Below are 500,200 nucleotides of genomic sequence, written 5' to 3' on the forward strand. Positions count from 1 at the left end.
CTAATATATGTTATCTACGTTCATTAAAGTCTGAATGTTGACTTGAAATAAGACTTTTCACGGAAAGTTAATCAAGATAGTCTTTTATGTTTAAAATTTGATCTTTTTAGGAACTTAAATGGCTAAGAAATAGATAATATATCATATTGAGAATTGAAGACTCAAATAAAAAAAATAAAAATTTAAATCAAACTAAACACCATATCTGGGACTTGAATATAACTAATGAATATATGAACTTCACCCCTTTTTCTGCGAAATATTAAGTTAATGTTCAAAATTTTTCCTTAAAATCGAAAGTATCATTTGGTTTCGCTGATATTTAAAAAATGAATTATTTAAATAAAATTAAATAAAAAATACTGGCCCGAAAACCTTCGCTACATTAGAAATGAAGTAATTAAGTAATATGTAAAGTCCGTTACGTCACTTCACACTTTACCTATTTGTCTGCTAAACAAATTTCATGCATGACTTCAATGTACCATTGTTATTAAGTTAACAACTTTATTAAAAGAAAATAGGACTTAGAAATAACCATAAATTCAGGCCTTTACAAAACTACTAAATAACTATATTAGTTCTATATCAAATTAAAAAAAAATCAAATCAAACAAATTGTTTATATTTAAATTGGAATTATTTCACCTTACAATTGTTATATTGTTTAAAAATGCATCGTTTGAACGAAATATAATACGGGCCTGAAAACCCAAACTGAAAATAACGCTAAGATATATCGTTTTTTTTTGCGAATGTAATTTTTTTTTAATTATTTTTTGTACCAATTTACAGAAAAAGGTTTGCTGGATGCCTAAAACTACTATTACATCTGAAATTGCCTTAAAGTATGCCAATATTTAATTGAAAAATTCATATATTTCTTAATTTTTACTACACTTCTCATATAGTTTTAGGCATGTATTAATCCTTTATCTAAAAAATTAAGCCGAAAAGTGCATTTGCAACCACTTGAAACTGATTTTTTCCAGAGAATTTATGTCGTTTTTTACGTTTTCCAGGAAGTTGAAGTCACTTTAAAATTGTTTCCCTGACACTTGAAGTTTTAAAACGGTACGAATTTTTATTTTTTTCCAGGGACTTTAAGTCGCAGTTCATTCCTTTAGGCAATTTAAGTGAGTTTTTGATTTTTTTCCAGGCACTTGAAACTGGTTTTTTCTACAGAATTTAAGTCGTTTTTTACGTTTTCCAGGCAGTTGAAGTCACTTTAAATTTGCTTCCCTGGCACTAAAGTTTTAAAACGGTATGAATTTTTATTTTTTTCCAGGGAATTTAAGTCGCAGTTCACTCTTTTAGGCAGTTTAAGTGAGTTTTTAATTATTTTCCAGCCATTTAAAACTTATTTTTTCCAGAGAATTTAAGTCGTTTTTAACGTTTTCCAGGTAGTTCAAGTCACTTTAAATTTGCTTCTCTGACACTTGAAGTTTTAAAACGGTACGAGTTTTTATTTTTTTCCAGGGAATTCAAGTAGCAGTTCACTCCTTTAGGCAATTTAAGTGAGTTTTTTATTTTTTTCCAGGCACTTGAAACTGGTTTTTTCCAGAGAATTTAAGTCGTTTTTTACGTTTTCCAGGCAGTTGAAGTCACTTTAAATTTATTTCTCTGGCACTTGAAATTTTAAAACGGTACAAATTTTTCCAGGGAATTCAAGTCGCAGTTCACTCCTTTAGGCAATTTAAGTGAGTTTTTATTTTTTTTCTAGGCACTTGAAACTGACTTTTTAGGTCAATTGTTTTCCTTGACACTTGAAGTTTTAAAACTCTATGGATTTTTATTTTTTCCGGGATATTTTAGTCGTTTTTCAATTTTTACAGCAAGTTTAAGTCATTTCTTAATTTTTCATATTTTCAATTCTCTTGAAGTAGTGTTTAATTTTTTTTAAAGAATTTAATTCGTAGTTCGCTCATTTAGGCAGATTAAGTGCATTTTTGGCTTTTTTACAAGCATTTAAAATTAATTTTTTTCCAGTGCATTAATAAATAAAGATAATGGCACTAAAAATAAAGAAACGGAAACTTTTTTCGCCAGTTTTTTCGTCTTCGTTTTTTTTTTTATTAACCGACTCGATCAACCTGAGTCGATATTATATTTATTATTGTAATGCAAGGCAACAACAATTCAATTAACTGTGCTTTTAATAAGTGGGGCAAGGAAATAATGTTTAGGTTAAGTCTAGTTTTAATTTATGGTCTACTCCTAACAGGATATTTCAGGAAACGGGTTTTTGCTTCTGGATACTGAGACCATCCATGGACTAACCGAAGTTTCCTAATAGATTTATGGCCAACTTTTACTTTGTTTTTCATTTATGTTTTTATTGAATGTAGGTAGCTTTTTTTTGCTAAATAAAGATATATTATTATTATTGTAAAGAGAATTATTGTTGGAATTATTGGATTTTTCTAAATTTTTTTCAAAATTTTACCTTTGATTATTTTTCTATATAATTTTTTTATTAATATCTTCACAATTTTTCTTCATAACTTTACTTAAAAACTTAATAGCATTATATTTTATTTTATTGGAATTCTCTAATTTTATTTTGTTTTAACAATTTTATCCAAAAAACCCAGTTTAATTGCATTTTAAATTTTTTTTGACATTTATTGACTTAATTGTTAATTTTTGCATATTTTTTTTCCTATTCTTATTTGTTATTATCGTAAACTCAGTTGAAAATTATAGCTATAACTAATGTTAGTCACTTGTACCCAGTTATTATCCATATTTTTTTATCTTAGATCCAGATATTCGTATTGGGATCTCCAAAGTAGTGAAAACCATCAATTGAACAAAATTATTCATAAAAATCTAAAGTGCTGCTTTATGCTAATTTTTACCACATTTATTTAGGCGTTTGTTTCCTCAAAATTGTTACGCTTTTTAACTGTATTGTTTCTTATTGCTTTCCTCTTCATTTAATTGTTTATTTTTGCATTTTTTTTATCTGTTGGTATTGTAAGCTGCTATTATAAATTCGGGTAAGAAGTTATGACATTTTACGCAAGTTTCTGATGAAGTAAAATATTAAGACCACTTATGGAAGCTGCTATATGCTTTTTGACAGTAATGAGGCCCTTTATCTAAACAAATAAATAGTCTAGGTGTATTTTTAATGATCTCACTTAAAAAGCCAATAATGAACCGCCTTGTAAACAAATTTTTCTATTAACTTCCCAGTTGTCTGAAAGCGGTTATTTAATAAATAACCTAAAAAAAAAACAACATAATAAGGCACTCAAACGAGCAGTAAAAGCCCTGTTTATAGCACAACCTTGTTAGCAGCAGATTTTTCTAATGACACGTCGAAAAATCCTTGGGAACCCTGAATTGATTTAACGGCCGGTGACTCAGCTGAATGCGATAAATGAATCCAATTCCCCTTTTTTTTCTCCTGTTAATTTTACTTCTTCATGCCAACCTAATAATAATTGTTAATGGGTTACGACGAAGTACATCCATTCCATAAGACACGGAACAAAAAAAAATCTATTTGCAGAGCATTAGTTTATGTGGAAAGGTTTTTCACAAACAACTTGCGATATTGAGGGACTTAATGTGTTGCCAAGAAGCATATAATAGTTAATAGGAGGACTCTTAAGAATTGATTTTAAGAAGAAAAGTTTAAATAAACCTATGTCTACTAATAATATCACCTAATAATGGAAAAACGCCAAAAATGAAGTCAAGCAATTCAAAATCATATTACATACTAATAATAGACAATGATAAAGTGAGCAAAAAAGATGCCTCTCTAATATCAGAAATATCCAATAACTCAGCAAGACACCGAACCACCTACAATAGTATCTAATATCTCTGGTTAAGGAAGTAACTCCTCGCAAAAAGTACATCAAGAAAATTGTTAAATCGATCGGTTAATTACTTCCTGAAATGGATCCTTTTGTGTTGCTACAACCCATTTATTAATTTAGATAATTGCAACATGACGCTTCGTATGATATGATTTATGTTTATTAAGGAAAACTTCCAATCCAAATTGCGTATATGTATGTACCATCAATAATTGGTTCGTTATTTGTCGTGAGCGTCATTAAATCCATCAATGAATGACAAATTGCATCAATAATTGGTTCAATTCTAAGAAAATCCCCGGTTAATAAATTGTTTTTTTTTTGTTATTTCTAAGATAAAACATACATCGATCCGCTTTGGAGCAAAAACGGTTTAATCTGAAAACTATTTGTGGACTCATTATTGTTGATGGCGGGAGTCTTTTTATTGGGAAAACCGATATCGGTGTCATAGAATTGCAAATAATGAGGTTTTTTATTGTTCTTGGACATTTTGGCATGTGACCTCCAAGATATTTAAGGTATTTTTATAATTCCTTTAGAGCATTATAGTGGATACTCTATAGATGAACTCTATGCCGACGAGTTAATTATGAGTGAAAAATTGGCTTAAGTAGAATACTTGGTTTCAGGGTGAATTTGCCTGTAAATTTTCTGGTTTTTCAAGGGTCATTTGGAAACTTTTTGAGGTATCTAAACGGAGTTTTCACTTAAGAAAATAAACAATTTCATATATGAACAATTTTTGTGAGTCTTGTCAATTTTGGCCTCCAAGCTCATGAAATTTTAGATTATTGGGACAAACTGCGAGTTCTTATTTTTTTTATTGTTCTTGGACATTTTGGCATGTAACTTCTAATATATATCAGACATTTATATGATTCCTTTACATCATTATAGTAAACGCCCTGTAGATAAACTCTATGTAAAAAAATTATTTTGTTTAAAAAATTTATTTAACTAGAACTCTGGTTAATTTTTCCTATAAATTTTTTAGTTTTCCAAGGATCACTTGGAAACTTTTTGAGATACCTAAATGGATTTTTCACTCAAAAAAAACGCGTTTTCCATAAAATATATGAACCATCACCGATCAATAATAATTCTAAAATACTTCCACTTTAGAAATAAAAGCTTTCTCATACAGGTGTTAGAGCTTGATATATTCATTAAACTGAGATACAAAAAGGACAAACTCTTAGACTGATTTAAGCTTAACCTGATTAAATGGAAATCGATTAAATATATCATTCAGATCAAATTCTGCTAATCGTTTATAACGATGTGATCAGCACAGCCAATTACATTTCCTTCTTAGTTTTTCTTAAGAAGGCAATTTATGATATCAGAAACAAAAAGAGTTTCAAGAGTTCCTATGGAACTAAACGCTTAAACACTCTTAAAATTTCCCAACATAACATATCAGACTCTGATTTTTAAAATAGTTCTCCATTAAATTATAAACGGTATCAAATGCCTTTGCTAGGTCAATAAAGATACATAGAGAAGAAATCATGTAAGCCCGAGCTGCTTGTGTGAAAGAATCGCCTGTTTTTATAAAAAAGTATGTTTTAGAAAACTTGATATTAGTTAGACTCTTTGAACCAAATGCAGATGAGAGGCATAATTTGATTACGATCGTCCAGAATTTCTAGGTTTAAGACAGACATTATTTATGCTTATATAAGGGTCATAAAAGTAAATTTGTTTACTTTCTACCGCATTTCACTGTCCAGTGACATTCGGGATCATCTGGAAATGATACTTTTCTAACGAATTTACACCAAATACAGGCAAGAGACATAATTTTATTGCGATCGTTCAAGATTTCTCAGTATAAGATGGACAACAATCATTCTCATCAGTTTTTAAAATTCAAACCCCCATTCCATTAAAACGAAAACATGTTTAATTTCTCACGCGTTTCTCTTTAACAATGTGAACATCTTCAGGAAAATAACCGCGATAATATTGAAACCTTAACTATGAAACCGATTTTTATTACAAGATTCTTTGATTGTCGTGTATTTACTGTGATTCTGAGTAAAAAAACGGCTTAACTAGAATACTTGGTTTCAAGGTAAATTTTCTTATAAATATTCAAAGATCACTAGAAAATCTTTTTAGGTACCTAAATAGGTTTTTACAAGGAAAGGTGTTTTCCAAGGAACAATTTCATATACAAGCCATTTTTGTGGGTCCAATAGTTTCTTAGTTAGAACCAGTTTTGCCCTCCAAGGTCCAATGCTCATGAGATTTGAGGTCTTTGGAAAAAATTGAAAGTTTTGAATGTCATTTCCAAGTTATTGAAGATATTTATATATTTTCTTTACTGGCTTATGTTGTGGATCCTAAGAAATTAATTTTTAGTGAAAAATTGGGTTAACTAAAATACGAGTACTTGCCTTCAAAGTAATTTTCCCCTTCAAATTTTAAAGGTGTTCAAGGATCACTTGAAAACTTTTTGAGCTACCTATGGAGTTTTTAGTGCATTTTCCAGGGAACAATTTCATATATGAACCATTTTTGTGGGTCTAATAGTTTCTGAGTTAAAGAGAGTTTTGCCTTTCAAGGTCCAACGGTCACTAAATTTGAGTTTGATTGGACAAATTGCAAGTTTTTAATTTCTTTAAATTTTTCTTGGACCTTTTGGCATATAACTTTCAAGCTATTTAACATACTGACTTAATGACGTATTTATTTATATTTTTCCAGGCAGTTGGTATATCATTTTTCCATGCAAGCATTTTTTTTAATTCCAAAAAAATATAATTTTTCTATTTAAGATGGGGGGTTTGGAATATTTTCTAAAATTTATTCCAGGTAGTTGCAAGTACTTCCAGGACGGCGACAGATAGTGATGGGTCATTTGTTTTTTCCAGAAAATATGAAGTTCAAATGCCTTGAAGAAATATTCGTTTTTTAATTCCAGGTAGTCGAAATATTTTAATAATATTCCATCTTTGATTAAAGCAGATTTTTTTAGAAAATACAAATTTCCAATTTCAAATGGGTGTTAAAATATTTATTTCAGAAAGTTGACAAAATTATTTATATTTTTCCATGCAGCATGGGATGTTTTTTGAATGATGTCGGACAGATAGAAAAATAATTACTCTCCATCAAAATTAGCTGTAACTTTGTTATTATTTTAGTTAGAAACAAAATTTAAATGGTACTGAATTGAGAAAGATTAGAGAGTTATTTGATGTCCTTATAAATTTTTTGAGAAATTATTGGTTTCTGAGACATCTTCCAAAATGATGTCGGATAGCTGGAAAAAAATTGTTCTTTAACAAAATTACCTGTAACTTTTTTATTATTATAGTTAGGGAGGTTATTTAAATATTGCTCGATTGATAAAGGTTAAGAGTTTATTTGATATGCCTATACATTTTTTGAACAGTTATTAATTTTTGAGAAATCTTCCAATATGTTGTCGGACAGTTAGGAAAAAAATTGTCCTATAACAAAATTGGCTGTAACTTTGCTAATATTTAGGTTAAAGGGGTAATTTAAATTGTGCTCGATTGACAAACTTTAAAGGTTCATTTGATATTGATGTAAATTTTTTGAGAAATAATTTGTTTCTGAGCAATCTGCCAAAATGGTGTCAGACAGTTGGAAAAAAAATTGTCCTTAAACAAAATTGGCTGTAACTTTTTTATTACTTTAGTTAAGAAGCAAATTTAAACGGTACTAAATTGGGAAAGATTAAGGGTTCATTTGATATTTCTATAAATTTTTTGAGAAATAATTAGTTTTTGAGAAATCTGCCAAAATTTTGTCAGGCAGTTGGAAAAAAAAATGTGCTCTAATAAAATTGCCCGAAACTTTTCTAATATTTAAGCTAAAGAAATAATTTAAATTGTTTTGGATTGACAAACTTTAAAGATTCATTTGATGTCTCTATCAATTTTTTGAGAATTTTTTAATTTTTGAGAAATCAGCCAAAATGGTGTTAGACAATTGGAAAAAAAATTGTCCTTAAACAAAATTGCCTGTAACTGTTTTTCTTATTTCAGTTAGAGAAGTGATTTAACCAGTGATAAATTGAGAAAGGTTAAAGGTTCACTTAGTATTGCTATAATTTTTTTTTAAATAATAAATTTTTGAGAAATATGACAAAATGGTATCGGATAGTTGGAAAAAAAATTGTTCTCTAACAAAATTCCCTGTAACATTTCTAATATTTCAGTTAAGAAGGTAATTTAAATTCTGCTGCATTGACAAATTTTAAAGGTTAATTTTATGTCTCTATACATTTTTTAAGAAATTGTTAATTTTTGAGATATCTTCCAAAATGGAGTCGGACAGTTGGAAAAAAAATTATCCTCTAACAAAATTGACTGTAACTTGGTTATTAGTTTAGTTAGAAAGTTAATATAAATGGTGCTGTATTGAGAAATTTTAAAGGATCATTTTATGTTACTATTATTTTTTTGAGGTATATTTATTTTTTTTTAGAAATCTTAATCTTCTATACTTAAATTTTTGCAAATAAAAGTAACATGTCTTTCGAATTTTTCATATTCTCAGTTTTTTCAGTTTTGCCGTCCAAGGTTCAATGCTCATAAGATTTGAGGTTTTTGGAACAAATTGCAAGTTTGAATTTTTCTATTGTTCTTAAACATTTTGCCATGTAACTTCCAAGCTAATTAAGATATTTTTATAAATTCTATAAAGCGTTATAGAAGGCACTTTACTAAAATAAAATAAAATAAAATAACTTTAATTAAATAAAATCCATGCAAAAAAAAAACGTATTTCTAGGTTAAAATTTGGCTTAACTAGAATACATTTTCCGTTTCGATAATATTTATAAAATTGTTTTCAAATTCATAATCCTCATCGATTTGTATGTAAACTACTAACAACTTGGCTGTTCATTTTGATCTTCTTGGATTAAAAAAAAGAACATTTAATAAGAAAATATTTATTAGACACAAACACAATATAAAACAAATAAAATCTTTTATTTCCTATAGATAATACAACCACAACCATAATTTTCTGGTCGCTACACATTTGCAACGTATGCAACCAAAACGAAGTAGGACCAAGTCAGGTTAAAATTAAAACTGGCTTGCGCGTACTTCAAAAATTCCCCCTTAATATCGCTTAAATTTAAAATTTAACATTTTCAGTCTTTTTTTTTTTACAAAATTCTCCCATAATGCATCCGATTGGACATCGTCGAGGCGGACTGTCCCAGGACCGGACTCTCTTCTAAAAGCAATTTACTACCGAACGCAGAACCGCTACTGCTACTCGAGAAAAGACTCCTGCAAAACAAGGAACGAAAGTTGGTCATTTCTGTAAAGACGATAGAAGGTAAAAAGGATTTTGAAAAATTTCGGTTTTTTTCGGATAACTCCAGAAGTATCCGGAATTTTACAATTTTTTAAACGTCATTTTATTAAGCTTCAAATTGCGCAACCTTATTTAACCTTGCCTTTATTTAACCGACCCTGTAATTTTTACTGTTTCCGAGATTCCAATGGTCACCCTCGAATTTGCGACACCCTGTACTGAGAGCTATTAAGAAACCTTTCTGTTACCTTGTATAGTACTGCATTCCATCGTGTGACCGTCTGGATTTGAGCAAGGAGCAGGTGGCCACCATGATAGCGATCAGGAAAATCAGTCCCAAAATGCAAAAAGCGATCGCCATTTTGTCTACGGATACACAGAACGTCCTGTCACCCGGTATTTTAGGGAACGGGTAGCTGTCGAAATCTGAAACACGTAAAAACAGGAAGTGGCCTCATAAATTGATTTCTTCAATAAGAAATAAAGAAACAGAAGATTACCGCACGATTGAGATCGGTTAAAGATAACGAATGCGCCGATTTAAGTATGCGCTTCGTTAAAAGAATACCCGCCGATTTATGGGCGCACCCCACAATTACGTAATGCGCGGATCCGTCGTAAAAAACGCGAAAATTGATGAGCTTCCGCGCAAGTTGTAATTAAACCGGCATAAATTTCGCGCGTTCCGATGTATTTGATTGGGACCTTTGTCTTATGAATAATAACTCTATATCAAATCAAATCAAGAATCATTTATTACAAAGAAATAAAAATACATAAATTATGTAAAATGTAAGTGAACATTATAATATACAGGGCATTCCTTAAAGACGTGCTAATATTTAAGGGGGTGATGATTCCTGAACCCATTTTAAGAAAAAAAGTTCCTATGTACATAATGTCCCAAACGTCTTAGCTTTTGAGATACAGGGTGTTAAAATTTAAAAAAGAAAACAGTTTTTCAATAATAACTAAATCATAAAACCCATTGGTTTTTCTATTTTTCAACTGCCTGGAATTAGACAATAAATATATATATTTCTTCTAAGTACTTAAGAGAAAGAGAGACAGAAATAACTGTTCCTAAAATCATAGAACCCATTGGTTTTTCTATTTTTCAACTGCCTGGAATTAGACAATAATTATATATATTTCTTCCAAGTACTTGAGAGAAAGAGAGACAGAAAGAACTGTTCCTAAAACCATAGAACCCACTGGTTTTTCTATTTATCAACTGCCTGGAATTAGACAATAATTATATTCCAGTTACTTGAAAGAAAGAGAGACAGAAAGAACTGTTCCTAAAATCATAGAACTCATTGGTTTTCCTATTTATCAACTGCCTGGAATTAGCCAATAATTATATATATTGCTTCTAAGTACTTGAGAGAAAGAAAGACAGAAAGAACTGTTCTTAAAATCATAGAAGCCATTGGTTTTTCTATTTATCAACTGCCTGGAATTAGACAATAATTATATTCCAGTTACTTAAGAGAAAGAGAGACAGAAAGAACTGTTCCTAAATCATAGAACTCATTGGTTTTTCTATTTTTCAACTGCCTAGAATTAGACAATAATTATATATTTCTTTCAGTTACTTGAGAGAAAGAGAGACAGAAAGAACTGTTCCTTTAATCACAGAACTCATTGGTTTTTCTATTTTTCAACTGTCTAGATTTAGACAATAAATATATATATTTCTTCCAAGTACTTGAGAGAAAGAGAGACAGAAAGAACTGTTTCTAAAATCATAAAACCCATTGGTATTTCTATTTTTCAACTGCCTGGAATTAGACAATAATTATATTCCAGTTACTTGAGAGAAAGAGAGACAGAAAGAACTGTTCCTAAAATCATAGAACCCATTGGTATTTCTATTTTTCAACTGCCTGGAATTAGACAATAATTATATATATTTCTTCTAAGTCCTTGAGAGAAAGAGAGACAGAAAGAACTATTTCTGAAGGCATAGAACCCATTGGTTTTTCTACTTTTCAACTGCCTGGAATTAGACAATAATTATATTCCAGTTACTTGAGAGAAAGAGAGACAGAAAGAACTGTTCCTAAAATCATAGAACCCATTGGTTTTTCTATTTTTCAACTGCCTGGAATTAGACAATAACTAAACAGACGAGAGAAAGAAAGAGAGAGAAAGGAAGCACTGTGCCTAACAGCATAAGACACGTTTGTTTTTATATCTTCCTCTAGAAATTTTAGAAAGGATTAAAAGATACCTCAATCAACTGCCTGGAAAAATTGAATAATTAAGTATATTTCTTCGAGGCACCTGAGAGAGACGCCACTGGTAGAGAAAATATTTCTTTTTGCACATCAAGAAATGCGTCTTGATGCATAGAATACATGTACCAAATTTCATAAAAATGTCTACAATATTGTTTAAGTTATTATTAAAAAACTGATTTTTTTTGAAAACTTTAACACCCTGTATCTCAAAAGTTAAGACGTTAAGGACATATGTTCATGGGAACTTTTTTCCTTAAAATGGGCCCAGGAATCACCCCCTTCCTTTAAGGAACACCATGTATATACATTTTTCTCTTCGTATATCATACTTTGTGGCAAAGATATTATCCTGCAATGATAAAAGCCGATTGCGTCTATGTGAATATTTACGTGGAATAACTCTAACAAAAACTAATAACCCTATCAAAAACTAAATAGATATTCCAATTCTAAATATTCAATAATAAGTATTATTATGAAAAAAAAAAGAAAAAAGTCTTATTATTTAAATGTCAATTTATAAAGTCAACATAAACACATTGCAAATCTATTATAATAAAGAAAAGTTAGAAAGGATACTGTAACTAATTTAAATATATCAATTCAAAATATCAAAAATTCAGTACAATAAAGATACTGTAAATCCTGATTAGGTTAAAGATCGTTTATAATATATATAAGTTTTAAATTTGTAATAGCTTAAGTTTTTGGCAAAATTTAGTAAATTATTCCACATTTGTACGCCTAAAATCGATGCATAATTTGATCGTATTTTTTGTAATATTAATGCGTATTTAAATCATACTGACTTGTATTGGGACTAGATTCACGAATCAACAAATGAAGTGTATTCCCCAACCACCAGACCACCCAAAATCCAACCATGCCATAATAAAATAAATAAATGCGATTTAAGCATTCTAAAAGTAAAAATAAATAGAGGAAATTCTCTATACAAATTCAAAAACATCAGTGATTTTACCCTATCTAGTCTAGTAAATTTTTTCTCCATAAAAAGTAATAAAGAAGATTAACAATTATTTAATGCTAGAGTAAATAGAGTCCAATCAATAATAGTAATCAGTGAAATGACGTCAACAAAAAATACTTATATGAATATAAATATTCCATTGGTACAATACATAAATAATATTATATCAACATTCAAGATAATCCTTGATACAATAAGGTTCCAGATTAACAAGCAGTTTAGATACTTAGATTTTGTTTACGTGGGTCATAAGTAATTAGAACATTAAACATTCCAATAAATAAAGGCCGTATACTGTAATTATTCGTTTTTCTTTAAAAACTCTTCGACATGTTTACTGATATTAGACCCATTTTATACATTATTCTAATAAATCTTTTTTGAATAACAAAAATGCTTTCAGAGTTCCCTGAACCCCAAAACATTAGGCCGTATCTCGTAATAAACTCAACATTTGCATGATATAGAAATCTTATTTTATTTATATTTAGATATTGTGCTGTTATTCTAAATCCATAACAAATTTCTATGTGTTTATCCTATACCTCAAAAACTGGTCAATATGTATATCCAAGAATTTGGTATATTCAGCCACTTCAAAGTACCGTCCAATTAAGTGTATAGAGGGAGGTAAGTCCTTTTTTGACCTATTTGTTCTAAATACTACAATGTTAGTTTTCTGTTCATTAAAAATCAGCCTATTTTGGTCAAACTGTTTCTTTGCCTTATTAAAATACTCATCAGTTCTTGGAAAGAGATCATTTACAAGTTTTCCTCCTACAATCATATTTATATCATCTGCAAATTTAGTTATTGCGAGCTTAAAATCATCAATTATTTTATACTCACAAGTCATTTATAAATATTATAAACAATAAACGACTAAGGAGTATACTACCCTTTGGAATACCAATTTTAATTAAAAGCTTTCTATCTAAGCAGCCTTAGGGCTTACATACCTAATATTTTGAAATATTGATGCTTGGGTTGATGTCCCCTTCAAAAAGCCATGTTGTGTATTACTAAAATTATTACATGAGGTAAAGAAGTGGCATTTTTAAAAAGTTTTAGAGAACTAATACTTAATACCTATGAAATGAGAATGTTAGTACCTCTTAAGAGTAGTTGGCAGATTCGGAAAAAAACAAACAAAAGAGTTAAAATGAGAATACGTAAAAATGTATTCAAATTTCGCACAAATTAAGGCGAAATGTTTCCTTTTTGTCCCTAAATCGGTAAAATTCGTCTTTGGTGGTGCCATATAAGTTCGAAAAGCGATTATCTATCTCTCCACCGGACTGTGAAAATAACGATTTCCAACCATCATAAATATGCCCCAGAAGAGTTATGGGGGTAATAATAAGAAGACGAGCGGGGTAATGAAAATTAATAGATTTTATCGGTGGTCGTGCGGAAAGTGATTCATTAGGCGAGGGTAAAGGTAACGCCATTGTTTTTATCAGAGTTTAAATAAAGACAAAAAGGCCAGTGCTCGCATAATTACATATAATTAGTGTGGAAAGCGATTTATTTCTCACTTCCATCTACATTGGAGCTGTCATATTTTTACGTCAAAGAATTGCCCAAATGATGACACTTTTCTGTGCCTCTGCGAAATAAGGAACAGGGATAATTGTATTTTATTATAAGTATAAGCTTTCCTGTAGTAATTTGAAATTCCCGCCGAATTGTGGGAGTAAAAATTCACATTTTTCGGTTTCTAGGCAATTCGAGGTATTTTTAGGCTTTTTCCAGGCCCATTAATTATTTTTCTTAAGCCTTTGGAACCTTTATTGATGTTTTCTAGATGTTTGAAGTCATTTACAACACTGGATTAATTTTTTGTACCTCATAAGCCTAAGTAATTTTGAATTTTTTCCAGGCAGTTTTTTCCTAGGTATTTTGTACTGTTTATTATAGTTTTCAGACAATTGAAGAAGTCATTCCCGGAATTTTAAATTATTTACTATTTCTTCCAGGCATTTAAAGCTAGTAAGTATTTTTTTCTTGATTTCTTGACTTTTTCATTAATTCCAGGCACTGGGACTCATATTTGTTGTTCCTTTAGGAATTTATATTATTTTATTCACTCGAGGATGTTTCAACCATATTTTCCATTAAGAATTCAAATTTCCCGTCAACGCAAATAAACATTTTAAAATGGCGACTAGAATCGCCATTTTAGAATAAAACCATATTATTTGTACAATAATAAATCAAAGTTCGCGCCAATGCATATGACATTTATCATCTACTAGTTATTTTATGGCGAATAGATTCACTAGAAACTCAATTTCCTGACAAATTGCGTCAAAAAATAATTAAATTTCAAGCCAATTAAAGTGTCTTTACACGACTGTACGGAATATAATAATGACAATTTAAACGTTCAAAATGGCGAATAAAGTCGCCATCTTTTGACGTCGTCAACTGTCATTTTTAAGTATAATTGGAATCACCCCCTGGTACATGTACATGGATATTTCCTTATTACCTTTATGCGGTACTTTTGTACACATGTGTGAAAGAAAAGGACAGGGTTAATTGTCTTTTATAATAAGAATAAAAATGGTTAAAGTAATATGAAATGTCCTCCAAATTTGGGGAGTAAAAATTCAAATTTCCCGCCTACTAGGGATCTTAAACTAAATGGTGATAAAGGGGTTGGCTTACATTAGGAAATCAAATTTGCCGCCAATACAAATAGACACTTCTCGTCGAATATAAGATCGAATTTCCTGACAAATAGCGTTAAAAAATAATCAAATTTTGCGCCAATTAATGTGACTTTCGAGGTTTGTATACGACGGTACAATATAAAACAATGACAAATTTAAACGCCCTTTTAGAACTATAAAGATAATTTTCCGCCAAATCTTATTAGAAAAATAATCAAATTTCGCGCCAATTAAGATGGCTTTCCATGCCTTCCTTACGATGATACAAAGGCATCAAAATATAAAAATGACAATTTAAATGTTCAAAATGGCGGACAGAGTCACCATTTTAAAGTAAAAGGTCCGTCATTTTGTTTTCTTCAAATCTGACAATATTTTACAGTCATACATTAAAGAGTAAATTGAATTCTTCCTATAATTTTATCCAATTTTCCGCCAAAATGGCGGCATTTTCGAACTTTCGAGTTTTTGCATCTGATTAGAATCGCGTCCTGGTACATGTACATGGATATTTCCTTATTACCTTTGTGCAATATTTTTCTACACATGTGTGAAAGAAAGGGACAGGGATTGTCTTTTACAGTAAATAAGTTTTGAGTAAAAATTCAAATTTCCCGCCTATTAGGGATTTTAACTAAATGTTAGGATTTGAAATTTGCCGACAATACAAATAGACATAATAGACCTAATATAAATCAAATTTCCTGACAAATCGCTTTAAAAAATAATCAAATTTTGCACCAATTAAGGTAGCTTTCAATGCCTCTAAACGACAATACAAAATATAATAATGACAGTTTAAACATAGATCCGCCATTTTAAAATATAGAGCCGCCATGTTGTTTTGATCAAATCTTATAATATTTTAGACTCGTATATTGATCTGATGCTCTTTTTCCGATTTTTTCCAAAATGGCGACATTTCCAATTCTTTTTCAAATTTTTGAGTTGTATTTTTTACGTCAAAGTATGATTAAAGCCGCTGGAACATATACACGGATATTTCTTTATCGCCCTAGTGCAGAAATGAATATTTTTCTATGTATGTGCGGAAAACGAGATTTTCTGGACAAAAATTTAAAATTTACGGTTTTTTTTAAAGAAATGCGGTTTTTAAATATACAAAAAGTCTTTCCCCCACTCCTTAACCATTAATAATTTATTTTCCATTTTGAGTTTTAACTTTGTAAATGATTGCCGTCTTGGAAATCAAAACGCTGATGTATACGACGCTCTCCCTCCGAATTTTTGGTGCCCATCCGCCATTTTGTCAAAATATAGTCAAAGCCACGCCTATATTTAAAAACCAACCGGTATTTATATTATGCTTTCTATGCAATTTTATTAAGTTGAAATGATTTCCGCCAAGTTTCAAATTTCCCACACTTTTAAATGAATTTTGAGCTTATATCTCATATAATTGCAATATTTACTGGTCGTTAATGGATACTCCGTGAGATCAGTACCGAAAATTGAAATTTCCCGCCCATTAAGTTGGATTCCCATGCATTCGTAAATGTACGCCGACACTATAACCTATGGTGAGGAAAGAAAAACAAAGTACGTGCAAAAGAGTATATTTTATATACAGAAAATAATAATGATAAAATGTACAAAAGAGTGCCAGGATAGAAGAAAAAGAAGAAATCTGTACAGGTTTTCTCGTCGCCACGAGAGACTTACCGGCCGAGTTCATTTTCTTCCGGAACTCGTTGGCATCGTCGATTTCCGGTGCGATCACTTCGACACTGTTGTATACTTCCAGGCGGTCCAAAATGGCGTCGCTTAGGTTAAAATTTGACCGTCCAACCCTGGCATCTGTGCTGTTTTCACCCTCACATTCAACCTAAAAAAACACTATATGTGTCACAACTCTACCAGAAGCGCAGAAGAGAATATTCGGCAGTTTCAGGATTGTCGACTTACCTTGTTGCACACCCCTCTGCAAATCTGCAACTTGCACTTCAAATGCAACCGATTCCGGTCTGGAAACTTAAAAGCGGCAAACTTTGCCGTCGCCTCCTGATGTCTCATGGACGCAATGGGCTTAATGGGTCCGAACTTTGGTGTTGGTAGTAAGGCTTCGTCTACGGGACATCCCAATTCATCCAACAGTTTTTGTGAGGAGTCGCCTAGACCGTCGTGGGCCGAACAGTCTACCATACGCCATCCAATTCCGGCTGGAAAAATTGTTCATGTTTTAATGCTTCTTGTAGGTCCAGAGGGTCTTACCTGGGAGGGTCGCCTTGACAGTTAATAAAAGAGTTTCGCCGACTTCAACTGTTCCTAGGGGTCGTTCCAGGTTGTTTTCTGGCACGATTTCCATCCAGGCTCTGGCTGCCGACATCGCCTCACGTAGTTCTTCTTCCAGTTCGTCTTGGCTGAGGTCCTTCGACCATCCTTCGTTCATTAATCTTCCAACTCTGGTAACACAAACACACATTGTACATTATATAATGTAATCATTATTTAAACAATTTCAGTCATGTATATATTGATTTATTGGTTATTTATTGAATTTATGGGTGCCCAAGTAACATTTTTAGTTTGAAAATTCGAATATGACGTCAAGTGCCTGAAAGGAATGAGAAATTATTTCAAGAATTTGATACCTTGGAATAATTGTCTCAATTTTCTGGAAAAATTTTAAATATGACCCTAAGTGCCTGGAAAAATTAAGAAATTATTCCTGGACCTTGAAACCCAAAAGAAATAATTTCAACTGCGTGAAAAAAGTTGAAAAATGACTCCAAGTGCCTGGAATAAATGAGAAACTATTCTTGAAACTTGAAATTACTTCAACTGCCTGGAAAAACTGAATAAATAAATTCAAATACCTAAGAGAAATAAGAAATTATTACAGGAGCTTGATACCCATAAGAAATCATTTCAACTGCCTGGAAAATGTTGAAAAATTACTCCAAGTGCCTCAAAGGAATGAAAAACTATTCTTGAAACTTCAACTGCCTGGAAAAACTTAATAAATAACTTCAAATATCTAAGAGAAATAAGAAATTATTTCAAGAATCTGACACCTTTGAATAATAGCTTTAATTACCTGGAAAATCTTAAAATATGACCCTAAGTGCCTGGAAGAAATAAAAAATTATTCAAGGAACTTGAAACCCATAAAAAATCTTTTCAACTGCCTGGAAAATGTTAAAAAATGACTCCAAGTCATTTTTTTCCAAATCTTTTCAACTACCTGGAAAAATTTGAAATATGACCCTAAGTGCTTGAAAGAAATGACAAATTATTCTTGGAACTTAAAACCACTTCAAGTGCCTAGAAAAACCTGAGAAATGACTTTAAATATTTAAGAGAAATTTAAGAGAAATAAGAAATTATGCCAAGAAGTTGATACCTTTCAATAATTGCTTTAATTGCCTGAAAATTTTGAAATATAACCCTAAGTGTCTGGAAAAAATGAGAAATTATTCTTGAGACTTAAAACCACTTTAAATGTCTGGAAAAAGTTGATAATGGATTTTAAATACCTAAGATAGATAAGAAATTACTTTAAGAATTTTATAACTATAAGTAATTGCTTCAATTATCTGGGAAAAAATTTGAAATATGACCATAAAGGCCTGGAAGAAATGAGAAATTATTCCAGGGAACTTAAAACGCATAAAAAATTGTTTCAACTGCGTAGAATAAGTTGAAAAATGACTCCAAGTGCCTGGAAAAAATGAGAAATTATCTTGAAACTTGAAACCACTTCAACTGTCTGAAAAAATGTAATAAATTACTTTAAATGGATAAAAAAGATATGAAATTATTCCAAGAACTGAATACGTTTAAATAATTGAGAAATGACTTCAAATATCTAAGAGAAATGCCTGGAAAAACTTAAATAGAGAAATGAGAAATTATTCCAGGACCTTGAAATGAATAAAAACATATTTCAACTGCCTTGAATAAGTTGAAAAATGACTCCAAGTGCTTGAAAGAAATTAGAAAATATTTTTCAAACTTGAAACCACTTCAACTGTCTGGAAAAACTTAATAAATGACTTCAAATAGGTGAAAGAAATAAGAAATTATTCTAAGAACTTGATACATTTGAATAAATGCTTTAATTGCTTGGAAAAATTAGACATATGACCCTAAGTGCCTGGAAGAAATGAGAAATTATTCTTAAAAATTAAAACCACTTTAACTGCCTAGAAAAACTTGATAAATGACTTCTAGAGTCTAAGAGAAATGGGAAATTAAACCAAGAATTTGATACCTTTGAATAATTGCTTCAATTGCCTGAAAAATTTAAAATATGACCCAAGTGCCTGGAAAAAATGAGAAATTATACTTGAAACCTCAAATGCCTGGAAAAACTTAATAAAGGATTTCAAATACCTTAATGATTATGAGAAGATTAATGAGAAGTTATTTTAAGAATTTCATACCTTTAAATAATTGTTTTAATTACCTGGAAAATTTTGAAATGTGACCCTAAGTGCCTGGAAGAAGTGAGAAATTATTTCAGGAACTTGAAACCCATAATAAATCATTTCAACTGTGAGGAAAAAGTTGAAAAATGACTCCAAGTGCCTGGAAGTAATGAGAGACTATTCTTGAAATTTGATCACTTCAACTGCCTGCCAAAACTTAATAAATGACTTCAAATACCTAAGAGAAACAATAAATTATTTCAAGAACCTGATACCTTTGAATAATTGCTTTAATTTGCCTGGAAAATCTTGAAATATGAACCTTAGTGTCTGAAAGAAATGACAAATTATTCTAGGAATAATAAAACCCATAAAAATTATTACAACTGCCTGAAAAAAATTGAAATGTGACCATGAAAGTGCCCGAAAGAAATGATAAATTATTCTTGGAACTTAAAACCACTTCAAGTGCCTAGAAAAATCTGAGAAATGACTTTAAATATCTAAAAGAAATGCCTGGAAAACTTAAAAGACAAATAAGAAATTATGCCAAGAACTTGATAACTTTGAATAATTGCTTCAATTGCCTGAAATTTTGAAGTATGACCCTAAGTGCCTAGAAAAAATGAGCAATTATTCTTGAAACTTAAAACCACTTTAAATGCCTGGAAAAAGTTGATAATGGATTTCAAATACCTAAGATAGATAAGAAATTATTTCAAGAATTTTATAACTCTAAGTAATTGCTTCAATTGCCTTGAAAAAAATTTGAAATATAAACATAAGTGTCTGGAATAAATGACAAATTATTCCAGGAACTTAAAAACGCATAAAAAATTGTTTCAACTGCCTAGAATAAGTTGAAAAATTACTCCAAATGCCTGGAAAAAATAAGAAATTATCTTGAAACTTGAAACCACTTCAACTGTCTGAAAAAATTTAATAAATAACTTTAAATAGATAAAAAAGATATGAAATTATTCCAAGAACTTGATACGTTTAAATAATTCCTTCAATTGCCTGTAAAAATTTGAACTGTGACCATAAAAGTGCATGGAAGAAATGAGAAATAATTCTTGGGACTTAAAACCACTTTAACTGTCTAGAAAAACCTGAGAAATGACTTCAAATATCCAAGAGAAATGCCTGGAAAAGCTTAAATACAGAAATTACTTGGAAAAATTAGACATATGACCCTAAGTGCCTGGAATAAATGAGAAATTATTCTTAAAACTTGACATCACTTTAACTGCCTAGAAGAACTTGATAAATGACTTCTAGAGTCTAAGAGAAATGTGAAATTAAATCAAGAATTTGATACCTTTGAATAATTGCTTCAAATTCTTGGAAAAAATGAGAAACTATTCTTAAAACTTGACATCACTTCAACTGCCTGTAAAAATTTCAAATATAACCCTAAGTGCCTGAAAGAAATAAGAAATTATTTCAAGAACTTGATACCATTAAATAATTACTTCAATTGCCTGTAAAAATTTAAAATATGATCATAAGTGCCTGGAAGAAATGGAAAATCATTCTTGGAACTCAAAACCATTTCAACTGCCTAGAAAAAGTTAGTAAATGCCTTAAAATATATAAGCGGAATGAGAAATTATTTCATGAACTTTATATCTTTGAATAATTGCTTCAATTGCCTGGAAAAATTTAAAATATGATCCTAAATGCCTGGAACAAATGGGAACTTATTCCAAGAATTTGAAACCCATTAAAAAAATCATTTCAGCTGCCTGGAAAAAATGGGAAAAATGAGTCTAAATGTCTGGAACATACAACAGAAATTATTCCAAGAACTTAAAACTTTTGAACCATCAGGTGTAGAAACTTACCAGGCCAATTACTCAGGAAAATGTATTTATGTCAATTACCCAAGCTTTTTATTAATTAAAAAACATCTCTACAGCCAGGTTATTAACTCCCTCATTCTCACCTGTGATTTGTCTTTTGATCCTTAATATCCTCTTTGAGGGCCTTGAACAGTGATTGACTCCTCACCAAAAAGGCCTCGTCAGGAACCTCACACCGCACAAACCGTTCTTGATCCGATATTTGCCTTAAATAACGATCTTGTTGCAACACCAACACCACCGAGTAAGTCATGCGGGCCCTACCGTTTTCTTCTGGTGAGGAGGTGAGTCTCACTCCACATCCAGAGGTCGGCAAGCTAAGGGAGGCACTATGGCTTAAAGTACCTAAGAAGAGTGAGTTAAGTGAGTCCGTAAACGTCGTAACGGCTTAAGTATCACTCACCAAACACTTTACATTCTTGAGCAAAATCTCTCGCGAACACCGCACCTTTGAATGGCTGTTTTGTTGATACGGTGACGTTGATGTTCTGGGAATCACAGCGGGTGGTGATCTCCGCTATTCTATTGGTTGGCACTTTGGCGGGGATGGTTTTCCTCAAGAAAGACGACTTTGTTGGACACACTATGACGACAAAGATGCAAAACAAAGACGATCGGGCTATTTTCATTTTGATCTCATTGAATGGAAACTAAAAAAGTTGAATTTGACGTATGCATTAGTTCTAGTTGTAGCTATGCAAGTAGTTATTTAATTCTAGTTTCTTAACTGGTTTGCTAATGAAATATAAAATTGTTATACAGGGTGTCCCAGATTTAAAGTCTTGCCAAGGAATTTGTTGTTTATCGTAACCATGTCATTTCATAGCGGTTTCCTCGACGTTATCGTGATAAAAGTACCGGCACGGTACAATAAAATCGCACAATAACAAAACGGGCGAGTACCAGTGACCCAGTAAGAACCGAAGATAATCGCGGCATCACATAAGTTGGCCTTGGAATGGTAATGACCCCTTCGCCACAGAAATTATTGTGTTAGAAAGAGACGTCATGATCGATGCCTCACGGCTTGGTGGTACCGCTATATATACACGAATTACGTGAACCAACGCGGCTATAATTTGCTTTTCCTCCTTTCTATGGCCCCTATATAAATGAGTCTTTTGTTTTGTTTGCTGTATTTAATTTATTGTGGTACCATTATCACGAAAACCCTATAAGACCGAAAATATATAGCTGCCATATTGAAGTTGCTTATAAGGTCCTTTATGACGTCAAAAATTACGGCGCCATCTTGAAAATAAAAATGTCATTTTGTTTAAATCAGGTTGGCGACCGTCAGTTATTTTGAATGAGTACGATCGTTGAAGAGAATTGTTTTTTTTTTAAATCAAGTTGGCGTTCACCCGCCATTTTGAAATTTAGTCATTTAAGGTCAAAAATGACATTCAACTTTTAAAACAACCGATGAGCGCCATCTTGGAAGAAAAACTTAAATTTTTTCCATTCAAGTTGAAGTCGGATCGGCCATTTTGAGATTTGAAACTGTCCTCTAGCGTCAAAAGTGACAGCTCTAACGTTCAAAATGACTAATGGGTACTATCGTGGAAGAAAATTGTCTCTTTTTTTTAAATCAAGTTAGCAGCCATCCGCCATTTTGAAATGTCAGTAACATTTGAAAATCACGATTTTGATGAACGCCTTCTTTGAAATAAAATTTTAATTTTTTTCTAATCAAATTGGCCCCGGTCGGCCATCTTGATATTTTTTAAAACTGTTTTACACGGTCAACTTGACAGCTTCAACATTCAAAATGGCCGATTAACGCCATCTTGAAAATAAAATTGTCTTTTTTTTTCTAATCAAGTTGACGTGGGCCGGCCATTTTGATATTTATTAGAAATGTTTTTTAATGTCAAAAATGTCATTTCTAATATCTAAAAGGGCTAATGGATACGATCGTGGAAGAAAATTGTCTTTTTTTTTTAAATTAAGTTGGGTTCCACAAGCCATTTTGAAATCTAGAACTGTCATAAGAGAACAAGTGACAGTTAACTTTTCAAATAGCCGATGAGCGCCATATTGGAAATAAACTTCTAGTTTTTACCTAATCAAGTTGGCTTGTTTTCCCTAATCAGATTGGCCATTTTAATGTTTAAAACTCTCTTTTGATGTCAAAAAAGCAGCGTCAACTTTCAAAATGGCCGATAAGCGCCATCTTGGAAATAAACTTGTCATTTTTCTCTCTGTCTCTTAACGTCAAAAGTGACAGCTATAAAGTTGGTAAAAGCTCGATGAGCGACATTTTCGAATTAAAAATGTAGTTTTTTTCTAATCAAGTTGGAACCGAATCGGCCATTTTGACATTTGGAACTCTCTCTAACCTTCAAAATGGCCGATGAGCGCCATCTTAAAAATAAAATTTAATTTTTATTTTAACCAACTTCTGGTAGCTCTGACCTTTAACATGACTTATGAGTAACATTGAGAATTTTTATTTATTTTTTTAAATCAAGTTGGCGTTCACCTCCCATTTTAAAATCTAGAAAAGTGACATTCAACTTTCAAAATGGCCAATGATTTTAAAATATAGAACTTACATTGGCAGCTGAAATTGACAGCCATTCATTGAGAACATTTGCAAAGGCTCGATGAACGCCATCTTGGAAATAAAACTGTTTTTTTTTTTAAACAAGTTGGCTAAGGTCGGCCATTTTTAAATCTAGAACTGTCATTTGAAGGTAAGTGACATTTAGTTTTCCAAGTAGCCGATGGAAGCGCCATCTTGGAAATAACATTGTAATTTCTTTATAATCAAGATGGCGTCCAACGGCTATTTTTAAATTTAGAACTGTCATTTAAGGTCGGAAATTACAATATGTTTAACTTTTAAAATAGCCGATGATCCATTTTTTAGATCTAATCAAATAATACAATTGTTTGAATTGAAGTTATGTGGCATATGATTACTGCCTTGTTCACGTAGAATAACATTTTTTACAAGTGACTAGCACTAAAAAAATCCTTATTATCGAGAATAAGAACGTCAAAATGACAAATTCATTTTCTAATCAAGTGGGCGCGTGTCTGCCATTTTGAAATTTTAAACTCTCTTACAAAGTCAAAATGACAGTTGTAGCTGTCAAAATGTCTGATTAGCGCCATCTTTGAATAAAATATCAACTTTTCGATCAAAATAAGTTAGTGCCGATCAATGCAGGCCTGGAAGTCATTAAATAATGATTATAAATATAATTCTGATGAATGACATTAGGTATTAATTAATGAATTCAATAGAGTAATTGTCATAAAAAAATTAAAATATCGAATCAACTCTTCAATTAATTGCTGTGATTATTCAATTCTTAGGTTAAATAACAATTATTAAGTGATTGGACAAACACATACCAAAATGGCATAATACCTCATTTATCCAACTATACGTAATAGGGACTTGTCGAACAACATTTACTTGTTACAAAACTGGTATAATCCAATTTAGGAACTTAATTATCACACAAGGAAAAATTATAAACGTGCGAACGACCACTATTTTAATACAATAGCGCACATACAATACAATCTAAATAGAAATGTAATAAGAAAGTTTTAATTTAGGATATATAATTGCCTTATGTATAGTGATTATTATAACATTCATCATAATAATATAAGTGAATGCTCAAAATCCATCCTTTTGGAACAGTTGAGGACTTAATTTAGGTTTTTTAAGTCGAATTATAACTGCTTATGTAACGTTTATATATCTTGGAATCTTTAAAATGATTTATGGTTATCAAGTGTTAAATTAGTGCGTTAGGTAATGATTTATATCTTTTAACAGGTGCATTAATTACGGTAGTAATTATATGGAGAAAAATGTAATAATTCCCGAAGACATACCGGGTCTTGTAAAGTCTTGCCTGACTGTCCTCAGTTATAAGCTATATTTTCTAATTTATTACAAATAGGATATTTGCAACATTTTTGGCTTAAGTGGAACTTTCCTAAGATTTTCCAGTGTCATTAAAAATATCTCGTCTTTCAACTTAAAAAGCATTAGTCAAAGGTTAATAGAACATTGATTTGGGAATATACAGGAAAATCTGCATTCCTTTAACATAAAAACCTTATCCAAATATCCTGGAAATATTCCGAAAACCCTCCTGGGACATTGTTGGTATATTTTTTAACGGTTAGATCGCCTAGTAAGAGCATGACTTACTAAAAAGTAGGTCATTTATTTACTACTTAACTTAGACTTACCTAAATACAAAACAAAACTGAACTGAAACACCATTAATCAGTTATTAATTAGCGATTAGCGTAGCGACGCATCTTTGCTGTTAATAATACCGATGCGGAAAGAAACTGAAGAAGAAAACCGTCGACGCAGTGTAGTGCCGAGCAAAAATACGGTTTCTTAGTTATTACGGGACTTTTAGCCAGTGCCGTATTTATGATAATCGGGTTGTTGTTATTCTTACATGTGGACCATGGCGTAATCATTGCGATGACATCGTTTACAGACGATAAATTAATAGTTGAAACATTTGAAATGGTGCCTTGTGACTCATACAAAGGGTTCATCTGTATCTTGAAAATAATGGGCAACCTTCCCTTCCCTTAATTTCCATCATATAAGAAATTGTGTTTGACAATTCAAGAGATAGCTAGGACAGGAATACAGGACAGATCTACATTAAAGAACAGAACATCTACTATATTTCAGTAAAAAAATGCCCAATTATATTAAATTTATATGGAAAGTAGATTAAATAGCTTTGAAGACAGATAAAAAAAGGGAGATTTCATGGGCAATACGACACTTTTTTTACAAAAATATGAAGCACGGAATTATTCGAGAAGCATCTACAGGGAAATCATGTGTCACTCAAAGGGAAATCTCCAATCAATGTGACATGATGCAAAATGCTCCACAAAAAACATGGTTTTTTAGCATAGAATAAAGACTTTTAAAACTTTCTTCTTACTAAACTTTCTACTTAATTTTCAATGAATTTTACAGGCTTTTCTTAGTATCTGTTTCTTTCCAAGGGGGCGTAGATATGGGTGTAATTACTCTTTTTTTTACAACTAAAAATAAAATTGAATCACGTTTGCAATATATCTACAACAGTCCTTTTAAAAAAAAAAAGTGACATAGATACATTTACAAGTCCGGCAAATTAAGTTCTATCGGCAAATTAAGCTAATGAGTTTCTTTACCACAAAGGTTTCCTTGTAGATATAACCGTTTCAGAGTTATTGGATTGAAAAAATCTTTACACTATCAAAGACTTTAAAAAAATCTAAATATGTTGATAAGTCATATAGCAATTATATTGATTTTAGTTTCATATGAAGGCTGATGAGTTTCTTCATTAAAAATGCCCTTGCAAGTTTTCTTGAATAGAGGAGATAAGTCATCACGGCGTACGCCAAAGATAGCGCCTAAACTATTCATCGTGAATAGTAAAATTTAATAAATATTTATATAATAGATCGATTAATTAGAATAAAGTAAAATAAAATGAAGTAAAATGCATTCCACGCTTTTTACTTTGATTTGAATTATTCTGTGAATAACCCTAATTTTATTTTGATTTATTTATTTCAGTTAATTAATTATGATTGATTGTCCGACCTTCTACTGCTGTAATAAAAACTCTTTGTAATTAAAAATTATTTTCTACTTTTTAGTTCGATTAGCAATAAAAGCGTGTTCTTTTAGTTTTTTTAAACTATTTTTTTATTAATCCTGGCAGTCCTAATAAGAATAATGGGAAACTGTTATCAAGTTAAAGAAACGTTCAGTGATACATTAAAAATGAGAATTGGTGTAGCACAAGGTACAGTGTTAGGTCCAATATTGTTTTTAACATATATTAATTTCCTAACTAACTTAAAACTCAAAGATGGCTGAATAATATCTTACGCAGATGACACGGCTTTAATATTTTCTACAAAATCTTAATCTGCTTCAATCTGGCATTCTCTATAACATTGGCAAACCGTCCGGATTTTAACAGCATAAAAGTGAAACACTGAAACCAATGAATTAAAGAGGTTTTAAAAATAAAATACTTGGGCATCATTATAGATAGACATCTGAAATGGGAAAATCAGGTAGAAAAACTAACATATCATATATTAGAAAAATAATTTATAAATTTTATCTCTTAAAAAACATTTTAAATAAAAACCTTTTGTTATCTGTATATAAATCTCTTGTAGAATCCTTATTAAGATATGGTATTATTGTATGGGGTGGTATGTATAATGTGAGTACATTGAGTTCGTTGAATGTTGTATAAAATTATTTACTTAAAGTAATTTATAGAAAAATAGGCTTTACCCTACGAGGTTGTTATACTCTAAGACTATTTTTGATGTACGGTCTTTATACATCTTGGAGATAAGTATTTCTACATACTATTTTTTCTTGTTTTATGTATAAGTATATTAGATAATAAATGGGGTAAATACAGGGTTATTGTACCTACCAAAATTATAAAAAATTATAAATTATTGCATTGTTATCGAACCTTAATACGCGTGCAAAGTTTCAAGTTGATCAGACTTTTAGAAATCAGTAAAAATTAAGCTCAAAAATTCCGTTACATACATACATATAACCCGAGCTAATATAAGCGTGTTAAAAAGCCAATTTAATAACATAAAAATATACAATGTGTTTAATTTTAAAATGTTGAGATATTGCGTTTTTAGTTTTGGTAAATTCGAAAATCTTTAATAAACACTATGTAATATAAAAATGACAAATCACTGCCAGTTTTTAACAGGTGTCTTAGGCTAGCCGTGCAGTTGTACAAATTTCACCCTTAATATCTTTCTTGCAGTTATGAAAAATCGGAAAAATACGTCAATTTTAGTTGTAAGGGGGGCTCATTAAATAAAGTAATAGATGTCACCCTGTGATTCTGAAATAATAATAATAATAAATCGTTTATTTGCCAAATATACAATAAAATATTATATTTTAACTATAGAAAATCTATCTTATCTATATAGGAAAAATAATAAATATCATATGCTTTAAAATATTTATAAAAAAAATCCTCAGCCATAATATAGGCATGGGTGTCAGTCAAATGGCACATCCTTTTAAAGAGTGTTCCATTTTATTTTCAGTGGTATTCGTCGCTTATTATCTAGAAGTTTCCGAGTTGCAGAAACAATTAAACTTGCCTGCATTGAGATTTTTGTTTTCAAAAACTATTGCACTAGGTCTCCTTGTAGTAGAAATGATAAGACGAGCAGGTTACATCATTAAAATTGATTTTCTATTTATTGATTTACTACGACAAAAATAACTTTTTATTTGCAGAAGAGACATTATTGTTGTCTTTATTAATACAAATTAAGAAATTTGAATTATTGAAATTTCTATTGTTGCTCTGGTTCCCTGATTACAAGTGAATATCACTTCCGGTTTTACTGGTACTAGACTTAAGTCGCGATAAATTCCCTTCTTATTAATTTGTTTTTAAAATACCAGTACAGGCGCCATTTTTTTCATTTTTTTCAAAATATATATAGCGGCGCTGTGACTTCATCAGTTGAATCACTGTAGTATTATAAAAGACTGTAAGAAATTTAATCTGTCGCCAATAACGAGTAATTACAATAAAAATGTTAAGAGTTGTCCAGGAACTGACACAGTTTTTCCCTTTAAACACTAAAAGTTGGCTTGGACATGGCTCCCTTTAATGTAAAATATCTTAGAAAATAATTATAGCGGAGGCACAAATTTGATATCAAAATATCGACAAAAAACTATTTTTTAACTCCTATTAATAACTGCAAGAGCTACATTAAAAGTTATCAAGGAACAGACACAGATGTTCTCTTTAAAGGCTGTCTTCAACTAAAGTGTTGTCCATTTTCCCGTCAACAATAATAAAGTCTATTTTCGAACTACTCCCTAAATTTCCGCTGCAATTTGCCTTTCCTTAAGTTCAGCAATATCAGCAGATTGTGTTTTATAAACTATCGATTTAAGATGACCCCAAAGAAATAAGTCTATGTGTGTTAAATCGTCAGTGTGTTAAATCTCAGAGGCCATTCAATTAGGCCCTTTCTGCGAATCTCTTGTTCAACCACGCAGGGACACCCGATACATAAAAATCTGTTTTAATGATTAGTTTGTGGTCGTATCTCAAGCCATACTTCAACTTAAATAGCTAAAAATTATGGAGATATTTAAGTTGTATTTATTAGTATTTTTGTATCGCCTATTTAAAACGCGCACACCTGTGTCTTTGTGTGAAAAGATGATTTACAGAACTGAAGTTCATAGTCGTAATATAAGGTATAATATACTTTTAATGCCACGTCACACTACATCAATGTTTGAACGTTCTTTCACCTATCAAGCTGTGACTCTAAAGGGTTTTTTTGAGAGGTATACAAATTTGAAGTGAAATAAAACTATTAAAAAAAAATTATTGACATGTTATTGTTCTGTCATATTAAAAAATTGTGAGAATTCTGGTATACCTTTACAACAATCTACGACTGCTAAGTTTAAGACGTGATTAAAGCAGTGTACGTACACTGCACTGGGAACTTCTTTTTTAAATAACGCTTGAACACCATTCAGATGGCCACTCATTACACTAGCGCCATCGTATGCTTGTCCTACGCAGTTTTCCAACAAAATACCGTTTTTTAATAGGGTATTTTTAATTGTTGCAAATAATGAGGTCGCATCTAACTTTTCACAGTGAATAAATCCTAAAAATCTCTTGCAGATTGCAGAACTTCATTAGAAAGTATTTGCAGTAACTCATTTTGTATACTAGAATGAAGGTATTTTGCATTACCTGCAGCACTTGAGACTTTTTTTTTAAACACAGGATCGTGATTAGCGACAAACTCCGTTAATTCCAAAAAGTTTCCTTTATTTGCACTCTCAGTGGATTCATTGTGTGCAATTTCTAACTTACAAGTTAATAGAAGAATTACGGCTAGTGTTTTAATGTAATACCGATTTTCTTCAATAAGTTCTTTGTTTTTATTTTTAATTAAATTTTCTACGCCACCGACGGAAGATCTTTTAAATTCATTATATTTTAGCAAACATTCTTTATGTGCCAATGAGTTGCTGTGTGCAGTAAATCCGCTATTAGTTTCCATAGCCTTTTTCCACCTATTAAACCCAGTAATAAATGATTTTTCCTTCACATCTGATTTGCAGAAGAATCTGAAGTAGAAACAAAAAGCTTTGTTTTCCATAACAGAATATTACAGCCAAGGAAATGTTTTAAACCAATTTTTGTTGAAAGCTCTTAAACGATCTCCTATTTTTGTTCCTGGGTATTCTCGTAAAATTGGTTGTGAGGGCTTTTCATAAGGACTTTTTGACAAATCTAGGGGGAAAGAAAATTGACTCCAATTATTTTCTTCTCGTTACACATTGCAACTTGACGTTGGGGCCTCATTGACATCTTTATTCGATTCTGCGCTGCTATCCGCGCTTTCTGGACCATTTTCATCTAGTTCAAGTTTCTCTCTTTCAATCTGCTCATTATTTTCGGTTTTTCTTTTTTTGCCTAACTCAGCTACTTCTTTTTCTACCATTTTCATTTTTTCTTTTATTAGGGTCTGGTGATGGTGATTTGCTTCTTATTGAAAAGTAATCTTTTATTGAACCCTTACTGGCCATTTTGGTTTCTAAAAATAATACAGTTTTGTATGCATTTTTAGTTATTAAATTTAAAAAAAACTCACCTGTAGTTTAAAAATAAAACTGAATCAGGTGTTAATTCTCAGAAAAATTATGGAAAACGAAATGCTAAAAAAAGCACACAAAAATTGTTTACTTATCGTGGTATTAACGTACGCAACCAGTTAGTAATAGCTGATGACTAAAACCTAAAACACACAAAAAACGTTTCTGTAAAGCGGCCGAAGCGCAAAGTGCACGTGTCCGTCAAGCCCGTTTCGAGTGATCGCCAAGACGCCAATCGCCATTGTTGTTCCAGTCCGCTTAGTAGACAATCTTATTTTCGCAAGAATTGACCATGTGATCGGCAGTCGAATTTTCGTATAATTTGTGATGTAGGCGTTTTTTTATGGCTTTCATTATCTTTAATTTTTTTATATTTTTGAAAAAGATCTAACTGGAAATCTAGCTTTCTATTCAGGGGAGGCCGGCTGAAATTCAGAGGGGGCCCTCCCTGGCGTCGCCACTGCCGCTGTACGAAAGTAAAAAAGAAATTATACAAAACTTTTGGGATTTTGCTTAAAATTTTTGAATCCAATGACAATTTTATTTGTCTCTTTTAGAAATGTCAAATTTTGACAGATGTTAATACCCTGTATATGACTTCATACTTAAATAAGGTTTAACTACTTTTGATTAAACCGTTTTGGAAATATCGGGCTCCAAACTTTAAAAAAATTAAATATTGAAGATCTTGGTAGGCGGTGCGTTGTTATTGTTTGACATTTAATAGGAAACAAGTAATTCTATTACAAATGATATTAAACAAAATCGTAAACAATTTACAATTAATGCAATACAAAAAATTAAACAAAGATTATAAAATTTGTATTATTAATGGTGGTCGTTATAAAGCAGTTATCTTTTAATTTAAAGTAAAGCAATTATTAAAATATTGCATTTTTGTCAAAAAAGAACTAAATGGCGCTTAATAAATATTAAATCTTAAGGTTTTATTATTTCTACCTAATTCATTTATCTTACAAAACGGCAAAATGATAATGTCTGCTGAATCAATTGTTTTATAATAAACGTCAAACACTAACAATGGAAAGCCTACCAAGATCTTCAATATGTTATTTTTGTAAAGTTTGGAGCCTCTTTTTAAATATAACGTTATATATAAGGTATTCCATTACAAAAAACTTACCATCTGTTAAAATTTGACATTGGATTCAAAAATTTAAAGTCAAACCAAAAAGTTTTGTATAATTTTTTTTATTACTTTTCCACCTAACCCCCTTAGAGGGATCAATATATGGGGAAAGACCCTATACAAAAAATATCACAGCCAGTTTCTAGGAAATAAATAAAACCAACATAAAAATATAAATGTGATTTTAATTAAGATTAACGAAACTCGATTTAATGCACTGAAAGGCTTTTAACAAAATTAATTTAGCAACGAAATAAATAAACACTAAATTCACATAATATAAACATTGCATTAAGAGAAGTAACGTAACGCAAGGGTAAAACATAAAACGGGAAATGGAGTCCTTTACGTCAACTAAAACTAACTGGAAATTCTAACTAGTTAAGGTGTGAAATTTAATATGCGAAGTTACTTAACACCAATTCATACTGGTTAACTATAAAATATTCAATAAATAATGGAATTACTAAATTGCGGACTAAAATTTACACTAATTTTGATTTTTTATTTACATCATGACCAATAAGCATTCAATGAGTATATCCTAATAAATTGGTTAATATAAACAAACACTACTACTTTGTCCGCCGCTTTTTGCTCGGCCTACTGATCTTATCCAAACTCTCGTCTTCTAGCTCTGGCGGTACTGTTAACCCCAACTCTTTCGCTCTTTTTGATAAATATTCCATTAGACTCACCCCACATCTGAAATTGATCATTTAAAATCAGAATTTATATGAACAAATATCCACTTACTTGTACACCTCATCCGTGCTGGAATTATAGGTGTTACAATTATCGAAAATGAGTGCCATATCCTTCATTATTTGGGAATCGGCGCTGTATTTGCCCATGTTAAGGTTGTATTTTATTGTGCCAAAGTCCATGGGTTCTTTGATGATTTCGTAGTAATCAGGTACCTGAGGAATCATAAATTCTTATATTAGAAGCCAGAAAGGGACAGAACAGCATTTTTACAATATTACGTTGGAATGGAATTCAATGAATTTGTGCAATGATTAAAGGGTTTAACCTTCATGAATAGCTGGAATGTTATTATAGGCAGTCAAAATGGTAAGGGACAACATTTTTAGAAATATAGAATTTCTGGAATTGGATTTTTTTAGGGAAGGAGAGAAGAGAGCTGGAATTTTAGAGAAACATAAAATTTTTCCATTTTTTTTTTAGTATTAAAAGCATATTTTGAGTGATTTCAGTGGGTTTTTTTAAAATAATACAATTAAAAACTTCCTTTTTGCTGAAAAATGACACAGACGTGTGAAGTGGGTCACATATTTTGGGAAAAAGGAAATTCAAATGGTTCCTTGTACGGCTGAGTTAGCTGTCGTCTTTACATGTTGTAATATTGTAAAAGATAAACAAAATATTTGTGAAATATCGATTGAGTATTGAATGCCAAAATTAATTTACAAAAGTGACTGTATAGACGTAGATAAATAGTGAGAAAATAAAATGCGAGAAGCGATTTATATAACGTGTAAATATTTCACTAGCATTAGCAACATTATTGTATGAGAGATAGCGAACTCAAACACCTCGCCTATGGTTTGCAGCTGGGCTTATTCTAGGCATTCAATGTTCTAAGATTACATAACATAATATTTAATTATTATAATTTAATACCAATTTACAAGAAATGATATATTCTGCTATGTACTTTAGTGGAATGGGAAAAGCACATTTTTTTGGAAATTTCGAATTGCTGAAGTTGGAATTTCTGTAGGATAAAGTTGCAATTTCAGGATCTTCCAAGAAAAGTTTTTTTTTTTGATAAATAGGAAATTTTTTGACTTTCCGATGCTTTTCCTATAATTTACAAGGAAAGAATTTATTCTGCCATATACAGGCCAGTCAAAAAGTACAACATTTTTGGAAACTTGGAATTTCTGGAATTGGAATTTTTGAAGGACACAGTTAGAGTTTGAGTTTTCCAAAAAAAATCCTGTTTTGAGAAAATAGGATAATAATAGAAGGAATAATAAACTCTGCGATTACGGGTCAATCAAACTGTAGAAAAAGATAAGGTTTTTGAAAAAATCTTCAAGTATCTTGCTTCTAGGGATAATATACGATTTTTTGGGTATTTTGTGTTTCTTTGAGTGAAAATCGCCTTTTTGCAAAAGAGCACCGACATTTGCACAGGATTTTCCTGTAATTCTTAAACTATGCATGGTACACAATTTAAAATTTTTTTTTTTGTAGATTCGGAGCTACAAGGATTACAGAGAGAAAACCAAAAAGAAAATAAAAATCTTCTGTTTTCAGAAATTACAATCCCAAAAACATTATAACGATAAATTTAGCATCCCCTCAAAAAAAAATACAGGTGGTTTTCACAACACCTTATAAACAAATAAATCAATAAAAATTTTTTTGTTATTAGAAATGAATTTTGTACCTCTTTTTGCTGTACGGGCCGTAAAAACGGCCACGCATTATCATTCTTCATAACGTCGGTAAGTAACTGTTGCAGGGCCGAGTTGTGTAAGGGTAGATCGTCGCGTTTTTCGTCTCTCCGCATCACACGTTTTTTTACAACCTCTTCCTCATCACTGCCTCCTAAAAATCGGTAAAGATTTGTTGTAAATTTAACTTAAAAATAGAGTCGGTATCTCAGTTATTAGTGCGTGATGAGTTTTTGCATGATATCGTAAATGTGTGTGAAAATTAGCAGGAATTTGTCTTTTTACCCTATAAATTGGGAGGGATGAATTAATAGAAAATGTTTTTGAAAAACTAAAAGTGGGGAAGAAAATTAAAAACAAAAAGAATGTTAAAAGTGATATTTGGAATTAAATGGCGAAAGTGATAGGCAAAATGAGACCATAGAACTATTGGACCACCGCACAGTATTGCAACTTATAGGGAAATCAAGACAAAAATCATTATCACTAGATAAAAGTTAAACTAACCACTTTTAAATTTTTATTAATACATGGACACTTTAACCAATAACATTAAATCATATTTTAAACAAAAAAGTGCATTGGTGTCTCTATACAGGGTGAAACAAATCAGGACAAAAATCATTATTCAACTATAAGTTAAAGTAACCATTTTTTTGGTTTTATTTGTACATGGACACTTTTACCAACAACCTATCAAATTATAGTTTGAATAGGAATTGATGTCTTTATACAGGGTGAAACAAATAAAGACAAAAACCATTATCTAATTAAAAGTTAAAGTAACCAATTTTTTGGTTTTATTTATATATGAATACTTTTACCAACAACCTATCAAATTATACATAGTTTGAATAGAAATTGGTGTCTTTATACGGGGTGAAAAAAAAAGAAGTTATTTACAACACTAAACATCTTCGGGTATATTATCATTTTCTAAAAGTAACGAATCTGCTTCTATATGGTCATTTAAATATTCTACAATATCCATATCCCACGTTATGGGTTTGTCTTGTTTTTTTGACAGATTTCTAAGATAAGCCAAGTTAGGGTCGGAAGTTATCAAAAGGGTTCTAATGAGTTCTGTATTGCTTTGAATTCTCGATACTTTTCGTGTGTGATGTAAACGAATTTTTCTAAATTCTTTGTGTCTGGCTTCGAGAGCATCTTCTGCCAGCTGCCCTACAGGGAGTTCAAAAAAGCTAATAATTTCGCAACCGTGCGTTAAAATTTTATGAACAGTACTAGGCATGTAGTACCATTCATAAATATTTAAATAAATGCTCCTAGTATCAATAAGTAAGGACTGAAATTTAGGTACGTTAATCTTAGAACCTGAAGAAAGTACTATAAAAAAAACATAAATCTACAATAGATTTACTATTAAAAAAAAATGACATACTTCATGCTCTAATTTCAAGCGAAAACATGGAGTACAAATGGTACCAGAGGACAAAATGATAAATGCGTGTTAACAGCAAACCATAGAAAAAAAAACATAGAAATGCCATTATTACTATAAATATTATTCTATTACACCACCCACCGGAAAAGTCGAAAAACTTATCGTTCGAAATGTGAAGGGCCTTAGTAAAGGCGTGGATCTTACGATTGGCCTTCACGGCGCAAAGTCTTTGGCTATACGTGACTCCCGGTAGGTAGCCACCTATCACAAAAAAATATTAGAAATTATCTTACACGCATAGTAAATAAAAAAAACAAATTAACTAAATTAGACCATATTTCTTACCTGTCCCATAACCGTTTTCTTCTCCGCGTTTTCTCTTCTCTCTAGTTCCGTTACTTTGTGGTCTCGATTTGCTGATCGTACACGAGGGACAAGTCCACGATGATCGCGGTAATCTACGCAACGGAGGCTCCACACAATCCTTATGGAAATTGCATTCGCATTTATCACAATGTACCGTTTCGCCGTCCCCACCGCACGTTTTACATAGTTCCAACTTTTCCTCACTAAAAAAAAATATAGTTTTATTAACTATAAATTAATGAACTTAGTTTTTAGAATATTTATTCAATTTACTACTAAGTATTAAATTTCATATTAAAGTTTAAAACATATTTTCCACAGCTTTACCTAGATCACTCACATCTAATATGGAAAGTTACTTCCAAAAAATTAGTTTTTTAGGTGGCATGTGTGATTAATTAGCTCTTTAATATGTTTTTCTTTCTTATCTCCATTTAACCTCTCGCTGTCAAAACTGATGCAGTATAGTAATGTAATATTCAAAAAAGTAGTCCATTTTTCTCAAAGAGTGAACTTATTTATTACCAATTTGAACATAATTTCTACCCTTGATTTGTATCATATACTGTTGTCCTCTGCTTCTTTATTGTTCTTTTTTATAAGTGAATACCCGATAAGTGGATCTGATGATGCCTAATATGGGCGAAACACGTGTAATCCTCTGACTTTAATTTAATAAATTTAAGACCTGTGACTTGGGAGTTTGTTTTCATTACTATTTAATGTAAGCCGGTCTCTTTGAGAAAAGATAGACTATTTCTTGGTACTTTTTTAATAGTTAAAGGGTGTGATTCTTCAGGGTGTCCCGGAATTATATTTCGACTTAGTTCAAATTAAATTCGCTAAGAAATCCAAAAATCAAAAAATTATTATCGAAATGAAGGATTAATGTATTAACAAGGTGAAAGTTGGCAAGTTTTGAAAGATAGGTATTTGTTTATTGTACCACAGCAATGTTTGCAAGAATAGAAGAAAAAATAAAAAGATGCAAAAAATATTTTCGTTTACATTCTTTTTCAGGTTGTCTTTGTAAGAACCACACATTTAAAAACACGTCAAACTTTTTCAGATTAAACAACTTAAAATGGAACTTCTTTGTTGTTTGAACAACTGTCGCGTTGCTGAAAAAATGAACATATCATGGTTCTTTTTAATTAAAATAAAACAGTGATTTCTTAACTAGTTTTTTCTCAAAAACGGTTCATTTTATCGATAATGAACAGGAGTGCCTTTTCTTTAGTTTAAGGTTCAAGCTATCCATACTAACTATTATTTCAGATTTGTTTCTGTTTATCATACAGGGTTGTAAACATTTAAGCATTATAATGTACAAACTGGTGTGCCCCTGGTAAAATAAATAAGGTAATGTTTGGGCTCCGTTTTAAAAAGGACCTTAGTAGTGCTGATCACGTAAAATTTTTATTAAATTACACCAAGCACTTCAAAGTGTCTTTTTTTTATTTTTCAGATACGCCAAGAAAAACCTTATTATATAGCGGACTTCGAAGTAGACTTTTATAGTAAGTATATACACTTAGAAAGAATTTTTTTTTCTCTCTATTTAATTAATTGTAAGGCAAGTATGTATTTTTTTCTATGGGTCAGTTAATTAGGTTTAATTGTTGTTTTAATGGCTCGCGTTAAAACTAATTGACTGTAAAGCGAAAAATGGATTTATGGACAATATTTGGGTCTCTAAAGACCTATGGTAGTCTAAGTTCTTTGTTTTGTATGCCTAAACAATTTTATTGCATGTTTTATTGATATTTTGAAATCTTTAGGTAAACATTAAATTTGACTCTCAATGGTCTGGAATAAATAAATCAATATTTTTCTTCCAGGCAATTGAATATAAATTTGACTCTTAAATTGGTAAATTAATTCAATGATTCAAAATATTAAAGCAAGATCACTTTAAGAGCTAGAAAGAGATACTCTATTAATATTCGTTTCTTGAAAACTCTCTGATAGTCTAAGTTCTTTGTTTTGTATATCAAAATAACTTAATTGCATGTTTTATTGATATTTTTAAATCCTTAGATAAACATTAATTCGACTCCCAGTGGCCTGGAAAAAATAAATCAATATTTTTCTTTCAGGCAATTGAATATATATTTGACTCTCAAAGTAATTTAATGATTCAAAATATTAGAGCAAGATCACTTTAAGAGCTACAAAGAAATACTCTATCAATAATCCTTTCCTTAAGAAATCTGTGATAGTCTAAGTTCTTTATTTTGTTTGCCTAAACAATGTTATTGCATGTTTTATTGACATTTTGGAATCCTTAGGTAAACATTAAATTTGACTCCCACTGGCCTGGAATAAATAAATAAATATTTTTCTTCCAGGCAATTGAATACAAATTTGACTCTTAAATTGGTCAATTAATTCAATAATTCAATATATTAAAGGAAGATGACTTTAAGAGATACTCTATTAATATTCCATTCTTAAAAATGAAAACTCGAACGCACGATAATGCACGCATTATATTCTTAATGCATCGTCGACCGGTTTAATATTCCGAAAGCAAAATTAAATAACCTCACTTCTACTAGGACGGTAATCAAAAACGCGTGAAGCGTAACTATAAATTGGGCATGGGGAGTGTTGCGTTACTCATCACCCTCGATATACAACGATAATAATACCATTATCGACTAAATTTAATTAGAAAATTAAATAAAACCCCTTTCCCGTTCGCCCATTTAAAATAATTTGATCTTTGGAGAATATGTCGACGATATATCACACCCGGTATTAAATATAGAAGACTTTTTCGAAACTCACCCTGTTGACGAATTGATTATGGGGTCTTAAAAGGGGCTTTTACTTATCTTTGCCAAGGTATTTTATGAAATTTATTGTCTACCTGCTTAGTTATCTTAAAATCTCGAAAGAAAAGTGTTATTGGGACTTAAAATTAACCGTTAACAAGTTTTTGGATTTTTGGTTTAATGACCTTTTACAGTTATATAAGATTAAAAACCTAATTTTTTATGTTTGTTTTTAAGAGGCTCTACGTTATTTAATTATCGCAGAGAGTGGAGGTAGTTCCTCAGAAGATCAAGGTCAAAAGGTGTGATTTATGAGTCAAGGCAGTTGAGGTATTTAAAGAAAATGTGGTCAATAATACTTGTTTTTTCTGGCAAGTTCATGGGATTTGTTCTTATTTATTCCAGGCAGTTGAGAGCCAAAATTTGCTTAATTTTATAATTAAAGAAACAACACAAATGGACCATCAAAAAAATTATATCAGCTACTTAAAATATGATATTTTTTTTTTACATAATTTTATTAATTCCACGCAGTTAAGGATCAACAAAAGTTTAACTACTTGAAAGCCATTAAGTAATTGTACTAGATTTTTTTTATTAACTGCTTGAAAAAAAATTATTTCTTGCAGTTAGGGATTAACATATGGATGATATCCCAGTAATATGGCTGTCTAAAAGAAAATACTTGAAATATTATATTAAGTCTAAAATGCCTGATACTTATTTGATTAAAGTTGCCTGAAATGACCTAAAATAAACTGCCTTAAAAATGTTTTTTTATTCTATGAATCGTCTGGAAAAAATTAGTTTCATTTATTGCAGGCACTTGAGGCCTAACTAAACTACTTGAAAAATAATATATAAAGGTTGAAAGAATATCTCTTTGTCTAAAATTAAAAAAATATTCAGAAACTGCCTAAAAAAATATATTCCAGGTCGTTAAAGCCTATCAAAAATTGAACTGTTTTAAAGAAAATAATGCCTGAAATACTAAATAGATATTTCAGGCAATTTAGGTTTAAAAATTGCCAAATATTTAAGAATAAAAGGAACTAAATAAAATGCTTTTTTTTATTTATTTTAGGCACCTGAGGACTATCAAAAGCTAAATTATTTTAAAGCAAATAAAAGACAAATAATTAGACTAATTATTGGAAAACATCATTTATTGCAGTTGAGGATCAAAATATATCTGATTTTTAAATAATGTGCCTGCCTTAAAGCCTTAAAAGCAACTGCTTGAAAAACTAAAATTTCAGGCAACTAAGGGTTACAAATTGCCTGGAATTTAAACATTAATATTTAACTAAATAAAATGTTTTTTTTTCAAAATTTTCAACTGCCTGGAAGAAAGACATAAATCTATTTATTCCAGGCAGTTGAAGACTAGCAAAAGTTTAACTACTTAGTATTGTTCTGCCTGAGAAGGACTTAAAGTCCCTAAAATAAGACCTAGTTTAATTTCTTTAACTGCTTGAAAAATCATATTTTAGGCAGGTTATTCAGAAAAACATATTTCCAGCGGCGTCTTTAAGGGGAAGGTCTACAGGAAAGTGTCATATTATTTTTTTAATTTCTTCGTGAATCCTAGAGATTTCCCACATTTTCCGGAACACCCTGTATATCCATATCTTTGGTTAGTGTTACTTAGAGTAAGTTGAATGTGAATCAACTTACTCTGAATGAGTTGTGAATCGTCGGTTAGAAGTGGTATTTTTACGGTTCCTGAAAATATCGGTTTGAAATGGAACTGCTCTGGTTTCTTGTTAGTCTTATTTTCGTTTGTTGATATTAGGTTATAAATTCAATTTTTGTGTTTTTTAATTATTTATAATAACCATAATGAATAAAAATGCTGTTGATATATTCGAGCCTATGCTCCTAAGCAGTGATGAAAGCTCTAGTAGTAGCGATGATGAAGAAATGCGTCTTGTGCATAAGTGTTTTTTTTTTAAGTGGGGGCTTGTACTATCGTGCCGAAAAAAAAAACTGGGACAGCAAAATCTTCTAAATCCCTTGGTCTATTCTGCCGTTCTTAGTTAAAACATCCTAACTCGCAAATCGATGAAGCCGAGAAAATTGAGATTTTATGAAAACTAATATGCAGTCCTCATATTTTGAAGTAAATACCTGATTCTTTTTATATGCTTAGAAATTTGTTTTTTACATTTTGTGGGTAAAGTTTAATAAAGGACTAGATTCAAAATTTGGTGAAATTTTAGAAAAAAAAAGTTAGATAGGACTTTTTAACTTAGTAAAGTAATTATAATAAAAATATACACTATCGGACAAAAGTAGAGAAACTTTTTAAATTTGCGTTTTATTTGAATACTTCAAAACTAATGCAGTTCTACACATAATGAAAATCAACAATAATTGTTAAGACTTAATTTGTATAAAGTAAAATAAATTGTAGAAGAAAATCCTAAGATTTAATTTAATTAAACAAAATATTTATGAGACAAAAGTAGAGAAACTAAATTTTATTCCAAAAGTACAAGTTATTTCTTATTTCTATCTTAGAAAAATTAATAGTAAGTAGAGTATCCCTTATTGGCAATCACCTCGCGGCATCGATTTGGCATGGATTCCAACAGTTTCATAATGGTTTCCTCTCCAATAGAATTCCAGGAATCTTGTAAAACTTTTATAAGATCATTTTTATTACTGATCTGATGTTGCCTTACACGCCGGTCTAGTTCCTCCCAGAGGTTTTCAATCGGGTTAAGATCGGGACTTTGCGCAGGAAAGTCCATAACCCTAATATTTTCCGATAAAAACCAATCTTTGACAACCTTTGATTTATGTTTGGGGTCGTTATCTTGTAGGAATATTCAAGTCAAAGGTAAATTATCCTCAGCAAAGGGTAGCATTACATTTTGTAGGATGTCTAAATACACAAATCGATCCATGATACCCTCAATGATGTGTAATGGTCCTGTACCGAACCCAGAGAAATACCATGCAGGGCCACCACCATGCTTTACCGTAGGCTGTGTATATCTTGGATCGAATCTTTTGCCTTGTGGTCGATGTACCCATGAGATTCCATCGGACCCAAACAAATTGAACTTACTTTCATCAGTAAAAAGAACTTTTTTCCAGTCGTTGGTTGTCCAATGCAAATATTTTTGTGCAAAGTTGAGTCGGGCCTTCTGATTCTTCTTGCTAATAAACGGCTTTTTAGCGGCTCTTCTACTAAATAATCCTCCTTCCCTCAGTCGTCTTTGTATGGTCTTAGAACTAACATTAACACCAGGTAATTCACTTAAAATTTTATTTGCTGATTTGTGAGGATCAGACTGGGCAATTCTTTTTATCATCATTTCCATGTGTTTGGTTGTTTTTCTTGGGCGGCCACTTTTTTTAATGCTTTTTGTTGAATTTCGTGTTTTAAAATTAGAAATTGTCTTGCTAACAACGGACTTATGCAAATTAAGCGTTTTACTAATGTCCACTTGTCGTATACCACTCTTGTGTGCATCAACTATTTTTCTATGAAGGTCTTCAGACAAATATCTTCCGCGAGGCATGTTGATTAAAAAAACTATGCAAAACTATCAACAGAACTCACGTAAAGCGAACTAAATACTAAATTTGGACGATTGATATTTAGGTTTCTCTACTTATGTCCATCCGAAAATATTTGAATTCTTTTATTGTAAATAAACAACTGATAAGAGGCATGTAAAATGCGGTAAAAAAACGCAGTTGTTGAGAACTACAATATTTGTAGTAAATATTTAATTTAAATACATGGTTTCCGTAAATCAAAGAATTTTTAGAAGTTTCTCTACTTTTGTCCGATAGTGTATATATTTTTGGACTGATTTTTATTAAAGACACAGGAGTTACATTTCAAATTAACATTATAACTAAACTACTAACTAATAAAACATTAGAAGATTAAAAACAGTATGAAAGTAAATCATGAAATTATGAATGGAAACCAGTTACTTAAAAAGTGCTTTACTCTTACTGGGAATCTACATTTTCTTTATTGTCAGTATCATTATTTTGGGAAACGGTTAATTCCTCCCTCGAATTGGCAATTTCGGCAAGAACGTTTTGGTAACCCATCCTTAAGATGAGTTTTCCTTTTTTACAGCCGATTTAAAATCATTAAAATCGAATACCTTACCGTGTCTTTTCAATGATTATTCTAGCTGATGTTACATTAAAAGTATTTTATTTCCAAACTCTTCAGTTCAGTCTCGGTAGAGCTTACAACGTAAACAAAAAAACAAAATAAGGCCCAATTTTTGTTTTGAGCTTTACAGTTGTCAAGTCAGATCGTAATATTACGCATGCCCCTGTTTAATAAAAAAAAGTTGAAATTAAATCTTCCTTATTTCGACTCGCAACCCCTTCGTGCCATATTATTGCCACTGGCTTAGCACTTTTTGAATATGTCTCTACTGGCACAAATGAATATTCTATAAACGGAATGCTACTTTTTTTAGGACATTTTAACTTAGAAAAAGATAGATAGGACATTTTAATTTGGGATAATCGTCTTTTCTGCACATAGGACAATATATTTAAATGAATTTAAGGCATAAAAAATGTACTTAGGACTTTCTAATTTAGCCAAGGAGGTAGATAACATTTGATAGGTTAATAAAATGTAATAAGCGAAAAAAAGATAATTTTGTAGTTAGGACGACTTAACTAAGGAGGGCAGTATTAGAATAATATATTTTGATGTTGTCAAAGTTAATTTAATTTTGTGACAGCCGCGTCAACAAAATGGTTTTTTCAAAATGCCTTCATTATCTCCTCAACAAAAAGCGCTAACATACACTCGTCTGATGGATGGAGTTCCTATAAGAAGAATCGCAGAAGAATTGGGCATTAGTTAAAATACCGTTTGCTAAGGCAAAATTGCGGAAAATGGGGCTATTGTAAGAAATCAAGGTTCTGGTCGACCAAAAATTTTAAACGACATTCAAGATAGAGAGTTAGTTGGCTTTCTAAGAAACAAACCGTTTGAAACAGCAATAAAAGCGAAAGAAGACACGCATTTTCCTGGTTCTGCTAATACAGCTCGTAGTAGGATAAAAAATTCGGAAATTAAAAGTTGCTGTGCAACAAATAAAATATTTTTGACTGATGCAAACAAACAGAGAAGATTAGAATTTGCCCATCAATATGCACACCAAAACAACATATGGGAAACGGTAATATTTTCGGATGAAAAAACCTTTTAATCGTGCAATAATGGCAAAATCTGCGTTTACAGGCCTTTTAATACCGGATGTGATGAAAGATATACACATAAGACTAATCAAAGTGGACGTTTTAGTATAAACGTTTGAGCCTGGATTAGTTTTAGAGGACCAGGCGTTTGTCAAATAGTGCAGGGAAGGCTTAATGCCTTAGGATATTGCAATATCCTGAACAATGTTATGATGCCATCGGTTGGTGTAGTCTATGGGCAAGATTTTACCTTCCAACATGATAATGCTCCTATACATAGAGCCCGTATAGTTCAAAACTATCTAGACGAAAGACGAATTCAAGTTTTACCGTGGCTCTCGAAAAGCCCTGATATCAACCCAATTGGAAACGTTTGGGGTAAAATGGCAAAATATATGTATAAAGATAACTCTAAGCGTAGAAATCAGAATGAATTACGCCTAAAGATAGATAACGCATGGGACCAAATAACCGAAGAATATACCACAATATAAACTTAATTTTAAGTATGCCACGAGGTTTGCAAGCTGTAATTGATAATGTAGCGGGGGTACTTACGTACTTGCCGTATGTCCACCCTCTAACCTTTGACGTCGCAGGGTATCCGTCAACCCCCCTCACTATTTCTTTGTACAGTTATAGGAGAAAAACTTGACAAAATGCCTCGGGCGCCACTCTAAGTAATTAAAGGAGCTTAGAGTCCCCTCTAGCCTCTCGAGTAAGCCTTTCGACAGTGGAGAAACCAGGTAGAGATTGAAACTAGACTGTCCGGTTATAAAGAGATCTTATTGCTCTTAATCTTTATTATTACAAATACTAATAAGTAACAGGTTTGGTTGCTTAAAACTAAATGAACAAAAGTGTTCTTAAAATCTAACAATCCCCATTACCAATTTCTATGATTAAGCACAGGCAGTTATTTGGGAAAATGTACCGGAAAATTCGGAACTCTATTAATGACGCAAAATAGTATGATTTAAGGGACGGGGTTATGATGTTTTGTACAAGCGGTTACGGATGACATTCGTTAAGCAAAGCCGGAAACTCAACACCAATCAAGCGAAGCAATCTCATTCAATCGGTCAACATTTACCTCTGCTCTGTTGCTATAATTATGACATCACGGACTCCTCGGAACCAATCGTGGGATAAAAATGCAATTGGGAAAACTTAATCAAAATAGAGTTTTTCCTCATGAAAACGGTACAGATTTATAGGCCATGACCTTATCTGATAAACAAACTTAGTTTCAGCTCTCAAAACTGGGTATTTCTAGGTGAAAACAGCGGGACAAAAGCTGGCCACATGTGTACAAGAAAACCGGCTTTTCAGGAAAACCGCGGGAAACTGAATCATGATTTATATTATATTTTGCCACACCGGGCATGCTACTTCATTTAACAGGGCTTCCCAAGGTAGGTAAACCTTGAACCTTGCAAAATAGAACATGTAAACAATGCAACAGCATGAAAGGAAAATTTCATGAAAATAACCGGAAAACTGGGAGCATAGTGATGAAAACCCTCTCAGTTTTAGGCATTTGTGGTTCTTTATTATCCTAAGAAAAACTAGGGCTGAAAACAATAAGGCCAGAGACTACAACATAGTCAACGGAGAACTAGGCATAACCTATAAGAAATCAAACCTTTCCAGGATACTATCAGACTAGAAACCTCTTTAAGTTGGTTTCTTGATGAATGTTTACAATTATAAACCCCTCATGACTCACAGGTAAAGCTTAAAATGTATCTTTTTGTTATGTAAATTATAAATTTAGAGGTTAAAATGTTAACGGAGCAAAATTATCTAAGTTGTCTTATAAAAGACTGCCTGGGCTTACCCTTATTACTATAAAATAAAGACAAAATCTTGTAACTTCGTTACAATAACGACGGTGCGTATTAATAATTAATAAATAAGTAAGTATTAATAATTTTTTATTCCATATTATCAAAAAAGATATTAGTTTTGGTTTATTTATAAAACGTCTTCCAAATAAAAATAAATATCAAAAAATAAAAATGTTTTGTATCAATATTATTATTTAAATATTTAATTATTAAGACTTTAAAAATTCATAATGCGTAAATATGCATACCATACCTAAGGAATGCGATTTACTATAATAGACTAGGAGACAATTCCCTACCTAAATTTTAATGTCATAAAAAAATATATAAATACATGCCTCCATTATAATTATCAAGATCAATTCCTGAATTTGAATTGCAGTCAAGTGTATTTACTGCAATAAATTAAATGAAACAATCAAATTTCATAAACAGGAAAAAAGCACGAAGAATAAAAATCGTTTAATCCACGGCATCCGTAGGAATAACCGAAGGTACCGAAAAAAATGATCGTTCGTTTCTGTTGATATTTGTGACCAAATTTTCAGGAACCGCGTTTCATAATCGAACCAAATTTCAGAAATTGTATAGTTAGAAAACGGTAACGGGCACAACCGGAGAAGCTACGGAACTTACCATTAATAAAGGCCAAATTTATTTATTTAATTTAAAAAAAAATTACACCAGATTACTTACTCAACATCCTCATCATTATCACTGCACTCTTCCACACAGATGTCCTCGTCCTCATTGATATCCTCGTTACCAGAGTCACCCTCGTCCTCCTCTTCTTCCTCTTCCACGAATATCCTCCGTCTCTTTTTTACAGGTTCAGGGCTCAACAACTTTTCTTGCTCCTCTTTTTCTTTTTTGCACCGGTCACAGAACCAATCGCCTTTAGGTACGGCCTTGTATAAAACCAGATTTGTAATTAAAATTATTTATAATGAGTTTTTTTTTCACTTAAATCAAATTATATTAATTTACATCGTAATTCTGTTTAATTTTTAATCGAATAATTACTAATTTACTAATGTAATATACACACTAAAAAACTGGTCTCGAAATTTAGCTTTTGTTTACAGTTTTCGTGACAGAACACTAAACTAGTTTCATCATAATTAAAAGCGTGTTGCGTCTTATGTTTACGGATTTACGTAACGCATGTGACACTTAAATAACATTATACTTGAATAACTCGATGAGAAACTTACGGTCAATTTCGGTTTGAGACAATACAAATGATGGCCCAAATTGCAGGAGTCGCACAACAGCATGTTCTCCGAATCGTTTTGACGCCTGCAGATCCGACATCGGGCCAGCAACGCGGATTTCGACCATACGATGCACGAGTCTAACGTGCCATAGTGGAGGAACACCTGACTGAAACTGGTCGATGCCGAAAGGGATTGTTGCCAGCTCTCTAACACGTCGTATTTCTCTTTTTGTTTTACGTTCGCTTTTAGGTCGCAAGAGCCTGGAAACCGTTTAAAGTTTTACATTATTATTGATTTTAGGTTTGTTCTAGCATCAATTTCAAACGGTTGGAAACGTATCAGAGTTGGAAAATAAAAAAGAGTTTTGGTTAGTGGTAAAACTGTCTCGTAATTTGGGTTCTAGCGAATGTAAATTTTGATTTGGAAACTGGCTGGAAACCGTCAAAAGTTTTTTTTTGTTTAAGGTTATCATAAATTTGGGCTGTGAGTGAGCTATAAAAGGAAAATGCTTAAAAAAGGAGAAAATCAGTGAATATACAATATAGGTACGTTATGTTCGTTCAAGTGCAATTAATAAAAGGTCGAATAAAGAATTTTTTATCATTAATGGTTAATAGAGTAATATTTGATTTAAAATCAAATTTTTGTTTTTTAGTTATCTAATATATGATGTCAGACTCATCAAGTTCTGATTCAGTTATGGACAACATTCTTTTCGATTCCGACTTGATAGATGATGATGATTATGAGTTTTTCTTCCATTATGCAAAAAGGTCCAAAAATGAAGGTTATGTTGATGTTACTGTCCCCCTTTACAATGATACAGAATTTATTGAGCATTTTAGACTTACTCGAGAATTAAGTCATGTTATTGCTCAAAAATTTTAACAGAATACTTTTCTAACCTCAAAATTATAAAAACAACAAGGCAGAAAAACTTATTTGACAATTAATATGATGAAAACCCTCAATTTGTATCCCTGATGATGGACATGTTATATGTCCGAAATATGTAGGATTAATAATTTTTAAATAAATTTAGTGGAGGATGGCCCAAGCATTTTAGTACATTTAGTGACATATTAACTCCACTGCAAGTATGTAGTACTTCTTCAACATATTATGATTAGTTAATACGTCCCTTCGCTTACCTAAAGGCCTTTTCAGAAATTTATATTCAACCGCATCGGCAATGTGCCCCAAAGCGGTCGCCAAACTTTTAATCGCCAATTGAACGCTCTCGGTTTGCGAGGGCACCTCCTCCTTGATCGTTCCCAAGAACTTTCCGGGATCCTGGTATTCTTTTTTCTCCGGGATCTCCGGGGTACTGGAGCGACTCCGATCTAAAACCCTTAGTGAGTACTTCACGGTTATTAAGGACGTAATAAATCATTCTTACCCGAATCTCTGCGCTTTTTTATTTTTAAATGTTTATTCTCCATCTCTCCCGTATTAATTTTCTGGATATTGCCGAACTCCAGGTAGTTTTTATTTTGTAAACAATTGCGCCAGTGTTCCCTATCTTTGACCGGTAATGTTCCTAGGGCGCCCGCCGACAGTTTTTCTTCCATTTCTAAGATGGTGTCTATTAAAGCGTTTTCTAGCACTTCGTTTAAGCTCATTTCATTCGGGTAACCTAAATTTGCATCTTCATATCTACAATTATTAAAAAAAACTATCTCACTAAAAAAACGACATCAATTATGTTAAAGAAAACATCTAGAAAACAGTTTAACATTTCCGGTTATAGCAGAAGTAAATGTCGGTATATATCCAAAACTATCAACTAAATGCACCTTATAAAGAAATTAAATCACCTGTCTTTCTTTTTAGATCCATTGTGCCTCGTCTCTTTAATTCCCTCCGGTTCCAACTTGATGGCCGCCTCGGGATTTAATACTGCAACGGGCGTTTTCTCCATCAATTCGAGCAAAGTGTCCTCCTCCTCTTTTAACATTTCTTTCAGCTCTTTCTCTCGTAGGCCCCGTTTGTTCAGCGCCTCAATTAGTGCTTCCAGGTGCTCTTTCCGATAAAAGAACGCCCACCGGGGGTTGATCGGGTTATCGGTGTGGACTGGGCACCTGCTGATGTCACTGGTACAGAGGAGTAAGTTCGAGTAAGTTTCGTAGTCTACTGGGTCCGGTTCTGTAAGGGAATTTACCGTACCTACGACAAAATCGTGAAAAATTAATATAAAAAATTAATTTATGTCGTAATTTAGGAGTTTAAGGAAGTTTCCCTAGATCTGACGTTACTTTTCGGGTTTTGGGGATTAGGGACCGTTCTAAATGCATTTATCGCAACCTATCGATTTATTATTAAGTTAATAATGACAAACGATGCAGTTGGGGAAAATTGAAGAATATTTTTATAAATATGAACAGGACGAAAAATTAACGTTTTTAGAAGAACTGTTAAAGTGATTAAAATTTGCCTAAAAAATACCAAGAACTTATTTCTGATGGCTGAAGTAGTTAAATCGCTTCAATATGTAAAAAGCTAAGGCCTGAAAAGCGTGAAAACTGTACCGTGGAAGGACAAAAATTAAGTCAAATGCCCGAAAGTCATCAAAAATTACTCTGCAAGCATGAAAGCATTAAAAAAATATTATCTATTCCTGGAAAACCTGAAAAATTACTCGGGATCTCTAAAGACATTTTTATCTATAGGCACTAAAAGAAGTATAAAAAATTACCCCCAAGGGCCTGGAAGAAACAAATTAATTTTCTATAAAAGGATGGAACAAAAATGACTTTTCCTGAAACCATTAAATGCCTGGAAGAAAATTGTTGAAAGGCTTAAAAATACCTGGACACCTTAAAAATCCTATACGCTCAAAAAAATTTGGCTAATCTCTGAAAGAAGAAAAATTACATCAAGTGTCCAGAAGTCCAAAATTAATAAAGTTTAGCGTCCTTAAATTAAACTGATTTTATTTTAGAAGAATTGCCGGCCTTTATTTAGACCATCTTCGGGGCTATTTCTGTTTAAAAAATCAGTTTATGTCCAGCGATAACTAAGCTCAATCATTAATAATCATGTTTCTCTGTTTAGCTTTTTTTGGTATATCACTGGACATGATTTTTTAAACAGTAATAGCCCTGAAGGTAGTCTAAGTAAAGGCCGAAACGTCGGCAATTTTTCTAAAATAGAATCAGTTTTATTTGAAGTCCTCAACTTGCGACACTTTCTTTCCATAAGAAATTAAGTCAAATGCCTGGAATAAAACGAAAAACTACTTAAAATGCCTAAAAGATATCAAAAATTGTTTCTCATTTAACGCATGGAATAAAACTGATAAATATAAAAATCTGGATCATAAATTACTCTAATAACCGTAAAAATTATTTCAAGCGAAAGCCATCCCAAAAAACGTGAAAATTACGTCAAAAATATAAAAAGTTACTGGGATAACCTGAAAGAAACGAGAAAAATGTCTCTAAGAGTCAAAATTATTACTAGGCATAGAAATTCCTCGCCTTAAAATTCTATACTACAGAAACTTGAAAGAAATGAATAATTATTTACAATTCCTAGAAAACATAAAAGAAATAAAGTCAAATGCGTGGAATAAAACAATAAAATTACTCTAATGCCGTAAAGATGTGAAAAATATTTTTTTTTATTTAAAATCATGGACCATAAATTACTTGGGATAAAATTTGACCATAAAAATGATGTCAAATGGAAGGAAGATCTAAAAAATTAAAGAAATAGTCCATACTTTGCAGTGAAGTTGGGGTAAAAGTTAAGGTAAAATGAAAAGAAATAAGTCTGTCACTCGTTTATTCTATATATTGATTAATCCATTGTCTAGTATCCAACAACCAATTTTGGTGATATTAAGAACGTAAATTGTCTATACAGGGCTCCCTTTTATGTATGACTAGCTTAATGCCCGCGGCGTTGCTCGCGTGAAAATAAAAGAAAAGTCAAAGAAGGCCTCCAATAATAGTAAAAGCAACTCACAATACACAAAAATAAAATCCGAAGCCTCGCCTCATTGATAGTACATGCAACCCACAATTGCCACGCCGTTTTTCTTGAGGTCAAGGGGCGCGATTAATATAATATAATTATTATAAAACCAAGACACAAATAATCTTAAAAATTATTCGTTAGATGCAGAGCGAGCGTCAAGACTGAGTCAGTCACCTCTCGGGTATCAGTCTCGCATGGACCCGCCTTGTTATGTCTACCAAAATATAAATAATACAGAGGCACTTTTTCAATCGTATTTATTAATCAGTTTTATGCCGCTATGCGACATTTATCGCTAACACCCCTTATCGGTGGAATTTCGAAAAATCCGTTCTTATCCGGTGCCTACATTATAAAAGGAACCCGTTGGCAAAATTTCACGTTTCTAGCTATTGTACTTTGGGCTCTGCGATGATGAGTCAGTCAGTCAGGACAAACTCTTTTATATATATAGATTATATTCCGCTATTTTAACCCGATTTAAATGACCATTATTTTGTCCCAAGACTGATGGATTGGTGCGCTCGTTAATGAATGTGTCGGATTTTTCTTTTTGTCACTCCAACATACCAATGTAATTTTTTATAACTTAAGCACTGTGTCGCCCTGATGATGGACATTGCTGTGTCCAAAACGTGTTGGGAGTTCTCGAGTTTTTCTAAAAAAATTGCTCTCAAAATGTTTCGGAAAATGAAAAACTCAAAAGAGAAAAAAAATTTCCCCTATTAAATGCCTGAAAATATAAAATACCAAATGTTAAATATTGAAATAATTTTTAAAATATTGGAATAAAAATGAAAAATAGTTGAAAAATCTGGGAACATACAAGAAATAGATCTAAAAAAATGACTTTAAAATGTCTTAAAGATTTAGTGAATACCGAGAAAAATGTTTCAGTTTTAGACAATTTGGAGACATTTTGCTCATTAAAAAAAAATTAGCTTTAAAAAAAAAATATGTTTTCTCAACTCCCTGCATATGTTTCAAAAAACGTTGAAATAGGCGTCTAATGGTTTTAAATAAGCAATTTGTGTAGCAATTTTCAAAAGTGTAACTCTCTTGGTTTTTGAGTTATAGGGATGTTGAGATTTATTGAGAAAAAAATATTTCTAAACTGTTTTCTCAACTCAACATTAAAATAGATGTCTAATGTTTTTAATTAAGCAATCTGAGCAATCAATTTTCAAAAGTATAAGTCCGTTAGTTTTTAAGTTGATAAAACTATTTGGTATTAAGTAAATTATTCTTTACCCTCTGTATATTTTCCAAATTAAAAACAACCATGAACTCCTCCTATATACTGGGTGTTTCAGAACTATGGGATCAAACTTGTAGGGGTTGTTCAGTGCAACAGTAGAAAACATTTGAGTATAGAGACCCATATCCGGAAAGGTGTCACTATGGAACTACGGCCCTAAGACGCGTTAAGATTTAGAAAGACGATGAATTAATAAATAGAATTTAATCCATTTAATTACTGCCTTTTGTACATGATATCATCGGAACAATTGTTCAAAATGTCAACATCAATGTCAATGTTTAAAAAATTTACCGTGTTGTTATCTTTAAAAACGATAACAGTAGAGCTATTTTTTGGCCTCCTAGATCACCCGATTTAACGTCGCTAGATTTTTTTCCTGTGGGGAAATGTAAAGCCATTTGGTCTACGAAACTCCACTAGAAATAGAATAATTACTTAATTAGACGAATTATAGCAGCACAGAATCACTTAAAACAAATACCAAATTTTTAGTTAAGTCCGTCGAAATCATGTGCGACGTCTAAATCGGTGTATTCAGGTTGGAGAAAGATATTTTGATTAATTATTACGATAATACCTTTCCAAAAGGCAAAAATTAAATGCTATTTAGGCAATTTAACGTCCTTTTAAATTTTATACTGTCTTAGGGCTGTAGAGACCATTTCCCGGACCTATGTCCCTATACTCAAATGTTTTCTACTGTTGCACTGAATAACCCCTTCAAGTTTGATCCCATAGTTCTGCAACACCCTGTATTCAAAGAACAAAACCCACTCTACCAATCAAACGTAAATTCTTAAATACCATCCTAGGCTTCTACTAAACAATATACTCTATATGTTATGTGAATTACCGTTCATTTTTTTGGGAGATCCCTCCGTCTTAACCGAAACATTCGAATGATTCTCGTTGGGCAATGGTTTCTCGTAAAGATTCTTGATGTGCTTCAAAAGGTCCGGTCTGCTAGCTCCACTGACACCCGGGTATTGGATCGTCGCTTTTTCCAAACATGTACCGGCCATTGCGCCGTCCCACATCACGAATAAGCCCGGTACCGAGTCGATTTTTAGGTAGGTTCTGAATGCTCGGTCTCTCCTACAACAGATTTTTTTCAAGATTGATTTTATTGATATCGTAAAGAGGGTTAAATGTAGGAAAGGCCTTAAGTATACAGAGGAGTTAAGCAATGCGTATCTGATTAATTCAAATATAATTAGAATGCAAAAAAACAAGCCATGGATCACTAACGCTTTAATAACCTCAATGAAACATGATAAAATGAAAAAAAATCTTGGTAAAGACCCATCTATTGAGAAGAACCATGAATATGAAAACTACAGAGACTATACAAAAAAAAACTAATTAAAATAGTAAAAAATAACTGTTATAGAATAGAAAAAAAATTAATATGAATTCTGTTATCAAATGCAACAAGAATAAGTCTCAAAAGCCCTAATGCAGATTTTTTAAATCAAATCAAATATATTACAATAAGTATTCAACATATCTTGTTTAACCCTAAGCACCTAGGTAACCTAATACCTGTGTGTGCTTTTATATTTAAAGATACATTTCATTGAAATACTTAGGTAAGATACAGCAAAAAAATATGTATAAATATTCCATTTTATACACTCACAAGTGATTAAAAAAAACATCTTTATATCTACAAAAGAAAACAACTACTCGATCTTAAATCTAGACAACACCCATATTATAAAAAAAATAATAATAAGTAAATAAATAGATATTGTTTATAGTGATATAGATATAGAAAGGTAAAGACACATTTATATGTTCTAGATTTTGGCAACAAAACCGTGAGTATCTTGCCGAAACCCTCACTATCTATATTTTAAATCAAATATAACACAGAGTCGTCTTAAAAATACACATTTAATTACTTTCCAACATTTATTAAATAAATTCATATTGACAATAGATTCTTTTTACTATAAACTTCACTAGCTTGTTCTAAGCTATATACAAGAAGGTCTGGTATAAAATCCAGTCTCCAAGCAACTTTTTTTATTAGTTAGTTTACAATATGAAAATATTTACCATAAAACCATTTTCCTAAATCAATTTAATATGCATGATTGGAACTTTTTTATATTTATAAAGATATATTCTTTGGCCATTTCATTAATTTTTTTTTTAATATTTTAATTTCCCTTGGCAACAAATTGTAGAATTTGGGTCCCAAGCAGTCTATAAACTTTAAATTTATGCTTCTCATGTTTGATGGAAGGGACAAGCAATTAAGAGCATTATTTCTGGTGAATTGTGAATGACTAGTAATTTTTTTAGATATATCAGAAGTATGAACAAATAAACACACATGCTGAATATACAGACGTTCTACATTGCTTATATTTTCATTATATAAAAGTTCAGTGTGATGCATTTAATTTTTTTTTATAAATGACCTTTAAGACATAATTTTGTACTACATTCAAAGGCTGCAATGTACTTTTGTAGGTATTGCCCCATGCTATGATGCAGTAGGTTATTAGAGATTCTACTAAGGACTTATAAATGAGAATACAAAGGTTATTATTTCTCTTAGTATGTAAAATTTTTGGATCAAATGTCTAATTCTTCCAGTAAGATGATTTATGTGTTCTACCCATTTGAGGTGTTGATTAATTATGACTCCTAAATATTTAGTTTTCTTTTTTTCAAAGATCTCTTCATTATTAATGTCATCCAATGAAAATAATTTATTAATTGGTCAAAGAAAAGGCTAAATACTAAATCAAATAATATAAGAACAGATAATGTTGCAGTTCCAGTTTACTGCAATCCATACTTTTCCAGTGAAAGAAATGTATATTGTCGTTCCTCAATGTTTTTGGTTATTGGTAATATTAATAATTAGGAAATATTAAAATATATAAGTTTGAAAAATAATTGTGTCCCAGGTTTAGACAGAATTACATCAAGGGTGCTAAAGGTGTTAAATAACCACTAATGAAACCCTCTCAACCCTATAATAAATAACAATTTTGAAACAGGACATGTTAAAGTTTCTCTAATAGCCCCTTTATATTTAAATTAAGTCAGTACTCTAGCAGTCAGTAACTATCATCTTCTGAGTGTTATTAATAATTTAACAAAAATACTTGAAAAATGGCTAAAATACAGACAACTTAATGTGTTTAAAGCGAATTAAATATTGTATAAAAATCAATTTGGATTTACTGAAAACTGCAGCACACCTGAAATTACTACAAATAAGTTAGTAAGTTAGATAAAGGTAAAGTCATAGAGTTTATTTTGGAATTGGCAAAGGCATTTGATAGAGTGTCCCATTGCAAACTTTTACAGGTTCTTCACAATTATGAGGTGACAAGCACTATGCTTAAGGTCGTCCAGTGAAAGAACCTATTATGTTAAAATTATATTTATAATAAGTGCGTCAAGAGTAGCAGAAACTGTTATCCCTCAAGGCACTGTATTAAGGACAATTTTGGTTTAAAAATTCTTACTCTTCCAACAATTTTTATTCTTTAAACTGTTTGTTTAATGCATAAGAAGTTCTCATTGTTAATTCATAGAGTTAATATAAATAATACTCGCTCAGCTCTTTTATATATAGTACCAATACCCTCATTAGCCTTAGCACAAAATACTATTATTTATAATGGTAAAAAAATTTTTAGACTGCATCTTATAAATTATTTAGAATTATTTAGATAATTTTGCAAACTAGAAGATTTATATTTATTATCGCACAAGCATTATCGAACAAACCTACAAATCTGTATGACATACTGAAAGGGGATAAAGAAAGCATCTTTCTTTTAAACCAAAAAGCAAAAGCAATGAAGAAATTATGGCAACCCACTATCCCCTAAATTTAATGATAATGACCATACAATATTGGCAGAGTAACTTTCCAGAGTTAAGAAGATTAACTCAGTAGCCTTTACATATTGTTAGACTGTACCAAGTTGTTAACGAGAAAGGTCTCCATAATAACTCACCATTTTTTAGTTTAAAATAAATTTAGACTTACGAGTCAATAGGTTCAAAATGAGGTCTGTCGAGGATCGTCTAATGTATTTTTTTTTTTAAATTTTCACTACTCGCATTGATTCCATTTCAAGAATATTTCAATTAATAGCTATTTCAATTATTCGCTTCATACCCCACGACAGCCCAATAATCCTTTTTAACATCAACACTTAAATTATAGAGTGTCGGATTATTTTTCACACTCAAGTTTAACAAATTTGGTGCCCCGACTCTTTAACTTGGTTTATTGTTATTCTTTTATTTCATCTACTATGATCATATTTTTAGCACATTAGTAAGTTTTACTTTGTTTTATTGTATATGTTTTATTTTGGCTTTTTATCTTTTGTTTGGCTATAATCTATAGAACCATATTAAAACTTTATGAGTGTATATTTTAAGCTTGTAATTATTAATATGACTTGTCCATAAGATGTAATTATCCTAATTATTTTGAATTTGAAAAAATATACCTTACCCGAGCACAACTTGTCCCTCGTTAACCGACTTGGACAACTTCTGAATCTTCGCCCGTATCACCGCCTGTTTCTTCTCAAAAGCCACCTTATACTTCTCCAACGCGACCTTCAAACCCTCCCGATTTCCGCTCATTTCCTTCTTCAGCGCCTGATTCTTCGCCAAAAAATCCGCTTCCGCCTTTTTCTCGCTTATGCGGGCGATACGCAATTGCTGCTTCAACGTACGCACCTCCTCGAAGTTTTCTTCCACGATATCCCGCACGTCCGCGTACCCCAGGATCTGATTCATCAGACAGGACAGTATCTCGATCTTGTCCGCCAGGGGGAGTTGGACCACGTTGTAAACCTCGAGGGATTTTATGATGTGACTGTGTTTCACTCGCATGTACAATCCGGGATCGTCCTCGCAGGTGAAACCGCCGCGTTGGGCGTAACGCCATCGCCACCCTGAGTCTCTGATCCGGGCTCCGGATGCGAGTAAATGGAGTCGCAGGACCTCGGATACTGTTAGGGCGAACAATGGGAGACGAGTAAGGGGTAAACCTTGGAATTTTAGTGGAAAGTGGGCGGCTATGGTTGCTAGTACGGTGGCTTGTTCGAGGTTGGGTGGGCCGCCGTCTAGTTTTTGGACGATGTCCTCTGCAGAATCTGTAAAAATTTAAATTTTCTTGAAGGGAAAATATTTAAAAAAATTCCATAAACACGTTGGTACATAGTTGGAAATAAAAAACTTATTTTTGCTTTTAAAACACCATGTATGTAGTTTTAACCTTCGGAGTGCATTATTGGGGTCAGATTGATCCCACAATTTGTTTTATTTTAATTAGATCTATAATAATGATTATTTATTAGAATGCTCCCGTGTATTCTTTTATCTAGATAGATGTAATAAGTGGCCCAAATTACAGTCTTCTAAACTTTTGCAAAAAAAAAATTATCAGATAAAATACTAGAACGAGGTCATTATGTCCCCATTATGCAGTATTTGTTCGAATGATGTGGCAACAATCAGCAGCAGGTTCATTCAAGTGCTGAGAATCGAACGGCGATGCGATCAAACGATCAGTTAGTAATTCCGTCTAGTGCGTGAGTATGCCTGATAGTTTATACAGTATTTCAACTTATTTTCATAAATCCTGAGCCAATAGGTATGATTTTGCATGCAATTTTTTTTAGATGAGTCTTATAAAATAATTATGTTTTTAGATCGAAATAATGAACAAAGGGTTGACAGATTCTGAGCTACTACGGATTTTAAAAGATGATAGTTTTTATGAAGATTCACCGGAGTCGACACAATAATACCTGTCAAGCGAAGATGAAAGTGACGAAAAGCAAATAACCCAAGATGATCATTCTTCTGAGTCAGAATTAGAAGAGCCCGATACTCAATCTGAGTCAGACGATGAGAATAATTCAGGCTCTGTCAGTGGAAACAAAGTGGTCTAAACAAGTTCCAAAAAGCTCAAGAACCAAAAGTAAAAATATTGTTGTTCACCTACCAGGTCCAAAAGCCATGTTAAAAAACCAGCTGATACTTTTTCCCTTTTCTTTGATAATGGCATAATACAGTTGCTTATAAAATACACAAATATGAAGATTGAAAGTAAAATTTACGGGAAACAAAAATAATGCAAACATATGAACATGTTACTGATAAAGAAGAGATTTTTGCGTTGTTTGGAGTTTTGTACGTGCGAGTATTCAGATCAGCTCGCCTATACTTCATGACTTGTGGAATCCTACTTATGGACCACCTATTTTTCATGCAACTATGTCTCAAAGACGATTTGTTTTTCTCCTAGCAAATCTGAAATTCGATAATAAGAGCATACGGGCACAGAAAAATACCAAGTTAGCTGCTATTTCAGAAATATGGGATCCATTCGTGAAAAATTGTGAGAATGCCTATACTATCAGTGATTAAACCACCATCGATGAAATTCTGTGTCCTTTTAGAGGCCGATGTAGTTTCATCCAATATATACCAAATAAACCGGCCAAGTATGGCATTAAAGTATTTGGAATAATTGCTCCAGAACGTTTTATTTTCTAGGAGGAAAAGTATATTGGGAAAAAGACGGGAATGACCGAGCAAAAAATGTAGCTCATAATGTGGTTATGAATCTCACAAAACCAATTTACAACACCATTGGGAGAAAGTCTACTTCAGAAAAAAATTACACTTGTGGGAACGCTCAAGAAGAATAAAATAGAAATAGCACATGAATTCTTACCAAACAAGGGACGTGCTCCTCTAACAACTTTGGAAGGATTCAGAAAAAACTACCAACATGTTTCATACGTTCCCAAAAAGGGAAAAGCTGTTGTATTATTGAGCACATTTCATGATTTTACAACAAATCTGGATCCAGAAAACAAGAATAAACCTAAAGGGATATTATTTCATAATATGACGAAAGGAGGTATTGACACATTGGATAAGCTTTGCGCTACATACACCGTTTAAAGAGGGACGCGAAGATGGCCCATGCTACCTTTTTACCTTATGATGAACATCACAACTGTAAATGGTATGGTCATCTCCAATCAACTAAATCAAAACTATCTAAGAAATCAAAAGCATGGTCGAATATTATTTATTGGTGAAATGGGCGAAAATCTGGTCAAAGCTCACATGTCAAGACGTGCCCTGAAGCCTCAAATTACATCCCCCGTAAGACTGAGCATAACCCGCTGTGAAGTTGACCCCTAAACCTCAAAAAGACCTCGTCTTCATCATTCCAAAACTGCAAGAAAACGATGCAATATTTGTCCACGTTCGAAGGATACCAAGACATCTAATCAATGTGTTCAGAACTCTTGTAAAAAGCATGTTTGTAAAGATCACTCTGTTATTATGTGTAACAATTGTTATGGATCTTTAACGTCTATTTTTTAAATAAATAGTATATTATTACGTAAAATTATTGCATTTGTATTATTCAAAATGTTTTCTTCGCCATTTTATAAACTTTTTCATTTTGGGTCATGTTGACCCCACAATGCAGAGTTTGCCCTGAAAAATCAAAATGCATTCCAAAGTTTAAGTAGATAAAAAACATTATTAAGAGGCAGAGAAACTGACAAATCTTTATATAAATGAAGCAAATGCATTATTATAGTAATAACTATAGTATACTTATAGTAAGTAAATAAAACACATTTTAATTAACTTTCTATAGTAGTATTTACTTTCATTACCGCTTACAACATTTTCAGAATCCAAAGATATATTAACAGGGTGGTCCAGTTTCGAAAGCGGAAACTTAAATGGCAGATTGAAAACCTCAAAATAATATCAGTTTGTAATGTAAACGATATTCGAAAAATGCTTCGTTACAAATATACAGATTGTCAAAGTTTTAATTAAAATATTTAAATTTGATTATCTTTTCAAACGTAATTTAGATATTTAAATGAACTTGGGCACTTTTGGTTAGATAATAAAGAAACATCTTCGCACAATTTTATTGAAAAAACAGTGTACGTAAGTAACGTACATTGATTGTATGTATTTTAAATACAAATTATTTCTGGAGTCCTCACTTAGTTTACAACAAAAAATTTATTAGGCAATTGAAACTAATTTTTTTTTTCATTTTGGGGTAGACTATAAAACACAAAAGATTAATATTGTCAGTATTTGTGCATTTTATTATTGACAGTTTTTTGAATGTTATAATAAAAGACGAATATTTTTATAACATTTCTTATAACATTATATAATATTGTTTTAATACGTGATTAAAGTTGCTTGTATTTAGGTAATAATCTAAACAAAGTTGTTTTTCAACGAATACGCGTTTTGCAATAAAAATGCGGAAGCAGCAGTTTGTGAATATCGTAGACGCTACCCTAATAGAAGAATTCCAGATGCTCGTGTTTAGATTAGAACTCATCAGCCTGTGTGGTAATAATGAACAAAATAGAAACCGCCGAAATAATAAAAAAACAACGTCGGTATTCATCAACAGGACGTAATGCGCTACCATGATAGAAACCATACACGAATATCATGTCAGGATACTCCCTATGGGTGAACGTGTGAGGCATTACGTAATGGAAACTTTGCTCTTTTCAAATTGAAACGCTCAGAATCAATCAAACTGACAACCATGCTTGTCAAAACTACCAGTCAATTAAAATAGGTATTAACAAACAATGATGCAATGAAATACCTGCAGCGTGAGTTAGAAATACAGAGAACGTAATTATTCCAAAAATTACAAAAAAAACTTTAGAGCTGATTATTTCAGAAACGGCTAAGAATCGGATTGAAACATATGGTAGTAAAGACAATTTTTGCCGGTTTACCTAAAAGGAAAAGTGATGCGATGCATATTTGAAAAGACCACATAAGATTTTGGCTAAACTTTAAAACGGCATCAGCATCTTCCTACATAGTAATACTACAATAATAGTAAAAGTGGCTTCGTCTGAACATAATATCCAGTCTAAAAGTATTTGAACATGGTTTTGCAGAATTATAATTTGCGATACAGCTCTTTTTCCTGCCGACTTTAGAATTGTTAAAACTGTCTTAGCCATAACTCCAGAATATCCAGATTTATATTCCCCCTTACCAATATTTGTTTTTATCTAGGGACATTTGTCACATGTCCATGAGTTCTGAGTTGCTTCTCAATTTTACCCACAGTACTTTGACTCAGGGGGGACAAATCAGGATGAGTTTCTCGAAGTAGCGCCACAACTTCATTTTGAGTTCGCATGCGTTTCTCAAGCCCAAGAATCAGAAAGATTTCGATTTTTAAACTTTCTGCTAAGTACGGCATTTTGGCGTAAATAAATACTTACGAATAAATACTGGGTACTTCATTTACCTACGAACACTTTTCTAATAATAATAATAATAATAATAATAAATCGTCTTTTATTAATCATGCATATACATTACACAGATTTAAATGTTTTATAGGTATATACATATAAGATTAAGGTTAAAGAATACAAATGGCGAAGTTTAGCCTTAGGCTACTCTTACACTTAACCATCCCTATTCTAAATCAAAAAAGAAGTGAAAAGTAAACATAATTCATAATGACACTAAGTATTTTGTAAATTTAACAAATAAGTTTTAAACTAAGACCTAAAGCCGTTTAAACTAATATCTCTTAAATAGGGATCTAAGGAGTTATATAAAGATACTGCATTATAGGCAAAACCTCTTTGAAAGAGTGCTGAATGATGTGGCATAGTAAAGTGATTTCCATAACGAAGTTCACGGTTATGAATAAATGTTCGAAATACTAACTTTTCCCTCAAATATACAGGAATATTTGATATTAACAACCTCATTAGAAAAGTAGCAAAATGATGCTTTACCATACCCGACATATTTAACCAATTTAATTGTTTAAATTCTGCGGAGACATGATCATATCTCCTCAGACCAAATATGAAGCGACAACAGTTATTTTGCACAACTTGCAATCTATTTTTTGTCACTAAATCTAAACAGGGGTAGTACACTATATTACAATAATAAAAAATTGGCAAAACCAGAGATTCACAGAGTTTTTTCCTAATATTAAAGTCTAAGATAAATCTGTTGGCATAGAGAACTTTCATTTTTACATAACTTTCCTGAAGTAACTTATTCACTTGATCTCTGAACCTTAAATCAGTATCAATGATAAGCCCTAAGCTCTTCGCATTTTTAGAAAATCCCAAAGTTGTGTCGCCCAGTTTCAGGTGCAACCTACCTTCTAGCAGTTTTCTTCGCTAATAATACTCATTCTTTAATTTCACAAAAACCTGCTTAAACTTCGTACAAAATAAAAAGCGTTGCACGTCACAGGGGGTGGGATTAACCCGGCCTGATAATACCAACCCACGAGTCAACTGTAACGGGTCGATAACATTGAATTTTAAATTCCCGCGTGGCTATTCGCTGTTCGTAAGTTGGCAATAGATGCGACGTTGCGCAATCGATATGGATATTGATTTTGATACCGGCTGATTGACTTTTGGTATTTTAGTTTTATGTTATTGTTATCGACAAAATGCCAAAGCAGTTAAATAGTCAGGTGTCAAGAGTTAGTTGCGTCGTTGTTGCAGTATTATGAGAAAGAACGAGATAATAAGGGCCCATTGCTTTCACTGAACGCTGTTAGGGAAGTGAGTTATTATTTATAAATATTTAGACAAAAATTTTATTTATTTCTTGCAGCGTATTGCAGGAGCCTTACGTTTAAATATTGCAACAGTTAGTAGAATCTCCTGTAAAATAAAAAACAATATAATAACACCCTTTAAGTTCACCTAGAAAACGAAAGTCAAGCAAAAGGGTTACAGACTGTACAATTTTAAATACTGCTGCTATCCGTAAATCCCAAAAAAAAACCGTAGAAAAAAACTTAAAATTTAGCCAAAATTATTAAGCGTTTATTGTTTAAACTAAGGTGGGTGTTAATTTTTATTATGCTTTAATAATTTAAAACTTAACAATATTTAATAAATAAAGTTTTACCTGATTACCAGGTAGTAGGTGAAATCAGGTGAATTTAGGCTAATTAAACAGATAATCAGAAATTCAAATCAAACAAAATTATAACTTACAATATTAATTGTTATAACATATAAATTTAAAAAAAAAAACAAAAAAAAAGTTATAAAACTTATAATTTCCTATTATCATAACATTTAGATACCTAAATTTATTATAATCCGGCAACCGCGCTCTCAAGTAAGCAGCGAGACGGACGATGACGTGCAACGCTTTTTGTTTTGTATGAAGTATATCTGGGCCGTTTCTTATTAAATAAAAATTGGAATTATTGTATTCACTTAAAGGTATGCACATAATTTTGAGGCAGTACGATCATTTTATAAGCCATTAGTCATCATCTCAAGATAAACAAAATAGGCATTTAGTGTCGGGACGTTTTGTTTTTAATTTTCATACATCTAAGCAGTTTTTCAAGTTAAAGTCAAGGGTTAATTTGTTTCAAAAAGAAAAGTACAGCGTCAACCTCCTTTTTAAAAGAGCTTTCCAATAAGGTGCATCACCAATTAAAAAAATTTAAGTAGGGTTAGGTTTCACTCTTTTGGAGGAGTTGACACAAAATTGTTAAACCATTTTCAAAGGCGGCAAAAAATAACTTAACTTGTTTTTTGCGTTTTTCTGAAATATAGTTTTTTTAAGCGCGCTAGCGAATTTATTCGAGTTAAAGCTATAGCTAGCTGCTAGCTGGTAGACCCTATTATAGTTTAAATGAATTTTATTGGGATAGTTTTTAATGTTCTTACTATTCTTTATTTTAAGTTTTTGAACATTTTAGTAAATTCTATTTGCAATTGTCGGATAATATGTTATGCACACTGTTTATATACTTATATTATATTTTACCCCATTAAATTTTAATTTCATGTTTTGTTTTTTCTCTAGTTATTTTATATCTTTTATTTATATCTTATGTATGTATGTGTGTTAAGTCTACTTTTATAGTTTGTAAGTAGTGCTATTTCTGTAAAATTCAGCTTTTGAACTCCTACCTATCCGAGTCTCCCTGTATCGTCTTAAATTAAAACAATGCCTTGCTTGGACTCCAAGGCGAGAAGCGAGTGACCCTGTCTAAAATTTTTAAAAGTCAATGTCCTATTATTTCCTTTTAGGTAGTAGATATATAAAAATAAATAAAGTAGATGAGTAATATAGGCACAGATAGTAAAATAATTGATTTAAGCAGATATCTATATTATAGAGAGTTAGATATAAGTTTTTAGATAATTAAGTGAACCAATGAGTTCTTCTTATTTGTTTGAGACACAGGTGGCTGTGAGATAAGAGCCATCATATAACATAAATACCGTTGTTCCACTTGAAACTTGTGCTTAAATGTGCTCGACACAAGGCCATTAAAAAAATAACTTTTGAACTACAATAATTTATATTAGCTTTGTCAAGAAGATCCATAGTTTATAATAATAAAGCTTTTTTTGACTTTGAAAGTCCATACCCTGTAAATACCAACAACGAATTTGAATCGTTCAATAATTGAACTGAATCAAAACTTACCGGTATATCTATCCACCGTCGTTTTAAGAGTCTCGATCCCGATATTACAGTGCTTCGATTCCTCATCCAGACAATCAAAAATGGCGCTCAAAAACATCTGAACGAGATCGATAAACGGTCCAGCCACCTCCGTTTGCATCAGCGCCCTCTCCAAAATCTCCAAATTAATACCGTCGGGAAAGAAGTTCTTGGTGCACAAGATCTTTTGGAAATTCTGCACAAACTCCAAGATCATGAGCATCTCGCCGAAATACTGGTCGGGGACTTTGGTTTTTATCGGGATCGGTTCCGGAAGTTTCTGTAATAAATCAGTGATAGCCAAATGAAATTGAAACGGTAAGTAAGACTTACTGCATGATCTTCCAGCTCAAGATCCTCCTTAACTTTAGACCAGTCCTTAAGGTACTTGGTCAGTTGCAAGTGTTCCTCCTTCTTTTTCAATTTTTCTTGCGCCTTTCTCTCTTCGTTCAGCTGCTTCTGTATCTTAAACTCTTCCTCTCTCTTCTTCATTTGCTCCAGGAATTCGATACTTTTCGCTTTGTTCTCCGGTTTCTTCATGGCCAGTCCGTTCTTCTCCAAATATTTCGCCATCGTGACCTGCTTGTGCTTCTTCTTACCGTTTAAGGCTTTATCGAACTTCTTGGAGGATTGAAAATCGGGCAGCGGCCCGTCGAAGATCGTTTCCCACATGACGCTCGTGACGTTGTGTTTCTCGATTACGTCCTTTTTTATCACGAAAATCCCCCTGGAGTCTTGTTCGACGTTCTGTTTTAAAAAGAGTTTGCATTTTTCCCTTGAAAAACTTTGCTTTTTCCTCCTTATTTGGCTGCTGTCCACGATCATCATTTCGCTTACGTCCGCATCGTTTGCGTCTGTATGTTCGATTTCATACTTGTACAAGCTAGCCGAAGGTATAAATGAACGCTCCGAGGGGCTTTTATTGCTAAAAAAGTTGCCAACATGAAATGAAGCTAAAGGGAACTACACAAAGTCTCAGTCTCAAAAGTATTTATTAATTCTAACAGTAGGTTACAAGTGTTTCGCTCATATTAAGAGCATAAAAATTAAAAACAAAGAAACTAAATACAATAACAACAACCTGCTTTTTTGGCATTCATGCACGATTGACGCATTATCAGGAACAGTAAAATTGTGGCCCGAGGACTACTAGCAAAGGCCAACTTGGTTTCAGTAGTATCAGTGTCTCTAAACTTAGTCACCAGACTCACATGTTCCTGTATTCTAGTGGAAATTCTCTTGTCTGACTGGCCTACATAAATCGCGGGACAATCGGCGCATTGTAAGCTATAAACCCCAGATTTAGATAGAGGGTCTTGTTCATCTACTGGTCTTACCAAATTTTTTTTAACGAATTTAAAGTTTTAAAAGTAACAGATATGTCGAGGGGCTTAAAGAACTTAGCCAGATGATATGAGATACCTCCAAAGTACATTAAACATCTAAAGTTTTTTATTATATTCCTACTTTTCTTGGAAAATATGATAAGAGAGTTTGTACTTATTATAATATTTGACATACATTTTATTTAAGCTTGAAATTGGGATTTGTCGATTTTTAAGGTGCCAATTTTATATAACTTTAAGGTTGTTATTGTATTTAGTTTCTTTGTTTTTAATTTTTACGTCTGATGTTGCTCTTAATATGAGCGAAACACGTATAACCTACTGTTAGAATTAATAAATACTTTTGATACCGAGACTTTGTATAGTTCCCTTTAGATTATTGAATCTAGGTCTCCTTGAGAAAATAGATGACTTCTTTCAATATGAGATAAAGCCCTAAAACTAAAACTCACCAATTCTCTTTAATTTCGTGCTTATAAACAGTCTCATCGGGAGCAATTACAGATATAACATGGCAATCCTTCCACTTGTTATTGGCAAAACAACCCTCGACGTTTTCTCCGACGAAATAGCGGTCTTTCACGTACATGAAAATGTCCTCGGCCATTTCGCCGAACGATGTGCGTTTGGTGAGGGTCGAAAGGTAGAGAATCGGTAAATTCAGGTCAGAAGTGAACTCTTTTAGGCTTCGTAGGGCGTCTTGTTCGCTTTGAACCGCTTCCTCGTAGGTCAGGTTTGATTTTCCTGTGAGGGCGCAGGTCCACACCATGGAGTTGCACAGGAACATACGTTCGGAAAAGTCACTGGAAATAGTGTCAATTAGTGGGTCAGATGTATTGCAAAAAGTTCATCAATCACTTGATTGTGTAAAAGTTATTTATTTATTCAGTTAATCAAGTCTTACAAGAAATATTACACAGTTTCTCTACAACTATAACCAGAACTAAAAAAAAATTATATATACATACATTTTTAATTAGTAACATAAATAAATTCTCCAAATCCACTTTATAAATTTATAGACTAAATTAGTTAAGTGCACAATTGTACTTTACTTTTTACAATAGTACTCTACAAGTACTGTGGGTGCACCAGTATGCATTAATATTTATGACAGTACTCTTCAGTTCAGTTTATATATTTGCATAAAAAACTTACAATAGATTTAATACCACACATAGAAAGAAATAAGGTTGTAGAGCACAATATTAAAATAATTCGCTTATACATAAATAGAAAATATACACTTTAAAAATCCAGATCTGTAACCTGATCGCTCATGAATTCCTCAATTGAATAAAAGCATTTTTCTATAAGAAATTGTTTAATTTTTAACAAATTGTAGTATTAGATGGGGTTGTTTTGAAGTGGTTTAGTACCTATGTATTTAAAAGATAGAAATTAATGATGTTTTATCAGAACCTATAATAAATAGGGCGTTCCACAGGGTAATGTATTAGGACTATTGTTATTTGTAATATATATTAATGATCTTAAACTAACTTATCTTTTTGCAGATGATGCTTAATTTTATTTTACTACATTAAACACACATGGGCTTCAAGTCAAATTAAATAATATTTTAAAATCGATCTATGAGTGGTGTAATTTAAATGATTTAAAGGTTAACATCTCTAAAACAAAATATATGATAATAGCAAAGGAATGTTTTTACAGACACTTACCAGCACAGGTAAATATAAAAATAGGGCAACATTTGATAGAATGTGTAACAAACATTAAATACTTAGGCATATGGATAGATCAGGGCTTAAGTTTTAAAGGTCTAAGGTCAAATTATAAAGTTTCTTAAAAGGGCTTGTAAAAATCATTAAATTTCATATAATAAACCATTTGTGGTAATTGTACAGTGTTTGTTAGTTATTTAATTCTTTTTAAAAAATGTAATATGGTAAATATTAAGTAACCCTGTTGTATAACTCATATCAGTTTTTGACTAAATAAATGATATATTAAAAATTTTATACTTCAAAGAATCTAGAGGAATATTTCTAATATTATATGGTAACTTGTAAAAAATGTAGGAGCTTAATGCATATTAAGGCATTGACGAGTATTGTGATCATGGGTCTCTTGAACTAAGGTACCTATAGCCAGAGAGATTCTTTTAAAAATACAGGAGAACTTCAGGGATGTATTGTGCTGAAAGTGTCAAGATCTTTAGACTTTTGAAGAAAGGTTTAGCTTCATCGCGGTATTTAATTCCAGGTATTATCCTAATTGCTCTTCTCTGCAGGCCAAAGATATGGAGGGAGTGCGTCGAAAGTCCCCACGCCAGTAGCCCATACATGCATACAGAATGGAAAAGTCCATATTATGCAATTTTTAATGTTTCCATGTCAATGATTTTTGAAACATTATGAAGAATGTACATATGTTGCTGACCATAGTTTTTTTGATATGATGTAAACATGGCTCTCAAAGAGCACCCATTTCATCCAGAGTTACTCCCAAGAACTTGATTTTTTCAGGGTTTTCTGGAATGTTAGTTTTTTCTAAGGAGAACATCATCGTTTCGGTCTTATTCAAATTAACATTTAAAATATTTGAATGAAACCATAATATTTAATATTCATACTCTCCAAACCTGTCATAAACATCATGACCGATCAGTCTTCTACTATGACATTCTCTATTGCTGTCCAGATATACTCGGTAAAATTTCCACATGTTCCTTATAGGCAGACCTGTCAGACACCCTCATTCCATATTCCATCCCACCGAACCTATTATGGAAATAATTCCTTTGTCACCAGGGCAGGCAAACTTGCTAACCAGTACTCGGATCAGTTGGATTGTTTTATTAATAAAATAGAATTTTTAAGACTGTTGGAAGCCAATGTTCTGTGAATTATTTCTGTGAAAATATAAGTCAAAATTGTACCCTATCTATTTTTAAGGTTTTTATCAGGTGTCATTATGATTGTTTTGCAATGTGTAGTGTAGGTTAGGTTTTTCTTTTCTTGTAAAATGTTTTATATTGTTGTGAATTGGAAGAGAAATAAATAAATGAAACCAATCAGTAGCAGTCTCAGTATGCCAGGCGATTTCAATTCTTCCTTCTTTTATACATTTAAATTTTATAGAAAATTGTCATTTTATTATAGTTATAGTCAGCAAATTGTACAATCTTGTATGATGACAGGGCACTCGTAAAATCATTGACATAGATTAGGAACAGCAAAGGTCCCTAAATTGATACCTGGACGACACTGTGCCGTGTAACCCTTTCCTCAGACCCTTCGCCATTTATTTTTATGATCTCTCTGCGCTCCAAATGGTACCCAAACAAGAGCCTTAAACTAACGTCATCCAGTATTTTAGTTTTTCATAGAGAATATTATGTGACACAGTCGAAAAGCTTGGGGAGATCTCTGAAAGTCGAAGCCACAATCTGTCCCTCCTCAAAGCCCTCAACTATGAAGTCACAAAGGCTAACTATTGCTCCGGTGGTAGATTTGTCTTTCCTAAAACCAAAGTGCTCCTTTATCAGCAGATCATTCTGTTCAAAGTATGTATGTCAGTCACAGTTGATCCTTGAAGAGGGCCTGAAATTTTTTTTAAAATACAGGGATTTATGTAGTAGGTCGGTAATTTGATGGAGATGTTTGGTCGCCACATTTAAAGATGATGGGAACTGTTGTAAAAGTGTTTATTTAATGCCCATTCATTTAGCTGTTACATGTAGAAGATTTTGTTGTTCAGGAGGCTATTGTAAATTTTTATTGAAGTAGCCCTTCAGTTGGATTTAGACCATTTGTCTAAGCGGTCTTCAGATTATGGTCTGCATTTGAATGTATCAAAGTTCTCAGTAACATTTTTTACTCATAGTAGGAATTTTCTTAATTTTGTCTATATAGTGTCAGTGGGAATAATATTAATAGAGTAGCAAAAGTTAGGTGTAATTTTTGGAGTCTCAGCTATATTTTCTTACGTTAGACCATGTTTAGAAAATGCTAGCATCATGGGGTCACCTGGTTACCACATTACCGGTGCCAGCATCTATAGGTTTACCTTTTGAATTTTCAATTACACTTTTCTTTATGATATAGTTTTTAAGCCCTCTTACAAGATTAATGACTTGTTAATGTATTTTTATGTATAACTGAAGTTCTTCATTGATAAATAAACAAATTCTCACTTGAGCACCCTATCTGATACTCCCGTTTTTTGTTCTGGGGGACTTTCTCCTTACAGTTGATAATGAATGATTTCAATGTATGTTTAGTTTTAAAGCTAGTATTGATATCAGTATATTTTTATTTGCATAAATTGTTTATACAACTGAGCAAATAACATCAGATTTTTTAATAGCACTACCTAAAATACAAAATTTAAATAAGTAAAAAGGAACATGGTGTAACTAAAATTTGCTGCTAAAACAAATCTGATTACAACACAAAGAAACAACATTAATTTTAATTATTGAACCACATTACATGTATTGATATTGTATGAATTAAATATGGTTTTGATTTGGTATGAAATTGTACCCCAGAAATTGAGCTTTTTGCTCATTTAATAAATAAATAAATAAAATAAAAATCATCTTAGGAAGTAGAGCCATTAACAGAAACATCATTTGTCCTTGTCTATTAAATTTAATAGACAAATGATGTTTCTGTTTTTCTCTATTAAATTTTTTCTCTATTAAACTCTTTTTCTCTATTAAATTTAATGTTTGAAAGGAAAAGGTACATCTTACCCATCACCATTTTCTCTAATGCCTGTGCATTAATGGTTTAATCATCATCCACAATTAGGGCAATAGGTAGACTAGCAAGATTCAAAAAAGCAGTTATGATTTTTTTTAATTGTCAATATTCATTGAAAAAATAGAACCTTTGATAGAAACTTTAGTTGTCTTTTCCACCAGTCAAATGTAAGTCAAGAGTAGGAAAATTAGGGCAGAAATTAAGCTATTAAGATAATAGTAATTGTATGTGAGTATGATGCTATAAATTTTGTTAAGTCCTCGGACCCTAAAAAGTGTCATTCTAGAAGAGGGACCCTAGAGGAGGAATAGTGGAGAGACTTAAGACTTAAATTTAAAATTATAACCCATTGAGTTTCATTAAGTTAAAATGATCCGAAGCCAAAATGAGTAGTAAAGCAACACACATTTGTGATCATTCAGTTTTAGGAAGTACAACCATTAACAGAAACAGCAGTTGTTTTTATCACTTGTAAGTGTAATGAATAATGCATCGAAAGAGACAAAAAATATAAATTTTTTTTAGTCCTTGGATGTTAAGTGTGTGACTTCAGAACAGGGAAACCAACAGAGTATTTATAGAGCAATTTTGGCATGTGGTAGCTTAAATTCAAATTATAAGCCACTAAGTTATATTAAGGTGATTTGGAGCAAGAAAAAGTTATGGGGTAAAAAGTTATGGGGTATATGATTATAAATACTGCACTAAAAATATCAAGTAACACAATAATAATTACAAAATGCTACAAATTAACTACAGATACACTATAAAGGTCCATGTTTAAACGAAATAAAAGTTTAAAAATTCATCTACTGAATAAAATGAGTTTTCAATTAGTATATTTCTCAATTGGGATTTAAATTGCAAAAAGGGTAGTTCTATAAGTCTGCCAGGTAGCTTAACAGCCAAAAACCCCACACCACTCCGACACCTAGTCAAGCGTTGATATATGGGGACTAGTCTGTTAACATTCCACATTTATTAGCCATGAACTTCTTCATGCACTCTATATTGTGATTTATTTTTGTGTACCCACAACAGATTTTCAAATCTATAAACAGGTGGTAGGGTAAGTACGCCTAGATTGGTACAGTCATTGTAGAGACGGTCCAAATGGACTCTTTGTTTTTTCTGCGTTTAAGTGTAGGCAGTTCCTGTTAAACCACTCCTGCACTTGACCCTGTATAGCATCCATACGCAGCTCCGCACCCTCCAGTGAGTCAGCTACACATGCTACAGTTGTGTCACCAGCAAAAAGTGTGAACTTACCGATCTGTTCTATTAAAGGCAAGTCATCTATATAGATTAAAAAAAAGGATGCGGCCCAAAACTGAGCCTTGGGGAACCCCTATGGTAATATTACTTTGAGCTGATGACACCCCATTCACACTCACAACCTGCCCCCTATCTGTCAAATACAAAGCCAGAAACCTAATACTATCAGGACCAAAACTATACTTAGCAAGTTTTTGCAACAGAATACTATGGGGCACACAATCAAATGCCTTGCTCAAGTCACAGAACAAGACACTGCTAAAATTTAAGTTGTTGAAAGAATCAATGACAAAAGCAACAAGGTCCAGGATTGCCATAACTGTATTCGTGTTTTTTCAGAAACCAAACTGGCAGGTTGTGAATAAATCATGAATAAATCATTTTCCTCAAAAAACCTTACTAACTGAGTAGCAATGCACTTCTCAAAAATCTTTGAAAAAATTAGTAGTAATGAGATCAGCCGATAGTTTTCCGGTTTGTTATGGTCCCCCTTTTTAAAAATAGGAATTACTTTGGCTGACTTTAGTATTTCTGGAAAAGTGTTATTTTGGAGACATCGGTTTATTAGTTTGGTTAATATTATTTCAAGTTGAACATCACTTTTCCTTGTTAATTGAGCATAATGACTAGAAAAATACATGACTTACAACATTTTTTACTCCTTGTAACTCTAGATTATGGCCCCAGAGTAGAAAAACTAGTGGAGGATAAGTATAAAAACTTTGGGTAAAGCTTGTATGGAGAGTCACCAAGTTACATGTTCTAAAAGGACTCTTGTAAGTGTCTATTACAGTTAAGACTACAAGTAGTAATAAACAACATAAAATACCAACAAAATCATAACCTCTAACTCACATAGCTACTTCTAAAAGGTAAAAATTGAGTTTGAAGGGTTAATAAATGAAAGCGTGGTATAGTAAAACGTAATGGCAATGAACCGTCGTCCGTTATAGATCTGCTATAGTTTCCCAAGGTAAGTGTAATTCTAGACAAAATTTAACCAAAGCAACTGGGGTTACTTACTGGTATTCCCTGAAGATCTCGTTGGTGATTTCACAGTAGAAAACTTCCTCCTCGTCCCTAAGGAACACGGGGGCCTCCTGTTTCTCGAAAAGCTGCTTTCTTAACAGAGGCATCTTTTTTAACGGGTTTGCGAGGGAAACTGCTAAAGGGCAACAGGGGGAGATGCGGTTCGCATTACCGCCTAAAGGAAACTTTATGTGCGCGACAAAACTAAATAAAAAAACAATTAGGGGAGTCGGTATTTAGGATAAAACAAACCGAATTTATAAACGTTTTGGCAATTTTAAAAAATGTTAAAAAAAAGTGTGTGTGTCCGTCCGTTCACTCTCGCTTGTCGCTCCGTCTCGCTTCGACAAACACAATCGAAACGTCAAAAACTGTCAAAGTCGAAGGGATCGATGGTTAAAGTCGGTTCACGCGACCGCGTAATTTAAATTATACGTAAAATTAAAACTGATAAGAATAATGAATGAATTAATTGCATAAATATTAAATGTATTTATTTGATTGTATATACATATAATATATTTGATTGTAAGTAAATTGTGGACCTAATAAGTTATTTTGGATGCAAAATGGCGTTTTTTTTTAACGTAACTCTGCACTAGAAGTGCCCCTGAGGCTAATCAAATTGAAACTTGTTTCACGCAAACCAGAAACTTTATTTAAACCTTTAATTTCTTCTTGCAATATGTATATGGATTAAAACTTACCTTATATATTATTTACTGTAAATATTCATATTTATTAAACTATAGAAGCCAAAATAAATCAGGACAGAAGGTCTGGAATCTATAGTCAAATTGCAACTGGTTTCACAATAAAAAACTTAATAATAAATAAAACTTTTCCTTTAAGTTAGTATTTATAGTGTACGCTTTATTAAGGATGTAAACCGGGCCTAAGACCTTTAAACTGACGCGTGCGCCATCGGTCAAAGGCCAGATGATCGAAAAAGGCGCGCAAGTCGTCAAGGCGACGGCCATTTAAATTCAGCGGCTCTCAAACGATCTCTCGACGGTTAAAGGTAGCCGTGCACTTCAAGATTTTTGGGGTGAATGTGTCGACAAGCCGAACACCTTTAAACAAAACGCGTTAATATTGAAATAAGATAAAATCTAAAGTATCTGACTTTTTAAAAAAATTATTCAATAAATTTGGCTATCTTTGCTTCGTTCCGCGGACTGGCATCGTTGTCAGTTCAGTTCTTCAGTAGTTCCGGGTTGGCATTTACCAAGTTTATACGGGCAATTAAACCACTTAGAGATAATTTAGTTTGGCTAGTGTTTACATGAGATTAAACAACTGTTTACCATTGCCAACCTAGGAATTTTTTTAAAAAAATGGTTAAGCTGCCTAGTTAGTTTATTACTTAAAAAGTTGACCAGTTAAACAAGTGATAAAAAAAATTATTTGGAAAAAAATGAACATCTTAAGGTTAGATTAAATATCTGTTTTGAATATTTTTTTAAAACATTTGCACATTTGTGTTGATGGCACTGAAGAGTTGAGTAGTGACAGGTGTTTACAAAGTAGCTTAAAGCGGTTTAAAACCGGATCATCCAATTATTTAAATCGATTTAGGCTAAACCGGTTTACGATCTCTAAAGCGGTTTAAGGCAGTGGCGGCTCGTGGGGTTAAATTTTGGGTAGGCCATAGCAGAACTCACGATGAAGCCCGAAGAATCATATAATAGGCCGGTGTTGTCAAGTAATTATACATTTAAAACATTAACTCTAAGAATTTTTTCCAAACAAAAAACATGTTTTTTTCTATCAAATTTTAAAAATTTGGGAGAACTGGAGAACTAAAAAGGGGGACACTATGAAAAGAAACGACAGTAATTAAGCTTAATATGTACATTTATTGTTATAACCTACGTACATAAAAGTAACAAGTAACAAAGAGTCATTTAAAAGTATTTTGAATGCAAACAAATTATCAGTTTTGAGTTTTATTACCTATAAAGCAAGTTAATTCTTCTATCTTTGTTTCGTGCAAATTTGTCAATTACCCTATCGTAAAATGTGTCCCCAGTTTCCACTAATTGAGCGAGAATGTCCTTTTGGATTGATAAAATAGATAAGGATGAAAAAAGCTATTTTGAAATGAAGAAGATTTTGAGTCATTGTGTTCCGCAAAGATGTTTTTATTCGCTTTAACGTAGAAAAAGTCCTTTCAACTGAAGCACTGGTTGCAGGTATTGTAGCCAGTAAACAGAACAACTTGTAACTTTCAGGAAGAATTTCATTTGTGTCGTTATCATGCATACTTTTAATTAGACCCAACAAACTTTTATCGTAAAATTGTTCACGGTGTATTGGTGAGAAAATGGTTTCTAGTTCTGTTTTCAATAATGATTTATTAAAAAGTGCTCCATAAGTATTTATTAACGAGTCCAATGGTTTTTGCGGAAATATTCCTCCATATTCTGAAAATTTTTTAGTATCACCCAACTGCAGAAATTGAAACTTGCTATAGTCCGAAAAACGTTGCTCTAATTGAGTTATATTATAGTAAGGAAGTCTTGCTCACTTCTTATTTGCTTGAAATTGATTCCGGGCATTTTTTGGAACTAAAATATTGCCGTAATTAATCCAGACATATTTGTAAGATCTGGCTCGATCTTGTTCGCAAGTTTTTTTAAAAAGGAATTTATTATGAAGGGATAGATGTTCGTTTATAAATATGTATGTCATTTGATATAACTTCAAGAGAGTCTTTATTATTACGTCTTCGTAATTTTAAGGCCTGGAGAACATTGTCCCTTACTTTAAATGATGCATATTTTATTGCCACATCTTTGCGCAAGTATTGAACTTTTTGCACAAGCTCTATAGCATCTTCTTCCAGTTCCATCCTTGTGGAGGTGTGATTTTCTTTAACTCTGCTAATAAGATCCTCATTTATTAATTCTAGGAGTCTCTGTATTTTTATATTGGTGCTTCTAGACATTCGTTGACATTTTGGATTTTTCTTAAGTACAGTTCTCCATGAAAATTACTTATACAAGTCCTAAACTAGTGTTAATGGTCCGTTCTGTCCGACTACTGGTTTTGTCTTGTCCGATTAACCAACGTAAGTAAAAAATAAATTCAAAAACAAATTACTATAAGTCTTTAATTTTTTTTTTAAATAATATATAGAGGTCTGCAGACATCAATTTCTTTTAAAATCGAATTTGTGACTAGAAAAAATATTTTTTTTAATTGAATTTTATACTTAATATTTGACAAAACCGTCCGACTACTTTATAATAAAACAACTTATTAATTTTTTTATTATATTTTATTAATGAAACAAAACATAACAAATAGTGATAGAATAGGGTGCATCTCGCTTAACTACAAAGAATAATTTTCGATAATTTCCTAACAACTTTTGATTTTAAAATTTATATATTAGCACCATATTAAGTATATAAACTTGTAGCTAAACACGAAAAACCCCCTTTTACAAAAACAAAGTTATGCATCCGAAACAAAAACAATAATTGTTGTGGCTCCCATTCACTAATAATAAACTAAAGTAATATTCTTTCAAAAAGGTAGAAAGTAACTTTTTTGTTTTACAAAATTGGCAGTGTTAATATATACATATACTGGGTGTGCCAACGCAAACGTACCACCTTGTTGACAAACCTTGTCGGACCACCCTGTACATTATATGCATCTTATATTTAAATTACAATAAAATATAACGTAAATAATTTTGACTTGGCAGGTCTCATTTCAGTTCGAGTTAACAATAGAGAAGTAATATTAACACGTACATAGGAGGTGCCTCGAGTTGTAGTTGAACAAAAAGTGTAAAAACTTGAGGCACTCTCTATCGTCTAAAAAAAAAACAAATAATTTGTATAAAAACAGTACAATAATGCATTGGCAAAGAATGATGTGTCCTAAATCGGGACATGACAATAGTTTAACTTGATATTCAAAAAACAAGAGATAAAATTAATATACAGGATGTCTGAAATTAGGTCTGCCCTACCTTGCAATCTGGCCTTGGATGAAGTATTTTTAGGGCAGTTTTAAAGCCAAATCATTGGCTAGTTAAGGTTAAGGGTTAAGAATGCTGATAAAGTAAATACAATTTAGCACTATGCAAATGAAAAGTAAAATGTGAAAACATTAAAAAATATGTAACTGTATGTGGTCAAAGGTTAAACACCTTTTTGGACATTTTGGCCATTCCTTGCACTACCTTTTTTGCTTAGAAAAACATTTGCTAACTGTAATAATTTTGCTAATCGTTTATATAACTTAAAAGTGCGTGGCAACTTTACTTATCTTGGCCATCCTCGTGCAGATTTAATTTCAGGCACCCTGTATATAGATATACAATATATATTTATATCATATTCACAACAAATCTAAGTTATGTTAACCGGAGTTATACAGGGTGACTTTCGAAATGAAATATGGTTAAAAAAAATGAACTAGAACTGACAAAAAATCACCCTATATAATTTACAAACGAAATTAGTGAAAGTATATTAAAATATTCAACTATATTACCTTAAAATATTCTTAATATTTGGCAGTGGGCTCAACAATATAATTTCGCATATTACCTATAATAGTCTCTATCTCCTCGTCGATTTCTTCGATTTTCAGTTTTAAGTACATGTTTTTGATAATCTCTCCCTCCAGTTGTTTGCGAACTTTGATTTTGTACAGCGGATCGGACATCTCCTCGACCATTTGCAGATACTGGATTTTAAAACTGTCCATCAGGCATTTCAGATTCTTTTGAAGACCCTCGAGCTTATCGTCCGCGCCGTTTTTCCTGGTCGGATTTCCTTTACTAACCCAAGTGGTCGACTCGAATTCAGGAGACGGGAATTTCCTTTTTCGGCCTCGTTTCTTTGGCGGGACGTTTCGGTAGTTGTCTTCACTCGAGGATCTTTTGACGGCCAGTTTGCTCGGTCTAATAATATTGTTGGTTGGGGCAGTATTTGGCATACCATTGGTCGTAAAAGCGAGTTGTGCTAGTGGTTTATTGTCGTCACTCTCTGACACGTCTTTAAAAAATGGAATGGTTACTGGACTGGCCGATATTCGCGGTTTGGCCGTTCTTCTGCCTCTTTTTTTCGGAGGTGGAGTGATTACCATGTTAAACTCGCTGCTGTCAGTTGTTTCAAAGGAGTCACACGACTTCTCTGGATCCTCGCTAATAAATGAGTGCAATGTGCCATTTTTCTTGGCTACAAAGTACCTTTCCAGTTTGGTGCGATCGATTTGATGCAGGTAGTACGTGACCGGTTTATCCGTCCAGGAGACTGAACTCGTTTTAGGGGTTATTTCACTAATGTTCATTATGGTGCCTATATCACTTAAGTTTCTGTCCGTGATGCGGAAGTTTAACGGGCAAAAGCTTTTCGAAGACACGATTCTAGTCCCGTGCTTTAGCTCGGCGAATCGCTGTTTTAACATGTGGTCCACCGAGGGACCGAACGCGAAATTATTCACAAATATAACGGTCGCCTCGGAGAATATTTCGCGATGTCTGTCGTCGAAAAAGTCGTCTTTGAACAGTTGGAATTTGCCGTAACGTTTTCCGTACCATTGCATCCAAAATTTGAACTTTTCCTCCATGGCTGTCGCGTAACGGGCGGGTACGTCGGCACGTTCGATCCCAATCGAAGATTTGCACATGCAGGTGGCTGCTATTTGTAGAACAACTTGACCCACTCCCGACCCGAGATCCACAAACACATCATCTTTGGTTAAATTGATTTGATCGATCATCTGACTGATCAGTTCGAAAGACGTTTCTCCGTAAACGTCCGGCGAAAAGGCTTGATACTTATTTAGTTCTTCGGCGTTTGTTACTGCCGCACTATAAGTTTGTTGGATTATGTGATGTAATAGTTCCTTGCTAGCGGACTGGTTTAATCGATCACAAAACTTTTGAGTGCCCTTCTCCAAAGACAGGACGTTATTTATGGCTTTATTATAGCGCTTCGTAAGGGCCTTCATCGATTCAAAATCGCTCACATCAACATTTTTAAGGATATTTCGCTTTAGCGGCACCTCTAGGTCGGGTATATCTTTGCAGCCCCATATAATCGTATCGATAATCTCCTTGGACTCGTCATAACCCTTTTTTTTGCTTAAGGGCCAACGGTAGTGGGCAGGCGAGCCGCCCACCGGTGAATTCAGTCTAAGTTCCATCGGTGTATGGTCGCCTTTAGTGTATCGAGCCGTTCATAGTTCGAGGACTTGTTGGGGATCGCCGTGCACGCACCGAAATGGCAACGGTGTCGTGAATGAACAAAATTAGTTGACTGCTGGTGGAAACTATTTTTCATGGCTGTCGAGCGGACTGTGAACGAAATTCTATTGATAACAAAGTTTAATTTAATAAGATGGATGATTTACCTGGTGGCAGTGGATACTGGATAAAACGGAATATCCATTAAAACCGTTAATATTACGGGGCACTAAACACACGCGTTTACGTACGTTAAAAGTTTCGGGTTTGCCTGGTGTGCGTTGGGCTTTCTAATCGTAAAATCGACTGACTGACCGAGAAGGTAGTTGAACCTAACCTAAATAGACGGAAAGCGCGGGACTCGCCAGTATAATCTCTCTAATATTAAACGATGGGCAGTGTGATGGTTCTTTTTAAATTAAAACACTAAGGGTTTCTCCTATTAATAAAAAAAAAGAAAGCTGACTGGGGACTTTCGGTGCATTGATAGGCGTGCGACAGTAGTGATTTCCCATGTGATATTATTTCTATGAATTTCAATCCGTTGCAACTTGTTAGCCATTGGCGTAGTTGCGTTAGGAATTTCCCTTTTTTTTTTTGTTTATAAATTGTTTTTATTCATCCTTAAGCCTCTTATTAGGAATTTTCGTGTTGAAGTAGAAATTTTCTTCTTATTAATTCCCCTTGAATGTATTATTTTTGCACCAAAAAGGCGTTATGCATATAAATAGTAATACTATGGGTTTCAGTAAAACTTGCCTTTTCCGTGCCAAAAACTGCTTTATTATTGTTTTCCATACATATTTTACTTAAAAAAACATGTTTATTATTTATAAATTCCGCTTTCATTACTGTCAATGACACTGTTGACACATGACGTCTTGCATTTGTCAGCGTCAGGTGGCGCCTCTTCTGGGATCAATATAAATTATACATTCTGATTTTCACTGGAAATTTCTTGCAATTAAATTTCCAATATAAAATTATTGAAATAATTTTTTAAAATTAAAAATGGTAGGGACCCCTCATTTGATATGTAAAATTTAAAAGTCTATAAGGGTTGATGGTTGATAAGTATGTGTTCAACCCAAACTACATAACATTATTATTCATTAACTCTCCTTTCATTAGTCATTGACACTTGACGTTTTGCATTTGACAGCGCCAGGTGGCGCCTCTCCTGGAATCCTGTGAAACTTACTACTTATATACATTTTTTTTAATTAAATATGGTAAAGAATCCTCATTTGCCATATAAAATTTAAGAGTGTAAGAGCTGGTATGTTCTCAGACGTTAACGTGCGTAATTATAGAAGGCGATTTGATAAGCAACTTTAAAAAAGTGTTATTTTTTCATCGTTATATTTTATTTATTTAATTTAGTGATTAGGTAAAAATATTTTAGATTAATATAAAAGTGATTACCCAGAGTACATTATTATTTGTATCCATAAGAAATAAAGAGCATAAGAAAAACTTGCCTCCTTCCGTCCCAATAACTGCTTTATTTAAAAAAATATTTTTATTATTAATTAATTCGCCTTTCATTACTGTCATTGAGCCCCTTGGCACATGACGTATTTGCATTTGACAGCGTCAGGTGGCGCCTCTTCTGGAATCCTGTGAAACTAAGTGTAGCGTTGCAACAAGGATATTCGGCAGTGTTGCCATACTTGATAAAAGTTCTTAAAGCTTAGATGAAACTCGGAAGCTATTAACAAAGTCAATCATAAATAATTATGGTGTTCACTTGGAATTTCTCGTAAGTGAATTTCCTATTGTTCAATGTTCGCATTATATTACTAATATAAAAATATTGAAATAATTACTCTATTTTAATACGTATTTACTATTTATGTATATTTTTTTTTTAATTAAAAATGGTAATGATTTGATATGTAAAATTTAAGTGTAAAGGCTGGTATGTGTTCAAACCACCTCACACCCAACGAACCACTACCCTATTCATGACAATTTAATTTCAATTTATTTATCAACAAAATATGAGATGGTTCTAAGGAGTGAAACCTAAGGAAGTAGCTTCACAATCCGACAACGCTGCAGTTTGATTCTCCTGAAAGGGTTATGTTAAACAATTTGACAGTTCCTAAACTACAGATGGCAGTTTGGTAAACAACTTTAAAAAAGTGTTGTTCTTTCATCGTTATATTTGATTTATTTAATATAGGTATAAGTAAAAATATCAGATCAATATAAAAGTGATTAGCCCGTGATAATACCATTATTTATTATTAATATTTGTGTCCATAAGAAAATAGAGTCATAGGAAAATCGTCGGTCATGTACAACATTCATTTTTTTAAAATTTTTTAATGTCATTGATTTAAGGTAAGCTCCCTGGGTAAGTTAAATCATTCCAATAACTGCTTTACTTAAAAAACATTATTATTAATTAGTTAATTCCCCTTTAGGGTTATTGACACATGAGGTTATGTATTTGACAGCGTCAGGTGGAGCCTCTTCTGCGATCCTATATAAACAATATGCAGCGTTGCCGTAGGTGTTTGAATTCACGACTTTTTACGTTTGGCAAAAACAAAATTAAATTTTAAAAGCATTTTGTGTCTACGTATGTGAATTTATTAAATTCGGGGACTGTCTGATAAATTATAAACTTGGCAACCTTGCGTGTACCAAGAAATATGGTGTTTATTTGAATATTTTGTTAATTAGAATTTGGTAAATTAAAAAAAAATATTTTCAGCATATTTTGCATAACATCACCCGCAGTTGCATTAAGTTACAATTAATTATTTATCAGTTATATTGCTATTTCATATTGTCTGATATGTATAACTTGACATTGGCACGTTCTTAGATATTAGCTATATTGATGCAACGTTGCCAATTTTTCAAATATTCTTAGAGGTACGGCAGTATTTTAAATTAAATTAATAAAGAATTTTTTTTTGGCAATGTGACCAGGTTATAACAAAAAAAACATAAAATCAGTCCTGTTAATAAATCCATGGGCAAATCTTGTTCTTTATAGCCTATGATAGATAAGTATTTTCAAAAAAATATTTGAATTTAAAGATATTAAGATTCTTTTAGTTCACACACTTCACATTCGAGTGTTTATTTAGGTTTGTTTCACTTTAATGAATATATCGAAAAGAGATAAAAACAGATACATATGGGAACAAAATTGTTGTACCAAAGAGTCGGATAAAAAGAGTCTATTATTTCCATTTCACAATTTTCTCTTGTAATAAAATTTCAAATGTGTGAAAAGAAGATGCCTATGCAAACTAATTAGGGGATTGTACCTATTTATATGGGCACAGTTCGATAATAATTCATATTCATTGACAATAATCATAACTACTTTAAAATCTAAATATTAAATGACCAAAGAGTAGTGATGTAAATGAAGGAACGTTCCCTTCGTGCTATGGCGAATATTCGCCCACGTTCGCGCCCGATAAATCGTTCGTGCGCACAAGATAGATCGTTCTCTCGTGTAGAATAGAAATAGGACAATCAAAACTTTTAGATCTTGTTACAGACAATGCAGCTGCAGAAGTCAAGGCAAGGAAAATTGTTGCTGAAAAGACTGGCATCATCCAGTATGGTTGTGTTGCCCACACTGAAAAAAATATTTTGTGAATTTACAATAAATCGACTGCTTTTAGTGTGACCATTATATTTGTTGTAAAATCGCAAAATATTTGTAATCAATAATTATTCACAAAATATTTGTAATTTAGATTTCCCTTTTAATTGTGAATTTACTTAATCTTTGTGACTAAGAAATACATATTTTTGTGAAATTACAATTTAATATTTCAAATTTTTAGTAATTTTTATTTGTGAAATAAATTTTTTTTGTAATACCACGTTGTAAATGTAAAAAATGCTCTGGTAAAATTACATTGGAATAATTGTATTTTTTTACTAGCTACAGTTTTTTGTTTAGTATTTTAGATAAATTAAATAAAAGACTAAAGTGGCAATTTAAAAAAATACAAAGGATTTATTTTTTCAAAACTCAATGGAAATTCAATAAACTCAGTAGGAACATAACAAAACTACATGGTAAGTTTTCAAAAAAAAAAGGAAAATAACAAGTATATTTGAAACTTAAACTCTTCAATATACAAACAAAAACATAAACTCTTGAAGTAGCCAAGAACTTTGACGTAGTCTATATACATTTTGGGGCCCCATATAATATCAAATATGTTAATACAGGTACCTACTTACAAGCTAAATCTCACAAAAAAAAACCCTTTAAGGTTGGAACAAATTCATTTAATATTTATGGACTCAAAAAAAGAAATAATATATATAATTTATAAACAATTATTTAATAAAATAATAACTTATTATTCTATCTTGGCTAACTTCGTTAAATATGAAATAATTTTTCTTTTCGAAAGATTTTGTTTTTTCGATTTGGTTCCTGCTTCGGGGTGTATTTTTGAAATATATCTTTGAAGGAACTCCAAAATGCAGGATGCTTCTTTGGGATATTCCAAATTAAAGACAAAATAAAGAGCAATTAAGTAACGCAATGCTCCTCCAAATGAGTCACATTTTTCCGTAACAGGTTCTTGTTCTAGGTATATTTTTATAGTATTGTTAGAGCCTACAAATAAAAAAAAATACTTATAATCTTTTTTCAAAAAAAAAATGTTTACTTACCACCACATAATACAATGCATGGTTCCATACCAAGCTCAAGAGAAGATTCATCGGTAATGTCCTGGAATAAAATAAGTACATATAATATTTAACCTTATGACAAAAGTTTATTTATATTATTTAGTTTATTTTTTGTTATTAAAATTATAGTTATTTTGCTCCAAATGGCATTAAAAATAGCTTTTTAATGCCGTTTAAGAAGCATATATATAAAATGAATATTGGTAAATATAAATATAAATCATTAACATTATTAGTTTACAAGTTTTATAAGTTTATATAACCTTTACTTGCTGAAAATCTATACTAAATGCATACCAATAGTTAATAAGACATTTTCATAAAGGACCACGCACAGATTATATAGTAAATTGGCAACCTGACCAGTCAGGCAATTTGATAAGTATTCATTGTTAACAGGTATTAATGTAAATATTTAACTTACCTGATACTTATAGGCACGAAGAACAGTAAAGGTAAACAGAAGGACTAGCACAAAATTCTTTATTACCTGTCGTAAGTCGAAAATAATAACTGAGTCGTCATTTACGTTGAAAATTTCGGAATCGCTTGGGGACGCGTAAACACGCACTCTCATTGGCCGCGGTTTACATAGCCAAGGTAAAATTAAGAATTAAGGTATAAATTTACAAAAAACTTATAATTTTACATTATAATAGTAAAAATAATTACAAATATTATGTGATTTTATAATATGAATGTGATTTTGCAACTTTCTTCGGTAATTTTACAAATCTAATGTAATATTGCTTATAAGTTTCAAAAAGTGATTTAAATTTACACATGTTTTTTAGGAATTTTAGTAAATACTTGGTTTATTACAAAATATTTTAATTTTACTGAATAATTGTTGTAACACTACTGAAATTTCTGTAAACTTAAAAAGTAAATTTACAATCATTTTTTTCAGTGCATTCTTTAAATTTGTTGATTGGAGATATTATGAAATCTGAATCTCTGAAAAATTTTGAAAATCAATGCAAACAAATTGTTAAAGAAGTAACAAATTCACATGTTATGTTTAATAAAATAAATTACAAGTAGAGAAAACTTGTAAGGCAGTAGCTTTAAAATTACCTGTGGTAACTCGGCGGGTATAATTTATCTATCTTAAAGTGTATGGAAAGCCTATGGAGCACCAGACAAATATTAAAAATGCTAGCCATTTCAGAAGACATCAGTGACAAATTAAGCACAGCAGTGAAAAAAAATTGTCTCGATGATGACATATATTGGATCAAGGTTGAGAAGGTAATGAGAGTTTTGTCACCTATTGTTAAATGGATAACAAGGCTGGAAGGAGATAACCTGCAAATGTCTGATGTCACAGAAGCCTTTTATGAACTCCATGATGTGTTTCTAAAAGAGGTACCTGGGCTACCAGTCACCAAAAAACAGGAAGAAACGCTAATCAAAAACCTAAGTGATCGAAAGAGCAAAGTCGTTTGCGGAGTGCATTTAGCTGCTAATATTTTAAACCCGAAATTTCAAGGAATACATTTGTCACCTGAGGAACACTCCGATGGTAAGACATTTGCAACTACTAAGACGGTATCTAATGTATTTTTATTTTAGGGATACAATTTATTAATACACTGGCTGTCACTAATGAAAATTTTCGTCTTCAAGAAAGTGAACGAAGAAACATTTGCGAAGTCCTATTTATGGGGCATTGTTGGCAAAATAGATCTTGTAACGTGGTGGCAGGGTTATTAACAGCTATCAAGGATTTAGCAGTAAGCATTTTGACGCTTCCGCCTTCGTCAGCCGCGACTGAGCGAACATTTAGTAGGTATTCGTTAGTCCATACTAAACGTCAAAATCGTTTGACGGTGAATAGAGCGGGAATGCTAACCCATATTGCCTGTAACCTTAATCTGATGGCCAAAGAGTCCCAAAGACAAGGTGAATCAACGTCAATGGAGGTAAACCGACCTCAATCCTTGGATCCATCCACGTCTACACAGACACAGCTCCTCCTCTGGGTGATCAGGTCCATGATTTATTATTAACATTAGAATCTGAGACTTCAGAGACTGATAAGTCCGATGACGAAGAGAGCGGCACCTACAGTGTTCACGATTTCGATTCCAATAGTAGCATTGGGCCAGGAAGTTTCGAGGCTTGACTACTGTTGATCTTGATATTGATCCACAATTGTGGAGCAGACTTTTCATATGCATTTTGTCCTTTTTTTCAAATTTTCAACCAAAGATGGCGTTGCAAACTATATACACTTTGCTACAGTATTATGCCACAAAAGACGTTCCAAATGCACTTTGTCCCATGCAAATTAAATAATGAAAATACCTTGGACATTCTATATGGTATATGTCTGTTACTAGTAGACAAACTAACAGAAGTTTGTCCTTGCACCGTAGACTTATTGCCATTTGTTTGTCGTTACACTTGTTGCGGTTAGGAGTGTTTATTTTGAGTACTTTCAAGTTCTTTGTTTTTTACGGAATAAATTTAAAATAATGGATTTCCCTGTGACAGGGATCATATAGTTGGTGATACGGATCGTGGTAGTAGAAAAAGGAAAAAAAATCTTACGTCTAAAGAGCGTAAAAGTAATGTCAGGTAAGTCTTACCTTTCCGGTACGCGGCCATTCGTATTTGCCAGCGGATCGTGTTTTCGGGCAAATAGAAAAAGTTACACGATCCTACAGTACAATAAAAACACCTACAAAATATCATGAGATATACTCCAAGAAGGGAGACGTTAGACAACTTGGTAAGGACTGGGTTGTTTACGATATAAAAACTGCGTTAACCTCTTTAAAGAAAATTGAAGTGCGGCCAAACGAATTATTATTAAGAGATCACAAAACAACAGCAATATTTTGCTTAAGACCGAGTTATTCTACAGAAATGACGATCCATCCAAGCAATTTCAAACGTTATTAAAACGCGAAAAAAAGCTTTCGACTTTACAGCTACCTGTTGTAATGCTTCAAAATGATCTTAAAACAAAAAAACTCCAGAGCCTCTCAAAACTTTTGGTGGAACTATCACGGGCAAATTGGATTAATGATCCTGAGTTAACATGGTTGCAACCTATTCTCTCTAATAACCATGAACAAAATGAGAATCAAGTGAACCAAGATGAAACCGAGGGTGATAATGCTAGCGAAGAAGGTGACATGCTATGTGATTGCAAAAATGATGACGACGGGGACCTCTATGACATTTAAAAATATTTTGTATATCAAAAATAAAATACTGATCTTATAAACCTACTTACGTTTTTTTCATATCCTTGCTATACTTATTCATGCCGCTTTGTATAGACAAACAAAATGCAATTTGTCCAAGGTTGAGAAACTAAATGCAGTATGTCCTACAGTTTTTCAAAGTTTTTTAGGATATAATCAATACCAGATTGTCTGCATATAAGTACATCATTTGCATAATTTTTGATTAATTTTTCGGGTATATCATATTTTCGATAAATTTCTTGCCAGACATGTAGCAGTTTTTGCTTATTTGCCAAAATTACAAAAAATGGACAAAATGCATCTAGAAAGTCTGCTCCTCAATTAGAGTACCTGAGTTAGGTTAAAACTGTATTTTTGGTTTATTGCAGATTGCAGTTTATTTTTTTATATAAAGCTTTTTTTCGAGTTACTTTTTACTTCTTACATCATAAAACGTTTTTCATGTTATTTTCATGTTACTTTACCTACTTTGTATTTGTATTCACATAGCATAGCACACAAACTATGCTCAGTTTTTAGGCATATAATATCAAACCTGATTGATAAATTCTTGTATATTCTTTAATAACCCCTTTAGATATAAGTATAATATTTGGTTATTTATGATGAATATTCTTATTCTATCCGGATTTATGGATATTATGATGTTAAGGTTTTTATAAAGTTAGAACAATAATTCAGTGTCGGTATTTTACAAAGCATTAGGAGAATATTGAGCATTTTTCTAGGCATTTTGAGAATTTTTGAAAAATCATGAAAAATAAGTTTTTTAATACTTTACCACATCCCAAACATAAATTCTCAGGTTTTTTTCGTGTATGCTTGTTTATTCTCGTTCATGCTCGTTCGTGCTCAGGGAACATTCTTTTTAATTACGTACTCGAGAATTTTACATCACTACCAAAGAGGGACATATAAGGTACTTTTTTAAATATCAGTCCAATGGCCTCTCAAGAAAATCTATCCACTAGACTCAAGTAAACTAATTTTACTTTTCAAAGCATCTTCTGGAATGTCAATTATATTCCATTGGACAAAAATATTTTAAAGTTCATTGGATTGTCCATGGGATGTACATTATTAATCCATGGATACCTCTATTTAGTGTGGACCAATAATGGACATCCATTGGAGGATGTACCTACGTATGCTTCCTGGTGTACTCAGAATGAAATTTACAGGAATTACTTAAGTAGGCTTTGAAACCATATTTCCATGCCTCTTTGATTTATCCAGAAGGATTTTAACGAAGTCATTGCATTCGATTGACATGGAATTTTTGACAGATTTGACATATGAGGTGTCATTGTGTTCAGAATAAAAAAAGATGACCAAAAACCTTCGAAAGTTTAGCACTTTTTTGGTCACAACTTGTGTTTGGTGTATCCTGCTCAAACTCAAAAATAATAAACAGTAACTCCTTAAATTAGGTCAATATTAATGAACTGGTGGATTTCAAGTGCATTTATGCTATTAATCGAGAAATTGAGGTTATAGTAAACGAAAACCGTACAACTCAGTAATTTCTTTATTATTGCTCCTTTATGCTGACACGCGATTGTAGTTTCTCTTCTGGCATGTTTATTGACTGTCTGCCCTCTTCCGTTGCAGATTTGATGGAACGTTTGCTTGCTGTAGCTAAAGCTAAAAATAAATAAATTAAAAAAATATAAAACATTTTAAATTGAGGAACAACTTTCAGCGGCTAAATTCTCAGACACCCGAGACTTTCTGGGTTCAGTTGCCTCTACCCCATCCGCACCATTCTCCAGTTCATGCACTTTTATTTCTTGTTCCACTTCGGTTACTAAAATAAAAAAAAGTAACTAAAATAAATCAGCTTTTATAAGATGATTGATTTGCACCTTTTGCTTTGCCCTTTTTGCCTTTTTTGCCTCCCTTTTTCTTCTTAGGTTTTGGGGGTGGTAGCTGGGTGTCCGGATAGTAAGACATATAGTTCCTTACAAGTTCCACACAGTCTATCTCTTTCTTTCTTGTGGTGAACAAGGTTTTTACCGATTGTACGAGGTCCTTGTCTAGCTTTTTTATTTTAGCTTTTTTTAGTTCTTTTTCGAACTCTTCTGGGGTTATTGGGTGGTCAGGTAAGGATAGTATGAAATGCCTAGGAAATTAATTAGAAATATAAGTTTTTCTTGCAATAGTATATTTACCCAAAGTCTTTCCTGGCTTTGGCTTTCTTCGGTTTCATCAAGAGGTACCGGCATCTTTCGTAAATAAGCTTCTTGGTGTCCGGACCGTGTATTTCGTAATTGCTCAAAATTCCCCCTATTTTCACTATTTTTCCTACATTGTTGATTTTGTTTAGGACCTAAGGGCTCGAATGGGTTCAACAAATCATATTCAGGAATTCATATTTTAACCTCTCACCCCCTTGGATTCCTTTTTAACATACATATTGTCCATATTGACGTAGTATAATGGATCTTTGGTTTTTCCGGCCAGCATGGTCAAAAGAAAATGGGCTTCTTCCGGGGCATAAATGTTGTTGCCGATGTGTAATATTTGTAGGGAGTGGTTCTTGTTTACGGCCGTTCTTATTGACCTTAAGGATTTACCTATCAACCTGAAATTATTGCGAAAAAAATCGATTATTGTGTTCAAAATTAGTGGGAAAGTCATTAAGGTTGAGTTGACTCTATAACGAGAAGAGTTTTACAGCATTTATTGAGAGGAAATATATCAACAAGTTTATTTTGAGGGTTTTTCGGATTTTTTAGGTTCAGCAATAGTCGTTGATTTGATTCATTTTGCTTCCCAGGGATGGCTTTTTCTTATAGTAGAGAAGTAAAAGTTTTCAAACTTTCATGGTTCATTTATTCTCTTTTACAATTGTGTTTGAAAAAAATGCTGAAATAGGGGTCCAATCATTTTATTAGAAGAAACTGTGTTGCAAATTTCACATCTCTAATTGTCGGATTTTCTGAGGTATGAGCACTTTGTCTCTGGAAATGTAAATTTTTTTTCGACTTTTATGACTAATCTTTTTTTTTTTTGGAAAAAAATTCTAAAATAGTTATTAATGACAATAGGCAATAGACAATCGAATTTTATTGCTTCTAAAGTAATACAATATATACTTATAGCAATAGAGTACAGGCATTACAAGGAAAAAAAATATCTTTAAACAAAAACAAAATAAAGAAATCTGCTGAATTATAAAGCACCGTTTAGAAAAATTACAGTTAAAAAATAGGTAGCAAGGCAGAATTATTTAATATAAAAAACTAAAAACAGTAACGTAAAAAATTGGCTATAGTTATAACCTATATAAACTAATCACTAACATAATTACATAAACCAAAACCATATAATATGTCTCATAAGAAAAATAAAATACTAGACCTATACGAATCATGTGCTTTAAAGAAAAAAGCAAAAAGTGAAGGTTTAGTTGCAAAATGATTGATTGTGAGTGAAATGAACTCACGTTGCCAGGTAAGTAAGTATGTTTTTAATAAAAATATTTATTTTCTACAACCGTGCATAAATTCCTCACTTTACACACTTCCCAAGGCTTATAAAGTTTGACTTTGTACGCACTAGTACGTAAAAAACGTCAAAAAGGAATTACACATTAGTGGAAAGTGTGTAAAATGAATGTAAAGTATTCACGCTAGCGGAAAAAATATTTTTTACAGTCATTTTTTTTCCAAATAAAATCTTAAAAGTGTAGGAAAATTTAAAAACTTTTTTTTCTAAAAAGATATAAAAAAAAATAATTAATAAAAAATACTTTTTTTGTTTTTAACCAATGCATGCATTACCATTTAATAAAGGATCTCGTTATATGTGATTTGTTTTTTTTTAGATTTAAGATGATTTATTTTGTATTTGTATGAAAATAATTAAATATATTAATACTCTCTGCCTGGATTCCATCTATCCAACAGTTTCAGCCGTACTGAAGCAGGAGGAGGTGGAGTCCTTATCTACACCAGAGAACCGTTTCTTGTAAAGAAGATTCCAACTATAGACAACATGTCAATAGAGACACACTTTGAAGTCGTTGCGACTGAGATTGAAGCCTTGCAGGTTGTAGTCTTGAGTGCTTACAGATCTCCATCAGGTAAATTGGACGTGTTCTTTCAGAGTCTTGATACAGTTCTAAATTTCTTATTCCCTAGACGCAAACGTGCCTTTATTTATGGTGATTTTAATATAGATCTACTAGCGGATAACCTTATTTCAGCCGAGTTCACCCAACTTGTCAGCACATATGACTTTAAATTCCTGGTAAATAGCGCAACTAGAATCTTAAAAACCACAAAAAGTAGTTGCCTTGATAACTGCATAACAAATTGTGCAATTAATTGTAAATGTACCCTATGGGACATTTATATGTCAGATCATATGGCTATTACTAATACATATGAATCAATAAATGAAAGTACTGAAAACACCCACACAACGGTCTTAGAGTTCAGACCGTATTGTGGAGAGAGATTTTCTCGCTGTGTTACTTCATTACTAAACGTTGACTGGTTGTTGGTACTTGATAATTGTAACGTTGACAATTCTTTTGAAATATTTCTCAATGTTCTAATGTCTATTATAGACTTTCATATTCCCAAAAAAACTATAACAATTCTCACCACAAATAAAGAAAAAAATGGTTTAATAATGAACTGAAGAGATTGAGAAATAACTTAAACTTCTTTTCTACTTTAAATAACCATAACAGTACTCTAGATCTCTCAGAATGGCTAAAAATTCGTGTATAAAGGAATATAAAACTAAAATAAAACAAGCGAGACACTCGTATTATACAAACAAAATAGGAAATAGTCATAACAAATCCAAACCCATCTGGAACATCATTAAAAAAACAAAAAATAATGATCCTAGTAATTTGAAATGTAATGTAACTCCCGATGAGTTTAACAAATTCTTTCTGAATATAGCTGACTCAATTACAAATATACACTGCAAAAATCTAATGACCCTGTACAATTTACAGCAAAATATGTACATAACAATTCAACAGTATTTCTCTCACCTGTTACCGAAATAGAGGTCATTGATCTTTTGAAAAGTTTAAGTGATAATTCTGCTCAAGACATCTTTGGTTTGAGCAATAAAATATTGAAACAACTTGCAAATGGTTTGGCCCTACCACTATCTCTAATAATAAACAAATGTTTTTCATCTGGTACATTTCCACAAAAGCTTAAAATAAGTAAAGTTGTTCCTATATTTAAAAAGGGTAATATGGATGATCCAGGAAATCATCGACCCATATGAATAATACCGATATTATCCAATCCCATTGAGCTCTGTCTAAACCAACGTCTCATATCTTTTTTTGATAAACATAATTTACTTTCACCAGCGCAATTTGGCTTTCGAAAAGGAAGATCCACTGCTGATGCACTCAGGGTAATGGTAGACTACCTCGTTGATGCATTTGAGGGGGGCAAGACAGTGAGTGCAATTTTCTGCGATCTCTCAAAAGCGTTCGACTGTGTCTCGCATAATATTTTGTTGAGCAAGTTGGATTTTTATGGTATTCGGTATTTGCCTGGAACTTATCCAGTCCTACCTTTGTGAGCGTCAGCAGATGGTGACTTGTGGAGGAAGAACATCCTCAGTACTTCCAATAACAACAAGGGCGCCTCAGGGATAAATCTTGGGTCCTCTTCTGTTTTTACTTTATGTAAATGAATTACCCGCCCACTTCTCAGAGGTGATGTCTGTGCAATATGCGGATGACACAACTCTTCTCAGTCGGCATTCAGATCTGATTTCCCTACTGAATGGAACTAGTGCAACACTTCACAAGTTAAAAGCATGGTTTGCTGACAATAATCTATGCTTGAATCTAAATAAAACAGAGGTGGTTAATTTCTCTTAAAGACATCAGAGAATAGACGCGATCAAATTTCTGGGTAATAAATTATCATGGAAGAGCCATATAATAGATCTGGCAATAAAACTCTCGTCGGTTCTTTTTCTGTTGCGCAGAATTGTTCAATTGACGCCTCCAGTAGTATGTAGAACGGCGTATATGGGACTTTTTTAATCAAAGTTGTCATATGGACTGTTTATTTGGGGTAACTCGGCTGACTGGCAGAGAGCATTTAAGTTGCAAAAATCGGCACTCAGAATTCTAGAAAAAAAACCAATACCTAGATAGTTGTAGACCTTTATTCAAAAATTTAAAAATCATGAAAATGCCTGGCCTATACATTCACCAATGTCTGATGTTTGCTAGAACACACTCTTTTAGATTTAGCACAGTAAATAGTAGGCACTTATATGACACCAGACATGGGCGAAATCTCTTACTTCCACAACACCGGCTTAGTCTAACCCATAAGGGCTATATGACTAATGCCATAAAACTTTTTAATGCAATACCCGAAACCACAAAACAACTACATTTAAATAGATTTAAGCAAGTATAACGAAAATAACGAAAAACATAACGAAAAACCTGATTTTGGAGATCTGTCCATACTCATTGAACGAATTCTACAATAGTCTTTAACCTAGTTTATCAAAATTTATCGCATATTATACTTTCATACCTGTATAACAAATGTTTCATACATACTTAGTGAGCATTTCTGATGCGAACCAAAATTGTATTTTGTTTTATACTGTGAACAAAATGTAAGTTTTTTTTGTTTGCTATGTTATGTAGGTAAAACTCTGATAGATTAATGTCTGTCTCCCTTTATGCACTGTATTATTGGCGTTTGACAGTCTATACTTTTTGACGATGCTAAGCTGTTGGATGTATATAAGTAAATAAAGAAGTATTATTATTATTATTATTATTATTATTAATAAAACATACAATAATCGGTGATATTAATTTAGACTTCTGAAGTCTGCACAGTATATTATATATTAACAATTTATGTAACAAGTGTGTAAAATAAGCCTTTTTTGATCAATGGGAAACTTGTCGACAATTCCCATGAATAAAAAAGGGGATTTTTCACACGTGTAACATACAAAATTTTTTCTACTACCCAAGAAAACATCAAATTACTTTACGCACTTAAACGACTTTACGGTAAAAAAACGTCAAAACATTTGTTGACAAATTATAAATTAAACGTCAAATTACTTTTTTACGCACTAGTGCCTAAAAGTGAAACTTAACACACCCTGGGCAGTGTGTAAAGTGAACAATTAGCAGTAAGTTGATCATCTATTAAACTAATTCACGATAAGTCCGCGACATTCCAAGAGCCAGGGCTTTGTTAAGAGAGAAAATTAGGATGTCATGTTGTCTTCTGGCTGTAATCAAGGATTAAACGCAACTGTTTAAAGGGATATAAGGAAATAAGTGTGTAAAATTAAATTCACCTAATAAATACAGATATCGTATTTACAGAATATCTTCCAAATAATGCATTTCATCCATTTGAGCAATACATAGAATCTAATGTTAATATGTTGTGACTAGTCCATTTATCATATCATTTTAGCATTTTAAATTGTAATTTATAAATGTAGCGTGTCGTATTTTATGGTCATGATTTTAAAACGGTAATTCACCACTTTGAATTGCAATCATTTTAAATTTTTCTGTTTCATTTATTCTGAATCATTATTCTACTTTACTGACTTGTGTAAACTTATTTATATTTGTGTTGACATGAATAAATTATTACTAGTATTACTGTAGGCCTAGCTCAAATAAACTCTCTATACCCTCAATACTTACCGATTATTACTCAGATCTAGTTCTTCCAAACGTTGAGACTTGGTGATGTACCTGGACAAGGGTTTAACGGCCAAAATTACCCCGATACCGTTCCAAGCCAAGTTCAACTTCTTAATGCGATCGCTATTTAAAAACCCCGAAAACAACCTTTTGTTGCCTAAAAAAAAATCTCTTTTTTTCTTAAATTATTAAAAATTATAATAGGGCACACCTGGGGCAGTAAAGAACCCGTTCCAAGACAGATCGAGCTCCTCTAAACACTTGTTCTCCAACAGGATTTTCTCCATGGTTTCCGCGGAATTTTCACTGATATTATTATGGCTGAGATTAAGGGTTTTTAGGGAGGTGTTCTCGCATAATCCGTCTCGGAGGGCCAAAAGTCCGTTGTCACCCAACTCGTTGAAGCTTAAGTCTAATTGTTTTAAGGTTTGTAGGCCTGAGAGCACGTAACCCAGTTTTTTCGCACCTAAAGTTAAGGTTTTCTTATAGAGAGGTATTTTTGAAGTTAAAAAAGTCCATGTCGGTAAAATATTTGAGTAGTTATGGCGGCGGTTTTGGTTGGGGCCAATTTTCACTATTTTTGGGAATATTTCCAGAAATAGTTGAAGTATTCTTGTAAGGGTTTTAGTAGAAAAAAGAGCCTTCTTTATGGAACAATTTCATTACATACGCTTTCTATACTTCAAAAATCAGGTCGTCCAAGGGCCACCAAATTTGAGGTTTTCGAAACTCATATTGCAACATCAAGATTTGTATTCATTGGCAGACATTTCTAGGCAAAAATTCGAATATTTTCATATTTTTTTATCATGAATAATGTGGAGTTCTTGAGGTTGGATTTGAGAGTCAAAACATCAATATGGGTGGACTATTTAAGTAGTTATGGCAGTTTTGGTTGCGGCAGTTTTGGTTCTCAGCAACTTTTCTAGTAGTTTTAAAAATTAGAGTATTTTTAAAAGGATTTTACTAGAAGAATGTGCCTTCCTTACCGAACAAATTTACATAAGAACGCTTTTTGTATCTATAAAACTTTTTGAGTTAGAGGCAATTTTGTCAGCCAAGGTCCAAGAACCACCAAATTTTATTAATTAACAATATTTATGGGCATATCATAGAAAAATCTTGGAGTATTTTTATACATTTTTCACATGTATATTGCGGAGTTCTTGAGGTTGGATTTGGAGGTAAATTCATGAATGCAGATTAAGTATTTGGAGAGTTACCCCAGTTTTTGTTAGGGCATATTTTTTGCCAGTTTTCTTAACAAATTTTCACTTTTCATGCAATTATTTAAACAAATAATTAGAATATTCTTAACAAGGTTTAAGTAAAAGAAAGCGCGTTTCTTACCCAACAATTTCGTATACAAACACTTTCTGTACCTCAAAAACTTCTTGAGTTACGCATATTGAGACATCAGGATTTTTATGCATTAGTGAACGTTTTTGAACTGCCTGGAGTCAAAAGATAATGGAACTTAACGACAATTTTGAATTAACTGCCTGGAATAAAAGAATTATGATGTTTATGTGCCTGAAATTCTTTGGCTCAACTGCCTGGAACAATAAAATCAGTTTGGTGTCTTAAGTTTACATAAATATGTCCCTGGCTTCTAAGATCATTAATGCAAGAACGACTTGACTGTCTGACAACAAGTTTCCATAGTTGCTTGGAATTCTATGACTCAACTGCCTGGAATAAATAAACCATTCAACTGCCTAAAATTTAAATTTAAAAAAAAACGAGAGTTTCTAGCTCAATTGCATGGAATCAAGAATTAATTAAATTTTAAAAAAATCGTAATTTAACATGAATAGTTCAGATTAAATTTTCAGTTTTTCATTAAAATTTTTGAAAACTACTTAAATTTAGACGAAAATTATGACTTGACTGACTGAATTGAAGAGATGACGAAACTTAATGAAAATTATGGATTAGCTGCCTAGAATTGATCAAATCTATGGTTTAAGTGCCTGGAATTCTTTATCTCATGCAACGGCGTTCATTTCTTACCCGGGCACAAATTTGAGGTTTTTGAAACACATATTTGATACATTAAGATTTTTATTCATTAGCGATCATTTTTGGGCAATTTAGGAGGTACAATTTAAATGTTACAATTGATTCTCAATTGCCTGGAAGGAATAAATGAATATTTTTTGTGCCTGTAGAGAATATATTATTGCCTAAAAAATTTGTCTTGAACTAGAGATTTTAAGATAATTTATGGTCAATAAATGCCTGTAAGGCAATTTCTGTATGAATGAAAGTGAAAGACGCAAATTCTGTGAATGAATAAAATGATGAACTAAAGAAAAATATAATGCTTGAACAAGATAGAAATATTTAGAAGGGAAAAACAATTTGAGCCTGGAGTCAATGAAAGAAAATATTTTGTATTTGGCCACTTACTGCCTGGAAGAAATAATTCATTACTCCAGTGCTTGGAAGGAAGAATTAAAAAAAAAACAAAATAACGTTTTATGTAGAGAATTGCAATAAAATGTTCAGGTCCAACGTCTTCTTCCAGATACTGGAAATCATTTATTTATTCAGACCCTAAGACAGAAAACAAATATCTTTATTTATTTTTCATTTAAGGCACTTTTTCAGGCGATAATTTCTTTATTCCTTTTAGGCAGAAACTTCACTTTGTATACAAATAGGTCCTTTTAGACACCAATCCTTCATTTCTCAAGTATTTTTATTCCCTTAATATTCATTAATTTAATACATATAAAAAACTCCCCAGTTCGAGGTTCACAATTAGGATCTCCGAAACTGTAAAACTTACAAGGTCGGTTAAATTGCAGAAATTTAATACTAATAAATTTACTTCCAGGCATTACAATTTTTCTGCTCAAAATTGGGAATGCTATTTTTTTCAACAAATATTCACTTTTCTTGGGAATATTTCTGCAAATAATTGGAATATTCTTGAAGGAATTTTAGCAGAAGAAAGTGCGTTTCTTACCCAAAAATTTCATAAATGAAATTTTTTTTACATGAATATTGTAAAGTTCCTGAGGATGGGTTTGAGGATAAAATCAGCAATATGGGTAAATAATTTAGATAGTTATGGCAGTTTTGGTTGAGGCCTGTTTTTGTGCTTATTTTCTCAACAAATGTTCACTATTCTTGGGAATATTTCCACAAATAGTTGAATGTAGCGGATATTTTTGAGCATAGATTAGGAACAATTCAGAATATTTCCATAATTTTTATACATGAATATTGTGGAGTTTTTGGGGTTAGATTTAAAGGTAAAAATATCACTATGGGTGAAACATATGGGCAGCTAAAGCGGTTTTGGTTGAGGCATTGTTTTTTTGGTAATTTTCTCATGCAAATATTTACACAAATAATTGGAATATTCTTGAAAAGGTTTTAGTAGAAGAAAGTGCATTTCTTATCCAACAATTTCATGTACAAACACTTTCTGTACCTCAAAAATTTGTTGGTTCAGAGGCAGTTTTGTCAGCCATGGTCAAAGAGCATGTCATATTGAGATCAAGATTTTTATTAATTGGTGAACATTTTTGGGACTGCCTGAAGTCAAAATATGATGAATTCTATGGCTTGACTATCTGGAATAACTAAAACATGCAATCTCCTTAAATTAAAAAAAAAACAACAGCTCATGGCTTAAAATCGTAATTTAACTAGAGTCTTTATGAATGAGAACTTTAGTTCAGCTGTTCTTTTGAACTGAAAAAATTTTCAGTTTTTCATTAAAATTTTGAAAATTCCATAATAAACTCACTAGAATTTAATAAGTTCGTGGTTTAAGTGCCTGGAATTCTACGACTCGACTGTTTGGAATAAATAAAACATTTAATCGCCTAAAATTTAGAAAAAAACGACACTTCATAGCTCAAAATCGTAATTCAACTTTAATAGTTTAACTGAAATTGAAAAAAAATTGTCTGTTTTTTTTAGGTAATTTTTTAATTCCTGGAAGCAGTTTTTCATTTTGACTGTTATTGAAGAGTTGACGAAAATTATGAATTAAAAGCAAAGAATTTAATAACTCTATGGCTTAAATGCCTAAAATTCTTTGACCCAATTGCCTGGAACAATCAAACTATTTGGTGCCTAAAATTCAGAAAAATATATGAATGTCTCCTAGAATCATTGATGAAAGAATGGCTTGACTGTCTGGAAACAAAAATCCATAGTTTATGTGCCTGGAATTCTATGACTCAACTGCCTGGAATTAATAAAACATTCAACTGCGTGCATTTATTACCCGACAGTTTTATATAGGAACGCTTTCTTTACCTGAAAAAGCTTTTTTAGTTAAAGGCAATTTTGTTAGGCATATTGAGATATTAGGACTTTTTTATTAATTAGCAGACATTTTTGGGCATAACTTAGGAATATTTTCTTCATTTTTCTCACATGAATATTGTGCAGTTCTTGATGATGAGTTCGAAAGTAAAAAAGTCGATTTGACCTCACATTTAAACGTATATACTTACCTTCTTCTCCAATTCTGCATTCGTACAGCGACAAATACTGCAAAGCCATATTTTCAATCAGCATGTCACTTAACGTCTCGGTCATTTCCACCGACAGCCAGTTATCGGTCAAAATCAATTCTTGCACGTGCATATTTACCTTCATCGCCTCGCTAAGTGCCCTTATCTGTTTATCGGTTAAACCGTAGTACTAAAAAAGTAAAAATCCAGTAGAATAATTTTTGGTATAAAATTTTGGTACCTTTAAGTCCAAAGTGTTCGTGTCTAATGAGTCTATGATCCGAGAAATGGGCACAATGTCCAGTTCGTGGCAGATTTTTTTGTATTTTTCGATGCCGATTTCGTCGCTAACTGGCGGAGGTTCTGGAAAATAATATTAACTGTTTTATTGATTGTAGTGTTAATCAATCAAGTCTTTATGCAAAATGTTCCTAAATTATGTGTTTGTCTGTTTAAATGAATAAAATTAATCAACCGTTTTGCTTGATTTTCAAAGATTCATCAGAATTTGTCATTTTAAAGTCAATTCGCGATCAAAGAAACTTATATTAATCAAGAATTTTGCTTCATTTTCAAAGGATTTCATAAGAAGCCGTGATTGTCTTATTCAATTAAAATTATTTGAAATTAATCAATAATTTTACTTTTTATTTTCAGAGCAAGTTTTCTCTTTCTTTTCAAAATCTCTTCCAGATTTATAATGTTGTTTGTTACAGATTGTCACAAATAAATAAAACTAATGACACGAATCAATAATTTTACTTAATTTTCAAAGGTTTCTTTGCTTTTTTTATTTTACAAATTAATTGAAATAAATCAATAATTTTGCTTAATTGTCATAGATCTCTTAAAATATTAAGCAAAATTTCCGATAAAAAATTTGCCTTAATAAGAATCAATTAAAATAATTAAAATTAATCAATGATTTTAATAAATCAATTTTCATTTAATGCGAGTCAAAAAAATTTATTGGAATCTATCAGCTTACATATTTTCTTATTCTTTTTTAATGATGCTTTGAATCAAAATCAATAGCACTAATTAAAATCAATCAATAATTTTGGTAGGTATCAAATTTTATTTTATTTCCAAATTAATAAAATTAATTTAAATTAATCAATATTGATTTTGCTTAGTTTTCAGAAATTTCTTAAAATAAATTGTCATTTAATACGAATCAAAAACTTATTGAAACTGATCAAGAAATCTGTCTAATTTTCAGAGATTCCTTAATAATTAATTAAAATTTATATAAAGCTTAGAAATAATTAATAATTTTCAGAGATTTATTTTTTTTAATTAAAAATTCTCACTGAATAAGAATCAATAAAATTAATTGAACCTAATCAATAGTTAATCTTATAAAATTATTTTTCATTTTTAAATTGCTTAGCTTAATTTTAAATTTAATAGATAAAATCAATAATTCATTCTTGATTTTAAGCCTCCATTTCCTTTTAATGAAACCATTTAAAACTTATTAAGAATCAATAAAATTCAATGAAACTAATCAAGAATTCTACCTGACTTTGAGATTCCTTTAACATTAATAAAATTCAATAAACCGGAATTGATCAATACATTTTCTTACTTTTTACTTTAAGATCCCTTTAAAATTAATCATTATGTATCACTAAAACTAAAACACAAAAAATAATAATTTTTCTTAGTTTCCAATATTTTTAATACTTCAGGCAATTTTTTTTTCATTTAAAAATTCTCAATAAGAATCTTAATTTTAAATTAATTACACAAAATCAATTCAAAATGTATTCTTGATTTTCATATATCCGTTATGATTTAATGCAAAATTATAAATTTTTATTTAATGAAACCACTTCAAACTTTGTAAGAATGAATAAAATTCGTTGAATATAATTTAAAATTCTGCCTGATTTTTAGAGATTCCTTTATTATCAATAAAATCAATGAAACCAAATGAATCAATAGTTTGTCTTAGCTTTGGGTCATTTATCATTAAAACTAGTGCAAAAACTTATCAATATTTGATTTTTTTAAGATTTCAGGAAGTTTTTTTTATTTATAAATTTCCTCAATAAAAATTAATAAAACTAATTGAGGTTAAATAATAGTTTAGCTTTGTTTTAAATTTACTAAAGTAAATTAATCATTTCCTTCTTGATTTTATACTTTCATTAAAAATAAAGCACTGAAACTAATCAATAATTTTGCCTGATTTTCAAATATTTATTTAATGTGAGTAAAAATCAATAAAATCAAATTAATCAATAATTTTACTCGCGTTTGATAGATTACCTTAAAATTAATGAAAATCACTAAAACTAATAGAAAACAATGAATAATTTATCAAGATTTTTAGGATTTCAGACAGCTTCTTGTATTATGTATTTATAGAATATTAAAACTGAATAAAATATAAAATAAAAAAATAAAATAATTTTAAATTTATTAGTCGAAATTCATAATTTCCTTTCGTTAGACTTTTAATAGGATTTAATTGAAAGTTCAATTTTTTTTTATTTATGGACATTTGCAGTCAATGAAAGCGCTTGAAACTTTATAAGAATCAATAAAATTCATTGAAACTAATCAACAATTCTACCTTAAAAATCAATAAAACCAAGTTAATCGATAACTGTGCTTACGTTTGATAGATTCTTTAAAAATTATTCAAAATCACTAAAACTAACACAAAAAATCAATAATTTTCTTCATTTTGCCAGATTTTTAATATTTCAAGTAATTTTTTTGAATAAATTTTCACTCAATAAAACTAATGGAATTTAATCAACAGCTCAGCTTAATTTTAAATTTACTAAACGAAAATCAATAATTTTCTTTGAATTTCTCCTTCTGAATTGTTTATTTCGAATCAATAAAATTAATTAAAATTCATCAACGATGTTGCTTAATTTTTAGAGATTTCTTATGCAGAAGCTCTGAATTTTTTTTCTTTTTGCAAAAATGTCACTTAAGTATTAATAACACTCATTGAAAGTAATCAACATTTCTGCCATAAAAACCAATAAAACTAGTCAATTTATCAATAATTTTGCTTAAGTTTCAAAGATTCTTTAAAAATTAATTAAAATCACTAAAACTAACATAAAAAATCAATAATTTTCTTCAGTTTGCCAGATTTTTGATATTATAAGTAATTTTTTTTATAAATTGTCACTTAATAAAACTAATGGAATTTGATCAACAGCTTAGCTTAATTTTAAATTTACAAAACGAAAATCACTAATTTTCTTTTGATTTTTAGACCTTCATTAACATTTAATGCAAAATTTCATTTTTTAAAATTTAGACACAAACCGAATTAATGAATTATTTTTTGCTTACGTTTGAGAGACTCTTTATTTCGAATCAATAAAATTCATCAACAATGTTGCTTAATTTTTAGAGATTTCTTATGCAGAAGCCCTAATTTTATTTTTTTTTTCAAAATTGTTAATTAGTATCAATAACACTCTACTTTCAATGAGTCAACATTTTTGCCATAAAAATCAATAAAACTAGTTTATCAGAAATTTTGCTTACATTTCAAACATTCTTTTGAAATGAATTAAAGGCACTAAAACTAAAAGAAAAAAATCTATATTTTTTTCTTGATTCTTAGGGAAATCTTAAGATTTAATGCAAAACTTCAGTTTTTTTATTCATAAAAGCACTTTCAGTACAACTAATAAAATTGATTAATAATTTTGCTTAATCCAGAGATGCCTCGCCTAATGCCTTATGAACCTAAGAACCAATAAATCCAATTCAAACTCATTGAAATTAATCATTAATCCAATTAACAATCACTTTTATTAACTCTTAGAAAAATGGAGCAATTGAAGAAACACTATTGACTCATACAGATTTTATTGACTCAAATACCTTCAAAATTGAATGCCAAATCAATTCCGGGATCCTCTAGCGGCGGGAACAAAAACAACCGGTTCTTAGTCAAAGAACTGCTGGACAAAAGCAACTGGGCCAAACATTGAAAAGATTTCGTGTTTCTTTCTAACAAGTGTTGGCTATCGCACAAATCCTCGATGAAAGGAATCTCTTCGGAGACGGTGCTCAAAGCTCTGAGCAGAAGGTCACCTTGACTCACGTACCGTTTAAATTTGTCCTCCAGTTTCGCGGTCATGGTGCTTTTCTTCATCGGAACCGGTGCCTCCTTTGCGGTTGTTTCCTGAAGGTTCGGGAGGAGCCATAGGGCACTTTGAGCCACTAAAACACAAAGTTTTCTATGCGGTCCAGTGTTTCTCTTGATTTATTACCTCTCATATCGGATGCGGCCGTCATTCCGAGTGAACCTTCTTCGGAAGGCACGTCCGGTGTATAGGAGGGACGCAAACTCGAATCGTAATCCATTGTGGGGTAACAAAAATTGCAACAACAAAAAAAAATGGGTTAAAACTCAAGTCGTCATTTGACGCAAGGGAGTGAAACTCAAGGTTGTTCAGAAAATTTACCAACTTTCAAAACCACAAATAAGAATGTCAATTTCTATCTGACACATATTTACCTAATTAAAAATACCGACAAAGAAACCGCAAAAATAATCATTTAAGATTATAGAACGTATTTATATATACATAACTAATCATACATAACAAACCTTAAATGGGAAGAATATTTTTAGATAGAAAATAAAAAAAAATATTTACATGCAAAAGAACTTAAATTTTAATTTTTTGAAGGTCCTAAATAGGACCTTCAAAGTAACAGTTATTTTTTTGTTTTACAGATTATTTTCATTGTATTTACAATGAAAATAATCTCTAAAAACATGGAACCGAAGTAACTGAAATGTAATAAATTAAAAAAAAAACACAAATAGATTACAAAACCTCGAAAAAAAAATCAATTGATTTTTATATGAACAACAATCTGAATGGAGAGGAGGATTTTTTGAGGATAGTTTCCAATCAAGATCTTGTTACCTGGTGCACTTAATACTATAATAATAGGTTGTAAGTTAAAGATTATTTCCAAGCACTTTGTAGGTACTCCCTTTGTAGGTAATTTAAAAACTTCTTTCACGTGTTTAATACGGCACTTATTTCAGGATCTTGAAAAGCAATTTTACTAGCATTCATTTTGCCAGGAAATAATGATCATTGACCAAAACATTATTACAACCACTTAAGACATAAAGACATCGTCTTAAAATCTAAGTTTCCCCTTGTAATTGATGTGTTTTACGTCCAATTTTAACACGATTATTGACTAATGTTAGCTTTGCGATCTTCTGAAGTTCGTAGAAGAGCCTTTACGTTGATAAATTATACTAGGAACTTCAGTCACTTAGAAATTCTTTCAGGTGCTTGGATTAACTTTTTTAGGGTTTTTTTTTTTTAATAGAAATTTATTCCAGACTCTTGAGGTACTTAATATAAGTTGCTCACTTATCTGGGGTTTTCAGAAATTTATTCCAGACTTTTAGGTTATTCAGATGTTACTTCCAGGCACTCGAATGCTTAAAAAAAGCGCTTTAAACAACTGAAAGCAGCCCCTAAGTTACTCACAAAAGGAGTTTGTTGAAATTACTTAAAAATAGCCTTCAACTAAGTTACATTGTCTTAAATGTCTGGAAGAAACTTTCAAAGGACTTAAATGCCTGGCAAAAAATCTTCTTTAAGAGCAGGTTAATGTTGGTCTTTTTCGAAGAATGTTGTAACAACTTATTTAATCACTTATTCCAGGTGCTTGGATTACTTAATTTAAAGATTTTGAAATAGTTAGTCACTTATTACAGGTTTTTGAAAAACTTATTTCAAGCATTTAGATGCTCACAAATTGCTCTTCAAGACCCTGGACTAAGTGCCTACACTGTTTTAATGAGACATCTTTCTTACATTCATTTGAAATCATCTGCCCATCCTAGTCAGAGATATGCACTTTGTAACTACTACAAAATGTACCCTTATTTTGATTAAAATTGCTGAAGATGTTATCAAACTATTTGGATCATGGTCTCGTTATCCATTTTATATGTAAATGTAAACCATGCCCATGGTTTACATATCTGATAAACCATAATAATGATGTATTCATGCGACTAATCGAACATTGACAATTTTAAACGTTTCTCGATGGATTCCTCTTTTAAATATTCTGGCATGCTCTTTGTAATATTGATGTATCCGTCTCATCTTTGAATTGTAAGGGAGCTATTAGGAGTAGATTTTTTAACATCAACAATATTAAGCATTTTTGACACACATGCACCATTAAGAATAAAAAATGGTAAGCACACTAAGAATCCTGTCCATTGGAATTACTACACAAATCTAAGAAATCTTACAAGAGCTGAAAAAAAAGCATATCTTAATCACAAGTATAAAAATTGTAGTTTGAAGGAGAAATGGGCTGAGCTTAAAAAATAAAAATAAAACAATTCCAGATCACCTAAAAAATGTTGACCAATTAAACAAATATTTTACTGAAATAGGACAAAATAATAAAAATTCTAAACCTGATTTGCTGAATTTTTATAATAATAACTTATTACATAACATGACTTTTCAATATATATATTTCTGTTGATGAAGAATTAATTTATAAAATTATTCTTAATATAAAATCTCTTTGCTGTGCGTTTATAATAACATTTATAACACACATCATAAATAGTAGCTGGATTGAGAACTCATACTTTCCAAAAAACTGGAAAATAGCCAACGTTTTGCCTTTGGCTAAAGTTAATAACCCCACCAAGATCAATATCAATTTTGCCAACTTTCTCAAAAATTTTGGAAAAAGCTATGGAAACTCAGATAATCAACTATGTTGATAGACTTAATATTATTCCTTCCAAACAGTCGGGATTTAGACCCCGATATAATTTTATTGTTCGACCGCACTGTGTGATAAAGTGAACGATATTGTCACTTCTCAAGATTTTGGAAATGCAACGGTCTTGATCCTATTAGATTATTCCAAAGCATTTAATATGATGGATCATAATATCTTGATTGCGATTTTAAAATATATAGGCTTTAAGGAGGCTTCGTCTCTTTTAATTAATTCATTTTTTCAGACAGAAAACAGCTAGTTTGCCTTGAGGGAAAAAAATTAGAATTTTTAAGTGTCAAATCAGTACCTTAGGGTAGTATGCTTGGCCCACTTCTATATAGCATATATACCTTTGACATTGCAAATTCCTTAAAATATTGTAAATATCATCTCTATGCAGACGATACTCACATTTATTCGTCATTTATATCTAGTTTAGCTGCAATATCAACAGAACAAATAAATAATGACTTAGGGGAATTATTGAAATCTTCGGAAGATCATTTACTGAAAATAAATTCTGGCAAATCGACAGCCATTCTACTCTGCAATGAAACTTATAAAAACCAGTTACAGAATAGTACAAAACTTAAACTAGGCAACAATATAATAGAATATAAGGACTCACTTAAAAATCTAGGCTTAATATTGGATTATAAATTAAAATTTAAAGAACATATTACTTTTTGTTTAAAAAAAGCATATTCGATGTTGAAACTAATTTATTCAAATAGATATTATTTATCGCAAAAAACTAAGGATATGCTCTGTGAAACACTCGTTTTATCATTTTTCAACTTTGCTGATCACGTATATGGGCCTTTTTTGGACAGCCTGGACATAGAAAGAGTTCAAAAAGTGCAAAATTGCTGTCTGAGACTCATATTTGGCATAAGGCGTAGACAAAGAATATCTCACAAATTGTCCGAAATGGATGAGTGGACGGCGCAATTTACATTCGGCAATATTTTTTTATAAAATTATTAAATTTCAATGTCCTCCACATCTCCACCGCAAAATTAAATATCGCATCGATGTTCATAACATCAATATCCGAAAATTAAACCTTTTAACTATACCACCTCATAAAACTAAAACATTCAAGAAGTCTTTTATCTATCAAATTCCCTCTGTAATTAATAAATACAAAATAATGGACTTTTCTTTATCGATACCAGTCTTCAAAACAAAGTTTAAAGCCAAATTGGTTCAAGAGCATCATCTCACTCAGCAGCTGCATCTTTTTGGAGGTAAGCTGATTTAGCTTTTTTTAAAAAAATAGTTCATAGTTTTATTATGTATTATTTCATTTATAAGCACGTATATTTGGGAATAAATAAACTATTATTATACAAATCATTTTAGTTTATTTGGTTCCGATGGTAGTTCCTTAAAAAGTCTCTGTTAACAAGATCAAAGGACTTAGTCAAGTCATAATAAACCCTAGCAACAAAATGCCTTACACAAATCTGTTCAAATATGTAGTTCAATCTTTCTAAAAAAGGGATTTCTGTGGTGTTTTCCCTTCAAAAAATTATGCTGAAATGTTTAAAATAAATAATATTGTTTTGTCATCACACGTTTGTAGTAATTATAATTATTAACTTTAATTTTTTCTTAGTCAATACTTTAAATTTAAATTAAGTCTTTACTCGTATTTAATAATTATGCATTCAAAAATACGCGTTTTGTTAATAACTTATTTAACTTTACATAATATGCCTTACATCTTTTCCTTTTCCTACCTTTTGTATATTCCTGAACTATACATATCTTTCCTTATATTAAATACGAATGCGCAAAGAGTGGGAGAAAAAGGTGAATAGCTGTGAATTGAGTAGCAGCAATCCTAGCTTTGAGCGAAAACCGGATCGATCAATAAGTGTCGACACTGTTTTACGCGCGTATTTTTCGGTACGTGACCTACTGCACCCATCCCCAAAATATCCAGGGTAAAGTTACTTTATTTATTAAGTTACTCTCTCTTTACGTTTACGAATCAGCAGGTGAGAAGTTTAGATTAACGGTTAAATTCGAATATTGAGTCAGTGAAACCTATGACTTAAGGGTTTTATTTAATTCCCTCGGGATACACATATTTCGAAGGAGTTAGCCCAAATATTTTAAAAGTTATTTTGGTAAATGAGAAAAGAAGTTTTTCGAATACTTTTGAAAAGACCAACATATTTGAAAGAGAGCGATAATTATTTGGATCTTTTTTGTGAATTGGAAAACTTCAGCACATTTTGAGAAATAAGTAAATTAACCTCGATTAAAGGAGTTATTTATAATATTTTCCAATAAAACAGAAATTAAATCTGCAACATGCCTTAAAATAAAAGAAGAAATCTCATCTGGACCACACGAGGTAGAAGAACACCATAAACCTTATCTTCAGTTACAAGACTTAAGAATAAGTTATCAATAGAATTCAACATACAAAGACACCGTAAGTTACATTATAAGTTATCTCCCATTGCATTCACCTCATTTAAAAGTTGGTACTTAAAAATGTTGCAAATGACTTGAGGATCCTATGACTGTCATCACATAAGAGATGTAAATTGTTAGTAATTTCTAAACAGTTCTGGTAATTTATTTTAAATTAGTCATTATACTTATGTAAGGATCTTTACTACCTTAATAATTCAACTTTTCATGCTTTTTCTTTGCTCAATGAAAAGCGTTCTGGTTAATGTCAAAAAATGCATAAAATTTTTCATCGACATCAGTGGCATAGTACACATTATTAAAAGTTTGGGAAAACATCACAAATAATCGACTGATTAATCTTCCTTTAGAACTTTTATAAATTCTACCTAGGTTACGTTTTTATGACAGCACTAGGTGACCAGAAAACCCAGTGGTTACCAACTTCCTGTCCCAACTCCCTTTTATTTTCATAAATCATATACCCAAGGAAAACGTGACACAAATAAAACACAAATCTTATATTAATTACAATTTTTATTATACAGGCATTCAAACAATAATATGCAGTAGCGTAACACATCAGTCTTACAATAAAATATAATTTTTTTTCCAAGCAATATTAACATACTTTAGCATAATCGAATAGGTACCTAAACTTTTAACAGAAACGTAGTAGCTTCGTTTATCTAAATATAGGGTCCGTCCGATATAAGAAAATATAATTTGCCCAGAGCGATACCCTTAAATTACAATAATATAAGTTACACATAGTAAATATGAGCAGTACAGAATACAGAAAGCGTAAATCTCAACACTGAATCATCAAACGAACGATCTTATTGTTGCTTTTTCTTTGTTATGGAATGTTCATGTTTTAAATGAGTTCAGTGCGGTCATTCTAATAAGCTAACTCATCCTCACTAAACTAACTATAGTATAAAATTCGTTTTTATAATAAAAAAATTACTTCTTTTTTTTGTGATATGGCTTATGTAAAATGGCAATATTAGCAAAAATACTCAAGTACAAACTTTACCAAGTCGGTTTGCTTTAGGTGGAAATATATTCGTATCAAACTCTAACTACTGATTTTTTGTTTGTTTGTTTGGTCTATAATTTCGATTGTTGATGCGGATATGTTGGGCATATTTAAACGAAATATTTGAGGGAAAATACTAATTTTTTAAGGAAAAATTGGTGTTTATCCCAGGTTGTCCTGGATTTGGGTTTAAGGGTAGACACTTTGGGAGGAAATAAAGACCCTGAAAGTTAAAAAGTTTAAGAATGTGGACACATATTTTTGGTTAGGAAGTGATAACACGATTGGGAAGGTGGAATATTAATTGGAGGGAAAAAATAGTAATCTGAAATATGACACTTTCATTATTGCAGCAGACATAACAAATATAATTAACAAATTAGAGAAAGTAATGTTCATCGATCGATCCAATATCAAAAACATAGCGTGATATGGTGTGGTGGACAAGTTAAGCTGTTCAGAGGAAATAAAGAGAAGACTGACAATGAACAATATCGAGAGATCAAGCAATTACAAAAACAGTGAAAGTAATGCTGGCCAATTCCTTGATCTTCGCAATTGCTGTTTATTCTGCTGAAACATGGGCACTAAAGAACACAGAATTGAAGAATTATGGGTATATGGATGAATCCTAAGAGTATCATGGGTGGGACACAATACAAACTTTTTTTTTTACAAGATTTTACAAGAATTAAAGACAAAAAATCAATAAAGTATATCTCAGTTACTCTCATCACATAGCTAAAAAATTAGGTGAGATGGAAAACCTCGTGTATAGGGAAATAGACCTAGAGGACAAAGAATTATCTCAGATACTCAGGGTTTTATGGGAAAGATCGAAACTTGATAAAATACAAATTTGGGCCAAAAGCTCATCACTTCCTATTAGTTGATTTTTTTTTTCTGCTTGACTTTGCATTTTGGGTGCCATGGAAAAATGTATTCAACTGTCTTATTATTTCTAAACCAACTGATTAAAATTGGCTGTTTTACTATATCAAGACTTCGATGAAAGACCTCGTATGTCAAATATTGGAATACGAGGTCTTTCAAGGTATTCAAAATGCCATTTTTCTTCATGATGAAATGATGAGTTTCAGGGCATTTAAAAAGTACCAAAAGCGTTACTTTACGAGTCTTATATCCAGTTTTTTTAAGGCCTTTCGTTATACAGTTTTTAGTTTTATCGATTTTCTTGTTTAATTTTGTTATTATTTTTTCACTTTATTTGTTTGATTTGAGGGATTAATTAAGTGGGCTTGAATGGATTAGATGAAGTACCAATTTGTAGGCAATTAAATAACTCCATAAGCTCTTCAAGGCAATTAAAAAACAGGAAACAAAATATATTATTCAGATGAACATTCAGACTGGATTATTTATTGTTAAATCCTCCCTATTTAGATAAAAATTGTAAAATATGGCGTAAAAAAATAAAAAAAAAGTTGGTATGTAGACAATTTAAACTCTGATTACCCATTTCTGACTGAAGAAATTATACAATTTTTTTTGAGGTAGTTAATAATTTCTTTTAGCTATTCCAGGCATTTCAGTATAAGAGAATCTTTTTTAGGTAAAATTGAGGATGATGTGAGAGAAGAGTTTCTTCTCCTTTCCTTGATATTCGATGGCACCAAAAAAATTAAGAGGTATTTAATTTTGACCTCCGGTTTCTTCGGAAGTTGGACCGGAAGTTGATTGTTTTCTCTATGAATTTATTAAAGAGAAACAAAAAAATAGTGGTCCAAAATATTTTTCTCCTAGACTACCATTTTAATCTAGGAAGTCACGGTTCTGTTAAAATATGTTTTTATCAAGGGAAGCTTGGAAAAATAGACTTGACTGTCTTTTTTTTTAACTTAGTTCTAAGCTTAGTCATGGCACACTAAATTCAAATTTAAACAATTCAAGACAGAAATGTCAAATATTGACATACAAGTTCTTTGTATCCAAATGTCATTTTTTTAATCGTAATATTTAATAGATAAGTAAGTATTCATTAAAAGACGTAATCGATTATTCTTATTGTTTCGAGTTTTCCCAAAAAATACAATAATGGCAATAACGTTGGTATTTAAATATGTATTATATATTTGGTAAATTTTTAAATATTTCGATAAAAAGTAAACTTTTGGACATTAAGCGTGCCATGACTATAGTAAAACATATTTTAATCTCCCCCTGATTAAAATTTAATCGAAAAATAGGTGGGTCCGCCTTTTCGTTTTGTTTATTCCCAAGCCTCGCTCGACTAAAAATTGCCTTAATAAAAACGACGAATTGAACCAACTGTTTTGAACTTATTATCTTACCTTTTCTGTATTTTATAGACAAAAGCCTTACAAACTGGGTAAAATTCAAATTTGGACCAAAAATCCAGTTCTAAAAAATGCGCCCATGACTGAACTGAAGACAACACCTTTTTTATATTAAAAAAATAAGTTGATTTGAACCACTTATGAACATTTCATCATAGATTTTCAAGCCCTTAAAAACTAAACACAAATCCCCGTTTTGCCCACTAAAACCTGATTTAAATCACCTCCTTTCCTTATAATTCAAATGAAACAAAACCCGATTGCAAAAGCCTGCAATGACCTGTCCCCAATACATGTTCCAAGCCCCATTTAATAACCGATTGCTCACGAAACAAATACAAAATATATATATATAAAACACAAACGTCTAAGCTTAAACGAACTACAGTAGAGTTATCTTAGAAAAATAATAAATGCAAATATAAAAATATAAATCATATGTGTCGAATATTCTACCGTTTCTTTTGGTCACACTTTTACATAAAATAACACAGTAAGTAGTAGTATGGTCAGTTTTAAAAGGATAAAATAAAATTTTTTGAGATCCCTGCAGAGATTTTCTGTGTAAGTGTATATGTGGTATTCAAGCGTGGATATTATTACGGTATAGTTTGAGCGCTTATATTTTACGATATCCACGTTTAAAGCCGCATTGGAAGCTGAAGCGTTAAAAGGTTACGGATACAGAGAAAGAGAGAGATTTTTGTTTTCAAAGTTAAGTGTGTTTTTACCGAGCAGAAACACGACGTCACGTTTTACACAAAGACAAATATGAGTGTGTGAGTAAAACATTTCCATTTATAACGATGCTTTAAATCTTTGCGCATTTAACATGTACTCGATTAGCTCTAAATATTATCATTGTCAACAGGTAAATAGTTAATACGCACCCTCCTCACTTAAAATTACTTTTTTTCGGCCTCCTCGCTGGCCGGTTCTCCGGTCCCGTTGGTCACCGACTCCTCTTTCTTTTCATCTTTTTCCTTTTTCTCCTCCTCCTTTTCTTTCTTCTCCTCTTTTTTCTCTTCTTTCTTTTCTTCTTTGTCCTCTTTCTTTTCTTCGGAGGATTGCTTCTTTTTACCTTTGGCGGGGGTCGCCGGTTTTGGTTTCGGTTCCATACTGGGATCGAGGATCAGTTTACCGACGTTCTTACGGTCGTGCATCTTTTGCATCGCCTCTACCACCTAAAATGAGTTTATTAAAGATCCCATGTGACGGCAAGTAAGTTTCGTCAGGTTAATGAGACAAGAAATAATTTTTAAATTTTTCTGGTTGTCTTATCCTGAAGAAATCAATTAGCAGAAACACGTGTTAGTACGTACTATTCTTAGCTTTTCTGATTCGTTACGGCAAGACAAACGGAAGAAGTTATCGTGATTTGACTCTTGATAATACACTTAAGGTGACAACAATAATTTAGGACCAGGAATAATTGATAGTGAAAGAACGTTTAAAGATCATGTTTCGTCTAAATTAAAAGTTGGCTATTTTCTCCTATGAAATTTTATGATGTAGTTATGCCTTATGTTTGGATTCACAAATATTCAAAAAATACAAAGGTTACAAAACTCGTTGCTAACGTTTTATCTTTGATATTTGACGGTTAAATATGTATAATAGGCGAATAATGCATGCTTTATACTTTTGTTTATAAATTTGACTAATGGCATATTTTATAGAACAGATATTTATAATATCATTATCAAACGAAAACGTATTGTAACTATTTCGGTCCGTAGTAAGGCAATTTACAAGCATTCTTTTTCTTTTGGAATCTTCGTGATTTTTTCGGTTTTCTGATTACTTTGCCTCGAAGAAGCTAAAAAGTAGAAACACGTGCCAGTAAGCACTAACCTTCTTTAGTATAACCAGAAATAATTATGATTTTCTAGCTGCTTAAAATTAAAGAAGCCGATGAGGAGAAACACGCGTCAGCAAGTATAATCACTTGACATTTTTAGGGAAACCAGACATTATTTAAATAGATTGTTTCACCTTGAAGAAGTCAATAATCAAAAACCAGAATCGATGAAAAAATTATTGTGACTTTTCCAGGTTTTTATGTGAATTGCCTTGAAGAAGCCAAAAAGAAGAAACATGTGCCAGTAATTAGCAACCTCACTTTCGGCTTTTTTAGGGCAACCAGAGATCATTTTTGTTGATTTTCTGCTCGTTTTACCCTGAAGAACCCAATAAACAGAAACCCGAACACCAGAAATGGTACAAACATTTTTGTAGGGTTTCCAAATTTCTAGTTGATCACCTTGAAGTAGCCAAAATGAAGAAACGCTTGTCAACAACTTACATTTTCACCTTATCAGCTATTTTAGGGGGCAAATTTCAGAAATATTGGGACAAAAAAAATTTACAATTTATTGTACTTTAAAGCCGATGATGCCTAGTCTACAAATTGTCAACGTTTCGGTCTATAAGAAGACCATCTTCTAAGCTGTTATGATGCAAAACTTCGTGTAAGTCTTTTTATAATTTTTTTCTAGATTTTTGGTTGTTTTGCCTTAAAGAGGCCAAAAAAGGAGAAACATGTGCCAGTACGTACCAACCTGCTTTTTTACGGCAACTAGGGACTGATTATAGGCTAAGGATGAAAGTCTGCATTTCATTCTAACAACGGATTTTGTTTAATTAATGGCACACCTGGACTATTGATGTAGCGATAAATTATTAATCGTTGAATCCATGGAAATTATTATTTTTTTGGACTATAATTTTCTAATTAGTGGAAATTGGATTTAAAGAAAGAAGCGTTTTTTTAGGACTATAATGAGTGTGTAAATTTACTTTTGTTCCATTAATGATTTTCTCAATTAATAGCAAACCTGGACTATTATCATAAATAATTATCAAAGAGATTCAACTATTGCAGTTATAGAAAATATTGAATTTTTTAGTACAGGTACACTTTTGACTATACCATTGTAGTCCGAGTATGTAATTCTAATTTTATCCTATTAATAAATTTTTGACGCTGATACGCCTAGACTATAATTATTGATCATAAATTATTAAGATTTTAGTAATACAAGTACACCTGAACTATAAGTCTGAGGAGGCAAGTCTTCAGTTTGTTCTAATATTGTTTTTTTTTTTAATTAATGGCACATTTGGACTATCAAAAGTATATAAAAATATAAATATTAAATTTGCCTACAAATTTTTAAAGGCAATCAAAAGAAGTAATAAGAAATAAGAAGTTCTCTCTTAAAAAATTAAATACATAAAAAAATTATATGGTACTTTAACCTTGAGAGTACCCGACGTAAAATAATCAACGTTTCAGCTTATTATAAGCCCATTTTCATGACAGTTATAACAGATATTTTCTAAATATGGCATTTATCTACACGTGTTTTTGCTTAACGGCTTCCTCAGAACCAGACGACCATAAGGATACAGATTTTTATTTTGCTTTTTTTGATCGCCTTGCCCTGAAGATGCCAATAAGTAAAAACACATGCCAAAATCAAGAAACGATCTTGATTTCCTGGTTCTGAACTCAAAAAGAATTAAGGTACTTTGAGTATGAACTTATCGACTTTATTATATAATATAATACCATCTTCAAAGAAGTGAAAATATTTGTTTTATTAACATCGTAATAAATGGTAATACCAGAAATTAAGATATTTTTACATGGTTTTGCGGTTGCTTTGCCCTGAAGAATGCAATAAGCAGAAACACCTATCAGCGTAGAAATTTCTTTATGACAAGGAAACCAGAAATGATGCAGAAATTATTGTTATCTGCTTCATTTACCCTGAGGAAGCCAATAAGTAAAAACCCATGCCAGAATCCAGAAACGATAATGATTTCCTAGTTCTAAACCCAAAAAGAATTAAGGTATTTCAAGTGAGAATTTATCGATGTTTCTGTACAATAATACAAGACCAATATCGTCTTGTGAAAATCTGTGAAAACAATTTTATTAACATGGAATTTGTCGACACGTGTTTCTGCTTATTGGATTACCCAAGGCAAGGTAACGAGAAACGGATGTATTTTTAAGGTTTTTTGGTTGTTTTGCCCTGGAGAAGCCTACAAGCAGAAACACCCTCAGTAGCAAAAAAAGACATAATTCACATATACATATACACTCTTCTTCTTTGCCTCTTTTAAAGAAGCAAGATGGACCTTGTAACAGTCAAAACATGTATCGAGTCTATGCACCATCAAAAAGAAAGTTCTTCCGACAACAACCCAAAATAGTCTCTTGCCCCTGATGATGGTCTTCACCTAGACGAAACACGCGTTATAAATATTTACTTACGTCTTCGAGTGCCCAGGTGGAATCCAACAAAGGTTTGATCTTGCCATCCTGGAATAACTGGAACACTTTATTCACGGTTTGTCTAACGAATCCCGCTCCGTTTTGCTGGTACATCAAATGACGTAGGTTGAATCCGGCGAGACTCTTGTTTTCGTCGAACAATTTTAACGGAGACACCTTGTCGACTTGCCACCACTAAAAACCCGAGTTTATAGCCTCTACAAAAGGTCCAATTACTGCAAATTTGCACTTACACATCTAGCAGCGCTGAAGAACCCTTTGGTTTCACCCGTGACGACGTTGGAGGTTCCGTAGAGGACGTATCTGCCCATCGGCTTGAGTAAATTGTAGCCTTTGTTGCATTCTTCGCCGCACAGGCAATCGAGCACTATGTCCACACCATCTGCGGAAATCTGAACGATTTGGGTTATTCACGTGTCCTTTTTTTCAAATATAAATATCTTAAAAAATGGCGTTTTTCGAGAGATACGAACCTTTCTGACTTCGCTGACGTAGTCGGATCCCTTTTCAAGCAAATGGTCCACCGGGGAGCCGGCTTCTTTTAAAGCCTCATGTTTTCCCTTGGAGCACACACCGAAAATCGTCACTTCTGGCACGGATTTGGCTAGCTGGACCACAGCTTGTCCCTGGAAAAAAAAGCATAAGTTTATCACAATCCAGTAAGTCCCTCCTGGTGTACATTGAATACATTAAACCGTTATTAAAGCGTGAAAGCATCATCAATAAGCAAAGTACACATCAAATTTCACGTATACAACATGAAGCTGTCACCGACCGTAACTCTCCGTTGATTTAATAAACAAATATTCCAGCTGCGCCAGTCATTTTGTAAATTACAATTCGGAATTATTAACCGTGAGCCTCTATTGTAATGACGACGGTATATAGTGGAGGCGTCCGAAGTGATGTTTGCTTGCATTCAGAAAATACGGTTAATGCATATTGTATGCGATGCGGGATCGATTTAATGGCAAGTTTTCGCATATAACGTTCGTATGTGCGTATAATGGGCTTTCTGTACGTGCCGGGTCGGGTGAAATTGTTACAGAGCGAAAATTAAAATTGTTTTTCCAGGGTTTTCGGGCATGTTTTATGGCTTGTTTTTATGATCAGATTTGATAATGGGGAAATTTCAAAGTTTATTACTCCTATTTTTGAGTTGGACCATATTATAGATATAGGCAATTATATAAGTTATACCACATGCCTAGCTGTATAAAATAAAAGAGGAAAAATGACTTTAAGACAAAAAAATCTCCTGGAAGGTGTACAGGACAACAAAAAATATTTATTCACCTTCCATAACCACCTACCAGGATTTAAAAAAAAATCCTGAACATCCAGAACGTGATTTTTTGAATAATTCCAGGCAATTGGTATTCGATATCATCACACCTTCTAGGAATTTCAGGACTTTTTTTTTAATTAGGTGATTTTTTATTTATTACAGACAGTTGTAGTTCAGCATTATCATCATATGTGCTAAGAATTACAAGATTTTTATTAAAAACTTTAATGGGAATATTCCAGATAGTTGGAAGGCAACCTCATTACTAACTATCACATTTTCAGGAGTTCCAGGCATTTTTAAATTATTACCTTGAAAATCCTTAATGTGATTTATTCATTTATTCCAGGCGGTTGAGATAAAAAATGTATAAATAAATTATTAAAATAAAATAGTTTATTAATAAATTATTTTAGGTATCTAGCAACTTAAATTAATAGTTTCCTCATGCTAGATAATGCAACTTGAAACATCTGGTGAAATAGGGTTTAGCATGTTAATTTTTCTGCTAAAGTCTTGCATAAACACTACATAAACTTTAGGATGATGGATTGTATATACAGCCTATGATATATGTATTCTTTTGCAGTGTTACTATTTAGTACTTTACATTCCTTTCCATGAGATATCCAGGAATGCTTAAACCGACAGACCTGATGTCACTACTCACACATTTATCACTTTCCTGTAGAATTTCTTTAAAATGACAAAACTTTGCAAATAGCGAACGAATATTTAAGTTAGGCATCAAATAATGAAGACATATTTAAACGAATTTATGAATAAGAGAGAAGTATAGCTATGATAAAACAATTAAAAAGAAAATGTTTTTGGGTCAAGTTTTACCAAGTTCTATTCTAATCTTTATGTATAGAATCAAAACATTTAAAAATTAATTTAAGGCTTTAAGTTTTTTTTGCATATGTTGGGGATCACGATTTTTCATAGAAATACGGACGTTAATTGACATTTTTCGTGATAATTTCACATAAATTAATTAGTTTAATAGCGTATCATATTTGAAAAATTATCACATCTTCCATCATTTTCTTTAATACTTTCCATTAAAATATGAAATTGTTTCGCGTCAAGTATCAAATGTTTTATCCCGGAAAAGTAAGAAATTTGAAAAAAGTGATGAAAGTCACATACGATAAAAAAATAATTAATCTTGGTTGTTGGGCGCCAAAAATGAATATTTTACATTACGGGAATATTAGAATTTTAGTGAGATAAACCCACAATGTTGGGCATGTAAGTATCTTTTAGAAGGAAAATTTTGATAAGAAAAGCCAGCACCACTGAATATCAAAAATATAAAGAAAAATTTGTAATTTTAGGGTAAAATTAAAGAAAAACCAAAATTGTTAGGCGTCTAGGATAAAATATTCTATCCCTGAAAAATAGGATATTTACAAAAAAAAACAAATTATAGCTTGACGAAAATTCCGGGAGTGTTTATAGCCCGCTTATTAAATCGTCATTAGCCTTTGAAAATTTTAGGACTATTTTATAGACAAAAATGTATGTTTTTCATGAAACCCACACGTTTTAAGTCTTTAACGGAATTTTTTCCTTTATCCCTTGGCCTCTACAACTTCCAAGAATGAATCATGCCCATACATCTTTCAGGACATTTTCCATTAATATCGAGTAAACTGGTATAAATCATTAATTTTTCCCTGCTTTTCGAGGCAATTTCTTCGATACCCTTGATATCGCATTCATTCATATTCCTCGTGGCCATAACCGAAATTTAAAGCACTTTCAGCCCCTTTTCTGGGGGAAGAATTTCAAAAGAAGGCCACTAGGCCCTTGCCTTAAGTGTTAGTCATGTAATTATTCAAAAAAAAGGGAACTACTTCACCAGAAGAAGCATATTTACGCTCAAAAGAATAATAGCAAAGATAACGATTGTTTTGCACATCTGCCTTCGATATCGCCACAACATAATAACAATAATTATTATTAAAATAAATTAACGGAAAGGTCGTAAACAAACTGTCGTACTTTACAAAGAGATTAACGCAGTTTTTATTTAAACGTAAATGGCGCCGTAAATATTTATGTTCCAAGAACGTTTGTCCCGCTTTAACAAGATCCATATCAAACGGCAATTTATTATATGAAGTTATAACAATGCGAAATTAATTAAACTTTCTATAGGTAGGCAACGATCGTTTTTACACCAAATAAATCAATGGGTGAGCGGCGAGCCATAATCAACAGACCGGAAATCACAAAAGCCATCGGATCGGAATGAATAATTTCGTATTTATTTTGTGTTGTGCAAATTGGGTTTTCGGGGTTATAAATCGACGGAAATGGCTCTAGAGAGGTGCTGAATATATACATAATTAGATCCTATATAGGTTTGAAAATTCAATGTTTGTCAAATGGAGTAACCCTTTTTTCGCATGAAAACCCATCTTGTATTCGGGAATTTTTGACGATCGCTGTGACATGGTACCTCTCGGCTGTAGAGACTTGATATGCATATCAACAGTATCAATTTAAGTGTGTGTCTAGAGTGAAATGAGATATTAGTAGAAACTGAAAAAATTTGCGTTTGACAAGAGGATCCATTTCAAGAGAATCCTTGACGATCACTATGAAATAGTGCTTCTTGACTGTAAGGAGTTTATTTACATATGAACTGTAGCATTTTGAGATAATCCAAGGCGTGAGTGATGAAAGAAGTAAGGTAGAAACTGAAAAAATGCATTTTCTATCCATTTTTATTGCATAAAAATCCATCTCTTTAGAAGAGAAACCCGACAATATTTCTCTTCTAAAAAAATGGCACGCTCTTTTTTAATAATAATAAAATTGAATTATACTCTACTGATTTCTATCGTAAAGTAACAAGACTATGACTGTTCTAGATCTAAAATTATTTAGTATTGATTTTTTCATTAATTACAGGCAGTTGACGGCTTCCATGATGACATGAAAAACCCTAGATTCATCTTCCATGAAATCTAGGGTCTTTTCCTTAGGCTCCTTAATACATTTTTTGATTTATTCCAGAGAATGAGGGGTCTCAAGACGTCCAGGATTTTTGTTTCCTTATTGTGATTTTCTAAAATATATTCCAGGCAGTTGAGGTTTCAACACCATCATATCTAACAGAAATGTTTTAAAAAAAAATCTTTTAAGATGATCTTTTTATTTGTTGAAGGTTTTGTTCATCTTCTATTAAATCTAGGGCTTTTTTCTTTAGGCAGGGAATTGAGGTCTCCAGAATTTGAGGATTTTGCTCCTCGGGTTTTTTTGATGTACTTCAGGCAGTTGAGCTTTAACATCATCATATCTTCCGGAAATTCCAGAAAATTTTAAAAAATCTTAAATTTTTATTTTTAATTTTTTTTTCATTTCGTCCAGACAATCAAAGACTTTGTTCATCTTCCAGGATTTTTTAGGTTCCTTAATCAAGTCTTTGATTTATTCCAGGCAATTGAGGTCTCCAGAATTTCCGGATTTTTGTATCATATAACTCATGCAGTTGAGGTTTAACATCAACATTATATCGTCCAGGAATTTCAATGTGTATTAAAAAAAAGGACCCCTAAAATCCTTAATGTAATTTTTTAAATTCGTCTGGGTACGTCTACATTTCTACATATATAAAAATGAAGCAATGCTATAAGAAAAGGTCTAAATATTAGAACTTTGGGAAAAAACTGACGTTTTTCTGCGATAATTTGACAAATTAAAAAATAATAAAACGATTTCCAGGGGATCCAAACACTATTAAGAAAATAAAGCGATGATATGAAAAAAGATGAAAAAATCGAATTTTCATTTATATATCCCTATCTCACTCTGAGAATTAGAAGACTATGGGAATAAAGTGATGTTTTTCGTGTATAATATGACAAATTAAAAGAGAAAACACTATTTCCAGGCGATCTAAACACTATTAAGAAAATGAAGCAATGATATAAGAAAAAAATCGTCGAATCGATTTGTACGTCTTCCAGGAAGTTCAGGAATTTTTGATAAATTTCTCACTGCATGTGGTAGGAATTCTAAATTTCATCTATTTCAGAAAAACTAAGATTTTATGAATTTCAGGATTTTTGTTTCCTCAATGTGATTTTTTAATTTATCCAGGCAGTTGAACTTCAACATCATCATTACCTCTTTCAGGAAAGCTTGAAAAAAAATATTCCTTAAAATCCTTCATGATATTTTTTCATTTCTTTCAGGCAGTTGAAGGCTTTGTTCATCTTCAAGGAAATCCAGTTTTTTTCAATAAGAATGAGATTTCCGATTTATTCCAGGCAGTTGTTCCTGGGGTCATTGTGCGTGTTGTAGAAATTTCAAATTTCAGCTATTTCAGGCAGTTGAGATGTAAAAATCACTGAATTTTAAGACAAAAAATCTGGAAGACATACAAAATGAATAGTAAACCTAAAGAAAACATCCTGGATTTCTGGAAGGTGTACAAATCGTTCGACTGCCTGGACGAAATTAAACAAATCATTTTCAACGATTTTAAGGATTTTTCTTTTTGAAATTCCTGGAAAAGGTTGTAATAAATTGAAAAAAAAAACTTATATACAGAAATGCTTTTAATAGTGTCACTTTCAACATCATATTAGTTTAAATGGAACGCGTGGTAAGATACTGGAGTGACCAAAAGGTTTCTTGGATTCGAAAAGCCAAACCCCTTAAGAATCCCTATTTATTAAAAACTTGGTAACGTACCTCAGGCCGTAACAACTATGTTTGCCGACAATATGTTTTCCGAATTCTTAAAATATAGGGGTCTATTTTTAGTTATCAATCTCGTAAATAACAAACAGTCTTGTTTCAATACATGAATGGTGTCAGCGCATTTAATTGACGCTAAACACTGTACCCAGAATTAATTCTCTATACTTTAATGTTAACTGTGATAGTCACTTTCATTTTTATCACGTAATACAGGGTGTCCCCTTTCAAATGGTCAAAAATGCTAGAGTATATCAGGAGCCATAAAGAAGTAGTTTGAGATAGGACACCGATGCGATGGTCGGAAGAGGGCCGTTTCCAAAATACAGGGTGTAGAATTTTTTTTTTAAAATCGATTTTTTTCCTCTGTATTAAAACGCTTATAGCGATTTGAATGAAACTTTTTGGTTTTAAACGATAGGTGGTGGGGCAATTTTTTGAGGATTTGCAGGTCATTTGACTTGTCCAGGGACAGAGTTGCGGCACCTGTATTTTAAAACACACTGATTTTTGAAAAAAAAAATTTAGAAATATTTTGTTTATTTTCAATAAAACTTGCGCTCCGACGCACCGTTTTCGTGCAAAAAAATAAAATCCATACAAGGATCCTTCAGAAGTTTTTTGTCACAACGAACATTTTAATATCATTACAATACAAAATAAATAATTTAACTAAACAATAAACAATTCAAACCAAATGTTCAAATGCATGGAGGACAACCATGCATTTTCACAAATTTTCTGCACTTGAATCGTTTCTCAGAAAGTCCGCAGCAACCGCAACTCGGTCTTCTCTGTTGGTGCGTAGATAAGTTGTTCCATGGCGCCCACAGACAAAAAAGTCTAGAGGTGTCAGATCAGGTGACCTTGCTGGCCAAGGGACTGGACCACCTCTACCAATTCACCTGTTGTTGCAAACTACTTTTTTATGGTTCTTGTATATACTGTAGCGTTTTTGACTATTTGCAAGGGAACGCTTTGTATATTAGCAGAGCGCTTTTAGATTAAGGATTTTAAGTAATTTATTTTTTTTTATTCCTGGAGGACAGTGACCTTATCGGCCTAGAACAATTAAAAAATGAATAATTTATCCTAGTTTACTCGATATAGATAATAAAAAAAGGGCTTGAATGGACCTTGTTCTTGATTATATGCAGTCCTTTAATTTCTGTATATAAAGGAAACTTATCTATCAAAAACAAGTGGTGTTAGCAACAACTCCTTAGAACTCGAGCATAAGTTCATGGTGGGAAATTTTACAAAAAAGACCTTGGTATAGTACACTGAAAGATCAATTAGACCATTAACCCCCATTGTGCTAGGTCTAAGGTTTTAAAGAGATAATAAAGGGAACAGGGTTGGCTTAAAAATGATTCTAAATGAAGTAAAGATGTCATGAGTTTCGTCAAGAAAAATTATTGGCGGATCTTCATATCTATATTGTTTTATAGCCGTTAAGTATTTATCACGCGATTCCGGTAATCGTTGAGACTCCATTACTGTTTGGCGTTTATTAATCGTCTTATACTTTAAACCCATTTTAAGCAAAATGTATCTCAAGCTAGGTATTCTACAAGAAATATTTGCTTCATCTTTAATTAGTCTTTTTCCTAGGGTAACCACAGTAGGTATTGATTGTTCTTCATACATCTGATAAATTTTTCTTCTTAGTAGATCCAAATCACTCTTATCCACTCATTTTAAGGAGCCGGAGTCGCTTCGCTTTCTCCTGGAAATTGTGTATTTCTCTATTATATCTTTAACTGTAGATAAAGATGTTTGTGTCAAACCACACGTCTCGGCTGCAGCATCATCAAAGTTAATATCTCTTGATAGTAAAGATTTAAGAACTTAAACGCCTTCTTCTAAAGGTGTTACTACAGGATGGCAGGTGTTACTATCAGAAGCCACCACTTGCTTACAACAATAGCCTTTTAAGTTAACTCGTAAAGAGCTTAATTAAAACTAAAATTGTCACACTCAATTTCTTCTTATTTATACTAGGCCCTAGGGAGGTAATTACGGGCGTAAAGGTAATAATTATACTTATAGACCTAACATCACAAGTTTTAATTTCGGACCTACCTACTTAATATTTTGCAATGCGGGTAAATATTAAATTTCTAATCCGGCTCTGACCACAAATATGATAATTTTGGGTCTTTGTATGACCCTACAGATAATTAGGGCTTTATGGTGGTCAAAAGATCAATGGTATATCTTTGAGTGCACTATTATGGTTAACAAAATATGGTCAAGTATTACGTCTTCTGCATTGGGGGAAAACCTGCCAAGGCCTTTAATAGTAAGGGTCAAGCCTAGCATCAACACTTTTGTCTGTAAAGGGGATTTACTTCTTGGACTAAAAATTGTAGATACAATCGGTCTATTGACGAACATGGTTCAGTCTCCTACAGTTGACGATGTAAAAATAAATTTCGACCCATTTAAAATGTTCGCCATTTCCAAACTGAAAAGATAAAATTTGACCCAAAAAAAAAGCAACTGAACTAATAAAGTTAATATTTAATCTGTGCGGTTGCATGATAGGTTTCCATAAAAGGGCGCCGAAGTGCCTTCGACCCCCTTTCCATACGTGACTAAGTGGGTTTTCCCGAGGCGGCGACCGAACGGTTTGAATTATTAAACTCCAGGGTGAAGGGAGAGGTGCTAGTAAACCGATTCGGGTTTTAGTCACTTTTTATGAGATCAGTATAAAATTTCCTATTCCTAAACATGTTCATACCAATCATTAACTATCGTACCCATTTGCAATCTAAGGAAAGCCATGGGAAGGAAGATATTCGTATACGTAACCAGATTTTGCAGAAATACGGCAACCCTGATATTGGCCTGTAGTTTGATACCTCAGACCTATCTCCACTGTTAAATATTGGAGTTACAGTAGTTTTTTCCATATAGTAGCTTTGCATAAGTAAATCTTGTGCTAAATCTTAAACTCAGTGGCAAGCTCAATGTTGGACTGCAGTTTCAAATCTCTTCGCAAATATAGGCGCTATTCAGTCGCAGTTTGGGCTTTCATGAACGTCCATAAGAGTCAGTTTTTTGAACACTCTATCTCCTGTAACATCCGTAACCATTCACTGTCAGATTACATATCTTGATTCGGGTATTTGAGTTGGGGTATTTGGAACCACATAATTATACTGACCGAAAAAAAACGGCAAACTGGTCAGCAATTTCCTTAGGATCTGACGATGTATTATTATTAAACTGCACCTGGTTTGGATATCCCTGTATCCCTAAAGCACCTTTTAGATTTTAAATATTTCCAGAATGATTTAGGATTATTAACTATATCCGTTTAAGACTGGTTTGATGATCCGTCAGGCACTAGCTCTTTAGAAAAATAAACAAGGAAAATTGATTTTTTTCTGTAAAACCTGGGGTACAAATTTGGCCCGTTAATAGGTTTTCTTCCAAACGGAAAGAGTGCTCCATCCTGCTGTAATTGTACTAAGCGTTCTTCCAAAGATAATTCCCGGGTATGTCCTCAGATTTTCTAATTCCCGCACTATTAGTGGTTCGATAGACCTTTGTAGCATTTCAACATACATGTCGTCATTTCCTCGTATAAATATTGAGCTAATAATACTATCTCTCAACATACCAGCACAAATATTAATTATTAGTGGGTATACCCTTCTCTAAATACGTGTGGGTTCTCGTCATTTCAGTAGCGACAGTTTTGGTTACTAACATATAATAATTTAAACAAAAGTGAAGAAATAGTCCATACTTGCACTGGAGTCGTAGGTTAAGGTAAAATGAAAATCCTGCAGTCTCCCTCCACTTATTTATTAAACATTTAGTTATTTAAAATTCCTTACATGTTTCGGACACTTTTAAATAAAAGGCACACTAGTCGAGATTTTGTTCTAATTTTATCTGTGATTATTTCGCAAAACTGGCTTCTTCTGTCTAGGTTGTCGTGGACAAGTTCTTGTAGTATTTGCAGTCTATAGGAATAAAAATTTTGAAATTTAAGTACCTTCTTATTGATTCACGAGAAAATCGTTCTCTTTTTGCTGTGATATGGTTTTTTATTTTATTAGTTTATTCTCAGTATCGAATATCCTTCCTCCAGTTTCTTTTTATCCTCTAAATCTAAATTTTCACAAGTTCCTGAACACTAAATTCGGTGCTTGTCGATAATTTTAAAGTTATTTTTTTTCAGTTTGAACAACTTGCGTGAAACACACGCGCACAGACTATACGTATAAAATTAGAAATAATGTTAGTGGCAGAGCATTTAAAATTAGAAACAAGATTAAACTAAAAATTATTAGCCATATTTAACGTAGAGTAAAGGCATACGCTTAAAAAACAAAATAGTCATAAATTTAAAACACTAAAAATGACGTACTCTTACAATAATTCAAAACCGAATTAAAAAATAAATCATTAGAATACATAATAATGAAAGCTTCAACAAATGTCATAAAATACCTTAACTATCATTATTCTGAAATGCAACAGTCGTTCACAAAATATTGTCCGCATCATGCCATGTTTAGACTCATCTTAAGTTGTGTTTGAATCTCCCCTTTTTCTATTGACAAATAGTTAAAGTATTTATCTGCTTAAATGACAATCGGGCAGGTCCAAATATCAGTGCTATTGACTCTCAAGAATGTTTTAAACCAGAACTCCTGTGCCTTGTTTTATTGTAATGTTTTTAGTAATTGTTGATTTTCCCAGCAATTATGTCTTATATTGCTGGGATTTTCACATCCACTGGGTATATCTCCAAATTTTATTGATAGAAATACTGTAAAAAAAAGTCCAAAATACGGGAGCGCGTAAAATGCGCGTCGTCTCATATAGTTTCGATCTTTTGACTTGTCGAAAACCACTCTGATTTTACCATTGAATAGATTCATCCCTTTTTTCTGTTTTAAACAAGAATAATAATATAAATTCCATTCACATCAATTCCAAAATCCCCTTAATTCCAAACAATCCCAATTGTTTGAGACCACGCGTCCACGAGACGCCCACGCGAGTTTTCCCATGATCATCGTCGGATCGATAGGCGTCGCCACCGCCGACGGGCGTCTGGGGAGACCCGCGGGGCGGCGCCGCAACGTCGCCGTTTCACCTGTTGCCCGCCGCCGCCACCACCCCTTAGCCGAAAAAGGGGTGAAAGACCGCGAAGACTTCTTTCCAATGGGGGCGGGGAAGGGCCGTTTATAGCCGTTGTCGTCAAGGGCTCGTCCAGACTAGATTTCCAGACTATCCATAAGGAAACTCGCGAATGCCATATCTGGACGAATGTTATTGACTCGACGAACAATGGGTTCGATAAGAATTGAGGGAATCGGTTTTTTTTTCTATTTTAATATAAAGGACTTCGTTAAGGTCTCGAGGTCCTTGTTTGTTGTTTTTTGAGACTTATTCATGGCCCTATAAGTTAAAATTCAATTAATGCAAGGTCTATACAGAAATAGCCAATAAAAATTGCTGCTGTAGGGTTTTCTTCAGTACAAGTGTATACATTTGTTTATATTGTACATAAATGACATTGTAAAGGTGGTTTATAAGTGTAAAATTCAACTTTTTGCAGATGACACAATTATTTATTATATTGGGGACAGTGCAGCAGAAATAATAGAAACTTTAAAAAATGAACTTAAAAACATATATCAGTGATTAAACAAACGAAAGGATTTGTTTTTTTAGAAAGAAGTCTGTTATTTACTGTGCCCAAACTATAGGAATGCCCTATCACAACATATCTAAAAACAACTGGTTAATAGATTTTTAGGAGGATATTTTGAAATACTTACTCTAGTTCTATTATTATTATTATTTCTATAGGAGTTGTATTAAATAAAAACATGGTACTATAGAGAGGAATGTCATGTTGAAATGAATATTAACTTACCCAAATTAGAATAGTAATCATTCAACTTATTTACCCCTAAAATCGCCATTATTTTGCAACTTAGGGCCTCAGAATAAAGTTGAACTCAAATTCGCTTTCAAGGCTCTAATTTTCCTATATTGTCTATATAACCTTAAGGGCATATGGCGTTTTCACGGGGATTATTTATCAATATATTTTGGCTCTAAAACCGTCACTCATTCCCTAAAAGTGATTTTATCCATCGCTGCTTGTCGAACTTCTCTAAAAGTCCATATCAGGGTTTTTAAAAGTACTTTTATTTTAAAATCACGGTTATAAGATCGTTCTTGTGCCTTGGCCTTAATTACCTTAAATTATAACCCATGACACTGGAATTCCCTCTTGGCTCATGACTTTAAGACTTTGAACTTATTGCCGTACATCTTTTGATAAAACTTGTGATTTATCAGAGATCAAAATTCAATTTCAATTTAAGGCTCATCCACTCAACATATAAGCATATGAGTAATTTTGACCCTAACCGGATAGTAATCAAAAGCCTATAATTAAATTTCTTTTGTTCTATATAGAATTCTATTATAAGAACTCCAACAGAAAACTGTAGGGCCATAATTTGACCTTAATTTAATATAAATGGATGGTCACAAAGACCTATTTAGTTCAGTCTCTTTTTCTCAATTAGGTTTGCTCATAGTCGAACCCTATCAATAGGAAATATTTTAAGTGAGATCATAACCTTAAATTCAAGTCTCTGGAAAGTACTTTTGAGATTTAAACTTTGGACCCTAAAATCCGTCAAACTATAACTTGATCCCTAAATATGCTCCTGAACCTATAAAAATACTTCTATTAAAACCAACGAAAAAAAAATCCAATTCACTCTAAATTACATAGAACGGTTTTTATGTTTAACATGACTCCGACTTGAAGCATCCGTCAAGTTGATTGATCGTCCAAATTAATTACTCAAAGTTGAAAAAATGTGTGCAGGCCGAATAGTCGACATGACTAACCGTAAATTCTATGCACTAAATATATACTTGTGTTGGTATTTTATCGCGCTACACTAATTAATATTATTATTAAGCGGTCGTTTAACCATATACATATTTCCCTCTTTAACCGACGTCTTTTTAAATTAAAACGGTGAGTCAACAGGCATATAGCAGAAGCGAACGCGATATTTTCATTAAACTTTAGGGAAACTTTAGAGTTTTGTAATTTTCTTAAATTCCATGAAATGAATTTCCCTCCCTAATGTCTTTACAATAATCTCCATTGTTCACCTAAGTCGATAAGCCCCTCACCCGGATGTTATTAAGAAACTTGAAATGTGTGTCTTAAGGATTATTTTTTTTTTAATTTTAAAGGTTTATTGTGTTTTTCAGCCTACAACAACGTCATTATGATGATAGGGATGAAACGGAAGTGCGGGTGACCGATCGGATTTTTGTCGGTCAGGTCCGAGTTATCAGGAAGTCTATTTCCGGTCGTCGGACATTCAATTTTAACTATTTTCAGGAAAGATAAGATATTATGGTTTTAGGGCCCTATTCGAGTTCCCGTTGTTATGGTAAATCTGGCCGATAATTGTCAAAAGTTAGATTTGGAACTTTAAAGTTTAAATTTAACAAAAAATAGTGATCCAAGACCACGCTCTTCCCGCTCAAAAATGTCATAATGGCGATTAAGTGCCATTTTTGAAAAAAAAAATCATACCAGAGATCATAGATCATGACATATTTAACATGTCACATATTGTGACATATTTAAAAACTTTCAATAACAAAAGAAATATTTAAAACTCCCGGCATTTTTAAGAATTAAAATGCATTGACCTTAAAGATGACGTTACACATTAAAAAATGGCGGTCGGGTGCCATCTTGCAAAAAATGCAAGTAGACAACAGTGATGCGTAAATTTTAGAACATTGGATAAAAAGTCGCAATTTTATTTAAATAGGTATCCAGAAAACTTGAAAAATAAATTATCAATACCGCGCCATTAATTTTTTAAAGATGGTGGCACTTTTGGAAAAGGCCAAGCCCAAATTTTCTGAAAAAATCACGAATTGCATAAAATTTCAGAGTCATTTTTATAAATTTTAAATAATAGGCGTCGCTTGTACTGACAGATGTAATTCGCAAATGTCTATTGAGCGCCATCTTTAAAAAATCATTTAAAAGAAAGGTATTTAAAATTCCCGCAATTTGTACGAATTAAAATTCTCGGACGTGCCTTAGAGTGACAGGTGACGTTTTAGATTTCAAAATGGCAGTCGGGCGCCATCTTGGAAAAACAATGAAATATGGGAATTATGAAGAAAATTTTTTATGCATGTTTAAAAGGCAGCTGTTTTATTTATCCAGGTAACTGACAGGTAAAAAATGGTAATAATGTAAAAAATGTAATAGGAAAAGAAAAACCCACCCAATTTTTGTTTTATAAATTTGAAATAATAGGCGTGGCTTGACACTTTTTACTGGTAGATGAATTTTGCAAATGTCAAAATGGCTATTGAGCGCCATCTTTCAAAAAAATAGGCATGTTTTTAAATCGCTTAAAACAAGATAAATTTGAAATTCTCGACGTTTTAAGGAATTCAAGTACGTGGCCCTTAAAGTGACAGATGACGTCTTACATTTCAAAATGGCGCTCGTGCGCCATCTTAGAATAAAAATTAAATAGAGCTAAGTGGGTAAATTTTATGACATTTATTAAAAGCCGCCATTTTATATTTATATAAGTATCCAGACCGCGCCATTGTTCATTGATTTTTTTAAAGATGGCGGCGTTTTAGAAAAGACCACGCCCAAATTTTATGAAAAAATCACGAATTTCAGGAGATTTTACTGTGATTTTATAAATTTTAAATAATAGGTGTGATTTGTACTGACAGATGAAATTCGTAAATGTCAAAATGGCTTTTGAGCGCCATGTTTAAAAAAACAGGAAGGAGATCTAGAAGAAAAATAAAGAAGATTTTAAGGAAAGCTATTTAAAATACCCGCCATTTATAAATGGCGAATTAAAATACGCGAGCCTTAAAGTGACAGATGACGATGCAAATTTCAAAATGGCGGCCGGGCGTCATCTTGGAATAAAAATTAAATAAATGAGTTATATCTAAATTTTATAACATTTACAAAAAGCCGCCATTTTGTTCATGTAGGTATCCAGAAAATTTGAAAAAAATTATCAAGTCCGCGGCATTTCCATTAATTTATTTTTTTATTTTAAATTGAGCGCCATCTTTAAAAAAAACAGAGAGGACCTTAGATTAATTAAAAGAAAAATATTAAAAATTCAAAATTCCCGCAATTTTTACGATTTAAAATTCGTGGGCGTGTCTTAAAATTACCGGTGACGTTTTACATTCCAAAACGGCGGTCGGGCACCATCTTAGAATAAAAATCAAATAGAGAAGTGTTGGAAATCTTATGGCATTTATTACCCTACCATTTTGTTCACAGAAAATGTAGGTTCTACTGACAGATGAAATTCGCAAATCTCAAAATTGCTCTTGAGCGCCATCTTGGAATAAAGATCAAATAGTGATGGGTGAATTTTCATGCTTAAAAAGTCGCCATTTTTAATTATTTTCCGAAATCATACCTGTCCGCCATTTTGCACTGGAGAACTGTCAATTTTACACCAATAAAATAGTCTATTGGGGAAGGGTTGTCTTATATTTGCAAGTAAACGTAAAATGTCACGCCCATTTGCCATTTTGTAAAAGATCAAGAAAATAGGGAAAAAATATCATATCCAGGTAAACTTTTTTGACATTAGTTTAAGAAGCCGCCATTTTCATTTTTGATTTTTCCTAAATGAAGTCTATCCGCCATTTTGAAATGTCAATTTTATGTTAATAAAATAGTCTATTGGGGTAGAGGGAGAGGCTCCCTATATTGGCAAATAAATGTAAAACGCCATTTTGAAAAAATTCAAGAAATCCAGAACATAAAGAAAAAATGTTATATGCAGACCACATTACACCACCTAAATTTTTTTTTTAATATAACGACTATTCGCCATTTTGAATGAAGCCACGCCTAAATTTTTTTCAAAAATCTCAACATTTAGCAATTTTTTAATGCATGCGAATTTGGTCATAATTTGTATAAATGTCAATTTCTGGGCCTACCTTGCAGTGACAGTTGACATCTAAAAATGGCGGCTCAACGGCATCTTGGAATAAATCACTTCAAAAAGTTAACATACTCCCATAAGCCACACCCATTTTTGTCCAAATATTCAATAAACATTGCACAAGATTTTTTTTTTAAATTTGAAATATATTTCCCGCCATTTACACGACCTAAACTAAGTTAAAGCGACAGACGACGTTCCAAATTTCAAAATGGCAGTCTAACGCCATTATGGAACAAACATATTAGAGAACGGGGAATTTTAAGACCAGCCTAATGGTACTATCGAATGATTTTTCTAAAAGGCCGCCATTTTGTTTGGAACCTGAATAAGAAAAACGTATCTTAAGGTTGATCGCCATCTTGAAATCCTGAACAGTCAATTTTATGTCAACAAAAATTCCACTCTTACAATTTATAAGCAAATGCTAATGAAAAAGTCTGTTTAGTTTAAAATGGCGTCAATTTGGATATTGCCACGCCCATTTATCCGCACACGGACGCCATCTTGTAAAACGGGAACTTGACGATGAACTGTTATAAAAGCCTTTGCGAATGTAATTTTGGCGGTTTATTTAAAATTAGATGTTCATTTCAGGTAGATTTTTTTTTACCAAGGCATATGTGACACTGTTGACAATTTTTAGAAAATAATAAAATTCCAACGTCAACGTAGCTTTAAAGATTTATATACTGCTCGCTGTGACCTCAAGTGTACAAAACTGCTTCTCCTAAAAATCGAAAGTTACTTACCACTCCACCACCGACAGAGTGCACCAGCACCGATTTTCCCTGAGAAAGGGCGCCAATTTCAAAAAGTAAGATGTAAGCCACCGTGTAGTTCATGGTAATGGTAACGGCGTCCAGGTAAGACAGTCCTTTGGGCAATTTGTAGACATATTTGGCAGGCACTGCAACCAGTTCCGCCCACGCTCTGTATTCTGGTAGAGCTACCACTTGATCTCCAACCTAAAATAAGGAAAAAAGGATTTATAGATTTAAAGAGAAAGAATTCCAGATTTTTTCAATATTGAAAGCGATAAAATCCCCCTTTATTTGAAAACAAATATTGAATCATCCGCCCACGGGGCCAGTGTATTCCGTATTGATTTGGGTGGGGAAAACAGGCAATTTCCCGGGCAAATATTGACGTTACGGCTTCATTCTTTTCTCATTATCGATAAACAACAAACAATAAAATAAAAAGTATGCGTCAAAACATTAAGAATTATTATCGCATTATGTGATTCACTTGATGTTCCGGTAAAAGCGATTCGTCACTAATCAGGGTTAACATTCAGATTTTTTTTTAATCTAGCTCGGTTTAAGATGACTCGTTCTAATAAAATGATAATTAAAAGTATGTTAATAATAGAATGAGTAATTTTATTTATTATTTAAATGACAGGAAGTGAAATCGAGGCAACACAACTGCGCTTCTCGTAATTTACAGCGGTTTTTTGAGGTGCGTTTCAAGTCTAAATATGACAAAATTTTTGGAATAGATTGTTATAAACATGTCTGATAAATAGAAAATTAAATTCTAAACAGAAGTTGTTTTGATAATTTTTCTTTAAAAATAATTGAGATATTGATTTTGAAGACGCTTAACTTTAGTAACTTTAAGTAACATAGCATTGAACAACTTTAAAAAAAAGTTTAACAGAAAAGCTTCTTGCACAGATAATATAACACAATTCCCATGAATTTCTCCTTATTCACATAAATTTGCTGCTTTCAATAGTTACTTCTATAGACTTTTCAAAATCCCTCTTTCGAAAACTGCATGTCAGAACTAGACACAATAAAACATATTGCGGATATTAATGGTTTCCCAATTAACTCAATAAATACATAATTTTTTAAATTTTACAATAAATATAAATTGCCTTACAACATAGTACATAATAAACCAGATATAAACAAATTAAAATTTCATTGTCTAAGTTATTGTGGTATTGACTCCCTACAACCAGCCAAATTATTTAAAAACTTCAAATCATCACCAAGGTATTGGAACACTTAAGCCTATACAACAAACATAGGAACTCTAACTTCACAGAAACGAAATCAACTTTTGCTAATCATCTATTATTTGTGGGTCATTCTGCTACTATACATGAGAGTATTGCATGAGTGCCCTAAGGGTAGAAAGTTGGACCCTCTTGAGAGATTAGAAAAAAACAAAAGCCAAAAAATCCTTAGTCTGATAGAAGTCAGCAGATTCCTCTCTTACCTCATGTTCGGAAATCCGGAAAGCTTGTACATGCCCCGGAAATGGAAGCGGCAGCAAGGGTAATTTTCCAGAAGGCAGACTTTATTGAAAAATTTAAGAATTTATTGGAAGCGATTAAGGGAAAGGGCGGCGGAGCAAACTAAACGAGTCAGCACCCGCGCGATTATATCCGGGCGAAACGTGATTTATTTGGAATTGTTGGTCGGTTAATTTTTTTGCCATTAAATTAAATTCCAGACGGTGAAATTGAGGTTTTTAGTAACTTCAGCTGGAAATTTCTACGTTGCAACAGTAGAACTGGAATTTTAGCATCAAGGGTTCGAATTGTGAATAGACCACATAAAATCACAACGTTTTACCACGCTATACCATGTGGCATTAATAAATAATAGTTGTTTATGATTCCTTTACGGCTCATAAACGTTTGCAAATACAAAAAAAATGATGCCATGAAAGTAAAAATTCCACTATAAACGTACCCAAACAAGGTACTTTCATCTGTTATGTGTATTATCGTAAAATTGTCTTTTTAATGGGAAACAAATGAGGCGTTAACGTTTTTTTTTTTAAACATATATAAGAATGTAACCTAGATAACTATTATAGCGTGGTAATATACTAGGAAGGTTTGTAAAAGTACAGATTTTATGAGATCATTTTAGTCTTAGCACAATTTGCAGATAATCATTATTCGAACGAAGAAATTACAATTCTTGCCTGAGACCTTACAACAGTTTTAACTTCTAAAAAAAACATCCTCGTTATAACATCCCTTATTTGAGTAGCGTAGACAACTTAATTACAAACAACTTTCAACCCTCCTACTGTGTACCAAACGTTACACGAACGTTTCCTTCGCAGAACATCAACCCTTATATCCCTTATATTCCTAGAAAAGTCAATTATTTCCGTCTCCCTCGTGTGCACCCACCGAAACGAGGACATACGATAACGTTACGGCTGCTGCCTCGTTTACATGAGAAAACCAGCCCTTTTAAAGTTATTTTAGTGTCGGTTGAAATGTGAAAAACAGGGTATCCTTAGGCCCTCCTAAAAACATAACTGTTTACAACAAGAGGGTCATTATTAAACCAAATCCAATTTAATACTAGGGTTTAAATTTACTCATAATTCGACCTCAGTTATTGGATTAATTTGACGAAATTCCTGGGGTTTCTAAGTAAAATATTAAGCAGGCTTATCGGATTTAAGTATTAAAGGGGGCCCGAAATGTGACTGGGGTGTGGCGCTTTTTTACGCCATATAAATCAAGATTAAGTTTTAGTGATGTTGCTCGAATTGGGTTGTTTCTATTCTAGTAACTTCTGTCAGGCTTTCTGGTCATTCTATAGGATCTGTTTGGTCTCAAAGCTTTAACAATAAAATTATATGTTAATGTGTCAAGCTTGGCTCAGGTTTGAATGTCACACAAAACAGCAGAACTATATTTAAATTCAGACCACACCCTATAATTAGGGTAACAATTAACAAATGACATTTTTGACACGTAAAGATTTTTTGTTTCGTTAATAATTGGGGAGACCGACATTGTATGATATATACCTGAAATCTTGTTACAAATTTTCAGGTGCTTGCTTTGGCTACTTTATGGGTTATGAACATTTAGGAATTTTTAGAAAAAATCAAGTCTTCTTCAAGGCAAGGCAACAAGAAAACCTGATAAAAAAAAGAACCTCCTGTGCGTCATCTCTCTTCTTTCTTTGAATGTCTGGTTGTGTACTGGCTTGAAGAAGTCAAACAGCAGATACGAGCGTCGGCAGCTAGGTACCACCTTTGTTTCTTTTACTAACTACTAGCTATCATATGGAGTAAATACCATTTCATATATGAAGCATTTTTGTATGTCAAAGTTGGAAGCAGTTTTTTCGACTCCATTACATTTGAAGTTTTTGGAATATAGTTTATTTTTTTAATTATTCTTGGACGTTTTTCGTCATAATTTTCAAACTGTTTAAGATATGTCTTACTGAATAATATCATGCTGCTTCCTTTTTTCCCTTGTCCGATGAATCCCTTTCTTTGTTCATTCTAATGTTAATTTACATCTCCTTTAATTTTGATATATACATGATGTTACTATAGTAATTTAAGTTTTCCTTATTTTTCTTTCTTTTTGTTACTTAATTTATAGTAATTTAATACTTGTTTACACTTTCAAAACATTAATTGTAGATTTTCCTGTAACTGGCTTTGCCTGTTGGAAATAAACTGCTAAATAAATAAATATGTATGTACTTCCTTTAAAGGGTTATAAAAAAAACTCTATAGATTAACTGTATGTAAAAATGTCTTTTTCAGAGCAAACATGGGCTTGGCTAGATCATTTTTGGTGTCAAGGTAATTGTAGTTTTTATAGGATCAAGACTTTTTGAGGGACTGAAATGGGAATCTTACTCAAAAAATTGTACATTCTAAGGAACAATTTCATATTTGATGTTTTTTTCTGCATCTAATACTTCCTGAATTAGAACCATTTTTCCTGCATCTACATCTTTAAAAGATATTCAAATTTTTCTTGGCACATTTTTCTAAGTTACTTAAGATTCTTTTGCAACGTTTATGTTTTATATTACATATAAACATATTTTGAAGAACCCTGGAATAGATGTCCATTGAAATTAGTCCAAGACTCTTGGTACAAATTTTCAGACACTTGCTTCTGCTATATGTTAAGTTATGAACATTTTGGGAATTTTTCAAATAAATCAAAAATTATTCTATTTACACTACATATAAGAAATTTTGAAAAATCCTGAAATAGGTATCCAATGAAATTAGTCCAAGTCTCTTGGTATAAATTTTCAGACACTTGCTTCTGCTATATTTTGAGTTATGAACATTTTGGGAATTTTTCAAATAAATCAAAAATTATTCTATTTACACTGCATATAAGAAATTTTGAAAAATCCTGAAATAGGTATCCAATGAAATTAGTCCAAGTATCCTGGTACAAATTTTCAGACCCTTGCTTCTGGTATATTTTGAGTTATGAACATTTTGGGAATTTTTCAAATAAATCAAAAATTGTTCTTTTTACACTGTACATAAGAAATTTTTAAGAACCCTGAAATAGGTGTCCAATGAAATTAGTCCAAGAATCTTGGTTCAAATGCCTGCTTCGGATACTTTTTGAGTTAATTTTATAAACATTTTGGAACCTTTTCACAAAAATCGAAAATTTTGAAAAAGTCTGGAATAACTGTTCAATTCAATAGTCCAAGTGGACATTGTTTTTTAAAAGATCGTATCGTTGCTGTATTTACCTGAAAATCTTCGACTCCTTCTCCGACTTGCTCGATATCGCCGGCACACTCGAATCCCAAAATGAACGGGGTTTTCGGGGGCGAATCGATCGCACCCTGACGTACCATCAAGTCTTGGAAGTTCAGTCCGCTGAAACATCAAATTCCGGTTTTTATTTTCCAAAACGGTTTCACTATTTTACTGGGATTTTATGTGACATTTTACGACTCGAACTGTAAGGCCTTGGGGTTATATTTACCAGGACAACTATAAAGATGTCTTTGTTACTCTTATGGTGGCCTCTCAGTTTCGAAATACATTTTAAGTGTTTTTTCAAGAGCACTTATCGAGACGAGGGGTTATTAATGAGTCATAAAATGACATCTTAAGATAAAGGGGGATTTTTTTGACTGGACAGTTAACATATGGGCTTTGCTCAATTTTTTCAAAAGCGCAAATATTGCAATAATAAGCGTAAAATACTCGGCGGTAACTTTAAACTAAGGTAACGCAAAATGGCGTCCATCCTCCATTTTGAAAAAAACAGAAGAAAAGATGTTTAAACAAAGATGGCGCTACATAGCTTCGCTTTTATCGCCTTAAGTCCTAAAAATAAGAAGTCGCATTTTGTCTGAAAACTGTTTCAGGTTATGCTGCATTCAAGAAATTAAATTATTTATCAAAAGGGAAGTTTGGCTTAGGCAGCAGCTGAGTACAGCATAATAGTTAAATTCGAGCCACACCCTTATGAAGTTGACAAATGACAGTTTCGATGTTTGACAGGAAACATATAGGGATGTGCTATCTGTCAACAGGTTATGAACCGTAAAACTAAAATGGCAGAATATGACCTATGGTTAAATAATCACAGGCTAAATAAGAGTCTAATTTAAAATGTAAAACCGGTTAATTGCTAAATAGGCTTTTTATGTAAATCGCAAGTAATTCCCTTACTTTAATTATGGTTAAATGGTGGTTCAATGGGGCGTCCGGAGTGCCCGTATCCCGTATCAAAGCGTATTTTACTCAATTCCGCTCCGAATTAACCATTAAGAAAAAAAAATCTGAAGCTCTATAAATATCTTAATTCGTGCGGGGTAATTTAATAAATTACGACGGCCATTATCCAATCGCCTCGGATCCGTCAGTCGGGATGTTTCATCTTTTCAAGAAGTCTATTATTAGTATGAGAATTCTATTTGGATTTATTGCCGCATTTAAATGTTGGGACGATCCGGGCGGCAGTACATATAAAAATGAAAAAAAAAAATACGTAAATGTTAAAGACTCCGCCCCCTCAGACAAAATCCATTTAACATCCGCGGGTCTTGGGATCCTCTAAACTATTTAGAAATTCATCACGCCCGAGCTCGGAAAATCCTTTTAGCAAAATTGAGTTGCAAGACGGCACTTTTATGGGGATAGAAAATCTAATTTTCGCGTTTTGTTTTATAAGAAAATGTTGCTCGTATGTTTTTTCTTGCTAAATCAAGTTATAAAGGTTAAGGATGACGGCCCTGTACAAGCCTTTTTGCGCTTCACACGTTAACATAACCCCTTATTACATGCCCAGCCCTACTTGACATTGACAGATATGACATTTGACAAATTTGACAGTAGACTTGTCATTTTCGAAATAAAATTGTAAAAAAAAAATGCATTAAATTTTGCATTTTAAATTTGTGCAATTATAAAAATTGAAGTTGTACATGCGGACTGCAAAAACCATATTTTCCTTTGAAAAACCCATCCCCTATAAACTTACGTGTGTTAAACAAAGACCAACTTATGATTTAAACAGTATGTTTGACAGAAACAGGTATATAATAGTCATAATTAACCTAAAAACTTGTTTATAAATGATTCATAGAAACAGGTGAGGTAAGGAAGGTAGGAAGAAGGTAACAAGGAACAGGTAAGAACCTCTTAACACTCCCCTTTTCGTTGCTAAATTAAGATGTAAGGGTTATGGATGACTCCCTGTACTGAACCTTCACAACCCTTAGTGCTACCTGTCAACGAAGATATTGGACGCCCAGCCCTACTTGACATTGACAGATATGACATTTGTCAAATTTGAGAGTTAGACTGTCAAGTTTAATTGTCAAAAAACTTCCATACACTATGATTTCAAATAAATCATTACACCTCAAAATGTCCAAATCCAAGATATAAAAGTGTTAGGATATAAAATATTGAATGCATAGTGTTCCTGAAGAATGTAAGATCATCCAAGGAAACCAAGAAATACTCAATCTGACAAATAACCAAGCAAGGCAACGTAGATGCATGAAACCGGATAAGGGGATCTACAGGGATGGACCAATGAGTAAAAACTTAATAGATGCATTTTGCAACACGGTTAATAAATAATGGACATAAAACCAAAAGCAAACAGCTGCCCAGATGAGACTTTTGTTACCAATGATACAGGACAATGCTGACACACATGGCAAACAATAAAACAAATTTCCAGCACACAAAGAAAGTGCCCAGACTACAACAGAAACATGGCTACAATCTTTCCAGGACAAATAAAGAAAAATGAAAAAGATTCTACAAGAAAATAGAACTAACAGAACACAAAAAATCAAGAACATATTACAAGAAAATAACTCAAGTAATACTATATAGGGAAAAAGATCAAAGACACAGCTCCAAGCCAAGACCAGATCCAGTCTAGAGCATGCTTAGAATTCTGTAGGAAAATGGACTTTCATACTTAACAGATACATTACACAGAATAGTATATGGAGACAAAACCAAAGGACTAACAACAATCCAAAGGACTGGAAAAAACAAATAGTCATGCCACTTCTTAAAGAGAGAAAGGTTCCAAAGGAATTCAACTGCTAAAGACCAATAACACTAAGCTCCTGTGTCTCAAGAGTAATAGAAGCTGTAATGCAAACCATGCTGAATTATACACTTGAAAAAAACAACACATTTGGGGCATTACAAAATAGTTTCAGTAAGGAAGAGGACAATTGTTTATACCTAGCAATCGAGATATACCAGGCTTTCAATAATAATGAAAAAGTAATTGCAGTTTTTATAGATGTATCTCATTTGACAATGTTTCCATAAATATTTTACTTAGCTCTCTGGATCAACAACTAACTAATAGAAAGTCTTCTACTAAACAGGCAAATGGTACTAACGTCACCAACAACAGGAGAAACCACTGCTCCAAGATATACTTCTAAAGGGCTAAAGCAGAGCCTCAGCATTAAGTCCACTGTACATGGATGTACTAAACAATTTTAACACAAATAAGGCAAAAATCTTAGAACTTGCAGAACAAAAAACTCTGAATGATATTCTCCAAAAGACCTCCAAGAAATGCAATAAACAACCTAACAATCAATAACAAAATGAAGGCCAACTGGAACAGATTAAATAGGGCACAATACAATGGCATTAGAGTGGCTTTTGACTTCATGCAATCAACACAAAGAATATTCCTAGAAGCAGGAAAAACTACACTAAAGCTTAGAAGAATATGGTTATCCCCAAAACTTATCCTGAAGCATAGTAACATTTATTAAAACCCAATGCTTAGGAATCTACTTTGCATTCATGCAAGGAGATCACCACATATTGGAACAAAATATCAAACACCAGCTACCATTGAAAGTCTAAATGTGATGCTACAATTTATCCCAAAAACACAAATGTCAAGATTAGTCCCATGCAATGAATTCCCATATTTCCAGCAAACCCAAACTTCAATAAATACAACTTATATAAGAAAAGAGGAACACAACAACAAAATTTCTTCAACTTATATTGCAATGCCTAAAATTACAATAGCATTTACAGATGCATCTGTAGAAACCATAAGCAAAACATGTGGAATAGGAATATACTGCAAAAACCCTCATATGGAAATGAAAAGAGGACTAAGTGGTTATACTCCAATAAGCATAGCGGAAATCTTAGCAATCAGGGGAGCTGTAACAATGAGAAATTGACATCAGACTTCTGTGGATTCCAAGCCACATTGGAATTAGAGGAAATCACAAAGCAGATGAATTGGCATAAAGAGGAAGGCAGATTATGCTGACTAATGGTAAAATGGCTGGATTATGAAAGTCTTGAACCAAAACCCCTGAAAAAACCATGATTCCATGGCAGCATATACAAAAATAGGAAACACATAACACTCCTCACTAGAATGAGATCGATTAGTGACAGCCTCAATTTCATTTGTGAACAACTAGGAACATTTAATCACATTTTGTTGATTGTGCCAATGGACCAAAATTCCAATATAAGATACTAACTTGCAGCAATGAAAGTGAGAGAATGAAAACATTTCTATTAATTGTTCTTCTTCAACTTTTGAGGAGATAAATATGACAAGCTTTTCAAAGATCAGATTATGATCCAAAAAGATACCTAGGAACCTCAACACATTTGAATCCTCAATATTACTACCCTCCAGATTGCACAATGAAAAAAAAAGATTTCTTCTGTTTTGTTGATGCTTAGGCTAAGTTTATTTGCTGCAAACAGCAAACAGCACTGACCTGACCTGTCGATATTGGACAAAGAGTTTCAGCCAAACCAGTTTTTTGCATTCTCCCAATAAGGAAGGTATTTGAGAAGTGACAGGGTTCAAGCCATAGTGTTTGAGCTTGCTAAGAATGATCTGATGGGAAAACCAGTCAAAGGACATATTATACATTTCCTATCTCAAAGCCTTCAATTACCTACCTACTTCATAAACTCCAAAGTTGCCTTTGTAGTAGATTGTTTTTCTCTAAACCTTAATTGAGAGCTATTAAGGATTCTGTTTTGTTTAAAGTAGGTATAAAGTTGTTTTAGAAGCAGCTCGAACACTTTTGACATGGTGGGAGATAATTAATATTGGACGCTAGTTATTTAAATCATTTCTACTTTCTTTCAACATTGGTACGGCCTTTTGAAACTTGGTTAAAGGATATTAAATGCTTAACATACGAGGAGACATTCAAATTTTAACGGTGTAAGTAACCTTTCAGCGCACCCCGTGCATTTGAAGGGTAGTCACGTTTCGCACTGTCGGCGCTTAAGACTGCATTAGGCTTCGGACGTGACAAGAAAATGCGAAATAATGGAAAATTATTACCGAAAGCGGCCCCATTATTTACTAGGGACGTGCCTAGTGGAATTTTGGGTATTAACTCGGAAAATTATATGTATAATGCAATTTGGTAAAAACAAAATCATTATTGAGTTGGGTTAGTACATGATTTCCTTGGATTAGAATTAAAAATGCAATATCCCTCTGTACTTATATTACAGTTTTTAGTTATTACACAGATTCTGATCACTCATCAAGAACATAAAACCAACCAATAAACCCCTTTATACATTTATTGGATTGAGCATTCTATAAATTAAGTGAACAGACGGTTTTCGTGGGTTGGTGCCTTAATTAATGATTCTCGGCCTGTCAACATAACTTTCATTATATTACCCAGCATGGAAAGAAAGAAAAGAATAAACGATAAGTATTATTAGATCGACCCTGGTACGGGTTAGGCCGCTTGGCAACACAATTAATCTATTTTCGCCTTTCCTGTTGGACACGGACAATGTCTGCACGATTCTGCACACGAGGGGTAAATGCACTTCCGGACCATGTGGCGCCACATCGCGCGTATACTTTGGCTTTGTTTTACCGATGATTTAATGTTCGATGGATGAATATTCGTTTCAGAAAAAAAAAGGTTGGATTTTCCTAATCAGCCTAAGGGTAAAAGTTCTTTAAAACTTAATTTTCATAAAAGTCATTTTGTATTTCTCAATATCCAAGTTGTACATATTTAATGGTAATATCTGCCCAACAAAAGGAATTGGTTAATATTTAAGGTTGAAAGGGCCTTCTATCACCATTTGACCATTTCAAAATACTTTAAAAGTTTTGGGTGTATCCATTCAGGATTATTAGTGTCTTAAAAATTAGAGATTGTGTGATTTAAGAATCCATTTATGTTAAAGAGGAATTGTTGAGTCTTCTTTATAATGAAAGTCATATAAGATTGGGTGGGGTTAGTTCGAGAACCAATTTATATTGAAACATTGAGCTAAAAGTCTTAATGCATTCAATCTGATAACATTTTTGAGAAACTTGCATGAATTATTTACTCTTAAAAATTTCACATTTAACCTAAAATTGACTTGATAATTTCAAATTGAACACCTTGTATCTCTCTTATAAAATTAAATTTCCATAACTTTATACTGCTGACCCTAAAAGGAAAAATTATATTTTCTGAATCCGTTCAGTCAATCATGTTTTTGGATGTAAATTTAAGATGTATGCAATTTAAATATAATATGTTGGGCCTAAACAATTTGTTTCTGAAAGCTCTTATAGATAGGCCCTTTATACTGAAAAATTTTTATGATCTGAGTTAGATGCAGTTAGTTTAAGAAGCAAATTTCCTTCATTTTTGTTAAATTCTTTATGTTAAAAATTGCTTTCAGATTATGCCTGCATATCTTTTACATATTTTCATTATGTTTATAATTTATTTACATATTGGGTCTAAATTACCTGTTCTTGGGATGGTTGGTTTCTAGGAACACCCTGTGTTCCTTTGTATTGAAATGAAAGTTAATGAAGGTTGGGTGTGGTCAGTTTGAGAACCAAGAACTCTGCTTTAATGTCGAAAATATTGAGCTCTGATTTTAGACCCATAAAAATATGATAAATTTCTTTATTAGTTGTTCCCAAGAGTGTTTCTATGAAGGTTTAAACTCTGGGCTCCCTAATATTTTAATCTTAAGGCAATAAAAATCAAAATACATAGTAAACTTCTTGTATACAAAAATTATAAATTTTGGGTCTATTAGTTGTTCCCCAGAATGTTCCCCTAATATATACATTAAAAATTAGAGCTGATTGCAGGTATCTTTAAAGAGATGTAGCTCCCTAAGGAAGCATTTTCAGAATTTCTTTTTTTTTATGTTTTCTATCTACCCTAGAAGTTTGTAACATGATCAATGGAACATATATAAGTTTTTAACAATGTCAAAATAACACAACGAAAATTTATTTAAAGTGTAATAAGCCTTAATAGGATAGGTATATAGGGTTAATAGGATTTTTCTCAATTCAAGTATAAAAGTTAATGGGGCATTAATTTCTCTTCAAGTTGTTGAGAAATAATTGTAGATTTTTCTAGCACCATATTATATATATTGTTGACAGCCTTTTTCTTGTAAGATGTGTATTGAGTTGTTTCTTTGGGCTTTTTGGATCTTAGGTTAAATGCAGTTTTAGTTTGAGAACCAAATTTTTCCAATGTTTGTTAAGATATTCAGCTCAATCGATTTCAGACTAAACCCTATGCCAGGTGACACAGGAAAAAGGGAACACTTAATAACTATTTTACTTTTCAAGATAAAAAAATGAAATTTGGTATATTGTTGAAATTGCTATAGGAGCATCTTTTAACATAGCCAGTTGTTTTCCGTCAATTCCTGTTTAACCAGAAATTTCTTATTTTTATTTTGGAAGAACACATAATCTGAAGGGACCTACACAAAATCTCGGTCTCAAAAGTCTCTTTACCGTAATATATTGAATTGAATTAAATGTCTCTGATTTTGGACCCATTACAGTCATAATATTTTTATCAAAATACATATTGGACTTGCTTTATATAAAAATTATATAGATTTTGGATCTATTAGTCGTTTCTGAGAGTGTTCATGTAAAAATTTGAACACAGGACTCCTTAAAATATGTTGAAACTTGAAAATGATAGTTAATTCAAGGTTGGGTGGGGTTAGCGGTTAGGGTTATTCTTTGTTTGATAGCCCTTAAATTGTTAAAATATTGGTCAACAAATAGAACCAAATTTGCTCAATATTGAAAAATGCATGTATTTACAAGGGCAGGACACCTGCAACCATCAATCAACTCCTGAAAGAATGACAAACATGGTGCTCCATTAGACCCTTTTAAATGTTAAAAAAAACGAATACTAACAAAAAGTTATGGGGAAAACCTTTATTTATGTATTGTATGTATGTATCTATTTGTGTATTGATATTAATTACAATAAAATGTATAGATCGCTGAACACTCAAAAGTTGGAGACTCAACATAAAAACTGTTATATTGTCACAACATACAAGATTCTTAACAATGTACCTAATACAGTCTTCTGAGTTGTTGTGTCAGCTTAATTTAAATATTCCTCCTACTACAGTGCTCAGACAGACTAGATTATTCCACCTTGAACAACATTGTACACTGTATGGTGAAAACTGGGCAATAAATAGAATGATAATATGAATTCAAATAGTGTCAGTATAGATTTGTTTCATTGTTCTGTAAGTTTACTTCAAGGAATTTTAAAATCTGCTTAAGTGCAGTATAATTTTATATCTTGACTTTGCTTAAAGTGTGTCTTCTTTTCTATTGTAGTTACTCTGTTTTAAACCATTGTTGTCCTTATATTTTATTTGATTTTATTGATGTTACCTGTTATCTGTTTTTTATTCTAGATATTTTTTTTTTTTTTAAATTCATTTAACAATTTTTCATTAAACGGGAAACCCCCATTACAAAAAAAAATAAATTATAAAATACAGTTATGTCAATAAATAATAATCCTTACTTAAACTATTAAGAGTTAAAGTACTTAACTAAAAAAAAGACTCTAAAGTAAATAAACAAAAAAAAATATCTTTGTATTAAATAATACATTAGGAACATAAATTCTCACTTGGTTTACCCATCAAACAACATATTAATTAAAAATATTAATTGAACAATACTAAGTATTCAAAATTTTCATTAAACTACCCTTAAAAGACCCATATGAATTGCCAAAAACATCTAGCCTCTCCTCCCGATCCAAAAAATCTAGAGATCTCACCAAAAAAGAGTTTTTACCATAATTGGTTCTATGGAACCCAATATGAAATAAATTATTTTGTCTAAGTGTTCTCTGAGGAATAGAAAATTTAACTTGGGAAAGTAAATCTGGACAGGATATAATACCATTCAACAACTTATAGATAAAACAGATGTCAAACATTGTTCTTCTTTTATCCAAAGACAAAACTTTAACATAATTCAATATTTAGGAATAATCATGATTAGCAATAAGATCCAAATTAAACATGTAGTTATAATATCTTAAAAATTTGTTTTACACACTCTCCAGTAATGACTTATAGACATTATACTGGGGAGTCCAGATAATTGAGCCATACTCAAGCTGTGATTGTATCAATCCCACATATACAGATTTAACAGCTTACAATGATAACCCCTCACAATTTCTAAGCGTAAAACCCAACATTCTATTAGCTTTTACTACTATTTGGTCTATATGATTGCAGAAGTTTAATTTTGTGTTAAACAGTATTCCTAAATCCTTAGCAACATCCTTTAATTGAAGTTTCTGGCCGTTAATTGTGTAAAATAATGGTATCCTACTTTTTTTCCTATGAAATGAAATTTGGAAGCATTTATTAATATTCAAATCCAACAAATTATTTTGGCACCACAGAGAAAGGCCATCAAGATCTTTCTGTAAGAGGCTGATATCAAGTTCATTCATAATAACCAAGAAAAGTTTGAGGTCATCAGCAAACATTAAAAATTCACAATACTCCAAGACATCCCTAAGGTCATTAACAAACAAACTAAATAGCAAAGGAGAGCAGAGTCCACCTTGTGGCACTCCAGAACAAACTTCAATCACCCTAGATATAAAATTACCAAGTTTAATCACTTGCTTTCTATCACTAAGAAAGCTAAGCAACTATCAGAAAAACCTATGTTTCTCAATTTTTCAATTAATAACAAATGATTTACCTTGTCAAATGCCTTGGAGAAGTCTGTATATACAGCATCAATTTGATAACCCCTCTCCAAGGCATCCGACAACTTGTTGTGGTATATGAGTAAATTTGTAAGAGTGGACTGACCACCTCTAAAACCATGCTGTTCCTCAACAATAATTTCTCTACATTGCCAATTTAAATGGGCAAACATAAGGCTGTCAAAAATTTTGGGGATGGATGACACTATGGACACACTACGATAATTTCTGACATCATCCCTCGACCCTGATTTAAAAATAGGAGAAATAAAACCTTCCTTCCATATGTCTGGAAATGTTCCAGAAATAAGAGACAAGTTAAAAAGTTTACATAGTGGCTGTGATAGTGCATATCGACAGTTTTTTAAAAGAATATTGGGGATTCCATCTGGACCAATCATTAACTTATTAGGCAAAGCCCCCAGCTTATCAAACACCTCAGCCAGACCTATGACAGACAGTCAATATTAATTTGGCTAAAAGACTTTTCAGGTGGGGTTGTATTTGCATTTGAATAGACTGCAGAAAAGTGAGTAGCGAATAAATCAACAATCTGCTGACCATCAGTTGCAACACTATTATATAAAATATTATTTAATGATAGTACTAATACTTCAAGTGCTGTACTGCAATATAAAATTTTATTTTATTGAATATTTTTTATGCTTATATTTATTTTGTAAATTGGTTAATTACCATGATATATTGAATTGAATTAAAAGTCTCTGATTTTGAAGTCATAATATTTTTATCAAAATGCAATGAAAATCTAAATACCTACTGGACTTGCTTTATATAAAAATTATATAGATTTTGGATCTATTAGTTGTTTCTGAGAGTGGTCATTTAAAAATTCGAACACAGGACTCCTTAAAATAATATGTTAACCCATTTTGCCCCAGTGATGCATTTACGCAACACCTAATTTATTTTTTTTTGTCGCAGCTAATTATTTTCTGTTTGAATTATCTAGTTTATTTTAAGAGACCTACAATGCAACTTTAGGAAAAACCTGGAAATGTTTGTTCTTTTACCAAATCAATGTCAAATACGGCAAGACGAATTGTAGTAAAAAATTTTCTTCTTTTCTTGCTGTATATTAAATTCTAAAAAAGTAGTTTCCGGTTCCTTTTTTTTAAGCAAACACTGTTTTCTTCAAATATGAACATAAATCCTTACAGTACATATGTTATTTTGAATCAGTTATCTTTATTGGCGATAAAAAAAATGCAACAAAATTTGCTGTTGCGAAAATGCATCACTGGTATAAACCATGTGACCAAAACAATATGTGACTTTTTCATGTTTGAGCCTGTCAAGAAAGGAATAATAGTCGGGAACTAAAGTGCTTAGATTTGCAGTCTAGCGAAAGAATTTGTGTTTTACTGTTCGTGTCCTGGTGAAACAAGTTTAAAATGGCTTATAGGCAGTTTCTTACTCAAAAAGAATTAGTAGAAGCTATGGAGGAGATTGATTTTTTTCACCAATGAATTTTTTTTAAATGCAAATAGAATAATAGTTTTGATTAATTGTCCCAGTGATGCGTTTTCACAAAATTTTTTTTCAAAAATATTGAAAAAAATATTTTTTTTGTTTCGAAATATTGTTTTTAGGGGTAAATAAATAAGAAATTTCTATATAAATGTTAAATTTTCTTATTATTTTTACCCTTGGGCATAAATGGGTTAAAAATGATAGTTAATTCAAGGTTGGGTGCGGTTAGTCCTGAAACCAAGCTTTCTCTATTGATGTTGAGATACTGAAGCCTTAATTTCTGATACATTCAACTTTATTAAAATTTGGTTTTTTTATAACTTGTACTAGTAGGTTTTTCTAACATTCCAACAATTATTGTGCAGGAATTCAAGCAAAACAAGTCTCTTAAATCGTTAAATTCTTTGTTTGATAGCCCACAAATTCTTAAAATATTTGACATGTATGGTCAACAATATAACCAAATTTGCTCAACCAGATTGAAAAATGCATAAAATTACAAGGGCAGGACGCCTGCAACCGTCAATAAACTCCTGAAAGAAGGACAAACATGGCGCCCCTTTTAAATGTTAAAAAAAAATGGAATACTGACAGAAAAGTTATGGGGCAAAACTTACCAGGCCTTCACCCTAATGAGGACTTCGCCCTCACCGACCGTCGGTTCGGGTTTTTTGAGGATTTTGACCGATTTAAGGCCCCCGAAGCCGGTAAGGACGACCGCTCTCATCTCCTTTTTGGGCGGCTCGTTTTCGTTTTCGGCAACAGGTTCACCGGCGGCGTTATTCGGCGATTCGGTGCCATTTTCCGTAACTTCGACCTTTTCTGGTTTATGTTCGCCGTTTTGCTCGCCGTTCATTACCGCGGGAGTTGCGTTTTCTTGTTGCTCGGACATCTTTTTAGAATACAATTTAAATATTAAACCGGCCGGCGACTTCCCGCTGCGTGAAGCTGAGAACAATGAAATTTGAAAAAACGAGAGGTTTTGTTTTTTGTTGTTATTGTTGGACAGGTAGACAACACACCGAACAGTTGGGGGGGAAATATAACGACAAAAACCGGTGCTGTATGTTGTAGCAGAGCAAAAATGTGTTTTTTTTCTGTTAAAACTTGAACTAAACCGACACCTGGGGCTTTCGAGTTCTGAATGAGAAACGAAACGCAAACGGAACGAAATTGGAATGTACGAAATGCGTTGTTCGTCGATCGCTTCTTTTGCGGGACTCGGGAGTTGATGGGAACGAACATGCGCAATGTGACACAGAAGGAACAAAAGTCACGCCCTGTCTGCTAAAGGCGGCCATACACTACCGCATCTCAACATATTTTTTTAATAAAGAATTTCATTATTTACCACTAATTATAAATCAACTTATATAACTTTATTGTTTTTTATATATATTTTGATGTAATTCACTTAGCCGTTTCATATAGTTCAGTCTAAATAGCCCCTCGTGAGTTAGAGATTGTTGTTTACTTCTCACACCCACAACTCGTTGATATTGTATGCATTTGCGACGTTGTCACATCAAGTCAACTATATATTTTTGTATTGTACGTTCCTCCTTCCATCGACTCCGTGCAATTAGAACGCTTTCTCGAAGCCTTTTCCATGGTTAATGTAATCTATTCTGAACATGTGATTATCCTGGGAGACTTTAATGTCCCCACTTATATTGAACACTCGGTATCTCCCAATAGTAAACGTCAACTTCTAAGTAATTTTTTTGATTTCCTAAACTATAAGCAATTCAATAACGTGGTAAATAACAATCTTCGCTGTTTGGATTTAATCTTTGCAAGCTTTAATATCTCTGTACTTAACAGCGGTGCATCTCTTGTCCCGGAGGATACCTACCATCCTTCTTTGTCATTTGAATTCCATGCAGGCCTTATCTCTCTCAATAACCTACCCCTTAATAAATCTGAAATAAAGGAATTTAATTTTAGAAAGGCTAACTTTCCGCTTTTGTATCAGCTGCTACTAGATACTGATTGGTCGCCTATCATGGTGCAGCAGGACGTCAACTCCGCATGTGATGTTTTTTATGATATACTGAACAACACTTTCGCTAGAGCGGTACCCTTCAAGGTAAAACGTAAAAGACGTTTCCCTCCCTGGTTTTCGGCGGACATAATTCGTAATATATATAAAAAGGAAAGAGCATTTCGTGATTTTAAGATTTTCAAGTCTAAACATCATCTAGAGATATTTAGATCTCTGCGCAAGACAATTAAAGCTCTAACTGCACAAGCCTACAAAATGTACATCCATAGTATTGAGAACAAAATAACCTCCGATCCGAGTGAATTTTGGTCTTTTATTCGAAGCAAACGTAATCAGTCTCAAATCCCCGGCTCAATGAAGCTTTCTAACCAATCATACAATACGCCTGACAGCATTGTGTCCGCTTTTGGAGATTATTTCAGGAGTGTATACACGAACTCACTTCCTAGCGATCCTCCTGTCGTCTCTGAACCTCCCTTAACTTGCATAGACGTCGTCGCGCTCGCGGCGACCGACATTATAATGGCGAGCAAGTGTCCCAAAAGCAAAATGACCTCTGGCCCAGATCTAATTCCTAGTTTTTTAGCTAAGGACTGCTCTGTTGCACTTACAGACCCTCTGCTCCACATTTTTAATCTGATCCTTAACACAGGTATTTTTCCCAATATCTGGAAGCAAGCTAAAGTTTGCCCTATCTTTAAAAAGGGCGATGCTGGAACAATAGAGAATTACCGCCCTATATCCATTCTGTGCAATTTCTCAAAGTTATTTGAGTTGGCTCTCTATAAATTAATTTTTCCCAAGGTTAAGTCCATGCTGGCCAACGATCAACATGGCTTTGTTTCTGGCCGCTCATGTACTACAAACCTAGCATTCTTCTCTCAGTTTGTGTGCGAAGCACTTAATGATAGAAGTCAAATCGATGTTATCTACACAGACTTTCAAAAGGCTTTTGACCAGATTGACCACTTCATCCTATTAAATAAGCTTGAACGCCAGTTTGGATTCTCCGATCGCTTGATAAAGCTCCTTAACTCCTATTTAGTTGACCGCTCTCAGTTTGTAGTGGTCGAAGGCTTTAGATCTGCTTGTTTTTCACCCACCTCTGGAGTTCCTCAGGGCTCTAACTTGGGCCTCCTTCTCTTTAACGTTTTCGCTAATAACTTGATCTCCACCCTCAATTGCTCTCGGTGAGCATATGCTGATGACCTAAAGCTTTTCCATAGGATTGACTCTATAGCAGATTGTGGTCTACTGCAAGAGAACATGAATGCTGTACACCATTGGTGCACTTTGAATCGGCTTAACCTTAATGTTTCCAAGTGTAATGTGGCCAGCTACTTTCGTATCAAAAGTCCAATTGCCTTTAATTACTCAATTAATGGAGAGTCTCTGGCAAGGTCTACCTGTTTCAAGGATCTTGGAGTCACCTTTGACCAAAAATTTTCTTTTATCCCTCACATCGAAGATACTGTTTCTAGAGCTACTCGCATGCTAGGCTTTATTATTAGAAATTGCAAACTTTTTTTGAACACTGCCACTGCCAAAACGCTCTACTATGCATTTGTTAGATCCAGGCTGGACTACTGCTCCCTCGTTTGGTCTCCCATTTACAACCAGCACATTCACCTATTAGAATCAGTCCAACGGCGATTCCTTAAATGTTTGGCATTTAAGGATGATGGAGTCTATCCTCCAAGGGGTTTTGACCATAACCTGCTGCTCTCTAGATATACTGAACGGTCACTTGCGAAGAGGAGAGAAATGCATTCGGTGAAATTCTTGTTTAATTTACTTAACCATAAAATTGACTGCCCATCCCTTTTGCAAAGGATTTGCTTTCATATACCACGCCTAGGATCCAGACAGTGTCCAGCTTTTAACTTGGACACAGCCAGGTCTAACATTCTGTACCAGAGTCCTATTCACTTTATGTGTCAAAACTTTAACACTATTGCTGATTCTTGTGACATTCACCATGATGATTTGGCACTTATCTTGAATCACCTGCGTATGGTCGGTGGGGGAGGCTAGGTTATTTAGTTTTTGGTTATGTAGTTTTTAGCTTGAATACATTTATTTACTAATTTTTTTTTTTTTTTTTGGTCTTTTGATTTAAATTAATTCTTGATTCTTATCCTAATTTAGTGTTGATTTTTTATTATTTATTTTCTCAAGTTCACTACTTTTTTTTTTTTATTATATAGCAATTATTTTATAGTTCTTTTATAGTTTAGTTGCATGAATCTAATACAATTCATGCATTCGTACATTTATATATTTAATTGATTTTCCTGTAACTGGGTATATGTAACCTGTTGGAAATAAAGCTTATTATTATTATTATTATCAAGCATTTAAAAGAAAGAGGAATTAAGATCAGATCGTTTGTTCCACGGGACCCAAATATAGAGAAATGCGTGTTGCCTAGTGATCAGACAGAAATTCCGTTGACAGTTCTATTGACGTTGTTGACAAGGACGGGAGCGATCATGTGGCGTGGCGTCCGCCGGGAAATTTAAACCTCATCTATTGCGCGATAATTAAATTTGAAGTAATTTGCAGAATTACTAATAACCACTTTTAACTTAAATAAACAGTTTCATGCGGCGTCCAAAAGAATAAACATTAGTAAATATCAGTTACAGATGCGAGGACTTTTACTTAAAATGAAGCATAAGCGTTTTTATTTGTGTGTGATCCTTGTTTTTAGTCTGTAAGTTTATAACGTAGAGTACACACTATAATATTAATTTCTTCATAATCTTTTAATACGGTTCGGTTAATAAATCACTTTATTCAGTTTATACTATATTCTATTTGTGGCCTTTTATTATTTCCTATTGCGAACAGTATTTAAATAAAATTTAATTTTAATATGAAATTAACAATACGGTTATCACTTTAAAAATCTTCACATTTTATAAAAAATGTTAATTTTGAATTTGAAACAAAAATAAATGTTAATATTCGATATCTCAGACATCCCTTATCATTTTCTTTGAGAGTCAGATTCAAAACAAATCAACTAAAATATTATTTGATTTTAATTTAGTTCTCGACAAATTGCTTATCTAGGATATTTAAGTCTGAACTTTCAAGATATTTAGATATAGATACTTACTAATAATTATAAATTAGCACCAAAGTACGGGAGCATTTTTTAATAAAAAATAACACTAATTTGTCTATTAAATATTTTATTTTAAGTTAAATTGAAACAAATATAATAAAAGACTTTAAAACGCATAAAAATAGTTACAATACATTGTAAATTAAGCTGTAAGCATGGTATTAATAAGACCTTATCTATGAATATGGAATTGTTGCAGGTATTAAGCATATTTTTTCAGGCAAAATTATCTGTTTTTTTGTCATTTCCATAAGTATTATAAACATTAAAAGAAACATGTAACAAACACATCGAAATAAAAAATATGATTCTAAAAAGAATTTGATTTGGATTTTACCATTACATAATAACAAAAAAATTAACACATGTGGAAAGCAAAATATAAACTCGTACAACAAAAACCGAAATTACCTATTTCTTATAATAAATCTGTCTTCTCATTGGGAATAAATTGAATGGAATGAATAATGAAAAATATAACACCAATTGTGCAGACTTTCATACCAATGGATTGTAAATCTTTTATACAAGATAATATAGGTTTTTTAAGCCTCATTTTATTAGTATTCTTAGTAAAAAATTAAGAAACAGGAATCTTTTAAGGTTTACTTAGGTCCCTTACCATAAAAACCTTAGCTTAGATTTTTCATAAAAAAGCCCAGATATTAAAGAAATTTCATGAAACATGAGAGCACAACTAACAGTGGTTTAGGTCACTAATAGACTCTGCCTTTAACTTAAGATGTTCAAGAATAGGCTTAATGGGTTTATATATTCAAAGGGAATATTGGCAAGTTAGGATTTGAAAAGTGTGAGGTGAAGGTAATTGGAAATAATGCCTTAAATACTTATATAATACAATATCTGTCTGTATAATATAAGTATATATATAGTATAATATCTTAAGAGAAAGGAACCTTTATACTTACTAGGCCATCGACAACCAAAAGAACGACTCATTAAGGTGTTTTACGTGAACTGAAACTTACCATTATACAGCAATTTTAGGCATGTTTGGTCAATTAGAACTTGTAAATAGGACTAATTTTGCATCAGGGGTCTTTGAGTAATTATGCTCTATTATAGGAGCAAATTCGATAATTGGTGATATTTTTACTAGGACTTAGATGACAGATCTCCCTCCAAGATTTTTACTTAAAGATGGATTTGACGGAAATTTAAAAAAATCTATGATTTCTGTGATTGTCTGGGCAATTACCAATATACAAACTAGTACATAAAGGATATTTGCATGAATATCTTAACCCAGATAAAGACAGGAAAATTTAAATCTATCATTTTGATGGGTCTTAGAATTAGAATTAAATTAAAAATTATTTAAAAGTTGAGAACTGTGACATAGATATGTCCAAATAATTATAAAATAATAACTATACCTTGGAAAATGATAATACTTGCAAAATGTAGCATACTTATTTTTTCAGAAAACTCCCTTAGGTACTACGTCATAATTGATAAAGTTACCAGTCCTCTGCTCTGTGTAGCTTCACAATGCGCCAGTTGTTTGCTAGCTTCTAAAATAATTTATCAACCCCTGATACCGGAAAATCCCAAAAAAAAAAACTGAAACAGGGAATAAAGGGAACTTAAAAAAGACAGTCGAGTCGTGAAATACGACAGTTAAAATATCATTAACGTCATTATTCATCCTTTATACCCACGGTTCGTTTACTCAATTTTTAATTGCAATAGATTTAAAAATACTTAATTTTAAGGTTTTATAACGATAATTAAAGCTTGGAAGCTTAATCTCCATTTTAGTACGATCCTGATTCTAACGTCACATGTCAGAATACCAACTGACGATTAAGTTATTGTTTATCTGTAAATGTCAGATTGTTAGGAGGGGCGCTGACGTAAGAATAAGACTTTTTTTCGACGTTTATTGACTCCGAATTATTGCCCAATCTGGCAACGTCGCGGGATTGTTAAGGCCGGAAGAATGTAACAACGAGTTCAGACAACGAGACCTAATATTTTGTTATATTTTAAATTTTCAATTATTACCACCGATAACGGAAATTAATATTTATATTTATGGACTGCAATTTATATTATATTATTTTTCGTTTTGAGGCTTGGGAGATAAGGTAAGTAATTAACGAGCTTGCGTTTATAAGAACAAAATAGATCGCATCACACACACACACACACACCCTGTTTTACTAAAGGAGATCATACACTAAAGTTTTGTCCAATATTTACATTTTAATATACTCGCCGGCACAAAATTCCGCCACCCTGAAATATTGGCCAAGTTTGATGTTTTATAAATTTTTTATTTTTTATCAGATTCTCACGATTTTGCCATCAGTTTTTAGATACATTTGTTGTGATTTTTTAAAATCATTTTGTAAAGTAGCATTTTTCGATTAGGCTATATTATATAGGAGTAAAACAAACTGTTGTTTTTTCTCGTAATTTCAAAAGACCCTGTAGGAAAATTAAGGTGGACAATTCTGTTTACATACTGTTCCTTGTAATCTTTGATGTATTCTAAACATTTCGTTTTTTGATTCATTTCATTATCTCACTTCTGCTGGGAGCTGCAAATTTTTTATTAAAACGCTGATTTGAAGCTTATTTTTAGGTAATTAATGTCAAGTTTTCGGTTAAAAATTATCGACGTTGGCTAAGGACGCAATTAATGTGACATAAAGTTTGACAGTGTCACTACTATAATTTGTTGTGTGTCAATATGGTATTAACCCCAGCAGACGTGGGTAGAATTGTTGCGTTAATAGAGGATGGCCGTAGCAAAAGTTATGTCGCCCGTACTCTGAGATTTCCGCAATCTACAGTTCAAGATGCCTGGAATAGGTATTTACGGGCGGGAATTTTTACTAGACGACAATGCTCTGGCAGAAGGAGAATGACCACTGCAGCTGATGATCACTATGTCACCATTAGTTCTTTAAGAGATCGAAGATCTACTGCTGTGTTTCTAAAAAATGACTTGCAAATACTTCATGGAGTAAGTGTAAGTGAAATAACGATACGTAGAAGATTAGCAGAAGCTGGACTTTATTCACGAAGGCCAGCAAGATGTCCACAATTACTTCCTCGGCATCGACAACACCGACTAAGGTTTGCAAGATCGCATTTTGAGTGGACTCTAGAACAGTGCGCAAACTTACTATTCACAGATGAATCCAGGGTTTGTTTAAGGACGCCGGATGGTCGTAAGCGGGTATACAGACGTAGAAATGAAAGATATGCTGACTGCACCATTTCAGAACAATTCTCATATCGTGGCGGTTCAGTCATGATTTGGGCGGGTATTTCTACCGAAGCACCCACCAATCTTGTATTTATTGAAAATGGAGCTCTAACCGCCCACCGTTACATTGAGAAAATCCTTCAAGAAGTTGTTGTCCCATTTGCTCCATTCATTGGGAACCAATTTACATTAATGCATGATAATGCTAGACCTCACGTTGCACATGTAGTGAGCGAATATCTGGATGAAGTTGGACTCCCAAGATTGGAATGGCCCGCATGTAGACCGGATCTCAACCCAACAGAACATCTTTGGGATCAACTTAAAAGGGCCGTTCGTCGTCATCCTGTACAACCACAAACCTTGCAAGACTTACGACTAGCGCTGATCGAAGAATATGAGGCTATTCCTCAAGAAAGAATAAGGAACCTTATTCATTCGATGCCGCGAAGACTGCAAGCTGTTATTTTAATTGCAAAGTTTAACTGCAAGTTGTTATTAAAATTGTTTTTTTTTTTAATTAACTTATGATATACCTAGTGTTTGTTTCTTCTAATAAAAATACGCTTCAAATCAGCGTTTTAATAAAAAATTTGCAGCTCGCAGCAGAAATGAGATAATGGAATGAATCAAAAATCGAAATGTTTAGAATACATCAAAGATTACAGGGAACAGTATGTAAACAGAATTATCCACCTTAATTTTCCTACAGGGTCATTTGAAATTACGAGAAAAAACAACAGTTTGTTTTACTCCTGTATAATATAGCCTTATCGAAAAATGCTACTTTATAAAATGATTTTAAAAAATCACAACAAATGCATCTAAAAACTGATGGCAAATTCGTGAGAATCTGATAAAAAGTAAAAAATTTATAAAACATCAAACTTGGCCAATATTTCAGGGTGGCGGAATTTTGTGCCGGCGAGTGTATAATAGTCCCTATACATTAGCATAATTTTCTTTGGTTTTAAGGACTGAAAAAGCCAATATCTACGATTTAAAAGAATGTTAATTCCAAACATTTACTTAATTTTATTGTAGCAGTATTAGGCGGGGTCCTACTTACTAGCTATAAGTTATCTTTTGAGGCGTCAAAATGGCGGGCGTTTTCTTGACTTTTAAATTTTGGGCGTGGCGCATAAAAATAACAGTTTTAAATGTGAAAACGTTATGCCTACACTTAATCTGTGGTTCAAGATGGCGTCCGTCTTGACATTTAAAACTGTCATTACAACCTTTTGTCCCTCTCCCATCTATATAAACTTGGATGTGCCCTTTGGCAGCGATCTTATAGCGTAAAAATCGCAATTGTAAATGTCAGAATTGCTGAGGGGCGCCATCTTGAAAAATAAATTCACGGAGTCGGTCAAAATTGCGGAGGAGCGTAATCTTGGAAAATAAAGTAGGGATGATACAAAATATTAGGAACACTTCTTTTGGAACAGTTCCAAACGAGTAACGGCTGTAACAGGTATTAATTTAAAATTTAAGAAAATACCAGTTCCAAGATATCAACTGTTCCGGAGTAATAGAATATAATAGATTACAGACGGAACAGTGGGAATAGCAACAGAGAGAGAATATTTTGGTATTTTTTTATTATGATTAAAATTTTTAGTAGGTCTTTCTTTTTCATTAATATTATAAACGATTTAATAAACGATAATAAGTAAAATCTCGCAAAAAACCAGCGTAGTCTGGAGTTTTTTTGATATTTTTGGCGTCGAAAAACAAGTAGCCAAGTGCAATTTATGCAATCAAAAACTGTCCTTTAAGTCAACCATCTCAAATTTAAAAAAACATATAGACAGAAAGCATCCGACTGTTGAATTACCGAAAACAGATAAAAATAATTCTCGCAAGCCATGTTGCGTTTCACAAAATTTAGATTCGGATGATCCTGTTTTGATGGTAAGTATTAGGACTTTATGAAAAATGCATGTTAAATTTTAAAAAATTTCTTCACTGCCGTTAAACCACTTGTTTGCTTGACAACGGACTGTTGGTCGTCAATTAATAATGAAAGTTTTATGGCTATTACCGCCCATTTTATCAATTCTAAGTTTGAATTAGAATCCGTGCTTCTCAATTGTTCTGTTTTTTACGAGAATCATACTAGCGAATTATTGGCAAAAGAACTTGTAGCGGTAGTAAAAGAATGGAACCTAGAAAATCGGATAATATTAGCGATCTCAGATAATGCAGCAAATATAAAGGGAGCGATTAATATAACTGGCTGGAAATTTCTGGGCTGCTATGCACACACACTTACACACTTTAATTGTAAGGGATGCCCTGAACGTTCCTGGCATTAAATTGACTTTAGATAAGGTTAAGGCGATTGTAGGCCATTTTAAACGTAGCTCAAAAGCTAGTTTAAAGCTTACCGAAATTCAAAAAAATCTTGGTGTGAACCCAACAAAAAAAAATACAGGATGTTTCTACAAGGTGGAATTCCACATTTTATATGGTGGAAAGATTTGTTAAACTGTAACCCTCAATTCGCTTTATTCTGGCGCTTTTGGATGCTGATTTGCCCGTATTTAGTCCTCGAAGAATGGGAATTGCTGAAACAACTTTGTAAAGTTTTGAGGCCCTTTGAAAAGGCAACTAAATCTATAAGCAGCGAAAAATATATGTCGGGATCATTATTCATAGTAATAACAAATGGACTGCTTGATGTATGTAATAAATTACTAAGTATGGAACTATTAGACATATCTAAATGTGTGGTAAGAAAATTGCAAAACGGTCTACAAGACCGAGTGGGGAATGTTGAGTACAGAAATACCCTGGCAATAAGTACATATCTGGACCCACGATTTAAGGGTTTTGCCTTTAATAATGCCGATGCTGCGGAAAGGGTCCGCAAAAATGTTCTTAGTGGATTATCTGCTATTATTGATCGTAAAACACCAAGTGTAGAAAATATCAGTGCTGATGGCGCACAGGCATTAGAGGAACCATCTACAAAGAGGTTAAAAAAGGGAGCTGATTCAGATGATAATGACCTGTCCGTTTGGTCCTGTTTGGATAAAATGGTAAGTGGACGTAAAAACAATTCAAAAAGCAAAAGCTCCACAGGCTTTATTAGAACTTCAAAGGTACGTCGAAGAAGATATAATAAAAAGAGATTATAATCCCTTGCTTTGGTGGCAAGAAAATGCGTATGCCTACCCCAATCTTAGCATACTGGTCAAAAAAAATGTTGTGCTTTGGCGACATCAGTACCCTGCGAAAGACTATTTTCCAAAGCAGGCAATATTTTAAATAAGCGCCGTACGCGACTGTCATCAAAAAAAGTGCAATACTTATTATTCTTAAATGCAAATAATAAATTTATTAATAATAGTACAGATATCGCGGTGCCTTAAACCTAAAACAAAATGTATTATAATTTATTTCATTTTTAGGTTCTGTTAAAGGTATAATTCTTATATTTATGTTTAATATACCTCTATATATTATGTATTTAGCAATTTCGAATTTAGTTTTTTTGTTGTATTTTTTTACTTGATTATCTCAATTATTAGAATTGATACTTATTTTTTACGTCCTTTTTGACAACATGTTTTTTTTGTGTAAGTTTTGTATTTGTGGTTTCTAATAAAAAATATTAATATTTAGTTTAATGGTTTCTTTTTTGTATTTAATCCACTTAAAATTTTTTTGCAATGAAGTATCTATTAGGATTAGGCATAAAGAAATAATTTATTTTACTTAAATATTTTTTTTAATAATACCCACGTTTATATTATAATAAAATAATAAAAAGGTTCTAATAATAAATGCGTTATTTTACACCGCAAAATACAAAACGTTATTAATTTTTCATAACCGTTCCGTTTCCCCTTAAAGTAGGTATTAAATTAAATTTTATATCGTGTCAAAGTTATTTTAACGATCTCGGTTGGAACTTTTAATTAGTAACAGGTATTTGGAACTGTTCCAGAATAGGAACAGGAACGTAACGGAACAGTTCCAAAAAAATACTAGTCTGTACCATCCCTAAAATAAAGTCAACTTTTAATATAATTGCATAAAATCATTTGAAATATTAAAAAAGCCTCTTGTTTTCTTTTAAATTCTGGGCGTGACGCTTAGTTATTGGTATATTTTGGCGCGTAATATTGACGGTTTTAAATATCGAGATGGGCGCCATCTTAAAAAGTCAAGAAAACGTAAGCCTTGTCCTTTCCCCCTCTAAACGAATTTGAGTGTAATCCTTAGCAACGACTAAGCTGACTGTTATTTGGCGATTAAAAATGACAGTTTTAAACGTTAAAATGGCCGACCAGTGCCATCTTAAAATATACCGTTAAGATGGCGCCACCTGGAAAAATAAATTCAAAAGGGAGTGTATTTAAAAAAAATAAAACACCAATATCAGGATAAAATAAAAAATATATTAATAGAGTTATATGAGATCAACTACAAGAAAATTGAAGAACTTTAAAGAAACAATCGTTATCGACACAATAAAAAAAAAAACCAATACAGCTACTTGGTCAATTTGGAGGAGACAATATCCTTAACAATAATTGAATTATCAACTAAAAAAGTTTCTCGAATTTTGACAAACGACTAAGCTTAGCGGCTAAAATAAAATAAAGAGCAACTCAGACCGCGAATAAGCGAAAAATCAAGGGAAATTTCCACAAAAAAAAGAAGTTAAAACATATTAAAATAGAGACCGCCGGGTCCTGCAAAGTTAAAAACCTAATGATTACTATCAATTACTCCACATTTTTACTAAAATTAATCAAATACCATAATAATTGTAACTATACTCAGATGTGCACTATTTTACTTAAATATATTAATTTTTTATTAATGAAAACAAGGATAGCATAATGATAATAATTATAATATATGAAGAAATATTTATTCTAGATTATTCTGGCGTTGCCTCTCTTCCACCAGCGATTGAATTTTTCTGTGCGAGAGTCGTTTGGTCGTTGGCATTGTTCCCTCTACATCTATCAGAAGTCTTTTGCCTTGGATCGGATTGCCGTTTATTGCTCTATTGATGTTCATCAAATCCTATAGAAAATAATAATATTTAATTATGACGCTTTATTTTATTTTACTACATTAACACACATGAGCTTCAAGTTAAATTAAATAATATTTTAAAATCGCTCTATGAGTGGTGTAATTTAAATGATTTAAATGTTAACATCCCTAAAATAGCAAAGGAATGTTTTTACAGACACTTAAAAAATTAATGGCAAAGTTATAATCTTTGGTTCACCTTACCGACCACCATCTATTAATCTTGGTTCTTGTTTGGACGATTTGAAAAATTCTATAGTTAGTTTTTTAACTCATTCTGATAATGTAGTTTTTGGAGGAGATTTGAATGTAGATATGTTGGATACTAGCAGCCCTGGGTATATTTGTGTTAACAGTCTTTTAAGTATTATTTAACTATAATTTAACCCATGTGGTTCAGTCTCCAACTCGAATTTCAAGCATTGGAGCCAAGTTAATTGATGTTCTTGTTACTTCGGCTCCTGGCTTAATTACGGATGTGCAGGTTATTAATATGGATGACGTATCCGATCATTGTTTAGTATTAAGTAAATTAAAACTTGAAAAAACCCGTACACCAAAGTCTTTACGTACTTACAGGGACTATTCAAATTTTGTTTTCGTAGATTTTCTTAATGACATTTTGAAAATTAACTGGCAAAATATATTTAACTTTACTGACATTGATGAAATGATAACTTTTTTCCAAAAAAACGTAATTGATGTATTTGATATTCATGCGCCCTTTAAAACCTCCAAGTTCACTTAAAGTAAAACTCCATGGATTACTGACAATATACGATTTATGATGAAACTTAGACAAAAAGCCCTCACGAATTATAAAAAACTAAAAACTGATGCTGCGCTTAATGAATACAAACAAATTAGGAATTTTGTAACGGGTGCAGTACGTAGCGAAAAGAAAGCCTACTTGAATGAACAATCTAAATCAAACCCTACTTGTTTTTGGAAAACATTGAATTCTCTTAACATAACATCTAAAGTTTCTCCTTCCACAATTATTAGCGATTCTCGAAACGCACCTGATGGACTTAATTCTTTTTTTATTAATAGCATTCCCAAGATAAAAACGATATGCACTAATAATGGCCTTAAAACTAAGTATACCAATAAAGTACACCCTAATGTTAAGAAACTATTTCAATTTAAAGAAATTTCTGAAAAGCAAGTTGAAAAAATAATTTGTAGTATAAAATCTACTGCAACTGGTTCTGATGGCATGGGCATTAAAATGATTTCACTTTTAGTTCCTTATTTAATGTAACTTTTATAATTAATAAAGCACTTGTATTATCAACATTTCCATCTGAATGGAAGAATGCTGATTTACTGCCCATGCCAAAAAATAATACCCCTACGGAATTTTCTCATTATCGACCTATAAGTATATTGCCAACCCTTTCTAAAATATTGGAAAAGGCCATGTATATGCAATTAAATGATTTTTTTAGATTTAATTCCATAATTCCTATTACTCAGTCAGGGTTTCGATCGCAGCATGGTACCACGACAGCACTATTACATGTATGTGATGATATTTTTAGTGCTTTGCATAATAGAGAGGTTACTGCATTAGTGCTGCTGGACTATAGCAAAGCGTTTGATACTCTGGATCACTCTCTCCTTCTTACCAAACTAAAATATTTTGGATTACACGAGTCGGCGCTGAGTCTACTTTGTGATTACTTAAGTAATAGAAAGCAAAGAGTGCGCTTAAATTCCACCTTTTCAGAATATTTAAATATTAATCAGGGAGTTCCTCAAGGCAGCATTTTGGGGCCACTACTATTTTCGATTTATACTTGTGATTTTTCTGAATTCCTGCATAACTGCAAGTCTCACCAATATGCAGATGACGTCCAACTCTACTCAGCTTTTCCGATAAATGAACTGAATACTGGCTTAGCACGCATTAATACCGATTTAAATCAAATTGTACAGGTGCCTAATTTTCATGGGTTGGCTCTCAACGGTACTAAATCTAAACTATTACTTTTTGGAACGCCTAAATCTTATCATTTGAATTTAAATGGTATTATCAATGGAAATATTATACAACCATCTGACTGCGAAAGAAACCTAGGCATTCTTCTTAACAATCAGCTTAATTTTGTAAAACATATTTCCAGTATTTTACAAGACTAATTGGTAGGTAATTTTCAAATAAAGATTTATATAATATCACCTTTCTTCTACAAAGGCTTTACCAGAGCTAACTTTAATATGGTGGGATATACTATATTTAAAACAAGTAGTTTAGTTACAATGCAGAAATTTCATCACTAGTCGCAGGTAGTTTCATCATTAAAAGCAGGTAAATGCTGGTAAGTCATTTTGCCAAATATACTCAAAGGCACCTTCTCAGCTTAGATCAGGGAAGAATAAAGTGTACTTTAAAGTGACTCAGTACCTTGGAAGCCATAAAGCTTATATACCTATAAAGATTAGACAGCAGTATTCCGTGACTGACACAATTGAACGCTTTTGATAAATCACAGAACACTGCTGCCGAAGACTTATACTGGTTCAAGGAATTAAGAAGAGTCCGCATAAAGTGGAATACAGCATCTGCAGTGCTTTTTTAGTGTTAAAAGGCAAACTGATTTTTGTTTAAGATGCTAAAGTCAGTAAAAAACTTTGTGATGTGTATGTTAACTAAGCGTTCTACTACTTTGGACAGAGTGGAAAGTAATGAAATTGGTCTATAGTTCGACGGATCAGAAGAGTTACCTGTATTACGTTGGCAAACTTAAGGCAAGAGGGAAAACTTCCTCTAGCAAAAGATGAATCTGAATTGTTTCAATCTAACTTCTCCAAAACAAATATTTTTTATCGTTCACGTGTCAGGTCGGGCTCCCCACTCTTCATAATATTTCTGTGGCATCTCGGCCTGAGACTAAATACTTGGGAGTTATGGTTGATACTGAATTGAGTTTGAAATCATAGAGTCTCACTCTATCAACATAGAAATTCCGCAATACCACAGCAAAATGATACTGCTCGGATACTAAAACATACAAAACTAACAAAATTTTTCCAACGGGATTACGAAATTCCAATTTTCCTCTTACGTCGCTCTGCTTGATTTATGCCTCTCCGTCATCCGCCAAATGGAAACCAAACCCCCACGACAACAAGTGTGTCAATAATCATTACTGTCAATCGGCTAGTAGGGTTAGAAACCAGATGTCAAGGAACGTTTATTTACTAAAACTTAACTTGAAGAATTGAAGGGAAATATAGCAAGCAAAACTGGGGAGGCCAATTTCAAATCAATTAGGATACCTTGCCCAACATGATTTCGCTATAGAAGAAAGTATTTGTAAGTTTTCCTACACTAACGGATCACCATCTAAAAGGTCTTATTTACTCCACTCATAGCGCAATCTGTGGCACAACAGCACCCTCTAGAAGTCCCTCCATACCCCAGATATATACCGGCCTCATAGAAACTCTTGACAAATAAGTCAAAGGTCAGAAAGTTCCCAACACCAGGTACATGAATAGGGACTAAGGAAACATAATACAACTAACTCCACAGAGGTGTGCTGACAGGATAGGGTAGCTTAATTCATTCCTAAAAATAATCAAACCCCAAAAGCCTTAAAAAATAAATTGCATTACTATCAAACCCCAAATTCCATTTATAAAACTGTAAATCACACAACCCTTCCAAGCCGATACCAAAACCCATAAACTTTTGCCCGAATTTATATGAAATCCCATGTTACATGCTTAGGGCAAAATCTGCATGTAACACCTTTAGGCATTTTAACTCTATATGGATTAATTGTTCTCAAAACCGCGACAATGATCCATAAATATCGACACAGGTTTCAGCCTAACAATGTCACTCATATGACAACAAATGCCTCAAAACTACAGTTACCCATACCTCGTTCAACATTAGTAGAAAAGTCAATTGTTTACGAGAGCATTAAGATCTACAATCTTCTATTAAATAACTTGTTCGCCGTTCCTTCCCTCAAAATGTTAAGAAATAAAGTTAGAAGATTGCTAGCTGGTAGACCCTATTATGGTTTAAATAAATTTTATTGTGATAGTTTTTAATGTTCTTACTATTTTTTATTTTAAGTTTTTAAACATTTTAGTAAGTTCTATTTGAAATTGTCGGTATCTAATGTATGTATGTGTATTAAGTCTACTTTTATAGTTTGTAAGTAGTGCTATTTCTGTAAAATTAAGCTTTTGAACTAGGATAATTTATATTAGCTTTGTCAAGAAGATCCATATCTTATGATAATAAAACTTTTTTTGACTTTGACTTTAAGAAGTTAACGAACGTTAAAAAAAACTCCACGAATTTCAATTGAGTCATTGGGTTGAAAGGAGAATGCAAATTGTATATTTACATTTACTTTGATAGTCGAGAGGATCCTTTTTAGCGTGAATAGTCTTATTTGGGTTGTCAGCGAATGAAACAACAAAAGTTGATGAGATCATTTGGATCCAATAAAATATCCTGCGGGTTTTTGCTTGTTCTACATGGTAATTCAATGACAATAGGCAGGATGTACGGCACTTGACTTTTTTTTAATTTAGAAGAATAGAATTGTTGTTTAAAGTAGAAAGTAGGTTTTTAAGAAAATACTATTACTAAAATGTTTATCAATAAAGAAAATCCAATAATACGCACCTTACTGGGACTCCTGTTAAAATAATAATTATAAGTGGGTCCACTTTGGGACACAGGCGATTCCAGCGGTTTAACAAACACATTGCCGATAACCTGCGTGTTAGGCGACACCAGACTCTTCCTATTGGCCGGCAAAGGGCTGAGCCACACATTCGCAGTCGATTTCGGCTGAAATCTGACCGCGTAACTCTGCATCGCCTTCACGTAAACCGAATTGTAGAACTGAATCAAGTCGTTTCTAACGTCCTCTACAGTTTCACCATCTAAAAACCCCAAATTAAGACTGATTCAGTTAATTTTTTTTTTGTTGGTATACAAACCTTTCGTTTTTCTTTCAATTAACACGTCCCTATAAACGGAACTGCAGGCCTGCGGCTGTAGCCGATAATATTTCATAATTATCGCGAACAGATTGGGGATGTTTGTGATGTTGCCGGCTTTACAGATAACGTATATTGCACACATCAGGAGCTGGTCCAGGTGTCTGTCTTTGATAAGGTCGGTGTGTCGGATGGAGTCTTCGAATATCGTCCAGATTTTTCTTTTTAGGGCGACATCTTCGAAGCCCAAGTAGGAGCATAGGTGTTGCATTCTGACCCCGGCCAAGTTATAGAACTGAAGAAGGATCGATAGTATTGGGGGTTAAAAATGGTATAAAGTTCTACCTTTCTGAAGATGATGGAGAGACTGCCTCCGGGTTTCTTGGAGGCTGAATGGCCGTTGGTTTTTAATATGGATCGGGTTTCGTTCTTGTCGTCTTCTTCTGTTTCACCCTCTGATTGAAATAAATTGGATTTTAATTATTGGAATAAAATTTAAGAGGGTTGATGTAAGAGAAATATATTAAAAGTAGTCGAGGCTTAAGGTTATCGGAATTTGTTTCATGTATTTTATTATTTGTTTTAAAATTTGATGAAATTGATCTCGTTTGGTAGTTCAATTAAGTTTGTTTCAACTGCTGTAGTATCTCAAAGAAGCAATCTAGGGACTTTCTTATTTTTTATTTATAAATTCTAAAATTTATGTCTAAATTCATTCAAGTTGCGCATATTTGTACGTGAAGTTTGTATAAACAGGGTTGCTGAAAAATAAACTACGACTATCAACTTAATTTTTTCAAATGAAAGCACCTTTTTTTATTTCATTTTTGAATTTCGCATGGAATTCTACGTATGTTTCATGCATCATATCCTATACCTAAAGTCAACAGTTATCGAAAAAAAGACGACCAATCATTATTGAAGTTCACCTTACGAGTCACCTTATCTCTGAGATTTTTTATACAGAGCAAAATTCCATTTATTCGTGTTTTTTTGTTGTTGGCTGGGTCCCTTTTTCTTTGAACAGACTTTAACGGAACAAGTGTATCTCGATTTTCTCCAATTTGAATTAGTTCCAGCATTACTAGCTTTATTTCCAAATCCATTGGACCCAGACTATCCTGACGAAGAACTAATTTTCTAGCAAGATGGCGCTCCTCCGCACTATGCGTACATTTTTGGATGAAACATTTCCCAATCGGTGGATAGGAAGGAGAGGACCCATCGAATGGCCTGCTAGGTCACCTGACCTAACACCAATGGACTTTTTTTGTGGGGATACCTCAAGTCGAAGGTATTTGTTAATAGGCCAAATAATCTAGACGACTTGAAAGAGAGACTTCGCAGAGAGGTGCGCGCCATAACTCCGGAAATGATTGAAAATGTGCAACGAGGCTTTATTGATCGCCTTGGATATTGTCAATTGATGACTGGAAAAAAGTTCTCTGGAGTGACGAGTCGAAATTCGAGGTTTTTGGAACGAAGAGGCGAGTTTTTGTGCGCCGTTATGCCAATGAAAGGGTCGCTGAGAACTGTTCGGTGGCCTCAGTTAAACACGGTGGTGGTTCGGTGATGGTGTGGGGTTGTTTCGGAGGATCTGCGGTGGGCGATCTAATTAGAATAGAGGGAATTCTTCGAAAAGAGGGTTACAAAACAATTTTAACTGACAATGTACTTCCCTCTAGTACACGAATAATTGGGGAAAACTTCATCTTTCAACATGACAATGACCCCAAGCACACGTCGAAATTGTGCAAGCAATATTTAGGTCAATTACAAAGGCAAATTCTTCTGAAAGTTATGGTATGGCCCCCACAATCACCGGACCTCAATCCTATCGAATTACTGTGGGATGAACTGGATAGACAAGTACAAAAATCATGCCCCACATCAAAAGAAGACTTGTGGACGATCATCCAAGAAGGGTGGCACAAGATACCTCGGGAAACTTTGGACAAATTAATTAGAAGACTACCGAAACTCTGTGAAGCTGTTATTAAAAATCGAGGCGGACATGTAGATGAATCCAAAATTTAATTTTCTTAAATTTAATTAATTGAAAAATGTATTGTTTACATTCATTTTGTTATAAATAAACCGTTTCATAAGAATAATTGATGGGTTTATTATGTTTAGTTATAACTTTAAAACAGTCATATGTGGGCAAATACTTTTGAGCGGTAGTGTAGGTCCATGAATTTTGCACCTGTACATAATGCATTTAAATTGCTTCGCTTAGAACATCGACGAATCATTAAGGATATAATATTTTTATACAATATAATTAATTCAAATATCGATTGTATGCATCTATTTTTAATAATCACAGAGTGGTTTTTTAATTGCTGCACATCGTACTAATAGCTCTGCAAATTCCCCAATAAACAGGATGTTGAGATCTGCTAATACGTACTATGAGGAAATAGATTTTTATTATGTATGAAAAATTTTTATAAAAAAAAACACTTAAAAGATAAATTATTAGATTTAGAATTCGAATAGAATTAGTATCAGAATTTTGGATAAAAGATCTTTGTGCAATGTATTTGAGTTTCAGTTTTTTTAACGTAATTCAACAAATTTTAATTTCTACTAATGCAATATGTAGACACATTTTTTGAGTGATTGTCTGTTTGTGTTTAATTTAAATACCCACGCATCGAGTTTTTTCACTAAAAATAACTTCTGAAAAGACTAAAGGATGTTCCTCTAAGTCCAACGTCTTCCAAAACTTGCATAAGAATATTATGTTCAACGATTTCAAATGCCTTGGCCAAATCCAAGAACACACATGTATGTAATATTCAAAATATTATTAATTATAATATTACGTCCAAATAACATTCAGGTAAATGGATTTGAGAATAAAATAAAGGAGTACAATTTACGAAATATTTAGGAGTAATCATCGATCAGAAGCTCAAAATGTGAACAACTTTTGATATGTGTTTACAAAGTTCTTGTGGAGTCTTTACTGATGTGTGCTATAATAGTATAAGAAATTTCTTACGAAAATTCATTAACACTTTTAAAAACAATCCAAAATTACATTCTTAAAAAGAATAAAGTGTTTCTTACACGCCTACTTTACGGTAAAGGAGTACCGGCAATTCGATCTTTATATATTTTCTGTGTTGGTTTTTTTTATATGTGAAAACCCTGGAATAGATGTACATGTATGTAAATCTCTACCATTTTTAATGTTCAAGGAAACTTACATATTCTCAATACAAAACGTACTACCAACCTAAATCTTTGCACTAGCTTAGTGTAAAAATATATAACATTTTGCCGCTAACAGTAAGGATGACAGCGAACAGAATAGCTTTTAATAAGAAATGTATCGCTTTTCTAGCTCATAATTTTAAAAAGTGTTCAACATTATTCTGACCAGTTTTCCTTGATTGAAAGTAATGTTTTTTTTTTTTTTAATTTCAATTATCAAGCTAATTTTCAAGTTTTGTTGTGATCTTGAGCAAATGGTGCAAGTCTAATGCTTATCCAGCTAAATATTTATCCAGTTAGTTTTTATTGTTAAAGTCTTACTATTATGGTTATTTTGGAATTACGGTTAATTTAGAATAACGGTTAAACTAGGTTTACCCGGATAAACTGCACAATACCCAGAAAACATGGGTAAAGTCCGAAATAATATTGAAATTACACATATTTCGGATTTTACCGCGTTCTATCCGCTTTTGCGGTGGGTAATGGTTTTTTCGGAGATGAACAGCCGTTGTTAAGTGGATCTAATTGACATGCAATCCCATCCGGATAGAGAATACAAATTTATTATGGTGTATCAGGACCACTTAACTAAGTTTGTTCAAATACGTCCATTAACGTCGAAAAGGGCTGAGGAAGTAGCTAAGAGCCTGGTAGACATATTTTGTATTTTCGACGCCCCATCTATACTACAATCGGACAACGGCCGGGAGTTCGCCAACCATGTCATTGAAGAGTTATGTACGATGTGGAGTGGCCTTAAAATAGTCCATGGGAAACCACGTCACAGTCAGTCACAAGGCAGCGTGAAAAGAGCAACTCAAGATATACAGAACATGCTTATGACGTGGATGAACGATGAAAACTGCACGCGATGGTCAGAAGGACTAAGATTTGTTCAGTTAATGAAAAATAGGGCATACCATGATGGGATAAAACAAGCTCCTTATGCCGCCATGTTTGGGCATGATATTAAAGTCGGCCTATCCACATCAGCTTTTCCAAAAGAAGCTATTGAAACTCTACGAACCGAAGAAGAGCTCGAGAAAGTGGTAAGGGAATTTGGTTCAGGTGAACAGCCTCAACAAGAAATAAATATAAACCAGTCTATGGATAGTGACCCAGAACCAGACAATTTGCAAGAAGATATTACTGAAGGTGGCAATATGGAAAATGGCAACAATAATTATCGAGAAAACGCTAGTAATACAGAAACTTCAGAAAATCAGAGCAAGTGTGTAGAGTGTGACAATTTAAATACATCAGGGAATATAAGGTGTGAACTTTGCTTGTACCAAAGGAATATACAGTCAGACTAGACGCAAAAAGAAATTTAGAAAATCAAGCAAAGAAGATGAAAGCTTTATCTAATTCAAAGTTTCCCCCATGTTCTGTTGGAGATACAGTGAGAGTAAAAATTCCAGTCATTGATCGAGGAAGGGGTGATTTTAGAAAAATTCTCATGACAGTTATCGAGAAAACTGCCGACGATTTGTATAAGCTAGCGAACAAGAGAGGAACTATCGAAGAAATGTTTTCCAGGAACCAATTTTCTGTGTGCAGTGAGAAGCTTATTGAGATGGAAAGTGTATCACCGGAAAAGAAAAATTTAAGACAACTTGCAAACGAACAGTCACTTTTAGGAGGTCAAGGCTATAAACGATGCAACTGTAAAACTAAATGCATGACCAATAAATGTAAATGTAAAGGTATTGGAAATCTTTGTAACTCGAAATGTCACAGCAGGTTGTCTTGTTTGAACAAATAGATTATATTATCTTTTACTTTGTTAGGATACAGTTTTAGTGTAACCTTTGATTTGTAAAATCTGTTTTTTTAATTAAATAAATTTCTCCAAATATTTATGGCGTTATTTTTTAACATTAACCACGTCAAGGCGGATAGAACGCGGTTTACCCGGGTAAAGCCCGAAACGTGTACAATTTTATTAATATTTTGGACTTTAACCATGTTTTCTGGGTATTGTGCAGTTTATCCGGGTAAACCTAAGTTTAACCGTTATTCTAACTTTACCCGTAACACATACACAAAATAACTTTTCTAACTACCTAATATATTTACTATAGTAAACATAACATTTTTGTAAAATATAAACATGTCTGTGATAATTCAAATTTGGTAAGGGTATGTATGTGAAGCATGAGTATTGTGCACTTTAATTTACTTTTAGTTTTACTATTTTACCATGTTATTTGATCTAGGTATAAGGTTTTATCGGCTTAGACTACGGCAAAACGTATTTTATATCGTTTAGATTATTGATTTTGTGTCTTTCTTCAAAGAAAATTGAGATTAAGAACAAAGATTTTTTCTATAACAAGCAGAATTCAAATATTTTTTTATGGCTCTTCTATTACCTGAAAGGCGGGCTAAATTAAACAGAGAGATTTTAATTTGTAAGAGTTTTTCACGTTAAGGAGGAACTTAAGAGAAGCTTTCTTACATGCCAGGCGATTGTAATATTCCTAGCTTAACTGCCTAAAATATAAATAGGATTTTCGCTCTCTTTGTTCAATGCTATGATTCCAAATGCTTGGAAGAAAATCAAAATTCTCTAATGACCTTCTATGTCATTTTCCGATAAATTTCTTCACTGTCTAGGGAATTTTCTTCCATTTAATTTCAAAGCTCTAAAAGCAATCATAAGAGTGCAAGAAATCCTATTTGTTTAGAAGATACACTTCATTTTTCCATGATATTTCTTTTAAAAAAAAAGTGGTAATCATTTAGATTCCAGGCAGTTGATATCTACCTGTTTATTAATTTTAATAATTATACATTTCTTCTTCTAACCTTCAAGAGAAGATTAAAACTGTTTTCACCAGTTTTAATCTTCTCCCGAAGAAATATGTGTTGAGAGTAAAAATAAAGAGTTTTGGTTCGTGGTAAAACTGTCTCGTAATTAGGGTGTCACACCAAAGGTTCCAACCATAGGACTAAACATTCTTAAGGTATGATAGAGGTAGATGGTAGAAAAGGAGCTTATATAAAAAATGAGATCAAATTTTCAGTAATTTTTTTTTTTTAATGTCCAATAGAAGATATGGTTTACATTCTCAATAGGTGATAATAATATTGCTATTGGAGTCGTATACAGACCGCCCACATTCTCAATCAATTTGAAAATTTGTAGATAAATTTAATTCCAATAGGTATATGAAGTTATTTAATGCGTGGGAAATTTTAACATATATTTATTTAACTTTTAGAATCGGGATATACTTAACATTAATGCCTTATTAATTGCTTTTTGCTTAAGTCAAATTAAAAATGAACAGATTCTTATTGCTCCCTCTTCTGTTGTCTTGATTGCTCTTAAAACAACAACAATGTGAAGAAAATATTCAAAGATGTTCCAAAAATATTGAAATTTAACCGTAAATATGCTCAAAATATTAATCTCTGGATATTCACTGAATAATCTGGCAGAGGATTTTGGTTTTATATTGAAATTCTGGGATTTTTAATAAAAAAAAGCTTCTCCCGTTTCCAGTTAAATAAAAACGAGTCAACTGGTCATTGAGTTGAAGTTATTTGTTTGCAAACGAATAAAAGTTCAACTGCCTGGAAGATATTTTTGAATTTCCTCGAGAAACAATTTTTTTATTCAGTCCAGGCAGTTGAAGTGTCTCATTCATTTTAGGAAATTCTAATTGCGCGGAAGAAATGTCGAGAGTCTCGAGAGTTTTGAAATTCTCCTGTCAATATGCCCAAAATATTGATATCTGGATATTCAGTAGATAATTAATTAGTCACAAATATCCCCTAATTATCTGGCAAAGAATTTTGGTCTTAAAATTCAAATTCTGTGACTTTTTAATTTAAAAAAAAACTCAAGAAAGTGGATTTTCCAAATTTAAGAGGTTCTACAGAACAAAAAGACTTCCAAAAAACTGGTTATTACCTTACCTGTTTTAGGAAACTGCAAAGTCATACTGCCTGGGAATATATTCCGGCACATTTGCGAAAACGGCGACTGAAAGCAATCGGAAGCGGACAAAGGTCCGGGAGACTGTATCACTAAAATAAAAAAAAATCATTATGAAACAAAAAATACTCTTAAAAAAAATGGCAAAAACGGGTCGACTTACTATGTTCATTTTGTGATTCATAAGATAAATGTCCCGGCAGGGCGATATCTTCAAACTTCGGTATTTGTCCCACGGTTTTTATCGCTTCCCATATCGGGCTGTCGCTCCTCCATGCCAGAGATTCTATGACAGTTTCCTCGATCTGTTAATAAATATAGTAGTAAATTTTATGAAATTTTGTTAATACAGTATAACTTCAGTAGTCCAGACAGATATCGTTCCGTTACATGCCCGGATTAGCGAGTCGTCCGGATTACTGGAGTAAGGAAAACATTAAAGTTGAAAAAAATAACGCTTTAACCGCATTTATGTTTAACTTTCTGTGTAATAACATCCTCATGTGATTCAGACGATTCGTTTTGATTTTCGATATTGTTTCCTATGGCATCTTGTACCAGCTCTTCTTCAGTCGAATCTGTTACAATCTCTTGTTCCCCCACAGCCTATTTAAATTATTTTTTGGAACAATGACTCTTAAAGAATTTGTTATTTTTTCCAAATCCTCCAGACTTATTGGAGCAAGTTTTTTTTTAACTTTTTGTCGCGGACTTCCCGTTGTCTGGTTCTTACTTGTTCGGACAAGAAAATTCCATTGTTTTACACGTTAATATTTTTGCGCCCGGAATGTAGAGGCAAAATTGAGAAACTGCCCGAATAATAGAAGTGTCCGGATTACTGTACATATTTATTTAGGTTAGATTATAATAAATCTAGGCTTTCGACTATTTAGATATAACATAAATATAAATTTTTAGATAATTGTATTAACAAAAGCTTTAATAATTTGTTATTTTTTTTGTTTAGCTGTTCCCTGTCAAGAAAACCTTTAGGTTACAATAAACAACCATTTCATTCGTTTTTTCAAACACAGTTTTTGGTATAAAATTAAATGCTTTCATACACTGGTAAAATGGAGAGTCCTGGTCTTTTTTTTGTATGTGCATAGGGAGCTCTAAGTCTTTCGCTTATTCTTATATTTTTACCATGACAGTCTTGGTCAAGCTAGCTCTCATTATGGTAATGGAATGCTTGGAAGAATTACAAATTTTCTTCCGGGCAATTTGTAAAGGTTCGGTCTGCTCAACCTAACAGGTAGTAAAATGAAGTTGAATTTTGTACAACCTCTTCCAGGTATTTGATCTGGATTACACTCGCTATGAAATATTGAAATGTACTCAACTGCTTGGAAGAATTTAAAAATTGCTTCATACATGGGCGGAAAGTTGAACTTTCGTTCTTCTCGCTAAATAACTTATTTATATTTTTACATTGTTTGTTATTTGTGAGATTATTACTTAAATCCTGAACCTCTCATTAAGCTGATAGGAATGCCTGGAAGAAATAAAAAACTTCTTCCAGGCCATTGAATTAAATTAAGACTCCAAAAGTCTTTATTTTGTCAAGAGTAGAATTTGTTTTGACAAGATTTTTTTGCATTTTATGCACTTGTTTAGATTGTCGAAAGTATTTAAGTTGTTTAGTTTTTAAAAACGAAAATTCTAAGCACTGGCTTTCCATAGGTGTAAATTACTTTTTAGTGCTTTATTTTCTAACCTTCGTAATTTATTTAAATGTTTTTCATAAGATCAGGAGCTTAAATGTGTTTCAATAAAGCTGTACGAACTTGTTTTTTAACCATATAAACTGCGTTTCCAATATTTAAGTTTAGTTTATTATAACACAGCCAATCATAATATTTTTGTAGCTCCCTATTCACTGTTTCTTCAATTTCTGTTTTAGTCATTCTCGAAAAGACTAGCACCGCATCATCACAAAATTTCAAAAGTATTTGACTTTTAATCCTAATTTAGTTTCCCATTCACATTTGTTTGCTGTCTTTTTCCTGTAGAATCTCTTCGTAAGAGTTAATGACATACAATCAATTTTCTTAAGTTTTTTCAATAAGAAGTTAACGTCCCACTATACCAAATGCTTTTTGCCCATTTTTATCTATGTATATCACTGGTAAGTCCAGTAAATTTATGCTACTTTTCTTTTGAAATCTATACTGATGTTTGTCAAATTTGAAACAGTTACAGTCTACTAACGAACTCTATCATTCTAACTTTTTCTAGCTTTTCCAGGATTTTCCTAAAGATGCTTAACAAAGAAATTGGTTGATAGTTGTTTACATTGTCTTGTTTACCTTTTGTATTTATTTCTTTTTTTTTGTATTTCTTGCTAAATTATGTCCAATTCTTAAACATTTTTGATTCCTTTCCTCTGCAATATTCTGGTCTTTGTTATAAAGTTTACTATCCACTCCAGTCATTTTGTGTATTTTTTTGTTTTGTATTTATGAAAAACTGTTTTTGTAGGTTTGTTCTTAGTTTTGTATCCTTTAGTGTGTTCGTTTTGTATCCTTTTCCATCTCACATATAGTTTGGCCCATTGCATTTTTTATTTATCCAAAAGTTAATATGTTTTATTTGTATTGTAGATGTTTTGTATTTTGTACAATTCTAATCAATTTCTCAAGTATGTCGATATTGTTTATCCTTATTTGTTCTTCTGCTTTAGTCTCCCACTTTTTATTATCTGTGTATGTCTATTAAATCGTCCACGATCGATGTAGTATTCTAGTATTATTAGTTGTATGACTGCGCCATTTTGTCGACTTACTCTGTTTTGAAATTAGAATCCATTCATTTGAATGTTTCGTTATTTATAGTTTGAGGATTTTTTAAAAGATCCATATTAAAACCTCTAAGAAGCATAAAGGGTTTTTTGTAGTTCCAATAATTTATCAATTATTTAATTTATGAAAACATCACACTGGTCTGTAGAAATATAAATATAATATTATATTTCTCCAATTTTGTATTGCATTTGTTATTTTCGCTTCCTCTAGTGCTTCGACAATTATGCACTGCTGTGTATAAGGGTAGACTAACCAAGGGTTCTTCATTAGGGTAAACCCAGGTTTCTGTTACAATATAATATATTTGTGACCAGTTAATACTATATCATTCAAACCATTTAATTTGTTTTTTTGTAAAGTTTTCAGTTATCATTTTAATACTTAAAGTTTTTTTTAGGATATTTATTTCATTTTATTTTAAAAATATCATTATCATTTTAAGATAAATCTTGGCATTTAATACATATACTTTCTTATAGGGTAAGGTAAGGTAGTAAGTCGGTGATATTTTTATGTAAACGTGAGCAATTTGTATTTCTAAAGATATAAATAATATAATTTGCTAGACCTTTCTATCCAAAAGTTCAATGTTTTACACAATTGTTCATTTACAAAAAATGCTAAAATAATGTCAATTTTGACAAAAGAACATATACTCAAAAAAATACCAATCGGTTAGGTAATTTGGTTATAGGTAGGTTTATTTGGTGATAGTGGAGAGGTATTTTGGTGATATGGGATTAGGACCAGTAAAAAATAAAATTATTGAAATCGTGTAAGTATAATTTATAAGAAAACCTTGAGTTATTAGTATATGTATATAACAAACATTATTCTGAGTCAGTTGAACGATGCTCATCACAACCGTCGCACATAAAGATGTCTTCATCGTCAGATCTCGATTGACAGTTTGTGTGACCACAATACCAGTCATCATCGTCGTCTTTTTTCTTGCTTTTTGGTTTGGAGTTTTTTTTCGATGCACGCTTTTTCGTGTTAGAACCTCAGGAGCTTAGTACTCCTGAAGGTCCTGGTTGTGGCTGTGTTGGTATGTGAGGATCAGTTAACCATTTTGCACTGGAGTCTCTGGTTTGAACCCGCGCTTTTACTTTGCTCGCTGCACTTGCAGAAGGTAGTAAAAATAAATTGTCAGTGCTGGATTTTTCCAAAGGAGGCCCAGAAGGAAGTATATCATCAAGTCTAGCGACTGATCGATTTTCTCGAAGAGTCTCAGTTAGTTTTGATGGGGCTATAGCTTCGGGTGAGATAGCATCTTTATTCAAAGGACAGATTCCACTTTTTCGAAAGGCGTGTTCAATATTAGTGGGGGTAAAACTTTTAATCATTTTAATCAAGTTATAACGGCTAGGCTTTTCACCGTTTTCTTTTTTTCACGTAATCGTTTAAGCAGTTAGTCCAAGCGGATTTTAAGGGACGATAAACGCCCACATCAAGTGGCTGGAGCAAGATGGCTTATGTGTATGCTGCAATGGCGGCTCCTTCTTAGGGTCAATTGGTCAATGACCCCCCTAAAATAATCTCATAAAAATACCAATTTTATTAAAAATATCTTTTATCTAAAACTTCACTGTGAATTATAAAATTCTCTAAGCAGTCTGCATTGGCAAAACAAATAATAAATATATTACTAAGGTCGCGCCTCGCGCTCATCACACAAGCCCGTGGCTAGGCCGTATTTTAAATTGCCCCTATACAGTTCTTATGGCTTATGGAGAAATGCATGTAAAATAGAACAAAGAGGACAGATTCGCATTTCGTGAGCGGGAGTGAGAGTCACCTTTCAGTCCTATATCGCTAACGTAGTCGACGGCCCGACTGGATGAATGTTTTGTTTTAGTTAATTACTGTATTTTAAACAAAGTAATCGTCTGTGTAAAATTTTGCGGAGTTTTCGAAATTGCATTGCGCGGTCATGACGAAAGTAACAGCTCCAATAATCCTGGAATTTTTCTGAGCCTTATCGATTTTGTTTCTGAACTGGATTTAATGTTTAAGGAATATATTGAAAAAAGTACAGTATTTAAAGCAACATCAAAAACAATTCAGAACAATATTTTAGAATCAATGTTAGCCATTGTACATACTCATATAATTAAGGAGATTGGCCAGACAAATTTTGTGGCAATTCAAGTAGATGAGACCACAGACAGCTCCAATAAAACGCAGATGATTGTCATATTACGATATGTATTAACTGGTATTGTACATGAAAGATTTTGGAAATTTGTTAACCCACCAGGTACCACAGCATAACATTTAACTAATGTAATATTGGAAGAACTTCAATTATTAAAAATTAATGAAGCACCTGAAAAATTGATTGCCCAAAGTTACGATGGTGCATCAGTCATGAGCGGTAAACTGGGAGGAGTACAAACAAAAATTAAAGAAATATACCCAAATGCACACTTTATTCACTGCTATGCCCATCAACTTAATCTTATCCTGCAAAAAGCGGCGAGTCAACATAAGCGTATAAAAATATTTTTTGCAAATTTACACGCATTTTCGTCCTTTTCCGACCGATCTCCAAAACGTACGATGGTCCTGGATAGAGTGGTTAAAGTAATGCTGCGCCATGTTGATATATTGTTTAAACAATTACAAATGCGAGATATTGATGTCATATCATATTATCATATAGTCATATTGGAATCAAAAGAACCAAGCACATGAACAGCAAAAAAAAAGAAAAAGTACTACAGCTACAGAGGATCCAAAGTGACGAACTACACTGCAAATTTGTGATATTATTATATCTGAAATAAATCACAGGTTTGATTTCAATGATCATCTCATGATTTTACAGTTATTCTACACAGAGAAATTTGAAGCATACACTACCAACTTTCCGCAAAATATTTTAAATATAGTGAAGGATCATTATCCCACAGTAAATATTTCCAAGCTAAAGTCATATATTCTCGTGAGGATTTTTGCAATAGTGCCGGTGCAGTAGCCATACTTCAGCTTTTTATTAACATGAATTTGTCTGAAACATTTTCTGAAGCAGTGAAATTATTAAATATTTTGTGCACACTCCCTATGACAACCGTGGAAAGTGAGAGATGTTTTTCTACTTTAAAAAGAGTAAAAACATTCCTGCGTAATACGATAAGACAATCTAGACTTAGTGCCTTGTCTATGTTGAGCATCGAGAAAACGCTTGTCAAAAGCATTCCAAAAATCTCGGTAAATATTATTGAGTTTTATCCAAGTCTGTATTTTTTATCTAAAATATAAATGCTAAAAGATCTTTCAAATACTTTAAAAAATCAATAGCTTGATTTGTTTTTTTTTTATTAGAGTAAACTATAAGTTTTCAAACCAAAATGACCCCCCTGAAGATTGACCCACGAGCCGCCACTGGTATGCTGGAAAGGTGAAGAGATGAATATTATTTTGCTTTGCTAATTCTAAAACAGCCAATGACAAATGTGAAGCATGAGAGTCCATCAAGAGAATTATGGGTCTTTCTTTTGGCATGGAATTAATAAAAAACTGGAACCATTCCAAAAAAATATCAGAGTTTATCCAGCCTTTCGGTGACAGAACTCCTTTTGTAAACATAACGCTTGCCTAGAGCCGTCACAACTTTGTTGTGTTTTACTACAAAGGACAACCCCGTTTCGTCACAATTCCAAATTCTCCCTGGCGTATTTTTAATGTCCAATAAGAGTTTCTAATTTTGTATAGAAATCAGCAAGCATAGTGGGATTTGCCATGGAAGCTCGATATGCAGCTAAGTTTTCTGGCACACGTAATGCTAGCCCATATCTTTTTTTAAAGTTTGTCCACCACCGATTTTCCAACCGAAAACGCTAGTTTTCTAATATTGTGGACAGTAAGACCAAATCCTAACTCTTGCATGGCGATAATATAATTAAATATTCGGACTTCCAAGTCTGCCGATAGAGCAAAGGGCTTTCCCAACTTTAATAAATCGTGGATAACCGAATGGCCTTCTGCATTTTTAGTTTTTGTTAAATATCTCTTTAAAGATGTCCAAGCAATCTTCATGTCTTTCGGTGCTTTGTATATAGACACACCTTCTTCACGGACCATTTGTGCTGCTCGAACCATATCTTGCTTCTCATAATTTCTGTACTTTCCTTTGGACATTTTATCTGCCATCTTATGGTAGGTAATTTGGTGATAGATAGATAGGTATGTTGGTGATACCCTAAAACAAACAACTAGTTACATTTCGCAAAAATGCACTAATTTTACTAACGTATAAAACCCTAAAATCCTTTAAAAGTCCGCTAAGAAGTCGAATAACAATTTTATTGCAACCTCACAGTTTTGCATGCAAAATGGCTAACTTACTTAAGCCGTAACAGGAGCAAATGATATTTTAAAGTCAATATGATTACAGTACATTAAAGAGTAGCATATTTTTTATAGGATAACACATAAATTAACACTTACCCTTTAAAATTACAGCTAACACAAAAAAAATCAATTTATATTACAAAAATTATCAAATTTAACGAGTTTATTTACCGGCAAGAACGGAGTTTTGCTATACTAGACGTAAACGAATGGAACGAAGCGCGGTACAGATCGTGCGGTATGGAAGGGATATTTCACAGAGCTGTTCGACACGATTCGAGACCTCCCCGTGAATAGGTAAGTTAGTGAACAATTGTTAGAAAACTATCACCAATTTACCTATACCACCAACATACCTTATCCTTTTTGTTTTCCCTTTTTAATTAACAACTGGTTTTGTCTCATTGGGTCATCATTAAAATATATTTTTTCTCCAAATAAACCACATTCACTCAATTTTACCTTCTTGCTTACCTGACTATTAACATTAATGTATTTTTATAGCAACGTTATTATTTAGTTTTAATACTTAAGGACTTACTCTATTTAAATGCTTAACCAGCTCCCTAAACAGATTATCTTTGGCTCTGACGATTAGTTCGATTACTTTAAAGAAGTGCATCGGTTCGACGTTGAGCGTGTCCAGGATCCAAGGGAATTTCTTGGGAAAGTTGTAGCAGTACAAGACGATTTCAAGGCAACAGGCGAACATGCACTGATAAAACACTTCTTTTTCTACTAGAACCTAAAGAGTTTAAATAAATTATCATTTTGCCTGTAATTAATTGAAATTCAAAATAAATTTATTTATCATTAAAATATGAAACAATAAATAACCCATTATGATAAATAGGACCATTGTGGCATGGCGAAACTGTTAGCATAGGTGCTGTGTGGCAAGGCCCTTTTAAAAACGAATAATATTAACAAATAATGAACATTAATAACTATTAACTTATTATACTTTTTGTCATATGAATTTATAGACGTAGATTCGATTAAATGCATTTATTTCAAATTAAATTAAGCCTTCCATTTCTGCTTTTTAAGGAAATAATTTGGATATAATTTTTAATTAAATGCTCCTATTACATTTAAAAATTTTTGAGAAATCGGCCTTTGAAAATCATCATTTTTTTTCCTCCTATTTCAGGTAAATTTTGAAACTTGGCAACTCTGTCAAAAAAAACTTTAAAAATATTGATGAAGTTCTGTGAAAACCGCACATTGTTGTAATTTTTCGTTCTCGACTTATAAGCAGTTAAAATGTGTCAGTTTATAAATGGACACTCTGTATTATAAATAAAAGTGTAGATATGGCATTTTCTACGATTTTTCATATTCAAAATAAAATTGTTATTTAAGTAGGCAGTAATATGATTGTTAAATGGTGTTTTAAATGCAAAATACATACAGCAATTTTCGAATAGAGTAAGCAGTTGCTTCGATAAGGGAATCAGAATACAAAACATCACAGTAAATAATTTTTTAGTCCACATAATTTTCTTAGACGTTTATATGCAATTTTAAATTCATTTTTAATATGACATTAAAATGTAATAGCACTGTCAAAATACATGCGGAGATTTTTGACTTCACTAACTACTATTTAACATATAGAATCTGTAAATGAAAATTAGAAGAACCCTTAAAAGCATGTTTGCTTTTGAGGATTTAAAAAGTATTGATAACTTTTACCGGAATATTTAGAAGCATTTACGTTGTAGTCCTGTAAAAGTTACCAATAACCGAAATCCAGCTATAGGAAAATTTTGCCATAAAAACAAACCATATAGTTAGCAATCAAGAATATATCGTTAAGTAATTTATACAAGATATCATATCGGCAACATATAAAGAAATGAGCAATGCACCCAAAATGGAACTTTGTGGGACACCTGTGGATACAGTGATTTTTCAGTGCATAATTCCTTATTAAGAACTACGCAATGAACCCTGCCAGCATTAAAAATTACCGTATCAAAACTTTTGCTAATAACCTTTCGTGACTTATAGTATCGAAGGCCTTACTAAAATCTGACAACCCAAGACAGGTTAGTTCTTTTTTGGCTTCGTTTTTATAATTTTAATAAGAAGGTTAATTAAACCGGGTACTAAAGTTCTTTGAAAAACCTGCCTGGCATTCAGGACTTAAAGAATGTGATTTAATAAATGCCGAAATTTGCTAATGAATTTAGAGAGAGTTTTTTTAAATTGTAAACGAGAAATTGCACATTGATCCGTTGCTCCGCACACACGTTATACATGATTTCGTCTCACATGAGTATCGCCACCAGAAAAAAACGCGTTCTTTTCTAAACTCTATAAAAAAAATACGTAGAATATTAGACTTTTTTAATCTAGGACGCCTTCTGCACACGCAGTATCATTATTTAATAGCAAGACCGCGTTTATACAAACTTATAATTAATACAGACTATTCAACCATTTTGTTAATAACAATTTTAATTCAAATGGTTATGGCAAAATAAGTCGTTTTGGAATAGCTATATTATAGGTTATTATTCGAAATATTGTGGTACATGCGTAAATTAAGGCTTTATCTTTGTAATTTTAGCCTCAGGCCGACGAACCGTTGGGTTCCAGCTCCATATTTTGTAACTGGGTCAAAGGCGCCGCCGGTACTAGGAATACTCAACCTAATGCCAATATTTATGCCGCTCTAGAATCTGCTGATATGGACAGAAGGCCTACCTCAATGAATAAGTAATTTGATTATAGTTTTTTTTCACTAATTTATTCTACCCGTTCCTCTTAAGAAGTGGTGTCCTAATTGACAAACATTTAAAAAGTGGAAACATGAAATCAAAACTGCATACCTAGTTTCCAAAATGTGTGTACACTTTTTGCATAAATGCATAAATTACACCATCAATTATGTTTAACATGGCTGTAGCACAACCAAATCCAGGCCGAAAGCCAGATTAACCATCAGGCTATGCTTATAGGTATTTTTCCAAGATTTTTTAAATACCTTAATTAGTTTAAGTTGCTTTGGTTCACTGATTTTTGCTAAGAGTTTTATAATTGCTTTTTTCCGGATTGAAGGATAAAAATTTTGTAAAACAAAGCTGTATAATAACATAACAGTAATGGCATTAAACAAAAAGGCATACAAAGATGTAAAATTTTTAAGGAAAAAGCGTCTTCACCAATTGCGTTAGAGTGAACGGTTTTTACAATTTTAAATAAAGTTTACTGATCCATTACAGTAAATTGAAATTTAAGTTGGATCTTATCATGTTTATGTGGTTTATGGAGTCATATTCTGGGGTGACAGCTCGGAGGCAGGTATTAGGATCTTTGTTCTTCAGAAACGCTGTATCAGAAACATAATATATAGTCTAAAGGTGATGGAGACTTGCAGGGAAGAATTTAAAAAAACTACAATATTAACACTCCCATGTACAGTGAAAGCTTTCCTTGCGGACAGCTCCTATAAGCGGACATCTCTTTTAACCGGACAAAGTTCCTGGAACCGAATTTCAGCATATCATTTTCATTTTCAATTATACTAGGTGATTCTCCATTTACGCATTTCGTTGGCTAGCCAGTATGTAATCTTGTGGTTTATCTTCAGTTCAGGCAAATTCGTAGTTGATTGAGATATTTTATTAACTGTAAAATGGCACCAAAAAAAAGGATGCTCTCGTTAAAGGAAAAAATGGAAGTTGTTAACGTATTAGACAGAGAAAGTGTTTCAGTTCGTCATTTGGCAAAGAGGTTTAATATTGGGAAAACGCAAGCAGCTGAAATTGCTAAAAATAAGGAAGATATTAGGAGTAAATGGCAATCAGGAACTAATATAAATCAAAAGAAGGATTTTTTAAAAAAGGAAGGTTTTGCTATAGACAAAACATGTTTTGAGTGGTTTGTGAAAGCTAGAAGTCAGAACATTCCAATCTCAGGGCCGTTAGTGAAAATGAGAGCTAAAGAAATCGCCATTACTTTGGGCTATAATAATTTCAGTGCGTCCGACGGGTGGCTGCAAAAGTGGCGCAAGAGACATAGTGTGAGTGTCAAATGCATATCTAGCGAAGCTGCTGCAGTAAATCAAGTTGATGTGTCACAATTTTTGGAGAAACTTCTGTCTATTTGGCTTGTACGTGACAACGCAGATGAAATTGAATTTTTTTTTCGCGCATTGCTCGACAAAACTCTGCCCCTTAAAGGAGAAACATGTGTGGGTGGAAAGTTGTCTAAAGATAGACCAACCATTTTTTCTGTGCAAATATGGCCGGTCAAAAATGCGATTTGATTGTGATCGAGAATGCGGCTTGTCCCCGTGCTTTAAAAAACGTTGCTATTAAGAATCTACCAGCGACTTGGAAATCCAATAAAAAGGCATAGATGACCCGAGAAATCATGTCTGAGTGGTTACTGGAATTCGACCGGAAAATGGGAATCCAAAAAAGGCAAGTTCTTTTATTTTTAGACAATGCATGCTCTCATCCTCATGATCTGAAAATGAAAAATGTGAAAATTATATTTTTACCGCCAAACACAACTTCAGTTTGTCAGCCCTTGGATCAAGCTATTATACAGAACTTTACATTTTATTTTAAAAATTTGATTTTAAAACATATTTTAACAAAAATTGACGATGTCCAAAGCTTATCTGAGCTTACAAAGTCTATTAATGTGTTAGAAGCTTTGTATTTTATAAAAACAGCATGGGATAGAGTAAATTCCTCCACAATTAAGAACTGTTTTGGCAAAGCTGGATTCAGAAAAAGTGGATGTAGCTCAGAATTTGCTGAGCAAAATTATTTCGATGCTGAAGACGATCTGCCCTAAGCGACACTGGCTCAGTTACTGCGACATGCCAAACATTTAGGAGTAGCAGATCCGCAGAAAGTAGATGATTTCCTGGCCTTAGACAATAACATAACAACAGAAGAAAATGCCATTGACAACTTTTCGAATTTGGATGTAGAAAGCCCAGGCCAACTTGAATATGGTAGTCTAAACGACTCAAAAGAAGTGGAACTGGTGGACGCACTAAGAGGTTCAAAGACTATAAATTCATATGGGGAAGCTCTAAATCATATTTCTATACTGAAAAAATTTGCTAAAGATGATTTCACTGCATTTCAACATTTAAAAAATTTAGAAAGTTATTACCAAAATTGTCTCCTTCAGCAAAAGATGGTGAAATTTCGTCAGACAAACATTTTAAACTTTTTTCAAAAAGCTAAAGAATAATGTTTTTTTTTTTAAATTCTCGTACCATGTATTGAAGTTATTTATACTGTTATTTATTGAATTTACTGTTATTTATTGAAGTTATTTATACTGTTATCTATACCGTTATTTATACTCTATACTCACATACTCTCTTTTAAACGGACACCTCCGATAAGCGGACAAAAGTTACGAAACCGTGAGTGTCCGCTTATGGGAGCTTTCACTGTACTTACATTTTGGAAGCAGCGTTGTTTGTTAAAGATAATTCAGACCTCTTCTTAGAAACAAATAGGGAACATCCCCATAAAACAAGGCGTAAATACAATTTAAAAAATGTAAAATATAACTTTAGTTTTATTTAGAAAAACGTTCAATATAATCTTATACAAATTTTCAATAAAATACCTATTGAGGTAAGAGCACTTGAAAGCAAAAGATTTAAAGCATTTTTAAAATTAACTCTAATTGCAAAATGCTATTATTCAGTTGATGAATTCCTAAATGATACAACTTTCCTGAATCTGAGCTGATAGATAACATAACACTAATTTTTATGTAAATTTTACTTGAATGCATAAATACCCACATTGATATTATACTTAGTTCCTCAATAGCCATTGTGTCGTGTGTGTGCTTTTTTAATTGTATTGTATTTAAAATTAGTGTAAGTTTTATTTTAGAAAATTTTATTACTAAAATACTGTGGCAATCTTTCTTTATCAAAAGTTTTATGCTAATTTTAATTTAGTTTATTTTCTTTTGATACATCCTACACCTATTATTGGTTATTGTTCTTTTGGATTAATAAAGATATTCTATACCAGTGTATTTTCCCATTAGATGTATTAGCTGTATTTAAGTTATTTTCGTCACTCTAGAAATATTCACAGTGTTTTTGAGATATTAAGTTAAAATAAGTAATTTTTTCTCTCGCAATGCCATGTTTTGTATAATTTCTTATTTCATGATGAATTTGATATTATTGGTAATCCACAGGCAAACAGATTATTCCTTGTATCTATACTTAAAAGAGGCACATACTTGATTATTAAAGACACTATATTTTTGTTGCAAATTCCATTTTTTTTTATACACATCAAATGTGTAATAAATTAGATCTCAATATAATTGACTTGCTTCCAAATGAAACTGACTTAAATCTATATTTTCGTAATTTCTATATTGAATTTATTTAATGCTACTATTATTCATTGGAAAATCTAATACTGAATACCACATTATGATCAGTTAATTTCCTGATACATTTATAGAACCTAGTTAGAAGATCAGTTATTATTAGATCAATAAGACTTGAATTATTATTTACGTACCGAAATATCTTTCGTAATGCTTTGCTCCTTCTTCAAAATCAACTCGACATACTTGTAAAACAACGTAACGGCCAAATCGGTCTTTTTCTGCGCGTCCTCCTCGGAAAACCCATTGGACGTGTACCCGTCGATAAATTGAACTTTCATTTTTGAAAGGAGGTTCTCGATTTTCGTTACGGGATCTCGTTGACACGATCTACATAAGAAAACATTACTCACCTATAAATTAAATTCCACATTACTGACCTGAAGATATTTTTTAGAGCTTCGCTAGGTTCGGGCTGTCTGTCCCCGATAATTCCGTATAACTTCGACTTGTTTTCCGACACAGATCTGGTTGCCCCGTCGTTTTCACGTGGACCCAGGAATTTTCTACCGGTCAATGGGGTGTCGAGACCTTTTGGGATGTTCTGGTAAACAGAATTTAAAGTTTTAGAAGCGATTTTTTGCAATTAATAAACATGTTTTGAGAGACTTTAAGGTGTCAGTATTCACTGACTGTTTTCATGTTTTTAAGGTACTTACTGTTCCTGTAACTTTTGGTGACTCTAAGATTGACCCATCAGCTGCAACAAAATTAATCTTACTAATTTATTTGCACATGATTGGAATTATAATTAATTAGACAACTCTGTAGTGAGCGGATTCATTAAACAAAGACTTTTTTGAGTGTTACACAAAAATAATTGTAATTTTTTTGCTAAAAAAGGCATTCCTAAGGATGAATATCATACAAAATAGTTTTTTGAGGGGAAAAATTGAATAAGCCATGGCATTTTTAGCTAAGCTATGTTTAATAGCATTTTTTGTCCAAAAATCTACTTCAAGCATTTACACTAGTTTTACTTAAGTAACTCCTAAGTTTTTACAAAATATCCATACCTGCTGGCAAAGATTTCATAAGCGTCCAACTCTGTTCAGCTTGTTCCTTCTCAATTAATTTCCGTTTAAAATCCGCTAAAAACCATTAAAAACTCCACTAAAACTTCACTATTTCCCTTAAATGGGCACTTACCAATAAAAAATCTCTCGTCGATGCAGTTTTGTGTCGCCAACTGATCCTCATAAGCCACCATGACATTCTTATAATTCCTCTCGAAATTTTTAGCTTCAAGTAGACCAATAAATTCAGTCCTATCAGCAGTGAGCACCTCCTCTCTATCGATTAATCGGTTCAGCATTGGCTTGAATGTGTACACTTTCATATGTAAACCGTCTCTGGTTAGCGTTTCATCCTTACAAAACCTCTTGACCAAACATGGTAAGTCTTTTACAGAATTACAGTTGGACACTTCTTCAGCCACATTGCTATTTAATAAGTCAATCCTTTTAGCTGACACCACATTTATCAAAGCCAAATCAAGGCAGCAATATAAGAGCAAATGTGACTTAATTAGTTCACTACTGCAAGCTTTATCATCTGATTTTAGTACCAGGAAAAGGTTCCATACAAATTCGAAAAGTTTGGTAGATGTACATGATATAGATCTAAAAGTAATATTAAAATTAAATAAAGATTTATTAACAACTTAGCTTTGTAAGTATACCTCGAGTTATCCCACTCTTGCAAATGGTTTACAGGAGATACAAATATTTCACTATATAAGGGATGGAACTTTTTGAATGTGTTGTAAGTGATGCTGTAGTTGTTCCTTAACTGATTGATAATTGAACGAAAATCATCTGATAGTTGGGCCATGTCAGCCCATCTTAGGATGTTTGAGAAGAATTTTACTAAACTAAAAGATAAATTTTTAGAATTTTAACCATTAATAGCAATTATTGCTGTCTTACCTTAGGCTAGTATGTTTCAGAAGGTTAGTCAAACTAAGACCAGAGCCATTAGACAAATTGTTCCCAGAGGAGTTGGATTCAAATCTTTGAGAAGCCGCATATACTGCACATCCCAACCAGTGGATTTTGTCACCCTATAAGTTTATTTATTTACGGACTTGCCATTTTACAATAAATAGAAATTATTACTAAATATGGTATAGATATACATTGCTATACAAAAAAAAAATTAAAGTATATATCACAATATATGCCTTAAAGATCCTCTAAATCTTGCCTCTGAAGTTCCAAAAAAATCTACAGATTGTTGCATAGAGTTTGCATTATTTAACATTCTTGTAATAGGGTTATTTTTGCCATAATTTGTAGAATGGTAAGGAACATAAAAAACGTTAGTATGCCGATTCCTTCTTATAGGTACATTCAGACATACTAGATTTAAAAGATCTGGACAATCAATTACACCATTAATAATCTTGTGAAGTAAACGAATTTTAAGATTTAGTCTCCTCCCTTCCAAAGTATCAATATTAAGTAGCGATCTTAATTCACTATAAGAATAATCATCTCTGATATAACCACACCTGTAACCAATATAACAAAGAAACTTATTCTGCACTCGCTCAATTGCAGTTACATGTGTTACATAACAAGGGTTCCAGATAGGTGAGCAATACTCCAGAACATTTCTAACTAGCGAGTAATATAGTTTCTTTATCGTAAAAATTAAAAAGTCCTTACTAGACCGTATGATGAAACCTAACATTCTATGAGCCCGAGAGATAATACCCGATATATGAATATCAAATGATAATTTGCTGTCCAATACAACACCAAGATCCTTCATTTCATCGGTAACCTTTAAGTTAGTAAGGTTGACGGAATAATGTAAGAAATAGGATAGAAGTTATACAGGTCACAATATAAAAGATATTATAGCCATTTATTAGTCTCTTATGATATGTCAAACACCAAATAAAGATCTCTATAATAACATTTGGTAAAGGTCTAGTGTAGCAACTTTTTTGAAAACCACACCTAAAAGTTATTTATTTATTTATTCAATTTAACAAAAATACCAATACAAAGATAATTACACTATAAGACCATACTTAAAGAGTAAATAACATAGAACAAAAAAAAAACAAAAAAATTTCTCTACATATTCCTATTAATCTACCTCTCCCACAGATAATTGTAGACTGATAATTTTAAGTAGATGCACATATTAAAATATTAGTTTAAAAGATGTAGGTTTATATGGCAAATTAAAAGGTATTATTAAATTACTAAGTTAACTTACTGATGCATTAAAAAAATTAATATTATTACACTTACATAGACTATTACAATGTTTTAACATTTGATTTAAACAACTGTCAAATGAGACCCTGATACTGAACAGCCTGTCATGCCGATATATAAGACTGTCCCGAGAAACATGAGAATTTATTGAGTAAATGAGTACATCTTTGGTATGTATTTTATGTTGTTTAATAAATAATAAAAAATCAAAATCGCAGAATGTTGTTTCCTTCTATCACAGAGTTTTTAAAATCTATAGTTTTCTAACATGCTTTGATAAGAAACAGGGTAAGGTTATGCATTATTATCTATTAGGTAAAGAAATCTCAGAATGACAATGAGCTTTAGGTGACCGTATTATTGCCACTTATTCTAGCTGAAGCTTTTTTTATATGCCTTCTTGACAACAAATTCATGACTTGTAAATTTTAAATTCCTCTGCATGTATAGGTACACTTAGATCTTTTACTTCCTTTTTTTCTCTAAAACTGAGTTGCTGATGGAGTAGTTAAAGTTTATAGGGTTGAGTTTTCTGGTGAGACCAGAGTATATATTGTTTTGCGAAAATGAATTGGGCACAGAATCCAGATCTTCTTGTCGAAGAAAAAGACAATTTCTTTAAGAAGCTTAAAATCATCTGCAAGTACTAAACAAGAAGAATGTTATTTTACTATTGTATTAATAAAGACGATAAAGAATTATGATAATGATTTACCAATTTTAACTTGATGTATATGATCTGAAAAATATGATACAAGAAACATACAATTTTTTTTGCGTCATGTCAACATTATAGAAACATTTCTTCCCATCTTAGTGTCAAAACTTGAACTTATTTTCCTATAATATTAAGTGCAGTTTTCAGATAAATTAAGTTGTGATAGGATCGGATGGGTATATGTCAAAAATCATTTTTTCCTTGGAAAAATCCACCTAAAAATTTGCTACTCCATCATCGGAATATTGTTTCCAGTAAAATAACACACATTTTAAATCTTTTCCCATAATTTTAAGTGCGATTTTCAAAAAAGTTGCAAAACTAGACCTTTATCTAAAATTCTAAGCCAACACTGACCTACCTCTAAGACATATTTCTTGCTGATGCTTTCGAAGGTTTCCCAAGCCGTTGTAGCTGTTGAAGATTGCACATCCAGTCTCCTGCATAATTCAAAATGTAATTTCTTTAATTCGCTCTCTTTTAAATCACTGCTATGAGAGAGAACCATTTTGATGCGAATCTACTATCAAACCAGGGTATAAAGGATACAGACAAGGGGGTATTGAATGGCAATGTTTGGTTCTGTTTGGAGTCTGAGCTGTAGACCCAGCTAGGCGTGTATTTCAGATTGGGCGTACATTATATATTGGTAGAAACGTTTTATGACTGTTTTTTTGATGCGATACTCGAGTACGGAAAGCTACAATTGGTTATTTTGTGGTACACTATGGAACTCCTCTGGGTGTTTTTGCCACAATAAACAAAACAGCTGTCAAAACATAACCTCAACTTTTTGGCGTCAAAACGGGCTTTTATTTTGGCCTTTTTGTTGGATTTGTTTTAATTTATTAACTGCCAGGATTTTTAATTATTAGAGATAAGAATTTGTGACTACTGTAACTAGTGTATCACATATTTGCTAATCGATTTTATTTTCCCGCCAAATTATGTTAGTTACGCATGCGCCGTATATGGGGAAGCCTTATGACAGATTGGCACCCCCTGGAGAGGCAAAATGGGGTAGCGTGATAGGGAACTATTAGGAAACTGCTTTCCTAGTGTACTACTAGGAAATTAGCAACTTTTATAATTAAATAGAATATTCTTTTAGATAATTTTTTTGTTACTACGTGGTATAGGACGTAGCAAGCGCATTTCCATGCTAAAAATCAGCTGATTTGGACAGTTTAATTGTCAATAGTTATAAACGTCATCTGTCACTTATCGGCAATCCGACATCCGACCAAAACAAAAAAATAAACTAAAAAGAAATTTGAGGACAAGGAAAGAGGTTGAAGAAAAGAAGGTTCCCAGTCGCATAGTGAACAAAAAACCCTATAAATAGACCCATATTTGTAAAATCTTAAAAATTCAGCATTATTTAGTTATACAGAGCACCAACTCTTTATTTTCTACTAGTGATTTTGCCAAGGCAAGTCTTAACGTTTCACCCAAATCAATATTTGCCAAAAATGTTCTCTTTTTTACAGACAAAAGGCAACTTAACAAAAGCAATTTAACAGTTCTAGTATGTTCCAATGGTGTCATGTCTTATACTGAACTGGAACATGGATATCAGGGTCTCCGACAAGCTACATACAGGCCCGCACAGTTTTATGTAGGCGCCGTAAGTTGCACAGTTACTATTTGAAAGTCATCATCTATCTACTCTCTGAAGCACTGTTTTCATTTTCTTTGCTGATGTATGCCGCTGTTTCAAACACCATAGGAATTCAGGCAATTCCTTCTGTTATCATACAAGATGTAGACAGTCCATCGGTAGCACCTTCTTATTGGCATATGGTATTTTATTTTATTGAATGCCCGCTTTGGTTTTTTGTGCCTCATTGCATGCGTTTTACCTAGAAATCAATAATCTTTTGTGGTGTAAAATTTTTATACTTTATGCTTATTTAATCTATTAACAGTCGCAAAGTTCTACTGCAAAAGTACTCTTAAAATACTAATTATAATATAGTAAATAATGTTCTTAATTACCATTGACTTCTTTGGGTTGGTCTTAAGACACATTCATTCTATTCCATTTATTGTCTAAGTGATATTTTAAATAAGAAATCAAGGAGAACGCGATTGTAGACTGCAAGTGACTACATTGTCTTAAAGTAACCGGAACAGTGAGTCAATATTGACTTTAAAAAAAAATTATCTAAACATCTAATAATTCAGAAAACACTTTGACATTTATATCATCCAATAATTAATTATTTTGAGACCACAGTAGTAAATTACTGTTAAATATTTAATATTTGCTCACATGTTTATCTCCCTATTATCATGCATTACATGTGTTTTAAGTGACTGCTTAACCTTGATTGTATGTGGGCTACTAAAGCAAAGTATAACGATCATAATAGTGTTTGTTTTATTGCTTTTATTGTGTATCAGATTTTAAAATTAGTGCGGTATTTAGTGGCAATAGCTCATATGACAAAGTTTTATTTTCATGGGGAATTGTTAGCTCTCCGAATCATTTTTAAACATACCCATTCAATTTAAACATATATATTTTCCCGCCAGTTTTGACTTGTCACAGTTGTCATAATAAATTATAAAGTGCCTCTATCCAAGGATAAAAAGCAATGGATTGGTCCCACTTTAAAGATTGGTGGAGATTAAAGAAATGGAGAAAATACCGGAGAGCCAGTGATGTGGATGCCACCTCCTCGGACTCTTTATGCTATTGTGATGATTGCTTTGACGAATTTAATGTAAATACTACCATAAATTGTTTTTTATAGGCTTGTTCGGTTTTATTTACATTTTACATGCCTTGGATTTAAGATTTATAGAGGATTAAACAATTTGGCAAATAAGTAAGAGTATTTGCTTCAGGCAAATGTTGCTTTACAGCTAGCTAATTAAAGGCTTAATAGCCTGTAGTAGTAATAAGCCACTTATGTGTAATAGAAAAATGTATTCATCTTTTTTGGATGTCAATCTTGCCGAGTTTGGGTATTATAGCAATGTTGTGGTAAAGTTTAAATAGTTCTTGCTTTTCATAGTTCTTATATGCAAAAAAAAAGCATTCAACTTCCACGAATTTATCAAAAAGTGTCTTAATCTGGTCCACATTATTAAAGGGCTTTTTTAGCCTTATATTGAGTATTCACCAAAGTATCAAGAATATGGCTAATCCTTATATCATTTCACTAAGAAGTTTGAGTTTACTTAACCCATACCTGAGCCTCTGTAAAACTTGTGCCCCTATGGGGTCTACACTTGACCTTCCAATACTACCAAATAATTTTCTATTCAAATTAAACTTTCTAGGGTGATTTGGAGCTATGCGACCCCAACAACGCGAACTTGGACCCCGAAGACATGGAAGATGGGGGCAAAGTGGTCATTGTGGGCGTATGTGCTATGGAGAAAAAGACCCAAAGCAAACCGATGAAAGAAATACTGACCAGGCTGCAAGAGTTCGAGTACATTAAAGTGATCGTCTTTCCCGAGGAGGTCATTTTACACGTAAGGCATTTATAAGCAACAGAGATTTTTTATTTTATTTAAATTTACACATATAGAAACCGGTTGAAGAATGGCCCGTGTGTGACTGTCTAATAGCGTTTCAATCGAAAGGATTTGCTCTGGAAAAAGCCATTCAATATGCACAGCTGCACAACCCGTATGTTATCAATAACTTACACAAGCAGTTCGATATTATGGATCGTAGGAAAGTTTATGCTACCCTGGAGGCGGAAGGGATTGAGATTCCGCGGTATGCGGTCCTGGACAGGGACAGTCCCAACCCTAAAGGTTCATTATTTGTCCATGTCGTAATGATTTGTTTTAAAAGTGTCCTTTTATAGATCATGAGTTGGTCGAGTCCGAAGATCACGTAGAAGTGAACGGGGTGGTGTTTAATAAGCCTTTCGTGGAGAAACCGGTTTCAGCAGAAGATCATAATATTTATATTTATTATCCTACTTCTGCCGGAGGTGGTAGTCAAAGGCTTTTCAGGAAGGTATGTACATTTAAAAAGGATTTTTTATTGGAGTTCTTTGTTGTAGACTTAAAATGGAGCCACTGAAGCACCTTGAATAATTACAGCATAAATTATAGTAAAAAAACATAAACAGGGTTGTAATATTGGATTATAAAAGTCAAGGCTCTTTTGAATATTTTACCATTTTATACAGAACTAAATATAGTAAAATATTCTTAGGGGTTTTGTTTACAATGTTGTACTAATTAATACATTTTGTTTGTATAATATGTATTAATAGAAGAGTTTGAATATCCATAGACCAAAAGTTACCATACTAGAGATTCCATTAAGGTACATGAATTTAATCTTGAATTAAAATATAACAAAAAATAAATGCATGTCATTTGGTACATGCAAAATATCACAAATCACATAAAAAGCTTTATACAAATCTTAATTCTGCATAGATTCTTTGTCCATATTTTAAAATGGTATGACTAAATTACTAAGACGTATTCTCGGTGGGTTCTTACAAGGGAATAATTAAAATAACAGCATTAGTGTTTTAAGAGAACCTTCACAAAATCTGAATATAAAACCAAGCATTTGCAGGGCTTTGGAAGTTATAGCTTAGTATCAGTTCGTGAATAAATGTTCACTAACAAGATTGTCCACTGTTTTCATTAACTGTAAATGTTAATCAAAAATCTACAGTCTTTAATGAATGAAAGTTTCAGGTAACTTCAGTTATGACTCCACTTCTAGTGCTCGCATCGACCTGATTTTCGTTTTAAAAGTTTCTTTGGGGTGTTCTTCAACTTCCATTAATAAAATCACGGAAATCCATGCATTACAAGTTTTTTTTACACAAGCTTTAAAAAAAATCATGTTTAAGATGAAAGACAGTTTCAGGTAACTTGGGTCGTAACTCCAATTATTGTTGCCATATTGGATTCATTTTTCTTTTAAAAGGTTCTTTCGAACTTTCTTCAACTTTCATTGAAAAAATTACAAATATTCATCCATTAGAAGATTTTGATCCAAGGTTCTAAAAATCATGTGCAAGAAGAAAAACAGTTCCAGGTATCTTGAGTCATAACTTGTAGTTCTGAGGTCACTAGGGTCATAACTCCAATTATTGTTCCCATATTGGATTAATTTTTCTTTTAAAAGTTTCTTTCGAACTTTCTTCAACTTTCATTAAAAAAATCACAAATATTCATCCATTAGTAGTTTTTTGATCCAAGGTTCTAAAAATCATCTCCAAGAAGAAAAACAGTTCCAGGTATCTTGAGTCATAACTTTACTTGTAGTTCTCAGGTCACTTGGGTCAGAACTCCAATTATTGTTCCCATATTGGATTAATTTTTCTTTTTAAAGTTTCTTTCGAATTTTCTTTCAACTATACTACCTTGTGGTACACCAGAAATATCGTCAAGTGCCTCCAATATTTTTCCATTTAGCAGAACTCTTTGTTTGCGGTTTGAAAATATGACATAAGTGTTAAGGCCGACTGAGAAAATCCTAGATAATGTAATAGAGATATGAGTATCTCATGATTCACCATGTCAAATGCTTTGGTAAAATCTAAGAGAATTAAAACAGTTGCCTGATCTTGATCCAAAGCCCGAAATATATCGTCTGTAACTTGAGAAAACGCAGTGACACAGCTATAGCCCTTACGAAACCCAGACTGATATTCTGGGATGAGATTATTGCTATTTAAATAATCAAGAATTTGGCGCTCCATAATTTTTTCCAAAATTTTCGAAAGAACAGAAAGTATAGAAATAGAACGAAGATTGTTGAACTCCGTGGGATTTTTAATTTTAGGTAAGGGAATTATATTGGCCTCCTTCCACTTTTCCGGAAAATAGCTTTTCTCTAGACAATAATTTATAATGTGGGTAAGAGGGTTAATAATCACAGGACAGCAAAGCATAACAATAGTAATATTTAAATTATCGGATCCAAATGCCTTGCTTTTTATAGTTTGAAGAATTTTTTCTACTAAATCCTGGTCTACTAAATTAAACATAAAATCGTATATCTTAGGAAAAATTCTGTGTTCCTTAAAAAAAAAATTATAAAATCGGTATTAGGCTTATTGTTGTTATTATTTATATTAGTAAAAAACCATTAAGTTTTTCAACATCTTGTAATGATATAGGAAGCTGTAAATTAGATTTTTTAGAAATATTGATTTTTTCAACTCACTCCAAATTTCTCTATTACTACAAATGCCAAGTTTATAGGTTAAATATGCTTTTTTCTCTGCACGAATCGCAGACGTTGTAATATTTCTATACTGTTTATACGTATTCCAGTCCTCCCGATCTTTACTAGCTCTAAACTTATTTAGAGACCTATTACGAAGCTTTTGCATAAACCTGATGTTGGGGATTATCCAGGGGTTATATGGTTTTCTTTTATTATTAACCCTCTTAATTGGCGCATGTATGACTAGGATATTAAGTATCGACTGTGTGAAAAAATCAACCTTATAGTCAATTTCAGGCATGATATACATACTATGCCATGGCAATAACTCCAGATCAGACTGAAAACGTAAATGTTCAATATTATAAAGGTTTCTATATGTAAAACTAAAGCGTTGTGGTACAGAAATATTAAAATTAATTTCACAAAAAACCAACAAGTGATCCGACACCTCAACATCCCTAACACCACAAGCCTCCATGAGGTCAATATTAGAAAAAATCAAATCAATCAGGGACATAGAAGTATCAGACACTCTTGTCGGCTCTGATATGAATTGTTTTAAACCATAAACTTCACTGCAGTGTTGCCAACTCAGCGGAATTTCCGCTAGATTTGGCGTAATTACATTTGCATTGGCGGAAAAAAATTGCTTATTGCGGCTAGCGGATTTTTTAGCGGAAAACTGAGATTTACCTGGGGCAAAAAACATAATTTAGCGTATTAACTGCAACTGTCCTTTTAAACAATAAATTAGAATAATTTTATTGTTTTTACAAATCGATTTATTAGTAATAGGCAAAATTGCCTTTGCTTGCTTTGTCGACTGATATATTCGAACTCCTATTGGCTGTATAATTCAGATCTCAGGGATTCCCTTGTTCTCGGGGATTGTCTTTAGTTCGTAACTTGCCTTATTGGGAAAGAAGAAACATAATTTATCAGGTCAGAGTTACGTTATTAGGTTATGCTGTTTAGTTCTTTGCAATTTTGTTGTTATTGTTTTACATTGTTTGTTTTCTGCTTAAAAACAGAATAACTGGTAAGTTTCATTGTTATTGTTATTGTTTCAAGTGTTAGGTACGTTATGGGTGAAATGCGAAATCTGGAAACACTGCGTTTTAGCCGGATAATTCTAGTAAATATTGTCTTGGTTTGGGTTATGATGACATAAGACTGGCATTGTCGTTTTTTTTTTTAAATATAATTTTTATTATATTCTTATTTCTTATCTAATTAAGCAATTAAAGTACTATAAAGATATTGCGTTTTATTCAAATAGTGCATTTTATCCGTAACATACATATTTAAATTTTTATTATTTAATTCTCTATTAAAAAATTATTTCTATGGTTACCATCAATCAGGTTACAACATATCGATTTACTTTTTAGAAATGGCCGAAAAACCTAAGACAAAATATTTCCAACATTTTCGCGAGGAAAGTTTTCCTCAATTTCGAAATTGGTTAGTGCAAGGTGCAAATATTGTAAATCTGATTTTTCTGCAAAGCTATCCGATATAAAAAAAACATTTGGCATCCCTTAAACATGTCAAGGCAGCTGAACCATTTGCACCGAATAGATCTGGGGTCCAATCAAAAATAAATTTTGCCGGTATAAAAAAAAGTGTATATAAAAGAAATGAATAAGGATAACCCTTCAGCGACTGCAGAGGCAAAATTATCGTTATTTGTTTGTGTGCATTCGTCTATATTACCCATAGACCATCTTGGCGAGTTATGTAAAAGTACATTCCAGGATGTGTCCGCCAAAAATTTAAAAATACACAGAACAAAATGCAGCGGGATCATAAGAAATGTATTTTACCCCCATTTTCAAAAAGATTTGTTAAAATCTGTAATTACTGGTTTTTGTAGATATAGTTTGTTATTGGATGAATCCAACGACACAAGTGTTACAAAACTAACTTTCTCTAAATAATCTTGTGGGAATTGGTACCGATTTCATTGAAAAAATCACAAATATTCATCCATTAGTAGTTTTTTAATCCAAGGTTCTAAAAATCATCTCCAAGAAGAAAAACAGTTCCAGGTATCTTGGGTTATAACTCTACTTGTTGTTCTCAGATCGGATTCATTTTTGTTCTAAAAGTTTTTTTGGGGTGTTCTTTAACTTTTAGTGAAAAAATTACAAAAATCCATGCACTAAAACCTTTTTTATACAAGTTTTTAGGAACCACTTCCGGGTAGGAAAACAGTTTCAAATAAATCAGAACTCTGACTGTCCAATATATAACAGTTTATGTTGTTCAAGGTATTGTCTCAACTGGTGGCATACAGGCATACAATAGTCTCCAAAATTTTATCAATGACAGGCTATTAATTTATTGGTCGAAAATCTGCAGGAATCTTTGGAGTGGTTACCTTTGGTATTGGAATTATATATAAAGAGTTCATATTATAATAGCTATCATCCTTCAATGATTAATTAAAACTTACCCATATGTAGAAAAGAAACAATATTAGACGATATCTGATAGTTTTTTATTCACTGGAATTAAAGCCTTAGAGAAAGATGTATAGACAGTATGATTATTAATGCCAGATAGACTCTTTATAGTTACGAGTTTAAAATATTAAAATAGCGTCCTACGGGATTGAAGTACTTGGAATTATTCCAGTTGATAGGCACGAATTAATTAAATGCAATAAAGGGTATCCAATGAATAAATAAATAAATCTTTTACTAATTTCACACTTAGCACATTATCACTAATTTTTTGAATTTTTTAATTCAAAAACTGTCTCTTTCAGTTGTGACAGACTGACATTTTTAAAATGTGAAATTTGTATATTCGCAGAATTAGATTCTATTGTTTCAATACTTAATATCTTGTAAGCTATCTGAATAAAATTGATTAAAGTTTTCCTCTATACTGCCTGTGTATGTCACGAAATCAACATCCATATAATCAACAGATTGTTTGTTATTTCCCAGTAAACCTTTTAGAATCCTCCACATCTTGCGACTATCACCTTTAGATTGATTGAACTTTATTGCCATAGTTTTTTAGTACGCATTACTTAGGTTACTTTGTTTCTTCGAGTTTTTGGATAGCTTTTCCAGTCAGAATCGATTTTTGTAAAGCAAAATCTTCTATAAGCCAAGTTTCGTTCCCGTTGAACCTCTTGAACCGTCGCATTAATCCATGGATATTTTTTTATAGAATACCTGTTTTCAGGCGCAAACTTATCTAAAGCTGTTTGTATTATGCTTATAAAATCATTTTATACAATATTCACATCTGTCGAGGTGTAATTCCAATTCGGGCCCACCAGTTCCCCCTTTTGAAAGTCTACAGTTCATTATACCTGAAAGAATCAATGCAAATTTGTACTCCAATAACTTCCTGGTCAGTCATTACAGGAAAATTTCTCTGTATTTCTATGGCTTTAAACTCATTATTCATATAGATATGATCAATGGGCGTAGATGATTTATTGTCCCCAGACAGACTTGATTTTTGTTTTTAAAGTTTCTCTAGAACGTTCTTCATCTTTCACTGAAAGAATCACAATAATCCAAGCATTAGAACCTTTTTTATAAATCATGTCCCAGTAGGAAAACAGTTTCAGATAACTTGGGTCATAAATCCACTTTTAGCCCTCAGCTTGGACTAATGTTTGTTTTAAAAGTTTTGTTGGAGTGTTCTTTAACTTCTATTGAAAAAATTATAAAAATCCATGCTTTATAACTTTTCTTATAGAAGTTTTTAGAAATCAGGTCTAAGACGAAGGACAGTTTTAGTTAACTAAGGTGATAACTTTATTTATTGTCCCCAGACAGACTTGATTTTTGTTTTTAAAGTTTCTTTGAAGTTTCACATAACTTTCCTTACTTCAGCATATTTCACCTTAATGGCATCATCAGACCGAATCAAGATTCAATAAATAAAAACGTTTGAAAATAATTGTTTCTTTGATAATCTTCCTTATTTATGCTTAAATCATCATAATTTTATAACAGAATTATCACCGCCATTAAAATGCCACATTAACAAAACTTCTTATCTAATACAAATTTATTATTCCATAATTGTTTCTTGGTGCGGTTATTAAACCGTTTATTTATAGATCGGCAGTCGTAGCAGCGTTTATTCCCCGGAATCCCGCGTAAGAAAAACTGGAAGTTTCATTTACGAGGATTTTATGCCTACCGATGGTACTGATGTAAAGGTAAGCCCGAAGCATTGTAGATTTTCTTTTTGTTGGCATATTAATCGCTCTTTTTAGGTTTATACAGTGGGACCAGATTACGCACACGCAGAGGCCAGAAAATCGCCCGCCCTCGATGGTAAAGTGGAACGGGACAGGGAGGGAAAAGAAATCCGCTATCCGGTTATATTAAGTAATGCTGAAAAGCTAATTTCTAGGAAGGTCTGTTTGGCTTTTAAACAGGCCGTTTGTGGGTTTGATTTGCTTAGGGCCAACGGTAAGTTAAACAGTCTTTATATATTGTACAAGGCGGGGAGTAGCTTTAAATTAATTCGTAGTAAATATTTATTTACAAACATGGCTCTCTAATAGACCGACATAGCTGCCTAATTACCAGAAGGCACAATATATTACAAAAGAAGAAAACTGGTAGCCCCTATCAGCTGCTTTATACAAACATCTAGAACGTGTAATAAAATAGAGGTTTGACTATATTTTACATATCATTTCCACTGATTAGGGTATTAGCCATTCAGAATGCATTCATTAAAAGGATGTGTAAGGAAAGGTATTATAACTGGGCAACAGGGTTTAGTCATTTGGATCGTTATGCTATCAGACCCACGGGCATTTGATTTAATAGTAGATTTTGCGTTTAGAACATCAATGTACAAATAAAGTGGAAACTGATTGTCGAATGTACTTGTTTACATTTATTTCTACAATCGTGAGTAATATCTTTTACTAAAGCATCAACAGGTTCTATTAAAAAAAATTGTTGATATCATGGTATCTGTTACCAAAAATAAATACCATTATTTGTAGAGCAGAAGAAGTAAGAGCCAAGCCAAATATAAATGCAAAAGTAGCTCAATTCGCAATCCGTCGTAAGTGCCCTTTAAAACAATTAAAACAAAAACTTATTGTATGCACCTGTTCACCCAGTTATTGGAGAATTCGATAAATTCTTAGAATATCTGGTTGCATTAGAAGAAGGTCTATTTCCAACAATATAGGAACTGTACTATTAAAAAATACTCCATCCAATACATATGTGGATTCAGTTAAATTATGTACAACTTTGTAAACAAATATTAAATCAAAATTTCTCTTACAACGCTCAAGAGACTGCATTATATAATTTTAGGTTAGCATAATAAGTTATAAAGTGTTGTATAATGTAAACAGTCAAGAAATACTAATTAATTTATTAAATACGAATGAAATAAATGCCACATGTTCTATTCATATTTGGTGTGGTATAAAAAATTATAAAATTTTGGGTCCTAACTCGTCTCCAGTAAAATTATTTTCTTTCAAAAATCAAATTGCAAATCTTTCACAAGAATTGCCCTTAAATAATAAAAAGCCCGGACCTTTCCCTTTTGTATATCTACCTTTGGGCCATTGTGGAACGTATTTTGAATGTGGCATATCAAACTAAAAATAGAAAATGTTATGAAAAGTGAAAAATAAAAATTAGGAAATTAAGAAACTGAAAGTATAACCTCAAGTTATACTTTCAGTTTCTCAATTCTATTAGTTATCGAAAATAGTGAAGAACATTTAAATTATAAGTGATAAAACCTAATACGTCCAGATTGGGTATGTTAGTCTAAATATTTTTATTAATTAAGCCAAAATGGGACTTTTTCATCGTCAATAATTCAAAAATAGTTTAAATTCCATAGTGCTTTTATTAAAAAATGCTTAAAATAGATCGTAGAATTTAAAAATGTAAAAATAAATAGGATCCTTTTTTTTTTATGTTTTTGCTTTGCCGAAGCATTTTGCCACTTCTGGTCTTAGTAAGTTTTCAAAAAAGCTTGACAACAACGACTCTTTTCTATTTAATGCGTCTGAAATCCAAGGTATTCCTAGTATGAACAATTTTTTAAAAGCGCCATTTGTACACAAACCCACTGATTACAAATATTAATTATCTAGACATTTAAGACGGGGACCCTCTTTTCACGCTTCTGGGAACATGTTCAATTTAAAAAATACATTTATGACACAAGTCTTTTGTATTTTATGAAATTTTTCTAGTATGTTTTTCAAATCCATTTAACAATATTAATACATTCATCTAAATATAATATAACCACACAATAATACGTTTCAGAAATATATATCAAGTCTATTTACTAAATAGGTCTTAAAAAATTGTATACATGCCGAATAAATCCCATGAGCTTTCCAAAATCTCATCCAAAGTGTTATTTTTTAACATGTCCAAGAACTATTTATAACTATTTCTGTCAATTTCTTTTCCTATGCAGTACGTAGAAATTCAGTAATGTCATTGTGACTATATGTAAAGCCGGTATGTCACGAAGTATATGTTTCTTGCATCGAAAAAAGCTACTGACAAATAAATTTCTATAGATTTTATCTACTGAGTGAAATATTAATGCAGGATACTCGTATGTATTATAAATACATTTTGTAGTATTTATAATACAAATTAAAAAAAAATATTTCGGATTACGAATTGAATGTTAAAGCTTAACAGCATCAGTCCTTTGACCTATCTCCAATATTGACCCACGTTTTACTGTTTTACAGCAATTTAGGCTTTTTACTGATTTTATCATTCCAGGCAGTTGAGCTACAAATAATTGTTTTACACGATTGTGAGTCATATTTATATTTTATTTTGTCCAGGCAGTCCAAGCCATATTAAATTAGTAATTTTATTTTCACAGGCAGTTGGTCCATACTGAATATTTTTATTAGGCATTTATGCCTTAAATTGACAGTTTCAACTACCTTTTTTAATTCATTTTGTCCCCAAAAGAATTGGATGATAATGTTTAAGCCTAAATTTTTTGCCATTTTGGGCTTCTGCCGCATTTAAGTTGTCTATTATTACCCGAACGTGTTATTTTCTTTATGTAGCTCTTTGATCTGAGAAGGATGAAAAATGGACCAGAAGTGGACCATTCTTCCTCCATGCCTCCAATATTGGATCGCTTAGAAATTGCGTTTCTGGACTTTTTATGGCAAGTTTCCTATAACACTAGAGAGCCTAAAATGATAAAGAAAGCTCTTTGCCAACTAAAGAAATGATCCCTGAAAAAAAAAGGTGAAATTAAAAACAATCTACACCGCATCAAATATAGAAAAATCATGCCTGTACTGTCTGGAAATAATTTTCATTTAAATGTCATTATTGGTTCAATTGATTATTCCAGTCAGTCGAGCCTCAGTTTTTTTTTAAGATAATAAAACTACACTGAACTGCTTGGACTTTAAAATATATTAGCCTTAACTGAACTGCCTTGACTTGTTAAACAATTCTAATTGAAATATCATTATTGACTCAGTTAGTTGGAAGCTATTCCGGGCAGTTGAGCCTAACAACTTTTCTATTTAAAATATGGAACTGCCTGAAATTAAAAAAATCTACAGCTCCACTGTCAAAATTATAAGAAAATCATGCTTGTACTGCCTGGAATTCTAAAATAATTTAAACTTAAATGGGAATTTTTTTTATAATTCAAAAATTTTTTTTATAATTCAAATATGGAACTACCTAAAATAAAAAAAAATCTACAGCTCTACTGTCAAAAATATAAGAAAAATATGCATGTAGTGCCTGAAATTAGAAAATAATTCTAGTTTAAATATCAGTATAAAAAATATTATATAATTTTGAGTTTTACTTGAAACTTTTTCCCTCCCAAGCTCAGAATCACACAAGTTTTTTGTGTTTCCAATTAACTCAGAAAGAGAGATTATTAATTAACTCAGAAGATAATGCTTCACTACTTCCAGGCATTTTAAAATTAATTTTTGATTACTATTTAAAAGGGTTTTTACATTGTAATGATAGTCGGTAGATCCTTTCGGAAAATTCTCACAAAACCAATTTTTTTCAAGCTCTTCTGTATTTAGGTCTCTTTCAACTTTAATTATCTGGAAGCAATGGAAATTATGTAGTATTTCCAGGGTTGAAAGTTGATTGCATCACTTTTTTGATTCTCTGATGTTAAATGTCTCCGAAATAAGTTGTTTAAGCCTCTCTATGTTTAAATCTCTGTTTGTTTTAGGAGCCTAGAAAAGATAGGAATAATTCTATTTCCGCGAAGTTGATGTAATCACTTCTCTGATCCTCAGTTCCATACAAAGAAACCATTTTTTTTTTCAAAATTTTCTGAGTGCCTGATAGAGATAGAAATGTTTTACTAATTCCAGGCAGTTCATGAAGTTATTGTTCCAATACTGCTCAAAATTTCCAGGGGACCGATAAGGAGAAAAGAGAAAAATCTTCTTTTAGGCCCTACTAGGCTTGGGGATCATCGACTACTATCGACTACACCCCCATTGTTTGATTGATAATTAATAGATCCTCTGATTATTTGAATCGTATTCCTCTCCAGAGCTTTTTGTGGACACTTTAGCAACATTTTAAATGTTTGTCCTAAAAATTCAATTTTTTCTTCTAAAAGTACTCACCCACGATAATGACACTCCCTTCTAGGAAGCTTTTAAGAGCCTCCTTAGGTACACTTCGAACTGAACTATTACTCTTTTTTTTAAGGTAAATCCTTTGTGTGCGACGTAAACGGCTTCAGTTTCGTAAAAAACTCGAACAAATACTACGACGATTCCGCCAAAATCTTGGGAAATATGATCCTGAGGGAGCTTGCGCCCACGTTACACATCCCGTGGTCGGTTCCCTTTCAATTGGACGATCCGCCCATTGTCCCGACGACATTCGGGAAAATGATGGAACTGCGATGCGTCACGGCCGTTATCAGACACGGAGACCGTACCCCCAAACAGAAAATGAAAGTGGAAGTGAGACATCCGAAGTAAGAATCGGTCAGTTTAGGTTAGATTTATTAAAAAAAAAATGGTTTTATTGTAGATTTTTTGAAATATTTGATAAGTACGACGGGTTTAAACATGGGCACGTGAAGTTGAAGAGGCCCAAGCAGCTTCAGGAGATTTTGGATATTGCGAGGTCGCTTTTGGCGGAAATACAACAGCACGAGGCCGATCCGGAAATCGAAGAAAAACAGGGGAAATTGGAGCAGTTGAAAGCAGTTTTAGAAATGTAAGTCTTATATAAATAAATAGTTTTCTGTTAGTTTATAAATAAATAACTGGGAGGTCATTGTTGGATTGATAGGGAATAGTAACTATGAAAACTCTTCAAATTAGGGTAAAAAGAACGATGGATTTATTCGTAATTTTTTAATGGAAGTTGAAGAACACTCCAAAGAAATTTTTAAAACAAAAATTACATCAATCTGAGAACTAAAAGTGGAGTTATGACATAAATTACCTAAAAATGTGTTTGATCTTGGACATGATTTTTTAAAAACTTGTATAAAAAAGGATCTAATCGATGGATTGTCGTGATTTTTTAAGTGGAAGTTGAGGAACACTCCAAAGAAACTTTTGCAACAAAAAACAAGTCATTCTGAGAACTACAAGTCAAGTTATGATCCATGTTACCTGAAACTATCTTTCTTCTAGGACACGATTTTTGAAAACTTGTATAAAATAGGGTCTAATTGATGGATTTTCATGATTTTTGGAATGGAAGTTAAAGAATACTCCAAAGAAACTTTTGAAGCAAAAAACAAGTCGATCTGAGAAGTACAAGTCGAGTTATGATCGATGTTACGTGAAACTCTTTCTTCTAGGATGCGATTTTTAAAAACTTGTATAAAAGAGGTTCTAATTGATGGATTTTCGTGATTTTTTTAATGGAGTTGAATAATACTCCAAAGAAACTTTTAAAACAAAAATCAAGACGACCTGAGAACTAAAAGTGTTATGGTTGAATTTGCCTGAGACTGTTTTCCCAATGGAACATGATTTTTAGAGATTCATGGATTTCAATGATAGTTGAAAAACACTCCCGACATACAGAAAACGCTTCCATAGTATGAATGGGATACACATTGAGTTAATGGGGTACTGTAATTGCCTGTAACACCTGAATAACATTTGTGATTAAATAAATAAATATCTTACTTTTATTTGTGCAAATCTACTTAAAATTACTTCAAACATAAGACTCATTGAAGTAAATTGTGATCTTATTTAAACATTATCAAAATGTAATTAAACTAACATATAAAAGGATTGAATTTCATTGGTTTTTAATTACTGGCTATATTAAATGCACTCATTAAAAATAGGTATAATCTTGATAATGAGCAAATATTAGGTGTAACATTAGTATGAACTCTTTTAAAAATAAATAAATTTTTTTTGTGACAAAAATTATTATTGTTTATCTTAAAGTAGAGTCTTATTTTAAACAATCTTTACCCATAGTTAATTCAATTTGATGTAGTATTTAGTGTCATAAAGTCAAAAGTGCTTTATTTGTCCAAAAAATATAAATTTTCATTGACAAAGCATACTTACATCTAAAAGTAAAAAAGTATTAAATAAATAAACCCAAGTAGGGAAGCAAAATACTTAAAATTTAACATATATAAAAAAAATCATTATACACTAACACAAAATATTTAAAATATTGCTAAAAGGCTCAGAACATCAATTACTATCTATCAACTAATTAAAGTAGTACAATTGTTTAAATACCAGTGTTTTATTGACTGAATATTAATTTGAATATTTGGGTTTGGGTTTTCGAATTCATTCAAATATCGTCGTGTGGAAGCCAAGTCAAAAATCGCATAAAAATTTGCAATCCAGATATTTACTTTCTACGTATCTTTTTATTTTGTTATTTTATTGGCAATAAACTCACAAAACATTTTTACGGCAATGGAGCAAGACCTTAATTTTTGAACTAAAAGTAAAAAATGCTCTTATTTCTGAAAATTTCCATAAAAATACCTATATCAATAGGAAATCGTTTTGATAGCCATCAAGATAGCAATTTTATTATTTTATACAACAACACATAGGAAAAAATATTGTATACATTAACTTACCCGCAAAGATTAAGGAGTTTAACCCGCAGGAAACCAGCAAGTTGTTCATTATTTATTCAGTATACCGATACTTTGACTACCGAGATGGAGGTGGGGCGTTATTTTTAATTGTAGCTATCCTTCAATTGAATATAGGGCGCATTGAAATAAGGGTAACGATATTGCGCCAATCATAGTAATGTTTAAGGCAAAGAGAACATTGATATTCACTCAGTACGACATTTTTAAGTTAACCTAACTTAAGCTTTCATTGCAATAAAGATTCTAAATTTTTCCTAAAGCTTATAAGTAATATAATATAATAAATAATTCAAAGAAATATAGATGTCCCTTAGTTTTAAATATATAGAATCATTTACATAATAACAAGATATTTTCATTTAATACGATTTTGAGATGGTCTGAATTTAATACTAAGATCATTAATTATTTCTCCCTAATTGTTTCAAGCATAATTATCATCAAAGCCTTATTATTTAATATATTAGAGGGAAGAGACTTTTAAGACAAATATTAAATCAATCTATTGATTAGAAGTGGATATGTCAGTTAATTCAATGGGACTGAATATCTCCATATTATTAATACCCTTGGCTGTTAACACAGCCAAATACAATTATATTATACCTCTCATCAATTTCTCTATTTTATTTAAGGTACGGGCACTTCTCTGGAATAAACCGGAAAGTTCAAATGAAGTATCAACCGAAAGGCAGACCGAGAGGTTCGAGTTCCGACGATGGTACGTCTCGTTTTATTATATCGATTCGATTCCATGAAATAGTCCAATAATTAAAATAAAGAAAACTCCAAGTCCTATTATGTCAAAGATTTAAAGTGTGTTTCGCCCATATAGGCGTCAATATGGTTTGGTTGTGCATATAACCCTTAATAATACACTTATGGCACATTGACTTGGAGTCAATGTGTGTGCGGGGAGGGTAAGGGTAATATTATCAAAAAACAGTTATTTTCTGCAAAAAAAAATACTTTTTTTTAACAAAAAAGCCTTGGTCCCCCCACCCACCCCACACCCTTATCCAGTAAGAAATTCTTTTGTAAAATCACTGTTTTTCATCCTAAATATTCAATCTAATAACACTATTATTTATAAATTTTTAGTATAGACACAGTGTTTATTGATTGATATTACGGACAAAAAACAGTGATTTTACAGAAGATTTTGTTACTGGTAAAGTGTGTGGGGTGGGTGGGGGGTAAAGGATAATGTTATTGAAAAACGGTTTTTTGCAAATAATTGCCTTGGAGAAGAAAATTAATTTTATTAAATAATACTTTTTTAGGTTACAAAAAATTAACAATAATTTGTTTATTTTTTACAATACACTAACAATACGTAACAAATTCTTCTGTAAAATCACTGTTTTTCAATATAAATTATTAAATAAATAATTAATTAAATTTTATGTAACATATAAATATTTAGTACAAAAACAGTGTTATTAGATATTATCGACAAAATTATTAAATATTTTAATTATATGAAAAGCAAAATAATAGACGAAGGGTCTTTATGTCAGATTTTGAAGAAAAACTATTTAACACACAATACAATCTTATCAACGAGATTTTAATATGAGGACGGTTTGTGGATGATATTTTTTTAATTTGGACAGGTTCCAAAGCGGAATTGCAGAAATTTCACGTTTTTCTCAACTCTTTAAATCCGAAAATTCAATTTTCTTCAATAAAATTTTTTAGATCTAACTATTAATAGGATAAGTAAGAGCTTACAATACTCTATATATAGAAAACCAACACAAACCGACAATGTCATTCCTGCAAAATCAAACCATTTCTTTGGACATAAACTGGCAGCTTTTCACGCATTAATTCATAGACTCTTTACGATCACTCTTTCACCTTTGGAATTCTTAAAAGAACAGAACACTATCTATCAGATTGTAATTAATAATGGATACAGAAAGTCTTTATTAGATAATTTGATTAGAAAAAAGTTCAATAAAATGTTATTTCAGTCCCTCTCTAGTGAGCCCCTTGATCAAACCATCCATCCTTACCAACCTCAAAGGAATATGTAAAAATTTCCTTTATTGGTCCAATTTCTTTGAGGATAGGTAATTTACTTAAGACCTTAGACAACAATATAAAAATTGTGTATAAGACCTTTCAAAATATAAGAAATCTTTGTTCAAGATTAAAAGACTTTGTAAGCCCATTAGAAGGCAGTGGCGTTTACCTCTTATCATGCGACTCTTGTCCAGCCAAATATGCTGGTCAAACCGGCAGAAATTTCAAATTAAGAACATTTAAATTCTCAGAAGTCGCCTAATGATAAAAGAACTGCCTTTGGATTGCACCTAAGAGAAACAGGTCATTCATTTAATACAGACGACAATTTCAAAGTTTTGCACAACCTAAATAGAAGCAAAAAATTAAATATATTAGAAAATCTAGAAATAGCAAAACTAGAAATAAATACACAAGTTAATTGTCTGAACGAACCTATTAACGCCCACTACCGAGAAGCGGCCAAAATTGTAAATTTATTTAAGTAGTTTCCACATTCCTGTGAATTTACTGTTTTTTAAAATGTTCTGTTAACCGCATTTTATCCTAGATGTCCCTATTAGTAATAGTATTAAATATCTGTGTATAATGTAGTACCCATGTAATTTTTTTTTTTAACCAAAATCCGTTATTGTTTGTAAATACGGTGTGATGACATGTTTTTAGATTGATGTATTGTCATGCTATATGTGTGCCGTTTTTTTGACCTTTTTATAGACATTTTGTAATAATATCATGTAAGTTTTACTATCTAATTAATTTATTAGTTTAATAACAACCGAAACGCGTCGGGATTCTTGAAATAAAGATTGTGAAGTAAACAGGACCCTTCGTCTATTATTTTGCTTTGCATAATGGTACTTCACCCTGGAGAAATGTATGGTAATTTTAATTATATAACTCTTAATAGTACACTTATGGCACACTGACTTGGAGTCACTCTTTACTTAAATGATTCATATTAAATTTGGTAAATTTTAGTAGATAAACCAGCGGAACCGTCGCTCGTTTTAATTTTAAAATGGGGCGGAGAACTGACCCCGGCCGGTCGTATTCAGGCTGAAGAACTGGGCCGGATATTCCGGTGTATGTACCCGGGCGGACAAGGTAGACATCTTGCCGGTTGGTATTACGCTTCTTTTATTTGTTTTTTTTTTTAGTAATTTAGCACGTTTTAGTCGATTACAATGGAATAAATTGCAATTTTCATGCAGGGATAAGATTATTCCATTGTGGGTGGCTACAGCCTATAATTTTTTAATTTATTTTGCTATACGCTCTGTTTTTTATAAATCATCTTTTTAATTTCTATCTAGAAGCTTTTGAATTGTTAAAATGGCGGCTTTAAACATCAATTTCAAAAAAAATCCACTTTTTTCAATAAATCATTCCTGAAAGCATTAAGGAAGATTTATTTTGGATTTGTGACTTTCTTAAATTCCCAGTTTTTCCTTTACTTTCTGTATAGCCCTAGATCCTATCCTGTATCGACAGTCTTAATGAAAAAGCCATTAATAATTTATGTAAATATGCCCAAGACCGGTAACTTCCTCGGTAAGTACCTCACATTTACATATGTATTGCGTATTGCCCTTTTTAGTAAAATAATGCACAAGAAAACTCATTTTAATAAGTCACAAGCACAATATCACACCTCATCTATCGTTTAATGCAAACATCAATAGAGAACAAGCTTGTGTTTGCCACAGAAAATTATTTTCATGTTTGTTTGCTATTGAAACGTATTAGGATAATGTTTTTTTTTCGGGAAACATGTTGGCTAGTTTTCTGGTAGAAAAATTGTTGAGTCGTAAATCAGAGAATATTAGACCTACAAAATTGGTATGTGTATGGAATTTGCATTAAAGAGCGCTTTTTCTTTGAGTGTAAACTCAATTTAAGTACCTCAAATAATTTTCAGACTGTCATTAAAAAACTTGAAAATTTTGTGAAAAAACTACCGTCAAACCAAAATTGTACTGGCTTAGCTAATTTTTACCCTAGGATCAAATTTTTTACACTTTATTCATCTACAGGCTCCATTTTATAATACTGTAAAGGAATTATTTCAATACCTTGGAAGTTACAAGGAAATATGTCCAAGAATAATAAAAAAAATAAAAACTTTTACAATTTATTATAAAAACCACAAATCTTATGAGTATTAGGTCTTAGTGGGTAAAACTGGTTCTAAAATAAGGAGTTTTAGAGCTACAAAAATGGTTCATATATTAAATTATTCGTCAGAAAACGCTTCTTCATTGAGTATAAACCACATTTAAGTACCTCAAATAATTTTAAAATTGCCATTAAAAAACAAAATTGTTTTGTATATAAATTACTCCTAAACCAGAGTGGTTCTAATTTAGCCAATTTTTAGCCTAAAATAACATTTTTTACCCCTTATTCATCTATAAGGTAGTCTCTATAATACTGTAAAGGAATTACTTAAATAACTTGGAAGTTACATGGAAATACTTCCAAGAAAGCGAAAAACTTGCATTTCAAAAACCACAAATCCGGAGAGCATTGAGCCTTTTCATTGAATTTTCAAGTTGTAATTGAAAACAAAAAAAATTGTTCTAGCTTAGCTAATTTTTAGCCATTCACATACATACAGCCATTCACAGCCATATTACACCTTATTGATCTACAGCCTTCTTTTTATAATAATATAAAGGGATTACTTAAATATCTTGGAGGTGACATGAAAATATGTCCAAGAATAATAAAATAATTAAAAACTCACAATTGACTTTAAAAAGCTCAAATCCGATGAACATCTTCTAGTACAAGAAGTATTAGAGCTACAAAAATGGTTCATATGTGAAATTATTCATCAGAAAAATTTTTTTCACCGGATATAAACTCCATTTCCACACCCTGAAATAATTTATAAGCTGTCATTAAAAAACTAAAAAATTTAGTGAAAAAATTGCCTCCAAACTAAAATTGTTCTAGTTTAGCCAATTTGAAACTATTGGAACCACAAAAATGGTTCACATTTGAAATTATTCATCAGAGAATGCTTTTTCACGGAGTATCAACTATATTCAAGTTCCTCGAATAATTTTCAAGCTGTCATTAAAAAACTACAAAATTTGGTCAAAAAATTACTCTCAAACCAAAATTGTTCTACTTACAGGGTGTTCTTTATAAAACTGTAAAGGAATTACTTAAATGTCTTAAATATCTTGGAACTATTCAGGAAATATGTCCAAGAATAATAAAAAAAATTAAAATCTTAGAATTTATTTTCAAAACCACACCATTGGGTCTTAGTGAGCAAAACCGGTTCTAGAGCAAGAAGTATTGGAGGCACAAAATTGGTTTATCTATGAAATTATTTCTCAGAAAACGCCTTTTCATTGAGTATAAACTTCATTTAAGTACCTCAAATAATTTTAAAGTTGTTATTAAAGTTATTGAAAAAATAGCCCTCAAACCAAAATTGTTTTGGCATACCCAATTTTTAACGTAGTACCAAGTTCCTTTACACTTTATTCATCTACAGGGTCCTATTTTATATAACTGTGAAAAAGTTACCTACATACCTTGGAAGTTACTTGGATATATGTTCAAAAATAATAAAAAAAAATCAAAATTTACAATTTAGTTCAATAACCACAAATTTGGTGAGCATTAGGTCTTAGTGAGCAGAAGCGTTTCTAGAGCAAGAAGTACTGAAGCCACAAAAATTGTTCATATATTAAATTATTCATCGAAAAGCGGTTTTTTAGTGAGTATGAACTTTATTCAAGTACCTCGAACAATTTTAAAGCTGTCATTAAAAAAACTAAAAAAAAAAAAATTGTGACAAAATCACCTCTAAATCAAAATTGTTCTAGATTAGCTAGGATCACATTTTTTGCACCTAAATCATTTACAGGCTGCTTTTTCTGATACTGTAAAGGAATTCATAATTGAATCTTATGGTTTCCAAAACTTCAAATCTGGTGAACATTGGTTCAAAACTGGTTCTAGGATAAGAAGTATTAGAGCCACAAAAATGGTTCATATATCAAATCATTCATCAGAGAACGCTTATTACTAAAACTCAGTAGAGAAAACTTGGAGTATCAACTCTATTTAATTACCTCAAGTAATTTCAAGCTGTCATTAAAATAATTTAATGGAAAAATTACCTTCAAAACAAAATTGTTCTAGTCTAGCCAATGTTTAACTTCAAACCACATTTTTTACACTTAATTCATCTACCTAGTGTAACCACTATAATACTGTAAAAGAATTACATAATACATGACTAAACACTGACAGAGGTAGCATTTTGTCATTAAGAGACACGGATTCTGGAATATCTTTGTTTTTGGGTTCAATTTAAAAGCATGAAGCTCTGAGAGCACCGACTCATTTATCAATAGGCTTGTGTCGTCTACAAAGGTGAGTAATGCTATCCAATATAGAAAGAGTCCATAACGCTGGCTTGTGATATAAATAATTTTATTATTATTATTTGGTACAATATGTCACTCAGTTGTATATTAAAATTGTACTAAAAAGCTATTGTACTAAAAGCTATTACGCGTGGCCAGAGGCCTCGCATTATCTAATTTTTGAAACTGTTTTAATAAAAATTGTGATAATTGGAGGAATTGTTTGGTACTAAAAAGTTCTTACTTATTCTCACATAAGTGTTTCAATTACAATCCAAAAACTCTGATAATTGGAGTATCTTGGAAAAATTTGAAAGGATTTTTAATACACAAAAGCCTTTCTAAAAACAAACTATAAGCCTACAATTTTCACCCAGATACAGCTGATTCAGCTGCTCAAATAGAGTTCAGTGCAGTCTAATGTGTAAATCCTTTAGACTAATATGGTGAAAAATGACTAAAGATCATAACGAGACCTAGTCAATGTGTTTCCCTCACGAACGTACCCGTTCTAAAGACTCAATAACAATTTAATATATAGGCGAATACGCGGGGGCCCAAGGCCTAGGACTCCTCCGATTGCACTCGACTTTTCGTCACGACCTGAAAATTTACGCTTCGGACGAGGGCAGGGTGCAAATGACCGCCGCGGCCTTCGCCAAGGGCTTGTTGGCCCTCGAGGGCGAACTCACCCCCATATTGGTGCAAATGGTGAAGAGCGCCAACACCAACGGCCTTCTGGATAACGACTGTGATAGTAGCAAGTTTCAAAACATGTAAGTTTCTATTGTAATAGTTTATTCTACGACTAAATGTCATTCTAACTAATTGAGTACCTGGCAACGTTGACTACAAGTGGTTCAGCCTACTGCAGACTTAAAACTAATCAATCTATACTTAATACGTAATTAATTATTGAAAATACTTGTAGGGCTTATTTTGCACGTTCGTTGCTGCAACTTGCGCTATAAATTAGCACAAGCTGTATTTCCATGCGACAAAATTGCAGCTATTTTTAGTAACTTTTTAGTGTTTTTTAGTATGTAATTAGATAAATTCCGTTGCTACTTATTTGTTGTTGTTAGTAGCTGTTGTTGACATTATATTATCTGTATTTGTTTATAAATTCCTCTTTTTATAATAAAAATTTATAAAGTTTATTAAAAATAAGTGAAAATAGTATAAGCTAAAGAAAATGAGTCGAACACTCAAGGTTTTATATGGAAACGCGAGTCCATTCAAATATTAATTCTAATTTACGAGACAAATCCAAACCTTTACTAGACAAATCATTCACATTGCAAATTAAAAAATAAAAGCTATTTTTTCTCTATTGAAGAAATAAATAGAAAAATCCATAATTTAAAGACACAATTTTTTATAGAGTATGTAAGGAAGGCATAATAGAGGAAATTGTTGAATGCAAACTTCAGTAAGATTCTCCTGTTGCTAGAAAGCATAGTGTTATTATTAATCTGTTTTTCGCAGATATGGAGTCTCTCATTAGAGTAGACTCTAGATGACGCTTATTGAGTAGCAAAAACCACATACCATCATTATTATTATGGTTGTAGCAGCAATGATGGTATCTTCATCCATACCACTTACTTATCTCTAACGAAAACTCACAAATAAATAGTATGATAAAAAATATAGATACTGAACAAACAAAAATTAGTACGATTACTAAAACTATACTAACCTAAGTTTAAACAAAATACTAACTCTACACTCTACAGCCAAAAAAAAGAGCAACAAATATAATTTAGGCAACACAATTTAATCCAAACAAAATGAATAGTTTAATCACAAACCCAAAGCCAAAGTAGAGGTAAATGTTTATTTTATTTTAATTTGTCTTATAGGTTCTATTGCACAGGTATTTTTATCTTTTCCTCCAGTAGTGTTCTGTTAAGTTGGCTATACTGACAAAAAATTGCTACAATTTTGTTGGATGGTGTGACATCCCTAGAGGCAACAAAATCTCTTGTAACTTGTTGGCGCAACAAAGTCTCTGCAAAAAGTTGAACCCGTAAAAGAGAGGCTTAAGATTTCTGTGAGAATAATAATGGTCGCTGAATGTGCATAGTTTTTATGCACGTCAGTCCAGCTCGCAATAGACTTTAACATCACAGTGTTGCCGCGCCTAGCAGTTTTTACCGATCATTATTAAAGCTAATAAAAATGGAGTGTGGTGCTTGTAAACGGAAAGAACTAAAAGGTGAGCACATTTTGAAATTGGATTGTCCTGAATGCCAAAAACTTCAAACCCACACGCTTCTTTTGAAAAACCATAGAGGATAAAAAAAAATAATTGAAGGCAAAGAGGAAATAATTACACTGCTACAGCAAAAAATACAAATTCCAAAAAAATTAAAACTCATTTACTTAACAATACAGTGTTTTTCTAAAAAAAACACCATGAAATTCTACAAAACGAAGAAATGTTTTTAAATAGGCAAAAAAAATACAAAGTCTCGATCTTGAAAAGTCATATAATAAATCTTAAAACGGTTACATGTTTTGCTCAAAAAGTTAGGCCGTCGTCCCACCAAAGATACGCGACGGCGACGCAAAGGCGATACGATTTCGCCTGGACACATTCAGACGACATGCAGTTGCCCCACCAAAGATACGCGTTTCGTGTTTCCTACGTTTAGTTGTTCAGTTTAGTTCAAAATGTCATCGAGTGAAGACGAGGATGTGGTTGCGATGTATTGGTATTTGCGGAATAGAAAAAAAAAATAAAAAGGCAAAAAACTGAAGAAAATTGTGGGTGCATACTTTATTGAGAAAAATTTTTTAAAAATAATGTTTATGCTGCTAAGAAGCTGCACAGACATCCATTAAAATCCAGTTCAGCATTTCGTTGTGCCATAATAAACAAAAAAACAAAACTTCAATAAATCGAAAAAACGCCAACACACACAGCTTGAATGTTGCTTCGCAACTGACACGTCCAGTCTCCCGGCAACACGAAGGCGACACGCATTTGGATGTGTCTTCGGCGCAGCGTTGGTGGGAACAAAATGATTTTAAAACATGGGTTCGACACGAAAGATACACGCTGGCGACATCGCGGAGATGTGGCGTCGCTGTCGTGTATCTTTGGTGGGACGACGGCCTTAGACATCATCAGACTTGAACGGCGGAAGACTAAGGCCGTCGTCCCACCAAAGATACGCGACGGCGACGCGAAGGCGATACGATTTCGCCTGGACACATTCAGACGACATGCAGTTGCTCCACCAAAGATACGCGTTTCGTGTTTCCTACGTTTAGTTGTTCAGTTTAGTTCAAAATGTCATCGAGTGAAGACGAGGATGTAGTTGCAATGTATTGGTATTTGCGGAATAGAAAAAAAAATAAAAAGACAAAAAAAAGAAAATGGTGGGTGCATCCTTTTAATGAGAAAAATTTAAAAAAAGAATGTTTGTTGCTGCTAAGGAGCTGCACAGACATCCATTAAAATTTAAATCTTTTTACCGAATGTCAAAGGAGCTCTTTTTAGAATTGGTCGAAAAAGTTAGACCTTACATTCAAAAAAAAGATACAAATTATCGAAAAAGTGTGTGTTGAAGAACGGCTGTTAATTACGCTAAGGTAAGTTAATAACATGATTTTTAACGTGCAGTTGATCCATTACGTTTTAGTGCCAAACAAATTTTCTGCTATTTTTTTTTATAAATGTACGTTCTTATAATAATGTAATTTAAAGAAAAACAAATAGGTATGGGGTAAAAAGATTTAAAAATTTTTTTTGCAAAATTTTTTTGGCACTATAACGTACTTATTTAATGGGGAAACATGCCATTTCTAATTATTCATCAACGATCAACGATAAGAGCTGTTAAAGAAAATATAAATAATAATATAGACTAAACTTTAATCTTTTTATTACGGTTATTACAAAGTTAAAGTATTTAATTTGGTAAAACACGTAAATGTGTTGAAATTTAATTAAAGCCACTTATTTTAAACTCGATTTCCGGTTGGATTCTGGAACTCTTGCGAATGTGTTGTGCTAGTGTGGTTTGGCCACCGATTTTCGACCTGGATACCGGTAGGGGAAGCTAAAGGTGTGACGCTTGTGCTTCTGCTATACCATTCATTGTCAGTACTTCCGTTCATCCAGGAATTTATACTGTAGTTGTGAAGAGATGATGATGTGGATGGCGCTGTACTAGTGTAGAATGTACCCGATTGTCCATGATTAGCATTGGATGTTGTACCTGAAGACGTATTATCTAAAATGTTGTCAATAAGACCAAATACGTCTCTTTTAAATCGTCTGGTTTGTTGAGGGTTCATCTGGTTTACTTCTGGTAAAAAACTTAATAAAAACATTTTATTTGGGTCCTTGGTTTCATCTCTGTTTTTACGACTTTCACAAAACTCTACAAATGCTTTATCGGGATCAAGTGCCTCTGATTTCCGTTTTTTAGCTTTATTTATAGCTGTTTTTTAGTGCCCTTTGTTCTAAGCTGTGGTTCTATTTGTTTCGTCATATCAGGTTCAGTATCTTCCACTGCAATTTCATTTTGGATCTCCGTATTTTCGAATTCAGATTCATTTTCACTTTCGAGATTTTCCGAATCTCTGGCAACTGGTGATGGTATATTCCCTTGTGAATCAGAGTCCGGAGCATTCGTCTTTACAAATGGCACTATAAATTGCATACTCTCATTTAAATAGTATGGCTTTTTAGATTTAGCCGATGATCCACTGGGAGGTGATTTTAAATTCCTCACAAACGCTGATCGTACATTTTTTCATTTTTGTTTACAGGTGCTTACTGCAAGAAAATAAAAATTATGCAACATATAATTATTTATGTTATTTTTTTAAATACTTTTTTTTAAATTTTATTGTACCTATCACATAACCTGAGTTTTTTCTTTGTTTTTTTTTCAGATATCTTGCCTCGGGATGTACGTTTAATTCACTCCACTTTTATTTTACAACAGGACAAAGCACCATAGCAAAAATTATCTTTGAAACAACAGATGCTATTTGGGAATGAGAGGTCGAATGCACAAAACTTAAGAGAATATTTATCTCAGTACTTTCTACAAGTACCTCTACCTTGGCAATGGAAATATACCATTAATGTTTAGAACCTTTGTAATTTTAATTTTTTACAAAATACGATAAAAAGAACAATCCAAAAATTAAAATTTGGGATCTATAATTTTTTTAAATCGAAAAAATGCCCGATTTTTATTTTTATTGCGGATTTTTTGATACAAAAATTGCTTATACAGGGCAGCCTGCAAAAAAACTTTTCTTAAAAAAAAATTTGGGCTGTGTATAAATATATAACTTTTGTTTCTTTTATCGTGAAAGCCTGAATTACCTGCGCTGTTTACTTCCTTGGCTACTGCTGTCCAAGCTTTTTCAGTCAAATCTTTTCGCGAATATTCTGATAGCTTATAATTATATAAACAAGCATTTTTTTCTACAGCATCTACTAATTTTGAATTAAAATCTAGTTCAGCATTTTGTTGTGCCATAATAAACAAAAAAAACAACGCTTTGATAAATGAAAAAAAAACGCCAAGACACACAGCTTGAATGTTGCTTCGCAACTGACACGTCCAGTCTCCCGGCAACACGACGGCGACACGCTTTTGGATGTGTCTTCGGCGGAGCGTTGGTGGGAACAAAATAATTTGAAAACATGGGTTCGACACGAAAGATACACGCTGGCGACATCGAGGCGATGTGGCGTCGCTGTCGTGTATCTTTGGTGGGACGACGGCCTAATAACACACACCTATTACCAACCAGCTACAGTAATGGCCAAAAGTAGATAGACAAATTTAAAAAATAACCAATACTTTTTTTTTTCCGAAATATTTTTTTTAAATTACAAACTAAACCATCTACAATATTAGTATTTTGTAAAATACCCATTATTGTCTATTACAGCCTGACATCTACGTGGCATTGATTCAATAAGATTGTCTATGAGTTTAAAACCAATATTTTTCCATTTCTGTTGCAACCGTTCGAATAATTCACACTATAAATAATTATCGAATAATTCACTTTATTTGAATAGTTTGTATCCCTAATATCACGATCTACAATTTCCCATAAATTTTCGATGGGATTAAGATCGGGTGACTGGGATGTCCATTTTAAAACCGTTATTTTTTCTTCTTCGAAAAATTGCTTCATAATTTTGGAGAAGCATTCCTCCGGGTCATTATCTTGCTAGAATTGGAATCTCAATGGTAAATTGTCTTCGACATAGGGCAACATAACATCTCTGAGAATATCCCTGTACATAAACCTGTCCGTTATGGCCTCTATGCGATGTAACGGGTCCATTCCATAACCTGAGAAGCAACCCCAAACCATCACTGATCCACCTCCATGCTTAACTGTGGGTTTTGTGTGCTTGGGATTCAAACGCTGGCCAGAAGGACGTCTAACATAATGAATTCCATCGGAATTAAATAAATTAAACTTCGATTCGTCGCTCCAAACACGTTTCCATTCATGCTTTGTCCAGTGTATATGCTGAGGGGCAAATTCCAATCGGGCTAAGCGATTCTTTTGTGAAAGCAATGGGTTTTTTGCTGGGCTACGTGCAAATAGATTCTCTTCTACCAAACTTCGTCTTACAGTCCTTGAGGACACATTACAAATCCCTAGAGCCTGTAATTCTATCTGAATTTGACGAGAAGTCATGAAAGGGTTATTCTGGCTAATTTGTTTTAATTTGCGTACAGCTCTAATGTCAATTCTTTTTGGTCGACCAGATTTATTTTTTGGCTGTAATGATCCTGTCCTTTCATATCTTTTGATAATTGCCCAAACAGCTTTTTTTTTAACATCAAATCTACGAGCAATATCAATTTGACGATCACCCGCATATCGCGCGGGTTTAACGCATTAATAATGCGTTGTCTTAAATCAAGAGAGAATCTAATTCCGCGTGGCATGTTGCACCTTGAGTTAAAGAGAAGCAATACTATACTAATTTTATTTTATAAATATCTAGACAAGAAAATAATCCCAAAATTGTTTTTGTCTATATACTTTTGACCAGCTATATTTATATTATTGCTTTATCTGATCTGAAAATATTTAACTGAAATGTATTAGTCTCTTTTTATAGACCGCCTTACAAATAACAATAATTTAAAATCGAGGGGACCTGTGGGTAAATCTTTAAACAATTATACGAAAATAATACTTTCTATCTTCTTTTGGCCACTACTGTATATGATAATCCTGAGTGTTAGTGTTATCCATGTGGTCTAGAACCTAATGAACTCTTAAAATGGTATGCCACCGTTTTTTCTTCAAATAAAAAAAATATTTTTCAAACCCTCACTTAAATTAGAGTAAATTTCGTATCTTGGCGCTGTTATTTTCCGACGTACCGTTTTCGCATAAAAAAATAAAATCCATTGTTCGAAATTTATTTCTCGCTAGAATGTAGGAAAAGAAAGAAAAAAAATTACTTGCTTTTAATGTGGAATTTGTAAGAAACATAAGATTTTTTTCTTAAAATTTTATCACCCTGTCCTATCTCAAAACCTAATCGTTTTCGGATAGGAGTTTTTGGCGCAAACTTGTTTATTTTGAGGCCCTCTACAACTCCTTTACGTTTGTCCCACTAATTATGGAACACCCTTTATTAATATTCAATATTTTGTCAACATGCCTCTATACGCATAAATCAAATAATCTTAAAAATTATGTTAATCACTCTTACTCTAGCAGGAATTATGTAAACGGGCACTTGAAAATACCAAATATTAAAAAAACAATAAGGCACAGATTTTTAGCATACCTGGCTTCAAAATTTGAGAGCTGTTCATAGTATTAAAAAATTTAGTAGAAGCTGTAGGGAATTAATTTTTTTTAATAAGGAAAATTAGTTTAAAGAAAAAAAAAGATAAACTAGTATTTTTTGAATCTTTATAGGGTTGTTCGAATCTTGTTAACTTTCTGCAGTTGCTATTGATAGTGTAGATCAAGTTATATTTTAGTTAGTTTACATATTAAATTTTTCTTATAACTTACTTTATGCACAAACGGATGGATGTTAACGCGTCTAGGTGCATGTCAAACTATGTATAACTAGTAAGAATTTGTAAATTATTTATTATTTTAACAGACCCAAGTTGATTAATAAAATTTGTACTAGAATTTGAACTTCTTAGGTGTAAAGCGAGACTACACGAGCTAATGAAAGCGGATCGAGAGTTTACGCCGGTAGACAGGGAAAAAATCAATCCGTGTAACTCGGTCAGTATAAACGAGGCGATGGATTTCGTGAAAAACCCTTACAAGTGCTGCAAGCACGTGCACGAACTGATAAAATCCCTCATGGAGATCGTTCAAGTGAAAAAAGAAGACGGTAAGACCAAAGGTTCGTTTAATGTGTTCTTTTGATAGTTTTCTTAAACTGAAAGGCACGTAGGTACTGAGCACTATATATTTTTTTGAAAATTTAATTTTTAAATGTTAATTTCGGGCGAAATGGATTTTTAGAGGCGATACTGTACCATGGGGAGTCATGGGACTTGATGTACAGGAGATGGGGTAAAATCGAGAAGGATTTTTACACGAAAAACAAGACGTTTGATATCAGTAAAATTCCGGATATTTACGATTGTATTAAGTACGATTTGCAGCATAATCAGCACACCATTCAGTTCGAGCAAGCGGAGGAACTTTATATTTATGCCAAGTATTTGGCTGATATTGTTATACCACAGGTAAATTAAGTATTAATTATTATAATAGTATAGTATTGAACTTGTAAATCGCAGTTCTCTTCAATTCGATTTTTAGTTTTTTCTAGCTTCCTAGCTTATTAAAATGCGAAAGTAAATAATAGGTCTTCCTTTTTTTATTCCCTTTCTAACGAGCTATCACAAAACATGCCTTCACATTTGAAAAAAAAAGTTGGGAGTGGTTTCTACCCTCAAGAGGGTAAATTTTATAAAGAGACCAAAAAAATGTGCCAAACTGAAAATAACGGGATCCGTGTTCCTTTTTTTTCAATAATTAAATAGACTCCCTAATACTGAATTTATTCCAGTTAAAAATTCCACCCTGTATATGTTTTTCTTATATAATATATAATTTTTAATTTGTTTCAAAAACCTCGAATTTAGTTGCATCTTGGCGGGCAAAATGTCCGTTTTTATTGAGCATAAACTCCATTTAAGTGCCTTCGAAATTTTCTACCAAAAACTGAAAAAAATTAGTGAAAAAATATCGCCGAAACCAAAATGGCTCTACTTAAGCAAATTTCTAACTTAGGATCATATTTTTTAGTCACATTTTAAAGAAGTTGCTGGGCAAAATATAGTGGAATAATTAATTGGCGTATGTTTTTTTTTTGCTCGACAGGAATATGGTTTAACCGCCCAAGAGAAACTAACAATCTCCCAAGGCATTTGCACCCCGCTATTAAAAAAAATCAAAGCGGACCTACAGAGAAACATCGAAGAACCCGGAGAAGAAACGGTGAACCGACTGAACCCGAGATATTCCCACGGGGTGTCTAGTCCAGGCAGACACGTTAGAACCCGTTTATATTTCACCAGCGAGAGTCATATACACTCGTTGATAACCGTTTTAAGGCACGGAGGGCTCTTGGATGTAATTATATTAACGTTTATTCGATCGAATTCTCTATTGATGACATTTCAGATGGTAAAAGACGAACAATGGAGACGTGCCATGGAATATGTTTCGATGGTATCAGAGTTGAACTACATGTCCCAAATTGTGATAATGTTGTACGAAGACCCTACGAAGGACCCATGTAGCGAGGAAAGGTTTCATATTGAATTGCACTTTAGTCCCGGGGTGAATTGTTGTGTGCAGAAGAATCTTCCACCGGGGCCCGGCTTTAGGCCCCATTCCAGGAACGAATCTGCTGCCAGTAAGAATTCGGTAAGTGGACAATCAACGATTTTTTAAAGGATTTCTGGCTTTTGTATGGCCACATAAAACTAGGAATAACTTCGGAATTCTTTACCCTAGAAAAATGGGTAATGGCTTGTAAAGGATGCTAATAAAGGATCTACTTACTACAAGGCATTCTTTTTATTTATAGCGTTGATTGAATATTTGGGAAGATACGTAATAATCAATTTTTTTTTTAAACAGCCGATGTTTAAATGAGCTCCGATTGGGCAAAATAAATCGGATAACAACACTGTACTTAATGATCAAGTAATGTATTTAGGGGTAGAAAGTTGCTGAAATCTCTTACAAGTTGAATGTTATTAACAAAAAATTAATTACTTACCAAAACACTTTTTTTGTACGTGATAAACTTAAATGTCAAAACTGAACAAATGAATAAAGACAATTCTATAAAAAGCTTTCATTTCAACAAGTTACAATTTCAACGTTTTTTTCATGCTGTGTTCAACAGTGTCACGTTCTTAAATAAAAATCCTGTTGCACTTAATTTAATTAAAACTAATAGGCATACCAAAAATCTGTGGGACAAATTTTAAGATATAAGTAGGTTTTACGTAAATATAAAGAATAATAAAAAAAAATACTTCATACATGTGCTATAATATTCGAATTCAATTTTAATTCAAAACATTTATTTTCAAATATCCAGAATTGCAACACAAATGTGCGTGTGATGTAAGTGGAATTAGCAATTAGGAATGCATCTCGATTATAAACACCGTTTCTCAAAAGTCTCTCTGCAAGAGGCGCTTTTAAGTGATACATCCTTTAAAAAAAACCTGTTGTAAGGCATGGGAGTAGTAGTATTATGGTCTGAGATGCTTTTCAAGGACTGCGACGGGTCCGAGGGTAAAAATAAGTGGAAAATGGATTGATATACATATTACAGGATACCATGTTACTTTATGCTGAAGAAAAAATGCCTCTTTGGTGGAGATATCAATAAGATAATGATCCCAAACACTCATTCCGCTTGGTAAAAAATTGGTTTTTAGAGAAAACCGTTGAATACCTAGAGTGGCCTTCGCAATCGCCGGACCTAAATCGGACCGAAATGTAATAGAGTAGTTTAGGTCCTACATTAATAACAGAAAACAACTAGTAAAAATATCAAAAAATGGGAAAACAGGTTATTCTAAACATGTATTTAACGATACAGGAATTGCACAAGGCAGCATACTTGGTCCGGCATTATTCATAATATTTACTAATGGTCTTGATCTCCTAATAAATTCACCTAGCCAGAAGATTGTTAAATATGCTGAAGACACTAATATTATTATTACTGGTAAATCATTAAAAAGATTTATTAAATAAAACAGATGAATTCTTTGATATGATCACATACTGGTTTAATACCAATAAGTTAAATTTAAACAAAGAAAAAATAAATATTATAATGTTTCGAACCAAACAGTGTAACATACAAAAGCCTTTGCAAACGGATTTGTTAGTAAAGCTGGAAACCTACTTTTTAAGAGACTATTGTACCTAATCCTAATGCATGTTTTTTTTGACAGCAGTACAGTGTTTTTAATTGTTATGTGATTTGAAATAAATAAAAAAAATAAAATTGATTTAGACACTGGACTTAAAAAAACAAAACACCCAAAATGTTTCATTGTCAAGCAGATTTGAAGCAAGATTTTCCCCTATAAGGCTCCACAGTTCCCAAAAAATTGAATCAATCTTAACAGTCTATTTTCGATTAAATTTAGTTACACTAAACTGCAAGAATATAAACTAAAACTATCCCCATAACTAATAGTTTATCTTATATACCGTAGACACCAAATTCTTCGACAACCCCGACCCCGGAAGACAAAAGCCACCCCATGGTAACCGAAGCCAAAATATCGGTAATCGAAGAGGAAAAAGTGTTGGTGGGCAACCCCGTAATAACCGAGACCACTCCGAATTCATCGCCGGACAACTCTGCAGACAATAGTCCCCATTACACCTACACCAGGATAACTAAGTTTATAAAGTCGAGCGCTCCGATACCCATAGGGTAATTTACCTTATTAAATTAAAACAGCATTTTCCCCTTTTTTAATAATTAATTTTAAAAGAAATGCGCATACGGTGTGCGGCCACGAGGCCTTACACTTGGCCAAATGCCTCACCGAGGAATTGGCCAATCAGGCGACCCAATCCAGCGGCAGGAGTTTAGGGAATAGAACGGTAAGCCCCGATCAGGAACCGAGAGCGAGAAGTTACGACCATAAAAGTCCGCAAAAGGGTAAAGGTAAGTTCAGAGTTAATCGGTTTAATGGGCAGCATATCTAAAGCTTTATCGACACAACATTATAATAATAAAGGTGTAATTTTAAATAATTCTTATTTGGGCAGCAGAGAATTTTCATCAAAGCTTGGATGCCGTAAACAACGCAGGTATGCTGTATCAGTGTTTTTTTTTTGCGAACTTGTTGTCTGTATTTTTTTTTTGTTGAGAGTTTTTTTTAATCAGGTTATTATTCAAGGTTTTGCACTATAGTTTCCCCGAAATGATCCTTGATTTATACAACTAAACACAAATATGGCATAAACTGGTTTTTTTCATCATGTATTACAGCTCGATATCCATATTTAGCGCTACAACTTGATTTTGTTTGTGTAAGGCATATTTTGCTTCCATTGTTTCCTATAAATTTGTATACATTATTAGCTGCTTATAGATTTCTTTTATTGATTTTTTGCAAAAATCTCAGTTTATATTGAATATGTTTATATATATGGGGTTTCTGTACAAGCCCCCACCTTTCTTTAAAGTCAAAAAGTTGCTTATAATATAAAAAACAAAGAAAACCTGATGCTTTCGGAGGTTTAATTGGATTCAGGTTAATTATACTATTTTAAGACCCGTATACAGTTATATACTGTATACTGTAATAATACTGTTCCTTAAGAAACCTTAATCTATTTGTGGCTAACATATCAAACGTTATCGAGTTTTTACAACGTCTTTTTAAAAATAAATCCTCTGCAGATGGTAGTTTAAATGCTCAGAGGTCCGCATTATCATTAATCTTATTACTAATATAAAAATAAATAAATAAAAGGGCCTCCAAAAGCCAGGTTTAATACGAACTATCATTTATCAGTAATGTTAATAAAGATGGCTTAAAAGAAATCTTCTAAATTATCTACTCGACGTACGTTCTGCTGGCTACAGTACATAGAATACAAACAACTTCTTTAATTAAAATCTCCAGTAATATTCGATATAAAAGCTGAGTTTATATTGAATATGTGTATATACGGGGTTTCTGTACAAGCCCCCACTTATCTTTAAAGTCAAAAAGTTGCTTATAATATAAAAGAAAACCTAATGCTTTCGGAGGTTTAGTTGGATTCAGGTTAATTAAACTACTTTAGACCCAATTATTGATTATTCATATAACCCTCTTTAGAATGATGAAATCTATGGGATGTGCCATGAATTGAAGAAGAACTCTTGATAATTTCTTTAATTTACAAAAAAAAATTAAGTCACTAATCCAGATAGACAAAACCATCGAGTATCTGGATAAAGCAACTGTAGAAGCCTAAAAAAATAAGTTTGAAATGACTAGAATATGTAAGAAATGATGTCAAGTGCCTGTAAGAATTACAAAAATACAGTGGAATAGACTAAATTTGTTGTTCAAAAAAAACAGTTTTGTGGTGACACTCAGCCTTATAAAGAACCGTGTAGGATTATTTGTTAAGTGTATCTTATCATGAAAAAAAAATATTTATTTATTTATTTACAGAATCCATTTACAAAAGTGTTACATAGCATACCCATACAAACATATATATTCAGATACAAAACTATCTATAAATCAATGAAAGGTTTAGATGAGTAATTAATTAAAGCCCCTATGAAATAATATTCTTTAACTGCCCCTTAAAAGATGTAATCCTAGAGTCAAAAAAGCTTATCTGTCCTGACAGACCATTAGCACTTCGAGCCATTCGTGTAATTGGCTCATTAATACCATAATTGATATGGTCGAATGGAACTGAAAATATGTCTGATTGTCTATTCAATCTGGAAGGCACCCTAAGTTTAATAACTCGGGACAATCTATAGTAACATTTAAAACCTTATGCATAAAACATAAGTCGAGTAATGTTCTTCGTGACTCTAATGTGGCTAAGTACAGGTTATCCCTGACCCACTCATAGTAATACTCCTGTCTCCTGTAACCACATCTAAAAGCAGTCACCCTTAAAAATGTATTTTGAGTTTTTTCAATCTGCTCAATGTAGCAGTTATATGACGGGGACCACACAATTGAGCCATACTCCAAGATGGGCCTAACAAGAGAGCAGTAAAGTAATCTAAAAGTAAACAAAGACAAATCAGTTGTAGACCGTTGGATAAAACCCAGCATTTTTATTGCCCCACCAGGCACCTGATTGATGTGACTTTTAAAAGACAATCTGAAGTCAATAAATATTCCTAAGTCAGTAACCTCTGTTTTGACACCAATTGCTACATTGTTTATTTTATAAAGAAAAGCAATAGGGTTTCTTTGCTTAGAAAAAGTAATCTTATGGCACTTATTGATATTAAGGGACATTCTATTCAAGTGGCACCAATTAAAGAACAAATTAAGGTCTTTTTGCAGGAGCACAGCATCGGAGAGGGATGTGATAGGCCTAAATAGCTTCACATCATCAGCAAACATTAGCAACACGACAATTTTCAAGTTTCCAAACTAAATCAATCAAAAAGAGGCAAAACAAAACAGGGCCTGAGTGAGAGCCCTGTGGCACCCCAGATGGCACCAACATTTCAGAGGAACATGTACCTCCAAGATTAACAATCCGGGTTCTACCTCTGATTAATCCCGAGATCCACTGAAGAAGAGGCCCCACAATACCCAACCTGAAGTCCCTTCTCCAAGCAGCGGTAGAGGTAGTTGACATACAGCACCAAATTAGCATCAGTAGATCTGCCTTTTATAAATCCAAATTGCTCAGGATTAAATAAAGATTTAAAACTCCAGGCAATCCTATGACTGACCAGGCAGTCAAGCAGCTTTGGCAACTCAGATTGGTTACACACAGCCCGATAATTGGAAATTTCATTTCTACTACCAGATTTAAAAATGGGTTTTAGAAAACTTCTCTTCCAGAGAGTGGGATAAGAACCAGTACCTAGAGATTTGTTAAAAATGAACAGTATTGGTTTCGTAAGAACACAAACACATTTTTTTAGGAAGAATGCCGGAATCCCATCTGGTCCAGCGCAGAGCTTATTCTTAGAGGAAGTAATAACCTCATAAACATCCTTCGTTGACAGAGTTAAATTGCTCAGACAAATTGATTTATCAAAATCAAAAGGTGGTATGTCATTGACTTGCTCATCCGAATAGACGGATGAAAAGTATTTTGCAAACATATCCGCAGTATCCGAGATATTCATACTAATCCTGTTATTGTATGTCATTTTGGAAGGAAGGCTAAAACAAGGTTTTTTATTTCGAATATATGACCAGAAGTAGTGATGCGAAGAGCCCGGTTAATTAATCGTCCGTTCAATCCGAATATCAAATTATTCCGAATCAATCCGGATATCTAAATCGTCCTGATATACGCCGCCCGTTCGACCGACAATGAAATAAAAGCTTGCACGAAGTGACACGAAGTTCCACGTTCCACCGGCTAAGAGAATCCGAATTAAATCGTCCGGACAAATAACCCGGCAATCGGCAATATCGTCGCGTCGCCTTGTGTAAATATTGCTTTATCTATCCTTATTGTACTCTTATGTGTCTTAAGAGGCAATATGAGAACGCCCAAACTTTTTAAGGGTCGCTTGACCTTCAGCAAAGTTTTTTTGTAAATAAAGCATTTTTGTATTGATATTTTGCATCGTTTAAAATACACTTGATTTATTACATACATAATTAGCTATTTTAGTTTTAACATCATGTAGAAATGCGTAAAAACGAAATGTCTAATGGGTTGCATAATGCATGCATACCTTATATTCGAAAAACAGCTATAAAAAACGTTTATCGGACGGTCGAGCATCGAGCACGAAACATGGCATAATTTGCCGAACGAGCGAGACATCGAGCGGATGAAAAAACCGAATTTTCAATTCATCCGAATCAATACTGTCCGGATATTGAATTAATCCGGATTTTTACAACATTAACCAGAAGTACCTCGGATTGCTAGCGAGATTCATTTCCACCTTATTAATATATTGTTGATAACACAACTCTCGTAAGTACTCACATTGATGTCTCAAAAATACAAATTCATCATATTCCTGCTGTTGACCACTAATTTTAAACTTTTTGTGAATTTGTTTCTTTCTTATGATCAAACTGCGAAGCTCTGAAGAAAACCAACATGGAAAAGAAGAACTTTTGTACCTGAGGAGTAGATCACATTATAGAAAATTGAAACTATGACATCAGATGTCTCTCCCAAAAACAATTGATTCCAGTCTATACCAGCAAGACAATCGTTAATTGCTACGTAATCTCCCTTACCAAAATCATATATCATATCATCAGAATTTTCTGCACAACAAAGGTCAAAACTAATTGCTGTATGGTGCAAGCTATTCTCAAAAATCTTGTCTATTGCACGTTCGACACTAATTAAATCTGAGCTATCAAATACAAGGTCCAAGGCAATCCCGTTGGTATTTAAAACCCCATTTATCTGATAAAAGTTGTAGAAGCTAAAGCAGTTGGCCAGAGAAAGCACAGACTCTCTGTCATTCTCCAGAGAACCACCAACCACCAAACCAAGATCATCATTCTCCCATCTAGCATGCGGTAAATTGTAATTACCTGCCAAGACAAACAAACTACTTGAATATCTACTATATACATGTTCAACGGATTCACAATGGCTTAAATAGGCTTGAAGTGGAGAAGAAGATAGTAAGGTAATTTAAGGAAAAATACAAAAATTAAATGCATTAGAGAAGAACCCAATTAAAAAAAAACTAAGGATTTCAGAAAGAGGCTTAAAATCCTTGGATTTAGATGAAAGGCATAGAAACTAATATCAAATGCCTGGAATAAAATCAACAATTACTTTAAGAGCCTGAAAGATACGAAGAATTAATAAAAAAATTAACTGAAAAACATAAATTATAAATGCCTAGAAGAAAATCCTGAAAGAAAAATTACTCCACATGTCTGGAATGAATTTCAGTGAGAAAATTCTAGCAAATCCCCGGAATGAAATAAAAAATGACTTTAAGTCTCTAAAAGACACAAACATTGACGTTAAATGCACTAAGTCAAATTAAAAAATACATAGTTTAATGTCTTAAAAAATGTTAAATATCTGGAAGAATTACAAAAATGACGTACAACAGGTTGAAATTAGAATAGAATGAAGGTCTGGAAAAAACAGTTTTTGTGAAGCTTCTTTATAAGTAAAGAAGAATCTTAAGAATATTTGTTAAGTGAATCCTATCATCTTGATTTAAGATTTAATTAAAAAAATAATTGCAATAGAGAAGAACCAAATTTAAAAATAAAGCGTTTAAGAAAGAAGCTTGTAATACTTGAACGAAAATGAAATATTATTGTAAATTCCTAGACGTCATAAAAAATAACATCAAATACCTGGAATCAAATTAACAATTACTTTAAATGCCTGAAAGATGTGAAAAATTATTGGCCTAGTCCTTCAAGTCTTTAGAACACATACATTGACGTTAAATGCTCGGAATTTAATATAAATAATTGTAAAAATCTGATACAGTGAGTTACCTCAAATATTTAGAATAAAATGAAAACCTACTTTAGTAGACCTTTATGTAAAAAATCTAGTTAATTATCAGGTTACGTCCTCATTCTCAGGACACCAAATTTAGAATAATAATACGTTAATTATTCAAATTTTAACACTTCAAGGTGTTCTTACATTATTTAAATATATTTTTTTATGAAATTGTCACATAATAGAAAATTCAATGGTCCTTCCAGAAATGATAAAATCATCCAAGAGTAAATTTTGTGCCAATATGCAAATTTGCAGAAACGACTCTGGATGAGCTAAATACACTCCTGTCAATATCACTCAATGGCACAGATACAAACAGGCTTTTAATAATATCCCAATTACGTTATACCTTTTATCGGAAACAGAATTTTAGTTTGAATACAAGAAGAATTAACTAGAAATGGAAAAATCCCTATTATACAAAGTTTATTATTTTAAACCAAATTAATATATGTAAGTTCACATTTTATAACCAGCATATTTCCTTACATATCGTTGATTTAAAATTCATATTACTAGAATATTTAACAATTTCCATCCAACATACAAAATATCCCATTGCGTGCTAGCAAAGTGTAGAAGTGGAACAATATTTTTGAAAACTCTTATTTCTTGTTATGAAGTTAAATAGTAAATGCTTTTAATTTGAAATTTTTTAATCAATATGTGTTGTATTCCACAAGTAAAACCTCCATTATTTAATGAAAAAGTTATGAAATAATTACTCTCCGTATTGAGAGATAATAGCCACTCGAAATAACGTATACTTAGCATTTTCAAAATACCTCTTAAATGCAAATTGCGCTTCTTCTATTACCAAAGTACATTCGGTTCAACCTTAGGGAAGACGCAGTAATAACGAGAGTAGCCCCAAGGAGGTATTCTAGCTTTGACATCTTAATTGAAATAAAATTAAACTAAGGAATAAGAAATAAGGTAAATCTTCTGGTTGGTGGTTTTTACAGAATCCCCGCATATATAATTAAAAGGAAGATTCAATTATACAACTGAGTTCATAAAATGTACCTTTTATTTATATTTTTTTATTATACTACCCCCCCTCCCCCTTACAGGTAGAGGTTATGTCCCGTTCACCCATAGAAACTGAACTCAATTTAAAACTTTTTCTATTTAGTGGATCGCAGCGAAGTAGAAAAACTGCTTAAGCATGGGCAAAGTCAAGTTGTCAATTCTCTCTAGTCATCTGTCTGGTAAAACCGTGCGACTGGTGTTCACTGTTGTCTCAGACGAGAGGTGCATCAGATCCTGTTCTAGGGTGTGGTACATCTCTCTATATAATCACGCCGCCTCCGTATTATTATTATTATTATCCTGATCTCTTTATTGGTTGCTTTGCATGGTGTTTTTGGGTGGTTTTTATTAAGTTGTATTTGTAGCTGTCTTGAAGTATATCCATAAGCCAAATAATGACAATTCAATTCTCTATCAAGTGGATTTATACAATGTTCCTAATTACATATAAAAAGCATCATTTTATTATTACTATTCTTTAGGATATCTCAGACTGAGATGAGGTTATAATTATGCCTAGTGAACTTTCTTATTCTTAAGTTATAATATTAAACAACACAACATCCACTGTATCACAGTAAATTTAATAAGTTATATGGTGACATGTTTCACCTTAAGGATATTGTCAGACCTGTAAATAATAAAAAAAAAGCCTCAAATGTCACTTAAACATTAGAAATCAAAAATAGAACCTGGACTGAACTACTGAACTTACCTGAATATTAACACAATAAAGATTTATGATGAGTAACAGAATTATTAAAATATTCGCATCTAAATTTAAAGAAACAGTAAATTTAGTGAAACATATCTCACAATATATTTATAAAAACACATAGTCATAGGTAGGTATTTTAAAAATGGCCAAGGCAAAAATGAAATAAAATAAAGTATCATTAAATTGACACTTTGTCTTTACTTGTGCTTTTCTAAGGAATTTGTTGTTGAGAAAGCACACATGATATTAAACGGTGCAAAAATTCTTGCCAAAATATAAGTTTGTAAGTAGTAGTTGGTTTATCCATATGAATAATATTTTAAATGTAGCTTATAGGAAAAAAATATATTCAAATTGAATTTCCTGTAATGAGGACCAATGTCTTCAATTTGCCTAAATTTTATATGAATAAAAATTAAGCTTCTTAATGGTTTTGGAATAAACCTGTAAATTTTTAGTAAAACTTAACTACATGAAATAATAAATTTAAATAAAATACAAATTACGCCAATAAATTTATTAAAAAGTGTAATAAATTCAGTCTTAACTCCTTGAAATAAGAAATTGATTATACTGCATTACTGCTTAGCATAAAACACTGAAAGACTACCAAAGTTTTGCTTTTTTCCATGCATTTTCTAAATTTCCAGTTCTAGGCTTATTAGATATCAAACCAGAAATAACAGAGTCAGCAGCTTTCTTAGGTCAATAAATCATTTATTCCAGGCAGTTGAGAAAGAATTCATAATTTTATTAATAAATAGATTTAAAGGGGGTAAGGACAGATTCATGAATTAATAAATCACTCAATCGCCTCAAATAAACCACATTTTAACAGTTGTCTTAAATATTTAAAAAATTAGAGTCCCCCTTTAAATCTATTAATAAAATTAGAGACCCCATTTAAATCTATTAATAAAATTATGAATTCTTTTTCAACTGCCTGGAATAAATCATTTATTGATCTAAAAAAGCTGCTGACTCTATTATTTCTGGTTTGATATCCAATTAGCCTAGAACTTGCAATTTAGAAAATGCATGGAAAAATGAGCGTCAACTGCCTGGAATAAAAAATGTATTAAGCTAATCAAAGGTCTGAAATAAACGTCAATGTCCTTAGTAAAGTTATAAACTACTTAACTGGTTGGAAGACGCCGTGTTTAGTAATAAATAAGACATTTAAAATTGAACTTACTCGAATTAATAATATGAGGAATAAAGAAGCAAAATTGCCTGGAAAATGTCACATTCTTGTCAAATTGAGCTTCAATAGTAGTCGGCCAGATGACTCAATTGGACTAAACCAATTTTTGAATTCTTTAAAAGGAAAAAAGTGGCCTCAAACGCTTTAAATAGCAATGGAAGGACTTTTTTCCCTTAAAAACTATAAATATTTACAAACTATCTTTTAATATTATTATACGAAATATTTTAAGATTTTAAAATCAAGGACCCATATTAAATAAATTCACAACTATTTATTTTAAGTCACATGAAAAATAACGGTGTCTTGACATGATAAACTAAATAAATTAATAATTATATTAATATTTCTTATTGAAATCTTAAACCTAATAATATGTTCATCAGTAGCATCATTTCTATGTTTTAGCATTGTTTAAAAGGTACCTAATAAATTTATTGTTTATTCATACGAACATTATTATTATGGAAACCTTAAGGCATTTCTTTGTAATTAGACTTATAACGTCTAACGAGTTAAGGCGAGATATGTCACTATTTGACTAATCTTGACTAATCTCTAAAATATACTGTGAGATATTGTTGTGTTTTTGTTTTGTTTAATGTTATAACTTAAACAATCAGTATCTGCAAATTATGAATGATTTTTTTATTTTGGTAAAACACGTTGTTAAAACACACACCTTAACAGGTTTAAGTTGACAAATTAAATGAGAAAAACACTATTTGCCAGCTATCTAAGCCTTATTATGAAAATGCAACGATGATATAGAAAAAGGTGGAAAAGTCGAATTCTCATTTATATATCCCTATCTCAGTCTGAAAATTAGAACAGTATGGGAATGAAGTGATACTTTTGGGGTTTAATGTGACAAACTAAAGAAGAATAGCACTATTTGCAGGCGATTTAAACCTTGTTAAGAAAATTCAACGATGATTAAAAAAAGGTGGAAAAGTCGAATCCTCATTTATATTTCAGACTGGAAATTAGAAGAGTATGGGAATGAAGTGATGTTTTTCGGGTTTAATTTGACAAACTAAAGGAGAAAAACACTATTTGAGGCAATCCAAACCTTATTAAGAAAAAGGAACGATGATATATAAAAAGGCGAAAAGTTGAACACACTTTACGAAGTTTTTACTATGTTTAAACTCGTCTTTCCTATTGTCTGGATCATATTAAAGTCATGTTTTATTCTACAATTTTATTCACAAAAAAGACACAGATAGGCAAAAAACGATAATCGAAGCAAAATATTAAATTTCTTTCCTACCAACGAGTTTACACAGCTACAAATACAACTTAATAGGGCCTTAAGGGTTCGCTTTTTATGTAACTGGATTTTCTTATTAGTTGAGTGCATTGACTGGCACAGAAGTATCTCAGACCGCGCACGCACTCAACAAATAACGAAACCCAAACTCTGTATCGTTTTGGGCACACGTAATAACGACTTTACTGAACTTTACGAACTTTTTTTATTTTTTCTTCCTGTCCCGCTTGCCTGTCCTCATGTTTTTTTCTTTTTTTGGTAATCGCTTGTACTTTATATTAATTTACACAAAATAAGCATCACTGGATGATACAGACGTGTCCCTGACTCCCACTAACACCCCCGTCAGTCCCCCCATAGACATCCCGACTGTTAATCCACTCGACGCCCGCATGATTCGAGAATCCAACTATAAACACGAACCGGTCGTGCGTAACCTGAGCCCCATCTCGGGCTCCTTAGATTTCGAATCTTGCAGCGACTCCCCTCTGGCTTTTACTCACTCACCCAACGAGTTGCCACTCACCGAAGTGAATTTGGCCCTTTTCACGTCCGGTTTGCACTCGTGCAAGACCAGCAGCACCAACGAGCTTCCCCTGTCGGACATTAAGTTTAAAAGTCGTTCCTGTCGCGCCCTAAGGGACGACGGAACCGACAGTCCCAAAGACAACACCTCCCTAGACGCGAATTACGATTTCGATATAAAAGAGCTCGACAACACCAAGAAGCTGATCCATCACAGATCGTTTAGCGACCCGAACATCTTGGGCAACGAGTGGATTAACAGTTCGGAGAAAAGTTTCCTGCTACAAAAGTACAACGAGAGCCTCGATAGGGATCACGACCCCAACAGGCTCTCGCCCCCCGAATGTTTCCCGCCCGCGGTACCTCCGAACTGTTTCTATCCTCCGGAGCGTGCGACCTTATGCGTGCCCCGGCGGGGTCCCCCCAATCTCCTCGCCTTCTTTTCCTCGCGTCGCTCGTTGTCGCACCCCGCAAATCCTCCCCGTGTGATCGACCCTTGCGTGTCCTATTATACAGAGTGTGGCGGCGGAAGCGGAGGCGGTGGCGGCGCTCAATCTATCAAACGCCATCGGCACAGTATTGCCGGACAGATGAGCTACTTTAAGGTGTTGGGGTGCTACGGCGGCATGATGCCCGGAATGAAGAAACTCATCGGGGGCGGCAGCACGAACAGTCTCTTCTCGACGGCGGTCATTTCGGGTAGTTCGAGCGCCCCGAATTTACGCGATATGATCCCGAGTACGGCCAGCGCTTCTGGTAAGTAACAAATCGTTTGGTTTATATTCGAATAAGTCATACAGTAAGTGATTAATGGGTAAAAATAACAGTATACTGTAAAAACTAACACACTAAATCAAATAAAAATAAATAAACCTTTCAGTGCGGTTGCTTACAGGTATGTGTAATACGGTATGAAAATCAGGATAGTGAAATTGAAATGTATTAAGTAAAATATTATTTCAGTAGATATCAAATTACATTACAGTGCAAATTGCCAAGAAAGACCTTTAGGTACTAGACAATAATTAATAAACTAGGGAGCCATCAAATAGTATAAATTAGCTAATATGACCATTCCCAAAATCGAAATAACAATACAAATCAGAAATCACATTGCTTACACATTCCTTTTATCTGGTTTGACCAGGTAGCCCACTGTGTAGAATCAAGGACAGCGGCTGACTAAGGTCCAATCAATAACGTCATGAAGAGGCAAGGAATCTTGATAAAGCTCTTGAATACGGTTCTTCACTTAAGACTTGGTTTAGGACCCGGCATAAGATTCTTAATATGTTGGAGGGTCTTTCATAAAGTGTATTAAAGTAATCTTTAACATTACATGGCTAGTGTCGCCATGAGATCGAATCCCAACCTCGAGCAATTGAACTTGTTAACCTGAAGACCACACCATTTGGAAAGAAAGCCGAAACCGCAATTACTGGGAAAAAAAATACTGTTTTCGTAAGCTGCGCCCCAGAGCAATATTCCATATCTTAGTAGTGGTTCAATTAAAGCCTTATATATCAAAATCAGTATTTTTCTTGAAAGAATTTCTCTAAGAATATAAAAATTATGGATTAGTGCTCCAATTTTTTTTTTAATATATTACATGATGATCCCATTTTAAGTTTTTATCTATGTATACACCCAAGTATTTAATTGAATCAACCTATTCAATAGAATTTTCTATATTGTTGACTTTAATATTTTGGAAATCTGGTCTAAGTATCATCTGCGTAAGAAACTATCTTCCCACGTAAATCGATCTCATTTATACCATTCATGTAGGTATTAAATAGTATGGGCCCCAGCACAGTGCCCTAACAATGGTTGATGGGTAGGGATGATTTTGTGAGGTTATGTTTTATTAACTTTTTTGTCATTGTGATTTACTTGAAAATTGTTGTTTAAGGTTTATTTAAGATACATTTAATGAATTTTGACATAAGCAGATTTTTTGAGGTTATGTTGATAGTAAAATTCAAAGCGAAAAACAGCTAATGCCATCTAGGAGTTCTTATTTTTACATTGCCATTAACTAGACACTAGATGATACGATCAGTACTATTCATACAATATTAAATTATTACATTATAAAAGCAAACAAACAAATAAAAACGCTACAATATAGTATACTTATTTGGGTTTTTAGACTTACTTCCTTCTTCTTACCCTACCTCTAAAGGTAAGAATTCCGAGATCAATATTAAAGTGACTTAATAAGATCCAGGATTCGTTCTCGGATCGGTTGTTCTGATGATATACATTTTTTAATGATTTATATTTTTTATACGTACAATTGCCTCTTTAAGATCCAACATTCATTTTGTAGTTAAATTTAATAGTTTTAGGAAATTTACCGAGCGATCCTTGAAAAATACATTCATAATAATTTCCACTGGCTTCTGTTGAAATTATTTGCCTACTTTTCGCTAAGAAAAAGTCATTCCGTTTGATTTTTTTAGTATTTTGAGTCAAAACTAGCCCCCCGGCGGAAACGGATTCAACTAAATTCACTATAAGTTAAAGATTAAGTTAACATCTCTAGAGAAATACTTGTCGAGAATAAAAAGTTTTTCCGATTAATGGTGTATTTAGGTCACTATTCTGGAATGTTTTTCTGAACCTCGAGAGAATGTTTTTGGAATAGACCAGACACGTTTTAGTATTAGTATAGTCTAAAAAAATTTGGGTTTAATTTAGGAGTCACTTGAAATATTTTTTTCACACTAAGGAGTTCTTGAGGATAGATTTAAAGGTGAAAACATGGTTTTCAGGGAAGGAAGGAATTGAGTAGTTAGAACAGTTATGGTTTATTGAACACAATTTTTCCGGGTATATGAATTTATTTTTCATTTAATTTCGATACATTTCTAGTGTTTGCCAGGCACTTAAAGACACTTTTTATACTATTGCATTGCACTTTTAAAATATTTATTTTTGCAGGCTGTTCAAGCCAAGTCATTTTTTCCAGGCATATATTTTGAAGTCATTTATTCCATGTCACTTTTTGTATTCCTGAATGTTTAAACTAAATTTATTGATTTTTTCCAGGCAGTTGATGCCAAGCCATTTTTTTCTGGGCTCTGGGGACATTTTTTTGTGACTATTTTTTTTCAGGCATATAAAACCATTTTTTAACTCATTACAGTTATTTGAAGCCCCTTTTTGTATTTCTCAACTTTTAATTAAATTTATCCAGGAATATCAAGTCATTTTACAATTCGTCCCATATAAATATACAAGTTCTTCTAAATATTTTCTTATTTATTCAAGTAAGAATGATACAGTATTTTTCTTCATTCAAATGTACGTTCATATTTATGTCCATGCGTTCATTGTTATAAAAATAACGTATTTAGTACGTACTTTTGCATACGTAGTTCGTACGTACATTCGTTACGTCTCGCGGACGTACATACATGTACATATAAATACTTAGAAAATGTCTTAGGTCCTATGGATTATACAAGAATAAAAAAAAACTTTAAAATTTTTGTTACCACACAAAACTATATGCCAGGAAAAGTTTTTCAATATTTTAATTTCATCACGTTAAAGCCAAAGGTCTTGGAACGATACGCAGTTGTCTTAGAACGATGCTGCCATTATTTAAAAATATTTGCTACAAACATTTACATTTTTAAAGTAAATCATATGCATTTGGTTCATAAAATTTATTAAGATCTATCTAATAAAGCCCTAATACTGCAGCATTGACGGCTAAAGATGAATTAAATACCATTAATTTTTTATTGTGGATTTTCTAAAATATTTAACGTTATCAAATCTTAAAGTAGGAAATTGTAGCACTAGGTTTTAATTATGGAAACACTTTTAAATAATTAAAAATTTTAATATGTCATTTAAATTCTATAAGGCTTAAATCTATGTGCCTTGCTACTAGTTTTCGTCACTTTTCCTGTTGATCCTGATATTGCCTTTTCCTTGACAGCAACTTGAAAAATGTGTGGGTTCTTACGAACTGAGACCTTCTTCCGACCGTTGGTTCCAAATAGTTGAGCATGTTCATCCCTAGTCACAGCGACACTCTTGCCAGGTTTTGTTAGATTAGAAAGAATTTCCTCTCGTTCCGTTTTAATCCCTGTTTCACTTTATTCCGTAAAAGAGGATCCTCTTGAGCAATCGAGCTAAAAAAATGGGAGCTTCTTACCGCTGATAAAAGTAAATTCTTCTGATCCAATTGTCTCAAAATCAAACACCAAACCTCAATGATAATAATTAAAAATAGAATGGCTTCTTGAGCCTCTGAGAGATCTATTTATATGGAGATGTGTGCAATAGACCATAAAGTGCAGTGATCAGCAAGGACAATAAGTTGAAAATAAAAAAGCTAGAGATAGACATAGGGTAAACAAAAATATTTGCATATTTGTTTACTTTGATGAAAAAAGTCGACGAATTCGGTATAAATTAGACAACTGTCAAATCGAAATTGCCTCTTTCCAAAGGACTAACACACCCTATAAATTTAGTTAATTTACACGTTGATCGGGTCAAAAAGTAATTAGGTATAGGATTTTCAAAACATCTAAAAAGTATGGATAATGGAATATAGGACTGCAAAAATCCTTATATACAGCAATATATAAGATAGACAATGTATAGTATGTGGCAACCCTGAATTGGCAACGTAAGCCGCCCAAATACTCCCGAACCAACCGATTATCTTTCAAACAAACCAGATAAAAAAGAACCTATATTCAACCTTAAAAGTAACCTCATTTAATACCAATAATCATGATTAAAAAGATCCGTGATTAACACTAATACACGTTTCCCTCTTTAGCTATAGAAGGTTTCGGTGGTGTACCCCCAATACGACCGCTAGAAACCCTACACAACGCCCTCTCTCTAAAACAAATCGACAATTTCTTATGCCGAATGACCACCGCCCAATTATACCGAACGCCGTCGTCAACACCGCCGAAATACCCGTCTACACCGTTACCAACCCCAACTGGTAGCTGCATCGTCGATTATGGGAATATCGTGGGCAAAACTGAGACTTTAAAGCTACAGTCTCCCAATAACAGTGAGTTTCGTTTTTTTTTTAATATATTGAAGTTTTATTGTGAAACTTTTAGGTGCCGGATGGAGTGGACCTCCCAGTTTTATATCGAGCAGCGGACCTTCTTCGCCCCTCGATACAAACTCGAAAGAGAGCAGCGAAATGTCGTCGAGCATCATGAGCGCCGACGGGTATTTGAAACTTAAATGATCGATTAGGAATTTTTTCAGTTTAGGCATATATAGTGGGTTGTAATTGGATTTGGTGAGGAGGGTTGGGGGTCTCTGTCTGGGGTGATACTGGATCTCATATGCTTTCAATAATTAAATGTAGATATTTTCATGATAGTTCACTATTAAATCAATTAAAATTATTACATATTTTTTCTTTGAATGAGTGATGAAGGTTAAGAAAAAAAAACCTCTAAATGATAGAAAAAAGGTACGTTATTTTGGTTTCTGTCTAGACTTGAATGCTGTATAATGTTTAACCCGGCAGTGATTTAAAAAGATAGGCGTTTGCAATAATTATTAGTCGTTCAGCTTTTAACAACGTTTTTCATTTTATTCCAGGAATTTCTGGTATTCACTGTATGTGTACCCAAGCATTTGAAATCATTTTCATTCATTTAAATAATAAAATTAAATAAATATAATGATTTGATATCAAATACATATTACATTACATTTGCCCAGAAAGGCGAAGATTAGCTATAGCTACTTTTATCTCTTAACCCTAATAATAATAATTACAAATGTTTTGTCAAACAAGCAGTAATTCTCTAAGCAGTAAATTCTAGATCCTCTATATCAGATGCTATTTTCATTTTTATCGCCTAATATATAAAAGAACTTACCTTTATAGTTTTAAATCTTTGGGTTGATTGAGTGCTTACTAAACCTTAACATATAGTTTTATTATCTCTTCCGATTACACTTATTAGCGATATTTCAATTTTTAGGCTCAATATTGATGAATTGGCCAAGATATTTCCTACAGCCCCCGGCCTGGACAACGACCTGGAAAGCGTCGGAATGACCTTAGGGGCCTTCGATAAAGAATTCTCCGGTTCGATAGAGTTTTGCGAGTATTACACCAATCTTCAAAGACAAGGTACTTTTTATGTTATTGAGCTATATAAGCATATACATAAATTAAGAATTTATCGGTTAGATTATCAGGATGTTAAAGGTCGAAGCATGTTTAGGTTTTATGGAAATGTGGTTTAGGTAATGGAATTCCATTGCATTGGTTTGCTTAATTTTGTTGTTGGAAGGTGCAAAATACACCAAAGAAAATTTTAAAATAAAAAATTAAGACTATCTGAGTACTAGAAGTGAAGTTATTGTCACTTTTCTTCTGGACTTTCTGTCTTTCCTCTTGGACATAATTTTGAAATTCTAAGAGATAGAAGCTTGTGAATATGATCTTATTGAATTTAGAACGATGAGGGTATGGAATACTCATTTAATTTATAAAAGTAGACCTCGTGGATTTCTAGAAATTGGACCTCAAAGTTTGGGACTTTTGGCTTTTCTTATAGATTTTTTCCTCGCTTCTTCAGGAACTTCAAGTCATTCTTAATTTTATTCCAGGCTCTTGGGGCCATTTTGAATCTTTTCCTTCAATTTGAATTAATTCTTTAAAGGTAGTTAAAAAATCATGTTTTTATTCTTCCAGACCTTTAAGGTCACTTTTTGGAGTACTTTCCATGTAGCTCAAATCGCGATTTATTATTTCAGGCATGGGAATTAATTTTTCTCCTTATTCCACTCACTTGAAGCCACTTTTTCTATTTTTTTCTTCGTACTTTCATGTGTTATTTCTTCCAGGCACTGAAGCATAGATTAATACTTCTTAGATAGGAAAAGAGCCTATAGAACACTGAATCGTTCTTGAATGTTGCGCCCTCTGAATGTCGAGGAGTAGTAACTAATAACTAACCAGAAAATAAGTTTGTCAGGTCATAGTAGCGGGAAATTTAAAACTTGATTATGGCGCCAAATTTGAAATTTGCTCAACTATCCTTTACGCTTAAAATTAGCGGGATACGTGCGGTTATTTGCGGTTCTTTTAGAATTGTAGTAAATTGGGACTTTCTTTGTTTCCATATTAAACAAAGTCCTCCATTTATTGCCTTTTCTATTTGCGTACCATAATTTCTGAAGGACCCATAGTGTGGGTTTCACTATATTACTATTATAGTGAAAAGATATTATATTAAAAAATTCTTAAGTTATAATTTAATCAGGGTATAAATTTATATATATTATATTATATACAGGTTATAAAAATTAACATTTATACAAGTTTGTTAAAACATTAAGTAAAATATAAAAATTCGTTCAAATTTCATAAAGTATAAACTCAAAACTTAATTTAATGAGGAACTTTGTTGTATAAAGAACAAAATTTGTAAAGTAGAATTTATATAGGGAATTTCGAAAGGTTATAGTAAAGGTCAATAAAAATGTAATAAAATCACCAAGGAATTACCTTCTACTCAATTCACCACTAATATTTCTTAGTAAATATTATAAATTCAATAACTAGCAACAAAAGAAGTAATAAGTAAAAATTATAGCACCAGAAACAAAAGATAACATTGTTGAAACATGTTTGGGTCTTATAGAAATGTGGTTTAATGGAATTCCATTCCATTGATTTGCTTAATATTGTTGTTGGAAGGTGCAGAATACACCAAAGAAACTTTTAAAATAAAAATCAAGACAACCTTGGTACTAGAAGTGGAGTTATTGTCACTTGTCCTGAAACTGTCTTTCCTCTTGGACATAACTTTTAAAAATGTATGGATTTTCGTGATTTTGAAATTGTAAACAATAGAAACTTGTGAATGATCTTATTGAATTCAGAACGATGAGAGAATAAAATACTAATTTAATTTATAAAGGTAGACCTCAAGGATTGCTAGAAATTGGACCTCAAAGTTTGGGACTTTTGGCTTTTTTTTATAGATTTCTCCTCGCTTTTTCAGGAACTTCAAGTGATTTTTTATTTTATTCCAGGCTTTTGAATACACTTTTCGATCTTATTCCAGGCACTTAAAACCATTTTGTAATTCGAATTTGAAGTCTTTAAACTTCATTCTTTATAGATACTTTTTTTCTTAAAGTTTTTTTAGAAGTTTGACTTGTCTTGAAGTGCAAAAGCCTGGAATAACATGACAAATTATTTACTTTTTTTCCAGGCATTTAAACTTCTTTCAAGGCAATTGAAATAACTGTGTATTCTTTAAATGCATTTTTCTCTATATTCTCTTCCAATTGAGTTGAATCTGCGATAAAATGCCTGGAAAAAAATCTCGAGTTTTTTCCAGGGATTTTACATAATGTTCGAGGGATTCCAGGTCTTTTGTTACATGTTTAATATCTGTCCTTTTGGTTGTCATTCCAGAATATTAAAGTATTGGGCGTTATTTAGGCCTTAAACCCACATTTTTAACGTTTTCAGGCATACGGTGTAATTTTGTCTCTATTCCACCTGTTTGGAGTAATTTGTAATTTTCTTCCAGGCTCTTGGCGCCATTTTGAATCTTTTCCTTCAATTTGAATTAATTCTTTAAAGGTAGTTGAAAAATCATGTTAATTCTTCCAGACCTTTAAGGTCACTTTTTGGAGTACTTTCCATGTAGTTGAAATCGCGATTTATTATTTCAGGCATGGGAATTATTTTTTCTCCTTATTCCACTCACTTGAAGCCACTTTTTATTTTTTTTCTTCTTCATACTTTCATGTTTTATTTCTTCCAGGCACTGAAGCATAGATTAATACTTCTTAGATAGGAAAAGAGCCTATAGAACACTGAATCGTTGTTGAATGTTGCGCCCTCTAAAAGTCGAGGGGTAGTACTAACGGGCAACAAAAATGAGTTTTTCGCGTTATAGTAGCGGGAAATTTGAAACTTGATTATGGCGCCAAATTTAAGTTTGGCTGTACTATCCCGTGCGCTTAAAATTAGTGGTAAACGTGCGGTTCTTTCAGAAACTGTAGTAAGCAAATAGAAAAAGTGTGAAATTGAGACTTTTTGACTCCACATTGAACAAAATCCTTCATTTCTCTTTTCTTCTATTTGCGTACTATAATTTCTGAAAAACCCATACATTTCCTACTAGATACATAATGTGGGTTTCACTTTATTACTATGTAGTGAAAAGAATCTATAGCAACAAATTAAAAGAAATACAATAAAAATTAACAGTTATACTTAAGTTTTTATATTTAAATTTGGTAAAACATTAAATAAAATATAAAAATTCATCTAAATTTAAAACTTAATTTAATTAGATTGACTTCTGTTGTATAAAGAACAAGGTTTGTATAGTAGAATTTATACAGGGTATTACAAAAGGTTATAATTAATGTATAAAGGCCAATAAAAATTTAATGAAATCACCAAGTATTACCTTCTACTTAATTACCAGTAATGTTCCTTGGTAAATATTATAAATTAAATAACTATCAACAAAAGAGGAAATAGGTCAAAATTATAGCAGCAGAAAATAAAATATTTACAAAATGTATTACTATATTATAAAAAGACATAATATCAAATAATTTATAAGTTGTACAATAAAAATGAACAGTTACACACTTGAAAACATGAAAATATAATTAAACGATTAAACGAACTTACCTGAAGTTCGATCGTAATTATATCGATCGTCCATTCCGAAGATATATTTAACTAGGTAGTACGCCGCTGGTGTACTTCATGCCACACAAGTTTAAAGAAGCTAGAAAATTCCCCATCCCCACTACATCCCAGGGTCATCCGTCTATGCCGCTCATTTATTTAAAGTATAAAATATTGTATCTGAAAAGAAGGGCATAAAAATTGATGGACAGTTCTTTAGTATGTATATAAGGTTTCCTGGAAGTCGATTTTTGGGTAGGGTGGGTTTGTATATCTTCGGAATGGACGATCGATATAATTACGATCGAACTTCAGGTAAGTTCGTTTAATCGTTTAATTATATCTCACGTCCATTCCGAAGATATATTTAACTAGGTAGATGTTTAAAGAATGTCGGTTTTCAGATACAATCCAATTAAGGAAAAGAACCAAACATATACTTCAGTCCTATATATTAAATGAATATTAAAGATCGTTTCATTAACTAAAATACAGTTTTTGTTTTGTATATAGGTAATTTAACAAAGAAAGATTATTTCCCTTTAGAATAATTATTTAGCACTTTAACAGCGAATTCCTCCGAGTTTATTATCGGCCTGTTATAGAATTTTGCAAAAGTTGAAGTTGCAGTAGACCATCCTGCTGTTTTGCAAATCGATTCCATTGAAATACCTGCCCTAAAGGCTGCCGAAGTAGCAGAGTGCCTAGTTGAATGAGGTTTAAAAATGTTGGTGTCTATACCTGAGTCCGTAAGGGCTTGTTTTACCCATCTAGAGATTGATTGCTTAGTGGCCCTCTTATGTGGTTTTTTATGAGTAATAAAGAGGAAGTCCTCTGGGTTTCGTAAAGGTTTTGTCATTTCTATATATTTTATTAAAGTTGTTGCAGGACAAATTTTAGTATTATCTCTATAAAACGGTATGTTTAATAGGGGTTGATTTTTTAGAGACAAAGAAGTTTTTATAAAATCTGAAATGAAGATTTGAATCTTCTCTTCTTTAATTTGTATATTTGACAATCGAATTAAAGATAGAGTTTGAAGGCGTCCTCCCGTTATAAGGGCTAAAAGCGTCGCTAGTTTTTTGCTTACATTTTTAAGACTATTTTCTTCTAAACTCCCAAGGTATTTCAAAACTGGTTGTGGATCCCATGTGTAGTTATAGCGTGGGGCTTGAGGTCGTTTTCTGGAAATACCTTTCAAAAATCTTTTAAGTAAAGGGTTTGTACCTATACTATCCAAGGAAATTAAGGAAATAGCCGAGCGATGGGTGTTAAAACTACTGTAGTTACAGTCTGAATTGTCTATGAGAGTTTGTAAAAAATTCATTATTTGAAAAACTGATGCATTGTATAAAGAAACGTGCTTCTCCTGACAATACTTCCACCATTTTTGGTATGTGCCGCCATATTGCTTTATAGTGGCGTCAGAGAGAGAAAACATTATTGTTTCAGCTACAGATTCTGACAGTCCTTTGGCAATAAATGCTCTCCTGATAGTTTCATGGCTACCAATGAAAGATTGTTGGCTAGAGGGTGAACCAGGCTGAAAGGAGAAGAAAGCAGGTTTAAGTCTGGTTTAAAAATAATAGGTTCTGTGATTTTTAGTTTTTGTAATAATGGAAACCAGGGCTGTGCTGGCCAGTCTGGGACCACCACTATACCTGTAGCCCTATCTTGGATTACTTTTTGAAGTACTTTAAGGATTAAGCAGAATGGCGGAAAGGCATAAAAATAAAAGGTAGACCAGTTAATAGTAAAAGCATCCACCGCCATGGCCTCAGGATCTCTTTTATAGGAACAAAATTTTTTGCACTTTTTATTAATGTTAGAGGCAAACAAGTCTATATCGGGGGTGCCAAAAGATTTAGCCAAGATTTTAAACGCTGATATAGATAAAGACCACTCTGTTTCCGTAGATATAACTCTAGACTCTGCATCAGCCTGCCGATTATCTTTAGAGTTGATGTATGATGCGAAAATAATGATATTGCGCTGTTCGCACCATTGCCATATGGCCCTTGTTAAATTACACAATTTTTCTGACTGTATACTACCCATACGATTTATACAAGAAATTGCAGTGGTATTATCTGATCTAATTAACACCGGACAATGATGTAAGTTGGGAGCGAAACATCTTAAGCCATAAAAAATTGCTTTCAGCTCAAGAAAATTTATGTGATTTAATTTTTCTAGGTCACTCCAAAAACCATGAGTCTTTTCATGCGCGCAGCATGCCCCCCAACCTGTGAGAGAAGCGTCTGTGTAAATTTCCATGGCAAAACACCTTTGAGAAATTTCATTATTGGCCTCTAATATGTTTTGTTCCCACCAACACAAGTCTTCCGTTAAATCAGAATTTCTTAATTTTATCAAAATAGCATAGTTGAAATTGTTTCTTGATAAAGCCAAGCATTTAAATTTTTCTAGGCGTTTAATATACAGCCAGCCATATTTTACTGCAGGGCAAGCCGACGTTAAAATTCCTATAAATTTGGCAAGATAGCGAATAGTACAAAAATCTTTGCTTTTAACATTTTTGGCTAGTTCTTTTATGATTTTCTTTTTCTCCAAAGGAAGTTCAATTGTCATATTACTCGTGTTATAAATCAAACCTAAATATTTCTTACGATGTTGAGGTATTAGTGAACTCTTGTCGAAATTTATAACAAAGCCTAAGTTTTGTAAAGTAGTTACAACAAATTGTATATCTTTCATGCAGCCTTCATATGAGTCATTTGTTATAAAAAAATCATCTAAATATCCAACACACAAAATTCCCCTAGATCGAAAGAATTCTAATACAGGTCTCATTATTTTAGAGAAACAGTGTGGTGCTGATGAGAGTCCAAATGGCAAACATGTAAACTCATATAATTTTTCTTCAAAATAAAATCTTAAAAATTTTTTACAGGAACTATCAATTGAAATACAAAAGTATGCATCTTTCAAGTCAACTGTAGAAATCCAAAAATTTTTCTGCACCAGTTTAAGCGCTGTTCTAAAATCCTCCATCTTAAAGTGAGGACAAACTACATAATTGTTTAGTTCCTTTAAATTTAGGATAAAACGTTGCTTGCCATTGGATTTCTCTGCTAAGAAGATTGGTGAAATAAACTGTTGATTGTCCTTGTAACAAGGTGTGATGGCCCCAAGATTTAAAAGCTCCTTGACTGCATGCTTCATTAATAAAAGATCTTTATGTGACATTTGCCTGGAATATATTTGGTTATTGACAGATCCTTGATAAGGCTCGCTTACAAGTGGAATCTGGTAACCTTTAATCCAGGATAGGATTGTTTTATTCCTTGTAATTTTTGATCAGGAACTAATAAAATAAGAGAGCCTCTCAGCCAATTTTTCTCTACTTACCTTTATTGAAATTTCGGGCGATAGTCCCGTCGAGCAGAAGGCTGTCCCCTTTTCGATCTCATGTCCCTTCTTGTCACATGAGAGGGGCGTACTCGGTTTTCCGGCTTACGAGTGTTCGGAAAACTCTGTGAACGCTGATACCCAGCAGAATGTTGAAATCTGTTTGGTTGCCGCATTGACTGCCCCCCTCCCCTTTTTATACCTAAAGCAGTTGATTTGTTGTTAGAGAAGGCAAATTCTCTCATTTCATTCCCAGATTTTTCGAAATTTTTTAACGCTTTAATTTTCTCGCCTAGATCCGGACCAAAGAGATATTCGCCCGGAACTGTGTCTTTTACCGCCTCTTTAACGGTTTTTGACAAAATTTGAGAAATATAGCTACGACGTGTAGAAGTAGCTTCGTGAAATATCTCTGTGAAAAAATTTCCGGCATCTACTAGATCTGGGAGAAGAATAGAGCTTAATGGCGATTCAGGATTTTTCTTAATCTCATCCAAGACGTAAGTTAAACATTTTCCCAGCGCTGATGCTCCTTTGCTCGCTAAATTTTGATAGTTAGTGTGACATTCGTCACGTTTTGTATACGGCTGTGATAGAATAGGATTTATTTCAGGATTTATTTTTGGAGGGGATAGAATAGAACAGTTCTTAGGAATTTTATGACGTTCCAAAAGTTGATCACGAGATTCTTTAGACAGGCCTTGTAATAAATTCTTAATCCAAACAGATTTAATAGCCTCGTGTAATTCATAAGACTCATTTTTAGAACTATTCAAATCCACCCCTAAAACCTTTCTGACAGTCTCCGGCAACTCATCAAACACATTTGAGGCATCATTGTCAGACTCCTTGACACTAGTAACGATGGATCTGTCGTGCAGACTAATCGCATCATCATCCCATTGAGATCCGGGCGGTGGCGAGACATCAGGAGCCGTGTTTAACGGTACCCCAATGCTCGAATGTAAATCGCTAGTCGAGCCGTTCAAGACTCGCTGAGCGCGCCCGTTAGTATATTCATTTGTTACGCGGGTCGAGCTGTCCAAGCTTCGACGCCGCCTCTGGTTTCGCCGCATAACTTTTCCCCGCCGTTCCGCCGAACGCCCGGGATCGGAGCGAGCTGAGGACGAGGAAGAAGAATAAGAGCGAGACCGAGAATCGTAGATGTGAGAGTTTCGATTGTGGGAGCGAGAAACGTGACTATGCGAGGGGGAGGGACGACGATGACGAGAATGTACATGCGCGGCTCGCCTTTCCTCGTGGCGAGACGAGCGACGTTCAGTTGCGTCATCGTTTTTCTTATGTTTACGAGATTTACGATCCCTAGATCTACTTTTAGACCTTTTGTGCTTTCCCATCTGCAATAAATATTAAAACAAGTAGATGGAAATGATACTTACGTGCGCTAATAAAGCTTACAAACCTTTGGATAAAGGTAACAGCAAAATAAAACGCAAATTTCAACGATCTTTTAAGAACGCGTGTAGCACACCGCACACACAAAACAACGAATGAGCGGCATAGACGGATGACCCTGGGATGTAGTGGGGATGGGGAATTTTCTAGCTTCTTTAAACTTGTGTGGCATGAAGTACACCAGCGGCGTACTACCTAGTTAAATATATCTTCGGAATGGACGTGAGATATAATCATATATATTTCACAACTTATGGGTTGATTTAATTAGGAATTTGTATGAAGAGCAAAGTTGGAATAGTCGAATTTGTACAGGGTATTGCAAAAGGTTACAGTAAATGTATTAAGGAAATGAATTAATGTAATAAAATCACCAACGAATTACCCACAACTCAATTTACTGGTAATGTTCCTTGGGAAATATTATCAATTAGATCAATATCAACAAATTAGCAATAAATGAGGCAATAAGTAAATATGTTAAACGTAAAATACACACTAATTTTCATTTTCCCATTTACCTTTAAAGATTTCATAGACTACAAGATTTGTATAGAATCGATAATATAGAAAAAGTGGTAAGTTCTTTATAATCATGGTCCAAAATACATTTTTAAATGGAATATCCTATATATGAACTCAAAAAAAAGTATATTATTTTAAATATATCATACAAAATGTCATTTGGCCACACAATGTTTTGAATTTTTCACCTTTACATGCAATGTGTAAAATAATTATACCTATAGTACCTTATAATGCTATATCGGAGGATGTCGATCTATTTGCGAAATCTGTGGCCAGTTTTAGAAAAATGATATAAACAGGTTGTTAAAATATGTATCTATTTTTATTAACAGAAATTGTTTAGTTTTTGTTAAGCATTAATTGTTTAGTAGGTATTGTAATTTTGTTTTTTTTTTGTACTGTCACGTAATGCCGTTTTCATCTGCAAGATAGTGTTTATAAATAAATAAACGCTTGACAATCCGTATAGTCTCGAAAAGATAATTTCGCTTTCTTACCGCCATCTGTATGTCGAGGAGTAGAAGCTCTTTTAATGTACCGTAAATCGCCCAAAATTTTAAAGGCCTTGCAGTTACCTAAAATTATCATATTTAAGAGAAACAATTCAAAAACCTGAATAAAAACGCTTATAGCGTATAGATTTCCTTAATTTTTTCAAACTAACTAAATCATGTTTATTATAGCTGCCAGCGGTGACTTAACTCCGATCTCCTACGGATCAGAAGTCGATTTCAATACCAACGATGCGACAGCGGGCTCCTCTTCAGCTCTAGACTTTGACTTCACCATCACCGAGGACATCGACAAAGAAATGATCGATAACAATGAAACATTGACCAGCGAAACCTCGAGAACGTTAGTGAATAATTGTAACGCCCTTAGGTCCGCCCTGGCCGAAAGCACGTCCGCCACCCCCTTCGCAATATCATCGTCCACCGGTAACGTCAGCGTATGCTCGAACGATTTTAAAGAGGGAACGCGTAGAATGAAACCGATTTCAAATATTAAGAGGGCCCAGTCGTTGTATAGCAGAAAAAGTGACGTAGACACGATCGACATAAGGCATCTGATTAAGGATTTTAGTCAGTTCGATAAGGACACGTCCAGTTCGAATCCGAACGTGAATAACACCAGTGTGGGTTGCTTAAAGTGGAGCACCAGCAAAGAGAAATTTTTCGACATCAACAAAGACTCGAAAACCGATAACGTGGACGTGGGTAAAAATTTGAACACCGGATCGATTAAAAAGGTGGAAAAAGACCGCGAGTTAATCACCAAATTGAATTCCGGAACGGGGTTTGTTAAGGAGGAGGACTCCGTTGAGGCGCCCAAGATCGCCAGAATATCCAGAAGTTTCCACGGGAATACCACTAATCGCAGTTTGTTGGATATTGCTGGTGTGCCTAGGAGGGCGAGCGACGTACCATTGGGAAAAGATAATCTTAGGCCTGAGCTGGGGGGTAAAATGAGAACTAACGAGCCTAAAAGGCCTTTATTGGTTACACAGCTGAGTCAACCGTGTGGTGAAAGTGCCAAACTGAGCGGAAATTGTTCGAGAAAAACCTCTTTGACAACGGAATTGGTAAGTTAATATGGTTGTATTTATTAATGTACTTAACAGGGGCGTTGTAGGTGTCCAAAAATCCGCGTTTTACGACAATTAAAGTAGATGAAGCCGAGCATGCAGCCTCTGTTGGAATATCACGATCTACAATGAGCGAGTCTACATACCAGCCGGACAGTATTAAGGAAAATATCACAGAAGAAGTGGATAGATAAAAATTCGTAGTTATAGAGTTTAGTATATAGAAACGTTTTAAGGCTGTTATCAGTAGAATGTACACAAGTTTCTTTAATTTAAAGCCCCTCGTGTTATACTCGCCGTTATTGAATTTTATCCTTTATTGGTAATTTTTATCATGATGATAGTCTTATTTATTGTCTAACTATAGTATTATTGAAATTTTATGTTAAATGAAATAAACCCAACTAAGCTGTTGCAATGTGAGTTTTGCTTATGATGTTTTTATTGAGAAGAAGGGAGAGAAAGAGAGTCTGCAATGATTATGTTTTTAGAAGATGTTTGCGGTGTTGCTGATGTAGATATTTATCAAAGGATTGTAGGAAAGTTAAGGCGTGCGCCAAGCGTAGTGGAATGAATCTAATGGTAATCTTGTATTAATTGTGTTTAATACGCAAGAATAACAGATCTCACAACTACCCACTTAAGAATGAGAAGCTTGATCTGTATCTTCCAACCCCACGGTCAGAGTTAGTTAAAAGCTCTATACTATACAATGCAAAAAAGGCACAATTACCTGTAATTTGAAATCAAATCATTTGCTGAAGAGAGTATTATATTCAATAAACCGCTTTTTTATTAAATAATGTTAAAGCGTTCTATTTTGTACTATGTTTATGTACCATACTTATATATTATGACTACGTACAATTTTTATTTAATTATACAAAGATTTATATTATACAGTAGTGGCCATAATTATAGCAACAAGTACATTGTTCCTTCAAATTATATGATGTGGTAGATTAAAAAAAAAACTGGTATATATTATGATGTATTTTTTACAAAGCTTTTTATTTATGTTTATTTTTTTGTTACTTTATAAAAGAAATAAAAAATGGGAATTTTTTTTAGGAAACGGGTTGGACAAAATTATAGCAACACATTTTAGAAAAATCAATTTATTTATTCTCCAAAGTCAAAATAAGATTACAATACAATAATATTCTTCAGTATTTAGTATAGTACCCTTTAGCCCTTATAACAGCAATGCATCTTTTTGGCATGGATAAAATAAGTTTGTTTATAACATCATGATCGATTGACAACCAAGTATCCTGAAGAGTTTCGAAAAGTTCTCCAGCATTTTTGAAATTCCTGGTTCTACACCTGTTATCCACAATTTCCCAAAGATTTTCTATTGGATTTAAATCCGGAGATTGGGAGGGCCACTTCATAACATTAATTTTTTCATCATGGAGAAACTCTTTTATTAGCCTTGAAGAATGTTTTGGATCATTGTCATGTTGAAATTGATATAACAGCGGCATATTTTCTTCAGAATAGGGTAACATAACATTCTTTAATATATCCTTGTACATAAATCGATCCATAATCCCTTCTATTCTGTGAAGAGGTCCCATACCAAACCCTGAAAAACAGCCCCACACTAAAACTGAACCACCACCATGCTTAACTGTAGGAGAAGTGTACCGAGGATTAAATCTTTTGCCTACAGGACGTGAAACGTATGCAGCACCATCACTTTTAAATAAATTGAATTTTGATTCATCGCTAAAAATAACTCTGCGCCACTGATCAATAGTCCAGCCCTGGTGTTCTCGAGCAAATTCAAGTCGGGCCTTCACGTTCTTCTTGGAAAGAAGAGGCTTTTTTGCTGGTCTGCGTCCAAACCACTTATTTTCAAATAGACGCCGCCTTATGGATCGTTCACTAAGATCGGAACACCCACTGCCATCCAAAAGCCCTTTAATTTTTGAAGAGGACAAAAATGGGTTTTGCCTGGAAATCCGAACAATCATTTTGTCACTTTTTTTTGAAGTTTTCCGGGGACGTCCCGAATTTTTTTTTGGGTACTACCAGCCCCTGTGTTATTGTATCTTTTCACTATACGTGATACAACTGATCTGTGAAGAGCAAAATTTTTTGCAATGGATGACTGTTTGATGCCTGACTTATACTGATTAATTATAAGTTGCCTCACTTCAACAGACACGGTTTTACCACGACTCATACTGTTATTTAAATAAGTTAATAACTACCAAGAAATCACAATATAAATTGTTTCAATATTGCACTTCAACAGATTGAAAGAGCACTAAATTTCAAATGTTGCTATAATTATGACCAGGTGAAATAATATATTTGCAATTACAAATATTTATTGTCAGCAAAAAAACAGGTAGGCTTTTTTTTATTTGAATGAGAAATTTTGTTTAAATATTAAGAGGCCATCTAAACCAGTGGCGTACTTTTACGATTAAAACATACATATAATAGTTATTATTAAATATTAGTAAAATTCAGATTTGTTGCTACAATTTTGGCCACTACTGTATATTTATGGGTATTTAAATTTTATGTTTTCTATATGTAAAGTTACCAAAAAATATAATCTCGCTTTGGGTCTACAATTATTGATATTATATCGCGAATTAATTAGTTTTTGTTGGTAAACATCATTTAATAAATTCTAGTTAATCCTATTTGAATATTTGCTGTGGTGCCGATTTCAATGGCAGAATGGCTTAACACTGATAATAAACCTTAAACCAAAAAGATCTGTTGATATTTCAATCAAGAATTACAGAATTACTTCGACTATCTGAAATGATTTTCTCTTTAACTACCTGGAAAAAATGCAAAATTGCTTCATTTGCCTGTTGTTTATTATTTTCTCTTCAACAATTATTTGAACTAAAATTATTTTCTCCTCAATTGCCTGTAAAAAATAAAAAATCTTCAACTGCCTGGAAGAAGTATCTTCTTTTCCAGGGTTCTACCCTGAATTTGAATAACGCTTGCCATTCTGCCATCTGATTCAGCCCTTTTTTCTTCTAGTTTAAGTGAAATTTTTGAATATTTTATTTGATGCGGAATTTAATGATTCAAAATGCCTAAACACTGAAAATAAACGTTAAAACCGAAAAGAAAATCTGTTAATAATTCAGGCAAGAATAATAGAATTAATTGATCTATCTGAAATGATTTTCTCTTCAACTAGCTGAAAAAAATTGTGAAATATCAACTTCATACTAGCCTGAATAACAATACCGCACTTTTTAAAGATTCTCCCACCTTAACCCTATGCTGCCTATCTTTGCAACATAATTGCATTTTATCTGCAAATCAGTTTGGATTTCAAACGGGAAAAGGGACTCATGACGCTGTTTTCGGCTTTTTGGAGAGTGTCTATGTGTCCTTAAATTCTGGAGAGTCCGCGGCGGCAGTGTTTTGCGATTTATCCAAGGCATTTGATTGTGTAGATCATGGAATACTGCTGTCTAAGCTCAATAATTATGGCTTTAGAGGTGTGGCATTGCAATGGCTGGAATCCTATCTGTCTAATCGTACCCAAAGAGTTACAGTATCTGGATGTTTATCCGATTCCAGATCCCTTAAAACTGGAGTACCTCAGGGTTCAGTGTTAGGACCACTATTATTTTTGCTCTATGTAAATGATTTGGGTTCATTAAAACTGCAGGGCAAAGTGGTTCAGTTTGCTGATGATACCACCATTTTATGGAATCATAGAGATTCTGATAATGTTAGAGTTCAGGTTTTTAAGGATCTTAAGATTTTATCGCAGTGGTGTGCTGCAAACAGGCTTGTATTTAATGTGGGCAAAACCTTTATTATGGGATTTAAGTGTGACGTTCAGGGCCTTATGTTTAGTGAAAACTCTCCCTTGCAATACAAAGAAAACTGTAAGTTCCTTGGTATTACCAGTGATGGTCGCCTTCGCTTCGAAGGTCATATCCTAAATCTTGCATCAAAATTATCCTCTGGATGCTTTGCAGAAAGAATGGCGGGGCATGAGCTGGGAGGGGTAGTTGCACGTTCAGTGTACTTTTCTCTTATTGAGTCCCATCTTCGTTATGGCTTGCCTTTTTGGGGTTTAAGCAACAAGGGATTATTAAACATAATTTTTGTGATTCAAAAAAAGGCAGTTAGATACCTATGTTCCGCTTAAGAGATTCTTGTAAACCTCTCCTTATGTCTCAAAAAGTCCTAACTCTTTTTATCTTAGAAACAGCTACTCTCATTCATAAATGTCCTAGACCTCCCTCTAACACTGGTCATATGACTCGCCAGGTTAAAGATTTTCCCTTACCAATCCCTACATCCTCCCTCACCAAGAACTCACTTATATACCTTAGCAAAAAAATTTACAACCATGTTCCTCTATGTATTAGATAAATTTTAGAAGTTAAGAAATTCAAAAAGAAATGAAAATCACTTTTATTATCCAGGGCATATTATAGCCCTGACGATTTTTTTAATGACACCTTTTGACCTGTGCTCTGACATCATTTTAGTGTTTTAGTTTTGTTTCCTATTAAATAGCTATTTTAATTTACTTCCTCTAAATTCTGTTTTATTGACAGCTTTACTTATCCTTCAATCAAATTTATCAAAAAGATGCTTTTTTTTCAATCTGTTTTAATAATAATAATAATAATAATAATAATAGTCTTTTTATTTAGGAAAAAGAATACAATAATTACAAGGTTAATAGTTTAAAGGCGAGATTCAGCGCACAAAGATTTAGATATCTAAATGCCTGTTCTTCCATATAACCTAATTATCTATACTATACTAAGTTTCAAAATAGGAATAATATAAACGCTATAAATTATAAAGAGTACATCAACCAGCAAAAAAAGAAAATGTGACAGCATATATGCCTACACAAGGAACAAGAAACAAATTCAACCCCACAAGATACAGTCTGTTATATGTATGTATATCATAATATATAGTCTATTGCATTGATTGTTTTTGTTATCATCATCGGAATAGAGAAAAGAAAGTACAAAAAAAAAAAGAAAAAAAAAAGAAACGAAACAACCACTAAATTATGCTTTATTGTTCCTGCAGTAATTTCTTAAAAATGTATTTTTTTAAAGAATATAAGCTAAAAATGTTTTTGGTATTAGCTATTTATAATTTTTGAAATTTGATAAGAAAATAATCTTTTATAAGTTCCACTTGAGTGAAGCAGAGGTTTAGCCTTCCTTTATACCGGGTATTAATATTGTGAACATCTGTGCAAAATTTTATTTTATTATATAAGTAAGGTGGAGATCTTAAATTAATTATTTTAAAAAACATTGAAGATGCGTGAAAAATCCTTCTGTTGCTCATAGTCAACCACCTGGTTTCCTTAAGCTTGATGTGTTTTATGGGGTTGCGCTTTCTTATGCCACATATTAATCTAAGGTACGCATTTTGGAGTTTCTGAATTCTACTCTCTTCAGCAGTTTTCAAGCATGGACCATAGACTGCATCGCAATGATTAAGCTGTGATAGGAAGAGCGAATCACACAGTAGAATTTTTGTTTTTCTATTTAAAACGTAACGATGTGTATCAATATTTTTAAGGTTTGAAAATACTTTTTGAATACATGAATTTACGTGCTGCGTGTATCGCAGGTCACTATCCAGAATCAAACCCAAGCTCTTGCAGTGCTCGACGTGTTTTATAGGCTCGTTGTTGATATGAATTAGGTCCCTATAATACTGTAAAAAACTCTTACGGCTACTCTTGCCCCCAAACAGCATAAATGCTAATTTCATAGAATTTAATTGTAAGCAATGATTTTTAGAAAACTCGTAAATGCTGGCAAGGTCATAATTAATGGCAGCCACTGCTTGGGAACTTTCACCTGGTTCAAATGAGAGATATATTTGAGTATCATCAGCATACAGTGGCGGCCAGCAAATTAAAAACGATACAATTTTTAATATTTTATGCTAAAATCATACGGTATATTTTCTATTTGCACATAAATGTTTTTATCACTTCATGTTAAGCTTGCACATGCATAAATATTTGGATTTGAAACAGGTTTGGAATCTGATATTTTAACAATTTAGTGGACAACAATACCTTGGACAGCTAAATAGAAATGATTCATCTTTTGTTTTTTTGTATCAATTTTTGTCGAATATGAATGTGTAGCATTTATTTATCATTTAGTTGGTGTCTCACTTAAGTAATACAAGGTCAATATAAAACAAACGTTATGGGTAAAAAAAAGAGTTGTGACCCTGAAAAAAGACAAGTAATTTTAAATTTGATTCAAGAAGGGCATTCATACAGTAAAGTTGCAGCAATGCTAAAATGTTCCAAATTTATGGTTCATAATGCTATTAAACATTATAAAACTCACGGCACGGTTAGAAATGTACCTAGGAAGAAAAGGCCTAGAATAACAACCGCAAGAGAGGATAAAATTATGGTACGTTTAGCAAAAAAGTCGCCCCATTTAACAGCAGTAGATATCAGACGTGAAATGTATGCACAAAACGATCCGAAGCCATCAGTAAGAACAATTCGCCGCCGACTTAATGAGTTTCAACTATTTGGAAGAGTTTCCCGAAAGAAGCCACTTGTCTCAAAGAAGAATCGTAAACTCCGATTGCAGTTCGCACGCGATCATTTGAGTTGGACCCTTACCCAATGGAAAAATATACTTTGGTCGGATGAAACAAAACTTAATCGCATCGGATCGGATGGTCGTACTTACGTACGAAGACCACCTGGTGAGGAATTAAATCCAAGATTCACAAAATTAACTGTTAAACATGGAGGTGGTTCAATCATGATGTGGGGCTGCATGTCATGGTATGGAGTTGGACCAATTTATAAAATAGATGGAATTATGGATCAGGAGAAATACAAATCTATATTAGAAAATGTGATGCTTCCATATGCAGAAGAAAAATTACCTATTACCTGGAAATTTCAACAGAATAATGACCCCAAGCATACAGCACGTTCAGTAAAAAGGTGGTTTGAACAAAACGTCGTTGATGTAATTGAATGGCCCTCGTGTAGTCCAGACCTCAACCCGATAGAGAATCTGTGGAATGATCTTAAAAGAACAATTCAGCCAAAGCAATTTAAAAACATGGACGAACTAGTGAAAGGTGTTCAAGAAGCTTGGTATTCCATCCCAGTTACTCGCTGTCAAACTTTAATAGAATCTATGCAAAGAAGATGTCTAGCAATAAAAGAAGCTAAAGGATATCCTACCAAATACTGATTTTTTTTGGTGTAAAATTAAAATATTGAATTCGTTTTTAATTTGTTGTCCATTAATTTTGTAAACATTTTTTTCCCTAGATTTTTGAATAGATTACTATTGATTTATGGTAGAATGTGTTTAATATGTCTAACCCTTATAAATAAATATCATTCGTAAAACTGCATAAAATGGTTTTCCAAAAAAATTAAATTTTGTGTCGTTTTTAATTAGCTGGCCGCCACTGTAATAGTGCTGCTTAGATGATATGAATATTTTTGCCATGTTTGATACATAGATTGAGAAAAGGATTGGCCCAAGGATGGAGCCCTGAGGCACGCCAGAAGAAATCTCTAAAAAACCAGAATCTACGCCATTATAAGAAACAGCTTGATATCTATCTCTAAGATAATTAGCAATCAACGCGCATGCCCCCTCTCCTAAACCAACAAATGACAAAATATTTATTAAAAGATCATGGTTGAGAGTATCAAACGCCTTGCTATAGTCAAGCATTACCAGTAATGTTAGTTTATTGGAATCAAATGCTGATAAAATATCATCAGTTATAGAGGCCAATGCCGTACAACAGCTGTGGTTTGATTTAAACCCTGATTGTGTCACTGGTAAAATTGAGTTATCTTTAACACATTTCTGAAGCTGCATTTCCATTACTTTTTCTTATATTTTTGAGATCGTTGGAAGAATGCTTATTGGCCTCAGATCGCTTAATGTAAGAGGATTTAACGTCTTGGGTAAAGGGCTAACTTTCGCTTTTTTTCCTCATTGAAGGAAAAACGGAATTTTCGAGACAGAAGTTTATGACATGGACAATATAAGGTAGTAGAAAAGGCAGGCATAGTCGGATGGTAAGTATATTAATAATGTTATTAATAACCTTTACAATATCATACTCCGACACGGCCAAAAACCTAAAACTCGTTTGTAATAAGTAATTTTTAACACTTTTATAATAATTTAGAGTATTTTTATTTAAATGAATTTTTGGAACAGAGTTGATAAAAAACTGAATTTTTTCAACATTTTCAAGATTTTTAGGAATATTATTTCTATTTTGTTTATTTTTTAGGTTAAGTAATTTGCTTGAAGACCAAACACATTTTTGTAGCAGTTAATTGTAAATTAAAATATGATTTTTTTTTCATTACGTATTGCAAGAGTGGTCATATTTCTTAGGAGTTTATAACTATTCCAGTCATCAATACTTTTTATTCTTTTTGTACCTTGCTAGCATTTTATCTCTATCCTGCATCATAGCCCTTACAGCGTCAGTCAACCATGGAGCGTACGGCTTGGTAATGCAAAATTTTGTTATAATTAATTTGGTAATGTGTGTAAATTTTATGGTAAAATGTCTTAGATGTTATGTTTGTTTGAAATTTAAAGTGAATTTGGAATTTTTTTAGTTTTTAGGATGCTTGTACACAAGATTTTGTTTTGTCTTACGTGATATAGCACATTTTCTTTTTTTCTAGTAAGACTCCATAAATTGAATTGTATGCTCCGAGAATCCAAACATATCTAACCTGTTATTATGTTCAGTGTATTTGTTTATTTTAAAATTGAAACATCAGATGCTGCCTGACTAAATGGCACTAGCAGCCTCAGCGTTTTTGAAAATATATCTAGATATAGCAGATTTCATCTTAATAAATAGCACAGTTTTAGTGTTGTATTTCACAATTTTAAGTTATATCTATTTGCTATTTATTTTTAATGTTTTAACATTATTTTATTATATTTAACTTTTATGTTTTGGACCTAGTCTAGATTTTATGTAAAACCAGATTTATTTGTCATAATCTTAAATTTTTTTTCTTATATGGGAAGGATCAAGTCAATAACGTGTAATACACTTGTAACACTAATGCGCTACATAAATACATTAAATAAAACGGCCCGAAAATGAAATAAAAAAAAGTATATTGTAACTGACAATATAAATAAAGGGTACAAAACTGGAATGAAGGCACCACCACTTTTTAGAAATAAATGCTCTAATTTACAATAAATATAATAATTGGAAAATCGCCGTTTTGATTATAATATTATAAAACCCACGTTTTTAGGACTAATAAGTTAAATATTAGCGAGGTTCCCGCTGTTCTATCGCTAACCGGACATGACTAATTTCACAAACTCTTCGTAATTCACGTTTCCTTGGGAATCCTCTTGGCCCTGAAGCAGCTCGCCAACCTAAAAACCTCATTTTTTACATATATACCACCCGATAAAATCCAATCTATTACCTCATCGTCGGTCAATTTTTCTCCTAGAGTGGTCAACAGGTGGCGCAGTTCCGCGGCACTAATATAACCGTTTCCGTCCTTATCGAAATGACGGAGACCCTCGATGAAGTCATCGGCAGTGTCGGCACTTCGAGTTTTTGAAATTTGCTACAAAAAATACGAAAACTGAAGTGAATGTTTTAGTGGTTTTTTTCCACTTCTTACTTGATAAATGGGTAAAAAGACTTCAAACGAAACCCTCTCGTCGGGTTTGTACTGTTGGGTGTACTTCTGGACATCTGACTCCGTAGGGTTTTGACCAAGCGCCCTCAGTGCATCACCGATTTGGGCCACATGGATCTTGTTGTCACCTCGGTTGTCGAACAACTGGAAAGCCTCTTGGAATTCTGGTGGGATAGACATTATTGTTACTATTAGATTCTGACTTAAGCATTATTGTATTAAAATTATGGTGCTAATTTATATGGCATGTTATCTAATCTAATCTGTTTTTAAAAAAAAAATCAGGATTAAGTGCCATTAAGAATTTTTCAGGCGGAAATCTCTTAGGTTTATAAGAGGTTTTTAAAGTTAATCCCATTTGTTTAACTGCAATAATAATAAATACAGATTAGGTTTTGTGATGTATGCCAATCAAATATAGGTATTTATTTTTATATATTGACTAATGGGTTTTTTTTACATGATATTTCATTTACAAAATAACATTTAATTATAATAATAATAAAAAAATGTTGGTTATTATGCAACAATATGATAAAGTATAAACCATTACATAAAAACTAAATATTCACAAAGTGTTGTTCTATGTTGATAAAGAATATGCTTTTTAAAGAGGTACTCAAAGAATTTTGGGACTATAGGCAAATTGTTCTATACTTTGTAACACAAAGTTTATCATCACTTTTTGTAGACTGGAATAGTCTTGCTGATCTTAAAGGAATTTAGGTAGGCTCCTAAATATTTTTGAATTATTTATTTCCTCTATATTATTTCTTCAGTGCTTTTCTTCCAGAATGCAGGACAGGGCAGCTCAATCTCTATATCAAGTTGTGAAAAAATGAGAGATTCATTCAATAAATATTTAAGTTAAGGATGTATGTATTCAAACAGGTACAGGAACTTAAGTTTAAGATATATAAAGGTCAACTTTTTATTAATTTCTCTATTTAAAAAATTAAAGAAATTAAATTTGGCTTTAATGAACTTCCAGAGAAAAGAATTTTTATTCTTTTACAAAAAAGCCTTGTCTGATACCATTAAAAATCCAAAAAAGTCATGGCACACAGTAACAGAAGTAACCAATTGGAGTTAAGCAAAAAGGCATATTAGGTCAATTAAACGCTCTCTAATACTCTTTTAATGGCAGATGATTTCAAGCAGTACTTGAGTAAAATATCCAGAAAAAAGTAAAGATCCAGTGAAGTCCAGTGCCATATCAGCTCAGAGTAGCTCCATTCCATACATTTGCAAGGAGTGTGCCCCCAAAATCAAAAACTTATTTAAGATCGGTACCAGAGTGACTCTACTGGAGGAACAAATTCAGGAGGTTCAAGTAGTGACCAGGGTTGTTCCTGATCTCATGGCCTCATTAAAATGTCTTGGAGATGATATTAAATCCATCAAACATTGCTTCCATACTTCATTTGCAGAGCTTAAAACGGAAATGACTTCTGTTAAAATATCACTAGAACAGCACAAACCACCATCTTCTGAATCATCAGATATGGATACCTTACTTACTGAGATAAATGACCGGGCTGAGAGGATTGAGGAAGACAAAAGAAAAGTGGCGGAGATGTTGGTATCGATCAAAGAAGAGGGAGCAGCTGGGGACATTGTTAAAGTTGTTCGACTGGGGAAACAACTGGATAATAGGACCCGTCCACTAAAGGTAATATTCTCCAATAACAAGATCGCTAAGGATGTCTTGAAGGCTGCGAACATATGTTCTGGGCATGCATTCAAAGTTAAAAGTGACTGTACCCCCCTACAGCGAAAGTGCTCGGCTAAGATTTTTGATGAGTTTAACAAGCGGATGCTGAATTGGCTGTGAAATCTTTCAATCTGTTTCGCTGTGATAGATCGTCTCTTACAAGCAATAAACGCAGAGGTGGAGGTGTATTAATTTACATTAGAGACTTTACAAATGCCAAAAAACTTAGATTACAGTACAATTCAGTTGAGCAATTGTTTTTAGCTTGTAATGTGGGCGGGAGTAGTTTTGTAATTGGAGGGGTGTATATCCCACCTGGGTCCAATACGGATTCTTATGCAGGACATTGTCAGTCAGTTGATATTCTCAGGCAACAATTTTCAAACTCTGACTTTATTATTTTTGGTGATTTTAATGTTCCGGATGCTCTTTGAGAAAATGATGAGTTTGGAACTGTTGTTAGATGCCCACCTAACTCATGTGGATTAATACTTGGGGAGTTTTATTCTTACCTTAACTTTTTTCAAAGGAATTTTGTGCCAAATGATGAGAAATACCTTTCTTGATCTCACTTTTACAAATAGGAATGATCTAGTGGTGAGCGAAGCTGTTGACTGTGTTTTTGATGAATCTGTCTATCATAAGCCTTATCATTTTGAATTAACTTTTAACAAAGGTAAAGAAAAAACTTTAAATTTTGTACAGTTCTTCTATGACTTTAGAAATGCAAATTATTTAGGTGTTAATAGTTATTTGTGTGGAGTTGATTGGGACCATGTTTTGAATGTAATTAATATTGATGATGCGGTGTCAGAGTTCTATCATATATTGAATATGGCTATAGCTTTGTTTGTGCCTCTTAAGAGATTCAAAACCTCGTCTTTTCCCAGTTGGTTTTCAGGGGAGTTAAAATGTACTTGATCCAGCAAAAAAAAATTTCACATAAAAAATATCAGTCTCGTCATACTGTTGCAGACTACGAAGTCTTCTCAGATCTTAGAGCTAGGTGCAAAACTCTAACGGAGACTTGTTACCAGAACTTTATTTCAAATTTGGACCAGTTACTTTATACAAACCCCAAAAGTTTTTGGTATAAGTTTAATAACAGGAGAGCAACGAATAGGCTTCCTGATTTGATGACCTATAATGATGGGGAGTTTGCAGGTTGTGAACAAATTGCAGAGGGGTTTGCCAGGTTTTCTTCTACTGTCTATAACAGAGATAATAATGTCTTACCTTCTTCGGCAGGCTGGTGTAAACATGACTATTCCAAATCTTAAATTATCTATTGGATTAATTTTTGATAAGATCTTTCGATTACCCCTTAAACTTAGTGCTGGCCCTGATGGTATACCCAATTATTTTTTGAGAAAATGTGTATGTGCCCTCTCTTATCCCCTCTTTACTTTATTCAGTAGGTCTTTAGACTTGACAGTTTTTCCTTCCCAGTGGAAACTCAGTTTTATTACACCTATATTTAAATGTGGTGCTGCTAATGAAATGATCAATTACAGGTGTGTGTGTGTACAGTCTGCCATCCCAAATTATGACCAAATTAATTTTTATTGCAAAGAACTTCTGTTAAGTGAACAGCATGGCTTCAGTCATGGCAAGTCTGCTATTACAAACTTGTTGCTGTATCAGGGTGCTCTGTTAAATGCTTTGGAGAGGGGTGAACAAGTGGATGTAATATATACAGACTTTTCCAAGGCATTTGACAGTGTCAACCATATCTTATTCCTAGAAAAATTGAGACTTTTTGGTTTTTCAGATTGTTTGGTGGCCTGGTTTGCAAGTTTTCTTTCCGACAGATTTCAGCAGGTACAAATTGGGGATGCTAGGTCGCACCTTATCAGTGTGACCTCTGGGGTTCCACAGGGTGGTCATTGTTCTCCCCTGTTGTTCAATATTTTCATTAATGATATTTTGGTTTGCTTTAAAAATAGTAATTTTTTGTTATTTGCCGATGATTTGAAGTTTCATAGGGTGATCAGTTCAGAACAAGACATGGTTCTCTTGCAAGATGATCTGAATAGATTGTGTGAATAGTGTGTTGGTAATAGTTTGGCTCAGAATGTGGGTAAATGCAGTTACATTAGTTTCTACAAAAAAAAGAAATGGGTAACTTCCTCCTATACTATTGATAATGTTAATCTTAGGTACACTGAAGTAGTAAAGGACCTTGGTATCTTTTTTGATGAACAATTGAATTTTAATACCCATGTAAATACTATTATAACTAAAGCATCTAAGGTCCTTGGTTTTGTCCTGCGCAATTGTAAAGATCTGTCGGTTGAAACTTGCAAATGGTTGTACATATCACTTGTTGTCTCTTTGTTGGAGTATGGATCAATAATTTGGTCTCCTCTGTACATGAATAATTGTATGGCACTGGAAAGGGTTCAAAATAAATTTCTACGATTTTGCCTTTATAAACTTCGCATTCCAGTTCCTAATGACCATTGTTATGATGAAGCAATGAACTTGCTGAATATGCGGAATTTACTTAAGAGACGCACAGAGAATGATTTGGTGATTATTTATAAACTTTTGAATGGCCTTGTGATTTGTCCCGAACTACTTAATATAGGATTTCATTTAATATTCCACCCCTAATCTGAGGGTAAATTGATTGTTTTCTTTGCCTTATCATCGTACCAACTATGCTATGCACTCGCCTGTCGAAAGGGCCTTGAGGCTGGTAAACTCTACTGGAATTGAAGTTTTGGGAATTTCCTTATTGCATTTTAGGAGTCTTATTAAGAGTTTGTAGGATTTTGTTTTTTGAATTAATTTTGCTCCATGATTAATAATTTGAAATACATTTGATCATTGTCATTGATAATAATATATTTTGTTTTTTCTTAGCTAATTTTGCATTGTTAATTGTTCTGACTTTGAGAGAATATTGTTACTACTTGTAAAACGGTTTAATTATCCTTGGTATTAAGATTAAGTCTGATAATTATTGTTAATTAGTAATTAGTGGTTAGGTAGTATAGCTTTTATTTCTTTTTCAGAAATATATATATTTTTTGTAATGGGGTTGATTCCATGTATTATAAATAAATAAATATATAAAAATAGGAAAATCAATCTTTTAATGGTTGAAACTAGAGACCATGTACAAAATAATGATTCTGTGTATCTTAGCCGCATGACTGATAATGAGTTAGTAGCTCAAATAAGTTCATTAAAGAATGGATCAATGTCTTTAGCACTGGAATCTATCCAAATATTTTCAAAGCATCAACAAAGTATCATTCCAATACATAAATCTTGTCAAAAAAAAAATTAATTATAGGCCAATAGCATTGACAAGTACTCTATAAAATTATTGAAAAATGTATAAAACTAAGACTAAATTCTTTCTTAGAAAATACTGAATTCATTCGATAACATCAATTTGGATTTAGAGAGAAGCTTGAAATAGAGGATGCTTTGGCCAAACTAACTCAATTTGTAAAACAGCTTTAGTAAGGGTTATAAACCATTAAAAGTCTTAACTTGTTGAAGTTTGCTGACAGTACTGCCACCCTTTTTGTGGAAAACAACAGAAATTTAGTTAGTTAGTTAGACAGTGTCGAAAGCACTTGACACAGTAGAGCTTCACATAATAACTTAATTTTAAAAATAGAACATTTCATAATTGCATTAGCCATCACAATATAGGAACAAGATCATTTAAGAACAACATGCTTAACTCTCCAATAATAAAGCACTCTTTGACTTTGACTCGAAATCAAAAGTATTTAATATACTTCCAAACATTATAAAAACTGCTTGAAATTATTATAAAATAAAAAATTTAGTTACTTTACTATTTTCTTTTGTAATATGCATGTTTACTTTGTTTGCCTAATCTATTTTGGTAATTCTGTATTCCAGTTTTGTTCTTTATAGTCATATACCTATTTCTCTTTTTTTCAAGTTCCACAATGCACAATGCCCAATTTGCTGTGTTAATACTGTAAATACACTAAAAACTAATTAATGTTATTTTTTTTATGTTACCTTCCCTATTCATTTAGTCAAAATGCACACAGGGACTTAAGTCAATTGTGCTCCAGAATTAAGGAGAGATATTATGTTATACCCTTTGACTTATTAACTCCACTGCAAGTATGGACTACTTCTTCAACTTATGTTAAAAAGTTGAGTTTATTTTCGGAAAAAATCTTTTTATATTTTGTGTATGGGTAAAGTATATAGAGGGTTTAAATTTTGATGTAAAAGGTAACTACCATTAAGAAACCATAAGTTCCAAGCTTGTCAATTACATGAATCATGCATATTGAGCTTATCAATATTGACATGTTAAGAAATACCTCTGAGATATTATAAATGACTCACATTAAACACTTCATGTAATGAAATTGATAAAAAGCAATTGCATAGGGTTAAACTCACTTGGATATAATGGTGAGAAAAGCAATTTAGTCTATGTATGGACATTAATAATATTATTTCCCATTGAATTTTAACACCTAATTATCCAGAAAAACCAGCAAAAAACAAAAAATTAAAAGTACCTTCTACTGATGTCAAACTGAGTTTAGCTGGAGGATCATAGAGGTACATTTTATAATATTTCACTTAAACAGATTGGTCACAACTGAAAGATTATCAAATGGAGAGCCAAACATCTGTTCGACCTCATTAAAATTACCAGTACTGAAGAAATCATACCAAATTTGGCATTAAATGAGATTTTAACATGATTCAGCTTGGAAGAGTATTCAGGCTACAGTTTGTCCCACCACTCCCCATTTTCTCATTCTTTTTCATGGTTTCTTTTATGGTACTTGGACAGTTTATAATGTGAGCTGGTAAAAGATTGATTTATTTGCTAATATTTAGTTAAAAAAGGTTTATGGATAGTGGAATTTTTAATGAGTCACAAAGGTGGGGCCACAAAAGTTCACTTACCTGCCATCTGATCTTCAGTATAGTTTGTCTACGAAAAGAAAAGATGATTATAAGGTTTCCAGTGTTTGTATCGGATAAATGTAATAAAAGTTTTCTTACCATTTTTATTTTAATTTATAGAGATGACGGTATGAGGTCAAGAGCACAATAAAAACGAACCCGGACCGAATTTTTCAAATGCCAAAAACAACAAAAAATTTTTTATCATCAAAATGTCAAGTTTGACATACCGAGGCTGCTATCGCCAAACGGAACTATAAGTTTTGGTTTAAAGTTACGACAGGTTGTCTTGTGAACACAACTTGTGACGTCATATGGTCGGTAAGCTACAGCCGTAAGCTAGAGCCTTTGTACAATTCTATAAAATATAAAACCCTGACAATTGCTAAGGGATTGTTAATTTTTTTTTACGTTAGTACCTATTGCTGAATAGTTGTGATGTTATCTACTCTCAAATCACCGGTTGTCAATAACCAGACCGGTGTGAAAACCCCCTTTGTACAATTTTTCTGAAATGTGCAGCCCTGACGGAATGACAGGTGACAACCGAATGTGACATTTTCGGGAATCGTTATCGATAGGACACCCGGAACTATAATTTTTTCAAGTCACAAGATCACGTCATACATTCGACAATAAGCGCTAGTCGATAATGACAATTAGACCGATAGCACTTGATGGGAAATGGCTATTTCTGGGCGGTTCGGAACTGTATTTTTTTCATTAAAGTTCCGCTAATTAGCTGACTCCTATAAATTATTTATTAATAATCTTATGAATTAAACAAAAATTGGATCAATGTATCCACTCCACATACTACATAATGGAGAAGACGAGTGTTTTGGCGTGGGTTTTTCCGCGACCAGTTTTTTGGATTACTTCTTGCTCTCCTCAATAAAACACTGTTTTTTACTCTTAAACTCAAAACACAAATAGAGCACAGAGCAATATAGGATACAGAGTAATATATACATAGAGTAAAAAAACTAAAGTGACGTCTGACAAGAATGACAGACCGACTCAGTGGCGGGGTTATAAGAATTATAGTGTATGTAAATGCATTGGCGTATTAATAAAAGAATAAGTAAAGTCTAAACAACGAGGACACTGATAGTAGTTTTAATCGTCATAGTACTTTAAAACATAATAACTGTCTTCCTCAGGGAACACAAAATTATAATTTCATGTATAATGTTTTACAAAAACAACTCGCATATCACCAACTGTGAATAAGCAGTCCTGTACGGAAGATTCATTGTACAATGTTAAGTTGAAGTGTAGGATTTTAATTATTAACTAATGTAAACTTTTGTACAAAGAATTGTATAAATTTTCCGCGTATGCACGTAGTAATATGTGGTAAATGTACTACGTGCATCGATAGAAAGGGATAATATATAAGATATCAATCACACGATTTTGTATTATTTTTAGGACTAAATATCGGTGTGAAAGACACTCTCTGTACAATATTCCTGAAATATGGAACCCTGAGGGCTGCCTGTTCACTGAATGTGACATTTTTTGATAATGGTTATTGATGGAATGAACTATAATTTTTTCACGTCACATTATCACGTATGGCGTCATACAGAATGCTATCTATTGGTTAATAGTTGTCACATCATCATAATTTTTGTTCAAAAAAATTTTACAAATTTCTCGCCTATGCACGTAGTTAATATGTGGTAAATGCACTACGTGCGCCGATAGGTTATGTCTGCTGTCAAATATGTCACCGACAGAGGTTATGATCTCCTGTCAAATGCCAAGTTTTTTTTTGTATAATCATTTTTTATATAGGAGTATAGATTTTGGATTCTTTTGCTTTTTTTGATTATCAATTAAAATTAAGTTGATCATTTTCCAAAAATCTGATTTTTTTTAAAGTTTATAGTGGCTTCAGTAAGTATTTAATATCCGTTAAGAGAATCTTTACACATCAAGTTACTTTTATTGATATATTCTTATAAATTCAATTTACTTCACAAATATTAGTGCTATATTTTCTGTTTAAAAATCCATTATATACTTATCAGTTATGATCTTGTTTGAAATAAAAATTTAATCTCTACTCACTTATAAATGGCTATTATTTAACTAAAGATTTTCCATTGTCATACATCCTAAAAATCCTTGAAAATTAGCAAATTCGAAAGTGTCTTACTTTTGAAACCATCATGAAACTTAACTGAAACTCATATTGTTTTATAGACCAAACCACCCTAGTCGAGTCATAGCATATAGGTTAAAATTCACCATCCCTTGACCAAAACAAATCATCCAAAGCTTGTAATGGTTCTCTTAAATTTTAAAAAATCCCCAGACAGTATAAATTATATAAAAATACATATTTCAGAAAACCAAGTTCTATAATGTAATAAACATCGAATATTGTCATTGTTATGCCACATAAGCAATCTAAATAGGTATTTATTTTAAAATACACTTGACATAATAAACAGCTTTATACTGAAAATAATCTGGCTTATGTAAACAGATAATTATATCAGTAAATGAAAGTGATAAGAAGTGCTATAGCACCCCAGTTACCAAGCAAATGCTTAATAAGAACTCAAGAGAGTAAAGTATTATTTTTTTACACACTATTGTATCCAATTGTAAATTTTTAGATTAAGGCCGCAAAAACCATGGCCAAACTGGTCTTCAGATCCGGTTTGTCCAAGACAGATCCCCAACTGAATCCTGTGCTGATCGTCGGCCAACTGAAACACCTTAACCAGCTCAGATTCACTGATATTAGAGCCAAATTGGAACCGAGGGTGAATGAAGAAACATTCAAGTTGGCAGTGACCAACTTGCATCCCTCGCCAACTGACACCTCATCGTTATGGCTGAATTCGGCTACTGTAGCCGCTCTGCCAGTGAAATGTAGCAGACATAACACACCATCCAGAGCCCATTCAATTACCAAGATCGTTCAGAGTGCTTTGACTGATAGTCCTAATGAAAGCATTGTGGTAAGGGACGCTACTATTACCTTTATTTATTTATTAAGTATTAATAGTCTAAGGGCCAATTACAGACACCAATAAATAAGGAAGGAAGGAAATTATGTATATATATTTTCTTTTATCTTATATGATTACAAAACAAAAAAAGAATAATACCCAGTTATCTTCTTATGCCAACAGTAAGGGGTGACTTAAAATGTATAGTCCTGAGCCTGAGAAGCATAAAGTTTATGCCATTCTTTAAAAGTCTAAAAGTCTTGAAACTTCCATCACAATACATCCTTGATGTATTCCTGTATCTTCGAAAGAACCTCTCGGGCTATACCTTAGTTGAAGAGACTCAGAATGACAATAGTCATCAATGCTTTAATATGCAGGTCGATTTTTTGCGCTTAAGAACCTCTTGCATCCTATTAGGCTCCGGATCTGTTTGATCATTGGGTTCTTGAAATGAAAGCTACTTTGGTCGCTGTAACTCATTTTTACTTTTTAAATTATACCATTTATCCAAGAGCGAAATCAAGGCCTGTTGACACACCATGTTGGTTTTGTCACTGCCCCGTGCCCGTCATTTACAGCCGATCCGACGTTGCCACGTGTAATAATTAAATCTAATATTAACTAAACATGAATAAAACCAGCTTCCAACTAGATAATAAAAGTATTAAACTAACTAACAGAACACAAAATTTTTTAACAAGTTGTCATATAATATTAAAAATATTTCTCTAAATTCTTTTAAGCATAATTTCTTGTAGATAAATGCTTTAATTTAATTGAGCAAAAGCTGTCGGTTTGAGATCTGAATTTTTAAAATGTGTTTTTTTGTATTTATATATAAGCAAACTATTTTAATATTATGCTCTGTAAGCTTGTTTTTTTGTACGTGTGATATTAATCTATTGACAATGTTATAACTATTGTAAGTTTATACGCAAATATATGAATTATGCACTAATATATTACAACAGATAAGCTCTGCTTCTCAAAACGTCCGATTAAAGTAAGTAGAAAGTAGTATTTTTTACAAGTATCTTGGCTACTAAATCTGTATAAACAGAAATATGGTAAATTATGGTCAATAATTTTTGTAAATTTTTTTTTTTTTTGAGAAGTCTAAATCCAAATCGCAGCCGTAAATATTAAAATAATTGTACATTTAGTAGTTGTGACTAATTCTATGTTTCAGATGGTTTGTGAAAAACCAGATGTTTTTGCCAGTGCCTGTGCAATAGCTCGAGCCTTCCCATTATACACAAAGAAATCTCAATCTGAGGATAGCAAGCCGACAGTTTCTGTCGAGTTTGTGATTGTGCCTCATGGTGCGAACTCACACTTGCAGGACAATTCGCAACTCACCGAAAACGAGTTGAAATGTTTAGAATATGCCGTGGACGGGGTCAGATTAGCGGCCAAGATCGTCGACGCTCCCTGCAATGAAATGAACGTCGATAACTTTTTGGAGGTAAGAATTATCTTTTCTACCCAAGGTATTTAATTCTTATTTCTACTTTAAAGGAAGTTAAAGCTGTCGGGTCCTCGCTGAACATCACTCCGACGATAATCCGGGGCGAAGAGTTACAGAAAAAAGGTTTCGGAGGCATTTATGGAGTGGGCAAGGCGGCGAAAGTCCCACCGGCTTTGGCGGTGCTCAGTTACACTCCCGAGGGGGCCACCCAGACCATCGCTTGGGTGGGAAAGGGTATTGTTTACGATACCGGCGGCCTCTGCATCAAGGGAAAGGTAATTGATTTAACAGGGTTTATACGTTTATAAAAAATGGGTTTTTGGTGGTTCACTAGAGGCATCAGATTTTTGTAATGTCTAGTGTATCAATAAAGCGGTAATAGTAGTGGGAAAAACAATTTTAAATCCAAATTGTTTATTGGTGCTAATACACAAATGTGGTGTTTATACAAGTCAAATAACATTTAGGTATTACTTCACATTAAAATTACATTTTAAAATATAGAAAAAAATTAGCACAAAAAAGATGAAGAAAAGTAACAGTCAATTAAGTTAAATAATACTTTAAATAATGAAGGTTAAAATAATAGAGTAGACTAACATACATATGATTAAAAGACCTGAAAAAGTCTTGTGCATAAAATTGATCCTGATTTACTGATTAAGAACCTCAAAAATGATTAACTAATTGCGATGCGGTCCTTCCAGAATTTTTAATAAGCCTCGATCTTTTTATATCCTGACGGTATTCATTCTGAGATTTAACTGTAGAGATTTTCTGCAAACATTTATTTTCTTAGGCTTATTACTGAAAACTTGCGGTTTACTTTAGTATTCCCACAAACTTAAAAAAAACTAAAGAGAAATCTCCCTAGGAGTGTTTCTTGTATTCTTAAATTGCCTGTATTTCTTATGATCCATGTCTTTTGGAACTTGAGTTTTTTTAGGAATTTTCAGTGGCAATCGAAAATCCAACAATTGTACTAAATGAATTTGCTTTTTAATTTCACCTTGGTGACCAAAAATAGTCAGAATTTTGTACTCTGTTTAGGGTTCAGGTTTTTTCAGATATAGGAACCCTATCCAAAGATAAAGCTAAATAATATTTTAAGTGACAGCCAGGAACAATTGCTATTACATTGATTGATTGATTTCAAGATTTTTATTCATTGGCGAACATTTTTGGGCATAACTTTTGAATAACTTTTGAAATATTTTCATAATTTTTACATGAATATTGTGGAGTTCTTGAGGTTGAACCGGATGGTAAAAACTTCAATCTGAGTGGAAGATTTAGGTAGTTACGGCAGTTTTGGTCAGGGCATATTTTTTTTGTTGCTATTGTTCTTAGCAAATTTTCTCTTTTATTGCGAATATTTCCACAAATAATTGATTTTTTTTTGAAAAGGTTTTAGTAAAAGAAAGTGCATGTTTTACCAAACTATTTCATATATGAACTCTCTTTGTACCTCGAAAACTCTTTGAGTTAGAGGCAATTTTGGCAGCCAAGGTCCAAAAGAGATCCACCACTTTTGAGGTTTTTGAAATGCTTCTTGCGACTAATTGCTTGGAATTATGATGTTTAAGTCATGTGGTGGTTTCTGCCTGAAATCCTTTGACTGAACTGCCTGGAACAATAAAATAATTTTGCTATCTTAAGTTCAGAGAAGTATATCCAAACAATTGATGTAAGAATGGCTTGACTGCTTGAAAACGAAAATCCCTAATTTTTGTGCCTGGAATTTTATGACTTAACTGTCTGGAATAAATAAAATATTCAACTGCTTAAAATTAAAAAAAACCAGAGTTTAAGCTCGAATGCGGCTTAACAGTATTTTATATTGATGATACAGAATTTTGGTTCAGATTTGTTGCAATAGGAAATAAAGTATTTTCTGGAAGAATATCCTAGAAAACAAAACACTATATTCCATAAGGATACGCGGCGACGAACTGGTCTTCTCCTGGCACAGTTCGCTGATGATAATTGAGGCTATGAGTGCAAAAACGGACTAACCCCAATATTATTAAGTGCTAAAAAATAGGTTTAAAAAAATACGAAAATGTAAGTGCGCAAAATCCTTTTAAAAGGACATTTCTGTAGTTCGAATTAATTGAATGTTCTTGAGTGTTACTTAAATTTGCGCAACTTGTTTTAAATTTTTGGATATGGCTATAATATTCGATTTTTCTATGTGGGTTAGTCCACTCTGCATTTAAAATAGATTGGGTTTTTAATGGGTTACTATAACTGAAGCTATTATAAGTATTACGTCAAAAACTGTATTACTCGTATTGTCACGAGAATAAATAAAAAAATATAGAAACTTAATTTTTTTATTAAGTAGGTAGTTATTAAATACGTAAAGTTTCTTTTTCCTCAATTGGGCCAACTACTTCACCTCCAGTTGCTTGAGCAAATGACCTCAGATTTTTATAAAAATCTTGGTATATAGGAAATATGAATTCCATGAACTCAAGGAGATCTTTATTTTATCTTCATTAATGGCATTACCATTTGGGTATAAAAGGGGAAGATTTTAATCTCCTTGGAAACAGATTTCCTTTTACTAAGATCTACTGTGTTAAAATAAACCTCTTCATTATTCGAGTACTTATACTAAATAGTATTGGGATAATCTTTTCTAAACCTTAACCATTGGATTTTGAGCCTCTCCACCATTGTTTTTGTTTCAGATACTTTTGTGTTTATTATGTTATTTTCAAGTTCCTTTGTGGAAAAAAATCTTGACTTATCCATTTCTATTATGGTAAAGGGATTTTTTTTTCTAGCATGTCTTATGACTGTATGCCAGTCTTGAGGTATAAAGATATGTGGATGGAATTTCTTTTCTTTTTCCATGATTTCGAAATCTTTGTTGCATGTTAAATAGAAATGACCACTTACAAGGAATTTATGATCTATTTCTTCCATAGTAAATAATGGAGATGCAGTAATATAATTACATATCAATGACATTTTTATATTACGATTCTGACCACCACATTGGTCAGAATACATAACAAGTCTTTTCGATGTAGCAAAGATTTTTATGTAATATAAAATACAAGATCGCACCTCTTGCGGTCCCTTGGAAGCAATACTTTCATCCTATACAAACATGAACGAATTATTGGTTCCCATTTCATGTATATTAAAGCAGTAAGTCCATAACTGCCTTTTATAGTAACAAATGCCTGTGGTAAGTACAGGTGTAGGAAGAGTCTTCATTAGATCAAAACAGATGACCGTTGCGTTTCCACTTTTTGCCAGTTTAGTGTCTTTTTTTTAAGGTGTCTCTAGCATATAAACTTCTTACTTTTAGTAGCTCAGTGAACTAACTGAGGATAGTCCACTTTGCTTCTTTAAACTTTCATCAATAATAAAGTTCAATAACTAGTTTAGTGCTGCCATCTCGTAACGAAAAGGAATTGGTTGTTTGGTCTACTGTGCAATAAATAGATTTAAACTTGACGGATAATATTCTACAATAAAGCCGATTTTGAATTTTTGTGGGTTAGTCCGATATTGCACTTATAGCAATAGCTATAGTAATAGCAACTGACGCAAACAATTCATGTTTGCGTCAAACAAGGATGAAAGAGTTGCACTAAATAAATATTGCAAATTCGGTTCTCAAAATGCAGACATGGTGTGATGAAAAATTACTAGTTCTAAATTCTACCAAAACCAAGGCAAAAGAATAACAAAAATAAGAATACTTTGACTCTTTTGTTTAATGGAATTAATTAATATCCAGAAATCAGATGAGACTAAGCTCTTAGGATTTACTATAAATAAAACTCATGGGAATAAAATTTGCAAGAAAATATCATTCACAAACTTTGCAATCTACAATATTGTAACTGAAACACTGTAAGTGAAGGCTCTGTAATCCAGTCTTACTAGTTGCAGAAACAATGCAGAGGATATATATTATTCAAATTAGAATAATTCCGACTCTTTGTAGGATATCATACTTAGATCACTGCTCTCCATTATTTAAAAAACAAGGCATAGTCATGGCATACTCTATTTTGTTTAAAAAAAAAACATTGATGTAAATATTGCAGTGCCAAGAGACAATTCCAGGAAAATAGTGTTAACTTATGAGAATTTAATCTTATTGAAGTTTAATTCTTCTCTTTAATTTGTTATTTTAGCGAATTAATTGTGTTGAGATTTAAAGCTAAATATGCAGTCAAGTAAAATCCAAGCCGTTCATATATTTTTTCCTTTAATGCCAATGGCCTATGTTAAACGTTCTTCGGGGCAAGCAGAAAAATTAAAGCTTTTCGTTAGACAATGTAGAGTAGATTGTGAACAATTCAAACCCATAATTTAAAATACTATTAATTTAATCTTATTGCTTACACAACAGTGATTTGATATCTTTCAAAACTAAATAAATGCAGCCTAAATAGAATCATTAAACAAAACCGCTTTGTTCTACTCTATACTGTCTAACGAAAAGCTTTAATTTTTCTGTTCGCCCTAAAGAAGGCCTAATGTAGGCTGAAACGTTGGCACTAAAGGAAAAAAGATTTGAACGGCTGGGATTTTACTTGGCCCCACATCCAACTTAACCCTTAAAACTCGACAGATTTTTATTTTAGTAAGTTTTGTAACGTTAGGATCAGTTTGAAGACCTTATATTACCTATAAAATCAAAAATATTTGAAACTTAAACAAACAATCGGATATTAATAATCCACCCTTTTAGACCGCCATGACTGGAATGAAAAGGGACTGTGGAGGTGCGGCGGGCATCTTGGGTGCATTTTACACCGCGGTAAAGTCGGGTTTCAGCGAGAATCTACACGCAGTTTTCTGTTTGGCCGAAAATGCCGTAGGTCCCGACGCCACAAGGTAAATCAATCGTTTACTCGTTCTATTGGGCATTATCTTAATAAGGAAGATACTTCTTAAAAAAAGCCTTTTCTCCACAAAACTTACACAATATGCATGTTATGTGGAATAAAGATTATCTAAATTTTAGGCCCGACGATATTCATACTTTATACTCGGGCCGTTCGGTGGAAATCAACAATACCGATGCAGAGGGACGTCTAGTTTTGGCCGATGGCGTCGTTTATGCCAACAAGGATCTTAAGGCTAACATTATATTGGATATGGCTACACTTACGGGAGCCCAGGTGTGTATTGAATTTTTGTTATTATGATATAGAAACACGGTTTTTAGATGTTTTTAGTAACTATTGGTGTACGTATGACTAATTAATTATCAATTCAATTTTACTCTAATACCCTGTAGCTTGAAAACCAAGCATTTTTAGGACCCATGTTTGTATTACCCGCAGTAAATTGTGTAATGTATAAGCTTTGTTGTCAACTGTTGGAAGATTACACTTTTTTTGGGGAAAGAAGTACATTTTCAAGGACCGGAAATCCATTAAAACCTGTTTTTCCTTGTTAATTTCTTTTTTGAAATAATGCTGCCCGGAGCTTTAATTTTTCTGTTCACCCTACTATAGGCCAAAACATTGGCAATAAAAGAAAAAAAGTTTTGAAGAGCTAGGAATACAATTAATCCCTTAAGCCTTAAAGGTTAACAAAATTAAACTGAGTCACTAAAACAACACACAAAATTAAAAGTTAGTTGTGCATTTTTAATTGTATCTTGCAGTTTTGAGCCTCTTACAAGAAGATTTGTATCATCAACATAATTTGTGATTATTGAATTTTGGTTTGCAATGTTGATTGACCAATTGACCCAAAATAATTCCCTGTGCTATGCCAATTTCACAATTCTTTATCAAACTTAATTTTTTTCATCTTGAACTACTACCTTCTGAGGCCTATTAGAAAAACCAACATTATCAAGTGCATTGCTTCTAACTCCATATTTGTTTAGTGTAGTAGTAAATTTCTGTCTATGCAGTCATATGTTTTGCTTAAATCCATACAAATATCTAGGACTTTATACTCTCCAGCTGATAAAGGTGTCTCTTGTAAATTGAAATATCACAGTTGTTGTTGATTTGCTCTTTAGATAACCCTGTTGAACTTATGACAATAAATGACATTTATTGATAAAATGAACTAGTGTTAAGCACATCACTACTTATACAAGGGCGTGGTTTGATTTTGGCAAGTCTTAGATGATTTGGAAAAGTGGCAAACTTCATAGAATCCACTAATATGCAACATTTTAAAAATTTATCTGCTTAGAACATTGAAAGGCTAGAAGTAGCATGCCGTGGAACTATGGGCAGGTTTGTTTGCTTGCAACATCTCTGATACAATGATGCCAAATGCTTATAGAGAAATGGCAAAAATCACTTTATAATATCATAAAATTTTTCAGTTTTTTCCGAAAACTTAAAACAATACTACTGCTCCCCTTTAATAAAATATCAAGCATTTTTTTAAAATAAATTTGATAAGATACTCTTATCGAAGTCAATATACGTTAAATAAATGAAAATAAAGTACGAAGCAACGAGAAAACGTTAATGGCATCGCAACGCCGCTCGAACGCATTGTTGACGCCACCGATACAAGCACTCTCTACCAGTGACGTCGTCAACAAATATTTACCTGATAAATTTTTATTAATTATTATAGAGTTTAAATATAAGTAATATTACCATTGATGGTAATATTACTTATATATGCTATTTATGTGTTTTTTTAACGGACTTCGTTAGAGGAAGGTAATAAAAGGCAGCATTTTTGTCAAAGCATTTTTATGGAAATAAAATATTTTATTAATATAATATTATAGATTTCTTAATAAATCATGTTTTAAGACACAAATTTTTAACATTTTGCAAAATTTTATTATATTATACAAAACTCAGTTTTACATCACTTACTTTAAATCACATAATATATACTTCTATGGTGCTGACTTTTTCAAAGGGACAGTATGGCTTCAGCGGAAAGAGTTAAAACTACAAGGAGGTTCAAATTGTGAAGGAGTTGCAGGTTTTTTATAGGTTATAAGATTTTTATTATGAGTATTTAGCCTGTACAATGGTTTTGAGATATTTAACAGTGACCTATATAATACCTAATACCAATTATTATATCAGATTAATTTATACTAAAAAACAAAGCTTACCTAAGAATAAAGACTATGTACAATAGATTAGATTAGATAGTTTATTAGTAGTAATATACAAACAAGTACTTTTACAAGTCAAATAAAATATGTAATATATGTAATATTTCTTAAGTATTTTAATAATAACTTGAGACATCTAATTCAATTTCTTTGGCGCAAATTTGTTTGTTGCAATCTTCGAATTTTAATTTTTTGTTCTTTTTTTTCCATAATTTGGTGACAAGTGATTTAGCTTTTAAAAAGTCCTTAGGATATCATTTTCATTTTACCCTAGAGTAATATACATAAAAATATAGTATTACCAATATTAAAAAGAAAAAATTAAAAAAATGTATTATGATAATCCAATTAATCAATAAAATGTATGTTATTATAAAGAATCTTTGAAATATCATACATTTGATTAATTGCATTTAATTACAAATATAACACAATAAAATACTATATCACTTTTAAATAAGATATATAGAATAAGATGATACATGGCATAAAAGTCTTATTTGTACTTAGAGACAGAATTGAACAATAATTTTTAAATTTGCTATAATGATGTCTATTTTGAGTGTATTTTTACCTTTTCCCTGGCAGAGTCAGGGAATGTGTAGCAGTTAAACAAAAACGGATTGGATGGGAAATAGTAATTGTTGACCTAGACCCCACAGTAACTATTAATCTCAGATGCAGTTATTGTTGATGATGAATGATCAGATCTGTAATTATACAAAATTTGGTGTATCAAAAATATTAATTTATTTTAATTATCCATACTTGTCTATATTAGCTTCACTGTTTGTAGTATATACCATTTTGGAAGCTAAAGAAGTTTTTGCACTCTTCAGGAAAACTACCCTTGCAGCTTTGAAGGGTAAATCACTTGGTAAATTAATGTAATGTTAATGTAAAAAAATAGTTTTACACACATACCTAATTTAATAAGTATTAGGTATAAATAAAGCTTATATGAGTAACACTAATACTTTTTGTGACGATTTTTTTATACTAGAAAAATATATTAAAAAAAAAATTACCTTTAAGGTAGAGCTGATTTTTTTAATAAAGTCCGTATACTGATAATATTATCTTCCTTATATAATAAATCACTTCTAAGGATGTGATCTGAACAAATATATTCTTTTTAATTGTGTTGATTTCGATTAATGAAATCCATTGTTCCCTTTGGGCATATATTAGGCAATTTATAATAAGTATTTAATATTTAATCAAAAAGCAAAAAAAAATACAGTAATAAATTAATATGTGGTGCCAATTACTATATATATATTATTATAGGTTGCAATATGGTAAAACAAAAAAAAAATTATCGACCAAATTTTAGGGAAAGACAAAATTAACTATACATACCTAGATATCAATATCTAAATAAATTTCAAAATTCTTTAAAGGCAATAAAAAATTAGTAATTTCATCTATCTACCTAATGTCTATATTAAAAAACAACTATATATAGATAGGTATATGGGTATTATGCCATCTTTCTGCCAAAACAACAAAAAAAACATAAAATCCTGCAATAAAACCAGCGATAAAATTCTAGTTTTATATTTTTTATAGCCTATTGATAGATGAATATGTTCAAAAATATATTTAGATTTAAAAATATAAATATTTTGGTATTTTACACACACTTTCACATTCAAGTTTTTATTAGGTTTATATCTATAAGATCCCCTATTCTACGTTTATGATGATGGTTACCCCATGATGTGATGTTATGAAAGTATCGGTATTTACTTGTGAAAAGTTCGGCTTGAATCACCTTTTTATCATGATGCGGCACAAACGACACAAGTTTTTGCCATCCTAGCAATTTAAAAAAACACTAAAATGTGGCCTTTTTCCTTTTGAAACCAAAAAATTAAAGAAAATACACGAATCCCGAACATAAACAAAAAGCCGTTTGACAGATGACACTATGCGTATGGCTCAGGCGCTTAAGTTCCGGTGTTGTCGCTTCAAATTTTTTAGAAACGGTTTTAGGGATAAGAATGTTAATAATTTTGTTATTTTTTTGCTTAAGGATATTATATTTATTCTTAAAATAGGTTAATTGTAGTATTTATATTTTTTAATTTAAATTTTCCTATAAAATACAACACAAGTAAGTTAAATTAACGTTATAATGGTTGTTAAAATATAGCAAAAAATTTTCTCCGTTGGAAATTCGCGTCGACTTGACAACAGAGAATCGGCAAATATGTTTGTAAACAACACACCCCTCTTGCCCCTGTGCACATGTTGGACTCAAACAAAGTTGTTGTTTACTAATTCTAGCCTTTCAATGTTCTAAGTTTATCTGCTAATGGATAAAAATCCTAACTTGGCACGTTTTAAAGTTTGGACCTTGTTTGACAAAATCGTCTCTAACTCCAATGCTTTTGAGGCACTAAAAACGTTCTCACATTTATTTATTTACTTTTCTTTTTATTTATTTTATTAAAAACAAATAGAATGTTGACAGGCCAAAACCCAAAGGAACACCCACAAATTACAAAACATTGCAGGTGTACTTAACTAAAAAATAATACAAGAGCAAATATACAATAAAGTGCTAATTTAAATTTAGTGTTCTTATTAATTAGAACTAGGATCTGTGATTCTCTTCTTAAACATAGAAAGAGAGCGACAAAATAAATCTACAGTAAAAAATGTGTAATTATACTCGTAAGTTTATTTCTCTGACAATACTCAAAAAATTTGTCCAGATCATTTTGTAAAGGAAAGCAATCATCAAGATTATTGATGGGCAAAAATCTTAATATCGTCTGCATAAAGTAATATTTTGGATAAAGTAAAACATAACATAATTTAAAAAGATTGGGCAAACTTGGGATTTTTTAAATCCGTATGTATTCTAAAGTCATATTTTTGCATTTTTTTCTGAGTACATTAATGTATCACAACCTAATCTTAAAAAGCTAGTAAATGTTAGCTTTAAAAATCAGGCCGTGAATTTGTTCATACATGCATAAAACTTGGAACGTGCATAAAAAACGTTTTGTTTATTGCATGCATGGATACTAAGTCACAGAGTCAATACAATAATTCAACATTTTTTAAAAGTACATTATAAAATGTTTAAACCTTTGTAACAAAAAACTCGAAGCAGCCCTGCTTTAATATTTAAACATGTAAAGAATTGACTTATTTTATTTTGTTAAAAATAAAAAGATCTTATTAGGTTTCCAGAAAAATCGGTTAAAATCCGATTCAGAGTTTCAAATATAAGTGTAGAAAATTTAAAAAAAGCAAATTTAAACCGTATAAGATAAATATTGTTCGAGAATAGCATTCTCACGATCGACTTAACCAATTGAAATTTTCTTATTGTCTTTTAACCAAATCTAACGAAGATCTGGATTTTGCAAGAAAGAGAATATGATCTGACGAATTGAAAAATGTAATAGGCAAAATACAAGACATTGATATCAAGAAAGCAAACATATTACTTTTGAATGGCAGCAACGAGGCCGATTTAGTTTCAGTGTTTCATGTTTTGTATTGGGCACTAAAATTATATATACTATTTTTGAGGGTAGCTTAACTGCCCAACGATACCTAAATATATTACAAAATAATATGCCAGAGTTGCTGGAGGACATACTTTTGGCACAGCAACATCAGATATATTCCCAGCAAGATGGAGCACCCGCTTATAATTCAAGGGTAGTTTCAGAGAATATTTGAGAGCTCATTTTGGTAGACGCTGGTTTGGCACGTACATGCCAATCAGGTGGCCCTCGAGGTCACCGGATTTAAGTATTTTACACTTTTTTGTATGGTAATATATAAAAAATAAAATTTATGCAATTCGGCCTTTAATAATCTAGATAAACTCCGAGCCTCAACCGAAGTAGCATTCAGAAACTTACAAAGGCAACTATTTATAATTTTAAATGCCTTAAGGCGAATTGAAACTCTATGTGCCTTATGTATAAGACAAAATGTCAATGTTGTAATTACAGTTTTAAATGTTAAATTTGTACCGATATATTTTTTTTCAATATTTTTAAGTTTATGTTAAAGAGTAATATTTTGAGTTTATGTTTAAAATATTATTAAATAAATAGGTTTAAATCACATGCCATTTTAAAAAAGTAATAATTAAATGCATGTTTGAGTTATGTTAATTATAATTAAATGCATATATTTATTATTAATGGCATTATTCGTGCATATATGTATTATGCATGGCCTACTATTAAAAAACAAACATAAATATGGATTTTTGGAGCAAAAAATTTATTAAAGATTAGGTTGTGATACAATGTAAGTATACAGAAAAAAATACCAAGTTTGTGGTCAATCTGAAAAACAGTGCTCTAAAAAAAATTTTAAATACTACCACTGACTTATATATAAAAATATCTATTATAAGCAGTTTTAATTATTTTTCTATCTTATACAGGGCCTGAGAAATAATAACATCTTTAAAAGTGAACATTTTCATTTTCGCCCTGTATCTCAGGAACAAAACTAGTTGGATTATTTCTGTTTGTGGCTTTAAAAGTTTTAGAAAAAAGTGATACAGAGTCGTGAAAACCGCAAAGCTATATCACAGACAATAAAGAGTAAAGCTATATATATATGACAGAGATACCCTGGAATTTCATTTAAAATGGGATTGACTACATTCTAGAATCGATTAAAAATGTACGACGTTAACCACCAAAGATCTCCATGAACTCCGACTCCGGCAAGTTTCTGTAATAAAGTATTATGACCAATTTTGTCAAATGCTGTGCTCACGTCGGTGTAAACAGAGTCCACTAACGTCTGACAATTCATTAAACGGAGTATACCGGGTGGTGCGTCGCCGAGCGGAACATAGGAAATCCCATGTAAGTTTTAAGGGGCTTTATTGGCTTCCCTATACATTTTATAGAAAAAATGTAAGATAACTTTTTGAAGAGACCAATCTGACAAATCCTCGTGCAAAGTTTCATAAAATTTTATTAAGCTAATCTTGAATTATTGAATTAAATATAATTACCAAATTACCAAACTTTCGGTTCAGGTAAAACCAGAGACCAGCCACCAGCAAACAATTTGTTATAAGGCTTTGTCAAATCTGACGTACAGCCGAATACAAGAAATGTTTTTTTTTTTCGTTTTATCAATCTCACAACCATACATTCAAAGTAAGGCACGTTAACATTACTTTTTTATCTAAACTTTTATTTAATATAACGATGAAGTTAAACCAATAACAATTATTTTATTTTTATTTGGTCAATTATTGACACTTTTCCTCACGTCAGTGACAATATTCATTTTACTGGTGCCCGTTTGGTTTTACCTGAACCGAAAATTTGCTAATTTTCCAATTACACTTAATTGAATAATTCAAGATTCGCTTATTAAATTTTTTTGAAATTTTGCACAAGGATTTGCCAGATTGGTCTCTTCAAAAAGCTATCTTACATTTTTTCTATAAAATGTCCAGGGAAGCCAATAATTGACCCTCTTAAAATTTACATGAGTTTTCCTGTGTTCCGCTCGGCCACGCACCACCTGGTATATTCCGAGTAAACAACTAGTTGGAATCAATTGATCGTTTGGGAAAAAAAACGGTGCTGCTCATCAATAATTATAGGTTTTAGAAAATGTATTCATTTATCATGAATTAATGATTCAAAAATTTTACCGAAAATATCAAGTTTACTTATTAGTCTATAATTTTCACACTAGATTTATCACCACTCTTATAAATTGGCACTACATTAGCCATTTTCCACTTGCAAGGGAACACACATTGCTTAAGAGATAAGTTATACATAACAGACAATGGTTTATATAGTGAATGTGCAAATTTGTTTACACCCCCACTAAATGATTGAGTAATTAACACTCTTTTAATCTCCCTAATAACCGAAATTATTCTTATTCAAAATCAAGGGCATCGCCACTGGAAAATACCACGCCGCAGTACTAACTAACAACGGCAATTGGGAAGACATTGTCGTCAAGGCGGGACTCACTTCCGGCGATCTGACCTTCCCGCTACCGTACTGTCCGGAACTGCACTTCCCGGAGTTCACGTCCGCTTTGGCCGACATGAAAAACAGCGTCGGCGACCGTAGTAACGCTCAGGCGAGTTGCGCCGGCCTTTTTGTCGCCGCCCATTTAGGATTCGATTATCCCGGCACTTGGGTGCATGTCGATATGGCTTATCCGGTTCATAGCGTAAGTAAAGTTCCTTTTTTTCTCCTATTTAAGTTTTCTTAACAAGCATTATTTACAGGGAGAAAGGGCTACAGGTTACGGTGTGTCCCTGTTAAACACCTTATTCGGAAGCTATAGCAAGCAACCCTTGTTAAAAAGCATAGCGCCAGATTTGTCTGGAGCCTGCGAATGCAGCGCTAAAAAGCAGAGAACTGCTTAGTTGGTAGCATTTTAGTTAAGCATATTGTAATTCAAGTGCCTGTTTTGCTTTCGATTATTAATAGGGTGCATAAATGTTGTACTTAACTTTTTATTCTGATTGATGTGCTTAAACGTGTGATTTTGAGGGATAAATAAACATTTCTTTGAAATGCTTTTCATTTATTTACAATAGCGTAAAGTTTTTTACAAATTAGCAAATGAATTCAAGGGAAACTCGAAGAAGAAAAATCCTTTGGTCTACTGGAGTTTTTGAGTATGTTTTTTAAACATTCTCAAAACTTTGCTAATCTTCAAAAAATTAAAGAAACCAAAGGGTTTTCTCCTTAGGAGTTAAAATTTTTGAGTTTCCTTTGGAATTTAATACATTAAAACAACAAAACGAAAAAATCTCTTTGGAAATTATGCAGTAGGAATCGGTCCGTCATAATCCATAATCGTACAATCGTACCAAACGAATTTGCCTTTTACTTGCGCCTCGAGAGCTAAAAATAGTGAAGATTTTGCCCCCTGATCAACGGTCAGGACTCCTTTGTGATCGGTCATGTCGGTGTCAACAAAACCGGGATGCGCGGAATTTACCGAGATGTTACGGTTCGGTTGTTCCTGGTCGAGTAGTTTTTGTTGGATCACCGTGAGAGCGTTGACGCCCACTTTTGATACGATGTAAGAGACTTTCGGTGGGACCCCCCAACCTTTACTTTGGTATGTGTTGTCCCTGGCATCCCTAAAAATATGGATTAGAATTTAAATCAGTTAGGTATGTTAAGGTGTGATATGGAATAGAGCCAAATCAGGTGTTTAAAAATTAGGTTGTGATTTGATTTTGTTAAAACAGAGTAGGAATTTCTATTTTAACTTGTCTTAATAGCCCTATTGTTGAAAAATGTTTTAAATATTGTGGCTAATTCTAATATTATTATTTTAGCAGTGTATGGCAGCCCATCTGGAAGTTATAATAATAAGCCTTTATTTTCAACAGGCAACTTGCCCAATAACAGGAAACAGTTGCAAAACAATGAAAAATATAGTTAAAAAAAACACACACAAACAAACCTAAAAGAATGAAAAGAAAAGAAAAAAAGTAAAGTCACAATCTCAAAAGTTATCCAAAAAATTAGAACAAATAACTATTAATATGATATAAAAACCCAATTATAAAAGTTTTACAAGATAATCACATATTCAACAAAATTAAATTAAATTAACTGCAATATACCTACTAACTATAACTTAAACACATGGGTAATAATCCCAAGAGTAATGATCTACCAAGATATCGACAATCCCATGAACCGGAGAGTTTATATCGGACATGTGACAGATCCGATTAAATATAGCGCATATTGTATATAGTGGCGATTTCAACAGGATGTTAGTATGAGGCCTTGGTAGAAAGAATGTTAGGGGATGTCTAGCATTAAGCCTAGGCACCATGAAACGTACACCAGAAAGAAGTACGGGACTATCAATGAATCCATTCAGTAACCCATGCAGGAATTTTACAGAGATCATTCTTCTGAGATGTAATGGATGTAAATTAAAGCGTTCCAATAGTTGCCGATGATCAAACCTTTTACCGGATATATGCCATCCTGCCTGAAGGCCAAAAACTTCAAGCAAATCTATGCTGAACAGATTCAAGGAGACCAACATGATTCTGATACAGCGGGTTCCATATAATGCAGCCAAACTCCAGTTTTGATCTCACAAAGCAACAGAAAAGCAATCTTAATGTAGATTCCAAAGTAAAACTCTGAGAACATCTAATTATGAACCCAAGCCTTCTCAGGGCTGACTTGACTATGTTGTTGAAGTGTGGAACGAATGTCAATTCAGAGTCAAAGGTTATACCAAGATCAGTAATTTGCTCTAATCTACTCAAAATAGTATCATTAATAAAGTAATTAAAATTTAAGGGTGTTTTTGATTGTTTTTGATAGAGTAACTGACCACATTGCATCTAGCCGCATTCAAGCCTAAACTGTTAACAGCACACCATATCTCCAATGTATTTAGACAGTTCTGAAGAAAAACACAATCCTCCAAACCATATACATTTAAATATAGCTTCAAATCGTCGGCAAAAGCCAGCCTATGACAAGTGAGTGACTCAATCAAGTCATTTATAAAAAAAACTAAACAGGAGCGGACCCAGGTTCGAGCCCTGTGGCACACCCGACGTTACGTTAAAAAGTTTCGATTTAAAGCCCTCATATTCAACATATTGAGATCTACCAATCAAGTAGGAATGAAATAAATTAAATAATCTCCCTGAAAAACCATACTGAGTTAATTTATGCAGCAAAATATAGTGATGTATCCGATCAAAGGCTTTTTGGTCTAAGTCGGTATAAATACCATCGACTCGAGTATTAACATCAAGTGATTCACAGATGTGGCTAGACAGACAGGATAAGTTAGTAACACAAGATCGCCCGCTAAAAAATCCATGCTGGTCTACAGAGATGAGTTCTTTTGCGTGACTAAATAGCGACCGATTCAGGATAATTTCGAAAATTTTTGAGAAGTTACAGAGTAATGAGATTGGCCTGTAGTTCACGATTTGATCAGAGTCCCCAGCTTTTAAAATAGGTATTATTTTAGCAGTCTTCGAAATTTCAGGGATTTGTTTTGTTGACAGTATTAAGTTGAAAATGTAGGTCAGCGGATCAGCCAGGACACCAATGCAATCTTTAACCAAGAAGCTAGGCACACCGTCTACACCAGATGGTTAACTTATTTTTTAGTTTTTTACTAGCCAAAATTAAGCTAGGGAAGCATCAACGTTGGAAATGTCAAAGTGGGGCACATTGTCAGACGTCGACGAATGGTTAATGAATTTTGATTGTATAAATGCCTCACCAAAGAACAGTGCAAAAGCATCAATTATGTCTTGTGGGTCTTTAATTACCATGTCATCGGGTAGCCTCATCATACCAGGAATCCTCGTGCTAGCCTTCTTAGAACCAATAAAATTCCAGAAGCTAGATGGGTCCAAAGAAATATTCCTTTCGGTGTTTGATATATACAACTTATATTCATTGCGTATTTGTAGTTTGATAAGGAGTCTAAGAGAATGGAATTTATTTTGAAAGAATGGAGAATTGTACATTTTAAAGTCCTTGAAAGCCTTTTCTTTCCTATAAATGTTCTTAATCAATTCTCGAGAATAATAATTTGGAAATCTTCTTTTACGTTGCTGCTTAAGAGGAATCATTAACATCATCATTAACGTTAGAGGATAAATACACAGTAGACCAGTCAGCTTCAAGGATCGAGTCATAAAGGAGATGGAAGTTGGCCTTTCTAAAATTAAAAGAATGAGATAAGTTTTTATTAAGCTGAAAATTATGGACACGTTGGCCTGAGACAGTAAAATCAATTTCCAGTGCAGGGTGATGCAAATCATCCAAGACAAAAGGCACGTCACTACGCGAAACAGTATAGATGAAGTTAGATAAAACAAGGATCCAAGAGTCTGTTATTATAGTTTAGGATGTGATTACACTGAACAAGATTAAAAGTGTTAGCAAAATTGTTCACAGCAATAGACTTTTGACTAACATGATTACGTCCTGTAGGTGAGTTAATAGAGAAATCAGACACGTTAAAATCGCCCATTACACTATGGTTTAGCTTTGATATTAAAAGTGTAAACTGATCCAGAAATTGCTCGAAAATTACAGATGTGATAGATGGTGGGATGTACAAAACAATCATGTAAAATATCTGTAACCTAATAGTAAATTTACAGCCAACAACATCGATACAGGGCGCAATACTATTGCAAAAATCAGACAAACTAATTTTTTCAGAGACAATGTTTTTAGAAACTCCACAGAGAACTCCGTTACCACGTGTGGCAATAACGGATTCAAATTTTCGGTCCGACCGGTAAACATCATAAGTCTTTGGAAATATTTCACCACTAGATATCTCTGGCCTCAACCATGTCTCGGTGATGCATATGGTGTGAAAATCCTGAGCAATGGCGGCAAGAAAAAAAGTCGCGGTTTTAGTGTTAAGACCACGAACATTTTGATAAAAAGAAGTTAAGTGGGCATCACTAGCATGTGAAAATAAAGGCGAATCTAGTTTTTTGCTACAAATGACATCTTTTCTGGATACAAGTAAGCCAGTAATGGTTTCAGGTGACTTTAATGTTAGATAAACAAGTTTTGAACGAACTCAAGATGACAATTGTGAGAGCTGACATGAATGTATTCCTTTGCTCCCCATAAAGAATAGGGCTACTAGGTTTGCAGATGAATCCATCATCATTTGGCATGGAAAATACATGAATTGCTGCAATGCAAATCGACTTTTTGTTAATACGTCGAAAACAAATCTGTTAGGGTTTACATGTTCAATGAATTCTGTCACTATCAATAAGGAGTCAATTTTTTGCAGACTCAAATTATAGGAACACATAATTAAAGTTGCATCAGGTTGCTAAGCCCTTAGAATTTTTAAGAATTTAGATGTTATGGCAAAAAATGCTTATCACATCCTTGTGGAGTCACATCTTCGCTATGGGATTTGTGCCTACTATCTCTTTAATACAGTATTTGTTCTGCAAAAAAGAGCAATTAGAGCCCTTTGTGGAGTGAGGTTGTTGGCAGCTTTTTGTGCAAAATAGAGTCCTGACTCTTTTAGATGTTTATACATGCTTGAAGCAGCAGGAAATTGTACATACACCCTTCAGTTGCCCATTTGACATTCAGAGCAAGTGAGAAGTTGTTTTATTTACATGGGTAAAAAAACGTTTAATCACCTTCCTCTTCGAATAAGACAACTTAACTCTTATAGTAGATTTAAAAAGATTGTTAGTTACTAAGGCATATTATACATTAGACGAGTTTTTTAATGATGTTTTGTCCTGATTACCAAATATGTATGTATGTGTGACTTAAAAATTATATTAACTCCATTTTGCTTTCTGATATCTACTATTAAGTTTTACTGGCTTAGATTTAATAAGGCTTTGTTAATAACTCTAAATATGTTGTGTGACTATTGCTAGCATAATTTTATCTGATCATAGATCACAAATAATAGAATATATCATCACAATGACTGTGGTTTTAATCAGTCTCGAAAGGTATTTAAACCAATAACACAACAGGGGCTTAATAAATAAATTTTATAACATTTTGCATACATTTTCATGGGATTTTATTGGGGAAAAAACAGATGATTTGCTTCAACATGCTAAAAATAATCAGCATTTTCAGAAAAATCCTATACTAATTGTTCTGAACATGTTTATGGTTTAATGAAGACCTTGAGGGAATGAGGGTCCACTTGCAGTTTTTGAAAGTGCTAAACCATCAATATAAACTTATAGAAATTTAACAAGAACTTAAAAGTTACAGAAAACTATAAAAAAGCAATAATAAAAAAAAATCAAATGACAACACTATGTGGCACACCATAAACAGTCACCAGGGTAAAAGTAAAAATTCATTAGATCATAAAAATACCTCAATGATTAATAAATTTTTATTTCGGCATAGTGCAAGATATCCCAATCTCAAATAATAATCCACTTGATTATCTTACAGAGAGAGCAGCAGTATCTCCATTTTTATTTATTTAATGAATTCTTTAAATCAGATTTTAATATGCTATAAGTGCCATTATAGTTTAATCTAATCTATTAGTATGCATTGTACATGTAAAATACTGTCTGTATTTGTTTTAACAAGCTCTTTTTAATTAATTTTGTATCATATTCTTTATGAGGGATGTAAACTCGTTGTAATAGCTTGAATAAATTATTGAGTATAAGATGCTAATACTTACCTCAAAAATTGACTCTATATCTTTATCTGGCCTTAATTTAACCAACTCAAAATAAATGACTAGATTAAAAAAAAGATCCTGTTGCCTCAAATTGGTAATTATTTATGGCTGTAAAGCATAATTTTGACAAAAAATGATTGGTTTTCATAGTATGAGCCTACATAAAGAATATTTCCTTAGATACAGGATTTTCCAAAATAATGTAAATTTTCTCAAATATTTTCTGATTACTGATTTCTCTAGAGCCTAATGGGTTTTCGATTTTAAAAAACCTGCTTTTAACATAATTACAACACAATTTTCATCAAACTTAATTGATATCTTCTATGACTTACTTTATATATTCCCTCATCAACTCATTCAATTGTTCAACAGTTTTTGCATCCTTAAATTTGGCCCTGATAGCTTCTGAGGGAATCTTTTGCAAAAGACCTGCTGAACTGGACACATTAATTACTTTTGCATTTTGCCTCAGGAGTGGAAAGAGAGCCTCACAAACCCTGACAGTTCCAAAGTAATTCACAGCCACATCTTTTTCCGCCTTTTCTCCCTCTGGTAAATCATTCTACGATTAACAGTATAATTACCAATAAGTATTGAAAAAATACCTCGAAAGTCTTACACTGGCATACACCCCGGCATTGTTAATCAAAATATCTAGACCACCATGGGTCTGTTTAATGTGTTCCTTAAAGTTATTCACACTGGTTTCATCTGATATGTCAAGCTGATGAAAAAGGGGTTTGTGTCCTAAGGCATTCAGTTTTGAGACAGCTTCTTGGCCTCTTTTAACGTCTCGGGAAGTTAGGTAAACATCCCCATTGAATTTTTCACAAAGGCCTTTAACTATTGCAAAACCTATGCCTTTGTTGGAACCTGTAACCTAAAATAAAAAAAATTAGTGGAATTTGTCTATGAAGGAAGTATATTCTAAAGCACTTACCACAGCCACTTTCTTTACACTGGACATTTTAACACTAAATTAATAATAGGGCTCAAAAACTTTGTTAGTCGTTTATATAACCACTGGTAGATGTTGGTATCGCAAGGTTTTTTGATAAGATAAGTATTTTTTGGGTTTACAATCAGCAAACACCGCTTATTGGCGAATTGAGTGCACAAACAGGTAACCACAAAAACTCTTAAAACGATAATAAGAATTCAAAAAAAAATATAAATAAATAAGGTTCCATATTCAGTGAACAGTTGCTCGCTGCCATCTTGTCAGGGTTGCGATGTTTAAGAAATTGTATAGAGGTTTTTAGAATTGTCTGGTTAATAAGGGTATGGCGTCGGTCGTCGAAAACCATAAGATTATACGTAAACGTAAATAAGATTTATCGTAAATTAAGCTTAGAGATTAACGGAACTTTAAACCGGACGCCAAGCAATAGCCATTTCAGGGTTGCATTTATCCAAAAATTGTACAAACAATATCATAGATACCGATCTGATTATTTATGTTTTTGATGAAAGTTTAATTTTACGCGGCAAATCGGTAACCATTTATAATTGGAAGATATATTCAAAACATTTCAACATTTCGTGAATAACACCCGTCATTTTGCCAAGATTGTACATTTGAGGAAATTGTACGGTGAGCACAACCGTCTACTATTAACTACCGGCAATTGGATGACGCAAATGTTGCTAGTATGTCTCCATGGCATACATAACCAAAAAGTAGACAACCATTTTTGACATGACATCTGTCAACTTTTCCGATATGGCCGCCAGTCAATGTCAAAAAGCTAACAACAAATAAAATTTCATATTCAGTGAACAGTTGTTGGTTGTTATTTTGTCAAAGAGTTGTGATATTTGAGAGTATGATATTTCACATTCAGTGAACAGATGGCTGTCTTTATCAGGATTGCATTTTTACAAAAATTGTACAGATAACGTATTTATACCGATCTGGTGATTTGTTCTTTTTTTGATGAAAATTTAATTTTACGCGGCGAATGTGCAACTAATAATTGATATCTGATAAAACGTAACATTATGCGAATAATACCTGCTATTTTGCACATTTAGGAAAATTATATATTAGTGACCACAACCGTCTGGTTAACTACCGGTGATTGGAAGACGTAAACGTAGCTTTAACTCAATCTCCATTTTGTACATTACAAAAAATGGACAACCATGTTCGCCTGACATTTGTCAACTTTCAGCTTATGGCCGCCAGTCAATGTCAAAAACTTTGTTTTGTTTACACGTTCGTATTTTAATCCCGATTTATAATTTCCCATAAAAACACAATTAAAGTCGATTTTAAATGACATCCGAACCTGTAAGTAACCAAGTTATAGATAAAGCCGCTTCATCATTTTTACCGCAGTCAAAATAGACTGTACTGTAGCTATGTCATACTTTTAGGTCCCACACCAAGTTTTCAACAAAACCTAATCCTTAAGGTTCAAACATGATTACTGTACAAGAAAAGCTTCAACTTAAAAGGGAACCATTGGACAAATGGTCTCTAAGAGAACAGCTCTGCTTGGCCTCCGCAGTAGCCAGAAGCGGAGACCAAAACTGGATGTCAGTGAGCAGATCTCTGAAGCCTTTTGGAGAAGCAAACAGACCGACCGATTGGTTTCACCAGAAAAACTGTGCTTCTCAGTATGGATCCTTACTGGGGAACACTGAAACCCCAAAGAGAAATAAGAAACGAACAGAATCGGGAGTAGTAGAGACACCTGCGGAGTGTATCCTAAAGAGGTTGTTGGCCGAGAGGCAAAGAGAACTAAGGGCTTTTTTGGCAGAAGAGAAAGCCGAGTACAAGAAGTTACAAGATGATATGAAGATATTGCAAGCAGGTAAGTGTTTTGATGACAACATTTATGTTTCTGTTAATTGTTATTTTTAGGTAATGTCTCAGAAGAGCAGCTGGACAAATGGTGTAAAGAAATTGATGATGAAGAAGTCAAAAGGGAACAGGAAGCTCTTAACCATTCCAACTGGTTGAAACAACGCGATCTGAGAAAGTTGGAGATTGAGAGGGCTTGGAGACCCCCCATTAAAACAAACTCACCCACTATAGGACAAAAAAGGAAAACCTCGGAGGCAGGGGAAGATTCTAATGACATGGACGTAGATAAAAAATTCCAAACACCAGAAACCACCATGCAATTTCAGCAATATCTCACATCCCCACAACAACAGAGATTTTTTCAGCAACAAGAACTTCCACCCCAATCGCAAGAACAATCAAAACCTGCTCTATCGCCTCTCTTAACCAGCTTATTAAAATCACCCTCGCAAGTGCAAAATATTTCAACAACCCCCACGTCGATTCTACACTGTGCCATAACCGGACAATCCGTCACAAAACCGGTGGTGGAGTCCTACTCAACCATGCCGAAACCGCCCGATTACCCAGATTTTACCAATCAAGACTCAAATCTGGTTAACGATGATTCTGTTCAACCGTTAAACGCCGACCTCTTGGACGACGCCAATATAAAAATCGACGATCTGGCCAAAAGTATCTTGGAAGACGGGCCTTTTCCAGAAATCAAGAAAGAGGAAGTGGACGACATCATATCGGAAATAATCGAGAGTTCGCAAGATTTGGTGACGGATCCGGAACAACACTTACAACTGGACGGCAATGGTGACATACAGATCAGCTTGGAGCTGGATGACTTGGAAAATGTCGACGAGGAACCACTTCAGCAAGAGAGAGCTCCTTCTCCTCCACCTTCGGAGGAACCTAAGGCAACTGCTCCAGAAAAATCCCCTGCGCCCGTGGTCGACCCTTTTGAGTTTCAAGAGGATCCTGTGATATTTCAATCCCCCATGAAACCTTCGTCTTTGAAGCAGGACGGTGGGCAATACACCACGATTTATCAAAACTCCCCCGTAAAAAGTGAAGAACCCAAGAAGCCTGCCCCAGTGGAAGATTCGGAGGAAAAGAATGAACCTGAGGAAAAACCTGACAAAGACCAGCTCCAGTGTTCCGTTGACATAGTGCCGGAAGAGCAGGACACTGAACCAGAACTGAATAAGGATCAAATAAGGGATATCGTGCATTCCGAGAGTGTCGCCGTCAAAGAAGAGCCAACGATTGAAAAAGTGGAACCAGACAGCCGCGAAGTGTCCGAGCAAGAACTCGACAATGAAGAATCCAAATCGACCGATTACTTTGATGCGAAAACCAAAGATAGCAACGAGGGTTCGAGCACCTCATTAGGCCAGTCGGAAGAAGTTAAGGACGAGTTTGCGGACGACTTTTATGACAATATTAATATGGAGGTGAAAATTGACAAGACCGGCAAGACGAAGAGGGATTACTCCCGTCCAAAGAAGCGAGACGACAAGAACTTCGATATGCTTTTAGCCATAGAAAAAGCCCAACTGGACGACGTTGGCACATCCGATGACGGAGAGTATAAAACTGATAAAAAGACGCGATTAAACTCGGAAACCGAACGCTCAGCGAGTCCCTGGACCGAAGAAGAAACCTCGTTTAGGTCCAACAAGCGGCGACTATCCATGCCCGGCACCCCAATCGATTCTCTACCAGGATCTCCCGCTTCGAGCGTATACGATGACGACAAAGATTACCGCAATTGGAAGAAATCCGTTACGCTAGTCTACAACCGGTTGGCCTCCAACAAATACGCCTCGTTATTCTTAAAACCGATCACAGACGATCAAGCTCCGGGGTACAGTTCCGTAGTTTACAGACCGATGGATCTCCAAACGATTAAGAAGAACATCGATAACGGAATCCTTAGGACCTCGTTGGAATTTAAACGAGATGTTATGCTGATGTTTACCAATGCGATTATGTATAACAAAACTAACGGCACTGTGTACAATATGGCGCTGCAAATGCAGCAGGAATCGTTGAACCCTATTGAGATATTGTTGCAGGCCGATGGGCAAGTGGAAGTGCCTGCCAGAAGAGAAACCAGGACTAGTGACGTTAGTGTGAAAAGGAAAAGGTTGGCCAGTGATGTCGAACCAGTGAAGAGTAAGAAAGCTAGGGAGTGTAGTTAAGTTGTAAGTGAATGCATACATTTGTTATGCATTGGATTTTAATGAAATATTGTTTATTAATTATGAATTGCTTTATTAGGAGCTTCTGTGGTAGCCTATGCTCTAGGCTTGAGAAGTACTATTTTGATTGAAAATATAGAGATGTTATTAAGCTTATTTTGCTTTTTCTGTATATTGTTATTAACCTTCTTGAAATTTTTATTTATTAAAGAAAAAATAAGTGAAGTTATAAAATATCAGATTTAAATGAAAAGTCAATTTTGGAGGTTCTTGGTAAAAAACCTATTGTAGATAATATCGACGGCTGAAGTACGGTACCTCGTAAGTCGCAAAAGGGAAATTTTACATAAGAGAGTAAAAACTGTTTTAAATACTCAGGATGGATACTACCTCAATATTTTTAGTATATTCATAAATAGAAAAGCTCTATTTTTTATTTTGTGAAAAAGGAATACGCAAAAACCTTTTCAGTTACGAGGTACTGTAATAGTTATTTAAAAACGATAATACAGAACAAGTTTATTTTAAATAAACAAAATACAAAAATCGATTTTATAAAAACTTAAAATTAATAGAGGCCAGATACATAATTAATATCCTCAAATATTACAAAAACAAATATTTGAGGATATAATAAGTATTTTTCTTACTAAATTAAGTGTTATTTTTTTCTATCATGGTAGTAATGGTAGACAAGGAACTTAAGGCCGTTTTACAATTGCATACCTATAAACTACTACGTAATTTATAACTAATGAAGATCAGGTAAATTAGGAACTTAAAGTTGCTTTGAAATATTGCAAAGAAAAAATAATTATAGGTACACGTAAACTACTTTATAAATTAACGAAACTTTAGAAAAACTAATGATTAAAAACCAAAAAATAACAACAAAGTTGACATGGTCTGATAAACTTAAACTCAACATAAAAAGATTCTAAAATGAAAAGAGTGAAAAGCCAATGCTATAATGCCAAGACTTTACTATGTTATATTTTCCTTTTTGTGGGGCAATTGCTCATAATATGCTCAGCAGTCTTGGGGAATAACTTCTTTTATTGCTTGAAGATCCAAAAATTTTCTTTTTGTAAAATGGGCAATGGTGAGTCAAACAGTTGGGGAAATGTCGCATTTCTTAATTCCACTTTGGATGTTCTTACCGGTATAGCTTGGAACTCATCTCCATAATTAGTTTTGTAGAAAATTTGTCCGTTTTCGTACCTTAAAACTCTGATGTCAGTAACTGTTTTATTTAGGCTGGGTCTTATGGATTTATATTTTAATAATGGTTTATAACCATAATTTAAAAAAAACTGAAAACATGTTCTGTACTTGGTAAGGATTTTTTGATCTCGATTCTTTGGTAATACGATGATAATCACTAGGTAAATAAATGTCTTTGTGCTTTAGGTTGGTCTCAATTGCAGCGTGAACTGAGTTACACTCCATTTGAGTGTGACCCTTTTCTAGAAACTTTTGTTCAATCACGACCTCGTATTTTTCAGATAGATCAAGCAAGGCATTGGACATAATGCAGTTTCGGTTCTGAGCTGTACATCCATCTGAAGAAATAATAATGGGAACTTTGTTAGAGTTTTGGAAAAAGTTTGTTTCTAAAAAATGTACCAGGAAAGATGCGTACGTAGCTGCTTGTCCATCCGCTTGTGTTTCGTTAAACCAGTAGCAAACAACGTCTCGATTATTTAAATTGTACATTGTAAAATTGTGATTACATAGCTTAGTCCTATAGTATAAAGCACTAGCTCCTAAATATGGAGCTAATTTAACAGCCTGAACATCCATTGTAACAACATGGCAAAATCCTAAATTTGCTAATTCCTTGTCAGCCTGTTTAGATTTCCTGGCTTCTTCTTTTTTAGTTAGGTGAACTTGGTATTCTTCCTCTAAAAGGTTATTATTCTTAAATCTAAAACACGTATCACACTGATCCTTGCGCAGACGGAAAAGAGATAAGTTCATCTCTTTAGCTGCTTGTTGTAATGACACAATTGGTTGCGGGATCCTGTTGACTTCCTTACATTTTTGTTGATATGCTCCATGTAATTGTGCAAAAGATTGAAACCGTTGCTCCAAGTAAAGGCGGTTTGTATACTTTCTGCAGTAGTGAGAAGGAAGTTTGTGAAGGGAATTTAAGAACTCTTTGAGAAAGACTGTGTCTTCGTGATAATTGATTGATTTTTTTTTCGATACTCCTATTAACTTCAACACTAACTGTCAAGCCATTTTCACTTTTCATAGACCAACTTCTCAGACCATTCTCGCAAACCAGTGGTTCGCAAATACATTGTTTTGCAAACTGGAATCTTTTCGTATCCCAAAGTTAAAGAATACTCCAACGTGGATTTGCGTCTTGATGTATCTTCAGTCTTTTTTGGTCTAGTGGGTTGGACAATAGAAACAGATTGTGATACAAAAGCTTTTCTTTGATCCCATGACATATCAGACCAGAATTTACTAAAAATTTCTTTTCGTTTTTCCTCAGATACTAAAAAGCATTTTCGTTTCTGTGCTTTGTTAGTTACTCTTTGCGTACAATTACAACGTAATCCTAAAACTCTCTCACTTCTTGGTATATCATGGAAAGAGTTTTTTTTGTCCTGCAGGTTTTCTAAATCCTACATATTGCTTGCCAGTAAGTCTTAGTTTTTGGTTCACTTCTCGTTTTCTTGTTCCTAGTTCTTTCTTTTTTATTTGTAATATTCTGCAATATAGGGCCACTGTCATTACTTGTTTCTGAGTTATCACTTTTAGAATCATCATTATCCACTGGAACGATGTCTAAATTGGAGGATACGTCATGGTCTTCGTGTACTGTATTTTCTTCATTAGGTATGTTTTCAGTAAGTATTTTATTTTTAATCGGAATGTCATTTGCAAAAATGGTTTCATTTGTCATGCTATTTTCTGATAATATAAGTTCTTTACAAACAACTTTAAAAATATTTAAAAACATATTAAAATTATATGTTTTACAGCAATAAATCTAATGTTTACCAATATAGACTACAATATTTCTAGTATATTAAAGTAATTAAGTATTTGTTTAAATACTGCTTTTACTTTTTACCAAAATTGTTCACAGCAACACCAATGAAACCTCAACACCATGGCACAATTATTATGGCTGACTAACAGAAGTTACGAGGTATCGTTACAAATATATTTAGTTTGCATATACAAGTTACTGCATGTCTCTACTTATCTCAATTTTGACAAAAATGCGACTTATGAGGTACCGTACTTTAACCGTCGATATAAGTAATTTTATCCAGTGCCCTGCTTCTAATGTGTTAGATATTATAAGTGATGATAATAAGCTTAGATAAGCCAGATATCAGCAATAAAAATATTCATGAATGGTTTTTAGTCTACAGTCTTTCCGTAAATGCATTGAACACCAACAAGTTAAACTTTAGCTTAATAAGAAGTTTACTTAATATATCAGGTGTCATCTAACACACAAAATTTTTAGGAGTTACTTTAGATGCTAAATTAACATAAAAAGAGCATGTAAATCATATATTAGGCACACTAAGTATACTACTTTTCATCATAAGATCCTTAAGAGCTATTACACTTTTGTTCACCATTTTGTCTACCTACCATGGTTACTTTTCTGCAAATATGTGGCATGCAATTCTGAACTGAGCCATGCACAGGAAATCCTTAAGCTTCAACAGAGATGGATCAGGACTATGGTTGACCTGGGGTGTAGAGCTCGTCGTAAGCAGTACTTAAATTTCTTTGTGTGTTGTGCCTAGATCTATCAATGTTTAATTTATATTGGTAGTAACATCTCCTAATCTAAAACTTATTCAGATATACACCATTGCAACACTGGACATAGTAGGAATATTATTACAGACTTTCAGAGGCTCTATAGACTTATTCTTTTATGTACAACTGTAACCAAAACTACATTTTTAGGTTTTGGAGTCTTACTTTGTTACCTGAATTTATATTTTGTTACATTTATATATATATTTCTAACCAATAGACTGACATTTTAACTTGTGCAACCACATACTGTGTAATATATTAATAAATATTTGATTTGATTAATAACAGGAATCAGTGATTCATTTTTTAATCTTTACTGATATTTGGTAGTAATCAATTTATTTAACTATTCTGTATTTCTTTCTTTACTTATTTTTCCTTAAGTCTTTATTCCTTATCCTCTTGCTTTTTATATTTCCTCTTAATATTAGTAATCTTACTTTTTTCTCTGGTGTGGATTAAGGTAAAATGCAAGGAAAAAGTATTTCTGTTTCCTTACATAATATGTTCCTTTCAAAATTCCAGATATAAATCAGTTTCTCAGGAGAGGTTTCACAACAGATTTTGTTATACTTTTATCTATAAAATATTGCAGACAATTAATTTATATTGTCCTGAGGATCATCTCATAGAAGTTGAAACATTGACGTAATGAAAAAAAATTGGTTGTCTAAGGGTATTTTATTATTTTTTATTTTGCCTGAATCCAACAAACACTGGTGGTGCAGATAGAATATTTATTACATTTAAGAAATTTCAATCTTTTTAGTGTGGAGTTATTAGGCATTTGCACAATATACTTTACATCTTACATACCTACCTATATATTGGGTTCCTTGCCTTATTTTATTGGTTATTATAGACTTTTTTCTATGTAGATGCCATTGTTTAGGTTTGTGAATCAAAATGCAAAAAGGAGCTCTTCTACCAATACAAATATTCAACTGCAAAAGTCTATCCATTGACATTATTTATTAGTAGCCATAAGCAAAATTTTGCTAAAATACATCCAAAAACTAAGCCTATGTAAGGGAAGTCAAAGACAGAAGAAGTCCCATCTCCCATTCTTGACATTATTGCCCCTAACCTAAAGAAAATCAGGGTTTTATGAACAAGAAATTAAATATTTACCAAGGAAAGTCATTAAGAGTACGCCGTTTCTATACGCTGTTTTCCAATTCTGATAATCAAATTATGGAAATAATTTTTTTTCCAAACTAATGCAAAATTTTTAAATCATGAATCAGCTGTTTTTGACAGTTGACATTTATTACTGAGTAGTAACATTTTTGCCCCTAACCTAAAAAATGCAGAGTCTTAGGAAAGAAATTAAATATTTACGAAGAAAAGTAATTTAGAGGATGGCATTTATAAGCAGTTTCCTAATTTCGATAAGAAAATGAGTTTTTCACAACCAATTATGCAAATTTTCCAATCATGAATCAGCCGCTTTTGACAATTAACATTCATGATTGACAGATCAATATTGCCAACATCTAGAGTAGGAATGATCCCACATTGTGCAAATAATAATTGATTTATATATTTCTAATTTTTGTCAAATCCTATATTCTATTATCCCCTGCCTTCACCCTTTTAAAATTAGACAAATTTCATGATATTATCATAACCTTCATGGTACAACTATTTAACCTATAAATCCCAACTTGAAAATGACAGTTGACAGATGTCAAAATAACGATAAGGCGCCATATTTGAATATAAATATTTTCATTAAAACTAATTATTTATTTTAAAATTTAATGCCAGCAGCAAAAAAAAAACGGAATCTAAGATCATTCGCTTTGTAGCAATTAATCTCGTATCAACCGGACGGTGTGCATTTGCCTTTCACATAACTTGTCGCCGCGTACATTCTCTTCCATTCATTTTTTTTTTAGAAATTATAAGATTCACGAACGTCACATTAATCGCTTCGCTTACGACATTCTTAATGAGAATACCACGATTTGGTTTATTATTCTTATTATTTCCTTACATTATCAAAGCGGATATTCCGTATGGTGAACGGCTTTTATTATTATTCTTCAATGGGTGACGTATGGACTCGCTGGGTGCGTTTCGGAAGATTTTATCTTCTCCTTCAAGCATATATACTTTAATTACTAACAGGAATACATTTTTATTAATTATGCAAACTGTTTTCAAGATGGCGTACGTTCGCCATTTTGAAATCATTATAGGCCATGTAAGAAAAACACGACTCGGTTTGTATATTCTTGATTTATTATTCCAATATAAATAGCATAGCATTTCCGGGGAAATTTTAATGTTACCAGGCAAAAACCTTTAGGGAAATGTTCCCTTTGCCACTCTGGAATCTGATACAAGAGCTTTTACGGTCATTTTATTGCTTTTATGGCTGTTTTATTCTATTGTTGTCAAGTTCAATATTGGACCCGGATTTCTTGTAAGTTACGATTATGGATCCGGATTAAAAAAGGTGGATTGAGTTACTGAGCGGCATTTTATATCGATAACGATGAAATTGTATTCATAAAGTATTTTGGGGTCATGTGATTTTTTGTGACCATTGGGGTCATGAAATTTTTGTTTAGGGTTGGGGTTTTTGTTTAAGGCCTAAACCCTTAACAGAGTAAAATTTATTTAAGTACCAAAATCTTTAATAGAATATCATGTTTTTACTCTCAAATCCATCTTCAGGAACTTATGAAAATATTCCAAGTGGTTCCTTAGTTATGCCCCAAAATAATGCTATTGTTGCAAAGTGTGTTTGAAAAATTCAAATTTGGTTGTCCTTGGACCTTGGGTTACCAAATTGCCTCTAACTCAGAGAGTTTTTGCAGTACAAGAATCGTTCTTATATGAATTTATTGGGTAAGAAATGCTCTTTCTTTGACTGAAACTCTTTTAAGAATACAATAATTATTTTTTTAAATATTAATAAGAATAATATAAGCAAATATATTATTCCAATCAAAACTGCCGTAACTACTAAAATCCTTAACCTAGAATCATGTTTTTTACTTTCAACTCAATCTTCAGGAACTCCTCAATATTGTGGTAAAAAAATTATGAAAATATTCCAAGTGGTTCCTAAGTTATGCCCTAAAATGTCGCCTAATGACTAAAAATTTTATTGTTGCGAAGTGGAATTGAAAAATTCATATTGGTTGCTCTTCGACTTTGGGTTACCAAATTGCCACTAACTCAGAGAGTTTTTGCAGTACAAGAATCGTTCTTATATGAAATTATTGGGTAAGAAATACTCTTTCTTTGACTGAAACTCTTTTAAAAATACAATAATTATTTTTTTAAATATTAACAAGAATAATATAACCAAATATATTGTTCCAATCAAAACTGCCGTAACTACTAAAATCCTTAACCTAGAATCATATTTTTTACTTTCAACTCAATCTTCAGGAGCTCCTCAATATTGAGGTAAAAAAATTATGAAAATATTCCAAGTGGTTCCTAAGTTATGCCCTAAAACGTCGCCTAATGACTAAAAATTTTATTGTTGCGAAGTGGGTTTGAAAAATTCAAATTTGATTGCTCTTCGACTTTGGGTTACCAAATTGCCTCTAACTCAGAGAGTTTTTGCAGTACAAGAATCGTTCTTATATGAAATTATTGGGTAAGAAATACTCTTTCTTTGACTGAAACTCTTTTAAGAATACAATAATTATTTTTTTAAATATTAATAAGAATAATATAAGCAAATATATTGTTCCAACCAAAACTGCCGTAACTACTAAAATCCTTAACCTAGAATCATGTTTTTTACTTTCAACTCAATCTTCAGGAACTCCTCAATAGTGAGGTAAAAAAATTATGAAAATATTCCAAGTAGTTCCTAAGTTATGCCCTATAATGTCGCCTAATAACTAAACATTTTATTGTTGCGAAGTGCGTTTGAAAGATTAAAATTTGGTTGCTCTTCTATTTGGGTTATCAAATTGCCTCTAACTCAGAGAGTTTTTGGAGTACAAGAATCGTTCTTGTATGAAATTATTGGGTAAGAAATGCTCTTTCTTTGACTGAAACTCTTTTAAGAATACAATAATTATTTTTTTAAATATTAACAAGAATAATATAAGCAAATATATTGTTCCAATCAAAACTGCCGTAACTACTAAAATCCTTAACCTAGAATTATGTTTTTTACTTTCAACTCAATCTTCAGGAACTCCTCAATATTGAGGTAAAAAAATATTCCAACTGGTTTCTAAGTTATGTTCCAAAACGTAGTCTAATGAATAAAAATTTTATTGTTGCAATATGTGTTTCAAATTTGGCTGTTCTTGAACCATGGGTGACAAAATTGAAAGAAAAGTTCTCAAAAGTTCTATAGAACTGACTCACTCCCTGAACCATTCCCTAGCTTTCTTCATCTTTCATTTACCATGTTTTAAAGCACTCGTTGAATATAATTAATTAAGATGTAGATACTTGGACGTAGATTATTTTCTTTACATCTCGGATTCCTTCAAGAAACTCTCATTCTTTGCAAACTTCTTAATCTATTTGACGATTTTTCGGAATTGGAGGCAAAAAATTAGAAATAAATAATTAGATAATAATTAAGTGCCTAATTTTTTTAGATGTCATCTAAACCCAGACATAACGAACTACGTAAACTCCAGTGGTAGCTACTAACGGATTAAGTAGTGCCAAGAATAATCAAACAATGACTATGCCTCCTTTTAGCAACTACGAAAACATGGAATTTGCTCAGATTCTTCAATTATACGATATTCCCATTATTTCTTAAAAATATTATCAAGAAGCAAAAATATTGTTTCATTTAAAACTGCCCTAATTTCCGAAATCCTTAACCTAGAATTAGATTTTTACCCTCAAATCCCTCCTTAGGAACTTCTCATTATTCAGGTAAAAAAATCATGAAAATATCCCAAGTGGTTCTCTAAGTTATGAATAAAAATCTGAATGGCACAATATTTGCTTGAAAAATTCAAATTTGATTGTTTTTGGACCTTGGGTTACAAAATTGCCTCTAACTTAGAGAGTTTCTCGAGTACAAGGAATATTCTCATATGAAATTGTTGGGTAAGAAATTCTCTTTCTTTGGCTGATATTCTTTTAAGAATATTCCAAATTAATATAAGCAAAAATAACGTCCAAACCAAAACCGGCATAACTGCCGAAATCCTTAACCTAGAATAACACAAATTTTAATGCTTCAAATTTGGTGGCTCTTGTAGTATCTGTAACAAAATAAAATTAATTGAAAATTCCCATTTCACGAGCACATGCACGATTACCATACGGATTTCGCAAGTTAATAATATGCGTTTTCGAGTGACGCGAAGTCGTCTTCTCCCTATTGTAATCCCCCCAATGCATCACGTCTTTCCATTCCGGAATAAATTATAATAAAGCCATTCGCAATCTACTTTAAAATTTAATTCGCAATACAAGCTATTACCGCGATTTTACCCCAGAACGCTTCAGTGACAAGCGGGGGGTGTGTATAGAGTAGATAGAGGGGTGGGTAACAGCAGAACAGTATAAGGGAAAACTGGAAAATGCAATAACTGTCAAGAGTTCCGTGCGAGCGGAGCCTGAAAAGATATTATTGCAAGTAGCTGCAGCCGTACAGAAAATCGTACATGACATGCTCATATCCATAGCAACTACGTCAGATATGAATATTTCATGAAATACATTTTCATACTTTATTGAACCTGTCACTTCTGATTATGAACAATATACCTGCTGCTGCTCCTACTGGGGCTGTATAAAACACACATGTGAATATGCTACAGCCAGCGTGACATTTCCCGTTATATAATACACTCTATAGTGCTTATACACGCCCTTTTGCCATATTTGCTCTTCTTTTTTTTGGGGTCAGGGAATTATTTGGAAAATCGACTAGTGCATGGGATATTTTGATCAAATTAAGGTATTTTTATTGTTTAGGGAATACAGTATGATTATTGGAAAAAATCTGAACTATAGTAAGTAATTTCTCATTATCACTTTGGTTAAAATTGCTTTTATTTCAAATTTAAGTAGATTCAGTGATACTATGAAAAACAAATAACACTAACCGTGGAGCAGTCTGGCTGCCCTTATGAACCAAGTATAGGCACCAAAAAGCTAAGTAATAAAGAGGCTTATTAGAGAAAGGACTGTACAATATTGTACAACAAATTATACTAATTAATAAGCCCTGATTTTGATTCCCTCAATCAATCTTATACAGCAGTTCTGTATAAGTTAAACGCGGTATTTATTCCTTTCTAGAACATGAACTATAAACCGCATCCGTAAAATTACCATGAGAGAGTACTAAGGAGTCGCAAAGCATCTTTTTCAAAGATTGCGTAAATAAATGTATATGTTATAGCAGTTTTAAATTAGCAAAAGCTCTCCTTATACATAATATATGCTTATGTGTTCAGTAAACCCAGTTTGCAGAATTAGTAATAGCAAGTCTATTATTATTTCAAGTTAAATGAGTGTCAGCCAAATTCGAATCTTGTGAATAAAAAGTAATACCTGGGACTTTAGAAGTATTGAGATCTAAACAATGCTTCTAAGATACTGAGAAAAGAGTATTAAGATACTGTGAAAAGAGTAATATAGAAGGTTGTCTGGATTGATAGATTTGTAAAGCTGCGTATCATATGCATACCAATGTATTTGGGAAAATTATATTTCTTTGGCCATCTCGGATAGGTAAAGTGTAAAAAGTAATTGTCCCAAAATTGATCCCTTTGTCATTAACCTCTTAACTTCTATAGATAACTTGAACAAATTTCCAAGACTGACTATTAAGGCCCAAAATTACTAGAAGAAACGTGTGATTTATTTTATCGAACGCTTTTGAGTAGTCAAGGAGGATTAAAATAGTCAATTCATTATATTCTATAGAATCGAATGTATCGAAATCCGGACTGTATTCCCTTATTTCATTATAAAATTTTCGATTAAGTTGGGAAAACACTAACTGTTTGTAAGTCTCTCAACTTAAGTGGGTTATTTACCTTCGGTAGAGGGAGCATTTCCATTTGTTACGGATCATAAGGTTACTATAGAAAAATTTACCAGGTGTGTAATTATATTAGAAATAAAGCATCTTTAACTTTCTCTATAGTAGCACATCTAAAATAAAATAAACGTGAATTATAAACTATTATTTCAGAAAAAAATTCCACAAATCTGAGTATGGAGCAACTTGAGGAATTATTACAAAACAGTTGTTTATATCCTCTGCATACCAGGGATTATTGGGAATAATGTTATTAGGTTTTCCATAAAATCTATAGATCTTTTATAACTTTCTAGTTTTCTACAGACAAATTCAATCGGATTTGACTTCAAAGATACCCTATCTGTACCTTTCTAGTTGTCGCAGTAACATAATTTCTTAGCTATTTATGAGCTTCCCAATCTTGAGCAGATGTAGTTTTATACATTAAATATTTTAAATTCTATTGCATTTTTTTAGTAATGTTTTTTCAAAAGCGTAAATATTCCGAAAAATAATAAATTCTGTAAAATCCGAATGCTCCAGGTGAATTGGACTTTTCTAAGATAAAAAGTCTACAAAATATGATTGAAGTTAACAATGCAGTGGAGTTTACACCTACTGGTCAACATGGAGCTTCGAACAGAGGGACGTTGAGGTAAAATATAACTCTTTAAGTAAATAATCTGTAATTTAAGTATGGCTACTTGTGAATTCAGACCGCAAAAACCGAAAAATTCTACTAAAAAAGACTTTTTTCTACAAACAGTTTTACAGTTAACAGAAAAGCAAAATCTTCCACCATAGCACCAAACTCGATGATGTGAAAATTGTTCATCAGTTAAATCCGATAAAAAAAATAAAAAGATTCCATGGGTACAAGTAACTTATTGACAGTTGCTGTCAATGTAGCTAGAGAGATATTTATTGCAGGTAAAACTAGTTTTATAACTTGCAAAGGTTTTAAAAATAATTACGTTTTATAAATGAATATTTCAGGATGCAACCCATGAATTTAGTGCGATGTTCTCTAACGGATAATTAGGGGCTTTGAGCATTCTTTCAGTAGGTTCTGTGTACCCAATAGTACTTTTGTATTCATATTTGGTAAATAACAAACATGCATAAACGTTAAATGGAATAGTTTGATGATTTTGAATCCAACAAAGATTACTAAAATGTTTAAAATCAAAGAAGATAAAATATTTTATCATATTGTGGGTTAGTGCACATATAATAGAGTGGTTATCGGCAAAGTTAGAATTCTGATAAAATCAAAACACCAATTCTAATTCATAATCTTTGGTCACCATTTCACACGAATAATAATATTAATAATGACTTTCATTTTTAATTGTTTCAGATTGGCGTAGTCTACTTTATAGCTACTCTACTGAACCAAGAATAAACAATAGATACCTACATATGTAGTCTATTTCCGGTTACAAAGACCATAGATCTATCATACAAAGCATAGAAGTGGCTAACTGCATTTAAGTTAAATCCGAAAATATCAAGTTTTACTATTTCATTTTGTATTGATTCTCTCATGCATAGTAAACTTTGCATAAATATTATTAACAAACAATACTGGTTTTTCTAAAATGAAAAAAATAGTGCCATGTAGAATTCCACAACGAATTCATTAATGTAAAAAACTCAATTTTGAGAGAAATATCAGGTAACCCCTTTGATGCTTTAGACGGCAGAAGTACTGCCGGCAAAATGAAGAAGAAAATACCAAGGAAACATCAAGCAATTTTTTTAGAAAATTATTAAACGGCTATCTATACGTGAACGTTGAATCTTAACTTACTATCTAAAATTAAACCCACATTTTTAACGGAGTGAGAAATATTTAGCACGTTCTTACTAAAATTCAATTGAATATCAGATAAGTATAAGCCTTGTGGCCGAGGTCTGTCAAAGAGTAAAAATTTTCAGAAAAAATTTTTGCGAAATTGCAAGAATGATAAACCCAAAATATTATTAAATTTTGGAACACTAGTAAACGGATATTAATTTGTCCTATTGTGCATAACAAGCAAACAATGTATCATACTGTGAATTTAATTGAAAAAACCAAGAGTAGAGGAAAGAGAGTAAAAGTATGCAGTGAGTTCATTTATGTGCATGTCACTCCCAATTAGTTTATACCTTTCTCCATCTGTCCTACGAACCAGAATCCTACCATTCTTGAGCCAAATATACTTGCAAATGTCCTTTTTATACAGTCTTGGTTGCTACTGTAATTTATTAATTATTTTTTGCAATAATCACTTTACAGCTATGAGCTAAAAGTTACTTACGGTACTAACTTATTTAAAAAAAATATTTAAAGCTTGATTATAAAATCAATTTCATTGTTTATATGTCAGAACATCAATGGTACGCCATGCATCCGATAGGCCCGAGAGTCACGTTTTTACCATTGACATACTAACCATGCGATGGTGTTTGGGACAATTTATAATTTTTTTTCCGCACATTGCAGATCTTGGCAAAACGATTTACTTTAACCTGTTTTGGTTCAAATATATCTTAATGAATTAATCGCAGTCCAAGAATAACTATTGCTAATAAGAGATATTGGGGGAAGGGGGATGGGCACTGGATATTTTCTATACGGCTATAAACCACAATACCCGAGTCAGTCCTTATGAAATATCGTGCTTACACAAGTGTAATGAGACCTTAAAGACCAGTTAGGCAACCCCAAATATTATATTAGACATAAGTCACGTAAGTTGTTCTTGTTTACTCTTTTTGGTCAACTAGGCGTTATTAAAACGTATTTTGTAGGTAAAAACTTAAAGTAAAGTGTCATTGTTAGAGGCTAATAATTACAATAATTAGGAATTTCGTATATGAAGTTGATACTTCAAAGGACACTTCCTGAAGACACCACTACAATCGAGGAAAGAGCCCAATCTATACTTGTTTAAGGAATATCAGATAAGCATTTTAAAAGCACTTTTGTCATTACCATCAAAATATGATGTAGTATTCACCGCTACTGCGACATGAACAGATGCCAAGATGGATTTTGTCAAATCCATGTTGCTAGATGAAGAAATTAAACATAATTGTATTGACGACGAGACAGTATTCAAAGCCAGTACATCTAGGGGTTGTTATACATGTAGAAAGTACCCTTCACATTCTGTCTTATTGCTCAAAAAGAAAATCAGCGGGAGCAACTAGAGGAAGTCATAATTCCAGAGGTAATTTTAGAGGAGGTTACCAATAGAAACAACAAGAAGCTCATAATGCATCAGATGACCATGATGTTGTATTGTATGCAGCGCATATGTATGTGCTGAGGAAAGTTATAAAATGTAATTTCTCATTGACTCTCAGAGGCCAATAATCAATTTTGTCCAAGACAGCTTAGACAAATACATGTATAATGTTAATAAACTACTTAATTATGTTGCAATACATATCGCAAACGGATAGATATTAAGAGCAAAGAAATTCGGTAGCAAGGCAAAGTGTGCATATCGAAACTTTCTTTTTTCCGGGAATAAAGCACAATTTATAATTAGCATTTAAGATGACTACTAAGAATCTTCGACTTATTGTAGAAAGAAACAGGAGAACCATAAATGAAGACAATTTTAAACTTCATGAAGAAGATCAGGAAGAAATGTAACTAGACCAGGAAATCTGAATGATTATGAGATTTGTGTAGCATATTGCTTATTATCAGAGTTTAATGAAGAACCAAAGTCATATACAGAAACTCTAGAATCAGAAAAGTGGCAACCAGCCATTAATAGTGAAAGGCTAGACTTCTAGTTAAAAGTTTCCAAGTGCCATTTGATCCAGAGGAGTTTTACTACTCACCAGTTTGTAGACTTCAAACCATAAGAATATTGTTGTCAATATCTGTTTAGTGTAATTGGACTTTAAGCCAAATTGATGTACCAACAGCATTACTGAATGGGGAATTAGATATGACGTTAGGAAATAGATTAAAAATTATTCAAGCAAAGATGATTACAAGGCTTTTAAAGGAATTTGGCGTGACCAATTGTCATTCCATAGAAACACCCCTGAAACTGAACTTTCAAATGGATGAAAATCAACCGATATTAAATGACATTCCTTATAGAAGGCTAATATGTCGCCTTATGGATCTATCAATTGGTCAACAGGTCACAGTATTATAGCAGATTATGTCACCTTATGTTGTAACACAAGAAACCTTTGAGAACTCTAAAATGAGGAAACATACTTTTAATGGTCAATTGGAATGTTATTTTAAAGGACATTTAAATTGAGATAAGTCACATTAGTTGTTCTTGTTTAATGTTTTGGGTAATCTAGACGTTATTAAATATTTTGTGGATAAAACACTTTAAAAGTTCGTTCCTAGGCTAGTAACTTTTTTTTGACATTCTACCCTATCTCAATTTCTAGTCACGTCCTGGATCACCTTGAAATAGGATTTTTGTTACATAATTACGATCTTCACAGACGGGAGGAATTATTTTATAGCGATAGTCAAAGAATATTGACACTCAGATGGGTTTAAGCTACTAAAATTGGTTCAAAAGTCCAGTTTTTCTCACTCTTCCGCACCTAATTCTTGAATCAGTCTTGAATAAAGTCTTGGATCAGCTTCAAATTTGATTTTTGGTACGTAATTATGATCTTCACAGACGGGAGGAATAATTTTATAGAGATAGTCAAAGAATATTGAGACTCGGATGGGTTTAAGTCACTGAAATTGGGCCAAAAGTCCATTTTTTACACTCTACCGCATCTAATTATTCAGTCACGTCTTGGATCACCTTTAAATTTGATTTTTGGTACGTAATTATGATCTTCACATACGGGAGGAATAATTTTATAGGGATAGTCAAAGAATATTGAGACTCAGATGGGTTTAAGCCACTCAAATTGGGCCAATAGTCCATTTTTTCACACTCTACCGCATCTAATTATTCAGTCACGTCTTGGATCACCTTGAAATTGGATTTTTGGTACGTAATTATGATCTTCACATACGGGAGGAATAATTTTATAACGATAGTCAAAGAATATTGAGACTCAGATGGGTTTAAGCCACTGAAATTGGGTCAAAAGTCAATTTTTTCTCACTCTACCTCATCTAATTCTTTAATCAAGTCTTGGATCACCTTTAAATTTGGTTTTTGGTACGTAATTATGATCTTCACATACGGGAGGAATAATTTTATAGCGATAGTCAAAGAATATTGACACTCAGATGGGTTTAAGCCACTAAAATTGGTTCAAAAGTCCAGTTTTCTCACTCTTCCGCATCTAACTATTCAGTCACGTCTTGGATCACCTTGAAATTGGATTTTTGCTACGAAGTTATGATCTTTACAAACGGGAGTAGTAGTAAATCATTTTATAGTGATCGTCAAAGAATCTTTGCACTCAGATGGGTTTAAGGGTTCAAAGTACACGCTTCCAATCAACCTACTCAACTAACCTAAAATTCTCCATTTTTTCATTGATTACTAAGCAAACCAAAAGTATAAATATACATCTTATCATTTATTGTATAATTACATTAATTTCGACTCTTAAATAAATTCTTTATGTTGTCTAGATATGACTGGCGCAGTCGGTAGGATCCGTGATCTATCTGTGATAATTTTTCTCTCTTTGTCGTTTTCCCTTTTTCAGTCAAAATCTATCTATTTGTTGCTTTTTAGACATCAAGGCCTCAATAACAATTAATTTTAATAATTTCTGTCTCACTCATTCATATTGTAAAACGTAATCGTTCCCAATAAGCTACTACCGTGCCATAAAACCATAAATTAAATAACGCACAGACATCTCGTGCTACGCACACCACACACATAAATAATCGTCTTAAAAAAGGCCAATCGAGAATGCCAATGCCGATTAAAATGCAATTTAAAAAGATCGAATCCCATATGAAAATCGATTTTTTTTTTTGTTAAACTCCCAAATAGAACGCAAAATACACTTTTAGATTCGATTCTTACACATCAAATTAATAATATTTTAAGGCCTTTCACTGGTACCCGCCTATTCTCCTAAACTATATAAGACGAAATGCTTTCATTTAAGTTCATCAGTGCCGTTCGACTTTCTTTACATCATCGACGTTTTACCAGAAGAAAGAACGAGATAGAATGAAAGTGATCGTGAGTAAAAGTTACTTCCTAATAGTTTTATTATATAGTGAAACGAGAGCGAGTAGTAGTGCTTCCTTCCGAATTCATAATATACGTGGAAGTGATCAATAGAGTTGAACTCTTTATTGGATTATTTTCAGGCCTAACACTGATGATGGTCCAAGAAAGAGTTGAAACGTTGCATGTATAGGATTGCACCTTTTTTATATATATATATAATTTAAGGGTATTCTTTGGGTTTTTTGTAAAAAGTGTTCTAGAGAAACAGACAAGTTGTCTAGGGTTTTTATTTTCTTATATGTGGAGTTGCCTAATGATGGTCCAAGGAGAAGCAGACACGTTCTAAGAGACTTTAAAAATTAATTTTTGAGTTTTTATTTAAGACATCTGATGATGGTCCTATAAGAGCCGAAACGTTGTCTAGGGATTTTTTTCTGTCATCAACATATTTGTTGTTTTCTTATGTATTTCCTGATGGGATCGTCCAAGGTCAATTAATTTTCTGGATTGTTGTTGGATGCTGATGGTTGATGCGGATTTGAAGCTGAACCGTTGACTTGTATTTTTTTTCGTCACCGAGATATTTGCTTTCTTGTTTGGAGTTTCCTGATGTTGGTCCAAGAAAAAAAAACAAAAACGTTCTATGAGACTTAAAAAAAATCTTGATTTTTTGCCACTAAGATTTTTGAGTTTTTCCGTGTAGAATGACCTGAGGATGATCCCTGAGGAGGCTGTAACGTTGTTTGGGGTAATTTTTTTTGCTGCGAAAATATTTGAGAGCCCTGGTGACGGTCCAATTGGAGCTGAAACGTTGTCCAGGATTTTTTTTCTGTCACCAATTTATTTGTTTTCTTCTGTTTGGAGCTTCCTGATGGTCTCTGTTATGCAGTTTAAGTCCAGCTAAATAAAGATTTAAATAAAATTATTTTCAATGGCATTCGAACTGACGACCAGTGGATTTGTGCTCTAAACCACTTGCAAATAGCAAAGAAGCTACATCCGGAATAATAATGATTCCGTACCATGTAGAATTAAATTAAGATGAGATACTAGAGGTTACGTTACAAACAATTTTTTAATTTCAATAAGATTTTTAATTCTTCCATGTGGAATGGCTTGAAGATGATCCCTGAAGAGGCTGAAACTTTGTCTATGGTCATTTGTTTCTGCTTCCAACATATTTCAGATCCCTGATGATGGTCATCTGCAAATAAAAGAAATAGACAATGTTCAAAGCATAGAGTAATATGATTAATAAGGCATCTTGATTATTATTGAGGAACACCTGATGACAGGTTAAATGTTGATGACAGATACTTTTTTTTAATTTGACACCTAATTTGTCAGTATGGTCAGACTTGACTAAGGTGTTCTTGTACTTGAGGGTAAGAAGGTCGGTTTCAACCTTGTCGAATGCTTTAGAAAAATCAGTGTATTTTCATCATTGTATTCCTGTTAATTCGTGAAGTACAGCCATTTGGGACTCAGGGAATTTTAATTTTTTTCCAAGATTTCAGGCTTGATTTTTCCATTGTAATTTTTTTTTTTTCGAGAAAATACCTAAATACGTATTTAATTATTTTATTAGAAGAACATAAGTTCCAATTTTCATCCTTGTGTTTCTATTAATTCCTTAAATACACACATTTGGTGGCCAGGGAATTTAATTTTTTTTCCATGATTTTAGAGTCGATTTTCCATTGTATTTTTTTTTCGGAAAAATGGTTAAACACGTATCCAATTATTTTATTAGAAGAGTCCTTACATTCCTGTTAATTCTTGAATTATCGTCATTTTTCTAGATTATTGAAGATTTTTTAAACATTATTCAGGTTATTTTCATCGGACAACAATATGATTACGAGTGCTTAAAACTTAACACAAATCGACTTTTCCAGGTAGTTAAGTCAGAGTTTTCTTCAGGCAATCAAGTAAAAATTACGTTTTAAGCACAATTATCTGTAAGGTATTAAAATTACTTTAAAATGCCTGCATTTTTCAAAAACAATTTTTCCAGGTAATTTAAGTGCCTGGACGAAAACATATTAATTTTTTCACGAAGTGCAAGAAAAGAAAAATTGAATCAAAAATCGAGCAGCCTGGAATGCATTAAAATTAAATCTGAGTGCCTGGAATTGAAAAAAAATATTTTTTAGGCAATTGAGGACTATTTCCACTGTACATTAAGTGCCTAGACAAAAAAAATTCATTGTTCCAGGCAGTCGAATAAAAAGAAAATTACATTTGAATTCTAACTGCCTGAAATGGGTCAAAATTAGTTGTGAATGCCTGGAATACAAATCGAACAAGTACCAGAGAGGCGAAAAAATTAGTTGCAAATTTTTGGAATATTTAAAAAAAAAATCCAGACAATTGAGGATTTTCCAGTATTTGTAATTTTTGCCTCATGAACATATAGGTCAATGGTTCGTTTCAATACGAATTTAATAGAGTAATATGATTGATAAGGCGTTCTGATCATTATTGAGGAACACCTGATGACACGTTAATGACTGATACTTGACTTTAATTTGACACACACACCGTGTTCTTGTAATTTGAGGATAAGAAGGTCGCTAGCAACCTTGTCGAATGACAAAAGAAAAATCGGTGTATATTAAATCAACCACAAGGTGTCATAGTGAAGCCAAAGGATGGTTAAAATAGATTAAAAGATTATGAAATTTTTAAGTTTCCTAGGAGATTTTACTCTTTTTTTCCAAAATATGGCCATTTGGTGCCCAAGGAATTTTAATTTTTTTTTCCAAAATCGCAGATTTTATTTTTTCATTAAATTTTTTTTTCCCAAAAAATGCTTAATTAATACGTATCCAATTATTTTATTAAAAGAACATATATTCCAATTTTTATCTTTGTATTCCCGTTAATTTGTGAAATACAGCCATTTGGAGCTCAGGAAATTTTATTTTTTTTTCAAGATTTCAGGTTTGATTTCTCCTTTATAATTTGTTTTTCGAGGAAATACCTAAATACGTATTTAATTATTTTATTAGAAGAAGCTATATTCCAATTTTCATCCTTGTATTCTTGTTAATTTGTTAAATACAGCCATTTGGTGGCCAGGGAATTTTAATTTTTTTTCCATGATTTTAGAGTCGATCTTCCAATTATTTTATTAAAAAGAAATTCCTATTAATACATGAATTATGGCCGTTTTTCTTAATAATTGAATATTATTCAATATTTTCCACGTTATTTCCCAGACAACAATATGATCACGGGTACTTGAAAGAAAACAAAAAAACAACTCTTCCAGGCACTTAAGTCAATTTGTTGTCAGAGTTTTCTTCAGACAGTCAAATAAAAATCACACACGAATCACAATTATCTGTAAGATATAAAAATTACTTTAGAATTCCTGGATTTCTCAAACACGATTTTTCCAGGCAATTAAGGCATCTTTGCAAGGGATTTTAAGTGCCTGAACAGAAAAATAATAACTTTTCCAGGCAGTCGAATAAAAGAAATATTGCAAATCCAACAGTCTGCAATCAATAAAATTAAATGCAAATGCCTTGAATTGAAAAAACAATGTTTCAGGCAATTGAGGACTGTACATTACAGTGCCTAGGCAAAAAAATTCATTGTTCTAGGCGGTCAAATAAAAAGAAAATTACATTTTACTGCCTAAAATGGGTAAAAATTAGTTATGAATGCTCGAAATACAATTATTACAAAAAAGGATTCAAAAAAATTAGCTGCAAATTTTTGGAGTATTTTAAAAAAATTTCCAGACAATTGAGGATTTTCCAGGCTATAAAATTAGACCACGAGTGCCTGAAGGAAAACAAAATTGACTCTTCCAGGCGATTAAGTTAATTTGAGAGGAAAAGATGCAAATCTTTGATAGAAAAGTGCTCTCAAGGAACAGAAGTTCTGATAATTCTCAAGAGATCCAGTGTGTCTATATTTTTTTCTATATGTTTACAATTGAGTACCAAACCACAAGGAAAATTCGAAATTATTTGCAATTTTTACCTCATGAACATATAAGTCAATGGTTCGTTTCAATATGAATTTAAAAGTTGCGACATCTTCATCTACATCATGTATCAATAGCTGATCCCAGGCACCTTTATTAATTAATTATCTCGTAATTATACTTCTTAAAATTAAAGATTACATATTCATATTTTCTACAATAAGTCTTTGAGTTACTATGATTGATGTATATTAAGTTTATCAACAAAGCTGGATGATGACTTTCACATTTAAAATGCAGTGCATCTTGCACTAGAAATATGATTAATTTTAAAGAGGTTAACTAGCGGAAATGTCTCGACATTAGTCGAGTCAGATACTGTGTGACCAGTTATCGGCACATCCAGCGAATTATTAGACCATGTACAAAAGCCATAATCACTATGTCTTCGATAAGCCATTGCTTTATAGGCATCACGTTAAGAGGTTGAAGATAAACACAACAGGACATTTTCTTGTCGTCTTTGTTCAACTGGACAGTCTTCAGATAACTCTTCAGCAACTAACGCAAGCTGTAATAGATGCAGGATGCATTTGATCACAGTTCCGTATCCATGAAGTTAAACCGTTATAAGGAGTCCATTAACATTTTGTTACTAGAGAGTAATTTAATTTCTCATGTTCTCCTTCGTCCTTGGTGGTAGTGGCTATTGAGAAAAAACCTTCCAATGGACGGTTGTCCTGGAGTTCCTTCATCAGGCAAGCCTGTTTCAGATCTGTATTGTTGCGTGAGTTATTGGGTTTAATAAAAACAAAATCTTTGCAGATTATGTTCTTATATCAGAGGCAATAAGATTGAGTGCCATAAAAAATGATTTCAATTTCCTTTTCTTATCAAAAGGGTGGTCCGAAGATGGTCCAAAAGGGATTTTTTTTTTAAATCTTCCAATCAGTTGGTTGCATAAAAAAATTAAAATTTCAGGGTTCCCTCATCCTCCTCGCTCTGGCATTAGGCGCCACATCCGCCAGTTATGCAGAGAGTGAAGGACACCACGACTTCAGCGGCGGCGGTGGCGGTTCGGGAGGCGGCTACGACCTCGGCGGCGGTCACGAGTTCGAAGGCGGCGTCCAAGAAGTTCACACTGGAGGCGGCGGTGGTGAAATTGAACACCACCAACAACCCACCAAATACTTCGAGCACACCAAAGCGGTACCGGTCCACGTCACCAAGAAAGTTGGTGTGCCCGTGCCTCATCCCGTGGGTGTGCCCGTGCCCCAAGTGGTGAAAGTACCGGTACCGCAGCCGTATCCCGTGCATATCAACGTTCCCCATCCGGTTGCCATTCCCATTTATAAGTTGATCCCTCAGGAGATTGAGAAGAAGGTGCCTATCCACGTGGAGAAACTTGTACCGGTTTACATTAAGAAACCTTATAAGGTGGAAATCGAGAAGCATTATCCGGTTCATATTAATAAGCCTTATCCAGTGCATGTACCAGTTTATAAGCATGTGTACCACGAGGTTAAGCATGAGAAGTATGTTGACCATGGACACCATGGGCACCATTAATTTTTATTAACTTTCCTCATTCACGGACTGAATCATTGTGTCATTTCCAACTGTACATTTTTCTCTTTCCTATCATCCCTTCATCCCCTAGATCGTATTGTTGTTATTGTTGATTTTGTTAATAAAAAATTGTTGTTTATATATTGTGGTTTCATACGGTTTATTAAGACATTAAAAGAAAGTGAAAATAACGCCATATGGGTGCATAATAGTTCCGGATTTAGTCGGACTTTCATTAGGTATTAATATATATATATATATAATCCGGAACACTTAATAATAATAATAAATAGGCGATTATCACGATAACAGATCATATTTTAATACATGGCTTAAAATACTTTCACCGTATATGTAAGAGGAAATGGTTTTTCTATGTAAAAGGCGATGATGACGATTGAGATTTATGTATATGAAAAAATTTGTATCCCTAGGATATACGATATTGATGTCGAATGAATTATATAATCACTGATTATAAGGATTTATTTACATAGAATGAATAGAAAATTGTTGTGATATAAGAATGCATAGGTGGTCTGTGATCTGATGAAATATTCATTTTAAAGGTTCATTGACCAGGAATAAATAAAATGACTATTATGACTGAATTTAGACGTATAGAGTAAAAATTGATTAATTGATTATTGTAGTGATTATTAAGAATCATCAATCTCCAATCAATAAGATATTGTCATACTTTGGAAAAGATGTGAAAAAAAAGGTGTTAGAATCAATGAAAAAAATGAGAAAACGCTTTATAGATCGCGAATTGATTAATAAATGTAGTGACTATAGATCATCGTCGAGTTAAAATCCAACTGATTAATTATTTATTATAGTGATTATAACGGACTAGCAATTAGAATCAATGAAACAAAAAAGATTAATCAATAGTCCTACGTACTAGGAACTATTGACTGAGAGTCAATGAACAACATGCCATAGTTACGAAAAGAAATTATGGATTGCGAATTGATGAATTTATATAGTATAATCAATTTAAAAATTGTATTGATTATGCCAAAGGTTTTATTAATTATTATGAGTTATTTAAAATCAATGAAAAGATCCTAATGATTACGTAAAGGTGCTGTGGATAGCAAATTGATTAATCAATTTTTTAGTGATTATTAGGAGTCATTGATGAAAATGAAAAAAAAATCGTTATTAAGCAAGAGTATCATAGGCCGTGAAATGACTATCAAAAATAACCTTTAAAATTGAGGTCAACCAAAAAATTGTGATTAAGGTAAACCGTAAATTAATTAATTATTAAAATGTTAATTAAGAAGCATCAATGTACAATTACTGAAAAAATTTATATGATTTAAAATTGATGGAGAAAAATCAAGCTTTATAAATCCCGGATTGATTAGTTATTTACTATAGTGATTATAAAGAATTAACCATTAGAATCAATAAAAAAAAATTCAAATCAAAAGTCTTACGGGTCTGAAATTGATTCTTATTTATTGTAGTGATAATTAGGAATCATCGACTTAGAATCAATGAACAAAATGTCATAGTTACGAAAAGGAATTATGGAATTATGATTATAAAGAATCATCAATTAATCAATAAAAAAAGTTACAATGACTAGGCCTTCTGGGTGATAAATTGATGATTTATTTAATTAAATATTTTAGTATGTCTTAAGAATCATTTATTATCAATAACCTAAATTTCTTGATTAAGCAAAAGTCTCATAGGTTGTAAATTGATTATAAAGAAATATATCTCTAAAATAAATGAATAAAATTGAGAATTGATGGAATAAATTTCGGACCAGAAATCATAAAAAATTGGATTGTGATTAAGGAAAGCCGCGAATTGATTAATTTATTATTGTACTGATAAAAAAAATAAAGACTCATAATCAAATATAAAAAATACTTTATTATGTAAGTTTTACTGGTCGTGGATTATAAATTCATATAATTAATCAATATCATTAATTAAAATCAATAAAATCATCAATGTGTTATTAACTTAAAATCAATGAAAATACTTTAATGATTACTAAAAAGAACTGTGAGTAGAGAATTTCTTAATTATTATTTTAAGTAATTATAATTATGATCTCCTTAAAATGAATGAATTAACTAATGATCAATAAAATTGAAAATTGATGAGGAATTGACCCTTAAAAAATTGTGAAAGGTAAACCGTAAATAATTAATTATTAAAATGTTAATTAAGAAGCATCAATGTACAATTACTAAAAGAATTTATATGATTTAAAATTGATGGAGAAAAATCAAGCTTTATAAATCCCGGATTGATTAGTTATTTATTATAGTGATTATAAAGAATTAACCATTAGAATCAATGGAAAAAATTTCAAATTAAAATTATTACGGGTCTTAAATTGATTCTTATTTATTGTAGTGATAATTAGGAATCATCGACTTATGGCGTTATGGAATTATGATTATAAAGAATCATCGATTATCAATAACATAAATTTCTTGATTAAGCAAAAGTCTCATAGGTTGTAAATTGATTATAAAGAAATATATCTCTAAAATGAATGAATAAAATTGAGAATTGATGGAATAAATTTCGGACCAGAAATCATAAAAAATTGGATTGTGATTAAGGAAAGCCGCGAATTGATTAATTTATTATTGTAGTGATAAAAAAAATTAAAGACTCATAATCAAATATAAAAAATTCTTGATTATGTTAATCTGACTGCTCGCAGATTATAATTTAATTTTATTAATCAATATCATTAATTAAAATCAATAAAATCATCAATGTGTTATTAACTTAAAATCAATGAAAATACTTTAATGATTACTAAAAAGAACTGTGAGTAGAGAATTTATTAATAATTATTTTAAGTAATTATAATTATGATCTCCTTAAAATGAATGAATTAACTAATGATCAATAAAATTGAAAATTGATGAAGAATTGACCCTTAAAAAAATTGTGAAAGGTAAACCGTAAATAATTAATTATTAAAATGTTAATTAGGAAGCATCAATCTACAATCACTGAAAGAATTATTATGATTTAAAATTGATGGAGAAAAATCAAGCTTTATAAATCCCGAACTGATTAGTTATTTATTATAGTGATTATAAAGAATTAACCATTAGAATCAATGGGAAAAATTTAAAATTAAAAGTCTTACGGGTCTTAAATTGATTCTTATTTATTGTAGTGATAATTAGGAATCATCGACTTAGAATCAATGAACAAAATATCATAGTTACGAAAAGGCCTTATGGAATTATGATTGTAAAGAAACAACAATTAATCAATAAAAAAAAGTTGCAATGACTAGAGGCCTTCTGGAATTATTTAATTAAATATTTTAGTGATTCTTAAGAATCATCTATTATTAATAACATAAATTTCTTGATTAGGCAGAAGTCTCATAGGTTGTAAATTGATTATAAAGAAATATATCTCTAAAATGAATGAATAAAATTGAGAATTGATGGAATCAGTTTCGGATCAGAAATCATAAAAAAATTATTGTGATTAAGGAAAGCCGCGAATTGATTAATTTACTATTGTAGTGATAAAAAAAATTAAAGACTCATAATCAAATATAAAAAATTCTTGATTATGTTAATCTGACTGCTCGCAGATTATAATTTAATTTTATTAATCAATATCATTAATTAAAATCAATAAAATCATCAATGTGTTATTACTAAAAAGAACTGTGAGTAGAGAATTTATTAATTATTATTTTAAGTAATTATAATTATGATCTCCTTAAAATGAGTGAATTAACTAATGATCAATAAATTTGAAAATTGATGAAGAATTGACCCTTAAAAAATTGTGAAAGGTAAACCGTAAATAATTAATTATTAAAATGTTAATTAAGAAGCATCAATGTACAATTACTGAAAGAATTTATATGATTTAAAATTGATGGAGAAAAATCAAGCTTTATAAATCCCGGATTGATTAGTTATTTATTATAGTGATTAAAAAGAATTAACCATTAGAATCAATGGAAAAAATTTCAAATTAAAATTGTTACGGGTCTTAAATTGATTCTTATTTATTTTAGTGATAATTAGGAATCATCGACTTATGGCGTTATGGAATTATGATTATAAAGAATCATCAATTAATCAATTAAAAAATTTACAATGACTGGAGGCCTTCTGGGTGATAAATTAATGAAATATTTATTTAAATATTTTAGTGATTTTTAAGAATCATCGATTATCAATAACATACATTTCTTGATTAAGCAAAAGTCTCATAGGTTGTAAATTGATTATAAAGAAATATATCTCTAAAATGAATGAATAAAATTGAGAATTGATGGAATAAATTTCGGACCAGAAATCATAAAAAATTGGATTGTGATTAAGGAAAGCCGCGAATTGATTAATTTATTATTGTAGTGATAAAAAAAATTAAAGACTCATAATCATATATAAAAAATTCTTGATTATGTTAATCTGACTGCTCGCAGATTATAATTTAATTTTATTAATCAATATCATTAATTAAAATCAATAAAATTATCAATGTGTTATTAACTTAAAATCAATGAAAATACTTTAATGATTACTAAAAAGAACTGTGAGTAGAGAATTTATTAATTATTATTTTAAGTAATTATAATTATGATCTCCTTAAAATGAATGAATTAACTAATGATCAATAAAATTGAGAATTGTTGAATAATTGACCCTTAAAAAAATTGTGAAAGGTAAACCGTAAATAATTAATTATTAAAATGTTAATTAGGAAGCATCAATCTACAATCACTGAAAGAATTATTATGATTTAAAATTGATGGAGAAAAATCAAGCTTTATAAATCCCGAACTGATTAGTTATTTATTATAGTGATTATAAAGAATTAACCATTAGAATCAATGGGAAAAATTTAAAATTAAAAGTCTTACGGGTCTTAAATTGATTCTTATTTATTGTAGTGATAATTAGGAATCATCGACTTAGAATCAATGAACAAAATGTCATATTTACGAAAAGGCCTTATGGAATTATGATATGTAAAGAATCATCAATTAATCAATAAAAAAAAGTTGCAATGACTAGAGGCCTTCTGGAATTATTTAATTAAATATTTTAGTGATTCTTAAGAATCATCTATTATCAATAACATAAATTTCTTATTTAAGCAGAAGTCTCATAGGTTGTAAATTGATTATAAAGAAATATATCTCTAAAATGAATGAATAAAATTAAAAATTGATGGAATCAATTTCAGACCAGAAATCATAAAAAAATGATTGTGATTAAGGAAAGCCGCGAATTGATTATTTTAATATTGTAGTGATAAGGGACTCATAATCAAATGTAAAAAAAATCTTGATTATGTAAGTCTTACTGCTCGCAGATTATAAATTAATTTTATTAATCAATATCATCAATAAAATTATCAATGGGTTATTGACTTAAAATTAATGAAAATACTGTAATTATTACTAAAAAGAACTGTGAGTACAGAGTTTATTAATTATTATATTAATTAATTATATGCTCTTAGAATGAATGACTTAACTAATGATCAACAAAATTGAGAATTGATAAAATCAATATCGACCCAGAAATCATAAAACAATTGTTGTGATCAAAGAAAGCCGCGAATTGCTTATTTTAATTATTGTCCTAATTTGAAAGAATAATCAATTAATAAATAAAATAAATTACTATGACTAGAGGCGTTATAGATGATAAATTGATTAACTATTTATTGCAGTGATTGTAAAGAATAAACGACTTATATTCAAATTTAAAATATTCTTGATTATGCAATAGTGACTCAACTAATTATTATTCATTAATATCACTAATTAAAATGAATGAGTCATTGATTTAAAATCAATGAAAAGACTGTAATGATTACGCAAAGGAACTATAGGTAGCGACTTGACTAATTAATTATTTTAGTGATAATTAAGAATAATCAATTTAGATTTAATGCAAGAAATTTCTTAAATTAGCAAGTCTTTTAGGTCGTAAATTAATTAATAATTGATTATGAAGAATCATTTCTCTAAATTAAATAATTTTACTAATGATGATGAATGAATTAATTAAATTGACGTCAACTTAGATATGTTTGTGATTAAGAAAACCCCCTATTTGACTAATTTATTATTGTAATGATTATAAAGAATCATCAATGAATCAATACAAAATTGCCATGACTAGAGACTTTATCGATGATAAATTGATTTATATGTTGTAATGATTATAAAGAATGAACGACTTATAATCAATTAAAAAAATTTGCGAATTATGCAAAACTTTTGAGTTGTCGGATGAGAATTGATTAACGAGGTATTATAGTAATTATTATGAATTATCAGACTTAGAATCAACGAAAAAAATTTATTGATTAAGCAAAAGTCTTACGGGCCGTGAATTTATTTTTATTTACTGTAGTAATTAATAAGAATCATTAACTTATTAGAACCATTCAAACAAAAATTAATAATTACAAAAAATAATGGATAGCGATTTGATTAATTAATTACTGTAGTGATTATCAAAAATCATCGATTAAGAATTTATGACAAAAAATTATTGATTAAACCAAATAGGGAGCTGATAATTAGAGTAATTATTAGGAATAATCAGACTTAGAATCAATGAACAAAATTGATTAAGCAAAAATCTTATGTACTGTGAGTTAATTCTTATTTATTGTAGTAATTATTAAGAATCATGGAAAAATTTTAATCATAGTCAATCATAGGCATAGCCAATTGATTATTTATATATTGTAGTGATTATTACGAATCATAGAATTAAAATGAACTATTAATTTCATGAAAGGCATGCTCTGATTAAATAAATATTATAATGCTTATGCAGCATATTCTCTTTCTAAATTGAGTGATCTAACTAATAATCAATGAACCTGAGGATTAATGATATTCTCGGTATAGTTTTGTCAATTTAGAATTAATAAAGAATCACCATATTAGAATAATTTATTTAAATTTTATGAAAATCAAAATTCATTATTTTACATTCAGTGAAGGAATTGTTATGATTCTGAAAATTTCTTTTTAGTTGTGAATTGATAGAAAATAATTAAAGATATTATTCAGCAACCATAGAATCAATAATAAAAATTTTATGAAAGGTCTTCTAGGTTGCGAATTCATTAATTAATTATCATATTGATTATATAAGGAATTATCTTCCTAAAATCGATGACTTGTAAGTCGGTTAACTGGAGAGCCTTTTAAAGACCGCGAAATCATAATCAATAATAATCAAAGCAATAAATTTATTGAATAGTAATAAAACAGATTATTGTTCTAACATTAATTGTTTTACTCTAGGAGAGCCGCTACTTGATTAATTAATATAATACTTAATTTTAAAGAATCAGCACCTTATAATTAATAAAACAATTAAAAATCAATGAAACAGTTAATTATTAAAATGCCATTTGAAAGGCATCAATCTACAATCAATGAATCAACTTTGATGATAATGAGAAATCCTTATTTTATTAATAACTGTGATAGTGCTCATATTAATCAAGAATTGATTTAATAACATTAATAATTATTATTAAAGCTCATTGGTCTAGAATTAAAAGTGTTATGACTTCAAGAGTTTAGGAGTGTTGGACCAAGAACTTATTGAGTAGGAAAAACAATTGTGATCATAAAGTATTTGATTAAATAATTATTACAGTGATGTAACATGGGTCAAAAAAATGTATTTACTAATTTTGGTTCTGATAGACCAACAATACACCATAACACATTATGTTAGAGTCACGAAATATACCTGGACTGCGAATTTAATGAAAAGTAAATGACCACTACTAGGTGGCCGCCATTTCGCGTGATTGTGTCCTTTCGATGTTGGTCACTCTGACAAATTTCAGTTGTGCCAATTGTAGGGAAACAAAACAATTAAAGTTTTTGAGAGGTTATGTTTACAAGAATACAAAATAGAAAGTTAAATCTTTTTCGTTAAAATTTATGAACGAACGTAATTCTCACCTAAAATGAGACAAAGTTTAAATTAACTTGGGATAGATGCATGCACTTACAAATATTTGTTTTATTATTTGAATAATCTTGAATCCCTTAAATTCTAATACCATGAAAATGATGATCTCACACGTCAAATGTCAACTTCATTACCGTTATTTAATATATTTTTTTTTGGCAACACTGAAAATGTTCAGAGTGACCAACATCAAAAGGACACAAAACTATAAAAATGGCGGCCACCAGGCAGTGGTCATTTTTGGGTATCGTGGCCATATGCTTAAGCAAGTATATTTAATAAGTTCCTGGTTATAGTCAATTGCTTCCCATACATCCTGCCTGTAAGTCCTTACACTGATTGTTAACTAACTAACTGGTAATTTTCTAGTTCACAAAGCGCCACGTGCCCGGTGTCAAGTTCCTTCCGACCAAATAGTTTCTCATAATCCTCGCTCGCACTCTCGCGATAATTACAAAAAAGAAAATATCCGTTATTATTAAGTTTACTGGGAGGGATTATTAGACTTGATTCGAGGGGGAGTCCGCTTATATCGATTGACTTGCCCGAACGATGGGAAACGCCGCTACTCGTACCAACAAAGTAATTATCCCCTTGGTGGCCGATATAGAAACACACACACACAAGAGCAAAGGGTCATTATTTATTGACAAAGCCTGAGTGAAAAGTGTCAATCAAAAATTGGGGGAAGGTCGAGCTATAAGGGGGGCGCACATAAAGTACATTCGAAGCGTGGCGAATTCGACTTGGGAATTTATCGCGCTCTGCCTCCCGTCTCCTTGAACCTGTTGAGCATTTTGAGTCATGATGAACAACGCAGTCAGGTCCCTTGACACCTTTTTTTTGCTACAGGGAAGGGTGGGACTTTTTTAATTTTGGAATTGGAAAGTGCTCGTACGTGTCCTGAACGTTTAATAGATTAAACGACGTCTTAGTCGTTTATTTTCTCAAATTCATAAGCATGATCGCGATGAATAAAGGTTTTTTTTTTATTGAAGTGACTAATGAACCTAGAATCAATAAAATCGATATAAAAAGTAAGAATAAATTCTCCTTTTAAAATCAGTAAATACAGTTGTTAGATTCATTTGACAGTAAAGGCTTTTCGAACCATAAAAATGTTTCAAATGATTCTAGATCTGTGATCCTGGATACTCACTATAATTTTATATTTTTGGTTGCTGAACTTTTGAGTCGTTAATGATTTTTGATTGAACATTTTTGTGATTCATTAATTATTTATTATAGTCTAGACTTTGACATAGCTAAAAGTTATTAAGGGAAAATATAAAAAATACCATTTCTATTGAAATAAATGATACAAAAATCCCAATAGTAGCAGAAGCAAAAAACTTGGGTATAATTTTCGACCAATCCATGGGGTTCGGTTGACGAATCCCATGTTAAAAACAAAATTAAAGCTGCATATCTAAGATTAAGACAGCTTTATAAAATAAAAACATTTCTCACCCCAAAACAAAATATCTACTTTGCGAAAGTCTGGTTTTGTCTTTGTTCGATTATGGGGACGTAATTTATGGAGATTCCTTATCTGTAAGTACCAAAAAGGCTATTCAAAGAGTTCAAAATTCCTGCATAAAATTGGCATATGACATTCCATATAGACATCACATAACACCGTATCTTAACGCTAATCAAATTCGAATAATAGAAGACTACTGCACATGCACATGTTTGTATACAGAGTCATAAAAAGAGGACAACCGGCATATTTAAGACACCAGCTTCAAGAATTTGTCCATTCTCATGCAACTCGAAATAACGATTTTATTGTACCTATCCACAGATCAGCAGCTTTTAGGCGATCTTTTAAATTTGTTGCTGTTCAGATATGGAACAGTCTCTCTCAAGAACTAAAGGAATTACCTCTCCAAAGCTTTTTTAAACAAGTCAAATTAAAAATACTTTTAGGTCAAAATAGTAATTGATTTTGTTTTTTTGTTTGTATACTCATTCAGTGTACACATTCCCCATTGAGGGTATATCACTTCATTTTTTTTTCATAATTCCCTAAAGCCTTTGTGTAGAAAAGTTGCCTTTTACTACCAGTATTCACCAAAAAAAATCTCAGTTCAATCAACCTAAAACTTCTACTGCCCAAACAGCTTTGAAAATTGGAATTTTCCCAATAGTAAAAAAAATATATATATGAATTTTTGTTATTTTTAATAATATCTTATTAGTAATTATTACTGGATATTTACGTAAAGAAGGTATTACAAAACATTCCCAGAACCAAACAGCAACTCAATATAACGACCTTGAAACAATACTACATGTTCTTTGACACCGCATTGCGCCAGCTAAGCGCCAACGAGGCAAACAAAGATTAGTTAAAGTAAGATAGTTAAAAGATATGGGAATAATTACTACAGAGGATTCATCAAAAAGAGAAAGGGCAAAATCTCGATCTGACCTCAAGAGAAAAGATAAAGAAAAAGGTTCTGAATTCGTATATGGAATATATTTCCATGGAAGAAAAGACCAAACGTTAGTTCAAACTAATGAAGAAGGAATTTCGTCCAAGAAAACGAAGATTGAGGAGCATATAGTCCTAGCTTCAGAACCAGGATCTGGCAATACATCTGGCAATTCGCAAAGTATAAAGAGAAGCATTCTAGAATTTTTGGAGCATAATTTTGACGTTTCTAATTTGTGAGCTATAGGTTGTGATGGTACAGCAGTAAATACTGGTAATAGGAATGAAATTATTAGACAGCTTGAGCTTTCGCTGAATCGATCCCTACAATGGTTTGTTTGCCTATTGCACGCAAACGAACTTCCTTTAAGACATTTGCTGCAACATTTGGACGGAAAAACCACTGGCCCAAAAGGATTTCGTGGCGAGATAAAGCAATTAGAAAAATGTGAAACCTTACAACCTACAAATTTTAAAAGGATACAAATTACTTTGCCTGAAATTAGTGCTAATCAACTAAGCACGGACCAACAATACCTATATGAAACTTGTAATGCCATTTCAAAAGGTAACATCTCTTTGAACTTGTCGAAAAGGAATCCAGGTAAAATGGCTCATTCCAGATGGCTTACGACCGCAAACCAGATTTTACGATTATATGTCTCCACAGAGAAACCATCACAAAATCTAAGTATTCTAACAGAATATGTCATGAAAGTGTATGCCATTACATGGTTTGCAATCAAAATCCAACCATCATGTCGTCATGGGAGCAAGCATCTATTTGGTATGATTGAAAAATCAAGATTTTTACCAGAAGATTTAATAAAAATCATAGACCCAGTAATTCAAAGGAACGGCTATTTTGGTCATCCTGAGAATCTCTTATTGGCTATGTTGGTCGCAAAACAGTGAGAGAATTAGGTCTCAGAAGATTATTGAAGTGTAGGAAAACAGCAAACTAACGGGAAATTGGTTTCAGGAAATAGGTTTGATTTAAAAAAAAAAAAGCGTCAGTTGCTGTATGTGGAAATACAGTAAGGGATGGATTTATAAGGGCACGAATTGCTTCTAGAGCTAGTTTGCCAGTATTCGAGTCAAAAAGTCAATACCTTCAAGTTTTTAATGAAAATTAATTACAAAAGTACAAATAAGGGTGGGAGGGTGGTGGAACTCGATATGCAGCTACCTCTAAGCGTTCTTATTTCCATCAAAAATAACAGATTTTTGATAAAAATAAGCGAAGAGCTGCATCACGGCTATAAAAAATATTTTCTTTAACTAATGAAATTTCAAGGTCAAATGGGCAGTAGAAGATTGCAATATTTTAAGCCACTTATTTTTTCTAGAATAGACCATTATACTAGGCAACTTTTCCACATATAGGTCAACTGATTTAAGGAATTTTTTTTTTCGATGCCGTTTTCACTCCACCCTAGTGTGCATGTCTTTTTTTTATTATTATTTTTCTTAGTGGTTTTTCTTCATTTTTTTTAATGTTTTTACATTCCTATTCAAATATAGGTTTTTTTAATTTTGGCTCATAAATATTTAAAATGTGTTGCAACTGGAATGTAAATAGTTGTTTAAGGTCTTTAAAAGGGTTGTCTCACTTGTACTACAGTTTACTGATGATGCAGACAAACGATTGTTTTAATCGAGAGGCACTCCTATTTGTCATAATAAAATAAGTGAACACAAAATGTAACTTGATTATAAAACTGACAAATAAAATCTTTTTGTATTTGTATTTGTAAAAGTGCTTCTAGAGTGACCTGAGCTATGGCATATGTTTTTGGGGCTTATATGCTCACTCAATATAGGTTTAACTCACAGTTCTTACTACAAAAAGGAGCAATTCTTTTTCTGTCTAAAATGATATCATGAGTCGTCCCGTCTATTTTTTATAAATCATAAACTTTTAACACTTTGTTTCTTATGTATTTTAAAGACACAAAAATCATAAAAACTTGTTGGCCTCAATTTTTTTCTTTAAAATAAAATATTATTATATACATATTTCCCTTTAGTACTCCTGCCAGTTCCATATCATTTATGCTTCTGATACTGATGGTTCCTTCCTCGACAACAGCTTTCAAACCTCTTACATCATACATACAAGACACACTGTCTTTTTTTACTTAGATACTGCTCATATTCACTCGTCACTAAATGATTTGTACAACCATCAATTCGTACTTTGCCTTAATTTTGTGCCTTCTTATGCCCCTGTAACCCACAATTATAGCACTTAAGTAGAAATTTACCTTTATTAAATTTCTTGTAGGTTCCAAAAGCATGTCATTTACATGTCTTTCTTCCTCTTGTAAAAGCTTTCAAGACTTCGGGACAAAGCCTTCACAAAATCCAAAGTAACTGTTGTAGGAATTTTACAAAAGAAAATATCAATAGCGGTCACTAGATTTTAGTAACTTTCTGGCAGGGACACCAACGGGGTAGTGTCATAGCTTTATTGAAATTATTTTCACAGTTTTTTAAATCGGTGACAGTTCCTTTAAAATGTATAATGAATTAATTTAGTGAATTTTTAGATATCTTAGTTTTGTTTGCAGCCCACTCTTTTTATAAGTTTCTGCTAAAGTTTCCATAATGTCCTTATAGCTAGTGCCCACAGAAACCGAGATATAGACCAAAATTTTTTATTTTTCGGATATACCCTCGTTATCGAATTTTTTCATCAGGTTGGGATGGGCTTTCTCTTAAAATATTTTCTGCTTTACCTCTTGTTGCTTTGCAAGTCTTGGCCAAGTCAATTAACTTTTCATTTATGTCTGATGGAGTTTTCCCAGAGTGCTTAAAAAGAGCAATGTTTGTTCCTCTTTACGAGGGTGGCGATCGCGACTGTCCTTCTAACTTTAGACCTATAGCGTTATTGCCTACTTTAGCCAAGATAGTGAAACCGCTCGTTAAGGTGAGGATGGTTTCATTTTTAAATAGGTTTGGCCTATTTAGTCTTCAGAAGTTTAGCTTTCGTGAGTCTGTGAGCACAAATGATGCTATCTTTAGCTTTCTAGAGCACCTGTACAACCGACTGAATGTTGGTGAAGTTGCAGCAGCGGTATTCTGTGACTTATCCAAGGCATTTGACTGCGTGAGTCAAAGAGTGCTGCTGATGAAACTGGAGCTCTATGGTTTCAGAGGAACTGCCCTTGAGTGGTTTCGTTCCTACTTATCAAATCGTGTCCAGGCTGTCAAATTTAATGGTGGTATCTCTAAGAAACTTAATATAAATGTGGGTGTTCTGCAAGGATCAGTACTTGGTCCTTTACTTTTTCTCTTTATGTGAACGATCTGCCACAACTGCAGGTAACTGGCAAACTTTACATTGTTTGCCGATGATACCACCATCCTCTGGCACGACTCTGATGTTTCTCAAATGGAGGCCAATATACGTGCAGATTTGTTAAAAATAAAAGACTGGTGTGATGCAAATTTTTTGACATTTAATGTTTCCAAAACAAATATCCTTAATGTTAAATGTAATACAAATGATATATGTTTAATTAATGAAGCCATCACCATGCCACCGTTCAGTAAGTTTTTGGGTCTTTCCATAGACAAGTTCCTTAAATTTGAAGACCATATTGTAAATGTATATAGAAAAGTCTCTTTATCTACAACTATGTTTATATTGACAATAAAGCATTTTTGAGCTTGAGTTTGAGTTTTCACCAAAACTTGATTTTTTTAGACATCGAACTAACTAAACCAGCGGCTTGCTCTCATCACCTATATCACGAAAACACTGGGTTATAAGGGGATTCGAGCAAAACTAAGGGAATGGGAGCACTTTAAAAATTCTTTTTTCGCCCTTGTTTTTGGGCCCAAAAATCGGCTCTAAAAATGCGATATCTCGGCTAATTTGAAAGTTACGACCTTGCGGAGGATCTCGTTGGATTCGGAAGGATGAAACTAATACGAAACCGTTTGGAATTTTCCCAATAGTGCCAATAGAAGCCGAGATATCGACGTGTAAAGTTTGGGATTTTTAATTTTTCGAGTATGGGGGGTATACCCTCGTTATCGATTTTTTTCACCAAAAATTGATTTTTTTCGAAATCGAACTAACTATACCAGCGGCTTGCTCCCATCACCTACTTCACGAAAACACCGGGTTATAAAGGAATTCGAGCACAACTAAGGGATTGACATGAAACTGAAATTAATTCACCCAATTATTCTCACTTGGTAGGAAAAGCAAGCGACCAAATCATGATCTTGTTTTTATGATATTGAGTCTACGGAAATCTTATACAATGCCAGTATCCTATTTTTTCACTCAGCATACGATCAAAACAGAGGCTCTAAAAATTATGATTGTTAACTGTATGAAAAAACTACAGTCAATTGGTCTCAAGGTTTGTGCAACAATTTGTGACCAAATTAGCCTCAACAGAACAACTCTAAGAGAATCGACTATGGAGTGTACTGACAGCAAACCTACTCCCTATCACTTTAGTGTAAATTGACTGTGTGCATTACTACCATCTTTAATATAGGTACCACGAAAAAAAACTAGATATGCTCTCGTTAAAAACAAAATTGAATTTGAGAAGGGAAAGTTTGCCACTACAGAGTACATTAAGCAAGCTTTTCAATGTTAATTATTGCAATTATGCTTATTAGCTACTCGAGAGAGTAGAGAATAAGAGTAGAGAATAAGCGCCCTAATAAATTTATTCATTTTAACTTCAGTGACACTTTTTTAGCAATGAAAGTTAGTGTTGCAGATTAACAACTTAGCCACCCAGTGGCAGCTGCAGCAGAGTGAGATGATATGTGTGTTTTGTCAGTTGATTCCTCCCCTCATCATTGGAAATTATGATTAGACATGTTGCTTATAGATGGCAAAGTACTATAAGAAGAGTAATGCTATTATGGCAAAATCTCAAATAATTAAATCTTAGAAATTTTAACCAAGATCCCACTGAAAATTTGCTTGGACAAATTAGGCAATATGGAATCACAAATTTCAATCTAAACTGTTTACAGTTTATTGTGACTTTAAAAACTTTGAGTATGAATAATCTTAGTTCTCCAATTTCAAATAGTTTTAATTGTGAAGATGATTTCTGTAAATCAATTGATGAGTTTATACAGAAATATTTAAATAATTCTTCTGGTAAATGAACTGATAACAATTTGGACCTCAACATTCTTTAGCCTTCTGTTAATAATAATAAAATTTCTGATAAAGATCTTTTCCAGAAGATACCACACTATATGTCACTGGATATATTCTAAATAAAAATATATATTTAATAAATATAATATATAATAAAAAAATAAAATTTGGCAGCGCCTTTTTATTATTTTAATTGGTCCAAACGTCAAACTGTCAAGTTAGTTGCAACAGTTTCCATTGCCAAGCAAGAGGGCGCTATTCTATCAGTTTGTATGCAATCATCACTTTTCTATAATTTTGTGTTTTGTGGTCACGAACTTAATAAATATACCTGGACTGCCAATACAATGAAAAGTAAATGACCACTACTAAGGGGCCGCCATTTTGCGTGATTGTGTCCTTTCGATGTTGGTCACTCTGACAAATTTTAGTTGTGCCAATTGTAGCGAAACAAAACAATTGAGGAGTGTTTATTCAAAAAAGGACATGTCCACTTTTTATAATTTTGAGAAAAACGAAAAAAACGTTTCAGAATGAGACCTTTGGAGCTTAAATATTAAATTCAATAAATTATAATTCTTTGACTTCCTAAAAGCATATTTCCAAAAGATGTTTTGAATACTTCTTTTTTTTTTTAAGAGAAAAATCAAAAATAATTTTGGACATGTCTTGTTTTGAATGAACTAAATGTTTATGTCCCATTTTGTTTGAACATTAAATTATTAATTTAGGTTTTTACGTGTTTACAAAGTATAAATAAATTTTAGGCACTGTTTTTATTCATAAACTTTTATTTAAATGAAAAATATAAAACAACATATTTTTTCAAATATGTATGTCATTGTCAGGTTTTAAGCAGTCGCACTCTTCTGCTTGATTTTCACCTTCTTCAGCTGCTGCGTCCTCGGTTGCACATTTTTCAAGAATTAAAAAAAAAATTAACTCAGGTATAGTTTGCCACTTCAGTTCTTCATTATTAAATTGTTTTTCAAGAAGCGCCTTTACATTCAGTTTTTTTTCGTTTTAAACTGAATTTTCTAATTTTTTTTCTTTTAGTTTTGTGTTTCTTCCCGTCTGTGTTTTTTTCAAGCGGTTCCCCCACTCCCTACTCTCAAACCGAGATGCGTTGCGATTAAAAGTTGGTGTAATTGAATCGTCATAACAGAAATAGCAGAAAGCGCGCACAAAATGGACATGTCTGATTTTGGATAAAATCGGTGTTTGCCCGTAAGAAATAATAGTGGACTTGTCCGATTTTGAATAAAACAGATTTAATTTTCATGATAATTTTCATAAGAAAAATCAGTATAAAACGTATTTTGAACTTTTGTGGACATGTCCCTTTTTGAAATAACACTCCTCAATTAAAGTTTTTGAGAGGTTATGTTTACAAAAATACAAAATAGAAAGTTACATATAGGTAAGAATTTAAGATAGTTGCGTTAGATCTGGGATTTTTCTTGTAGTACTTCTTTAAGAATTTCGTTAAAATTTATGAAAGAAAGTAATCCTCACCTAAAATGAGACAAAGTTTCAATCAACTTGGAATAGATGCATGCACTCTAAAATATTTGTTTTATTATTCTGTTAATCTTAAATCTTATAAATCCTAATACCATGAAAATGATGATCTTCATTTAAATTTTTGCTTGTATTTACTTAACAAATTCAGTTAAAAACACTTTTATTTTCGTTCAATTTTTACTATTACGAGTTTTACTTTTCTTCCATATACAGCGTGTTTCCACATTAATAGGTACAACCGTCTATAAAAATCAAAATATAGATGATTTTATGAGGGTTTATAATTAGCAAGGGTTTATATAGGAAAAATAAATTATTCTATCATAAACAACATAGACAATTCACAATAATTCGGTTTTGAGAAACAGTGAACCAAATACCTTTAAATAAAGATCGTGATACATTATTCACGTATTAAATAAGGGGGAAGATACATCGCCTGTTCCAGATACGTCACCTTCGAACTTGTCACCTTGACGAAGGTGACAAACGTCACCTTCGTCAACTTCATTACGGTTATTTAATAAATTTTTTGTTGGCAGCACTAAAATGTTCAGAGTGACCAACATTAAAAAGACACAACCACTATAAAAATGGCGGCCATCAGGCAATGGTCATTTTTGGGTATCGTGGCCATATGCATTAGCAGTCCAGGTATATTTATTAAGTTCGTGTTTGTGGTAGAATCCATCTCTCGGTTCAACTCATTTAACTCAGTCATATCCTTATTGAGGATATTTATTTTCTTAGACTTTGAGACAATTTATTGCAAGACACAGGTTTTGACGTAAGCACCGAGCTTCTTGTGTGTTTTCTTTAAGGCCTTCCACCATCCTCTTCTCAGACTCTTCTTTCAAATGAAGGGTAATGAGGGTATTAATAGACTCAATCCTTAAGCAAACTTCGAATTGCTATACGATAACAATGAAAACAGTCAACTAAAGCTATTTTTATGTTGTCAAATATTGTATAGCGCATCATCAGTTAAGGGAAACGCTCGTATAACCTACATACATATAGCATAATAATTGTGGATGAGGGCCAGCGCTGTTGATATATCTGGATGCGAAAGTGGATCGCGTATATACGAATGGTGGCATCATCAGGCAGGCAGGCACGAGGCCCGTTGCTGCTGCTGTTGCCGCATGTGTACTTTGTAATAAATGGGTGCATTGTTCGTCCGGAACCGCAGGAACGGAACGGAACGTAGCGCCGCTGCTGCCATTTATTCCCGGCGCACTTTAATTACTTCCAATCTTCCAGCGATCATTAATCACCAAAATGGCGACGGCGACCGCCACAGCGCCGCGCCGTCACTGACGCTCTATTTTAACCCTCGTTGGTTGTAATTTCTCGTCAGCTGCTCCGGGGGTAGATCTCCTCTCCTGACCCCCAAAGCTAATCCAAAGCTTTAATCTCGATTTCTTTTTCCTTTTTCGTAATTAGGGCAAATATTTTCATAATTGCGTTATTGTATACATTGATGAGGAAAGTGAATTTTACAACAAATTGTCTGTTTAATCCTGAGAGTTATGAAGTAGGGTTGAGCAAAATTTCACTACCTGTGAATCATTCACTGTTAATAAAAAATCACATTCACGACTTGATGACAACTTAAAAATAAACTCTGAATGCGAAAGGCGCGTTCACACTGAGACACACGAATGCGCGTCGAAATTATCCGAAAGAAGTAAGAACCTATTCAACATTCAATCGCGCGCCCAATCTCGCATCAGCGATTGGCTGTCGTTAAACAGACTATCCGACTCCCATCGTCTCTCTCGTTCGAGGGGAAAAACGAGAGATATTTTTTCAAATGTGACAACCATGAATCATTTCAGTTGTCATTGTTAATGATATTGTCTCCAATTTTTTTTACTTTTAGCCCCCTTAATATTTGTATCTGGGTATGAACTATCCTTAACACAGTAAACACAGAATAATAATACTTTTCTTATTATTATGCGAATTCACTGCAATGATATTCGTTCAATCAGTTCGTTCAAGTGAATAGAAAATCGCGTTAACCTGTGAATTCAAATTCACGACTTAGCTCAAGCCTACCATGAAGCATTTTGCATAATTTTCTAAAGGCGCATATATATTAAACGGGACGCGCACCCGAAAACGCACGCGCACTAAAAGGATTCAGAACGATATAAATAAACTATTTTTTAACTGACATTCTTGCATAGAACTTTCGACCCAAAAATCGATTGTTTTAAATTTGCTTTAGCATAGCTCCTTTAATATGCGATTTAGGGCAAAAGGGAATTCTAGCTTTTCTTTAGGCATCCTTACATAGAATTCAACGCAACAGTAAAAACAGCATTTCCTCATAATTCCAGAGAAAATTAGAAAATAATAAAAGTTGGTTTTCTCGAAAATGGTCATAGATAAAATTGTGAAACATTTTGAAAATTGTAGCTCCTATCAGGCCCAAAAAATTTTAATCAACGATTTTTCTCTCAGCCTTATATTTTAATAAAAAAAAATTAAAATAATGTTTTAGAGAATTTCCCTGCTTTATCCCCTGTAAATTTTGAGCCAAAAATCGATTTTTTTGATTTTACATTTTTATTTAGCATAAAAGCTACAAAGAAAATAATAAAAATTTAATGCAATTGCATACATAAACATTTAAAGGCATAATATGGTATAAGTATGAAAACAAAAAAAAATTATATAATAAAACAATGATCATTATAAAGCAATTAGAACAAAATTTTTAATTAATCTTTGAAATGATTAAACACTTTTATTCACAAAAGTCTACTGTTTTAATTTGCGCATGACAGGTTCAGCGTTCAAAAAACAGTTCTCTGCTTTATCTTCTCTATGATTAATGACTTTGACAGTCGCAAAAAAAAGGTTTTACATCCTTTTCTATTGTACCTATTACACTCCTGTATAGCACAAACTAAATTACAGTTGGGCGGTTGTTACTGCTACTGTTTACTAATTGTTTTTTCATTTGAAGTGGTTAAATAATGTTTTCTTACAGGCAGTTAAACTGTTTCCGTCTCTTTCTAACTATTATGCTGCCATTTTGTTTTTCTTGACTTTTGGCAAGACCTGAACCTCAATAATTTTTTTTAATTTAATTAAAAATAAAATTATTTGAAAACTCATAGTCTACGTTGCCTTGTATAAAATACTCAAGTTTATATATCTGAAAAAAATATTTTCACATCGGCAACGTCGCTCTCCATGCTCTTCATTAATATCCAGAGCGAGCGACAATCAAGAGTAATGTAAACAGCTAATGCGATGTGGCCAACTTGTCCGCAAATGCTAGGAAGTCCAAGTACTTTGACATTATTGACATCTTAATGCTTCTTTAGTGTCTGCAGCGTTGCCATATTGTTCAATATTTACAAACAAATTTCAAGACAAATTATCTAAAAAAAAATGTATAATTATTTGGAAACATAAACAACAATACGTACCCCAAAATTTATATTAATAAAAGTTTCCATTCGGTTACGTTAGTAAAGTTGCAGTCAAACTATGACAGTACTGACTGTAATCAAACAGGCCATAGCGAAAAATACGCAAACACTTTTACACCATGAATATCTTAACGTAATGATTTGTCAAGTGAATTTAAAAAAAAATTAAATTATAATCTGGCAAGGTTGCCATATTAAATATTTACATGAAATTTCAAGGAAAGACCTTAAAATCATATTAAAAGAAATAAATCAGCTGACTTATCTGAAAGTTTCTCATACCGTCACATTGGCAACACCGCTGTCGAGCCTTGACAGGTACTCATTCTTAATATGGGTGGAGAAAATCAAGCGGAACATGACAAAAATTACGTAAACACTTAAGCGACGTTGCCAACAGGTCTAAATGTTCTTGGAAGTATTAAGCACTTTTACAGCATTAATGTAATGGTTTACAAATTGAAGCTAATACGTAAATTTTTAAAATATAATTCACAAAGTCACATCGGAAACGTCGCTGACAAATGTTCACTGAAGTTCATTTTTAATATTAAAATTAAACTTTATTAACACTTGACGCGACGTTGCCAATATGGTTACAAATTTTATTGAAAGGTTGACAAAACCGTAAAACAGATAGTGCGACGTTGCCTACATGCCTATAATTTTCAAAATCCCATATAACCTATGAGGCCACACTGTACAAAAATTCCTTAAAAGGGTTCGCTTTTTCTCGAAATTGACTTTTTTCCATACGAAACATGGTGATCGTCCGCTGTACGACGCGCCTCGTGACGTCACACGGCCGCCATAAAACATCGAAAATAACTGCGGGAATAAAAAAGAAGCCAAACGCACATAACGGGGTTATGTTTACTATCTGTCCAAACTGGCGGGTGATAAAGATAAATGACGCACAAGGTCTCTACACCGTAGTAAAACTGTGCCGGGGTCGATTTGAGGCATCACAGCTTATAATTTTTTATCTAGTTATATGTATAATATATATACTCCCAACTGGTGTGTATGTTTTATTAGTGAAATATGTGATATGTTTATTCGCACGTGATTAAGGTAGTTTATATTGACTAGAGGCGAAACTTATGAATTATGATTAATGGGTTTGGCGTGACTTGAATGCGGAAAAAAAACGTTTATGGGAGGAAGCTTTTACAGCTTTATGTTGTCTGCCATAGGGCCTAATGAATCACTTAGAAAGATGTTAAATTCAACCTTAGACACTTGTCACCAACAATAAAACGAATTTTTGGTTTTGACTTTGACAGCTACAGATTTATAAAACGTCATCAATGTCAAGTCTTCTTCTCTGATTGTGAGGTGTGAAGAGGGTGGCCTAAGCAAAATGTTAATTTGGTCTGTCATTAATATTTGTTCATTGTTAAAATAATGTTTTCGTCCAGGCAGTTGAAGCTGTATCCTTTGCTTTCCAGGCACTTATATGAAGATCTTTGTCACTCTAAGTCTTTTAAAGTAAAACAGCAATAATGTCATGTTTTCTTCTTCTTAATTTTTTTGTGGGCAACTGAGTAGTTTATGCAGAATGTCGTTCTTTAAGGTTGTTAAAATAATGTTTTCTTCCAGGCAGTTGAGGCTATTTCCTTCTCTTTTAAAGTTAAGCATTGACGCATCTTCTTCTTTATTATGATCTCCAGAACAGCTGCCTAGCCTAAGCAAAATGTCACTTTTCTTGGATATATAACTTTGAAGCTGTCACGTCTTCCTCTTCTTCTCCTTTGTGAGCAGAATGTAGCCTCAACTACTTGGAAGAAGTCAATACTTTGTCGAGTATCTAGGTGTGGATATGAAAAGGATGGAAATACTTGACAGATAACAGAATTCTGTTTAGGATAACCTGTTCCTCCCAAGAGAAGAGAAAGAAGACATAAGATTGATAACATATTTGTTTGAAGAGAGAAAGAGATATTTTCAACTACCTGGAAGTCAATTATTAAATATTAAAATCCTAGGCCAGTAGTTTGCTTAGGCCGTCCAGCTGCACAGGTCACAATAAAGAAGAAGATGTGTGATTAGTTTTACCTTAAAATTGTGGGATATATGTGATCATCCATTACATAAATGGCTCGAAACTGCCTGAAAGAAAACTTTATTTTAACAACCTGAGAGAGTGATATTATGTTTAAACTATACAACTCTCCATAAAAGAAATAATAAGAAGAAGAAGAAGAAGACGTGACATTATTGACGTTTCACTTTAGAAGACAAAAAGTGACAAAGATTTTCAGAGGTGTCTAAAAAGAGAAGGAAACAACTTCAGCCGCCTGGAAAAAATCATTATTTTAATAACCTTAAAGAGTGACATTATATTTAAACTACCCGGTTCCCTAGCAAAAAAAAAAACAAGCAGAAGAAGACATGACATTATTGACGTATCACTTTAAAAGACAGAAGGTGACAAAAATCGTCACACATAGAGAATCAAAATAAGAGAGACGTCAAATGGTAGCACGTCTCGGTCACCTTATTTTTGACACTTGACAGTTAGGAGTTCTAATGGCGAGAAAGGGCGGCGCCACCGACACTGGGACTTGATATTAACAGCTGATGTTGACAATGTCGTAATTGACAGTAATGTTGACCTGTCAGTGTTGTCACTTGCCACTCTTTTGTTCGATTTTTTTTCAAAACTCAGCATTTTACATCATGAGTTTTCAGTTTTCGGTTCTTTAACAATTTAAACTGTAATATAATCAGTCTAATATTATATAGTCTAATAAAATTAGTCAAAATGTAATAATCTGTTTCTCGAGAAAAAGTGGAGAACATTTTCAGGAAAAATCTGCAGGTAGTACATCTTAATTTAAGTGCTTGAGTGAGATAGTAAGAAGTGTTACTAAGGTAAGAAAGATCTTCGCATATAAATGCCTGAAAAGAGACGAAAACTGCTTCAAATGCCTGAACAGAAACAAATCTTTCCCACAGACACAAATATAGAGAAATGCGCTTTGCCTAATGATCAGACAGAAATTCCGTTGACAGCTCTATTGACAAGGACAGGGGCGATCAAATCGGGTGGCGTTTGGCGGGAAATTTAAACCATGATCTATTGCGCGATATTTGAATTTGAAGTAATTTGGAGAATTACAGAAGTTAATGCGTTAACTGAAGAGTGATAAGAGATATATTTAAATAGACTGTTTTATTTTATTTTAAAATAACATATTTGGGCAAATATTCAATTTTCTAATATTCAATCAACGATATTAATAAATATACCTGTGAAAAATAAATGACCACTACTAGGTGGCCGCCATTTTGCGTGATTGTGTCCTTTCGATGTTGGTAACTCTGATAAATTTCAGTGGTGCCAATGGTAGGGAAACAAAACAATTAAATAGTATAACAAAATAAGTTTTTGGGAGGTTATGTTTACTTATTTAGTTAAGAATTTAAGTTAGTTGCATTAGTTCTGATATTTTTACTTTATACTTGTTTAAGAATCTCGTTAAAATTTACGAAGCTTTTATTAACTTATATGGATAGATACACGCACTTAAAATATATGTTTTATTATTCTCATAAACTTGTATCTTACCACTTCTAATACCATAAAAATGATGATCTTTCAATTACATTTTTGACATTAAAAATAAATATTATTGAAATAGAATATGGTTTAAATACAATATCAATGAAAATTATCAAATGATGAATGAACGACAGAAAATGATGTAACTAAAAAGTATGTACCTTATGGCTTAGATAATAAAACATAAACGAGCTAACCAATACATTTAAATATAAAATAAATTTTATTATTTAAATAAAATTATAAAAAGGGTAATTAATAATTTATTTTCTATTTACTGGCAAAAAATTTCGCGACCTAACGTATACTATACTCTTTAGAGGAAAGCTTTTTAGAACATGGACAATATCCTCCTGCAGAGTCATATTTTAAGGACATAAATTTAAGGCATTTTAAAATTAAGGTACCTTCGTTAATTTTTATACTACGATTTTTCTATAATATATAATATGATTTAATTATTTTTGAGTGAAGAAAGTGCACGACACTGTACGAGTCACGACTTTTTATATTTAATGACAGATCACATGTCAAACGTCAGCGTCGTCAACTTATATTAAACGTTACCTTTATTTAATATATATCGTTTTTTGTTGGCAACACTGAAAACACATGAAAAAGACACAACCACTCTAAAAAGGGCGACCACCAGGCAGCGGTTATTTGTGGCCATGGTGGCCATTTGCATTAGCAATCCAGTCATATTTATAAATTCGTGGGCGGAAAATAATTCTGCTCCGCTATATTCGACCTTCATACCCCTATCTACCCTATCATGATCTTCTCAACTAGGTGGCCATTTTCGTTTGACAGTAAAACGTCAAAAAACTGTCACATTTCTTCTTCTTCTTCTTCCATAATCTGGGTGGCCTAAGCAGAATGTCACTTGACTTTAACAGTAGTGACAAACAATTAAAAAAAAAATCAAGTGAGCTCATTAAGTGTCAAAAATTAAGAGTGCCTTGACTAGGACAACTCCATATTTCACACCGTATTTATGATTCTTTCCCGCCAGAACGTCATAGCCGGAGCGACGTCACGCGCCGCCCTTTATACGCACCACGTGACCGCCGCCCGCCGCCGCCTCACGTGACTCCGGGGCGACAGACGCGGGAAAAATCGCGTGTACACACGCGAATATCCGCGACCTCCGTCGGACGGCGGGTATATCGTCGAGAGGGGTTCGTTTGGCCTTTTTTCTTTTGTGTTGTTTTTTTTTTATTTGACTGTTTTTTTTTTTTTTTTTTGTTAAACCGGCATCGGCGGAATCAAGTGAAGTAAAGGCGGGCGGGCACCTTTTATTAATCCGTCAAACGGACGTAGGAAAGGCGGGTAAAGGAACGGAGACGATCCGTCGCTCAACCAATCACACTCGACGCCATATTGATACGGGGGCGTGGTCGCGCTTACGACGTAACCCTTTTAGGCACGTTTTGACGGAGCGAGATATTCTAGCGACCAACTCAAAACCCGATTCTTCTTTCGGTTTGTGAGAGATATAGCCGAGACCTATACGGTGAACGGATTGCGAGAGGTGGGTTAACACAACCACGGTCCACGTGTGCAACGACGTCTCGCACACAGCGAGCGAAAATCAACATTCAGATATGAAAAGTCAAAATAAAGTTTTCTATATCTTTTCATAGTGTAACACACAGAACATAAATATAGAGAAATGCGTGTTGCGTAATGATCAGACAGAAATTCCATTGACGTTGATGACAAGGACGGGGGGGCAACCATCTTGGGTGCATAAGGCGGGAAATTTAAACCTGACTTATTGCGCGATATTTGAAGTTATTTGCAAAATTACAGAACTGAATAGTGATGAGATATAATTAAAGATAATTTTATTTTATTTTAAAATTAACAATATACTTATCAGTTTAAAAATACCCACATTTTATTAAAGTTCAAAAAGAAAAATCATGAGGCTTGCCTTGTTTTCCATATTTCCACCCAAATTGAACATAAAAAAAAATAGTCAGGTGTCAAATACGACAGTTAAAATGCCATTAACGTCACATTTGACGTCCGTCAAAAATTAGACAATAAGAATCCGTCTATTTCGCCCCGACATATACAACTTTCATACCCATGGTTTAACACATTAGTCAGCTCTCCACAGAAGATGTATTGACAGTTGACATTTGAAAATGGTCTCGTGCCAGTAAAAATTACCAACTCAATATACGTTTAACGAGTAATAATGTTTATAGAAGCATTGATTTACGATTAGTATGTTAAAAATACCGCCATTTAATGCAAATTATTGAATAATAGACAATAATTCCAAAGAACTTGTTATTTTTTTAATAGTTTGACAGCATAAATGAAAAGTTACTTTCAGTTGTCTTTAAAAGTAGGGTTATTGAGTACTGACAGTTACATTTCAGTATGCTCTCGCGCCAGTAAGAATAATAAACTGAATCTAGCCCAAATGATAAATGTTGTAATGTTTATTTTTTAGAAATACACAAACTTTTATAATTTTAATCAAGTTTTCGATAATTTCACGCTTTTAATATTTGAATAAAATAGAGTAAGGTAATTGGGGGGAAGATGCCTAATCTAAGTATTTTGGACAAAACTCAACTGATCGCGCCACATACACGGCCACGTTGTTATTGTGTTTATTATTTCCGAACTTAGTTTTCGAATCGTTTCAGTCATAGAGAAATGAATATTAAATGTAGCTTAAAGTCATTAAAGTGTAATTTCATCATATAGACAGAAGCTTTTTTGTTGTTTTATTGTGTGGTTTCAGATCCCTAGGATGGGGTAAGTGCAATTTTTTTTATCAAATAGTTTTCACCATGTTGTAGGTCACCTAAAATTGTTGTTTACCATTTTAAAACTGCCCTAATAATGTAATAATATCATCACCAGGAAAATTAATTTTTAAATGCAAGACACCCACTTGTTCTAATACATACTATTGTCCTATTGAAGATTCATACAAAAATAAAATTTTCTTTAAATTTCCTGAAAGTGACATTATTAGGAGGTCCCAATGGTTTAAAATACTTGGTTTAAGCCCAACCTCAACAAGGTGTTATTTATGTCAAGACCATTTTGAGGATATTTCATTTACTAGTACTATACATACTCATTTAAGAAAGTGTGCTCTCCCAATTGCTGGCCCAAGTATTATTCAAAATGCCCCAGTACTGGTTGAGGCCCAAGTACCTTGGGAAGATACATTGACTTTATTACCTGCTATCATAATCCAGCAATCTCAATATAATGTTCAGAATGAACATAATTATGCTAGACCACTTTTTACTAGGTCTGACGAAAGGTATCATCAGTGCTTTGCTGCTAGGAAGTACCAAAAGCACAATAAGTGAAACAACTTCCATTCTACCAGGTCACTACTCAAGGAGGTACCTCACCTCGATAAGGTGGGAGTAAGATCCAGGGATGCTCTTTGAATATTTAAGAAAAAGGACCGATGACATCTAGAATTAAGGGTATACATCAGTGTCAACTAATTTTTAATATCATACTCTCCATAAAGAATATTTTAATTACAGGATTAGTTTTTATATATTACCACTCCCCTAACATTTTTGGGTACCCTCTGTACAAAAAAGTAGGTAGTAAACGTAAAATTTTTAGGGCATATTTTTGAGAAATATAGTTCTTATGTCTGTAAATAATTAATTTATAAATTTGATAAATTGTAATTTTTGTATCATATCCTCAAAATGTAAAATGTAAAAAGCAAAATACATACCATGGAGTGTTGTGCTAAAGCAGCACAAAAACAAATTGTATCAGGATCCCTTTTAAGACAATAAATTCTAAACTTACTTTACAATTGACTTAAATTCTACCCCTACCCTTGTTAATTTGTTGATAACAGTGAAATTAACATTGTTAGTATCGAGCATTTAATTCTCAAAATAGGACTAAATATATTATACTTAATCTCTAAAATATTGTCTTACATAATTGACCCATTAAATCTTTTTTTGATAGCGTATTGGGCTGTAAAATCTCTTTCACATTCTCTAAAAATCAGTGAAAAAGTGCAATTAACGATTTATTTTTTTGAAGGGCCTAAATGCATTAACTTAACAGCCTAAAAGTAGATTTGATGAATTTAATGTCAAAACACTAATGTATTCAATTAAAAAATGTATAAAATAAACTTAAATTACAAACATTATCACTCTTAGCCTCTTCAAAAATTAAATTAATACACTTGCACTATTTCATAATTTTTTAGAGTTTGTGATCGAGATTCACAGCCTTTACGCTGTTAAAAATTGATTTAATGGGTCAATAATTTTAAATTTCGCGCCATTCTAAAATTTTGAATAGCCGAACTAAAATAATTGACATTTGTCACAGTCGGTAAAATAGTCTACTGTAATACCGATCCGTCATAGAAATCTGCCTGTCATTTCTATGACTGATCGGTATTACAGTAGACTATTTTACCGACTGTGACAAATGTCAATTATTTTAGTTCGGTTAGACCGCAACCGCACGCTGCAATCGAGTTTAGGGTAAAGATGATGCCTACTTGTCACTATGGGATTGAACCCTCTCATACTTTTAATTACTCTATGGTTTCAGTGCACGCAACAGTTCCATAAGGTGATTTTGTGTTTTTTTATGCTGGTAAGTTTTTTACGATAGAAATTAATTATGTGATATACAGTGTTAAATGTTTTTGATTTGTGCTAATATAAATTATGTAGGTTTTTGGCATTCATTAGAATACTCCTGTGATATTTTAAAAGAAAAAAAAACGATTTTACTATTGTGATTTGGGGCTTTGGCATCTTACACCTAAGGGTTGGGGTAAAATGCCAAGATCCGTGTGGGGTAAGATGCCTTGTCTACAATGCACTGTAAATTTTGTAAGACTTGTTTTTTCTCATGTTTGTGTCTATTATGGTTATTGATTTCCTTTCAGTAGGTCTAATTAAATAGTTTCTTAGTTTATCTTGTTTATTTTAAGTAAAATGCCACGAACTTTCGTCAGAAAATCAACTAGAGGCGAATGGACTGAAGAAGACCTTAGAGCAGCTGCAAATGCTTTACGTCAGCAGCCAACCCAGAGTGCAAATGCGATTGCTAAAGAATATAGAATCCCTCTACGAACCTTGATGAGACGTATAAAGAATAAAAATCTTGAAAAGGGAAGTCTTGGACCAACCGCGTCGTTAGGTATTAAAAATCAACTTAAACTGGTTTCTTATATAAAACGTTTAGAACAAATTGACTATGCTTTAACTTCAAGAGACGTAAGACACCTTGCTTTTACCTTTGCTCAAAGGAATGGGTTAAAATGTCGATTTAACCAACAGAATTAGCAGACTACGATTGGTTTAAACTTTTTTTAAAACGACACCCAACCCTAACCATGAGAGTAACTCAAGGTCGTTCAATTGCACGTTCACTTGGTATGTCTGCCGCAGAAGTAGATCCATACTTCCAAATATTAAACGATACATTTACGACGCTCAATTTGTTTGATAAACCGGCACAAATTTTCAATATGAACGAGAGTGGCTTGCAATTATGGAATAAATCTACCAAAGTCGTGGCCACAAAAGGAGCTAGAGATGTACAGTCAGTCACAAGCTTAGAAAAAGGAGAAATAGTTAGCGTCATCGCTTGTTGTAATGCAGAAGGTAGCTTTTTGCCTCCCTACGTAATATTTAAAGGCAAAAACAAATGCAAAAACATGCCTTCTGCCTCGTTTTTTTTGCCTCGTAAGGGACTAGGCCCTGCAGTACTGATATTAGATGGCCATGCTTCGCATTGTAATGACGTGGATCTTTTGGACTTTTTGGCTGAAAATTAAATTGCTGTAGTTTGTTTACCAAGTCACATGACTCACTGGCTTCAGCCTCTAGACCGTTCATTTTTCAAACCTTTAAAGACCTACTGGAATAGCGCATGTAACCAGTGGATAAGAAATCATCCAGGACGTTGAATAACCAGGTAATTTGGTTTAAGTAAATAAGTCTGAAAGAGATTTCTTTGTTTCTTGTCCTTTACAGGTATCAGTTTGGAGAACTATTAAACCAAGCGTGGTCTCAAGCCGCAACGGTTCAGAATGGTGTTTCTGGATTTCGGGCTTGTGGAATTTATCCATGCTCCAAAGATGCAATTCCGCACTATGCATATGCTTTAGCTGAACACCAAACTGGAAATCCACAGAAAGAAGTGGTACATGTCGATGCAGAAAACTCTGACGAACATAGCGGCGTCGTAGCTGTTGTAAATTTTGATGATATTGCTCCAATTCCATCCATAGCTGGTCCTAGTGGATCAACCGTTAGAAAACAACACGCAGAAGTCCTTACTTCTCCTGACTACTGCCAAAAAAAACACCAAAAAATTGAAGGAACACAAAAAGAAGCAACAAGGGAAGGCAAGTAAATTAGAGAAAAAAAAACGTGCGATCCTTGCGCAAAAATCAGTAAATAAAACAATAAAAACGTTAACCTTGGTGTAAGATGGCATTTTAGCTGGGGTATGATGGCCAATACAATGTATTCTACCTATGGCATCACATCCCCAAATTTGTCATCTTACCCCAAGTCTATCGGCATCTTACCCCTTAGTTGGGGTAAGTTGCCAAAATGACAGCTGTCAATGTTTTTCTAACTTTTACGTTTACTTTTAAAAAAATAAACACTTTTTGGTGTTTCATAATTTGTTTATTGTATTTGTAATAAAATACCCAGTTTTTGTAACTTTTGAATAAAGTAATCTTTTTTTTTTTGTATTTTTAAAAAAATATTACTCGTCTTCCCCCCAATTACCTTATATTAGATACACGTTTTATGACTTGATAGTAAAGAATTAAGATTCACTTGTCAGTTGTCACCTCTGGCAAAGAGAAGCCATTGACAGTTGGCATTTCGCCAACAGTGTTGCAACGTCTAGGCGCATTTGTTACCTAATATAACTTAAAAATATTTACTCTAAATAAAATTTAATTTATAGAATTTTAACCAATTATTTCATTATTTAAAATAAGTAATTGCAAGAAAAATTCTCCATTTTTAAGCGGATACCCAAATACGAAAGACGTATTTAAATGTATCTACTGGTTACATTTGTCAAGTTCACAAGTGTCGAAGGAAAAAACAGCTGTCCACCAACGGGTAATTAAACGCGGCCGCTTGAAAAGGTCCATGGGACAGTTGACGATTCTGAATAGTCTCGGGCCAGTAAGAAGGATAAGCTGAATTCAATCCAAATGACAAATGTTGCAATGTCAATACGTTTACTCTTTAAAAACTTTTATAAATTTAAATCATTGGATATTGACTAAAATGCGGTATGTTGACTAAAACACTTAATCTGTATACACAAAAAAAATAAGATTCAGTTGTCAATTGTCGACAGGTGACATTTCAGAATAGTCTCTCGCCAGTAAGAAGGTTCAGCGAAATCCCTAACGCCAACAATGTTGCAACGTCTAGGCGTGTTTTTTACCTATTATGACTTACCAGTATTTACTCTATATTATATTAAAACAAAATTGTTTATTGAAGGGAAAGCTGTTTATTGTCAATTTTAATTTGTAAAATATATTTCATACGTGTTGATGGTTATTCTGTTTTGTTAAGTTGGTATTAGTGACGTGGATTGATAAGTTTGACGTTTAGACTATGATGCGGTTCGATTATGAAGGGACGTAATAATTAATTCATTAAAAGTAATAATTTGTGTATATGCTTGACCGCATTCACATGCATATAACTAATAGGTAGATGCATATTCAAAGGCATCTATCTAATAGTTATATTTGTCAAGGTGACGAGTGTCAAACGGTAAACCATTTGTCAACTGAAAAGGGGATGACAGTTGACGCTTCTGAGTAGTCTCGAGGCTTGAATAAAAAAAAACACTTATAATTATTAAAGAATAAACATTTGAACCTGAAATTGAATAAAACGTGGGGCATTTATGATTCGACCAATAAATTAATAATCAGTTGTCATCTGACACCAAAGTGACGTTATTGACATTTGAAAAACGTCTGGCGCCAGTAAGACGGGTGGCAACATCAGCTGTCATTCAGGCAACCCACTGCACATCCCGGGAATGAAATTATACTAAGAAAGTAGCGTATTAATAAAACGCTCACTATTTCACGCCTAATTTATAAAAAAAAAACAACTATGTACTCTCGAATCTTTTGTTTGTGACGCGTTACATAACGAGAAGCGTACGCCCGACACATGTCACTGTCGGATTAAAACGCTTTTTCGGCACAATTAAAAATACACCACCTCCTCCTTATTCGGGGCTTTCGGTATGCGACTCCTGACGCTCGGCCCCGTCGTTCCACGGAAATAAAATAAACGTCAGTTATGTATGACGAGGGTCAATTTTAGCCACTATGCCGGATGATACCTCTACATTCGTAATAAGGGATTTCTGTTTCCCGCTGGTCTTATCTGACGCCCTTTTAGCCCTCCGTCAAAAAGGCAGAGTCGCTTCGTTATGCAATCAATCCCCTCTCGCCCGCCCTCAGTAAAGAGAGCGAGATGCCTAATTTATTTATCAAATTTGATCTATTTTTGATGAGGTTCCATAAGTTATTTTTGGAGTAATGGATTAGGATGGCGAGGAGAAGAACGACGCTTGATTGTTTAATTTATTTAAGATTTACTAAAGAAACCATTATGTTATAACTGAATTTTTCAACATGGTCGACTGTATGCACCAATGAAACTTTGTTTTGCAAATTTTTACCCCGCGATGCGTGATTACGTTTCCCGGCACGTCACGAAGTAACAAATAAATGCACGCGGAACACAGCTCCGGCATAAAAGTAAATTAAAGGTTTTCCCTTTGATATTTAATGAGATTCAAATCTTGGTACGCTAATAACTGACCCTAAGCTACGATTCTTTTCCTACGCTATAAGTTAGGCGTAAGCACTGCCGCACTATGGGACAGGAGTATGTAGAAATGCGACAAAAACCGATTGGAGAATTGCGATTTTTTTTTTAAATAAAATTAAATAGCTTAGTTGCTCAAAATCTTCACTTCTAGTTCACCTGTAGTGGTGCTCTTCTACGAAAGAAGTACTACAGTTCTATGCATGGGAGGTGTCAAGATATCTTTTCTTCTTATGTTAAGAACTTATAAGTAAAATGAAGTTTTAGTCCTCTTATAACAAAAACAGAGACAATACACTTTGATACTCAATTATGGCATCTCAATTGGGGCAATTTATGCAGACATTTAATATTTTCTGATTTCGTACATAAATAGCATATACGAATTATGTATTCTTTCTATTCTATTTTTCGTTTGATTATCAAGGCAAGGTACACAATCAGCGCCGTAGCTACAATGGTTCCACGGGTTCGGTGGAACCAGGCCCGCCACTCTCCAGGGCCCGTACCCAGCTGATAAACATAATAATAAATAAATAAACAAAGGATGTAAATTTAAACTAAAACTCAATAATATATTGTGAACTTATATAATCTAACAAACCACATAAAAAAACATAAACGAAACAAATTTTTTCTAGCCTTTAGCACAGATTTAAATAACGCTAGCATTATTTAAATCTGTGCCTTTAGCATTTACTATTCTTCTCTGTTTACTGTGCGATGATCTGGTGGCGATAGACTTTCGACGGTCCCGATGCAGACCATACATACATTTATATAATAATTATTATCGGACAACAGTGTACCGGGCCCGGGAAAATCTTTTATTTTTTGGTTTTGGTGTATCGGTAGGGCAGGGCAGGGCGGCAGTTTGTATTTTATTCCTACTTTTATTAACAGTCTATAAAATGAGTTCCAATTATAAACATTTATCTGGTGCAAGTAAATGGAAAAAGAAAGCGGAGCTTGAAGAGAAAACTCGAAAACATCCAAAAATTTACAAATTTTTAAATTCAAGCAGTTCCTCTTTAACTAATTTTGTTACTGGTGAAATTGCTACACCCTCTACGTCTACGATTGTGAGTCAATCTCATAATGGTAAGTATTTTACAAATTCTCAATATCTCACTTCTTAGGTCTCGAAACATAATTATTTATATTAGGCCGGCCAAATATTACAAGTGTTCTTAAAAACTCTCTATCTTTTATTGACCTAATGCCGCCTGGCTAGAACAGTTTACAAACAACAAAATTATTGAAGTATCATACTATCAAAAGTCTCTCATCAGCACAACGATTCATTCCTTAGAGTAAGCCATAACTTTTAAAGTATCAAACGGGCCTCTCAAAACAACTATTATAGGGTTTCTATAATAAATTAATCTGACGACTTAGCCTTTCCTGACATTAAGTATGTTATTTTACTTTATCTTTTTTACGTATTTTTTACAGATGTACATACATACATATTAATTTAATATTATAAATAAGAAGGAATTTTGGTAAAAGAAATTAAAATCAATGGTTATGCCTATTATGAATGTTATGTGGTATAACAATCATGACATAATCGTTTATTTTAATTTTTTTTTAGGTGAAAATATTCCTGAACCTGAAATTGAACTTAATGCAAATACCGAAATTTCCGACCTAACTGAATGCTCAACTAATAAAGATGAACTCGATCAGAGATACTTATCACTGATGAACCAGATATTATAATGTAAGTAGGCGCATAGTCTGACAAATGGATCTGTAACACTAACGTCCCGTAGGTTTTATATAAAACATTTCTGTTTTTATTAAAATCGCATTTTATGATCAGATTGTAAAAACCTATATTAAAATTAGATCACGAATAAATTATTATTTTTTTTTCTGGTAATTTGTATTAAATTTTTTTATTCGTTCGCTGTTCCATATCCATTTGTTCTGTTCCACATCTCTTTATTCTAGAATAGTTTTAGCGTTAAAGCTAAAACTAGGAATAAAAAATAATATTTATAGGTAAATTTTCCTATGGACAAAGCTAATTTTGGCGAAGCTTCATCAATCCAAGGGAATGATTTATTATTGATAACGAACCTTGTCGTCCACGAGGACCATTTCCCAAAGATGCAAACAATAGAAGTTTTTCCTCATTTTATTATTCAGAAATATCTAAATCTGGCATTAAAACAGAAAGATGGTGGCTATGTTATTCACTAAAACTAAATAAATGTTACTGTCACCTTGTTGGTTATTCTGTAACTTACAAAAACCCGATCAATTGATTTATGGTTTTAGTGACTGGAATCACTTAAACCGTATCATAAAGAGACACGAAGCCAATGATAAGCATAATAACTGTTGTGATATTTTTGATAAATGGAAAAATAATAAAACAATAGACAAAGCCCAAGAAGATTTGTTTCGTCAGGAGATTAATAAATGGAGGCAAATACTAGAGCGAATTATTGATGTAACTCTTACTTTAGCGACAACAAATATGCCATTTCGAGGTACAAATGAAAACTTAAATTCAAGCAATCCAGGAGTGTTTTTGTCCATTATAAAGTTACTTTCTTCGTTACTTTCATTTTATACAAAATGAAATAATAAATATATTAGAAAAAGCTGTTAAAAATGAAATAAAAAAATCTATAGAGTCGGCCCCTTTTTTTTATAATTATAGATACTACCCAGGATATATCTAAAATTGATCAGCTTAGTCTTACTCTTATTTTTCGATATGTTTCTGTTGAATATGATCAAAATAAGAAGTTAGTAGATATTGCTATTAAAGAGTCATTTATGGGTTTTATTCCAATTGAAAATCAGACATCGGAAAACCTTACCAATGAAATTATAAATGCAATTAATGAAATTAGCAACTTAAAGAAATTGCGTGGTCAAGGTTACGATGGTGCCGCAAATATGAGCGGTATGTATAATGGGGTTCAATCTAGAATTTTAAAAGTGGCGAAAAATGCTCCTTTTGTACACTGTGCTGCGCATAATCTTAATTTGGTTTTAAACGATTCTGTAAATAATGTAGAAAAAATTATAAGTTTTTTTGATTTAGTGCAAAGCTTGTATCTTTTTTTTGCCCACAGTATTAAAAGATGGGCGTTGCTTGAGTCATGTAAGAGCGAGTCGAATATAATGCTTAAAAAACTATCAGCAACCCGTTGGTCTTCACGAAATGATGCTATAAAAGCCTTAAGATCTTGATGCTTTTAAAGCCTTGTCAAAAATTATTTTAACATCAAATAATAAAACTGAAATTGACGACTCTAAAGGATATAAAAGTACATTGCAAAACTTTGAAACAAAATTTCTAATTATTTTGCAATCTAGAATTTTAAATAGCATAGACGCAGCATTAAAACTTTTACAAAATGAGGAGCAAGATATACAAAAATCGAGTAAACTCCTAAAAAACGTTACAAATGACATATCTAATCTTTGAAATGAGTTTATAAATGTAAAAGAAGAAGCTCAAGCCACGGCGAGTAAATGGGGTATAAGTCCAGAGTTTGGCCAAAAACGAATTTCTAAACGTAGACGTTTTTTTGATGAATCTGCAAATGACTTTGTTTTTCAAACTGCGGAAGATATCTTTAGAGTTGAATTTTTTTATAAAATGCTGGACATTATTATTAGTCAGTTACAATATAGAACAGTTAGTTTACAACAAATATCTACTAACTTCAATATTTTGAAGATACAGAAGTTCTATTAAATTCTAGTGACCCAGTAATATACCAAATGGCTGAAAATATTCGTGAAATATATTAAGATGATATACTTTCTAATCAATTATTAGCATTTCGAACATGTTTTTCTGAAGAACTTAAAAATATTAGGTCAGTTAAAGATTTGCTTAAATTTATCCTGGTTGACAATTATTCGTCTAGTAGTAGCTTTACTGAAATAATAACATTATGTTTCCTATATCTGACAATTCCTGTAACGGTTGCATCGGCAGAACGATCGTTCTCAAAATTAAAATTAATCAAAACATATTTAAGGAATTCGATGAATCAAAATCGATTATCTTCTTTGGCAATGCTGTCCATTGAAAATAAAGTTGCTCGCTCTATAGATTTAAAGGAAATTATTAAATCATTTGCGAGTGCTAAATCTTGAAAAGTAACTTTTTAATGGGCGTATTTCTTCTATATTAACTTTGTATTTGTATCCTTTTGTAAATGTTTTTTATAATTATGTACACATGTTTTTAATATTTTTATATTTTTCCGTAACTACTGTTATTAGTATTTTTGTCTTAATATTAATTTCATAAAAGTTTAGTTAACATGTAATAGCCTTTTAATTTTTTCTTTCCTTAAGCCGTCGATTTAGAGAGAGACGAAGGTTAGTATCTCTTTAGGGGCCCGCGGATATAGTATCGAACCCAGGCCCGTTATGTTGTTGCTACGGCGCTGTACACAATAACTGAACGGAGAAAGTATCAAAGTTTCACATGACATTTTTTTTTAATAGTAACACTCAAGCATGTCTGACGAGGATATAAGAGTTTCAATGCTTCGTTTTCGTGAAATCACATCTTCCGAATCAAAATTAAAGCCAAATTTCTGAATAATTTTGATTTATTCGCTATTGATTAATTAGCCAAACATTCTCTTCTCTAAGTTACGTAATTTTTTTTATTACCTTTACTACAGTTTTTTTAGAATTCAATGTTAAAGAATGATAAGCAGACAGCTGTGCCATTACAACTAAACTAACTACTTCAACGACATTTTAGAGATTATCAATAGGAAAAGAAAAGTAAAACTGGTTGACATAAAAATGAGTAACATAGTAAAATAGTGAGTACATCTCGAGGAAGAGACAAGTTATTGTCGAGTTTTAAACATTGCGATTGTTCGGTTATATATGACCTAAAAAGTTGGAGAGATTCTGCATGGACATGATTCCAAAGATGCTAATAAAGTTAAATGGTTTATAGTATCTAAGCGTGTTGACTGTCGTCCAATAATACCAATACAATAAAACTTCCATCATCAACAACTTGAAATACGTCATATGTTAGAGTACTGTAGTACCACTAAAATAGTGTTAATAATACTTGATAATCCATAAAATTTTGAAATTATTATGACTCTCTTATGGGAAATACCAGCTAAAATGGTATCCTGTCATTGGTCTTTCATTAGTCTAATGGTAGAGTTTTTTCATACAATCATATAGTTTTTCTATTCTGATCTTCCCTCTATAAGGTCGTCCTGAAATATGAAATTATTAAAATAAGGTAAATGTCAATTTACTCACCTTTTCGTGGTTCTTGTAATTTCTCTATTGCAGTCTGAATCGAATTATTCACTTTCCTTAAAGGTCTGAAACGGGTTTTTAGGTCTAAAATTAGGGAAAATTTAAAATAACTAATTTGATTATGTTCGTGATTTGGCTACTAGTTCCCAAAAATGAGAATTTTTATTGACTGCCTGGAATAGAAATATTATTAAAATACCCAAACCGTAGGGTCACAATTCAGCTATTTTTCATTTAAATATTATCAACCATAAACTCTTCTCAAGAAATAAGAATTGAAACCTGTTGATTTGGAAGTTGTTGTCCATGAATCTCGTTCAGATATTAGAGTTACTTATAACTACACTAATCATCGCATAACTATGTAATTAACTGCAATAAATTTGAGCTAAACGTCCAATCTTTCTGGATCTGATTTGAATTGAAATTGATTTTTTCTTATGTAGTTTATTATTTCTGCAGAAGAGAATCTCACACACTTACAGCGATCGTCAAAGAGTCTTGGAATTCATCTTACAACCACAATTATTTCTCTATGATGTTCTTCCATACCGTTTGCCTCTGAGGAAAATGTCAGTTTACTCACCGTTTTGTGATTCCTACCAAATTTAATTGTTCTGTTGCTGTTAATTCTCTGAATCGAATTACTCACGATCCTAGAGCATCCTATTCATTTGATTATGCTCTTTTATGACTTGCTTAACCAACATTAAGATTTTCTTCATCCCAATGTCACTTCTTCATTACTGGAATATAGAGAGATAAATTCGAAGACAGATTTCTAACTTACCCTTTGGATTCATTCTAAGGATTTTATCAGAGCAGGATTTGGTCCTGACTGCTTAAAATATTTTAACAATTTTCTTTCGTCTATAGAAGAGTTGCAGGGCATGTAGATCAAAAAAGATTATTTTTAAGGGACTGACAATCATGAAGACGTAGTTCGTAGACATTTTTTTCATGAATTTTTATCGACTGCCTGGTATAGAAACTTTATTAAAAGCTTCAAGGACTAATTTTAAGGTCATCTAATATAAACTAAACATATTTTGCCTAGCAAATGTCGTAACACAGTTTGAATGTCGCAACTGCATTCTTAAGCAGTCGCAACCTTATGTTCCACGTTAAATGATGTCTTTGGTATACTTTCTGGATCCATTTCTATTTGGTGAAATCCACTAGCAAGGTCTATGGTGGTTAAAGAGTTGCACATCGGCCTAATTTATCCAATATGTCCGTAATGTTGGGGATTGGTTATTTATCACCTACGGGTTTTTCGTTTAATTTCCTATAGTCAACGATTTTCCATTTCTTTTTTCCTGTCGCATCTATCTATCCATATGGGTGAGTTCCGTGTAGAGTAACAGTGTATAACATGTAGAACTCCAATCCAGATACATTTTATTGAAATATAAATTATTTACCACAGACTATCGGGTGCGTATTAATGTAAAACTGCCCGTCGTACACAATACGCGGTTCGGTCCAATAATAAAAGCCAAAAACTTTAGACAAAAAAAACACTTATATTATCAAACAAAAATCAGGTAGTTTTAAGATGGTTAAAGACTATGTAATGTATGAAAATTAAATAAAAATCAGAAAAAGCAAAAAACCTATTAACCCGGCCCCGAGAATATAAAACCGACCGAAATAATAAAATAAAAACTGATAGCTCTGACAGACGTCGTTCAGGATGACGTGACACAGACTCTTCTCAAGACATCAGTTGTTAAACCTATTATTTGAGAGCTGTTGACCATGAATTTCGCTCCCATGTTGAGGTACTAATAATCGGATAACTACACAACTAACTGCACTAAACTTGGGCTATGAGTCTAAGTTTGGCATTCTACCGTATTTCATTTTACCAAATTGAATTTTTTTTACATAGTTAAGATCTTTACAGAATAGAATCCCATACAGGGATCGTGAAACAATCTTGGAATTTCTCTTACCATCACAATTTATCTATGATGTTCACACTCTCAGTTCAATCTATGAGCAACTAAGTTTAAGAATGTATTATGGCTTTCAAATGTGATTTTTTAGTATTCCTCACTGTTCGTATTCATCCTTACAATGTTTTCGGAATACTTAGAACTTAGTGTCTTCTCAGATTCTCTTCATATGGCTTAGAATTTAAAGAATATGCGGCTTATTCTAGATTTGTTAGACCTGGTTGAAAACAGTTTCTATAGATTATCTTTATGTTAAGTAAATTTATTACTTAACATAAAGATAATCCGATCTTACTACTATTAACATAAGTTACAGCACTAGGTTCTCGAATAACCGTTACCATTTTCTTGAATATTTGGAAAAAAACCACCTCAAAAAAGCATGTTATTCAATAATTAAGAACTTAAAAAGAATTGTGAAAAGGAATTTTAAAAGAGCCAACAAATTATTGTCACTTCATAAAGGTATCAAAAGTCTAAGTAATCTACATGAAATTGAATTCAAGGATCAATAGACATTAGTACAGCTAACACAAATGCGCGTAACAAACTTATATGCACAGATAGGGATAAAAAACAGAACATCAACGCCATTCAGTGTAACATCAGGACTGAGACAAGGAAATCTCCTATCCGCATTATTATTTTATTTTCTCTAGGAATATGCAGCAAGCAGAATAAACTTTAAAGTGGTTAAGGAACTTAAGTACCTAAGAGGAGCGGTAATAATGAATGACAATCGAGTAGAAAAAGACGTCACTTAACGAAGAATGGCGGGAAATAAGGCATTATACTCTTTCACAACTTGACTGAAATGTAGACTGCTAAAGAGACGATCCTAACTAACAGTACAGGGCAATAATTCACACAGTAGTTCCTAGGGCAGCGAAACCTGGATCCCTAATCAACGGGAAATAAATCAGCTGCTTGTGTTTGAAAGAAAAATTCTTGGAATGATATTTGAATTTAATAGAGATGAAACAACAGGAGTTTAGAAAAGACGCCACAATGCTGAATTGGCGGTAATGAATGGCAATGAAAACATATTCAGGCACCTAAAAGCTAACCAAAAAAGATAAACAGGATATGTGGTAAAATGCGAAAAACACAGATTGATAGAGACGGTATTTCTCGAGAGACCAGATGGCAGAAGATTAATGAGTAGACTAAGAAAAGATGGAACGATGCTATCGCAGAAAATTTGTCTACGATGGCAGTTTAGCAGTGGTAAGTGGATGCACATGAGAGGGAGAGCAATAGTAGGCTAGGAAGGAATAATATGTGGCTAGGAAGAAGAATAGGAATCTCATTTCATCTTTGGCTAAACTTTAGAATAATACCCGTTCTACCCCAATATTCTTCTCTGCATAATATACTGTTAATTTATTAAAATTACTAACTAGGATCTCAATAGTTAACTCATCTTCAATTCGTCCTGCAAGATTAAACATTTGAAAAATATCAAGTCCAATCGGTTCAGATGATAATTTAATAAATTTCAACATGGAATCATTATGTGCAGGGTTCTTCAGGTACTTTTTAGATTTGTTTGACCTTGCTGAAAATAATATTTCTGGACTATAATTTTTATGAACAAGACTCACAATTCCATAAATCTTACATTAGAGAATATGGCAGAAGAACTTATCAACTATATAAAGAACGCTGTACAAAATTTAGATTTAGATTTCAGCATCTGTTGAAATCTAGAGTAATATAAGAACGATATTGCATTTTAAAATTAGTCGAGTTACTAGTCTACTGTTGTCGTAGAACTTAGAAAGAAAAATTGTAACTGAATTTAGATATTATAGAATTTTATGTGTCCAAAAGAGTTGTTTGTGAAAATTTAATACTGACAGGTTAGCGAACACGTAGAATCTCATTAATTTTTACATTTTAAAGTCCACCTGATGATAAAACTCTTAAAATCCATAACATCTTGAGTTATATTTCTTTTCTTTAGAAAAATCAGAAAGCTTTAAATGTTCAATAAATGCATGCATGGCTTCACTAGAAGGACTAGAAGTCAAATGGATTTTCAGTACTTCCTAAAAGCCTCCAGAGTCAGTTCAATATACAAGCAAACGAATCCAAAATTGAATTGTGGGATTTCAAATAATGCTTTTCACTCATACAATGGATTAATATTATCTTGTGATTCTTCCCAGTATTCCTCAGTGTTCCTTCATCATATGAGTTAGGATCTTTATGTTAATTAAAGTAAATACAAGTTGCAGCAATGGATTATTAAGCTATCCTCAACATTTCTTATAATATTTTGAAAAAAGAACCCTTGTAAAAAACATGTAATCTATTATACAAATTACAATTTTCCAATTACCGGAAATCCAAGGATGTATAGGATATCCAAGTATCGCCTTTAAATAAACTTTACAACAATAATATCCCTTCTACCGCAAACTTACTAATTAATTTGAATCCAATTTTTAACATGAACTCATTAGAGTTCTTCAGACACTGTTTAGATTTATTGAACCTTCTTGAAAACCGTGTTTCTGGATTATGATTTGTATGAACAAATGATAATTACAGTAATAGGTTCTCCTGTTGTATAATATTTAAAGAAGAAAATTATGAAAACATAACAAATTTCACGTCAAGATAAGAATCTGGAAAAGTTAGTTTTATGGTACTTTAAATTAGGTACCAAATACTGTTTTATAACAAATTTTTATTTATAGTGTTAAGAAAATTTTGCAATTTCAATATTTGAGGGACATGCACAGTATGATCTTGAAGATCCAATCAAACATATTCTACCAAAAAAAATGTGAAGATCCAATGAAGGTCTCAGTTGATTTAATCTCACTGGATCTCCACCATATAAAGAAAATGATTCTAGAAGTGGTCAAAAGTTATTTTTCAATAAGAAATATAACATTTAAGAATTATAATCAATTATTAATCTTGCAGTATCATCAGCATAGGTTGAGATTCACACCGTTTACTTCTGAGATCATCCTGAAATATAAAAGTGATTAAAACAATAAAAATATCAATTTACTCACCTTTTCGTGGTCCTTACCGCATGTGATTTCTCTATTGCAATCTGAACCGAATTATTCACGTTTCTTGAAGGTCTCCAAGTCTAAAACTAGGAAATGTTAAATTACTCTTACATGATTTGGTGCCTAGTGCCCAAAAAATGGGAAACAGTATTCAGTTTATCTTGATCCCAATGTCATTTCTTTCAGTTATTGGAAAAGAGAGGAAGACAGATCCTAAACTTCTCCTTCTCCCTCCAACGGGTTCCTTGGAATTCCTCCAGGAACATTATAAGCATTTTCTTTCTTCTGTAGAACCTTTGCATCTGTATTGTTTTGACAAGACTAATAGTCATGAAGACCTAGTTCATAGACCCAATTTAATGAGACCCTTACTGAACCATCCAAAAGACACTTATTTCCTGCTTTGTCTGCCTGGAAGGATAAGTGCTCGCTAAAGCTAAATTTTCCTTCATTTTCCTGTTCAAATGTTCAATTCGTGACGCAGTTAGAGCCGAACCATATGTGTGACCCACCACAAAGCAGCACCTAAACCTAAATCCGAATCCCGACAATGCAACGGTGTGTCGGAGTGGTCGAATGTGCGTTACATAAATTATGAGGCTCGTCGTATTCTTTTCTCTTTTTTTTTTTCTTTCTTTCGTTACTTTTCTCTGGTTCTTTTTGTTGGTTGGTTCCGTTTCGTTCCGCGCGGTCCTTCTCAGATTACCGCTCAGATAGACGAAGAGCGAAGAGTATCTTCCACGGCTCGAATTTAATACGCCGTCGTTTCTTGACACCTTTTTTCGCCCGGACATCCATCTTATCAAATTAATGAAATTCCCCGATCGAGATATTTACAAGCACTTTTTCACGCCGAACATGTGCTCGGGAATTGGTACTAATTTCTTTGTTCGGTCGTTCCCTTTTCGCCTTTTCTACTATGCACCTTTAGTAATTATGATCAGGCCGTGATTATCGTTAAGAATCACAGGAATGCATGCCAGAGGACACAACAAACAATATTGAATTTTTCGTTCGTGATTTTTACCAAGGCTGCGCATGGGCAAAAAATACTGTTCTGATTTGCTGTAGTAATCAATAAATACTGTCTGATTATGTCTAAAAATGCATAAATTGTGTAATTAAAGAATTATTATTATAATTATTGCTTGAACTATGTAAACCCTAAACATAAGACTTCTTAGAGATGGAAGGATGGACTAAGGATAAAGAGATGAAAACTTATTATACTGTCTAAATGAATCTTTAGTCTGCGGTATCTTAATATACAGTTTAATTAATTAAAGTTTAATAATAATAATAAAAAGAATACATACCTGATATATTCAAGGAATTATTGCAACATTATCACACTTCTATACTAAAAAACATAAAACGTCCCTTTTATGATTATTTGACGTTTTCCTTGTCACTTGTCAAACGTTACGTTACTGACATTTCGGGATAATCTCGCGACAGTAAAGAGCGTCGAAATCCAGCTCGACTGTCATGTCAATGTGTCTCTTTAGGCAACCCACAACACATCTGTGGAACATTGCACAAATATAAATTTCTCCCGAGTTTTTCACTAAAAAATGTCACTTAAAAGTTGGTACAAACTAATATAAGTTGCAGTCCTGGCATCCTTAATTAGTTAACACTAGATCTAGCCAGATGTAGGAATTTTTACCAAGCGAATTTAACATAATTCCACGTATAAATAGGCAAATTTTGTATATGCAAATTAATTTGTTTTCGTCTTAATCTGGGGTATTTTAATAAAAGTCTGGTAACTTTTAAAATACATTTTAGGGAAACGCAAATTCCAAGCTTGACAACACTGCAATGAGCATTGACAGTAATTGTCAAAATGTCATTTCTTTCGTGTGGAAAGTTTCTTGCTAGTGGGAAATAATGATTTATGGATGATATTACTTATAGGATAAGACTTATCAACTCCAGCAAACGTTACAAGAAAAACATTACGACTATCATGATCAGATCTATGCTAGGCTGTCTACTGTAATTTATTTAATATATAAAATTAAAAATAGCACTTACCTTTTATGTTTGTAAGCAATTTGACTAATTTTACACTATTTAAAGTAAAATGAATTTGAAATTGTTTATTTGAAGATGATTTTGACAAAAAACATTTTAAACTGACAGAAATCACTTGTCATTTGTCACTTGTCACCTAGGTTGACATTAAAGAAGTCTCGCGATACTAAGGATGAACGAATTCTCCTAGAAGACGTATAGGCAACCCGCGACACAACTTTGGCATATCCCATGTGTAGTATATATTTCGAAAAATTCGATTATTTTTTGTTTGGTCTCTTTAGAATCTAGTACAAAACATTTCAAGAAAAGAAACTCATTAATTAGCGCTATCTCTTAGTATATATTGATGATGAGCTATTTATACGTATAGCTACAATATACCTATAATTATGTTTAATTACAAATTCCTAGACTCGCAGGATGAAGAATGAAAAGTGAATCTAATTTAATTTTCACTTATAGATGGCGTGGTCTTGATAAAACCAGGTCGCTTTCATTCTATGTAATTGGGAGTAATTCACAGACATTTCCGGTAATTTTTGGGGATAATAGGGTATTCCCAGAACATGTTGAGTTTTTCTACTATAAAATTAAATATATTACATTCCAAAGTTAGTAAAGTAGGAAAATTAACAAAATATAGATATATTTAAATATATATTGCAACATTTTCAAAGTTTTACACTAATAAACATAAAACACGCCTTTTATGATTATTTGACGTTTGTCTTGTCACTTGTCAAATCACTTAAAATTTTACATCATTGACATTTCGGGATAATCTTGCGACAGTAAAGTCTATACACTAAAACGTCAATACGTCTGTTCAGGCGACTCACAGCACAACTATGGAACATAAATATGAATGGGAAAAACAGCAATTGATTCTGTTACACTAGAAAATTTCACTTAAAAGTCCGTATAAAGTATGTAAGTTTGGCGTTCTTAGTTTGAATAGAACCAGTGTTGCCAGTTACGGGGACTTTTACCTACAACTGGTTTAATCCTTTATGAATCAAGCAAATTCAACATAACAACAGCACGTATAAATACGCAAATGTTGTATATGCCATTTCGTTAGTAAAAGTTGGTTGTTACTTATTTTCGAAGAATGTCAAAATAATCTGGGGGAATTTTGAGATTAATCTAGTAACTTTCAAAATACGTTTTAGGGAAATAGAAATTCCAAGCTGGCACTGCATTGTCAAAATATGGTTTCTTTCTTTCTTTCAGAAGTTTCACGCTAGTGTGAAATAATCGTATTTCATCCCTTATTCACGTAATGGTAAAACAGTAAGAAATAGAATATGCTTTCTAGGACTATTACGATCAGATGTAGATTGTACGTATACAGGGTGAGTTTTTTAAAGTGTTACAATGCGATATGTCAAAAACGGCTGCAAATTTTTTTTTGACATTTTGGTGACATTTCAAGTATACCGGGGGGCACTTTTTGTGATATTTTTGACATTATTTGTCCCTTCACCCCCCTAAGAGAGGAGGAGGGTCACTTCCTTATTTTAAATGGAATAACGTATTTTTTATTCTTAAATACAAATCTACATAAAATATGAAGTCTGTTTACAAAAAAATTTTAAAATTGCTCTGCTGGTTACGGAATTATGATCAAAAATGTTTTGATTAAATTTAAAAATAATTCGAATATTTGACCATAACAGCCGGTTGCCATGGCAATCCTACTGTTTATTTTACTAGTATGGATGGAAATGAAAATCCTAGTAACAGTAGGATTTCCATGGCAACATAACAAGCAGTGTCACATAAAAATTTTGACGTGTTATTAACAAGTAAATTGTGTTTAAAAAGAAAAAATGGAAGCGAATTTCAGTGTAGAAGTAGATATGTTGTTAATTTTGAGGGAGTGCAGAAAAAATTATAGGGAGGCTGCAGTAGTGTGGGCCGAGAGGTTTCCGGATATTCCAAAATCTCATAGGACGGAGCTCCACCCCATTATGCCATACAGACCCGTACTTTAAATGAGATTTTTGAAAACAGGTGGATTGGTCGAGGTGGTCCTGTCAACTGGCCTGCTCGTTCGCCAGATTTGACCCCCCTTGACTTTTTTTTATGGGGATTTATAAAAGACAAAGTAATGGCTAGTGCACCTACAACTCCAGAGGACATGAAGAACAGGATTCGTTTTGCTTGTTCATTAGTGACACCAGCAATGTTACAGCGGGTACGAAACTCATGTCAAGAAAGGATAAGAAAGTGTTTGGAAGTCGAAGGCGGTCACTTCGAACAGCTCCTTAGGCATAATACATAGACGATAAATAGTTAAAAAGTAGGAAATAATTTGTTTTTATTGTAGTAGAATATTCGAATTATTTTTAAATTTAATCAAAACATTTTTGATCATAATTCCGTAACCAGCAGAGCAATTTTAAAAATTTTTTGTAAACAGACTTCATATTTTATGTAGATTCGTATTTAAGAATAGAAAACACGTCATTTTATTTAAAATAAGGAAGTGACCCTCCCCCCTCTTAGGGGGGTGAAGGGACAAATGTCAAAAATATCACAAAAAGTGCCCCCCGATATACTTGAAATGTCACCAAAATGTCAAAAAAAATTTGCAGCCGTTTTTGACATATCGCATTGTAACACTTTAAAAAACTCACCCTGTATACGTTAGGCTGTCCACCAACACGCAAAAATGAATTTGACATTTTCTATAATCAAGTCAAATTCAAATCACATATACTACATTTAAAAGCAGTAAAATTAACTAGAGATAGATAGATTTAAATAAATACTGGAAAAGGTTCACAGTTTTACACTAATAAATACGGCTATTTAACGCTTTTTAAATTTTTACGTTATTGACATTTCGGGACTGTAAAGTCTATATACTACAGCGTCTGTTCAGGCAACCCACAAGACACCTATGGAACGTTACATATTTTATTACTGACTTTTTATCAACAAATGATTATATATTACTCACTTAAAAGTCGGTATAAAGTATCTAAAATGCAGTCCTGGATTTCTTAGTTTGAATAGAAGAAGAATAGAGCCACTGTTGCTAGGTCTGGGGACTTACCCACAAGTAGGAAAATTCTTTATGAACCAAGCAAATTCAACATATTTCATGTATAAAACTGATAACAGCACATGCCTTTTATATTTTGTATGAAATTATAAGTAATTTTGCAATCATTTCACATTAAAGTAAATTTAAATAGAAATTTCAAGATGATTTTGACAGAAACCATATTTAATTGACAGAAATGACTTGTCATTTGTCACTTGTCACCTAAGTTGACATTTAAGAAAAATCTCAAAAAGAACGAGGGAAATCTCCTACAAGACGTGTAGGCAACCCACGACACAGCTTTGGCATGTCGCATGTGTATTTTAAATTTTGAAAAGGTTCTGCCTTTTTAGATGCGCGCACAAAACATTTTAAGAAGAAAACCGTTACTTAGCGCCATCTCCTAGTACATGACGATGATAACGACGTTTTATACGTGTAATTACAGATTTCTAGACGCGCAGCATGAAGAATAAAAAGTGGATCTAATTTAATTTTTCATCTATAATAGAAGTAGTATTGCACATTTGTTGGGAAAATAGGGTCATTCTGGGGCTGCTTTGGGAACATTTTGAGTTTTCCAATTTTAGCAGTTTAACTTCAAATTTCGTCCGATAAGCAAGAAACTACTTAAATTAATAAAAGCATTGTGCCAACCAGGCAACCCGCAATACAGCTCCGAGATATTGTGTGTCCATTTTTTTTTCAATTTTCCTATCACATTTGCCAATGTTTCTATTAATAATATTATACTAGACAACTTTTCACGTATAATTACAGATTCCTTGACCTAGACGCGCAATAAAAACATGGATCTGGTTTTATTTCTCACTTCTAGATGGCAGTGACGTAGCAGCTGAAGCAACAAACTAACTAATTGTTAATTTGAAAAAAAAATGCAAAAGTTCTCCGACGAGCCGTATAATAACTTAGTTAATTGCCGAAAACGGACCCGGGGCAATTTAATTTCAAATTTGGCCCCGAAACAAAGGGCATTCATATACAAAGAATAAAATTTATGCGCCTCTTTTACGTTGGACAATCCCATAAACAATAAGCGAGGGGCCCAAAGAACCATTGTAACCAATTACCATGAGAGATCCGCGGTGCCATAAGAATAAGGAGCCGGTAGCGGTGGCCCTTAACCCGCGCTCCGTTCAGAACTCACATCAAGACGATATTTATTTATGCCCCTGCGTTGCAATAAATTTCTTTTTTCGTTTTATCTTTTATTGATAATTTTCGATCTCGAGTCGTCCGTCCGTGAGATACGACGTCAATCCGGAAGTCTACGAATTCGATTTTCTTCTGTAGAATCCCATCACATCGATAACCCACCAGTAATGCACCAAATGTAATTTCAATCCACACTCTACAGAAAAATTACATAAATCTTATGGATATATACTCAAATTTCTTTTTTCTCTCTTTTCATCTCGAGCCGTCCATGAAATACATGATGTCAATCCAGAAGTCTACGAATTTGATTTCTTCTATAGAATCCCATCACATTGATATCCCACCAATAATGCACCAAATTCAATATCACTCATAATCTATCATCAATATATAAATCTTATGGTTATGCTTAACCAGATTTTACATAAGCTAACGTCCGGGTCATTAAAAAAATGTAAATTTACTCAAAATACAAAATTAAATCCTTAACATCAATTTACATAATTAATTTTTCCAATTTGCCATTATTATTATAATCGAACGGCGAAACGAACTTGTATACATATACCCGTTGAATAAGCTGTCAAAAATTGCAAAGTTTAATTTGCATTTAATTAGAACTGGTAAAATATTAGCTATAATAAACTAGATTTAATGTAATCAGTTGTGGCTAATTGCTCGTTTAGAACTTGTTAAATGCGGTTTTTATATATTGAGGTATTTATTTTGTTAATCTTTCTTGTTGTGGTTAATTAAATCGTCGCACGTCAAAGATGATCATGATGAATTTGTAAAGGTCTTTTGAAAGAAGCTTATTTCCTTTAATTAAAGCTTTTTATTTCAGTTAATTTGGCCAAAAAACAACAAAGTTAAGGGTATTTATTTCATATACAAATAATGAGAAATGTTATATAAATTTAGAGTCAAATAAAACTATAAATATCTAGGATTAAGAAACAGAAACAAGCATATAGAAAAAATAAGTGACAAAATTTCCCCCATACTTGGAACAATTAAAATGCTCTCTTTTTCAACCTATCTTAGATACTTGATAGGGAAATGCATTAGAATATCTATTAAATAAAAATACAAAGAGCGGACAATAAATCAACTAAACATGTACATATACTCTTTTGATTACTGGACTCTAGTGGAACTTTGTAAAAAAAATTAAAATACTAAATATAGAACAAATAAAATTAATAAAAAGTGTGCAGCGAAATTTACTCAAAACAAACCTAAAGTAAAGTCACTAGGACAAATTAAAGACTGTCATAAATATTCAACGAGAAATATAAATATGTTAAGAAATGCCTTGGTAAGAACAGAAAAATGCCAGAACTCTACACTCAATAATAGAATACAAGCAATTCAGTAGTTGAAAGTATTATAAATATTGGATATTGTAAGAAAACGTGTAAAAAAACTAAAACAAATATTTATTGTATAATTTAATAAGTTGGCCCTAGTGCCAGTTTATTGCAAACTCTATAAGGGTCATAATAAATTTATTAAAAAAAAATATATATAGAACAGTTGCCAGCCATATTGACACGTTTGATTAAATTAATAATGTTCACTTTTGAATATATCTTAGGTGTAGAACGGTTTCACCTTTTTAATAATAATAAAGCTAATTTTGAATTTTACTGCCTGTAAGTGACTTCCAAGTACTCTTAAGAGTCTTCCAGGCACCTGAAGGTTATTGAAGACTCTATTCCAGGGATTTGAGTGCCTGGAAGTATATGTGAGTTATTTTTTTAAGATATTTGGTTGCTAAGTTTACATATTTTGTAATTGGCGCTGGCCGTTAATAAATAAATAAATTTCTAGTTCCCAGAAGTGATATCCAGACAAGCAAGAAAAAAATCTCCAAAAGTAATAAGTCTTCAAACGTAAAATAATAAAACCCCTTTATTAAGTCACTTATACAAATTATAAATGCTCTCCCCGGGATGAAATGTCTTAGCTCCCCTGTCGAACGTTCTAAAGTGATACTGTTCTCGTCCTCTCCGCGCTGTATAGTCATTAACCCGCTAACATCCGAACTTTTACCAGTTTTCAATGGGGACACTGAAATGTACAAGTCGCAGACGTAGTGCAGACTATCCGCCACGATAAGGTCACTTTTAGAGCTAACGTGAGAGTTTATAACGGCAAAAATATTTTTGTCACTAGTCAAATTGATGAAGAGATTGGTGAAGTTTATTATGGCGGGGATGCCTAAGCCCAAATCCAAGAAGTGACTTAGATCATCAATTATGAGGTAGACGGGCTGCTCTTTTTGCAAAAGAAATTGTTCGATGTGGGTCTTTAATGCCGCATAAAGGCACGTCAACAGTCGACTTCTGGGGTCCTAAAATACCAATAAAACTAATTCAGTGAGTATCCAAAGTCATTTTTATTTTTAAGTGCTCACCTCTTCGTTTAGTCCAATATTGGCCACGATTTCCTCCATCCAGGCGGTAAATGTTATTATATCTCATTCATTTTCAGCATGATTTTGTTAATTTAAATTGCATTAGAAAAACGAATAATTATTTTAAGTATTGCTTTTTGTATCACTTTAATTATGTTAAGAATAACAAAGTAGAAATAATTTTAGGTAATAAGGAGCACAAATTAATTAGAGGTGTCCAAGTAGTAAAAACAGCCATAACTTTCTCATTTATTAACTGATTTTGTTCGTTTTTGAGTTCTTTTGTAAAGAACTCTTTAGTCTAATAAATAAAGAGGATTTTGTACTTCGAAGTACTTTGAAGTCTCGCAACGAAGCTTATGAAAATTAATTTCGTAGTTAGTGTCATGATCGGTTAAACGGCGATTATTTTCTCTTATAAATATTTTTTATTTCATTTAAATTAGCCAAAAAATAAGGAAGTTATGAGAATTTATTTGTTTTAGAACAGGTGTCCAGGGGGTTAATTTCATTATAGTTTATTCATTTTTAAAGCAATTTTGTTAATGTAAGTTACATTGGAACGTGTAATAATTACTCTATTTACTAGTTTTTGTTTCACTTTAATTCACTTGAAAATAACAACGTTACAAGTAATTTTAATTAATTAAGAGCACAAATTAATTACAAGTGTCCAAGCAGTAAAAACAGTCATAGCTTTATTATTTATGAACCGATTTTGTTCATTTTTGGGTCCTTCTATAAAAAAATCATTAGCCTAATAAATAAAAGAATTTTGCACCTGGAAGTCTGGTAACGTTGCCTATGAAAATTAATTTCAATGTAAGTGTGAGGGTCTATTCAAAGAAGCAAATTTTCATTTATAAAAACATTTTGTTTAATTTAATTTGGACAAAATTCTACAAAGTTATGGGCATTTATTTGTTACCCTTTTCTTTATGCTGACCATCGATTGGACCTATTGTACTAAGTTTAAAGTCAATGGGGCTCACATTTTGACTTTAATTAGTAATATGTAATAAATAATAATAACTAAAGAGTACTAGAAAGTAAATAATCCTAGTTATTAACATTACGAAAAGTCTACAGATCTGTAGTGCAACTCAAATAATAATTAATGCAAATTTAATAAATCATTTTTTTTTTCGTTTTTATCAAAGATCCCAATTGTGCAGCATGTTATACAATGACAGACCCTTGTCGAACAGACTAAAAGACCTTTTTTATAGTGTTTAAATAAAAATTGTTTTGTTGACTTGTCTGATAATTATGAATCTCACTTTGAATGAATCACACTTAAAAACTTTGTTTTATATCGATTTTAGCACATTTGTAACTGGTTTATATTTGCTACAATTTAAAAGGATTAGCATAGCTCTATTTTGCAGCACTTGCAACTTATTTATATTTGCTTTCTTTCTGAAATAAAGCAGTGACCCGCAGTAGTCAAAATGTGGTTTTATTATGCTAATAAAAATTAAATTCTTTGTTTGTAAAAAGAGTTTGTGCCTTAAACGAGTCAAAAACCCAATTTTCTTACTCACTTTACCAATAATCATTTAAATTTAACTGATATTCATTTTGCAGCAATGATAAATATTGGCTTAAAATGCAGCTACACAAATAACGGTCACTTACTTTTATGCCTTAATATCTCAGTTAATACTAGTCTTACAATGTTAAGATTATATTCAAAATTGTAGCTTTTAATAAAATAAACAAAAAAGGTAAGAATAATTTTTCTTGTAAGAATGACAGTTTTCGAGATACAGTTCATGGACGCTTACTTTGATGCATATTAGGCTTAGAACTGCTCACTCACACTTATACCTTAATATCTCAGGTAATACTTATATGTTGATATTAAGATCATATCCAATATTCTGACTTTTAATGAGACCAATAAGAATGGTAGGAATGATTTTTCTTGTAAGAATCACAGTACTCTAGATACAGTTGGAAGTTTGCTTTGATGCATTTTATACTTGAAACTTTTACAAAATAGACAATTTGTTAAGGTTAATATAAGATTAAGCAAATAAGAAATTATCAAAATAGGAGTGCTTCAAGGTACTGTACTTAATCCAATGTTATGATGTAAAACTCACTAATGGAACAGTTATTATGTTATGTGCAGATGACACCGCCTTACTTTTTCATGCTTTGAGTTTTCATGCTGGGCGCTATCTGTCCCGTTTTTAATGGAAATTGTCATTAGCGGGTATTTTAAGGTTTTAACAATTTTTCGACAGGCAACGACACGCTTTTTGGAGGTCATTCTGATCGTAAACGTCGAAAAGCGAGCACGTTGTTGGTTTTTGACACTGTTTTTTTACAAATTTGATAGTTTTTGTGTGGTTTTTGAAACAATCTGCTTAGGTAAGTTCAGCATATATAATAGCAAAGTATTTTGATGGTTTTTTTGTTTTGGTTTTTGCATTTTGGGTTTTCTGATAGGGTGATTTATATCCCAATGGTATTTTACAGTATGTCAAGAAAGAAGTTGACTGGGGCAGAGCTTCAAGATCTTGCTGACAATTTAGAAGAGTTGTCATCCGGAAAAGAGATGCAATCCCCATATGAAGACTCTTGCTCAGAAGAAGACTCATTCCATAATAGTGAAGAGTTTGACGAGTTGTATCAGCCCTCGGATACTTCGGACGAAGATAGTGGAGACATTGAAAGTGATGCAAACGAGAACCTAACCCAACCCAACGACGGCGTTATTTCTGCTGAAAATTCAGATCAAGAGGCTGACACTCCTGTTACAACTGGTAATATAATTTGGTAATTATGTCCCAAGACTTAGCATTCCAAATGAAAGTCAATGTATCATACATCCTTCAATTGCTGCAAATGCCTCCCCGCTGGACATATTCTAAAATTTGTCCTCGAAGTTTATTTACTTTTATGGCTGAGTCTACAAACCAGCGAATCAAAATTTACAAAGAAAATAAAAAAAAGCAGGCGACTTTCACTGATGCAGGGGAGATTATGATTACTATTGGCTGCACATTCGTTATGTGTTTCAATAAGGTGCCAAAACTTCGCCATTACTGGTCATCGCATCCATCTTTGGGAAACAAGGCCATCAAATCGGCCATATCCAAAAACAGGTGTTTGTTTTTACTATCCAAGCTTTATTTCAATAATCCAGTCAAGCCAGAAGGGGCCAGTAAGATTTACTATGTACAAGAGCTTCAAATATACGTTTCAGAAATATCGATCTGACAGTATAAGTAAAAGTATTGACGAGAGCATGGTGGGCTTCAAAGGAAGGTCTTCACTGAAACAATATATGCTACAAAAACCTGTGAAAAGAGGCATAAAATTATGGTCTAGATGTGATGCCAAAACAGGATATACATACGATGCAAATGTATATTGCGGCAAGGACGACGTTGAAAGGAGCGGAATTTTGGGCGAAACTGTTGTAAAAAAATTATTATTTAATATATCATTATTTAATATATCAACGGACTTTGGCCCAATATTACAAAAAAATATAAGAATAATAATTGGATGATTAAACTAACCTAACCTAACATACAATTAAAGCTTAGAATATAAAGATTACCCATAACTTGGAACAATCAGTTCAGAGAAAAAAAAAGACAATACTTATAGTTAACACAAAGGACAATTACCATCACAATTCACAACACCTTATAGTTCTAGTTTAAAACAGCAATATCAATTAATAAGATTTAATTTCTTAATGAACCCTGTGCGCCCCTCAAAGCAATCAATTACATCAGAATACTGATTAGCCAGCCTAACAGTCCTTGCCAGAAAAGAATTGTGACCATAATTTGTGCGGTGTGTTTGGCTGTAAAAAGAAGTAACTTGCCTTGTTGACCTAGGTGGAACATAAAGACCTATTTTATTAAGAAGTGCAGGACAAAAAATTTTAGAGAGTGAAGGATGTTGTAAAATACTTTCAAATCTTTATGAGTTTCAAGACTTCTCAAATTCAATGAGGCTTCCATTTGCTGGTAGTCTAACTCATCCTGATAATTTATAGGTACTCCATTTTGCTTAAAGGCAATATATCTTAAGAATTTATGTTGTACACTTTCAATCTTATGAATATGATTATTATAGTATGGAGACCAAACACAGGAACTGAATTCTAGATGAGGACGCACAAGTGCACAATAGAGCAAACAAATAGATGAAATATTATAAAAGTCCCCTGAGCACCTCTTGATAAATCCAAGCATCTGCAGAGACTTGGTAACTGCCCCCGAAATGTGCGGAATATAACTTAAAGGGCTATCCAGTGTCACACCCAAATCCTTAATATGAGAGACAGATTTCAATATGGTGTTACCAACAAAATAGGAGTGGTTTACGGGGACATTGAGTAACACTTTTCAGCATTTAGATCCATACCATTTGTTGTACACCAATCAACAAGCCTATCCAAATCCGATTGTCTGAAGTCTGAAACAGTCCTACAGAGATGAGACTCTAAGGAAGAATTTTAAATCATCTGCAAAAAGAAGCTGTACTGAAAGCATGTTGATATATCATTAATGTAGAGGTTAAATAACAAAGGCCCTAAGTGGGATCCTTGTGGGACACCAGACAGCACCAAAATCTCCCGAGACTCAAAGCCCAGAACTCTAACGAGCTGCGTTCGACCCACCAGGTAGGACTCAAGCCATTTCAGCAGTGGACCCCCAATCCCTGATCTTTTCAACTTAAAGATCAAAAGCCTGTGATTAACTCTATCGAAAGCCTTGGAGAAGTCGGTATACAAAGAGTGCACTCGATACCCCTCTCCAAGGACTCAGACAGAAAATCAGTAAAGGATAGAATATTCAGTTCCGTAGAACGTCCTGCAATAAAACCAAATTGTTCATCTAATAATTGGCCCTGAAGAAAAGATGTAAGGACAACACGAACAAACTTCTCAAACAATTTAGGAATTGTACTAAGAATACTGATTGGTCTATAATTCTGAACCTGCGAGCTGTCTCCAGCTTTAGGGATAGGTGTGATAAAACTGGTTTTCCAGTAGTCTGGAAAAATACCGGAAGTTAAAGACAAGTTGAAAATAATAAATAGAGGTCTCGCCAATAAAAAACTACTGATTTTAAATTATGTGAAACTATACAAAATCCAAACGTAGTTCTGGCGTTTGATCGATTTTTTACATCAGTCCGTTTGATGGATTCACTCCAATACCCAGCTGTGGGAACAGCTATTATTATAACAAAAAAATTCATTAAAAAACGAAAAATGTCTAGGAGTGAATGTGAGTTTTATCAAATCAAACAAACTCTATTGCGATCAAATGGGAAGATACAAAGCAGGTTATTCTTTTGAGTAACTGCCATACCCCTGATATGACCTGTGTGAAGAGAAAAGACAAGACTAGGCAGAGAGTTGACGTACCATGTCCCACTGCTATTGCATACTACAATGAATCATGGGTGGTGTGGATCTGGCTGATCAGATGAGTGGTGTGTATGACTTTGGTAGAAAATCATGCAAATGGTAGAAAAAAGGATTTTATCGACTTTTGATAATTTTTGTTGTTAACAGCTGGGTAATATATAATAACTTACGTCGTACCAAAAAAAAAATACCCTTACTGGAATTTTTATTTACCTTATCAGAGGACCCAATCGAAGAAGGACAACAGCAAAATTCAGTCAAACTTCAAAGAAACAGTTGTGGAAGGCCATCAAAGAGATCAAAAGTAATGAAAAATGTGGGTGATTACCTTCCAATAGAAACATCGAAACGGCGAAGAAGTGCTCGTTGCGCTCTTCAGAAAAAAGAACGTAGAACCACTACTATTTGTGCAATGTGCGATGTAGGGTTGTGCAAGCATTGTTTTGTGCTTTATCATTCGTCCTAAAATACTTACCTTTGCGGGTTGTGTTATTGTAAATAAAAAAAATAAAAATTTTGAAATACAAAAATGTGTTTTTTTGGCCCCTAGGGATATTTATAACCTGCTGGGATATATTTGTCCTATAATTTTTTGCTCTCCCTGTATATATTTTTTTTATTTTAACTAGTATATATTGTCAAATGATCTCTTAATATACCATAACTCGCAAAAACATCCTTAAAATCATTAAAAATAAAATTGGGTCCCAAAGGATTAAGTTGGTAATAGTAATCAAGCAAATACTTCGCAGTGTTTCTAGTAAATTGGAAATTAGTAAATGTGATAGGGTGTCAGGGTACTTACTGTTTCCTCCAAAATTTAATGCTTAAATTTGTAGTGAAGTTTTCCTTATCTGTTTTTGATATTCCAATTATCATACATTTTGATATAAACCAATTAAGTTTTAATTTGCTGACGTATAGCCATGAATAAACTAACTTTAATTCCTCATTAAGAGTTGCACATGATGCAAAGTTGGCAAATTGATGTATATGGCAAAATGTGAACTTTGAATGTAAACACTGATATTTTTCGCAAACTGTATGACATACCATTTTTGACATTTAAGAAAAAATATAAGCAACATTTACTTAGCCAAGTTTAAATTGTTAGTTGCTAAAAGCAATATACTTACGCTATAGAATGTCAAAATTTTTTAATGATTTTATAAAATGTCATTTCTACGCTTGTGTTACCTTCTGTATACCTTTATGATTACAAAAGTATCATTGCTTAGTTAGTACCTTAAGTTGCCAATATGTAAATTTAATCTTATGTAATTTGCATGTATGCTCGGTTAATAACAGCAATGCTGAACTTCGCCGAGTTACAAATAAAGGCCTATTATTATTATTATTATGATTATTAATATATGTAAGGCAAACAACAGTGGTCCACGAGACACCGGACGACTCACACAGGCGAAATTCGGGGCAAAGCCGGCCATAAATCGGAAATACCAACTTCCCAATTAAGGCCTATTCTGAGTATAATTCAATTATCTAGTTACCTGGGTATAATAAACAATTACCCTTTTGTTTTTCGTCTTGTCACTTGCAGAAATATTTTAGTTGAAAGTTGATGTTCGTGGAGACTATTTCATTGTGATTCAAAAGCGCCTGTAAAAAGTAGTAATTTAAATTTAGTTTTTCGGCAAAGTGTGGGTGAAAATTTTGTAAAGCAGCAATGGAGCCTATTGCTAGTGGTAAGTAGAATATTAAAAATTATATTAATTAAAAATATTTCTTTACTTTTTTTTATTACTGATTTTTTGAAAAGTTAACAGTTAATTTTTTAAAAAAATTTAAATTTCTGATCTTCTGCTAAACTAAAAGTATGATTTCGCGTAATTTCCCGAATTTAAATTGGTTTTAAATTATTGCTTAATAAGTCCTTTGTAAGATCCAATCTTACGTTGCTGCGATAATTTGCGATCTTGACGAAAAAATATTTTTAAAGATTTGTAGTCCGGGTTCAAATTCGTATAAAATGCTATTGTAGGTCCAAAACGCAAGAAATAATTTTCTGCTAATAACTTGAAGAATCAATTAATTTTTATAAAATAAAACATCATTTAATAGAAAATTTAATATAGAAATAAAAAAATTGCTATATGGGTTTAAAATTCAATATGGCAACCAATTTTAAATGGCAAAATCTTATGAAAAATAATTAACAAAATTACTTATTATTTCAGGGACAGCAACAAAATCTGCTTGGTTTAAAAGAAGCCAACTTATCAGTTGGTTAGGAATTTGTCAGTCCAAGAAAAGAATGGAGCAGTGCCGTTATTTGGCAGAAAAAGTGACCTCTACCAAGCGAGTTGAACGCTTGTCAGAAGAGTCTTCAAAAGTCATATATAAATTCATCGAGAAATATGACACAAAATGGTCATCAGCATCAAGAAATAAAACTGCATTTGAAAATAAAAATCGAGATTGGTTAAATATTGAGTTGGAATTTTCTTCTGCAATGAATGAAGCTCAACCAGCCGAAATGCAGGATACAACTCTATCGAGTAGAGGGAGGCCATTCACTGGATTTTTAGATTTAAGTGACCGATCAAAAAGAAGAAGAACTGAACAGATGCGAGCAGATCGAAGCCCTGAAGAACTAACATTTGCTGCTCAAATGAAGTTTAGGTCCGAAGGTAAACTGGATAAAGCAGATGTGTTAAAAAATATTGCATTCTCATCACCAACCCGTGCATCAAAATATAAAAAATCTCTTGAAAAAGAATGTGAAATACCATTTTCAGCGGACGAAGCCTTATCGCTTTTTGTAGAGGCTAAATTAACAAAATTTCAATACAATCTTATAAGAAATTCAGCAAAAAGCCATAGGTCAACTCTTTATCCTAATTATGAGTCAATAACTGCCGCAAAAAAAAAGTGCTACCCAGAAAACCTAAACATTTCTGAGGATGTTGCTGAAGTGCCTCTTCAAAGTTTGCTGGATCATACATCTTTAAGGTTATTTGAGTCCCTAAAAGAAGTTTTAAATTCTTTAAACGAAGAAAAATATAATAATTTAAATTTAATTTGCAAATGGGGGTGTGACGGGAGTTCTGGGATGATCCAATACAAACAGCAGTTTGCAGAGTCCAATATTTCAGATGCTAATATCTTTTTAACATCAATGGTACCATTTCAGCTTATTAACGGTGATCCGAAATCAAAAGATAAGTTTGTAATCTGGGAAAACCCCAGAACTTCCTCCACACGATTCTGTAGACCTCTTAGAGTCCAGTTTATGCATGAAACAACAGAGTTATCAGTGAGAGAAAAGCAATATTTTGACCAACAAATTTCAGATTTGCAACCAACAAAGCTTGATATTCAAGGAAACAATGTATTTTTAAAACACATTTTATATTTTACAATGATAGATGGCAAATTGTGTAATGCTGTTACTGAAAATACTTTAGAATTTAAGCAATGGCAAGCGCGAGGCCAGGAAAACAAAGAAATACTTGCAAATGCCAAAAAACGAATACGAAGCAAATGCCAAAAAAACGAAGACTTATTTTTTAAAGAAATTGGGACTATTGGTTGACCGACCAAAACCTGGTTTTGGAAGTACTAATGACGGCAACACTGCTCGCCGTTTTTTTGAGAATGCTGCTAAAGCTTCGGAAATTACAGGCATTAATCAAGATTTGATATTTACATTCAGAGTAATTTTATTAACAATTTCTAGTGGTTTTCATATTAAAATCGATAGTTTTAAGGATTACTGTCATAATACGGCCAGAAAATTTGTAGAATTGTATCCATGGTACAATATGCCAACTTCCGTGCATAAAATCTTAATGCACAGTTCTGATATAATATCATATTTTTTGGTTCCAATTGGGCAACTTGGCGAAGAAGCCCAGGAATCAAGAAATAAAGATATTAAAAGATTCAGAGAATTTCATGCACGGAAGTTTTCAAGAAAACAAAACATGGAGATATTATATCTCTTAATATCTTCTGATCCTTTAATCTCCAATATGAAAAAATCATCTGCTAAAAAGCTTAAACAGTACCCTTTAGAAGTTTTGGCATTTTTTGATGAACCCAAAAAGCTTTACTATTATTACAAAGTTATTGTTAAGTAAGCTCTGTATATACTTTACATACTTAAATATATTACTCTTAACATGTATTTTAATTGCTTATTTTTACACACAAAGCAAAGGTTACTTATAAAATTAAATAGCACAAAAACAAACACATCACAACTTTATTTAGTAATTTATAACTAGAAATTTTATTAAACTCAGGTACTTATATTATCAAAAGTCTCAACATTTTGAATTTTATTTCAAAAATTTTCCGTATTATGAATTTTAAACTCTTAACTGAAAAATTGTTGAAATAATAACATTCTGAAATTTTTTTAAGGAAATGCGTACTTACGCAGCGCCTATGTAATGCAATAAATGAACCCAAGGGAGGCGAGGGGATTTAAAAAAATGTTTAAAATGAACGTGTTATCTTAGTTTTAACATTTTCTTATGATTAAATATGTTTGTGGTTCATATCAGCACTACTACTATTTATGGCCGGCTTTTCCCCGATTTTCGCCTGTGTGCGACTCTTCTACATGAAGGAGGCCTACATCCAGGAATGGACAACAGAAAATGGCTGAGAAAGAAGAGGAGGAATGACTCACATACAGCTAATCATCCAAAAATTTACTACAGGCCATAAAAACTAGAATACGACCTTATGAAGTGTCAAAAAACTAAAAGATTCATAATCTCGATCAGCGATTTTACGGTTTCGTCGAATTGTTCGTACAATTATAAAACGCTTTCTTCGACAATATAAATTAACGAGTTTTCTTCTTCGTCGTCCGCGGGCCGCGGGACGGCCGTCATTATAATTTAATAGTATTTTCTTCGGCATCCCATAAAATCGGAGAAGATCAACGATAAAACGAAAAAAAAAATAAATAAAGAAGAAAAAATTAATTAAAAAAATTCAGCCCCCTTTGTTACCTATGGAATGTAAATTTAAAAGGCATCTTCTTGCATAATAGTGACCGCTCTCGCCTTAATTCGAAGTCACATAAATCGTCGACTTAGGAACGCGAAAGGATTAAATTCTTATTTGTGTTTTCTACGGGCAGGTATGAGCTTATAAAGTCACACCGGGACGACGACGGGATGATTGTGGATCTAATTGTGCCAGACGTAGGGTTTGAGTTTTTTTAGGACAAATTTCATTCACCAAATTTATTTATTTATGCAATCTACAGACACAAAGTCCATTAAATGATTACAATTGGTCCTTAATTACTAATAAGTAGAGTAAGTAAGCACTACATATTAAAAATTAAAAAAAAAATAGATTCAAAAACACATTAGGTAACTTTAAAAAAAAATAAAAAGAAAAAAAACTTAAAAATATTCTACATTAGATATATTTTTTTTAAATTTCCCAAATGGTTCGTAAAATATGTCAATATGAAGTAGGTTGGAGGCACTGGACATTGAAAAAAATTGACGACTTTTTACCTAAATTGGTATTTGTTTTTTTTATATTAAAAGTTCCTAAATCTCTATTGTTATGAATATTTACCATTAACAGCAGTTTTTCGAGAAGAAATGAACAATCTATATTATTATGAAGGATCTTATGTGTAAACAACAAGCAGGCCACACTTCTTTTGAAAGTAAGTTTTTTTTAAATTAAATTATGTCAAAAGATTTTCATAAGATATATCCATCAGATACACACCCATCCATAGAATGGACATTAAACAATCGAGGCATATTTCAATATGCTGCGTGCATAGACTTTTTTATTATTATTTAATTAATTGGCACTTCTTTTCTAGTAAAATTTACTTTAATACACAATAAAAGATAATTTGTTTTGTTTTGCCAAAAATATTACTCTATTCAGGTCATGCTGAAGGAGTTCGCAGTCCTTTTGCTCTATAAAATTTAAAATCATCGGCAAATATTTCACCATCACAATATTTTAAGCAAAATGGTAGATCGTTGATAAGACATAAGAAAAGCAATGGCCCCAGGTTAGACCCGTGAGGCACCCCTGACAAAGCGACAAAACTTCGAGATGTACACCCTCTATATGCTACATACTATATCCTTGATTGCAAGAATGAAGCAAGCAACTGCAGAAGCCAAACAATAATGCCAATGTGCGATAAGCCAAACCAATCTAGCTTTCTTAATAAAATGTCGCGTGCAGAATGTGCAAATGTGCAGAAAAATAACTTCTTAACTCAGGTAGTCATGATAATAACGATATTATTTCCTGAAATCATTCACAATGAATCAGGGAAAATTTCATACATTTGCAGGAAACTCCAAGAAGTATTTCACCTGGGATTTTCACCACTAAATCTTTTTTTTTATGAAAAAATTATAACCATATTAATTTTTTTAACTACAACTAACTCACAAACTACCTTATATAGTTCTTATTTTATACACAAATATAAATTTATAATTTTATTTTTTTTAATTCTTATTTTAATTTTATTGATTTTAATTTACACAAACATTCCCTGTGGGTTATATAATATTATTCAGTATAATAGATCCAATTTCTTTCTTAAATGGATATAGTTTGGTGAAGAATTGTACAGGTTACATATATTATATTGAGAACTTTACATATATTATATTGAGCAGTTTTATGCATAGGAGGTGTTAAGATATCTTTTCTATTTAAGTTAATATTATGCACATCTATCCGAAATGATAACTTATCATATAAATAAGATGGAGCTTTAGACAACAGGATTTTCTGATCAAAACATAGAGCTTTTGATTCTGGAAACCATGGGTAGCCACATTAATTCAGGTAAATACAGATTATTTTTTCGATTTTATAAAAAGTCAATTTTTATTTAAAAAAATTAAATACATTGATCTTATCCTTATATATTTATAGAGGCTGTTTAGTTATTGGGCGGGTCAAATCAATATTTGAAAAAAAATGTATCCACATTTATGGAAAACCTCAAAAATAGCTCCTATATTTAAAAGTGGTGACAAGGCTGATATTTCAAATTATAGACCTGTAGCATTAATGTGTTGTCCAAGCAAAATTTTTGAATCAATATTATATAACAAAATTTATAATCATTTATGCAAATGAGCGATTCCAGCTTATGAAGTTAAGTTGAAAAACCCGCTAATTTCAAATATTACATTTTTCTCAAGGGCATTGCCACTTGATCTGTCAGTTTTTGAATATTCAACATGAATATTCTTTTTAAATATGAATGATCTATTTACTAATCATTACCTTATTGAATATTATATCTAAATTTAGTAGAATTTGATGAAACCACTATTTACCAAAATGGTTAAAAAAAAATCCGCTTTATACAAGGTGTCATTAAAATGGTTTAAAAAAATCGGGTTGTGATTAATCGGGGAGTGCTCCAAAAAATAGTAAAAATTTTTTCTTTAAGTAAAGAGTGGAAAGTGCATATTAAGGGAGTTAGGGGTAGAAAAAAAAAGTTTCTACTGAAAGGGTAGATTTATTTTTTTTCCTAAATTGTAGGCTTAAAAAATAAGATGAAATTGAATGAAATAAGATGAAATGACTTTAAATCAAATGGCGATACTGAAAAATTATTTGGAAAATCGGAAAGGGTAGTTTTTTGCAGTGGCAAGGTTGTTTCAGAAATAACTTTTTTGAGGTTATTTTTTTCGCATTGTGGAATTTTTAAAATGTTATTAAATATTAATTTTACACGTTTCGAAAGGCCTTAGAAGTCTACTTGTTTCTTATATTAATAAACATTTTAGGCTAAATGGTCAAATTGAACGAAGTCATCCATTTTCTCAAAGAGACCTAGATTCAATAATCTAAAGGGAACTCAAAACACAAAGTCTCGGTCTCAAAAGTATTTATTAATTCTAACTGTAGGTTACACGTATTTCGCTCACATTAAGAGCATCATCAGACCTAAAAATTGAAAACGAAGAAACTAAATACAATAACAACCTTAAAGTTAGATAAAACTGGTACCTTAAAAATCGACTACAAACAGTACATGCTTTACGGTCACATTATACACTAAATAAAATAAATTCTTAGGAATGTGATACGCCACAAGTTTGTAAAAGACCATAACAACTAAATTAAAATTGATAAAATACAAAAATATAAAATTATTGTCCTAAGCGAGATTCGAACCTAATGCTAGTCTCGAAAAACACGCCAGTTAAGCAATACAGGGTGTGCCAACAAGGTGTATGGCTAAGATAGCGCCTTAACTATACGAGGTAGAGCAAAAAGTTCTACATCAAAGTTGTAGGGTTGACAAAAACCTACGAACTAAAAATATTCTTATGTATATTGGGTGTGTCACAAAAAAGTTACTATAAAATATGATTTTTCTTAAATGGTACGCCCTGTATATTATGGTACTAAAATGTGAGGCAAAAAGAGTACTTTACTTTGGTATATCGTTTTTAAAATTTCCGTGCGGCGTTGCAACGTAATTAATTTTTTTATGTTATTTTTTGCCTTTTAGAGGGTTCGTTTAAAAAATCATAATTAACTTAAAATTTATTCTGCGCCTATGTACCACAGTTAGTCTAGGGTACCTCCTCTAGGCTGACTATGATAATTTGTAATTTTTTAATACAGAGTGTTTTTAAAGAATTTTCAAACTTGCTGAAATTAAATACGCAATTTCTCAAATTTTTCAAATGGAACACCCTGTATATTTTTATCTAATTAAGTTTGTCCCTCAAATACCTTCATTTTTTATTTTATATGTCCTATAGCTAAACCAAGTACTTTTTGAGATATTTTAAATTTTCTGTAAAATACTATGCATAAAACGGGTATTCTTGAAGTTTTGATCAAGATTGCTTGGAAAAAATTATTGAAGAATTAGAATTATTACTTTTCCTACAATTATTATTATTATTATTATTACATACTTGAATTAACCCACACAATTATTCACCTAAAGTGATAAAAAAAAACAGCAAAATTAAATTACATACTAGTTAGGTACTTACGTATTTTTGCATAAATGTACCTCGTTACACTAATTTTAAATTTTAAAGATCAATTACAATTATTATAAATTGTGTTCAATATGACCTCCTAAATTTTGTACGCAAGCGTCTACCCTTTTTGAGAATGAGTCATTAACCTTTTCCAGGATAATTGGCGTGACTGTTTGAAAAATCTCCCGAAGTTTATTTTTCATATTTTCACTTGTGGTAGGAGTTGTTTGATAGACTTTTTCCTTCACATATCGCTACAAGAAAAAATCCAGTTTGGTCAAATCTGGGAACCTTGCGGGTTAAGGGACCGGCCACCAGTCATCAAAATTTCTAACTGCATGGCTATAATGAGCTGGAGCGCCGTCATGCTGAAACCAAATTCTATCTCGAACATGGTCAGGCAACGTTTGTAGAAGGACATTAAAATCGTTTTGTAAAAAGTTTAAATACATTTCACCTGTAAGATGTCCATTAAAAAAGTGCGGCCCAATAACGTAATATCCTATTATTCCTGCCCAAATATTAAGCGACCATCTATGTTGATGATGAATTTCTCGGGTGAAGAATGGATTGCTTGTGTCGTAATAATGAAAATTATGTTTATTAACACTGCCATTTTATGGAATGTAGCTTCATCCGAAAAAAGCACAAAATTAAAAAATTCAGGGTGACGTATCTTATTTTGCGCCCACTGACAGAAAGCCATTCTTCTTTCATAATCCTGCGGAAGTAATTCCTGCAACAATTGAATATGGTAAAGATGGAATTTTTCGCTTCGAAGCATGCGAGATATTGATGTTGCGCTAAAGGGTAATTCTTTAGCAAGCTGCCGAACGCTTTTATGAGGATCTTCAACGACACTTAAGGCTACTGCCATCCTGTTTCATTTGTAACTGGCTTCACCCGTTCATGTTTTTCATAAATTACACTTCCTGTTCTCTCAAATCTTTCTTTTAGTTTTTGAAACACTTGTCCTTGGGAATGTCTCCTTTCAGGATAAAGTTGCGCATAAATTCTAGATGCCAAAAGGTTATTTCATTCAGCAGCACCAAGGGCATAATTATCATATCAACAAATTCATATTGGTTAAAAAACGAACAAGAAAAATTAAAAATCGATTAACTAACTCACTTATAATAATTTCTAAAATGGTTTTTGAAGAAAAAACATTGATCTTGTCTACTGCTGTCATAAAACTAATAATCTGACAATTATTATTTGACGTTTAAACCAATGTTTCTAAGCAATATTAATCAAAACTTAAAGAATAACGGGTATTCTTATGCGTAGTATTTTACAGAAAAGTTTAAATATCTCAAAAAGTACTTGGTTTAGCTATAGGACATATTAAAAAAAAATCAAGGTATTAAAACTGTATTAAAAAATTACAAATTATCATAGTCAGCCTAGAGGAGGTACCCTAGACTACCTGAGGTACAAGTTTCATAGGCGCAGAATAAATTTTAAGTTAATTATGATTTTTTAAACGAACCCTCTAAAAGGCAAAAAATAACATAAAAAAATGAATTACGTTGCAACGCCGCACGGAAATTTTAAAAACGTTATACCAAAGTATACTTTACTTTTTGCCTCACATTTAGTACCATAATATCTCTTTTTGCCTCACATTTAGTACCATAATATACAGAGCGCACCATTAAAAAAAAATCATATTTTATGGTAACTTTTTTGTGACACACAGTATAGATAAAAATATTTTTAGTTCGTAGGTTTTTGTCAACCCTACAACTTTGCTGTAGAACTTTTTGCTCTACCTCGTATAGTTAAGGCGCTAAGTTAGCCATATACCTTGTTGGCACACCCTGTATAAACTACTGCGCTACCAGATCCTTGGAGATATTTCTAGTAGAAGTCATTAACACAGTCTAGGATTGGGACTTTCTTGGCTTTGGTGAAACACGTGTAACCTACTGTTAGAATTAATAAATACTTTTGAGACCGAGACTTTGTGCTGTTCCCTTTAGATTAAATGGTCAAATTATCTTCACTCTCTAATACAGGATCTACCAGCACTTTTAAAGGAAGTTCCCATAGCACAAAAGCAGATCATGTATTTTATGCATGATGGTGCATCAGCTGATTTTCCGCTAGCGGTGAGGAATCATTTAAACCAATCCAGGACGTAGCGTTCCACAGCTTGGCCAGCAAGATCACCAGATCTTAATCCAGTAGATTTCCACTTCTGGAGCAACTTTGAAAATTTTGGTTTACTCAGTCCCGATTAATGCTGAAAAGCAACTATGGAAACGCATTATTGACTGTTCCAATCAAATTCGTACAACACCAGGGATATTCCACGGGGTACGCAGATCGTGGAGAAGAAGAGCAGATGTCTGCATTGAAATGAATGGACATTTTCTATGAATTAATTAAGGACTCCCAAGCAACTCTTAATTTTTGGTTTTGGTATATTTATCAACCGTAAATGGTCGAGGTATATTTATTAAACTGCAGAATATACGTATATCATATACGATTCTGTTTACAAATAAAGAAAATTTCGGCATTTAAAAAAAATTGAAACGGGATTTACATATCTAGTTTTTAAACTCGATTACTAAACCTTAAATATTTGACAAATTATTTCTGAAAAATCACTGTTTGTCTTCCATATTATCCAATCTAATAACGCTGTTTTTATACGAATATTTCTATATAAAATTATATCAAATTTCAATAAACAGTGTTATAATATTTAATATTGAATATATATTTTTTGCAAAAACATTTTTTTTTTATCAACATAACCCTTGACCCCCCACCCACCCCAAATATTTGCGCAGTAAAAAATTATATTGAAAAATCACAGTTTTTCGTTCATCATATCCAATCTAATGGCACTGTTTTTGTATTAAGTATTTAATAATATACATATATATAATTATATCAAATTTAAATAAACAAACTGTGTTATTAGATTAGATATTAACAATAAAACTAGCTGTTGTTTATGCGTATTATTTTGGAAAACAATTTCTTATTAAAAATTTGTTTGTAAGCTTTTCATTATCTAGGTTCAAAAATATAGTTTTTTAATTAAAACTATTGGTATATCTATCGTATATGATCAAAGTATATTTATTAAACTGTAGAATATACGTATATCATATACGATTCTGTTTACACAAGGGAGAAAATGTCCAACCAATAACGTACTTTTTCCACATAATTTTTCAGTAACACCAGAGCATTCATTCAAAATTTTTGGCAAAAGATTCTTTTCAAAATCTTATCTTGTTTTTTAAGCCTACAATTTTTACAGAGTTTTTAAATTCACCTTGTCAGTACCTCTAACTTCTTCAATATGCATTTTCCGCCCTATACTTATAAAAACATTTTTTAATATTTTTAGGAGTACTATCACCCCCCGAATTTTTTCACACCATTTCAATGGCATCCTGTATTATATTCCTCATATTTTATAATAGTACAGGTTGATAAAAAAGAAAAAAATCACACGCAAAAATTTGCACTTTTGCTAAAAGCTGATTGAATTATCAAGTGTCATTTTATCATTATAACAATTGAAAAACAAGACGTTTAACAGAAAGTTCAATTAATGTCATCAGAGTAATAATAACGAGGGTAACAAGGGGGTAGGTAGAACGGGCAGCATCGAAAAGCGCACGAGTGTCATTAGTATTATTATTGGAAGGACACATCAGTCAAAAAACGCTGACTCTCCTAATAGCTACATAAATCTAAAGGGGAAAACGGGCCAAATAAACCAAATTAAATAAAAGGAACTGCCGTATCCGCCCCCCTCGGCACCCCTTTTTGACTCCCGTTCGCCCCCGTCGACGGCTTTCAGCCGTGACTGTTCCCGAAATAATACACGTTCCAAATATCTCCGCGTCCCTTGGAGATTTATTTATTTCTTTCTCTCGTTTTTTTTTGTTTCGTTGCTTCTCTGCCACTGCCTTTTAAAACCCTACGACGACGCTTAGAATTTGGGGATTTCAAAATAATATCGTTCGTTTGACGTCCTTTTTTCGTGACGTGCATTTTTTGACGGTTCAACCTTCTGTCTCTCTCTCTCTCTACACTCTGATGGCAGATATTGTCCGTATTTTATTTGCTTATTTAATATTTAAATGCAGACTCCCGAGAAATTTTCGTAAGTGATTTCCGTAAGTGATTCTGAACTCCCTGATGCTCCTCAGTCAAATTAAATGACGGCATTGCACAACTGAGTGAGTGTATTGAGTTTATAGAGTAGGAATCGGGAGGACTCGTGGCTCTTGAAAGGCTCTCACTTTGAGACACACTTTTTGAAAACATTAGTCATCAACAAGAAGTTTCTTTTCATTATTTAATGATCACCCGAATCCCTTAATTAAAGAAAAAATTATTTGAAGCTTAAATGCCTGGAAAGAGCTACTATGAGGTCAATTCAGAATAAAAAGTTGAACAATTAAAGGCTTAAATTATTTAACTGATGTTTGGAATATAAAGGCAAATGGCTTTACTGCCTGAAATATATTCTGAGGCATATATAGGACTAATCAAATAATTAAAAAAAAAATGGTCTACTTTAGATTTAAAATAATTGAAGGCTTAATTGACCGGAGTTTTGATTCAGGGCACAAGGGCTTTTAAATAAGAAAATAATTTTCGGATCAAGTGCCTAAAAAATAAATTCATAAAACAGTCGAGGAAATTTAAAAAAATGTAATACTTCACTGCCTTAAGTTTTTAACATTTAAAAAATTATTCAGGGATATGTCTCGAATTTTAAAGCCTTAATTAGAGGCTGAACTGCCTGGATTAAAAAACAATTAAATCAGTTAGATGCTTGCCATTAATTTAAGGATAGAGTGCCTGAAATAAATTTAAAAAATAAACTTTAAAAATAATCCAAAATTTCGCTGCCTTAAATTTGCAATATTTGAAAACTAATTCAGGCCTATGCCTGGTATTTTAAAACGTTAATCAGGGGCTTAATTGCCTGGAATAAAAAACCAATTAATTCACGCAGCTGCTTGCAAATAAAATACGGATAGTTTGCCTGAAATGAATTTCAAGGCTTTCACTAGTATAATAGTCAAATATTTTTTTAAGTAATTCAAAATTTCTTAAAGTTTCAATATTTAAAGACTAAGTCAAGGCTATGCCTCGAATTTTAAAGCATTAATTAGAGACTGAACTGTTTGTAATAAAAAACCAATTAAACCAGTCAGCTGCTTGCAATTAGTTTAAGGATAGAGTGCCTGAAATAAATTTTAAGATTTCCAAAAGATTAGTGAAATAATTTTTAAAATAATCCAAAATTTCACTGTCTAAAATTTTCAATATTTAAAAAGTAATTTAAGGCTATGCCTTGAATTTTAAAGCATTAATTAGAGGCTGAACTGCCTGGAATAAAAAATCAATTAAACCAGCCAGTTGCTTGCAATTAATTTATGGATAGAGTGCCTGAAATAAATTTGAAAACTTCCAAAGGACTAGTGGAATAATATTTAAAATAATTGAAAACTTTATTGCCTTAAATTTTCAATATTTAAAAACTAGTTCAGGGTTATGCCTGGTATTTTAAAATGTTAATCAGGCTTAATTGCCTGAAATAAAAAAACAATTAATCCACGCAGCTGCTTGAAAATAAAATATGGATATTTTGCCTAAAATGAATTTCAAGGCTAGTATAATATTCAAATATTTTTTTAAATTATCCAAAATTTTACTGTGATAAATTTTCAAATATTTAAAGACTAATTCAAGGCTATGCCTCGAATTTTAAAGCATTAATTAGGGTCTGAACTACCTGGAATAAAAAAATCAATTAAACCAATCAGCTACTGGCAATTAGTTTATGGATAGAATGCCTAAAACAAATTTCAAGATTTCCAAAAGATTAGTGAAATAATTTTTTAAATAATCCAAGATTTCACTGTCTTAAATTTTCAATATTTAAAGAGTAATTCCAGGCTATGCCTCGAGTTTTAAAGCATTATTTGAGGCTGAAGTGCCTGGAATAAAAAACCAATTAAACCAGCCAGTTGCTTGCAATTAATTTATGGATAGAGTGCCTGAACTAAGTTTCAAGACTTTCAATAGACTAGTCGAATAATTTTTAAAATGATCCAAAATTTCACTGCCTTAAATTTGAAAATATTTAAAGACTAATTCAGGGCTATGCCTGGAATTTTAACACGTTAATTAGTGGCTTAACTTCCTGAAATAAAAAACCAATTAAGCCATTCAGCTGCTTGCAAATAGCATATGGATATTTTGCCTGAAATGAATTTCAAGGCTTCCACTAGTATAGTAGTCAAATAATTTTATAAATAATCCAAAACTTCACAGCCTTAAATCTGCAATATTGAGACACTAATTTAAGGCTATGTGTGCAATTTTAAAGCGTTAATTGGGGGCTTATAAGCCTACTGCCTGGAATAAAAAACCAATTAAGCCACGCAGCTGCTTGCAAATAATATATGGATATTGTGCCTGAAATGGATTTCAAGGCTTCCACTGGTATAATAGTCAAATAATTTTTTAAATAATCCAAAACTTTATTGCGTTAAATTTGCAAATATTTAAAGACTAATTCAGGGCTATGCCTGGTATTTTAAAAAGTTATTTAGGAACTTAACTGCCTAGAATAAAACACAAATTTAGCCACTCAGCTGCTTGTAAATAAAATGCCTGAAATAAATTCCAAGGCATCCAATAGTAATAATCAAATATTTTTTTTAATAATCCAAAACTTCAGTGCCCTAAATTTACAATAATTAAAAATTAATTTAGGGCTCCGCCTAAAATTTAAAAACGTTAACTAGAGGCTCAACTGCCTGGAATAAAAAACTAAATAAGTCACTCAACTGTTTCCAAGTAAATAATTTATGAATGCCTGAAATAAGTTTTAACGCTTTCAATAAAATACTCGAATAATTTTCACTGCCTTAAATTTGCATTATTTAAAAACCAATTCAGGGCTATGCCTGGAATTTTAAAACGTTTTTGTATGGGCTCAATTGCCTGAAATAAAAAGCAACTAAACTCAGCTGCTTGCAAATACGCAAAGACGTTAATTAAGAACTTAGTTGTTAATTAAGGTGCTTGTAAATAAGTGATTTATTTATGGATTGAGATTGAAAATTCTAAGGCTTCCAACACACTAGTCGAATAATTTTTATCAATCCAATATTTATTAAACTAGTTCATGCCTTGTCTGGACTTTTAAAAAATTAATTTAGGGCTCAGCTGCCTGGAATAAAAAATCAATTAAGCCACTCAGCTGCCTGAAAATAATTTATGCCTGAAATAAAAAGCTTTGATTTTTATAGGCAGAAACGTTGGCAATAAAGGGAAAAAAAATTTAAAAACTTAACCCTTAAAAATTAATAAAATTAAACGGGGTCACTAAAACAACACACAAAATCGTTAAGATATATGAAAAAAAGAAATAATTATTTTACTTTTATATATCCTACTCTTTCCATTATCTTCCAAAGGATGTAGTGACACCATTAAATTTGATTCAGTAGTTGTTTCCATACTTGCTTATTTTGTGCAATTCTGGCGACATCGTGCAGTCTTATTAAGGGTTTTGTTTGGTCTACACATCTAGTTGGAGATCTGCCTCCTGGGCATTTGCCTTGTTCATTCCCTTCTATAATCAGTCTGGGTTGAGACATTTGAATTCTTAAAAAACTTGACCAATCCTTGTGAGATGTCTCCAAAAAATAAGAGGTTGTTATTGTTTTAGTTGCATGAATTAAATTGTAAGAAAGTTTATATTTATTTAAGAATTTATGATATAATTTGTTGATAGTCGCCAAAACGAAACCGTTGTTAACGGATATATATCTGCCTGATTGTATCTAACTTTTTAAAGAAACCTGTTTTGGTAAGGAGTAACTTAAGCAGCCTAAAGAACAGTGAGTTGAAGGTAGAACATTTAGGTGAGAAAGGTAAATTGAATAATGTTATCTGTAACTGAAACTTTCCTATAACCTACAAATTCGATTTACCGTTATTACGGGTCAAAAGTAAGTCCAGGAATGGTAATTTGCCTTCAATTGTTTTTTCAATGATAAATTCAATCTTGAAGTGTAAAAAATTAACAAGCAACAAAAAATCATAAAGCTGATCGTTACTACCATCCCGTAGATAAAAATATCATCAACATATCTCTTATAACTCATGAAGAAATTGGAAAATGCACTATTAGGTTCTAAGTTATTCATAAATACTTCACTGAAAAAGGTGATAAACACGACCCCATAATTAATCCATCGTTTTGCTTACAGGGTGTCCCATGAATAAATAGGATGAAAGTCGATATTCACCGAATTAAATAAATGTGGATAATGTATTTTAAGGAAAAATGTAGTGACATGGCAACGCCGCTCAAGATCCAAGGAATCGCCAGTGACGTCGTCAAAAAATATTTACACGATAAATATTTATTAATAATAGAGTATGGTTTAAATATAAGTAATATTATGGTTTATGAACTATTTTTGTGTTTTTCTTTAATGCACTGTATTAGAGTAATTTTACCTACTTAATTAGAAGCATTTTTATGTAAATTAAATATTTAATACATTACTTAAAATTCACGTTTTAAAAAAGAAATTTTTAACATTTTGAATAATTTTATTGTATTAAACAAATATCATTTCTACATCACTTATTTTATATCAAATCAGATCATATAGACAGGGTGCTGACTTGAAGAGGACAGTATTTAGGTTTTGAATTACTAATTCAAAATTCATATCTAAATCTCTAAAAAATAAATTTAAAACCAATTTGAGCGTCCATGATATAAATATCAGAAATTTAAATATATTATTCCTCGACATAATACAAGAACATACAAGAATTCTTTTACTTACAATGCGATTAAAACATGTCTCAACTCCTTGCTAAACAATGATTTACTAGTTCATAATTTAACTAAGTTTAAGTCAAGATTTAGGTTGTTTTTATTTAGAGAACAGTTGAGCTCCTATTTTTTAACCCACTAGTATCGTGCGCTCCAGAGGTAAGCATGATACTAGTGAGGTGATTGCATACAAGGGTGTTTGTTTGTGTACAGTATTGTTTTGGTGCAGGTTGTGAGTTTTATATCTCCCCCGTGTTGGGTATAAAGAAGGGTATAAGTGTTTTTTTGGTGGGAACAATTATTTCTTTATAATATTTCATCTTTGTATTATTTTTCTTATTATTACTATGTATGATTACTATGTATATTTATTATTTATTAGGGTTAAGTCTGAGTAGCCTTAGGCTCGACTTCGTCTTTTTTGTTCATTTGTAATATTTGTCAATCTGTTGTTTTTTTTTTTGAATAAAAGACGATTATTATTATTATTTAGGTGTGAGGATGCAAAACACGTATCACCTTATTGAATATATTTTAGATGCGAGGTTCAGGACTAAAACTTTTGCTTCTCATAACTAACGAGAAAACACAATTTACTAACTTACAGGAAAAGATTTTGTTTTTTAAATTTAGAAATAAACCGGTCAAACGATGGAACCTACCGTCGGAATTGAATATCCATTATTACTATAACCAGCAGGACGGGAGACGGGTTGAAACTCCATCGTCGGTCGTGTGTAAATTATCCTTACAGCAACAACAATATGTAGTTGGTCGGATGGATATTCAGGCTTCTTGGGTGAATATTACAACGGGCCGACGGGTATTATAGAGAGAGGGCGGCGGGAGGGAGACGAGGGGGCGACCGGGGGACGCCTTTTCCTAATGAAGCGGGCTCACCTTGCCTATAAATTACGGCCGACTCCATGTTATAACGGTTTGATATGGCCAAGATAAGCACTTACATCGCGACGGGGGGCGCCCTCCTGTTGCGACCTCGCCGTTCACTCTAATCAACTTTAAAACGGAATAAAATATATATATATATACGGCTCCGGCCTCAGTCTACTCGCGTCGGTATACGATATGTAAAAAAGAAGAAGAAAAAAACAAAAATTAAAACAAGAGAAAACTTGAATGTTCCGAGGGGGGTTGGTAGGGCGGCAGGGGGAGCGGGTCTCCTCCACACCACGGCGGTAATTAAAATTTTAATGGTCCAGGTAGGAGGGAGGGCGTAATTACTGTTTAAAAATTCGGTAAATAAATAAAGTTTCGGTGTGAGAGTGAGAGGGAAAAGGGTGGGCGGGTTTATTATTTATGCCCCAAGGTCGCTGACTCTTTTTGTCTTGTTCATGTTAATGGGGTGCACCTGATTCCCGCTCTAAAATTAATTAATTAGCTTATTGAGTTGCTGTATAATGTTTAGGGCTTAGATGGCACATTTCTGCTAGGTTCTACGAAAATGCTACACTGATTTAATGATCACTTTATTGGCTTTTAATAATTTAATTATTAGAAAAAAATATTTTTATTTAAAGCATAAAATCTGATTTGTAAAATATCGGTTTTTCTGAGAATGTCCTTAAATAAATATATTTTTTTTTTAAAGCAGTTGATTTGTGTCTACTGCTTTTTACAATATTAATACACATCGAGACACTGCTAAAATAGTATATTCTATAACAAGTGCCAAATAAGCAAAATTCTACACGAGTAGAGAATTGTCTATTTAGCACATGTTATAGACTATACTTTTTCTACGACTATCAAATAAAACAACAGGGTGTCAAATTTAAGTGTAAAAAATTCAAAGATAAAAGGTCAGTAAAATTAGGGTAAAATAGCGTAATTTAATACTTTTTAAATATCGGAATAAATCAAAAAATCTTTTAAATTATTTTCTGTCATGTAAAGTCGTAGAACAAAGTAAAAATAAACTTTTTCATAGCCACTTTTTTCGCCCTTCATGATGTTATATACTTGGACATGAATAAAATACTCTCGTATTGATCCCTCTTTAAGGCCGTTGCGAAACCCAATTATGGATTTCTGAAAAAAGTCAACGCATCGACCACATCCGACTAATTTGTAAGATTTGGTAGGAAACGCAAACAACGCCTGTCTTGCGGTTTCTACGTCTATTCCGTGAGCGGTTATCAATTACCATCATGTTCAGTTCGCCATCACATAATATTATACATGCGGTAGCTGGTTTAATTACACGTTTCCTACGAATTGCGTGTCACCACAAACGGTGTCATTATAAGAAACGCTTTTAAATGTCATTTTTTGTGTTATCATAACATTTTTATATAAAGACAATAAAACTCTTCTAATTTAAATAAAAACTATAATGCTGCCTTCGGCTTGCCTCAGTTCCGAAAATAAATAGCATACATTTATCGCAGAAATTAATGTTGTTGCTAAAAAGGTTATGGGACAAATTAAAACGATCCAGAAAAGCTGAATTAGCTGATAAAAGAAGAGAAATGATGGTAACTGGAAATGGTCCATCAAAATCTTTACATGTTTCTGAACCAAACATTCATGACGTTGCACCTCATCTAGAATTTGAGCTCACAATTTTAGATAGATTAACAAAATTAAAGGTGAATAACATTTTTGTTGTTTTGCTACTTTTTTAGGTATTGTAGACTAACAAATAATTAAACATGAAAAAAGATTTATTAGTCTGGGGATATTATCTTAAAAGAAATTTTACAAACCTTTCAAATGTACAAGTATACATGCTTTACCTTTTATTAAATACAACTGTATAGGGTGATCAAAATAAGATGATCCTATAGTTTTTCTTAGGATCTACCTGTATCAAAAAGATGTATCTAAGCATCTTCTTATATATATATATTTTTTTTTAAGACAGGAAAGTGGTGAAATCCATTTTTTTTCATCTTTAATATATTTGGCTCAATAAGCTCTTAAAGTTCCTAAAAATCTAGAAATGGAAAAAATGGATGATCTTCCCCAAGTAGCAGACGCATATACTGCACTTATTTAAGAACTTTTAAAGTAATGGAAGAATTGTTACTTACTGTGCATGAATGAAAAAGGTGTAGACAAGATTAGAGAAGTCGTGCTTCCCTGAAATTCCATGAAAAATTTAAATCCGTGTTAATGCATTAATATTTTATTATAATGAAAAAAATTAAAATAAGCTTTAAAAAATGCAACAAATTTACACTAACCTGCAATTAATAATGCATAAATGCACTCACTGATTTATCCACCATATACAACATGGATGCAGTGATAGTAATAGCAGTGTTACCGGTTCTAATAAAATTTATAGACCTATTAGGAAGGCCTTAAAAAAGCAAAGTAAAATCCATTTCCTCTATCTTAAATAGATTTGGCTCAATGAGCAAAATCCGAAAAATTCGCTTTTTAACTATTTATATCTCAAAAACAATTAAAACTAGTGATGTCAAATGATATACTTTATTATTTTTTATACAATTTTGCGCAAAAATGTAATAAAATATGGGATGTTCTATTAAAAATTATTCAGCTGTTGCCAGATTTCCATAGAATCTACAATAGTCCTATTAGCAAAACATTTTACAAACGTAGAATTTTTGCATTTACGCAAAATTTTATGAGAATTAATTTTATAATTCTTCATATTCCACTTCATATACAGTAAATAACTCTCTATATGTACTTATATATTATTATGTCTTGTATCTTAATAATGTAATGAGATATAAGTTAAATGATAAACATTTTGGTGTTATTGAAAGTAATTCGTCCTTATTATCTGGCCCAATTAATTAACGTTTCTTGCTTAATTAACAACTTTTGAAATATCATTAACGACATTTTCTTCTGGCTTATCCACGACCTCGCAATTGGTAATGTCAATATTATAATACAGATAATACAGGATATGCCGAAAACACCGTTTAAGAACCATTTATGACGCAATGTTTTGAAGATTTATTGTATATTGTACCTATGATTTTTGTAAAACATTGCTGGTATGATTCTAATATGATGTTCTAGAAATATTTTACTCATTCATGTTTGCACGCATGTGAATGTTTTAGCAGTCATAAAATAAAACATCATAAAAATAAGGTATATAAAAAAAAAACAGGAAAAATCTGCGAGCAGGTACAATAATTATATACCTATATAGCAAATAAATAATTTTAAATATTGAGTTTTTTAACTGTTAATATACTCAGCATCACTTCAGCACAAAATTTCGTATAAATCTCTACAAATATCTTGCAAAACTATCCTAAAATTATATAAATTATGTATTTAAAATAACCGCCATAGAACTGACATAGTTATCTTTAACTTCTTGGTTAGAAACTAAAGAAACCAGATTTACGTTGGCAGCACTAGCTGCAGTGACCGTTTTCGCCACTTTTGGGTTTTTGTTTCTGAATGAAATTAGATTTTAGTAGTTATAAGGGCTTAAAATTCATCTATTGCTTCTGCAGGTAGGTAACACTCTCTTTTACCCTACTCTACTTTTGTTCTAAGATAAAAAAAAAAAAATATATTTATGTAAAATAGGTGCAATTTTTGTTAGTTGTTATATATCATAAAACTATCTATAAAATACATTTCATGTTATTAACTAAATACTTATTTTTACAAATGTTTTAAATGAAACATTTGTAGTACGACGAACATACGACATTCTATAATGTCGCAGAAACATATTCCATATAAGATGTCATACATATGTTAAAAAAAGTGACATGGTCGTTGTTGAAACATTTCTGTTATATTTGTAAAGAAATAGCATGATTGCCGGCATATTTCTATTGTCGCAAGTGAATGTTTCTGGCATATTCCTTGCATGTTTCTGTGTTATATACTAACTTTACTTGCAAGGTCTCGTGACAAATTGGGGAAAAGTCGTTTAAGAATAGAATAGATTTTTATTAGTGTTACAAAAAAATTTTACACACGTCAATGAAATGGTACACACATGAAAAATCAATAAATACACAAATAGATAGATAAAGGATCAAGTAGATACACAACTTAAGTTAGCAAAGAAATAAAATTAATAACAGATTTAATTCGTTTATATTAAGCAATTTTATGGAAGGCGGTGGCAAGCTAAAAAATTTTGGAGCATAGAAACATATGGCGGTTTTTTGCCTAAGTTGTTTCTTTTTCTAGTTAAATGCTCATACATATCTCTCTATCTCTGTGAGTATCATCTGAAGTTAGGTTATTTTTTTACATAGCATAGGCAGTGAAGTATGTAAAGACAGAAGACCGTTAAGATATTTAGGTTAATAAAAGATTGTCTGCAGTCTGCTCTATAAGGATTTTTTGCAATCGTTCTTATAGCCTTTCTTTGAAGACTAAGGATTCTTTTAATATTTGGTGAATGACCCCGAACTAGAAGAGCATAGACAAGCCTCGATTCAATGCATGCATAGTATGCAGTTGCAAGTACATTTTCAGAAACTACGTCAGCCAACGTTCTCGGTGCATACTCACGAGAAGCCATTTTTTCACAGTTCATCAGTTCATCAAAATTTTACGTCTCTTGCACTCTCTAAAGCTGAGCCATAACGTAAGGAAAAATAAACCACTTCTGTTTTAGAACGATTAAGATTCAATTGATTAGCAGTGAACCATTCTGCAACATTTGACTGTATCTCCCTAATGATTGCTTCCAAATCGCTCAGTGCCAAAGCTTCATTATATTATCTTTCTCTTAAAGTACTTGGATTCCTATAGGGAGTAAAAAGATATGGTAGACATGGATCCGCTATCACCTAGAAGATTATTAGAGAGCAATCTTCTTTGGAACCTAGTCTTAATGGAGCTTCTATTAAAGACGTTACTGATCATACCATCAGTAATGCATAGTGATGGGGGCGTCGTACTATGCATACCGGTAGTGGTGAACTTGATGATGGATCCCCTAAAGACGAAACACGTCATCGTAATCAGATCAGAAAAACATCTTCGGGGTATTTTTCTTTCTTTATGGGATTTTTCGTGTAAATTTGGAGTTTGTGGTCGTGCGACGCGACGTCGTACGTGTTTCTTTTTCTTTTTCTTTTTTTATTTAGAAGGTAGAGCGGGAGCAGCAGCGGGTCCGCGATGGAAACGTCCGCCGTCGAGATAAAGTCAAAACAAAAGCGGCAAAGCCGACGACCGACGGCAGCCCCGAGATTTATAAATGGCAGGAAACAATGTCTAAGAGCGCCGACGACGAGTTGACTTTATATCCAAACGCTTCGCTATATAGATTGCATTTTAGAATTTTCCGTATAATTAAAAGAACTTTTCCTGGAACTTCTTTGGGTTCTCTCGTTTTAACTTTTGAAAGTTTTAAGACGTCTGTGATCGCAGGTTTACTCGCTTGGTGTAATTGCGACGTTTCGGCTTTTGAGTAAAACTTATACACGTTACAGAGGTAAGAACTAGAGATCCACATGTATTTGACCACTTTCTAATTTGTTGCACTTTACATTTTGATAAATTGAATGAATTGCCTTGCAACAATTTTAGCTACCGTGATTTTAAAAATATTGATTGTGAGAATTTTTAATATGACTTAAGGCATATTAACTGGAATATTCTATTTAATTTGCAAAATTTTAACGATAAAGTTAGTTTCTTCACCTCAGATTTTCGATCGTTACTTGTCAGTAAGTAATATAAATGCAGTAGACCTTACGGACTTTGGATAACTGATAATATGCGTTTTCTAATTAAACTTCGTATTAAATCCCTAAAAAGATTTCGACAATCTAAAAATCCTGTTCACTGGACATATCTTAAACTGAACCTTATATACCATATATACCACAAAATACGCTTAAGATGAAGTTAGAAGCTTCTTCTTGACTAGCTTCTGACTTAGCTTTTAATTGGAGTATATGACTTAATTTAATTTTTACTTGGCTAAGGTTTAAATTTTTGTTTTATTAACTAATAATCTAGTGCTACATAACCACTGGTAATCTAAGGTTTGATGTGCCAGAGATTCGACTACCTTTGTGTTTATTAGCAGACAATATTATTATTAACAATTTAAGATATATATATTGTATTTAGTCCTGCATATGTCAGGTTTGTCACCTGTTGGATTTATGAGTAATTGCAACAGTCACCGTAGCTGTACTGCTTTAACAGCCATTTGTTTGCATGAAATGCGTTCTGTTTTTGGAGTACCTCACTATTAAGTTTCTCTCCGTGCATCTTGAACCCGCCATTAAACCTAATTTTGTAGAAGAATGTCAATATCCACAGTGCATATTATTATATCAGAATATCAGATAATGAGAGAATTATCAGCATAATCTTAAAATTGTATTTTTTTGTATGTAATCCTAATCATTACAATTTTTGGCTCTGAAATTCTGAAATTCTGAAACTAAAATCTGAAAAATTTAATTAATGAATTTTCGAGATTTCAAACTTTCAGATAAACAAAGAGTAAGTAGGTAAGATCTACTTTTGATTCAATTTAAGAAAATATGATTGTCATATAGGTGGAGACACCTAGCGTAGCATAATAAAAGGAATTATATGATATTGATTATTTCAACTGAAATTATACAACAATGCAATGTTCTATTCAAAAATTGCTTAATAAGTTTTTTTGTGGTACATATAAAAATGTAAAAAAATTATAATTTAGATTACAATTATTTATCCTAAAATGAATTAATTTTAATTTGAAAAAATAAATAAAAAAAAGTACGCTGCGAACAGGATTCGAACCTGTGCGGGCAAAGCCCATTTGATTTCGAGTCAAACTCCTTAACCACTCGGACATCGCAGCCTTGGCATTAATCGACGATAGTAAGAATAAATACCGCATTTACGTGAATATACGGGGTGTGATTCAAAAGTAAAACAATTATAAAGGGTGTTTTTTTTAGAGGCGGAGAACTTTAAATTGAACTTAAACACAAAATATTTTATTGATATGAACAAATTTGCTTTTATATTAAAGATTTTTTTTTTGGCATTAATATTTAAAAATGATTTCGGGCATGTGACCCCCCACAGCTGGCGCGTACGTGGCATAATCTAGAGGTTCAATTTTCACACACTTTCCAGTACTGCAGGCTGTATTTCGGTAATCACGCGTCGTATGTTGGCTTCCAAGTGCTCAAGTGTTTCGGGTTTATCAGCGTAGACATGCGACTTAACATAGCCCCAAAGAAAATAATCTAATGGAGTCAAGTCGCACGAACGAGCTGGCCAGTTTACAGGTCCATCCCTTGAAATTATTCGTTGCTCGAATGTCTCTTGCAGTAAATTAATTGTTTAGCGCTGTATGGCACGTGGCACCGTCCTGCTGAAACTACATTTCTGCAACGCCTGCAACGGCTTCCAATTCAGGCACAAAAAAGTTGGTTATCATGTTTCTGTATCGCTCACCGTTTACTGTAACGTTCTGACCATCAGCATTTCTGAAGACAAAAGGACCAATGATTCCACCGGCCCATAAAGGGCACCAAACGGTTAGTTTTTCTGGATGTAACGGTTTTTCGCCAATAGCTCGTGGACTCTTATCCCCCCAATTTCGGCAATTCTGCTTGTTTACATAGCCATTTAATCAAAAGTGTGCTTCATCACTGAACAAAATTTTCATATGAAATCGTGGATCAACAGCAATCTTTCCTTTCGCCCATTCAGCTAATGTACGGCGCAAAAGATGATCCTGGGGTTTCAACTCTTGGACAAGTTGAATTTTATATGCTCGCAATCCGAGATCTTTGCGCAAAATTTTCCATAAAGTGGATGGACATAAGTTCACTTGAGAACGACGAAACATTTGGATCATTATCAACATTATGCTGCACAGCAGCTATCGCTTGTTGCGTGCGCACTGTACGGCGTCTTACGGGATGCGTATTGTCGACTAGAGTAAAAGTATTGGGAAAACGATCAACAGTTTCTCGAATTAATCTCTCTGAAGGACGATTATGTACACCATAAAACTCACGTAATGCCCGATATGTTTCTCCTCGAATAGAACCATGTCTTTCAAAATAAATTTGAACAATTTGGAAACGTTGCTCAGGCGTGAGTCTGTTCATGATGAATTGCCAAACCAAACTAATCTAAAAATAACCCAGAACTGTCAGACGCCACTAAAAAGCACCCGATTCCCGGCGGTGATCGTGTATGTTCGGAGAAAAATTCGGTCGTTTGACGTGAATGACAAGAATAACGACACGAATGTTCCCGCGTTTGTTAGTTGTTTACGTTCATAAAAAAGCTCCAATTAACTTGATCAATTATTGCGATTATACTGAACTTGTTTCTTTATGAAATATTGACCATATTGTTGCTTATAGTGTTTTAAATTAATACCTGAAAAGCTGTATTAATTCCAATTTAGCGATTTTAGCTGTAAAGATGGACGGCCCTACTCAAAACTATCGGAATCAGGACCAAATTATTAACAAATCAACAAAAATTTGTGCCACTTATGCAGTAAAATGTTTTCTTCCATTTCAGCTAAGAACAATCATATTAAAGTTATTCATAAGCAGCAGCTCCCAGATAACCCAAAGTCACATATTTCTTGTCCCTTATGCAAAGAGACTAAGTATTCTTGTGAGACTTATCAAAGACTTGAAGCTCATTTACAGGTTAAGTCATGATATCAAAATAGAGTCCTCAACTTTCCATTTTTCCAGTGAAGAAAGATTTGAGGAATGGTTAAGAGAGCATAAAGTAAGCACAAACTATGCACTTGTTCGCACAAGGAAAATTGAAGACAAGATTGAAAAAGTATATTGTTGCAATCGAAGCGATTTTAGAGGTAATTTGTAGCAATTTCAATTGTTCATTATGGTGTGTGAGCAAAGGAAGGGAAGCGATTCTGTTTTAGGTGAACTCCTTGGGGAATGTTTTTTCAATAATATTGAAGCTAGCCATAGTCTAGGAATTGAAACATTTGTTAATGAGGAGACGACTGAAAATCAACAAGTAGCAGTACAACGATTGAACAAGCAATCAACAAGAGAAATTGAAAGTGTATCAAACTTTTTAAGATCTTTAAATGATGAAACTTATGATAAGTAAGTTATCTTTTTATAAAATTATATAAGATATATTAACATATACCTGTAAATGTCTAGGTGCATGAGACAACTGACATCAATGATGGAACAGATAAATAAGACAAATACAAGTAAACGAAAAATGGACAAACAAGTTTATTTTCCATCAAAGAAGAAGAAGGAGCAGTAAATAAAAATAATTAATTGTATATTTTTTTCTATTTATCAGTATTTTTTTTATATAATAGTAGGTATATTTTTATAGGTTTAACTATATATGTATGTATATGTGTATTATAATTTTTTATGTATATTTATTATAAGTTTTAGGCAAATATTTGAAAAACATTACCTATCTCATAAGTTTCTTGCAGTTTCTTCTTATGAGTATTAATTGAAACTGTGAATTGTAAATTAGTATTTTAGCATAAAATAATCAAGTTTCTTTTCAAATCAGTCATATACATGTCTTTGCAGCATTTATAAAATAAAACTTGTTAATATATGATACATTTATATAACAGTATAACTAATTAATTCCATTGTGTTTTCACTTACCAAAATTACCTCTCTACCTAGGTATAAAAGTTATTTAAAAAAATAGGTACTTATTTCAAAAAGATTAATAACATTTATATATTTAAGATTAAAATTAAAGTACAATACTACAATATTTTATAAATTTTGTTTTCCATTTATTTATTTTTTCTAAATATACAATACCCTATTGTTTAAGTTCGGCCTTTCCTTTTGATATGTCCACATATAGAGAGCTTAAAAAAATAATAGTTATTTGTATAACAAAAGGGAACAAAGTGCATAATTTCCTTAAGTGGGCGAAGTTTGATCCAGCAAAAGCATCCTCAGTGAGGAAATGACACTGCTCCTACAGTACTTCATTTTCTACTCTCATTCTTATTAATAAGCACAATTTAATGTAAAAAATTTATTTCATAAAAAATAATAAGCAAAATATAGTCAAATAAAAAAATTCAATTATGCAGGGAAATAAAATTAAAAATTTTCTTATAAGGTAGTAGAAAAATAAATTTTTCAAATAACACTTTCTCAAAAATAAACTATAGTAATTTTAAATAATATCCAAAATCAAATAAATCCATGTCCGCCCAAAGAAATTTTTAAAAATATTTATTCAAAAAAAAAATTCAATTTCCATTCCATTGGATCGTTCAACCAAATTTTCTTGTTTGCATCCTTTATTTATATATAGTTTATTAATAATTATTATTATTCCAGAAACGCTATTTTTTATTTTAATTAAATTATTATTCCATTAATTATTATTTACATTAATTATTCTTATTGCCAGAAACCGTTGCTTCTAGCAGCAAACATTGCTCTTTTGTTGGTTGCCCGCCATTCACATAATATTTAAATTTCCGAATGGGACAGTCGGAGATAGCCGAATGGTGACGGGAATCGGGTGCTTTTTAGTGGCGTCTGTCAGGTCGGCTGTCATAAAAAACAGTGTTGCCAAATGAAAGTTCTTTGCCTCAAAAAGAAACACCCTTTATAATAAAACAATTATAGAATATAGGAGGTGGGCAAAAGTACACTGATAAAAATGGTAGTAATATTAACTAATAACTCATATACATTTTACATAATATCTTAAGTAATAATATTGTTACTTGATATATTAGGTAAAATTTGAAGAAACTCCGGTTTTACAGTTGATATGGTGTATTTTATATTTTACATATAAAAACTACATCTTAAAGTTAAATTTTCCCGTATATAAACTATGTGAATAAATAATTCACATAACAAATAATGTATTAAAAATTACAGTTTATATTATGTACAGGTATAAATAGGTTTATATAGGTTTATATAATAGGTTTATATACAGGTACTTCCCTTTTAACATGAAATATTATGTCAAAATTGTTCATGTAAAATTACAGTATAAAAGCTGTAAAATCACAAAATATTACCACTAGCGCACTCACAATTTCCCAACCTCATTATATTTTACCCGAGGTCCATCCGTCTTCAATATTTCTCATCCTATCAGGTCCCTTTGTTTTAAGATTGAGTTTCATTGAATCTTTTTTTGTACCCTTTAGGGTAAGTAAAAAAAAATATTTCTTTATAATAATAGAATGCAAAATTTGTTCATTTAAATTATTCACATTCAGAAACTATGAATTGCACCAGTACTTACACCGTAATTGGAATGGCGTCGTATTTTTTTGTGTGCGTCATGACTGCAATATGATTTCTAAAACGTACATTGATTTTAAACAACACATTTATAGAAAACATTCATTAAATACACGTAAAGTATGTAATAAAATGTTTCAGGTTATATATTGTCCTGTAGACTATAGCGATTATTTCAACCACATAAAAAATGGGTTAACAATTTATTGTCCTAACTTAAAACATATTTGTAATCATCGCATTGAATTTAATAACATTAATAGCATGAGGTTTCATGCATGTTGAAAATATTGAGAATGGACATTTTTTAACACATTTTACCCAAAATCTCACTCACACCCTGCATAATAGAAATGAATGGTAAGTATGTTTTTATTATTATTATTATTATTATTATTATAATTTTTTTAATATATACACTTTTTTTAGATTCAAATGAATATCCTGCGGCCTCAATATATTTCGTTTACTGCGAGAAAGAACAATTGAATATTGAACCATTTGACAGCTTTCGAGATTTTTTTTTAAATTTTATTTTATCTATAACATACAACCCAAAAGAAATAACTACGTTATTAGAACTAGTTCAAAGAATATTTCTAAAGTTTCATCCAGATTCTGGATGGAAATTCAAAAAAGTCAATCTACAAAGGGAAAATTATTTAATTTCATGAATAAATATAAAAACATGTTAAGTATTTTGCCAGAATGTTTACACTTAACTAATACTGAGGATGACTTATTACTAATTTTGTTATTTTTGTAATATCCTTATACTTAAGTAATTTTTTTCATGTTTTTGCAACATTGAAATATTTACATATTATAAAATTAAGGTAATATTACATTACATTATTTCCCAAGAAAAGTTACATTTTACTACTTACTTTTACATAGAAAATTTACATATTTATATTACATTATCCTTCTTGTGAGTTTACTTGGGAATTCTACTGAGTAAAAATTACATAACCTATACAGTATATTGACACAGATATTTTACAGAGCCTATTATGTATCTATTGAAATTTACATATGCAATGAAATTTCACATAATATGTTATGGTAACAAGATTGCCAACGTAATATTATGGAAATTTACAATGTTCTTTTTATCAGTGTATAGCATAAAACCAATAATTACAAAATATTGATTTTGGCTGTTATCCCAAAAGAATCGAAAAACAAGAAAGGTGAATAGCGTCCATTTTAATTAATTACAATTAATTATGCATTCGTTAAAATTAATTACATTTTAATTTTTATGGAAAAATGTGAAAAACCTCTTTGAATGAAACACTAAATTATCAGTTTTTAGTTTTTTATACAAAAAGCAGAATTAACCAAACATCCTGTAGCATAGGAATTTAGGATTTCTTAAAAAAAAAAAAAAAAGTATTCATTTTAATTGTGCACCAAAACTGTAATTTGATTTTATATACGTTAAAATTAGTTGAATTTTTAATTTAATTAAAAAAAAGTAAAGAATTTGTCAATTATATTAGTGACATCTATAATGGACTGTGAATCATATCCATTTTATTTAGTTATGCATTCATTGGAAATGGACAAAATTTCAACAATCCCTTCGAAAGAAATGAAATTTTAAGTATTTAATCTTGAACGAACACAAAAATTAGAGTTTAACAAAAAACATATTTTAACCAAAAATTAAGGAAAAAATTGTCAATTTTTTAGAGGCATTTGATTAATCTTAAATGCACCTTGCATACAAGGTGCTGTAATATAATCATTTTAAAATTATAAAAGTGAGTTATATTTTTGTCTTAATAAATTTTAGAAAAAACGTTAAACTCGTCGCTTTTAAATAAAAATGAATTAATAAAATCTTTGGAATAAAATCGTGAAAAAAAAATTGTATTTATGTTATTTTGTTTTAATATTATTGGGGCAAAAATTTGCCAACAACTTTTATATAAAACAAAATTTTTTTTTGTTAGAATTGCATTTTAAAGAAAGGTTATTTGTATCCATTTTGGTTAACCACAATCGGTTAAAAATTACTTTTTTAATTGAAAAACCTTCTACAGACCTTTTGATAAGTCTTTAGGAGCTAAGGATTCCTTTAAACAAAAATCACATCATTTTATTTTAATTATTGTTAATAAATTAATTTTTTACTTTCAAAAAGTCATCATTTTGTTAGGACACAAAATCACCTTCTGTAAAAAAGATAATTAACAAATATATAATAACAATGATAAACAAATTATATTTTTTTTAACAGCTAGAGGCTGGTAATTGTATCAATTTTTGTTATGCACGAAAAACCATTAATTGATTACGAATTTTTGTAAACCTTAAGTGAAAAAATTAAGAAACCTTTAGAAGACTAAAAGGTACAAAATTGTTAATTTTAAAAAATGTAAATCGTGTCCATTTTAATTACGCATCAAAACTGTTATTTGAACAATTTATTATATCGAAAAAAAAGTCATAATTGTCAAAATACATAAAAAATTTATTAAGTATGATCGTTAGCTTAGACGCCCCTAACGGCCGTTTAAAATCCTCTTATATAAATCTATTAAAAAAGAAATCTCTTATTTTACAATATCATAACAGTTATTTTACACCTAATTTTATGGTTTTTGAAATCACCACTAAAAACAATTTGAGGCCCGTTTACATTCGCAATCTCGCGGTAGTAAAATTTTATTATCATCCTTTATAGACCACTACGGTAATATTGAACAGATATCATTTATTGACCCTTGTAAATCACTACTTAAAGGGGAATATCACATGTCACGAACACCTGTCAAACATTTAATATACACGTCTTTTTGCAAACATTATTTATTGCGTCTGTGTGCGTTGTATAAGCCTCTTTGTGATATTAATCGAGTAGTATACAGGGTGCAGTTTTAAGGAGGAAATGTGCCTTAAAAAAATTTAACACTTTGCCAAAAAAAACATCTTTATTACGTATTTTAGATATTGATGCACAGAAACAAGTAAAAACATGAATTTTCCCCATAGGTTTAGAGAAAATTGGACGATTTTTGAGTTAGGGGTTAAGTTTAAAGGCCTGTAATATCTTGCAAATGGTAAATCTTCTTAGGCCTCATCATTTTTGCAATTTTTCTTCATCCTAAAAATTCTTGAATATTATTTTCACAAAAAAATTATTTTAAATTAATTTTTCATAAGAAATTCACATTTATTTTCCCAAAAATACGAACCAAAACTCAACTCTACTACGGTCCTGTCTCGCTTAATAAAAATTGTTGAAAGATCAGCGTTGGACCTGCGCACCCACCATCGCATCAAGAAACACTACAGCTATTGGGTTATTACGAATTCTGATGCGACAGGACTGTACTAAGGGACTTTTCCCCTTTAAATACAATAATTTGTTGTAAAAAAAGGTGTTTTATATATTTATTAAATATTCAAGAACTACATTAGAACCACATTCCCGAGTAAAATATGTTGTTTTTCTGAATTTAACCAATCATTTCCTTATGAATATTTTTATACAATTATCACCTTGTTACTAAAAAAAAAAAAGAAGAAATATATGAATTATTAAAACGCAACGTATAATTACTTGAGCGAACCATAAAACGATATTAAAGCGGCTTTTAAGATAAAAGGTGTTTTTATCACAAAATTACGAAATTCTATTATAGACCGAAGTTTCATAAGCAAGAATGACAGGTAACTATTACCTATGCCTGAAAAGCTTTTTATGCCTTTAATTTGAAGCAGGTGCACTTTTACTAACTGAATTATTTGTTATTTTTTGAACTGGGAAAACATTCATGAAAATTTTAGTGTTTTTTTTTTCGTGTCATATGGATCGTTTCTCAGAGAGGCGTCGCGTCGGTGCGTATTGGCATTCTTTTTTATGATAAATTTACTTGAGATGTATGTTTCTTTTTGCTTAATTTCCAATTAATTGAAGAATTAAAGTATTTATTATGCGGGGGAAATGAGGTAACTAATTAGGAAAATCTATGCATTATATTTTTTTATTATTGACAATAAGAATGAAAATTGTTTTTTTTAAAGATTCCTTGAAAATAGTTGAATATTTGTTTAAATACTTGAAAAAACAAAATCATTAAAATAGCAAAGAAAAATTTTCAGGCAGTTAAAAATCCTTTAATAGTAGTAGTTAATGGAAGTCAAAGGAAAATTATTTAAAAAAAAAGGCTGCCTGGACTGGAGAAAAAAATGTGTTAATTTCCCTGGGAAATGTTAAAAAGAACTTAAACAAAAGAAAAAAAATTTTTTTTTGGGTAGTTGCAGTAGGAAATTGCCCTTTTTATTAGTCTTTTCCTTCATTTCCACATACTTTCGTCATAGGTAAAAATATAGTAAAAAAAAATGCTTAAATGACTGCCTGGACTAGGAAAAAATGTGTTTACTTGCCTGGAATAAATTTAAAAAAATTACTGAAATTAAAGAAATAAATATTTTTTTGCTTTTTTTTCAGTTCTTCTTTTTATTTCCATAGATTTTCTTCATCATAGTTTATTATACATAATTATAGTTTTATTAACCATAGTTTATTATTGTAAAGTTAAGAAAATATACAACTAATTAAGTGACTGCCTGGACTAGAAGAAAAAGTGTTCAATTGCCTCAAACATATTTACAAGAGAACAATTTATTTTTTGGGTCGTTGTAGTTGTAAATTGCCTTGTTTTTTGTTTTTCCTTTTATTCTCAAATATTTTCCTCATAATTTATCATATAATCAGAAAAATAAAAACTGATTAACTTACTGCCTGGAGAAGAGGAAAATATGTTAAATTGTCTGGGGTAAATTTAAACAATTACTAAAATAAAGAAATTAAATTTTTCAGGCAGTTGAAGTTGGAACTTTCCTATTTTTTTCATGCCTTTCCTTGGATTTACATGATTATATTCCTTAGAATTTTATTTTAAAAAACAAGAAAGCATTTAACATCCTTAAATAAGGCAAGTTTTTTTATATTTTAGCAAATGAAAAGAAGAATTATTTTTAAAAAATTAGAAAAAAAAATAGTTCAGTTGCTTGGAATAAATTGTAAGAAATACTTTGAACAGTTGAAGATTCTCCTCCAAAGTTAGAAATTGTGCTTTTATTATAATGCCAGGAAAAAACATTTTGAATTCTTTAATATACAGCAATTTTTTATTTAAACCATTCAAGAAAAAAATTATTTTGAAAAAAAAATTAATGTCTTTCCAGAAAAAAAAATTAGGCCAAATAATTCACATGCGCCTAGAATATTTTTAGGAAATCCTGAAAAAATAATTTTCCAGGCAGTTAAAGTTAAAAAAATTAATTTTTCTTTCAACTGCTTGAAAGAAGAAAAATGAGGTCAACTGTCTATAAGTAACTGCCTATTATTCGCTGAATAGCTTTAAAGCTTTTGATAAACTAGACTAAGATTTAAATTACTACAAAAGCAGAAAAAATCAACTGTCTAGAACAGGCAAATGGCTTAACAATTTTGCTATGATTGTAATAAGAGCCCAGGAGACGTAAGGAATTATTTCAACTGCCTGTAAAATGTCAAGAATAACTTTGAATCTCCATGAGAACCAGAAAAACTGCTTTAATAGAAGTGCTTTATCAAAAAAGCTCAAGCCATCAAGTTCAAAGGCTGTCTGCACAAAAGAGCTACTACATCAAAATCAATCAGAGTTATCGAGCTAAGTAAAAGAAACTCATAAAACACTTCCCTTTACTAAGCACCCCAGTAAAAATTGTTTTGGTTTAATGATCTTGATCGGAGCTTCATCTAAACTAATTTAACCCAGGATTAAATTTTTAATTCCCGATAAGCAATTACCCGAACCGACGAACAATTATCGAAACTAATTCCATGCTTCTGCAACAAAATTACAATAATTACAATTTAAAGGTATATATATATGTATATGTATATGGTCGATGCTCGTTCGTTTTTGGCAAGCCGGGGGGCGTTCTCCCCATTTAAAGACTTCTGGGAAACGGACACGAACAGTTGTTGTAATAGATTATATTGTTCGTCATTAATAGGTAGTTAAGTTCGACGAATTTTTAAATGCCGTTACGCCCACCAACCCGAAATCACAATAAGTTAATTGTGGATCCCGAAAGTTCGAGTTTTGAAAGGCGAGTGAGGTATATCGAGAGACGGACGGATACTTTTTGTGCGTGAGACCGGTATGGTCAAGTCCCTTCTTTGTATACGTTTTTGAAGAAGGTGTAATATATTGACAGTAAAAGGATAATGCTTGCACTGTAAATTAAATCAATTTTAGAAATAAGGCGGTTTTTGGAACTTCGCCACGCCAATGCATGCATTTCCGAATAACCTCGAGCGTCTATCAAAATCATAAAATTTCATGAGGAAAAAAACCCAGCAATTTTCCAATCGGTTAAGAGCTGTTACGAACTTTAATAATTCTACTTAAAAAACTGCTAGACCAATACAGATACACCTTAACGCTTAAAAGCAAATAACTCTCTGAATCCTTAAAATATGTACTTGTACAATAAAATACGCATTTATAAAGGTCGCGACAACCCTGAATTCCCCACATCCAAAGTATGAATTGCCGAATAAACCCGAGCATCTACCAAACATTACGGTTTTCTTTTGCTGTCGTTAGAAAACTTCCTGATTGGGAAAAAATCTTAAAGAATCGATTAACTCCGCAAAAAAGCAGCGAATTCAGGGTTGTCACAAACCCTAAAATTTTGCTGTAAATTTATGCCTCAAAGCAAACAGCTTTCTGAATCCCTAGAAAATGTAATCGTCACGACAACCCTAAATTTACATGCTAAACCAAGCAAAAATACCTGGATGGAAGATCATTAGGATTGTGTATTAACATTAAATCTAGATTAGTCGGTTTTAATTTTTTATCATTTTTACTATAATAATTTAAAAAATAACGTGGTATCAGAAATTCAAGTACAATAAATTCACATTTATAAAATTCGCGACAACCCTGAATTGGCCACTCTAAAGCGTGAATTTCCGAATAAACCCGAGCGTCTGCCATAAATTAGGGTTTGCTTTTGCTGTCATCATAAAATTATGAAAAATTTTAAAAAATCAATCCATTTTCTCGAAAAGTGGTGATTTCAGGGTTGCTACGCACCCTAGAATTTTATTGTACAATTATGCTTAAAAGCAAACAGCTTTCTGAATCCCTAGAAAATGTAATTGTACAGTAAAACGGGCCTTTATAAAGTTCACGACAACCTTAAACTTGCATGCTAAAGCAAGCAAAAATACCCGGAAGATCTTTTGGATTGTGTATTTAAATTAAATCCAGATTAGTCGGTTTTAATTTTTTTTATCATTTTTACTAATTTAAAAAATAACGCGGTCTCGGGAACTCAAGTACAATAAATTCAAATTTATAAAGTTCGCGACAACCCTGAATTGTCACTCTAAAGCGTGAATTTCCGAATAAACCCGAGCGTCTACCATAAATTAGGATTTGCTTTTGCTGTTATCGTAAAACTATAAAAAATGTTTAAAAATCAATCAATTTTCTCGAAAAGTGGTAAATTCAGAGTTGCTACGCACCCTAGAATTTTATTGTACAATTATGTTTAAATCAAACAGCTTTCTGAATCCCTAGAAAATGTAATTGTACAGTAAAGTGGGCCTTTATAAAGTTCTTGACAACCCTAAATTTGCCATTCTAATGTAAGCAAAAACACCCGAAAGATCGTTAGGATTGTGTATTAAAATTAAATCCAGATTAGTCGGTTTTAATTTTTTTTATCATTTTTACTAATTTAAAAAATAACGCGGTCTCAGGAACTCAAGTACAATAAATTAACATTTATAAAGTTCGCGACAACCCTGAATTCGCCACTGAAAAGCGTGAATTTCCGAATAAATCCGAGCCTCTACAATTATTTAAGGTTTGCTTTTGCTGTCGTCATAAAACTCTCTAAAAATTATGAAAAATGTTTAAATTCAATCAATTTTCTCGAAAACTGGTGAATTCAGGGTTGCTACGCACCCTAGAATTTTATTGTACAATTACGCTTAAAAGCAAATAGCTTTCTGAATTCCTCGAAGAAGTAATTGTAAAATAAACATGAACATGTGCATCCAAAATGTAATGTACAAATAACCGAGGAATCATTAGGATTGTGTATTAAAGTGTGATTTTTAAATTTTTTATTATTTTGAGTAATTTAAAAAATAACGCAATCCCAGAAACTCAAGTACAATAAAATACACTTTTATGAAGTTCGCGACAACCCTGAATTTGCGACGATAAAGGATGAATTTCCGAATAAACCCGAGCGTCTATCATAAATTAGAGTTCCTTTTACTGTCATCATGAAGCTTCATAATTATGAAAGATATTTAAAAATCAATCAATTTTCTCGAAAAGCGATGAATTCAGGGCTTCTACGGACCCTAGAATTTTGTTGTACAATTATATTGAATTGGATATTCCAGATTGGTGAAGATTGAAGACTTGCTTTTTATTATTTCTAAAACAGTTTTTTGTCACTTTTTATTTTCAATATTTCAATCATTGTATTTAAAGAAGTTCCTAGTTAGTACAAATATGCACCTAAAGAAAACGCTTAAAAGCAAATAGCTCTCTGAAATCCTAAAAAGTTTAATTGTACAATAAAATGGGCATTTATAAAACGCGCGACAACCCTGAATTCACTACATCGAAGCAGGCAATTTCGAATATAACCGAAGGATCATTAGAATTGTGCATTAAAGTTAATTTCTAATCAGTCGGTTTTAGACTTTATTTTGTTATTATTTTGAGTAATTTAAAAAATAACGCAGTCCCAGAAACTCAAGTACAATAAAACGCACATTTATGAAGTTCGCGACAACCCTGAATTTGCCACGACAAAGCACGACATTTCCGAATAGACTCGAGTATCTATCATAAATTAGAGTTCCTTTTACTGTCATCATGAAGCTTCATAATTATGAAAAATATTTAAAAATCGATAAATTTTCTCGAAAAGCGATCAATTCAGGGCTTCTACGCACCCTAGAATTTTGCTGTACAATTATATTGAATTGGGTTTTCCAGATTGGTGCATATTGAAGGCTTGCTTTTTATTATTTCTAAAACAGTTTCTTGTCACTTTTTATTTTCAATATTTCAATCATTGTATTTAAAGAAGTTCCTAGTTAGTACAAATATGCACCTAAAGAAAACGCTTAAAAGCAAATAGCTCTCTGAAATCCTAAAAAGTTTAATTGTACAATAAAATGGGCATTTATAAAACGCGCGACAACCCTGAATTCACTACATCGAAGCAGGCAATTTCGAATATAACCGAAGGATCATTAGAATTGTGCATTAAAGTTAATTTCTAATCAGTCGGTTTTAGACTTTATTTTTTTATTATTTTGAGTAATTTAAAAAATAATGCAGTCCCAGAAACTCAAGTACAATAAAACGCACATTTATGAAGTTTGCGACAACCCTGAATTTGCCACGACAAAGCACGACATTTCCGAATAGACTCGAGCATCTACCTACCATAAATTGGAGTTCGCTTTTGCTGTCATCATAAAACTTCATAGTTATGAAAAATGTTTAAAATTCGATCGATTCTTCAAAAGAGTAGTGAATTTAGGGTTGCTACAAACCCCTTAAATTTTGCTGTACAATTACATTTGAATAGCTTTTCCAGATTTGAGTCTTGGTTTTTATTATTTTTAAGACAGTTTTTCTTATTACTTTTTATCATCAATTTTTTAATATTTGTAATAAACAAATTAGAAAAATATCCTTATAATATGTAATTGTGTAATAAAATGTGCATTTATGAAGTTTGCGACAATCCTGAATCCGATCTCTGAAGTCCCAGTACAATAAAATTCCAATTTACTGATTTCGCGACAACCCTGAAATTGCCACGCCCAATCACGAATTTCCGAATAAACCCGAGCGTCTACCCAAAATTAGAGTTCACTTTTATTGTCATCCTAAATAAAAATCGATTAATTTTCTAGAAAAGTGGTGAATTCAGGGTTGCTACGAACCCTAGAATTTTGCTGTACAATTACTAAAACAGTTTTTATTATCACTTTTTATCATTAATTTTTTAATGTTTGTAATTAAAAAAAAAATGGGGAAAATAGTATAGAGGAGGACCTAAAAAAGATGATTAAAATTGAATAGCTTTTCGAATTCTTGGAGCATGTAATAATTGTACAATAAGATGAGCATTTATGAAGTTCTCGAGAACCCTGTATTCGCTACATCGAAGCAGGTAACCCGGAATATAATTTGAAAACAGTCAATGTTAGAGTTTTTTTCTATTTTTTAATTAATTTTATTAACTTGAAAATGCAATCTGTGAAGCCCTAGTACAATAAAAGTCCAATTTACGGATATCGCGACAACCCTTAAATTGCCACGTCAAAGCGCAAATTTCCGAATAAACCTAAGAAAAAACGTTAAATTAGATCAATTTTCTATGATGAATTCAGGGTTGTTACAAACTCTATATACGTGAATTAAAGTTAACTTGAGATGAGTCGCTTCTAGACTTTTTATTATTTTTTTGTTAATTGAACTACTTTTTTATTAAATTATTAAATAAAATAGACACATAATAAGGACTAAACGAAAAATCAAAAAAAGGAAGATTATTAAATTTTTAATAAAATTGTGTATATTGCTGTTCAATTGAATTTTGGGCTAATGGTGTGAGGAAAATTGTGGTTAGAAACTGGTTAAAGATAGCACAGGACAGAAAGACATGGAAGGGAGTTGGAATGGGCTAACTAAGGAAAAAGAAGAAGATTATTAAAAACCACTGTTGAGATTAATACTTTACAATCCAATCAAAAGAAAATCAATTTTTTAAAGTCCTTAAAGTGGATAAACCACCTGCTGAGATAAAAATATTTAAATTCCTCTGACAAAAGGTCTTAAACTAGAAAAAAAAACACCTGAGCATCCGTAACGTTTAATTAAAAACTCCCTTTAGCGTCGTCGCCCTTTTCATCTGGGCCCCATAATACATCCCTTGGTCGGAGGATATGGTCTGCTTAATATTCCCTCCTTCCTCCCTCGCTCTCAAAAAAACCCCATAAATCTCGAGGTTTCCGACTAAAAAATCGATGTTGGTTTGTGGATCTGTTACACTTTCACTTCAATTAATGTTTTGTTTCTCCCTTCCTTGCCACGGGGCCAAAAGTATTCGAAGGGTACAACGCTCATAAATCTCCTGGTGTTACAAAACAAACCGAACCAACAATGGCCCTCTCACGATATAGAAACAATATGGCCTTTGACTGCAACAACGTGGTTTATTTTTATGGCCGTTTTTACATCTTAAATCCTATTTCATGTTACCGATTTTTATTTATTTTATAGTATGTCAGTTAAATGGGGTTTTGGATGTATGTATTAAGATTTTTATGGTATAGGAGGTTTATATTTATTAGGGGATATTATTATATCTACCCTCCATGACATGTTGTTACTTGTCTCGTAAAATATTTATTTAATTACTTTTATTTAATAATTTTTTAACAAAATGTTTATTTCAGCAGTGGTTTTGGTTTTTTCTCAATAAGAAATGTTACCAAAAACAAAATACCCTTAGTGCGATATGTTTTGAGAGCTACTAAGTACCCTTAATTATTTACAACGTCAATTTCCAAGGCAGTAGCACGCAATTTTTATTTAACCACAGCTCAGAAATTGCAAAAATAAAAAGAGAAGATTTAATAACTCGCTCAAACATCATGTTTTATAAATTAAGAGACCACCCTCGCCGAAATGCACCTCTTTAAGCCGCTCTGTTCCGTCTCTATTAACCAGAAAGCCACTCGCCGTCCCCATAATAGGCAATAAAGAGTTTAAGTAAACACGAATAAAATTCTGTGTCATAAAGCATTTTTTTGTTGTTGTTGCCCTCTCTTACGTCCTCGTTTGATAGACGTGTGGTATAGACTTTTAAGAATTTATTTACGTGCTGTTGTATACCTAAAGTGATTTATCGCCTTCTGATGAAACACAATACGGTCGTAAATATTTTTAATTGGCCTCAGGGAATCCAATAATTTTGAATAGTAATGACTTACTTTATTGATACCATAGTTCTTTTTTTTGTTATTCATTGATTTTTAATGGTAAATGGGATCCGCTTATTTGCGCCTCTTATTATATCTATCAATAAAAATAAATATTCTGTGCATAACTTAAAAGGATGCGATATGAGTGGATTTTTATATTAGATAAACGGTGAATAGGGATCTGGAAGGTCTCTCATTAAAAGGATCGCCACATTGTAGGAAAGCATTGGTGAAAGGACTTTTTTCTTGGATTTTTTTGTGTTATTTTAAATATTATTTTTAATTGGTAATAGCTAGTATCATTTATCAAATAGTTATTTCTTATACATGAAAATTAAAAAAATATTGTTTTTTTTACTTTGCTTAATCTCAGTATGATTTTTCTATTATGCCCTCAATTACAGAAAAATTAAATTTTTCTTCCTTTATAATACTTGGCTGAAATGGGTTCACTAAATTCATTATGCCCTCATATAATTTGCTACATGAAGTATTTCATAAATATATAATAATCTATTACAGGGATGATCTAAAAACATCTTTCTTTTTTCTAGCATTAAAAAAAATTACTAAAAATTAAAAAAATAAAAAGTAAAAGTCTTACTATTGACTTCTACGATAAATATTGACATTCAAGACAGCTATATGGTAACAGTGGTCTAACATTGTAACGAGGATGCTGACTTTGTAATAAAGAAGAAGAGGAAGAAGAAAAGAAACAAGAAGAAGAAGAAGAGGAAGAAGAAGAAATTTATGACCCAACTGCCTCGAATTAAAAATTAAGTTGACTGTATTAATAAATAAATTAATTAGTTCAGGCAGTTGAGAGACGATTTTAATTAAAGTGCCTAAAATATTAACAAATTCATGGCGTAACTGCCTGGAACTAGAAAATAATTTGATTAGACTGTTTTAATAAATTAATTAATTAGTCCAGGCAGTTAAGGTGTAATTTTAATTAAAATGCTTGAAATGTTGACAACTGCCTGGAATTAGAGAATAATTCAACTTGAACTGAATTAATAAATTAATTAATTAGTCCAGGCAGTTAAGGTGCAATTTTGATTAAAATACCTGAAATGTTAACAAATTCAAGGGCTAATGGTCTGGAATTAGAAAATAATTTAATTTGAGTGTATTAATAAATAAATTAATTAGTCCAGGCAGTTGAGGTACGATTTTAATTAAAATGCCTGAAACAAATAACTGCCAAGAATTAGAGAATAATTTAACTTGAACTGAATTAAGAAATTAATTAATAAGTTGAGGTATGTAAAAAATGTCTGAAATGTTAAAAAATTCAAGGCCCACCTGTCTGGAATTAGAAAATAATTTAATTAGACTGTTTTAATAAATTAATTAATTAGTCCAGGCAGGTAAGGTGTAATTTTGATTAAAATCCTTGAAATGTTGACAACTGCCTGGAATTAGAGAATAATTCAACTTGAACTGAATGAAGAAATTAATTAATTATTTGAGGTAGTTGCGGTACAATTTTAATTAAAATGTCTGAAATGTTAACAAATTTAAGACCTAACTGCCTGGAATTAGAAAATAATTTAATTAGACTGTATTAATAAATTAATTAATTAGTCCAGGCAGTTAAGGTGCAATTTTAATTAAAATGCCTGAAATGTTAACAACTGCCGGAAATTAGAGGAATAATTTAACTTGAACTGAATTAAGAAATTAATTAATTAGTTGAGGTAGCGGCCGGATGAAATTTATTTAAAATGTCTGAAATTTTAACAAATTCAAGGCCTAGCGGCCTGGAATTGGAAAATAATTCAATTTGACTGTATTAATAAATAAATTTATTAGTTCAGACAGTTGAGGCACGATTTTAATTAAAGTGCCTAAAGTATTAACAAATTTATTACCCAGCTGCCTGGAAATAAAACATAATTTAGTTTGACTGTATTAATAAGCAAATAAACTAGTCCAGGTAGTTGAGGTATGATTTTAATTAAAGTGCTTAAAGTCTTAACAAATTTATGGCACAGCTGCCTGGAAATAAAAAATAATTTAATTTGACTGTATTAATAAACAAATTAACTAGTCAAGGCAGTTGAGATACGATTTTAATTAATGTGCCTAAAGTGTTAAAAAATTCATGGCCCAACTGCGTAAAAACAGAAAATAATTTAAGTTGACTGTATTAATAAATAAATTAATTAGTCCAGGCAGTTAAACTGTAATTTTGATTAAAATACCTGAAATGTTGATAACTGCCTGGAATTAAATAATAATTCAACTTGAACTGAATTAAGAAATTAATTAATTAGTTGAGGTACAATTTTAATTAAAATGTTTGAAATAACAAATTCATGGCTCAACTGCATGGAATTAGAAAATTTTATTTGACTGTATTAGCAAACAAATTAACTAGTCAAGACAGTTAATATACGATTTTAATTAATGTGCCTAAAGTGTTAAAAAATTCATGACCCAACTGCGTAAAAACAGAAAATAATTTAATTTGACTGTATTAATAAATAAATTAATTAGTCCAGGCAGTTGAGGTGCAATTTTGATTAAAATGCCTGAAATGTTAACAACTGCCGGGAATTAAAGAATAATTTAACTTGAACTGAAATAAGAAATTAATTAATTAGTTGAGGTAGTTGTATTACAATTTTAATTATGATGCCTGAAATGTTAACAAATTCAAGGCCTAACTGCCTGGAATTAGAAATAAAATAATTTGACTGTATTAATAAATAAATTAATTAGTCCAGGCACTTGAGGGAGGATTTTAATTAAAATGCCTAAAGCAAACAGCTGCCAGGAATTAGAGAATAATTTAACTTGAACTGAATTAAGAAATTAATTAATTAGTTGAGGTAGTTGCGGTACAATTTTAATTAAAATGTCTGAAATGTTAACAAACTCGAGGTCTAACTGCCTGGAATTAGAAATTAATTTAATTTCACTGTATTATTAAATAAATTAATTAGTCCAAGTAGTTGCTGTATAATTTTTATGAAAGTGCCTAAGGTATTAACAAATTTATGGTCCAGCTGCTTCAAAATTATAAATAATTTACTTTGACTGTATTAATAAATAAATTTATTAGTCCAGGCAGTTGAGATACGATTTTAATTAATGTGCCTAAAGTGTTAAAAAATTCATGGCCCAACTGCGTAAAAACAGAAAATAATTTAATTTGACTGTATTAATAAATAAATTAATTAGTCCAGGCAGTTGAGGTGTAATATTAATTAAAATGCCTGAAATGTCGACAACTGCCTGGAATTAGAGAATAATTCAACTTCAACTGAATTAAGAAATTAATTAATTAGTTGAGGTAGTTGCGGCACAATTTTAATTAAAATGTCTGAAATGTTAAAAAATTCAAGGCCCAACTGCCTGGAATTAGAAAAAAATTTAATTAGACTGTATTAATAAATTAATTAATTAGTCCAGGCAGTTAAGGTGCAATTGTAATTAAAATGCCTGGAATGTTAACAACTGTCGGGAATTAGAGAGTAATTTAACTTGAATTGAATTAGGAAATTGATTAATTAGTTGAGTTAGTTGCGGTACAATTTTAAATAAAATATATCTGAAATGTTAACAAATTCAAGGCCCAATTGCCTGGAATTAAAAAATAATTTAATTTGACTGTATTATTAAATAAATTAATTATCCCAGGCAGTTGAGGTACGATTTTAATTAAATTGCCTAAAGTATTGACAAATTTATGGCACAGCTGCATGGAAATAGAAAATAATTTAATTTGACCGTATAATTAAATAAGTTAATTAGTCCAGGTAGTTGCTGTACAATTTTAATTAAAGTGCCTAAAGTATTAACAAATTTATGGTCCAGCTACCTGAAAATTAAAAATAATTTAGTTTGACTGTATTAATAAACAAATTAACTAGTCCAGGCAGTTGAGGTACGATTTTAATTAAAGCGTCTGAACTATTAGCAACCGCCTGAAATTAGAAAATAATTCAACTTGAACTGTATTAGTAAATTAATTAATTATTGTTTATGTGCTATTCTGTATTAAATTAATTAATTAATTATTTCTATGAATAATAAGAAGAAAAAAAAGACAACATTTGACAATAATAATGGCATAGACACTTACGTGACAGTGACTTCTTATTTTTTTCTTTCTGTTCTCCAACCACTTGATGTCAATTTGTTGACAACGTTGGCAATTGATGTCAAATATCACAGGGTTAATTTTGATAGGTATTTTACTAATAAGGAATTAATATTTTGATATTTATAATTAAAATAATCAAAGGAACTTTTATAAAAATTTTTATGATTTTTTTTTTAATAAAACGTAATACCTATCGAGCTATTGTAACTAAAGTTTACAGACGTAGAATTTTTTCTTCTTCTTCTTTAGTGTATCCACCGGTCTGATAAGACGTACCATTTCAAATTATATATACCATTTCAAGTATATTATACCATATATATTATATATTATATTATAATATACCATTTCAAGTAACGATGACTTTGACAGTTGACATCGAATTTCAAATTTCTTATACCAGAAATAATCAAGAAGGATATTCATGAAATTATTTAAAAAAAAAATAATAACAATCAACATAAGTAGCAATGATGTAGACAATTTTCATTTTCAATGAAGAAGAATTTTAAATTTTGTTGACAAATAGCAATATCGTTGACGTCGAATTTTTCGAAGATCAATTTTCATAGAGGCTTGACCAATAAGGAATCAATACTTCGTTAAATTTAATGACTATTCATAAAAAGTAGTCTAAATAAATGTAATTACATATCATTGGCCTGCGGTAAACCCAAATAGCAATGATGTTGACCGACCTAGAATATTCAAGCAAAAAGAAAATGATGAAAGAAGAAGAAGAAGAAGAAATTTGACATTGTTAATACATAGCAATGGCATTTGCCCTTTGCGTTTAATAGCAATGAGGACATATAGTTTTCAATGCAGAGGAAGAAGTAAGAGAAGAAAAAATTGATATCCCCGATAAAAAGCAATGGCAATTACAGTTACGTTGTCAAACGTAGAATTTCTTCTTCTTCTTCTTTCCATACACCTGGCTGCCTTGATCGGACGTAGAATTTAAAATTGTTAACAAATAATAATAACGTTGACAGTTTGATATAGGAACGATGTGGACATAATGTACGTAACAGTGACGTTAAAAAAAAAGAAGAAATTTTACATTGTTGATGCATAGCAATAACATAACAATAGTTATGTAAAATTTGCTTTGACGTTGGTAGACGTAGAAATTCTTATTTTTCTTCTTCTCCTTCTTCTTTCCATTCACCTGGCACCTGGCTGTCCAAATGACACTTGCCTGAAAAACTGCCTGAAATTAGAAAATTATTTAATTTGACTGTATTAATAATTAAATTAATTAGTCGAGGCAGTTAATATACGATTTTAATTAATGTGCCTAAAGTGTTAAAAAATTCATGGCCCAACTGCGTAAAAACAAAAAATAATTTAATTTGACTGTATTAATAAAAAAATTAATTAGTCCAGGCAGTTGAGGTGCAATTTTAATTAAAATGCCTGAAATGTTGACAACTGCCTGGAATTAATTAACTTGAACTGAATTAAGAAATTAATTAATTAGTTGAGGTAGTTGCGATACAATTTTAATTAAAATATCTGAAATGTTAACAAATTCAAGGCCCAACTGCCTGGAATTAAAAAATAATTTAATTTAACTGTATTAATAAATAAATTAATTAGTCCAGGCAGTTAAGCTACGATTTTAAGTAAGATGCCTGAAATGTTAACAACTGCCGGGAATTAGAGAATAATTTAACTTGAACTGAATTAAAAAATTAATTAATCAGTTGAGGTAGTGGCGGGATAAAATTTGTTGAAAATGTCTTTAATTAACAAGTTCAAGGCCTAACTGCCTGGAATCAAAAAATAATTTAATTTAACTGTATTATTGAATAAATTTGGCAGACGTAGAATCTCTTATTTTTCTTCTTCTCCTTCTTCTTTCCATTCACTTGGCACCTTGCTGTCCAAATGACACTTTTGTTTTTTGAAAGAGAAAGAAGAAATTGTTGGTTAATAGCGATGGCATTGATAGTTACGTAAAAATGACATTTCAATTTCTTCTTCTTCTTCTTTTCATCCACCTAGCTGTCCAGATGCTACCGTAGTAAATACACAGCAATAGCATTGATAGTGACGTTGACGTTGTCAGGCGTAAAATTTCTTATTCCTCTTATTTCTATCCACCTGGCTACTCACATATGGAACATAGAATTCTAAATTGTTAACAAATATCAATGTCGTTGGGGTCGAATTTCACAAAATGAATTTTCATAAGGGCTTAGCCAATAAAAATCAGTATTTCGATAAATTTAATGAATGTTCTTAAAAAATATTTTAAATCAACAAAATTTCATTTTGACGCTGGACGTTAACTTACCTAGATTAATTAATAAAGAAGAAGAAGAAGAAGAAATTGTTGATAAATAGCAAAGGCATTGACATTGACGTGATAGTGACATTGACAGGCGTCTAATTTCTTCTTCTTCTTCTTCTTTTTTCCATCCACCTGGATGCCCAGACGGAAACTAAAATTTCAATTTGTTGACAATTGACGTCGAATTTAACAGGCCAATAAGAAGTGAATATTTCGATACTTATACTACAAATAACCGAAGAAATATTTATTTAGTTTTTTTAAATTTAAGTAGAATAAAATTCCTTTAGGCTAACTTTTGACAATAAACACTACTAACATTTGACTAAACGCAATGTGGATAAGGTTGCTTGACAGTGACTTTGACGTTGACAGCAGTAGAGTAGTTTTCTTCTTCTTCTTTTTTATATTCTCCATCCACCTGGCAAATATAAAGACGTTGACTGTTGAACTCCGATATGTCATAGACCAACAACTAATGAGTATTTTAATATTTATACTAGAAACAACCAAAAGAATATTAATATTTTTAATTTAAATAAAATTCCTTTACGTTAACTGTTTACAATAAACACCAATGACATGTAATAATTGGTCAACAGCAATGACGTTGACCAATAAGAATATTTTGTTAATAATAACAAAGATAATCAAGCAGGATCTTCATAAAATTATTTTAAATAAAACAAAATGCCTTATCGATAGCCATTGGATAGACAGACCTTCAGATAGATAGTTGAAATTTGACGTTGCCGATAAATAGCGATGACATTGACAGTTACGTGACAGTGACATTGACGTTGACAGATGCAAAATTTTAAATTGGTGATGTGATAGTGACGTAACGTAAAGGTCTCACCAAATGAAACTTATTTATATTTAGGATGTTCTGATAAAGTGAATGTATAGGAAAAATTTCCGGAAAACTAGGGAGTCTTGATTTAATATTAAATGAAGTTTCATAAAACTTTCCCGGACAACAACAGAAGTTTAAAAGGCCGAAAATAAAACTAATATAAATCTATCAATAAAACCGGTATATATAGAGAGCGGGGGGGTTATATATGGGCTTCGGGTGTTAAATATTTAATTTGGGGGGGCCCCCGTTGACGCTAAATGCACATGTCAGGAAATCGTTAGGGCCGATGTTGCGGTTGGTAAATAATAAAAATCTCGTTCGGCAACGAACGCGTTTCCCCAATTTTCTACTAGTTTTCATTTTAAATTGTTAACAAGAATGCGTGTTATGCCGATACGGCCCCCGAATTGACATTAAACCGCAACACACGCGCGTCTGTTGATATTTTCCTTCAATAGTTTATGAGCCAAATTGATTTTAAAGTGGTCGGGATTGAATTTCCTGTCACGCTGATCGATGTACTTGCCACTGCCGACCCGACGCGCTTTTTTTTTTAACAATTTTTGTTTTTAGGGAAAAAAACAATTTTCGGGGGGTCGCTACCTATACCCGATTCGTATTTATAAATATTTTATTTATATCGTAAAATCATGCGGAATAAATGAATTGGTATATATACATGCGACCACTCGGCGGTATGTTTGATGCGCCGCTTTTTTTACAGGTCATATGTGTTTTTCCGGGAAAATGTTTTATTGTTTTTTTTTTAGGAAAATGGATTTTTGCGGTACCGGTATAAATTTAATAAATCATCGACTAGACATGTTTTTTTAGTTTATATTTTATTAAGCTTATAAACCACGTATTTGGCAGAAAAAAAATAAAATGGCGAGTAGTGGGTATTTAAAATATTCCTTGACACAATTTTTTCCCTAGTTTTACTCCAACTATTAAAATTTATTAAGCAAGTAAAAAAAATACATCTCATTTTGACAGCATTTGTGCATAACTAAAATGAACACGTCCCTTTACATCAAAAGATTTTTTTTTACAGAAAATTTAAAAATCAGATCCTGGTATAACCCGGTGTTTTCGTAATCTAGGTGATCAGAATAAGACGCTGGTATACTTAGTTTGATTTCGAAAAAATCAATTTTTGGTGAAAAAATTCGATACGGGGGGGTATACCCGAAAAATGAAAAAACCCAAACTTTGAAGGTCGATATCTCGGCTTCTATGGGAGCTATCGGGAAAATTCCAACGGTCTTGTCTTAGTTTCGTCATTTTGAATCCAACGGGACCATCCGCAAGGTCGTAGCTTTTACGATAGCTGAGATATCGCATTTTTGTAACCCATTTTTGGCCTCAAAAACGGACGTCGAAAACGATTTTTTCAGGATTTTCAAAGTGCTCTCATTCCCTTAGTTCTGCTCGGATCCTGGTATAACCCGGTGTTTTCGTAATCTAGGTGATCAGAATAAGACGCTGGTATACTTAGTTTGATTTCGAAAAAATCAATTTTTGGTGAAAAAATTCGATACGGGGGGGTATACCCGAAAAATGAAAAAACCCAAACTTTGAAGGTCGATATCTCGGCTTCTATGGGAGCTATCGGGAAAATTCCAACGGTCTTGTCTTAGTTTCGTCATTTTGAATCCAACGAGACCATCCGCAAGGTCGTAGCTTTTACGATAGCTGAGATATCGCATTTTTGTAACCCATTTTTGGCCTCAAAAACGGACGTCGAAAACGATTTTTTTAGGATTTTCAAAGTGCTCTCATTCCCTTAGTTCTGCTCGGATCCTGTTATAACCCGGTGTTTTCGTAATCTAGGTGATCAGAATAAGACGCTGGTTTACTTAGTTTGACTTTGAAAAAATTCAATTTTTGGTGAAAAAAATCGATACGGGGGGGTATACCCGAAAAATGAAAAAACCCAAACTTTGAAGGTCGATATCTCGGCTTCTATGGGAACTATGGGGAAAATTCCAACGGTCTTGTCTTAGTTTCGTCAATTTGAATCCAACGAGACCATCCGCAAGGTCGTAGCTTTTACGATAGCCGAGATATCTCATTTTTGTAGCCCATTTTTGGCCTCAAAAACGGACGTCGAAAACGATTATTTCAGGATTTTCAAAGTGCTCTCATTCCCTTAGTTCTGCTCGGATCCTGTTATAACCCGGTGTTTTCGTAATCTAGGTGATCAGAATAAGACGCTGGTATACTTAGTTTGATTTCGAAAAAATCAATTTTTGGTGAAAAAATTCGATACGGGGGGGTATACCCGTAAAATGAAAAAACCCAAATTTTGAAGGCTCATATCTCGGCTTCTATGGGAGCTATCGGGAAAATTTTAACGGTCTTATTTTAGTTTCGTTCTTCTGAATCCAACGAGACCATCCGCAAGGTCGTAGCTTCTACGAGAGCCGAGATATAGCATTTTTGTAGCCCATTTTTGGCCTCAAAAACGGACGTCGAAAACGATTTTTTCAGGATTTTCAAAGTGCTCTCAACTGATTTTTACTTAAAAACCAATACCCAATAAATCTCATCACATACAAATTTACCCTTGTTAAAACGCGACAACTTATTAAATATAATTTCATAGCGTCATTGTTTTAATTAAAGAATCATTGCTCGCATCTAGATTACACCTCGTACCTAAAACAGTAAACGATTAACTGGGATCGCTTTAATGAGCTCAGTATTAAGCTGTATAAAACTTAATTAGCAATTAACAATGAACTTTTGTAGGTATGTAAATTACACAACACGTACTTCCAACGTTTGTGCGCGGAATTAAATTACGGTAAATAAGTTTGGGTTTTATTAGACAAGATACTTCTACTTGAATATTAATTCAAGTATGTAGGTAATATGGGGTTTTCATATTTTACGCTGAAAATTTCATTCTGTATCCATAAAGTAACGTATCTAATTAAAATAATATTGTATTTTATTTCGGTCGTAATTTTTACTCGGTGTCATTAAGTGTCGTAATGAAATCTCGGCAAAGAGGTTAAGCCCCCGTTATGCTGGATCATTAAAAGTAGGAAAGCTTGTTTTTTTTTTGACAATCTTAATTTTAACACCAATTAAAACATTTTGTGCATTTTTGTAGATTCTTCTTAGAAGTTGTCTCTGAGTATATTTTTTTTAAATGATATGAGGTGTTTAAGACTTTTTTAGGCTAAATCCAAAGAGTTTTTAATTTTTTTTTATTGTTCTACAGGATAACTTCTATGTAAAACATTTTTTTTATCCAAAATATTATGGGTAGCATTTATTTAATTTGCTACCAATTAAAATAAACTAAAGTTCCTGGTAAAATCTTATTTATGGAGTGAAATTTATGGAGTTTTACCATGGATTCCTAGTTTTATTTATTTTGGGATAAATTTCCACTGGAAGTTATGCTAGTCTTTTAAACCCTTTGGGTCAAATAAAATTTATATATTTAAGTTTAAAATGCTCACTTAATTTCGACTAAACCTTCGTAATTTTATCCGTTTTTTAATTTTTTTTACATCCTTATTAAACTCACTTAGGGTGTTGTCACTAGTGGTATTGTCAGTGACATGAGGAAATGTGTCAATAAATCAATGACAGTCGATATTTGAAAACAAGTATGAATTATTCAATCGACGAAAAAATAGCCATAATTAAGTGACATTATGTGGGAAACAGTTTAAGAGCAGTACCTGAAATGTTTTCAGATACTACATCAACCATGAACATTTCATAAAAGATAAAGCCTTATAATAAATCGTTTGCTGGTGGCTGGTGGCTGGTGTCTGGTTTTACCTGAACCGAAAATTTGGTAATTTTGCAATTACATTTAATTGAATAATTCAAGATTAGCTTATTAAAATTTTTTGAAACTCTGCAAGAGGGTTTGCCAGATTGGTCTCTTCAAAAAGTTATCTTGCATTTTTTCTGTAAAATGTACAGGGAAGCCATTAATTAATCCCCTTAAAATTTACATGGGATTTCCTATGTTCCGCTCGACGACGCACCACCGAGTATATACATTTCTCTAATTATTTATAAAATTGAAAATACTTTTAAATTTAGGATATTTAGTGAAAATGAGTTATATCTTAAGGCAAAGTAGTTCTATGAGTTTATTAAAAAATCGTGCTATTTAAATGTAATAATTGAAATAATTAATTAATAAAATCAGGTCAAGGAGTTTTCCAAGAGGCAAAATAACGAGGAATATAAAGTATTAAATGCCAATTTTTTAAAAGAACTTAAGGCTCTCATAAAAAAATGCGAATCATTTTTATTTTAGTTATGCACCAAAACTGTATTTCTTTTATGTTTCAATTTATTTGAAAAACAGTTGTGTTTAAACGCATTTCAAAAAATCGATTATTTTACTATCGACACAAGCACAAATTGACTTTTTTACAACAAAAAACCATGCATAGATTATTAAGAATATTTTCATAAAATGATAAGAATATTTATAAAAAATTATTTGTGAAAAATTTCCCCTTTTCTTCTCCAACATTAATTGCATGGGCTATCATAGATATAATTAACCCAATAACATAAAACATTCCTGGAATATCTTGCCAATGCATTATAAGGGGCTTAATGCCTGGATATATGACTGATATGTCCTGGGAATATTCAGTTAATAAGGCACTAAAATCTGAAAATATTGGGACAATCTTTAAATGAAACCCCTCCAGGATTTTCCTGGTACTATAATGTGAAATATCATATAAAAGTTTCAATTTTTATGATTTTTTTAACCTTAAATTAATTAAAACTTTAGCACTAAAATTAATTTAGTTTTCTAGGTGTTTTCGAACCTTTACTTTTATTACAATCAACCTTGAAAATATGAAATTTTTCATTTAATTTATGGAGTCTTACCAATGATTCATAGTTTCATTGATTTTGGGATAAATTTCCATTGGAAGTTATGCTAGTCTTTTAAACCCTTTGGATCAAATAAAATTTATATATTTAGGTTTAAAATGCTCACTTAATTTCGACTAAATCTTCGTTATTTTACCCGTTTTTTAATTTTTTTTTACATCCTTATTAAACTCACTTACAGGGTATAAAGTCCCTACTAAGCTACAAAATGTAACGTGTAACTTATATATAAATGTTTCTAATTATTTATAAAATTGAAAATACTTTTAAATTTAGGATATTTAGTGAAAATGAGTTATATCTTAAGGCAAAGTAGTTCTATGAGTTTATTAAAAAATCGTGCTATTTAAATGTAATAATTGAAATAATTAATTAATAAAATGAGGTCAAGGAGTTTTCCAAGAGGCAAAATAACGAGGAATATAAAGTATTAAATGCCAATTTTTTAAAAGAACTTAAGGCTCTCATAAAAAAATGCGAATCATTTTCATTTTAGTTATGCACCAAAACTGTATTTCTTTTATGTTTCAATTTATTTGAAAAACAGTTGTGTTTAAACGCATTTCAAAAAATCGATTATTTTACTATCGACACAAGCACAAATTGATTTTTTTACAACAAAAAACCATGCATAGATTATTAAAAATATTTTCATAAAATGATAAGAATATTCATAAAAAAATATTTGTGAAAAATTTCCCCTTTTCTTCACCAACATAAATTGCATGGGCTATCATAGATATAATTAACCCAATAACATGAAACATTCCTGGAATATCTTGCCAATGCATTATAAGGGGCTTAATGCTTGGATATATGACTGATATGTCCTGGGAATATTCAGTTAATAAGACACTAAAATCTGAAAATATTGGGACAATCTTTAAATGAAACCCCTCCACGCTTTTCCTGGTACTATAATGTGAAATATCATATGAAAATTTCAATTTTTATGATTTTTTTAACCTCAATTTAATTAAAACTTTAGCACTAAAATTAATTTGGTTTTCTAGGTGTTTTCGAACCTCCACTTTTATTACAATCAACCTTGAAAGTATGAAATTTTTCATTTAATTTATGGAGTCTTACCAATGATTCATAGTTTCATTGATTTTGGGATAAATTTCCATTGGAAGTTATGCTAGTCTTTTAAACCCTTTGGGTCAAATAAAATTTATATATTTAGGTTTTAAATGCTCACTTAATTTCTTCACTTAAAATCTTTGTTATTTTATCCATTTTTTTATTTTTTTTTTAAATCCTTATTACACTCACTTAGGGTATAAAGTCCCTACTAAGCTACAAAATGTAATCTGTAATTTATATATAAATTTTTGTATTTATTTATAAAATGAGTTTATTAAAAAATCGTGTTATTTAAATGTAACAATTCAAAAAATAGTCTGAAAAAAATAAATTAATAAAATGAGGTCTAAAGGTAAAGGACTTTTCCAAGAGGTAAAATAATAAGGAATATAAAGTATTAAATGCCAATTTTCTTTTAAACTTACGGCTCTGATAAAAAAATGCGAATCATTTTCATTTTAGTTATGCATCAAAACTGCATTTCTGTTGTTTCAATTTATTTATTCTTTTATGTTTCAATTTATTTAAAAAACAGTTGTATTTAAGTGCATTGCAATAAATCTATTATTTTCCTATCAAAAGAAGCACAATTTATTTTTTTTTTAATAGATAAATATAGATTATTAAGGCTATGCTCACAAAATAATAGAAATATTCTTAAAAGAGTCTTGGTTAAAATGCCCTTTTTTTACCCAACAATTTCATATATAAACGATTCTTGTACCTTAAAAATTCCTTGAGTTATAACCAATTTTACCATCAAGGTCCAAGTGGCCATTAATTGCATGGGCTATCATGGATATAATTAACCCAATAACATAAAACATTCCTGGAATATCTTGCCGATCCATTATAAGGGGCTTAATAAATTTTCAGTTAATAAAAGACTAAAATCTGAAAATACTGGGACATCGTTAAATGAAACTTCTTCAGGCTTTTCCTGGTCCTATTGTGAAATTTCATATGAAATTTCAAATTTTTATGATTTTTTTAACATAAAATTAATTAGAACTTTGGCACTGAAATTATTTTGGTTTTCTAGACGTTTTCATTTGCTATGAATATATAAGGCCGATAGTATACGAAGCCCTAATTTTGTTACAATCATCTTTTAAAATATGATATTTTTCATATTTTGAGAAGTAAAGTTAATTTTTTTAGTTGATAAATCTTACACATTGCCTTAGGATCTATAACAGGTACGACCTTTTGGATAGTCTTAATGGATTCAGAGGATTGCAAGTACAAAAAAATCGTTAGCATTTTGAAGATTGAGGGTCTAGGTTTTTCATAATCGTCTCTCAAAGTTGAGGATGTTAAATCTTTTAGGCATAGAAATCTGTGTTGAAAAAATTTTGTTTTGATATCCCCATGGAAATTTTCAAAATTGACCTTTAAAAATGGCAGATCTCTGAAACTACAGGAGCTATAATTTGAGTATACTTTCATTGGATTCATAAGAAATTTATTAAAATGTAAAAACGATAGAACGCAACAATTTTTTGGAAATTTCATCAAAAAGAATATTTTTTGGAAATTGAACGAACTATACCAGCAATACGTTCTCATCACATAGATCAGGAAAATACCAGGTTATAAAGGGATCTGAGTACAACGTTACTTATTTTAAAATATCGCAATTGGCCACTTATGACCATTCTCTTAAAGCTTAAATTCGCCTCGAATTTTTCAAAATCTTATGATCTATTGGATAATCTAAATACATTCAGCGGATTGCAAACAAAAAAAATTGTTGGAATTTTAAGAATTGCGAGTTTCGCTTTTTTAGAATCGTCTTCGAATGTTGAGGATGTTTAATTTTTTAAACATAAAAATTCGTCATGAAAAAATTTCATTTTTTTTCTAATGGCACCAGAGTTTAGGTCTTAACCCATATATAGATTACAACAATATTAGGTTATGATAGGTTCTAAGTAGAGCTTTACGGACTGCATATTTTTAAAATTTCGAAATTAGACAGCAAAATTGGCTTCCAAAAATCCCAGATGTCAAAACCACAAAAGAAATCTTAGAAATAATTTCTTTGGACTAATAACAACAGGAACAAGATTGAATACATTGAAAATTGAATAAAACCGCTGAAACGTTGAAGAAAGAACTACTTTTGGAGTTTTTAATTTTCCTCTTATCTCAGAGCATGGATATTGTTCATCAAAAATTGTATTTTTTATGCTCTCAACCCATGGATCATGAAAATATTCTGTTGTTGTTTATTAGTAAGAGCACCAAAAATTTATAAGGTTTCTATTTTTAAAGCAATTATTGGCATTTATTCCATAAATAAGTTCCAAAGGATTATTAAAGTTTCAATGTTAATATTTTTTCGAACTATTTAATTTATTTGAAATTAAAAGAAAATCCAACTAAACAAAAATAAAAATATTTCAAAATGTATTATAAGTATTTTTCTCTATTGAGAAAGTGAGATTTTAGTTAAATATTTCTGAAATAATTAAAATTTAAAAAAATCAACGAAATTTTCTGTACTTTTTTTTAAATACTGTCAATGAGCTAAAATCAATAAGCATTTTAAAATTGAAAAAAAAATACTGATTAATTTAAATAATTTAGGTAGAAAAAATGTATTAAACAATATTTTTTGCCTCAAAATTCTCACTAACTCGTAAACAATGTGATTTACGACCTTTTGTTTTAATAAATTCAAAATTTCGTAAATATGATAAAAACCATGAAATTTTTTGGATTGACTGCTTCATTTTGTCACAATCCTCTTTCAAACCGTACATCCAGGCATAGAAATTCTTCGTCAAAAAATTGTTTGCTGAAATTTGCTGAACACCAGAATAAGGCTGGTATTTTTTCTGGTGTAATTATATTGAATAAGTTCTCTTTATCAATTCATAAATTAAAAGGATTAAAATTATAAGTTATTTTAAAGCAAGTTGTCCTTTAACCACATGTGATCAGCCTGCATTGCTTAAATCCTCCGTTTTGTGAATGCTTAAATTTCGAATATAGTGGCTTAATGTCCATTACTTCCTAGCTGAAATCGAATTTATAAAGGTTGAAATTCCTTCGAGTTTATTAGCTGCCTTAGCATTATTCGTTTGTTCGAGTGTAAGGTCTACAGAAGTACTTTGTAAATTTTTTTTAAATTGATCGTTTTATTAAAAAATCACTATTTTCTAAAATGGATTTTAGACCTGGATGTGTTGTATCTATAATGTACTAGATTTGCACAATATTTAATTCTCTTGCTGCAATAATGTTGGTGATTCATTGCAAAGATTAGAATAGAAGCTCCTTGTATACTAACCTCCTACTCTGCAGAGCTAATTGGAGATCTGGGAGTATTTCTCTCTGCACCCTGTAAAATTTGTAAACATGTATTAATGAGCAGCTTTTAGGATATAAGAAGTACTTTTATCCAAGGAACATGAATCTTTTGTACCCTATGAGATTTTCCTGTTTTTTTCCAGAAAAATTTTCCAGCTCCTCCACTATTTTCCTAAGACTTATTATCAAGTCTGAAAGACTTGACGTTAAAGGTCCTGGAGATCATCACACATATTGTTGTACCAGTTTCTAGGCTAGAGTTGAATAGATGTGTTTATTTAAAATAAATCTTTGTAGTTTTTCTGTTTTCCAATTAAAATATCCTGACTCCTTCATCATTTTCTTAAACATTATCAAGTCTGAAATACATTAAAGGTGCTGGAGATCATTACAGACCACTGTAACGGTTTCCATAGATTTGAATACATGTGTTTATTTAAAAAGAATCTTTGTATTTTTCCTGTCTTTCCAGTAAAATTTTCCAGCTCCTTCGCCATTTTCCTAAGAAAGATCAAGTCTAAAAGACGTTAAAGGTCCTGCGGAGATCGTTACAGGTATTGGTGTATCAGATCACTCGTCGCTGATCTTATCAAGGAGCGAAAGCGCCAATTTGTTAATTTTACAGGAAAGCGTTTAAAAAAAAATAGGTCCTATTTGGAACACGATTACTTTTTAAATAGTTTATTCATTATTTTACTGGCTATTGGTGTTACGTAGGTCAATATACATGCTTACTAAATATATGTGTAAAACTTGAATACCTATGAGTTATTTGCAGCTAAAATTGACCCAAATGGACGTTCGCCGATTGGTTAGATTTTTTGAATGTTATATTGGATGTTCGCCTGTTCTATTATACTAATATTCAAATTACCTAAAACATGTAACCGCTCTTTCAGGTATTTGTTTATTCGTTATGAAAGGTAGATTTATGAAAAATATTGTTAATACAACTTAACAGTAACAACTAGTTTCAGTAAAGCTAACGAACTAAAGAATAGCAACTCCTACATCAAAAATTTAATAATATTTTAATAGTAAACATACACATTTTAACAGTAGATACTAGAGGATAACCACAAAAAAATAGATGATAATTTCTTTCATTAATTTATAAATAAAGATTATCGAAACATACTAAAATTAAAAACATTTGGCTGTTTATTCATGCAGAAAATCTTTAAAATATTTTTGAAATATTGGATCTTTTACAACCGGCGTAAGACCTGTGCAAAAAACTAATAAGATCATTGTACTTATCTCGAGAGAGTTTTATCAAGTCTTGAAAAAGGTATAGGCTGAGTCATGATTTCAAGCGTATTTCTTTTAAGGGGCAATACAAAGTAGTTTTCAGCAAGGTGACTCTTCTTTACTAAAAGTTGTGAAATATTGTCTTTGTCTACCATAACCTCCTTTACTTTCGTCCAATCGACATCCTCGGCTGTTTCAAATTTTCTACCGAATTTATACGAATTTTTTCAGAAAGGGATTTAAAATTATAAAAATCATTTACATTCATGCTAATAACAGTGTATGGTAGATTTCGTCTAGCCAGTTTCAGAATAGGTGGAAGCTGAGCAGGTATAAAGATGTCGCCGGCCAAAGACATAGCTGTTGATACTGAGCTATGGGCCGAATCGCCCTCGCTTTGACCGTGGTTCGTTTCAAAAAAATGTAAACGCATTTCTTTAAGGTTTTTCGAATTTGCTATTGTATGCAGCAGCATAGTAAAAACAATCGTGTTGCGGTTCTGACCGCTGCAACCATCTGAAAAAAGGTATACTTCACGAAGGCCACGATCGTCTAATTCACGATAATAATTTAACACAACCGTTTTTTTCAAAACACTACTACTAACTATAGTAAAAATGGGCTGCGCTACAGAAAAATGTAGGCATAACAGCCAATATTACTATTGTGAGATCTGACAATTAGACGAATACTCCATTTTGTGCATGTTCGCCTCTAGTCTGATCCTATAATGTATTTAGTGTCGCTTACGCTTATAAGACAATTTTGATGTTTACGGGAACTGCTATAGATGGACGTTTGCCAGTTTGCTAGATCATAGATACCTTTAAATCTGATCACTTGATGGACCTAACTCCAAAACGAAAAAAATGTCGCTTTCGCCCCTTGGTAAGATTAGCGACGCACTGTAACGGTTTCCATAGATTTGAATAGATGTGTTTATTTAAAAAGAATCTTTGTATTTTTCTGTTTGATAGATTTAAACAAGTGTGTTTATTTAAAGTGAATCTTTGTATTTTTCCTGTTTTTCCAGTAAAATTTCCCGACTCCTTCACCATTTTCTTAAGACTTAAACATTATCAAGTCTGAAAGACGTTAAAGGTCCTGGAGATTATTACACGTACTGGTCTATCAGATCACTGTAACTATTTCCATATATTTGAATAGATGTGCTTATATTTTGTTGTATTTTTCCTATTTGATAAATTATTTGCCTCTAGGCCGTAGGTCTAAAACTGTTTATTAAAACAAAAAAATTCTGGCCCAACTATATGAACTTCAGGCGCCATTACCAGTAGCTTTTAACCCAAAAACGCCTCACTTTCGAGATAAACTTCTCCCGTCCCCATTTAACTTTTATTACCGCCAAATCAGAAAATGAAAAAGCAAATATAAGGGATGTAAACATTTTAGATAAATTAGGCGCACTGTCCGTTCCCAGACACGAACCCCATAAAAAAAAAAGAATTATTATTACACACATATATATGATATTAGGTGTTGCTATTAGGACGACACCCTGTTTATGTTTTATTCCCCGCGTACATTATTTACTTTACAAAATAAACACTTAAAAAGTATATGACTGTTAAAGTTTACACGATACACCTGAATGCGCGTTATAAAAGCAGATCAAATGTTTACAAACTGAGACAAAGTGTTAAGTCATTTATACCTTTGTAATGTTTATATCTTGTTTTAAAATGTGTAGAGGCCACGCCTCCGGTTTGCTACTTAAACTTACAATCGGGTACTGGTGCTACTCCGCCGGTTGTAAATCCGTTACACCTCCGGGGGTTTTTTTTCCTGTTTATTTGAAATAGGCGTGGTAATGCCTCGAAATCATTACGATGCAATGATGAAGTAAATATGCGCATAATAAGTAAAACGGGGCGAATGTTTTAATTTAAATACGCGACCCGGCGAAAACATGGGAGCAAGTGCGTGCGTGTTTCGTCTCACTTTTACTCTTTCTCACTCCTTCTCTAGAGGTTGGAATTGCAATGGCGGCTATTTGTTACCATCTTGACCAGGGTATATTTATAATAATAGCATATATTCCTGCAAACTTTCTAGCTTAGGACCCTTGGTCCTAAGAGTCACGGTTAGGGCGATATAATTTCTTAATGTGTTTTCTCAAATTACCTAATATGTCGCCTTTAAATCCACGTAAGTTTGTTTTAATTGAAAATTAAAAAAAAATTGCGAAATAACACAAAATTTCCATGATGATTTTCTAGCAAAAAGGTAGGTATGCATCGCGACATTGACAAAACATTAGTACACTTTAAATTTTAAAAAAAATGCAATAATAGACACTTAACTAGAAGACGGATTAAATATCCAAGAAATGATCTTAAGAACATTGTTAAAGAGCCTAATTGTGGATGTTATTATTTACTCAAATAAATAATTTTAAGGGTTACTGCCATTTAATATGCCAGAAATAATAGGCATTGTGGATGGCACGCACATAGCTATAGTTACATAGTATATTATTATCATTAAATATATTTTTATTCAACGATTTTTTTGGTAAATTTTTAGTTTCGGTATATTTATCAACCGTATATGGTCATTAAACTGTAGAGTATACGTATATCATATACGATTCTGTTTGCAAAAGGCAGAAAATTTCAAAATTCAAAAAAATTTACACGGGCTCTACATATCCACATTTTAAACTCGATTATTTCATGTAATTCTTCTAAAAAATCACTGTTTTTCGTGAATATTATCCAATCTAGTAAAACAATGATTTTTGAAGACAATTTCTTACTGATAAATTGTGTGGGGTGGGTGGGGGGTCAAGGGTAAAGCTAATGAAAAACGATTTTTTTTGCAGAAAATAATTGCCTGAGAAAAAAAATGCTTTTTAAGAAAATTATAGGTGATAAAAATCTAGAGTTTTTGTATCTATACTATTCTCAAATAACCTTAAGGTTCTCGAGTAAAACGTAAAAAAGCAAGCAAGGCGTATCGCTATGAAAATTGTAGTAGTATTTTTGGTTCTAAACAACTTTTCATTATCTAGGTTCGAAAATACACTCTTTAAATTAAAACTATTGGTATATTTATCAACCGTATATGGTCAAGGTATATTTATTAAACTGTAGAATATGGATATATTATATACGATTCTGTTTGCAAAAAGGAAAAAATGTCGATATTTAAAAAAATTGACACGGGATTTACATATCTAGTTTTTAAACTCGATTACTACACCTCAAATATTTGATGCAATTCTTCTGAAAATTAAGTGTTTTTTCGTTCAGATTATCCAATCTAATGACGCTGCTTTTATACTAAATATTTATATATACATTTATATCAAATTTAAATAAACAGTGTTACTAAATGAAATATTAAATATATATTTTCTGCAAAAACATTGCTTTTCATTAACACAACCCTTATATATAGAAATTCTTTTGAAAAATCACCGTTTTTCTTCTATAATCTCTAGTCTAATAGCACCGTTTTTGTATTAAATATTTATTAATATACATATATATATAATTATATCAAATTTAAATAAAAAACTGTGGCATTAGAATAGATATTTAACGACGAAACCAGCTTTTATTCATGCGTATTATTTTGAGAAACAATGATTTTTGAAAACAATTTCTTACTGATAAATTGTGTGGGGTGGGTGGGGGGGCAAGGGTAAAGCTAATGAAAAACGATTTTTTTTGCAGAAAATAATTGCCTGAGAAAAAAATGCTTTTTAAGAAAATTATAGGTGATAAAACTATTGGTATATTTATCAACCGTATATGGTCAAGTTATATTTAATAAACTTTAGAATATACGTATATCATATGAAGGGTACATAGGGAAAAAACCAGATATGTCACTTTTTATTGAAAATCTCGGTAGAGGCGCCATTGAATTCTTCGAATGAAGACGCTTATTTTAGAGTACTAAAACCGGGAAACAACCACCGTGGTCTTGCGTAAATTAGTGTCTAAAATATAGCGTACCGAATAAAAATCGGCTTAGTCCAAACGTCCAGGGAAAAAACCAGCGATGTCATGTAAACAAATCGGCTGATGCAATATTCATTTCAAAAAAACGTGCCAGTATTATTGTAACCGCAAAAGTGTGACTTCTTGTTTGTCTCTGTGATTAATAATAAACCATTATGGCTAATAGTGATTCGGAGGGATCCGTTGAGAACAAAATTATGCCTTCAAAAAAAAGAAAGAGAACCGGTCGGATGTCAGAGGTCTCTAAAATGTTGAAGTTATCCACTCATGAAGCTTGACAGCCTTGTAATTTCTCAAGATTAAAGTGCTGTGAGGTACTTAATGAGGCGCAAAGATCAGAAATATTGAGACATTTTAATGCTCTGAGCTCTCACGATGAGCAAAATTATTATTTAGCTGGTTTAATTACAGTCTTACCTGTCCAGCATAGAAGACGTCGTCAAAACGAGAATACTGCCAATTTCCATGATGAAAGTTATGCGTATCGAGTTCGAGTTCGCGATGGTGATATTCCGGTGTGTGCTAAAGCTTTTTGTTCCATTCATGGGATTACAAAAAATTAAATAATTTATATAAAGGAAAGGCTCAAACGAAGTGGTGCAGCTCCTAAGGACTGACGTGGAAAGCATAGTGCAACTCATAGGAAGCTGGATGACTTAATAAAAGGTTTGGTATGTGACCACATCAAAAGTTTTAAGGGTCGTCAGAGCCACTATAGTCTAAAAGATACAAAAAAGACCTATTTACCAGAAGAACTTACAATCAAAAAGATGTTTAACCTCTTTAAGGAAAAGTGACACATGCGCAACGTGTGATGAATTTCAAATTAAGCTTAAAAGTTTGACTGATACTGATGAAATTAGAGAATTACGCGTTATGAACGAGTTGCATAAAAGGAAGTCTGAGGCGTTTTATTTAAGGAAAAGGCAAGCCAAAAAAGCTGCAAAAAAAGCAACAAAAAGGAAGCCATCTGCATTGATTTTGCAAAAAATATGTCAATTCCTAAAATTGCCACTAACGACGTGTATTATAAACGCCAATTGTCTATGTACGCCTTTAATGTACATGCCCTCTCTTCGGGTCAATGTATTTTTTATACCTATCATGAAGGTGAGGCTAAAAAAGGATCAAACGAAGTTGCATCTTTTCTTCTCCATTTTATCAATAATTATTTAGACGACGATGTTGAAGAACCGCAAATCTTCTGTGACTCTGCCGGAGGACAAAATAAAAACTTTACCATTTTTCGATTTATTCATTTTGTAGTAAACAACAAAATTCATAATCTGAATGAATTAAAAATCACATTTCCTATAAGAGGACACTCCTATTTGGAATGTGACAAAAATATAGGATTGTGGGATTTGAAGAGCCCCTTTGAGGTCCCGGAAGAGTTATTAGGCATTCCCGCTCCAAACCATCGCCGTTTGTTGTAGTGAGTGTGTCACAAAATATGATACTGGATTGGAAATCATTTTTAGACACAATATATTTACAAAAATGCCCATTTAAAATCCAGATTTTGAAGGAAATAGTGGCATCATCTGATCATAGCCGCCTTATCTACTACCGTTCAACATACAATGGACCAGTTTTGTCTGGATTAATACGAAAACGCTTTGACCGAAATTCAGCTTTAAGATGCGGAGAATTTTTGCTACCCGTTCCGGTATACGATGGTAAGTTATAAGAAAGTTTTAAATAAAAATGAGATGTATTAATTTTTGGAATTTTTTTACAGGTCATTACCAATTCCAAAGGCTAAGTTTAACGACCTAATGAGCCTCATGAGGTTTTGCAGTCCAAAAGCCGTGACATTTTTTCAAAACCTGGCTCATCTCTAACTTACCTTATAATAACATGTTGATAAATAAACATTAAAAATTCCAAAAAATTAAATCTTCTTTTTTATTTCAAAAATAAAAGCAGCTGGTTTTTGTCGGTTTCAGGTGACATTGCTGCTTTTGTTCCTGCAAAACCCTGAGTGATGCAGATTTTTTTGCAATAAAGCTGTATTTAGTTTTTCTAAACCAAAAAACCATAGTCATAATACTTTATAATAATATTAACTTCTGTTTTATGTAAACTACATGTTTATATTCGTTTTGGAAATAAAAATAATTTGTTTTGAACATTAAAATTCAATTTACTCCAATGTGAAAAGAAATGACATATCTGGTTTTTTCCCTGTACCCTTCATATACGATTCTGTTTACACAAGGGAGAAAATTTCTATATAACTAATTTTACCCCACAGAACACTAACATATTTACCGAACAAACCATTAACATAAGAACTTTATAATATATAAACATCAATTTGTTCACACATTCACAACCATGATATTATTAAAAACCAAATAAATCACAATCATAATACGAAAGAACGAGCTAGAGGTACTATATACCAAATAATTTCAAAAGTATTAACCTAAAATTTGTAGTTTATCTTGCATCAAAAATGTCTCTCAGTTACAGGGAATAAGAGACAACAAAAATTAGCAAAGAATGAAATAAATATGTTCACAAGAAATATAATAATTTCTCCTCATTTTTATAGGAATTTAAGTAGGTAACATAGTACTTTTTGACAGATTGGTAAGTGTTAATAGATTAGGTATTTTAGTATTTAAGGGTATTAAATTTATCTGTATATTTAATATTAACGTGATAACTAAATTAATAAGTGATAACTAAGGCACACAGGTGAATAATTTTTTTGTTTAGCAATGACATTTAACAGCCTGTCTGTCATAGTGTTCATGATCTGTGAGGGTGTGACGGGTTTACAATGTAACGTCAATGGAACGAGATAATTTTACGTAGATACAACATACGATTTAATTAATTTTTTTTGTGCTTTTGTGTGTGATCCACCTATTAAATATTGCTTTTATGTTATACTGAGCCTATATAATCAAAACAAAATGTTGGCATTTCAAGGTTTATCACACAGAACACAAATATATCAAGGTTTATCAGTGAAACTTGAAGACTTGTCATATGACATAGTTGTCAAAATCCATGGATGCTCTTAGGGTGAGTTTACACTAACGTATTAAGCGAGTAGGATAATTTTCATATTAACAGCTTTAACAGTTTTTGGTTGGTCATATTCGTGTTCTGATTTAAATTTCTCGTGAGATTCAATACTTATAACTAAGGACTACTTTTTGTCGTACTGAACAAGATATATAAACATGACGATGATAGTTCACCATCTGTCATAATAATTGTCAAAATCAGTGGACAGGCTTAGGAGTATAGACTAAGACGTTAAGCAAGCGCAATAATTTTCATGACGATAAGTCATATTTGTGTCCTAATTTAAATTTCTCTCGAGGTTTGATACTTAAGTAAGTATTCATTTTTATCGTACTGAACTAAGCAATCAAAATTTTGACATTTCAAATGTACCGATGACAGTTCATCATCTGTCATACTTGTAAAAGTTCGTAAACGGGCTTAGGGCAAGTTTTCACTAGGGCGTCAAAAAAGCGGATTTACGCACCTCGTCATATGGAATTACTTTAAAACCTTGACATATCGCAATGTACTAATGACGCTTCACGACCGGGCATCTGTCATAGTTGTCAAAAATCTGTGGAGTGCTTAAGGCGGGCTTATATTAGAGTCTAGATAATATCTAGTCTTTACACTATATGTCAAATATGTGATAAAATGACCCCGATATCACATATATACGACTGTGTAGGATACGATATACTTTTCATAAACGTATATATCTTATAATGTAATAATGGATTATCATATTCAAAGAAATCTGAAAAAAAAGGAAATGCATTCACGTGTATAAAACAATCATTATATCAAATAACATTAATAACAAATAAAAAAAACTCGAGAATACAAATTTGCTCAATACTAAACAAAGATATAGAAAAATCAAATTTATTTAAGAAAAACGCAGTGGAGTACGTTTTTTTAACTAAATAATATTTAGGGTAAATCCTTTATGGACGCCATTGGTAAAAAATCAATTTTTTTTCTACGTACGTTGAAAAATGCTCCCTGATGCATAAAATACATCTGCAAGTTAAAAAAAATCTCATTCCATTAAACGCATTTTATAAACTAGATATTTATAATTGATGTTCAATCAAAAATATATATCTAAAAATATACATTAAAATTACATACACATATAACTTTAAAAGAAACAATTATATATTGTCACATGAAATTTTTGAGGCAAACCGATCGGAGCTACTGCCGTCGAATGTTTTTATGATAAATTGTATGAAATTCTTGACTTGTATATAACCAAACAAAGAAGAATTAAACTAAATTAATTATATTTTTAATCTGTCTAATGCTCTTATCAACAATACAAAATTTGTTAAAATCGGTCAAACCGTTATGAAGTTAAAGCAGGTTCTTTATCTTTAAAATAATTGCATTTTTCTTTACGAAAATGGCAGATAGACTGGTTCTCTTTAAAAATGTGAAAAATTTTTTTATTTGTTATTATGCGAAATTTAAAGAAAATTTTAAAATTTAAGATAGACTTACATCCTCTGGTAGTCATTTTTAGAACCTCAACATTTTTCTTTTTTTTTTATAGGTATTTGCCAGCAAACACAGTAGAAAATAACGGTCTTATTTCACCAGAAATTCCTTTTATTATGACGACCGGTTTCGCGATTACAATATCATCGTATCATCAGGTCGAGGACTAAAAGTAAAAGACACAATTTACATAGATACTACGCTTATCAAAAATTGGTAAAATGCTGAATAAAAACGAATTTTAAAGCGTACTTACATTGTTAAAAACGAGATTTGTCAAAACAAAACAAAAGCACATACAGAACGGTACAGTTAAAATTAAGCGAGTAAATCTTATCGTACGATAACAAATAATACACTTAGGTTCAATACAATATTTATATTGTTAAAAATACATCCCAGAACATGGACACCATTCTCCAAACTATCAACATTTTTCCATCGATTTTTTATGACCGATTAACCTCTAAATGATAGACGAACGGTTCCCGAGATATGGCCGAGGAACAGTATTATTGAGCCACCAAGTATACAGGTCGTAGAAAATGTACTTACATGTAATAAGACATTTCTCTTTTATATATAAGTTTTTACTCCACTAAACATAATGAAATTTCAAAAAAGGAGAACGTACGTAATTCATCCAAGACAGAGAGGCGACCTTCCGAAATTATTCAAACTAAATTGGACAGTGGTGGTTAGCCAACAGAACCGTCCGGAGTAAAGAAATATATCACTCGTCTAATCAGTCCCGATGGCAGGTATAGACAGGACGACAAATTAACCAACGAAATTCGAAAGGCGTTGCGTTTGACGTCTTACGATCGACCAAACCATCATCAATTTTATTTTCAGATCTTTTTGGATAGGAATCACACATGTATAACAATAAAATTTAGGGTATAAATGAGAACTAGGGGGATTTTTATTTGCACAAGCAGTAAATAAAAACAGTTTTTTTGTATCAGATGTACAGAAGTTGAGGTGATCAGTCAATGGTCAGTAATTAATGCAATCAGACATGAATAATTTTTTTTTACCCAACCTGTATAAAAGGGACTCTCAGCTATGATCTAATGGTCAATAACTGAGAGTCAAATACATAAAAATTGGAACTTTTTATGTTGTATATATTCCAGGTTTTTGTAAAAATTTTGAATTTTATTCCAGGCATTTGCAATTCTTCTTTCAAAGTTTTGACGTAATTTTTCATGCCTTTTAGACAGTTATAACGCCTGAAAGTCATGAAAATTAGCTCTAGAGGCTTAAATAGTATAAAAATTTACGTCAAAGGTCTTAAATAAACTAAGAAATAATGTTAAATGTCTGGAATAAAAATACAATTCTTAAGTCCACAAATTTGAAATAAATATTACAGGAAAATCTTTCAATAAATTTTCGTTTTATTCCAGGCGTTTCTAGTAAGTTCTTATTTTATTTCATGTGAAAGCATTGTAAGTAACCATTCCTGTTTGACGTATTGCAGATTTTTGGAACAATTTTGAATGTTATTCCAGGAATTTGCAATTATTTTTATAAGTTTTGACGTAATTTTTCGTGCTTTTTAGACAGTTATAACGCCTGGAAGTCATAAAAATTGGCTCTAGAGGCTTAAAAAGTATAAAAATTAACGTCAAAGTTCTGAAATAAACTAAGAAATGATGTCAAATGCCTGGAATAAAAATACAATTTTCAAGTCAATCAATTTTATTTCAGAAATTTGCATTTTTTCCAAGTTTGGACGTAATTTTTCATGCTTTTTAGACAGTTATAACGTCTGAAATGCATCACAACATGGCTCTGAAGAGTATTCGAAATGACATCGAAGATCTAAAATAAAATAAAAAATAATGTCAAATGCCTGGAATAAAAATACAATTCTTAAGTCCACAAATTTGAAATAAATATTATAGGAAAATCTTTCAATAAATTTTCGTTTTATTCCAGGCGTTTCTAGTAAGTTCTTATTTTATTTCATGTGAAAGCATTGTAAGTAACCATTCCTGTTTGACGTATTGCAGATTTTTGGAACAATTTTGAATTTTATTTCAGGAATTTGCAATTGTTTTTTTCCAAGTTTTGATGTAATTTTTCATGCTATTTAGACAGTTTTAACGCCCGAAATGCATCAAAACATGACTCTAGAAGCCTGAAGACTATAAAAAATTACATCAAAGATCTGAAATAAAATAAAAAATGCCTGGAATAAAAATACCATTTTTTAAATCAAATTTGGAATAAATATCACACCAAAAGTGTGTAATAAAATAAAAAATATCTAAATAATATTTTTTCATTTTATTACAGGCATCTCAAGTAAGTCTCTATTTTATTTCAGGCAAGAGCATTGTAAGTAACTATTGATGTTTTATAGTCTCCAGATTTTCGAATTTTATTCCAGGCATTTGCAATTGTTGTTTGGATGTTTTGACGTATTTTTACATGCCTTTTAGATAGTTATAACGTCTGGAAGTCATGAAATTTAGCTCTAGAGGCCTAAAAAGTATAAAAATTGACGTCAAAGGTCTGAAATAAACTAAGAAATGATGTCAAATGCCTGGAATAAAAATACAATTTTCTAGTACACAAATTTGAAATAAATATTACAGGAAAATCTTTCAATAAATTTTTGTTTTATTCCAGGCATTTCAAGTAAGTTCTTATTTTATTTCATGTGAAAGCATTCCTGTTTGACATACTGCAGATTTATGGAACAATTTTGAATTTTATTTCAAGAATTTGCAATTGTTTTCTCTAAGTTTTGACGTAATTTTTCATGCTTTTTAGACAGTTATAACGTCTGAAATGCATCAAAACATGACTCTAGAAGCCTAAAGACTATAAAAAATGACATCAAAGATCTGAAATAAAATTTTACAATATTTTTTCATTTTATTACAGGCATTTCAAGTGATTCCTTATTTTATTTCAAGCTAAAGCATTGTAAGTAACTATTGTTTATCTGTATGTATGTTTTGTAGATTTCGTATTTTCGAATTTTATTCCAGGCATTTGCAATTGTTGTTTAGATGTTTTGACATAATTTTCATGCCTTTTAGACAGTTATAACGCCTGGAAGTCATGAAAATTAGAGTTAGTTTTGTAGATTTCGTATTTTCGAATTTTATTCCAGGCATTTGCAATTGTTGTTTGGATGTTTTAACGTAATTTTTTCATGCTTTTTAGACAGTTATAACGCCTGTAAGTCATGAAAATTAGCTCTAAAGGCTTAAAAAGTATAAAAATTGACGTCAAAGGTCTGAAATAAACTAAGAAATGATGTCAAATGTCTGGAATAAAAATACAATTTTCAAGTCAATCAATTTTATTTCAAGAATTTGCAATTATTTTTTCCAAGTTTTGACGTAATTTTTCATGCTTTTTAGACAGTTATAACGTCTGAAATGCATCACAACATGGCTCTGAAGAGTATTTGAAATGACATCGAAGATCTAAAATAAAATAAAAAATAATGTCAAATGCCTGGAATAAAAATACAATTTTTTAATAATAAAGAATTAGTCCATACTTGCAATGAAGTCGTAGATTAAGGCAAAATGAAAATACTACAGTCTCCCTCCACTTTTTCGAGATTGTAAATAAACAAAAATTAAAAATAATAGAAAATATTAATAAATAAAGGGTTTTTTAATATAGACTCCCTAGTGTGTATAACTTATACCAATTTAAAACTTTTTATCCCCTGATGATAGACACTGCTATGTCCGAAACATGTCTGGAGTTTAATAAACAAGTAGAGGAAGACTGTAGGACTTTCATTATATTTCAATTTTTTAAGTCTACAAATTTGGAATAAACATTACATGAAAAGTGTGGAATAAAATAAAAAAATATCTTACAATAATTTTTCATTGTATTACAGGCATTTCAAGTACGTTCTTATTTTATTTTATGTGAAGGCATTAAAAGTTTTAATATTTTTCATTATTCATGTTTTATATATTCCAGGTATTTGAAATAATTTTGAATTTTATTCCAGGCATTTGCAATTGCTTTTTCTAAGTTTTGACTTAATTTTTCATGTTTTTTTAGTAATTTATAACGCCTGGAAGGCATTAAAAACAGCTCTGGAGGGGCCTAAAGAGCATAAAAAATTGACGTCAAAGATCTGAAATAAAATAAAAAATTATGTCAAATGGCTGGAATAAAAATACAATTTCAAGTCCAGAAATTTAGAATAAATATTATACGAAAAGTGTGGAATAATAAAAAAAATCTTTCAATCATTTTGTTATTTTATTCTAGACGTTTTAAGTACGTTTTTATTTGATTCGAAGCATGTGAAGGCATTGTAAGTAACTATTCATGATTTATATGACAGACTTTTGGAATAATTTTTAGTTTTATTTCAGGCATTTAGAATTTTTTTAAACTAATTTTTGCCATAATTTTTTAGTAATTGATTTAATTTTAAAAATAGCTCTCAAAGCCTAAAAAGTATACAAAATTACGTCAAAGGTCTGAAATAAAATAAACATGATGTCAAATGCCTGGAATAAAAATACAATTTTTAAGTTTGTCACAAATTTGGAAGAAATAATACATTAAAAGAGTGAAATAAAATAAACAAATATCTTTGAATAATTTTTCAATTTATTCCAAGCATGTGAAGGCATTGTAAGTAACTTTTTAGGTTTTACATATTCTAGACTTTGGAAATAATTTTGAGTCTTATTCCAGGTATTTAAAAAAAATCTAAGTTTTGACGTAATTTTTCATATTTTTTTCAATTATTTATAACATATGGAAGGCATCAAAAGGCCAGGCCTAAAAGGTATAAAAATGACGTAAAAAGCCTGAAATAAAATAGAAATTACTTTCAGCCATTTTTAATTTTTTTATTGTAAGTAACTTTATATTTTGTATATTCCAGATTATTGGAATAATTTTCAATTTTTCTTTTGATATTTCAAATTTACTTTATTATAACCTGTAGATATATACCTATATATGAACTACATATACTTATATACTTTGTGCCTTCGAAAATGACCACTTTACTATACATATCCACATTATATCCACATACTGATGTAAATAATAAATTATTTACTAGCCCTACATTTTCTCTTATTTTTCTATCAATCCGGTACCTGTCAATCAAACCTCACGCGTTTGTTTGCCCACTGGAATGACGAACGTATGGGGATGTTTACAAGTATGTATTGTGCACCTTTTAACGATAACGCTACTGATTTACATGTGTATATTTAAAGTCTCATGCGATATGTAGATAAGTTCACTATTGTGACATATTTATCAATGCCTTATGTCGTCCTGTCTTTTAGTGTTATTAGGTACAATTATTAGGTAAACATTTGGGTTGTTACTGTATATACTTGGATAGAACAGTAAATCAAGCAAATGCCCAAATCTGTTCATTAATTTTGTGGTCATCAAATATTAAATAATGGATGCTAAATAAAAATAGACATTATAGTGAATAATGCATAGCACATAAGCATTTGGATAGGCCTGTCCTTCCAAGGCTAAATGTACTACAAAAAATTAAGGGAAAAACAATCATTACATTTTTGCATATAAAAGGTTACTCGGTTGTGCCTGTTTGTTCCAAATTATTATCACATTTTTATATTAGGCACAAAATTTCAAAAGTTCAGTCTCTTTCAGTCCTATTATACCCATCAGGATCTCACATCCAAATATCGCTTAATATTATTTTAGGCATTTGAGTTTAAGTTTTTTCAAGTACCTAAAGTTATTCCAGGCACGACTTAATTTGAGGCTTCTGAACCCAATTTTACCACAGACTTTTTCCAAAAGTCTGGAATATATATTATATATGAAAAGTTTCTTATAATTCTTTCATATGCTTAAAATAAAATAAAAACTTTCTTGAAATACCTAAAATGCATAGAAACTTATTTGCAATACCTAAAACGCATGAAATAAAATAGGAAATGACTGAAAGGTATTTTTTTATTTCATTTCAGGCATTTGGCGTAATTTTTTTTCTTTTTTTCAGGATTCTGACGTCATTATTGACGCCTTTTAGGAGTTCTAAAAGGCATATAAATTATGCATATTAATTGCGTGTGAATTACGTCAAAACCTGAAACTTCCAAATGCCTGTAATAAAATTGAAAATGATTCAAAAAGTTTGAAATAAAATAATGATCTAAAACAAGAGTCTCAAAATAATTTCAAATACCTGGAATTAAATGCCTAGAATTAATTAATAATACCTGAAAGATATAAGAACTGAGCTAAAATTTATCAAACTAAATTTAAAATATTTTTTATTTTATTTCAGGCATTTCTTGTAATTTCTTATGTCTGTGATATTGTAAAAATTGTTCAATTTATTTACGTTTTTTTTTTAAATTTTATTTGAAGCTTAAGTTTATTTCAGGCATTTGGAATAATTTTTTTTAAGTCATTTACAAATCCTTAAAGGCAAATAAAAAATGACGTCAAGTGCCTGGAATAAAATAAAAAGGTACCTGAAATATTTGCACTATGCCTAGAATAAGATTAAAAGTAAGACCTGAAAACAGTGATGTGCAATGGTCGAATACGAACAAATTCACCTGATTTTACGTCTCTAGAATATTGCAAATAAATTTTCAGACTTTTCAGGCGTTTTAAGTAAATTTTTATTTTATTCCAATGATATGAAGGCATCGTAAATAACTTTTCAAGTTTTATATATTCCAGGCCTTCGGAATAATTTTGATGTTTATTCCAGGCATTTTGATTTTTTTGCAGGTTTTACTGTAATTCTTGTCATTTACAAAGTCATTTACAATGCTGAAAAAGTGTCAAAATTAGGTTAAAGAATGAAGATCTGAAATTTAATAAAAATTACGTCAATTGCTTGTAATAAAAATAAAATTTAAAATTTGCAATAAATAAAACATTAAAAGTGATTTGCAATACCTAAATTACATAAATTGATCTAAAACGCCCGGAATAAAATAAAAAATTACTTTCAGTCATTTTTTATTTTATTCCAGGCATTTTATATCAGTTTTTATATCTCTCGGTTATCGAAAATACCTTTTCGTGCCTTTCGGTTATTTTAAGTAAGTTTCTATTTTATATAATCTAGACTTTTAGAATAATTTTTATTAGAATCGTTTTTCAGTGTTTTTAAAGATAATTTTCCTTTTTGCTTTAAATTTAACGTTATTTTTTAAAAAGCTTAAAAAATGCATTAAAATTGGCTTTGTAAGCCTGAATAGTATAAAGAATTACTTTAAAAGCCCGGAATAAAATGAAATAACATTAATAAGAAATTAAGACGAATAGTATCAGAAATTACCATAGGTCCTAAAAATATGAAACAAAAATAAAAATTGCAAAGTCTTGAAAAGAACTTATTAAAGGATTATTTAAAATTCCTGGAATAAAATTAAAAGTCTAAAATTAAATGAAAAAAAAAATTTATGATGCCTGAAAGATACAAAAATTTACCTAAAATGCCTGGAATAAAGTCATTTGTTATGTTCGTGGAATAATGTAATGCAAATAATTTTTTTAGGTAAGTTTTTATTTTATTTCAAGCATATAAGGGCTCTTTTTATGTTTAATATATTTCAGGCCTTTAGATTAACAATTTCTGGAAGGCATTAAAATGATCAAATATGATGATATCTAGAATTTGGTTGTGAGAATCCTTGAAAAATCATATAATTTCAGGAGAAAAAAATTGACTTCAAGCAGTTCTTTTTAAGATAATTTTATTAACTAAAGGATTTATTCCTGGCATTCATTTTTAAAAATTTATCCAAACTTTGAAAAATATCTTAATAAAATCTTGGACTCGAGCCATTCATTTGTCAAAATCCTTGGAAATCATCAAATATTTAACAGAATCATAAATATATTAATAAAACCTTTTATTCGGGGGCATATATTTCAATTTTTTTTTTAAATTATGTAGTTTTGAAAAATTTATGAAACATTAAATAAATTCCAGGTACTCATTTGCTAAAAATCATTGAATTTGCTTATCAAATTCTTGAATTCCAGGCATCAATTTCCAAATTTTAAGAAACAAGGAATATTTTTATAAAATCTTGAATTTTAGCCAGTCATTTGCCAACGTTCTTACATATTAAATATTTTATGAAAATATAAAAATCGTAATAAAACCTAATTTCAGGCATTTGGAAAAATTCGGAAAAATTAAACGAAGTCTTGAATTATAATAAAATCTTATAGGCACTCGGTATTAAAAAATCGTAAGGAAAAATTTCAAAAAAATCTTTAATACCAGACATTCATTTGATACCAGTATATCCAATTTTTGAAATAGATAGAAATATTCCAGAGAGTTTTTATAAACCATTAAATTTTAATAGATTCTTGAATCTCCTTAAAAAAAATCATAAATACTTTAATGAAATCTTGAGTTCCAGCCAAAATTCTTGAAAATCATGAAATATTTAGTAAAATTATAAAAATCGCTACAAAACTTGGTCGAGAAGCTTAAAAGGTACTATAAAATGACATGAAAGGCTTGAAATAAAATAAATATTACCTCAAATGCCTCGAATAAAATTAAAAATATTGTTCAGTCAGTTTTTTAAGATTTTTTGAGTTTCTTCCCTTAGTTTCTATTTATATAGCACTGTCCCAATGATACAATGGAAACATGTAATACAGTAAGATAAATATAATTTGCCTAATTTATATAATATTATTCAAACAATGTAACTGAAAGAATAAATATTAATTTTTTTGATCAGATAGCAACAATAATAATTAGCAATTCTGAAACTGGGCAATGCAGCAATTCAGTTAATGTTCTGCGTAATTAAATGTAAAAAAAAAGGGAGGCAAAATGCAAAACCGCGGACGGAGCCTAAATAAATAATTATATTGTATAATATTATAATATATTATACCGTAGCTATTTACTATGGCGTTTATTAGTAATTTGTTTAATACAGTGTGCGAACACACATTTGCAGTAAACATAAAGGGGGGGAAGTTCGATTTCATTAATATTTATGAGCGCATCCGAGCCATGAGCACGAATAAATTGTCAATGTTTTCATAAAATATTTGCCAAATTAATATCGAATCAGTGCGGATACTGTAATGCATAATATTTGGGAAAAGCTAAGCTAATATTGATATCCCGGCGCTATAACCCCCCTTCCCTCTCCGGGCTCTAGAATCGATGAATTTATTTCCTCCCCAACGGTTGGCATGATACCACCCCCCAGGTCACGCGTTTTATCATTTTTAAGGGATGACTCTTTAAATTTGTCAGGAACCCTAACCCAGATTCCGCAAATTTAATTTTATCTAGATGAAGGGTGTATACTGTGTTAGAAATCAGGAATAGGGCAATCATATTAGATCGCAATAGTCTAAAAAAATGTGTGAAAGATGTGAAAAGTTATTTTTAATGCCTGCTTGTAGTAGGCTAAAAGAAATATTTGGAACGGCTGGAAGAATTAAAAAATAACGTGGAATGCCTGGAATATAATGAAAAGCGAATAAACTACATATAAGAGCAACAAAAATGAGTATTATTCGAGGAATATTTGAGAAGACGTTGTGATGGTTGAATTCTTTCGAAGTCGAACTAACTATACCAGTGGCTTGCTTCCATCACCTACATCACGAAAACACTGGGTATAACGGAATTCGAGCAGAACTAAGGGAATGAGAGCAGTTTGAACATTTGGAGTCATTTTTCGGCCTCGTTTTTGAGTCCAAAAATTAACTCTAAAAATGCGATATCTTGGCTAATATTAGATCTACGATTTTGTAGATAGTCTCGTTGGATTTGGAAAGATGAAACTAAGGCAAAATCGTTGGAATTTTTCCGATAGTGCCCATAGAAGCCGAGATATCGACGTCCAAAGTTGGGGATTTTTCATTTTTCGGGTATACCCCCTCGTATCGAATTTTTTCACAAAAAATTGATTTTTTTCGAAATCATACTAATTATACCAGTGGCTTGCTTCCATCACCTACATCATAAAAACACCGGGTTATAACAAGATTGGAGCAAAACTAAGGGAATGAGAGCACTTTGAAAATTCGGAAAAGACATTTTTCGACCTGGTTTTTGAGCCCCAAATTGGGCTCTAAAAATGCGATATCTCGGCTAATATGATAGCTACGATCTTGTAGATGGTCTCGTTGAATTTGGAAGGACGAAACTACGACAAGAGTGTTGGAATTTTCCGGATAGTGTCCATAGAAGGCGGGATATCCACCTCCAAAGTTTGGAATTTTTCATTTTTAGGATATACCTCCTCGTATCGATTTTTTTCACAAAAAATTGATTTTTTTCGAAATCGAATTAATTGCTTTCATCTCCGATTAGCATAATATCATATAATATATTAATTCCGATTAAAAGATCTCCTTGAGTGATCTCCTTGAAAGTTAAACTGAATTCTTTGACAACACTGGATATAAAGCTGAATATCTTCAAAATTATAAATTAAACTAAAGTGAACCTTATATAAAAATTATTAAGAATACTTGTCTTAATACAATTCTTTTTATTTTATCTAAATACTTAAACTAGTTAATAAGATACTGGTTTTTAACGTGAGTACTCACCTTCAAAAACCAAACTTCATTTTTTGATATCACTGGATAAAAAGTTGAATATTCAAAATTATTGTTAAACAAAATTTGTTAAGAATACTTTGTGAATTTAATTGCTTTTTATTTCATGTAAATGACTTGGCTAATAGTTGGTATATTGGACTTTAAAGTGACTGCTTACTTTAAAAATCAAACTCAATTTTTTGACATCACTAAATGAAAAGCTGAACATCTCCAAAATTATAATGCAAACTGAAAAATAAACTTCAAATGTAAATTGTCAAGAATATTAGTCTTATTGTTTTTCTTTCATATGAATGCTTTGAATAGGTATTGAGATATTGGACTACTTATTGGAGTAGTAATTTAGATTCTCTAGATATAGCAGGAAAATTAACATAATTTGAGTCTGAACTATGTAAAATTAATAAAATAATGTTTTCCTTTTAGGCAGTTCAGTGTCAATTTGACCTTGAAGTACAAAATATGAATTTAAATTTGACCTGGAATTGACACAGTTCAAAAAATGATGAAAGTTCAGAATACGTAAATAAACCGACTGGAATAATATGGAAAATTAATTTGAATGCCTGAAAGATATTTAAATGGTATTTGCAATTATTGGCAGGTTCTAAAATTATATACAGAAGTATAAAAAGAATAAAAAATGACTTCACAACACGCATTGCAAGTTGATTTTAAGAATTTTAAATGAATTAAATGCAATTGAGAAAAAAAATAATAATTTAATTTTTATGATAGCCCATATTAAATTCGTCTAAAAAGTCAAAAATACATTAGTAGAAATAAACTGAAAATGACTTCAAATGCCTGGAAGATACAAAAAATTACTCGCAATCGCCTAAAAGTATAAAAATTAAAATATATATTATTATGAACATAAAATAATATTGACAATACAATGGATTACATAAAAATAAATTATTGGCAACTCTTGCCATTAATTACTTAAAATTCCCTTAAAAATTCATAAAATTATTGGCCAATCCTGGGAACCTAGAAACTTAGTTCAGAAGTTTCAAAAGCATGACAAAATGACGTCAAATAGTTGGAATAAAATGAGAAATGCTCTTAAAACTTTAAAACATAAATTACTGCAATTACCTGAAATGAACATGAAAGACAAGTGTGACGGATGAAAATACAAAATAATTTCAACTCCATAAAAAACATTAAAAAAATCAACTCCAGCAATATAAGACTCTTTTTTAGCTATTAATTTTCTCCCCGAAATTTAATCATGTAATTAAAATTTCAATAGTACCAACCATGCTCTCAACATTTAAAAAAAACTTCTCAGAATATATGTAAAATAACAAAAAATTGGAGTTTTTGAGTAAACTTCCTACTAGTCTACACGAAGTTAGAAACCTTCCAACACCATTAATCAATCATCAATTATTTCCTCCTGATTCCATGGTCATCACACCTTAGACAGTCATTATTCCTAGAAAAAACAATTCTAGAAACTCAATGGTAAATTCAAAATTTTGAGAGTACCAAGCATTGTTCCAATATCACAACTTTTAATAATAGTCCAAATATCCTCATGGACATGGTACTTTTTTTTAGCTAATTTTTTCCTTAAATCCCAGGTAGGCTTAAGTACCAACCTTTTCCTCAAAATTTAAAAAAATCTGTCGTACTTAAAGTAACCCCATAGGCAACGTACTCGTTTTCAACTTTTTTCCCAGAAACTTAATGGTAAAGTCAAAATATCATTAGTTACTTCCATGGCATGATCTATATTAATAATATTAATGAAGAAGTGACGAAAATTATTGATAATATTATTTAGTTAATTACTAAATATAACTCAGTTTAAACAAAAGTTTAAAAGAAAAACCATTTACTCCTTAAATTACCACCAATATAAAAATGGTAGTGAAACTCAGATATAAGGCGCGTCAAAAATATATGAAGCAGAATTTATTACAATATTAAATTAATACAATTAATTTTGTTACAATTAATTAATATAATTCAATACAAAGAATTAAAAAAATTACACTAAAACTGCAATAAAAGGGAAAAATTTAAAAAACTTACTTGCAATAAATATCAATAAAAAAGAAAAAGAATTTTGAATTAATGCTAAAAAATTACATTTTAAATAAAATAAACCAGCCGTTAGCCTGATAAATAATGCAGAATACTTAATTTTTTTTTCAAACTCTATGACATTTAAAAAATTAATACCTTATGAAAAAATCAATTTTTATCTTACCAACAAAAAAAAATTAATTAGGAAAAACTTAGCATAAAACTAATAAATGGAGAGAAAGCAATACATATTTTAATAACATTGTCCCAATATAACAAAATTTATTAATAGTACAAATAATACTATCACCATTATACTGTTTTTCAGCTAACTTTTTTTTGTAGAAATTTAATGGTAAAGTCAAAATTTCAGTTCAATTTAAGTTCTTTAAGACTCAACATAACCTAATTGACATGATATTCTTTTTCAGCCCATTTTTCTAGAAATTCATTTTAAATACCTAGAAAGTGATTTAATTTGGACTATAAATACGATCGAAGAATTGTTGTAATTCCATGTTCTTTTCAAAATTCTTCTATTTTTGTTATTTTAAGTGATTTTATTACTCTAAATCTTTGATTTAAAAAAAAAATATTTTTTTAAATGTTTTATTACTATTGAGTTTAAATATTTATCTTTTAAATTAATATAACATTATTTATCAGAAAAAAAAAATGGTTGTAAGAATTTTTATTATACATACAAAATAGTTCTTTGCGGATATACTGAATCAATTATAAAGACAGCATCTAATACCCAATGTTAAACTGTAATAAGTCCACCAAGAAGAGATTTTTTTAAATATTAAATCACGGTTCACCTCAATACCAAATTATAAATTAAATTTAGCCATAAATATTATTCATGCCAGAATAAAAAAGAAAATGACATTAAATACCTAGACTAAATATTAGAACTAGTGTAAAGGTTTGAAAAGTATCTTTGTTCTTGTGAATGGTAATGATACGTGTATCCTTTCTTAAATTTTAATAGATAGCTTGAAAATATAATTTAAAAGAATGCAAGACAAAAACATCCAAAGCCTTGAATAAAAATAAAAATTATTGTAAAAGTCTGGAACGTATACAAAATCTGGTAAAGAATACGCATGTTTCATCCCTATTTCACACCGTAGCATCATGGAATATCGGGACGATATGAATGCTGTTATTTCTAAATGATTTTTGTTTAATTAATAAAAAATACCTCAGAAAATAACCTTAAAAACGTGTTTTAGAACAGTCATTTTTGGACATGACACAGATATAAAAGAGTCACAAGAAAGGCAGATAATCACACTAGTAAGTACTTAAAAAAATATAATAAACTATATTTTATTATAAAATAAATTTACCACAAATTTCATACGATTTTACACCGTATCAATTTGAAAACTCGACATTAAATCACCCTGTATAGAAAAGTCAAAACCCTCCCTCCCGCTGCGTACGCGAGCTAAAACCGATTTATTTCCTTAGTGTGGTCAATGCGATAAGTCGATTTCTTAATCTCCATTTGCGGATTTCGCATCCCCACTGTGAACCTAATATTCATGCCTTGTCACGATTAAAGGGTAGATTATCCCCATGCACCAACCATCATCCCATATATATATATTTGAAATACACCTTCGTTTCGTTGGGATGCTGGCCCGAAGCCGAATAATCTCTTTTGTCACTGTCACAAATACAAATACATTCGGAATAAATGAATATTTTTAACGGTGTCAAGCTTTTCAACACGTTAAAATTTAGTTTTTAAGGTTTAGGACGGCTTAAGCCGCTACTTGATGAATTTATCGTGAGTGTTAAACGAGAATTATCAGACGCCTCGGATCACTTTTTGATTTATTTTTGAATCGACCCATTTAAATTTAACTTTATTTATTGAATTTCTAAAATAACTGAAAGTGGTGTCCGAATGAATTATATCGTACGAATAAATTTCCTAAAATGTTTTCTCATAATTCGATTTTGTCATTGTTTCATCATGTTTAAGTATGGATAATTATTTTGGTTTAATGATCTAAATATTTCCCAAAAACTACTAATTTAGAAAGATTTCCATTTGCTTTAGGGCTTAATAATTTCGATTTAAGTGCCTAAAATTAATAAAATAGTTACGGTCAACTGCCTGTAATAATAAATCCAATTAAATGCTTAGAATAAGAAATCTATAAAATATATTACTCAACTTCCTGAAAAACAGTTTAATCTATTTTAGGAAGTTTAGGGGCAGTTGAGCTAATGTTAATGAATATGTTAATTTTTTTTTGCAATTTCAGGCAACTGACTGAGTAAACAGTTTCTGATTAAAAGTAGTTTAATTCTTCTACTATTTCAGGTAGTTGAGCTATAGATTCTTTAATTGGTAGCACTTTAGCTCAACGACTTTTTCATAAATCAGGAATTTTTCAACTTATTTTATGTAATTAAGTAGTTTTACTTCAGACAGTTGAGTAATAAAAAATTGATTTTTTTCTAGTATTGATACATATTTTTTTAAATTGATTAAAAATTTTGAAGCTTATTTACCTAAAATATTAGCAATAATTTAAATAAAGATTTTTTCTTTTATTATATTTGAAATTGTCTTAAATTTGAAAAAGAAATTTCTTTTCTAGAATAACATGTTCAACTGCTTAAAATTTTATTTGAACTGCTTGCTTAAAATCCAGGCAGTTGAAGCTTTTAAAAATGGACTTTTATACTTGAAAATAAAAATAGTTCTTAGCCCTTTAACAGTTTTAAAAAAATGATTCAAGTATTTACATTTTAAGGCCTTCAAATTGCTTCAACTGCCTGGAAAATGTGCTTTTACTGTAAAAAAATCATTCAAGCACCTTCAAATTTTAAAACAAATATACAGCCAATTCTGCAGCAGTTGACCCCCAAATTTTTATTTAAGTTTTAGGCATTTGGTAGGTCGTAACCATTTAAATTATGCATCACAAATAAAAAAAAAAATTTTTTTGATTGTTAAAAAAAAGTTCAAAGAAATTTAGTTTATTATATTAATTGTATTGCCTTAAATTGTAAAAGAAATTAACAAATGTATTAAAATTATAAATTTGTAGCTCAACTGGCCCCTAAAGTGCCTAAACTAGACTAAATTGTTTTCTAGGCAGTTGAGTAATATATTTCTTAGTTTTAGGCATTCAGTTTTCTGTATAATACAGCAAATTGCAAGGGTTATTTGCAGTTAATTAGTTTTAATATTACAGGCAGTTAATTATTTCATTAATATCAGGAATTTGAATCAAACAGTTACAAGCAATTGAGCCTTAAAGTTAATGGTAACTAAAATAAAAATATAAATCTGTAACACAACTTGCACTCGAGTGTCTAAAATAAATAGTTCAGATTCTTTTCTAGGCAGTTAATTTTTTTTAAATTTTAGGCAATTGACTGATTTTTCTTCATTTAAGCAGTTGATTTTTCATGGACTCATGAGCTATTTTTTCTAGGGAGTTAAGTCGTTGAATAGCAGCCCAGCAACACGTTATATTTTTTCAAATTATACGCATCTTCAAATAGCTTAAATTTTTAATAGCTAAATTACTTTTAATTATGATTTCAATTGCTTCAAATTTAAAAAAGAAAAAAAAAGCTTTAAAATTTTTTTATCTGTTTAAAAATTTTTTTAACCACTTGAAATTAAACAGAAACATTTTAGGCTTTTAATGCCCCATATAAAAAACAAACAAGAATTTAAACTGCGCAGAAATAGATACTACAAATGCCTTTTAAATGACTTCTGAAGTCCTATTTAGGAAACAAACAAACAATAATTTTACATGCCTAGAAAATCAATTTTATTAATGAAAAGAATTTAAGCAGTTAAACTGCCTTGAAAAAACGACTTCAATAACTTCAAAATTCAGGCAGCTCTGAAATAGAGGAGCTTCAAGCTTTTTTATATATAATATAATATTTCGTCAAAATCCTGGATGCTACAAAAATGAAAATTATGTGCAACTCTTTAAAAAATTAGAAATTGAGAAACTTAAATTTGCTTCAACAGCTTGAAATAAAATAACAAAATAATATAAGTGCTTCTTCTTTCAACTTCACTTTTTTATGTTTGTTGAAATTGTGTGTCCGCACACTGTATTATACAAATTACTAAAAAACGCCATAGTAAATAGCTATGGTATAATATATTATAGCGTTTTTGCATTTTGCTTCCCTTTTATATTTAATTACGTAGGAAATTCACTAAATTGCTGCATTGCCCAGTTTGTGAATTGGTAATTATTATTGTTCCTATCTGATCAAAACATTCATATTTATTCTTTCAATTACATTGTTTGAATAATATTATATAAACTATTAATAGCAGCTTCTCATTATGTCTCAATCTACTATATAACTAAAACCTCAAGGAAGAATTTGAAAAACTGACTGAACAATATTTCTAATTTTATTCTAGACATTTCAGGTCAAATTTTTATGTTTTCCAGGTATTATAAATCACTTTTCACGTCTTATTTTTTCCAGATTTTTAGATTTGGAAATTTTATTTTTATTCCAGGCATTTGACGTAAATTTTATTTTATTCTTGACCTTTCACATCATTTATACCTTTTAGTCTTCTAGTATTAATTTTGTTAAGATTTTTATGGTTTTAGTAAATATTTAATGATTTTTAGGGAATAAATGGCTAAGAAATAATGTTAATAACTTTTAAAAATTTGAATGAACTATTGAAATGAATGTCTGGCATTCAAGAATTTATTTAAATTTAATGCATTGTAAGAATTGCCTGGAATCAAATTCTTAGATTTCTTTCCAAAAATTGGATGATTTTTAGCGAATGAAGGCCTGAAATTAATGATTTTATATTATCTTATGAATATTGTCTAAAAAAGCAAATAGTTAATGCATTTATATTTATATTTAAGATCCAAAATTTTAATTGCTTTAAGAATATTCATGTCTATCCATGCAATACTACACAAATATTAAACACTTTTCTCAATAATGCATTAGAATCTTAATATCGCATATTATAAATTTTTAATATTGGGTGCCTAATATTTGTGCCTATAATATTTTATTATAATTTAAAAAAAAACTTCATGAAAAATGAAAAAAAATATTTTTTCATTTTTCAAAAATGTTATAATTCTTAAGATTCTTAGTGCATTAGTGGCTACAGTTCAAGATTCTATATAAATGTTCCTAGTTTCTCCAAATTTTGAGAAGTTGAGACCTTTTGGAAAGTAATGTCTGGTTCGAGAGTTTATTAAAATTTAATAGGTGAAAATATTTTTTTTTCTAGGATTTTAGAAAATGATTTCAAGGTTTTATCATATTTTCCTGATAATTTCAAAAATTTAATAATTTTTAGCAAATAAATGCCTGGAATTGACGATTTTTCTTTTTAAATTGATGACTCTTAGGATTTTGTAACATTGGGTGTCTATAAAATGTTGACATAATTTAAAAAAAAAATTGTAATGATTTTTAAGAAATATTTGTTTTAATATAACGTAAATTTTAAAGATTTTTAGTGTGAAATATAGTAATATTCAAAATTTTAGTCAAATTTTTATGATTTTTCCAAAAAATGTTAAGCAATAACTGTTGAGCAAAATTATAAATCAATGCCTGAAATTAAAAGTTTCATTACAATTTTTATAAAATATTTCATGATTTTTAAGAACTTGGAAGACTAAAGTTCAAGATTCTATAAAAATGTTCCTAGTGTTTTAAAATTTGATTCAACTTTTAGAAATGCCTGGAATTCAAGGATTTAAGAAGTGCAATTGTTCGTTTTTTTTTTCAAAAATTGGATTATTTTTAGCAAACGAATGCCTGGAATTAAGGATTTTATTAAAATTTTCATAAATTTTAAACCAGGGTTTTATTAAGATGTTTATGAGTTTTATCAAATATTGAATGATTCTCAAGCATTTAAGATTTTATTAAAATGTTCATAGTTTTTTAAAATTAGGATGAATTTTTGCATATGCCAGGAATTCAAAACCAGAATTAGTTGCAACTTTTTAAAAAATTTAAAATTTAAAAAGAGACTTACAAAAGACAAACTACTTTAAAAGCTTGAAAACTAATAAAAAAAAATAATATAAATTAATTGCGATTCCTGGTATATTTTAGATTTACAATTACTATTACCATAGAAAGTACGATAGAATTACTTAGCCCTAAATTACATTAAATACTTGGTAAAAAATAAAAATTATATGCTAACTTCCTAAAAAAATAAAAATTGAGAAAAAAAATTAAAAAAGCTTTAGAAGCCTGAAAAGAAAATTAAGTAAATGCCTCAATGATTTAAAAAATTAATTATAATTCCTGCAGCCTAAGCACAAAATTGCATAAAATACCTGGAATAAAATTAAAATTTGGTGCAACATACCATGAAATTATAAATTTAGAAAGAAACTTAAAATAGTTTTAAAAGTCTGAAATAAAATGGAAAAATATCATTTCATATTGGGATGATATGAAAATTAATTGTAATTACTATAATAAATTGAAAATTAGCAAGAAATCCATGGAGTAAAATGAAAATTATGCGAAACAATCAAAAAATAAATTGCTGACATAGAATGACTCCAGAGGCCTGGAAGAACAAACAACAAAACAAAATTTCTTGAAAATCTTGAAAAAAAATTAAATATTTGAAAGATATGAACATTTTTATAACTAACATTTAAATTTATTAAATGTCTAAAGAAACCGAAAGTATAATCGGAATGAATTATCGTAGAAATAAATTTTAGGGTGATAATTCGATTTTGTAATTGTCGGATCGTATATGAGCCATTAAATATTACGAGGAAGGATATAATCGGGATCAGTTACATACTTTCGAAAATTATAGCCGCGAATAACTCTATAAATCTTTTACTAACCTTGAAAAGGGCACTGAAATTTTATACGAGCCATTATGCCAAATTAACATTTCCTTTTGGTTATATTTGAAAATTTGTCGCGTTTTATCGGGATTAATGCACGAAACGACACTGCATAGTAATATATTGAATTTTGAAAAATGGAAGTTGTGTATCAAGAGGTTCAAGTTTCTAGTATTTATTTCAAATAGGGATATAAGAATAAAAATTAATTTTTTCTATTGTTTTCATCTTTTTAAAATTATGTTTTTCTGCATAGTTTAGTAAAATATAATAAAAGAAATTCAAAATAATGACCCTTCTTAACAATTTTCAGACTGAAGAGTCGATTTTTAATTTTTTTCTATATCATCAATTCACTATTAAATTACCAACTCAATCTTCTAGAAATCATGTTTTCCTGCATAATTTAGCGAAATATAATGACAAAATCTTATTTCATTGCCATTCTTAACAAACCGATATGGCGACAGTAGTAGTTCAAGCAAATTAGAACAAACATAGATAAGTCTTAAATTTCATGAAAAAAATATTTTCATGGGATCTTTATATCGACCAACAAATGAAAATCTTATTAGTTACTTGGTCGACCTGAAGAGTTCTCCACTTCCTATTTGATATGTGATTTTTGGTTCTGATTTGAACGTTTATTGCTTTTCTATTAATTGTACATTTAAAACTCTTACAAACTCTTTACAGAAATTTTATCTGCATCAAATAATCAAAGAGCCCTACAAAAATAACTGAGCCTAGCAGCGCACTCCTAGACCTAATAGTGACTTCCTCAATTTTTATTGGAATACATTCAATTTCATAAGGAGGATGTTGATTGTATGGTTCAGTTTTTATATATAAGGGTTACCTAAATCTTTCATATGCACGCTCCTCTTAAAACTAGCCGTATAACCAAATCCATTGGGATTATATCTAATAAAAAATTCATAATGTATTCTAGAGGTAAATCGTTTTTTAAATACAGGAAAAATGAGACCAACGTTAACTGAGAGGTTTACAAGAGGTTAAGAAATTTGGTAACATAACCAATTTGTGGAGAACAAAGAGCGTTTTTAAATTATCTGTTTAGCTTTTTGAAATAGTTTAAAATTTATAAATATTAATCGAAACCAGTTATCTTAGTTAGTTAGTTAATCCTATATAATTATAAAAATAACTTATTTGCCAATGTGGATGGGAATTTTGAGTTAAATTCACTTTTAGTCGTAAATATATATTTATCATTTACAATAAATGTCTTTCTATTCATAAATTTCGAAATCAATGAAAAATTGCGAACGTGATTCCCAATGCGAAAAAAAATATTATCATGGATTTTCTTTTTCCAGAATTTTAGACTTCTGAAGAACAAGTTTAATTCTGAGCTAATTAGCTGCGGTATTTTTGAATACCTATGAGCCAATCAGTCATATTTAATTTTTTCCAGAAAATTTAATTTCATGAATACTCATCAATATACTAATGATCTCCAGAATTTTGATTCTTTTGACTATCAAAATGCCCACATAGCTAAATTGACGTATCAACGATGATGTTAAAATGATATATGTGATGTCATTGTCACACTGTACGACATTAAATGCGAATAAAACACAATTTCTTTTATTTGGAAGATTCTCAAAGGGCCTCAAAATTCCTAAAAAAAAAACATCAGAATTTCTTAACTTCGTTATCAATACTACCAGAATTAATCCTTCGGATATTTGCAAGAACTTTTTCAAGAAGTTTATTTTGATAAAGATTTAAGATATAAAAATTATATATAATTTTACAAATATCTCTAATTCTACAAAAAAGTTTTATAAAACTGAGGACACTTTATATTCATCAACTCAAATTAAATTAAAAATCTGTGATTATCACATTTTATCATTTTTGTTTTATTGTGATATGCTCTACTGTCCTGCTCTTATATTAGAGGATAGAGTTAAACTGGCACCTTTTAATATTTTTCTTTGTCGTTATCAATTCATTCTTAAATGACTATTTTGATCTGCATAGTTTACCGAAACATAATGAAAAAATTCAGTTTTATTGCCATTCTTAACAATTCTTCACACTGAAATGGCGATACAAGACTAAAAATTCAATTTCTTTTAATTAATTAATTTTTAAATTACTCCTGGTTTTTTGGAAATTATTGTTTATTTGCCTGGAAAAATAAAACTACCTTGAATAATTACTTCCAAAGCCTAAAAAAATTGAACATAAATAAATTTAAGTAATACTTTTAAACCGAAATCAGCCAGAAATAAAAAAAAAAATTTTCTTCTATTTTCAAACATAACATAACACTTATTACTATAGAGTGTAGTTTCGTGCATTAATCCCGACAAAACGCGACAAATTTTCAAATACAGTATGTATCAGCCAAATGGAATAAATTCCATAATAAATAAATAGGGACAAACAAAATTATACGAGGTGTCTCACATAACGACTTTTCCATTTTTAAGCGGTACCTTGTATATTACTAAATTTTTGGATTTTTTAGAATATTCTAGACATGTTTTATAAACAATGTTCTATATTAATTTTCAATTCTTTCCGATTTATTGCACAAATTAATATTAAAAACAAAGAAAATTATCTGGTTACGTAAATTCGTTACAACACACTCAAAAATTAATTTATCTCCTAATTAAACGAAAAAAAAAACATTAATATCAATGCCACGAACGTCCTAGCAACATCCTAATTTAAAATAGAAATTTCTTCTAAGGTTACTCGACGTCTTAGGCGTGACCGAACTAATCACAACCGTTACTTGTCTTGATTCTCTTGTCTTTGATGTATCCCCATAAAAAAAAAAACTAATGATATCAGGTCAGGAGATCGTGCTGGCCATTTCATCGGTCCTCGTCTCCCTATTCACCGATTTGGGTTTTCCGGGCGAATATTTTCTTGCGCAACGAATTTTACTGGTATTATATGGCTTTTCGGAATATTAAAGATTTTGGATAAGTAAAAAGAATTTCCTAAAATTAGGATTAAAAAATGGCAAATTTTTCGCTCAATTTGCCTTACATTTTATATAATGTACATAAATAAATTAGAAATATCATAAACCTAAATCGCAATTTAAGTATGATTTTCCTAAAATTGTACATGCATTTAATTTATTCGTAAAAACCAAGATGGCGGAAATTAACCGAAATAAATATCATTAAAAAATGGCGTCATTAGATGAATCTATTTAATTTTATAAGAAACACTAATATAACATAATTATTTTATCTAAAATAAAAGTGAAGAAAAGTGATTTTAATTTTATTTGAACGCTACCAATATTTAACAGATGGCGTTTGTATAAGTGTAAAATTCAAGAGAAGGTTTGAATGTAAGGGCAATTGTGTTATTCTAAGAGATTTGAAGGAATAATATTTTAAATCATTTTATTAAAAATCTTGACTTATATTATAGTTTATTGCCCTAAACCATAGCTGACTACTGGTCTTTATGTTTTTAGAAATGTCAGTAAGTTCGTTAACCTAACCTTCGTTACTATTTATATCTGCCACTGCGTCAGCATTCTGATCAATTTTCAATGTTTCAGGTTGATAAACGTTTTCTGATAAAGATGGCGATCTAATCACCTCACTAATATTTGAATCCGAATGAATAATTTTTAACGCTTTTCATTAAACATTAACATTTTGAAAAATGATAATTTATAAATAAGTATTGGAAAGAAGAAACAAAACAGATTCTATTCTAGCAGATATCATAAATTCATTTAAAGCGTAGTCTTCAAAAAGTTATATTCTTAAATAACAATTTTGTGGATAAGAACACATATTTATTTTATATAACTTTAATACTATTTGAATAACATTTTAGAGAGTGTAATATTAATCCTTATAAATAATCCTTATTACTATAAAATCACTGAAACTAATTTACGTTATAAGAAAGTCTTCGTTCACCTAGAATAACTTACTACAAAACCTTTATAAAATTATTTTATATCTATTTTATAGATATGATTTAAAATAATTATTGTGCTGCTTGGGGTAATGCTCCATCTTGCTAAAACAATATGATATTAGCTGGCACTTGTGCGTTTACTGGATGAGGATATAAATTTGTCAAAGTTGGCACGACATTATTTTGTAGCAGTGTTAAATAATTATTATCATTCAAATTGCCATTGATGGACAAGAAACCTATGATATGAACTCCAACGATTCTTGCCCAAACATTAACCTAAAAAGGCAATTTTGTCGATTAACATGGTCAGAAAGTGTAAAGGTGCACTCATCAGAAAACACAACATGCTCTGAATTGTATCTAACTTTGTCATCATTTGTTCACAACAAGCCGTTCACTTCAATGAGTTTATGAGTGAATATCATCAATGCATTTTATTTTCTTTCAATGCTCGATTAATCAATGAATGACTGACTAATGAATCAACAAACATCATACATTGGCGCTGCTTTTCGACCAGAATTATGTGAATATGGAGAGGAATCGCACATAACAAGCAAAACGAAATAAAATAAAAATCGACTAATTAGCAGAAATGTTCTTATGGGTCGGTACCGACGATGGTGGTGCGGTCGGGTCGTTTCGAATCGGCATCGTTTCTTCATGGGACATACGGAGGGTTCCCGCTGCGCCCATCTACATATGGCCACATTCCCGCTGCGAAGACCTGTGAGAAAACGAAACAATAATCAGACGCATTCTACGGATTAAACTTGTTTGATCGTTCAGATATTCTAAGCAGTATGGTGTAAATGCACGGACTGTCGCCCGAAAATATTTTTTCTACCTTCACCGCTCCGAATGGCATGTCATTAAAGTTGAACGTTCTTAAAATGTCCCGTAAATTATCGTCGGGGTTTAGATGCTGTGAACAGTGACGTGCGCATGCTGTGAACATGCACAGCTGGGACAACTTTTCCAAGTGTCTTTTTTTTTCTTTTGTATTATAGATATCAACATCAATTTCATTAAGATCCTATGATCAATTTACAGAGGCTTTCTCTTTGCAAACAATAATAATTAAAATCTGTATTGTTGTGACGAATTTATAATGAGTTACTTATTATATTGGGTATTACGTCACTTATAGCAAAAATCAATTTAGAAATTTGTATCTCACACGCTCAAAAATTTAAAAGAAGAAGAAAATAGACTTATTCACGTATTTAAAAGAAATATGAACTCAAATCTGTAACGATACCGTTCCATATACTTAATTTAATTTAAGTTCAATAAGTTTTAAATACAATAATTTACTTGAGGTATAATAGATTTTTTATATACCTAGGAGCTGAGGTTCATTCTATTAATCTCTGAGCTCGTTTCTTCTTTTCAATATCCTACCTAACTTTGTTATGAATATTAAAATAAAAAAACGATAAACAAGAAGACCTACTTTTAAAAAAATACCTAATTTGAACCAACGTTTCGGTAGTTATATCTACTACCGTTATCAAGGTAATTAAAGTAAAATTAAATTTAAAATATAAATAAAATATACCTATCTTGCATCATATATCATATTTTTTTTATATAATTTCACGGTTTATTAATAGTTTGACAAACTACTTTGAAAAATAACAAAAAAATCAAAGGTTACTTCTTTAAAATTAATTCTTTTATCCCAAAGGATTTTTGGACTATGTCCATTAAGGGGAACTTTTGAGACTCTTCTTTTAAACAGATTCAATATGATTAGCAGAAAATTTATTGTCACATAATTTTTACATAAGCTATTACATAATAAAATCAACTGCATTAATTTGCTTAATAAAATAAGTTTTAAGATCCCAAGACTAAATATCATTATTTATTATTATTCAAAATCCATATTTGTTCCACTGCCTAATTATGTTTGCTTGTCTCGTGCTTTCCTTTTTACCTAATTTAATTTTATAGTTTATATACAACTTCAGTTTCATTAGCTTTATTATTGATTTTTGTATTTCGTGTAAGTAGCTGATTAATTTATTTTTATATTTATATTCTCGTTTGTTAAAGTTTAATTAGGATTTATACATTTGTTAATCGTACCCTATTAAATTATGCACAATTTCATGTTGATTATTATCTGACCAAGCAGGTATATCTTTGCATAAACCGGTCTTTAACAAGGGCGTGGCGATCACCATTGTTTCCCCAAAAAACCGAATAAATTGCCTGCTTAAGCATTAAAATCAGCGTTGTTCGATCGTCGGTCGAAAGCGGATCACATTTTAAAGAGCAGCAGCAGCAGCAGCAGCAGCATCGGGTTAAACTCCAGTCCGATAGTCGTGAATTTTCATCCTGTCAGTTGTCGGCGTCAACTTAACTGACGTCGGCTGTGAAGAAGACGTGCTCGCTTGCTCACTTTCGAAATCACTTATTTACGTCAATCCTAAGGGCGTTTTAGAGATTTATTTATATTCAAACCGGATCATCTTTCAGTGGAATGACACGTGGGTAACCGGAAATCGTTCCCATTTAGATGATCAGAATTCTTTTCTTAAATTAGTTAATTCATACATCAAGGTAAAATGCATAAATTTAATGAAAAATACATAAAAATAATAAACTACATGGATCTAGGAATATGTATATAGTTAGGCACCTGGGTAACATTAAACATGAATTGATTTTTTTTCATTACACACCAACTATCAATAAATGTATGTAATGCTAATATGCTCTTTAAACCAAAACTACATACTCATTATACCAAACTAAATTAAAAAAAAGTATTTTTAGTGAAACAATGTTTTTTAGTGATATTAGACATCTGTGTCACAGAATTATTTACTTCAGAGTTGTTATGAAGGAAGCAGCAAAGTTCCAAGAGATAAACTGATCGAACATCAAAATTATCACATAACTACAAGAAATTGAATAAAATCTGTATTGTTGTGATGAATTCATAATGAGTTACTTATTTTATTGGGTATTAAGAATTTGGTTGAATATAGTTTATTTTTCACAAAATTATAGGATGAAATTTTACACCACATTTAAGGATTTTAAAGAAGTCTAGTCATGATTCAACCAAAGCATTATAAATATCGACCAGCAATTTTTGTCTTAAACTTTATTTTAGAATATAGATTTTGTGTAAGAAAAATTGCCAAATATTTTTGGTTAGGTTTAAAATGGGCTGACTCCTTTTTAGATATTTATCGATTATAGCATCCAAATTCTATTATTAGAAACTTGTTGTGTATTGTTAAGGGAATCAAATGTCACGGGTTTGCTTAAGCTAATAAAAATACAATACATTGCGCTTTTGTTTTGTAAATTGATAATTTAAAAGTACCCAGTCAGTTCATTATTTTATCCAATCCAATATTTGGACTGTCTCATACATTTTTCCAGAAAAAAATTATTGCTGTATCATTAGCATACGTAATATCAGACTCATTTATAATTTTCAATTCTACCAGTTATTTATGTTATCTTAAAAACAGGAAAGGTCATACTATTTCTTAAGGTATTCCGATTTTTATTTTTAATGGTTCACACTCAATTTTTTTAACTTGACGTCATTCAGTTTCAAAAACTTTTAACACTGAACTAACTCTATTTAAAGATAACACATTCATAATTCCAATAATCGATCATAGAATACTGTATCAAAGGCCTTTGCTAAATCTAGGAATAGTGTAATCAATTTTTAGTTCATTTTCAATTTATCCTTCATTTATTTAAAATACATTTATATAGAGAATCTGTTGTACTTAAACTACTAAGAAAACCGCATTGCCATTTCTAAATCAAGTTTTTAGATTCCAAAAATGTCATAAAAAATAGTTGATTCTATCGATATTTTAAATTAATAAAATTAAAAAAAAATATTATTAATAATATATATTAAGGTAATCTATTTAACTATATCACTTATATCCCACTGTACTAAAATAAAATAATTTCAATGGGGCCGTATTTCAATCTATTTTATTATCGCTAGTTGTATTTTTTTTACAAGTCTAATAATTGTTACAGTAATCTGCAAAACTTCAAATGCCTGGACTTATCATCCAAGTCCAGGCATTTGAAATCATCCCTGGTGTCTTCCAGACAGCTGAAATCGGTTTGCATGCAGTTCAGGTATTTTTTGAGTCAAGGTGAAAGTTATTGGATTTCAACTGCCTGGAAGAGAAACAGAATGATTTTGACAGTAAATTTAACTATCTGCAAGTATGAGATAACTGATAATTGTCATTAGCTCTACTTGGAAAAATACAGATATGACTTCAACTTCCAGGAAGAAATTATCCCTGTTTTTATTGTTTTCTGGAATGCTAAGGTTAGATTTCCATTATTTCGGTCATTCTAAGTCGATTTTCGTTGATTTCAGCAGGCATTCGAAATCATTGCTGATTCCTTCCAGGCAGTTAAAGTCGGTTTTTCATGTCTTACAGGTTTTTTTGAATCAAGGTAAAAGTTATTGTCTTTTAACTGTCTAGAAAAGTAACTTTAACTGCCTGCAAGGGCAACAGAATGATTTTGACGTTGATCTCAACTGTCTGCAAGTATGAGATAACTGACATTAGCTCTATTTGGAAAAAGAAATGACTTTAATTTCCTGGAAGGAATTATCCTTGTTTTTATTATTTTCTGGAATGTTCAGTTTTTCATTTTTTCGGCAATTCCAATTCGATCTTTGTTGATTCCAGGGATTTAAAATTATTCCTGGTCTCTTCCACGCAGTTGAAGTTGGTTTTCATGTCTTTCAGATTTTTTTAATTCAAGGTGGGAGTCATTGGACTTCAACTACCTGGAAGAAAAACTGAATGACTTTGACATTGACTTCAACTGTTTGCAAGTATGAATTAACTGAGATAGCTCTACTTGGAAAAAGCCAGAAATTATCCCTGTTTTATTATTTATTAAAATGTTAAGGTTAGTTTTCCATTTTTTCGGTCATTCCAAATTGATTTTCGTTGATTTTAGGCATTCGAAATCATTGCTCATTTCTTCCAGGCATTTAAGTAACTGACATTAGCTCTACTTATAAAAAGCCAGAAATGATTTCATGGAAGAAAGTAACCCTGTTTTTATTATTTTTTGAAATGTTAAGGTTAGTTTTCGATTCTTCCGATCATTTTAAGTCGATTTTTGTTGATTCCAGGCATTTGAAATCATTCCTGGTCTCTTCCACGCAGTTGAAGTCGGTTTTTATGTCTTTCAGGTTTTTTTGATTCAAGGTGGGAGTCATTGAACTTCACTTACCTGAAAGAGAAACAGAACGACTTTGACATTGACTTCAACTGTTTGCAAGTTGGAATTAACTGGCATTAGTTCTACTTGGAAAAAGCCAGAAATTATTTCATGGAAGAAAGTAACCCTGTTTTTATTATTTTTTAGAATGTTAAGGTTAGTTTTTCATTTTTTTGGTCATTCCAGGTCGATTTTCGTTAATTTCAAGCATTCGAAATCATTGCTGATTTCTTCCAGGCAGTTGAAGTTGGTTTTTCATGTCTTACCTACTTTTTTGAATCAAGGTAAAAATTATTGAATTTGTACTACCTAAAAAAGTGACTTTAACTGCCCGCAAGGAAATCAGAATGATTTTGACATTGACTTCAACTGTATGCAAGTATAAGATAACTGACATTACCTGATTCCAAACATTTGAAATCATACCTGGTCTTTTCCACGGAGTTGAAGTCGCTTTTCATGCCTTTCAGATTTTTTTAATTCAAGGTGGGAGTCATTGGACTTCAAGTACCTGGAAGTAAAACAAAATGGTTTTGACATTAACTTCAACTGTTTGCAAGTTTGAATTAACTGACATTAGCTCTACTTGGAAAAAGCCAGAACTTATTTCATGGAAGAAATTATTCTTGTTTTTTTTATTTTTTAGAATGTTAAGGTTAGTTTTCCATTTTTTCGGTCATTCCAAGTCCATTTTCATTGATTGCAGGAATTCAAAATCATTGCTAATTTCTTCCAGGCAGTTGAAGTCGGTTTTTTATGTCTTACAGGTTTTTTTGATTCAACGTAAAAGTTATTGGATTTCAACTACCTAGGAAAGTGACTTTAACTGTCTGCAAGTATGAGATAACTGACATTAGCTCTATTTGGAAAAAGAAATGACTTTAACTTCCTGGAAGAAATTATCCCTGTTTTTTAGGTTTTTTGAGTCAATATGGTGAAAGTCAAGGAAATGCCTGAAAAAGTAACCTTAACTACCTGGAAGAGAATACCTATCCTGTTACTTTCATTATCTACAATAGGCAAGGTACTAGTGACTTGTTTTATAGGTTTGTAAACATTTTTAATTCCAGCATTTTCAATTCCGGTTTATTAGTAAGTTTGTTTAATTTTATTTATGGCGTCTTTCATCCAGAAAATTATTCTATAGTAGAGATTCTGTAAGTGCCAATCACTCTAATAGTAGTGGCATCATCATTTTTTAAATAGATCGGACTAAAACGTGATTAACATTAAAAGCTAACGAGATCTAATATTAGTGTGATAATGTAAGCGTAAAATATTTCTGAAATTAATTTTACTTGTAGTTATTTCACTTTCGACAGTATCACTTTGCAATACGTTATCCAGAAGTTTTGTAATGGTACTATTTCAAGTTGCTCACATATTATTAAAATAACCTATAATAATCGGTTTTTAATAATTTTCGTTTTAACTGATGCTAATGGGTTGAACATTCTGGGTTGTTTGCTTCATTGCCTGTGTTATAATTAGTTTTGTTTTTCACGTTTGCTGAAATGCAGTTGACGCATTTTTTTGATGGTTATTGGAGCAAAATTTACATAGAACTTCATAGGGACAATTTCAGTTCTATGGTAGAATTAATGACACTTAAAACACCGATGTACACTCCATATTTCGTATACCGGATACCTTTACCAACCAATGATTTTTTTCCATTTATTACTTTTTTAATTAAAATTAGGTGACATTCACCAAAAACTAAGGATTTATCTTTGCCATTTCTAGCTTCTTCGTTATATGGTATTTAAAATTTAATGTGGACTGAATACAGAGAGTACAGGACCTTAGATCTTGCTTTTAATTTATATATCAAGAAACTTTTAATGAGCTCCTTGTTCTTTCCGTTTAAAAGACACGAGACGATTATACAACCTCAATTAATATGTAAACAGTCCACTGAAAGCAAAAATATTATGATTAGGAGTATATGTTCCTTAATAAATTGCACCTTCTGACTGCTTTATGCAAATAGCCTTCAGCCACATTTCTATAATACAACTGATGCCCGATTAATCAAGGAATCTTTAATTACTGACCCTTAACCAGATAATACGGTTACGATTTATTGCTTATAATGATTGCTCTCTTAATTGCAACAGGGTCTGCTAGATTTCAGGCTTAAATTTAAGCTTATTGCAGGTTATATACGAAACCTGATTATCATCGTGCCATATATATATACAGGGAGTTTGATTCGAGTCGCAACTTAACTACCAAAACCTCTGATTTTTACCGGATGTCATAATTGACAAAAGAATTGTTTAAATAAAAGCAATTTTCCCATCGGTTATTATAATTTTGTCGTTGCTCGATTCCGCCTAGGAAATTAGATTAACAACCAACTACAGTCATGGCGAATGATATTACCGTGTCAGTTATACATATACAGACATTGTTTCGCCAACTAATTTTCTATCAGAGTAATCACAATAACGATCACGTTTCGTTATGTCGTGATGCCCTAGTACAACATGACACAAATGCCATTTTGTTTGAGACAATTAAGTCGCTAAAGTACCCGGTTTTTGTATGCCGGTTAGATGTGCATGACTAAATGTATATAATTGTGTTTATATAAATCGGGATTAAGGCTTTTGGGGTACAATGTTTATTAGTTAGAAAATTACATTTTTAGGAAGTGGATGAAACTGATATAAATTATTATATTTTGACAAAAGGGTTTTCAAGCTATAGCCCCTGAATGTTAGACAATAAAGGGATTTTTAACTGTTAAAGTTTAAAGTATGTGACTTATTTTTTTTTTAAGGAAATCAATTCAGCAACGAAGCGTTTTTCACGTTTCACTTGCATGCAGTTTCTGGTGCAGAAATTGTAATGAATAATGTTTGAATTCCAAACTGCCAAATCATGCATAACAATATTGATTTCTCTATCTTCCAGTATGCAGGAGAACCCGTAATTTTACTAAGAAAATTAAACCCATCATTATTTTTAATAAATTGATCAATAGAATTGGCTTGTTTCACTTTTGCAGCTGTATATTTTCCCGACTCATTTATCCTTTTTCTAAGACATGTGTAAACAGCAGATGTTAATTGAATAATTTGGCGTTTATTTGAACGTGTTAAGATAGTCGGTCCTTGCATACCTTCTATCTTTATATTAAAGTCGGTTTAACTTTCTTCTGAGTAACTGACTGACTCGGAAGAAAAAGAATTTATATCATCTGCAAAGGCTAAAATTTTGACCAAAAACAATATAAATCACTTCAACCTTGTGTTGATGCAAATCTGAATTATTAAGCAACTTGCCATTTTTTGAATTTTTTCTAAACTTCTGCGACTATATTAATAACTATTTATATTAACTAATAATTTGTCATTTTCTCCGTATCCAATAAAGAAATTTCATTAAAAAATTTAATTTTCTGCGATTTTTATTCGAGCCTTAAAACAGTAATAAATCATTAATAATTTTTGGATTTTATCTCGAATTGCTCTAAAGGCTCAATTTGAAAAAATGCGTTTTTTTTTAAATTTGAAGTAGTTTTCACCCCAAAATAAGGAATTTTACTAAAAAAAAATTACTAAGAATACGTTGGGAATGGTAAAAAAAATAATGTTTTCCATACGTAATTGTGCAAACTCTAAAATAAAAATTAAATTTACAGACGATCTAGACAGTAATTGAGAAATAAAATGACGATATTAAAAGAAAATTTAAAAGTCATACTTATATACTCTCAGTCTAAGAATACATAAAGAATGGTAATGTTTTCTGTACATAATGGCTATAAACATACATGACAAATATAATTTCCAAATGATTCAGAGAGTAATTGATAAATAAATGATGACATTTAAAAAATTAAGAAAATTTAAGACTCATTCTTATATCTCCATTTCAGTCTAAGAATAGAGTATACTGATAATGATATAATGTTTTCGCTATAGAATTGTGCAATTTATTCAAGAAATGTTCAATCTATAGATGATCCAAATAGTCCTAGTTAAAAAATAAAGTGGCGAATACAAGTTTCAGTAGACATGCATATTAAAATTTTTATATATAAGACAACGAAGTAATTAATTAAATTTGTAAGTTTATATAAGTTCCTCATATTTTTTTTTAATTTTTTTTATTTGATTTGGAATCATATTAGATATTTTAGGTTCTAACGAAGTAATATTTTACGTTGCTATAGTTTTGCTATATAATGAACTCATGTTATTTAACACAATTCTAGTTTTATGTGGATGGAATGGAAATATTAGAGATTCCTTTTCCCTAAATATTCTGAGATCCATTTTTTTACTATATTATTACTTAATCTTAAAAAATTAAAAGTTGCTTTGTAGAATATCTAATTTCCTGATTTTTGTTATAAATAAATTTAATAATCCATTTTTGCATAGTATTTAATCATCCGATACTATAGCTATTCATGCCTCTGCATCCACAAAAACCATATGTCAAATGCGAAGCGTAGTCGTCGTCCATTATTGACTGACTTGAAAGAAGAAGAATTTGTATCATCTGCAAAGGCTGAAAAATTCACCAAAAACAACATAATTCTTTGCGATGGATCCAACCACTGGAACTGTGCTATTTTCCGGCGGTTATACCTTGTGTTGATGCAAATTTGAATTATTGAGCAACTTTTTCACATTTTTTTAAACTATAATAAGTAAGAACTAAATATTAATTAATAATGTAATTTTCTCCGTATCAAATAAAGAAATTTAATTAAAAAATACAATTCTCTACGATTTTCATTCAAGCCTTTCATACAACTTACCACAATTCTTTCGAATTTCCAACGCATTTTAGAAATACAGTCATAAATCATTAATGATTTTGGATTTTACGCAAATCGTTCAACTAGGAAGTGTATCTCGAATTGCTCTAAAGACTCAATTCGAATAAACGTGAATTTTTTTAAATTTGAAGTAGTTTTGACCCTAAAACAAAGCGTGCTTCAAAACTCCCTACTTTGCCATATATTTTTCAATTGTGCACTGTATGAAAGCTGCAATTAATTAGGAAAAATCAATTTAGACACAATTTTTTAATTTTATAAGGACACCCGATATATATTATTAAATTTTTATGAAAGAAAATTGACCTATGACCTAGAATCTAAAAATTTAATAAAATATATAGCAGAAGCATGAAAGCTTTGAATAAAGATGAAGTGAATGCAACCGCTTTATTTGAAATGCGATGCTGTATATATTGTTTTATTTTTGAATTTTGCGTAAAATTTCAAGAAATTTGATAGGTCACATCCTATGTTTTAGCAAAAGGATTTTTTAAGATATAGCCTCTGAAAATTATTCTCTTATTTTCAACTGTTTATATCTCGGAAATTATTCATTTTATTAAATTTTTTTCTGAAAATTTCAAATGTAATAAAATCTTGAGGTTTCTGTCGAAATAAGGAAGTTACCGAAAATATGGGAGATTCAAAAAAGAAGAAATTATATAGAATTTCTTTATTTGATAAAGGACGCTTTCTACGTAAAATTTTAAGCATTTCGCTATTTGTGCATCAATAGTCACTTTTAGGATCCTGAGACAAAAAAATTCAAAAAAGTCATTCATAGTTCTCTAAGATACTGATTTTTAATTATGTAAATTAAGTTTATTTTCGTACTTGGGTTCAACTTTTAATTTTTTTATAAGTAAGCATCCTAATTTTTATATTTAATTTCTTTAACTTATTTAATTCTTTAACTAAAAACATTATTATTATATTTTTTATAAGATTATATAAAATAAATGACTTTTGACATATCAAGTGTTCAAGAAGTAGAAGAAACACAATTTCCAGATGATCCAGTCGATAGTTAAGAAATAAAATGACGAAATTTGAAGAATAAGAAAAATTAAAGGAAATATCTATATCCTCATCTCAGTCTAAGAATACGTAGAGAATGGTAAAAAAATTATGTTTTCCGTACGTAATTGTGCAAATTCTGAAGAAAAATTAAATTTACAGACGAATTTTCGTAGGAAAAAAATTACTAAGAAAATTACTAAGAATACCTAGAGAATAGTAAAAAAATTATGTTTTCTGTACGTAATTGTGCAAACTCTCTTCTCAAAAAAAAAAAAATTAAATTTACAGACGATCTAGACAGTAATTGAAAAATAAAATGACAATAATTGAAAAGAGTAAGAAAATTTAAAAGTTATACTTATATACTCTCAGTCTAAGAATACGTAAAGAATGGTAATGTTTTCTGTACATAATGACGATAAAAATACATGAAAAATATAATTTTCAAACCATTCAGACAGTAATTAATAAATAAATGACGATATCTAAAAAAATTAGGAGTCACTCTTATATCTTCATTTCAGTCTAAGAATAGGTAGTGTGATAATAAAATAATGTTTTCGCTATGGAATTGTGCAAATTAGTCAATAAATATTCAATTTACAGATGATCCAAACAGCCCTATAGTTGAAAAATGAAATGGCAATAGTTAAAAAGTAAGAAATTTTAGGGGCCACACATATCAGTCTCAGAATAGGTAATGAGTGATAATGAAATTATGTTTTCCATACGTATTTGTGTAAACTGTGCACAAAAAATTAAATCTACAGATTATTCAAACTGTAATTGAGAAATGAGATGACGATTTTTAAAAGTGTAAGAAAATTTAAGGGTCATACTTATATCTCCATCGTAGCTTAAGAATACGTAAGGAATGGTAACGAATTTATGTTTTCCGTAAGTAATTGTGTAAAATATGCAAGAAAAATATAATTGGCGGCTGATGATATGAAAATAAACATGTTCACATTTGAAGCGATACTACCCATTTAATGTGAGGTGTATATCGTATTTTATAGTCCATACTTGGTATTTTAGTAACTTTTATGTTTTTAAATCCATGTAGGGTGTTAGTACTAATTAACTGGGTTAAGTTCAGAACTATGTATTAAAATCCATACACCTATAACTATACACATTTCCTCAATTAATTAATTAATATTAATACAAGTTTCAGTAGACATGCATATTGAATTTTTTACATATAAGACAACGAAGTAATTATATAAATTTTGAATCTTGCCATTTGAATTGTAAATCCAATCGCAAAGTTCCTTGTTGTTTTTATTTATTTTTTAATTTCCTTGATTTGAAATCATGTTGCATATTCTAATTCAAGTACATATTCTACGTGCTAACAAAGTAATACTTTTTGTTGCAATAGTTTTGCTACATCTGTGCAATGTTATTTAACACAATTCTGATTTTAGGTGGATGGAATGGAAATATTAGAGATTCCTTTTCCTTAATTAATATTCTGAGAACAAGTTTTTTAGTATATCATTACTTAACCTTAAAAAAAATTTAGAGTTGCTTTGCAGAATATCTAAAGTCCTGATTTTTTATAAATAACTTATATAATAATCCATTTTTGCATACTATTTAATCATTGGATACTATAGCTATTCACGCCTCCCCATCCACAAAAACCATGTGCCAAATACGATAGTTAGATCTAGAAACAAGATATCTTAATTTGGTAATCAAATGGTTTACCTGTAAGTCCCACCTTAAATGTTGATCACTATGAATTTCTAGATAATTTATTGAATTTGTAGCTATTGTACTTATAGAGTCAGATATATGTAAGGTATGAATATTAGGAATTAAATATGAGTTTTATTAGAATCTAAGGTGAGAGTATTGAAATCAAACCGCTCCTTTAATTTGACTACATTTTTCCTTGCATTGTTTTCTGTCTCAGTCCAGAACTTAGATTTAATGAATAAAAATGTATCATCTGCAATGTTTTCTATTTTACCATATAGCTTTAAGTTAAAAATATCACTCATAAAATAAGCAAAATTTCTACTTCTTTTATAGGTCATAAGCATTTTCAAAAGTTTTTTATTATCCTGGAATCAATAATATTAGGGTGTCTGGGAGTAAACAAATCTAGGGTTTCCCACTTTTATACTCACTTTACAATCCGTAAAATGAAGTACCTGGAAAAACAAACAACATTATCCTGCAGTTAAAGTATCAACTGCCTTTAAAGTAACAAAATGCCAGAAAAATCCAAAAATATTAAAACCATTACCTTTGCTCCTCAAATTGGAAACTTCTGTATCGTCCATTCAGGATAAAAAAAAAACTGAAAACTTAGAAGAGTCAAATCATTTATATTTTTCAGGGTTTGGAAGAGCTTCAGAGCCACATTTTTCAAGTAGTAATTGAACACAAATTCAGAAAATTTCCAAAATAGTAAAAGCATAACCATATACTCCTCGTAGGGAAGCTTCTGTATAGACTGAAGATTTGTTATTTGGAAAATCGTTGTTTTCTTAGAATCAGTCCCTTTAAACATCTTAAAAAAGTACGTCGTAGCTATTTAAGTTATGCATTTCAATTAAAGTAAGATGAATATAAAATTGTCGACCTCATACTCTTGGTCACTACTAGGAGGAGAAATTGAAATAACTTAAAAAATATATACTTCATACTTTGAGGAATTGATGCCCCTAAAGATACGAAAACTTAACTGATTTTTAAACAGTCAAAATTCGAAACAAAAAAAACTCTTTAAAACCCAGTAAACCTCGTATCCCGTCGCGTTTCTTTGTTTGTTAAATCGAAAAGGCAAAGAAGCGAAACGAAGAGAAACAGAACTAGTGAACAACAAAAAAAAGGAGCACCCCTAAGAGGTTTAATCTAATTCGAGAGTCCGTATAAGTTAAGAAATAGAAAAAACACCGATTTTAAAATATCCATACCCAGAATCGGAGCTGTCCTTTTTTCCCATAAAATTTTTCTACATTTCTGTTCATTCAGATAAGGGATCGCAACAAAGAGCCAAAGTGATTTATGGCGTACCTCCGTATAGAAACAGGTGACAAACAAGGGATCCGCAACAAGAAAGGTCCGACATAAATTCAGTTCTGATGGAAGGAATTCCTACATCTCTCGACCCGAGTTTATATATTTTGATTTTAACATAACAATTGAACGTGTACCGTCGGATTAGCTTTAATGTGTCTATTTTTTTCTCTCTTTCCGATGATCGCCCCGAAGAAATATTATATTTGATTCATGCCACTCGGATAACACTCATTCGAATAATAATAAAAAAAAAAAGAAAAAGATAACGCTATCGTTATTGAAATGCTAATTTATGCTTATTAGGGGTCCGTTGAGATGAACTAAATGGTTTAGGCCTTATTTACATTTTAAATGGTATAAATTGGGAATTGTATAATTAAAGTTCGGCCTGATTGCTCGAACATTTAATTCTTTTGTTAAAGATTTATATTGCGCATAACGTAATGGTATATAATGATTAATTATTTATTTATTTTTATATAACATTAAAGCTTTATAATGTCCGTTAATGGTAGCGGCATATTACAGTATCAGGTGCCAAAATGTGGGCAAAATAATAATTTATTAATCGGCACGCGCTATGATTATTGATTGTTTTCGCTGTCAAGCTGTGACTGCCGAATCAGTGATTTGTCATGTGGCGTTAGGTTCACTGAGAATGGAAGCTGACATGCAGTTTTTTAGGCTTTCAGGTTCTTAAAACGTTCCAAGAGTGAATTTAAGTAATTACGATCGTTTTAGAGGTGATACCCATTGTAGAATGTAAGGAATGTAGAGTATTTAGAATTTTGTTTAGTAATTTTTTTTTTGTAGCATAAGCATTTTCAAAAGAAGTCGTAGAAGTAGAATAGTTACATTTTTAATATTGTTCCAGGTACTTCCTCTGCATAAACACAAGTGCCTGGATGAATTATTTTTCAAATGACAATTAAAAAAAAATGTTCTGAATCAATATTTTTTAATTTGAATGCATAACATGAGTATTCACGACACACTTTTACTTATAATAGTCATGTATGCATTTTATATTTCAGTTTGTAATAGGAGTGTGTTTAAAAATATCAAAATCTACAGTCTACTATAGATTCTGGGAAGATGTTTTATTGTAGACGTGAAAACTGTTTAATGGAATATCTCATATTTAGAGTAATTATTCATTAATTACTCATATATAGTAATTATATATAGTAATTACTCATCAATAATTTGAATGCATAACTAAAATGAGTACGACGTACTTTTTTATATTTAAATGAGTTTCTAAATTATTGAATTATAATAATAAGTAGAGGCCCTAAACTAGAGTCTAGAGGTATAATACCGTAGATAGGCGGGTGTTATTGGAAATCCTACAAAATATCCTGTATTTATCAAGAATATAAAGCGAATACATTTATTTTCTTAATTTAATTCAATACATTTTATATTGTCAATTTCAGTTTCATTATTTCAGTTTCTACGGACGTAAATATGCAAAATAATAGAAAGAACTAAAGTAGTAAACTGGAAAAAAACGCATTGAACTAAGTAGAAAATATAAGTGCTTAGAAGAGGTAAATAACTTCCTTAAAATATTAATGAATGCCCATGGCGTCGGTTTTTTGGGATAATTTTTATTGACTATCTTGAAAAAGGTAAAACTACCAACGGCGAGTATTATGCGAACTTATTGCAACGTTTGAGCAAAGAAATCAAGCAAAAACCGCCGCATTTGGTTAAACAGAAAGTGTTGTTTCATCAAGACAATGCACCAGCTCACAAATCCGTTATTGCAATGGCCAAAATTAACGAATTAAAGTTTGAATTGCTACCTCATGCACCCTATTCGCCAGATTTAGTCATAATATAATAAATATTTAACTTAAGAATAAATAACAATAAACCATTTTCTACTAAGGCTGATTGTTCAATATAAATAAGATGTTAGAAGAATGATACCAACTATGTGATAATTAAATGTGATATAAACTCTTTAAATTCCTAGTTTGAAACAGCTGTTAATTCTTAAAATTTTATTTGGCTTTATCTTATATTTTTTATTTGCAACTATTGGAATAAAAATTGTTTTGTATTTTAAAGGAGGCTAAACAAATTAAAAAAAATTAAATAATAAGGTTCCTGATATAGAGCCCTGAGGTCCTCCAGTAGTAACAGAAATAAATTTAGATTTTAAATATAAGGGAAAGATATATTATAGATATAGATAGATAGATAGTGAAGATTGACCCACCTGCCAGTCAGGTAGGATCTCAACAAGACAATAAATCTACTATTGGTTAAAATTACTAGCGCTAAAAAACTAAAAAGAAAAAATAATTTAGCTAACCGCATATTATGACCTAGAGTGTCAAATACCTTAGTAATAAACATATATATCAAATAAACATAAGATTTTTAACTGTTTTATTCTTCATAATGTTTAATGCCATTAATAAGGTTTACGAGGCAAGTGGGTGTACTAAATTATTTCCTAAAACCTGATTGATATTCAGGTACTACTTTATGAGAATTTGAAAATGACATGATTTAAAAACTTAGGTAAAACAAGTATGGTTCTTTTTTAAAAGTCTGGAAAATAATTTTCCAAGATATCAATTCAGTTTCAATTAGTTTCAGATAATTTTGTCATTTTTTTTATAGTAATTAAAAAAAAATAAATGTTGCTTCACATTAAAAGGTCAAAAAACTGTTTTTTAATTTTTTTGGTCTATAATACTAAAAAGAACAGTCAAGGGTTTTCTAACAATTTCCTAATTTTTATGTTTTTTATTTTTTTTATACATAATATTGTGTTAGTCAACATAATTTAGACGGTTCTAGAACGACATTTCATTAAATTAAGGGCATTTAAACAGAAAGATATTAAAGAAATAATAATTAAAAGTTAACAAAAAATTATGAAAAAGGAAAAAAATATTAATTTGATTGACTTCTTGATTGGTTTTTTACGTCCCTAAATAGAAAATCCTAAAAAATTATTAAGTCATGATACTTTTAATTTTTATTTCTATACTTTTAATGATTGGTTTAACTTCAAAGTGCACGTCTAAAAATACCAAACCTTGAACACTAAAATTAATTTCTCAAAAGCATCTTAAACATTTACACATTAATTATTATTATTCATAAACAAAAGTCAATTTCCTCAAACCCCCCTAAGATCCCAATTAAAACTTGAAATTCATTCCGCATTAGTACCACTACAGCAATTTACTCATAACGAAAACAAAAGCTCGAATATGAATCAGTTCATTTAATGGCTCATCACGAGAGATTCTTCATCAATAGGCGCGTTGCTCTTATCTTTAATAAATATGCAAATACACCTCGAGATTATAGCCCGGCGGAAAATTACATCCTTTTCTCTGTTGTTGTGTCATTGTCGATTAAACGTCACAAATTATACGTGTAAATTTTCGGACGACCACCACCGCTAGAGAACAGATAATGGACCTCAATTACGAATTTAACATATAAATAACGAACCGGAGAAGTTCTTCCTACTAAAAAAATTAATTCTTGTTGAAATACCAATAAAAGCCCGAACAATGTGTCTTAGACCCCACTCATCACTCAATTGAAAATATTTTAACCAAAATAAGAGCGGGAACGTCAATAATGACACGTTTTTAGGTTTAATAATAATAATTCAGATAATTTACTTTAATATATTTTTAAATGAAAGCTCACAGCTTTTTAAATGGTGGTTATGGGAGAAAATTATAACTTATAATTTGGGTGGGTAACAAATCTTTTTCGAGTTGACAGGCGTCTTCAAGAGATTCTTTACCTGAACCGAGCGTGGAATTTGGAGTATTTTATGCCTTTTAGCGTCAATAAAAGAATGTTTTTAGAAGGATTTCTGGAATTATTCATATAAAGTCGATGCACGATTTTATACATTTCGTTTTAAATATACAAGGTGGTTTTTCGAACCAGGATGATTTAGATTACACAATTTTATTTTTTTTAAATTGCCTTATCGTTACAAATTCAAAAATTACTAAAAATTCTATAATCTTTTATTTAATCACTCCACTGGTTGGCCGCCAAGGCAAACGAAATTTTTAAGGCAATATTTCACATTAAATCATAATATAATCATTGTAGTAAATTGAGTGTTATCGTAACCGTAAACGCATAAGTAATTTTCAATAAATTTTTTAAAAGAAGTTAATCCTCTGTACATATTTTAATAAATTAATTTGAAATAACATATTTTATTTTAATATACAAAGTTAGTGTTATCTTTGACCATGCATTAGGCATATTTAGTACAATATATATAGAGGGTCAAGATACTGAAGAACTATGGACCATTTAAAAATTTATTAAATTTAATCTGAATTCCACCTAAATTGCAATTATTTATTAGACAATATTTTTTAGTATCAACTGTTGTAAAATGAAAATTTTAATTTGAAAGTAAGTATTAGAAAGAAGGAATAGTGGACATTCCTGTTAAGTAAATCAATATAATATTTTCAAGGGTAAATAAAATAAATATTCCTGGAACGTTCTCAAGATAATCTTCTCTACTGTTCTAAAACAGTTTCAAGTTTTACTAAAAATCGACACACATCAATTAAAGGAACGTTACCGGAATATACCAGCATTGTACAGAATGTTTAATGATATTTTTTAGGATATTTTAGGCATGTATTGTGTTATTGCGGAACAAAGACAGTAGGCAACCACACTGTTGGGCGCCAAAGTTTCGAAATCTTAGGACACAAATTTTGAGCTAATATTTACGTGAATAAATTAATTTTTAGAGTTTGTTGGACTAAATTGAATTTTGAGTTCGCAATATTTTTAGACAGTTTCATAAGTTGTTGGGCTACAAATTTGACGAAACTGTGAAATATAGTTTTGAGCCAAATGGCTTTTGGAAAATTTGATTTTTTGTGCATTTATTAAGTTAAATTATTCAACAGTTAGGCGCCAAAACTTACGAAATTCCGGAATAAAATGTTGTATTAAATTGTATTTTCATTTAAAGGCTGAGTTTATGTGTTAGTAATATTACCTTTTTTATATAATTCTACATTAAATACTTACAAAAAAAAAGTTTTTCATATTTTATTAAAATATTTTTTTTTTCATTTTAGATAATTGTACACTACGGCAATAGCGTCTCCACAATTATAAACGTTAAAAAAAATCCTTTGTCATTTATTTATTTTTCAATATTTTTGTACAAAAATTGTCTGCAACGCACTAGACATTTCTAGTGCAAAATTTTCATGTTTTCTTTCTTGGGTCGGGTACTTCTGGGACCACCCTTGTAAGTCATAATAAATATTTAACTTAAGAATAATAAAACAAGAAACCATTATCTACTAAGGCTGATTGTTCAATATAAATAAGATGTTAGAAGAATGATACCACCTATGTGATAATTAAATGTGATATAAACTCTTTAAATTCCAAGTTTGAAACAGCTGTTAATTCTTAAAATGTTATTTGGCTATATTGTATATTTATTTTACAAAGTTTGTGACATTCTTGGTGTTATCTTTGACCATGCATTAGGCATTTTAACACAATATATTTAGAGGGTCAAAATACTGATAGAACTATGGACCATTTAAAAATTTATTAAATTAAATCTGAATTCTACTTAAAATGCAATTATTTATTAGACAATATTTTTTTATTATCAACTGTTGTAAAATGAAAATTTAAATTTGAAAGTAGATATTAGAAAGAAGGCATAGTGGATATTCCTGTTAAGTAAATCTATATAATATTTTCAAGGGTAAATAAAATAAATATTTCCGGAACGTTTTCAAGATAATCTTCTCTACTGTTCTAAAATAGTTTTAAGTTTTACTAAAAATCGACACACATCAATTAAAGGAACGTTACCGGAATATACCAGCATTGTACAGAATTTAACGATATTTTTCAGGATATTTCAGGCATGTATTGTGTTATTGCGGAACAAAGACAGTAGGCAACCACACTGTTGGGCGCCAAAGTTTCGAGATCTTAGGACACAAATTTTGAGCTAATATTTACGCCAATAAATTAATTTTTAGAGTATGTTGGACTAAATTGTATTTTTGAGCTCGCAATATTTTTAGACAGTTTCATAAGTTGTTGAGCTACAAATTTGACGAAACTGTGAAATATAGTTTTGAGCCAAATGGCTTCTGGAAAATTTGATTTTTTGTGCATTTATTAGGTTAAATTATTCCATAGTTGGGCGCCCAGATTTACGAAATTCTGGAATAAAATTTTGTATTTTCATTTTAGGCTGAGTTTATGTGTTGGTAATATTATCTTTTTTTACATAATTGTACGTTATATACTTACAAAATGTTAACTCTGTACTAAAGCATTATACAACAGGAGCGTCACTACAATCATATTCCACCAGTACAAATTTTTTTTCTAATGTTATTTTATGATAGGTAAAATAGTATAATAAATTGCCATATTTGCAAAAAAACCTAAAAAGAGTAGCTCTTTACTGTACTGTGCCTCTATTAACGCATTAGACATTTCTAGTACATTTTTTAAAGAAACACGATGGAGTCCACCAATTAATTTATAGTATTTCTTTGTAAATTTTTAAAACTACTCCTAAGTATGATCAAAATGTAATAGAATATAGATTATTTGAAAATTTAATTTAAAAAAACCTCTGGCAACGTACCACTATTAAATTCTCGTCATTATCACGTTTATTTATATTTAATTGCAGCTATTTTAAAATTAAAGCCATTACTTACTTTTCCAGTAATTCCATGGCTAGTAGAGCGTAAAAATGTTGATCATCCTTTGCACTTTTTTAGAGTTAAAATTGACAATGGTGGTTTTGGTAATTAGGTTTTTAGATATTTTTTAAATGTTTTTTTTGAGATTTTCCAGTGAAAATCTTAGAAATTTCAGATAGATTTGAGGAAAAGCATGAAAGCCAAAAACAATATTATTCCTTAAAAAATCTTTAAAGTACTTTTAGGTTTTAATAACATCCACACAAATCATTCAAAAAATAAATGCTTAAGAGAGAAATTAAACGACAAAGGTACTGTATGCACTTTACATTCCCAGAACGTCTTAGTACTGAACGAAATATTGCTTAAATTTTAGAAAATTCCGATAACGTCTATATTAATATTTTTCTTAAATTAAATTGCCTTAGTGTTGGGCGCCAAAATGAATATAATTTTAGAGCAAAGTATTGAGGAAGTTTTAATTAAAAAACACAGCGTTTTATAAAGGGATCAGCCTAAATTTAATTCCTTTATCTAAAAAGACGTGTTGGATATTTGGTTAAGAAATCGAAGAGATTCTGTAAAACTCTTGAAAATTCTTAAGGAGTCCTAGAAAGCCTGTGTGTCTAAAATACCAATCACCACTTTAAAAATAGGCCGTTATTAGCAAATAAAGCTGCTTTAAACATTTCATAATTTAATGTGTCTTGAAGTAACCAGACTGTTGGGCGCCAAAATTTATTTTATTTTAGTCTTGTATTTTGGGTCCTAAGACATTGTGTGCCAAAATTTTGGAATATTATTTTAAGCATAATATTTTTTATAAATTCAATTTTCCAAATAGTTGCTGGGCAACGGATATTATTTTAAACAGATTTGTTTAAATAAATATTGTGTTTTAACATAAAAAAATAATATTTTTGCAAATTATATCTTAATTATATAATAAATAGTTCTTTATATTGCCCCACAGTTGGGTGCCAAGATTGGCGACCTTAGCATATAAGGTGAATTAATTTTGAAATTAGCTTTTTTTAAAATTTAATTAATTTTGTTAATGTCAAATCTTTGAAGTTAAATTTATGATTACCATCATATGATTTTTTTTTCTGTATTATTAGTAAAGGCCTTATCTATATGTTAAGCGAATGCAATGACAAATTATTAAACAGTACAATCTCTGATTTTCAGGTACTTTTAAACTGTATTCAATAAATAAATATATTTACGTTTAATAAATTGTATTTTTGAGTTAACAAAAAAATTATTAACCCTCACTAACCAATTATACACAGTAGTTACAATTTTTAATTATGCTACTTAATAGAACAAGAACAAGAGAGATAGTGAATATATTCATATTATATCAAAATATACCTACAGTTGGGCACCACAAGTTTAATTATTTTAAGAACACGTTTTTAGCATTTTTTTTTGAGTTATTTATTATTATTTGAGTTTTTTTAATTAAATTATATTTTTGGGCCTAAAATGGTCGTAATATTGTCTCGTATTTAAAAAAATTTTTTTTTATTGTCCTACAATTGGGAGCCGAAATGTATGAAATCCTAAAACATGAATTTGCGCGGAATTTATCTAAATTGGCCTATCGTTAATCACCAATGATAAAATTTAGACCAGAATTTTTTAGACAGAGATTAAATTTTTTTTTAATTGTATTTTTAGGTTAACCTAACAGTAATAATATTTATATTGTAACACTAATTTTGTTAATATCTAATTAAAACAATTTACTCCTCAGTTGGGCGCCAAGATTTTGTTTAGCACAGGAATCAGACACAGATTTTTCTTATATATATGAAAGTGAACATGAATTTAACAACAAAAAGATTCTTGGAAATCCTGTAAAGTACTAAAAAGTATTAATATTTTATTAAATAATTATTCATAATATTCTTAGAATATCATCAAATAATAATAATAATAATAATAATGGCTTTTATTTGAAAATATACAATAACAAATACAGTAAAGAACTATTACTACAAGATATAATATGGCGCAGTCTAGCATAGAAGCTACTCTACTGAACCATTTGATATTGGTCTAAACCTAAATAATAACACAGATCTGTCATAATAATTAGCATATAACCCCAAAAAGCATTCACCTCAGAAGAATATCAATAAAAATAACAATGTATAAGTTAATAAATAAACATAGGAAAATCAACATTTCATGTACATCCAAATTTAAATGCCCTTACTCACAGTATGAACCCAATTACAGCAACCATTTTCATAAAGAAATAACTATTGTAATATAAAATCTTCTACATGAATAACTGATCAATATTAGATCTAATACATTTTTTGAAAGAAACTAGTGTAAGAGATTTTATGTGCAGAGGAACTCTATTATAAAGTCTTGCTATATTGTAACTAAAAGACCTTTTAAAAATAGAAGTTGAGTGAAGAGGTATAGTTACACAGCTCGTATCGCGAAGATCTAGATTATGGATTTCTGAGCGAATTTTCCTGTATAAGTAGTCGGGACACTTTCTTGCTATTATTTTATACAATAACACAACTGAATGGAAGACGCGCCTCTCATCTTAGCTGCTCTCAACTTAGCCGACACTCCCCGCTCTCTACCCCGTATACCCGCAATTAGTCTTACACAGTGGTTTTGTATTAACTGAATGCGATATTTATCCCTTTCCAGCAAACATGGGCCATAAATTACATCGGCATAATTGAAGTGCGAAAGCACTAAAGAGTCACAAAGCATTTTCTTTAGTGACTCTGTCAATAGATGCCTTTGTTTAAATATAAGCTTTAGATTTAGGAATGCTCTTTTAATACACATGCTGACATGCTCAGTAAACCTCAAACCACTGTCCAGAACCAGCCCTAGATTTTTAGCGTGGTCGACAAGTGCAAGTTTATTATTATTATTTAAATTTATTTGAATGCTATCCTTATGTAACTGTCGTGATTGAGTTCTGCCAAAGAGCAACACCTGAGACTTGGAGGGGTTAAGAGTGACGCAGTGCTTATGAGAAATTAAGAGCAGTGACTTCAAATCTTTATTTATTTCATTTATGCACTCGAGAACACGACCCGGATTAAAAGATTTGTAGACCTGCGTATCATCTGCATAAAAATGTACATTATAAGATTCAATGTATTTTGCCATTTGGGAAGTATATAAGGTAAAAAGAATAGGCCCCAAAACTGAACCTTGTGGAATCCCAAAACATAATGGCTCGGATTCAGATACTTTGCCATTGACTTTAACCCTCTGACTTCTACCCTGTAAATAACTGGTAACTAGATTGCAAGCGGTAGTGTCGAATCCCAGATATTTTAAAATCGCCAAAAGAAGAATATAATTTATTCTGTCAAATGCTTTTGAATAGTCTAAAAGGACTAAAATAGTTAATTCGTTATTCTCGATAGCTTGAAATATATCATCTGTTACTTTCAAAAGCGCTGTTGAACAACTATATCCTGGTCGAAATCCAGACTGGGTGGCTGGTAATAAATTGTATTGTTGAACATATTCTCGCATTTGATTATTAAGAATACGTTCTAAAGTTTTAGACAGAGTAGGGAGAATGCTTACTAGCCGTAAGTCCTTTAGTTCAGTTAAATTATTTATCTTAGGTACAGGTATTACAATGGAACACTTCCAATGATCGGGAAAGCATGATGTTTCTATGGAGAAGTTCATTAAGTGTGTAATTACAGGCAATATTAGCGGGCAGCAAAAGAGTAGCATCTCAATGCCAATGTCATCATTTCCAATGGCCTTGGATTTAATTAAAAATAAAGTATCTTTAACTTCCTCAATATTAGCCAATCTAAAACGAAAAATATTCCGATTTGTGTTCATTGTGTTTGTACTCTTAATAAGACTCCTAAAATGCAATAAGGAAATTCCCAAAACTTCAATTCCAGTAGAGTTTACCAGCCTCAAGGTCCTTTCGACAGGCGAGTACATAGCATAGTTGGTACGATGATAAGGCAAAGAAAACAATAATTATATACATTTTCTCGATGTTGAGCAGACAAGTGATCAGCCATATTCCTAAACATACCACCACATTTTCCCTGACTCCCTATTATGCGTAGTTAGCCCCAATTTTGCGCGCTCCATACCCCTAGAGAAAAAAATAACAAAAAAACTATTTTTGAAAAAATTCCCAAAATAACAAAAAAACTCCAAAAACAAAAAAAACATGATTTGTAAACATTTAGAATTAATTGAAATAAGTAAAACAAAAAACTCAACATATTATGTAAGAATGTATGTGATTTTGTTGACAACCGCCCAATGTAATATATTTAAAGTTTGCATAAGTACCAACACCATAATGTACAAACATGTATAACACAGTCCAAATTAATAATTTAAAATATCTAGGGTATACATACTCTCATTAATAAAGTCTTAATCAAATTAATATATATATGTATATTAAAGCAATAAGGATTTTTTCAGGAAAAATAATAAAATAAACGCATAGGTAAATAGATAAGTACCCCAGAACAAACTAAAAAATAGTAACAATGCAGATTTACCTTTATTTATTTTTGTTAAGTAAATCCAATACTTAGTATCAAGTTTGAGCCTCATTATATCTCGTTAAAGCTCACTAGCCACAGTTTTATTAATAAGATTAATTAACATATATAATTCAAATTATACACAGCTTAGGCCATTATTGGTGGTCAAATTACGAAACAGTTTTACTACTAACCAAAACTATTAATTTTTAATTTCGACACGTGTTTCGCTAACGATGTTAGCATCTTCGGGAGAAGATTATAACTATCAGTTTTCACACAAAAGGTTCCAACCATAGGACTATTCTTAGTGGTGTGTGAATACATCTTGATAAGTACTTAGTATAGTTTTTAGTTGTACTAGTTGATAGAACAAGATAGATAGTGGCACCATAAGTTCAACTATTAAAGAACACAATTTTGAGCAAATATCTTTGAACTAGGGTTTTTCAAATTAAATAATATTTTTGGATCTAATATGTTCATAGTATTGTCTCGTATTCTAAGAATATTATTTTAAATTCTCCCACAGTTGGGCGCCAAAATTTATGAAACACTAAAACAATAATTTGTGCGGACTTTAAAAAAATGGATTTTAGAGCAATTTGTTAATTGAGGAGTTTGCGTGCTTAACCGGATATATCCACTTTCAGAAAATTTCCAGGAAACACGAAGAACACCCTGTGTATTTATATTTAAAAAAAAGTAATATTTTAAGAAAATAGCTTCAACTAAGCGGGGTTGATCAATTCATTAATATAAAAAGAAACAAAAAAAAATTAACAATTCGTCATTATTAGCAATAAAAGTTTGTATATATCCATTTTTGCACAAAAATGAGACGAAGTAAGCAAAAATATATATTTATTTCTCTTTAACAAACTGGATTAAGTTAATTAATTTGACAAAAGTAATAAAAGGAAAATTAAATATGTATTGCATTTTGTTCATGCAGGCAATCGCATAGCTCATGTTTTTGTTGGGTTTCAAAATTTCAAAGTATACACATTGGCTCCGGTATTATTACTATGTGATAGGATTTTGTACCACAAAAAATCTTCCCTGTTTCGCCAATCATTCCCAAAATGCTTCTTCAAATGATTTAAATTTTTTTTCTGGTATGGAATTACCTAGTGGTAGCATTGTTGTCTTCTGATTTTCCCTTCTTAAGAAATGATTCCCAAACTGTGTCACCCAATGATGTAAACCGATAAAATTGAGACATCTTATTTTTAACAGTGGTTTTGTTATGTTCATTTTCAATTTTTTTTATGTGAATTCTTTTGCATGCTGAAATTCCCTTTATTTTTTTAGATACCTTTTCCAGTTCTTTAACATTATACATTTGCCAGTCAAGGCCCAGTGTTTTTACCAAACCCACTTCCGAATATATTTCAACGTATTTTTCTTTTGTTGTAATGACTGGATGTCTTATGAACTTAAAACAGTAAAAGAACACTTTTATTTGACTGGTCTTACAGGAGTTAAAAGCGCGTGGAATCACAACTCAACGTCCAAACAACAACTACTAGAATAAATAATAAAAAGTGCAATAGAATACGCACAACTTGCTTATTTCAATATATCCCCTTTTGTTATCAAAACTTGGATATATCCGGTCTTGCTCCAAATGTCGAAGTTTACTTAACGTTTTAAATGGGATTTATTCGGTTTTGCTTCCAAACAAATATATGAACCTATAGAAATGATACCGTCAAAAAACGATTTTCGATGAAAAGTGGATATATCCGGTTTTGCATCCAAACTCCTCAATTGGCCACCAAATCTGAAGTTTAGACGGAAATTTTGGTCTAAACATTTTTTAAATTGCATTTTTGGATTAACCAGACTGCAGTAATATTAATATTATTTAAACACTAATTTTAACAATTTTTCTTTATTAGAATTTACCCACAGTTGGGCGCCAAAATTTTAAGATAAATTAGGGCACAAATTTTTTCTTGTTCCTTACAAAGTGAACATAAATCTGACAACAAGAAAATCCTAGGAAATGTTAAATGCTGAAGTGTAACAGCATTTTATTGCAGGAATATTATAAAATATTTGTTATAGTAATGGTTTTGTTAAATTGTATTTCTGTTAACCTTGAATTGAATTTATTGATTGACAATGTAACCCCACAGTTGGGTGTCAAACATTTGCTCAACACATTATTGACCCTAAATTAAGCTAATTTGGTATATATCCGATTTTCTTTAAGTCATATCACGGAACGAATTTTAACAGGTAACGCACGTAAATAAGAACATTGTCTTAATAACAAATAAAACTCCAAAATGCGCCTGACTGCTCTCCTACCACTCGCCCCGGCACAGAAAGAAAAACTTCCCGAAAACTTCCCCGGAAAACTTCACCGACGCGCCGCCGAAGTTTGATTCGGCCCGGGGGCCCTCCT

General features: G+C 31.8%; 14 protein-coding genes, 3 long non-coding RNA genes, 1 other non-coding gene and 1 pseudogene across 28 annotated transcripts; 6 read left to right on the forward strand and 13 right to left on the reverse strand.

Annotated features, from left to right (window-relative positions):
* Window positions 1-8,756: 8,756 nt before the first annotated feature.
* LOC126735088 (uncharacterized) lies at window positions 8,757-25,691 on the reverse strand. Its single transcript, XM_050438986.1, has 8 exons — window positions 25,545-25,691; window positions 21,724-21,970; window positions 21,404-21,665; window positions 17,297-17,487; window positions 16,991-17,244; window positions 16,748-16,910; window positions 9,398-9,575; window positions 8,757-9,121 (listed from the first exon to the last, which is right to left on the reverse strand). Exons 2-8 carry the CDS (start codon window positions 21,947-21,949, stop codon window positions 8,995-8,997), a joined length of 1,401 nt encoding a protein of 466 aa, XP_050294943.1. The 5' UTR covers window positions 21,950-21,970; window positions 25,545-25,691; the 3' UTR covers window positions 8,757-8,994.
* A 6,973-nt stretch (window positions 25,692-32,664) lies between these two features.
* On the reverse strand, window positions 32,665-73,966 carry LOC126735142 (bromodomain adjacent to zinc finger domain protein 1A). Of its 2 annotated transcripts, XM_050439075.1 has the most exons (16): window positions 73,609-73,966; window positions 67,027-67,377; window positions 65,562-66,153; window positions 65,211-65,508; window positions 57,169-57,817; window positions 53,524-53,765; window positions 49,246-49,594; window positions 48,828-49,084; window positions 48,580-48,771; window positions 47,426-47,688; window positions 46,908-47,119; window positions 36,362-36,585; window positions 36,158-36,277; window positions 34,605-34,765; window positions 32,942-33,105; window positions 32,665-32,890 (listed from the first exon to the last, which is right to left on the reverse strand). In XM_050439075.1, exons 1-16 carry the CDS (start codon window positions 73,719-73,721, stop codon window positions 32,761-32,763), a joined length of 4,317 nt encoding a protein of 1,438 aa, XP_050295032.1. In that variant the 5' UTR covers window positions 73,722-73,966; the 3' UTR covers window positions 32,665-32,760. The 2 variants fall into 2 exon arrangements, with proteins under 2 accessions (XP_050295032.1, XP_050295033.1); XM_050439076.1 differs by lacking the exon at window positions 36,158-36,277.
* A 2,909-nt stretch (window positions 73,967-76,875) lies between these two features.
* Window positions 76,876-80,673, reverse strand: LOC126735489 (histone-lysine N-methyltransferase, H3 lysine-79 specific). The gene is made up of 2 exons (XM_050439491.1): window positions 79,996-80,673; window positions 76,876-79,939 (listed from the first exon to the last, which is right to left on the reverse strand). The coding sequence occupies exon 2, from the start codon at window positions 79,786-79,788 to the stop codon at window positions 78,142-78,144; it is 1,647 nt and encodes a 548-aa protein (XP_050295448.1). The 5' UTR covers window positions 79,789-79,939; window positions 79,996-80,673; the 3' UTR covers window positions 76,876-78,141.
* A 3,333-nt stretch (window positions 80,674-84,006) lies between these two features.
* Window positions 84,007-85,038, reverse strand: LOC126735130 (uncharacterized). The gene is made up of 3 exons (XR_007660333.1): window positions 84,942-85,038; window positions 84,497-84,557; window positions 84,007-84,440 (listed from the first exon to the last, which is right to left on the reverse strand). It is a non-coding gene; the product is annotated as an uncharacterized LOC126735130 (long non-coding RNA).
* A 4,210-nt stretch (window positions 85,039-89,248) lies between these two features.
* LOC126735099 (leucine-rich repeat-containing protein 74A-like) lies at window positions 89,249-104,346 on the reverse strand. 2 transcript variants are annotated; one of them, XM_050439001.1, is made up of 11 exons: window positions 104,178-104,346; window positions 103,786-104,127; window positions 100,160-100,281; window positions 99,919-100,108; window positions 95,649-95,903; window positions 95,438-95,594; window positions 90,127-90,322; window positions 89,910-90,067; window positions 89,604-89,860; window positions 89,435-89,545; window positions 89,249-89,382 (listed from the first exon to the last, which is right to left on the reverse strand). In XM_050439001.1, the coding sequence occupies exons 1-11, from the start codon at window positions 104,269-104,271 to the stop codon at window positions 89,270-89,272; spliced, it is 1,995 nt and encodes a 664-aa protein (XP_050294958.1). In that variant the 5' UTR covers window positions 104,272-104,346; the 3' UTR covers window positions 89,249-89,269. The 2 variants fall into 2 exon arrangements, with proteins under 2 accessions (XP_050294958.1, XP_050294957.1); XM_050439000.1 differs by having other exon boundaries at window positions 89,432-89,545.
* A 5,301-nt stretch (window positions 104,347-109,647) lies between these two features.
* On the reverse strand, window positions 109,648-150,885 carry LOC126734963 (synaptic vesicle membrane protein VAT-1 homolog-like). Its single transcript, XM_050438829.1, has 7 exons — window positions 150,291-150,885; window positions 138,364-138,493; window positions 133,597-133,812; window positions 117,268-117,420; window positions 117,028-117,186; window positions 116,774-116,968; window positions 109,648-113,672 (listed from the first exon to the last, which is right to left on the reverse strand). Exons 1-7 carry the CDS (start codon window positions 150,563-150,565, stop codon window positions 113,394-113,396), a joined length of 1,407 nt encoding a protein of 468 aa, XP_050294786.1. The 5' UTR covers window positions 150,566-150,885; the 3' UTR covers window positions 109,648-113,393.
* An 11,556-nt stretch (window positions 150,886-162,441) lies between these two features.
* Window positions 162,442-193,891, reverse strand: LOC126735272 (retinoblastoma-like protein 2). Its single transcript, XM_050439220.1, has 15 exons — window positions 193,139-193,891; window positions 190,755-190,888; window positions 190,508-190,699; window positions 189,976-190,448; window positions 189,843-189,917; window positions 189,486-189,526; window positions 189,207-189,370; window positions 188,961-189,156; window positions 182,963-183,166; window positions 175,425-175,566; window positions 175,243-175,353; window positions 168,433-168,542; window positions 168,088-168,382; window positions 167,768-168,030; window positions 162,442-163,098 (listed from the first exon to the last, which is right to left on the reverse strand). Exons 1-15 carry the CDS (start codon window positions 193,283-193,285, stop codon window positions 162,940-162,942), a joined length of 2,706 nt encoding a protein of 901 aa, XP_050295177.1. The 5' UTR covers window positions 193,286-193,891; the 3' UTR covers window positions 162,442-162,939.
* A 122-nt stretch (window positions 193,892-194,013) lies between these two features.
* On the forward strand, window positions 194,014-255,975 carry LOC126734802 (inositol hexakisphosphate and diphosphoinositol-pentakisphosphate kinase). 6 transcript variants are annotated; one of them, XM_050438544.1, is made up of 25 exons: window positions 194,014-194,209; window positions 194,268-194,404; window positions 196,069-196,266; window positions 196,323-196,554; window positions 196,608-196,762; window positions 203,043-203,144; window positions 203,202-203,400; window positions 207,670-207,943; window positions 208,000-208,188; window positions 210,709-210,794; window positions 213,086-213,226; window positions 217,040-217,274; window positions 224,682-224,890; window positions 225,013-225,239; window positions 225,880-226,131; window positions 226,183-226,428; window positions 228,252-228,475; window positions 228,537-228,712; window positions 228,817-228,858; window positions 238,744-239,727; window positions 243,782-244,027; window positions 244,080-244,194; window positions 244,965-245,116; window positions 254,656-255,554; window positions 255,605-255,975. In XM_050438544.1, exons 2-25 carry the CDS (start codon window positions 194,324-194,326, stop codon window positions 255,749-255,751), a joined length of 5,811 nt encoding a protein of 1,936 aa, XP_050294501.1. In that variant the 5' UTR covers window positions 194,014-194,209; window positions 194,268-194,323; the 3' UTR covers window positions 255,752-255,975. The 6 variants fall into 6 exon arrangements, with proteins under 6 accessions (XP_050294501.1, XP_050294499.1, XP_050294498.1 ...); XM_050438542.1 differs by lacking the exon at window positions 194,014-194,209 and having other exon boundaries at window positions 194,272-194,580; XM_050438541.1 differs by lacking the exons at window positions 194,014-194,209; window positions 194,268-194,404 and adding an exon at window positions 195,185-195,506 and having other exon boundaries at window positions 213,086-213,211.
* On the reverse strand, window positions 194,155-195,103 carry LOC126734804 (uncharacterized). The gene is made up of 2 exons (XR_007660180.1): window positions 194,776-195,103; window positions 194,155-194,639 (listed from the first exon to the last, which is right to left on the reverse strand). It is a non-coding gene; the product is annotated as an uncharacterized LOC126734804 (long non-coding RNA).
* On the reverse strand, window positions 248,810-253,522 carry LOC126734803 (uncharacterized). The gene is made up of 2 exons (XM_050438546.1): window positions 253,429-253,522; window positions 248,810-250,199 (listed from the first exon to the last, which is right to left on the reverse strand). Exon 2 carries the CDS (start codon window positions 250,095-250,097, stop codon window positions 249,189-249,191), a length of 909 nt encoding a protein of 302 aa, XP_050294503.1. The 5' UTR covers window positions 250,098-250,199; window positions 253,429-253,522; the 3' UTR covers window positions 248,810-249,188.
* Window positions 255,976-264,692: 8,717 nt separating the features above from the next.
* LOC126735433 (myosin-2 essential light chain) lies at window positions 264,693-272,137 on the reverse strand. 2 transcript variants are annotated; one of them, XM_050439416.1, is made up of 5 exons: window positions 272,000-272,137; window positions 271,901-271,928; window positions 265,240-265,421; window positions 265,036-265,182; window positions 264,693-264,982 (listed from the first exon to the last, which is right to left on the reverse strand). In XM_050439416.1, exons 1-5 carry the CDS (start codon window positions 272,000-272,002, stop codon window positions 264,899-264,901), a joined length of 444 nt encoding a protein of 147 aa, XP_050295373.1. In that variant the 5' UTR covers window positions 272,003-272,137; the 3' UTR covers window positions 264,693-264,898. The 2 variants fall into 2 exon arrangements, with proteins under 2 accessions (XP_050295373.1, XP_050295372.1); XM_050439415.1 differs by lacking the exons at window positions 271,901-271,928; window positions 272,000-272,137 and adding an exon at window positions 271,504-271,666.
* A 1,505-nt stretch (window positions 272,138-273,642) lies between these two features.
* Window positions 273,643-289,987, forward strand: LOC126734926 (probable aminopeptidase NPEPL1). Of its 3 annotated transcripts, none has more exons than XM_050438762.1 (8): window positions 273,643-273,805; window positions 274,534-274,881; window positions 276,065-276,340; window positions 276,394-276,618; window positions 281,067-281,212; window positions 281,343-281,499; window positions 289,350-289,637; window positions 289,696-289,987. In XM_050438762.1, the coding sequence occupies exons 2-8, from the start codon at window positions 274,552-274,554 to the stop codon at window positions 289,834-289,836; spliced, it is 1,563 nt and encodes a 520-aa protein (XP_050294719.1). In that variant the 5' UTR covers window positions 273,643-273,805; window positions 274,534-274,551; the 3' UTR covers window positions 289,837-289,987. The 3 variants fall into 3 exon arrangements, with proteins under 3 accessions (XP_050294719.1, XP_050294721.1, XP_050294720.1); XM_050438764.1 differs by lacking the exon at window positions 273,643-273,805 and adding an exon at window positions 274,361-274,483; XM_050438763.1 differs by lacking the exon at window positions 273,643-273,805 and having other exon boundaries at window positions 274,446-274,881.
* On the reverse strand, window positions 289,977-297,018 carry LOC126734927 (carbonyl reductase [NADPH] 3-like). Its single transcript, XM_050438765.1, has 4 exons — window positions 296,587-297,018; window positions 296,266-296,526; window positions 295,979-296,208; window positions 289,977-290,562 (listed from the first exon to the last, which is right to left on the reverse strand). The coding sequence occupies exons 1-4, from the start codon at window positions 296,611-296,613 to the stop codon at window positions 290,238-290,240; spliced, it is 843 nt and encodes a 280-aa protein (XP_050294722.1). The 5' UTR covers window positions 296,614-297,018; the 3' UTR covers window positions 289,977-290,237.
* A 756-nt stretch (window positions 297,019-297,774) lies between these two features.
* LOC126734925 (bromodomain-containing protein 8-like) lies at window positions 297,775-300,809 on the forward strand. Its single transcript, XM_050438761.1, has 3 exons — window positions 297,775-297,939; window positions 298,026-298,465; window positions 298,516-300,809. The coding sequence occupies exons 2-3, from the start codon at window positions 298,072-298,074 to the stop codon at window positions 300,651-300,653; spliced, it is 2,532 nt and encodes an 843-aa protein (XP_050294718.1). The 5' UTR covers window positions 297,775-297,939; window positions 298,026-298,071; the 3' UTR covers window positions 300,654-300,809.
* Window positions 300,810-317,505: 16,696 nt separating this feature from the next.
* Window positions 317,506-323,238, forward strand: LOC126735188 (uncharacterized). Its single transcript, XM_050439139.1, has 2 exons — window positions 317,506-317,594; window positions 322,510-323,238. Exons 1-2 carry the CDS (start codon window positions 317,583-317,585, stop codon window positions 323,095-323,097), a joined length of 600 nt encoding a protein of 199 aa, XP_050295096.1. The 5' UTR covers window positions 317,506-317,582; the 3' UTR covers window positions 323,098-323,238.
* Window positions 323,239-351,803: 28,565 nt separating this feature from the next.
* Window positions 351,804-354,204, forward strand: LOC126735289 (uncharacterized). The gene is made up of 3 exons (XR_007660360.1): window positions 351,804-351,853; window positions 352,197-353,185; window positions 353,245-354,204. It is a non-coding gene; the product is annotated as an uncharacterized LOC126735289 (long non-coding RNA).
* Window positions 354,205-374,581: 20,377 nt separating this feature from the next.
* On the reverse strand, window positions 374,582-375,165 carry LOC126735656 (uncharacterized; annotated as a pseudogene).
* Window positions 375,166-406,050: 30,885 nt separating this feature from the next.
* Window positions 406,051-406,132, reverse strand: Trnas-cga (transfer RNA serine (anticodon CGA)). Its single transcript has one exon. It is a non-coding gene; the product is annotated as a tRNA-Ser (tRNA).
* Window positions 406,133-407,542: 1,410 nt separating this feature from the next.
* LOC126735253 (uncharacterized) lies at window positions 407,543-408,821 on the forward strand. The gene is made up of 2 exons (XM_050439201.1): window positions 407,543-408,389; window positions 408,450-408,821. Exons 1-2 carry the CDS (start codon window positions 408,160-408,162, stop codon window positions 408,559-408,561), a joined length of 342 nt encoding a protein of 113 aa, XP_050295158.1. The 5' UTR covers window positions 407,543-408,159; the 3' UTR covers window positions 408,562-408,821.
* The last annotated feature ends 91,379 nt before the right edge of the window (window positions 408,822-500,200 follow it).

This window comes from Anthonomus grandis, chromosome 4 (assembly GCF_022605725.1).
Source record: "Anthonomus grandis grandis chromosome 4, icAntGran1.3, whole genome shotgun sequence".
NCBI lineage: Eukaryota > Metazoa > Arthropoda > Insecta > Coleoptera > Curculionidae > Anthonomus > Anthonomus grandis.

Bases quoted from the DNA above. Each gene is read 5' to 3' on its own strand.
- LOC126734925 (XM_050438761.1), top strand. From the start codon at position 298,072: ATGATTACTGTACAAGAAAAGCTTCAACTTAAAAGGGAACCATTGGAC. The intron at 298,466-298,515 runs GTAAGTGTTTTG...TGTTATTTTTAG, and splicing joins TATGAAGATATTGCAAGCAG to GTAATGTCTCAGAAGAGCAG.
- LOC126734927 (XM_050438765.1), bottom strand. From the start codon at position 296,613: ATGTCCAGTGTAAAGAAAGTGGCTGTG. The intron at 296,527-296,586 runs GTAAGTGCTTTA...TTTTTATTTTAG, and splicing joins GTGTAAAGAAAGTGGCTGTG to GTTACAGGTTCCAACAAAGG. The intron at 290,563-295,978 runs GTAAGTCATAGA...CCATATTTTTAG, and splicing joins TTGATGAGGGAATATATAAA to GGATGCCAGGGACAACACAT.
- LOC126734803 (XM_050438546.1), bottom strand. From the start codon at position 250,097: ATGTTTTCTCTCTCTGACGCCACTATAAAGCAATATGGCGGCACATAC.
- LOC126735253 (XM_050439201.1), top strand. From the start codon at position 408,160: ATGGTGTGTGAGCAAAGGAAGGGAAGCGATTCTGTTTTAGGTGAACTC. The intron at 408,390-408,449 runs GTAAGTTATCTT...GTAAATGTCTAG, and splicing joins AATGATGAAACTTATGATAA to GTGCATGAGACAACTGACAT.
- LOC126735142 (XM_050439075.1), bottom strand. From the start codon at position 73,721: ATGCCTCTGTTAAGAAAGCAGCTTTTCGAGAAACAGGAGGCCCCCGTG. The intron at 53,766-57,168 runs GTAAGGTATATT...AATCTGTTGTAG, and splicing joins GAGGGACAAGTTGTGCTCGG to GAGAGACCGAGCATTCAGAA. The intron at 36,278-36,361 runs GTAAGAAATATG...TTTTTGTGATAG, and splicing joins AGAAAACGGTTATGGGACAG to GTGGCTACCTACCGGGAGTC.
- LOC126735433 (XM_050439415.1), bottom strand. From the start codon at position 271,552: ATGTACCTCTATGATCCTCCAGCTAAACTCAGTTTGACATCAGTAGAA. The intron at 265,422-271,503 runs GTACTTTTAATT...CTATCCCACCAG, and splicing joins CAGTTTGACATCAGTAGAAG to AATTCCAAGAGGCTTTCCAG. The intron at 265,183-265,239 runs GTAAGAAGTGGA...TATTTTTTGTAG, and splicing joins TCTTTTTACCCATTTATCAA to CAAATTTCAAAAACTCGAAG.
- LOC126734963 (XM_050438829.1), bottom strand. From the start codon at position 150,565: ATGTCCGAGCAACAAGAAAACGCAACTCCCGCGGTAATGAACGGCGAG. The intron at 117,421-133,596 runs GTAAGTAACTTT...TTTTTTTTCCAG, and splicing joins ACTCTGTCGGTGGTGGAGTG to GGACAAGCTGTGGTCCAGCT. The intron at 113,673-116,773 runs GTAAGTAAATAT...AACTCATTTTAG, and splicing joins CCACCTGGGCACTCGAAGAC to GTGGTAGAGGCGATGCAAAA.
- LOC126735489 (XM_050439491.1), bottom strand. From the start codon at position 79,788: ATGGAACTTAGACTGAATTCACCGGTGGGCGGCTCGCCTGCCCACTAC.
- LOC126735099 (XM_050439000.1), bottom strand. From the start codon at position 104,271: ATGGATTACGATTCGAGTTTGCGTCCCTCCTATACACCGGACGTGCCT. The intron at 95,904-99,918 runs GTAAGTATATAC...CCTTAACTTTAG, and splicing joins ATGCAGAATTGGAGAAGAAG to GTGCGAAAAAACTGGGTTAC. The intron at 95,595-95,648 runs GTGTGCCCTATT...ATTTTTTTTTAG, and splicing joins CGGGTTCTTTACTGCCCCAG to GCAACAAAAGGTTGTTTTCG.
- LOC126735088 (XM_050438986.1), bottom strand. From the start codon at position 21,949: ATGAAAATAGCCCGATCGTCTTTGTTTTGCATCTTTGTCGTCATAGTG. The intron at 16,911-16,990 runs GTAAGTCGACAA...GTGTTTTTTTAG, and splicing joins GCAGAGGGGTGTGCAACAAG to GTTGAATGTGAGGGTGAAAA. The intron at 9,122-9,397 runs GTAACAGAAAGG...CTTGTTTTGCAG, and splicing joins GGAATGCAGTACTATACAAG to GAGTCTTTTCTCGAGTAGCA.
- LOC126734802 (XM_050438539.1), top strand. From the start codon at position 195,378: ATGGATTGGTCCCACTTTAAAGATTGGTGGAGATTAAAGAAATGGAGA. The intron at 228,476-228,536 runs GTAATTTACCTT...TAATTTTAAAAG, and splicing joins AGCGCTCCGATACCCATAGG to AAATGCGCATACGGTGTGCG. The intron at 228,713-228,816 runs GTAAGTTCAGAG...TTATTTGGGCAG, and splicing joins AAGTCCGCAAAAGGGTAAAG to CAGAGAATTTTCATCAAAGC.
- LOC126735272 (XM_050439220.1), bottom strand. From the start codon at position 193,285: ATGGTTCTCTCTCATAGCAGTGATTTAAAAGAGAGCGAATTAAAGAAA. The intron at 175,567-182,962 runs GTAAGTCCTTAA...ATTTATTAACAG, and splicing joins TGGTTAAGCATTTAAATAGA to ATCGAGGAAACTGTCATAGA. The intron at 163,099-167,767 runs GTGCGTATTATT...TATTTTCTATAG, and splicing joins TTAACAGGAGTCCCAGTAAG to GATTTGATGAACATCAATAG.
- LOC126734926 (XM_050438762.1), top strand. From the start codon at position 274,552: ATGGCCAAACTGGTCTTCAGATCCGGTTTGTCCAAGACAGATCCCCAA. The intron at 276,619-281,066 runs GTAATTGATTTA...CCACCCTTTTAG, and splicing joins GCCTCTGCATCAAGGGAAAG to ACCGCCATGACTGGAATGAA. The intron at 281,500-289,349 runs GTGTGTATTGAA...TTCAAAATCAAG, and splicing joins CTACACTTACGGGAGCCCAG to GGCATCGCCACTGGAAAATA.